Source organism: Melopsittacus undulatus, chromosome 4 (genome assembly GCF_012275295.1).
Source record: "Melopsittacus undulatus isolate bMelUnd1 chromosome 4, bMelUnd1.mat.Z, whole genome shotgun sequence".
NCBI lineage: Eukaryota > Metazoa > Chordata > Aves > Psittaciformes > Psittaculidae > Melopsittacus > Melopsittacus undulatus.
Window position 1 is genome coordinate 11,576,580 of NC_047530.1, and position 576,716 is coordinate 12,153,295.

The following is a 576,716-nucleotide window of genomic DNA, read 5'->3' on the forward strand; positions in this document are numbered from 1 at the left end:
TGGAGATGGAGTTGCTGGGATAAATTGCTATGAGCTTTCAGCTGATGGTACTGTGTCCTCAGCTTGGGGGTATTATGTGCATATGACTGACCCAAATCCAGATCTCTATTCACCAGCTGTCCTGGTTTCAGCTTGAATAGTTAATTTTCTTCTTAGTAGCTGGCACGGTGCTGTGTTTTGCCTTTAGTCTGAGAGCAGTACTGATAATACACCAATGTTTAGCTGCTTACCCTGAGCAAGGACTTTTCAGTCTCATGCGCTGACAGTGAGGAGGAACACAAGAGCAGAGACAGGACACCTGACCTAAACTAGCCAAAGGGATATTCCATACCACAGCATGTTGTGCTTGGCATAGAAACTGGGGGGAGTTACCTGGAAGGGACTGATCGCTACTCAGGTGAGGCTGGGTATTGATCAGTGGGTGGTGAGCAACTATTGTGCATCACTGCTCTTTGTGCTTTTTTACTTTTTCCCTTTTAGTTTTATATCTCTTCCGTTCATAGAATCATAGAATAGTTAGGGTCGGAAAGGACCTTAATATCATCTAGTTCCAATTCCCCTGCCATGGGCAGGGACACCACGCACTAAAGCATATCACCCAAGGCTTCATCCAACCTGGCCTTGAACACTGACAGGGATGGAGCATTCACAACCTTCCTGGGCAACCCATTCCAGTGCCTCACCACACTTACGGTAAAGAATTTCTTCCTTATATCCAATCTAAACCTCTGCTGTTTAAGTTTCAACCCATTAGCCCTTGTCCTGTCACTACAGTCCCTAATGAAGAGTACATCTCCAGCATCCCTGTAGGCCCCCTTCAGATACTGGAAGGCTGCTATGAGGTCTCCATGCAGCCTTCCTTCTCCAGGCTCAACAGACCCAACTTTCTCAGCCTGTCTTCATATGGGAGGTGCTGCAGTCCCCTGATCATCCTTGTGGCCCTCCTCTGGACTTGTTCAAACAGTTCCATGTCCTTTTTATGCTGAGGACACCAGAACTGCACACAGTACTCCAAGTGAGGTCTCCCGAGAGCAGAGTAGAGAGGCAGGATCACCTCCTTTGACTTGTTTTAATTATTATTATTAGTAGTATATTATACTTTATTTTAGTTACTAAACTGTTCTTATGTCAACCCACAGGTTTTGCATTCCTTTGATTCTCCTCTGCCTCCTACCCAGAGAGATTTAAAGTGGGAGGGTGAGTGAGCCACTATGTGGTGCAGAGTACCGGCTGGGTTTAAACCACACCACCAACCAAGCAGATTGTAGTTAAGTCACTATTCAGCCAATCTTATTTTTTCAATTCAAAATGTTTTGATTTTAACACAGTTTAGAATGGAGAAAAATATAGAATCATAGAATAGATAGGGTTGGAAAGGACCTTAAGATCACCTAGCTCCAACCCCCCTGCCATGGGCAGGGACACCTCACACTAAACCATATCACCCAAAGCTTCATCCAACCTGGCCTTGAACACTGCTAGGGATGGAGCATTCACAACCTCCCTGGGCAACCCATTCCAGTACCTCACCACCCTAACCCTATCCTTGCATTATTATGTTACTCCAGTTGGTAAATAAATGCTTGTCAAATAGTGTAAAAAGAGTGTACAATATAAATGTGTGTTGCTTACTTTTTATCCTGAAATAGAGAAATATTGGAATTGTAGGGGTTTCAAGTGGTTTTGGTTTTGTTTCATGGTTTTTCTATGGGGGGGGTGATGGTGTGGGTTTTTTGTTGTTGTTGTTGTTGATGTTCTTTTTGTGTTGTAGTGGGTTCGGGTTTGGGTTGTTTTTTTTTTTTTGGGTTGTTTGTTGTGGTTTTTTTTTGGTGGTTTTTTTTTTCCCAAAAATTATACAACTGAATTATCACTTTAATTAGCAGGAGAAGGAAAATTACTTCTGTGAATGAAAAGTAACTCAGACAACTTTGAATCAGAAGTGACTGAAACTGTAGAGTTAGAAGGGTTTTTAAAACTGTATTCTATTTGTAATCAGCTAAATCAGTCAACAAGGTGGATTTCTCATTGCATAAAGTATTTAAAACACAACGTGAGAGTACTCCAACCGTTTACTTTTCAGGCTGCATTATGTTAGCAATTCATGGAAATATAGACACTGCTTATATTCAGCTGAAACAAGGATTTCTTGGACTTATTTTTATGATTTTTGTAAATCTTTTCAGTATATTATTGCCATCGCCTTGATGGCTTTATGATTTTTTAAAAAGGCTATTGAGTATTTGTTTAAAGCACAACTTCCTAGGACAAGATGAAGTGATGTGGAAGTTGGGTGCAAGCTTGTAGAAAGAAGAGTTTAACTATATTGTTATATATTAGGTCAAACAGAGGAGGGTGTAGAGCAGATGTACACATCTAGCCACAGATTCCATCACTTAATGGGAGAGTTGCTTTCTGCAGAGGATGTTGTTGTGCTCATCAAGCATCTGAAATCAGATGATAAACGGGGCTCACTGTAGCCGAGGAGCAAGAGATGGAACATGCATTTGTGGCTTCTGGTGTTCCTGGACATCTTGATGGCGGCCAAGCAACTGGCTAGGAAACATGGTTAATTTTGAAGCAAACTTTGTTTCTCCATGTCCTAGCACATGCCTAGAGCCACTCTGGTATGTTGGAGATCATCAGCACCAGAGCCAAGAAGACATGTGATATGTTGCTCACAGCAGGGCAGAAATTCTGTGTCTCTTGCTCTCTTGATCAAACAAGATGAGTATATTTATATATAGGATTCTCCTTCTGTCCTCACAAACTACCTGCTGTTTGAACTGAGACACTTAGAAAGGACTTTTGTTCTGCTTTTTTGTATGTGATTTCTAACTTCTCTTACTCTTTTCTAATCATTTTTTTATTCTTTTGCCTTGGTCTTTTATTTTCATTTAATGAGCTTAGTACCCAGTGATGATCCCAGGCATGAAAATAAAATAATTTCTTGGGTACTTTTTTACTGAGGGAGTAATTTGAATACCACACAAAGCCATCAGGCAGAAATATTGCAAATTGTGTAACACTGAGAGACTACTTGGTCCTTTATTTATTGAACATTCTCATTATTGATGTGCTGGATGGAGAAATTTGTGTTGCTTCAGGCAGCAACATGAAATAGCAAGAATTATCCATCTATTTTCTGTTTATTATCTGTTTATTTGGTCAAAGTCTGATATGGGTAGGGTAGAGGATGAGGAAATGCTACAAGTTCAGAGTGTAATAAAATGAACAGAGAAGCCTAGCCTTAGGAAACCTAAAAAAGATTGAGTGAAGTCACATGTATATATAGAGGAAAAAATGTATTTCTTCTGGTTGGGCTTCTTGGTGCTCCTTTTAAGTATCCCTGCTGAAGTCAGCATGTGCCTGAATTATCTGGATTATTTCATCCTTCTGATGTAAAAATGAAATGAAATCAACTAAAAATATATATTTTAAAAATCACATTTACTCCTATTTTATTTATGAGCTATGCAATTACTGCTGATCCACGTGCATATATGTGTCTCTAGTCTCAGTCACAGGCTTTTCTGTATATATATAAGTAGTAGCTGGTCATTAAAACAGTTTCACTGAGTCTCAATGAAAGTTGTCTAAAAGTCGTGTTTTAGCTGTGTCATTAGGGAATTCGAAAGATGCTGAAATACCTCAAGCACACAATCATTAGCTTTCAGTAAGGCCTTTGAAAGTATTAACCTTTAGCTGACCTATTGAGTATTGCTCCATGGATTTACTAGACAGAAGATAAAAAGATCTGGACACTGCTTGTTTGTAAGTAGATTAATCCCTAATGCAAACCCCTGTGGCATCGCATCCCCTAGAATCTCCTCTTCAGCTCTCCTCAGCACTTTCAGATACACATCCCCTAGAATCTCCTCTTCAGCTCTCCTCAGCACTTGCAGATACACCTATTTCAGGAGGCGTTTGTCTAAGACCTCCTCTACAGTTTGAACTACTCTTAAATCCCACGCCTGTAAGCAAGTTTTCATGTATATGTAAATAAACTTTTCTTGCAAAAAAATATGTAAACCAAACCCAAACATAATGCATATGAATATTTTTTGCCTTGAAACAGTGATCATAAACATTTGTGCTAGCGGGGTTGCTGACTCCTACAGAGCTGGCTTGTTACCTTGCTGAAAATGGAGTAATAATTCATGACATTTCTGTAATTTCAGGGATGCGGTCTGCTCTCCTTCATGAAGACAAGACCCAAATTTGAATGAATTTTGGATATGCAGAGAGCAAAGGTAGCTGGCCGTAGTCTGTACACACCCTTTAATGAAATTAAGAGCTTTTGTGGTAGTCAGAGCACTGAGCTCTTCAGTACCTCAGCAGGGAATATTCCTTCATGGTCCCAAATCTGTCGCCTGGTAAAACTATGTATACCATGATAGGAGCAGTACTTGTACCTGCTAAGGAATGCCCAGCTCTTTACTAGCCTATAACTATCTTCTAAAGCCCTTCAGAGATCTGCTGAAAGCAGATAATCTGGCAGCTATCACTGAGGGCAAGCATCATTTTCCAGTACAGATTGGCAAATAGCTGAACATTGGCCTGACATTTGATCATGATCATTGCTGAAAGTAGGGTCGTTACAATAGCTTCCCAGTGCTACAAGACTGGGTGTTTCAGGGTTTTGTTTATTTTGAGGTTTCTGGGTTTTTTAATTGTGTTTTGGGTTTGTTTTTTTTTTGTTGTTGTTTCTCTTTGGGGGGTGGCTTGCAAATTGTTTGGGTTTTTTTTGTTGTTATGGTTTATTTTGGTGGGTTTTTTTTTGTTGTTGGTGGTGGGGCTTTTTTCCCCCCCCAGGAAAACAGACAACCCTCTTTTTTATCTATCTGAAGACTTTCCAAAGAAAGAAATGAACACAGCAAGTAATTCAGATTCCCAAGCTATGGCAATGATAGACCATTGCAGTCAACAAATTGTCCCTGTTCTAGTTTGCATGGACATTACATATTCTTTTAATATTAATAATGATATAAAATTAATTATTCTAATAACCAAGCTCTTGTAAACAGCACAATTTCTCATTCTTAATAGGTTATTAAATTTTAGCTACATAAGACTGTAAAGCAGCCTTTTACTACGTTAAGGTAGCCTGCAAGGAATCTGGAGAGGGCATGTAGTAATAGGACAAAGGAGAATGGCTTTCAGCCTTTTCTGTGACCTCAGAGGAAGACAGTCAGCAGGTCTCCTGGAAAAGACTATTAACTCTTCGGACAAGGCTTACTTTGTGAACCAGCAATTCTTCGTTTTATTTGAGGAAAAGGATTTGCTGCATGTCAGCGAATGGTTCTTCTGTTACTGACACTAGAGACAGCAGAGCAGGGAACACTCTCCTTTGCAAAATCGAGTCCTACTTTGATCATATGCTGGTTATCATTAACACACCCATAAGAAGACAGCAGAAGAATACAACCAAAGCTGCCTCCAATTAAGCTGTTTTGCCTAAATAGGTATTAATTCTTTCCTTTTAGACCTATGTTACTGGTCTCAGAAAAACAAAACAGAACAATTATTATTAACTGTGTTGGCTTCTCTATTTTCCTTTGGATCATCTCTTCATCTTTTTTTTAAGTATTAGGAAAATACTGGGTAACAGTTAACCATTAAGTATTAATCAAGCTTTGCTTCAAAGTAAAGCAGTGGTTCACAAACCTCAATATTTTCCTTTGGGATGCTTATACCCTTTCATCTGAGGTGTTTGATTTTAGCAGATACTATCTTGCATCTGTCTTGCTGACAAAGATAAAACTTTAATTCCACCCACAACAGCAAAAAGATGCCTGCTGGATATATCTGCATTTTCCATGTGATCTACCTCATGCACAGGCCTCATATTTCATTTTTAAGAAATGCCGTCACTGCCCTCTGAGCACTGCCTCATCCTTGCTCCATTTGGCTTCCCTTATCAGTAATTCCTACATTCTCTTTTAACTATGAGGGCAGTTTGCTCTACATTGCTTTTATTGCATCTGCGGGATTTTATTGTTTGTGAGCACATCTTTGAACATTTCCCATCTTTCATAAGTATCCCCTGCATTACACTGGCAGGGCTAATCATGCCAAAAATTGCTCTGAGCTTTGGAAGAGAAGTTTTGATTATCCATACTCTCCGGTGTCCATTTTGTCAAATACTCTCCAAGTATCCGAGCGAACACTCAAGCCCACAGGCAATAAAACGTTGTTGCGGTCTACAATGTCTCTCTCATTATGACAGTGCAAGAGTTAATGCACTTTTATAGACTTGGAGCTCCTTAAGTGTCTTGTGGTTCACACTTCTCTTTGCTTTTAGATACTTCATGAAGAGCTGTAGGGTTTCATAGCCTGTTGTCAGTCATGACAAATGTGCTAGCTGAGTGAAGCACTAAAACCATAAATGAGAAATGATTACTCCAGGAGCACCTTGATGAATTTGGGGAAAATCAGAGATCACTTTCTGTCCAGATAGTCAGTGAAGCAAATTAATGGAAAGGTTGCTGAAATGATAATAAGCTGTAAAAGCATATGTTATGAGTAGCTAATCATGTCTTTTCCTTGTTGGAAGTGATTATTTTTCATTTAACAGATCCACACAGCTAAATAACTTGCATCTTTGCTCACTTCATTCCTCAGTACCAAATTACACTACGAAGAATGAAGCTACCCTAAAGGTAAAAAGAAAATGGAACAATATATTAAACCTGAATTTTAAGTAAACATGTATTTTCTTTAAACAGTCCTTTTAAAATTACTTTTTCTCAAATCCTTGAGTTATGGTGCATACGCAAAATGTAAAAACAGTCACAATTTACATGCTCTGAACAAATACTTGCTATGTTATTGACAAACAATCTTTACAATAATGGGACAAAATAGAGCATTAGAAATATTTTAGAGTAAAATTTGTAAGTCTCAGCATAAACTAAGAATGGATTGTTAGTGTAGAAATAACCATCAGTTTGCATAGAATGTCATCACATATTAATTGCTTTTTATGGATTTGTAGCATCATGCTTCTTATTATATTAAAATTTTTATCACTTGTTTTCTTGTTTCCTGTTGAGGTAAGAACTGCCCTGGTCACCTTGTGATATAGTCAAAGCCTGGGAAATACTGAGATTTGTTGTCTAAGTATGATTATTATTGCAATGATGCACCCACTGCTTCTTGTCTGTTGCTGCTACTCTACATTAAATGAAATTCAACAATCCATTAAAATTACCATCACCATCTCTCTTTTAGGGATATTAGTGTCAGCTTCAACTTTGAGGATATGTTTGTGAGATATGGGAAGCTTAACCTTGAAAAGGGAAATTTTAGGTCTTGCAAATTGAGGCTTTTTATGTAGTTTCTTGTTTATCTTTTCCTAAAGATATCTCTGTTCAGGTACCTTTTCAGAAGATATTTGAACAGAAACATCTTATTATTGACGGGCACCACAAACAATTATTTCTAGTATGGGCAGTGAAAAACCTTCTCATCTTTGGCTTAAGGACATGAGATCTTTCACATCATAAATTTGGTCATTTTAATTTTGCCCTTCTTACCATCTTTTCCTGTTGATGTATCCGATTCCATGTGAGAATATTGATTCTCAGGGACAGTCACTGTTAGCTCATATTTTGTGTTTCCAGATAAAGCAGACAGGATGGGCTCTTCCTGATGTCCCTCAGCTTCAGAAGAGCAAATGCTTCTTTCTTTGGGGACCACCAGAAACATGTGTGTTGATCCTGTGAAAAAAAATTTAAAAAATAAAAAATTGAGAAAATGCAGCAGGAGATGATTGGAGGGGAGACACAGAAGACTGAGCAAGGTCAGAGCAACAGGACGTGCTTAATGGCAGATCAAAGGGAATGTGACCCAGGGACAACCCATGCCACTGCAGAAGAAAGGCATAAAAAGGAAGGAACAGCAAAAACAGAGTGAGAAAGAAGGACCGGCACAGAGAAAACACTACAGTTCTCTGTAATTTTCAAGGAAAGACTATTAGGAAACTTCCCACATCTATGCAGTTACATGTCTGGGTAGTTTCTAATAATAGCTAAAATACTTCCATGGTTCAGAGATAAGGCTTATATGTTACTTAAGCCATTTTCTTCTGAGACTGAATGCATAATCTGTATCTATATTAAGAGTGGTTCCCCTGTCATGACAGAAACATGACAGATTGACATCTCCATTTAGCAGCTAGGTTACTGCTACACCAACTTAATATTAAATTCACAGGATTAATCTGAAGTCCAAATATAATCACATACAGGAAGTAGAATTCATATACGCTTTCCTAAATCACCAGCTATCTTAAATGCATTTTGAGAAAAGTACAACAATTTCTCCTGCTACAGAGCAAGATGAATTTCACTTACCCATAACAAAGCCATATCTTAGGTTCTCACTCTCTGCTTGGGATGCTACATCATTTTCAGGATAGGCCAATCTTGCTTAAAGAAAGGAAAAAATTCCTATTCTTCTCCCTGCTGTAGCTTTCAGACCCATTGCACTGGCATTTTAATAGATAAATGCCTGCAGGGTATCAGGCATATTCATCCTTTAAATGTGAAAACATACAAAACAAGGTGCATTATACATAATAACTTCTCCACCATCTCCTGAGCATTAAAACGCAGAGAAAATTGATGTAAAAAAATGGCAATATTAATATTACTGAGATTAGTAAGCAACACTCAGATTCCTGGTTAAATTATATTTTAATATCATATAGTCTTGATGAAAAAGGCACGACAACTCTTTCCCAAGCTTAGGTCTTAGGAGACTTGGCTTTCAAACCCTGCTCAGGGGAAGAGTATTTCTTCAGTTAACTTATATAATGGATGCTTGGTAACTATGAGCCCTGCACATGAATTTCAAGTATGTTTGGCCGGAGAAACCTTTCACAGTCAAAAAAAATGCTTGTTGTGCAGTGCTGGTAGCCAGACTCATTCTAGAGAAAAGCATCTGCTGCTGGAATCCAATCTGGATGAGGCTGTAGGAAGCCAAATGAAGTTCTAAAGCCAAATTCAGTGACTTTGTGGGAATGGGACAATGATGTCCTATGGAAATATTTACCATCAGAGTAGTATAATGGAGTTATCCATTCTAATTAATTCATCAGGGAAAGAAAAGTGACAAAGGAGGAAAGAAAGATTCTGAGAACATTCTATGAATTCCTTTTATTGAGATAAATTTACACGATCTCTTACTAAGTAGAATTTCCCAAGGAAATAAGTGTCCAGAAAAAAGACAATTACTTCTTCCAAAAGCCTGTTTTAAAAGAGCTTGCTCCCATGTGGAGGGCTGGTCCTGACCCAGGGAAATCCTCTGTGACATGGTAGAGATGGAGGCCCATGCTGGCTGTGTAAAGCCTCTGCACACCAAGGGACAAACATATCCCTGGCCATGTTCCTAGATCTGACTTTCATGCTGCCATGGCATGTCTACAAAACACTCAGCTGTGCAAGCAGTCATTCATCATCTCTCACAGCACTGGGACAAGAATAAAGGAAGAACAAAAGCAAAGAGTCACAGAACAGGAAAGAATTAGAACGAAAAGAGTTACAGCTGGCAAGAACATAAGGCAAAGTAGCAGTAAGACAGTAGAAGTAATGAGAGACAGAAAAATTACACTTGTTTCATGGGCAAGAAGAAACAACAAACAAGAAGGCAGCTTGAATGCTTAAGGACCATTTTACTCAGTCTTCACAGAAGAAAATACATGAATACTAGATAGGTTCTCCCGAGAATTAGTATTAATGTAGCTAACAACACTGCAACACAGAAGCAGTGCAACATTATTTACCTCAGTTATAAATATTCAACTCATCAATACCTGGTGAAATCCATCTGAGCACTTAGGGAACTAAACATAACAATTTCAAAACCATTAGTGATTACCTTGGAAAACTAAAACAGGGCTAGTGAGGTCCCCCAGGTACAGGAAAGAGCAAATACAGGACCTTCTTTAAAAAAAGAGAAAAGGTAAGGAGACAGAACTATAGATTTAATCAGCATAACCTCTGTAAAGAAGGACACTGAAACACTGTTTAGCAAACTTTATAAGTGCTAGAAGAGTAAGATGATAAAACAGCCAATGTGTTTTTCTCAAAGGCAGTAGTGTCAAGCCAACAAATTTTCTGTTATTAAAAGAGTAACTGGAGAAAAAAAATAGTTACTATTTTTGCTTTAGCAGCTCTTTTTACATAGTTGTACCTGAAATTCCTATGAATGAAATATGATTAAGGTGAAAACATCAGATTATTGGTGGACCACTAGCTGAAGCACTCTAAGATTGGTTATCAGTGGTCTGTTTAAGGGCATGTGAAATGTGTCTTGCAAAGGGCCCTAGATTTAGTACCCTTAAATATATTCCTTAGCATGCAGATGATGAAATGGAGAATCTGGGACACACTAATGTGTGGCTGTGAAACTATTGTTAGTGTTGATATTAAAGAGTTTTTTTTGTTTGACAGAAATATCCTGCAGATTACTTAGAAGTTTTTGATCCTATTTTAGAGCAGGGAGATGGAAAAGATGACCCCCTGAGGTCCCTTTGAGATGTATTTTCCAATCACTATATCACTCTCAAACTTTAAGAATTTATTATAATTAGAAAAATCTGTCTTCTCATTACACTGATGGGGATTATCTGCCTTAGGGATGCATCTGACTTACACTAAACTCTTCCTGTTTCAAAGTGCTTCATCCCTCCTTTAGTATACAGCTGCACAAAAAGCTTTTTTCCCATTGTCTCTGGCTTTGGGAAGTATTTGTCATCACCATGCACTTTCTTCCACCTTTTCCACTGTGAACAAAGAGGGCAACCTACCTCCAGCTCTGAGTTTCTGGTTTCCTCTGTGTTTAGTAGTTTCATTCCACCCTTTATCTCTCCTCTTGCTCGTCCATTAAGATATGGTGCTAAGTCTCAGGACTTGGTTAAAAGCACTGGGGAGATTTATTTTTTTAAATATATACACCATTTGTATAAAACAATTTCTTTGTCTACTCGTTTCTAACTCACTCTTTTCCTTCCATGTGGTGTTCATTAGTTTATTAAAATTGTAGAATCGTTAAGTATGGAAAAGACTTTTAAGCTCATCAAGTCCAGTCATTAACCTAACACTGGGCTTGGAGCCCACAACTAAACCATGTCCCTAAGCACCACATCTATACAACTTTTAAACGCCTCCAGGGATAGTGACTCCACCACTTCCCTGGGCAGCCAGTTCATGCTAACAACTCTTTCAGTGAAGAAATTTTTCCTAATATCCATTCAAAACCTCCCATGATGCAACTTGAGGTCATTTCTTCTTGGCCTATTGCTTGTTACATGGGAGAAGAGACCCACCTGCACCTTGCTACAACCTTCTTTCTGGTATTTTTAGAGTGATAAGGTCTCCCCTGAGCCTCATTTTCTCCAGACTGAACAACCCCTGTTTCCTCAGTTGCTCCTTGTAAGACTTGTGTCTGAGACCCTTCACCAGCTTCGTGCCTATCATTGGACAATTCTTTATTCTTTAGCTTCAATATATTTAAGGTTTTCAAAATCAGATATGAAATAATGGTCTTAGATTTTAATACTAGACTGAATATTGGAAACATTGTTTAATTTCAGTTCTATTTAAAATGTCCTTACTCTGATCTTGGATGAATTTTACACCTGTGTAATGAGAATAGCAGCATTTCCTACAGCTCAGCCTTTGACTTCTTGGTGCATTGAAACTGTCAATGCTTCAGAACAGAGGTTGTGGTGCCAGGTGCAGCTCCATGCTCCACTCTGATGAGTTGGTTGTCTTGACTAAGGCATCTGTAGAATTGCAATAATAATTATCGATATTAATATGTAAAATATTGTTATTTACCATAAATGAAAATTAATTCTGAAGCATGGTTCTTGGACTCCACTGTAATTTTGGAACTCCTTGGGACTTGCTTTTCCATTTATTTTTCTTATTTTGTTTATCTTATACACAAAGAATTTTGTGTCAGTAGAGTCAGTTACAGTGGACTAGTAGATTTCTTGGCCTTTTATACATTAGCATTGTGGAATATTCATTACCGACGTCTTTCAGTCTCAACCAGCAATACTCATAATTTATGACATTTAATGACACTTCATGGCATAACACATTTATTTTAAAATCTCTGCTATGCAGAGCACTGCACAACAAAACACATCTTTTTTTTTATGGTACCTAAAAGATTTGAAAAATGTAAAGAACTGCACTCTATTTTCATTTTGGCAGTCACATTCATTAAAGCAATTAAATTGAAATTAACTTCAGAAGATCTTCCACATGCTTAAAAACACTGTATTTCCCTACAGTCTTTTGTTGTTACTATTCTTTTGACATTACTGCCTGATCAGTTAAGAAATTATGATTAATGACACTTAAGAAATGAGCTTGATTGCCCTGAAGGCTTGAACCATTTATGAAAATATTGAAACATTGAGCAGAGAGCGTTGATTCTCGTTCACGAGATGGTGGACCTCAGCCCCATTCACACTCACAGGGCTTGTCACTTCACTGCCGTAATAAATAATCCCTCTCAGTTTCCCTCATCACATTTCAAAGCACTTCACAAATATGACTGTATCTCTACAATTTATTGTAGCAGATTAAGGAAAAGGAGTGAAACTTCCTTAGACTGGGAGCGTTTGTGCTCCACTGTTATGCCTAACCTGACAACTTAGGTAAAATTTAGCAGTGAATATCTGAATAAAGGGAAAATCCCCACGTATACTGCATATCTTCCATTCTGTCTTCTGGGTCAAGATCACTTACCAAGAAAATGTGCTTCTGCTGACCAAATAGCTGAAAAGAAAACTTTTAAAAGTCTTCTGATTAGAATATGGAATTATGGGGTCATGGAAATCAGTGATGAAACACACCCCACTGATGTCTGTGACACAAAGCACAGATTTAAAGATTAACTTGAGCAATTATAAAAGTGAACATTAGTAGTGATAGAATTTTTACAGCTGCTTTGGATCTGAAGGATTCACAGTATCTGGCACAAATGTTAAATGTTATTTAAAGTGATGAAACTATGGACAATAACAGATGCCCAAATTTTAACAATTCTCTTGGTACACATATTAATTAAATGGAGGACAAGAATTTCTTTTTTATTGGCTACACACTGCAGATTACAATTGTAGTTATGTTTTTTGCTCTCTTAACTGCTGAACATTGCAGATTTTGATGGAGGAAATTTGTATATATTATCCCTATATACAGCCATAAACATGGCAGGGTGAAAAGTTTCCAGACACATTACTAGGTACCAGAGGCCAAAGGGTTGAATATATGCAGATGCAATATCTACCAAGCTGCTTATCAGCAATTCAGCAGCAATATAATGATGGCAAATATAAGTAAATAATTTGGCAGTAATAAATGTTGCGGTGTTTATGCATCGCTCATTGGTGGTGCACTTCAAATGTGTTGTGAGGGTATGTATCTCTAAAAACATTTTAACTCAGGGATGTGAAAGGTGATTGTGACTGTTGAAGATCCAGGAGTGGTCAGAGGCTTCTCTAGGTCTCCTTACAACTAGAATTACTGTTAATTACTGCACAACCTAGCCTTTAAGGGCAAAAACCCCACTTAAAACAACCAGGTTTGGAAGAGCAATGGGATGAGCTGCCTTTTACCTGCTGCCTAAACCATGGACCATACTTCCCTTCAGAAGTGTTTCCAAAGCAACAGTAAATAGTACCCCTGTTGAGACAACAGTCTATTGCGCTCCTGCTGAGAGGAATTTGCATTTCATTTGCAGGTTATTAGACCCAAGGCTTAGTTTAAACTGCTTTCAAATTTCCTTTGCTCCTATTGGGTATTTGTGTCTATGTCTACATAGAATTTAGAAACCTGAAATTATTTTCACATCAAGTACAAGACCATATGTTTCACCTCAAGGAGTTTGAAATAAGAAATGTCCATCATCTCACACAAAGAGCTGATGTAAAATGGACAGATGAATAAATCCAGGAGGAGCCACATTCTCTTCCATCTACACGTATATACTTTTTGGAGAGCATAGAATCATAGAATCATAAGAACTTAGGATTGGAAAGGACCTTAAGATCACCTAGCTCCAACCCCCCTGCCATGGGCAGGGACACCCTGCACTAAATGACATCACCGAAGACTCCATCCAACCTTGCCTTTGAACACTACCAGGAATGGAGCATTCACAACCTCCCTGGGCAACCCCTTCCTCACAACCCTCAAAGAACTTTTTCTTTATATCCAATCTAAACTTTCCCTCTTTTAAGTTTTAACCCATTACCCCTTGTCCTGTCACTACAGTCCCTAAAGAAGAGTCCCTCTCCAGCATCCCTATAGGCCCCCTTCAGATACTGGAAGGCTGCTATGAGGTCTCCATGCAGCCTTCTCTTCTCCAGGCTGAACAGCTCCAATTTCCTCAGCCTATCTTCATACAGGAGGTGCTGCAGTCCCCTGATCATCCTTGTGGCCCTCCTCTGGACTTGTTCCAACAGTTCCATGTCCTTTTTATGTTGAGGGCACCAGAACTGCACACAATACTCCAAGTGAGGTCTCCTGAGAGCAGAGTAGAGGGGCAGGATCACCTCCTTTGACCTGCTGGTCACACTCCTTTTGATGCAGCCCAGGATACGGTTGGGTTTCTGGCCTGCCAGCGCACACTGCTGGCTCATGTTAAGTTTCTCTTCAACCAACTCCCCAAGTCCTTCTCCGCAGGGCTGCTCTGAATCTCTTCTTTGCCCAACCTGTAGCTGTGGCTGGGATTGCTCCGACCCAGGTGTAGGACCTCACACTTGGCATCATTAAACTTCATGAGGTTGGCATCAGCCCACCTCACAAGCTTGTCAAGATCTCTCTTGATGTCATCTCTTCCTTCAAGCTTATCAACCTTCTAGTTTAAGCCATCCTGTTGGGTGAAAACTACTCAAAGTGAGGAGCTGATGAGGTGGGATTTGCTGTCAGAGTCCTGCTGCACGCCAGCAGCGCTATCTCCACTATCCGGAATTTCTCGCAGACTCTGCCATGCTGTATCTTTTGCTTGAGGTCTGTTGCTCCTGTCCCTGTCTCAAAAGTCAATGCCATAAAAAATAAATAAACTAAGCAGTAATACTGAGCAGATGGGTGCTTTTTAAGCGAAGTATCTTTGAGTTAAAATATTTTTGAGAAAAAAAAATAAATTGAGGATGATTAAATAAAATTTCTAAATGATGCATATAAAAAGAAGCATAACCAAAACCTTCAGATGACTTCTAATTCTGTGTTTGTTGCTCATAAACACAGTTAGACAAAATTTCCTATTGGCTGGCAAGGAACGAGAGTTCCCAGACACTCAGCCGCAACACTCAATTCTCAGTCAATGAAAAGATGGAGGTGAAATGTTTTTTTGATCATTAATAGGTTGCAAATTCTCCATATCCAAGCAGATAAATAATCACAATTTATTGTATAAAAGTGAGAACTTAGGAAGCAGACAGATATTAGGAATGATAATTCTCATATCATTACTATTTTTCTTGGTCAACTTGCCTTAGTAAATCAGTGCAGTGGTACAGCTGTTTTCCCAGTGATGTGCAAAACCAATCACTCTATCAGGTAAGTATTATCCGGGGTGATGTTTAAATAACATGTATTAAGGATAACACTATAAGCATATTAGTTATTGGTAAATTATCTTTCTATCTAAGATTTTAAGGGGAAAATGGTTCATTTCACATTCAGAACTGTACTTGGAAAATGCCCATTTTAATAAAGAAGTGTATTTCATTGATGGTTGATATTTAAGGATCACCTACTACAAGCTCAGGAGACTTGCATCCCAGCTGGAAGTGCAGCACGAGGGCCAGGAGACCCCCTTGGATGGACAAGGAGCTGTTGAGAAAAATTCAAAGGAAAAAAGAGGCTTATAAAAGGTGGAAGCAAGGGCAAGTGGCCTGGGATGAATACAGGGATCTCATCCAGGCAGCTAGGGACTGGGTTAGGAAAGCTAAGGCCCAGTTAGAGCTAAACTTGGCTAGGGATGTTAAAGATAACAGGAAGGGATTTTATAGGTATGTAGCAGCTAAAAAACAGACTAGGGACAATGTAGGCCCCTCTGGAAGCTATCGGGAGAACTGGCTACACAGGATTTGGAGAAGGCTGAGGTTCTGAGTGACTTCTTTGCCTTAGTCTTCACTGGCAAAGGCTCTGACCACACCACCCAAGACTTGGAAGGCTGACGCAGGGACTGTGAGAATGAAGACCCTAGGCCCACTGTAGGAGAGGATTTGGTTCAGGACCATCTTAAGAACCTGAATGTACACAAGTCCGTGGGCCCTGATGAAATCCATCCACGGGTCCTGAAGGAGCTGGCGAATGAAGTTGCTAAGTCACTGTCCATTGTATTTGAAAAATCATGGCAGTCAGGTGAAGTTCCCAACAACTGGAAAAAGGGAAATACAACCCCCATTTTCAAGAAGGGGAAAATAGATGACCCAGGGAATTACAGACCAGTCAATCTCATCTGTGTGCCTGGCAAACTCTTGGAGCAGATTCTCCTGGAAGGCATGATAAGGCACATGAAAAACAACAAGGTGCTTGGTGACAGCCAGCATGGCTTCACTAAGGGGAAATCCTGCCTGACCAATTTGGTGGCCTTCTATGATGGGGCTGCAGAACTGATGGACACAGGTAGAGCAGTTGATGTCATCTACTTGGACTTGTGCAAAATATTCGACACTGTCCCACACAACATCCTTGTGTCTAAATTGGAGAGACATCAATTTGATAGGTGGACCACTCGGTGGAAAAAGAACTGGCTGGATGGTCGCACGCAAAGAGTTGTGATCAATGGCTGGAGACCAGTGACGAGTGATGTCACTCAGGGATTGGTGTTGGGGGCGGTGCTGTTCAACATCTTTGTCCGTGACATGGACAATGGAATTGAGTGTGCCCTCAGCAAGTTTGCCAATGACACCAAGCTGTGTGGTTCAGTTGATATGCTGAGGAAGGAATACCATCCAGAGGGACCTTGACACACTTGTGAGGTGGGCTGTTGCCAACCTTATGAAGTTTAACTATGCCAAGTGCAAGGTCCTACACCTGGGTGGGAGCAATCCCAGGCACAGCTACAGGTTGGGCAGAGAAGAGATTCAAAGCAGCCCTGTGGAGAAGGACATGGGTGTATTGGTTATTTATGAACATGGAGGGAGACAGACATTAGTGGAGCAAAATTCCAGCAGTGAGTGAATTGGGGCACTGCTCATTTGTGCAGCACAGTGGTGCAGAATGTGCCCTCATCCAAGCTGGGCAGGAAGGCATGAAGTTTTGCATAAGGCAAGTGATGGGTCCTGATGCTGAACATCCCCTCAGGATCAGAGGGCAGTTGCTGAAATGCAAAGGTAAACTCCTGAGACCCATTCCAGTCCAAAATCTGTAGGATTTCAAACATAATGTAAGAGAAGTTGGGAAAGGACAGTAGAGAAGGGGACTGTCCAGCACCAGCCCTTGGAAGGCCACCAGGTAGCATTCCTGAAGGCTGAGAGAATAGCAAAGCTGCTGGCATCACCTTCTTCAATAACACAGAGCCTGACAGCACCAATGGTCCAATCCTACAGTCAGCCACAGAGATTTTACCCGTTTAAACTCCAGGGCAGGAAGAAGTATGAAACCATGCTGCCTCATAGGACACAGAAGGACAGCATAGATCAAGGTGCAGTAGTGGGTTCTTCTGAGGAACATGGCCATGGCTGTGGGCAGCTTTTTTTCAGGCAGATAGAACAAATGGACTAGTGGTATAACTTTCTGTTTTCCCTGAGGTATAAACTGTTTGGACAGTGACAACACTAGTGGCTGTTGTTTGCTTTTCAGCTTATAAAACTGCAACAGTTGTAAAGATTAAGCTACTGGCTTTTATCAAAGCAGCAATGGAGACCTTGCATATTGTTTTCTTAATAACCATGGTCATATTTGCTTCTTAAGATGCCTAGCACTTACAGCAATTTCAGCATCCATATTACTTTCGTGATATTTTTAATTACCCATTGGCCTTCAGTTCTGTTCATCTGATGTGGACATTGCTATCCCCTGCAACCACCTCACCTGGGAGCAAGGTACATTTGCAGAAGTGGAAAACATTTTCCTTTTCTCTAAAATAAAAGGCAGGAAATATATTTCACAGTAATTATTCCACTCTCTCTGGAGGGAAGAACTAGATCCTATTCTGTGAAACAAGACTCAGATCTATATTATCATTTTCCTGAGCCATGAGCTAATCTACAACTTTATGGACCTTAATTGAAAGGAAAAAAAAAAACATTCTGCTTAGTTGCAGAATAATGTGAAAGCTTATTAATACTTACACATTAGCTATTAACACCAGAATACCCTGAATCAGTTATGGAGGGAACCAGTCTCTTCTGTAAAATTTAGGTAGTGTTTGGGTAAAATATAGCATGGCCCTGAAAAGGAAGTACCCGTCCCACTTCCTCCAAGTGACAGCCAGCTAGCGGTCAAACAGGAATTTTTCTGTCCCAGTGACTTCTCATTTTTGTGATTTTCAAGCTGATACAGCTTCAATGAAAGGAACAAACACTGCTACTATTTTTTTTTTCACCAGAACAGCCTGAATCCTGCTTGTCGTGTTCCTTCTAGCATCCACCTGAGGTGGGCAGTAAAGGCAGATGTCTCCTGGTCTGTGTGAAGGCTCCAGTCAGACTTGCATGGGTGATTTTGTCTGGGAAGCAGTGGCTTGCTCTAAGCATGAATATCTGATGTGCAGTGAAAGAAGGAACCATGGCTTCCACCTTCCAACCCACGACCCTGAGCACAGAGCATCCCCATCCAAATCTTTTTCCCTGGTTTGGTTTAAAGCAAGTCTTCATCACCCCTATTAGTGGTACTGAAGAAAATGTTCAGTATGTATGTGCAGACTATAGCTCTCATCCCTAGTTCCCTACATTACTTCAGAGTTCTTGTTGCCCATCTCACTTGTCCATAGCCCATGGGATGCCAGCTGTGTCCTCTGCATTGAAGGACTGCGCAGATGGAACCTCTACTCCAATAGCTTTGAGATGATGTACTGCATGGTGGTACTGAAGAAAATGTTGGAAGTCCTGCAATAAATAGAGAATATAATAAGGAAAATACATTTTCTCATTCCTCTCTGCAAGCTGATGACTCATTTCCAAAGGAAGGTGCGTTTATGTCACTTCCCAAAATAATCATGTAGCATATAAACCCATTAAATCATTGAAAGACCATTGAACATCTTACAAATGAAGTATAGATCTAAATGAATTTGCAGGAGCATTATTCTAACGTCCTTCAAAAGTGTGCTAAATACTTATGTCTTACTGCCTGTTACATTATCTAGCCATTAAACATGTATTATCTTTTGAAGGAAAAGCAGAGATTAATGACCCAAACCAAAATGATGGATTCTCTGTGCAAGATGAGGCAGACTTCTGAAACAAGCCAGCAAACAGAGGCACGAAATATTAAAACTAGATAAATAATAGAACAAGAAGGTCAAAAAAGGAGAAATTAATAGGCTGTTATTTCAAATTATTTGAATTCCACTCCTGACACTTTAAAAAACATTAACCAGCTACATATATATTTCCTCTGTGCTGACTTCACAAGGAAATCTCTCCCTATTGCAGTGTTATGTTGCAGTGTAAAATACTGATATTGCAGTAAAAATCGAGGATGTGTTTTAGATGGGACCTGAGAATGGAGCCTGTCACCTGCTGAGGCTGTGATGCTTCTGACAAGTTTCCTGGGGCAGCAGGGCTGGAAGACCAAGGGATCCATCATATCAGGCTTGTCCTTCTGTCTACCGTGACTCCCAGTACTGCTACTGGAAGTGCATTGGAGTAGTTCCAAAAAAAACCACACTTTGCTCGTAATGTTCTATCACCTTCTTTGTATGCTGTACACAAATCATAGCCACTGAAACTGAAATTTGTTACATAAAGGATATTAATGTGGCTAATAAGACAAGAAATCGCCCACCAGTGGCCCTAGATATATACAATAAGTTTTTAATGACTTTTTTTACTGTTACGATCTACTACTATAAAGCCACTATGCCAATTTATGTCTGTTTCATCTTTAACAGGAGGATTTCTGATGTGAGTAGTTTTAAATATTAGCGCTTTTTTATAACATTTGTGTATGCAATTCTCCCAGGAAGCAGGGAGCATTTGCAGGGCCAGTTTGCTCCAGGATTCATTTAACTGTTCAGAGGAACCTATTTGCATTTATGGTAAGAAGTGTGCACTGAGCAGGCTGTAAAGCCATAAGGTACACAGTTGAAGCAATTAGTGCAGCTTCACGGCAAGCAGTGATACCCACAGGTGACACAGCAGTGTGCAAAGCCGCCATGGCCATCCCATTGCACAGAGAATGGCACCACTTGTTGTAATTGTGAGACCTTTTGCCTCTCCGAAACTGCAGGTGCCATTCTGTGTGGGGAGGACACATACTGCTTTGTGACAAAGCAAGGAAGGTTAAGATGCTGCTCCACTAGCGGTTCACGTGAATTCATAACACTTCACCAGTGGTTTTATTTCTTCAGCTCCAGTACATGTTTTGCAGTAGGGAAAGGAAAGCCATGAGTTTATTCCCTACAAGCAATCCTCACTGCGAAGGAAAAATCATCAGGAGAATGAAAACAAATGGGTACAAATAAGCCATTTGTCCATGCTGTGATAGAGACAGAATAGAGAAGAGACCTGGAATAGCAGGAGATAGGAGGGGTTACTGAAACACTCACTGCTGCAGAAGTCTGATACTATCCTCAGGATTTGAAAAGGTATCCCAGTTTCAAGCTGCCTTTGGGGCAGAACAGCAGGAATCCATGTGGAGAGGAAAGCTAACAGTGATCAGTGCACTCCTGAAAAGCAAAATGATTGTTAGGGAAGAGAGTCAGGGCTCAGCATGAATGCTGGTGGAGACTGAACCTGCTGTACAAAGAAACAAAGCAGAAAAATATCATTGTGAAAGTAAAGGAAAAGTACATTCTCTAGTTGAGGAGTGCTACACACATGAAAAATACTAGTTCAGGGAACTGCAGCAGCATGGCTGGTGCTGCCTTTGTGTATTTAAAATCTATATTGGTTTTGTAAACCTGTATTTGCAATTCAGCTAGGCTGTGATATTCCAGTCTTTCAGGCAGTGATTAGATATGCTGGTAAGGGCAAAATGCAATTATTTATTCCTTGGAAAGAATTAATTTTATGGTGTGCTGAGTGCCATCTAAAATCTTCACCCATTCACTCTCCTGTTAAGAACACCTTCAGGTTTCCCAATGATGGTACTAAGGCACGAGATGCTGGATTGTGCAACAGGAGTGTGGTTGTTTCCAGGGCATCCCACCCCCAGGCTGCAGCTGAGCCTCTCACTGCATCCAGGCCCTCCTGGCAGATTGCTTCCTGCCAGCAGGACTGAGTGTGTGATGCTGAGGAATGAAAGAGATCTGAACATCCAAAGCAGCAAAACAGAATAAAATACGAAGTGTAAGGTTGTAAAGATGGCATACATCAAGATTTTGCAATTCAGATCAAGAAAAAAGCATGACTACAATAGCAGTGCTCTTCCTTTGTAGCTGAAAAAGTACTTTACTGCTTACTGGGAATTGTGGCACTTGGTATTCAATGTGCACTGTGCTGTGTACAGATACTGCATAGTTTTATAGGAGTTACTGCAAAACAGCATTAAAATATTTAAAACTAGCACTCCCCAAGGCCTTGAGCTACTGACAAAAATGATTCAAGTTCAGGCAATAAAATTAATAAATAAATAATAAACTTTTTTTTTTTTTTAAAAAAAAGAGGTATATATTCATTGAATGACAGAATGGTTGGGGTTGGAAGAGACCTTAAAGAGTGTCCAGTTCCAACCTGCCATGGGCAGGGACACCTTCCACTAGACCAGGTTGCTTCAAGCCCTGTCCAACCAGGCCTTGAACACTGCCAGGGATGGGGCAGCCACAGCTTCTCTGGGCAACCTGTGCCAGTGCCTCACCACCCTCACAGAGAAGAACTTCTTCCTAGTATATCATCTAAATCTATTGCAGCAAAGTCTTCCAGAGCCCCTGTAAAAAACTCTCTGACCTCTGCTGGCCAGAGCTCTACAGGTAGAAAATGAATTAGTGGTCAAGTTTATAGCACAAGAAAAATGCCACCAGTATTAATTTCACAGATCTTCAATGGCAGATCACAAATTATGAGGGTCCATTAATAAATATGAAGAATGGTATCTGCTGGATAAGAAGAGAATACTATTGCAATTGAAAAGGAATTTTTTTGTGTGGTCTCTAACATGATATAAACTTGCTGTGCTGGGTTGCACAGTAGGAAACAAAAAAGCACATGCTGAAAGAGAAGGGAGTAATCACTTTTACAATAGAGATACTCAACATAAAAAGATTACTTGAGAGCTGAGGTCCAGGGTTACAAAATGCCACAGCTCATCACACAACCTCATGTAGTACTGTTAGCAGCAGCAGGAGAAAAGATGCACTTCGTAGCTTGTGAGACATTATCTAAGGGTCCAGACATAACCTGTGGTGATGAAGAGCAATGGTAAGAGAAAGGAGTCCCCTAACGAATATTCATATTTGTACATCAGATTTGAATTTGCACATCAGACTGAATATTTTGTTTCTTGTAGTAATAAAATTTTCATCAAGTATGAGTGCCCCTTTCCTCTAACTCAGATGCTGATGTTTCTCTTCTACTTTCCATCTTGGTCCCTTTGCCCTACATCAGTCTACCCTTCCACAGTCTTCCTCATATCCTCTTTAATTCCATTATTATTCTCTGTTGTCACCTGTCCTTGTCCTCCAGCTGTTTGTTTGCATGACAGAAGCATACATTAGACTTTTGCATCTTAAAAAAAGCCCTGTGGCTTTACTGTTCTCTTTCACACAAAGCCCAGAAAAAGGTTTATCCTTTGTAACTTCACAGCTGTCTTTGAAAACACAGCAATAGCCCTTTTGCTGTTGTGTCCTCACTTGTCTCTCCTCTCAGTGGCCCTCACTCACCTCCCCCAGTTCTCTGTGTAGGTACCATAGGACTGGGTACTGTAGGACTCTGTTTCCTTCCTTCCACCTTAACCACAGTGACTTCAATTTCAAGCATAAGTTTACCTATTTCCAACAACTCTTTAGCTCCCAGTTTGTGTGTCCCTTTCCCAAATACATCACTAAGTATCTCAGATTTTTCTTCTTGGCTGTTGAGCCATGAGCTTAAATTCAACACATATAACAAGATTTCTACTTGTCCAGGACATCTTTGTTCCTACTCAGGACAACAATGCAGGTACTAATATTGCTAGTAATCAAAGCAATTCTTCACTACCTACCTGAAGCGTAAAGGATTAAGGAATGAAATAGAAAAATTATATGAGTACTTTATGAGTTGTAATGTCTACCTGTCTACCCACAAGAGGAAAGAATTACACCAGAGGGAAGCTGAGAACCTGGCTGAGGACCAAAATCACATCAAAAGGGGAAAGAGTAGTTCAGAAATGCCTTGACCATTATAAAATAAATGTAACTATACTGAATGTGCATTATGTTAGAATTCTGACAGGTTATGAAGACCTGTTGAACTCTTGGAAGATTTGCCTTTTGTGGGAGACAAAACCTACACAACCATGATGATAAAACCTGGGAAATATAAGAAGCAAATCTAGAAATTTCATTGAGGAGGCAGCATGTCACAGAGAGAAATGAGAAGCATGTTATATATTTTTTCATCAGTAAGTCTGCCCTACAACCCTCTCATTACTCTTACCTTTCTTGACAAGAAGTCTGTGTTTGGGGAAAGCCTTCCCCTTTTCTAGTTTCTCTTCTCCAAATAAACTAAATTTTTTCTGCACATTGTTTTTTTCTTGTGGTGCTAAAATGAAAAGGAGAAACCCCCAAAACTTAGCTGCAGCTGATAAATCAAATCATCTGGAATGGGTTGCCCAGGGTGGCAGTGAATGCTCCATCCCTGGCAGTGTTCAAGGCCAGGCTGGATGAAGCCTTGAGTGTTATGGTTTAGTGTGAGGTGTCCCTGCCCAAGGCGGGGGGGTTGGAACTAGATAATCTTGAGGTCCTTTCCAATCCTAACTATTCTATGATTCTATGATAAACTCTTTGTTTAAATCTTGGCGTACTAACTTTGCTGAACATGACACATGGATGACTTCTACATCAACAGCTGCAAGGCAGTTCTGCCAATCATTTATATGATTTGTATGACTTTGCTGCTCATCATAGTAGAGACAGAAGAATGAGCACCTTAGGCTTTTGGCTGCCTTCCTTCAAAAAAAGGAGAACAGAGATTTGGTGAAGTGAGAACTCTGAAAGGAAACCTCTAAGAACCCTTTGCTCATTCTCCCTTCCCTTCTCCAATCCCTTCTTTGCACTACTAGATTGCAAATATGTCACACAAAACCTGTTGCTGACCCATTTTGAGCTTTAGCAACTGGCATTTGTGTGCTATCCTCTTGCAAGGCTCCCTGCCATCTTAGCATGGAGGTGTGTTCTGATCAGGGAATGGCAATGAACTCTGTTACAGCCAGCTGTAACCTACTGGTTTAGGTCACTGACCACTCATAAAGGGATGCACATACCACCTCAGCATTTGCATATTTGGCAGAAAACCTGTAGATTTCTAACTGCAATGCAGGGTTACAGAAGTGTGGAACTATGCTTGCAAGAGTGAGGCAAATGCTGTGAGCCCCAGAAAAAACACATCTTGCAATGAAGTGAATTCATCCCTTTACTGTAGTGTGTAAAGCTTACTCACGAGATGCCTATTAGCATGGGCATTGTGTGTTTTTAAAATCCTTCCCTGGGCAGGTTTTTGATAAACATAAGCTCCCAGCTCTCTCTTGTGCAATATGTATCTGGGTCAAGATCTTTCCAGCTGGAACTGAAATTTCTTCTTTATTAACTTTTCTCTTTGCCAATGGCTGAGGAGAGGGTGGATGTTTTCAGCACAGCAGATAGCGTCAAACAGCTTCACAAGAATTTATGAATGGGAGAAGCAGACACCTTAGAAATGGATAACGACTGAACCTAGCTCTCTAGAAGGAAAGAGGAAACATGAACAACTATGACTGAAATAACACTGAAACACTAATAATAGGACGAGAATCCACTGTTTCAGCTGCAGCACTGAGAAATTCTTTTTTTCTTCATGGTTATATTTTTGGCTCTGGTAAATCCAATCAGACAATGACTTACTACAAGGTTCTATTTGGTATCATTTCTTCTCCAATAATAATATTCAATGATTCATTTTCGAGTTGAAAAAGAAAGTCAATATTGCAAATGCCCTCAACTTTAACACAGCAGATCCTTTGGGACATCATACAATCTAACTGACTTTGTGCTTTCCCTAGTACTCAGGCTAAAACTTCCTTGCCTCAGGGATCCATTTTCTTTTTCAGTGTCTGCATCTCCCAGATAACAGGTCTGACTAAGTGAACTGAAAGAGGGTAGATTTAGACTGGCTATAAGAAAGATGAGGGTGGTGAGGCACTGGAGGTGTCCAGAGAAGCTGTGGCTACCCCATCCCTGGCAGTGTTCATGGCCAGGTTGGATGGGGCTTTGAGAAACCTGGTCTAGTGGAAGGTGTTCCTGCCCATGACAGGGAGTTGGAACTAGATGACTGTTAAGGTTCCTTCCAACCCAATCTATACTGTGATCCTATGATTCTATGATAAATGTCAAAATAGCATTTGACAGCAAATGAAGCATACCAGGTTTTTTATTAATTCTTCACAGCCATTTCAGGTCTGTCACCCCAGATCATGCATAATAGCATAAAGCTATTAGTTCATTTTTTGTCTGAATCATTACTACCAGCTGTGCTAACTAACACTAAAAAAGACTAATGCATTCCTTGAGGGAAATTTTATATGCAGAGTCAACCATTTTTTTTTAAAGGGGCAGGAAATTATCACTACTTTTATTTAATGATGCCTTCTTTGAATATTTGTCATATTTCTTGGAATAAAAGGCTATAAATTTTAGCATTCACTTGAAATGGAGTTATTGATTCATCCAGCATCAAATCTACTGTCTCACAATTGCAGACAATAAAAAGCTTCTTTCTCCTTCCTAACAGTATCAAGCTGTTAATGCCAATCAGAAATACTGAAGAGCATTATAAAAATTGAACAACGCAAGATGAATGTTGAGACTTACTGTTCAGTCCAATCCTGAGATGCTGAATGTCATCAGGGTGCCTGGCAAAATGTCAGTGTTATTTTCATGTAATTTGTAAAGGAAAATAGCGCAATTGTTTTGTTGTAAGTAAGATTAGTGTATATTTTGAGTGTTATTACAGCATGGACTATGTATCTTGAGCTAGTATTAGAGTTATGGCCAAGAAAATATTTATTGTAAAATCCTTTCAACAGAGAACAACCTATGGTGACAGGTGTTTTAAGTAAAAACTAATTACAATTTTCATTTCATTTAAAATGTCCTGGTTTGCATTGAAACACATATAACAGCTTGTTTAGTTTTAATTAAAAAATACAAATTTTCCTTTCTTGCTATGTAGATCTAGCAGAGGAGGAGAGGCCACACTTCCACTTTTTTCCTGAAGTATCACTGGTAGTATACAGCAGTCATTGTGAATGTTCACTTTTACTGACTTGTCACTAGCAGTATCCAATATGAACAACTGTGGCATTTCACAACACAGACTCAAGTTGATGCAGACGCCTAAATCTTCGTTTATTACAATCAAGCCCTTTTTATCCCCTTGTTTGTTACTTTCCCAACCTGCACATACATACAACGTTCAATCTCATTGGCCACTGTAAAACTCTCCAGGTAAATAGTCCAATCACAATGTTGCAGACCTTCTCACAACCCCCACATCCTCTGGTCTCCAGCTGAGATTCCTGCCACAACTACATCCTGGCCCATCCTCCCAAGGCTTGCTTGTTTACCTTTCCTGTCCTTCAGTGTTCCAACTCAGCCAGGGCTTGTCAAGCACCATGGCCTCAGAGCTCTTTTTCATGCAAATCTTATAACCTTCATTCCCCACAAACAATTATGACTCAAAACACCTATGTAAGCAATGCAAAACGTTCATAAGGTTTAGGTTTAGATTTGAAAGAACTGTGTTCATCTTGCAGTACTAGAAGGAAAGATATTAAAGCTAAGGGATTAAAAGCCATGTGGATTGCCACAAGAGGAAATGCCTAAAATGTTTTAGACATTTTAGACCTCTGTGCCCTCTCTGCCTTCTGGTGCATGTAAAGAGCTGGCATTTCCAAAAACAATCTGTAGAGTCTTAAGAGATTAAGCCTTACATTTTCCTTGCAGAATATTGATACAGAATGCAAAAAGACACAGGGTCTCGAAGAAAATAGCTTTGCTTGAGCAATGACTTATTGCAGACACCCAAACCTCTCACTCTGACTTTGTATTACTGAACTCCAGCTATGCCAGGTGTTACACTGTATGAGATGTTATCCAAGTGCTCTGCATCAAAGAGCCTCAGCTCAAGTTATCACAGTTCAAACAGACAAGTGTGTACCTCTGGCACTAGGGCACTGAGGTATGACTGCTTCAGTAGGCACAATGGCAAAGGATCTCCAGCTGAGCCTGGGGCAGAGCCTAGCTCTCCACAGCACATACAGGCTCAACAGTGAATCCAGCACCACTTTGCTCCCTGGCTACATAGAGTCCAAACATCAAGATACACATTCCTCAACAGGAAGGTTGTATCTGCAGAACAAGGCAATGGTGATGTGTGGGGAGGGAATAGCCCATTGTAAATGCTTCTGCGAATTGAATATGTTAAAGATTCAGGAACTTGTCATTCAAGAAAAAAGGAGAGATTCATTTGAACTGCAGTGAGCCTAGAATGAAGAGCTGGAGGATGTCATGACCTGTCTTCCTTCTGCTGAGACTATAAGTCTGGCTGTTACATCACTACACTACCATGGTGCAGCAGCTAGCACTGGATAGCCTTTAGAAGCTATACAGCCTTGTTAGGTTCCAATAAAAATTGTGCTACAACCTTCCCACTTCCAAGCAGTGTTTCCACCCCTTGGGTCAGTGTTGTGGGTGATGCCTGTGATGAGGACCCACAATCACTCTAAGGGAGGTCAGAATCCTTCCATTTTCTTGAAGGTTGCTGTTACCTTCTTTAATAGATCACTGGCCTGGTTTACTCCAGCTCTCCCCTTTGGGTCATGCAGTGAATTACAAATACTGTTTGAAGGCAGTCTTGTAAAACTGTCCTGCCACATCTTAACAACAGTAAAGCAGCCTAAACATGACACTTGGGTTTATAACAGCATTAGTGCTTTGCTAGCTTCCCTAAAAGTTTAAGCAGCTTGAACTTGTACACAGCCATTCATCTTTTATTTGAAATAACCGTCCTTCCACTGTCTTCCAGAGCTCTCTTTTTCAATTCAACAGCTGGTCTCAGTACCCAGCAGCTCAGTCTGTTTTCAGAGGTGGACATGAACATGTGGATGGGACACTCCAGCCCACTGCGCCCAGGGTATATATTTTGAGAAGCCCATTATGGAAAATGAAAAAATTGCAAGCAGGGGTGATCAACCTGTGTGGCAGGAATACTTCCTATCAGCTCAGCTGATCCAGGGGGAATGGGATTGCCTGATCAACACCATTAGTACAGAACAGGAAAAAGAATACTTCTGTGAACACCAGAAACAGTTGAAGTTAGGCTTAATGTAATGAATGAGTAAAGCCTCAAGTGTGGTTTCTGATGCCTAATATTGCACGAAGTAAAAAGTAACCTTTTCTCAGTTGTTGGAGCAATACTGAGGAGCAAGTGTTCTACAAATTTCTGTGAAAAGCATATAAACCTGCCTGATACTGGTACATCACAACCACATTTGTTCAAAGTTGACTAAAAATTTGAAAATATATTAAAGGGACGCAGAGGAGTTTGGGGGCTGCTGTCAGAGCTGGATTCCTTCTTTAGGAAGCAGATTAAAGTTGAATTAATGAAATTGGAGGAAATGAAACCACGCAACAGCCACTAGACTTCTGTTCCAAAATAAACTGTGCTTGCTCAAGAGTGGTGTCAGACTCACTGCCTTTTTAAGCACTAAATATGCACTCACAGAAACCTATTTCCCACAACCCAGAAATACACCTCCAGATACATAGTACTGTACCTGTACAAATTACAAATGATGGTTACCTGAATTTCACAGAAATCTGGGATAAGAGCAGGCAAACAGCTTGTGAAGAAGAGAGATTGCTCGTCAGTGGTAAAGTAGGTGATATACATCCGTACAATATGTTGCATGGGGACCTGGGGTTGAGGGCACACAGCAGTGAAAGACAGGAGGGAGAAGCGACCATGCCTGTGCCTTGGGCTCTGGGTGCCCACAGTGGTGGCACTGGGTGGTACTCTGAGAAAGAGGGGACATCCAGCCATTATTTGGCTCCCATAACCAAGTCAAAGCCAAGGGCTTCAGGGTTACATGCACCACAGTTCATTGCTCCCTTAAATGTAGATGATGGTATGGGCATCCTGGGCATGACATTTTGTCTCTTATTCCTCCTCTTTTAGACTGTGAATTCCTTGGATGAGGAATACTGTATCAGAACAGCATTCTGCACATGGCATTGCAGAGTGTCCACAGCTGCAGAAAAGCAAGTAGCAACAATAATAGTAATTAACATTAATAATAATAATAGCATTAATAATATAAATTATAATAAATCTGATATTGTCACCACTGGACTCATGCCAATGGGTGTTGTATTAGCCATTACAGAAAACTCTACCAGAACCAAGTCATCAAGGTAAGAAAGCAGAATTGTTGCTCATCCAGCATGTGCCAGATTATTAGCCAGGTCATGAAAGATTACAACAGTAATTAAATAAGGGTATAAAATAGATATGTCAAATTACTCTTGTATAAATATTTGCACTTTTTGAAGTGCTTGAGGTAATTACTAAGCACTGGAACAAATTCGCACACCATCCCCCTAACCCCCATCCTTTTTAGTTTGGAAGGAAAATGAGAGGAATAAATTATGCACTTACTGCAGGCCTCTATTGCTGCCTGTGTGTTTGCTAATAGTTTTTCTTTTCCTTCTGAGTATGTATTATTTATGTATGTTAAAGAACAGTGCATACCCACAAAAGAACTTGGCCCTCAGTCTGCTCTCTTAACACAGGAAAGAGCAAGGTCATGCTGCAGATTATCTGGTTTATAGTGAATGGCTTTATATGCTAATTCTGTCAGCTGGTAAAGCAGATTGAAATGTCTTCACATTCCTCACACATAGCAAGGTGGAGTGTGATTATTTTATGTTGCATTTTGTTTGAGATCCAATAAAGTCGGAAAAAATGTACTTCATTCCCTCTTTTTCCTCACTGGTTGCTACCAGAGACTCATGGAAACTTCAAGATCAGACCAATACTGGAAACATTTATTTGGATTTGCTTCTTCTGGTTTTATTTTGTTTTGTTTTTTTAATTGAAGCAGAATTTTTCTATTTCAAGCCTATTGCAACTGTGGCCCAACAATAAATAAAATCCAAATTACTCTGGTTCTATTCCACAGTATCTGTAATTTTGTTCACCAGGTGCAACTCACCTGAAAGCAGTACCTTGAGTAGCAAACCAAATACTAGATTGGTAGAGCTGCCAATACATTCACACTGTTGTGGCTGGCTTCATGGACCTCTGCCATGGTGGAGACACAAACTGTAACTCCTGATTCAAAGGAAGGAGGTGCCAGTGAGGATGGATGTCTCTACTGACCTGGTCTATCAGGGGAGAAACACATAGACATTTCCGAAGAAACACTCATCAGGGAACAACTTCAATCCCTTAGCTTTCTCTGGAGGCAGGAGTGCTTTGCAAAGCATGTTTCACTATTGCTAAATAGCCACCCTTGGCAAGTGAAATGGATAAAAACACCCAACACAAAGGGGATGTATGTAGAAAAAACACATGGGTCTGGGTAAATGCACTGTTCTGGAGCACATCAGACTCCAAAACTGACCAGGTTATGGACTTGGTGATGACAAAAATACTTTGAAAATTAATGAGGCAGAGAAAAGCAAACAAGCATGAACATTTGTAACAGTGGGAAGAGACCTTGGGCAGAAAGAAGTAAAAGCTGGTTTAACACTAGTAGAAGCAGCTCAGATACCACCACAACCTCTCCAGTGTTTCACAGAACAGCCTTCCTGTGAGGCACTGCATTCAGGAGGGGGTTGTACACACATCCTCTGTGTGTGTGTGCATGTGTAATTACAGCTTTCTGGGATTTAAGACAGATCTTCAGAAATTTGTAAGCATTTATCACCATTTTGTGAGTGTCCAGCATCATGGGTTACTTGTGGTAGCACCAGTATTGACCCTGAATGTGCAGTTCACCAATTGCAGTTAATTAAGTGCTGTTAATAAATCAATAAACCACTTTAGCCTTGTTTTTTTCAACTACCTGAGCAATGCAGTTTTTCCCTGCAGCAGACAGGTAGTGCTGGTAATTCCCCTGCAGGGATTCACTCATTTCTAGTGAATGCAAAAAGGGATGGGGGTTCCCTGGGCTGTACCCACAGTTATTTGTAGGAGCTGTTCTACAAAATACCTGAAAACTGTAGCTGTGATAGACAGGCAGAGCAGGGGACTCCCAATCTGCCCATTTTTCTTACTGCATAAGCAAAGTCAAGAAAAGAGATAAAGCTTCCTAGGATCAGCTCTTCAAGAAACGCAGACTGAAGTTTCATGGGCTGGTGGGGCATGCGAAAGCTGCTGCCTTTGAAGTAGTGGCGTTAATAGCTTTTTTGTTTGTTTGCTTGAATAGAGACAGGGCTGGGTTGGGGATAGGCATATAGTTGCAGGATCTGCCCCAGCTCCCTGCATTCCCATGGTGTGAGGTGCACAACAGGCAGCCACTGCAAAAAGCCAACATGGGTGGTAAACCTTGGAGAGCACATGGGAAACACTCTTTACAGTTTGTCTCCTGCAGCCTCTGCTCAGCAAAGATGTGACTGACCTGGGAAGGAGTGGGGAGCAGTCTGCAAATGGGCTAAAAGTTTCTTCTGGGAGGCAAGGGGAGGAGGAAAATAAATAAAATAAAATTCCCAAAACTGGTAGGAAGGAGAAGTTACCATAGCAACTAGCACCATTTTGCCAGAGCGAGGAAAAAATCAAAGATGAGAAAGAAATAATCAAACCAGCTTAAGGAATATAAAAAATAGAAATTGTTTATGAATTATATATAAGTCTGCTAAGAACTCTTATAAATCAATTCAAAGGAAAACAGATGTGTTGAATGAATTTAAAGAAAGGGAAAAAGATACTATTTGCATTCTAACACTTCACTATAAATTCTGGATCTTTTTGTTTTCCTTTACTGCTTTGTTTGAGAAATAATTCAGTGAAGCAAGTGAATTAATAAAAGTCCAAATATTTAAATATAATTCAGACTGTGATAAGAGCTGTCCAGATGCTTACAATGGCACAGGATGCTCAGCCACCATCTTGGGATAGTGGGCAGAGAGCCGCTTTGGGTTTTCACTGTAACTCTTGCAAGTACCCTACAAAGAGGTGGAGAGACCAAATTAGCTTGAAAAATATCTTGTTCTAAAAGGAAAGTATTTTCTGGCACAACACATAGTCATGCTAAGAAATTAATTGCCAGAAGAGACTCAGTAGAAAATAATTACTAAATATGGTTAGGAAGAATGAGAAGATTTTAAATTAAAATAGTGAAGATACAAAATCTGAGCAGAGCTTTCATTACAGCATTTTTCAAGGATTACAAAATCCTCATGTGTGATACATAAAGCCAATTGAAATCCATATTGATCAGCAGAAACAAAGGTTATTGTATACATAACGCATCCTGCCTTGCACTTTCACTGTCTGGTGGGTGCTGCCAGTGCTGGGGAAAGCACACAGGACAGCTCACCTCTGCAGTGCCTGTGTTTGCATGGGGCTGGGGTTTTGAAGTGACATGGAGAAGTTTTCTGTTTGCCTTCCCTTCAGGAGCAAGTTCTGGTGGAGAGCAGCCAGTGGGTCAAAACCATTACGTTTTTCCCCAATATTCAAAACAAGTCCCTGAGGTTCCACTTTCATCCATCTTGCATTCGTTTACCCAAGCAGCCAAAGACATGTCGTTGCTCTTTGCCAATGTGCTAATTAATGCCATTTATCATAAGTTTATGCAATCTTATTGGCATGCTGGTTGCATTACTTGGTGAGCAGTTGCATACTTGCTTTGTGACTCTCTGGTCTGAGGATGTCCTCGATGCAAGACCTCTGCATTCTGCCTCTCTGCTCTACCAAAGTATATTAAAATCTTTCTCTGGAATATTTGTCCCACTCAAATACAAAAATCTTGAGCTCCTAAAAGGAACTTCACAGAGAAGGTGGTTTATTTATTAATGTGCACATTTATATAAAGTGCCAGCCACGGCAGTGGCTTACTGTTCTAAATAAAAATGCCAAACAGGAGAAGGGGTCAAACTCTGGCGCATTAGCATGCATGCTGCAAAGTCCTCGACACCCACTTATGGAGATGTGCAGAACTCTGAAGAACAGCTCCTCATCACTTGGTGGATGTAAGCTCAGCAGCATCAAGAGATATCAACTCCTCACAAATTTACCTCAGCATGAAGGCTCCCCACTTCAGCAACCTGGGCTTGGGTGGCAGTGAGCACCCACAGCTGTGGGTTGGACACAGGCTTTTCCAGTGTATCCTCTCTAATCTCACTGAAAATGGTGATAAGAAGAAGGATTAAGTTCCTAACAGTCATATTTTCTAGGAAACACGCATGTGAAGATGTAGGCAGGCCTGTAGACATATGCACAAACTGGAAAGTTGCTTTATTAAGTGTACAGAAGGATCTGGGTCTCCCTGGGCACAAGGGCTTGATCCAGTTGGGTCACCAAGTCTCAGTAAACAGCAGTGAATGGAATTCTTTCTTGACCACTGCAGATTCCACCTGTGCAGCCTGAGACATGACCTACTTTTGAAACACTACTTTGGAAACCCAAAACAAACGTTGATGGATATGAGACGTCAGAGTGCTCTGTAAAACCTATTCCTGCATACCACAGTCTCTTTCATGAAAAAAGCACCTTCACAATAGAGACAACTTCATTGTTTTATGCTACATTGTATTGAAATATATTGCAGCTTCATCATAAACACATGCACTATATACTATGTTGGTATCAATTATTAATATTTTATATTGCATTGCACATAAAACCTACTAGAAAAAATATATTAGAACACAACAGTGGTCACATAGGGAAATGGAATAGAAATTTTGTAAATACCATGAGTATTCAGAGGTAGAATACAAAACGTGAACAGAAATGGAGCTTGGAACAGTCTGCATTTGGTGTTCCCTAAATATGAACAGTTGGCTATAGGCCTACATCTGGCATTTCCTAAAGCCTCAGACTATAGAAACTAAACAGGTTTGTGCCCATTGTGCCCCATCACTGTCACATGGCTCTTCTAGGAGCTGACCACATTGCATGGGTTTTTTTTGAATCAGTGAAGCACATTTCCTCCCAAAAATACTGCTCGAGATATTCCTAAAGGTTACCCATCCTTTTCTTTTAGCATCTTTAATGAAGGAGCATATCTAAAAAAACCCCACCAAACCCCCCAAAAGCCACAAAAACCCAAACACTGCCCTCCCCCGCCCAAAAAAAAGAAAAATACAACCAAAAAAACAAGAAAACTACTCAATGTCAGCTTTTGGTTTTTATATTTAATAAAACAAACACTTTTTCTCCTTGTCCTAGGTTCAGCAGTAGCAGTCATTTTTCTCTTTCATAGTAGCTGGTGCAGTGCTGTAGTTTTGACTTTAGCCTGAAAACAGTGCTGATGACACACTAGTGTTTTTAGGTTTTGCTCAGTAATGTTTACCCAGACCAAGGACTTCCTCAGTCTCATGCTCTGCCAGAGAAGAGGAGAAGCCAGCAGGAAGCAGAGACAGGACACCTGGCCCAAACTAGCCAAAGAGGTATTCCATACCACAGCATATCATGCCCAGTATATAAACTGGGGGCAGCTACCTGGAAGGCTCAAATTGCTGCTAGGGTTGGGCTGGATATTGGTCAACGGGTGGTGAGCAACCCTATTGTGCATCACTTGTTTTTATTGTCTTCTTTTCCTTTTACCCTTTTAGTTTTACATTCTCTCCCCTTTCTTTTATTATTGGTGGTAGTAGTAGTAGTTCTGTATTATACACCAGTTCCTGGACTGTTCTTATCTCAACCAATGGGAGTTACATTCTTTAGATTCTCATCCGCATCCTTCCAGGAGCTGTGGGGACTAAAGGAGGGAGTAAGCGAGCAGCCGTGTGGTTCTGAGTTATCAGCTGGACTTAAACCGCAACATTTGGTTTGGGGTTTTTTTTGGTTGGTTGTTTTTTTTTTTAAAAAAAAAAAAAAAAGAAGAATCAATGAAATAAGTATACTGTGTTCTATGAAACTGTGCTTAAACTGAACAATCTTTTAAAAAATATTTCTATCAAAAATCAGGTCAGTTGCAGGGTGGGTACTCTTTCAATAAACATCAGGACAACATCTCTTTTTTTACAGGTTTGGTTTGTTGCTTTTTAATTTTACCACATCGTGGAGAGTAGATAAGCAATGTGACTTCACTGAAGAGATAGAAAAATTCCAACTGCCCCTGTGAGTCTCCTAAATCCATTTTTTAACTCTAGGAGTTTTTAGAGAAAAAAAAAAAACACACAACCAAAAAAACCAAAACCAAAAAAAAACCAAAAAAAAACACCCCACCCCACAGAATTGTGTGAGTGCCAGCCTAGACACATCATCCCAGGGTGGGGGAAAAGAACAAAAAAAGCTAAAGGTGGCATTTTGCCATTTTGGCAACATTACCCAGATTGCCAAAGTCAGCACAATATCCAATAGAGCAGCTCCTAGATCCCTGATGAGAAAGGCTTTGAGAGGCCTAAATTCAGTCTCCAGGTGGTCACTGTGAAGACTTATTATGCCAATTTGAATGTCTACTTCCCAAACTGTTTACTTGATCCAAAGATAGGCACAGGAAGATGGGCTGCATAAAGTCACTTCTGGCTGGGGACAGGAATGTGCCACTCGGTGAAAATTTAACCTGTCACCTCTACCAGTCTTTGTGGGTTTTGTACAGATTGGCTGAATATTTGCGTGATAGCAAGTCTATGCCACTCATTGAGATGATTTTTAAAGAGCAAAAACACCAACCACTTCAAGGTCACCATCTTTACACATGCAGACTCCTTTAAACATCTTAATTTCAGGCCCATTTCTATCAGCCTTTCCAGTCTAAAGAGTGCAAAAATGCATAAAGTAAGTAACAAAGAGGAATTAAGGTATAAACAGCCATTCATATGAGGAATAGTTAAATAGCCTAAACTCAGCCTGAAAGGTAGCACATGACAGAAGTCTACGAAGTCAAGAATGGCCTCAAGAAACTGTGCAGGGAATATTTTTTCCTGTCACCTCCAACAAAAGAGCACAGAAGCATCAGATGGGAGACGGATTCGTAGCAGGCACGAGAGGTTCTCCTCCACACACGGCATAGATAATCAATGAAACCCCTTTCTGCAGGTTCTTGTGGATGCTAATATTAACATGGACTCAAAAAGCAATTGGATAAATGCATAAAATAAAAGCATTGAGAGCTATTAGTGTACAGACACCCGACCTGAAGTTTCTCAGCTACAGCTCTTGAGGGAGTACAGCTCCCTGTAGCACATGCATCATTACATTTCTTTGTTGTTTCCTATTGACACTTCTGAGGACAGCATGTTAGGCTGTTTCCTATTGACACTTCTAACAACAGCATGTTAGGCCTGATAAAGATTTATTATGGCTGTGGAAAGCAGCTGGTGTGTTTTTAGTTTGGGGATCTGCTGCTGAGGGAGTGTCTTTCTTTCCACAAAGTCTACTAGATGGTAGAAAAATTATCCTTTCATAACAGTTCTTTGTGTTCTGTAGTCAAAATGGAGCTGTTACTGCTGAAGGTCCCTGTCCCATTGCTGTTTCCACAGGACACATGCTGCTTTCCAAAAGAGAGAGACCAGAGACAATCACCTCCAGCATGTCAAACCATGACTGTTGCTTCTGAATAGCAATGTCTGGCCTATAGTGAAGTTATTTTGGGCCAAAACAAGACAGCTACACCAGAAGAAGCCACTACTGGCTTGAAGACTCTCTTCTGTCTGGGGAGAGGGCAAAATTACATTCCTTCATGTAATATCTTCTTGAAGGCATTTCAGCAACCGGATATCTACCTTTTGACTGGTTTTGGCAAACCTACTCCTTACTCTTCTCACCAAAACTGTGTGGTTAACTTGACCCTCATATTAACTCTGAAAGACATGGCCAACCCGATGAATAAAGCAACAGAAACAATGAAGAACTAAAAATTTGTTTAACTTGTATCTAACACATTTGGCTACATGCTTGAAGCATTTTTTTTTGTTCCAGGTCTTCAAAAAGCCTAAGGCAAAATGAGAAGTTTCTAAATTCCTTGCATTTTCTGTAATACTTGACCTTCATTATTTTAAGCTCAGTATCACTTACAAATTTTTAAGGTGAACATAGATATAGACACATCCCTCAAAGCATGCTGGTATTATCCATCTACTAACTTTCATGAATGAATTATTTTTACAAAGTGCAAGACATTAATTAATACTACAGTAACATAACCTTAGCTGTAGCCTGCATGATATTAGCAACACATGGAATTGTATTGAAGGATGAAATATTCCAGTGCCAAAAAAAATTCCATGTATAATTTGTTCGACAGGTTAGACAATTCTTTCTGCTGCTGAAAGCCATCAGTAAATATCAATAAAATTAGTCCCGATTATCATACAATTGAAGGCTGTAGTCTTTTGTCACAGTTAACTAGATCATCTACCCACCAGATGGGACTTAAACAGACTTCAACAACTGTGTGGGCAAGTTAATTTCCACAGGCTTCAGAATATTTTTAGGTTTTGAAGTCACTTCAACACATTCCTTTTTTCCCCTGCTCCTTAGCCGCAGACTATTAAAAATATTACAATGGACACCATTTATACTACAATATAAAGGAAAAAAAATAACATACAGCAGACGAGAAGATGCAGGTCTGATTCTGCTTTCGTACTGACCAGTGGCATGGAGATGTTTCTGACAGTTTGTCACTGATACAGCATCACTGCACATTTACAGTAGCACAATACAAGCAGAGCTTTGGAGAGCAGAGCCAGTTATTTCTGCATAAGAAAGCTCTATGTTGAGCAAAGGATGGATATGGAAGACAACATTCACCTTAAAGCACATCACCAGGGGATTTCACTTATTTATCACTGATTTCACATTAATTTTTAAAATTTCACTTACTAGAACTAATGCATTTAAAAAAAACCCAACATTTGGAGGCAGAGACCCACAGGGTGAGTAAAACACTTTATAATTTCTTCGCATGCCACATGAAAGCTTACTAGTGTTCTATTTGAGCCCCAAAGACCAAGGGTGTAACCTCGCATCCCCTTTAGAAAATGAAAACAGTGAAGGGCAAATTTGTCAGGTTTGAACTGACTCCGCCCAACCCTGATATGAGTAGGACTGAATCCACATTCACTATGTACACATGTACTGCTTGACAAAATAGAGGTAATTTGTTAGGTGGCTAGGAACTGAGCTGTTATTAACTAGTAAGCTGTCCTTAGAAAACTCTTCAGATTCATAGACTCATAGAATAGTTAGAGTTGGAAAGGACCTTAAGATCATCTAGTTCCAACCCCCCTGCCATGGGCAGGGACACCTCACACTAAAGCATGCCACCCAAAGCATCATCCAACCTGGCCTTGAACACTGCCTGGGATGGAGCATTCACAACCTCCCTGGGCAATCCATTCCAGTGCCTCACCACCCTAACAGTGAAGAATTTCTTCCTTATATCCAATCCAAACTTCCCCTGTTTAAGTTTTAACCCATTACCCCTTGTCCTGTCACTACAGTCCCTAATGAATAGTCCCTCACCAGCATCCCTGTAGGCCCCCTTCAGATACTGGAAGGCTGCTATGAGGTCTCCATGCAGCCTTCTCTTCTCCAGGCTGAACAGCCCCAACTTTCTTAGCCTGTCTTCATATGGGAGGTGCTGCAGTCCCCTGATCATCCTCGTGGCCCTCCTCTAGACTTGTTCTTAACAGTTCTATGTCCTTTTTATGCTGAGGGCACCAGAACTGCACACAATACTCCAAGTGAGGTCTCATGAGAGCAGAGTAGAGGGGCAGGATCACCTCCTTTGACCTGCTGGTCACGCTCCTTTTGATGCAGCCCAGGATACAGTTGGCTTTCTGGGCTGTGAGTGCACACTGAAGCTGGCTCATGTTCATTTTCTCATTGACCAACACCCCCAAGTCCTTCTCCGGAGGACTACCATGAATTTCCTTTGTGCCCAACCTGTAGCTGTGCCTGGGATTGCTCCCACCCAGTTGTAGGACCTTGCACCTTGCGCTTGGCATGGTTAAACTTCATGAGGTTGGCATCAGCCCACCTTGACCACAACTCTTTGTATGCGGCCACCCAGCCAGTTCTTTATCCACTGAGTGGTCCACCTATCAAATTGATGTCTCTCCAATTTAGAGACAAGGGTATCATGTTGGACAGTGTCAAATGCTTTGCACAAATCCATGTAGATGACATCAACTGCTCTACCCCTGTCCATCAGTTCTGCAGCCCCATCATAGAAGGCCACCAAATTGGTCAGGCAGGATTTCCCCTTAGTGAAGCCATGCTGGCTGTCACCAAGCACCTTGTTGTTTTTCATGTGCCCTAGCATGCCTTCCAGGACAATCTGCTCCAAGATTTTGCCAGGCACAGAGGTGAGACTGACTGGTCTGTAATTCCCTGGGTCATCCATATTTTCCTTCTTGAAAATGGGGGTTATATTTCCCTTTTTCCAGTTATTGGGAACTTCTCCTGACTGCCATGATTTTTCAAATACAATGGACAGTGTCTTAGTGACTTCATTTGCCAGCTCCTTCGGGACCCATGGATGGATTTCATCTGGTCCCATTCTGTAAATGCTCTAGTGCACGAACCTAGCTTGCTATGAAAACTGTCAGTGATTAAGTGATTTCAATCCAGAGCAATTTGGTATATTTATAAATGACATATCCATTTTCCTGATTCAACCTATACCAAAAAGTTGTTAGGAAAATAGTTCATATCAATATGTACTTGGAAACAAAGTTTTTCAGAGATTTCAAATACAGGAAGAATCTCTGTTTTTCCATAGTCATTTTGTTGACTAAAGTTTAGCAGCTCTGCTGCAAGAGACAGCGATGTCAGCTTGTTCTGACATAATTGCAGTGTAAAAGATATAAATCTTCCAAGTCATTAAGTAAATTATGAAAGTGTGCCAAAAAAGGTGGATAAAGGACTTCAAGAATGTATAGAGAAAATATACCCAAAACAAGATTATCACATCAACATTAAAGTCAATTAGTTTGATAAATCATAATCAAAGAGCCCTAATAAATAATTCCTTGACATAACTACAAGAACATGAAACCAGACTCACTTGTCCAGAAGGGACCCCATTTTCATGTGTGGAACAGAGTACAGACCTATTTAATGTTTCACAGCAGTAATTACAAACTCAACTAGGATAGGTAAATTATTTACATACTTGAATCAGTAAATCATTATCTATCAGGAATTAAGATTCATGCACTGAACAACAGATAGAGGTGGGATTTTTCTAGGACTTTTCAGCTTTCCCAGGGCCTGTTGCAGACTGTGGTTTGAGCTTGAACCAGTCCAGCTAAATCCTCAAGTTGTCTATGTCTCACTTCACTTTAGTCAAGTTTCTCTCTAGAGGTGACAGGGGCAACAGTCACCTCCGGGCAGTTTTCAAAACAGAAAATTCAGTGGCCTTTTTGGCAATGCCTCTCGTACTCCCCAGTAATATCATAAGCCCAGATATACAGATTATTTTTTTAGTGAACTTTATGTGGAAGTAACACTTTCCTTAGTTTACATAAACTATATCAACAGCAAAATATTATTGTTTTTCTGTCATAAACCATGTTTCACAGAGTGGTCAAGGTTGGAAGGGACTTTCGGAATTTGTCTGGACCTGGGATGTGTCCAGACAGTTTTTTAGTATCTCCAAGGACAGAGACTCTACAACCTCTCTGGGTAACCTGTACTAGTGCCCTGTTACCCTCACAGCAAGAAAAGTTTAAGTGGAATTTCCTTTGTTGCAGTTTGCAACCTTTGCCTTTCATCTTGTCTCTGCACACCATGAGAAGAGCATGGCTCCATCTTCTTTGCCCCTCACCTTTAGGTATTTATCCACATTGATAAAACCCATGAGCCTGAATAGTCCTAGTTGTCTTGCCCTTCTCCCCTCAGATGATAGATACTAGAGTCCACCATCTTCATGGCTCTTTGCTGGACTCTCTCCAATATGTCCCTGTCTTTCTTGTCCTGAGGAGCCCAGACCTGGACCCAGCACTCCAGGTATGGTCTCATCTGATGCAGTGAATCGGCGTTAAGCTCACAGTTAAGTCACTGCCACATCATCAGCGATGCCGACGATCTCACACCAGGAGAACTGCTGTCTATTTGTCTCATGGGAATAAAAGCGTACAGCTAAAATAAAGTTGTAACTCCAAAAACTTAAAAAGAAAGGAATAAACCAGTCTGCCCTTATCAGTCAACCAGAATACTGGGTAGGAGAGAAAAAAAGGAACCTAATTAATTCATTGCCTGACACCAGAAGTTAAATGGTTTTATATAAAACCATCAGATGTGTATAAAATCACACTGCAGAGGTGAGAGGAAAGAACAAGGTAAGAGCTGATGACTAGAGAGAAAGCTGAAGCAGACTTACCACAATCAAGACAATAAACTCTTTGGAAACTTGCTTAGGTTGGATGGGATTGCTGATCATATTGCTTCTATCACACTGCTGTCACATTGTCTACTGACTTCTTTTTAAAATCCAAAACTCCTTAGTGAAATAACTGCTCGTTTAAAGGGCAACCTATGTTTACACATTATGCTGCATATTTACATTTGCATTCAGTATCCAGAGCCAGTTGTATTAGATTCTGTATGTATAGGCAGGAAAACCATACATATTGTCAGTTAGGACTGACTATAATAAAATATAAAAATGAGAAATAAAGTAGAAAAGCTATGTGAAGAAAAGTCTATGGCATTCATATGTGAATTGGAATATGTCTGTTTACCCTTCTTATTAATAGAGAATGTGGGCAAGTCATGCAAAGAACTTCACTTCTGCAACTCATTTACAACTTCAGGCTTCTTTTGGGCAACAAGGACAGATAAGATGTGAGTAGTTTGAATGAAGATGGAGAGATTTTCTACCTCGTCCAATAGAAGGTCACTCCAACTGATTTTGTTCGTAAGGCAATCTCTGCTTTAATTACACACTTGGGTTTTCAAAGAAATACAGATTGCTTTAAAATGTGTTTCAAACACTAAAGCATGCTGGTGCTTGGAAGATTATCCCATTGGCCATTTTGATGGCTCAAAAAATATCTTTGCTAGGGTGTTAGTGCAATATAAAAACTAAATCCAGTTCACTAGAATCATATGTACAATATAAACAGAAGGAGACAAAATGTAAGTTATCACCCTTTAGAGTTTGGACAGTGCAAGTTTACTACTTTTAAGCTAAATTCTATTTTAGGCCACTTTGAAGAGAAAAATCAGAAATCTGGTGTTCTAAAGCAGTCAGCCACAGTAACTGTAGACTATGTAAGTTACTAAGAAGCGCCTACCTGTGTCATTAACAATTTGGCTATTAAGAATAAGTAGAAGAAATATTAGAATCATAGATCATCTAGTTCCAAATCCCCTGCCATGGGCAGGGACACCTCATACTAAACCATGTCACCCAATGCACTCTTAGAATAGTTAGGGCACATAACAAACAACTCACATACAGACTTACAAGCAATTACCATGAGTGATTGTCAGACCACAGGGGACAATCCAATGTACCTTTAGCACATTTAAGTCCCTTAATGGACTTTGCAAGGCAACAGGGATCCTTCTATCCTAGGGCATTTCAGAGAGCATTGATCCTGTCATTCAAACCTTTTGATAAAAGTCGCACTGTGAGTTACCCTGACAAGTTTGTTTGTTTGGGATGCAGACAGGTAAGCTCTCACGTGCTCTTTTTCCCTGCCCCAGTAACCTAGGGTAGGGGTTTTGCAAGCTGTCCCTCCTCTCCCTTAACCCCCATTACAATAAGCACCATTATGAAGCAGGAATACTCTGCTCCTGGTTGGCACTCAGTAAATGAATGTTTGCATTTCAGGTCTCTGACCTTCCACTACTCATGACAGACAGTAATGCTATTTTAGAAACCTCTCTAACATTCTTTGGTTCGCATTTAGTTGGTTAGTTGGGTTTTTGAGTGTATTTTTGCTTGCTTAGGGATTTGTCGTAGTTTAAACCAAGTCCACACGACTCGTTCACTCACTTCCCCCCTTGCTCTCCCAACTCCCGGAGAGCTAGGAAGGAGAAGCCAAAGAATGTAGCCCCCATGGGTTGAGATAAGCACAGTTTAATAGCTAAGGTATAACACAAATCACTCCTGCTACTACTACTACAAATAATAATGACAAAGCAAATAACAAGTGAAGAGAATACAACACTTCACCAGCCACCGACCCATAACTCACCCCACCCTGCCCGACCGAGCACTGACCGATACCTCCTCCATCCCCCCAGAGCTCCAGGCCTTCCGGGTCTCTCCCGGTTATATCCTGGGCATGACGTGCTATGGTATGGAATACCTCTTTGGCTAGCCTGGGTCACGTGTCCTGTCTCTCCTTCCTCCCAGCCTCCCCTCCTTCCTGGCAGAGCATGAGGCTCAGAAAAGGCCTTGGACAAACCAAACATTTGAGCAGTAACGCAAAACATACTTGCTATCAGCAACCGTTCTCAGCCCGAAAGTCAAAACACAGCACTGCACCAGCTACCAAGAAGGAGAAAAAATGACTGCTACTGCTCAAACCAGGACAGGATTTTTAATTTTCCCCTTCTCCCCCAGCTGGAGAATTTTAATGGCTCATTCAATACAGAAAAATATGTTTGAAAATTGGTACAAATGTCTGGAAATGTTCCTCATTAAACAAGATATTTAAATTTCACATTTGTTTGGGTTTTTTTTAACTGATTTAACCAAGTATACATACCTCAGTTTACCTGTAATGAACTTATTTTTATATCTTCTACATTTTCCAACAGGATATGAAACCAGGTAAGACACTAATCTGATTTCCAACATGCAGAAGCATACAGTTCTTACCTGGAAAGAAAGCTATATTTAAGAAGTAAAATAGATTATCAGTTTTAGATTTGGCTCACAAATATATTGTTTCTCATTTGGGGTGTAATGGCTTCATGGGGCTTTGATGAAGTTAGGGCTTTTTAATAATATAGGAAGCTGATAGTAACTGTCAATCAGTTAAATTCAGAATTTCATCTTCTGACTTATTCACAATATCCTTTCATAGAAAAGACAGCTTTGCTCTTCAACAATATTTTTGCTTCTTTTTAGCCAGTCCATACAAGAAAAGCAATTTACCTACAGGTAAATTAGAGAAGGCCTTGTGTGGCAGGTCAACTCTAATTTTCTTTATAAATCCACGTATGACCACAGTCTAGTGGAGAAAAATTTACCCCACTTAGTTTTAAGCAAACAAGTTTGTTCAAAAAAAGTTAAGGTGCAACAGCATATATCAGGGTGTCGTGGTTTAAACCAAGTCCCCCAACTCCCGGAGAGTTAGGAAGGAGAATCCAAAGAATGTAGCCCCCACGGATTGAGATAAGAACAGTTTAATAGCTAACACAGAATCACCACTGCCATTACCACTACAGATAATAATGATACAGCAAACAACAAGTGAAGAGAATACAACACCCCACAAGCCACCAACCCATAACTCACTCCACCCTGCCCGGCCGAGCACCGCGTGCTCCTTCCTCCATTTTCCTCTCGAGCTCTACCCCTCCAGCCCTCTCTTTCCCAGTATGCCTCCTGGGCATCACGTGCTATGGTATGGAATACCTCATTGCCTAGCCTGGGTCAGGTGCCCTGTCTCTCCTTCCTCCCGGACTCCCCTCCTCCACCTGGCTGGAAAAAACCTTGAACAAAAATACCCTCAAAACATGCTCAAACCATGACACAGGGCTACAGCTGAAATATGAGTCCCCTGATTAAAGGCAAACCATAGTTCCTACCCATAGGGTACAGATATATGACAAGGGGAAAGAATCCAGATATAACCGGTCAATGGTTTCTTAAATACAGAGCTGTAAATAATTGAGATTTTTCCCACTTATAATACAGACATTCAGAACTATACTGGCTTCATTTGCAACTAGATAGAGTAAATAAACTACCTGTCTGGCTGGAAGTTAACAGACATAGTTATAACCATACCCTTCTGGTATTCACCAGTATTTCATGGCTAGCAAATCATCTGTTAACTTAGAAGCTTTGGTCCTGCTCTCCCATGCATAGATTTTACGGCTGTGCGAACATACATTTCAGTGACAGAATAATTTCTCTGTATCAAATCTTCCTGAAAATGGCAAAGATTATTGTTTAGTTTGCCCAGGAATAATCTTGAAATGGAAGAGACCCAAGACTTACTAAGATTGAAGCATATGGTGAGAACATATAATAGAAATGACCTTTTTAACATAGCATATGTAAAACACAGCAAGATATTCCCACCTGAACCTGAGGAAATAAGAACTGAACTAAATCACAGCATTTTAACAGTATGAGTCATTAACTGTAAAGATTACCGGCATGGAAAATGTTTGACTTTAATCTCTGAAAAGCTTCAAGTCTAAATATCTGTCTGGAAGGCATGTCTTAATCACAATTTCTAAGGTAGAATTCAACAGCAACGTAGAAAGAGACCTTTGACATACAAGTTGCAAAATTAAAAGCATGGTATTTCTGTTTAAAACTTACCCCACTTGATTTAAAGCATTACACAGAGAATTTACTCTTCAGGAAGCTCAGCACAGTGTCACTGAAAGCACACACATATAGAAGGCTGTCTTTGTTTTCCATTTAAATTAAAGTGATTCCAGGAAAATATTTGGAACAGCTGGAAGTGGTCAGCTGAAGGAAATCCCAGGACTGACTGACTGACATAGTGTGAATAGTTTGAATGAGGGTTTCCTTTTTTGTTCTTCAATTTTCAGGAGAGAATAAAAAAAAAAAAAAAAAAGAAAAAAAGAAGACCAGATCTTCAATTTTTGTAAATAATTGTTGCTTGGATGGCAATATCTTTAGATCAGCAAAAAAATCCAGGGCATCTTTTTTGAGCCTGCTTGTCTAAGTGGCTGACTAACCTTGAAAATGCTTCCTGTAGTTCTTTCTTTGAGCAATGGAGAATTTTTCACACAAGAAAGAGCTACTTCAACTTATGCTAAAGAAAAATCCTGTTTCTATTCACAGGATGTATACCCTCTAGGATATGGCCATTGAACTTTTCATTAATATGTTTTTTTTTAGTTTGAAAATTTATTGCCAAACCTCCTAAGGAGCTCTAAGCACAACCATGGAGAAGGGCACAGGAAAATCCCCTTAACGGACCAGGCTGGGAAATCCAGATAGACTTCACTAAAAAGAATTAAAACTGATACAGCCTAAGGAATAATTCAGTGCTATTTGCTAGTATTTTCCATCAACTCTCTCCCTTGAGTTCCCATCTCATAGAAGACTCCGAAGTAGAACTTGTTACTGCAAAACACTTTTGGGGAATGTCCATGCATCTCACCATACTCAAAACAGCTAAAAGTCCCCCTGGGGTGGAGGGTACATAACTCAAGTTGGCTGGCAAATGCATTTGCAGAAGCTCTTGCATTGAGGACAAATCCCTCTGGACCATGGCAGGTCTAATTTTCTCCTAAGGAAACTTCTCCATAGAGGTGACATCCTGGTGATTTCACTGACACAGCTGGGAAAGGTTTCATGATATACAACCTCCCCTCCAGTGCCCATTACAGTTCTGCTGCCACACGCTTTCCTGTTGACACACTCAGAGAAGGGGCATGACTCCTTCCTTTTATAACAAGCTCTCAGGTGCTACAAGATTCACAGCCTTACTAATTGCTGTTCTCCAGCAATCCAGGACAACTGATCACCATTACACAGGAGGTCATCAGTTGACCCTGCTCATTGGGTGTGCCACATCAATATCTGATGACACCTCCATACCAAAAAAGCTTATTTCATCCCCTTCCATCATCTCTCCTCCAGTCAAGACAGAGCCAGTTCTTCCACCTTTCTGTGGAAGAAAGGCCAAGCTGTTCAACCACCTTATCATTCATGGCAGTGCCCTGCAGAATATCCACCTTCTCCGGCTATTTCCTGAGTTCTAATGCTCAAAGATGGACCCAGTTTTCCAGACCAGTGTTAATCAGTGCCAAGTGGAGCACAGCAGGTAGTTTCCTGCCCTTGTGCACCACACTTGTGTTGACACTGCATTTCCTAACAATCCAAGAGCATTTTAGGAGGTGAATTATGGTTTCTTTCTGCACTGAGTCAATGCATTTTTCACTGGGACACTCTGCTTTGCTGGGAAATCACATTTTATTGGTAAGTGGAATAAGCATCCATTCCCCTCCTGATTCCCACTGTACTTTCTTACACTGCCCATTCAGCAAGAGACACAGCCCTGAGGGAGAGCATACTGACTCCTATTTCAATTCTCCAGATTAAACCTAAGGTTGGTTTTGTTTGGTTGGTTGGGTTTTTGTTTGTTGGTTTGTTTCTCCCAAGGAAACCCCACCATTTCACTATTTCCATTTTTTCCTTGACTGCATCTCCCATGACAAACTGTGGCTCATCCTAGTTTTGAAGTTTGGAACCAGGTGTGATTTTCATCAGGAGCTAATATTAGTTTTTCTCACATGTGAAATGAAAAACTTCTATCTCTATTATAATCCATTTGAATTAATTTTCAAATAGAGCAATTGGAAAGAACTTTAGATAATTTCTGCCTAGATGAAAAGGAATATGCAATAACTTTTGGCTTAAGAGAAAGAGGGAAAAAAAAACCAACATGGATTTTAGCTGGCATCTGGTCTAAAAATAAAGGAAAGCCAGGCAAATGGTGGCTGTCCTCGAGTGCTGCTCATGATGTCTTTGGAAAGGATAGCAAAACCATGGATGCACTGGAGTTTCTTGGCAAGGATTCATCTCTCAGCTGAAGGCAGGGAGATCTTGAGAGCAAAACCAGCACTGGCAAGAAGGATTTGTTGTCTCAGGGGCACTAGAGAGAAAAAACTGCTGTTTCTCTCATCCAGACATAAACTTTAGTAAAGTTGCACTACACAATTTTTTAGACCTATGTTGGGTCAGGTCAGCAGTTTGGATCTCTCTGAAGTATGATGTCTGGTGGATATATCCTTAAGGTCCCAGAGATTTAGGCACGTGATTACATGAACATGATCACTTCCAGGCAGTTATTCACTTGAGCAAAACTGAACATACGCAAAAGTTTGTCAGGTTTAAGAACTTCAGTTGCATTTTCCAAGTTATTTCGAAGTGGAGTGTGGTGGGTGTTGGTGGGACTCTGAAGACTTGTCAAAAACAGGAATAATTGAAATTGACATGAGTGTTCCATTGAATTAAAGTTACCAAGATGAAAAGAAACCTAAGCAGTAAAGCCAGCACATCTGTATGTGCAGGTGAGCCTGCAAAACTGATTAGCATATGTAAGGACAAAGAAAAATATTTCCAGAGATTGTTACTTGTGAAGTCTTGTCTCCTTCAAGGTTAATCAAAAGAACCAATGAATTTAATACATTCAGACTAATGTCTGTAATTCAAAGCAAAATGTAGAGTTTAGTCTGGATGTCAATATGGTGATGTTCCTTAAGGGACTAAAATTAAAGTTTATTAGAAAAATAAGTATACCACTTAAAAAATTAAATGGAACATGTACTTTTAGTAATGAAATTAAATTTCACTACATCCAGCAAGAGAAGCAGGAAGATTAGTTGTTCACTTAATTTCTCATCTTAAATAAAAAAAAAAATCTCTATTATAGAGAAAATGCATTTAATATGCCAACTGGGTATATAATATATATGTCCCAGATGTGAGAAGATTTTCATTAGGAATGACAAAGCAAGAAAATAATGGTCTTCTGCATAACAGCAAAGGAAGAATTCAATTAAATTAATAAAATTGAAGGAAGTTATACTGAGTTACCAATTCTTCAGCTTTCTCTGCAGAGATTAGCGTTGTCCCAGGGAGTATGTCTATGAAATCGTGTAATCATCTTGAAAAATGAGCCAGATCCTGTGCTTTGTATAGAGTGTGTAAACATGCTCAGGAGGGGCTCTGCAAGAGGCACATAGCTTCAAAGTGCTTGTGCCCTCCGCCTTTATGCTGAAGCCCACACATTGATGTATTGGCTTCAGGAGGAGGACAGAACATGCAGCTCTCCCTGCTTCAGCTGAACCTGCTATGCACAAGGTGGCACAGCCGTGATGCCTTTCCTGAATACACACTTTAAGGCTGCGGTGTCTGTGATTTTTCTGAACAGGCCAAATGTAATCAGGGGAAAAGCCACCATCTGGACTCATCTTGCCTCTCCATTGCAGAGACCATGATGAGAAGCAATATGGTATGATAACAAAAGCATTCTTTAGAAGGAATTGGCCAGAGCTCCATTTGCAGGAAGCACAGTACTTCTGGCATGGCCTACAGCTGCACACCACAGGATCCCCTGAAAAGGATTGGGTTGGAGTTAAAAGCCTGTCTTAAACTTGCTGAAACTCTGACAGCTCTTGGAATGCTCAAAAATTGTATATGGTGTGCAAGGGCTGCAAGGGGTGGTGGTTGGAACATGTTGAGAGTGCACAGTAAGCTCCAGGACTAAGTGGTATCTGTCCAGAGATTATTTTTATTACAATTTTGGAATCTTGTCCCAAAACCTCTATCTGGTACAACCCTTGAGCATTCAACTGCACCACCCTCAATGGCCCAGGGCAGAAGCTGAATCCCTGGACCTTTCCCTGTAACATTCAGTCCTGCTGGGACAGATTTCACAATCTCCATCTGCTCCAAAAATATCTCAGTGCTTTGGCTTCCTTCTTCCTCAGGTTGCTTCAAGCCTCAATATCTCCCAGTGTTCAACGAGGTGAAAAGGCAGTGGTAGCAGTGTGAGAGATAGTGGATGAGTAGAGAAAAACTTCAAGGAGAGAGTGGAGGAAGGAGGAGGAACACAGTAATGGGGCTAGTCCAAATAAAGTTGACAGCCACTGTTGTATTTATTTAGAGAGTTCATGTGCTTAGCTTTGACCATGTCATTAGATGACAGCAGCTCATGGAAACAGATGAACTGCAATCATAAATTCTCCACACAAGGTGACTTAAAATTGTCATCTCAAAAGCCAAATTCTGACAACTGCCCTGCAAACACCAGTCTCATGTATCATTCTGTTCCCAGGGCAGAATGATAGATTTGTGATATTTAAGTCCTTGCATCAGATACAAAGAGATGTCCTACCTAGATAGGGCCTCATCCTATAGATCTAGAAAAGACTGAGTAATCATCAGGAAGGCACCACACATTGGCTGACAATATTTCTGCCTTTAACCACATACCAAATATAAAATCCTGCTTGATTACTCATTTGAAAAATATGCTGTGAGGCTGGTGTCTACACTAAGAAAAAATTCATGCAGTTTAAGTGCAGATGAAATTCTTAGATCATCTGGATCATAACCTGAAAGCCACAGATCATTAAACTTCATTGGAAAGACCTATATCCACTTTCATGGCAGGAAGTAAATGGAAATCTTTCATTCTTTGCAAAAGGATAAGCTATTCTAAGCCACAGGAGGCCAACATGTCATGGATGCATGGGCAGAGAATTGAATAAATGACCCATGCCAGACTGTCCTGTGGAGGAAGGCAGGAAAGAACAAAACAATCTCTATTAGTTCCACCTGGTCAAGAATTCCTTCATGGCCTGAAAATATGCCAGCTTGCCTTACAAATATGAACAAGAACCATCGGGACAGAGCAGCCATGAGTACAATCGGCACAGCCACCCTGTCCATCTTCTGCTGTGGCATATCTCTGCTGCTTCAACTTCACAGCAAGCAAATACAGCCAGAATGTGAGTGTAAGCAGCTGTATCCGGAGGTAGATTCTTTCCTGGCACCTGCAAGTAGTTGCCTGAAGCCATGAGACATGAGATTTGATTATAATCACAGTTCACAGGTTTAGAGCATGCTTTGGGTAAGATAGGCTTTTCTTTCTTCTCTTTCCTATGGAGGGTGTGTGGGAGATTGTGGAGAGTCACTGACCCCAAAATCAAAACGGACTACAAACACTGACTATAGCTGAACTTCTCTTCCCAAGTGTACTGGTTTTGGCTGGGATAGAGTTAATTATCTTCCTCATAGCTGGTAGAGTGCTGTGGTTTGGATTTAGGATGAGAATACTGCTGATAACACACCAATGTTTTAGTTTTTGCTGAGTGGCACTTATCCTGATCCAGGACTTTTCAGTCTCTGCCAGTGAGGTGGGGCACAAGATGTGAGGAGCGAGTAGAGACAGGACACCTGACCCAAACTAGCCAAAGGGATATTCCATACCACAGTACATCATGCTTGGTATAGAAACTGGGGGAGTTGGCTAGAAGGGATCTGTTGCTGCTCAGGGAAGAGCTGGGTATCAGTCAGCAGGTGGTGAGCACTGCATCACTTGTCTGTCTTGGGTTTTATTGCTCTCTTTTTCCTATTATTAATATCATTATATTTTACTTTCAGATATTAAACTCTTCTTATCTCAGCCCACAGGTTTTACCTTTTTCTGACTTACCTCCCCATCCCATTGGGAATGAGCAAGCACTTACATTGGTACTTCATTGCATGCTGGGATTAAGCCACAACACCAAAATAAAGCTTTTTACTATGCAGTCCTTCTTTTACCATGAAATTTAATCTCACCTGACACACCCAAATCAATGATAAACTCACAATTTCTCCTGGCAAGGTATTTCAGTATCAGCATCTACACACTACTAGCAAATACTACACGTTTCCAGGACTGATGTAACTACTGCAACTCCTGGACTTCAGAGGCAGTGCTGGTCTTGAAGGAGGACAGAAGGGATTGGATACCCTGTGCAGTGTATCGGTAAACTCAGATTTTCGGTAACCTGATACTCACTGCTTGGTTATGGCAGTCCCCTATTTTCTAGGTCAGACGAAACTTTGTTCTCATTCTCTAGTACCTCTCAATTTCCCAATAAAATACTAAGACTATAAGATTAATCATTCTTACCAACTTGTTAATTTTACTAGGAAAGGGCTACTGTAGCTAGTAAAAGATTTCTTCACATTCTTCACTTTTCTCCCTTGTCCTAATGTCCTGTGAGTCTAAGAGAATTGAATATGCAACTTTTTTTTTTTGTAGTCACTGAATCAAAGTATCCAAACCTGGCACATCTGCATTCTCTTCTTGAGGGTGAATTTGGTCTGGTATTAAAACTCTCACAGACATACCTGGAGTATGTTTAAACTGCATGGCATAACTGTCATTAGCACCCAGACTCTCTCAAGGTTGACAAGTGCAGGGACATGCGATTCTCTAGCATCCAAAGCACTTTTTGCTGAAAATGGAGTTCTCAGTCAGTTCCTGGTGTGAAAACTTTCCCACATAGCTTTGGACAACTGAGACGTGCAGCCACTCACCAGACCTCAATGTACCCAGGCCCACAGAGTCAATCTCAACTTTAGAGTTGTCTCTATCTACTAAGACTCAATGACAGGTAAACACTGCAGCATCCTATTTTCCTTTATTTTTTGAAAGATGATTAAGTCTTTGTTATCCAGAGTCAAACCTAATGCAGACAGCTGCTGCCTCTCTTCCTGACAGCTCCTATTTCCCACAGAGCATTGCTATCATTATTATAATGCTGCTGTTACTGGTAACAGCACTAATTTCAAATTTGCATCTAGTGGTCCTAACAGGCAGCCTCATTATACCCAATATTGAACAAATACCCAGGGATGCATGTTCCCCGCCATGCAAAGGGATGATGTCCCAGATGTTCCCTAGACTGAATCAAATAGAAAATGTCAGACAGCACTTTCAGGCAGTTATCCTGATAAATACGTCTCTTTAATTAAAAAGAGCACTTGATTTTATTATTTTTTTAAATCAAATCAAATACTTCCTTTTCTTTCAAGTGGTCAATCTCCTTTACATTAGCTTCACATTAGTATTTGTCTGTGTTCAAACCCAGCAGGGAATGGAACTTGCACTGAGAAGCCTCTTGCTGAGTGAGCAGCCAGACCCATAATGACAATTAAAAAGAGGTTTAGAGGCTATTTAAGCCCCAGTCTCCCCCAGTAGCTTTACACAGGATGCAATTACCACCTATTAACAATGAGGACAATTTATTGGTAAGTTTTTGAACATTTTGTCCTTTAAAGCAAAACGGGATTTGTCTTATTTCTCACTTTCGGTAAGGAAAAGTGAGTCTAAGGACATTATTAAACCCTTGAAAAGGTCTCTCCAAGACTAATGAAATGAAAGTACAAGAAAGCATCAGTGATGTTTCACAAGGGAATGGGAAGAATAACATTGGCAGAGATGATAATAACCAGAGGAAGAATGACGTGGACTTAGAGTGTAGGAAACCCTGTTGGTTACCAGATGTTCATCAGCCTGAGAAGAGCTCCTGAAGAGGTTTCTAACCTCTTCAGGTCTTGATGGGTGATTTCCTAAAGAAAATCCCCAACTTTACTTAAACAAATTTTCATTGTGATCTCAACTGCCCTTCAAACCCATTTGAAATGGGACAAAAATTTCAGAACTTATTAATGGAAAAGGACAGAGACATAAAAATTACTCACAGAAGGATTGTGTAAGCCTTGTCCCTGAGGAATTAGGCTGAAAATGTCAAGTACTACTGAATACTGCAGAAAAACAAATTTTTGCTGCACCCAATATAAATTGGGATTTACATGCCTCATCAGAATGTTATTCTTTATAGCTATGTTTTCATTAATTTTTACAGCATAATTAAGGAATATGAGAAAAGCATTCTGTTATGGTGGGATTACAGCAAATAATGGGGATTGTGAAAGGACTAGAGCCACTGTAGTAATACTTTAATCCTTGCTAATACACCCCTGTTCTCCTCTCTTTAAAAAAACCAAAAGTAACATGCCAAAAAACCTCCAAACAAGAATAAAAAGCATTCTCTAGGGAGACAGATATGACAGTCCTGGCAGCTCGACATGCTGTGCTACTCACATCCAGAGCACTAACACATCAACTTCACGAAAATAAGCAGCTGATTAGGAGTAAGCATTGACCTGTGCATGCAGTCTGTTTTACAGACTAGGCTTGCCACCCCATCCTGGCTAATTTTGCTCTGAAATGGTCCTGTTCTGACAGATTAAAAGTTTCCACAAACCAAAACTCAGGTAAAATCTATCCAAAACCTGTTTTTTTTTTTTTTTTTTTTTTTTTTTTGTAAACAATACCTATATAAAACATTTTTGTATAGATGTTTGTCTGTCTACTAACCTCCAAAAATCTTTATGGAATTGAGCGGAGTGCGGACAGTGAGGTTCAGCTCTTGGTCCCTGAAGCAGATGGGACACAGGATGGCAAATGAAGGCAATGATGCAGAACACCTCCATTTGAAAGTGGATAGCTTAATCAGCTTTTGTGTAAATACAATATATATGATACTTCTAAGAGTAATATTTATAATACTGTCCATGTTCATACTCACAAGTATGTGCCCTTGGATCTCTTCTTGGCCCAGAGTGCAGCTAAGACATAATTACCATGAGGGGAAAGGGAAGCAGATCAATGCATCTGAAAGGAATAAAGTGCCTCAGCCCATAGTTTGAATACTGAATATCCAAGGACAGGATGAGGGAATGTAGAATGGTTTCAAGCTGTGAGATCAAAAGGAAGAGTGAAAGTTTGTAAGCTGAAAAATAAGAGGCCAACATGATTCTTTTTTTAAGCTGTGAATTTCATTGTGCTGCTGTTTGTCACTGTCTGTGGTGGAGGCCACTGGAGAGAAAGACTTGTCTGGAAATGCTTAATTTTATCTAATTTGAACAAGCCGACAGCTGACAGTCACAAATTTAATCAAGAAAATGATGGAGGCATCAGTGTAACTGAAAAGGGCAAAGAAATGTCAGCATTTGCAAAATGCAGCAAGAAACAAAATATGCTTTCGTTTATGTAGATTGTAGTCTCATTTCACTTACAATAAAACCAGACTTTTAATTCTGAAAGGTTGTAAAGAGGTTTATCTCCACACAGACCAACAAAAGACAGCCAGAGCAGGAACCACAAATGAGGGCTCCCTCTTGAATGCTGGTTTGCTGTCTGTACATTCATTTTCCCAACAGTGTGACATGGACATGCAACATGCCAAATCAGGGCACAGCACTTTACTCTTCATTTGTACCAGACAAAAACTCCAGAGAATTTTAATGATCTTAGGCCTTTTCAAAATATATAGTAGTTAGCCCATGAAAACCTGAAGCCTTCGTGTTCTTAAATGAGCAAATACAATACTTCAGAAGAAATAACTTCTAATTCTTCATGTTATTGTACACTGGAAACCCCCTGATTAAAAGTGTGCCTGACTGCACTATAAGTGCATAGAGCTTGAGATAGCTCGTGGCACTAAACTGCAGGCTCAACAGAAGAGCTGGATGAGAAGGAATACCCATGCCATGTCTTCAGCAGAGAATGGGCATCAACCCCATGACTGATGAGGTCCAGGACAAACTCCATAATGGACCATGTAACCACTGACCTTGACAAATCCAGATTCTTCATGCAGTAAGGTCCAAATTGGATCTGGAGATGCTGTGCTAGTCCACACCATTAGATGAAGGCAGAGATATATTGGATAGCTCTGTACTCTTGAAGTAGCCTTGTCTGGAATGGTGCATACATCTTTATGCAGGTTTCTTCCCAGGGACTGTGCGGGCATTACGGAAAGTCAAAGAAATGAACTTCAGCCCTCAACTGTCTGTATGGCTGGGTAAAACCCTGTTACTCTGCTGGCATCATGCAAGGGAAGGAAAGGACCAGTAGATAAGATGGTGGCATGGCCTTTTTGTGGTCTAATCAAAACCTTTCAACACTTAGCAAGAGGTGGAGGGCTGGGATGGGGAGAGATAGTCCTCCTTTCTTACATCTCTCAGGAAGGCAGGGATGCAATGAGCGATAAATATTGCCCATCAAATCCAATCCCTCCCAACTCCACTCTTCCCTGCAGTGGATCTGGGGGGCAGAAGCAAGGGCAGCATGCAGGTGAAGAGGACAAGACAGAAAATACAGCTGGCAATTGAAAAGGTAACCAAAAATACTGAGTTTTTTTTTCTTTTTTTTTTTTTTTATAAAATGTACATAAAGAACATATACCCTTTGAGGTAAAAGTGAGACCAGTTCGTATTGTAACCAGATACATTAACAACAATGACAAAAAATAAATCTACAGTGGGTGTGCTAGTAAAATAACAGACCAAGTTTTGGCTATATACAATACTTCAGATCATTAAAATGTAATAATCATTATATATACATTAAATACATACAATTACAGTTATTTATATAGTATTTACACACACAAACACAGATTTTTTTCCCTTTGCCATTGGTTGTGTGCAAGCAGAAACACATCTGATCTTTCCTGAGAAGGTGCTGAGGCTGCTAATTCTTAGTTGCAGTAACGTGTTTCTTCAACCTCTTTTGTGGTCATATCCGTCAAAATGCATTCAAGAATTTACAGTCATGGTTGTTGCAGTGTTCCTCTCTCTTCCTTACTGGTGGGGAAGCGCATCCCTTCAGCCTGCAGAAGGCAAAGACTTGTTTCATGCAAAGGTCCTGGATCCCAAGGAATCAGCAGTGATATTTCTCCAGTTGTCAGCCATGACCTTAGCTGTGAGCAAAGCTATATTAATATTCATTTGTCCAAGCACTTGCCAACATTCATGTCTCTCACTGGAAAAAAAAAAATTTACACAGAATAGAAATGGAAGGAAACTGGTTGCAAATCACCTGTCATAGGTCTCTAGTGACATTCAACATGACCATGACAAAGAACCAGCTAGGAGAGACCATGTTAGGTGAGGCTACCAGGATGCATGCACACATCTACAGAGCGAACGCAAACATAATCATTTTTGTTTCTGTTTCTTGTCCAGATTTTGTAATCGAAGTATTAGGATTGAGCTCAGTAAGATACAAAATGCAGTGAATGACTGGGGGCTTATTGCTGAACTTGGATGTTTTGGGGTGTTTCAGAAGGAACATGCAGGGAGGAGGGAATTACCCCATGTACAGTGTCATTGCATTCTCTAATGACCTGATCCGTTTATTATCACTTGAGTAGTCTCATCATAACACAACTATTTCTCTGTGAGGTATGAGTAAGATGCTATTTTATAAAAGGGAAGTCTTAGTGTCAGCACTGCAATCTCTGAAAGACTTGCTCTCCAGAAGCACTCCAGTTAAGTGTTCACAGACTTCGGATGTGGTATTCTGGGGAGAAAATACAACAAACTTCCCATAATATAAAGCTTCTACTAAACTCCCTAATCTGGCAGATAAAAAGGAAAACTATATCATATTTTATCTGGGTTAACAATATCCCTTTTTTGTTGTTATATATCTTTTCTAGCCCAGAGATTGAAATATTGTAGCCTGACCAAAACAGAAAAAAGGGCAATCTGAAGCTGGTATGGGGGTACGGAGGGATCAAAGCTTAAAACCAGGAAAGGGGAAAATATGTTTTAACATTGCTGGCACAAGAACAAACAATGCTAAACTAGCCATGGACACATTTATGCTGGCAAGAAGAATAGGGATGGAAAACCTTCCTGCAGCAAGGTTTTGCAATAGCATTACGGGCAGTGTAGAGCACAAAAATCAAATGTATCCTCCCTCTTCCACCTTTTAATAGGTTTTAAGATTGATATATTTGTGAGCAGGGCATGGTTGGTGGTTGCTGGCTCAGGTGTGCCTAGTGCTTCCTTCTCCAGCCCAAGACCTGCAAAGCACCTTTTCCTGCCTACACCCTGCACCAGGCAAGTTCCCATGGGATCTTTGGGGCAACACAATGGTTATGAGTTTCGGGAAAGATGACATAAAAGCTCTGAACACTGAAGGTCCGATGACTGCAGGATTGCATGAGCTGTAGCTTCATAAGCTCCTTGCATGAAGGAAAATCAAATGGTCAGTACGTGCTGGTTTAATTCTTTCTGGGCTGCTGAAGCTTACACTGGCAGTGTGCTTTTATTGCAAGAAAAAAAAAAAAGAAAAAAGAAATATAATTTTTTATAGTTTTTTGTGGATTTTTTTAAATGGGAAAATACAAGAATTTTGCACCCAATCTCTTTATTAGCATATATAGGCAAAGAGTGCTTATAATGCCAAACTGTTTTTTTTTTTTTTTTTGGTTTTATTCAACTATTATAGACAGCCATTGTTCTGATGGATCACATTTTTTCTTTAGGAGGAAGAGAGTTTCAATTACCCTTTCATACATGAAAAAACATTACTAGAGAGTAAGCCCTTCAAAAATGGAAGAGGCAGACCTCTTCCACTAAGGGTGAAAAAAACCCTGATTATTCTGACTACACCACTCACTAGAAGGGGATTTCTCTGACCTTACAAGGCATTAAAAGAGAAATCAAACTTCACTGATAAGCTAATGTTTTAACTAATCAACTTTGTTTTAAAATTTGGAGACCTCAGCTGCCCCCAGAGCTGTTCAAATTAAATTCTGCCATTTGCACTGCTGCATGCAGCAGACTCAAGTCTGGGTGTCAAGAAAAACATCTGCTCCAGCATCAATGGAGGTTGGTACTTGTGTGTGCAGCTTGCAGCCATTCAGGGACTAGGAGCTGCAGCTCCACCTCATTGTGACCAGCAGTTCCTCTCCCAGATTCAGAGGAAATTTCACATTTCGAAGGATTTCTGTGGGCCTGACAGCAGCACACCTTAGATAATAGTCTCAAAATACTGGCTGATGTGAGATGGGCTCAAGTAAACACCCTATCCTCCACTAGTTAACGCCTCCACCACGTAAGCCATGTCCACTTTGATGGGCTCTCAAAGAGCTGCTCCTGCCTTCAAAATGCAATTTTGCATTTGTAGGGATATAGGGAGATCTGAAATGTGTTTGCCCCCTTTTAGTCTATGCTCTTTTATCACCACTTGTGTCCTACCCAGGATCCAAGCATGGCTGAAGCCAGCTGGAGAAGTGGTAGGTTGGTAGCAGAGTGAGATCAAAGCATTTCATCTGGGATTTCACATTCAAACTATGTGCTTTGTGAAAGAACTAAACATGCATGGCGTTGCTGAATGCAATGAAAGGGGAGTACTCCAATAATGCCCTTATTTCCCCACACCATTCTGTGAAAGAATTAAGAAGTCTTAGCTTGGGATCTAAACAAGCAAGCATGATCTCCACTTCTTTGTCTTCAAGGCTGTCTTCCTCACAGCTGCCCAAGCACCAAGTGCTTTCCAAATCCTCCCTTCCCATGGAGTCACTCCCATGGCATCACACCACTGCCATCAGTCCTGTGGCTCAAGCTCTGCACATTGTTTTGAAGATACTTCTCCTAGCATGTGCTGATCAATGGGTGTCCAAATTTCAGTTTACTTTGAGTCTATTTTTGGAAGGGATAAATCAGAGGGAAAATCAGGGAAATACTTTAAAGCAAATGGAATGCTTCATGTTTACTTCAAATTGATTGACAGATTGCCACTGTTTTCTATATTCTCTGTTTCGTCTGATCAGAGCAGTGAAATCGAGTGTCATAAAATACAGCAAAACAAGGTTTGCCTTCAGCTTAGCATGGTGAAGCACAAGCATGTGGGAACTTCACGCAGTGCCTGCCATGGCTCCAGCCCAGCTTCATTCAGGAGCAACACTGAAGCTGCTCAAACTAGAAAATGAGCAAAACCGAGATCGCACAATGGTCAGAAACAAAACAGGAAATGTAACAGGGGAGCCTGCTGCAAAACCCTCATGCATTCATTTCTGGCAGGGCTCCTAGCAGCCTTGGGCAAAGCCAGCCCCTCTGAAGACTCATGCCAAAAGCACACAGAGGGAAATCTCTCAGACAATCCCACAGTTCTGCGACTTTCACAAGAGATCAGCAGGAGAATACAGGTGAAGGTTTGGCTTCCACAAATCCTGAATTATGAGAAAAACCAAACTCCTACACAAAAATCAGCATCAGGGTCTTACCATACCTGACCTGCTTCTCCATCCCCAGTTAAAACCCAGTGCTTGCCGGTGGGAAATTTGGGTTTTTTAAAAGTGTCATCCCATAGTTCATCCAGAATCTGAGATCCCACCATCTTCAGAGCAGCCTTCCTGCTGTGGTGTGGGGAATTACACGTACCACAAACTGCCTACAAACCAGGGTGCTGACTGCATCCTCCAAAGCTCCAGCCCCCGAGCATCGCCAGAATCGACCATTATATCTTCATGCAACACCAGTTTATCACAGGAAAAACCAAGCCATGCCAGTTGCACCCATCTGGGGTGCACAAGGCACTCTGCTCAACAAACACACATACCACTTGGCATACCTTACCTGGAAAGAGGCTTTATTGAACATAGCTGTAAAATTATCTCTTTAGTTGAATTACTGGATTTGCACAAACATTTCTCTACAGAATAAAAAAAATCAAGCCTTGTCATTGTTTTACTGCATCTCGTTGTGCTTTTTATACTCATATTTGCAAATATTATACTCATCTGTTTTTTTTAATGTTTGTACTCCAATTATTTGCATATAGTTTTTTTATTCCTAGGGTATCAAGAGAACACAGAATAATAATAATTATAATACTCTTCTTTAGACAAAAGTCTTTTTTTTTTAAATGAAGTTAAAAGCTGAGATAATTTAAGGAAAAAGGTATTCAAATTGTCATAAACAACTGTAAGGGAACTTTACAATGCAGTGGAAAACCGGCTGGCTAACGGTATGTGTTCGGGTAGCTCAAAACCATTTGTACAGCCTTTTTTTTTTGTTGTTGTAAAAGTGGATTTTTTCTCTTGTTTTTTAAATTTCGCTACAATAACAAAATAATCTTTAATGATCTGCACAGAGTCTGGCTCCAGGGCAGAGGCACAGCACCCTTGGTGCTTCGCTGGTGCCAGGGTTGCAGTGAGCTCTGCAGTTTGCTGGGTGTCTCGGCATGCACAGCTGTCCCCACACATGCCTCCCCATCCCACTAATGCTGGGGCTGACTGCCTTGCGAATGGAGTTTACAGCACGAACATCTCTTCTGTGTTTTACCACCTTCTGCACTAAGTATATCTTAACCTTTTTCTCTGGTTGACCCACTTGATAACCTGGAAAAACAACATCAAACAAAAGTGCTGCTCCCATTTCCAGGACCAACGGAAGCTATTTTCTAATGGGTAGTAAGCTGAAAGGCCATGGCTGTCTGGAACGCTAAACAACAAATATCTCATCCAGAAGGGCTTATGCAGCAGCTTAGGTCCATCCATCTCCAGAAGTGACTTCGTCTCCTTGCCTGCAGTCTGCACACCCAGGCTCCGTAGTTTGTTTAGAAAATAGTTTGCAGAAACCACATTTTAGCAGTGCAAGCTCCTGTGTTGAAATTATTATTAATTTTATTTATTTATTTTTAAATCAGGCTTGTTTCATTGAAGGCACTTGGTTTCCATGGCAATTTATAAAAGACGGTGGTTTGGTTTCTTCACTTCATTAGAACAGATGACTTAGTTGGGGAGGGGAGAGGGGTGTTCGAGTGGCCGCAAGGAAACTCCAATAAGCCTGTGTAATATGTAAGCCCAGGTTGCACATCCTGGATAGTAATGCATGCAAAAGGAGACAGCATACAGTTATCAAGCATAGCCATGAGAAATGAAACATAAATGTCTTAAAACACTCTGATTTAGGGTTATTCTCTAGGCGATATGACAGCCAAAGTAGAAAAGGCCTACATTTATTAACTCTATACTAAAAACCTTCTTCAAGGGAAAATGAATGCCAGCTCTTCACATACCCTGTTTACAGTGAGGTGTTTCTCTCTCTGTTTTTGTTTTTATTTCCTCTCCTTCCTTTTTACCTTTTTTTTTTTTTGGCAGGCCATTAGGTTTCCATGGTAATAAGCAAACTATTCATTTGAAACAAAACCAGCCATGACTTTGTGCTTTGACAAGGGTTTCTATAGCTCTTTCCCAAGAGTTCAACCAGATGATGCTGTATTCATTATTGACCACAAAAGCACCTGAAGGTCTCTTCCTTACAAGGCCAGATCTTGTTCTCACGCATGGTTCATAGTGAGTTACACTCCTATGATGCCTTTTATGTCCCCAGTGCTTTTTAATTTTTTTATTATTTATTTATGTATTTATTTAACTTTTGAGTCAGTCAGTGGAGGAATCTTTGGTAGTTTGTTTTTAAATGTCCATTTTACAAAGACTCTTTCTTCATGCCAGTGCCTGGTGAATCTTTTGTAGCCTCTGCCAGGATAAGGTCACCTCTGATGACTTAAGAAAGACATGAGGATGATAACTGGGATAAGTCGTATATGCGCTAATGTCCCAACAGCACCTGATCGTAAATCTACAAAAAGGGGGAAAAAGGTAGAATTAAAGAGCTGCCCAGACACAGTCAGCATTGCTACAAGGCTTAGAAGACAAAAGACTAAGCCACTGAATGAGGCAGGAAACGTTGGGATAAAAAAACACCTGGCTGTGTAGTTAAGGTCTGTACTATAATGCAGACACCGGGTGTGGAGGGATGGAACAAGGTCCATAGGGAATCACAACACTGATATTCATTAATTTCATATTGTTTACACCCCCTGATATATTTTAATGCTGCTTTATCTGTCTGCTTATTTCGAATCACGGCCGCCCAGCCCAGCCCCACTGTGGAGTGCAGCCTGTGCCTAATGCCCACCAGCTTTTCACTTTCATCTCTGCTAAAATCAGCATTTTCCTATCTGAGCAAAGACATTTTGACACTAGAGCTTGCTTCCAAGGATGAAGTTTTACTTTAAGTCTCTCCAACTGAACTGAACTATATATTGCTCTTGAGAAAATCCATTTCAGAAGGTGTCTCAAATTTATAATGACAAAAAGCAATTTGCTCTCCCCCATGTGCAGAAAAGCCACTTACTGTTGGCTGGTTGGTCTGATTTCATACACTCTCCTTCCACAATTGATACATCATCAATAGCAATATCACCTTCGATGCCAGGGCCCCGGATCCCTTCAAATATGAGCTGCAAAAATATAAAGCAGCAGCATATCAGAGGGTGATGAATGGAAAACATTCAGCTGCATTTTGCACAGCATTAAACTACACTGATGGGCTTGCAGTAATTTACAAACCCTTCTATGGTGCAAAAAACTGCAACCAAGTAAGGTGAACACAGAAGATGTGTGAGTTGTGGAGGCTTTTAATCTTCTGAGCTGAATGAGCTGAAAAATATCAGAGCTGTCAGTCATCTGCCTATTTGTCTGCCTGGTGCCTCCAAGTCAGCTTTGCCACTATGTTAACTGTAAATGTGTGTATGCATGTAAGTACGATATTCCTGGAGAAAATAGCAGGATTAAATGAAAGAAAAGTTTTAAAGCTATTTGGGCTGTTTTCTCTTAGAAACTCCTGCCACCTGATGTGGATGACAGAGGCACAACTTGACGAACAGCGTCTGTGACATATTGAAGGGCTGATCATCACTTGATCACAGACTGCACGAAAACACACATGAGCTGGAAAAGCTCCACAGGAAGATGAAGTTTCAGGCTCTTGAAGGTAGCTCAACCAGTCCCACCTACTCCATCTCCCACACTGGGGTCCCTCATCTGCACCCTGGTGGCAACTTCCCTGCAGGCAGAATGAGGACAGGAATTGACCCTGAAACCTCTCTTGGACCATGAAAGATTGTGAGAAACCTCTCAGGAGCCAGATTGGTGTCCCTTCACCCCTACTGGAAAGCTGTACTTATCTCAAGGAGTAAGGAAGGGACTACCTTTGATTCAGATTCCCTGAGGTCTGACAGTCTGACAGTGACTTTTTGTGATCACCTCAGTTGATTACAACCTCCCAAATCTCCACCATGGCAGAAACTGATGGCAATGACAGCCCTGTTTCTCTCCTTCCCCTTTTAGTGGCTCATCATCACATCTAGAGGCTACAATCCCCTCTAAGAATGGTTTCATATTTATCAGATGATACTGTGATGTGTTTTAATCACAGAGAGGGTCAGGGTATACATCTATTCCTCTTTAAGGCTTTAACCTCTGCTGAACAGATGCCAGTGACTTCAAGGTCCTATTAATCATTTATTTCAAATATTCCTAGTCTGAAACCCCTACTGCTACAGCTGGGAAAAGAAATGGTGCCTGTATGGACATGGGTGGCTTGATGCAAGGTCAGTAATATTTGCTGTAATGTTTGTTACTAGATATGGATTACTATTGTACTAAAGTAACAAAGTTATCCTTTCTCCTTCCCCAAACCCAACATGGTGCTGTTTTGCCATACAGCTGCTTAATTAGCTTTGCAGAAGAGTGGACTCATTCTGTGTTGCAGAAATTTATTCACTGGAAAACTTCAAAGCCTTTCTAAAGAGATGAAGGAATTATGTAAGGAATAAATTTCCCAAGCAGCAACATTTGCACAGTTATCTCTCCTTTCCCTTTTCCCTTCCTTTTAGTCCTTAGAAATATTTTTGGTTAACTTAGATGACAAGTTTTTTAACTTTAATCTGCAACAATATATGCATGAAATTCAGTGAATTTATAAGTGCATGCTGTGACACTAATGGAGACATTAACTCTTGGGGGTAGAGACAATTTGAAAAAAACCCTAATTCCATCTGGAGCAAAATACTTACATTATATTTCATAATGATCCAACTGCATCAGGGACCTGTCTGAGGCACTCAGGTAGGCTCTCTCTGTTGTCATTGAATTCAACAGAACACAGATATAAGCCTTTTCTTTTGGCAGCTTCCAACATTTCTTTGCTCATTACTGCAGTTTAACCAGAGCTACTCAATTGAAATTAATACCTTTCATTATAAATGATGAGTAAACACTCAGGGCAGTGGAAAATGACCCTGTAAATCACAGGGGTCCATCAGTGAGTCCAGCTGGATGAGTGTCACACAAGGACTGTATCACAACAATGCATGATGCCACCAGACATTCCACTGCACACAAAATTCTCCACTGTGCCTTTCTGCAGAGGGCAGGTCCCTCAAGCTTGGCCAGATACATAGAATCATAGAATCATAGAATGCTTTGGTTTGGAAGGAACCTTAAAGATCATCAGTTCCAACCTCCTGCTGTCCTTTTGCTAAGCTGAGCATCCCTAGTGGATGCCTGACCCTCCAGTAGTATAAAGCATGTATTTACAGCCTGCCTTTTGTGTTGTAAGCCATGTGGCAAGGTCTGTGCTGGGAGCATTTAATAACATGAAAGCTGTGCATTTGGAGTCAGAGACTCCATTGGCATTTCACTGAAGTGTGACACTGTAGGTTAATTACTGTAACAATGTGAGTATTAATGTAATAGTGAAATGTGACTGAGAAAACGGTAAGTTTTTCTACGATTTGCCGTGTCTCAAAACAGTGTCTCAAGTAGTTATCCATCACAATTTTTCGACTCTGCCCCTGATGATGGTCAGTATTTAGCTTGAAAGTGTCTTCTCCCACAAAGTACAAGTTGCTCTCCTGCTCCTTGGCAGCAGGCATGTAACCAGTCAACAGAGTTTAAAGTCAAATCTTTCCTGATACTGAAAAACACTGTTTCTAGACAAAAGGACTCTATACAAATACAACAGCCAGCATTTAATTAAAATCTGCATTTGGCAGTGTGTTTTATGGGCTTCAAAGATGGGTTGCTATTAGCCAGCTTGGCTACATGCTCAGAACAAATCACTGCAGGAGAGAGCTGGCAAGGCATGGAGCAAAACCCAGCCTGCAGCTCACAGCTATTTGCAGGAGGTGCCAGATAATCAGAATCCCCTATCAGTATCCTGCAAAACCTATTATCTGCATGTCATGACTTTACAAAGCTGTTGTTAAAAATACTGCATTTAGCTGAAGAATAGTACAGCAAAGGCCACTTTGGTCTCTTTAACAGGGGAAATGGAAATAAACCCCTATAGTGCCTCCAGAGTTATCCTAAGTGTCTCTGGGGTATTTTAGCTTGTGCTTCTTCAGCAGGATTTCAGACAGGTTTTACCTTCTTAACCAGTTTCCTAATGATCACATAATCATCAATTTATAGAATGGTTTGTGTTGGAAAGGACCTTAAAGCTCCTCCAGTTTAAACCACCCTGCCACAGGCAGGGACACCTTCCACTAGACCAGGTTGCTCAAAGCCCCATCCAGCCTGGCCTTTAACAATGCCAGGGGCAGCCACAGCTTCTTTGAGTAATCTGTGCCAGTGCCTCACTACCCTCACTGGGAAGAATTTATTCCTAATATCTAACCTCAGTCTCCCCTCTGTCAGTTTAAAGCCATTCTCTCTTGTCCTGTCACTACACGTCCTTGTCAAAAGTTCCTGTCCATCTTTCCTGTCAGTCCCTTCGGGCACTGGAAGACTATTTATAAGGAATCCCCAGAGCCTCCTCTACTCCAGGCTGAAGTAGAAAGGAGCCTCCACGATTGTCCCCTTCTGGACAGCATAAGCCCCTTAGGCTTACTACTGGGGGATGAAAATCTGAGTGGTCCAGCAGGCTCATTTACTTAAGGACAGACGAGTCCCTCTTTTGCCAGAAAACATCTTTGACACAAGAAGGTGTCAAGGAGACTATAGCTAAAGGCAGTGCAGTGTTCCCGCTCAAATCTGAACTAAAATTGACCCCTTCTAGATGCGAACATGCCATATATCACTTCCACATGTTCTCCTTTTTGCGTGTTTATTCTTTAAAAATACTTAGAAAGTATCTTACTGAGAAAACTTGTATGCAATACTTTTTCTTATTCAAAGCACTGTAGTCCTCTCAGTTCATGACAGAAGCTTTGTTATATACCACAGGGACTGGGAAGGTATAAAATCTAGGCTGCAGTTTACCCATATAAATTAACCTATAAAATGTTTTCATTTCAGTGTCAGTGTACTGTTTTACCACAAAGACTCACTTCAATTCACTCTCCTTAAACTTAACTGGGAGGTTTCTATTCTTTCCTACTTAAGACTCCTAAATAGAAATAGTTTGCTTGATGCAAGAACTCCTACAAAAGTAATTTAAGGTTCCAGCCACTCTGACATTTATTTGTCATATTTGTACAGAGCTTCATGGCTTCACACTCATTTTATGCATAAGCCTTTAAACACAGCAATGTAAAAAGTGAAAAATAGCCACACAGAGAAGCTCCCATTTTGTGTACCAGCTAGTGGCACCAATGAACACGGTTTTAGAACAGCATGAGCAAGGTGCGCCAGGAGCAGCAGTGACTCCTGTAACTCTTCTGAAAGCAACAGGGCCCCGTGCAAGGACTGGTTCTCAGACTCCATGGTGGAAGCAGCAGCCTGGGTACCAGAATCTGTGAGCTGTGGACTCTGGCTGCTCTGCTATTGCCTCACCCCAGATGGCTGGGTAAGGGAGGCACCCCAGCTTTCTCTTCCATCCAAACCTATGACTTCCTCCTCTCTGTGCTGGAGAGGTGACAACAGGTTTGTACCCCATCACCTTCCTCTGCTCCTCTGCATTGCTGGTATCAAATCCTTTGCCCAGAGCTGATGTCCTCATCCTTCCCTTCTGCTTATACCTGTCCCAGATCTCAAGAATCCCTCTCTGACACAGCTACGATCACACTGGTTTCAGCTTCCCCATGTGTTTCTTCTCTCCCTTTACCAGAACATTTATTATGTTCACATGCTAAATCATTACTCTCTCCTTTACTGTCCAGACTTTTGGATTTATTCTGACTTCATTCACACACTCTCATCAGCTCCTTAGTACTTGGCCCCATGCTCTGTGTGTACTTGAACACTCTTATCTATCTTCTGTGCACTCTTCCTCTCCAGTTCTGCCACTTTGTTCCACTCGAACAGCATGTAATGCTATACTTCGCATATCTCTCCTTCAATTTTCCTCTTACTTCCCCCTGTGCAATGCTTCTGCGATCACATATGCCCAATCTTTTCTTTTGTCATTGCCTCTCGTGCATGGAAATCAAAAAGAAGGGTTAGGATCAGTAATTACCCATAAAATGAATCCCAGTCTGCATGTTTAAGATAGCAGTTTTGACTTGCATTCAATGATTCTTTTTCCCAAAAGCTGGTATCTCCCTTTGAGATCTGAAGGTTACAGAGAAGGGACAAAGCCTGGAGAACACTGCACTGCAGGGCACAGCCCATGACTCCCATCATCCATAATGACATTCCCAGCCTCAAACACATGAGGGCTTGCTTGTGGCAGCTGCCTTTTTGGGTCTGTTCCAGTTCCAAACAGCTCACTGTGTGAATGAGAACTGCCTGTAATAGTCTATCAGCCTTTCACTGTCAAACCAAAACTGGAATGTGTGAAAGCCTGTCATAACTTCCACACACCTAGGGAATGAGGTGTGCAGCTCTGCCATAGCAGTAGCTGTGTGCAGGCAGCGCTGCTGCTTTGGGACCTTTCAGCAGAGACTTCGAGATCATTCCTTTTTCTGCAGAAAATGCATGTATTTCAAGAGATCTCTAACACAATGTACCATGGGCCCTAGATTTTTTTTATACAAGAATAATTTTGTACTGCAGTTGCTAATCTGAAACAAAAGAAGTTTTATATCAGCTACCAGCATCTCCTGAAAACTTAAAGAAATTTTGTCTTCAAGCAAACAGCTGCTGTTCTGCTATTAAAGTGTACATTATTAAGCGCCATGGTGCTCACCTATTTAAAGCAAAAAAAGCAATTATCTGTCCATAAGGCAGCTTTTGGAGCTCAAATGAAGCTGTGAAATTGTATGTTAGAAGGAAAGGGTCAGCATACACCCCCCCCCCCCCCCCCCGAAAACCAAATACTCCCATTCACTGAGTGCAATGCACAAGACATTACCTGAAAAGAAGTTGGGGGGTTTATATTAACGCGGGCTTGGTTCCAGTGCTGTCCCTTATTTCCACTTGAAGACCACAACGGGTTCTCTATCGCTGTCTGGCCTTTCAACCTCAGGTAAACATTCAAGCTTCCTGCAAGAAAGGTGGAGAACTGGAATTGGTTAGGCTTTCTGGTGGAGCAGAGATAATGGTCTGGGTACAGCAGTGAGTACCCTGCTCACCCCCCCTTCCCATTTCACATGGGCCTTTGAGAGGTGTGAGTGCACCTAAGGAGTTTTGTAAATTCAGAAACTCTTAAATTTGGGAACACTGTGTTCTGGTGATGTAAATCCACAGCAGAGGGAAGCTGACGTCCACTCCCCTGCTGTGGGCCAGGCAGTTGCACCAGGATGACATGGGTAAAAAGGAGTTTGCTGTGCTTTAATACAAACAAAGCATTTATAACCTCTTTAACCAAGGATCAATGAGCAACTTGGTTGCTTTATGCTTAGCTCTGTTTTATGAAGATTGTCCAACTTCTTGTTTATTTTGTACATCATTTAACTAATAGAGTGCCATAAAGCTGGGTAAATCTATCTCAGAAACAGATGTGATGCTCTTACTCCTGCTAAGGAGTATTTTTGAAGGACAAACATAATCCTCTGAGTTAAAATAACCTCAGTAAAGTCCCTCACTGTGGAGAAACTTCACCCCCAAAAATCTGTGTCTTTCCCCACTGCTGACCATTATGTTACTGGTTTAAGTACAGACACTATTTGAAACAGGTAACAGATTGTCTGCATTCAGCAGCCCTTCTCTGTGGTTAACCTCGCTGTCTCAGACCATGAACCAGACTATCTAGGTGCACCAGGAGACAGCAAATGCATTGACTTCATTTATCAGGGTTCAGTAATTCACATAGTTTGTCAATTTTGTTCCTTCTTGCCCACCACTGTTATCTGCAGATGTGTGGGGCAGTGGTGTCTCTTTGTGCTATGTAAACTACTGCACTTCCCTTCATTCGAGAAAGTTCAGAGTCCAGTTCACACAAGATTACTGTTTTTTTAGGGTGTTAGGCATGCCAGCTGGGAAGCTCATACAAATTATATCTGCAATGAAACCTCTCAGATCTGAGACAGCTGCACAGTGACTCAGCTCCTGCTAATAAAAAGTTCTTATTTCTAGCAGTAGCAAAACTCACTGCCTTGAAAAACATAAGGCTAACTGTGTAATGGAGCAGCAAATATTCTCATCACGGCTATTTCACCAGGGTGCCCAGAATGCATCCATACATCTTCATTGATGGAGGTGAGGGGAGTGATACTCGCCAGAGTGACTGGGCAGCACCATGTCTCCCACCTGCTTCCTGCTGCAGCCTTTTAGTTTCCAAAATGTAAGGGAGGGTGCAGAAATAGCACAAAGGAAACTTGGCTTCTAAGAGGGACATTCCATCTCTGCCTACATGCGCTACTGGGTAAAACAAAAAGACCTGAAACAAGGTTTGCAAGCAGAGAAATGCGAGGGTTGCTGGCAGCAGGCCTGCAGCCCAGCCCAGTAATATGTCACAGGCCTATGCAGGGCTGCTCACACCAAGTGGCTGCTCAGCCTCAGACCTCTTCCAAACGGCAACAGCAGCTCTTGGGCAAGATTGGTATTAGTCAGCTACAACAATTTTCCCTCCCTTCCCATCTGCTGCTCTCCAAGACTTTTTTTACTGGGTCTGTAGTTTGAAAAAAAAGGCATACTATCAAACAAGGCTACCTAACATTATAAAATAGAATTATATATAATGTTATTTTTCTAAAAGACAAAAAGCAATGCCCATACCAAGAAACACATGAATTGCTGGCTAATTGTTCCACCTGTTTGTGCAGGCTGATATAGCCCAGGCTACAGGGCTGTTTGGAGTAACTGAGTAATGCAGGTATGAAAAGCATGCAATTCCATCACCGCTAAAGTTAGAGGCTTAAGACTGTTCACAGCATTCTCAGCCTCACATAATTTCTTCAAATTAATAGCAGAATGATAGCTGTCTTATTTAAAATACAGAATAGCCATCACTGTACTAGCTATGGTCAGTTGTTGCCCACCACAATAGTTAGTATGGATATAACTGCCTGACCCTCATTGCTAGATACGCACACATGCCAGCCTGAAACATCACTGAAAATTTAACTAATGGCACCTGCAATCCATGCTTACCCTTGAAATTTTGCCAGTAACATTCTGGAAGTTACATGGCCTTTGCAAAGCTGATGCTGTGTGGGAGGCCAGGTTGGCTATAGGGTTCACGCTGAGGCATGTCCAGCAAGAATTCATCTAAAGGTTTCATACTCCAGACTCCACACAAATGGGTAATGAATAGATTCTTGAGCAGGATTAAAAAACAGTGGGCAGGAGGAACAACTGTGAACTAAGGAATAAAGTTTACTTTCTGACAGCATTATGCCAAGAGGGTCTCGAGTACTCCAGAGACGTCACCAGCTGCAGCACTAGGGTGGTATTTCGAAGCTCATCACTGTGCAAGCACAAACAGCTTTCACAATGTGCTGACAGCATGCTCTGCATCCCCTTTTTGTTTTGTGATGGCTCTCTAATGACAAGAAAAGGTATTGCTCTTGAAGCATCAATTAGAAACACCCGGTGTAGACAGAAAAATTGGAATTACAGATTGCTTTAAAAGACAGTGACAGCTATAATGGAACTACAACCTCTTTCTGTATCAGTGTAGAGACACATTAAGGGCAGTGACTCTTCATTTTCTTATTCCACAACAATGGCTTTCTGTTTTCTGCAAATCAAGTAATGGGAACTTCTATTTCTCTTATGCTTCAGGAATAATCTACCTTCTCCTTTTGAAGGGTGTGAAACGAAGCACATACAGTTTCTCTGGCAGCCAGCACTCTCATGTTAGCTCTGTGTGATCTGTCAAGAATTACAATCTGACTTGTAAGAGACATCTATTTCAGGTAAGGAAATGCTTTATCTTCCTGAATCTAATTGCCATGACATGGGATGCAGGTCCTTGTTTATCTTGTCAGAGCTGTGCTGAGGTGTAAGTGCTAATCTCAGATCTGTGCTCTGCTCTCTGCATTGATTTCCAAGTTCCTCTCCTTATCACTACAGAAATTTTCAGCCTCTTCTCCAGAGACACGACCTGAACAGCAGTCACAGAAGCTGAGCTGGCTGAACTGGTAAGCTGACTTTTTCTTTTATATATATTGCAACAGGCATATTCTTGAAATGATGTCACCGAGGTAACTGATTTCTAAGAATGGAGGATGAAGTTTCTTTTCCCCTAAGCCTCCAAGAGCAGTCCACACCAGTAACAGAGCACCATTCCAGGACAATACCTCATTTCATTAATGATCCTTCAAATCCATGTCAGAAATGCAGAAACATTTTGATGAGCATCAGAACTGTTCTGAAAACAAAGTACTTTCCTTAAGATATGGGAATAATAACTGTAATACTACTTGGAAAACTTACGGATGCGGATAACTGGGGAGAATGAAGCAATCCAGTGGAAATGCACCAAAGCCTGCTGCACAGTGCTGCAGCACTTTGGATGAAAAATCAAAGGTTAAGGGCCATTCATCATCTCTGAATATGCTATCCCCAGATCCAAGGAAGGAAAAGGACAGAATTTATTAAAGCCAAATTGCCCTGAAAGGCAATTCCAGTTTGCAATAATGTCAGGTCAAGAATCAGCAGTTCACCATTGTTCAAAAGAGAGATCCTACAACACAGAGATCACAGATGAAGTCTCAGTTAGCAGCACCTATCCTGCTCTTGGGAAGAAGTCAATGAGCTGGCAGTACTAAGTACAGCCAATAGCTGCCCTAACTGGCAGTGCTCATTCCCAAATGGGTATAAGAAGCACCTTCTATATGTTGGCTGCAAATTCCAGAACAGCTGTGAAGGGTCGAGGCTTGTAGCAGCTTGTGAATAATCTGTTTTAATAATAAGATTTGGAATTATCCATGAGGGATTAATGTAATTAAAGAAAATGTAACAAACCAAAATGTTTTTCTGAAAAAAAAAAAAAAATCACAGAATAGTTTTGTTTGGAAGGGACCTTAAAGCTCATTCAGTTCCATGCCCTGTGCCACGGGCAGGGACACCTTCCACTAGAGCAGGTTGCTCAAAGACCTGTCCAACCTGGACTTGAACACTGCAAAGGATGGGGCAGCCACAGCTTGTCTGGGCAACCTGTGCCAGGGCCTCACCACCCTCACAGGGAAAAATTTCTTCTTAATATCTAATCTAAATCTACTATTCCACACAGAATTGTTGAGGTTGGGGGTACCTCTAGAGATCATCCCATCCAAACCCTGCTCAAAGCATGTCAGGTTAAAACAAGTTGCCCAGGATCGTGTGCAGTCAGATTTTGGCTATCTCTAAGGACACAGACTCCACAACTCCTCTGGGTAACCTGTTTGACAACCTTTAAAACGTGTTTGACAACCTTTTTTTTTAAGAAAAAAAAAGTAAATCTTATGTTTAATAGATTTGCCTCTATTTCAATTTGTGGCCCTTTGCCTCTTGTCCTGTCCCTGAGCATCTCTGATCTTCTTTACATTCTCCCTTCACATATTCATTTAACATTGATTACATCCCCCTGACTCTCTCCAGGAACCCCATGTCTCTCTTGTGCTAGGGGGCCAAGTACTGGCACAGCACACAGATGTAACTCTCTGGTGCTGAGCAGAGGAGCAAGATCATTTCCTTTGACCTGCCAGCCACACTCTGCCCAACACAGCCCAGGAGGATGGTGGCCATTCTTACCAGAAGGACGTATCACTTGAAACACATGATAAGGTTTCATTGTCTGGGCAAATCATTGTGTTATAATAACCCCTTTCCTAACCCAAAGCAATTTTTAAGACCACAGACCTTCAAAAACTCATTCAGGCAGTTACCTCATCAATACAACTATTCATACAATAATCATGTGCTTAAATCATTGAAGTCTTAGAATTTCATCACTCATTAGTTTTTTCTTTCTTCTTCATTATCCTCATGTGAACAATTTCAGTGACAGAGTTCACACCTGGGAAATCAAATGGCATATATTTGCTGATTTAATAATTTATTTCTTGTATGCATGTTGCATTCTCATGTGTTTCATAACATTTTGTTACTCTGAGGAATTATAATTTTGAATTTAGTAGACATGTATAAGCGTCCATTCAAACACATGGCTGATGCTATTAATTTACTATTTTTCTGACAGTTTGCTCTTCAAAGACAGAATAATATGTAATTTCATATAAAGCTATTCAAAAATAGACCATTTTGAACATTAGCTATAATGATGGTAACTATATTTTTTAACATTATGGAACAAAAGTGATACTGAGCAATTTTAGTTTTCGACAACTAGGTGTCCACATTACCGTGAACAAATCCAATGTAACCTATGCTCACTAATCATTGTCACCATCTTCACCTGTGTGTCAGCTCCGTCAGCCAACATATGTGTCAATTCACGGAATTACACATAAACAGGAAAGAGTGATCTCAGCACAAAAGCTAAGGACACAGATCCTTGCTGAAAAGGTAGCCCAGGAAAAAAACAACAGAATTTCAGTGAGAGGTCACTGTCTTGTGGACAGATGCCAGCCTCAGTGTCTGTTTTCCTTATACTTTATCCCAATCCTAAGGTATTCCAGAAAAATTTCTTTGACCCATTATATTTGTAACTTTACTCTTTACTGTCCTATACCAGAAATAGTGTGGTATATGACCTTATAGGGCAGTTTATATTTTTTGCACTGAGCGTGGCATGGCTGAATCACTTCCTTCCACTAAACAGCCAACCTCACTCTGGAACACAGAGCCAGGAGAATTTAGACCTGGAGCTGAATTCATGTGTGCACAGTGCAGACACAACTAACAAAAACCTAAGTGAACTTGTCTGTTCTCTTTAAAATCTGAACTCCTCCTGGGGGCAGACAAAGGTTTTCTGAAGCAACCACCAGGATGCACTCTGAGGATGTGCTTGCCCTTGAAATACATATAAAAATACATCAAGTCAGGCCAGCTTGGCACTGCAAAACCTCCCAACACACTGGTAAGAACTGAGCATCCCACGATGATTTACAGGATTTATAAAAATTGGCTGTCTATTATTTATACTTTCATATATTCCCACACCTTTTTTTTCACACAACACAAAGAAATTAAATGTTTGTGTTGAAAGAGCTATGACTAAAAAGAAATGTACAGATACATCTTGTAAGTATATACTCCTACAGCTTGTGAGCAAATTGTTCATGACTTTTACGAAGAAACTGTGTGCTGCTGCATTGCACACAGACTGTGCTGCCCCAGCTGCCAGCACATGAGTAGTGCTGCTACTAATTGCTCGATCCTGAATCTAGTGATTCAAAACAGTGTTAGTATCAGGCAAAGTCCTTGCAAATATCATCTTTTCCATTTTCACACTATAAAGTCCCCTGCTGTGGCAGTGTGCTCTCCCACAATCTGACCTTTATTTTGTGTAAAGTGATAACTACCAGTGGCAGTCATAATGGATGTGTCTGGTTATGATGGTTGCACCTGGTTGACCCAAACAAAGTGGATCTGGGGAAGACACAGAGCAACACAATAGCCAAGGGCTAATTTGAGCAACATGTGCCCTCCTAACCATAATGCTGGTCAAGGCCCAACTCAAGCCAAGTGTGGAAGAAACAGACATATCTAATTGATATACAAATATGACTGTGGGTCACTGATCTCACTCCATAACCCATGGGCACCCCAGAGCTCATGGTGCTCTCCTGTATGGCAGTGGCTGCACACCAGAATCCCCTCTGGCACAGGAATGCCTCTCAAGGTTACTCCTCGAGACTGAGAGATTCTTGGCCACAATAGATCCTTGATAAGTGATTGGCAGCATGCTGAACTTTGATCTTAGCTAAGTGATATAAAGGACTGATTGTGCAGCTATAATCCTTTAGACATAAACTGTTGACCACAAGTGGAACTAAGTCTAGATCCAGCCACACCTCAGCTCCTCTGAGAAGGATTTCAGGACACAAGGACATCCTTTCTGAACCTCATGACCCAACAGGAGGGTCTTTCCACCAGGTGTCTGATCCCGTCCTCTATGCAGTAAATACTCAAGTGCACCTTGCCATCGAATCCATTAAACCACTATCTCATTTACTAAGAAACTTTGCTAAATCACTATTTTATATCAATAAACATATTGCTATTTCTTTCTCATGACTGAAGTACATCGCTCCACCAGCAACATCTGTTCAAAACCTCATGCATGTGTGAAACACCCCCTAGATGCAAGAAGGGCTTCTGCCAGTGTGCTGATTAGTGGAAAACAATTTTACAGCAATTTGATGCTGACAAGCATCCATCTTGCTAGCTTTGGTAGCAACTGGCCCTTGCAGGTGTTGGCAGTCCTCTCATGCTTTTCTTTCACACAAGTGGACACTTCTGTTATTTCTCCCAAAGTGGAAAGACAAGATCATTGGCTTTCTCTCACCTATGTGCTGTCCATACATGTGATAGTAGAAGCTAAAACAATAGGCTGTGTTCGTAGCTCCGTAAGGATTTTTTGGAGCGACACTGAAAACAGGACTAACAAGTCTGGCCTTTTCTCCTTCCAGCCTGGGACGTGATGTCTCAATGTACATGTAGAAACCTAGGGGAGTCCAAATGGAAATCATTAGGTTGCAGTCTTCAAAACCCAACACATACACATGCAGGAAGACACAAGGACTACTAAGCATCTTGATTCATTTTTCACATGCATCTGACATCACCATGGTTTCTGGGACGTATTTCTTCTGCATTAAGTCCATGTGCTTTCCAAAACTACTTCAAAGACATGGTTTATACCAAGAGCATAATCAGAGCTAGCAGGTCAATACTTGTAAACAACTTAAAATCGATGTAACATTGTATATGCACAAGAAAAGAAGAAAATCTTTATGATGGGGTTCAGACTTCAGTCTCAAGGTTTCAGTTTGTTCCTATAAACACTGAGCGGGGATGACTTGTAAAATAAAAGGAAAATATCTTGATGGAATCCTTTCACAGAACATTTTCAACTGTCTATGCCAATCAGATGATCAAAAGCTCATTTTCACAAAAGAAGACATTTCATTTATTCTGATTCTAGACTGTGCCAACAACAGAGAGGATTTACTTGATTCAACCAAGCAAATACAATACAGTATGATTTTTTTTCCCCTTCGATAGTGCAAGCAGGAAACATACAATAAAATAGCATAAGTTACTGCAGTACTTGATAAATTCAGTACAATATGTCTGACTTTTCAAATGCAAATATACACTGCAGTCAAGATGGCACGCTTCTGTTAACTGGGGTAGCAGATTGAAAATTACACATTTCAGCAACATCCAAAGTAAAAATGGGGCAAAGAAAAAAAAAATCATCTCATTGTGACAGTCTGAGAGAGTCCAAGTTAGAATTTAAATGACATAAACCAGAAGAATATGTCAAGATGCACCAGAATATTTCCCCACTAGACTATAATGTGAAAGCAATCACTTTGAAAATGGCACAATAGAAACAATACAAGATGGTTAATTGCACCATTAGTGGGTCGTGCTTTGGGACAAGCCATATGACAATTTCTTTTAGAAGTCCTTGAAGTATGCTTATTCTTGGTATAATCAGGAAAGTTGATGCAGCTGGCTGTATGGGCTGTCCTGGACAGGTCCCTCACCCTGGTGCAGCAGACACACCAGTGCCAGGAACCCAGCACATGGCTGGAACTTACCTTCCTTGGAGCCAGTCCGATCTGCATTTGGCCCAGTGTTCGGAGTGTATTTTGTGTCTCTAGTGGCAGTGCTTTGTTTTGTCCAGTCAAAATTGTCTGTGTCATCTTGAGTGAAAAGGCAAATGTTACCATCCTCAAACCCGCAGTGGAACTCTCCTGCCAGTGCAGCAAATAAGCAGAAATTTAGTGGCTGAGGTTATTCTTCCTACACTTGTTTGTCAAAGTACTTGTCGATTATAATAAATAAATCTTACAATGATAGTTATTAGCAACACTGAAAAATAGACATACATTTATTTTACATCAGTTTCTAGTGTTTAGTGTTTTCCATTGCAGTAACTTCAATGAAAAAGAAATTATGGTCATTAATCTGTGTTGGTGTTACTTAAAATTATATTAAAATCTATTGTATAAATTTTCCTCACGTATTCAGATGTATACAATTGCTCTTAGAGACTCTGTCTCTTCTGACTCATCTAGCATTTCTAAAAAACCAAGAAGAAAAGGCAGCAACTCCTTAAAACATGAACTGTGGGAAATAAAAGTGAGAAGTGAGTGATTTTGGTTTAGGGATAAGAACATTAGGGAAAAGAAGATAGCAACTTTTCAAAATAAAAAACATCTCCAAATGACATGTCCTAAACTATTCTTGGTTTTCAACAGAGATGAGAAAGCAATTCATGGCTAAAATGAGAGCAAAGGAGCTTTAGGGTAGACATGAGAAAAACCTCTAAAAATCAGGGCAGTGAAGCATATTAATGGATTGCTCAGGAAGACCACTGAGCTCCAGTCACTGGATTATAATAACCAAATAACTGGGAGCAAGGTTTAGGTCTATCTGAACCTATCTGGGCAGGACAGGACAGGTGACTGTGTACGTCTTGAAGACATCTTCTAGACTTCCACCAAGATATCTGCTATGTAGTTGAGATCAAGTGGTAAAAGCTTGGGTCTAAAGAACAAAAATGCCAAGAACCCCAGAGAGAATTAATGAGATCCTCTCCTTTGTGAAACAGAGGTCTGTGAGACACACCAGTCCAGAGATCCTACCTTCTGGGTTATAATGGGATGAGAAAATCGTACTGCCAGAGATTTAGGAACAAAAATAAATCAAAACTTCAAGGTTCAGTTTTCATCAGACCAGAATAAGGCTTCATGTAGTAAAGTGTGCAAAAGCTTAATTTTATGCACACCATCAGTTCCTGCTGAATTTACTCTTCCAGCAAAGTCAATTGATTTATCTGAGAAAACAAGCAAATCTCTCTTCTCTAGGGAGAACGTAGCTCTCTGCATACTGTGTCAGCTACAGCCTTCTTTACAGGGGTGCAATTTATATTCATTGTTATGAGGAACATCAGGCATCATAGCTAAATTGAGAAGGTATATAAACGTTTGCAGTTTTGGGGGTTTGGTGAACAATAAATCCACTTAAGCCACTGGAGCTTCACTGTAAATCAGTGAAAACAGACGGACCTGGAGCTTAGCTTGGATATGTACTGCTTAGCAAGAGTGCTGGTCTGAAGCTTATTTAAAATCAAGTAATACTGCAGACTCAAAAAGCAGGCTTGAAAAATTTATTCCAAAACACAAGGTGCAGTAGGAGTGATTTCTAAGTCTTCCTCATTCTGCTTCTGCCTGTCCAAAGAACAACACAAACAACCCTCTCCACAGCAGTCAGCATAAAACACCATTCTATAATGCCCATTTAACACAAAACTGCAATCCAAAGAAACTTCCTTGGCTATTAGCACCTCAGGCAAATTGACCTGTTTTCTCAGTAAATCCATCAACTTTATTAGATCCTCCAGGAAAATTCATTTCCATAAGCACAGTTCCTTAACTGGCAAACATAACTGACAACCAATGGCAGGATGGGATGCCAGTTTCAGGACCCTGAACTTTGGTTTGGTTCTAAAAGCAAGGTCTTCTGAATCCTGGATTTTGAATGATGAAAAATTGGCAAGATAGACAATCATTCAGTGTGTAAGCACCATCACCTGCACTGCAGGTGATGAAAGGCAAGTAGAGGCCTGACTGTGGTTCTTCCTGAGAGACAAGTAAATCAAAAGACAAGGCCATAAGGAATAAACATGGGCAGATTACATCCAAAATGCTTTGAGAGAGAAGCAAGTGAATAGATGCAGAGTGACATCTCTGTCTCTATCCCAAAGACCAGGAAGGGAATGCAAAGACCCAAACAAAGCTCTTGAAAGATCCAAGGACTCAAATGAAGTACTCTGAACAAAATGCCAGCTGTGCCTCTCATCTCCAATACCTTTTACATGACTTGAGCTCCAAATTCACTTGGTTTACACTGTATTTTGTGTATCTGGCTGCCACCTCCACTTATGCAAGTCTATAAGTAAAAATGGGCAGCTTCTACACAGTGTGATCAAATTAACAGGCAAAGCAGTAACTCAAGAAGAAAAGTTCTGACTACCAGACACAGTCCTGCATCAAAGTGAACTAACACAAAGCATTTTCAGCCATTCAGCAGTTTCTAACACTGCCCCTCCAGTACCTTAAACACTGCATTTGCATGTCACACCATGCCCTCAGAGCTTAATTAAGAAATTACACATCAGCAGAACAAAAGTTTTCTTCAAGTAAAAAAAAAAAAAAGAATTCAGGCCAGATGAAAAAAAAACAAAGTAAAAAATTGTCATTTATTTAATAGGAAAACACTAGTATCGTATAGAACTTCTCTGTTTGTTATACGTTGGAAAAGGTTAGTGTTAAATATTTTTGGCACTGAACACTTCTTAAAAAATGGCAGGAGAATAAAAATCAGAAACAGTTCCCCAGGATTAGCTCAGTACATTTCTTATGCAAGAAGGAGGAGAATTTAAGTAGATCTGGATGGCCTTGACCTGTTCAGAAATGGAGCACATTGAGTGCAGGAACAGCCAGCCCTTGCTGGGTGCTCCAGCTTGTGACATCACTCAGACCACTACAGTTTGTTGAAAGCACTAAAAATGGTACTAATTAATATTAAAAGTCATGGTCAATTTTTGTTAAAACAGATGCCAGCTGTGGAAGTGGATCCAAGTTATTAATAATTTATTTGCCCCAATTAGGGAAAAATATGCAACTATTCTCAAGGTGAAACACTCTTCATTGTAGTATGACTTTTTGCCATCTATTTCAACAAAGTTCAAATTGAATATAACTAACATCTAATTTCTTGTATTATTCAGGTGTAACATATAGTTGCACTAACTTATATAAAATCGTTATGGTTTACATTAAATGGTTTATATGTTACAAAACAAAATGTAGATCTGAGGCTACATCTCAGTGTTTAAGTTATTTGATGCTACTTGCTTAAGTATTGTAGAAATGTCACAAAAAGGAAGGATTTATGCAATGTGATTATTCCAGAATAGAGATAGGAAGAATAAGATTTCAGTTTGCAAACAGGTACCTTGTCCCCAGTTGAAAACAGCTCTTCATTTGCAAAGGTGTAAATAAAATTGAAACTGAACCCAACAGGTTTACAAAAAAAAATACTAGAACTTTTGTAGAAAGCACGGGCAATGATAAGATTGAATTTGTGATAGGAGGCAGAATTTATCTTCTCCAATTTACAGGCTTGATTGAACCCATTTGCAGATCAAGGTTTCTTCCCTGTCAATGGATTTCACTCAAGGAATTGTTAGGGGAAAAAAGCAAACCAAAATTTTACCACCTCTTTGGTCATCTGAAAGAAGTTATACTGGGCACCCTATAGTTCTGGTGGGCAACCTTCCCAGCACCACCAGTGCGGAGAGAGGCAAACCTAGAAAAGCATATGAAGGAAAGAGTGGACAGGTTGGCAGAGATGCACACCCTTATTTGATCCCTAACACACTCACTATTGCAAGGGCCATTTGGATGCCACCTGCACTCTACCATGTGCCTAGTAGAGCTACAGAGACATTTTGAAAATGAGACAGTTTCAGACCTTAAAATCATAGAGGGCTACACTGTGAAGCACTAAGGATTGCAATGCATTTTATTCTTAATATCACAGAGTATATATTTAATATATTAATTAGCAAGGTTCTCATGTACTGCTCATTTAAATCAATGGGAGTGGTTCCTTCAGCTCCTGCAAGCTTTAAACTAACTTGTGATTAATTATTAATGCATTGTACAAGATCTTTCGCAAATAAATTTAAGATTTACTGAAAGGCTTAGCCATCATGTGTGACCGTTGGAGAAAGAGGCTGCTGGTACAGTGCAGCACTGTTTTTCTGCCTGATTATGGCTGTTTGACATCAACAACAATGGCAGACTGAATCCCATTCCCTGCACAGGAATATTTTTAGCATGCATTATTAAGAGCAAGAGGAATGTCAGAATATGTTGTGACAGGAAAACAAGCATTCGCTGTGGTGTAGAAGATAAAGATGAAGTAGATAGATGTGGGGACTGGCAAAGGTTCCCAGCCTCTTGTTTGTGAAATCTGTGGCAATTTGGTGCCCATGGAAAAGTGTTAGAACAAAATCGTTAAAAAACTCACTTCTGCCCTGCAATGTAGCGTCATAGACATATAGAATGATTTGGGTTGAAATGGACCTTAAAGACCATCTAGTTCCAACCCTCCCCTGCCATGAGCAGGGACACCTTCCACTAGACCAAGTTGCTCCAAGCCTCATCGAACCTGGCCTTGAACACTGCCAGGGATGGGGCAGCCACAGCTTCCCTGGGCATCCTGTGCCAGGGCCTCACCACCCTCATAGTGAAGAATTTCTTGCTAGTTTCTAATCTGAATCTACCCTCTTATATATCTAACCACATCCCTGTGCCTGAGCATCAGCACAATAGCGAAAATGGTCTGTTTGCAATTTCAATCATGCTGGTAGAGCTGCCTCCTGTGAATTTCTCTGAACACTTTCACACCCAAGTTGCACTTCTGGTCGCCAGATTTCTCTGTGCAAATAAGGTCCATGATTCCCACATGCACTGCATGAAAAAAGTCTTTTTGTTTTAAAGCTGCAGATGAGCTTTTGACTACCCTCTGAAGCAGCATGATAACTTAAGAACTGCAAATGTAATTCTTATGCAAAAATAAATGAAGTTAGAAAATTTCATAAAATGGCATTTCCTTCATGATTTCTACCATACTCATTGAGGTGCAGACACAGTTCCTACACAATAATTCTTTCAGGCATTTAGCTACTCCCATGACTAAACCATGGCATCACCTGTACATACTGAGCTGCAATGCCCACAAATGGAGGTTACTTTTACAACGTTAGTATTTTCCTTTATAGAATCACAGAATCACAGGATGGTTTAGGTTGGAAGGGACCTTAAAAGCTCATCTAGTTCCAACTCCCTACCATGAGCAGGGACACCTCTTCCACTAGACCAGGCTGCTCAAACCCCCATCCAGCCTGGCCTTGAGCACTGCCAGGGCAGCCACAACTTCTCTGGGAAACCTGTTCCAATGTCTCACTACCCTCAGATTTTTTTCCTAATATCTAAATCTTCCCTCTTTCAGCTTAAAACAATTCCCCTGTATCCTGTCACTACTGGTCCTTGTCAAAAGTTCTTCTCCAACTTTCTCGCTGGTATCTTTAGGTACTGGAAGGCTGCTCTAAGGTATCACCGGAGCCTTCTGTTCTCTAGGCTGAACTGTTTAGATGGACTGTTTGGGGCAGTGAGAAAGGATAATGAGCTGGAGCTATAATTTTTCCATCCTCCATGTATTCCTTCTTTATTCACCTTGGAAGAACAATATAAAAGACACCTTCAACCACCAGCTCAGCCCACACACAAAAACTAAAGTGGTTCCGGCAATTTAGGGATTGTGACGGAAAGTAAAATACTTATAATTTATTTGTGTGAGGAACAACAGATGCAAGGACAGTTCTTAATACACATAAAAACTAAAAAGATAAATACTTACGTAAATGTGGATTTACTGGAGCTGGAAGACAGAGCAAAAACAAAATTAGCACAAAGAAGAAATTCTAACTTATCAATATTTAGATTATCCTAAATTTCCCATTCTTCCCTTTACGACCTTGATCATAGCTCCTACAATGAGAGAGCCAGCAAAAATGGAAAGTTCCTTTCTGAGCAAATTTTCTGGCTCCATGTCAACTCAAAGAAAAAGTTTTAGTGAGAAACACTAGCCTCTCCTATCTATGATGTGTATACTCCATCACTAGTACCTGCAGCTTGGGGAACAAGATGCTGGAATGAAGCATCAAACCTAGATTATCGGTGCAGATGTTGTAAGGATGGGGATGACTGGGTAGCAAAACTCCAGGGTAATGCCTTTGTACAGGAATCCAACAAAGACTACAGAAGGGATGAATTCACCATAAGCAGAGGTCCTCACTGGACCTTGTTCAGCATTTAAAATTTCTTTTTAGTGCTGTTCTATAATACTTAACATAATGAATTACTCTTCTACTCAATAAATGGTACTGTTCTTCAGTTTAAGATGTCTGTGTACACACAAGTCTTAAGAAACAGACAGTATTTGAATTCTTAGAAATGCCAATTTTACTTTTAAATAGCAAAAAAAAAAAAGCACTGGAAGTCTGTGAGAAGAGGTTTGATATCATTAGACTGAGAGACACAAAAAATGAGTCTTCTGGAACTTAAATCCTTTTCTGTGGAGGAGATATGTTAAAGAAATTTAAGACTATGACAAAGGAAGGTGAAGTGTGCTGTCCTAAAAACTGCCAGTAGTTCCATCACAGCCCATGCTTGCCTGAGGACTCACTCTCAAACTCCTCGACATCCATAATTCCTTAATACTGAAGTTCATCTACTTAACATCTCAATAGGCTGAAACAGAATGAAAGTCAAACCTCCACAGTGCCTACAGATCCCTTAACCATGGGAATGACAACCCAAGTTTAGGTCGAGAGTAACCTGTAAAATGCTAAAAACTGAAAATTGGGTTTGAATAAGAAATCAGTCTCATAGTTCTGTGCTACCTGTTTGCAGAAGGGCAAATTTGAAGGATGGATGACTTAGGAAGTGGACCTTCTGCTATAAGTCCTTACATACGTGAGAAACAGAAAGATGTCAAGCTCACAGTTGGAATTGAATGTTATTAATAGAAAATCGGAAATAAAATTTATCTCCAAATAATGGATTCATCTGGCAACATCAGATATTAGGATGAATGGTGCTCCATGTTTTCTTGCTGCCCTTCTCATATCGTATTACTAGACATAAACTCTTGGTTTGTCACCCCAGTCACGGATTCTGCATAGCTTTAGATTTCATCTGAAGTTTTCAAAACAGCACTAAATTAGCAACTCTGCTACTTTATCTCCCTTTCTCTGAAACAAATGAGCAGTGATTTGCCCCAGTGCAATCTTCTTTAAAATCTTAGTCATTACGTTATATTAGATAACTTTTACCAACAAATTACCTTTCATTCTCTAAGAAACATTCATTTTGTGAAATCCTTGAGTGATTGAACTCCAATTAGCTGAAATTGCTGGGAACTACATTTACTGATGCTTAATTTGTAGCTAAACATACATGTTTATTATCAGTGTGTAACCTTGAGTCATACTGTTCAGATTGTTCACAGCAGAGCAAAAAAGGTTTCTTGACAGCCAAGCTTCAGTTCACACTGATTGACAACAGCAGAAAACCAAATTAAAGCAGCTTGGCTGAACTTATCTAACATTATAAATAAAGAAAAATACTCCACCACAACCAAATAAAAAACTAGAAAGCCCACTCCTCTGAGAAATACATCATGCTGCTATAAGACAATGTGAATGGCTTTAGCTCTCACTGCAGAAAGGCAAGGCTGCTGTGCACATGACACACAGGTAGCAAGTTATATTAGCCATAAAAGGAAATTAATGGATGATTGAGGGAGTAAATTCCCACAGCTGACTTTGAAATGTCTGGGAAACCTGTGCACCTCAGAGGGTTATTGCTGCTCTGCTCAGCTGGCCCTGGCTTGTGCTGGGAGGAAGGTTTTGCTGTTGGAGAATCTCAGGAGAACAAAATGTCATGAAATGTTTGAGCTTGGTTAGAGCCAAGAGGGATGATCCCTTAATCTTCCTGCTGTTCCTCCAGCAAGCAGAGAATAAAAACTGCTGGAATTTCAGTTTGTCGGATGATTTTACTTTTCAGTGGTCTGTATTTGTGCAGGTCACAACAGAAACATGTGGGCTGAGTGGCTTTTCTTAATGCTTGCCTTTCTGTTCAGTGCAATGGCATATATGCCAAGACAGATTTCCCAGAGGTCCTTCCCAATACAAATACTTGCTCAGCTTAAAAGTGAAGTGGTTTTCAGAGTCTGCAACATTATGTCCCTCCTTAAAAAAATTAGTTGCAAACCAAGGTTTCCTAGCTATGGAGAGCATAGAGACAGAGGTAAGTACAAGCATGCTAGATGTTCAACTGCTGTTTTATACCACTGAAAAAAACTGGTTACTTGTGGTAATTACAACCAGCATCTAAAAGATTTAACCAAGATCAAGAGTCCGTACCTCTAAACACTTGGTTTGCACAGGAAAAGCAATCTTCACTGTAAATATTGGTACTTTACGGGGACAAGGCTTTCTTCCTTCCTGCTCATGGCAGGGGTGTTGGAACTTGATGATCTTAAGGTTTTTTTCCAACCCTAACTATTCTATTCTATGATTCTATGATTCCTTCCATACTAGCAGTTACCCTAACTTACTGTTTGCAACATTGGATAATACTGGAAATGTGTGCTGGTGCAAACTTATAAATCCTATAATTTATGCCCTATTTGGTACTAATTTTATTTTTCTGGAAATTGTTCTAGAAATATAATAATAACAAGAACAATAGCAATAACTAATTACCACCATGCTATTTGCTTTCATACAGAATCTGTGGAGTGTCTAAGCCTCATATGAAAATATGCAAGCTGGACTACAGAGTGACTGGCTACCATCATGTATGTCCTGCTGTTGCAGTGCTGACTACATACAAACAGTAGTAACAGGTTATTGGCTTTTTCCATAGAAGGGGCTAAACTCACCTCTTTAATCACCAGTTTACTTTAAAAATATTTAAACATAAGTGTGTATCCAAACCAGTGAGTACTGAAGTTTTAATTGGAGCATTTTGGGGACTTCACAGCCAGTTTGTCTCAAATAGACACAGATTTATGTATAGTGATGCCACACTAACACAGATTTCTGTATAATGATGGGGATAATATTTAAAATGTTATTATGAGACATATCTGCTGTTACTATGAGACATCTCTGTTTGTAACAGCCTACAAAACATTCATTACTGCTACTTAAATTACCCTGTTTGTATTTACTCTGCAGACTGTGTTCACTTGCAGAGTAACACATGCATCAACCAAAGAATTTGTCAAGTGATGTTTGGCTGTAATTATCAATGTCGCTCCTACTGTGATGATTGCTCTTTTCTCCCGTACTTTCAGCATTCAGATGAGAAAATAATTCATGACAGGCGAGGGATTTCCCTGTGAAATGCTTCTGCCATAGGTAAGTTTTCGATTTATGGGATTGCATACTGTATTATTTTTATTTGTATTTACAGCTTTCACGTGTGATGGAAGGATATACTGTAATGAGCTCACCACTAAGGTTTTCCTGCTTTATTAGTCTCCTTATTTTGAACATTCAGATGGCTACCAGCAGGTTAGTACACTGGAAGCTGTTATTTTCATATATTAACACTTCCATGTTAATCTCCAGTTGTGGGGTTAATTTAAAAGGTGATGTCCTCTGCATCACGTACAAAGGAGTGTAATCCAATAAAAATGATATGACATGTCAAATTAATGTGACTTAACTTTAGCAATCTGGAAGTTAGACCTAGACACATCATCAAAGATTGTCACTGGAGTGTCTCTGAAGTCACAGAAGAGATATGGGCATGTCCAGACAGTGATTAATCTCCTGGGAGAAATCAGGAGAAACCTTCTCCTCTCTAATAATACACCAAAAGCAACCAATACACTAGAAATGTCCTGTTGATGCTTGCACATTATATAACTATAGTCTAGAGAAATCAGTTCTGTGAAGTCCCTACCCAAGATCATCCTGCTACAGAAGACATAGCCTATCTATTCTCTGTGAAAGCTAATGTATTCCCTAGAGATAAAAGAGACTGCTACCATTTTTAGCAACTATAAAATGTGTCCAATCTGCTTTTCACACTGGCTGCATTTCTTTAAAAGTTGGGGTGAAATCCTATTAGCCTGCTTAAAGTTTTAAAAAATAAGGCAAAAAATGTTTACAATGGAAATCCTCACCAGTATATACTGGTGCATTTCAAACCTAAGAAAAAATACGTTTTTACTCTAAGGGTGATGGAACACCAAACAGTTTGCCAAGAGAGATTGTGAAGTCTCCATCCTTTGAGATATTGAAGAAATGAAAGGACATGTTCCTGGGTCCTAGTGCTCCAAAAAGAGTATTCCTGAAGTGGTGGCATAAGAAGGGCTGACACTGCTAGAGGCCAGCATGCTTCTGGAGTACTGATAATAACTGAACACACAAAGCCACACACACACACAAAATCCTGCTGAAAATATGAAAAACACAGAACCACAGAATGGTTTTGTTTAGAAGGGACCTTAAAGATCATCAGGTTCCACCCCCTGTGCCATGGGCAGGGCCACCTCTCACTAGACCAGGTTGCTCAAAGCCCTGTCCAACCTGGACTTGACCACTGCCAGGGATGGGGCAGCCACAGCTCCTCTGGGCAATCTCTGCCAGGGCCTCACCACCCTAACAGGGAAAAATTTCTTTCTAGTGTCTCTTCTAAGTATACCCTATAATTCAAATTTCTAATCTATATGTACCCTAAAACTCAAATGTTTTCCCCCTTGCCTGAGGTAACACAATTAAAAAAAACCCCAACATGTAGTTGGAGAAAATATAAAAAAAAAGATATCTTAGTTCTTCTTGTAAGAAACATCTGCTTGATGTCTTTGTTTTTCAGGGTATTGTTTATAGTTATTTCTTACATTGACGCAGGCCTGCTGCTGTGGATCGTGCTAGCCCATTAACTGCTTTTCTAAGATTCCAGTATTTCAGGTTGTAAGAACTGGATTTGAATTATAATGTCCATAATATCATTATTTTAGAGTTGAAGCTGCAACATCCTTAAAATTACCCTGTTAATAGATGGCTGACATTAGAGTCATTGGACAAATCCTATGATAAAAATACCTATTTTAAGCACACAAAGCCTCAGTGGTTTTGGGTTCCTTCTTAAAGGGAAGTCACTTTAGGTTTATCTTAGTGATTAGCATCTGGGTCATGATTCCTGAAGCTGTGAATTTGTCAGCATCAGAGTAACAGCACTGCATATTGCTCCAAAAGCATCTCTCCATCTAGGGTACAGAAGCAACAGCTTCCTCTCTCCTGGGCAGCTGGATTTTACATTGGCACCTCATCAGCACATTTGAAATGGGATGTTTTTCACATCTGTGCTAATGGCAGATTCTGGCAGAAAAAATTTCCGTAGACAAAATATGCTTTTTATGCTGCATGGAATGTTCTTCCTGCCAGTCAGGGGCTAGAAATGTAAAACGCATAATGTTTCATTAAGACCTCAAACTCAGCACAGTTGGAAGCCACAGCCGAGACCTCAATCAGCCTTCTGAGACTTTCCAGATTAAAACCCCCACCAAGAAAGAACAGTAGTAACTGAGTGACCCCAATGGTGTTTCTTTTTTTTTTTTTTCTCTTATAGGAACACTGGTCATTATTTAAGTAATGGAAAAAATATCAAGGTCCACAGAAGAGGGCAGGGGCTACCTAGTACAAGCTAAGTAACCACTAGTGAGGATACCTACTGTCCCTAGGTATCTAGTGAGTCACTAGGTCACTAGCGAGGATACAAGTGTCCCTATCACAGCCACCAGAGAGAGACTGGGATTGGTGCAGAGAAATCCCAAATGTCTGAATGAAGCTTCTGCTCCTAATCACCTTTGGAAAAACTCTGGGTCTTTCCTATATGCATGTGGGGGGCCCCAAAGACACCTGACTAATATTGCTAGTGTTGGAAATAGGAACTTCTTAGGGTAAGGAGGTCCAACGAAGAGGCAAAGTCCAACGGGAATTGCACCAGTGTGGCCATTTTCTCCTCATTTGTAACTTCATGGATGTAATAAGCAAGTAGTTTCTTTAATTTAGATTTTGTTCTCATGGCATTTAGGAAACAAAGACTTTTCAAACACTTTCCTGTAGGAGGTGAAGATTCATCACCATCATTACCAGATCTGGCATTTAGTGAAATGTGCCACTCCGTTTTTTAGAATTGACATTAGAGATTACATAATGCAAATTTTTCCTGGATATTACAATGATAAAAATAATTTATTATGAGATTGAGTAGGGCTGAGCTAATCACTGATCATTAAGAAATGTACAGATGATACAAAAGACATTTAAATGCTTTTTCAGATAAATTATTTGATAATGATTTCTGAAAGTAATTCCTCATCTGTAGGTTGTTGCGGGGTGTTCTGCTGCATGTGATTTCCTGCTTTGGGCTCTCTTAGTTATCTGCATAGTACTAATTGTGGTTGGATCCATCTCCTGAAGCATTTTGACCTATGTGGCTAACTGTGACTTGATTTGCTAATCAAGGCTCCTCATGATAGAATCATAGGATCACAGGATAGTTTGTGTTGGAAAGGATCTTAAAGATCATCTAGTTCCAACCCCCTTGCTCCAAGCTCTGTCCAACCTGGCCTTGAACACTGTGAGGGATGGGGCAGCTACAGATTCTCTGGGCAACCTCTGCGAACTCACTATCCCCATAGCGAAGAATTTCTTCCTAATATCTAATCTAAATCTACCCTTTCTCAGTTTAAAGCCATTACCCCTTGTCCTATTGCTACAGGCCCTGATACAAAAATCTGTCCCCAAATGATGAAATACTTTCATGGTTCCATGCTTAAAGTTATCTCCCCCTGCCACACACATCCCTTCTTTGATTATGAATCTTTCTGCTAAGCACATCTGGTTTCCCACTACAAACTGCACAATGGTATCTTTAGCTAAGCTACCTTCTCTCTAAGGCTCCTCTTGACCATTCTTTGTAATTTTTACAGACAAAAACCAAAAAAGTGATTTAGTTATTCATTAAAAAATTACCCTAAGAAAGGTATTTGAAGGGATTTTTCAGAGCTCTAGGAATTAATTCCTGGTAATGCTGGGAAACTGAATGGAAAGATGTATGGATACCGTGTTTTTCTTGTTAGGTTAAAGTGGACAAATTTTCATCACAGCTCAGCCTTTTAGAAGCCCCTTTCCACTTGTTTAGGACTAGAAACAGTCACTTTATATATATAAGTATATATAAGATGGATATATATATTATATTCAAATAAGAATGTCTCAGAAAGTGTTCATTCTGGAAGAAAAATAAAGTATATTGATGACATCACAACACTGATTTGACACTTTCAGAATAATACTTCTTTTGTAGATTTTTCTTCAAAACTCATTGCCCTTCAGTGTTCAAAGTAAGACCAAACTCTTGAAATGAGCTTTTTATGAAGGTAATAATCAATTTGTTCAAATTTTCCATCTATTTCACAAAAAGTTTGATAGGATTTTGCATTTTGGCTGTTCAGATTTTTTTTTTTAATTATTATTTTAATTTTGTATTCAATATTGTGAATCTTTCCAAAGGTGGAGACAAAATTTTGTTTCTACCAAGAACCTTCCTTCCCAGAAGCCTACCCTCATCCCTTGCAGCATTATTTCCAGGACTGATATTCAGTTCACACAGCACAGCCATGCCCTGTACAAAAGCCCAAATTATGCAGAATTCACCACAATGCATTTGCTTGTACACAAAAATCTTCTTACCACTATATTTGATGACCCGAATAGTTGAATCCCCCTCCCCAAATCTGGTGATGGGCGTTAGACGGACTTCGTACGCCTCTGGCTTGATCAGCTCGGTTAGGTTGTAGGTAATTAATTCTCCCTTTTGAATATTTCCATTCACTGTAATTTCCTGTTCCCACCAACGCTGTTGTCCAGCCTAGAATCAAAAGAAGAATGCAAATATAAGACCTTTTGGGACAGATGTTGTCTTCACCTTCACACATGCAGACCTGTGCAACACAGTGCATCCTTAAACCTTCCAACAACACAGAAGGATTAGAGATCCAGCAAAACTACCAACCTCCCTGAGACAACCCACTCATGGGCATTTCTGTTACAAGCAGATGAGATCACAGATTGCAAACCCGCTTTATGAAGAGGCCACCCCTGCCTGTTCTCCTCTGCCCGTATGGGTCCTGCACCAAACCTTGGGCAGCCCATGGGCTACAGGCACCATGCAGCACCCAGATGCTTGCTGCATGCAGGAAAAGTATCATGTTCATTTAGATCAGATGTTCATTTAGATCAGAAGAACTGCTGACACTCACCAGACAGAGAGTACAGTGACGTACAATGCGCTCCATTTGGGATGGTGTGTAAGCATGCAAGCATCCAAGCAGATGCCACAGAGTTTTACAAAATCTCACTGAATTCTTCCATATTTAGGAATCGCCACCTTTGCAAACCTGCACCTATGTTTAAAACCTACTTATCAAATCATTGAATAACTTTTTTTTTCCCTTGAAAAAAATTGCTGCTCATTTTGGTTCATTTCATCAGCTAACCAAGGTTGAATTTACTATGCTATATAGAATCATAGAATAGGTAAGGTTGTAAAGGATCTTAAGATCATTTAGTTCCAACCCCCTTGCCATGGGCAGGGACACCTCACTCTAGATAGTGTCACCCAAGACTCAAACCTGACCAGGTAAATTGGCTTCTCATGCCTATTCCCTCCAAGATTTTAAAATATTATTGGCCAGCTACACAACAGATGTGTTATTGGCCACTGCACACACCAGGGTGGAGCAGCTGTGACTCTGTGAGCTGGGTACTGCCTCCTTGTTAAAAGGCAGTGAGGTTTCACAACTGTCATTCGTGGCATAATTTGAAGCTAATAAGAAAACACTGAAGAACTGAAGTGCAGTTTGATTTCCAAGTACTTACCACTTTTGTTGTGAGAAAGAAATAGGCTAGCTGGTAATGGTCTTAGTGCATAATTACCAGCAATCCTTGTGGTTTCAAAGATGGATGGATTTCAGGGAACAAAGGAAGTCAATATGAGCAAACAGGCTATTTTATTAAAAAAATTGGAAGATAGATTTTTGTGCTTTATAGACTGCACAATGTTTTCAACATCAACATCCACAGTTTCTTTTATTTATATGCCTTATCAAGAAATTAATCTAATTAACAAGGCATCACTAGAAGTGTCACATTGTCTCTAATGTTAACTTTCGTTTATCGATAAGCAGGAATCATACAGATTTTGGGCAGCAGAGTGACTGATATTGCAATACTACTTGCAGAAACCCCGCCTTATTGCACACACTATCTGCAGAAAACAAAGGAAAAAGCATGATATATTTACCACGCATTCCAAGACAACTGTGCAGGTGCAGTGATGCTAAAATGAGATGTTTCACTAAGCTTGCTATACCTGTCAGTGCAATGAAGGTCTTATCTATTAAAGATTCACCTATAACAAATTTACACAATACTTTTTATTCCAGAACTTTAATTTGCTAATGCAATAGAAATGTACATGGAAATATCTGAAATCTAGTACTAAACCTACCACAATTCATCCAAATAAACTACATTTGCAGTAATTTGCTGGTCTTCTAAGAAAATTTTCCTAATCTTACTTCCATTGTACTTTTTGTTGTTTGCACTTTGTAATGATTCTGATTTTTTTTTTTATTTTTTTTTTTAAATCAAACTATGAAGTTGACTACAAGGAAGATTAAAACTATTGACGATGTCCTAAAAGTGAGCAGTGTACTACCAAACATAATTTCATGATTGTGTCTGTCCCTTTAACAGAAATTAAGAATCAGAGAAACATAAATCTGGAGAAAATGACCCAATTTTTTTTTAATATATGTCATTAGTGTTTTTTTTAGGGCATATGTTTTATAGCACCATGCTGATTGCCAGTTACATTTGTGGGTACTGCATTAAGAAAACTGCGCTTCCAGTTGCATGAGCCAATAGTGACTTTCTGTCATTTGAAGTTAGCTAGCTGTTGCTTAGAGGTACTTCTGACTGCTTACAGTGGGCTACTGTAAAATATTCCCTGTTGCACCTCATTTCTGGGTAAGGAAATACTGAAACAGAAACTTTGCAGACAATTTCAATAATTAATGCTACATATTTATAGTTACCAAAAGTAGTCATGAATTTGTATCAAGTTCAGTTCTGGCTTTAGACTATTGCCCTTTTCTACACCACCCAAACAAAAGCAGTAAAGAAGCTCCATCATTTTATTAATTCTGAAAAAACCACAATTTGATTTTATTTCAGCTTTATGCATCCTAAGCCAATATTGGATATTGGCATTTCTCAATAGGAAGCAACACACATCTTTTTGCCTTGCAATCAACACCAGCTCTGTTCTAATTCTTATTTTTACCATGAAAACCAGAAAAACCCCAAACATCTCAAAATTGTTGCTAGATTTGACACAAAGCATCCCCTTGCCTGATTTTCCAGCTCCACTGTTGAACAAATTAGAAAAGAAAATCAGTATCCACACAGCTTTTGCCACTTTCAGCTCTCAATCTTATTTTCACTAGGAACATAAGCCCAGCTGTTAGAAGTGAGATGGATGCCTGGAGGCATCACTCCTGAAGCCTGACACAACCCTGCTGGACCCCTGCTAGCAGCCTGGGCATCAGTGCAGAGCTGATTCCCAGACCAGGTGTGAAACAGCAATGGACCCTTGGCTGACCAGTATTAAAAGTGTTGAATGCAGGTGTAGCAGCTGACCTCATTTACTTGCTGATACAGTAAAAAAATGAAGGTCAGACATGCAACCAGAAGGAAAACAAAGGGTTTTCTAGCACAACATTTTTAAAGGTCTGCATGATTTTGAGGCATCACAGTGAAATACCCAACTTACCCTAAAAATAGGCTTTAGATTCCTACAATGCCTTGGGGCATTCCAAACTCCTAGCATGAAACTGGGGAGGCTCTGCAAAGCTAGACTCCATACTGGAGACACCCAAAGCTCTTAGTCATGCACTGGCTGGCATTAAAGCACTAAGAACAACACAGCCCTCTGCCTTTGCTTCTGCAGCACTGTCTGTCTTCCTCCAGAGATCTGGGCATCTATTTCACCAGCTTTGGCTGGGAAGGAACCAAATCCATGTCACCCACTTCCTTGAAATCACTTGAACAGCTTCTACCCAACACTCAGGCTGTGCTAAAGTCAGGTTGATGTTTCAAAGAGAGAATGCACCAGCAAATTTGTCTTTAAAACATATGTCTGCATGTCAATTTGTGTTCAGAGCTTTAAAATTAGAAAGAAACACAACTTGCCCAAAAAAGAATTTTTATAGGGGAAAAATTCTTATAATCAAAGATCTTTTGACTTAAAAAAAAAAATGGTGATGCGTTTTGGTGATTTACTTTGCCTAAGCTGAAACACGAGTTTTCCAATTGTTTGTGAGTATTTTTAAAGCACTGAGGAAAAAACACATTTCTGATGCATTTATTAGCATTATCACATGTTAACCTGTAATTAATTTAGCAGAACATACCTACGTTCACTCAATCCACAGCATAGAAGACTTCACAGGGGCTCCTATTTATTGATTACCTTTGAATATTTAGAAATCTTTGTTTCCTAAAGCTAGCAGAAAAGCAAAATGTGTCTTCCTGATGTCGGAGAAAGGAGACTGTAAAAGTGTAGCAGTGTTTTATTGCAGCAGTCTGCAACCATCTCTATGTGGTCAATGAAAGGGTATTTATTCTGTGACTGTTGTTGGGAAACACTGTATTCTCTAGAAGACTAGAACATATAGATTTCTTGAGATATTTATCCTATGGGATGATTAAATATTGATTGCTTATATGCACAGTTATGTTTATAAAATATAAACACAACCTTAGTCCTTTGTACTTGGCCTATTGATTTCAACCATAAATTTCTTCATTGACTCAAAAAGTCAATCATCTCTTTAATTAATGACAACTAAATGCAAAGTAAATTAATCTACTGTATACTCTTATAAAAAAAAACTGTGGCAGTCTTTAAAGTAAGTTCTTTACAAATTATAACAACAATTGATTTTCCTTAACAATAAAAGAAAGAGTTTTCTTTCATAGTTATAGATATATAAAACTGCATGGTTCAGTTCATGGGCAAATACTTTTATCTGCACACCACAGTGGGAAAACTCCCATTTAATGTTTGCCTTATTTCTGCTGTGCAAATCCAATGCCTGCTGCTCTTCAACAATTTTGACCAGCAATATAATCAGAGCTATCTGGTTTTGAACATAAACTTTATTAAGAAGGTGGCTCCTGTGTCATCTTCATTTTGAAAGGATAGTGACATCCCTGGAATGACTCACACTGAAAAATATCTGTAATTCAGGCAAAACCAACTAGGCCAGCTGTAAAGCACGTTTTGCCATGCTTGTCATCAGTTTATTTTCCACTGTGCACCATGCTCTTGATGACATATTTTTTCACAAAATCAAAGAATCACAGATGGTTTGGTTTGGAAGGGACCTTAAAGCTCATCTAGTTCCAGTTCCCCTGCCACAGGCAAGGATACCTTCCACTAGAGCAGGCTATGCAAAGCCCTGTCCAGCCTGGCCTTGAACACTGTTAGGGATAGGGCAGCCACAGCTTCTCTAGGCACCCTGTGCCAGGGCCTCACCACCCTCACAGGGAAGAACTTCTTCCTACTATCTGGTTTAGACAGGCCCTCTGTGATTTTAAAGCCATCACCCTTGTCCTATCACTACTTGCCCTTGTAAAAAGTTCCTCTCCAGCTTTCTTTTCAGCCCCTTTAGATAATGGATACTGCTCTAAGGCCTTCTCTTCTCCAGATTTCTCTTTTTTAGTAGTTTAATATAGTATTTTTTTTTAAATGCTCATAATTTCAATAATTTTCAGTATTTAAAAAAATATTTTCACATGCAATAAGTAGAACTGCCAAAACCTCACATTTGTTTCTGTGCTGAGTTGTTTCTTGTTTTCTGCTCTCCTGTCAATGCTGATGCCAGCTGCTGTTGAGGCAACAGGGAGTGAGTGTGGAGCAAACACAATATTAGGTTTGATTATCAGAGCCAGGAACATACTCTGCGCCAAAGTGCCCCGAGTGAGGTTGGACATGGTTAAGGGGCTGGAGATGCTTGCTGGAGAAGAACACTGACACCCCTCATGGGGTAGGACTTGGTGCTCTGGCTGGTGCTGTCACCAGCAACTAGCACTCAGCCTCCATTCATCAGAAGACGAGGCACATGGAAACAGCAGCTGCATGATAAACCTCTTCTTCCCCTCTTTCTCAGCTGGAAAACTGTGTATCTAAAGCACATTCGACAGTGAGCACAATCTTTTTCAATCAGCGAACTTCTAATCTGTAAGAACAATCAAAGGCATATAATTTACTTTCTTCTTGCAAGATTACATTAACAATCATCCTGTATTTGCTCCTAATATTCATGTTACTTATTTTGTGTGTACCACACTGAGGAATTTGTTTTATGTGGTACACACAGAAACATAAAAAATATTTCTCTCTTTCCTTTTTAAGAAACTAAAATTCCCCCAGTCTTTAGTAATTAGAAGCTTGGAGCCCAAAGATACCGAATGTTCTAGGCAGTTTTTATGGACGACAAATTGATGGATAAGTGGTTCAGATATCAGAAACATCTCTCCAAAATCCAAATTCATGGCCTGATATATGAAGGAGATGGAAACATCTTAAAGAAAGCTGTTATGCAAAAGCTGGAAGCTAGATGATCCAACAGTTTTAAATACATATCATATGTCAGGTTTCAGAGGCAGGGTGGTAAATGGTAACCCAGGAAAAAAGGTCATTTTTATCAGAGTAAAATTCGAAATGCAGCACAAGTATCAGCTAAAAACTTGTTAATTGGGAGATAAAATACACTGTGTTCTGTTTTTTCCATACAAATGAAGGATAATAAAACTATCTTTTAAGATAAGAATTATAACAATTCATCTGCTGTATAAACTGTAATCTGAGATATTTTGTATCTGGAAGATTGTTGCTGTTTTTTTGCTTTTAACAACCCTACCCACAGGGACAGAGAATTAACTCCAATTTTATACTAGGTATGGCTTTATTGAATCAGAAAGGCAACAAAATTTATTCCTGTTAATTTTTTCCTTTGTGGCAAATTTGATGCACCCCTTTACATGCATGGGTTTGAGAACGGACAGAAAATTATATACCTGTTTTGCAGCCAGTGACAATGCAACCTTCACAGAAATCCCTTTCATGAGCGCATAATATATATTTGAATTATATATCTGAATACGTCTGACTGGGCACAGTGCTGCATGAAAACCTAAGTTAAAAATACAATCAAGCCAAACGGTGACCAGAAGGAAGTGTACAGAGAAGCGACCTGCTCTAGGGGGTTTGAAGAGACTTTCTCATTATCAGCTGACTGGAACCACAGACATCTGTAGACTGAAAATAAAGGAAATGTAGGAACTTTAATCTTTCACATAACAAGCTTGAACAAGTTACTCTCTGGTTTACTGGTACCGGTTGACTTTTTATTACTTCTTTAAAGCAGAGTTGTTCATTTTCTAGGTCACCGTGGCTGCATCGCTGCTGGCAGTGCAGGGAGTGTGGCTGTTCCCTCCTGGGGAACAAGAGCAGCCACCACAGAGATCAGAGATGCAGACCCTTTGTGTCTGCTACAGGAAAGTCTCACTTGTTTCATTTGCTTTCATCCTGCTGACAGTACGTAGCAGAGAGTTGGAAGCACTCGCTTATCACTGCTTGAATGCTTGTGCAACTTGGGGTTTACTAACTGTTATCATGTATAAAAAACGACCTGAATCTGTTTTTTGTGAAAGACAAACTATGGAGAAGAAACACCTCCATGTGATCCAGACAGCACCAGAACTGTTCTGAGCAGTTGTAGGCTGCTGGCCTGGAGCTTCACTGGCCGCTGCAGATGAAAGCACTTCTGCCACCTGCTTAGGAGCTGGTATGGAAAACCACAAAGATATTCACAGCTGCTCAAGCAAAACTGAACATAAGCTCATCAAAGCAAAGCTTGAAGGTGAGGTCCAAAAGTGGTTTTGTTCTATCTGGATTAACTTTCAGGACTATAGAAACACTCTGAATGACATTAGGAAGCACTTTTTGTATGCACTTTGAAAACATGCACAAGAAAATGTCAAGGCAATTCAACACAAAGGGTTTCATGGCCTTTAGCACAAAATCCTGAATTTGCCTGTGTTCCTAAGATGATGCATGCTATGGTATACGAGTTTCCTAAATTATTTAATAAGCTTCAGGCTCCCCCTGTGACTGAACTCCATTTTATTGTTGAGCTTTTAATGAAAGCAGCTACGTGAGTTTTGATTATCTCCAAAGGATGACCAGGAAACGTGTACAAGGATGCTTTGAAATACAAACAATTGGAAGAATGTGGGTCACTAATTCCAAAGCCAAATCCAAAGCTGAGATACATTAATGTCAGAATATTCTTCATAGAGCTATTATTGAGATAGGAAAATATTCCTTATGAGCTGAAGACATTTTGGCAGACCATAGCATCTTCAGAAGCAAGTGACCAAATCTATGCGCTTCACCATGATGAAAGACACATAAGGTTGTCTTCATCCCTCAAATCAAGTGCTATTAGGATAGTTACAAAGAGAGGCTGTGTGCAACAGCGACCCTGAGAAATGGAAACTTCCTGTACTCTACTCTGCTTTTTTTCCATAAATGCTACACACGGGAGGATTTATGGTCTCCTGAGCTACATGAAAACATGTGTTCTGATGGTGTCACACATGATAGTTTTCTTGCTTATTAGTTTGAATGCATCCTCACCCCATGATTTAAATAAAAAATGTCTGCTACCAGTGACAGTAGCACCCAGCAGCTAACTCTACCCATAGTGCCAAAAGGGTCTCACAGATAAGGAGTTACACCTCTCGCTGACCATATTCCTCATCAACATTCAAGGACTGGCAACTGCTTGCTCCCAGACCCTGCCCCAGCACCCCTAGTGTCACCTTCCTTTCTCTGTGGTCCTGTTCTGCTCCAGGATGAAAGCCCACCTAAGCAGTATGGAAAGATAGTGTTTTCTGATTATCATACTCATGCTTAATATAATCTGTCTGGGCTACTGCTTTCTGTTTTGGTTTGGGACTCTTCTTGAAACAGGTATCTACAGTTTAAATGAAAATGTGTTCAGTACTAAGATGACCAGTATATAAACATTTTTAAAAATAATTCACTCTCTTCTTGTGAAACTTGGTAATAAAAATGTATTCAAGGCTGTACTACGTGATCTCCCCACAGCACAATAAGAATCTTCATGGCTACCATCACCCACAGAGTCCTAAACCTGTTAGGTTCCACCATGCTATGTTTGGCTTGACGCACTGAAGGTGCAACCTCTCCATTTGCATTTTAAGGGAAACAGTGGAAACAGCCATAGATCGAAAGGAGGCAGTATAAATTTGCTCATGGTAAGGGTCACAAAACGCACTTGTCTAATGTATGGACTCAGATCAGTAACAACTTTGAATGTTATGACACTGCACTCAAATCAGTACCTTTTTTTTTCCCCCTTAGAGGGCAAAATATGCTATAAACAAAGAGAATCCCTTTTTCAGACTTTAAAATTGTCTGGCTCTCAAATTAATTCAATAAAGTCTGATGGATTAAACAGGATCTACACTGTTCCCAACCCCACTGAGGCAGATTCTTATGCTCTTTGCTGCTAGACACCTACCGAAAGAGTATTCAATTTTTAATCCCTGATTGGTGGGCAATCACAAAAGATAGGGTAATTATTAACCCATGTTAAGGATAGTTTTCAGAGAAAGTTTCTCATTTCTCATTAACTTCTCAGTGACATATCAAACTCAAAGTTCACGTATGGGGCTGGTGTAGACTCTCACACTTTCAAGTATGCGGCACAGCTGTGCTGTGGGCAAGATGGGCACTGCCAGCAATGCTACTGCCAACAGCACAGATGCGGGCTTGCATATTAAGCAGTAGAGTTACTTGCATTAGGCAGCCCATTATTTTTGTCTGGGCAACAAGAGACAGAATTATCAAAGTGGCATCAAGATTAAGTTCCTAAATTTAAAAACTTAATTCTTATACGAATAACCACATTTCCATGATCAAGAACCTGTCTATCCCAAGACACATTCATATTTCAGTGGTGATGGTTTAGTGAGTATCCCACAGTGCTACAGCCTTCTCAGGATGGATCTTGAACAACAGATAGTGCACTCCTGTCACTACTGAATAAACTCATTTTCTTGTGATTTCTAAAACCTATTTATAAATGACTATATTTTCTCATACAAAATAATTACACAGTGACAAACTAATGACTGTAGCTGCAATCAAGACAACAAACCCAACCCCATTAAAGTACAGCATGTTGGAGCTTTGCTGCTCAGTCAATACTATGAACAAGTGATGTTGTCTTGGTAAATGAACTGAAAAAAACAAGGCTGCATTTTAAGCAACCTACATAAGTCTCTGAATAAATAGATCAAGAAGTAATAATGCGGTAAGACAAGCGCATGGTGCCAAAGCACATTTCTAAGGCAAGTGAACATACTGATTTTGCTTAACTTTTTGAGTACGAATGATTTTTTGTCAATAAATAACAGCTCAACTGTCAGATATGAATGCTTCAACAAACCATTTCTTAAATATTTCAGACAATTGCTCCATGAGAGGAAAAGAAATAGCCACTAGATGTTTAATGAAGTTCTCAAAATGTAAATGTGATGTTTTAAATCACCTCAAAACACAGATGGATTTCAGAAGGTTTCTCCTTTGCTTATTGAAAGACAATATGATTTGTATTCCATTTAAACATATGTATGTTTTCAGAGAATAAATGTCTAGCAGAGTAAGGATGGATGAAGCAGCTGTCTATAGGAACAAGCAGCTGTCTATAGGAACAAATCACTCTCATCCCAACAATTTCTAATTTTTGTGACGTGCATTATCTGACAAAAGTGCATAGTTAGTATACATTAGCTAGCATGTTCTGATTTAGCTACAAACACCCCTCACTTAGGAACAAGCAAAACCTGTGATTAAGGAACTGCCAACCTAATTGCATTACTAAAAAAAAAGAAAGATAAATCTCATTTACCATCTCATCTCCAAACTCCAGCTAAAATTTGCATTAGCACAGGACTTTAAAAATGAAGAAATCCTTCCCAGCCTTAGTTGGATGAACAGAGACAGTACCTCACTGTGGAGCAGAAACAGGTTCTGATTCATTATGGCACTGTTTTTGGATTTTTTTTTGTATTTTTAAAAAGGATTTTTTCCCTAAAGTACATTCATCTGTTTCAGGAAGAACAGATTAATGGTGAGAGACAATGACAATATGACCAGTAAAAAAAAAACCCAAGTATCTAGCAGACATCTGTAATCCCTAATCTATTACAGACACAAAGGTAAGACTATACAAAGGTAGTAGCTGGTTTTGCAGAAAGCTAGAGACAGGAGCCAAGGGAGCATCCCAGCAAAAGGGAGCCCTAATGTGCAGAGTTCTCAACACTGTGGTCTGTCCTGAACCAGCATCCCTTAGGCAATCATTAGGGCTGCTCACAGGGAGTAATACTGGCAAAGTCTCAGCTTTGATCATTGGTAAGCAGTCAATTCATCTCATTTTTAGTTTTTACACCTAAAGATCTGCAGCACTCATTTTTAAAAGCACTCATTAACAGTGCTAGCCCACGCAGACCTCAACAGTTTCAGTTCGTGCACCACCTAGACATCCATTAAACCTGAGTGGCCTAAGAAACAGGTCAGGAAGCTTGGAAGACAAATATTGCTTTTACAGATTGCCAGAACTACTCATCTCAGAACAAAGTAGATAAATAAGGGACATGACAGCTTTCTTTGCCAACCAAGAGCACTTCCATTTGTAATCAAAAATTTGAGAGAATACTCAGTACTTGGCTGACAGAAAAAAACCCACTAACTGGGCTTTTTTCACCATGAAGTATTGTACAGTGAAACTCCATATTCTTGTTGGAGTTTGGTAGCCCTTGGAGCCTAAGTTCTTCTGCCATGCTCTTTTATTCTGCTGAGAGCTGTCTCTGCCTTCCCATCACCTGGCTACAGCACAGAGTTTGAAGATAACTTGCCCATGAAACAAGATGCAAAGTCCGTGGAAATGAAGAGATAGACGTCTGAGGACGGTGGTTAAACGGAAATACTGCACAGAAAAGTCCAGCATGGGGGTGGCAGTACCTGTTCTCAGTCACATAGGGTGACCAGGTGAAGCATCTCTGAGGGTGAATCTTGATGCTGCCTTTAGATATACAGAAGGAAAATCAATTTACTAAAGCAAGCTCTAATAGCAGTGAGTATTTCTGACCAGTCTCTATGTTTCACTTTCATGAAATTATCTCGGAGGAATGCTGAGAATATGAGTTCATTACAGCCCATGAAGTAAGACACAGAAGTATCCTACTAATATAGGAATAATGCAGCAAATCTATCTTTAGACCAGGTCTTGAACATGCAAGAATAAAGAAAACATAAGGGAACATATGGAACAGTCACAGGGAAAGAGGTGAAGGTAATTCAGTGAACAATATTTATTCAGTGGGTCAAACAGCTCTTTTCTGGCACTATTTAGTTCTGGAACACTTGATGGTGTCAGGAATAGTGTTCTTGAAGCTAATTCTGTCTGCGTGCATGGATGCCACATACGAAGGGAGGTGCTCACCGTCCACATGCAGTGGTAGGGGTGAACTCACCAACATGAGATGATCTGAGGATCAAAAGTGCAAATAGGCCAAATGAAACTCAACCAGTTCAGGGAAGAAACGTATGTTAGAGAATGAAAAATGTCATGGTTGAGGGTCAGCCTTTGCCCCAGACACCTTCCATCTCAATTCCCCTTTGGGTTGCACCTCTCCTTCAGTGCCCATGGCTTGTCTACAGCGCTCATAAACTCCTGGGATAATGGGCCTACACCTTGAGCAGGTGCAGCTATTGCTAAATTTTATCCTGATATCCTAACATATTTTATTAGGGTACCTGGAATATACTATGCAATTTATTTATGATTCTCAGGCATTGATGCTGCTCTAAAATTATCTTCACTAAAGAGGAAGCATCCTTCATCAGAATTAAATTTCTGTAATGCTCAAAGGCCTTTTGAAATATTTATTTATGCTATATTTTACTATGACAAAAAGCTAGCTGCATACCAGTCACACAACTGGTACGTGTCATGAATTTGCCTAAGGACATATGCAATAAATTTTAAGTAGATAATTTTCGAAGTTTCATTGCTCACTTTCTCTGTGAGTTTTCATTATTTCATTACCGCAAATCCTTTAATATTTCTACTATTTCTGAACAACTGTATGGCATCATACGGAATCAACATTAACAAGGAAACCACTGCTGTCATTTACAGAGGTTTTTAGCAGTCTTACATTACAGAAATTTATATAAAGAGAGCAGAGTAATGCAAAATATTTCTTGGCAATCATATTTTTCATTTTAAACCTGGACCTGATCAATGTCAAAACCCTGACTGCCTGCTGTTTGCATTCTACATTTGCAACTACACAGCAGCAGTGTGAAAAAGCAGCCATGAATATACACATCCCATCTTATCTGCTCTTCTGCTGTTTGTACTGTAACTGGAGCATGTTTTCATCAAGGGCCCAGCTTCTGCTGGAAGGGTGCCCACACAAGGCTCGACAGTTTAAAGAAAAGTATATCCTTGTTGGGATGGTGCAGATGATTCGTGCAGTTCAGCCACTCCACCTGAGGCTCTGTTTCAGCGCGTGCATAGAAAGGGACTCAACTCTACTACAAGGGTTTAAATGTAGTAAAAGGCAAATAACTCATGTACTAAAACAAATTCCTCCAGCATGAGCAATTTCTCTCTCTAAATTGCTCTTCAGCTCACTCCATTTTCTCCGGCATCTTTCGTAAAGTTTGACTGATACACTGCATTTGTCAGCAATAATCAATTCATACTGCAGATTTTTCTGCTGAGACAGAATATATGGAAGTTGAGTGTGATCACCATACTAAGGTTACAGTGTGGTTCTTGATTTTGGCATTTTTTTTCACTACAGGGAAATGTGCAACAAAAGCCTCACATTATGTCAATGTCCCTGCTTCAAGCAGAAGAGCTCCTACCCATGCAGGATTTGCCCTTTAGTTAATTACCACTTTGCCACGTCTCTGGCTCCTGCAGTGGATAAATACACACAGAGAAACGTATACATGTACCTGAGGCAACCTGAAGAGAAAGTTTAGATATTGCCCAAAAATGAGAAGTACCCCAGGAAGGCGTTCCACAGAGCTTGCTGTGAAGGAAGGGAATTTCCAGGTCCGTGTTTTGTGATTTTAAAAATTTGATTCATGTGATCCTGCCCTTCCATTTTTATCTGTAATTAAATCTTTCTCCTTGACCAGTCCACATGCTTTCATGACACTTGTGGGACCCTCTTTGCCTGCTGTACCTCTCTTGCCCATCAGATCTCGCCAAAATGAAGATAACCAGGGTTTAGAAATCACAGCCAGTAACTTCAGGCCATTCTTGCATATCTTGTTTCCTTAAGAAACCAGACTGAAAAATTAGTATGAATTAGATATTAAAATCAGTAATGAAGTAGCAGAAGTTCATGCTTATACAACAAAAATCAAACCAAGGCAGTCCCAACAGGCAGTAATTGCTTGGATCAAATGAATATGTTAGATTTTGCATGCAAATTTTTTTGCAAAGAAAGGGAGTTTAGTCCACGATTTGTGGTAATGTGAACAGACACAGCTCTGTGTGGGATGTTTTCTGTTAGCATATACAGAAAATAAAGCCCTTGGCCTCCAAAACAAGTCACTTCGGAGGTACACAGAACAACTCAGACCAGAGGAAAAGGGTACAGTCAGAAGCATATTCAGGATCAAAGTCAGAACATCAAGACCTGACAGAAAAAGATGTGTTTATGTGTATAACTCTCAATTTTGTCAGTAATCAGTAATGACAGTAATGTAATCAGTAGAATTTTTTTCAGCATTATATATAATCATTTGCCTAACCTATCTGAAGTTTGGGAGACATAACCATTTTTATATAGTACCAAAAGACTTTGGTACTACTAACTCAAGTTAGAACCCTCAGGTTGCTATTTTGAAAAATCTAGCTGGTCTTGTACAGAATAAACACAGGAGGTATCAGTATTGTAAACAGAAAATTGTCAAACAGAACTATTGCTTTTCTAAGTCAATTTACCAAACCCAAGAAACTCAGTGAGAAATGTGCCTGTGCATGTTGCACTCGTTTTTTACCAGTCTCTCTCTGTCTCACTTCACAAGTGCAGACATAACAAGAGAAAAGCAAAGCCTTATTCAGGCTTCCAAAACGAAATGCTTCTCTAGAGAAGAAGGCTTAAATTTTTCCATGAAAACAACATTAAAAATATTCCAGTATACATTTGAATTTTCAATTCTCTCACTCATTTCCTCCCCTGAAATTACTACAGATGTATTTTTTTAATGGTTCTGAATACAATTTTTGTATACATTTTGATGTATAGCTAATTTTATATGTTCTATAGCAAATCGAATGAAAATATCCAGCTTGAAGCCATTTTTCCCTTCACAGTAGATTGTGTGATGATAGCATCATGATCCTGATAGAAAGAACATCTGGAAAATTGCTACCCATCAGGTGGGGGCCATAAGTGTGCTAAAATAAACAAATTTTGATAAGTGACTTTCATTCTAAATACTTCAGTGAGTAATGATTTCCACTCATCTATTTCCATTTTCACTCTATAGGCAGTAAAATGACACTTCTCTATTCTTGTGGCTCCCTCTTCAGCTGACAGGACCTTCCCTCTCCCTTTTGACTTTCTTGGCTTCCCTGATACACCATTAAACCAAGCTCCACTTTTTTTCTCAAATAACTTTACTGTGACAGTGCTTCTCAACAGCTCTTCAACCAATGCTTAAAAAGCCAAGTTTCTCCTGTGTCCTTCTTTCCCACCATTAAATTATACTCTTGTGTCTGAGACATGCCCTTATTTTAACTCTTGTGACAAGAGAGGTGACAAGAAGCAGGATCTGACAGAAAGGTAACGCTGTTCTGGTCATTCATACAGGGTGGAGTATGGCAGCCAGATTCCATGAACATTAAGAAAATTAAAGCAAGCCTCAGAGAAAGAGCACTGGAGAGAAAGATGGTCTAACAAAGGCAATAGGCCATGCAATGGTCTGGGTTATTGAGTACCACCAAGAGAAGGATGGACTTTGAGCCCTAATTCACTGCAACACACATATCCATGTGGCCAAGAGCTGTATTCACAAAATGCAAACATGTCAAAGTCCTTGTATTTTTAATATAATACGATCCCTTTTGGTGACTGCAAGAGACAATGTACAGCCTTTAGGGATCCAGAAGGTAACTGAACTTTTTCTGTCAGGTAAAGGCTGTGTACTCACTGCATAGAATATTGTCCTGCAGAAGACTCTGTAAAACCTGTCCATGACAAGGTCCTTGTATTTTTAATATAATACCATCCTTCTTGGTGACTGCAAGAGACAATGTGAGGCCTTTAGGGGTCCAGAAGGTAATTAAACTTGCTCAGTTAGGTAAAGGCTGTGTACTCACTGCATGAAACATAATCCTGCAGAAGACGCTGTAGAACCTCTCCATGACAAGCCAGAAATTTCCATGAGAAGACCACATATGTAACAATTCCTTAGAGGGATGGGGCCGGATGCATAGTGCATAGCTGTGCCATCTCCTCAGGACATGCTTGAGGGCTCTGAGGGTTACTGAAGCACACGAACAGCAGCTCTCACTCACTCAACAAGTAAACTCTATGGCCACTTAGTTACCACCTCCTTTTTTTAAAGTTATTTGTCATTGTTCAGTAAAGGAAGAGCACGGCCATGCACACTGCTTGGTGGCTAGATGCTTCATCACAGCAGGCTTGGCACATATTGCAGCTTAGCATCCTCAAATCCAATTAAAACCCAGCACTGGAAACCACTATCCATGTGCTGCATGGATAGAAATGCAGACAAGAGACTGTGTTTGTTAAAAAATAACATTAAGCACAGCATGAATCCCCAAAAGGCAACAACAGGAGTGTCTAGGCTTAAGTAGAAAGCAAAGTGCTCTAAATAATTCCTTTTCCTTCCTGATTCTCCCAGGAGGGAGCATTCATCACACAATACCATGCCACCAGGACAAACTTGACTGAACAAACTGCTGCGAACCATCAGAGAGAAAGAAGTACATGCAGTTCATACCTTTAAATAAAGGGGTAGTGGTAGAGCTACAAAACAATCTTAATGAAAGATAGATAGATAGACAGATAGATATAAACATACATATAAATGCAGTGATTCTTGCAGATTTTCAACTCCTTAAATTTATTAGTTTTGTTCTTAAAACAGTTTTTTGATGTTACAAAGCAACCACAGAATCCTGAAGGTCCTGAGAGCAAAACAACTGCTCCTGGCACCCATGGTGAAATAGTTCGTACCTCAGTGTAAATAGAACCAAGTTATTCTCATGGCATACACTGCCTTCAGTGTGGCACAGCTCCTTTACTTCAGCACCTCTGTTACACCTGCTTTCTGTCTGCATTATACCTCTTCAGTAATTTCTATTGACAGCAAAACTTCGCAAAACTCTGCTTGGCTGAGCTCATCAAGGCAGAGATATCTCCAGATCTACAATCTCACTATAGCCAACCAGTGGAAATACTTTCCTGTTGTTATAACACTGTATAATCTAATTACGTCTAGCAGAACAATTTGTACTTAAGGAAAATCCCTAGTTGGCCACATTCCATTATACTTTGCCCTTTTAGAGTTTCAGTATTCATTTTAAAGTTTGATTTCATTATTAAGCACATCCTTTGCGTTGCTTTCTACAATCACCAGGCAAATACGGAAATGGAGCTAAACCACTCTACACCTCACAAGAAGCTCTTGTTTCTATAAAATGGTATGAGAAATATTGACAATATTTCAGACTTTAACAATTCAACAGAAAATTCAGCCAGCATAAACCTGCTATCAACTAAGTATTCCCCAAATACTGCCTGATTTCTTTCTCAAGTGAAGCTGAAATGTACAGGTAAAGAGGAAGAGATGCCTGCACTCTGATTTTATCATTCTTAATGCAAAAACCATTTACTGATCAGATAAAGGTAATGGTGTTAATCGAATCAGAAGCAGATACTAACGAATTGACTCACTACATAGCCCACTGGCAGTGTTTTGCAAAGCATTAGAAGATTGAAACAAAGATTAAGAGCAGTCACTTTTTACAATAGTACCATGCTGAGCTGCAGGCTGCTGCTCTGACCTGGAAATCCTGCTGTCCTGCTTCTGTAATGAATCTGGCACAGGCATGAGCGTGTTTTCTGCCACTCCTGACAGATGCTCATCCCAACTTTTATTGTTAAATAAAAACTCTAGTAAAGCCCAATTAAAAATACTAGCTAGTATTGGTAGGTGTCAAAAAAACCCCAAACCCTAAACGTTTAATTATCACCCTTGTTTCAGGGGGGATTACTGCAATAATGGATGAGTGTCCAGATGGCTCACTAGATTCTAAATCACCCACTTTAAATGTGGCTTCAGACAGACAAAAGGAAATATTTTGATTAGCCTGACAGAGACTGTTCTCAAGGAAATCAAAGGAAAGTAACTCTAGATAATTAGATAAATAGATAATTAAAAGTGAATTAAAATGAAACAGGAAAAAGCAGCTAAAAATCCTAATGCAATTATTTTCATTATATATTCTTTTACTTCAGCAAATTCTGTTTTTAATTGAGTAATTCTTCTCACTACTGGAAATAATGGAAGTGATTTGTGCCCAATGATGCAAACAGTTGCATAAACATGCATTAAAATTCACCCATTTTCATTTCAAATTAGTTAGATTCAGGCAGAGACAAACTAAGTGAAGGGGAGCCAGCACCATCCAGGTATCAAAGCCCTTTCCTTGACATGTCCCAGTCGACTCCACAACTACCACAAAAGTTATACAAGCAAAACCCCCATCTACTCAGAATAAATAACATGCTCAAATTGTATATTTATTTTACTGCTTACAAAGCTCATCCCAGGAGGAGATCCATGGGACAACAGGATACTTTCTGCACTCACATTTTCAAAAATACATGTCTCAAGGATCTGTCTTAATCCCCTATCTCTTTCTCCCTGCACAAACTATTATTTCAGGCACAGAATAACCAAAAATATACTTACTAGATCAGTCAGTTGTGACATTATTTAGATAAAAATAAGCTCAACATGAGTAGGCAGCAAAATGTCTTCAATTCAATTGCAGCAGGTCTAGGTTGGTAGCAGGAGATGGGAGTGTGTGCCTGTGAGCTGGGATGGTGGGAACACTGTGACCTTGGCATGGCACAGCACAGCATGGCATGGCACAGACTTCTCTGCCAGTGCATACCTCTGCCAGAGCAAGGCTGGCAGGCCAACTTGTAGACATGACTCCGAGGTGGATGTTGTGGCTAAGGTGACCTTGAGAAAGCTTAGCAATGCCAAAACCTGACTGTCAGTGTCAATCTCTGGCACACTTGTGGGCAGGCTCTAGACAGGATTGCAAAGAAGTGTTATGGATTTACATTCTTCTGCCTTCATATCATAAAATCGTGTGATTTTGTATGTCTTTGCTGTAGGAAAGTGCAACTGCAAACAAAGATCACTTTGTTCTGTGAAGGAGAGCAAGCAGAGGTGTTGCCATTTAATGAAAGTTTCAGCAATGCACAGATTGGTTCTTTCCTTTTAATTGACTATTAGAACTCAAGCTCTGTAGTAACAACCTTCCAAGAAGACAGATGATATTTTCCTTTGAAAATTGTTAAAGGGAAAATGAACAGAGATGGCTATGCTAATTTAACAATTCCTCTGCAGGTGGGCTGGTTCCCCACTTAGCAGTGCCAATTCCCATTGAAAAGTTCACAGTGAGTCTATGAAGACACAAGCATGATCAGCTTTAACGTGGTCAAGAAAGACACCTCATTTCTCAAGGATCACCACGAATTTCTGCAGGAAAGCTACAGCTGTCCCTATATTTATCTATTTACATGGAAGGGCTAATAAAAGATATATATATATACAGAGAGATAAAAAGTTTAATTTTGCTGCAGGTTTCTTTCATGTCATCTTTCCAGCATACCTTGAGCCACAGCCTCAGAAAACCCTTTGAGGCACAGCACTTTAATCTCTGTGTTTCACTATGCCAATGTGCAAATTAGTTTCCAGGATCTGCAAGCAGCAGAGGACTACTTCTGCAAGATGGCAGCCAACCTTTCAGAAGGAGGACAAACAACTCTGACTCACAGAGGACGAAAAGGGGAAGAGGAAAAAATAAAGTAAAAAAAACGTAAAAATAAAATAATAATAAAAATCCCCGTGGCAGTTCTCACAGAATTCAGCATACTCAAAAGGCACATCTTGCACAAATTAAGTTTCTTCTTTACCTGCCTAATTCCTAAGCGATAGGCAAGGATGCGGTCCACAGCGTTGGGGTTCATCTGTGTCCACTGCAGGCTGTAGGAATACACGCGGGGTCTGTTCTGCCACAGTGGGTTGTAGGTGTCATAGTAGAACTCAGGAGCGTAGGCTTTGCCTGTAGGAGACAAGAACAAAAATTGGGAAAACAAAGAAACCAGAGATAATTAGGCAGCCAGTTTTGGAGCCAAGTGTTGAAACACAGCCTGCAAACACCCTCTTACCCCTATGTCTTCAGTCATTTTGTTAAATATCTTCTTCTAAAAATTGCATGGAATTATTTGCCTCCATCGGCTTTTTTAAAGGATTCATGGTAACAGCTTTCCGTTATCGTTAACTCACTCCTCAGTGGCATCCATGGCTCAGGTGTGGGCATAAGAGGAAAAAACCTGTGCGAGTTCCTAGCAAAAGTGAGCCGGAGTGATGTAACATGCCTCTGGACTCATTTTTCATGGCTCAGCTGACTGAAATACAGATATTAAACCAATCTGCACTACATTGGTAGACTCAGTGACAGCTGCTGTACCTGACACAAATATTATGAAATTACATCCATGAGCTGGAAATACAAGATGGGTATTTCCAGCAGCTGCTGCCTTCATGACATCTTCTCCTCTCCCACTTCCCAAGTGAAAATTCACACAAGCCATCCTTCATAACGCCATGATGCACATGCTATTCCAATACATTATTTAGCTGAACATACTAATGTGCACAACATAGGAAAATGGCATCTCACAGGGCATGTTTGGTATATGAGTGTTTCATCAGAATTTTATTATAGCCTTCACCCCATATAAATAGGGAAAACCTAAGGATGATTTCCCAAACATGTCCCAGAACATTGCTTGATTTCACTAAACTTGAGTTCCCTTTGACTTAAACCCATGAATACTAGTGACACCTTTGCATGCAAATTGCCTTTGTGCCTCTAGAGTGACTTGTCTATAATATCAAAAATGACACAGAGTGACCAAGCTCTTCACCTAGCCATGTGTAAGTAGTGGTATCTGAGATGCAGGAGGGTAGCTGAGCCATGTAGACTGGGTGGGATATATGACACAAGAGTTATAAGAAACCCAGAACCTGCTAGAGCCATAGCTGGAGCTGTGTGTACCATCCTAGAGCATCTGTACCACTAGGCACCTCTGTACAAGAAAATAAATTGAGTCCATAAAGGCTACAAGCAGATGTGTTAGGTTCAAGGGTGTCAGCAAAAGCCTTTGAGGGAACTTGACTCCACTGAAATATGCAATTCCAATATATCTGAAAAAATGTCAGAGGATTTGTCCTAATAGAAAGTCAAACAATGTTAGAATACATACTACTATGTCTTAAAGAGGCGGACAGTTTTCTATTTTTACATCATTTTGCATTGATTATTTTTTTTTTAGCATATCATACCAACCACACAGCATTGCTGTGCCAAAATATTTGGATTGACTTGAAATGAGTTTTAACAACTGGATTTACGGGAAGCATTGTTAACCGCCAGGTTTTGCACTGACTGATACAAACAGGAACAGAATCCCAAGGCAAAGACAGACAAAAAAAAAAAATGTGTGCAGCCCTGAGGAAAAGAACTTGGTGGTACTGGTGGATGAAAAGCTGGACATGACCCATCAGGGTGCACTCACAGCCCAGAAAGCCAACCATATCCTGGGCTGCATCAAAAGACACGTGACCAGCAGGTGGAAGGGGGTTATCCTGCACCTCTACTCTGCTCTTGTGAGACCTCACTTGGAGTATTGTGTGCAGTTCTGGAGCCACCAACGTAGAAGAGATGTGAAGTCAGTCCAGAGGATACAACGAAGATGTTCTGAGGGCTGGAGCACCTCTCCTATGGAGACAGGCTGAGAGAACTGAACTCCTCAGCCTGGGGAAGAGAAGGCTCCAGGGAGACTTTAGCACAGCCTTCTAGTACCTAAAGGGGCTGACAAGAAAGCTTGAAAGGGACTTTTTACAAGGGCATGTAAGGAGAGGGCAAGGGGTAATGCATTTAAGCTAAAAGAGCAGGGAGTTAGACTGGATAAAAGAAAGAAATTCTTTGCTGTAATGGTGGTGACACACTGGGCCAGGCTGCCCAGAGAAGCTGTGGACGCCCCATTAAAGGAAACTTTCAAAGCCAGGTTGGATGAGGCTTTGAGCAACATGATCTACTTCAAGATGTCTCTGCCCATTGCAGGGGAGTTGGACTAGATGGCTTTTAAATGTTCCTTCCAAACCAAACTATTCTATGATCCTATGGTGGGACAGGTATATCCTTTCCCTGTCCATCTCTGTCTCCTTTTTTTGGAGTTTCTCTGCTTTGAGCTTAATACTATTAGAAACAGAATGGAGGCAAACACAGACCAGTTTTGCTGTGTTAAATGCTACATTTTGTCACTTGAACTGTGCAAAAAAGGGACCAAACATGGGAAACGAAAACATTTGCAGATGTTATCCTCCCATGAACATCTAAAAGAGACTAGTCATTAGAGAAAAATAAAAGTAGAATAAGGTCCTTCCACCTCCCCAAACTTATACCTCTGTCCTCCTCCTATTTCTGCAAGGATTTTGTCAGTGCGAGTAATTATGAAATGCAGTGAAAAGCACAGGAAAATCTCCCAGGAATACGTGGTCTGCCTGCTCATGTTGACCTAGGAGAGAGGTATACCTTCATTACTCACCTCCTTTAATTCAGATGTTAGGAGCTTGTGGCAAAATGCAAACTGTACTTAGGTATTTTCTCCTCAAAACTTCTCTCATCTACAAGTGCAAATCAACATGGATGGGGAGGCATTTTGACCTAGAAGCCTGAGAATTTCAATCAGAAGGGTAGTGAGAAGAGGGGAAAAGTGCATTTAAAAAAAATAAAAATGAAAGGGACAAAGCAAAAATCATGTGAATATATACCAGTCTTGTAGTTATTGATCAAGCTTTTATCTTTGGGTGTGTTATCCCCTTGAGCCATGCTTTTCTTTTCAAAGAATGAAAAGCCCTTTTAGCTAAGATACCTTTTGCCAATTGCTTAGGGGAAGGTGCACATTCAGCTAGGCCAGACTAAAGCAGATATGCTAATGCTGAAGTGGCAAACAACAATACTCTGAGGGAAAGAAGCAAAGCAAAACTGCTGTTTTAAAAAATGAAATGTAAGATAAATGAAAAGAGGTTCAGTGGTCGATAAGATTTGTTTTCTTTATTTACGTACAGTGGGAATAACGGAGAAAAGCTCATGCAGAACGCAAATTATAATCTTCCCCCTCCTACTGCAGGTGGACATAATGGCATCTCTGGGGGTCTACAGAAAGGATCCATAATTAGGTGCATGTCACAATATGGGCACTTGAACAACACAGTCCCTTTTTGAGAAATAATGAGGACCCATGAAGAGTTGCATTATTCTAAATCCCTCCTAACAGAAGAGCTTTCTGGCATGAATAGAGATACTGAAAATTTAACAACACAACATTCAGACATTAATGTGCAAACTGTAGAAGTACAACAAAGCTGGGCAGTGTTTGAGAACACACAAAAAGGAGACATTGCCTTCAGGGACATGGGAGCTATGAGACATGTCAGCAGTCTGCCTGGGCTTGTCAGGTATTACCCAACAATATGACCATTTGCTCTGACTCTGGAAAACACTGCAAGCCTGACACCACCCAACCGCGATGCTTCCATAGGCAATGCTGCCTCCAAAGATTATCCTCTACTACAGAAATGAAGAGATGATGAAGGACGTAACAGACCTAGCAACAGCACTTGGCTTAGCATGACTTGAGGGTGGGGAAGCAGCAGCTTTCTTGGAAACCACCTGCAAGTGCAAGTCAGCTCTGCAGCCAGCTTCAAGCCCTTGGCCATGTCTGAAAGAGGTTATCACATGTTCACTACCGGCAAAGATGTCTCAAGCATGCAGCATGTGGAGCTGCTCTCCCTCATATCCCAGCCAGGCATTTCATAGGGGTGCCAGTTCCACCTTGATCTCCCTTTCTTCCTACAGCTCTGTCAGGCTCACTTTTCAAAAGCAAAACCCCTTGTTTTTTTCCACATACATGATACATTTCCCTGGCTCACACCATTTGCCCTTTTTAAGCACAGGCAGCAAAAATGGCCTTCCTTTCCCTTCCTTCAGCTTTTGCAGCATTCAAGAATTTATTAAAACATTTCAAACTTTAAACTTACAGGAGGCAGATTTAAATCAGCTGTAAGGAAGAAGTTAGAAGTTCTTTCCTGTGAGGGTGCTGAGGCACTGACACAGGTTGCCCAAAGAAGCTGTGGCTGCCCCATCCCTGGCAGTGTTTAAGGCCAGGTTGGACAGGGCTTGGAGAAATCTGGTCTAGTGGAAGGTGTCCCTGCCCATGGCAGGGGGTTGGAACTGGATGGTCTTTAATCATCTAAATCTCTTCAGTGTTCTGCCTGCCCTGGGACCAAACCTTGTGAGACTTCAGCTAACTGGAGGTTGCAGCGACGAGCTGACTGCTCCTCTGTTGCCCATCGAAGGGGGTTTTGGTACACTGGCGGGAAGCCCAGCTCTATGCTGATTCAGGTATATGGGGGAAAATGGTGAAACTCTTCCCAGTCCTCAGGAGTGTGCTGGTGAGAGGAGCAGTGTGCTGTGGCCATCAGCTGAGGGACAAAGACAGGGTAGCTTCTGCAGGCAGCTTCCTCGAATCCAGGAGCACTGCATCTCTGAAAAGGGCAGCCTCTCACTGAGATGCTACTCCAGCAGGTCCCGAGGGAGAAGAGTTTAATGCTATGGTATTTTTGTGTTTGTTAAGGCAATCTGAACTCAGGTTTAGAGCTCCATTAACATGTACTAGTTTTAATTAATCCCTCCCTCTGTGCTCACACTGCTGGAATCCAAGTAATTGTGATGCCTGGGGCTTTGCCAGGGAGACAATACACTGCAGAGTTTGATGTGGAGTGCATTGTTTGTTTTCATTTCTATCATTAACAAAACAATTTTTTTTATCTACTCAATATGTGTCATGTGCAAAATAAAGAAGGTTGGGAATGCACACACAGGGAGAGTGGGAGCAGAGTAAGGAAGGGTAATACTGAACGCAGATTTGCTCATCTGGACTGCCCCTGCACGAGACAAAAATCCATAAACAGACCAAATGTTTGTGTTCAAAGTCTACACTGCTGAAACAAAATGTGAATTCCTCACCTGTATGCTTGTGGAGGCCACCCAGCACCACCAGCACAATTACACAACCTGCTGCATTTGTTGCTGTTTTTCCATCAACCTGTATTATATTATTATTATATTTAATACTCACCAGTATTAAAGAACATACTACAGACAGTGTTAAAACATCATTATTTTCTGATGGATAAGAGTCATCAAGTGACAAGCCTACTTCCAGTAGCAACATATTTCATAATGAATCTGAGACTGGATCAGAAAAAGGAACAAGCATTATCAGTCACCAGTCCGAGTGTTGCAGAACAAACGCAATGTTCTTTCCCACTACCAGCCCCTCTTGCTCATAAAGCCATGTTGCAGTCATTAGCATCTGTTGTGCAGCACTCGAATTCTTTCAGGCAGTACATCCAAAATATTTTCTACCAAGTCTCTACTAGTGTAAGGTCAAAAATGGCATGAAAGACAGTACAGAACTGATTCATAGAAAACAAGCACACAGAAAAGGCACTTTAACAGTTTACTGGTAAATGAATGCTACCTCCCATCACTGGGATCTCAGAAATGCTCAAGTATTGTCCTGAACAGAGATGGACAGATACGTTTACTCACATGGGTCCTGAACTGGTACCTATTTGAGTAAATCCCTGACTGGGTACAGGAAATCTTCCTGTGGTTCTTTTCAGATCACTCAGTCATTTATCCATTAGAAACTCAGGAATATAAAATAAATTTCTAAAAGAACTGTTTTGTTTCGGTTGCCAGTATATGGTTTCCAAAGTAACATAAGACATCAAGCACATTTAAATTGTAATGACACAAAATTGTGCAAACACAACCCACTGATTTCAAGCAATAGCAATAAACTGAACAACGACATTTTCTCCCTAATTATAGCAGCTGACTACATACCCCAGATGGAGTTTCAGAGTACCGGGTTAGTGTTTATGCTGGCTTGTCATGCAGAAACAAACAGTAGTAACTGTGCAGGCACAGCACCAGTAACAGTGACAGCTTTAGCAGACATGCAGGAAGAGCACAAGAGGAATCATTTCCTTGTGTTGCCTGTTTATGTTCCCCTTATCTTCATATCTATTGCTGCTAATTCACTTGGTGTTAGATGGTCTGCAAATGCAGCATCTTTATCATCTCTGTTCCATATCGGTAGCACATCTGCACTTTAGCTTATCATGACAAGAAGTTTAGTATAAGCGATGATCAGAGTATCTTGCACTTTATAACAGCAGCTATAAATGTTTAGGGAAAAATAAAATAAAATCAGAGATTTACAAATGCTTCCCCTTTTGGCAAATTCAGCTCCAGACCTTTCTATCTATAAAATGCATGAAGAGCATAAATCCTAAACAAAACAAAACAATATATTTAACAGTGAAAAATACTGGGAGACACAGCATTTATGAAAAATGCTGCCCATTACTGTGCTCTGTTTTATTACAGGATATATATTTTATGAAGGATTTGCAATGAGGAGAAGGTACTTTGTTCCTTATTTGCATATGTGAAAATATGCCTCTTCTCTTAGATCTGCTCCTCCTCCCAACACAGTCCCAATCCTGCAGCTGAATCATAGAATCACAGAATGGTTTGGGTTGGAAGGGACCTTAAGGACCATCTTGATCTAACACCCTACCACAGGCAGGGACACCTTCCACTACACCAGTTTGCTCCAAGCCCCACCTAACCTGGCCTTGAACACTGCACCAGGAATGGGACAGCCACAGCTTCTCTGGACAACCTATGTCAGCATCTTGTCAGTGTCTCACCACCATCACAGGAAAGAGCTGCTTCATGATATCTAATAAATCTCTGCTCTGCTAGTTTAAAGCCATTCCCTCTTATCAGTATTTATTCTCATAAATGCCCCTCTTCAGCTTTCTTGTAGACCCCGTTAGGTACTGGAAGGCTACATCCCTGTTACCTCCAGCTTCCCTATAGTCCCACACCTTCCTGCTCTCTGCATCCCTATTTTGGACTCTCCACCATCACTGACCCTACCGCCTGTGCTACATAAGCAGTTCAGGATGAACAGCATAAAGGAATGCATTTCAACATTTGCAAAAGTCTCTCCCTATGATTTTTTTTTTTGATTTTTTTGGGGGCAAAAACTACTCTTAGCAGATAACATCCATTTTCATGTAGCCTCTGTCCTTTTGGAAACTCCACCTGGTCATGTACTGAAACTACCTGTCCACCCTTGTTCTCCCAGTTTTCATAACAGCTTTAGCAAAACAAGCTTCCTCCTTGTTGAAAACTCATTGTGCTTCACAGATCAGTCTCCACTGTAGTTTTCCAAAGGTCCTCTTCTCTGCTATATCTCTGCATTTAGAAGCAATACCTACAGTCCTCTTCAATATTCTATATCTCCAGTGCTACCAGCTTCACATCAGAAGTTTACAGTGCTGTTTTCCCATAGCTTCCACATTTCCCTTCTCCAGCTATGCAGCTACAGAGGCCCTCCTCCCTGCCTGCAACCACCATCATCCTCAAATCACTTCCTTTTGGATGGTATTTTTATTTGGAACTTTCTGTACAGCCTGAACATTTTCTATTCCCACTATTACACTGTGGGTTTCATCTGCAGAGCATTGCTAAGAGATTACTTGGCTAAAACCTGAGGACTGACAGCAAATAGTGCAGACATGGCCTTGTCTTAGCCCTCCTAAGGCATGACGCAGGAACTGGTATTTGGAGTCAAATACAGAGCCTCAGAGTCACAGTTCTACAGTCGAGCTGCAGACCCACTTGTGAGACCCAGTAACATTCTGAAATAGTAATTTATCCTTGTATGTACTTTCATCTGGTCAAACAGGCTGCAGAGCAAAGCCCACACTAGAACCTAGAACACCAGAGCATAAGCTGGGGCTCCTGCTCTACCAAAGCCAGTTTGCCCACAGGAAGATCTTTGGGCTTTGTTTTACAGGAAAGTACAGTCTAAGCCATAACAGAACCGTTTGGCTGAGCAGCTGCGGAAGCATTTAAATGCAGAGTAGTACTAAAGCTAAGCAAGGGTAAGCATTAATAATAAACGATCCTCACAAAGTAGGTGGATGAGGCTGCTCTTCTAGGTAATTCTTTACTGTAGGAACAGATGACCATGCACTTGCTGCTCCCAACACTGTGAACCTGGGAGTGACACTTTCCTACACTTTCCAGCAAAAGCCTCTTCCCAAGGAATATATTGATTTGCTAAGGTATCACAACTTGCAGGGAAGGAATGATGTGGGAATCAAACTGAACTTTCAAATGACTAACTGGAGTATAATTTTAAAGATGTATTCACTCTGTCTACCTCTAATGATTTAAGAGATTCCCATTCCAAGTACAGAAAGGTCTGCTTTGAAGCAGCAAACAACATCTCAGTGAACACTTGAACAAATAAAAGTTTATGCCATGGAGCATGTTACACATTCCATCGGTGAGATCCCTTCCCATTCCCCGCTGGTTCTCTTGCACCGATCCGGAGCCTCCCACCGGCAGCTGCAGGACCAAACTTCTGTGATCAAACCTCTCACCAGTGATAACCAAACGTGACATCTACTGGCTGAGCTGTGGAAGAGCTCGCACTGCTTTTCTCTGCAGTTTGTCCTCCTTCCAACACAGGATTCACAGTAAAAAACATTGCTCCTTTTCACATCGAGATCAGATCTCACCAAGAACTAAACACCGCAGAGTTCCATTTCAATTAGTTTGGGCCTAACAAATCCATGTTTGTTTACAGAAAGCTTCAATACAATTTGAAATTAGGTTTATAACATCGTACAATGTATTTGGATTTCCTTTCAAATAGGTCATGATAAGATGTGACCTGTGCAGTGACATTTTGAGCAATAAATAAATCCAGTTTAGAAGAATCTCTGAAGCTGGCTGCTGCATACACAGGGCCCCCTTTTTTATTGGCAAGCTTTCTGCATGGTCACATGCACATTTGCCATAATTTCATGTAAGAAATCTTTACAGACACATAAACACACACTTATATATACCCCACGTATATGCATGCATGCATATTTGCACATATGTGTCTGTGCCTGACTAGAAAGTGGTTACTAAACTGAAGTGATATATGAAAACCAAAGTGAAGCCCCTGCTTGAGGTGAAGGTGGTAATTTACCTGTTGCCAAAAGAAACTCTACAGAAATCCCCTGGGAACTACAGGGGTGGAAGGAGGAAGCAGTGTCATTTGCTAGTAAGCACTAGAGACCTGATGAATGAAGCATAGGGAAATGAAAGGGGTGTCATACAAAGAGCAGGATGCTGTCATGAAATTGTAAATAGTAATGTGGCACCATATGCACATAAAGAAAACTGTGGCCTGTGACAAGGGGATGAGGTGGGGAAGCTCTGGCTGTGCCTAGCAAAATATCAGAGTGCAATACTGAGTCACAGGAGGAACATGCGCAGCTAGGAGCTGTTCATCAGGTTCTCCCAGGCAGCTGTAAGCTCTCCCCTCTCGTCATTTAAAGTCACGCAGCTGCCAAACCCCCATCCCTTTCCTAACATGGGCTTCCCGGTTCCTGGCAAATATAACAGGTTGTGACTGCTTCAATCCACACCAGAACTTGCAATACCCTCACATCACACGAGCAAGCAATCATTTTGAAGGAAGCAACTAAACAAAATGCCAGTCAGCAAGTGAACCCCCCCTGCTTCCCACCAGCAATACTGAAATGCAGATTTTCACTCCTCTCTGGGCACTCCTTGGAACAGTTCTGCAGTGGTGATGCTCCAGGGGTTCCTTCTAAACACTCTGTAGTGCAGATCCTTCAGGCTCCATGGGACTGGAACATGGCTGAAATTATTTGCAACAACCATAGCGGGCTGGTTCTTTCATGGGGACGGCTTGGTTCAGCTGCAATATTAATTGAGGCATATGCTTCATTCCCATGTACCAGGCTCCCCGAAAATACACCTTCAGGTCTGCCAGCAACAGAAGGATGGGAACAATGCCTTTTGCTCTTCTTTTTCTAGTTCTGTTCATCCAACATGAAATAACTATCACCAGCCCAGAGCATCACACACTCAGGCACTTGCACCATTTAAGGAGGCAGCTCCATGTTCTCTAGCTCTTAGGGTCACTGGTTTGGACACCAGACATAGACCAATACACAATAGCTCAGCTACCAAGAGATCTTTACTTCAAAAGCTGAACCATTCATCTTCATTTGTTGCACAAAGCATTCTGTGGTCAACAAGAAGGGATGAATTTACTCTTCATTATCAGTCTCCAGAGGCTACTTTGAAACAGTCTGGGACACAGTGATGAAGTTGAGATGTGGCAGCGATGCCATGCTTGGGGACATCCGGCTGCAGCTCACCTCCTTCACCTGGGACCACACTCTAGTATTCCAAAACACTGCAAACCATGGAGGCCAGAAGGACATCGGATGTCTAGACACATTCTTGGAGGCCAAATCCACCATTGCCAGAGAAACCGTTTTCCCATACCCTTAGGACAGCAGCTTGGTAAACACCCACTGTACCACTTGCCAGCACACTGGGAAGCAGGAGGTGGCAATGCCTCTGCTCTGGGCTCCAGGCTCACACTGAGCATGTGGGACTGGTCACTGCTGAGAATTTCTGCACAGGATCTGGCTTAGTAATATGACTTCCCTCATACTGGTGTCACTGAACTGCAAAGGGAGAACTAGGCTGAGCTCATCAGGTCCTTCCCCAGCTTTCAAGCAGCAACACACAGAAACACAATCAAATGCAAACAGTACCTGGAAGTAGTAGTTTCTCAAGTGGTGCAAGCCACTTCTGCATTCACAATCCTGTCCTTTTCTGGGTGAACTAACTTTATTTTTCTTCTTTCCCTAGGGTAGACTTGCATTGAAAATGAGTAACTCTGAAGCACAGTGGAAACCTCAGATAACCCTTCCTTCCACTCCTCAAATTAGATACTTCAGCCTCAGGATGGAATTAATTAACTTCATTTTTCTCTTCTTACAAGATGAGAGGAAAAGCACGGTTAAGAATCAGTAATAACACCTTGTCACCTCTGCTAAAAGGTCACATTTGGCACTGCTTGCTCCATCGATGACCTGCAAGAAGTAAATATCCCAGATTTCAAAACTCTGCTGAATTTGGAAATTAATTGTCAAGAAGGCAGTCTCTGGCTCAGAGTCCACTGCCTTTACCGGGCTTTGGCCCAGGAGATTGATGAAAAAACCCTGTTAACACAGTAAGAACTGTCTTTCATATTTGACCACCTACAGTTTAAACTGCCCTGGTCAAGTGTGTGGGGTAGGGCAGCAATCTGCTTCTGAGGAGGCTGGTAGCTCCTCTTAATTCAGATTTTCCACCAGCAGGACCGAATTCAGCAGGAAACAAAACAACGTCAATACTCTGCATGCTTTGGAAATGGTCTTTCCTGTAATACATTTTTAGGAGATGCTTTGGGCTCAGTAGCACTGTTATAATCTCCATGGCCTCTGAAGTCTTTAATTAAAACCAAATACCTGCTGTGCCTAGCAGATGAATGAAAAATAGTTTGTTAAATGGTTGTGATACTTCAGTAGAAATTTTAAAGACCACACAAGTGAGAACATAGATGACATACAGTTTCTGATGATTTTTCCCACTTCCTAGAGTTTCCACATATCCATGACTGCCTCTAAATTGCAAACTTGATAAATATTTTTAAAAGCAGGGAGATAAATTACTTATTCTGACAATTTGCATTTGTTTCTGAATTAAGGTAGGCATTGACTAGTTAACATTTAACTAAGGTGGAGACTAACTTTTTACTCCTAAGGTCTGAGAATACAGTAGTACTCTTGCTTCGACCAAGAAAGCTGAGGCTGAAACTATGGAGAGCTACTGCTCCCAAACCAGGAGAAGACATAGAGGTGGTGGACAGATGTGTCCTGCTCATGAGGAGCAAACAATGCTGCAAGAGCCAAAACCCAACCCAAAACTGAAAAGGACACATGCTGCTTTTCCTGGAGTAAGAGATGGTCCATTCTCATTTTCCATGGGAAGCAGTGCTGCTGCGAGGTGATACTTGCAAGCAAACTAAGTGCATATGAAAACACTTCAAGTTTCAGATCAAAGACACCAGGGAAGGGGAAACAAATAAATAACACACTGCCAGCTTGACTTGAGACATGAAATTGGGATATCAAACTATTGTAATCAGTGACACAGTAAGAAATATTCTCCTGTCCTTGGGAAAGATATAAATGTAACTGCAACCACCATTAAGCTTTACATGAGAGATTGTAATTTATATAGTCAGTTTATAGCCTGTAACATTCATTTAGACTTACTGGAAAGCTAATAACTTATAGCTAACAACTTATAGTCAGCTCATAATCAAATCTTCCTTAGAGAAACAGTGCTATGGACAGCAAGGATTTACAGTTAGTTTGTATGGGTGTCTTCATAAAGAAATAAATTAATTCTAACAGTAATGCAAATTACTCTACTTGCTCTCTCCATATTTAAATGTAGCAGTCCGTGCATGCTAGAGGTACCTCAGATCTGTACAGGCTCCTAAGGCCTTCCCTAAAATTCACTATTCTTCATCAAATTAAAGAGCTTTTCCTACCAGACTAGAAGGATCCAGCCCCTGAGGAAAGGGAAAACCCCACACTGAACTATCAGTGATTTTAAACACCTGGTCATTTCTTTCCTCAACTTCCCTGTGATAGCTTTTCACTACCACCAAACAAGGCATTGATATTTCCAATGATGTTGGACTTGCAAAGCATCCACGTCCCCCAGAGCAACTGGGACATCTCTTGTAGGCACAGCAAACTCCACAGGCACCATACAAGCCACACACACTATACATGTGCCCATGTTAACAAAACAACCAGTAAAAATAAACCAGAAGAAACAGGTCATATGGGGATCAGCTAACCCAGCTGTGCTCAGAAACTTGTCTACAGAAATCAAGGATTTTGCCTGCTTCTAACACTGTCCTTACTTGATGCTGCTCTGCGCACTTCTGCTTTATCCAGGTATCCAGTTCTCTAATGTGAGCAGTCCTGGTGAATTATAAGCCATTTGCATGCAGACAAAAAACCTGAGAACAGCAGTTATGAACTCACCTGCACACAGCAGCATAAAAAAAAAATGAAAATGCAAATAATCTAAATGGCTTGCATGTGTTACCTTCATCAGTCCTTGTAAGAAGGGAGGATGGGGAAGAAACAATCTAATTGGGGACATATGTCAGGATGTGACTGCACCAAGGTGTGGTGAGATGATGCGGTGGAGTTCTATGCTCTTAGGAGTTTCTCAGGGAGCAGCTAGTGCAGGGAACTGCCCAGGGCAGCCTGGGTGACTGCAGCAGGGTGCCACCCAGCTCCTGGAGACAGCACCAGCAAGCTAGCTCTGTGACAGAGAACAAAACCATACCAACACAATGCTGGGCTTCATCTCTAAACCCTACCTGAAGCACCAAGAAGTCCCCAGTGTGTCGGGGAGCAGAAAAGGCATGCAGATATCAGTCACCAGTGCTGGTGCCTCCATGAAGGGTTGTGAGACCATACAGTCTGTGCTGGCATTGGTTTCGGCATTTCTGCATCAGATCCTTTGTGACCTACTGCATAGCACTGCCCAGGGTCTGGCTCAGATGTGCTGTGTAATGCTCCTCCACCTTGGCAAGACACTGGCCAGGCAGGTGAGAAAGAACAGACAAATACCTCAGTGGTCAAAGACAAAAGGACAGTGTGGACTCAGAAAGTAAGAATACTTTGTAAAATTATTGATTTAAAGCCAAATGAAGTCCAAGAAACCTATATAAAGTTCTGCCCAGGAGTTACAAGAGATGCAACAGACAGACAGGAGATTAATAAAGCTGATTTCAGAAATGGGATTTCAAGCTGCCAACATGTTTTTAAAACACACCATTTCAACTGATTTTTTCCATTTTCCATCACACTATTGAAAAATGGTAGGACAAGTCAGCTAGAAAGTAAATTATAAGGTACAGTTTAACTAATGAAGAAACAGGCAATACCAGATGCACCTGAGTGAGAAGAAGACAAATGCAAAGGCAATGTTGGACTTGGGAAGTCACAGAACCAGTAGAAAATGAAAAATCTAAGTGTACCCTCTCAACTTTTCAGTCAATTCAGCAGACCTAGAATTTAACTGGATGGACATAACTATTATATTTGACATATTATACCATATAATTAATGCAGAAGCAAATGTAATTGTACTAGTGTTTCTTCATTTCATTTTGTATTGTCCTTCCACACAAAATTATACTCAGTTTTGTGGCAAAATGGAACATCATTAAATTTGTAAGATGACATAAAATGTTATTTTATACCAACCTTGTACATAGTGTGCATTCACAAGGCAGTGAAGTGAGGTCAAAGAAACGAGCCAAGAAAGTCAGAGAACAGGCAAAGGAGTCCTGCCATATTCTCAAAATGGCTTGAGAACCAAGGAAAGGCAGGGGAAGGGGAAGGGTAGCCATGTTCAGGACTCTCCTCTTCGGTAAAGCACATGGAAAAATATGCTCCTCTGTTACTGTGATGTTATTAAAACTGCACATACTTTCTGGAGAACAGATACTTAGAAATCCAGGTGATTAAATCAAAAGAAGCATCACCAGCACTGTAAGCAGCAGGTCATGGGAGGGGATTCCCCCCTCTACTCTGCTCTTGTGAGATCCCTCCTAGAGTATTGCATCCAGCTCTGGGGACCCCAACATAAGATGGATGTAGACCTGTTGGAGCAAGTCCAGAAGAGACCACAGAGATGCTCAGAGGGCTGGAGCACTTCCTCTATGAGGACAGGCTGAAAGGGTTGGGCTTCTTAAGCTTGGAGAAGAGAAGGCTCAGGGGAGACTTTAGAGCAGCCTTCCAGTACCTAAAGAGGCTACAAGAAAGATGGAGAGGGCCTTTTGAAGAGCATATAGGGATAGGACAAGCGGTAATGGCTTTAAACTGGCAGGAGATTTAGATCAGATATTAGGAAGTTCTTTCCTGTGAGGGTGGTGAGGCCTTGGCACAGGTTGCCCAGAGAAGCTGTGGCTGCCCCATCCCTGGCAGTGTTCAAGGCCAGGTTGGACGGGGCTTTGAGCAACCTGGTCTTGTGGAAGGTGTCCCTGACTGTGGCAGGGGGTTATAACTGAATGGTCTTTAAGGCCCATTCCAAGCCAAACATTCTAAGATTCTGTGACAATTGGACATGATTGTTTCAGTGGAATCCTCACCTGAACACAAGACATGGGCAGTGACACAATCCCTACAATGGATCCCTATAGGTCAGGCACCTCACAAGAGACACAAAATGCTGTGTGAGTAGCTGCAAACCAGTGTCAGGCCAATTTCTTCCAGGGAGTACTGATCGGGAAGAAGAGCTGAACTGTTGCTATCTGGCACTGTTGAACAGCTTCGCTTCCTAGTGCTGCTGGGCACTTGCACATCCCGCTGAAGTCAAAAAGCTTTGCACTTGCTGACAACCACAAACATAAAACAGCTGGTCTTGCTAGTTGTGAGAAAAGTGAAAAAAAAAAAAAAAGCACATAAGGGATTAGAAAAAAAAAAAGAGGCACTGTTCTCCACTTTTGCATGGCCTTAAAGCAATTTTCCAAACCAGTCATCACTGCGATAGCATCTTAGCATCTTTGTTCAGGCTGCAAATAAGCAGTAAGGAGATGAAAATTCAGTGTGAGTAGTGTTACCGAGAGCCTCAGTAACACTACCCAAGAGAAAACAATAAAAAGCAAAGGAAATCGGACCTCAGTCTCAGCCTTGCACTCCAGCAGATTTCAAAAGGATAACCATCAGAAAATTGGCCATTAAAGCAAAGCATCTGATTGCCTGCTGACAGACAGGAGCGCACCGCTGAATGACCCTGGGCCTAACTACTAGAAGTATCTCAGCAGCTCAGGAAAATGTCATAGCTAATCTTGAGGCAGATGTAGTATCTAAAAGCAATAAGTAGGTTGGTGCTCCGTGGTCTGGAGCCAGCAGCCAGTCACAAATGATCCACACAAATTCAGGCAGAGTCCGAGCAACACCTTCATTTTAGAAATGAAACATATTTCAGAAATGAAACTTGGACAACATATATATGCTCCAAGACAGTTTGGACATGAAAGAGTAATACTGAACCGGGATTTTTTAAAGTAATCTTTATGACAGGATAATGAATTGGAAAAATAAATTATCTGTGTAATGCTCGAAGAAGGCAAAGTAGAAGATCTGGGGTCAGAGAGAAGACAGAGCACAGACCTGCAATGGGATACACAAGGATGGGAGAATGCAAGTACCTGACAGTGCAGGTCAGCTATTTTAAGAGATATTTTCTGTACCTTGTTGGTATATTTGTGGGTACATTCTTTGACCTTATGAGACTTTTTTTTTCCATGCTCTGAAAACAGTGTGAACCATGTGGGGAGAACAGAGTGGAGAATGGAGAGGATGAGGTGGGCTAGAGCAGGGAGGCAAGAGGATGACTGCTTTCAGTCCCCCTCTCCTTTTCATCCGTCTGTCTCTCTCACTTGCTCAAGTATGAAACCTGATCTTCTTCTCTGAGAAGATGGATCCTTGTCATATTCACTTAGTGGATGAAGGAAAGGCTGTGCATGTTGTCTACCTGGATTTTAGCAAATTGTCACCATTTCCCACAGCATTCTCCTGGAGAAACTGATACTCTATTCTCTATGCTATTCTATTCACTATTCTATGCTATTCACTATGCTATGCTAAGCCAAGCTAAACTATACTCCTCATAATGTGGCAGAACCTTGGTGAATACCCACTCTGTCACTATGTCCCAGCTGCGAAAACATGCCTTTTTCTGCATGAAGATGATAAAATATCAAAAACACAAATTCAGTATTAAAAAACAGCTGAAATAAACAGGAATGATAACACTGAAGAAAAGATCTTTAGATTAAAAATTAATTGCAGCTAGCTAATGGGCATTAGCACATTGCTGCAGGGCTTCCACATACCCATGTGGGTTTTCTCAAACAGAGAGGATGCAAAGGATGCATGCAAGAAGGCACTGGGGAGATGCCACAGTATTAGAGAAGCAGACAGCATAAACAGCGATGATTTTGATTAAAAAAAATGCCAACAAACCAGCAACCCTCAAGCCCTCTGGTGCTGACTCTACACAACAAATTTTGAATTCACCAAAGTGGATCTGTTTTCTTTAGACTTACGTCAAACCAGGGTTTTACCCTGCCAAAAATATTGACAGTAAACAGTTTGGAGGAAAAATGTAAAATATTAAAAGAAAAGATAAATATTTATAAAGAACAAAGCAAATATAATTCCTTAATACTCACTGAGGGAAATGTGCGTAAGAGAAACAGAAGTGTGTCTACTAAGAAGAATATTTGATTTATTCTATGAAAGGAAAATGTCTGTATTTTCAGCACAGCGCCTGATTTTCCAATATAACCTTCCTAAAAGATCAACAGCTGTCCCTAATGTGCCCCAGTAACATGCCTGTGACTGTTCATTACCATTCTGCTCAAATTTTTAAAATTAAAGGGACACTTCAAGTTGAACCACACACATTTTTCTCCCAATCAAATGGGATTTAGTCTTGCTACTATAGTAGTATTTCTCAGTGTATAATGAAAAGAGAAAAAAATGGAAAATATTTTTCCATATTTCATTTTTCATTGGCACCTTGTATTAAATGAGCCAGGACACCCAGCTATGCAGTCAATGTCCCTGTATATTTATTGAGTACATCAGCAGGAGAGAGAAAAACACAGCTTTAAGCCTGAAAAACACAACTGGAAATGTTCGTATTAATGAGAGAGGATGAGGTACAGGCTTTAATATATGAAATTATTGTAATTATTTATGAAATTATATGAAATTATTATATATTAAATTATTGAGCCTGATTAGATTTTGAGTTGATGCTTTCCTTGAAGTAGAAGCCTTCCTTTAAGTAACAACCAGGCATCAGTCGATGGTTTCAGAGGTTTGGTATTTTCACCATGGGCAGGTGCATCTATCCTGGAGGATGCAGGGAACAGAGCAGGAATTCTGCCACCTTCCAGCTTGGAAAGCTACAAAGCCCATTTGACAACACTGAACCTTTTTATATAGATAAACTGACATAATTTCCCCCAAAATCTCCAAGGAAAGAGCCAAGGAGCTTCCCTGCACTAGCTAGTGCACTCCTAGTGGAGCCTGGACTACAGGAACACAGCCACTGTCCTCAAAGAGAGTATGGAAGGTTTTGACCACCAGCTGGTGGCTGTCAGCCAGCAAGGTTCATATCCTACCTAAAGTAACAGCACGAATACTGGAATGCTCTGCAGACAAAGAACTGGAGCATAAAATCATATTATTACTCCCCTCTTGCACGTGCTTGAGGCTCACAGGTTTGTTTGGAAGAGTTGTCCTTTCAGTGGGGGAAGGATAGCAGCATTACAGCACTATCTGATAGGGCGGTGATGCTAGGAGGAATACTGAGGTTCTGTTTGCTTCAGATTTGGGTTATAGTTTCTAGAAATTAGCATTAAAATAATCGGTACACATCTCAGGTCAAAATCTTACTTTTTTGATATTTCTGTCAGGAACCTGTTTTTTTCCCTAAGTTATAATTACTGAGTTTTCTGTACAGGCCCTCTAAACTTAAGAGTGCATGAAGAGCTGGTGCTACAGGAAGGAGTCTCTTATAGCTTTCAAACTTATCAAAGTAATGAAAGTATTAATTTAAATTGTGCTAGTATATATGTCATTAAGAAAAAAAAGAATTATTGTTTTCAACTCACTAGTTAATCTTTCAGTAGTTTCACAAGACTATTCTTGTGACATATTTTAGAAAGGTAGATTATCCTTGATCCCTATGTTCCTACTTCCACATTTGCCAATGAGCTTTCATAATGTGTCCACATCATTGTACACATCCAAGAGCCATCACCAAAAAATGGAACCAGTCAACTAAAATTCACACCAACAACCCAAAGCACAAAACAACTGCTAGCAGTTATCAGCTAGACCAAAGAGGAGAAAAAAATAGTTTAGGGAAAAAAACAAGTAACTATTTTGAGCAAGGGCTCACTAATGCTCAACATCCTTTTGCCACTGATAGAGACTATCCAGCTGCAATGACTCCAGTGTCACAGGTTCCTGGAAAATGGAGAGGAAAACTGCTGAATTCAAAGGATTTATAAAGAAATACAACACATGGCTCCTGCTTGTCCCTCTAGTAGTCTGGACACTGCTCAATCACTCCATGATGGACAACCTTGCAGTGAGGAACAGAACTGACATTAGAGTCATTGCCACTTCTTCCAGCCAACGCACATCCAATTCACCTTAGGAGAACTGCACTGATTTACTTGCTTGGGAAATTGCCTTTGTGCTGACAGAAAAAATCCTGCAACATTGTAGAGTGAAAACATTGGCAACATTTTTTTTTGTGACTGTGCAGGCAAAAAGAGTACAACCAATCTGCTCTTAAACAAGTTCTCTAAAATATGGCTTTTGCTTGTTGCTTTACATTAATCCCACAGAGGTCCTAAGGGGGAAAAAAAATAAAATGGGAAGCCCGAAACAATACACACTTCATTCCCTCAGTCCAGTGCAAAAAGCCTTCCCTAATAAAAAATGGATTAACGAAGCTATAAAACATTAAATGGCAGAACACTGATTAATGCAGCTGACAGGGACATGGAGAAGAACCCAATACCCTGCAATTTCAGGTGTCTGTAATTTATTTTAAAATGAAGTCCTTGTGACAAAAGCATCCCAACTTTCCTGACAGGCTGGATTGTAATTCTGATACAATTTCAGCTCGATGCTGCACAGAGCACAGCACTACCGTATATGGTGCCAAGGGCAAAGAAGAAATATTGAGGAACACAAATTTCAGAATAAGTTTCCAGTGAGGAAGTTCCTGCAAGGCTACACGAGGAATCACACAGCTTCCACTGAAGATGGATGCTGTGATCATTCAGAAAGGAATGCTGGGCTACATCAAAAGGAGCATGACCAGCAGGTCAAAGGAGATGATCCTGCCCATCTATTCTGCTCTCGGGAGACCTCACTTGGAGTATTGTTTTGCAGTTCTGGTGTCCTCAACATAAAAAGGACATGGAACTGTTGGAACAAGTGCAGAGGAGGGCCACGAGGATGATCAGGGGACTGGAGCACCTCCTGTATGAAGACAGGCTGAGGGAATTGGGGCTGTTGAGCCTGGAGAAGAGAAGGCTGCATGGAGACCTCATAGCAGCCTTCCAGTATCTGAAGGGAGCTATAAGGATGCTGGTGAGGGACTCTTCCTTAGGGACTGTAGTGACAGGACAAGGGGTAACAGGTTAAAACTTAAACAGCAGAGGTTTAGATTTGATCTAAGGAAGAAATTCTTTACTGTAATGGGGGTGAGGCACTAGAATGGATTGCCCAAGGAAGTTGTGAATGCTCCACCCCTGGCTGTGTTCAAGGCTGGGCTGGACAGAGCTTTGGGTAATAATAGTTTAATGTGAGGTGTTCCTGCCTGTGGCAGGGGGGTTGGACTTACATGATCTTAAGGTCCTTTCCAATCCTAGCTCTTCTATGATTCTATGTTTCAATACTTCAGTGTCAAGCTCCTCAGATTCCCACTCCCTTAGGCATGGGGGAGAGAAAGGCAGAAGATGGGGGAGATCCTTGGGCAGCCTAAGCAGACACCCCCAGCTACACTGCATATACAGGCAGATATGTGCATGCCTGCCAGTTTGCTTCACTCTGTCTTCAATTCAGTAGCACCAGTGAAATTCTGAAGAAAGGAAAAGCTGTGGGTATGATTATAGCTAATAATTATGAGTTGATTGGCTTGATGTTGCTCTTAGCCAGAAGGACTGAAAGCGTGACAGAAGACTGGATAAATAAATAATTAAAGATTGTCTTGTTAATTAATGCAATATTTTATGCAACCCCCCCAAAACAAAACGACTCAAAATCGATATTTAAAACCATCTTTGCTCAATGGTGGGATCGAAGTTAGATGGTAGAAGTAACTACATCAACATAATGCCATTAGTAGCTTTCTTTATTCCTAACTAGTGTTATGATTACTAATTTAAATAGTATCTCACAAATTACATAGCATTGTAAAACTAGCACCATAAACCACAACAGATTTCACAATGTAACTTAAGCCACGAATCATGCAAGAATGGCTGGGAGGTTGGAACTACCTGATCTTTAAGGTCCCTTCCAACCCAAGCCATTCTATATTCTATGATGTGTATCTGGCCCTTTTATATATCCTGATTAAAAAAACTGCACAAATTTATTGTGGATGAAACAAAATAATGTTTTCCTTATTAAAAAATCTCCTTGGACAGCAGCTTCTATGAGAAATTCAGCCTGAGGCAGTCACCAGCATAGAAATTTCAGCGGAAGTGGTTAAAGCTTGCCAAAGTTAGAAGCTGCTGAAGGTAAGGTATTATGCCAAGACTTGTCAGATAACCTTGATTATGGGTAATCTTAATCCTAAGTAGTACCCCAGGTGCACAGAATATTTCTACACAACCCCTGCTGCAGCACCAGCCCTTCTGACACCAAGGCAAGGGCTTGCTTAATCTCTTGCACACTGGGAACCTAGAAAATCCAGAGTCCAACCTTCCCTCCCTTGAGAAAGGCCAAGTTGGTATAAAAAAGGTGTCCTCAGGGTGGTCTGGGCTGCAAGGCGCCAGGACAAGATTCAGGGAGGGCTCAGGTCTGTCCCTCAAGGGGCCCACAGCAACAGCCCTTGGGGAGAGGGGACCATCCCTGCACTAACCCAGCCTCTTTCTCCATCACCCACATTCTTCCTTCTCCTGCATGTAGGCTTCTTAATAGTCAGTGCCATTCATGATGTTTGCATCTATTTTTTATTTATTTGCTTTCAACCATGGCACAGTTTCAACACCACACTGCCTGACACGTAGTTTTTGTTACTCTTTGGATATGATATGCACTATCACACACTGAATAAAATCTAGATAACAAAGCTGTGAGTAGCATGACCTCAGCTTTCTTTCCCACAAATAGAATTTTGCTTGTGTGTTTTTACTCATTTTTAAGATGGCAGCAGGTTAAATCTGCCTCAGATCGGCCCACCTGATACAAATTATATAAACCCTGTTTTCAACATGTGATGTATTTTGCTTTCATCTTCTCAAATCTGGCTCAAAATACAAATGTAGTAAAAACAAGTTTTGCAAAACCTAGGGCTGGTATAAATCTTTCCATTCAGGTTGCTTTTAATACTGTACTGAAAACCTTTCTCTTAGCATACCAATGCTTCTCTACAGCCCCTGCAATGTGAGCACTGCAGTACACTGCTACTACATGAAAGTCTGGAGATAAAACTGACTAAAAATGGGCTGCAACAACTCCCATTATTCCACCCAAAAGAAATGCACTCCACTATCGCCAGATTCCTGTCACTGGGTTATTTATTTGGCTTTTTTCCTCCATGCGTGTATCTAAGAAGTGACCCATTTCTTTCCTGTATTCACATTCCCGGTGAAATGTAAGCCTCCTTTTTAACCACTTTGTCATTTTTCTTTTACACGATTTCAGTTCCCCAGTGCTTTAACTTCATCTATCCTGATGAGACCTGGGACCACAATACAGCTCCTGCTCTTTCCTGAGAGCAGTTTCAACTCCATGTGTCAAAGAATGTGTTTACTAAACACACTGGTTTTAACCTTAAAAGACTGAGGAAAGCATGAAAACCAAAGTGTTACTTCCAGCATTCTGGACCCAACCATACAGCATAAATTCACATAATGCTATAAATTAAAAATGAGCAAGGCACACAAAGGGATGTGAGACAGTGTATCATAAAACCATTTTACTACTAATTTTCAGTTATGTGGCTTGCTTTGGCATGGTAATAAATCACAGAAAGCCACTCAGATTGCCCCAGTCTTGGCAAAATAATTGCCTGAGAATAGGTTTCTACAGTCTCAAGTCCAAAGCGTGATGAACAGTAAATTGAACTGCATTTACTCATTTGAGGAAAAAGACTGTTTCCCTGGTTTCCTTCAGAGCCACCTTTTGAAATAAAATCCAAAGATTTGGAGAAGTCGGTGGCTGTGAAAATACCTCCATGCAGGCTCTGAATGATAAGTCATGCAAAGGCTTGATTACTTTTTGAAAGAAGCAGAGCCATTGGTCACTGAGGTGCTCGCTGTGCTTCCACCACATCTGGGCCATACGCTGCTGGCCCAATGGAATCCCTGCCAGTGAGATGCCATTCTACTATGTCTAAAAGAGAAAAAAAACCCAAACAAACCAAAACAAAAAAACACCATCCACATGAAAGGAGGCTCATGTTTTTTCCTATCAAACAAAATTTTATTTGAAAACACTGGGGAGCTTTATCAAAATGCTTCCTTCATTCAAAGGACAGATGTGTATGAAGGGTCTCCCCTGATATCTAGGACTCATGCATGCTGAACAGGGTTCCTGAGAGGCTCTCTTCAGCTTCTCCATTAAATCCATGCACTTTTTGCTAGTAGCAGCAAAGCTGATAATAATGTTCATTTTCCTAATCAATGGCAGGATTCAGGTAGCTGCCAGGCTGCCAGCAACTTCAAAAGCAACACCTCTGATTGTCGCTGGAGCCAAGTCACTGTACAAGAATAAAATCCCAACCACAATGTGGGATCTTTCCTTTTCAGACAACTCTCCTCTACATATTCTGAATGTATTGTTTGCTGGTTTCTTTTCTCACAATTCCTTTTCAAGTAGCTGATGGGAGGGGTTTTGAGCTAAAATAGGGCTATTATTTTGACATGCTTCCAGGAGACTGGGGCTGTTTGTGCTGACACCCCTTATAGCTGGTGCAGAGGAACGGGTGGTTCCTGACCCACCACAGATCTTGGGAAAGATGGTTCACTTAACAGAGATGCTTATTTTCCCTCCAGTGATTCTATAAAGTGCCTGGACAACCAGCCTAGAGGGATGGGGAACCTACGTCTGATGTGACTCCAGCAAACAAAAGACCTCAGCTTGGACACAACCTCTGATGCAGGCACAGGGTGTTTGTTGCAGGATCAAGCAGCTGAGTCTTCCAGCCCAGGTAACTGATTTCCAACAGCTGAAGAATCAAATTATGTGACTAACCAATTTAACATTCAGAGCCAAGATACTAAAGATAACAGACATATAAAGTTTGTCTCAATCCAGTGCATTCATTGCACAACATAGGTATATCATGGCAGGAGCTGCACATCCTCCCTGAGTCTGTGATCTTGTGTATGAACTTCACAAAGCTCTTTGCACCTTGAGAAAAGGAAGAAATTTCAACACCACTTGGGTTGCTTGAAGTTGCCTGAGACTATGCTCTGCCCACCCCAGTCTCTCGGCTCACTGAGTGTACCAAAAGAGAAGCAGAAATTCAAGCCTGATTGCAAACTTCAAATAGAAGAGATTTTCTGCCTGACGACTCTTTCAGTCCTTTCTCAAATGCACACTGACAGATGCCTGCAGAGAAGGGACTTTCTACATTTTGCATGTAAAAATATCCTCATACCAGTGAAATAAGCTAGATCTCCTGTTTTGTTACCAACCTTCCTAGAATCAAACCCAGATGCCTTAAATCATGATTCTACCTCATAGGATATATGTCTTTGGTAATTTCTTATTGAAGCAGAAGCAGCATTACCCAACAGCACGTGTGCCTGCAGCATGCTCGGCCCATCATCTTGATGCACTGAGGCACACCAAGCCTACCTGTCACAAGGAAGCTGCATCGGCCAGCACCTGCTTCATTGATGATGTTGCAGTTGTAGATGCCATAGCTGTCACGGGAGAGGCTGCTGACAGTGTACTCGGTGGAGTCCTGCATGTCGAACTGGCCAGTGCGCAGCAGCTTGCTGCCCAGGCGCCACTCATAGGTGAGGACCCGGGTGGGATATGCCCTCAGAACCCGGCAGCTCATGGTGATGCTCCGACCTTGGCCTTGCCGAATCTCCAGGAAGGTGGGCTCCACGGCAGGGGGGTCTGTGGGAAACAGTAAGGGAGGGAAGGAGATTTGTAAGGGAATTAGCATAGGTGGCAGAGTTAACCCACCACTGTTGAAAGTCTAGAGCACCAAGGGTGCATCCGTGAGAGAACTCAATGATGTTAAGTACACAACCTCGACACATACTAATCAGCTAACAACAGAAACACATCCAAAGCACTGAATTCAGCTTATTGAACTTTTCTGCCAAGTACTTAAAGACATGGTGCTGCTTCACCACAGTTATCACTCAATAAAAAGTGAGAGGTTACACACTTGTGCAGCCCAGGAGGCTCAGTCCCTCCAGGTCTCACAGGAGAACCATGCACTCTGACACATGGGGCTTTCAGGAGGAGGAAGGGAGAGAAAAAGAGGCTTTACTCTGTTTAGATAAAGAGCACAATGCAACAATGACCCTGGCACAGAGCTGAGGCAGCGATTCTGTGTTAGTTGGGCATCTAACTTTGCAATGAATTGATGAAACAACATACACCCCTACTTACCCCATCCTGGCAGCTGCCTTCAGGTTTCAACAAATATATAATCATATGTTAATCTTTTATATCCACTCAGGTGGTAGTTTTCATATACCAGTAAGCACAGAATGGACCATTTTCTCATAACTTAAATTAAACTGCATTTTAAATAATTTAGGTTTGAAACTACAAATTCTGACTTTTGATTCATTATTTTTTATTCCATTATTTTGTATTTTGAGTAAAATACAAAATAAATATAACCAACACACAGTGTATGCAAAAACATAACTTTATCCTCCCATTTGCCTTTTGATAACTTCATCATTGCAGAACAGCATGGGCACCTTGGACAGAATAAAGTTGGTACTCAGCTCTTGTTAACGCAGCTATTTAAAACAGGTAATGTGCATTAAAAACATGCATATGTTTGCAATTGGATGCAAAACAGTGAGTGACAAGACATTCTGGCTGTTTAAAAAACACAGCTAATTTTTTAGCCCATGAGAAACAAATTCTGAAAGCCTCCTGTGCCAGTAAAATACAAGAAATCTTTGCATCTGTATTAAAAGAGCTGTCTTGCAGACATAGAACATGAAAATATAAAATCCCTGACAAGCTCTGCAACAGAACAATCTTCACAGAGTCCACACCATGCTCCTTTCAGAAGGAAGTCTCTTTTACCATTATCTCCCCAAGAGCATGCTGTCCTCAGGTTCTTCATTGGTTGGTATCTCCATCACAGATACCAACAACCATCAGACTTTTTGGTATTTAATTCCCTGCATAACAGAAGTTGTAATCAGATTCCCTCAGCTCCTGAAAACTGGGAACCGTACTTGCACATGCACAGCTCCTCAGCATCTCTGGTTTAGACAAGAATCCAGCTTAACACAGCATACTTGAAATTAAGGTAAATTTTATAGACTGTCATATTAAGACAACATTGCTTAGAACTCAGGACGTCCAGCTATCGTATTTTAGCTCATTGCAGCAGCCATTTATCTTCTGTCATGAGCTAAGTTTGGAATTACTGGAAGAAGACTACCACGATTTGGCAGCAAGGTGAGAAAAGAGGCAGAAGTAGTGAATTGCATCAGAGATGGGATACGGAACTGGAGGGTACAGGATGGTGAAATGACAGGTATTAACTCTGAGGACATTTGTCCCTTTCTGAGATTCCCCCCAAAAATGACTGATGATGAAAAGATGACATAGAAACTAGTGATGCAAAACCCCATTGATCCCAGCCTGACCTTTCCTCTTTGTAGATTAAATATCATATGACTTGGCATAATTGTGAAGCCAGCTTGTTAAGTGGTACATGCATTGCAGCACATCCACACATAACTGCAAATAAGAGACTAGAAATCCCAAATCCTCAAAACTGCAAACCTTCTTTCCATTGATAATATCCCCCAATTTTGTGTCTTCAGAAAGTTTCATCACAGGGGCACTATTTCTTTGTGCCCAGGTACAGAATAAAAAAATATGAAAAGAAGATATATTTCTAAGAAATTCCACTAGTCTCTCTCTCCAGCCTGATGTTTACCCTTTCAACGCAACCCAGCAGTGTCTTCATCTGCCCTCACTGTACAGTTTCTTGACCTTATTCTGCTTCACTAATAGTTTCCCAAGGCAGTAGCTTTGCAGGGAATTGCTGGCTTAAAGACAAGAGTTATTCTTGCGAAAGAAAATGTGCCAGATTGCAGCTTTCTTCTAAGGGAGGGCCATTCAGCTAGTGAAGCCTGATCTGCCTTTCACAGATTTTTGTCTTTTCCTCTAACCACCTTGTCTTACAATTGTATATACTTTCCAAATAGCTTCTACATCATGATATATAATGGATGTCAAAAAAAAAATTAATCAAATTTACTAACATTTACTCTCATCCAGTCATTTCTCTGTTCTAAGTTCTATAGGTTTTCTTCCCATTTCAGCCATGATAATTCCATAACTATACACTCTTCAGCCTTATAGCCTTTACCCTCACAGTCAGCACCATAATATACATTTAAATCCAGGTAAAATTATCCCCAACCATTAGCTGGACACAGATTAGCCAATGAAATAATACAACATAAGGATGTTCAAACAGCATCTGACTGAAAATCCTTCTGGCCCAGGATCCTCTACTTATCGATCCTGAGTGCATGGGGGAGAGGAGAGGACAAGAGCACAGAGGGCACTGGAGAACTTTGAGACAGAAAACTTCTGAAAGCTGTGTGTGGTGTGTTGAATACCCTTTAATCATGCTGCTTTCATTTCCTTCTGTTACTTTTAAGCCCATTCAATATTTGAATGCCCATACCTTGCCTCCTATTTGTCAAAATGCCCTGTTGTTTTGTTTGTGTTGCCGTTTCCATTTGAGGCACCAGATTCAGTGAACAATATTTCTCTGTCCACCTCTCCATGGCAACTCTGCTTTAATGACTTTTAGCATATATTGGTATTCAGCTCCCTCTTTCATCTTTCCCTGGTTTATTTACTTGTAAGATACTTTAGCCTTACAAATAGCTTTTAAATAAAAGCTTGCCCTGCCTTTAAGGTCAAAATAGTCTTTAAAATACAGAATTTCCATCTATCCATGAACACACGATACCCAGTGACAGAAACAGAAAATTAACTTTGGTTGCTCATTGCAGAGTTACACTTTTGCAAGCAATAACTTTGCTGGAAAAGGAAAGGGTTGATAAAAACTACAATATATGTAGAGCTAACAGTTCCTTTTTTGTTTGTTTGGGTTTGTTTTTTTTTTTTTACAAGATAGTGACTTCACAGCTAGAAAAGGTGCTACTGTCTCAGGCATCAGTAATAATGCTCAGAATGAAACTTACTCTGTAGCTGTTTGGAACTTACATGTCTTTAACTCATTTGCATTAGCTCTTCCCCAAGGCTTTAGCAATATGATTTAATTTACTTTGCTGTACTTATTCCTATCTTTCATAATTCTAGTATTAGTTTTTGAAAAACACATGGAAAAGCCACAAAGGGAGCACAGTTCATTCTCTTAAACAATTATCTTTGGGCAGCAAACAGTCTGAAGTTAAAACAGGCTTTATATTAATGTTTAATGATTTTTTTTAGCCTAAGTACATTCATATCTTGAGGATTATAAAATGGAAAATGAAGGCTCCTCGCTATCAAGAGAAAAGACAGCAAGGATGCTTGTTTGTTTTAAAACAGACATGGTGCAGATCATATCATGATCTTTATTGTAAGATATGTTAAGGAGATAAAACATACCATTCAGTGAATTTTTTTTGGCTGTGTGGCCTTGAGCAGAGACTTTACCTGCTGATTTGGTTTCTCCAGTTTGCATTGTAGCCTAAGCAAATTACTAGCTTCTTCTAGCTCTATCAACAGGAATAAATATGAAAAGCTGACACCACTTCTTCAACTTCTATAGTGTTTGTGGCCACTTTTTATTTGAATCACCCAATAGGAATGTTATTCTAACAACTATCTATGTCAGCTACAGAGAAGGAGTAAATACTCTTAGAGTAGGATTTGCAACACAGAAAGCCACACCAGTAAATGGTAAATCAGGCCAGGTGAAACCATTGTATCAGGGGACAGAGGGTCTAGGTGGGCAGGGGCTCTTACAGCTGCCTTGCAGATGAGCCTGTGATGGATCAGGTGATGCTGGAGGTAGGACTCACACCCTCCCAGCCAGGAAATGATGCTAAGCCACTGTGCATGTAAGATGCCAGTGAAGCTGAGTTAAGTAAGTGCTGTTTCCAGTATCTGATTGAAACATACTGTAAACTATTTTATGGCCTGAGGACTCTGCAGTGGAAAGACAGTCATTCTGGCTTAAAAGGTAGCCTTTTTTCTTTGTAGTTTTTTCTTTTTAAAGTTATTGAGGGCATATTTGCCTGTGAGAGAAAGTTACTTGCTAGGATTTGTATATTGCTGGTAATGAAGGCTTAGTCTAGGAAGTCAATTTTATTGTTTTAATTTTGTGTTTATGCCTGTGCCTCTGATATATCATGCCCACGATCTGAAGAATCCTCTCAGGAAAATTGTGTTGTATTTCTTCAGCTTCCAGCTGAGGCAGCACTTCATCTCCCAGGCCATATCAGTGAGTATTTTATGGATTACAAAGTAGATACTATATGTTCTGTTGTTGGCAATGGGATTTGTGTGCTTTTATAACAAAAAATCATTCACTAATACGTATGTTTAAGTATACCAGAACTAGACGCATGGAATTCTGCTGTCTGATATATGCTTGTATAGATCAACAGAGTCAATATAAAATATAGAATGTCTATTCAAGTATTGAAATGGGTTTTACTTTCTTCCAATACCATTTGTTCTGAACCTAAAAATAAAGGAAGTCTGAGCACTTTTGTTTGATTTACAGCTCTGCAGAATTCCTCGGTGAAGCTGCTCAGAGAAGTCACAATCCTGGATTGCTTGTACAGGTAAGTCAGTAGACTTGCCAGTAAAGCCCTGGTTTTCCTCTTAAAAAAAATAATAAAAAAATAATAATGTACCTTAGCAAAAGCTCTTAAAAAAAACAAACCCCAACCTCAGGCTCCCATGGATTAGGTTGCACTGGTGTAGATGGAGGGGAACAAGGGATGAGGAACTCTTCCTGTGTACTAGTAAAGGATTTGAAGACAGGAGACACAGGAAAAGAAGTACTGCTGTGTTAACAGTACCTGGGATGTCATTAGGGTTTATGTGGACTCCTAAAGACTTGCAAAGACACAAGCTGCTCACTTTCATGGGCAGTATGGCAGACTGTAATGCTGGGGGCATCACCAGGGGTTAAAATTTGAAGCTGGCTAAAAGCAGCTGCAGAAGAATACTCCAATATTGAGTAAATTAGTAATGAGACCTATGCAAGTACTGAATTCATCAATTGCAAAGGAAAACTCAGTTCCCAATGAAGTCCAATCTAATGCAGCCTAATCAAGTGGTGCCTTTCAGGAAGGAGATCTTGGAGCTTCTTTGGATATTTCTCTGAAAATAGCTCTGTGCTCATTAATGCTGCAAACAGCTGGTGATGTCCAGAGCTAACCTGAAAGGAAGAGACCCAGTGAAACTACCATTCAGCGAGTTTAAGGGAAATATCACAAACTATTCCTTTAGGCAAAGTACTTCAGCCATTTGGACAAATTGCCATTTTTTGTTCTGGAGGTAAAAGTCAGAACAGTGTCAGACCTGGCTGGGCACAATATGCCCATGAGTGGTTGTTAAAGCCAGCAGTGGCAATACAGTCTCCAGCAGATCACTGGATGCTGAAAGAAGCTGTGGAAAGATCGGTCTATTCATCTGCACTGCACGACTAATTACGATGCTGGCAAAGCCTTATACAATTTCCACCCCTCCATAGTCGTTATTCCCATGTCTCTCCATCCTCCAGCTGTTCTTTCCAGGCACCTCCAACTATTCTGAAGATTATTTTCATATGCAATTGAAAACTAAAATGAAATAGCACTTTAAGCTTTCCAGCTCCTGACTTGGTTTCATTTAATGCAGTAGAAAACAAAACAATACCAAAAAGTAAATTCAGCTTCCTGGCTACCATGGAGAAGCAGCCAGGCTAATGGCAAGGGCTGAACAGCATACCTACTCCAACAGTGCTCCTTTCCAAGGGATTTGTATAAATACTCAGCTGGGACCATTAAACTGCTCTCAACCTAGGTCTCACTAAAACTACCCACTAAATACCCTCTGATGGCAAAGGATGTGTCAGGCAGCGTAGCTGGGAACAGGCAGCAGCTCTGCCTGCAGCTTCCACCCTGCCAACCCTCTTCCACTGTGCTTCTCTGATGATGAATTCACCAAAGCCCCCTGAACTCCAGACCTTTTGCTTGTGGAAGCACCTTGACTATCCCATCTGCTCTGTTAGGAGTTGCTGGAGATCTGCCTTTGTTTAGGGCATTGAGAAGACTGCACAAGTCAGCCCTCTCTTCATGCCACATAAAAACGTTTTCAGAGATGAGAATGGTGGAAGACCTATGCAAGTCAAGACAAGTAAATTATTTAGTCTTCACAACTCTTAAGTGATTTCCAGCTGCTGATATCACTTTATAAAGGCAGAACATCATCTCTATTAAAATGCCTCCTGTTGGAGAGAAGTAGCTTTGAGAAGTAGGTGGAGAAACTTCCCTCTGTTGGAGAGAAGTAGCTTTGAGTAGGTAGATAATGGACACCTAGTCTGTCTGTATTTTTTTACAGCTTTAGGAAACTCAGATACATAATGATTGTGATCCCCATGAAAATGACAACAGTAATTTTGCAGCCAAAGCTCTGATACAGATATTACAACCTTGGGTAATGGATTTATTCCAGTGAAATGAAAACATTATGTCCGGAAATAGAAAAAAGCATCTGCATATCTATCCATAAATTAAAATAGAATTGCAAAACCAACCTCAAATTATGTATTCACAAAACAGTGCTGTGCACAGAAAATGACCCGTGGCATGCAAAGGGAATCTCTATTTGCATGGAAATTTCCTTCCCAGTTGTGACATATTGAAGTTTTCTGAACTTTCTGGACCAAAGGACAACCATCAAGACATGGTGTTTCTCCTTGGCATGGTCAAACAGGAGCAATGTCAGAGAAGGGAGTGGACATCATGCTGGGTACCTCTGGGGCTCCTCTGTACATGGAACTATTACTGCCGTGCAGAACAGGTAAATGAGCTCTCTTTCTGAAGCACACCTTTGATAATTAAAATAGGATAGGCAGCACCTAGACCAACAGATGGCGGAGGGAACATCCACCATATTTACAGTGCTTAGCAATCACTGTGCTTACCATATACCACTGGAACTCCCTTAATAGGCAATTTTTAAAAATCCACACCTACTACAAATTACTATATTCCCATCAGCCCTTAAGAAAACATTCCTTATGTAGGAAACATATCGGTACTCAGTGTGGCTGCCTGGCCAGCACTAACAGACGGGTGCTCTGGGCTTCATAGCAGATACAGCTATGAATGCCAGCTGAACATCCATCCCAAGCTCCTCTTCAATTTCTGCTTCCTTTCCCAAAAATCCTTACGAAGCAGTTTTCAAGGATGCTTTTCTTCTTGTGAGACTTCTGACTATGCTGCATGTAGTAGAACTATTTCAGGTATATTTTCACTACAATAAAATCAATAAAACAAAAAGTATAGTCTAAATAAATAAATCACCAACACTTAAACTTTTAAAATTCTAAACAAACCTAGAAAACTGAATAAACAACTTAGAAAACTCAATAAATAACTTAAATCCTGCAAACTTGGCAGTGTGTATGTTGAGCTGTGCATTGGCTGTGCCAGCGCTTCTGGTTTGCTGTGCAGGCATCCCCCATCCATCTGTATTTCTCTCCCTTGGTTGCATTCCCATTGCAAAGTCTCTGAGGCAGGACCCTTTCTACAGAGGAACATGGCTGTCATCAACACAGCATGACACCTCCACGATACTTATTACAACTACCTGATAACATCCTAATAAATGAAATATGACAGCACTAACAAGTACAAAAGTATTTTCCTCTGAGCCTAGCAATACTCTTATGTTGCCAAATTCAGTGTACAAGCAGTAATTACTTTGGAAAAAAGAGAACAAGAGAGATGTATCGCCTCAGCACGCACAGATCTCTGCAAGCCAGGATAAGGATACTGAGGATTATATTGCAGACATTCAACATATTTATTTGAGGTTACAGAGGTAAATTTATCAGTCCTACCCATTACAAAGAGTTAGACAAATAAAAATCTAGTTTTAGTCTCTAGATTTATTTTTTTATTAAGTAAATATAGTTTTTTCTCCTAATGAAGCTGATCTTCTGCAGAGGATACTTTAATTGACAAATAAATTAAGCCTTTGAGCAAATGCCCTTCCAGCAATTCTGGAGTCAGACAAGACTGTTTAATTCTCACCCTAAAGTGTAGGGAGCACATTCACACGTTTCCTCACTGTGAGTGAGGTCAGTGATGGGCAGTGCGCTGCCCAAGATGCAATTTTGGTGATGCAGCGATGTCCTGGGTTCAGCATAAACCATGACAAGCAATTATCTCCTAGGCTTCTATATCATGCCATTTATAGAGAATCACATGGGGTAAATAATATATGAAAATGGGGAAGCTCCTGAATCTAAGTCCTTCCAGAGAAACATGATGGTGTGCATAATATCTGCCTTCTCTCCATTGTGAAATGAATGCTAAATAGCAGTTTTCATCAGTAGTAGTCAACAAGAATGCTCTTAAAACCATCTGAATAGAGAATGAACTTTCTGTAAATAATTTTCTTTTCCATCGAACTGTTATTTTCTTCTTAGAAAGCCATGATCAGTTGAAGCTCATCTGCTTCTAATTAGTTTTCAGATGATTATTGTTAAAACCAGTAGTAGTTTTCTTTGTCACTGAGTCCTGGAACACTTTTGTGGGAAAAACTTGCTGTGGAAAAAAAACTTGCTATGGAAAAAACTTGCCCAGGATTCCTAACAGTATTAACCATGCAAAGCATGTGTGGATGGCATTTGGAGAGAGGTGGAAACATGAAAAAGAAGGCCTGAGCTCACCACAGTGAAGGGTCTCATGAGGCACAAATTGCCAGTGGGTGCATTTTTAGGTACCTTTCATATACTTAATGTCTTATTTATAATACGTATTTAATATGTAAAGTTTGATGTCCTAAAACTGAAATAACAGCAGCCTGGTAGGAAAGCTGCAGTGATATAATGTTTTCATGTGAAACCTGTCTGACATCCTAGAGGATGTAACAGGGTGAAAACAGTGAGGAAATGGACATCTCTTAAATTTATCATGCTTGTTCTGGAGCACCTCTCAAGAATTATCTCACAGGGGACATCTGGCAGAGCTGAGTTTCAGAAAAGAGGTAGATGTGACCCTCTTCCAAAGCACCAGGGAATGCTCCCAACAAAGCTGCAAGCCAAAACCATAAATTACTACCCAGGTCATTATTATAGAGACATGCCAGCAGGTGATTTTGATTAGCTCCATTTACTGCAGGGAGATCTCCTGGAGGGAGAAAACACCCACATGTAGAAGTCAGAAGACTTGACATAACTTGGGTTATTTTTTCAGGCACAGGACTGAGATTGACTCTCACACTTCATCCAGACAGGGGACAGCATGCACCAGACTGAGCTTTGAATGGAGCCTAAAGTTTTCCAGCTAATCTAAATTTCAGACCGTATAAGTGCTAAAATTTAATTTAGATGGATTTTGAATTAGGTAGATTTCAGTGTCTTTTTTCTTTTTTTCGCATTGGTTGCAACAGCAGATGCTAGTGAATTGTTTGCAGGATTTACAGTTGCAGAATAGTCATTACTCTCAAGAAACTGATAACTTTGATTCTACAGCTCAAGTTCATGCGCTGGCTGCAGACATTTGCTGGGGTTTTCCTGGCTGATGCCTTTGTCCTGGTTTGGCTTCCTGACAGGACATAAAACTTTCAGAGAATACTGAACAAGTAGCAAGCACCTCTGAGTTATAAGATTCAATATTTGTGCTAAAACGTGAAACTTTTGCAAGTGAAAAATATTCAAATGAGTAAACAAACAATAACTTCTGAGTAAAGCTGCAACATTAATATTCCCACATATTAGTATCCCACAAATCATTATTTGCTTTACTTGACTAGCTGTAGCAAGAATGTAATTGTTGAATAACGATGAGCTTCTTTAAAAAGCCATGAAATGGGCTTAATCCTCCATCTTTCAATACCATCTACACTACTGACAATCTTTTACGGGCTGTGCTGCTATTCCTTATATTTTGTGAAATTAAAATTGTAATATCTGAAAATATAAATCCTGAACAATACTGTGGTAACACTTTCTATCTCACAAGACATCATGAAGGCTGTCTTAACCCTTATCAGTTATCCCTCCCTCTGCATAGGCAAGTCATGGCACCCAAATTTGTCTCTCCCCTCCCCAGCACTGATGAACATCTCTGGAGAAGCACAGACCCACTGGTGACACCCTTGCAACCTGCAAGTTTTGCAGCGAGCTAGCGGGGAAGAACTCTGAACTTATTTTAAAGCATCTTTCAAACAAAGGGATATTGCATATAAATGTCATCTGCCAACTTTGCAGGTATGTCTGAGCTGTATTTAGCTCTCTCAGCCATGCACATGGTTTCAAAGTGGTTTATAGACCCATAAAAGAGACTGCAATCCCACAACAACGCTGTGATGCAGACCAAAAGCTGTATGTTCCTATTTCACATAGCTGTTGCCCTGAGTGCGGTTGCAAGCCCTGGGAGTTGCCTCTGCTCCCCACCAGCAGCTGACAGTCATAAATCAGGGTATTTGTTTTGGAGGTGGATAAACATGTTGCAAAAAAACCTCCACTGAAGATCTGTCAAGTCTCAGGAAGCTTGTTTTAAATTCAGATATGGGGAGATCTCCATATCTGTCTCATGCTCCATGAAGCAGACTTCCCACAGTTACCAAAGGGCTGACCTAAGTGGAGATAAACTCAAAACAACATCTAAGAGGGGTCCTACCAGAACGAACTTGCTATTACATTTCAGTGTGGTTTTGTCAGTCCCATCCCACCAGACCAGCCCTACCCAAACCACTATTAGTCAAATCATGCCCTTCCCTGATGCTAAAAACACATTGTTTCCCCATTCAAAGCTCTTCACAGGTCTCCTGGATGTTTAATCAGTGAATACAAGCTTCTCGGTTGGGAAGAACCTCAAGATTCAATGCAATTTTAAAGAAACTGGTAACATAACTAACTGATTAGATATGGGAACTGTTATTATTATTTTAATACCAAACTTGCTGTCTCTCTCCATTTCCTATGGTCTATTTACTTATATTACCTGCTCTACAAAATGTTCCCTTTAGTTATTAAGAACTCTGTCCTCAGATCCCAAATAAAACTCCAAACCCCACTGCCTTCCAAAGACCAAAAAGGTCTCCTTACTGGGCCAATTCATCATAATATTTCAGAGGTATATTTTCAGAAATCCTTGCATGAAAAGACCTAGCAAATGTTGCAAAAGTGTGACTTTTTAAATTTTTTATATTTTTTTTTTTACTTTTGAAGATAGTTATTTCTTTTCCAGATTCATTTTTTTAGGTAGGTTGAAATAAAAACTGAAAAACCAACCAACCAAACTCACATAAACCTAAAGCAACTAATGGAAATAGCAGGTACTGTTTATTTAAACTATTGGTTTAAGTCCTATTAATTCCTATATGCTTTTCTAAGAAAGACATATAAATAAACATTCAGGTAATCTAGGTAAGAACATTAATAGAATTAAGAGACCCCTAATTCACACATATTACTTGTCTCTTTAGAAGTCATATGGAAAATAAGTAAAAGATTTAACTATTTCACTGTTAAATATTATACTGCTTCAATCCAAAATCCCTAGTGTTTGGTGGCCTTTTATGATGGGGCTATGGAACTGATCGACAAGGCAGAGCAGTTGATGTCATCTACCTGGACTTGTGCAGTGTTTGACACTGTCCTGCATGACATCCTTGTCTCTAAATTGGAGAGACATCAATTTGATAGGTGGACCACTCAGTGGATAAAGAACTGGCTGGATGGCAGCACGCCAAGACTTGGGGTCAATGGCAACCCATTACAATGCCTCATCATCCTTACAGTAAAAAACGTCCTCCTTATATCCAACCTAAATTTCCCTTGTTTAAATTTTAACCCATTACCCCTTGTCCTGTCACTACAGTCCCTAAGGAAGAGTCCCTCACCAGCATCCCTGTAGACCCCCTTCAGATACTGGAAGGCTGCTATGAGGTCTCCACGCAGCCTTCTCTTCTCCAGGCTGAACAGCCCCAACTTTCTCAGCCTGTCTTCACACAGGAGGTGATCCAGTCCTTGATCATCCTTGTGGCCTCCTCTGGACTTGTTCCAACAGTTCCATGTCCTTTTTATGTTGAGGACACCAGAACTGCAAAACAATACTTCAAGTGAGGTCTCACGTGAGTGGAATAGACGGGCAGGATCACCTCCTTTGACCTTCTGGTCTTTCTGGGCTCCAAGCGCACACTGAAGGAGGCTCATGTTCATTTTCTCATTGACCAACACCCCCAAGTCCTTCTCCACTCTGAATCTCTTCTCTGCCCAATCTGTAGCTGTGCCTGGGATTTCTGCACCCTCATTCTTTCCTGAAGTGATTCACACCAGTTCCCTTGAAATATTTAGTAGCAAAATGAAAATGTTTAGGCCACTCGCACCTACAAGAAGCATTTCTTCATTTGCAGGATCAGCCCATATTATAATGAACACACAAAGAGCACAGGGAAGGATTCCCTGCCCAAACCACCCCTCTGCAACGCAAGAACTAGGAAATGGCACAAATTATGGAAGTATCAGAGATATGCACAGTGCAAAGAAGAAATGTGCCAGTGGGAAAATGTTTTGCTATGCCAGTGCTGTACAGCCAATAAATCTTTGGTGCTGCCCACACCTGCATCCTCAGTACAGCACCGTCAAAAATCCATTTACGTCAAAGGCAGGCTTTGGAACCACCCTCACCAATAGTCAACACTGAATCAATTTTTATTTTTACTGAACTATTTTGCTAGTCACCATCTGGTACTTCCATAAAAGTAAGCTCCATCAATATATATGATTACCTTCATTTTGGTCAGAGAAGCACAGTGCATTTTGGTTATGAAAGGGTTTTTTTAGTTAAAGTTCTTCAGCAATATTAGATGCTTCAGCAGAAATCTCAGACTCTGAAACAGTAAGGAGGAAGTTGCCCTCTTCTAAAACATTGCAGAAAGGCCTGATCATTATGTCTTCCATGAAAGAATTAAGATAATCTAGTTCTAGTAACAAAAATGATCCATCAGATCCCATAGTCTTTGGAAACACTTTTCTTTCACAGCATTACTGTGGATAACAATAACATTTCATAGCATGGTCAGTGGGCAATGTTCAGAGAAGTAATGTCAGATCTATTACATTTATACCTTTGGCCACCTGAGCAGAGAGATGATTGTGGCTCTCTTTCTCTCTTAGGTTCCCACTTATCCACCATGGGCCAAAAAAGAAACAGCAAGGTAACAGGCTATTGAGTAGGAAAAATAATTCCTGCATTTTGGCTAAGTCCCAAAAGTATAAAGTTGCTTGTGAGAGGTACCTGAGTTATTCTGCACTCAGACACTAGAAGGATGGTTGTTGCTCATTGAAGTTAGGATGATGGCCAAAGCCTACAAATTTTAGTGCAACTCACTAGCCACAGAATGATTTGATGGTGCATAGTGGAATAGAATTTAAAACCAGGTTTGTCAAGAGAACTTTTATGCAGATGATGATGAAGTTTTCTCCAGCTTTAACAATCCATGAATATAAAGCCTTCCCATTGGCACTATCCTCATGTTTCAGAACTGTAATTCTCACAGGAGCTACATTTAAGGCTCAGCTAAAGCCAGTAGCATTACAGTGCTTTACACCAGCCCAGGAAAAGCTCTATGAAGCTAATGATGCTTTGCATTTACTAAAAATACTATGTGGCATTAATACAAGGTCCTAACTTATTTCAACAAGTGCCTTTTGTGCTTGGCTTTTGGATAAAAGTAAATGAAAAGATTTGAAAAGCCAAATAAGACAAGTAAATAGCATCAATCCTAGATTTGTGTGACTATAAACAAAAGTTATGTTCTGCCATTGTCCTTCAAGCGCGGGCACACTGAGGTTCAGGACTAAAGCGGCAAATCAGTCACAACAGCATCTACTTTATAATGAAATCTTACAGAGCAATTTGCTAGCAATTTATGTCATGTAGGAGCCAGAATCAACCACTTATGTTTAATTTCCAACAAATTAGAATTGTCCAGGGTAGTAATTCTACCTGTGAAGTGATTCCTTTTAATGTAGTACATGTATGTAGGCACAAATACACAGTCATTGGAACCTGATTCCTACAGAAAGCCCTGTGGCAGCAATAGCATTTTATTTGTGCTTTGGCTGATAGATCTTCTTCAGTGAATGAAGATATGCAAATTTTTATCATTGTGAAGATACATTACAAGAATTAAAATGCAATGCCTGCATGAAAATTAAATGGTGTATAAAAATAGCTGCGACAGTTCTTTCTAATGACTTCTATGACAGATGTGGGCATGATTAATGACGATGCAATAATGCCTTCGCTGAACTTAATCACTAACACATCAGTTAATATTGACAAAGAGGAAATGAATGCTACACAGACATCAACACCCCAAATCACTAGAACAGAGTTTATAATAACTATTCTGGGAGGCTTACCATAGGCAGGGGTGATATGTCATTCACAGCGTTGGATCCAATTCACCTGCATGACTGCTGAATGCAAGTTGTGCTGAATTCACATCACCCACCACAGTCCTGGTAATTTCTTAGTCACCTGGAGGCTAATAACCCCTCCAGGAATCAAGGAATCAATCCTTCACCTGTCACAATTTTTATTTTTTTTTGTGCATAGCAGAAATATTTAGATTAATGAAATATGCTGGGACCCTTGAGTCTACAAACTATATGGGCATGTTCTCATATCCAAGGGGTCCAACAATAGAAAGGACAACTGAAAGCAGCTGCTGTAGCACCATACCTCCAGAATTTAACACCGGTCAGGTGTTAAGGGTGTTTCAGGTCAGACCTAAAAACCAACTCCAGGTTGGAAGATACAGACTTTTGCGTAAGACATTCCAGCTCAGCGTAAAGATATCTGATAATGAACATGACTCCACAATCATATTTCAGTTGTCAAAGTCATTAAAAAAATCATTTCATTTCTGGATCTTCCTCTACTTACTTTTGGAAATTGTATACTCAAAAAGTTGTATATAGAGCACAACTTATCCATGTGTTTTATTTCCCTTAATAAATTGAATACAAGTAGCCTTTCCAGTCTCCCACAGCAAGGAAGTTCTTCCAGCTCTGGAAGAGAAATCCAGATCACTTGCGAGATCATAGGATCATTGAATGGTTTGGGTTGGAAGGGACCTTATAACTCATCCAGTTACAACTCCCTGCCATTTACAGGGACACTTTCCACTAGAGTAGGTTGCTCAAAGCCCTGTCCAACCTGGCCTTAAACACTGTCAGAGATGAGGCAGCTACAGCTTCTCAGGGTAACCTGTGCCAGTGTCTCACCTACCTAGTTTCAGTTTAAAGTAATTATCCCTTGTCCTGTCACTGAATTATTAAATAAATATTAAATAACACAGTATTTACAAAGATAATACAGTCATACCTAGAGCTAGGTTAACTGGCGAGCTTGGCTTGTTGAGCCTAATTGCAAGTTTCAGTAGCTTTTCAGCTACTGAAAAAATAGCTACATTTCAGTAGCTATTCAGCTGCTGAGTAGCAACGAAGCACAGTGCCAGCAGCCTGGCCTCAGCACTACTACCAGGCTGTCCTGGGCAGGGAAAGGCACTGGAAAGGACCTTTTCAGCACGAGAGCAGTGCACCCATGGAGCTTGTGCCACCCCCATCCTTGGAGGTTTTGAAACTTGGCTGGAGATGTCATGGCTGATCTGGGCTAGCATCAGTGAGAGATGCTCCAGTGCCTCTGAAAGTGCCAGGCATACCTACAGAATGGAAACTGCAACAGCAATGGATACTTTGCCAAGGACAAGCAGTTTGCCATGAGCTGCTGGTGCAGCAACAAGCTGCTGGGAAAACTGATGGAGTAATAAAGGGAGCAAACCTCTGTGGGCAATGCCAGCAACACCAGCTAGCAAACATTCCTACTGTCAACATCTACATGTTTGTTAGGAGAGAGTCTAAGAAACAGCCAGAAAACTAATCTGATGGAGACACAAATGGCTTACCAGAAGCAGAAAAACAAAGAGTTTGACCTGTTTAACTTCTAAAGCAGGGATAAAGACGTGACTGAGTGGCACACATCCACACTGTGAAAATGCTGCATCCTACAACAGCACCCAAAATACACAGAAAGGGAAGGCAAAACAGGAAAGAATAGGTGAGATATGCATAGTGCCAAAGTCAAGGTAGACATAAGACACAGATTTTAACACTTAAGACTGTTAAAACCACAAAAGAAGCAATGGGTTCACTGTTACTTTTTATTGTCAGGCTGAGCTATTGACAAGTCAGTGATACAGTCAGTCAATGACATCCAGGTCAGCAGTATACAGGAATCCTGACTAAATCATTTAATTGTGCATTTTAAACACTGTGCCTCATTCCTGCAACTGCTACTGGAGTTCTTTGCAGGAAAACTACAGCCCCAGCAGAGCAGCTTCCTTGGCCATTCCATAACTACAGGCATATCCCTGTCACATCCAATGCTAGTACACTCAGCCAGTGCAATGCAACCTCCCCCCAACCCTGGAGACTGTGGGAGCACAGTCTTCCCTGGTAGTAATGAAGAAGGATGCTACCTTCAGGTACAAAATGCAACAGGGGTAAAGATGAATAAAACCAACAAGGAGAGGAGGCAGAGAAGAGACATGCTGAGTGAGGAGCAGAGTACATCTAGAAACACCTGGGGGAGATTTCTGCACAATGTTTTGCAATAAAAAGCATTTTTTACCTAGACAGGGGAGGCAAATAAATGTTCTGAAGAGAGCAGAAAATATAGAAATGTGAACAAAAAACAAGTGTATAGACTTTGAACAACCCAGAAAAAGATTTTACTGGTGCTCTAGACAGTGTTCACAGCAACCTTTATTTGGCTTGAAACAGGTATCAGTTTCTCCATCTATGTACTTCCTTTTTCTTGTGGAAAAAAAGCCACTTTTAACCAAACAGGGTTTTCTTTTGTTGATCTGCAGCAAAGAATTACCAGTAAGAAAAGAAATTTATGTCTTTCTCTGTCAAGGCTCACTCTGTCCTTGGGAGACTTTGGGCCATTTTATGTGCAAAAGTCATAGCATTAAGCTACATTACATTTGCACCTTTGGGCCAGGTTAGGCTTTTATCTCCTTTAGAGGCTTGGACATATAACAAACATCACAGACTAAAGCCACACTGAAGCCAACTGTACTGGCCCAATTTTTTAAGCAACAAGGTCAATACATTTAAACTCAGAGGTCAAGGATTTAAACCCTGGAGATGGGTCAGCCTGGGATTCTGCTATAGCCATGGAAAATGAGAGGCTCTGAGCTGAAGGGCAAATTGTTTTGCAGGTTACAAAGCAACTTTTGGCATGTTTAAAAGAAAATGAGGGAAAATAATCAGTGCACAGCTTAGAGACACACCGCCAGGGCAGGGGCAAAATGGGTATTTGTTAAACCAAGCTTATTTTCAGCCCTTATTGTCCTCCCCTCCATCCCTCAGAGCTTCCTTGAGCAGCAAAAGGAGAATGAGGTGTCCTCAATCGAGACAGAATCGCTAGTTTTAGGTGTGTTTACCCTGACTGAATTAGTTGCCCTATGTTTAGCAAATTTTAAATGGTGGCACGCAAGTGAGAAGAGGTGGAAAAACGATGTGCTTGGTGCCCATGGGATAGATGATTTAATCTGCTCTCTGCAATCCAACTGCACAACTTACACTGCTGAGCACTGAAGGTATTGAACAGAAGCAGCTCATCTTATGGACAAGGGAAATCACAGAATCAACTAGGTTGGAAAAGACCTTTGAGATCATCAGGTCCAACCATTACCCCAGAGCTGCCAAGACCACCACTAAACCATGTCAGAAACAAATAACTTTCCCACTTCAGTTGACAAAATTCCTTGAGAACTGGCCATGAGACATCCTGGAAACCCTAAGTCAAGCACTTCAGAAGAAGAGATAGAAAATCTTTTAATTCCTACTAAAACATACCAGACCCCATCTACTTAGGCTATTGTACAATAGGTGGAAATCCTTGGGCAGAAGCTGAAAGGGCACTGGAAATGAAGGCTTGGTTTTATAGGATGAAAGGGAAAATCACTTCCTCCTACAGGCATGAGAATTTAGTCTAATTTTCTCTCCCCTCCTCCTTCCCCCAAATCATGGGCCAACTGTTTGGTACCTTCCCTGGAAATTTAGGATTCATTTCTACATCCAGCCTCATGGGAGTACCAACACTTACATCTTTTTTTCCAGATGTAGGTAAAACTGCCTACCCCACTCAAACCTTCTACTCAGTAATATCTGGCTAATTGCTGCCTAGGCTGCTCCAGCATCACCAGCTGAATTTTCCAGACGACTGAAAATAAACAGGTCTGAGAAAGCAAAAGGCAGTGCTGAGTCTGTGACAGGGATTTGCAGGGCATGAACTGAAGATCAGGGTCTTACAGTGGGTCCTGGACTGACTTCAGAACAAAGCAGGTCCTGTGAAGGGTGGAGACTGCAGAGAATGGCAATACATGAGGGCACGATGGAGATCACTGGGCAGGAGCAACCAGGAGCACCTCCTACAGCAAGTGCAAGCATGGCCCAGCAGATATTTTTAATTGCAGTCTCATGCGTTGGTGCAAGACCCTATCCTCTACACTCTAGGGTCCCTATTTAATCCAGCAAAACCACCTGTTCATGTGCTTGTCCCCCCTCCCACTTTCCAACAGCCCTGGCAGCTGGATGTTAAGGTCCCTTCTAACCTAAACTATTCTAGGATGCTATGATTAATATCATTTGCAGAGCTTGCTGTAAGAGCTGAACAAGCCTAAAAGTTGATTTAAAAGAAGTTAGTTCTTCCATGCTGCCTGATGCGAGAGCAGTTCTCTTCAGCTAGGAATCTCTACACCCTAGCAGGCTGCTTCAGACATTGAGCAACACTGAGCTCTTCTGTATCTTCCAGATCAAGTGAAAGGGGGGAAAAGTTTAGCTATATAAACAATAAAGTTAATTATATATAAAAAACATATAAAAGTGGCCCAGCGTCTATCAATCTGATCCTCCATTTACAATGACAAATAATAAAATGATAAATTATATTAATTTCGCAGAGCCTTTAGAAGAGGAAAAAACTGGCAGAAAGGTGCAAAATATGGTGTGTTGGGGGAGAACAGCATCCATTCCCGTTTCATGCCAGGTAACTACTTCAGCCCATCTTGTTCCTGATGCTTATTCTTTTCTCAGCACATTGATATTCTGGGCTGTTAGTAAGTCACTGGTGAGGTGCATCAACATAGAATACTAGAATGGTCAGGGTTGGAAAGGACTTTAAAGATCATCTGTCTCCAACCTTCTGCCATGGGCAGGAACACCTTTCAATAGACCAGGTTGCTCCAAGCCCTGTCCAGCCTTGCCTTGAACACTGCCAGTGACAAGGCAGCCACAGCTTCTGTGGGGAACCTGTGCCAGTGCCTCACCATCCTCACAGGGAAGAACTTCTTCCTAATATCTAATCTAAATCTCCCATTGTGGATAAGTGCTTTGGTAAACCAGATCACTGCTGAGGACAGGCTGCAATCAAAACCTGCATCAAATAGGCAATGGAGATTGTAAGGGCCTGTGAGAGCAACATGGTTAGTTGCCAGCCCTCAATTCACTGACTGCTATCAAGGAAGCAGGGCAGAAAGGAAGCTGCCTCAAAGATATCAAATTCATACACTTTTAATTAAAAAAAAGTCGCTAGAGAAACACTCAGGATCCTATTGATGTCCTCACTGATGGGAAGACTGATGCATGAGCTGTGGGAGGACACAGATGGCATAGCGGTGGACTTAACAACATACTGTAAGCGCAGTTGTAGCTGGAAAGCATCTTTATCAAATAAAATGTAAGCTGAAGATGAGCCCAAAGGAAGCTGTGCTGCTTGTTTCCCTCCTCAGGAGCTGTCTTATAATTTTAATTTGACTACATATCCCTCACACCCCAGCTTCTACTTTTGTATCCTGAACCTCCATTTCCTAATGACAGCTCCTTAGTCCCACGTCAGCTACAGTGACACAAAACCAGAGTGAACCCTGTCTCCATCCTAACCCTGTTCCTTCACTTCCAGTGTTGGATTTTTATGTATGGAATAACTAGACACTAGAGAAAGAAAGAATAAAACAACCCCCCCCCAAAAAAAAAAAAACAAAACAAAAACACAAAACCAAACCAAACTCCTTTGGGAGGATTCATATGACATCAAACTATCTCAGAGGAAGAAACACTGACAGAGAGCCCAGCAATGGATGCTGCAAATGACACTGGAGACAGCAATGAGATAAAACAGCTGCTGCAGAGGAAAGACAGACATCCTGAACAGGGGATACAGCTCACAGACTCTCTGAATGGACCCAATATGACCATCTTCAGCCTCTCACACACAAACCTGGGTCTATCAGGTCTCAGAGAATGAGGTGCAGAAACAGAGAAACTGAGCTGAATAAATCTTGATTTCTGTATGTCACTGCCTGCTGAGCCCTCAGTTCAAAGACTGAGATTGAAAAATGGACTTGGAACAATTCTGCATTTATTTTTAAAAAAACTTTGCCTTAGTCTGCTCCTTGAAGGAGGCAGAGCTGTTAGCAGCAATCAGTCTCACAACAGCTTACCTTTCCTTCCTGTGGGAGGTGAGAGCATCCTTTGTCTCTGTCACCTACTGCTCCCATTTCCTTCCACCCTGCTTCTGCTCACGTACAAACACTGTGAAGAATTTGCTATGAGAATTTTTTGTTCTGTTTTGGTGATGATGGGATGAGCTTGTCGAGTCTGTTTGTTCAGTTGTTCCCTTTGATGAAAAATGCCCTTGCACAAAATTAAGACCACAGTGTTTGCTGGATGCTGCCTCATTCAGACATGCCCTTCTTTGAGCTGCCTCCAGCCTGGACAGCAAACAGGCATCACAACATGGGGAGAAAGGAGATTCCTGCCTCCCTCAGGGATATTGAGCTATGACAATCCAGTAGAAACAACAATGCCATTTAAATACAAATATTCCAATAGCCAGCCTGGAGGTATGAGTTATCCCCCCAATACAGTTTCTTCTCACAACATGGTGTTTAACACTCTTCTGAGGAGACCCCCAAAGGGATACATACGGTTGTTGGAACACTACTGAAGCAGAGCAGTACCACCCCAAACCCAAGCACACAAGGCAGGAAGCAGCAGAACCTGCCAGTAACCCCAGAACTAGCCCTGCATGAGCAACAAGACCTAAACCTGAGCCACTGGGAAAGAAAGAGTTACAAGCTCCTAAAAAGAAATAAGCACACAATCTTCTATGTCTTAAATGTGGCTGAGGCCAAATGCCTCATTAAACCAGAGACTTGCTCTGAAATGAAACCACTGTGAGAGTAGATCTGCCATAATATAACAGCAGAGAACCTATTTTTGAGTTCATTTGTATTTTTCTAGCACTGATCACCGTGAATAATTTAATCCCCATTTGGAAGACTGCTAATAAGACGCTGCCTTTCAAATGAAACAGGCTGTGCTTGGAAATTTGGGCCTGGATTTGTATTCACATACAATTTCAAATAAATAAATAAATGTGTAAATAGATAGATAGCTAAATGAATAAATAAATAATGCAACTTCTGTTTCTGGGGCTTTTTTTTTCAGGCAGCCAGATTTGTCTTCTGTGTCCAGCAGTTTCTTGCAGAAGGGAATAAAATCCAGCATTTAATTGTTTTCCTCCTCCCACAGGATTCCATAAAATTTTATGTTATTTCTTCTAAGTTGTTTCTCCCCCAATGTTTTACACATAATTGCCTTTTGTTTTCAGTAAACCTGTATATTGTTATTCTCTTTCTTCCAGCTGTTTCCTCTACTGTTCTAGTTCATCTACCCTCTCAACCAATTTTATCAAGCTCTATTTTATCTCCAAAATTGAATTTTCAAGGTTATTGAAGAAATATGTTTTTCTCTGGTTTTATTTCCTTTTGAACTCTGCCAGGGCTTGCACTGGATGTATTTTGGAGCTCTGCATAGTTAGTGTTATTGCTGGGTATCTTCTACCACACTGATATGAAAAATATAGTGATGCATCCTTCCTGAATGCCCTGTATTTTCTTTGCTTTTCCCACCATTCTACTCCACACATCTTACCCCTCTTTTCCGCTAGAGATGCATCAGCCAAACAAGTCCATTACAGAGATACCAACTATCTTCCATGATTTGTAACTTGAAAGGGAAAACATTTCAATCCATACCATTACACCCAGCTAATATGCATTATCTCATTTTGAAAGATTATATACTGCATAATTTCAGTGAATTCTCTCTCATCACCTGAATCATAACATGTGCCTTAGGATACTTTTCTCAAAACCTCTGGGAAGTGTAACCTTTCCCCATGATAAGATATCAAACATCTTTATCTTACTTAGATGTTACAAAAAAACTTACTAATAAACTTATTAGTTAGTCCACAATGTTTAGTTCTTCACAACTAGAACAAGAACAGGTATCCAGGAAGGGACCAGCATTTCATATGCATTTTGTACCTTGCAGACATGTTGCACAGTCAGGGTAGAACCATGTCTTTTGTGTTTCTGATAATTTCTTTAGAAAAAAAACAGTTTCTTGCAGCATTTCTGAATGTACCATCTTGTCTTGTTTACAAGTGTTTCACAAGCGTCTCCTCTTAAAATATGCCCTGCCCACAGGATCACAGGGATGCAAGACTGGAAGAATAACCCGTGTGACCGAGCTCATGCCCAGCTATTATAGTCAAGTAGGCTATGAAACGCCTAATGAATCTCACTGCTACCGTGATTAAAAATCTGCACGTATTTACAGCCAATGCATATCCATGCATTCTGCATCAATGTTGACTTTTAGAGCTTTAAACAGTTATTTATACTTTGACAGCCCCACAGTATACATTCAGAATGCAGTTTGATCTCCAAGTCTTTCTTTGAGAAGAAGAAACATGGCAAATTATGTTTCCTCCTGTAACATCAATCCTGCTTTGCACGTGTTCTGTTTTGTGTCCGGTCTTCACAAACATGTACTCAAATGCACAGAGGAAATTGCAATGCTGCCTTACAGAGATGCTCAGAAGGATACTGCTGACACAACCCAGGATCAGGTTTTCATGCCAGCAATACCTCAGTGATCCCCAGACCTAGATTCTGCAGCCAGGCAGACACTTCTTCACATCCATTCCAAACACGAACAAACAACCCCCATAAGCAATACATTCACCTTGGTGTCCAAGAACAGCAGCTTTCCTTTTAACATCTGCATTTCTCAAATCACCATGGTCCTGTCTATATGATAAATTTATTTTCCTCTGCATGAGCAATACTTCCCAGGCAGATTTCTGTTAAAGCAGAATCATGTAGGTTCAGCGTTTGTCTGCTGCTGGGCTTTGACTAATTTTACTTTTGAGAATCAGAAGTAAAAGCCTGAACAAAGCGCAAGAATAGCATAGATAAATTGCTTCTGGCCATCCCAGGACAACTTTGGTGAGTAACTACAACTACTCTGTGGGATGTGGCATTTACTGCACGGTATCAACAACTTCCATAGAAACATGCCCATCTTTTGTGCCTCTGAGACATTATCATAATCACCAAGACATTAAATATTACTATCCCCAGGACTACTTATTCAGGAACACCTCCCTTCAGAATAATATTTCTCTTTCAAAAGCTATCAGTTGCTGCTTGTCTCTGACCCAGATCTTTTAGTCACTTCTTAGACATACATGAACTCACTGTTTCTACCAAGATCTACAAGCCAGAATTCTATAGAGTTAATACAAATGCATATTCCACATTTCCCTTGCCTCAAAATTCATTTATCAATCTAAAATGACCAATTTTCATTGGTCTTTGTCAAACCATAGTTACAGTTTATACACAACTTTAACTTCTTCAGTCACCTTACAATTTCTTTTCAAAGTTTCACAGAAACTTGGTCAGGCTTCTTCTTGCTTGGATTAGATCTATTTTACTTCCTCTCTAATACAGGGACTACATTTGCCATTCTCTGTATCTTATTCAAACACCAGTTAGGAGATGCTGCTGCAGGATCAGCATGAATCAGCTCTTAAAGAATCTGAACAACCTGCATGCCTCATTCAAGCAAAATTCAACTCTGAAAGTAAAGCTTTATGAGTCTTACCTTGGTAATTCCTCCTTTCACATTCTTGCTGACATTATTAATCTATTTTTCTTTCCTGAGACATTGCCATTCAATATTGAAGGCATTTCCAAGTATTGACTTACCTTTGGACATGTTTAGATGATTTTGAGCTCTACCTTCCCATTGTTATCTGGATGCTTCCTTCACTGGTCTGATATGTGCAAAAATGAAGACCCTTCGAGTTCCATGCAAGGCCCAACTCCAAAATGGACCCCAGACTATCTCTCCTCATACAGGCACTTCTGAACCTCTGGCAAATAAACTTCCCTATAAAACATCTGCATATAAGCCAAAGACATCTTAAACAAGCCATAGACTCTTGTGGTGCAAATCCCTTCCAACTATATTTTAAGTCCCATTACTGGATTGGCTGCCAGCCCACCCAATAATCCTTGCAATTAAAATTCAGAGGAATTTCAATTCAGACACGATTATCTGAGACTACATGACGGAAACAGGGAGGCACATTTGCATTACAGTAGAAGGGTTAAGCTCCTCCAGACCACATGAGAATTCAACATCAGCCTAAAAATAATGCCCCAACAAAGCAAAGAATTGGATGAAGAGCAGAAGTAATGAACCATGTTTCTGTTGCACTTTCTTCTTTTACTGTATGGATTCTCAGGTGCCCAGTGAAGCTTCTGCAAGGGTTATGGGGAAACAGATAAAAGTATTTGTATTCTCTACCACGAACTGTTTTAATATGTGCATGGTTGAGCTTTTTAATTCTCCATGATTACGAATAAGTCTCTAGAAATTGAATACCAGACTTAAAAAGGTCAATCAGGCCACAAACTTACTCCCTCTAACAAAGATAACAACATCGACAAGATGTGGAAAAATCCTAATGTAGCTGTGACTAATGGGGAAATACTGTCTTTGGCCCCCTGAAGTTCAGAACACTTCCACAGATTAATCAGAAGATGAATGAAGATATCCTGTATTCACACAATTTAAGCAAAGTAGATGCTGGCTTCAGAAGATCACTTGTCTCCTCACAGCAACTGCAGCACAGCACAGTGAGTGCACTCTCCTCCCCACAGAACAAACCCTCTTCCAGCAAGATCAAGCTGTACCTTCAAACCTATAGCCTCAATCTTTCCATACATGTTCAGCACCTCAACCATGCTCATCCTGGACTGTGATGCACAGTGCAGCACCTGTCAGAGCGCATGCAACGATGGACTCAGGTATGCCAAACGATAAAGATGATATTAAAATACATACATACGTGTGATAACAAGAGGTAGTTGGGAAGTGGGTGCATTTTTTAGCTAGAAGCAATCAGTGAGCATAGATTGTTGAATTTCAGTCTGACGGGCACTGATTATATATCAGACATGGAAATTTTTTTTCTCAGAAGCCCTGCTTGATTTGAAAAGAAAATCAAGGCTGCCCTTAAGAGCAGCTATAAACTGCTAATTTCCTTCTTTCACAAAAGGAAAAAAGAAATGCAACTATCAAAATTTCTTCTCAAGGAGGCTTTTTGAAGGACTTGTCCCAGATTAAGCAATATTCCAAGGGGCTCCAAGTTTTGAGATGGGTCATAGCAATCATCCTGCATAATATATCTAAGAGGAATAAGCTGGTAATTATCAATTTTCAACAACAAAGATGTATGAGCTACTGTGAAGGAGTATGATTAGTTGATTAGTGAGATATGGCTGGATATGTACAGATCTCTCTGTGCAAGTGTCCAACATGGCACAAATGGCACAACCCATGCAAGATGTTTCTCATTCATTTCTACAGATCGTTTAACATTAACATTCGTGTTCTAGTTTGCTTTTTCATCATCATTATGTCTAGATGCTGCCTTCACACTGCAGCATACTGATGTTTTGATTCAGGATCAAACTCTCACGGGTTAGATCAAGTACCTCAAAGAGATGCTATGATGAACATTAGTATTGAAGGGTCGTAGGCTCCATATGGTTGAGTAATTACTAGGTGTATGCATAAGAATCACTGCAAAGGTTAATAATGATAGAATCATAGATCATAGAATGGTTTGGGTTGGAAAGGACCTTTAAAGAATGTCCAGTTTCAATCCCCCTGCCATGGGCAAGGACACCTTCCATTAGACCAGGTTGCTCAAAAACCCATCCAGCCTGGCCTTGAACACTGCCAGGGATGATGCTGCTATAGATTCTCATGGCAACCTGTTCCAGGACCTGACCACCCTCACAGGGAAGAATTTCTTCTTAATATCTAATCTAAATCTAATCCAGATCTTTCTAAAAATTTTAATCTCATAACTGACATGACTTGGTGAGAGGGAGCACAGCTAAAGGAAGATCAGGATGCTTTTGTTACTTGTTCTAAGTGAGTCTGATCAAATATAGATCTGACAGCAAATGGGTTGCCACATCCAAGTTTGTAAGATCAGAAATTAGTGAGCCAGGTAATAATTTAGAGAGATTCACAGATCTCATTACACCTGGACTAATTAACACCCAAGTTTGAAGTCCATCAAGGATTCAAATTAATGTTCTCCAGGGCAAATATTAATTCTACTGTTGACCTGTGGGACCAAATCCCCTTCTGGCTTGTACAAACAAAACACCAAAATGACAGGAGTCATCTCCATGTTCACCACTAGGAAATAAGGCTTTTATATTTTAAAAATATATACCAGTGAATCGGAAAATGGCTTCAAATAAACTCACTCGAGGTTGATGATATTATATTAAATAGGATGTTTTTCCTAGACAGAACTTATTTTGTTTTGCTCTTTTGGGACATGAAACTTCCTTTACAAAGAAAATGTGAGTACAATTGTGGAGGCACAAAACAATGGCCATGCTAAAGTAATTCAGGCACAAAATCAGTATTAGATATGTCCAAAATATAGGAGGTCTCTGTGGATATTGGAGCTTATTATGAAGTCCTTTTGTCTTCCTTTTCCACGAATTCATTGCAGATGGGATACATGTTGCTCTCTTAATGAAGCTGTAAACAATAAACATAAAATAAATAAAATTCACGCCAGTGTGGACTCTTTCATATCGAGCTTCTGTACTCAAAATACAGCAAGAGCATACAAGATATTTGTGATAAAATCAGTGTCTTTCTTCAAAAAGGCTTGTAATGTGAGTAAATAGGAAATCAGTTGGCTAACTGGGGTGTGGGCTTTAAGCTCTAGCACAACACTTTGCTTGAGAATTTCCAGCTCAGGCAGTCAGATGCTAAGGACTAAAGTGGCAAAAATCACAATTAACTGGGTACATGTGCAGGTTGCATTCACACTTGGACAATACAACCCTGCAAGGAGCCTAATGAAAAGGAGACAGAAGTAAGGAGGAAGGTGGTGGCAACTTCCATGATTAGCACTTCCAAGAACTGAAAGGCCAAGTCCTGATGACTCAGCTGGTTGTCAGTGCCTAGACACAAATTTGAGGTCTTCCAGGTTCAGTGGAAGTCTGGAATGAATTTTAAACTCAACATGATTAAAGATAAAAGGCTATGATCACTTCAATAGTTTATCCAATCCTAAAGACCATGTTGGGGAGAAGCAGCATGAAACATTGCAGAAAGTTGCTGGTCTTACTTGATATAAAGAGCGAATATATGCAAATATATGATCTTCCTGACTTTCAGAAGTTTACATTTACACTGGAGGCTTCCTGCCCGGCTTGGCAGCATTTAAGATCAGGGCATTCAATGTGCTCTGGAGGGACACAATCTTCTTGCATCAGCATGAATCAAACCCAAATTCCACCTCCTTTCAACCTACTGTCTTGTGAACTGAAGGTTTTTAATGGAACACAGATGCTGTTTGCTTCATGCTAACCTTGTCTCTCTTGAGCTTCAAGGGGATAGCCTAACTTCATGGAGCTACCTTGAAACTGCTGGAAGTACTGATATATGCCAGTGTCAGCAAAAAGCTACCATAGTTAAGAGAGAGCAAGTTTCTGTGAACAAACCTCAAAGAAACAGTGATGGATTTAAAAGTGCCTTTCTCACAGGAGTATCAATTTGACTACTCAGACCCTGTATGCTTTCTCCAGAAGCAGAGCATTCAAAGATACCCTATTCTGATTCTTCTCTTAAAAAACTAGCTATGCAACATTCACATGCAATTATATGCCTCCTCTCATTCTCACTTCTTAAAAAAATCAAGAAACATTTTGTCTAGAAGACTGTCTTTGGTCTTGCCCTCAGACGGTGCTGTGAAATGCTCTGTGGTGTAAGACTATCTTCTCCATGACCAATTGTTTAAAAGAAACCTCTGTGAATAATCCAATTTTTCCCAGTAACATCCATGTTTATGCTTCAGGTTCTGGGTACTTGCTGCCTGCTGTCTTTTGGAATTTCTAGCAAGAAAAAGATATAACTCGGGAAATTTTCTCAGTGACTACAGTTTTAATATTAAATAAGAAAAAAATTCAAATTATCTCATTGTCATTTACAACTTTCCACGTTGCCAGTGTTCACATATTCTTTACCTCTCCAGGTCACTAGACACACATTGCCTTTGACCCTGCTAAATGCCAAAAAGCTCCTAGTATTTTGCTTTGCTCACCAAGCTATCTATTATTTCCATCCATTTCCTCCCTTGCTGTATTCAGATAAATTACATAGAAAGCCATGACTGTTTATGCACTATGCTGAAATCATTCTCTATCAGCTTTCACTGAGGATTTTACAGAAGAGATTTGACCATAGTTTTATATAAAAGCACTAAGAGAGTTTTCTGGGAAAAAAAAAATCTGGAAACTTTCTAGACTAAGAATCAAGGAGCTGGGAAATCCACCCATAGGTTAAACACAAAGACAGTTGTCACAGTATCTGGACTGCCTAAATATATATCACCATAGGGCAAACAAAACGTTTAGGTTCAGGTAGGCAGCTTGGATCTCTGCCATATGAAACCAACCCTGGGAAAATCTGTAACCCAGGGATGAGGAATTCCTCCAGCACAACACACCAGGATGGTGAAAGTAACTTCAGAAGGCAAACAAAATGATAAAGGTAAATGGCAGCAGCATCTATTTTGAAGTTTTAAAGTTGTTAGGGTCATTTATTTATTCCCATACTCCAAAAAGACATGAAAATTGGCCCAGAAACGCGAAAGTAGCAAGGGCCAGTTCTAGCCCTGTTTTAGCTTGCCCTCTCTCCTAACAAAAACAGCCAAAATCAAAACCAAATCATATCTACAGAGAAGGAAGTTTTTTAGAAAGCAATAAGCCTAAACAGCTGGGGAATGTATTGTGTTATATAACACTTGTTCTGAATACTAATCAACTTCTGCCACTCAAATCTTTAATCGTAACGTAAGGGAAGAAAAGAAAAAAAGTATAACTGAGGTAAATAATATGAATATAAAATGTAAATATTGCTTTCCATTATATTTTCAACCTGCCTAAAAATAGATTTTAGTGATTATTTAAAAATTAAGACATTTTCCCCATCCAGTTACTCTTCCGTTATTTTCTGATTATAATATTTTAATAAGTTTTCATAGTGAAAATTGTGTAAGATTTAAAAATCTAGGTTTCACCCTCTGAGAGTTTTACTTGCCCTCCTGATGACCAGTCATGAAACAATATCATTAACTCACCTGGCTGTGCCCAGCAATAGCAATGAAGAACTTGGAGTGCAAAAATCTTCTCAGGTAATGAGCTGTTGTCATGGCCCCAGGTACCACACAGCATGTTTCTCTGGAGCTGGACCTCACTGTGAACGTCTCCAAAGTAAAGTAGTGATCCTGGTCCATGACTCCCTTCCTGCCCATCTCTACACCCTGAAGGGCTTTGTCCATGCAGACAGAAAGCCCCCCATCCATGGACTCAGAGTCTGTAATTGTCCTGGCAAATTACTGCAGGGATTAGCTACCTTACCTGTTAAGAAGTTTCTCACAATTACTTTCATAAATCTCCATGAGCTTTAAGCTCATTAATTCTAGCTCTATTTTGGATGGAGAACACTTCATTCCTTTCTTTTGCAAAAACCTTTTATTTCATTATTTATATAATATTTATAAATTAATATTTAATCAGACACATATTTAGACAGAACAGATATGGCATTTTTTTCTGAGCTGCCAAATTACCTAAGGCATGAGAGGTTATTTTTTCCCATCTTCAACTGAAAATAACATCTAGAATCAAATCAAAGCGGACCCAGTTCGCAACTCTCCTGCCAATGGAAAACCTGTACAACTAATTTATGCCCCACCGATACACCCCAGATTTGCAATGATGCACCTGAGATCATAATTCAGCCTTATATCTCCTACTAATTAACTTTGTTACTTTTCAAATATAATCCCCAAAGAATATCCTCTTTCAGCATGATTTCATTAATTGTTTAGAATTCATTACTGAGTAGAAATGTCATACAAACTAAAACTCAAATTGAAATAGAAGTTCAGAGCCTCACAATACAGCCAACTGCTATACCAACCAGGTTACCATGAAATAATTTTGATGTTTTAAGAGGCTTTACAAGTACTTGGAAACCAATGCATTTGGAAAGTAGTTTATATTATAAACAATATTTTATGTAGCACCAAAGTAAAACTGGAGTATATAAAATGCAAGCACAACATGCAGCAATGTCCATGGTGAAAAATGATTCTGTCCTTTCTGCTACTATCACTTGATAATGTACACGATGTAAACATTTGATTATATTGTACCTGATGGCATTTTTATTTCCTGAGCATTCTCTTCTAGCAATAAAAGTGGTGCATTTAAATTATTACTGGATTGCACCTGTTTGCCAACAGCAGGCATTCATTCATTTTTTTAAACTTTTATATACCCAAATTTGCACACCAGAAAATGGTCAGCGAACAGATGCAGCACTCAGAGTGCTGTCACCACATGCAATTCCCACTTCCCACTTGTCTGTCTTGGCGCCCTTCTCAAACTAAGCTAGGACAAATCACTTTCAGGAGCCCTTTCTTTTCAGATGCTACCCTCTCAACTCAGAGCAAAGATACCACATCCTAGAGACCTTCCTGGGCTTGTGGCAGGAAGGTTCATGGCTGATGGGGCTTCTCATGGGTCCTCTAAGGTGCAGGCAACAAGCTTTAGGAGGAGCTGGGACTTTGTCTGAACTAGCACCTTTCATCTTTGATCACCTGCTTTGGGGGAAATGAACAGCGTGTCTTGCAGCACCAAGAAACGTCAACGGTGCTGTTTCATGAACACTTTAAATCACCAGGAGCCATCACACATCTCTCAACAGTCACATATGTGCCTCCTCTGCCCCACGCAGCTTCCCTTTCCCACTCGCAGGCATGCAGCAAACAATGCTTGAGAGATAAATCAATTAAACACTGGCACTGCTGCTCTGCCAGGCTGTTTTTGCATGTTTAGCCCAGTCATCCCAGTAAACTGCTTATGCCATTTCAGCCTGCTGAAGGGATCCTCCTGGACTCAGTGAATACCCTTCCACCATTGCCCCTGGAGAGCAAAAAGCTCTCAAAGATGTGGAAGGAAGATACAGAAAGATAAATGCCATTCTCTGAAGGGCTCTTACATTGACCATACTATAGATAGGAGCAGAGATGAAAACCATGTAGTAACTCCCTGCAAAGGTGCAGAGGAGCTGGCTGCACATGTAGAAACTCCCTGCAAAGGTGCAGAGGAGCTAGCTGCACATTAAACCAGGATATTTGGTGTTGCCAACTCCTCTCCAGGGCAGAGACACCAAGATAATATCCATGGATCCTGAGAAAATCTCTGCTTTCTAAGTGCTGTCCTTGTTTGCACAGCGACTGCCAGAAGGACTTCACAGACCAGGCTCTGCTGATGGCTTATCTATGATGACACACAACCTTCAGCTCTGTCCCTAGCATCATGACTAGCTTCATCTTGCTTTTATTCTGTGGGGAAAGGAGCAAGAAATTAATCACCTTACAAAGTGGACTTTTATTCTTCCCAGTCTCCTAGGGGAGGTGGACAATACAATAACACCACCAACCAAATCCCAGTGAAGGTGTTTAGCTCTTCTCTCCAAGAAAAGCTAGCAGCATTCATAAAATCTGCCAAACAATGAATTTCAAGGTCAGTAAAGCCCATAGCTTGTGACGAATGCCAATACACCTAAGAAAACACCACAGGATAATAATGGCAATAAGCAAAGGATACTAGGCTTATTGATCAAATCAGATACTACAAATCTTTCATTACTACAGCATCCTCAGAATCTCATCTCCAAAACCTCTAGGGTAGAAACTGTTAGCTCTATTTTAGAGATAGGGAACTGGAACAAAGAAAAGCCATCCCAGACAATTTCTGTAAGACAGGCTCTGCTGCTTTCTGTGGATGCTTTGCTCTCCATAGACACCCAGGGAGCACAGGTACCTAACATTCAGATAGGTAAAATTTTAAGTTAAATTTTTCTCTAAGGCCTACTGACATAGACTTCAAAACAGTACCTCCTTTACTGTATTTTACTGTTGAGCAATCACTTCAGGACATGACAAGTATGACATGACTCAAAGTGTATCAAAAAGCACATCAGCTAATTCTTGTCCAAGGCACCTGGGCTAGGGGAGATGAGTCTTCCTTTACTCTTGGTTTCTCCATCATGCATTTTTATTTTCCTATTAGAATTTGATGGTAAACATGAAATATCAACATTCTTACACCACAATTTGAGGACAAACTGTATCAAAGCACATAAATCAAAGCATGGTTTCCCAACGAGCTCACAGTCTAGGATCCTGACACCACTGAGCACAGGGTTAAAGGCGTTGCAGAGGAAAAGAGGTGAGGCACAGAAAGACTGCTAAAACTTGTCACATGAACAAAGAGAGGGCCAAATTTAGGGGAAAAAAAAAAGCCTTTCTCTTTAAATTTATATTTGATTTTTCTTTAGTTTGAGCCAATAGATATGACCTAGAGCAGCAGTTCCACTGAAAGATTTTCCCTGTGACACCACTTTGGTGAGACAGAAAGTCCTACTCTCAAAAGTAAAAACCCTTAAGATGTGCTGGAAAATGGGAATGTATCCAGCTATCAACGTCCATAAATGGATCTGCTTACGTTCCCAGACACCATGCACAAAATGAAATCAGTAAGTTGTTATATAAATGTCTAATTAAATATCTTTTTCCCTGTTTATAACTCACAGAAGTATCTAAAGTAAATATTACAAAATTACTGAAAAGAACTGATTTTTATGACAATTGTATAAATGCCATGCTAGTTATGGGAATGATGCTGAAGTCAATGTGAACACATGTACTTTCCTCCCACAAGAAAAACAGTCAAGGCATTACATAATATCTGTTTTGTCCATTTGTCTCCAAGTTGTCACTTGCTAAGATCTGAATGAGTAGAAATCTAAACAAGAGCAGATTAATGAAAAATCTGTAAATACCTGTTATACTGCTACTTGTTATAACCATTTTCAAGTTGTTTCTCTCATCCCTTTCAGAATATGTAAATGGCTGCATCTAATGCAATACAAAAAAATACATAAAAATGAAGCTTTTTTCCTACCAGTAAAATAATGTAAAGGAATAGCAATGCAAGCAGTGCATCCACCAGCCTTTGGAAGTCAGCAGGAGTCACCCACTGGGACCATCAGGACTGACTTAGGTCCTGAAGAAGTGAAGCTGGTGGGAAGTCCTTGTCCACATCCTGGGAAATGTTCCCCAAGAAAACAGACTCAGCTGTCTCTTCCTGTAACACAAATGCATTATTGCCTCCCTTATGAGAAAAATAGCAGTGTCTGCTCAAAAGCTTTGAAATGGAGACCAGTATAAATGATACAGACCTCGCTGGATAATCAAAAGAGTTTCTATGACTGTGAAAGACTCGAAGTCTTGCAGGGCAAAATGTGGGACACATTACAGCTGTTAATACAGAGCCATGTCAAGAGTGCTTCTGAATACTTGTTCTTCCAGTATCCCAAAGTGAACTGAGGTTCCAAGGATTTAAAATAACAAAAAAAACCCCAAAAAACCCAACCAATCAACCAACCAACCAACCAACCCCCCCCTCCCCAAAAACATCCAAAAACCTAAGCGGAAAATTGCTTTTATTATCTGAAAGCATGAAACAGGGCTCCTCTGGGCTCATGAAGCTCTCTGAGAACTTTAGAAAGAAAAAAAGAAGATCTTTAAAAACTTTAGACAAGAAATTCTTGGCAGCAGGGATGGGACTGCTAGCTTGCCCCAGATATTACTTTGGAGTTTTGCTGTTTTTAACTGCTGGGCTGGATTTACCTCCAGGACTTTCCTAGTGAAGCTCTTGCTTCACCAGGAACACCCTCCACATACTAAATTACTTGAAGAAGCCTGCATTACCCGAATGTCATAGAATCATAGAATCATAGAATAGTTAGGGTTGAAAAGGACCTTAAGATCATCTAGTTCCAATCCCCCTGCCATGGGCAGGGACACCTCACACTAAACCATATCACCCAAGGCTTCATCCAATCTGGTCTTTAACATCGCCAGGGATGGAGCATTCACAACCTCCCTGGGCAACCCATTCCAGTACCTCACCACCCTTACCGTAAAGAATTTCTTCCTTATATCCAGTCTAAACCTCTGCTGTTTAAGTTTCAACCCGTTACCCCTTGTCCTATCACTGCAGTCCCTAATGAATAGTCCCTCCCCAGCATCCCTGTAGGTCCCCTTCAGATACTGGAAGGCTGCGCCATCATCCATGTGGCCATCCTCCACACATCATCACAATCAACCCAAATCAGAATGCTGTAATAATCATGCTGGACTCTGTAGACATATAGAAAAGGTGATATACACTGACAACAAAAGAACATGAACAAAATGGCTAAGATGGAGGACTGATGTGTCTAGAAACAAAATCTCTAGTTCTCACAGCAAATCAGTGACAGGCAAGGAGAAAGATGCTGCTTTCCCTCCTGCTTATTCATGACAACCATTCCTCCACTGTACAATGGTTCTTATTCAGAGATTCACAGGGACTCTGGAAATCAGCTTTTACTGAGTTTATTATTTATGTTTCCTCTCTGCATTCAAGATCATGAAGGACTGCAGCCATCACACATGCCAATCTTCAGTCCAAGCTATTAAAAAATCTTGCACATTATCACTTTTCTCAGCCACCACTGTTCAGATGTGATGGTTGAGATCACCACTGATCTATGAGGAAGTAGTTTTAGCCAATCATTTTTATGAGCCACGCTGCTACTGTCTTCCAAGCTGTCCAACCCCAGGTCTCAAGAGCCACAGGCTGGGAGTATCACTACAAGTATTCACAAGGATTTTCTTTAAATTACAACTGTACAGATTAATCTTTTCTTGTGTTTTTCACATTTGCAAGAGATGACAAAGATGTGTCCCAGCAAAGCTGCAATAGCCAGAGCATACCACATCCGGCTTCCATGAATACAACAGATAAACTGAAGCAATCGAAAACCCCTGCAATTGTGCTTCTGCTCTCTATATTTTCTCTGGCATTGACCCTCCTCTTGCACCATTCATGCTGGGGGCAGGGGGTGGGAGGTTGGGGGGTTCAGGACACAGTTCCACAAGCTGTACCAGCTCTGACAATGACCTGTGCCCTAGTGGCATGCCCATTTACAGGATAGACTTGGGGCCCTCTCCACGTATCCTGTAGTCTGCCCTTCCATGTCTTTTGTCTTCTATCTTTTAATGGTGTTCACCTTCTGTAAACCACCTTTTCTGTGCAGCTAAAATTAAACATTTACAATGATGATAGCTTGTTGTAGGAGATCTGAAAGCAAAAATGTGTGTTCTCAGAGGTAGTCCTAGCAATAACCATAAAAACCATCATCAGAATTAACACTAGTAATGATAGTAGTAACGACCTGAGTAAAAATTCCTTTGCGAGTAAGTTCTCCCTAGTGCTACCACAGCTCTGAATAATGTCTGGTCCAGCCTGTTCGCACAGGAGATTGTCTTCCCTACAACAATCCATCTGCTTTAAAAGTGCCTTCTGTAGGAAACTAATACCCCAGTACTCCTTTTATGCTCTAGGGAAAGACCTCTCTGCAGGATGAGCTAAGATCCAAGCAATTTTCTGCAACCCCTAGAGAGGGAGCTGGACACCTCTGCTCCAGGTTTAGATACATCAGTGGAGGTAGGATGATGCCAGTCCTAATGCAGATGAATCCACAACAAGGAGAAGCCCAAGAAAGAAGGCTCTAGTTTGCATGATTGGTGCTTGGGACAGCAGCACACTTTGATGAAAAGCTATGCCTGAACACCAGTAAATAGCTCTGATGAAAGCACTGCAAATATCACAACATGTAATCAAGTGCATAAATAATTTGTTATACAACAGACCTTGTTAAAAAACAAATCAGTTGATTATTAGTAATAACTATGTATATTGCAGCATCTTATCCCTGGAGGCCCCAAAAGAGGTCAGTTTTGCTGAGCACAGAACACTGGTAAAAAGCAAATCTGCCACAATATTTGGGTATCTGAAACTAGAATAAACGAGGGCTATACAAGTCACTTTATAAAAAAAGTAAGAATAAGTACCAACAATACAACAGACATGAAACTCGCTTAATGAACAACTTTATGAGATACACAGCAACAAAGAATGCCTCATTATTCCCCATAAAACATATCAAACAAGACTTTTCATTTTCCAATAATAAACACTGAACATTTGCAAAATAATTGATTTCCTCTGATATTTTTATTCCCATTCCTGATGCTGCTGGTTTGCAAAGACCGAGCAGACAATGCAGATCTGCATGCAGATCAGCTAAGACAGAACATCTCTTTCACTCATTTTTTTCTTCTTCTTTTACATAATATCAACAAATGAGATCAGTATCAGATCTGTATTTACAGAAATACATTGCCCTATCTCATGTTCTTGTTCTTGTGTCAAGAAACCTGAAGCTAGGCGTTGGAAAAATAATGAATGCCTTACACTTTTTTTTTAATATAAATGGGGCTCCTATGTAATTTTTACTTCTACATTTACACTATAATCATGGATTCAGGGAACTAGAGAGCCAAACAACACAGCATCAAAAAATGTAACAACCATAAGACTTCCTTCTGTGTATTTAGGGGAGAAATAAATCAACTTCTTTTGCTCAGCAAAACTACATGGGAAAAAAAATAAGGGTCTACTTACACTGTACAATGAGCTGTACCAAAGCTTCTCTGGGCTTCACATTAAACCCATTATACTGGCTTGTCTGGCACCTGTAGGTTCCTGTCATTTCCCTGGACACGTTCACTATCCTCAGGATCCCATCGTAGCTCTCCGTCTGCATTGCTCCGTCCGGCATCACAACCTCCTTGTCTGCTCTGGACCAGAGAATGATGGGCTTGGGCTTCCCTGTCACCTGGCACTGCAGTTCGATTGTGTCCCCTTCCCGGGTGACCAGGGGTGACTTTTCTTGAGGAACAGTCAAATTGGGTGGGACTTTAAAGGAAAAAAAAGAGACGGTTCAACAATTAGCATTGCAGAGACATCAGGTGGCTTTCTTGCTTGTTACAGTCATAGCTGCATATCAAGAAGTTGTTTATACACAGACAGCATATGTTGACTACATAGAATCACAGAATGTTTTGTGTTGGAAGGGACTTTAAAGATCATCTAGTTCCAATTCCCTGCCATGGGCAGGGACGCCTTCTAGTAGACCAGGCTTCTCAAAGCCCTGTCCAACCTGACATACATTGGAAGACTGTGCAATGCTACTATATTTATGAGAGAAGGTTTTCAGCTGCTTGAAGTTGTTCAAGTAAGATTCATGAATCCCAGCTATGAAACATACTTAACTCCGTGTGTGTTTCAGGTATGTCATTATATATACCAATATGCCATACATCAGCACACTTGGACCACTGGTCACAGCTAGCCCTTTGTCACTGCAAGCTATGGCTTTCCTTTTCATGAGCATTTGGCACTAAAAACCTTTTTCAATAACAGACAGCTTGCTGATTTTATCCAGCCTGTAATGGCCACACAATGGGAAAGAATCATACCAATTCAGAAATCAGTTCAGAATTCAAAACCTGAAACCAAAATGCAGTTGGCAACAGGAGGTTTATCAAAGTGGTGATTTTTTTTCACAGAGATTTGCATTAAGAAATCCAGCTGGACATGTGAACAACTGCTTTCAGAAAAAGTTAAGCACTCCCTTGGAGCAGGAATACCTGGCACTGCTGCACAGTGAGCTGGTGATGCCCAAGGACCCATCCTTTCTCATCTCCACAGACTTGCAAGAGCAAGACTTTTAATTGCCCCACTGCCTCTTGAACTATCAGCCACAGCTCTGAACTGCCAGTCCTCGGCACTGAGTAAAGCTTACTCCCCAGGGAAGAGCCACTCCTGTGCAAAGGCAGAAATGTCAGGGGACCATGGCAAAAGCCTGACGTGTATCACAGTGAGCTTCCACCATTGGTCTCATCAGTGGTGGCCTCTCTGCCTCAGCCATTCAGGTGACAGCTTTTGAGAATTAGAGAGCATTGCAAGCTCCACTGGCCTGACGAGAATGGTTTTACCATATCTAATTATCATTCCCATCTCATCATACCTATATTAGATTTACAGCCAATTTCTTACTCCTCTCTTAGTGCAACACAAACCAAAATGCTGTCTCTGAAGCTGCTTGTCTCTAGATCACACATGGTGCCTTTGGCACCATCGACCCTTACTTAAGGGGGTAAAAGCTGTTGTGTCGTGGGTAAAAATGTGGGAAAAGATGATTTAAACACTGCCCACCATATCTTGCCTTTTGTGCCTTCTAAAAACTCAGCTGTCATGGGTCTTTGTTCTGAATCACAGGGAAAGATGCTTTCTGCTTTAAAGTATTCCTTCACAGGAGCATTACCTCTCAACACTGTCCTGCCCTCAACTACTTTCCTTGAATAAGAGGACTGACAAAATACAGCCTGCACTGTAACTCCTGTCTACAGGCAAAAATAATCAGAAACTATTTTCAGGCCCCCAGACACAGAAACCACAGACTCATACCAGTGAGAAATAGTTCCAGCTTTCCCCTGAGATCTACCTTGTGTCTACAGATCTCACAAGTCTGCTAGGAATCAAAGCTTAAATCAGGGACTTTCATAGGTACCAAAATGCTGTTCTCAGCTGTTTTGAAGGCTTTAATAGCTCCTTCTGAATCTTGTGGGACATGTAAAAGCTGAAATAACTTTTTCCACAGGAGAGTAAATGAAAAATTATTTTATAATTCAGATAAAAAAAGAAGAAAAAAGAGGAAAACTGCTTAATAAAACATTCCCTAAATTAATAAAACATTATTATTTTTCACTTATGCCTGTATGTGTCACAGCAGTTCCTGAGCACAGGCCAGGGCCGTGGGAACATGAATAACTTGGAGAGAACCCAGATGAGAACCACCTCACGGAGATGCCCAAAAGCCTCTGTTGAGGGATGGGCCAGAGGGATCAGATGAAGGCTGCTCTGTGGCTTTCTGAGCTATTCTGACTGCACTTCTCCACAAGCGCGTGCACTCTCCTCTCCCTCATTTCTAAATCCCATCCTTTTGCTGAGAAGTACATAGTGCTCCTCCTGGACCTGCACCAGCCAAGTGCTTGTGATGGGACTTCTGAAAGTGAGCACATCAAGTAAATACCAAAGGGCCACTTTCTAAAGCAATGTTCTATGAGAACACAGGCTAAACTGGGAAAGGTATTGTTCCAAGAAGGAAAATACAATTTAGAGAGAAAGGTTTGAAAAGACACCGTGCAGTGCCTGTCTGCAGGAAAGAGCCTCCTTCTGAGCATTTTTTTTTCCAGCTCATCTGGCTTGTGGGTTTTCAGCTTAGTTCAAATACTATAAAGCCTTGTCTGGAGCAGTAAAATGCCCATTTACTTTGTCCCTCCATTCCTGGACAGTGTACCTGCTCCCTGCTGTGAATGTACTTTGATTAAAGCATGTCCCAGTTGGTACAGATGCTGCAGGCTCCCTTGTACCTCTCCTCTCACCCCCTGCCCCTTGGCACCTCCAGCTCCCCGGGAAGCACATCCTTCTCCTGCCTCAGGGATTCACTGACTATGAGGACATGAGGCCATGACATGGGGTCATAGTCTTCAAACAAAATACCTGTTATCAAGAGGGAAAAGGTGTGCTATCTGCTCTGTGCCAACCTACACTGCTACCTACAGGTCTGCTTGCAAACCCATGGTCCAGATGGGTCCAAGACATGAGTATTCCTTTCACATGAGTGTTTGTGTAGACCTGTTTCTGGACATGTTGTGCTGGCAGCCTGTTCCAGACTCCATCTTTTCCAGACAGATAACAGAGCAGCAGGTCTGGATTATAAAATCACACCCTGTCTTAGCCTCAGAAATCACCCACTTTCTGGGTGAGAAGGGCTGTAACTTCTCATTCCAAGCACTAAGCCAGGAACAAGGTTTGCCTTCAACACAGCAAGTGGTCCCACACAACTGCTGCCTGTGATGGAAGTAAGACAAAAGATGAGTGAGGAAGAAGCAAAGCTAGCTTCATGTGTGGAGGCTGATCCAAACCTGCTCTTGAAACAGGAATGGAAAAGGGAGGTGATTCTCCCCTTCTGCTCTGCTCTTGTGAGACTCCACCTGCAGCACTGCGTCCATCTCCGGAGCCCCCAACATAAGAAGGATGTGGAGCTGTTGGAGTGAGTACAATGAAGGCCAATAAGATGCTCAGAGGGCTGGAGCACCTCTGCTGTGGAGACAGGCGGAGAGATCTGTGATTGTTCAGCCTGGAGATGTCTCTAGGGTCACCTTAGAGCAGCTTCCAGTGCCTAAAGAGGCTGACAAGAAATCTGGAGAGGGGCTTTTGACAAGTGCATGTAGGGACAGGACAAGGGGGGATGGCTTTAAACTGAGAGAGGGGAGATTTAGATATTAGGAAGTTCTTTCCTGTGAAACACAGTGAGGCACTTGCACCCATAGTCATGTGAGGAATAAACAGACAGATTTAGTGTGTCCATGAGGTGCACCTAGAGAGGAAGGCGGATAGAGATGTATGATTGCAACTGAAGGCTCATGAAGACTTGTGTCCCATGGAGCTGCACTGTGGGGATGCAAGAAGGCACCAGCTCCAAGCTCCAGCTGCAGAAGCCTGTCAGCTGCAGGAAACATCTCAGATCAAAGGGCAGGAGAAATTCAGAGATTTGTGCACTCAAACTATGAATCATATAAGGAAGAAATCTAGAAAGAATACACACTGCTTCTCATGGTCGCATTCAGCTTTTGGAGGCATTGGAAAGAAAGGAGAGTGAATGGCACAGGACATGCATCGGGAGGCGGGGGGGGGGGGGGGGGGGGGGGGGGATAAAAATAAAGTAAAAGAAAAAAAGATGCATACCAAAAAGGTCCTGTGCAACTGTGAGCTAGTAATTTACCCCCCATTTAACTCAATTTTCTTTCTGAATAATAGAGATAACAGTACTGCAAAACTGTACACTGCCAAGATAAGGACCAGAGACTCTGAGGTCTGTAGGCAGGCTGATAAGATAGGCTGTATCATACCCCAGATGGAAAGATACCTTAAAATAACCTGATTCATCTTCTCCTCTAGCATTGTGCAACACAACCAGCGTCTGCCACATTTTAAGCCAGCCGATGTATTATTATGGTTTACTGTATTTATTAATGTGCTTGTTACTGGAAACAGGGAAGGAGAGAGGAGGGACGAGGCCATCTATTAAAATAAATCATTTTGTGGGCAAGGCCATAAATAAGAAACCTAGCTGCAGCTTTCATGTATCACATTTGCCTGACAGTGCTGGAGACAGTGAGCTCTCACAATTTATTTCTCTGTTCCCAACACAGTGGGTATGGCCTTGGGTCTCCCCTTAACTCAGATACTGATTCTCTACTGTCTAATTAGGAAGAAGGACAACACTGAATTTTGCTCAGGGAGGGTTTTATTGCAGGGTTTCCCTTTTTTATACCGATCTATTTATTTTCACAAACATGCAGGCACTTAATTAACTCCAAGATGTCTATTCTGCTGTCAAATTTGGCTTAAATTAGCTACAGGGTCAAAAAATATCAGCGGGTTTGGGGACTTGCAACACACTAACTGACAGGCACTGGCAGCCTGATTGTGTATGACTTGTTTTCATAAGCAATAAAGCTGAAAATAGCCACAAAAGAAACTCAGATCAATGCAATGGCCACAGAGAAATCAGGAAGACAAGGAAGGGGGAAATTAGAGAACTGAGGGAATGTTAATAATTTGATGTTTTTCTTCCTTTACTATGACCGAATATGTAGGGAGGCCCCAGGACCAGGTGGATGAGCTTGCTGTGGAGGAAAGCAAGTCTGTGTGAGCAAAGGTGTAGAAAGAGAATCACAAAATTGTTTAGGTTGGAAAAGACATCCAACCATTAACTCAGCATTTCCAAGCCCACCACTAAACCATGTTTCTAAGAGCCAATCTTTTAAACACCTCCAAGGATGGTAACTCAACCACTTCCCCAGACTGCATGTTCCAATGCCTGACAATCCTTTTGGTGAAGACATTTTTCCTCATATCCACTCTAAACCTCCCCCGGCACAACTTGAGGCTGTTTCTTCTTGTCCTATCACTTACCACAAGGGTGCACAAGCAAAGATGAATGAGCAAAGGTGGGTGAACAAGGGCACATAAGCTGAAGCGCATGAGCAAAGGTGCAAGAGCAAATGTACAAGGGTATGTGAGCAAACGTGCACAAACAAGGGTATGTTAGTAAAGGTGCTGCAAGTGGGGCAAGCAGAGGCAGGTGGCAGCCAAGCAAGAAGTGCTAAGCAGGTACTGGGGGAGTTTAACTCAGCAGTTAAATCTGTTTCCTAAAGCAGACAGTTATCACTTGAAAAATAAAAGTGTTAGTATCTCTTTCAAAACCTCATACTATTATTTTTTGAAACTGGCAGTGGCACAGGCAGAAGATACATGTTTGTTGATATATGTCCACTCCTGGCTCTTAAATAAAACAGTCTGAGACAACCTTTGCTTCTGTAAGTTGCTGACTCACTGGATCAGATGGCAGAAGGTATCACTGTATTCTTGTCCTATTTTTGCTGAACTGCTCCCTAGGTAAATGTCTGTTACTGGAGATAGCAAACTGGACTAGACACTTCCATCTGATCTCATGTGGTAGCTCTACTGTAATTCCATAGGATCCTTGACCCAGCACAGGCAATGTGTCTATAGGAGAATGGGGACTGCACCAAAGTAGCTATTTCAAAGAAAAAGCCAAAGTGCATGCGTCTAATACATTTATTCACTGTGTATTCTGGGTAGACAAAATGTAGTTCTAGTTCTAGTCTACTCTAGATCTTTGAAGTCCTGATGGGTTAAGTTCCTATTTTGAACTTTCAGATAGCTTAATTAAATGAGAAAGAGGCAATGGCAGAGGCAAGAATCTGTTTAGAGAAATCATTCAAAGGGGCCTAAGGGGCTCTGCACAACCTGATCTACATGATGCCCCTGCAAGATGTTGTACTACATGGACTTTAAAGGTCCCTTTCAGCCCAAGGTAACCAGAGTGAGGACAAGCAGCCCCAAGAAGTGGTGACACCACAGTAGGCTTGGGGAAGACAGTATGACTCCTGAGCTCTTTACTGTGGATTACAGATAGCATAGGTGAAGTAAGGGCTACTGTCACCTTCTGTGTTTTCTTGGGAGGCTTAAAGAGCCAGAAAGGAAAGCTGTGGCCCTGAAGCAAAGACTGTCAGTTCAAGCAGTGATGAGGAGGTTCTGGGCCAGTGTGATCAGGCTGCTTAAAATGGACTAATGGTAATAACTAGTAATTATAGGATAAAGAGGAGCAAAGGAGTGTTTGAGCTGCATATCAAGAAATAATCTATACTGGAGATTACTCAGAGATAATCTCCCAAAAGAAGTGTTGGAAGTCACAGTGTTCAAGTAATTTAAACAGAATATTAAAGCATCTATGCTGTAGTGGTTAGGAGATAGAGATTAAGTTATTTGTGTATTCTTCTCCTCTAGTATGTATGACTCTGAAGGTCTCAATCTCCAGTATTAATCATCCTCTGACCAAGACATGCATTTCAGTCCCTGTTCATGATTCATACTCCTTATATGATGGATGGGTTTGCTAAAACAGGACAGACTGAGCTGTGATGTAGGAAGCCAAGCTGGCATATAGAACATATTTTATCACGATTATATAGCCTGTGAAGGGTAGCAAGTTATAATTATTCAGGTTCTCTATACACCTCTGTAAAGAGAGACAAAACCGCTCAGCTTACTTAATGTGTATTACTTTTAGAAGTGTTGGAGAATACCAGGGAGCATATGCTGACAGAGTCTCCAGTGGCAAGAAAACAAGAGCACTGGGGGAGACTTGCAGATCCAGCCAGACAACTGAAAAATCAGCTAAGGTGAAGAGAATTTAAGCTTTCCATGGTCTTTCACCACCATGAAAGAGGATTTATCTAGTTATTCATGTTGAAGGTAGATCAAGAGACCTGTAAGGAAATCATGTCTTGATTTCAAGGTTGCTTTCTTTTCTCATTGTTCCAGTTGCCTGCGAGTTGTCCTAGCCATATGCAAAGCACCACAGCCCATGTTTTCTTGTGCACAAGACTCTTTTAACAGCAAGTGAAGACATGACCAACTACAGATTTCATGTCAGAGGCTTGGACAAGATAGCTGCTTAAACAGTAGAATAATTCCAGAATCAGTTGGAGCACCCATAACTTAAGTTGGGCCATCCACAACTTCTTGAAATAGGTTTCCCAGAGAAGCTGTGGCTGCCACATCCCTGGAAGTGTTCAAGGCTAGGCAGGATGGGGCTTTGAGCAACCTGGTCTAGTAAAAGATGTCCTTGCCCATGGCATGTGGTTGGAACTAGACGGTCTTTAAGGTTCCTTCCAACCCAAACCATTCCATGATTCTGATTCTATGAATCAGTACTTCCAGATCAACACACTTTTAATAACTTAAAATACCACCTTACTTTGCAGACTCTAAAAAGGAATATTTTAAACCCAGAACATACACAGCCAGCAGCAATTTAGCCAAATTAGTTTTCAGTGATCTCACAGGAGTCGTGCTGAGGAGTTCCATCAACCATATGCAATGTGAGAAGATAAGTGAACTCCACAGCCTTCCAGGGAAGAATAAAGAGACTCTGAAAAACATGGCCAATAAAAAGGGTGTCTGCTCCCAGAAACTGAGCTGAAGTCAATCCACAGTGGATGTATGCATCCTGGAGAAATCAGATTTTCTGGGAGGAAAACCCACGTGGTGGGGAGGGAAGGATCTGCAGAGCAGGATGTTGCCAGTCCTCAACACCTCCATACAGCCAGTTATGGCCCGGGCTGTATGACTGGAAGGGATGGCAGCTCCCAAAGATAGAATGAAAAAGAAAAATCTCTGCACATTAAGTACTAAAATAGCACTATAAAAGAAAAGCCTTTTAACAAAATCCAGCATTTATCTGTCCCTTCTGTTCACCTATTCTTTTCAAAGACAAGCTCCAAAGACAGTGACCAACAAAAATTACCAGTTTACTGTAATAATGAAACATCTGTCTATTTTCTGGTATGTCTCAGTGTTGCCTGTGAATGATCACTCTGGACAGTGTTACAGGTTTACAAATATTTTAATTGGACCACTAATTATCTCATAAAAACCATTTTTTTTATTATGCAAAGAGGCAGCACTGTGATTTTAATGAACATTTAGAACTAAAATTAGGGTCTCTTATGTTTCATCAAAGGAGGAACAAGATGACCACAGGACGCATATTTCAGATACAGATCAAGGCCACATGTCCCAACACATCAGCCTGGACATTTACTTAGAATCATAGAATCATAGAATAGTTAGGGTTGGAAAGGACCTTAAGATCATCTAGTTCCAACCCCTCTGCCATGGGCAGGTACACGTCCCACTAAACCATGTCACCCAAGGCTCTGTCCAGCCTGGCCTTGAACACTGCCAGGGATGGAGCATTCACAACTTCCTTGAGCAATCAATTCCAGTGCCTCACCACCCTCATAGTAAAGAACTTCTTCCTTATATCCAATATAAACTTCACCTCTTTGAGATTGAGCCCATGAGATCACGAGGCCACCAGCCTGCTCTGTGCCTATGCCCAAAGTCATGATTCCCCTCTGTGATGTGCCTACCCCAGCGTACCCAGGGTAGTACACACTCAACACATCTTTAGATTCACCCAGAGATGAAGAAATCTTTTCACATATTTGCCACACAGATCATCTAGTTGTGCCCACGCTGGGTAAGAGTGAAATAGTAGAAACGACTCTCTTAGGAAAAAAGGGGTCACCACCACTTTCAGCCAAGACTATTGGGCATCTCTCCAATCCATTGCTCCTGGTAGCAATTCAGAGCAGTGCAGTCAGAGAATAAAGTAAAATAACCCCCCTGAAATAACAACTCGCTTCACTGCACAATACTACCTCCAGGTGGAAGACAAAAAGAGAATAAGCCAGCAGTGACAGATGTTGCAGCTTTTACTGTACTGATACTGATTTTAGGGAGATAAAGATAGCATAAGAAGCCATACTGAACAGAGCAAACCATACATCACCTGAAGCCGTATTCTTCCTGCTTTGAATACTGTATTTAAGGCAGAGAAAAAGATCGTTTACAAAGACTAACACACTTTCCTGATCCCCCTCTCTTTTTTGATTACCATGAGCCTATTATACTGTAGGTTTTTTGTTGCTGTTTTAACATCTTCTGCCTTCAGACTACCCGTGACACGCACACACACAGAAGAGCCATTCTGCCTTTAAGTAACATTTGCCAAGGGTTGGTTTTATGGATGACAGGGTTTTTATAGGGCAAAAATTCAACATTTGAGTTCTAATTTCCACTATTCAGTGACCTACTTTATGGAGATGGGGCAAAGGGAGGGCTGCTAGGGGATTACTTCAGGTCCATTTATATAAGATACTCAGGACACAAATCTATGCCCTTACTGCTGAAAGCACAAAATGACAAAGAAAAAACATTCCTGATAAACAAGTGCAATGCCGAGTATGTCAAGAGGCTGGCATGAACCCTGCATTGCTACATAGCCCTTTCTAATCTGCTGAAGGGACAGAGGAGACCTAACCATCTCAACCCCTCCTTATGAGGTGACAGTCCTTCCTGCCTCACCTGGGGACAACAAGAGGAACCCCATGCATGTCAGAAAGAAAGAATTCTCCCCAGACCCAGCATATAGACACATAGTGTGATATTAATATATCTGTGCAAGTCCTGGCATTTGGAAAACATGTTAGTGCCTAGGCCTTATGTTCATAATTACCACAGCAGTACTGAATCTTGATGAGTCAGTAATGACCTTCAATAACACAGAGAAACTATTTCAGCTTCCACTTAATCAGGTAACAAACTCACACAATAGGCACAATTTCTTTTAAGGTGCTAAAGAAGGCTGATCCTAAATGCTGTTTATTCTTCCCCTGTTCTGATTTTCCTGAGCATCACAGGACAGTAAATTTGAGAGCCGACATAATTCATCACTGCCTGCAGAAATTGTGACAAGATTATAGGTACAGCCATCTAATGGATGTTTTCAATAAATTCCATCAATTTCCCAAATGAATCCCCAGCAAGTACAGACAATGTAGCGGTTACTGTCTGCCAGATGGACAACGCATGACTGCACAAATGTCACTGTCCACTTCACCCTGACAAGCAGGTAACAAAGTCTGCATGCCACTGCAATCCATCATGCCAAACTCAGCTCTTATCCTCTCAGTTCTTCACCTGTAAGATGTGTGTTAATACACATGAAGAACATATTTCTTTTGGTCGAAAGACAGGCTGTTCCCTTGTCCATGGATTCATGGATTAGTGTTTCCACTCCTAGAGTCTTCATGGGATAAATGAAGCAAGAAGGAGCTAGTCCAAGCCCCATGTCAAAGCATGGACAGATATGAGGTCAGACCAGGCTGCTCAGGGCTTTAGGAGGTCTTCAAAACCTCCCAGGATTGGGATCCCACAATGTCTCTATTCTCCCACTTGCATGTCCTCATGGGGAAACACTTGCTTCTTATATTCAGCCTGAACTTCTCATTTCAATTCATGCCTGTTGCCTCTCACCTCCCCAGTACACATTGCTGCAAAGAGCCCAGTTCCATTCTCTTGATACTTTCTTTGTAGGCAGGGGACAGCTGCTGTTAGGTACCCTAGGGCTGCCTCTTCTCTAGGCTGGATAAGCCAACACCCCCAAGCCACTCATGATCAACTTCATGGTGTTGCAAGGACTAGGCCCAGTTTGCTGAAGCCTCTTCTGCATCAGGAGTCCAAAACTGGACATGATATTCATCAGTCCCCATTGCTGCTGCTCATGTCCACTCACTGCCTACCGGAATGCCACAGAGCTGCTCCCTAGCTAGGCAGCTCCTGCCTGTACCACTGCAAGGGAACAGCCTTCCACAACACCCCAAACTTACTGCATTACTCCAACATAGTCATTCTGAAGTTCACTGAAAGTCCATAAAAATACATAAAATAATTTCAGCGAAGTATGAATTATTCTGGTTTATACTTACAAAATTTACCAAAAATAAGTAAAATATTCAAGGATCCCTGAACAATAACACAAATAGAAAATAAGTAGCAAATAATAAAATAGGAACTAACTAAACTAAATGAATTTAGTGTTTTCCTCCTGTCTCTCAAGGTCTGTATATGTATATTTTATGTTTCAGGGTGGGACACAGCAAAAGTGAGCTGTGTAAATGTTGACTGCTTGTTCACTTATATACACAATTTTTAACTCCTTATCAGTGAATTCAACTCTTTGCACCTCATTTTCCATACACACTTCATGCCCAGTCCACCTCTCCAAATGATACTTCACCAGTTTGGTTATAAAAATGCTATAAAAGACTGTTCTGAAGATTTCACAGAAGTCAAGGCAAGCAGCTTTCCTTTCCCTCCCTGTGCCCATAGAGACAGTCTTTTTATCTCAGCAGGCAAACAGGGTGGGTCAGGCACAGTTCACTTTTGATAATCCATGCTGGCTGTTTCCAGTCACTTCCTGGTCCTTCACATCAGTTGACATGCTTTCTAGGGCAACATTCTCCATGACCTTCCCAGGCACTAAAGTGGGGATGACTGGCCTGTACTCCCATTCTTCTCCTTCTTCCTTTCTTGGAAGATAAAATTTCATTTTTTCCAGTCTTTGTTGGATCTCCTTAGGTCAGTATGATTTTTAAAATAATAAAGTAGCCTTAAAGTGACACTGGTTACTTCCCTCAGATACCTCCTATCCAGTTCCATGGGCTTATATAAGTCCATTTTACTTAAGTGGCCCCTAATTCAATCACATGACTATACTTCCCAGGCTTCTATCCAAACCAGAGGTCAGTCCTGCTTCATCTCCCTGTTGTATATAACATTTTCATTAAACCCTTTAAGTGGGTAGACCCTCCAGATTCATGTCAGAAGTGATGTGGTGCTCAAGTGGGATATTGTGCTCAAGATGGAGCACAGGATCTTCTTTAAAATGTAAATGATAATTTACCATGAAAGTTGTAAGAGAGCTGTTTAGATGTGACATGTACTTGCAAAGTACTAGTGATCTAAAATTTGAAGAACAGAACTCTGGATATACTCTTTGAGGCAAAAGTATTCATTTAATCTTTTTGAAAAAGTAGAAAGCATATACTTGAAGGTGTGTGGTAAAAAGGGGTTAGAAGATGTCTATTAAACATTTTCCTTCTATGCTATAAAAATGCTTTCCAATGTGTTCTTTGTTGTTTTCTAAACGACATGCACAGCGTGCCTCATCCCAGTGAATAACAAGCACAAGCTGAGGAAAAGCACAGCAATGCTTCATATAAAAGACAATTTGGATACTAGATATAATACTGACACTATTCTGAAAAAAGAAATATATATTTTTTTTAATCCTTCTCTATAGAAATCAGCCAGCAACAACTCATTTCTTCTTGGTTATAACTAATTCTTGGCAGAAAAGAAATTCTGCATTCAGAATGTTTTCTTGTTAATTTTATTAACATGGACTACCTCAGTTATTAAAGTCAGCTACTGGGGGAAAATGTCAATGAAATCTATTGGTTACAAACCAATAGATTAGTAACAAGGTAAAGAGAAGCAGGCAATTACTACTGCATTACATATTCCTCATAGTACAAAATATTCATTATCAGTCAAAGCAATAGCTAAGGCTCTAGCTCATCAAAGAGAGAGATGTTTCAATCACTGATCTGAAAATTTATGTAATAAATACCTTAAACTTTCTGCCTACTGGGAATAGCACGATTCACCAACAAGCAATACATAATCTTTAAGAGAAAAGAGCTCCTTCCTCCATGCTTGGTACTTGCTGTAGCTGGAGGGATTCCACTTGGTTAACACAGCACCCTCCTGTTTCTCCTTGTAATCTCCTGCTATCTGTTTCTCATTACTCTGGATGACTTGAAGACTTAAATAAAGGCCAAAGTCCTTTTTGAAGTCTTAAATGAAAGCCAAAGTCCTTTCATAGAAGTAATAACTTTTCTGACAGTAAAAGAGAACATGTCTGGGTAAATCAGACACTACTGTGTTCTTGGGAGAGTGTGTGAAATGCCACTTTCAGGTTTGTGTCCTTTAATCAAAGCAGCTCAGCCCCTTGATCTAGGATCTGCTTGGATATCCTTGTGGTGAGAAGTGGTCTGTGTATACACCCTTTTTCCCTGAGAAAGACACAGGCTGCCTATATCCAAGTTAAACTAGTATGAAAGAAAGCGTCTTTACCTGTACTGCTGGAGATGTTGACATCAATGCTGATATCTGATATGCCACCTCCTTTCAGAGATGCAACACACGTGTATGTCCCAAAGTCAGTGAATTTCAAGTCAATAATGTCCAGGTTTGTGGTGCCCGGTGAAACATCGGGGTCAGTCTGTGTAATGACCATCCTTTCAGAACTTCGCAAGGGACGTCCATTCTTAAACCAGCTGAATGTAAGTTCTTCAGATGGGATGGCTTCCACCTGGCAAGAGATTTTCACCTCTCGGCCAATCTGGATGTTGTCATCTTTGTGATATGGGTCAGGGGTAATCCAAAAACGTCCTTTTTTTAAGGCTAAGAAATAATAATAAAAAAAGTTTACTATAATAAACTGTGATTTATGCATATTCAAACTTTGCAAAGACTTATGTTTCACTTTATGCCTACATATGATTTTAATAGGGTCTGTAGCAATAAGACAAGGGGTAATGCTTTTTAACTAAAAGCAGGGAGATTCACCTTAGATATAAGGAGGAAATTTTCTGCAATAAGGGTGGTGAGGAACTGGCACAAGTTTTGCAGAGAAGCTGTGGATTTCCAATCCCTGGCAGTGTTGAAGGCCAGGTTGGATGGGGTTTTAAGCAATCTGGTCTAGTGGAAGGTGTCCCTGACTATAGCAGTGGGGTTGGAACTGTATGAGCTTTAAGGTCCCTTCCAACCCCATTACATTCAATGATGCTTGGGAAGTCATTGAAGCTTCTAAAGCACACATTTAGCACATGGTTTATTTTTTGTGGGATCAAATCTAACCAAATACCATCACAGAGTATACATTGCTAAAGTACCTGTCATTTCCAAAATGAAAAATAGGAAGTCAAAGCACCTAAATGAGGCTGAGCTCCTGACAACTGAAAAGCAACCAAAATAATTCATGAACCTTCAGTGTCTGTTACCTCTCTTTAGATATATTTATAAGCCCTTCTTCACACCTGTGCTATAAAAGCCCTGAGAAAGGAGAAAATATAGATATCAACCTAACATCACTAATACAAACAGTAGTGTCATCTCCAACCTGTCTGGCAACAAACACAGCTGGGCAAAATAGCTCTGTGCCATCGGGTTAAATGAGAATAGGCAAGCACATGCCTGAGGTTACAGCCTGCCTTGGTTTATATAACTTGCTCCTTCCCTGTTGCAGCTGGGAGGACTCCCTTCATCCCACAGCTGCTCAGAGGCTGGCTGCCCTACCCCACCAAATGGCAGACCAGTGGTGGCCAACTGCATTGCCTTATTTAGGCAGGGAAACTGCTGCCAGTTCTAAAAGGTAAGGGGACTGAAAGTGCATTTTTGGGCAGTGATTAATGGCAAAAGGCAATAAGATGCTCTTGTGAGATGTAAGCACAGAGTCCATCATGAGCATCTTGCTTGCACTTCCCTGGCTGGGTCTTGCCAGACGAGGAAAGCCCACCCCATGCTCACAGGAGAAACCTGAGGCCGAAGGTTGCACACACAGCTGAGAGAAAAATGTAATTTAGAGAAGAACAGTATATCAGAATGACCTCTATCTCCATCCAAAACTATTCAAGCCTACTATACAAACTTAATTAATTCCCTAAATTCTCTAACCCACAGCCAAGCAGAGTTAAGATAGTCTCAATGTTTCATATGGGAACCCCAAGGCAACTGCATTTTTTGAGGCAATCTCAAACACAGCTCCAGCATTCAGGAGTACCCTATACCTATGCAGGGACAGAACAACTCTGGAAGATGTTACTTCCCACCATCTTCACAGCAAGACCAACATCTTTTATTAGCATTCCTTCAGCAATCTACTGCACAGGAGCAAAACAATACTGCAACTCATCTGATTTTTCTTGTCACTCTTTACATGAGCATAAAACTATCCAGAAACTATCACCATTTACATCAATAAAGTGACTGCTCTAAAGCAGTGTTGCTATGATACTTATTTTTGGAAGAGTGCTTCCGAATCTGCCATTAAATCTTTCAAATACACACATATTTTGATATACTGTTACAAAATTCTACTTATACAATCACAAGATCTCCCTCCCCCTATATAAATGTGTGTAAATATGTATGCATGTGAAACATACGCTATCTCCAACTAGAAAGTTCCATAATGAAAATACCAGTCAGAAACATTACAAGCAAATACCCAGGCTGAATGCAAGCACTGAAGACAAATTTAAACCCATCATTTCTTGTTGTCATGCTGACTTCTGTTGAAGAGTTTCCCTCATTGTCCTTTTTTCCCCCACCCACTCTCTGCCCCCATCCATGCACAGTGCCCCACATGTGCAGCACTCCTTTCTGTCCTCAGATACCTATATGCTTACAGCAAGTGAAGTCTGACACTGTTACAAATGTCAAAGTCTATGAGCTGAAAATTCCCCTGGATCCCATACTTTGAGTAATATGCGCTTTTCACTTGCTGTGTACAGAAAGTGTAACAACATCAAATGGAAATAGATGTATGAGGCACCAAGCAAGAAAGCACAATGCAACAGCTCCTTGCTCTGTGAGTGCTAAAAATGCTTATTCAGATATAGTTTTGTTAGTATGTAGCTTGTTGAACAAAACAACTCTTTGGAGCTCACAAATGCCAAGCTGAATTAGCACTTTCACAAGTTTGAAAAGAATTAACATTTAATTAATAATTAGTGTTTGTTTTTTTTTCAATGTGGGAAAAGCGGTATAAAATTGGGCTACTTGTAGACAACCCTTTACACATGGTGTGAGGAACTTCTTCCACCGAGGATGCCAGCTCTTTTAATCAGAGAATGAAAAAATGTTTTATTTGCTGTACTGATTAGGTATGGCATGAAAGACACTTGTTTGGGTGTTGCTATTCAGTTGTAACCATATATTCAAGAACCAAGTTGTTGATATGTTCTTAAAAAACTATTTAATTTATTTAAGAAAGTTTCTTGACTTTTATTAAGTTTAAATTTTTGCACCAGAATGCAGTAGTCATCACCAAGCACATCTCTCCCTTTTAAAAGCTGCATCTGGATCCCCAGGAAGCAGAACAAACATTCACAAAGATGAATCACACATTATATGACAGCTGGAAACAGCCACAGCAAGTAAAACTTGAAACTTGAGCTGAACATTTTTGTTTGAAAATGGAAGAATAAACAATGCTTACATACACAAATACCAATAAATATATTATGCAAATAGCTTTCAGACAGGGAAATAAACCCCACAACTTGATAGGCATGATGAGCGGCACATTTAAACCAGAATTAGTTGCTAATAACCTCAATAAACTATTTTTATTTCTGATTATTTCTTCTTTGTTTTGAATGCTCACACAGACATTTCACCAGTTTCTCATTCCTATAAAGAAACAAAAAGGCCTAATGGAAAAGTCACATCAACTTTCATCTGTCCTTTGTTACAATTAGTGCTACAATACTGTCTGCAAGCCAAGATAAAGGGTGTATGTTCACATGGCTTTGGAGTCACTAAGAGGTTTCGTTTGGGGGAATGGAGGAAGAAAAGGAATAGAACAAAGTGACTTCTTCCTTCCTTTCAGAAGTTCTGGAAACTTCCTGAACTTTTTCCATGTAGTCTCAGTTCTCCTCTGAACTCCTTTTATTTGGATGTATGGAAAAATACTTAGCTCAGGTGTATGCTCTGCACAATTCTTTGGTGGTCAGATTACGCTGTAGCAGGTCAGGACAGTGGATGATGCAGAGACAGGACATGCTGGGGTGACCCTGCTCAGATCTTTCAACAAATGGTTATCACGGCAATGAAGGGCCCAATTGAGCTAGTCTCAGATCCAGAACCAGCAGGGTTGCTCTTGACAAAATGACCCGGGGTCAGTAGACCTCTCCAGAGTGACTGCTTTCAGCAGGCTTGGGAATACAAAGCAGTTTCTTGCAGGCTAGCTGTAGTTTTACAAACACATACGCTAGATGTGGTCTCCAAAAAGACTTCAGACCTGACTGATTTACATTGTGTATGACCTCTTGGGAACCCCTGAGTTGAACCTGGTAATGGAAAAGTGATTTCTGTATGTATCCTGCACACAGGTTTGCATTCACACTCAATCTCCATTAAACAGTGGTTTGAATTATCCCCATCTGTAAGTACCTGGACCATAATTTCCAACCATACTCCTACATACTATCAAGTATATTGAAATCTGCAGTGGATTCTGACTCTTGCTTTTCACTGTATTATCAGTTACATTTGAGACATCATTTGAAGTTTTCCATGGGATTAGATATAGTGACTAAAAGAGACACGAGGTTAACCAACAAAATGTGTGAGATGGTGCTGTAGATGCTAACCACAGCTTCTTCCCAACAGAGATTTCAGAACATAACACACAGGAGCAAGAAAATGGCAGCAAACATGCGAATAAGTCTGTAACTGTACTCTGAGACTCAGGAAAGTGCCAGTCCTTCTCCAAAGAGGCCCCAAAGAACTATGATTTGATCAAATAAACAAAGATGAAACAATTCTTGTCCTCAAATTCCTCGCAAAACTGTCTTTGCCCTCCCCCATTAATTACATTTCAAAGTAATAAAATGCATTTAATTATCTCAACTAATGTTTATTTGTATTCATCGGGTTAAGCTGTATCATCCCATCCCCACTCCCATTCAACTCCAAATGCGCCTTATTAGAATGTTCATATTTTGTCAATGGACATTTCATGACATATGAATGGCATCAAACACCATAACTGAATACAGTAGTTATTTGCATGTTTGGTCATAGTAACACTATTGGCCACTGGCTGATTCTTAAGCTGACATAGAACACTGGGGAATGCTTGGCTTTGTGTTTGCTGATGCTTGTATCTGTGTGTAGCCACAGCAACACTAAGTAGCAGATCTGTGCAAATTACTGATTTTAACCTTGACTGAGCAGTTGGATACCAAGTGAGATCCAGCCTCTGTGCACTCACCAGAAAAGGCTTTGCCTAATTTTGATTGCTTCCTTTCACATTTTGCTAAGAATCATGAGTGATTTTGTTTTAAGCAGTTCCCACTGAACAAGGTAAGGATGTCACCTGAATCTGCCATGCAGACATAAAGACCTGCCTGTGCCTTGGAGCACCACAAGTCTGTTGTGGAGGATGCTAAACTCAGCATCCAGCATGTCACTTGTTTCTAGGCACCCAGCACTGACATTTTATCAAGCAAGTGTAAATACCTTCACCTCCAGATCCAGCTCTCTTTCAGGATCCTTCAAAACCATTGAGGGTTCTGGGTTTCAAATGCATCCTGTGTCAGGCAAGGCCAGGTTTCAGAGTCATTTGTCTGAATGATTAAGTGAATTAATGTATGAAACAAAGGAATCTGCGCAGGTACCACACCTTTGAAATTGCAGTGCAGTCCATATTGTCCAGTTTATTTATTTTTACGTAAAAGCCTAGCAATAAATAGATCTCTGTACTAAATAAAAAGTCATTCTCACTGAAGAAAGACTCAGGGAAACCTTCTCTGATATTTCTTTCTTCATTAACATGCACACCACTATCACATCCATTGAAGAAAAAAAAAAAAAGTTCCTATCATAAGCTCCAAAGTCTTTATTTTGGCCGTGGGCAACAAAGCTGCGTTGTCTTCAGTGTTCTACAGGATATTGCCTTTAACTGTATTATGAAGGATCTAAGCTGGGTAGAGGCAATTTAACAACTGTCCAAAATATCTTTGTCATTGGTGAATATCACAGTGCAGTCTCTTAAACTTAATTGTTACATTAAAATAAGTTGTGACACCATTTTATGTATAAGGAACACTGAAAACTCAAATTTGCTTTTGTCACCCAACAAAGCATTTGAAAGGAAAATAACAAAGAGATCATTCAGCATTACAGTCTTCTAGTCTAATTCTAAAACAGAACAGCAAAACCACACTCCATGTAACAAAGTTTGCATATATCAGCTCTCCATGTCAGTAACATCTGTGCTCTAGGAAAGGACTACTGTGGCATCTGTAGTCTGCACACCAATACTGTACACAGACAAGCCTGCTCTGAAGTGTCCTATAGATAATGACTCCTGTTCCTTTCTGATAAATTACTATCATCCATCATATTCAGCACTGTTATGAACACACAAACAAGTATGGAAAATTTCAATAACAGAAAACTACATTTACAAACAGAATGCTTTTTAACAGCACTCTGTTTCCACTGAGAACACTGTGGCCACATTGAAACACAATACAAAGGAATGTCTCAGCTTAAACTCAAGTCCAAGTGAACCTGAGATCCAACCTGGACATGTACCTCATGCCACACTTCAATGAAGCAACCTGTAGCCAGGTCAGGGGTAGAAAACTTTGCTCTAGTGAATCTGGACCTCATGATGTGTTGGTGGTTTTGAGTATGGAGCATGGTGTGACTCTTGGACAATAAATAATAGGAAGCTTTACTAATGGGATGCAGATGTTGAAATGGTAAGTTTGTTGAATAAAACCTTTGTCTCCGGCTGATGCATTAAAAAGTCAATTTTCCAAACAGTAAGGGAAATAAGACTAAAGGATTTGGGAGACTAATATAAACAGGGAAAAAATATGTCAAAATTCAGTGTTACTTAAAGAAGATGCATTTAAGAAAGGGTAAAATATGTGGTTAAAGGCTCATACATCTCCTGGTGACTAATTAAAATAATGGATAGAGAAAAGAAAAGCTGCAGTTTACATTTCCATCTGCAGTTCCTCATCATTGCTGTGCACTGAGAACTTCTAATTAGACAGAATACTGGCCACAAATTGAGCTGCATAAACAGCAGCCTTGGGTGCTGGAGCTTTTCCCTCTGGTTTTGCCAAGGCTTCTGCAAGTTCTTCTGTGTCTTATTTCCACTGCTCACCTTTGGGGTTTTTTGTGCTATTCTAACACTCAGCTACTATAATCACATTGTTTTGTAGTTTGTATTTTTGAAAAAATCAAAGATCGACTATGAAGCAACAGATGCATCCTTCCATCCAGTTTTTGCTTTTCATCTCTGAATGATCTTGAAAACCACGCTGCACCACACATCAGAAAGACCCATCCTCTCCCTGAGGGGGTTAAACTGGGTCTCAAATAATAAGCCATGATAGATGTGGTCTGGCAGGGTCTGGAAGATCCACCATAGAGATCAAATCAAGGCACAATTCCACATTTTTCAGTAAAAGTAGCCACCCTTCCCAGTCATTCTTGGAACCTGAAAAAGCAATAAACCCCCTGAAAACCAAAACTGTGGAAATACACCAACTTGTGCTTCGATCTCCAGCCAGTTTGTAGGACCTAGAAACTTACAGAGTGACCAACTTGTGTCTAGCCATGGGCTTCACCTTTTCCTCTTACAGAAATACCAAAATGGAAGCAAATAGTTGGGATAGATCCCTACAATCCCTCCACATCTTCTGCATAGCACGAGCCCACATTGTTTTGAATTAAATACTCAAAGTCTCACCAGTTTGCCCACACTGCTGCTGCATTTACTTTGTACTCTGTTATGCAGGTTCATTCTTGGCTGACAGGTAACCACCAGGTTTGCCAAAGTCATCATACTGTTTTATTTCTCCCCTAGGAGGGAAACCTCTCTTACATTGTGGCTCATCTCCATAACCCTGTAACTGCTTGGTCCACTGCTGAGATACGGAAAATTTCTTAGTCTGAACACTTTGCTCGGAATTAAAAAGTCAGTCTAACATCAAATATAATTACCCAAAAGCTCTGCATAGCGCTAGCTTCACCTGCAATAGCAGCAAATAATGCTATTTGATGTTTTCAGATAAGAGAACTCTCTCCAGCAGAATATATGCCTGCTCAGAGAGCAGGCAGGGTGCACCCTGATTGGGTCATAAGGAGAACATAAAAACTAGCATAACTACAGAAATAGTCACAGAGCTTTTAGGGAGAATGCACTGATGCTGACCGCTCTCAAAATATAGATTTCTTAAGTAGGGTATTTAGGACTCTGAAAGGTATTTTTGACAAAATTATGCTGCCTGAATGTTGCCTACAGTCACCTTTCTATCCAAAGACAGACTTGTAAAATCTTGCTAAAAATCAGACACATACACTCAGCATTTTACCAACAGTTACTTTTTTCTTCTGTCGATATGTTTTTTTTTAAAAAAGCTTTTTAAAACCTTAGCTTTTAGTAGCTATCAGAACAATTAAACTGTCAAGCATCTTCTACTAGAGCATCTCCAAACTTTTTAATATCAAGTAGTTATTTGGCACTTACAAGACCACATGCATTCACATTTTCAGTTTAAATGCAAATACTGTGGAGAGATTTCAGGTTTTGTCTCTATTTTTATAAATGCTTCTAATTTTTCAAAGAAAGAGGATTTATTATTCTGGAGTTACCATGTGTCAGGTGTCTGTTTTTACATGTGCTCTAGTTAATTAGCTCCTATTTCTTTCACTGCTTTTCTTCTGAACGAAGGGGAGGTGTATACTTCTTTGTAATGAAGATTTCAGTTTACAATTTACTCAGTATATGATCCTTTAAACAGATGAAGCCAAGATCAAAGAAGGTAAAACACAGCATGGTTTCTCTTTTAACTGTTTTTAGAAGTAAATATTGAAGAGAAAGGCACCAGCAGAAGAGCGGACACCTATAGGTTCACAGAAATACACCAATGGGGAAGGTGCTCAGGAGGTCTCCAGGCCAATCATCTCCTGCTAAAATAAGGGCCAGATCTGAGCTAAAACGGGGTTGTTCAGGGCTTGAAAATCTCCAGGCATAGAGATTGCACGACCTTCTGCCTGTGGTTCCCCAGCGGTGAAAACCAGGAGTCACCCCAGTGGTGTCACACCATCAAAAGATGATTTTGGGAGACAAAATTTGATTTTTTGCAGTGTCCTACAAGGGTCCAGCACCATCTGCCTGGTGGAAGGTGGCTTTGATCAAGGATTTTAAGCACATACAGGTAATGATTCAAACACATGTAGGTGGGTACATGAGGGTGAAATAGCAAAAAGTGGTCAATAAGCAGAGGTGACAAACTGGCAGCTGGCATTCAGTACTTTCTGTAACCCCAAGCAGAACAAAGGAAAAAAAACAAAACACAAACAAAACAACCAACAAACTCACATATTTCCTATGCTACAAAATCTCACAGTTATAGCTTGCCAAGAAGAGACAGGGAGCACCATTCTGACCAGACCAGTGGGCTAAGGGCTGCCCCATCCCATAGACTGCCTAATTCATAGACAAATAAGAACTACACAAGTCTCATCACAAGTCAGATAAGAACTGGGATATAAATTAAACAATTCAGAGAAGCTGACACAATCCCCAGTGGGATGTGCACTTGCCAAACAAATTATAAATCCTCTGAACAGTACAGCTGGGTATTTTCCCAGGCTAATGCCTTTATAACGTTTCATTCTTGTGCCAATACTGTAAAAAAAAAAAAAGAAAAAAAAAAGCCTTGCTAAGTTTTCCTGGATGCCCAAAGTAATACATTGCTAATCTTCACTCTTTGCCCACACACTGCAAATGAAAATTGGCACACAGTATTTGTCTTTCCTCCAAAACCTAGAGCAAACCCCCAGTTTCCAAGGCTTCCATAGTGGACTACTCCCACGTCCTGCTTCTTGTGTGGCTCAAGAGCTTTATTCAACTGCAGGATTTCATTAGAGCCTGGATTTGTACCAACATGGGATGCATTCTCCTTCAACAGTTTGTTTTTATTTCACAGTTCAGTGCCTCAAAAATTAATAGGGACCTATGAAACTTTCCAAAATGATTTGTCAGACTGGGCAAAGACCTACCAATCTCATTCACAGCTGCCTGATGCAGCAGAAGTACCTTAAAACACATTCCAAGGTCATCAAAGTATCTTGGTAACATCAGAACAAAACATTGTGCACTGTTCTCTCTTCTCTTTCCCTTGAAGATAAATCAAAACTTTGAAAAAATAAAGTTTTTCTGCCAAAATAATGCTTTTAAGACTACACAGACCTCATTACATATTAATCAGACAAGATCTAGTACAATAACAAACTATGACACCACACCTCTGCAAAACAAATTTATCATGCATTAGTAGTTAACAATTGTTAGCTAACCAAAAGTAAGGATAAATTTAATTTCCCTGCCCCAATGAAGAATGAACATGGTGACATGAAGCAGCCACAAGGCAAGGACCAGATTAAGAGAGATCAAATTAATACGACTTCTTGAAGCCTCCTCTGATAATACCTTTATATATATGTATTGCTCAGCAGGGAACTTGCGACAACTTGCAGAGCAACAAACCTATGTAAAATAAAATTTCTGTACACAAAAATTCTGGGAAGTCCTAATGAAAGAGAAAAAGAATCAATAAACCATCTACATTTTTATATGAAACCGTTTTATGAACTTACCCATGATACACTCCAGCCTGGGAGAGAGTGTACATACCTGAGAGTGCTATTGCAGACAATAAAAATAAATGGACTTATTCAACTCTGAAGCTCAACTTTTTTACACATTCATTCTCAGAGCTGTAAACTTTTAGGATAGTGTGCTGGTAACTTATGACTGTAGCAACACAACGGATGTGCCGTAAGATCAGGTTTTCTAGACTAAAATCTTACATCACTGAAATCCCATTCACAGGTTACACCTCCCAGTGGAAGAATCAGAGTTGGCTGGCTTTTTCTTTTTTTTTTTTTTTTTGGACTAAACTGTATTCATGCTTAAAAATCTGAGAGAGGCCCCAGTGAGATGCCTGCAGAGGCACTGGCTCCCACAGGGAGCTGGGAGGGCTGTGTGGGGTGGGAGACCAAGCTGGTGCCCAGTCTACAATATACAGAACTATTCTTCATCTTCAGCTAGTGCAGGGGTCTATCCCAAAGCCCATCTGCAAACAGTTTTAAAAGGTCCATTTAAACCCTACACCAGAGGAAGGTAGTTTGTCTTATCCAATGAGACACAAGAGAAACTAAGCAAGGTGGTGAGTGCTGTTAAAACCAAGAGTTAACTAAACTGCTCATGATTATGATTAAAAAAATACACACTGGCATAATGCAAGAGGGAGGACAGGGAGGGCACCTGGCCAGGTGAAGGTGGCCAGCTGCCACAGTGGTTCAGCAAAAGCAAAGCCAGCCTTCCATGCCGGCACGGCATCAACATATCTTGCCTGATGCCACTCCACAGCAAAGCCCCATCCCTGGAAATGTCCAAGGGCAGGTTGGACTGGGCTTTGAGCAACCTGGTCTATGGGAAGTTCTCCCTGCCCATTGCACGGGTGTCATGGTTTGAGCATGTTTTGAGGGTGTTTTTGTTCAAGGTTTTTTCCAGCCAGGTGGAGGAGGGGAGGCCGGGAGGAAGGAGAGACAGGACACCTGACCCAGGCTAGGCAATGAGGTATTCCATACCATAGCACGTGATGCCCAGGATGGATACTGGGAAAGAGAAAGCTGGAAGGGTAGAGCTCTGGAGAAAAATGGAGGAGGGAGCACGCGGTGCTCGGCCGGGCAGGGTGGAGTGAGTTATGGGTCGGTGGCTGGTGGGCTGTTGTATTCTTCTCACTTGCTGTTTGCTGTATCATTATTATTTGTAGTAGTAAATGGCAGTAGGGGTTTTGTGTTATGCCTTAGCTATTAAACCGTTCTTATCTCAATCCGTGGGGGCTACATTCTTTGGATTTTCCTTCCTAACTCTCCGGGAGTTGGGGGACTTGGTTTAAACCACGACAACGGGTTTGAACTAGATAATCTTTAAGTTCACTTCCAACCTAGACAATTCTACGATTTAAGATTCTATGAAAGCTACTTTCAAGTGATGGCAAACCTATCCCAGGCATTGGTTGTAATGGCACTGAGATTGGATCTCAGTGTCAGAGCAGTTAGATATGGGAAGATACTCCTGGGAAGAGGTAGGAGGGTTCTGAAAGAAACTTATGGAAATTGCAAGTAGAGTTAGTCATTTTGAAAAAAAAAAGGGGGGGGGGGAAAGAAGAAGATTGCACAAGAGATGAGATTAAATGGGTGCCTGTGATAAAGACAGATGTCCTTATCTAGAATATGAATTTCAAAACCTTGGTACATTCACGAATTCACACTTGATCTCTAGTCTGTCCCAAGAAAGCATCACCATTAACGGGTACTGAAAGATAGCATAGGAGCTGCTGAATTTTCATCCTACTGAAACATCCTGAGGAGCTCATCTCTGCCAGCAGCACCCACAGCTCTGCAGCACCACACACAAAGAAGCTCCATGTGCCTGCATGGCCCCTCATTAGGAAGTCAACGGTGGCTATCTCTGTGGTGTAGTAATGCCCATTTTATGTGTATGGATACTTGCCAAGCCTTTTGGCTTTCTGCAGCTACGAAATAAGCACTAGTATAATCACTCTGCTGTGAGACCTTCCCAGAATACAGAGAGGTGGAAAAGGAGGAAAAATAAAACAAAGGTCCTTCTGCATGTTGTACAGAAAACCCAACAGTTTAGACTTGGCATGCTGGAGCCAGCATCTCCAAACAGTGTTCACAGCATCATAGATGATGTCATCTAACAATCATGAGTGTCAAATGGATACATGACTCGGCCAGCATCCACCACAACTGCTAGGGTGATGACTGTCATGGGTGCTGCCAAAACCCAATTTCTACCTCTTGAATAAAACTTGTGAGCATTGCCTCTGTTCTGGTTCTCAGTATCAGCCCACAGGAGCCCTCCTCATATTTCAATTAACAGCGTTTGAGGATCTGAGGGGTGACAGCAGAGGTGCTGATGTATAACCAGACAGTCTTATTTTTATCCTTCATACAAGTGCTAAACCAGCCAACCAGGGAAATTCCTAATAAGAAATTTTCAGATAAACAGAGCTATTGCAGGAAAGCAGAAGAGTAAGCAGGTGTGTGAGAACAGACATCAGTAATACCTGTGAGGACATATTTTTTTTCAAATCTATTACAAAACCAACAAAATTTTCACTTATTTCCCAATGCTCATCTTTTTTCTTTTTTTTCTTCCTCCCTTTCCCCCTCCCTCTTCACCTTCTTATTAGCAGTCTAGTACTAGTACGCAGTTCACATACCATTTTTAAAGATATAATAGAATAGGTACTTCCAGCAATTTCAGCCTTTAAATGCATTTCCCCAGAGTGCTTTTTGTTCAGAAAAAGCTTCTGTGCTAATGTTGAGGACAGGTCATTATAGTTAAACTGACGGGGAATCCCACCCCTTTGAAAAATTAACTCTAAATACTGTGTTTCTGCTTCACAGAAGGAAAAAGTCACATACCCAGAGTCAACTGGCACTAAAAAAAAGTTGCAATTACAATGGAAGAGAGAAAGTGATCTTTTTCAAGAATGTAATGGGAGAAGTTGCTGATGAGTCAACAAAGTTGGTACATGCTGACACCCTTCCAAACCATTTCAGTGCTCAATACTGAAAACCTGTAAGAATATAAACGTTTTTAGACCTGTAAAACTTTTCTCTGACTCTACCTGTTTCCCAGTCTTATGTGCAGGTGTTCTTTAAAGGTGACACCTATTTTTGCTCTCTTACTGGATGGAGAAGCCACCTTACATCCTTCATCATCAAAAGCCTTTAATTCTTCATTGACATACTGGTAGTCACAGAGAGATTTTATTTTCATTTTCCCTTTCACACTGTCTTTAGAATATTTATTATTCCATGCTCTCATAATTTTGAGTACCCAGTCTGAGTCATGTTGTAAATGTATAATTTTTCAGAAGCTGTAGACATATGATTATCTTTATTCCTGCCTCTTTTGACATTTCCAATAGTCACCCAAAATCTCTATGGTGTTGTAATGATCATGCTTTTATGTAGCATCTTATGGATTACAAGGCTAATATTACCATTTCTCTAATGTTTTTTGCTTTCTTCCCCAAATACGCATTGAAGAGAGAATTCTGAAGGAGTAAAATAACCTCCAACAGTGAAGTTTAAAAGCTCCTCAGGCTAGAAGTTTTCTGGGACATGGGATAAGTTGGATGTCCAACTTTCCTTGCTACATCAAGGCAAAGAACTGAGCCTGGGGCCATACCAGAGGTGAAGTCTCTCACTACCACATTCCTGGAAATAATGTGAAGTCCTCTCTGCGTAGCTGTGTGTGCATGGGACCTGAAGAAGCATCCATATCACCACATGTGTTGGCCAAAGGGCTGAAAGCAAGCAAGGTTTTTAATTTTAACACAAATTTATGTTCATGTGTGTTTCCTTCTTATTTAATTAACAAAAGATCCCTACAAAGTCTGACTATCATTCACCTGTTGAGACTAACAGAGGTATGTAGTGACAAATTCATGATGAAAGAAAACGAACAGAAATATCTCGGGTGAGGAAGAACTCTGAAAGAAGAGCAACAGATTTCCCCCATCCTGGTCTTTATGAAAAATAATCTTCATTGCACCAGAACAACATTTTTTTTTACCCTCTACCGATATCAGAAAAACAAAACACCCTCCAAGTAAGCATAATTACAAATGCACACTTGTTGTGAACTTTGTCTGGAGGGGCTGTGTTGGATTTGACACCTGAGAGAGCTTTTTAAGAGAAAGATAAAGCCATCAAGTATTACTAGAACAAGAGGAGTCAAGATTCCCTTAGAGTGTCCTCTGCTTTCTGATGGTTTTGTCTAGAAATATGCTATGGGAAGCTATTCTAATCATCAGACTGAGAGCAGGATGTGAAGATGCCACTAATGAGAACACCCACCAATAATCATATGCTAGCAGACTTGCAATCATTTAAAGAACTCATTAATATAAAGAAAATACTTAGAAAGGAACTTTCATAATTAGAATTGGTAAGCAGCCAGCTTTGCTAAAACGAGAGCATTTCTTCTTTCTCTGGTTTGACTCAAGATGGATGACAATGTCTTTGATGGAATGAGATATTTTGCAATAACTTTGGGTAGAGTTAAGCTGACAACGACATTCTTTAAAATGTCTGTATTTCACAGAGCTTCTCACTAAGATTTCGACAGGTAAACAGTACGTGGTTGCTGATTTGCCTCTGGTGAGCTCCTGTTGAAAACAAATGGAGGAGATGAAGGATATTGCATTATGTTTGTGCCTCTTCAGAAAGGTGTTGTGGTTCTCAAAACAATTTCTCTTTATCATCTCAGCAAAACTTTCACTAACATTAACTGATGTCTGTAAGGGAAAGGCCCTAACACAACAAACAGAGCAGAATTTGCAGCTTACAACTTGCTTGAGGAAGGGGTATCTTTAAAGGATGTTGCTTTATCTGCAAGTGTTAATTTAACTGCTTAAGGAGGCAGGGTATGAGAAAGTCTTTTCCCTCAGCAGCTGTGTGCAGCACCTGTTGTTTTGCAAGGGATCCACATTCATCCAAACTGGTGAGTAAGCACTCTTTGTTTTTATAGAAAGATTTATAACTCCTTTTAAGCTATACAGGCCAAAAGAGAACTAACAAATAAATAAATAGTAGCCCAAAAGACAATTATGACCAAATGGGCTCCTTGCTGCAATGGCAGCTTCAGTGTGGTTTTTATGTTACGAATAGGTATCTCCTTCTGTGCCAGTGCCTACTGGAAGTGGGGGAAACAATGTAGCAGTGGAAAAACAAAGAACATATTAAATGCTTATGTATATTAGGAGGCTTGCAGAGAACTCCTGGAAGCTAACTGATGGAAACAATGCACTGAGACCATTAGCAGCACCCATTATCCCACCAGTCTTTCAGCAGCACGTGGCAATTGCAGAAACTACTTACATACACCCTGAAGTAGTAGCAAACACTCATTATACAGCACTTCCATGCGGGCACATTTTGCACCATCTCTCAGGTGATATATAATTTGCCTATGCTGTCGTAGCTCGTCATCCTTCACTTTCACTGTATTTTTCCACACTTTAAGAGTCTCTGAAATAACTGACGGAGGAGCACAGACCTGAATACACCTTGGCACCACACTGCCTGAATCTGCTTGTGAATTCACAGCCTCAACTGCTGCCTCAGTTGCTTACTGATCCACATAATTTCTGACCTTCAAAAAAGATAAATTACTTTTATTATTACTTTTTTATTACCTATTTTTATTATTACTTTATTATTACTTTTTATTACCTATTTACTTTTTGTTATTTCATTTTGGATTTTTCTGGGTTTAGAGGTTTTTAATATTTTTAAAGGTGTGGTGGTCATACAGTGCCATTCCCGATGGGTTCACAGTCAGATATGGTGGATAGTTACAGACATAGGCAGTAAGCCACAAAGACAAGAAAGTGTATGCATATTTAGATAAATGCACAGTGAAATTTAATGAATTTTAAAGGGAAAAAATATTCTGAGCCCTGATGATGTTTTGAGAAAAACTACATTTCTTTTGAGGTAAGATTATTTTTTAATTATGAGACTGGAAATCCACCTGACAGAAGATATGAACTCAATTTTCCAAGTGCTTCTGCTGCAAAGCTTAGCTGCTATTTCAAGTAAATATTCTTTTCTCTTCAGCTGTTATGTGAAAATTCTGATACACAACAACAAAATAAGGGATGAAATCAAGAGAAACAGTGAGCTACATGCAAAAAGCTAAGAAATATATACACAAAGTAGAATCAAATGGTGTCATAGGTTGAGCAGTAGCAGTCATTTTTCTCATTCTTGTAGCTGGTGCAGTGCTGTGTTTTGACTTCTGGGCTGGGAACAGTTGCTTGATAGCGAGCATGTTTTGAGGTACTGCTCGAGTGTTTTGTTCAGGGCCTTTTCTGAGCACGTGCTCTGCCGGGGAGGAGGTGAGGTCGGGAGGAAGGAGAGACAGGACACCTGACCCAGGCTAGCCAATGAGGTATTCCATACCATAGCACGTCATGCCCAGGATGCAACTGGGAGAGAGAGACCCGGAAGGGCTGGAGCTCTGGGGGATGGGGAAGGTACCACGCTGTGCTCGGCCGGGCAGGGTGGGGTGAGTTATGGGTCGGTGGCTGGTGAGGTGTTGTATACTCTTCATTTGTTATTGGCTTTATCATTATTTGTAGTAGTAGTAGCAGTAGTGATTTGTGTTATACCTTAGCTATTAAACCGTTCTTATCTCAACCTGTGGGGGCTACATTCTTTGGATTCTCCTTCCTAACTCTCCAGGAGTCGGGGGAGCGAGGTGGGGAGTGAGTGAGCGAACTGCGAGGATTTGGTTTAAACCAAGACAAATGGACTTGATGATCTTAAAGGTCTTTTCCAACCTAGCTGATTCTAAGATTCAAAACTCTGATACAAATTTCTGTCGTATTTTATTCCAAAACTCAGCATCACTTTTAGTAAAGATAAAACTGGAATAAAGGTTGCTTTGTTTTTTTTTTCCCTGACAGACAGCTCTTCCCCTTTAACAAAAATAATAAGGCAAAAATCATAGCAGGAAGTAATGTATTTGGGCTAGAATGGAACTGTGCTTCCTGTATTTAATGGGTAGTCCCTCATTGCAATCCCTTCTCAGAATCAACAGGGCCATACCGCAAAGGGGAAGAAAGGAAAAAGCCATCTCAAATGTTTTAATGATAGTTTGTTCAACATCTTGCAGCTCCTAGGCATCTCATAAGCATGGTCTTTTATAACTAAAATTGTGATAGCATATTTTTATTATGCTATGATTAATGAAATTTGTATCTGCAGGGAGCTGGGGACTTTAGCTTTTCCTCTGGGCTTTCCAGTGCTGTCTGCTGGGTCAATTAAAATATCAAGATTTCTTTTCACACAAAACCTTTTTTCTCCCTTTGCTTATTCCACATGTTTCACTCATATCTCCCCTGCACAACCTGATCACTATTGTAAATGACAGCAAATTAATGTTGATACTAGGTTCCTGAAACAAGACTGCTATTGCTTCTTGACAACAAAACCTCTAAGACAAATGTCAAAAATTCAAATGGAAATACAGTATTAAAAATAAATCTGTTGACATCTCCTGATAAAATCCTGCAGATCTAGGCTGATGCAATGCTCCCTAGCTGACCCTGGGAATAGAAATAGCTTCTAATTCCTCATCCTGCTGAAGACTGTATGTTGGGCAATAAAGAAGTGAACAGAGGTTATGGCTTTCATAAAATATTCACACCAGCGGCTCTTCATACAGAAGTTTCTCCTGATTATGATTAATCACATGCTATTATTTGAAGTTCCTATATCGTGGGAGTTCATGTTTCACTACCATTCACAGACTGGATTATAGAAAATTAGTTTCAGATAAACTGTTTGGTTCAGGTAGATTAGTCCACTCCGATTACACCTATTAGCCAATTGAACTCTTTGTTCAAACAAAATGGCCATGTCCCTGGGGTTATCCAGAAAGTGATAAACAACTGGGGAGAATTTCTCTCCACCTGGCAGTAATTGTTCTGCAAGTACTCTTCCCTTACTTGTATCTAAGACAGACATTTATCCTGCTATTTAGTATAATTAAAGCATAGATACTAATGTAAAGCTCCTACCCAGGGAGCAGCTGTCTGATAGCAGCAGATTCACAGCATGCACAACAGCTTTAATTTCAATAACATGCTCAGCTGATGAGGAGGAAGAAAAAGGTGAAGTAGGTAACAACACCTCCAGGAGCTCAGGATGCATTCACCACCAAGAGAGTCTATGCAAGGGACCAGCACAGGCAATGCCCAAAAGGTGTGTTGTCCTTTGGCAATTATGTCTCTAACAGTTTGGATGCGAGAGCTCCTGCATCTCCATAATACAAACAGGGATGATGCTACCCTTGTTCCAAACAAGGGATTTGAGCCCATCACAAGAGCCACTAGCTATTTGAAGCCAACAGTAATTAATCTCATACATGATTAGAAATTACCAGAAATACATATGGAAACAGGACACCACTATATGAACACTGCTATCCTGTCCAATTAGGATTCCATTAATCTTCCAAGATAAAGGTTCATAGTTTGCCAGCTCAACTTACCTCTTACAATGATATTGGTGGACTTTTTTGCAGGATTTCCAACATTGTTATTGGCGATGCAACTGTACGTGCCAGCATCTTCTGACATGATGGCAGGTATTGTTAAAGTGCCACCGTTCAGCACCGTCTTTTCGGGCAGGATGCCAGAAGACCTCACCCACGTCAGGCTGGGGGCTGGCTCCCCTCCTGTTGTCACACAGACTAAGGTGATTGCTTCTCCAGGGTTCACCACTATCGGGTCATCCACAAGAAGCTTAATAGATGGTGATGCTGTAAGATATAAATGGAAGAGAAAGGTGTAGCAGAGTTGCACCTGTGGTATTGCCTAGTCCTGACAAGCACATTCAAGCTAACATAGACCAGCAAAGGCACATCAGCTACAGTCCTCTTTGCCCCACTAAGGGTCCTCTGAGCAGGGTGCATCCACATCCCAATGTTTCCCCCAACACCACATTTCTCACCCTGATCTGTACCCTGCTCAGTCATCATCCTTCACTTTGTTGTCAAACCACAGGTGAAGATTTACGTATGGACAACCCTGCGGCTCTGTGTGGGAAGCAATGTATAATGTATGGGACCAGTGCCAGCACACTGGATTTTAAGCCCCGGAAGAAAGGAATTAGTAACAATCTTGTTATTTGGCAGAGAAAGCATGTTGTGCTCTTCAAGTCAGATTCTACCCATTGAAAACCAGCCCTCTTAATCCACCCACCTCCCCAGTGAACTCCTTGGGGCTTGTCTGCCAACTGAGATGAATTTGTAGAGTTTGCGTTGGGTCTGTTGACTCAGGAAGAGTCACCTCCCCTGGTACCTCATCTCCTTGCACACCGAGAAACTGAAGGATTCAGCACAAATGCTTTTTTCGCCTGTATGGAATATGAAACCTGCAGCTAGCAGCACCAGCAGAAAGTGTGTTAAAGAGCTCCATCTCCTTGCAGACAGACAAGAAAGGTGCAGGCTTGGGTCCCTACTAGCTTCCATCCAATATCTTATGATGAACTGTGGGGGGTTTATTTGTGGAGGACTACAAAACAGACAACCTACTCTGCAACACAGGCTAATGGAAAGATGCTGCTGCTCTCAGAAAAGAGAAACAAGTGACTAAATTTATTTATAATTTCTTCCCTCTTCTTTCTCATGAACTCTTTGCATACAATAGATATAACAAGCACAGAAATGCCTAGTGTGAAGGGACAACACAGGGAAATTAATTTTAGATACTGGATTTTAAAATCAAAATCCCTGTCATTTGTGCTGAGGGTCCCACCTTTGCTGGATTCATGCTTTGCTTGAAGGCACGTAAGTGCTAAGCCACATAAGTGACGAGCCAAAATATAAATACATATTGCTAGCACAGAAAATGCAGCAATACTAAATAAACACAAGCATAAAGGTGAAGGATTGAAATTCTGAGCAAAGAATACCAGAAAAAAGTGACAATAAAAAAAGAAAAGAAATAAAAATGTTACTATCAAAAATTGTATCACAATCCTCATTACTACAGAGATATATTCCTATATGTTCTGCTTTATATGTGAAATATTGAGGAATACACACTAATCACTAAAGGTAAATAAAAGAGCCAACTACAAAACAAGAGTTTTCTTTATTTGGAGTTCACCCAAAAGGGATTACCTTTCTCTGCACACAAATGGGAAACATTTCATTTATACCTACACTAGCAAGAGTGAACAGGCAACCTCCACACAGAAAGGCACTTGAAGAGAGCAGGAGAGCAAAGAGTTACAGGCAAAGTCCCCTATTCCAGCTCCTCCCAGTTTGGAACCCTGCAGATTATTCCCAGATTCATGTAACTGACTTGAAGGTGAAGAAACTGAGTGAATGTCTAAAAATACAGACAGAAAACAAGTCAGCACTGCCAACTGTCAATGTCTCTTTGCTTACATCCTCTGATCTCACATTCTTTCATCAGTTCATGCATCCATCAGCTGAGGGACCCCACATGTCTTGTGATTAGAGGTACAAAACTGGGCAGTATGTCGTGTTCCATGATTAAAGATATTTTGCTTAGGCAAAGGTGACAGGACAGAAGCAGGGACTCAGGTATTCACTGTGCAACTAGAACTGAGGACAAAACCTGTAGGGTCATCACCAACCAGGGAACAGCACTCAGCTGATCCTTCTTTCTCTGCCCTTCCCTTCCTCCTGAGTTTAATAATTTTTCCTGAGCACCTCTGGCAAGCAGCTGCTCTCTACTCACTAGACATCAAGTCATGAGGCAGGGAACAAGAGAACCACAAATAATGCTTCAAAATTAAGAACAAAGGATGAAAGATCCAACAATGTCAACCCAACCTTACCATAATGGCCTCATAATCTTCCAGATGAAAGGGGGCCCTTTGCCATCCTTCAGGTAAAGAGACAAAGATAGCAGCTGATGTGATGAAAATGCAGTGATACATCCCTTTCATCACAGCACTCAAATCAGTAAGTACATGAAAATTGCGGTTTGCATACAGCAATTTCTCTTTACTTACACCGCACATTACACTTAACTACAACCTATCTCACTAGACAAACACAAACAAAAACTCAGCAATACACTCAACTATTAAAAGCCAGATCTAAATCAAAGAATATTAAGAAATTCAGAAGAGATATAAAGGTATCCTGTAAATGAAATTCAGTGTAGCATATAAAGGGTCAAATGCCTATTATGAATGGAATATAGATCCACAGCAACAATGAGATACTATTTTGGTTATTTCTTTGCTTGAAATCCTATACATGTTCTGCACTGTATTGCAATGCATCAGTAACACAGAACCTCTTATTTTCAGCTTTAGGATGCAACTGAGGACAGAACTGGGTCCACTGCACAGCTTGCCTCATTTATTGTCATGTGGACATTGCCAAATTCTGGCCTAGGAATGGAGAGATTGGAGGTTTCCGGCTGGTAACTTGGACTTTGTCCTTTCACTGTTGAAGCACACTCAGCCCCATCACCAGCCCCACACTTGCCCATCTCTGACACCTTAACCTCCACTCCTAATGTCACCAACATCAACCTCTCCTCCTTCCAGCCAGGGATGAGGAGAGGTGGAACTTAACACCCATCTGCCCACATGCCAAACATGAGTCTGGGACCTGTGATTTCTTATCACAGCTCTGACTGCCTGTCAGAAAGGAAAGGGGAAAGACAAAAAGAGAAAACTAGGGAATTAGGGAATGAAGGAGACAAATGGCAAAAATCTCAAACCGCTCAGTAACTCCAGTGATGTGATCAGACATAGTGGGGTGGCAGAAAAAATGGCTTTAGCTCCAAGTTAGAGTGCTTGTGATCACTTATCTACATCTGCCTGGACCTACATGTTAAAATGAATGGGGCTAAATCAGAAGTCACCTGCTAGAATACCTGTATTAATTGACTTGGATTAATTAACAGCATGTAAGCCTTCTGCAGGTCTGCTTTACTGGACAGCTGCTCTGTTTCACTCCAAATTCCAAACTAGAGAAACCTCTAGCTGCTCCCCAGAGGATGCTGCACACAGCACCCAATTCCCACAGACTGAGAATACAAAGCTGTAGCAGAGGAAGGAATAACGAAGGCACAGCAACAAAACTCCATGTAACAGCAGGGACAGTAAGCCTTGGACTGGGCTGCTCAGGGTTGCTGAAGAATCTTCTCTTCCAGATTTTCTGAGCAAATACCTGCTAGGCAAGGCTTAGGACTAGTTCCTGTTTGACCTAGGGAAATGGAGCTCACTATCATATGAGATCTCTCCCTCTTCTAGTTTCAATGGAAGCAAGAGCTACTGACAAAAGGCAATTCCTCTTATTTACCTTGAGCAATCTTCTTGCAAGAATCTTTCCCTGTGGTCCCCATTGCTCTGATGACTGCAGACAGAGTCCAAAGGTTAGTTTAATTTAAAGGTTGTGATTTAGATGGCAGAAGATGGGTGACATCAATCCTGCCTTTAGGATGAAGATTTACAAATGCAGCAGGAGCCTATAGATGGGAATGTGCAGGAAGTGCCAATAATCTATAATAACAATATCATGTGCCAGCCAGTGTTTTGCAAATCTATTTGATCCTTGCACTTTCAGAAAATGTTTTTTTTTTCCTAATCCTCTCTCTAAAATGGATTTATTCTCTATTTGTAAGCTTTTTCTCTAAAACAAAATTCTCTTCTCATTTATTTGTAAACTTTTGAGGCTAAACACCACATATAACATAAATCTGAAATGTGTAATTCAGTGTCACACTTTTTTTTTTCTGGTCCAGCATGATTAAAAAATGGAGTAGGCATTTATAAAGATGACAAGATGATCCAGAGCAATTATAATAGTTGATGATTATACCAAAATACTTTTGAAGGCTATTAAAACCTATGCTTCAGGGCATAAAATGTATCTTGTTTCCTGGAACAGGAGGGCAAACTATCACGTATCTGTCTACTGCACACTTTTTATGCACTCTTCTGAAATGCCTACTGCTGCTGGCTCGTGTTAAAGACAGACAAGAGATCTGATCCAAAAGGATGGTGCATGTGTTTATACATCCTTTGCATTTGTAAAGCATCTGGTATGACTGAACACTAACTAGGAGACCCATGATACAGTCACAGCAGTTCAAACTGTGATATTGTTTAGATAGCAGGAGATCATGGAATTGAGTCAGAAGGAAGAGGAGATAAAGACACCTCTCTTTCCCCCCCAAAAAAAATATAACATAAAACTGACTTATTAAAATGACACTACTGTAAAAGCCAGTACATGCACTTACGTATTCCTGGTACATGCCTGAAATACACTGGTTTTGCCTTTACTGCATATATTGCTTTGGGGAATCAGGCTTCAGCCACCAAGATACAAGTGGTTTCTCCCAGTAGCATTCACAACTAGGGGAGCAGACACACAACTGTGAGCAAAGTTTCCTTCCACTTTTTTTTGCAGAACAAGGCTAAAACCAATACTGACATTCTGCTTGCTCAATTTTTGAACAGCACAGGTAACCTAAGCTTCTTGAGGCTTGTGAAAACCATTGCATCCTTACAAACAAGCTTTCACATGGTCCCAACCAAGATAATTCAAAAGGATGCATACTGCAGTGACAATAAGCCAACAATTTATGCGTTAAATCTTGATTACTTATGTTTTACAGAATTTAGTTTTACCAAGCAAGGTGCTTTGTCGGTTGCCACCTTTACGCAGGGCTCTTTTTACATGAAAGGCACTTCAAAATCAAAGTGCTTCAAAACCCCCAGAACTCAGCAGGTAGATGTGCTGTCCCAAAAAAAAGAAGATGCAAAACTGTACTAGCCCAGAATTTATCTCTGTGAAACAGCTGCCCTCTGGCATAAGAATTAGGTCCTTAGTTTCTGCTTACATCATGCACAAATCCCATAAAATTCCAGGGAAAGGCTTAATTGAGAGATATAATTCATTCTTTTCTACTGCTGTATTCTTTTGGATTTAGTTTAATATTGCATTATGTCAATTATTTCTTTCTGCTGTCTCCCTTCTTATTAATTTCCTATCCTAGCTAACTAGTCTCTCTTTTTTTTTTTTAAACCAAATAGTCTTCTTTTTTTTTTTTGAATTTTTAGCCCCAGAGCTCCATCTGTTCATACCATAAAACCCTGGGACATGGTTTGGGTCATGGAGACACACTGACACACACAGATACAGGACTGGTACCCTCAATTTCATGTAACTTCATGTAGAGCTGAACAGTAATGGATTTTATAGTTTTAAGCAATGTTCAGTACTGGTTTGGAAAGTTGTGCATCAGAGCCAACACAACTGCACAGTACCAAAACTGATGAAGACACAAGAAGTGATCATAACCCTACCAAAAAATATCCCTACCAAAAGCAGTCAGTACTAAATGGAGTACAATATCATCCCCAAAGCCAATTTCAAAGCTTCAGACTGGCTGAGGACTCTCTTAGATGACTATCAGCCACCAGGATTAATGAATACTGGGCCATCCAGGTTTGGCAAGCAAAGTATCTCCCAGCCAGAACCTTGGCCCCAGCAGCAGCAGAGACTCAGCCAGACAACCTGCCCAGCAGAAACTTTCTTTCAAATCTCTGATATGAATAACAAAATTCATTATCAAACAATAGCAGGCTTTGGTAAATATTTCCATGGGTGAGTGCATGGAACAAGCTTTCTAAACATCGTATTTGGAAATCGTAATGAGAATTGCTCAGTGCTCAAAAGAGTTTTGCATCTTTACTGCCCTTTACAAGCAGGGGTTTCTGAGCAGCAGTCCCACATTTCCAAGTCATGGTTGGTTTGCCAGGGGACAAAGACAGCCGCAGTGGCACTGCGAGCTCTTTCCCGCAAAGAACAAGGCACTACTCATGGTGAGGGAAACTGTTCAGGTCCCCATTCATATTGCAGCTGCATCCTTTTTAAAGGGACTTCAATTCAAAAGCTTTCATGTGCAAGTATTACTTCTGTATCCAATGTATTTCATAGGTCTGTAAAGCCTGGCTGTGAACTCCACAGCACGTATGACAAAGTGCCATTGGAAGTACACTGGGTCACAATACATGGCCCTGCAGGTCAAGCCCCTAAGGACTAAGGGCCATGAATCAGAACTGCATCATTTTTTGTACCTAGTATTAGTATGTGCACACAAAACAAATTAGGCACTGATGACATACAGATAGAGATTAATTATAAACAGTGGCTACAACACATACCAATCCTCAGAGAGTAATAAAACAGCATGCAACACAAGCTGGTTTGATTAATGACCAGGAAAAAGTTTCTCAGATCCAGCACAAAGCTAGCAATCATTAAGTCATCATTAACACTCTAACACAAACACTCAACAACACCAGTTTATCAAGAACCTTCAACATAACAACTTAGCTCTACAACAAAATGCTTCCAGTTTAAAGAGAGCTACCATAGGATCATTGGCAGGGAGAATGGAAACATCTTCTAATCAATGAGCCAATACACGTTTACTGAACTTCAAAGCAGGGTCTCTACTGCTGCCTGGGATGGTTAACTGAGACAGATATGCTGGGTGGAAAGAGATATATCCATAACTGATGTAGCATGCAGAAAAAATCTGACACCAACATGTGTTGGAATTACAGTTAGACAAATATACGTATTTAGACTGCGTATATGGGATTGAGAAAATGTCACAATTGGCTTTAGGGATTACTGGAAATGCAAAAGAAAACTAATACTTTAATAGCAATATCAAAGTAGAGGCAGAAAGTCATGTCCTTGACAAGTCACTCATCTATGATGAATAAAAATGAAAGAACATTATTTCCTCCAGTTTTCTGAATTATTTCATATGTAGAACTGAAGTAGTAGAACATAATTTAATTATACTTTTATATATATATGTGTGTGTATGCATCCGTTTAATTTACAGCCATGATTTCCAGCAGGAATACAATGCATATACTCTAACTACAAACAATATGAATAGATCCTTTCAAGACAGAGCAAAAAGAGAGAACATTTGAGGTCCTTGCTAGGATGGGAACATCGTTTCTGTATTTATGTACTCAGTGAAGTTCCAAAGAGAATAAACTATAATTCCTAGCTGAAGTCCAGATTTTGAATTAGAGGCTAAAATAACTTTTTATTGACCACACTGCCACAGCATGCTGCAATATTTCTTTTCATCAATAGTTCTTAAAACAGCCCCAACCCAATACACCACCAAAAAACCCCAACTAACTCAGTAAAAACTAAACCAGAACAACCCCGAAAATGAACACCAATGAAAATCACTTTTATACACCCATCTTCTCTGCTCTATTCTCCCTGCTGCTACCAAGAGCACCATAATCTCCTGACTGCTATCTGTCAGTCCTTGTTGGTCTCACAAGAAGCAACTCCTCTAGGCAGAGAGTGCCAGCATGCATTGAACTAGCCAGGATAAGATATTCCAATGGACCAAACTCCAACGTAAACATGCACCTATGTGTGCCAGCACTTCGTCTGCTCTATCAGTACATGCAAACTTATCTGTGTACTTTGCTGGTATGGGGCAAGGCTTCCCAGAACAGATTCACCTTTATTCTTGCCAATGAATTCTCCAACAAAGCCAACGGAGAAAAAATAATGCAAAGACATGTAAAGCATGAGCTCTTTGCAGACTTAAAAGCAAAGTTCATCAAGGAATCACAGGATGGTTGAGGTTGAAGGCATGTCTTGTGGTCCTCTGGTCCAATTCCCTGACCAAGCAGGGTCCCCCCCCACAAATGCTGCCCATATGTTTTTCACTATCTCTGAAGATGGAGACTCCATAACCTCTCTGGGCAACCTTTCCAGTGCCCAATCACCCTCACTGGAAAAACATAGTTTTAAAAGTCACTGTCAAGTAATGACCAGCCACATAGAGCTTTTAACTTCAGTGGTGTCTCATTCAGGTGCTGCATGCAATCCAGGTGCAGAACAGCATCAAAATACTCCAGCTGTAACAACTCCCAGTTCTAAAAAGTTTCATGTCTAGACACATAAAACACTCCACCTCAACCTTTATCACTATCTTTACAATTCCAGCACTTCCAGGGACAAAGGAAATAAAGGTGCAGTTCCCAGATCCAAAGTTTTTCAGGCTTGTATCCTTTTTCTTTTTTTGTTAACTTGATACATTAAGTTACTGATCCAACATATTCACAGACCAGCTTTCAGTATTGCCGCATAGTTTAAGATTTACCCTGATGCATTGGGTGAATTCTCATCTTTGCAAAAGCACCTGGATTTGTTATAGTACAAATGGGTGGCTCCCCTCATGATTGCCAGAGCCACCTGTTACTCTGCATGCCTCACCCTCAGACTGAGGTGCATGTGCTCCCATATATTGGCAATCACTGCTCAATTTGTGTATGCTGCCTAGTCAGAGATTAAAAAAAAAAACTCAGAACATATTTTTCAGTTTCCCCTGGACCTGCCACCAAAACCAAGAAGTCTTAAAAGTTGAGTAATGTGCAAGAATATTTTGTCTGGGCATACTGTCAAGAATGGAAAATTATGAGGTCTCAGTGGAAGCAAATAGAAGAGTTACAAGAAAGAAATAAAGCAATGAATGAGATTATATTTAGTAAGGCTCATTTTCAGCTAGACTTAGTCTTCACAAGTTCACATATATGTGAACTAGCCTGCCTGGAGCGCCAGCCCAGGTAACTGTAGTCCACCCCTTGCACTCTCCTCATATTCTCAATAGTTTTTTTCTGAAATTCACAAACTTTTTTTCTGAAATCCTCCATTTTCTAACCAATGGGGATGAAGCTTTGATGACTCATCTCTTTATTCCTGATTTGCCCAGCTGCTTTTCATCCAGCAGCAGCAGTGCTTTGATGACTCGCGCTTTGCTCGTGCTGCCGTTCACGCACAGATGTGGCATTGATAGCTCCAACAGGGAGGAAGGGAGGCGGATACGTTTGCTATTCAGAGCACTTCCTCGGTGGTTATGCTCTGTAGATGACTACAATAGCTCACAGCTCTCACACTGTACAAACTATTCATTCTGTGGACATTTTATCATGAGCGTTTGAAGGGAAGGCAGGACACTCCTGTAAGCACCAGAGCAGTGTTAAATCAGCTTAACCCAACCATGGAGCTGCCCCCTTCATCACTATATTTAGATGCACTATTGTACATGTAGGCTTTAATTCATCTCGGATAATTTTAACCACCCAAAAGTCAGGCATACAAACCAAGGTCATGTATATCTTGATGAGACTTAAGCACCCCTAAAGTACAATTCTTGCCCTCCAAAAACAGATGGGTTGAATTCTTTTCGGAGCCATCTCTCTCCCCATCTCCAGTGCTCCCTGAACAACCAGTGTACTGTACTACAGGCACCTAAGCTTTCAGATTGCAAGTCAGGCAAGACAAATCTTGACTTGCACCAGCAGCAATCACCCACACAACTAATGGATTAGGAATGGCTAATGAGGAGCTTCAGAGAAAGGACTCTTGAGTTATGGTGGGTGGCAACTGGGACATGAAGCAAACACTAGCAATATATATTCTTGGTAAAAGGGAGTTACATGCATACAAGGATGCACAAACAAGAACTTTCTTGGGAAATGTATGGATCAAACTCTGCATCGAATCCCATGCTTATGAGGATGGGTGCTGTGGGGTACTCTATATGGCCTGAACATTGAACTTCACCAAGGAAATGGACAGAGGAGATACACAGGAATGGCATGAGGCAAAACCAATGTGACTCACAGGAAAAAAAAAAAGGTGTTAGGTTCATTATGCAACAGAAGTGATAGAATAAGATAACCATCTTCAAATATACAAAATGTTGCTGCAAATGTAAAGAGGATAATTCCTTCTCCGTGCTGTTCTAGACAGGACCAGAACAATGGGCCAGCCTGTCTGCCAGCAACATGGCACCTCTGCTGCTGGCAGCCAGGTTAGACAGACATCAGTAGAACAAGGTTTAGATCTAACGCATTCTGCCATGAAGAATGGGGCTAGACAACCTCTAAAGGTCCTTCCCAGCTTTGTTTTCTATTATTCTGTTTTGCTAAAGCAGTAAAACCATTCACCTTCAGCATTCAGCTCTAAGTATGAAGCTGGCTGTATTTCTTATCTGAGGATTTCAAGCCTCTTTAGTGCAGGATCACACCTCACTGTCACACTCTGAGAATGCCAGAGGATGCTAAGAGAAATGTGGGGTTTTTTTTTTCAAATGAGATAATTCTCTTAACACTGTATTGTCTGAATAAAGGGAAATAAAGGAAGTTTATTGTGACAGACTACTTCTTAATGGAGGGATTAACAGTGAATTAGACCTTTTTCAATTTGTTTCCCATCACATGCCCCAAACACAGCATCATCTTCAGCTGTGATCTGAATGAACTATGTCATGCAGCTGAAAAATCATGTATTGAAATACCCATCTTTCATGGCAAAAGTTACTGTTGTGAATTATTTCTGCATTGGAGGCTGCCAAAAATCTGCCTCAGTATTATGTATTAATGGTCACCTGCACTAAGCAGCCTGAACTGACTTCCAATATACAAACTAACACACATTTTCATTTTCAAATTACTCTGTGCCACCAAAGGTCCTGTAGGTCAAGATAAAAGTTTTATTTGCTTTACTCAAGTGTATTAGAATATTATAGGAAGCCCAGAATTCCAGAGGTTTTATGGGTAAATATCATGCCAATTCTCTGACACTTTGAAACAATGAATACTCTTAAAAGGATCCATTTATATTGTTACTAGATGTGGGCATTGAGATGTGAGATTCAGAGTTAGCTGTAGCTAACATTACCTTTCCCAGCTCTAAAAGTGAGATACATTTTTGTATCATATGTCAATAATTCATGGCTTACACAGAGCAGAATTATGCTTGGAAAAAACATAAACCCTATATTTCTAAAGGAGACTGCACTTGTTCCTACTAAGCATCTTCAAAAAGAAACACCTCCTGACCAATGTATGGTCCAGACTAAAGCAAGGCAATTGGTTTTCAGGATGTTCAGCATCCTGTGTTTACATAGACAACAATACAGCAGGCTGAGAGCGCTAGGATTGTTCAGACTGAAGAAGAGAAGGCTCCAAGATGACCTTAGAGCAGCTTCCAGTGCCTAAAGGGGATGACAAGAAAGTTGTAGAGGGACCTTTTGAAAAGGGTGTGTAGGAATAGGACATGGGGGAATGGATTTAAATTAGATATTAGAATGAAGTTCTTTACTGTGAGGGTGGTGATCTCCAGAAGAAGAGATCTCTGGAGGCCTCTGCTCAGAGCCCTTCTTGAAACAGTGCCAATTAGATCAGGTTGCTCTGGCCTCATGCAATCAAAGTTTGAACATCTTCCCTACAGTTAACACATACAGCTCTTTCAGCTCTTCCCACGTGTCACCTGCTCCAGCTCCAAACCATCTTTGTGGCCTCCATTGGTCTTGCCCCAGTCCATCCATGTCTTGCTTGCTTTAGGTAGCCTGAAACTGGACAGAGTAGTTTAATGCAGTCTCACAAGCACTAAGCAAGAAGGAAGGAAGGTTCAGTGGCCTGAACCTGCTGGCTAGTCCTTGCTGGTACAGCCCAGCTTGCTGTCAGCCTTTTTGGCATTGTCACATTGCTGGCTCATCTTCAACTTAGCTGCAGGGCAACACAGTTCCCTTTCTGTAAAGGTGCTTTCTAGCCAGTTGGCCCCAACATGTAGTGGTACATTGGGAGGTTGTTCCTCTCCAAGGGCAGGACATGGCATTTTCCTCAGTCAATTTCATTATGTTCCCATCTGCCCTTGTCTCCAGCCTCCACCTGGATATCACGCCACCCTTCAAGCCCAAAGGTGCAGCCAAATTTCCACAAATCATTTGCATCTCACAAATTCGGCTATAAGGAAACCAGAAGAGGTCATATCAAAGGCCTTACTAAAGACAAGGCAAGAGGTTGAGAAGATAGAACAGAGGAATCCAGGTGGTGACACCAAAGCACTCGAAGGGGGAACAGGAGATGAGAAAGGTGTTGGAGAGCTGTTCCTCTGAGAAAATACAACCAGCAGCACTGTGTTCTTCCCACCCCAGAAGCCTTTGCTGCCAGCTCTGTCTTTTGTGCTCTCTTTCCAGTTTCAAACTGTGAGGGGTGTTTGGAGGAAATATTTCACAGATTTTAGGAACAGAAATATATCGAGAGCTCTAAGATGGGGAAAAGACATATGTGAATGTCAATGCAAGAACCCTCCAAGGCCTTGGGAAAGAGACAGGACAGTAGCAAACCAAGAAAAATCCAAATGTAGAGTAGGATCTGGAATCAGATTTCTTCTTGGGCACAGCACGGACACAGGGAGAAAACAAAAACAGGCAACATAGACAGAAAGTGCGGTGGTCACAGCTTAGTGTGACACCCACACTAGCAGCTGCTCCTCTTCCGACAGCATGGATTCAAGCATATACACTAGAAAATTGCCAGGGCTCCTCCTCCTTGTCAGAATAACCCCTTGATTTTGTTGCAAAGCAGCTGCATTTAGTTTTACAACTCCTTTTTGCATTAACTTACCCAAATTAACTTCTAAGTGCCGATTTTAAAGGGACTCTGCCTACTAAAAGCAAATGAGAATAGCAAAATTAGTCCCTTTGCTATTCTTTCTCACATTTTGACTTCTATTTCTGTTCCTGCCACTCACCAGCAATCTGCCAGCAGGTGAATCACTTCAGTGTTTCTGCTTCCCTTCAAACTTCTCATCTATTTAGATAATAATTTTGCAGAGTAATAGCTGTCTTTAGATGCAAAGTGGGTCTGTGCTCAACAAGTGCCTCTGCGTGCTGCTGTACAATATTACTGCTAATTGTCATTTTGTGCTTCAGCATATGCATGGTCACATGCCTCTGAGATTATCTCAGCTTCACTCATTACAACATCCACTTTGTTTTTTGTATTTTAAACTAGTCTGGCTGGGAACAAAGACATCCATGTGTCTGAAAAATAATGCCAATAGACTCTAACTGCTGCAGTACCTGCAGACATACGATGGCGTGTCTAAAGACTTCAGACACACAAAGAACTGATGTAATTATTACCGTTGTTGAATGAAGGGGATGTGGCTGTACCTAATCATACCTATGCGGAATGCTTTAAATCCACATTATGCCCAAAGTACAGTGATGAATACATGCTCATCTGATGGCATCAGCTTAATTACCTTTCTAATTAATCAAGAAGTACACAGAAAGTTTCCACTGGACTGGTTCTATCACAGTAATTGAACATTACACTGGTGATACCATGACACACAGTTGAATAATCAGCAAGACTGAGTGAGTACAGAAAACAAAAAGGTCACAGGGACAAGCTGGCAGGTGGCCCTGAGCAGACACCTGAGCTACTTGCCCAAAGACATGCCTGGTGTTACTCGAATTAGCCTCTCAGCTCAGGTGTGTACACAGGAATATGGATGTATGAAAGACCCTGTGGTGTAAGTGCTTTGTGCAATGCTTTCCTTGAAACTAGTGTCTATATTCATGCCTCAGTCACCTATAGTTTTTGGCGAGGGAAGGAAGAGAGACTTGAGTGTTTCATAGAAAAAAAGAGGAAAAAAAAATGTTCATATGCCACTGTCACCACAATCCCTAATAATATGGGAAGATTATCAAGCAGAAAGGTCAACAGGTGAGTTGGTTTACCACAAGGGTGATGAGACACTGGCACAGGTTGCCCAGAGAAGCTGTGGCTGCCCCATCCTTGGTAGTGTTCAAAGCCAGGTTGGACAGGGCTTGGAGCAACCTGGTCTAGTGAAAGGTGTCCCTGCTTGTGGCAGGGGAATGGAACTGGATGAGCTTTAAGGTCCCTTCCAACCCAAACCATTCTGTGATTCTATGATTTTATAATCTATGAGAACCTTGATGGTGTGGATGCCACAAGCAGGCAGAGTAGTATCAGGATACTGTAAGAACAGTAAATATTTCCTGGCATACAGTAATAGTTATGCTGGGTTATTTTCACATCTGCTGAGTGCACTTCCTCCAGCACAATCTGCCAACGATTATGACCTGTCAGAAATGCTGTTTACGGTGTGAAATCCTGCTGTGCATCAGCATGCGGCAGCAATCAACCAGGGCCAGAGGGGAGCCGAGGTAAGCGCACCATGTCTATGTATCAAGGTGAGTGGCAGGCCACTGCACACAGAGAGGCCACAAACACTAACAATCCCCATCTCTCTGCTAGGACAGCTGATGGCTCTGAGCACCCCAAGCTGGAATGCACATTCATGACAGGGAAAAGCCTTCCTGACTTTACCAGCAAGCCAGTCAGCCAAAGGGAACCTGACAAATCTTGCAACTGTCCCTGTGTCCTGCAATAAAAGCTTGAACCCAGTGAGCCAAGTCACTTCTAGAAGGAGATGGAAACCCACCACTGCTGTATGCCTCAGCTACTCCCCTTAGTCACCTCTCATTGGCAACAGCCAAATTCAAGAAAAACTTCTCACACCGCTTATGCTTACAGAACTGACAAATGCAGAATAGCCAAACTGCCAGCAATTTTACATTATGATCACATACTTTGCAGCTGAACTGAAACTCACTTGTAGTCACCTTAATTACAATAAATACCATGCATGTTCGCCAGCTTACAGAAGCTCATTTGTTTCTCTTTTGTCTCCATTAGATAGGCATCTCTGTTACAAGCCTCCAACTTTAAATTAAAACCAGTCAGATAGGCTAGGGCTGTGCTGTACAGAAACAGAGCATCAAAGTCAGGCTCTGATTTTCATTACTTTGGATTTATCTCGGATTACTCTGCATTTACAATTTACATAACTTCTATGAAGTTACAATAGGTGAAGTTCTATCAAAGAACTTCTGCATCAGATGAAGTCACACCAAATGAGAAATGTTTTCTCTGTCATCAACACATCGGTCATTAACAAGTTGTTGCAGTAATTAGTATACATATTTAATCATAGAACAGTTTGAGTTGGAAGGGACCTTAAAGCTCATCTAGTCCCACAACCCCTGCCAAGGGCAGGGACACCTTCCACTAGAACAGGTTGCTCAAAGCTCCAATCAACCTGGCCTTGAACACTGCCAGGGATGGGGCAGCCACAGCTTCTCTGGGCAACCTGTGCCAGTGCCTCAGCACCCTCACAGGGAAGAATTTCCTAATATCTAACGTAAATCTCCTTCTGTCAGTTTAAAACCATTAATCATACCCTTGATGATGGTTGCTACCAAGTTCGTCAGGAGAAAGTGGGAATCCTTGCAGTTTTTCAGACTTGTTTACTTCAGGAATTATTCCAGAAGAGCAATTCCTGTTAATTGCAGTAAGCAAGACACCATTCTCCAAAATAAATGACTTTTGTAAGGAGGAAATAATTAATTCTTTTTGCAAAATTAGATCAGGATCACCTGTCCTCAATTTGGAATAGCTATGCTATTTGATGTTCCTCCATTTCTGTAACATAAACAAACTTCTGTTGCAGATGAGGTCCAGCATGGACAAAGACTGTGCTGGCTCCAATAGCAAAATTATCGCTCTGACAAATGGGACTGGTAACAACTCTCATACTGTGTTTTTGTGGAGGAAAGTGTACAAGTTATTACCAGTGACACGAAGAAAGTTGCTCCCACCTACCGCTGCTGTCAGCTAAACCTCTCAACAGCAGACAAGCTTTCATGCCTCTTCTGGTAAGAAATCAGAGTAACTAATAAGGGACAATCTTCACATTATGATTTTTTGTTTTTTTCCTGGCAGAATTAATGAGAGGAAATTGAAGGCTTCCAAATCATGTTGCCAGATACGTCTGGAGCTGACTGTTTTTCCCCTACTGCAAGTGGCAGCCTTAAAGCTGAGCTGTGAATTTGCAATTTGCTTTGCAGTGGGTTAGGTACGGTAATGGTATATACCACAGTTCTGAAGTCCCTGCTGTCAAATCAAGAAATTCAGAAAAAGCTGAAGGCAACTCCTTGGAATAAAGCTGTGAGGACAGAAATAATGCAAAATGTGCAAGTGGAAATAAAATTCATAGTTCATCTCAGACACACTCAGCATGTTAATGCCTCAACTGTTCTGTTCATTTGCTACCTGTTTTCAGGGCCCCGAGGCATACACTATCAAGATGTAACCCAATGCAATTTAACTAGAAGTCTTCAAATGTTACATTTGCTGCAGAACTGTTCTCAAGAAAACACTTCTCTGAAATTTCTAATTATTTAGAAATCTAAGCTGTGAACTTTGCTCTTTGGCATCAGGTTTATAAACCATTTCAGACACATCCTTTGTGAATCCTGAGCACAGAAACTTTAGAGGAGTTAAAAATCTGTAATTTCCACCTCCTAGAAACTAGCCATTCCCAATTGCAGTTCTGGTGATCAGCCACTGACATGAGGCTCTCAGGATACACAGCAATTATACAGGCATGAAAAGGGGGAGATGATCAACTGACTGTTTGCATGGTCATGAACAAGTCCAAAGAAAAGAGTGGATGCACAAGAAATCCCACAACATGGAGACAGCATGGGCAGAGACTAAGTGCCTAATTATCCTCCTACAATGCATTTCAGCACAACTGCTTGAGTATTTTCATTTGAGCCAATTAAATCTGAAAGAAAACATTTTTGCTTAAATCAGTATAAGAAATCAATGTTAGTATCAATGTAACAATATATAAAATCATATAAAATCAAATGTTGAAATCAATGTAAGAATATTAAAAGGTGGTTTCCCTATAATATTTTATTGACCAAAAGTAATTAGCTTTCAAAAAAGCACTAAGAGAAATATTTGAGTATTTTCTTTTAATCTATGTCCAGACTTAACTGAGATGCCTCTTCCTCTTATCTTGCTGCAGTATATTCTTTGAACAGTAGATTTAGATTAGCTATTAGGAAGAATAATATCACTATGAGGGTGGTGAGTACCTGGCACAGGTTGCCCAAAGAATGGAGGCATAGGCTGCCCCATCCCTGGCAGTGTTCAAGGCCAGTTTGGATGGGGCTTTGAGCAACCTGGTCTAGTGGAAGGTGTTCCTGCTTGTGGCAGGGGCATTGAAACTAGATGTTAGAATTATCGTTCTAATTCAAACCATGATACCACGAAGCCTGTCCATAGCAATGAACATCCTGACATTGGATGAAAACGTAAATCCCAATATAAAATCCACAGAGTGATAAATAGAGAGAAATAAATCAAAACTGTTCTTCAAAGCCTAACTTTGATGACAAAACAGAAAGCCCCTGAAAACGGCTTCTCTAACTTGCTCCTGCATAGCTCCCACTGCTGTGAGGCTACAGACTGTCATGTATGTTTTAAGCAAGAGAACTCTACCAAAACAGAAAAGACCATGGGGACATCAAACAGCTAGGGAGGCTTGTTGCTGGAAGCCTACCTGTTTTATTAGAGAGTCGGAAGGACACCATCTTGTCAGGGATGCTGCAGACATTCCTTACTGAGGCAATGCAGCTGTAATTCGCGTAGTCCTGAGGTCGTAGGTTCTTCAGCTTCAGGATCTTTGTTTCTCCCTGGGTGTGCAAGAGTGAGCATTAGGAAGGGACCAAGGCAGAGGAGCAAGCAGGGATACAGGAAACACCAAGACTAGCTTTCAAAAGGCAAGAGGAAGATTCAGAGGTGGTTAATTAGAAGCAGATGTTGAAGTGGTCCAGAAAACATATTTTATTCAGTTACCTGAAAGAATGGTATCTGGCATAACCTAAAACTGTAGCTCCATTTATATATTAAAGGCAAAAGAAGAGCAGTGAAGGGGAAATTGGTTTGACAGAGTCTTTCATGTCACAGCATTATTCGGGATAACATTTCTTAAGGTACAATCTGCATGATGAAAAATATCACAAGGTACAGAAATCCTGCTGTTTGCCTTTGAAAATAAGTTGCTGATGGATTTTATTTTTAGCCAGCAGTGCAAATGATGAAGCAGGGACCTGAACGGGATATGTAATGAAGGAGTTCCTTCAGACACAATCAGAAGAGAACTGGAAAATATGACATTTTCCAGTATTACATGAAATGGGCACCTCAGAACCAGAAAGTCAAGTAAAAAAGTAAGCTGCTGAAAAATGCATGCAAATTCTTACAGCACTATTTGCAACAGGAGGAGTGTTAGATACAGAACCCTGAGCACACAGAGATGTCATGGGGCAGAACAGGGAGAAAGAATGTGCAGGAAGCACAGCAAAGCACAACAGGATGTCAGGTGTGGGGATGCAACAGCATGGAGGGCTGCAAAAACATCTAATAAATCAACATGTACCAATACTTGTACATTGGTAATTCTAGCATTAAAATAACAAAATTCCTTAGGCTTTCAATCTCATTCTCCACTACCCCCTTTTAAGTCTATGCCTGTGTTTATACTGATAAGCTAAAAATGTGTTATGGTGAGACAAGGTTAAGGCACAACCTGTCCCAGGAAGACACTCTGAATGGGCTCACAAAGCATCAAAAGGGCAACCTTTGGAAAATTATCATTGTCATTTGTTCTGTTAAAACCGAGCAACTTTTCATACTACCACATCTTGAGCAACATATTGATTTTTTTTCACAATTGAAATTTTGAACAGTTTGAATTTTTGCACAGTATTATAGGCAATGACTGCCCAGGCCTACATAAATAAAAATCTAGTAGCTAGTGAAAATGCATGTATGGCACTAGCAAAAAAAACCCCATACAATAGAAGAGAAAATATTAGCCAGACAAGAAAAGAAAGAGTAGTTGAAATCAAGTTTGCTAGACGTTTGGAGCATGCGAACTGAAGTGATTTGTATATGTAAATCAGTCCCACAGAAATAATGAGACTAAAATTAAGCACATGCTGATTTAGTGTTTGCCTTTGAAAGGCTGCTCCTAAAGATAGAGATCCTGCTTTAAAGAGTTTTATCTGGGCTAGAAAAGGGCTCAATCCAGGTTAGCAGAAACATAGCTACCAAGTTGTTGAGTTCTGGAAAGACTAGGCAGCTACACCCCCTCAATTCAATCCTCAACTCTACATTCCAAGTTGAACATGTGGGTTGAGCTCACAATGGTATTCTGGATCATGTCCTCAGATTGCAGAGATATATAAAAATGTATATATTTTCCTCACTGGCTTGGATAATTAGTCTAATTGTGTCTAATTGCATAATTATTGTAAATACAGCAAATTTAATCTTGTAGTCAGGCTGTGCAATTACAATGTGCAATGAGGATGATGCAGACTCTTAGGAAAAAATTCAGCACCAAGATTTTGAGTTTGAAAAATTCAGTATTTAAACACTCCTGCAGATGTGAATGTTTGTGTTTGTTCAGTTTCTTTCCCCAGAGCAGCTAAAATAAGCACCTGATGTTACCTGAGTCATTGAAAATATCTGCCCAGAGTTCAAGAATTTACTTGTATATGCCCAGTTTCCCAGGTGCCTTCTATGGGCAAGAAAAACTAGACTTTTTTGGGTAAGTTCCTGAAAAAGAAAAAACTGCACTATGATCTGTTTCCCTTTACATTTCATATGATTTTCACATTAATAATCCGCCTTCATAGCACTCAACCACAAAAAAAAACACCTAAATACATATCTCATGATGCTCCAATGTCAAATCCCCTCTATCCCTCTTCACAGCAGCTCTATTTGTTACCTTATCATAAGCTGCACCAATTACGTAGAAATATGCAGTAGACATTTATGACTCTTGAAATTTCAATAACATCTTCTCCTTTTATAAACATATATCAAATCTCCTAGGCACACAGACAAGATACACTAATTCAAACTGACCCCCAAAAGATGTAAAAAAGTTATGGATAAGCTTTAAATTATAAACATGACAATATGATTTACTTATTAATTCAGCCCAGACAGAGGTTCTAGGAAAAATGTTCCGGGTAACCTAGAAATGTATTTTTTAAATTTAATCTAATTTCATGTGACATATTTTATCAGTTATGTTCTTATTACATGATAGGGAAGCATTCCGATATTGAAATAGAAAACAAAAAGTTCCACATTAAGAGTCTCTCACTTTGTAATTAAAACATTAAAAAAACCCATTCCCGTTTATACACTTGAGTCTAAGGAAACAAGCCGCAGATTTGTTAAACCAGGTCCATACTTGTTACATTAAAAATAATCTCATCACATTTAGTAGACCAATAACATGACTATGTAACCTAATTCACATCCCTGCAAGGTTCCAGGCTACACGTTTCGCAGCAAAATACCAAGCCATTGTAGCAATATAAAGCTGTCAAGTACAATAAAAAGAAAAAATGAAGGTGCTCTCAAATCATTAGCTGAAGATTATTTATGAATGTTGCAGGTTGCTTTCTCCTATCAGAACCAAATTACCAGGCAGTTTTCACCTCTGTTTTACTCCTTATTGCTTGAGATTTTCCAAAACATGGGGTTTTTTTGCCTTCTTCCTTTCTTATTTTTTGAGGTTTCTTTTTCTTTTCGAACACCATCACACACTTTTATCCACAGACAACAGGATATGCCACCTTTTCATTCCAAGACTGTGCAAATGTGTTAACAATAGATTAATCTGATCTAATCTGACACACTCTTTTGATGGCCTGGTCTGCCTTCACGGTTGCGACCGAAAGCAGAAAGACTTTTTTGTCACCTGATCTTTTAAGTCTATAATTCTGCAACAAAAACTTATATTCAAAGAAGGGAAAGGCAGAATAAAAACAAACAAACAAAAACCCCAGAAACAACCCCCCAGACAAAAAACCAAAACCAAAGCCACAGGAAGTTGCCATAGAGTTTAGCCTTCTTGAAAAGCTTTTTAGGCTGCAACTTCCATGCAGAATCAATTTGCATTGTACTGGAAAAGCTTAGGAAACAGCAGTCAAATCAGATGTTTGGGCTCGTAGCACCCAACCAAAATGACTTCAAAAGAGTTTCTGCAGCCAGCACTCATCGTGCATCTTCCCATAATTTCCTATTTCATAATTTGACAAAAAAAGTAAAAGATATATTTTATATTAGGATGTTTTACAATAACATATGTGCATCTGTGCTGGGATGTAGTTATCTGGAGGGCACGCCCATTTATCCACAGCACAGCCCAGCAGGAACGTACAGGCAAATCCACCAATGAATCTGGTGCAAGTAACCTAAGGAAAGAAAAAACCCTGTACTTTCATTCTTACCTGGGTAAAGAAGGGCTCATAGATCTCTACTCCTTTATCAGACCCTTGCAGAAGTACCTCTTGGCCACGTCGCCAGCTGTACCGAACGGGTGGATTGGAGTTGGCAACACACCTGAGAAACACTGTTCTCTCATAGTAAAACTGTTCTTTTGCTTCCCCAATGCTCTGGTGGACTGTTACTATTGGATCATCCAAATCTGGAAAGACAGAAAGAACAACCAAGACAAAGTCAGGCTTTGGTGGACTCTACAATGTTTCTTCAAGGGGAAGTGCATGCATCTCATTGTATACAAGACAACACCAAAATGAAGCTCTCAACAGCTCTCTAAAAGCCACAAACATAGATTTTTGGACTTCTGAAGCAAAACTCAGTTTTAGAGATTTTTATTTTTTTTCATCTGCGCAGCACCTACTACAACTTGGTCTTCATTATTGACTCAGGCTTTTGTATATATTGTATATTCATGATATCATATATGATAATGTAAATCATGTTTCTGTTGTGTTTTCACTAGTACTTAGGTTTCATCTGGTTTTCATCTTTACTACTTGTTTCTTATGTATGATTTCAATTTAAATGTCTCTTAGACAAAATAGTTTATAAAGCTTTGGAAATAAACAGACTAATTTGCATACTAATGTAGGATCCAGTAGAACATAGACCATGAGCATGCAGCTGTTTTCCTTTAAAGCAGCAATTCAATACAGCAATTTAATGCATTCTCCCTTCTTTTAGTTACATGCATTTAATGCCAAGCAGGTAAATTCATCACAGGCTTTAGAACACACTTCTCTTGATTAAAATACAGGTATCATATAATTACTCCCACTGCATAAGCTCAAAGAAAATTAGATCCCCACAACAGAATTAATTCATCTTGTATAGGTAAGAAATAACGATAGCCCCTTGGAATATGAGTACACCTAATTAATTAATTTGGGCTTTATTCCACCAGGTACACCCTGTTCACAGAGTGTTACTATTATTTATTATGAGCTTTCTCTGAAGCTACAAAGACACAGAAGAAAGAAAACACAGATAACAAAGAAATGGCTGTTTTACCTAAGTACTAGTTATAAACATTCAACCTCCAAACAACACGGTAAGCAAGTCACTCCAAGCTTTAGGGAGAAGTTACACTGCCAGGAGGGCTGGCAGCCAAGGGAAAGTTATTTCTTGAAGTCTAGCCCCTGTGTTTCAATTTTACATCCAGCAGTTACAACACAGGCACTAGTGCTGTTGCCCACAGAGAGTAGGGACAATTTGCCTAATTACACCTCCACTGATCTGGGCTGCAAGCACACAGCAACACATCCCCACAGGCAGCTTAGCCTTCACTGAATTTCAGAACCTTATCATCAGTGCTTCTTAAAACAAAATATAAATAATGCTTTAAGTAGTGCTTAATTAATTGCTCATCCACAAATCTAACCCTATTTTTGCAGAGTCTTGTGTGACTAACTACTCAAATTCATTGGGGTTTTTTTGAGGCCACGATTCAGCGAAATGCAGAACAAGGTGCTCAAAGTTTAGCATGGTCAGCAGTGTCAAAGGGAATGTGGCCATGCACAAAGGCACCTGCACACTTGAGTCCCTTTTCAAAGGTGTTGAAAACAAGGACAGTTGTTTTGGGAGATGGATCACATGTGTTTTGATCCTATGTCCTTTCCCCAAGTACCACTCAAACTCCAGTGTATTGTGTGAGATGGACCATTACTGTAGCAGTTCTTTAAAAATTCAGGGGTTTGGCAGTTTGAAAAACTAGAGGTGAGGCAGAGGCACATGGAAACCCAATGTTAACAAACTGAATAGATTAGCATGTTTCAAACGTCCACACTGTAAAGCAGCTTGCATTTAAAATTATTCTTTAGATGCTTATTTTCATTTGCATAACAAAAGCAAAGCTTGAGAGTCTCTTGATTAATTAGAAACAAAACATGTTCCAAAATGTGGAATAATTCAAGCAATAATACCTTGTAATGGTGCATGGATTTTAAGTAAATGTTACCTTCATTCTACTCTACAAAACATTTAATTTAATATCACAGAAACAAATTATGGAACTGTTGCTCCAAATTAGGATGGCATTTTCTAATGAGATTTCATTTTTGTTTTAAAGGTTATTTTAAATCACTGTAGCATATGAAAAGGGATGAGATTGCTGAAACGTTATGTCTTCTACTCATGCACTAGAAAAAAAAAAAAGAAAAAGGAAGGAAAACAGCTTGCTTCAGTTTCTAGGGCAAAACACCTGTTTCTTGTATTTTGATGAACAACAGAACATTTCACATATGAACGCTCTCCAGGGTCTGCTTATTGAAGCACATCCTTGGACCACAAACAAGGATGACTGGCAGCCAAGAGCCTCCAACACCAAATTCATTGGACCGCTCCTCAAATTTTTCACCCTTAGGTAAAAGTGAGTCCTCTTAGGTGAAACACACAAAGAGTCCAAGTCTTGACTTAGCTTCATTTTGATGAAGTTACTTAAGACTACACACACTAAATCACTTAAAGCATAATATCAGGAGTTAAGACAACTTTGAGGCCTGACAGAGTAAGGTGGCAATCAACACCCTAACACAAGGCAGTCTTGAGGCTGACTGGACAGAAAACAGCTTTGCAGAAGAGGCTGTGGAGGTCTTGGTGTGGAAGCTGAACAGGTAGGGGCTGACCACGTTCCAGGCTGCAAGAGGAGAGTGCAGTCAGGAGGGCCGGGGAAATGATCCTTCCCCTCTATCCCATATCTGTGAGACAACTGAGCACCCTGTCCAGGTCAAGACATGTATGTACTGGAGCAAATGCAGGAAGCCACCAAGAGGTCCAGAGAGCTGGAACAGGTGCTGCAGAAGCAGAGTCTGGGGGAGCTGTGTTTGGCTAGCCTGGAGAAGGTAAGATGAAGAGGACATATAATTTCTATCTTTGAGTGACTACCGGGAAGTTACAGAGAAGGTGAAGGAAAACTCTTCTTAGAACTGTAGAGAAAAAGACCATGAGGTGTAAGTTGCACCAAGATAAACTCTTCCCTGTTATAAATACAAACAAATTCGCCATGCAATTTTTACAAGGAGTCCCATGGAAAAGACAAGGGGTGATGGGTGCAAGTTACTTGTGGGGAGATGCTTACTGTACAAGATGAAAATTTTTCACAATTAGAACAATCAGCCATTGGAATAATCTCCCCAGGGAAGTGGTGGATTCCCTAACACTGGACACTTAAGATTCAGCTAGACAGAGTGCTGGGACATCTAGTCTGGGTCATGTTTGGTGTAGAAAGGGTGGACCATATGGCCCTTGAGGTCCTTTCCAGCCTGGGTTTCTATGGTTTTAGGATCAGACAAGTGCCCAGAGAGTTTATGGGGTACCTTCTTCAGAGACATTCAAAGCTTGACTGGACACAGACCCAAGCAAACTGATCTAAAGGTGAAACTGGCCCTGGTTTGAGCAAGGGTTTGGACAAGAGATCCTTTCCATACCATGTTCCACAATACCATGAGCCATGATAATACCACTTGCTTGTATGATCTGTTCTCTTGCAACAGATGCATGCTGGATGTGTGCAAAACCCCTCTGACACTTGGACTCCTTAACAACAGAGAGGAGCAGGCACCCTCTTTCTGCATGGCACTGTACTACGACAGGGAATGGATTATGATTAGAGCAGAAGGAAACTGGGTAGAGGATAGTGCTCTAGCCATGCCACTCAAGACATGGAAGGCAGATGCAGGGACTATGAGAATGAAGACCTTAAGCCCACTGTAGGAGAGGATCAGGTTCGAGACCATCGAGAATCTGAATGTGCACAAGTACATGGGACCTCATGAAATCCATTCGTGGGTCCTGAAGGAGCTGGCAAATGAAGTTGCTAAGCAACTGTCCATCATATTTGAAAAATCATGGCAGTCAAGTGAAGTTCCTGACGACTGGAAAAAGGGAAATATAACCCCCATTTTCAAGAAGGGGAAATGGAAGACCCAGGGAACTAGAGATCAGTCAGCCTCACCTCTGTGCCTAGAAAGATCATAGAGCAGATTCTCCTGGAAACCATACTAGAGCACACGTAACACAACTAGGTGGTTGGTGAAAGCCAGCATGGCTTCATCAAGGGCAAATCATGCCTGACCAATTTGTCAGCCTTCTATGATAGGGCTATAGAACTGATGGACAGGGCCAAAGCAGCCGCAGGTGTTGGTCGATCAGAAAATGAAAATGAGCCAGCAGTGTGCAACTGCAGCCCAGAAAGCCAATCGCATCCTGGGCTGCATCAAAAGGATTGTGACCAGCAGGTCGAAGGAGATGATCCTGCCCCTCTACTCTGCTCTTGTTGAGACCCCACTTGGAGTATTGCATGCAGTTCTGGTGTCCTCAACATAAGACAGACATGGAGCTACTGGAACAAGTCCAGAGGAGGGCCATGAGGATAACTGGGCTGGAGCACCTCCCATACAAAGACAGGCTGAGGAAGTCAGGGATGTTCAGCCTGGAGAAGAGAAGGCTGCGTGGAGACCTAATAGCAGCCTTCCAATATCCGAAGAAGAGAGCCTACAAGGATGCCGGAAAGAGATTCTTCATCAGGGACTGTAGTGACAGGACAGGGGGTGAATGGTTTAAACAGGGGAAGTTTCAGTTAGATATAAGGAAGAAATTCTTTCTTGTAAGGGTAGTGAGGCACTAGAACAGGTTGCCTAGAGAAGTGATAAATGCTACCTCACTGGCAGTGTTCAACACCAGTCTGGACAGAGCCTTGGGCAACATGGTTTAGTGTAAGGAGTCCCTGTCCATGGCAGGGGGGCTGGAACTTCATGATCTTAAGGTCCATTCTACCTCAAACTATTCTATGATTCCATAGATTTAGATTAGATACAAGAAAAAAGCTCTTCACTATGAGGATGGTGAAACACTGGCACAGGTTGCCCAGAGAAGCTGTGGCTGCCTCATCCCTGGCAGTGTTCAAGGCCAGGCTGGACGTGGCTTTGAGCAACCTGTTCTAGTGGAAGGTGCCCCTGCCCTGCATGGCAGGGGTTTGGATCTGGATGATCTTTAAGGTCCCTTCCAATCCAAAGCATTCCATGATTCTAGGACACATGAAAGAAATTTAAGTTGGGAATAAGAATGTGGTAAACTGTCTGAGAAAACACTTCATAATGGTCAATTAACAGAAAATTTGCACTGCAGAACTGATTTTTCTGTCAGCTAGAAAGATTCTCACAGCTGCATCAAAGCAAAAGCAGCAGCACTAATAGCAGACAAAATAATGCTTGCAATTGTTGTGAGATTTCACCACATCCTCAACTGCCTGCCCCCCTGTTGGGCAAGGTTAGACAAATGTTTTACTAGATTGTTGTGTGAGACTATATTTTGCTCAGGCAGCACAAGAGCTGCAAACATAACAAAAAATATGCTTTTTTTATAATACTGCCACGGTATTCTGCAGAGTTATTACAATGCAGGCACACAATTCCAAATTCAATCCCTTTAGACAGGCTATTTTCAACTCACCTGATCTTGGTGGCATTAATACTGACTTGTGAAAGCTTCAGTTTCAATGTCTAATTGAATTGTTGCTAATCGGTATTCAAATTTCAAAATAGACTTAGGAAAATAAACTATTTAAAGCTCTGTGCATATGTGTAAGTATCTGTGGGTGCTTCTTCCTGCCTAGCAGCACTGCGACATTCAGGGAGTCAGCTATGGATTTCAGATATTGCACAGAAATCAACCTGGAAGGAGGAAACAGAGGAAGTCACTTGAAGAGACAGGGAAAAAGATGTCATGGAAAAAGATTAAGCATTGGGAAGCTCCACAAGATGAATTTTTGAAGTGCTTTACAAGAGGGAAAAAAACACCAAACCTAAAAATTTCATTTTCATTTTAGGTTGATCAAATTATAAACAGTTAACAGACTAATCATTCCTTAAATTAAACAGAAGTCATGGGTGTTGCTACATAGTTAGTCTATTAATCAATGAAAATTATTACAGAAGTATGTTTTCCATAGAGGTTTATGCCACTATTAGGTTCAATTTTTCAGTCTTTAATCATTGAATTATACCAAACAGTTTCAAAACCCAGATGGCACAGACATGCTAAACATGCTAAACTTCGAAGAATTCCCTTCACATATCCTTAAGCTCCCAAACAAACAGAAATCTCATGATAAGCTGTTCTGGATCTAATCATAAAATCGCCATAGAATCATAAAATGGTTTGAGTCGGAGACAACCTTATTGATCATCCAGTTCCAACCCCCCTGCCATGGGCAGGGACACCTTTCACTACAGCAGGTTGCTCCAAGCCCCATCCAGCCTGGCCTTGAACACTGTCAAGGACAGGTCAGCCACAACTTCTGTGGGCAACCTGTGCCAGGGCCTCACCACCCTCCCAGTGAAGAATTTCTTCCTAATATCTAATCTAAAGTGCACTGTAAATTGCATCAAGACAGTCAGAGATGTTGGTGCAGAAGATGTACAGAATTGTGGCAGGTGCTATCCATGTCTTCTCTATGCTGAATCATAATACACTGGAGGCATCACACTGGCTCTGAGTAGGAAACATGGACCATCTCCTGCAACCCTCACCTGAAATGCAGGATAATTTCACATACACAAACAGGAGGAGGATCACAGACTGTATTTCCTATATCATCCCTTTTCAGCTGCTGGGACTACACAGCTTGCTGATTTCATTTGTTATTTAGCTGCCTTTGTCTTCAGATGTTCCAAGCAAGCAATGCTTGGAAGTCAGGATAATAATAAAACATGCATCTGGTAAACCAACTGAAACTGCTTGAGCAAGACACCCAGAGAGGAGATAGCAGTGACGCATATATTTAGCCTGACTAATTCATAAGCTATTCTTAAGTACAAAAGTAGAATGTTTTTCATGCTATTTTCCTTATTATGGGCTCCTTGACCTCACACAATCTATCAATAGTTACTCAGACTTTAAGTGCTTTATGGCAATGTATTACATGAAGCAGTCGCACATGATTCAGAAAATCCACAAAAATTCAACAAAGACCTATTTCCTGCATACCTATGGAAAGGATAATGAGCTGTCTTGCGTGCCATCCATTAGTACATGCCCTGTGGAGTCACAAGAGCTTCAAACAAGCTGGAAACAGGGGAGCAAGATACCTGGAGCTCCACATAAGATATTTTTCCCTCTACAGCCCTTTAAAAGAGATTTATTATGCATCTGTAGTGCAGTATGGCATATGCACTACAGATACAACAGTAGAAAGCAAGAATCATTTACAAGTCCAGATGCTATAAGAAAGCAAGGCTGTCTTCTTTGCTCCCACAAGACTGAGAGTGTGGCCCTGGGAGACCTCTGATGAGTTTATATTGATTTCCAATAGCATTTTGGGAAGATCAAATACATGCTAGAAGGTTGTTAACATGCTCAAACACAAAAGGACAAACAGAATGACCTTAGTAGTTAACAATACCCCATGCAGCTCAAGACAATTTCTGCCTGCCATGCATTACCAACAGCTAGATTCTATCAACAAAGAATTCAAGAGGAGAAATGCAACAAACGCTTGGCAACGTAGTTTTATAGACACGGTTACTTTATTCTTTTAATGAGGTTATAAGTACACCTACTTGCAAGCTGCATGAACTGCTCATACGAGCACGTCCTAACTGCATCAAGAGGATGGCACAGGGCATACAGCCCTGCATAAGGGCAACAATGATTCTGTTTATCCAAGGGCACTAAACTGAACCAACACTCATTATTTATGAAACTGAATTAGCATTGGAACCTCTAGACAGCAGAAATGCTGGTGTTGAGGGCTTTGCATTCATAGTACCCACAGCAGAAAACAGCAACACCAACAACAATACCGAATTTCTATATGCAGATGTATATGCATACACTAATAAAGTTCAATGGATTTCTGAAATAATTAAGAGTTGGATGCTCAAGCAGAATGATACACACCCATGAACTTGTAACAGAGGTTAACAGTGCAAGACCATACCCTGCACTGTCTGAAACAGATACTGGCAAAGACCTCAGCACAATCCTAAAAGAGATGTGACTGCTGGGATCACTGAGTACTGTGAGAGTATGAATATAAATTTCTTTCATATGTATCAAAATGATGACCTGAGCACAGGATCCTAATCTGGTGTCAGCCTTTGCTAAGTAACATTAAGAAATTAAAGGGCAAAGAAAAGACCAACAGAAAATTACTTATGTAGTACAAAAAGGGCTTATGACTCCAGCTTGCAGTAAAGATGTAAAGAGCAAGGCACATTTAAATTTCTCAGAAAAGAAGACTCAGCGGTAACTTTATTATAGGATGTAAGCACCTCATGGTGGGAAACCAGCAGGTACAAAAGAGCATTTTTGGTTACCAGTAATATATACAACAAGCAACAATAGCTGGAAATTGAAGGAAGCCCAGATCAGATGGGAAAGATTCAGCTATATTTTTGAAGATAAAGCAGCTGAACAGAGGAACAGACTATGTGGGCATATAGAGGATTCAGTACATTACATTCAGTATAAGAGCTTCAAAAACCCCCAACAAAACAGGGCTGCAAGACAAAGGAGATCAAACTAGACTGATGTCATGGTCAATTCTAACATTAAATTTTATTAAATTTTATTAAAAATATTAGAGTTGATTAAAGAATTTCAGATTATTATCATTAAATCAAGTACACTTGAATCAAGAAACTGAATTTTTAAACTATCTTTTCATTCCACTTGCATTAGACTATATGGTAGTGTCAGCACACTTTGAATCCCCACTCTGCTGGACATGGCTGTGAAAAATCGCTGATCAACCGTGACTACCCACAAGTAAAGCATGTAAGAAAAAAGAGTTAAAGCCACTTTTATGCTGCAAGGATTGAAAGGACAGTTAGATAACAGCCAGCAGTTATAAAAGCACGCATAACGTATGGCTCTGCTACAGAATTTTCACTTTCCACTGATTTATCTTCCTTTTATGAACTAAGATTCAGATATAAGCACACAGAAGCTGAACAGTCTTCAAGCAGCACAACTTCTTATCGCAATATATACAATTGCTTGAGGAGGAATCCTGCAATAACTGCCTTGTTATTATCCTTGTTTTTTAAACAGGTAACCTTGAGGGTTGTTTTTTTGTTTGTTTTTTTTTAATTTTCTCTGTACCTGTAAAGAAACAGAATGGAAGATTCTGTTATAAAAGAAAAAAGGATTTTACCAACCAAATCAGGAAAAAATAGGCATCTATGCTAAAGGCCACCAGATATGCATGACACGTTACCAGTAATAATCATTACAAATAGGACTTTTTAACATGATAAGTAAGTAATTATTGGTTGAACAATCCCAAATCTAATTAATGTTTGCTCCTTTATATTTTAAAGGAAAGAAACTCAATCTTAAGTAATGAACATCAAAGTGGATTAAGAAAGTCTACTTCTAGACCACATCCATCTCCAGTTAATGGATTCAGTACAATTCTTCCATAGACTACTCAAAAAGTTTAAAACCCTGTTAAAAACTACATTCTGAACATATCAGTGCAAATAGTGCTCCCTTGAAGAGCGGGAGCACTTGATAACACCCCACTGCTCTCTTACTGCCTACTTCTGGATTTTGTATGTTCTGAAATGAGCACAGAAACATTTTACTACAGAAAAAAAAAAACCCAAAAAATTTGACAGTCAATTCCTGTAAAACTGAAAGTGCCAGATTTCCTCTCCCCTGCTCCATACATGTTCTGCTCTTCCAAGACCTACATTTATTTTCCAGCCTGAAACTCTTTACCGTTAAAAATGTCAGTATAGAAATCTCAACAGTGTTATGCATACATTCTCACATTCTCTACTCCTAAAGAAGACCATATTTTTTCCCAGTTTTACTTGAACAGAATACAAAATATGCATTTTAGGAAAAAAGAAATAAAAACGAAAGCCAAGACTAGAGAAAATAAATAATGGTGAGTGGATGATGGAAAAAGAAGGGCACACAAGAATCTCCTTGAAGGCAAACAAAGATGGCAAATCAAATGAAATTACACCAAAGAGGAAGAGGAAAATGAACCTGTCCAGAATAGTATTGCCCATGCCTGAACCCAGACAAGTGAAGTTATTCTGCTGACTTGAAAGAAAATCCCCAACCAGCCCAGGTTAGGAGCAAAGGCTAAAACTCCATCCACCCTGGAAGGGACCTTTAGGAGGTCATCTCCGTACTCACAATGCCCATCAATTTTACATCATCAGCAAAAACTCATACCAAAACATTATTATATCATGTAAATGCAGCTGAATCCCAAAGAGCCATTAAGATTTGCTTCCTGAGATAACTATATTTGACTGCCCATCTGCCAAACCTCCCTTCCCCAAAACCTTCCGAGATATTTAGCTTTTTTGCAAACTTTCAAATGAGGAGTGAGATCCCAAGGATAATTAACCTCCTGCACATTATATAAAATTGGTGTACGCCTGTGGGGAGAAGCAGACACTGGAGCAACGCTCAGATTAGCTCAGGAAACACTGCACCGTGAGCTCATCATAGGCAGCAGGCATGCAGTGAGCATGCTGGCCCCAGATACCCATAGGTGCCCTCTGCAGCCCATCATCACAGAGGTATGGGGGAGACTACAGGGAGCAGCAAGCCTTAGGGAGACAGAAGGGAGCTGGAGGTGCTGGGAGGAAGAATGCAAACCTGTAAGAATCTAAGTTTTCTTAATTATATAAATTATGTATAGTTATGCAGGGGTAGGACTTTGAGATGTTTGGTCCAGTTCTTCTGCAGTGATTCTGATAGCGCTGCATGTGCAGATTCCCAGGGCTGAGCCTCTCCCTGCACCTTTTGCTCCTCAGATAAGAAGCATCAACTGAAGGAGTGCATTTCTGGTTACAGTGAGACAACCCCACACTAAATCTCTCCAGAACAGCAGCAAAACCTCACCTTCTTGAGAAGTTGCCTCCAAAACAAACATATACTAGGGAAGTTTCCAGACACTTAGAGTTGGCAGCAAGAGCAAATTTGAAAGACATCGTAAGGCATAAACAGTGGTTTATATAATCTAGGCCTATTTCTATTACGGCTCAAATCAGATTCCTACAAACAGACTGAATTTTCTAGTCATTAATATGGTCTATCTTTCCACTTAAGGAATATTTACAGCATCAATTATCTTGAATCTCATCTGACATGTACTCATCTCAGACTGATCTAACTACAGCTATTATCATGTGTTAGAGACACTTTTAATTTAGAAAAGGAATAGCATAAAAGGCATTCAAATAACCTTATAGTTCTGCTACTAGTTTTTTGGGGTTTTTTTTCAAGGAGAAAAATAAAATCTGCATACACTATGGAATTAATACTGTGTAATTAATTGTAAGCTTTTTTCTTTAGTTAGAAAATATTGATGTCATGAGTATTATACTGAACAAATTCTGGAAGGTACTTCCTCAGCAACTATTCAGGGATAATTAAACATCACTGAAATGAGCTTGACATGAAAATAAAAATCTTCCTTGGCTGATCTTAATAGAAATTTTGCATTTCTATTACTGCAAGCATGCATATTTCATCTTCACTTCTTGATTTTCATAAGCAAGGTTGTCAGTAAGGATTAATCAGTTATTTTAGCATGTTTACTGTGTAAGATCTATGACTTTGGACACCCAGAAACAGCAAGGAAGCGGTGCTGTGGCCAGTCTCACTCCTGCTGACCAGCACCATTCCCTGATTACCTTGCTTGCTGTCCACTTCAATCAATTATTTCTTTTTTTATGCAAAATCTGTCAGTATTCTGTGCTAATACAACCCCTAGAATTGTAGTTGCAGTACCATAAGTGTAGTATTCTCATGACAATATTCACCCATAATTGACATAATCATACACACATATTTTAACCTGATAGGAAATAAACCTACCTGCCCCTTTCAGAGCATCCCTAATCCAGCAAAACCTTTATCAGAACTGCAGACAAAAAAGCTTAACTCAGTGCCAGCAGCGAATGGACTGCTGCCACAGCAAACCCCTGTGCCCATCACCCACCCTCCAAGAACCCATCCTAGGATGGACTATACAGGGCAACCCCTCAGGTCAGGGGCTCTCCCAGGTGCTCAGTCTCTGAGTCACACTGCAAATAACAGAACATCAAACAAAATGCAAGACAGAGCAATAACACTCTCTCTTCTCCTAAACAAGAAATCAGACTATGCAAGAATGGTGCATTTGAGCCCAGATGTCTACAGGAGACATTAGAGGGGAAACATCTCTGCAACCCAATTGGAATGGATTATCAGACACGCACTTGACAGGGGGTTGGAACTAGCTGATCTTTAAGATCCCTTCAACCCAAACCATTCTGTGAGCCTATGATTTGTGCCTTTGCAAATCTCTCCGAATCTCATCCCCAGCATGTTGAAGGTGTGCTCCTACTGCGGCTCCCAGCACTTCGGGTTCCTCCTCCAAAGCAAAGCACAGGTCTTCCCACCTCCCCTGCCGCCAAAGCATCAGCAAGCTTCAAATTCTGCACTCAGATGACTGCTTGGGGCTCCTAGGGAATTCAGTGTGTTGCCTGGCTCTCAAGCTCATGCTTCTATCTCCTGTGAAATATAGGATCCAGTCATTCCCAGAAACCTTGAGAGCTCTGACCCTGGCATTCTCACCTACGATAAGCTTCAGCTGCAAAATCAAACAGGCATCTTGATTTATAGCCACCTAAAGCATTTCTTTTCTTTCGCACTACACAACTCGCTGTATCAGTTGGATCCTCATGATACACAAGCTAAAGAGAGAACCACCAATGCATAACAACATTGCATCTGCTATCATCTTTTGATAACATTTTAAGAAGACTTTTTGACTGGGAAAGGATCATAGTGTGTTACTTTTTCTCCAAGGAGGAGCTTGACAGGCTGCAAATGCACAACAGCACTTGCATCTCTGCTAAATCCCACAACCACCTCGTGTTACTGAAAAGGACAGCTTGATACATCGCTCTTGGCCCACCCTCACTCTATGCTACCATGCTCAGAGTAGCTTCTTCTGCAAGCTGCCCAGGGAACAGAAAACTTTTCCCTACCACTGAATCACATCATAACTTTTTTTTTGGTGAGGCTTCTTTGAATTTCAATAAACAGGCACCAGTACTACACTTAAATACACATACAAATAAATAGCCCATGATAACACACACACCCTGAAATTAAGGAGTGTCAGAGTGTCAGAAGCACACTGTGATGCAAAAAGACCAATGAAAATCAGTAATATGAGAGTCTGAGACCCCTTTGTGAAGCCAGAGGCTCAACCTTGCAGTTGCTTTACTCTTGGCTTGATTTTATTGAAATTGATGTAATTTTAATGACATTTTCTGATGGTTTTGAATGTCTCTTCTTACTGTTGGCTTCAGTCTTCCTGATATCCATCAATTTGTAAGAAACAAGTACACATAAATGAAACCTTTTCTAATCATGGATAATGAGCACCACTGAGTTTTGGTGATATCTGGGGAGAGCAAACTGCAGGTCCAAAAAGTGCAGCATATTTATTGCCAAGATGAATGGTCAAGTCAAATCAGAGACTTCTTGTGAGTGAAGAGATTGCAAATGAAAGCAAACTAGTTCAAGCCTTGGATGACAGACAAGTTATGTGGTGTAAGCAATCAACAGACAAACTGCACTTGACAGATGCAAGTGGCATCACTTAGTGCAGTCCCATAAAGCACCAAAATACCTCCACAGCTGGACAGGATGGAAAGACTCTCCTCCCTTTCAGGAGATATGTGCACAAGTATCCTGAAGTGATGCTATGACAGCAGTTCTGCAGTTATTCCATGGTTGTTTAAGATAATGAAGAAAATCATAACTTTAAAGCTGCATCCTAGGGTGATGGCAGTTTTATAAAGAGCTATAGACAAGGCAAAGGATAAGAGCATTTGAATCACAGAGTACCAGCCTGGAATGGACCTCAAGAATCATCTGATCCAGCCTTTCTAGGCAAAGCATGACCTAGGCTAAATGTTCCAGCACCCTGTACAACTGAATTTCTTAAGAGATTCAAGTGACGGGGAATCTATCACTTCCCTAGGAGATTATTCCAATGACTGATTGTTCTCCAGGTGAGAAAGTTTCCTCTTGTGCCCAGTCAGAATCTCCACAGGATTTACTTGTGCCCATCATCCCTTAGCTTTCTCATGTGACTCCCTCTAAAATTGGGGTATTCATCTCCTTGGTAGCTACCTTTTAAATACTGGAACATGGTGATCAGGTCTCCCCTGAGCCTTTTCTCTGTGCTGAACAGACTCAACTATCTCAGCCCTTCCTCACTCAGCTTCCCAGTCCTTGTAACATCTTTATGGCCTTCTCTGCACGCTCTTGAGCCTGTTCACATCTTATTTGTATAGCAGGGACCAAAACTAAACACAGGATTCCAGATGTGACCTAAAAAGTGCTGAATATAGTGGGACAATGCCATAGCTTTGGTTTTCAGCTGTCCTTGTCCTGTCACTAACCAAGAGTTCATCAGATTGTAAAAGGTGCAGTGAAGGTCTTACAGAATTTACATTATGGACTAATACTCGCCTGAAGAGTGAAAAATATTCTGTAGCATGAGGGTAAATCTTACTTCAAAAATCAGCACACTTGCTACACTATACAATGCTCTAATTATGATTTTCAAGGAAAAAATAAAAAAACAACAACCTAAATGATCCCTCCCTTGCAGTCAGATTCATTCACCTGGACATATTAGAATATAACTCTAAAGGTGAAGGAGAAAAGGGAAACAAGCAGGAAGGTTTCTGCTGTGCAATGCAAATCCATGGCAGCAGCTGAGGCTCAATCAAGCACAGCGCTATCAATTCCCTATGAATTTTTTGAAGGGATTTTTGGAGATGCTCTACCAAACTAATACTGATCAAAGAGAAATTATCTTTAAAGCTCTTTGGTTGCTCTCTACAGACCTTCTGGCATTTTCTCCTGATTGTTCTAGAATTACAAAAGCCAAAACAAATTAGTTGGTTTCTTGTTATTAAACTGCCACAAAACACTTGAAGTCCCATGGGAATGGATGCACATAGAGAAAATTAAACCAAAGGATGAAGAATTAAAGAAAAACTTATATTCCACTCAGTATAAATCCAGGACCTTATTCTGAGATATTTGACTGCTTTACTGGAAGTAGGTTCGTAAATCTGAGGTTTTGCCATTCTTTCTCAGTTTCTAACAACTAACAATGTTTGCTAAATAGCTTCCCAAGAATAACAAAAAGTTTAAAGTGCATTTATAGATCCTCAGGTCAAAGAGAGAGGAAAAAAATTTGCGAATCCAAACTCAGGCATTAGTAGCACTGTCTACACCATCTATATGTGTTAATGCATAGTTACCAAATCAATTTTAATTAGACAATGACAATTCAGCAAATGAAAATAAGCTTTTCCTTTTAAGAGTTTTGAAACTTTGAAACCAAAGTGAATGATACTGAACTTGACAAATATCTCCACTGAAGTTTAAGAAGAGAAAGGTTTTTATTCATGCACTCTTGCTTATTAACACCACCATTGGATTTCAGTTTATATACACAGAACTGAATGACTTATTTTCTCACAAGTACCCTGCAGTCTCTTAATTAACAATTACTAAAGGTAAAGACTCCTCTTATTCCTGTCAACTGTCCCAAGACCTAAGAAGTTGTCCACTTTGTTCTCGTTTCAGTTTAGCAACCATTACTCTAATAGCTCCCTACATCACTGTGACAGTTAGAGATGCACCTCTGGAAATGCATGAAATATTAGCAAAACAGCTACAGCAGCCCCTCCAACAGCAGGCTCAGAGAGCTTGGGTTGTTCAGCCTGGGGAAGAGAAGGACTCAGGGAGATCTTAGAGCAGCTCCAGTGACTAAGGGCATGACAAGAAAGCTGAGGAGGGACTTTTGACAAGGGCATGTAGGGATAAAACAAGGGGAAATGGCTTTAAACTGAAAGAAAGGAGATTTGGATTAGATATTATGCAAAAGTTCTTCCCTGTGAGGGTGCTGAGGCACTGGCACAGTGAAGCCCAGAGAAGCTGTGGCTGCCCCATCCCTGGCAGTGTTCAAGGCCAGGTTGGACTGGGCTCAGAGCAACCTGGTCTAGAGGAAGGGGTCCCTGCCCATGGCAGGGGGCTGGAACTCAATGATCTTTAAGGTCCCTTCCAACCCAAACCATTCTATGATAGCAGCTGGAAGCCTCTAGAGACCTACATGGGTATCTCTCCACTATATAAGTCCTGCACAAAACTTCTGCAAAGTCAAAAAAGGAGGCTGCTAAGTAGTATAGTGTCAAAGCTTTGGACTCTCAGCCTTCCTGTTGGCTCCAGGAGTCTCTCCCAACATCACTGGAGGCTCACAGATGAATTCTTACTTGTGCAGCAATGGTTCAAGCAGCAGGGTCAAACTGCGCACAGCCCAGAAGCAATGTGCACCCAGAGAACCCAAAAGAGGTTAACACAACCAAAGGGTCCAACTGGTGAGTAGGATGCGCAGGATTTGCCTTATGCCTCTAAGCACAGAAACCAACAATTATCACGTTATGAGCTCCTGTTAGCCTTGAGACCTGCAGAATTAGCCTGGTTACCTTGAAAAACACGTGCTCTCCAAATTTACAGTCCTCTGTGTCACCATCCTGGCAGTGATGCTTAGTCTTACAGTGACAGCGATAGCAGTGACTAACTCCCAGCTCACGGGCCATGTTGACCCAGAATGTAGCTTCCTGCTCTTCTCTACTTTATCAGGGTAAAAAAGATAGGAACTTATTAGATTTGGGCTTTATTTTTGGTTTGCTCTTTGTTTTTTTTTTTCATGTGACTTTGGCGAGGCTTACACAACCTCTGGCAGCATGCATGCCTCATAGAAAGATTTGGTAAATGGAAAAGGTTTATTATTATATAAAGTTTGTCAACTTCCATTCATTTACTTCCCAATCAAAGTCAACAAAAATTTTCATCAGGACACTCAATATTTGTCTGCTCAGAATAAGTGGGACATGTATATTTTAAAGTTATTTTTCCACCCATTCCACTTACACAAACTAAGCACCAACACTGACAATGGATGGTTGCATGTCTGGGAAGATGGAAAATAATGATGTCAATTCCTCTTATTCCTACAGCTGACTCCAAGAGAAGGTGTCTCACACAGAGCAGTACATGTCATGCATGCACAAGCCTTTCAGATGGCAAGATTGATTCTTTTTGACGCTCTGCAAAAAATCATAGAGTCTAATCCATCAGCTACTTAATATATGATCAGCTGATGCTACTAGATGCAAAGCATGTAAGAGAGGAGGTTACATACAAACCTCTTCAGTCTACTGTGAATAGCAATTTTTTTGAGAACTCATAGGATGTGAGCTGAGTTTTGATTTTCCTGTTCTTCTAATCTGCCCTGTATCACAGCCATTTCACTTTCGACCCATTAAAGAAAATTGGAGAGATTAGACATGAGAAAGAAGTTCTTTCCTGAAAGGGTGTTCAAACATTGGAACAGGCTTCCTAGAGAAGTGGTCAATACCCCAAGCATGTCAGTACTTAAGAGGCATTTGACAATGCCCTTAATAACATGCTTTAACTTTTCACCAGCCCTGAAGTGGTCAGGCAGTTGGACAAGATGATTGTTGTAGGTCCCTTCCAATTGAAATAGCCTATTCTATGCAAACAGCAAATTAATCATGCAATAGGTTATTTTTCCTTATTTATTTAAAATAATGATAAAATAGGCTTAAATAATGCTTAATAAATTTCCTGAGAATAATGGATAGTCTTTAAAATGTCCAATAAATTCTAATGGGCTGCACTTGAAACTTCATAAAGTTATAGGAATATTGTAATGGAACTTCAATTTTTTTTCAGGATTTTCTAAGTAAAAGGAGAAATTGAAAGCAACAGCATGAGCAAGTGTAGCCACTAAGAAAACTTCGTAAATGGGAGGTGATGGATTAGTTTGCAGAAAGGCTGAAGAAGCAGTACTAAGAGCCCTATGCCCCCTTGCTGCATAAATAATAGATTAATTCTAATGTACAGAAAGCTGAATTGCTTCAATGTTTCCTTTCAAGATACTGATTCATTGAGTTATAGGGATTAAAAAAGCAACCCTGTGAAAACAGAGTTTTTGTTTAATATTGACTTTATACAATGTGACTTTACTTTCTATGGGTTTCACATAATTAAGTTATGACATGAATAAAATCATAATCCAAGCATGTGGCTAATATTTCCCATATATGACATTTAACAGAATTAGAAATGTTGATAAAATACTATGTTTCTTTTTGTTGGCTTGATTTTTGGGGGGATTTTGGGGTTTTGTTGGATTTTTGTTTTAGCAAATTCAAATAGTCATACAAAGACAACACTTCCTTTAAAATATTCAGTCTAATTTCCTTAATATTTTAGCCCAGTCTTCCAAAGAACTAAATGTTGTTTTGTTGTTTGGTTTGTTTGGTTTTTTTTTAAGATGGCATATGTGTTTTCCTGCATTCCTCATCCTTAAAACACATAAAAAAAGCAATAATAGAAGGTCACAGGTTGGTTCTAGAAGATCCTAGTTAACTGATTAAACTCTTAATCACTTTCAGCTTCTGTTACAACCTACACTGCCCATACCTAACGTGTAACAGCTCATTTAAAAAGATAAATCCAGTGCTGGTCTAGTCCAGAAAATAATGACCATACTTGTAAGAATTAGGCCATCACCAAATCACCTATATCACAAACCAATGATAATTAGGTATGGCTGAATGCTTCTGATTGGACTCCAAGCCCCCTCCTGATCTCCACACTGAGGACAAACTCAAGGGGGTTCTTAAAGCTCAACATTTGCCATCCCACGATGACTGAAATACTGGAGCATTTCCTCTAGATGATGCTGTGAATAACTGCATACACTGCAGGAGAATGATAGGGAAAACATAGGCTGAATTTCAAACGGTACCCACTAAAGCATCTTTAGAATGCAGTTTGTGATTTTGTTATTTAAAGGGGCATTGTTTGCAAAAGCCCAGAGGCAGTGGTTTGTTGTTTTGTTTTGATTTTCCTTTAAAAAAGAAAAAAAAAAAAAAGACAAACACCCCCTCCCCCCCCCATCCTTTTTGTAGTCATTGATTTCCTTGGGATTTTCTGGGTGGTCATTTGTCCTACTTAGTGTTTCCCAAAGCATATTTGCATTGCCGGCATAAATTTCAGTAAGACTCCAGGGCTGTAAGATTCTCCTCTCTGATTTAAATTTGTCATGTTTTGGTGAGCTGCTTGCCAAAAAGCTAACCACAATTTTCTAGAATTAGAATACAAACCCTTCAACAAAGCATACATCCCTATGTTTTATTCATGCAGCAGAGATCCTGGCCAGGAACAATGGCATGGGCCAGTGCCATGCCCTCAGAGAAGGAGCAACTCTATTTTCATAACAGACTAAGTTACACAAGCATGGAGATGGTCTTCACGTGCTGTTATTAAACTGCACCTTTCCTTAATGCTCAGTAACCTCCCTAGGAACAATCCTGCACCATCATCTCTCCAGTGTCTCAGCAGTGTTAAAGTGACGCGATAATTGCTTGACTCAAACTTCTGGAGTGTGTGAGCTATGCAAAGTAGCAAAGGAGTATGCAAAGGTTGTGCAGACTGCTTGTAAGCAGTTGTTTTGCATCTGAATACTCCAGAAAAATACAAGCACCATGAATTACTCCTCCTCTTACACTCAAGTATCTAATTGTTTAGTTTAAGAGTTACTGTAGAATTATTAAAAAAGCAGGAAGATGACACCCACAATATGCTAAACTGACACTGCAAGAGTTTTTCCTAGGCAATGCTTGCAGAGTACAGGCTAGGGCACAACAGCAAGAAAAGATGACTGAGAGAATCTCATCTAAACATGATACCTGCCTGCTTCAGGGTTCACTAGTCACATTCTTGAAATACCCATCCCTTTCTACCTAGTGCTAAAAATCTCCAAGGAATTTAAATAGCTGGTTCAGGCAAGGACATTTACATGTGGGCACATATATCCCACCACACACAAATGGATCAGATGTGACAGCACTCCCAAAAAAAATGTTTATCATCATGATCCTATTGATATAAGAGAAACACAGCGGCAATGACCAGCATTCCCCAAACTCTCTTTAAGATTTCTTTTACAAATACCCACATTTATTGTGGGTAAATTCCAAAAGTTCTTCTGTGACCTGAGAAGTCAAATGCTACTGTGCCTTCAAAGAGCATCTTACTTCATTTAACTAAGAAAGCCTAAATATCTGATCAAACCCAGACTCAAACACTCTGTACTGAATGTCCAAAGCACACATCTAGACATTTAGTCAACAATTCAACAGAGGGCAACTTAACAGAGGGCTCAGCAGGAGCAGTAATGGCTTGGGAAGCCCTTCCAGGCTGCATCTCTTAATATCAGTGCCCATTTCTGGAAACTCCTATAGGAGACAATAACAAAAGCAATAAATCTGTTATCTAACACCAATTGTTTAAAATAATTACTCAAAAAGTGGGATAGTGACCCATGACTCTCCCACTTCTACCTTCCATTCCCAGAAGCCTGCCCTACCTAGCCTGCAAAGCAGCACTCTCCAAAAATTATTTAATCTTCTGGAAAATAAAACAATACCAATAGAAAGAGATGCCACAGGGAGACCTTAGGTAAGAGTGTGATTCTAGCGAACCCTTTTAGAAAGGGGAGATCATAGAATCATAGAATAGTTAGGATTGGAAAGGACCTCAAGATCATCTAGTTCCAACCCCCCTGCCATGGGCAGGGACACCTCACACCATTTACATTAACAAATTGCTGGATAAAATGCTGAAATGAGGGAGTCTCCATTCTGTAAGGGAGAAGATGCCTACAGGAGGGAAGGGCAAGGATGAGCTAGAAACTGGGTCCCCCCCCAGACACGACTGACTGCGGTAGACATGAACCTGCAGATAAGGGGTACCAACATGAACAGCACAAGGCTCAGCTCAGTTCAGAGGACTGAAGGTTTGCAAGTTATTTATTTTTCCCCTCATCACAGCATCTGAATATACCTTAGGGAAAAAAAAGAAAAAAAAAAGTGGGGTGGAGGGTACGACAGAAAATTTCCTGAAGACTTCCTGGAAATTGTATTTCTATTTTTTTGTGGGTAAACTATTGTTCAGGGAACCTATACAAAATTCAGCATCAATGACCTTCTCCAGGTATAAGGCCAGTGCTGCCAGCATTCGGTTTTCAGGGGGATGGTGGATATTGGACTACTCCTGATCAGTCAAACCACCCTCCTCCTTGCACAGGAAAGGACTACATTTCCCGTTAACACTTCAGCACAGTTACCAGACCCCAACCCACCTTTCTCAGTCTTACTGGGTTGTGGCTAAAAGAAAGCAAGGGCACAAACCTGAAAAAGGTAACACCCAGTACGAGCTCCTAACACAACTGCTCAGTCTACTCTTTCTTCTCACAGCAGCCTGAAAAGCACAGCAGCAGTGATGGAGAAACGCTGTGGTGTAAAGCACTGCCAGTGATCCTCCAGCCCTGCAGAACTATTTTGTCTACATCAAGAGACGGGTGCACTCAGGAGGAGCATCCCATACCACTCCAAAAGCACTACTGTTCAATGCACAAGTATGTTTTGTTCATGGATGTAAATGATGGGCTAAGCTTACTTTAAAATTGCCTGTCCTTCAATTTTTTATAATTATTTTTAAGATTAAGTGGGGGAGAATGAATGCATATGGCTAGTTTAAACTGACACTTCAGTCAAGGGTACAGACCGAACGTGTTAATAGAAGGATGGTAAACAAGCCTCCTTTTTTGAAACCCAACCTGCTTTGCTACTGTCATTATTGTTGATTCAAAGGTTTCTACTTCAATGTGCCTTAATTAAAATGTTAGCGGTCAATATTTCCTTGAAAGCATCTCCAGAAGATGCTATTCATATGTAATTGCATTGCAGATAATGCCAGAGGAAAACAATCAAACAGCTGGCAAATAAGCTCTTTGTTGGGATATTTTAACACATTCCATGTTCATCTGTTTAATTTAAAATGAGCCCACACCATTCACAGTCTTGCAGACCGTACTGGTGTTGGGCTGTGCCACTGCATAAACACAGTGGGCCCAACTTTGTTTCATTTCATTTCAGTAGATCTCCTCGATCCAGAAGGAATGTAATCAGCAAATAAGCAATGTAAGTACATGGGAATTCAAGTCCAAAGCCTAAACAACATGTACAGATTCCTCCCAGTATTGATGAATTTATGCAAAGTAAATAATGGCCTCTGAGCCAGTTTGCATTTTCTGCTTTCAAAAGAGACTATTATTTCACACACACACTGAAAAAATAAAGCCAGCAGTCTACCTGCAACTCTCTTGAGCTGTATTTTTAGAAAGCATAATACTTAATAAAATATTATATATGCTTACGTTTGGGGTGGGATATGAGTTCGTATTTTTCCCCAGTTCAGTTATTCAATTACCTGTTCTCTGTATGTCCCAATGGATCTTCTGCATTTTTAACTTCTTGCAGAAATGCCAACTCAGCCGATGCCTGTGACAGTCTTGGGAGGAAACCACATCACAACCCTGGTCAGGACTGAGCCGGGAACAGAATCATGGAAAAAGGTCCAGAAAAGCCACTGTGAGCTCTGGCTCATCCTCTCCTGTGCCCAGAGGCATGACCAGCTCTGCTGCTGCCAGCACTGGGATGCTCCTCCAGCCTGTCCCCAGACAGCTCTCTGCAATAGATGTTCCCTGTCCTCTGGAGCTCCTGCTTCAGTATCTGCTCACCTCTACCATCAAATAGCTTCTCACACTGTCTAACCTAGATCTCTCACTGCAATTTAAGCCAATTACTGCTTGTCTCATCCTTTGTGATCTTCAGAAAAAAAATTCTTTCTTTTCTTTTGCACATCTGAAGGCTCCTATTAACAGCACCCTTCCTTGGCTTTCTCCTCTTCACCATGAATAATCCTCATGAATCATTTTACTCCTGCAACAGAAACCTTTCCTGCTCATCGGTCACTCTTCTGACCTTTTCCATCAATTCACATCTTATGATGCAGCACTGCCCATACCAGGAAGTGCTATAGCAGAAGGGTTATTTCAATTCCTTATAGAGATATCCCCTCACCTCCTACCAAATGCAGTATTTCTGCTTTCCAGAACTGCACGGCATGGTTTTGGCACATCCAAACCCACTGACACCCACAGGTGCTCCCTGACGGCTATTTCCCTTTGCAAAAGTGAAGGACATAAATCCAGCTGCCTTCTTACCAAAACATACTGTACAGATCACTTTCTGAATCAGTCCAACCTGTTTTCAAGGTCGAATCTGCCTCCTTGCAGTCCTCATCAGTTTGCTATCACCTGGAGCCCATTAACAAGCTGCAAAAAGCCATTTGAGACATCAGCTTTTTCAATTCCTGGTTACACAATGTTTTAGTTTCTCCCTACTCGCTGGCTGTTTAATTTATGAGCAGTGTGCCTCTGGCACACGGGAGCAAGATAAAACAGGAAACATTAAATTCTGACACTACAAGTGCCCTTATATCCCATTAGAAGTTATGGTCTGCTCCAAATTCCGAGCTCACAGCATTAGGAAGTCACAGGAAGGTACGCTACAACTTACTTTAACTGTAGTTTTACTTAGTGTAGGCAATGCAGATACTTCTGCATTGGAAGGAAATGTAAAACACAGTAGGATTTCTTTTCCTGAAAATATGCATGCATTAGAAGTTCTGTAAGTTCTATCCCTTCCTGACCTACTAGATATTTGTGTAAACTGAAAAATATCTGGGGAGAGAAAAAATCTTCCCAAAATCCTGTCAGCAAGTAGCAAAGTAGGTAATACATGGGGGTATTTGCATACCCACAGCTACTCTCTGGTCTAATTCTCCTTTATTTCAAGGACAGGATTATATATATTTAGATTTTTTTTTAAAGTGTACTTTGAAAGGGGTCAGTGTCAGTGCAGGCTCTCCACAGGGAAAGAGGGTATGCATCAACTTGCAGTTTCAGCTTTCTGTAAGGAACTGCATGGTCTGAGGTTTTCAGATGTCATGCCCCATCATCCCTCCTCCTCCTACCTCGCCTTGACACAGGGATGCTGCCTGTGATGCATCAATTAAGCACCGCAGGTCATGCTACCTCCCTTGTGCGTGGAGCTTGATGGTGTGATGAAGGCAAAAAACAACGGAGAGTGAAAAGAAGGGAAGGAGCATGAATAGATTTCCTGAAAACTGCAGATCAGTAGGTAACCAGGGTCCTATTTTACTGGCAAATGCAGATTACAGGAAAGCCTGCTTTAATGCTGGAAGGCTATTTAAAAATCCATCAGAACTCTAAAATATGCTATTAGGGACTCTGCAGTCCCAATACCTACTGCATAAAACTCCCAAGCTATTAGGCAAACCAACATCATTTCAGATCAGGCCATCAGCAGGTTGCCAAGTCTTAAAATAGCAGCTGCATTTAAAAGTATATTTAAACAAGAGAAGTGGGCAATTCAGCTCTGATGAAACCCAGAACTTGGTCTGTGCAAGGTGAGCTGGGACAAAGCTGCCAGGCATGTTGGCACTGGAGAGATGTCTAAAAACCTCGCAGTAGTCCCTGACTGATTGGGTTGCATTTGGCACTGAAGTACAACTGGTTGTAATGACACAAGGAAATCATGAGGCTATGCTCTAAGAGCCTCCGGAAACAGTGCTCTACAGATTTCCTTCCTGAAGTCTCACTTGTCTGCCAAATCCTAGCCACTCACCTTGCCTTCTACTGGATTGCTCGCAGCATCTGCTGGGGTTCCACATTCTTCTGGCTCCTGTATTTGGTAAGCAAGCAGGTGATGGTAAATGGAAACCTCACCCCAAGCATGGCTAGCAATAGAAGTACTGGAAACATAAAATAAACCCACAGTAGTAAGCTAAATCCACAGTAATCCCACTGTCTTCCAATCATGTCTGGAAGAGCAGTCTTTCAGGGGGGTGAAGAAGCTTCATCACACAGCTGAAGTCAAATGCAGCAGACGTGAGAATTGTTCTTCCTTGCTCTATGTTAGCAACAACCAGGAAATTCTGTTTTTCATGATTAAAATGGCATACAGGTCCCTATTACCACATTACTGGTGCTTCTGACTTTCAGCTCTTGCTCCTTAAATCAACTCCCCACCATGTATAAAATTAGCAAAGACATACGGCATGAGACCAATGATAAACTGCTGCAAACAGAATCATCCTAGAAATTTTATGAGTCCAGCAAATCACATATGCAGACTCAGTGGCTTAAGTTAAGCAGGGATTGTACCACCTCTATTCCTGGGCTATATTACTCATCCTTTCTTCCATCACAGCAATTTTAAGGAGGATGCTTCTCTTCATAACCATTTTCTCTCTATCCCTGCTAACAAGCTCTGTCTTCCCTGCAGAGCAGTGCACATACACTGTACTCTGCTCCCGATGGGATCAGAAATAGCTCAACAGGGCAATGAGACATCAAATGCAAACAGCCCTGCACAAAATGCACAGGCATTTATGCAACCTCACTGTGCCATCTCCCCAGAGATGGCATTAGGTGTTCATAATAAATTTCAATCCAGGATTCAGATTAGCACCCTCCTGGAAATCTCTACACCAGCTTACATCATTTGAAGTTGGTATTTTAAACAGCGTGTTTCTACCAGGAAGCAGAAGGTATGCAAATGATTTATGCTATAAAAATGACCTGGTGCACCCTCTAAATGATGCCCTCATTTTGGACAACATCCTACATCAGTACACTTAACAAAGCTTTCCATCAAGTACCCTAGAGTGAAACACTTCTAGACAGCAAGCACAATCTGGCACAAACCCAGGTGAAGGTGAGGGCAGCCACATGGGCCAAAAGAGTATCTTCATCTTCTTGCCTCTGGGATTGAACTCTAACCCACCCTAAAGGCAGAGAGTGCAGTGCCCGGGAGCAGAAAGCTCTGCAGCCACAGCTCAGGGATGCTTCCCAGCATTTCCAGTTTGAGATCCAACGGCTTTTAAAGATAATGTAAGTTACAACAGACCGTTGCACTGAACTACCTGTTAAAGCATAAAAGTAGAAACAAGAGGCTAAAATGTGGTTTAGGAGAAGAACACACAGATTTTCAGACTCTTCTGTATGCTGGTCAGTTCAGGGGTTTCCACACAGAGCTGAAAATCAGATGTGCAGTTATGGAAGTTAAAAAAGGGGGGGAAGAGGTCGTAAAGATAAAAAACTGAATCTACTCCCCAGTTCCCCTTCCTTGCAGCCTACCACAGATGTTCTGTGCTATGCCAAGGAGGCACCCAGGGTTCAGACTGGAATGACCTTGTCTCCCACAGGTAATTAAAAAAAGAATCTTTTCTATGAACAATTTGAAAGTGTACCACAAATGAGGAATTCTGCAGCTCATGAAGCCCACAGACATTTTTATCATTCTGGCTCAGTTCTGAACACACAAGTATTTTGTTAGCATTTTACAGGCATTAAATACAACCTTTAGTCGTCGTGAACAACGTCAGGCTTTTTTTTTTTTTCTCTTCATTGTAAAAAGGTTTTCATTGTAGAAAACTAAAAAGCAGATAAGCTAGTAAGGAACTGGTAACATTTAACAGTCACTGCAAAGCTATTTAATTCAGTCTGAATCGTGTGTCTGCTGGGGGTGTAAAAAGGCATTGAAATTACTGTAAGCACTCCACATTCGCATTAATACTTTCTGCTAGAACTACCTCAACTGTCCCACAGTATGCAGCTACATACTTCCTTGCTTATTTTCATACTGTTGCCATAGGCCACTGTGGTAAATAATGTCCATGAGGACTGTGCTAGGCTTTGCTTAACCCTCGTAAACATGCTCACTCTCAGCTTCTCATCACTTGTGTCAGGAAAACATCTTCCACTGCTAGGACAAGCAGGAGAAGTGCAAGCGTGATTTCTACCAATGCTACTTAACCCAGCCCTTGAGCCATGAAGACAAGTACCACCACTAAGGACAGCCTCAGAGATGCCACTAGCACTCAAGCATAAGACCTTCAGGGAAGGTACAAATGCAGTCATTAATGCCTCTGCAAACCCTGTCTTAGCAGCTCTGCTGTTGCCTGCAAGACAAAGACATTGTACAAAATTGTCCCAATACAAAATCCACTATCAGCCACATACTATAAACTTTCTCATGTAATCAGTCAAATCATTAGATCAAGACTCCCAGGCATGTGACATTCTATTTTCCAAATTAGACATATAAGGTAATAAGAATGCAAATAAAAACCCAAATCTAGATCTAAACAGTATAGCTCAGATGTCAGAGGCTCTCATAAAACACATTTACACCATTTATATTTCTCCTTCTGTTAAGGAGGATGATTTGGTACTACTCTGGCAGCTTTCATAGAATTACAGACTTGGGTTGGAAGGGACCATAGTTCCAACCCTGCTCGCCATAGGCAGCGACACCTTCCGCTATACCAGATTGCTCGAAGGCTTGTCTAACCTGGCCTCAAACACAGAAGCCCACTCTGTTCTCCCACATCATCAATCAAGACTTTAACAGAAGCCAACACCAACACTACCAAAAACATGACACCTCCCTGTCCAGGGGAAGCAAACACTTCTAAACTTCAACATGCAACAGTCTTGTTCAGTGAAAAGCAGTCTTCAATCTTCAGACAAACTCTCCATCAAAGAAAAAATGTAAACACACACTGAAATTAAAACCAAAACCAAACAAAACTAAAACAACAAAACCGAAACAAAACAAACACAGGCACAAAAAAAACCCCACACCACCAGAAAAAAAAAACAACAAAATACAGCCAATAAAAAACAAAACAAAACCAGCCCAAAATCAAACAAAAACCCAAAGACAAATTTTTACAAGAGGCATTTCTGCTCTTTCACTTCTCAACTGAGGAAAACCTCATTTTGGATAATAAAGGGTAGCTCACTGATATTTCGTTGCCCTTCCCTCTGAAATTCTGCAACACTTCCACCCTTGTCTGGGCATCTTTCCCCACTTTCTTGGGTGATGTGCACATGTGTAACAGGAAACTAATTCCAGCCAAATACTGCTTAGCTGCATAATAGCTGATCTATTTATGAGATACCATCATCTGCCCTTCAGCTTCCCAAATACATCCTCCACTGCAATCTTATACCTCCTCAGGCAATAATTGCCTCCATGATCCAACTGTCCAGCCAAAGGATTCATCAGAAAGATAGAACAGGATGAGCAGATTCTCCCAAGGTAATGAAAAACACAGGCACAAGTAATGGCCAAAGTTCCCAGACAGGGTGTGGAAATCTACCCACTTACATTTCTTTTAAGGAAAGACAACTTCCTTGAGATGTTTACATGTTTTACTGCTCTGTTGCTTCAGCTATTGCAAAAATTCTTAGACAGGTGGAGTCCCCAGCCACCACATGGCACTGCACCAACAGGATGGTTTTTAAACCTCCCTCACCAGCACTGAGGTCAGTTTTTCTCCTACTCCATCACATTATCACTATGCTGACAGTAAAGCTGTGCTTGCATGGTGGCCAACCTGCACAGGATATCTATAGTACAGGAGAGCATCTCTGGCTGCTGTTTTTTCAGTGACCTCAGACACTATGTGCAATTATGCCTCTGAGCAGAAGAGAGTTTCAAAGTGGTGCTGGGAAACAGAAACAGGTGGAAGTGATGGAGAATAGATTTCAATTAGATATTAGGAACAAGTTCTTTCTTATGAGGGTGGTGAGGCACTGGCACAGGTTGCTCAGAGAAGCTGTGGCTGCCTCATCCCTGGCAGTGTTCAAGGCCAGGCTGAATGGGGCTTGGCGCAACCTGGTCTAGAGGAGGGTATCCGTACCCACAGCAGAGGGTTGGAACAAGATGATCTTTTAGGGTCCCTTCCAACCCAAACCATTCTGTGATTCTATGATCCCTATTATTAAGGGCATCAAGACTGGGCTTGGAACTGAGACCAAAGCTAGTTCTTACTGGGATCTCTCAATGATACGACCCATCAGAGAGCCAGAAACCCTACAAGTAACACTAAAAAAGACAGTGAGGCTATCTGCTCACTGATGAAGGGCAGAAGTGATGCTACTCCAGGTGAGTCATAGGGACATAATCACATCAGATGTACCGATGTCCAGCAGCTCAAGTAGCCACAATACCATGGCTTAGTACCAACTGGTCCACACTAATATCCAGGTTTCTCCTTTCTCTAGGGTCTCTTACGTTTCCACGGAAATACTTTGTGTATACAACTGTGGTATCTCTAAAGCAGCTGCCTGGGTTACTTTCCTCTTCCCATGGGAAAAGTCGCTCTCACTTTCCATGCACATTTGCAGCTTAGTCTGGACTGAACGCAAGTCTTTGTGGTTTTACAAGTTAGGAAATGAACTGGGGCCTGATGAAGACACATCATCAGACACCCCAGCTGTGATGACCCTGTGTAGACCCAGGCCATAGCACTTCGCAGAGCTGGCCACCTCAACCAACCTAACCTCTTCCACTTCTTCTATTCCATAAACACCAATTCCAAGCATAGTCATTTTCAAAGGCTTTAATGTTGTAATGAACAAATCTGACCTCAGAGAGGGAATAATCAGAAATCCACAAATTAAGTTTGTGTTTCCCTCATGTTAAAAGATTACAATTATCAATATTGGAAAGCTTCTAAGTGTTTTCCATCTGCATAACACCTCATTTCAAAGTGTCTTCTTTTATTGTATCATGCAAAAATAGTGAGAAAAGATGAATATATTTATTTTCCTTATGTGCCAATGCTTATGCTACTGCTGCATATTAATTTTCCTTTTAAAAAAATAAACTTGCATTCATTATTTCTGGTTTTTCATCCAACCATGTGAATGAGGATTTAAGCATGTCATTGGGCTTTTAATGAATTAAAGGCCAATAAAGAACAAATAACATATCATTGAATACTGGTAGACACCAGAGATGGAAATTAAAAATGTCATTGCAGTAAGAACTATGGTTCACTGTGGCCAGTACCAGGCAAACACAAGTCAAAGAGGCAGCACAGAAAATAATGAAGCAGCTGAACTATATTTTCAAATCCCTGAATTATGTGATAATTGCTGTAGCCTGGAGACTGACACAAACATCTCCAGAGAAGTGTGCAGAAAAGATGCACCTCAAACATGTAGGATTAAGATTCCACACAAGCCCAAGGAGGAAATATCCCCAAGTCAAAGCCCAACAGGTCCTGAAAATGTGGTACACACATCTCGAACCAGCCCCTTGCACGAACCCTGTTCCCACCACAGAAAGCGAAGTTCCCTGTAGTTCAGCACCAAAGCAGCATTCTGAGCATGTGCAGGGGCCAAAGCATCAGCATCACATCAGATCCTCCCCGTGTGAACCCCAGAGCAAAAAAGGATTAAGCTGCTGCTTGGGTGTTACAGTCATACTAACACTGATAGTCCAACATCTACATTTGTGCTACTGAGAAAAAAAAAAAGAAGAAACATTACAGTGGTCAGGTCTGAGGTTCAGCCCAAGCACATGCATCACTTACCCTCTTCAAAACCATTCTAGCAGCAATAATACCATCTGAATCTACAGAAGTGCATGCTGCCAGTGCCTAGATTTTAAAATCCAAAGGTTATTCAGGATGGGGAAAGCTGAGTGAATGAAAAAGATTTCTTTAATACCCTTTGTGCAATGGAAACTGAAAAACGTGGCATGCTGAAAGACTGAAACACTGTAATTATCTAAGGAGGTACTTCAAGACTCACCATAAAGCACTATCTTCAGTAGTCATTTTTACCACCAGTGTATGCATAAAACAAATAGTCCATTGCTATAAATCCTCCCTGTAAACTTATACATTGCTTCAGTAGAATTTAAGAGCTCATTTTTAAATATTTTTCCATATGAAATTCCCCATACTCATTCCTTCCTAGTATCAGACTAGGATGTAGCAAGAGGGAATCAGAGGGCAGGTTTTTTATCATTCATGAAGAGCACACAATTATCTCATTCGGACAAAAATAGCACTCTGGGAGAAAGCATCACCTCCTCCTCATCCCAGCAAGTTTAAATCCAGCTTCCCTGGCTTCTTAGGACTGCGATGAACTGGGGAAGGCTGAGAATCATAGTATCATAGAACCAAGTAGGTTGGAAAAGACCTTTAAGATTCAAGTCCTACATTTACCCCAGCACTGCCAAGACCACCACTGAAACATGTTACTGAGAACCTCATCTACATGTTTTGTGAATGCTTCCAGGGACGGTGATTCCACGACTGCCCTGGGCAGCCTATTCCAATGCCTGATTACACCCTCTGTGAAGAAATGTTTCCTAATATCCAATCTAAGCCTCCCTTGGCGCAGCTTGAGGCCATTACCTCTTGTCCTATCACTTGTTACTTGGGAGAAGAGACCAAGCCCCACCTCACTCCATTCCATCCTCCTTTCAGGTAGCTGTAAAGAGTGATGAGGTCCCCCCCGAGCCTACTGTTCTCCAGAGAAGGAATATGACGAGCAGCCAGCAGTTTCAGCTAATTCCTCTCCCCATTCCCAGTATTGTATCTTCAATAGCACATCTATTTTGCCCTACATAAGTATCATACTGATTGTGTGCACACATCTGTACATGTCTTTTATTAAGAGATAAAGCAAAGCTGTGGCTTCCCAACAAGCACGTTCAAGCCCTATAGAATAGCATCACAGCAGAGGTTGGCACATGATGGTACATCTGCAGTGGCCTATCAGAGCAATTATTGGGACTTAAATAATTCTTGACATTGCATTTGATTCTGCATCCTAACAATAGGATTTAGCAGTGGACAGAAAATTTGGGGTGAATCTGGACTCCTGAATGTGAGGAAAAAGCAGTATGTCTGCTGCTAACACAAAAGACAGAGATGGAAGCAGTGCAACTAAACCCCTCTGCACAACACTCAGCATTTCCCTGCACTATCCTTTACCAGACTGATAAAGGAAATTAGCATCACGACCTCCAAATTACCGACCCTATGCTCCTTCTGAATAACACTTCTCTTGCAAACTCGTGATTGCACACACTACTAGGAGACACGCTCAAATACTGAAGATTAGCAGTTTGCTATTTTTGTCATTTGACACGTATTATCAGCAGCATTCTGTGTCATTGCAAGCCAGCAAAGCTGTGATGCTCCTTGTTTGCTAAAGTAATCTGTCAACACCAAACATGTTTTAGTCAGTCCCATACCACAAATAGTGAAAGTCCCATTCTTCCTGACTCTAAGGCTGAGTTGCATCAAAGAGCATAGGAGACAGGTACAGCCATATGAGGTGTTTTGCCTAACCAAGTCTCTACTCTGAGGCAGGATCTGATGAGGTCTTTAATGCATGACACATACCTATACATACCTATAAAAAGGGTAATCTTCTTCGGGGGAATGGCTTTAACTTAACAGAGGGCAGATTTAGATTAGATATTAGGAAGAAGTTCTTTCTTGTGAGGGTGGTGACGTGCTAGCACAGGTCGCTTACAGAAGCTGCGGCTACCCCATCCCTGGCAGTGTTCAAGGCCAGGTTGGACAGGGCCTGGAGCAACCTGCTCTAGTGGAAGGTGTCCCTGCCCATGGCAGTGGATTGGAACAAGATGATCTTTAAGGTGCTGTCCAACCCCAACCATTCTGTGATTCTATGATCCCTATTATTAAGGGCATCAAGACTGGGCGTGGAAGTGAGACCAAAGCTAGCTCTTACTTTGATCTCTCGGTGACACAACCCATCAGAGAATCAGAAACCCTACAAGTAACACTAAAAAAAAAAAAAGATAAATTGAAATGAGAGATTTGAACCTAGAAGTGAAAGTGCTGGGGAAACCCCACACGTGGTAAGCAGAGACCCTAGACAACTATGACCTCGACAAATATTACACATATTAATGTGTAATATTTTGAGCAACCTCGTCTAGTGGACAGTGTCCCTCCTCATGGCAAGGTGTTAGAATGAGATGGTCTTTAAAGGGTCCTTCCAACCCAAGCCATTCCATGATAATATTCATGCACATCAACAGGTATTTGGGAAGAATAGCTAGGGACCATCAGAAGCCTTCCCCCTCCTATAACTGTATCTTTCAGAGGACTGGAATTGGTGCAGGGCATATTCCAACCATAGGATAACCTGAGTGCTGCGAATAAACTGCATCAGGTTTCCCTGACCTCCCCCCTGCCGTAACTCCATTGCAATAGAAAAGCAGCCAAAATCCAGCACACACACAGAAGCAGCTGATGGTTGACAGACTTGTTTCATGTGAAGAAAATAACTTATGGTGGATCTAATTCATCTTGTATAAATGGACAGTTTCTGGAAATACAGCTTCAGTCAAAGATTTAAGTGGATCTCTGAGCAAAAGAAATGGTTGTTTCCCCTAAACCCCCAGATTAACCTCTTAATCCTGGAATTACAGATTTTCTCATGATACAAGCAGTATTTTCTGCATAATGTATGTCTCCTACTATGTAACAAAATCATATCTGTTTTGATAAAAATTTTTCATTCTGACTTCCAAATTAATTACAGAAATCTTTTAACATAAACCTGACTGTTTACTCAATCTTCTTTTATAGTCCATAAGTATGCATGAAGAACACAAAAATACATTTTCAATGAAGCAATTAGTTGGTTTTTTTTTGTTAAAAATTAGGGATAAGAAGAAAAGCTGTCTTGTAGGAGTTCTGCTTCTTTAAATAAAAAAAAAAAGACCAAACTCCAAAAAGCTTAATTTATACTGTAAGTTTCCTTCCTTAAAAAAGGAGAAAGTGTCCTCCATAAGTCAAGCAAAAATCTTCCTAGGAGTCAAGTACAAAAGCTTTTTCTTCAAAGAGAAAAGATGAGATGTACTTTAAAGAGATAATTCCAGAGAAGGAAGAAAAAGAGTTCAAGTCTAGGGTGAATACAGTTTGGATATATGAGGCAGTTTCTTCTCCTGGTGGCTCAAGAAGAATGGAAACCTTCCTCCTGAGAATTCACTGCCAAGGGAAATGAGTGCACTTGATTTCACCTGATGTGAGAAACAAGGATCTTCAGCCTCAGCTGGGAGAGCAAAAAACTATTTTTTAAGACACATAAAGTAAGGAGAGGAAGTTGTCTCCTGAAGAAGAGATTGTTACTATTCTATTTACCACAGTCTTATCCCTCCACAAATGAAAAACCTTTCTAATAGAAACTAGCAAAGAAAACTGAGTTACAGGCATGTTCTCCTCTCTCTTTTGATGAGTAGCTGTAGGTGGAATGAGAACTTTGGCAACACTGAATTGCTTTTTTTTTTCTTTCCCTTCACCTTTTTTACATTTAAGTGTTTTGACACCAGACCAAAAGGCACTGCTAGCTTTCGAAGGTTTGACTTAGACCTGTGTGTGTAAAAGGAACAGAAGACACTGTGGCCTGGTTTAGCATAAGCTGTGACGGCTTATGACCAGTGCTATCACCTGTGAAGTGCAAAATTCCCTCTCCTTGTTGCATCACTATACACATATACGGCTAAATACAGCTTTATGGGAATGCAGCTAAAGGGCTTTCCTTGAGCTCTCAGAGATTCAGCCATCTAGCAGGCATGTCTATGTCCAACAGGTAAAACCAGCCCACTGGGATGCTACTTATTCTTCCTAAAGCTGCTCTTACCCTTCTGCCCAGCAGAGGATTTATACCCCTGTCTATCTTCAAAATGACTCATTCACCACTTCTTTCTGTATAATTATTGCAGTAGCAGCAAATGGGGCTCCAAGTACTGTTGAATGCCAAAGCTAACTGGAAAATGAAACCCAAGAAATTGCTGGAGTGTGAGATTTCCCATCCAAATGCTGATATTAAAATTTCCCAACCAGCCAACAAGTCAATAATGGAAATGAATGAGGAAACAAAGACTTTCTGTGGATTTTTTTTCAACAGTTAATTTTCAAGCTACACAGATATAGTTCCTTTTCAAATTTTAAATTAGAGGCTGAAGACCTAAATTAGCCATTAGGGACTGCTTTTTATCCAAAACTAATATGGAATATTACTTTAATATTGTTTTCTCTCTTTATATTTACAAGCCAACATGCTTCCAAAGTGATTTTTACCCATACAGTTTTTAAGAAATATAAACATTTTGTTTGCTTAAAAATATATTTGAAGGTTTCATCAAAATATTAAAAGCATTCTTCTTTGCTCTAATAATATTTTTACTTTCAAAAGGGAATATTATCTGGTTTCCACATGTTTGTATTTGACAGTTATCTAAAAGTGTCAGAAAACTGTCTTTCTCCATATAACTTTTATAAATACGTGTTTATTATTGCAATAAAAACAAAACAAAATCTATGTTGATAGAAAATGTTGGCTAAGTACTTGTGATCCTTATGGTTCATTTTGTGGTCTCTGAGTCAGAAAACACACCAATCCCAAATATTCCTGCTCAGTACGACTCAGTTTTTGAATCAGCAAACACATGATCAATTAAGTCAATTTTCAAGAAGCAATAAATAAATTTTTAAAAATCAATTTAAAAAAGGACAAAATTATCTTAAACTACTTGTAGCATTCCAATTTCCAAAACTTTGATTTCTTATGAGCTTTTCTGTGGGGTACAGGGTTTTTTCTCCTATCTTTTTCACAGCTAGATCCAATCTTCACTGGCACATTAAGCTTACTGCAGTAGCACTGTCTGCCTGTAAATATTTGATCATCAGCAGATGAAAATACCCAGTGAAATATCAGCCTGCATATGAAGGGGAACCCACCTAGGATTTAATCACATCTGAAACCTGAAGACTGTCATGTTCCAGAAAGACATTATTTGAAGTATATTAAGAATCAGTGCATGATGTAAAAAACAAACTTCAATCCATAATAAGTCCTAGACAGAAAATCTGAGAACACATTAATAGCTAAACAAAATATGATACAAGGAAAAAGACCTATTCCAGAAGGAAGACTCAATGAAATTCCAGAAAAATATCAAAATTTCGAAACAATCTTTCCCAAACCTTCCTCTTCAGACCATATAGCATCTTAGTCTTGAGGCTCTTTTTCCTGCCTTTCTGCAAACATCAGTTTCAGTGCCATGCCTAAGATTAAGAATTAACAAGAATCTAATACATGGATGCTGGGTAACAGAGAAATGCTTTAATGCATCCAAAAGAAGAGACCCAAATGTTTGCTCTTGGGGTTTTTATTGAACAGTGACACAGGGCTGACCTACAAAATTACTTCCTAATTCAGTCACTGTTCATAAGGATTTACAAATTTGGCATTGGTATGTTACAGCTCATTAAGCACATCACAAAGCTAAGTGCACACACACCAGGCAAGGAAATCCCCTTAAAGGCAGTTACCCCCTCCACCAATCCCATAGCTAATAAACAGAAATTGTCACCACTTGGGTCTCTAGATTAACATACATCCTGATATTTATCTGACAGAGAGGGGGTTCCTTTTGGGAAGAAAAGACGACCACTTGTATAGTCACAGGACAGTCAGGTTTCTCTTTGAAGGACACAGGAGACTAAATGGCTAACTTCATGCTCTAGCTATTTATTTAATTACATATGTGACATGTAAACATATTTGTTTACATGACACTACACTTGCATTAGGAAAGTTTCTAAATGTATATTGCAAAGACTTTCTATCTTTGGAGCACTTAAAACAGATTTTGAACAGTTTTCCTCCATCTGAAGTGTACATAAAACCACAGTTGTTTGAGGCATTTGGGTCTTCTCACTTTCAACAGCTGAGTCTAGTCACATCATTTACACTCAGATGCAAAGTTTACCTTTAAACCTACAGCAATGAACTACCTGATCACAAACAGGAGCTGTGCTGCATCTGACTAGCCCACTCATTGACACTGGAGTTGTACAAGTCAGACTGGAGTTTGGTGGGGTTTGTTTTTTTTTATTCCATTTTGTGCATTTATTGCAGTGTGGCATTTACAATTCTTTCCTCTTTTTCTGCAGGCCCTGGTGACCAACCACACTGCAATCCCAATACTTCATATTTTTGACTGCCCAACATTTCACCTGCAGCTTCTAAAACTTCATATCATAGGAACATAAAGAGATGACAAAAACAAAACAAAAAGTACCACAAAAGCAAGCAACATCTTTCAGCAGCAATTAAAGTAAAATAGCAAAACACATCTGTACCTGCTCCCATATCAGTTTCAAGGGCAAACTCAGCCAAAAGTAAAAGAGATTAAGGGCTGTGCCACGTATTAGATCTTCACCCTTTGCAAGATGCAGACAAATCTTCCTCTGATATCTAAGCAGGCTCAGCTGTACCTGAGCTTCATCTTTCTTACTGAAGTACTGCAATTTTGTTTAAAGGTATTCCCATACACCAGCAGCCCCACCTGTCTTCATCAGCAACAGCCACAAGTCTTCTAACCATAATATTTCCGTGCTTCCAAAAACTGCAGAATCTGCATTTCAAAGATCTGGTTGCTTCTTTGCAATGCCAGGTATTATAAAAAAATAATAAAAAACACAGTAAGAACTTCCCAAGCAGTTTACTTACAGTACACGTCCACTCTTATGGACTTTATGGCTGGTGAACCCAAGCCGTTCTCAGCCTTGCAGTAATAGCGTCCTCCTTGGTGTCGCTGGATATTGGATATCCTCAGAGTTTCATTGAAGACGCTCGAATCTTGAAATCTGTCAGAGGCACTTCCTGCTGTTTTGGTCCACCTGATCTGAGCAAGCACCAAAAAATATTGTTACTTTAACTCTGTAAAAGTGAGCAGAACATATTTTTCTTCACAAAACTGAGAATCCTGTATGCAGCAGGCAGGTTTTTATTGAAGGACTTTGCAAACTCTTCCAGAAAACTGCATAGCTCATGCTTAAAATGAAAAACGCCACCTAAGTGTACCTGAAAGGTAATCTTGCATTAATCACTCTCTCAGAAACAGTTGATTGCTTTTGATGAAAACATCCCATTAAAAATGAATGACACTAGCAGAGATATGGAGAAGAACTCGAGCCACCATCAGTGATACACAGCAGGAATGGCTGCAGAGAAATTCCTTATAATTGTCACTGAAATAGTATTTGTGAAAGATGAGGGCACATCAGAAAGCACCTTCAAAACAAATGATGGATTATCTTTTATCAACAATAAAATCCAATTTTAAGGAGTCAAATGATCAGTTGCTTGAAACTGCAACTACTACCATCTATTTCTTTAAATAGGTAGTTTGTTTTGGGTTTTTTTATGTCGTTTACAGCAATTACAGATTGCTTTATCTGGTAATTCTTTTTCCAAAAGCAAAGAGCTTTTAAAGGGAATATTTTAATTCCAGAACCATAAAAATGCCAGTAACAGTTCAGTGTAACCAACAGCTGCAAAGAGGTGGATATGCATACTGCTAATACCCATGCTTGATGAGCCAAGTCCTTGCCTGCATGATTTGGTACTCTAGAGACACCCCTAGATACCTCCTTCTCTTTCAGTTCACACTAGTTCAGTGACCAGGACAAACAACACCAAAACTGATTTTTATACGAGAAGGTTTTTGTGCCTACAGAGGCCGTAAGTGGGACACTTGCATTAAAAAGAGTTTCTGTCTCTTCCTGACCTTCTCAAAGCTGTCTCTTCTCAATCCCATGCACTAATTCTATGCCAGGGTAAAGACCTGCAGTCATTGATATAAATGAGATTGATGTAAGACAAAATAATAAATATTTGTCTATTTGTTCCCAGACAACAGTCCCCAAACACTGTCCAAAAGTAGTGCAGCTGTGATTTAAAGAAAAGCATTTGGACACTGATCCATCGGGATCTGCTAGGCAGGCTGTCACAAGCAATCTTAAGCCAGTATTGGCTTGGTTTGGACAAGGCAGCGCAAGCCTGCCATCACTAGCAAGTTCCTGTCTCCATGACCAATTAAGACTGAGCTGGACATGCTGTGCTTCCAGCCCTCTCTCATGTGAGGGAAAGTCTCAAGGATGAGCTGGAAGGCCTTTGGTGGGTATCAAGGTGGCCTTGGCTGGAGGAAGATCATTTCCCCAGGGTGCATACTCAAGTTCCACCATAGCCAGTCCTCACCCAGAACTGGGGTCTGGATAACAGTAACCTGCACAAAAGCACAACGTGGGCAGGGTTCAGCCTTCCTCTCATTGAGATCTTCTCCTGGGCAGGAAGGATCTTCCATAAAAGTCTCTGAAGTGAAAAATTCATGACCAGCTATAGCCCACATAAATTCTCCTCCCCTTGAAAGAAGCGCGGTCACAGGCTTTGGAGGCTGAATTTGCAGCAAACAATACTCCAAAACCATTTTCATCTTTCTGTCTTGTTATATTCAGAAGCCTAAATGGCTTTGCCCTCTTGCCAGGTGACCTGCATAACTCTCATCAGGTTTTGCTGCTCTGGGATAAAGCAAATATGCCAAACTCCACATCTACAACATTCAGTCTGCATGTGAGAGAGACGCTATTAGCACTGCTATATTTACCAGTCTCAATCTGTCGGTACTTCTATTCTAAACCCTTGGCTCCAGGGCTTTTTAAATCATCCATATAAATTTGCTGCAGGATAATTTTGGAACACATGCTCAGCTTCTGCATGCTGCAGAATACAATTTCATCATATACATTTCAAATGCTTGAGTATTTTAAAAAAGTGTTTAGGATGTTCACTGAATCTCTCGCCTGTTTTATTTCCCTTTATGCAATTAGAATTGCAGAAAAAGTGTTGTTTGATTTTGAATTGGAAAATGATTATAAGCAGGACTTCTCTCTTCCTCCCATTCCTCTCTGACAAAACATTTCCCAGAAAAGACAGTCTGTGCTGTCAAAAGAACATTTATATGTTCTTCAATAATGTATTATAAGTATTATCAGTATATATGTAACTGGCAATGTTACATAACTTACACAAGAAATATAGCGAAGTTCATTTAGATGCTGTCAGTTTTATCTTTTTTTATAAATGCAAACACATCCCCCCTCCACTACATCCTAATGCTGATGTATTATCTTTATTATTATGAATTTTAACAAGATTATGTTTGGCTGTCAAGAAAAGCAGACATTTCAGCTTTAACAAAATGTATATGCATGTACGTTTTAGAGGAAAGAGGAGTAATGTTAACAAATTAACTAATTTCGTAGTGTATATAGAGGTCCCTAAGGAATAAAAGAAATACTGTCAACTAGATACTCTCTTAAAATATATCCTCCAGGAATGTCACTGGTCTGATTTAACTTCAGTTCATTATTTACCTTAGCTTTAATTTAACATACACACAGAACTATCCTGATCAATATTGCATTGTAATTTATCGAACACACTGTGAAGAAAGATGACTCTCAAACACTATGCTAATGCAGGAATCAAAAAATTTGGCACAGGAAAAAACAGATATCTGAGGCTGAAAACCTCGGAGAGGTCCCTAGTGGTTTCTCTCACGGCAAGCTCCAGTCCACGCTTTGGGGTGACCTTTAATAACTTTTAAGAGACTGAGACCTTCAAGTCCACCCTTACAGATGGAGCATCTCATGGTTCAGCTCTAGTGTTGAAGCCTTCAGCACTGCTTACTGCAGTGATGTTTGGAGACACAGTCCTGACATCATCCCAGTTTCAAAGTGGGGCCTGGCAGCAAAGAAGGACTACGGGCTCATGAGACATTGTGACAACTATGAGTCTCAAATCATAGAATCTACAGAATCCCAAAGCAGCATCCATGCTGTTCTACACTGGAGGATTTCAAAATTCTCTGCATTACTAGATTTAAACAGCAACAACAAAAAGCATTAGACGGTATATTCACATAGTTCAGATACTCAAGTGTTTTCAAATACCTCAGCACAAAATGTTGCCACAAAGCAGGTTGCTCACCCAGGTGCATTTTATCAATATTTGCTATTCATTATCTGCTCCCTTGTTTGAAAACTCCACTGCCTACTGGAAAGCAGCACTGCATACTGTGTGTCTATTCAGAGAGTGTGCATACCACAGGAAGTAAAAAAATTCTGTTCCACCTGAAAGTCAAAGCTAGTCTTGCTTGTAATGTGTTTCAACTAAAAATCTAAATCCACACATCATAGCATACATAAACTGGACTAATAAATGTTAATCCATTACATAGATACACACTCGCTAGCTTCTAAGGATGCAATTTTCCCAAGTATTCACTGTTACTCTGATGCACATTTGGAAATCCCACCCATGAACTGTCATTGTTCTGCCATACGATTATCTGTCCAGGTCACTTCAGATGGTATCCCTACCCTCCAGCATGTCAACTGCATCACACAGCTTGGTGTCATTGGCAAACTTGCTGAGCTCAATCCCACTGTCTGTCTCACCAACAAAGATAGAATCATAGAATCATAGAATAGTTAGGATTGGAAAGGACCTCAAGATCATCTAGTTCCAACCCCCCTGCCATGGTGCTGAATAGTGCACGTACATGTACCAACGCCAAGCCCTGAGAAATTCCACTTGGCACTGACTTGGACATCAAGACATTACTTATACCCTGAGCCACTGAACACGCAGAAGTACAAAATTATTTATGAACAATACAATTAAAAATTATTAAAATTTAAAAAATTAATAAGTTATGACCCCTGTAGAAATATCATGACCTATGTACTTGTCCCATTTGTATATGCCCATAAATTCTCTTACCATCAGTATCTCTGATAGTATTTATTGCCTTAAGGAGATGCCCCAAGACACACAGTCATATTTCACCCTACAGTTTCACTTTTCTTAATGAGCTTTCCTTCAATTCAGTAGGAGTCACAGACTTTACACTTTTAGACTAAAAATGCAGAAACTCACTGAAATCTGCCTAATGCAGCAACTGTAAGTAAATATGTTACTTAAAATACGCCCAGTGCACAGGGGGTTGGCACTGCATCCCACTGCCACTAACTACAGTCACTACACTCTGACATCATGAAGAAAACAAGGATGAGGAAAACATCCTGATGATAACCTCCTGGTATAATGCCCAAATCTATGCCTCGTATTAAATGCCTCCTTTGTAGGCAAACAGTCATAAAAGAGGTATTTGAAGAACTCCACTTGGATGTGCTGGAACATATCTCTATGCCTAAAAACATGAGAGCCTTTGGAAAAAGCTTTCTTTCCATTTTTCCATGAGATTATTTTTGTTCTCAGGAAAGCAATGGCTGGTGCAGCAGCCACTGAAGACAGGAAGCACTCAACATCTTCACAATAAACACAGAGGACATAATGTACAAAAGACCCCTTTGAGGCCAGGAAAGAGAAAGACTTCTGCTCTTCTTGTTAAGGAAACTATCTGAAGCCATTTTGAATGTATGTATCTCCCCTGACCTCTTCCTCTGTTACAGAGGAGTTATAACCACACTGTAGATCTCACTGCCCTGTGAGGTACACCCAAGCTCATCTGAAATGGGTCAGCCTAGGATCCTGCCACAGCCCTGTGGAGACTCCCATATACTACCCTGTTAGGCAATGAACCAAAAAAAACCCAAAACATAAATAAAAAGAATACTCTTACAAAACACACTAAAAAAAAAAAAAAAAAAAAAGAGAAAGAGTGAAATAAACAAAAAGTCCAGGAGAGCACACTGGATCCAAGTTTTCATTGCCTGATACTTGCAGTAAGTGGGAAATGTGTTGGCCCAAAATAGACCATTTTTCAATGAACTCCCGCTTCCCTTCCTGTAAGCAAGGTGCACAGCCAAATGACTGCAAGGTGGATGTAAATCATCACTGCAGAACTGGCAGGCATGGATTTTGCACCAGACTTTCACGAATGCAGGTTCACAACAGAGAGCAAGTTGTTCAATTCCAAGATTTCTGCACAGAACTGCTCAACAAGTCAGGCATGAAAACCATAGCTAGGCAAATCCAACAGCTCCTTGTCCAAATGGGTGTCCTCTCACTTGTGTCCATGAAAACACTTCTGCAGGGCCTTTTGATGATTCAAGGGATAATCAAATCAAATGCACACCTCCAAGGGTTTCTGAATATCCTTCTCTTGGTCATCTAAAACAAATGTCAGCTATTCCTGCACCATGCCCCTGAAATAGGAAGATACAACACTAATCTAAAATACCACTGCTCTGCAGGACACCACCTTGCTCTTACTTTTGCAAGGATATGTTTACTGTAGGAAATCTTGTGCATGTTCATCAGGTCATCCTCACTATACATGAAAGGAAAGCTTTCACATGTCTAAATTACAGGATTAGCTACCCCTGTAGCTAACTAAAATGGGAGGGCAATGCTGCATTTTGATTTTTAGCGAACCCAGAAGTAGTATGATGCAGCACGCATGAGACTGAGGGTACAAACCACCTATCATCATTAGAATAGACACTGCTACTGGCTATGAATACACAACAGTGGTATGAAATTGTCTTCCTATTTATTTCATACTATCATATCTGAAATATTTGTCTTGAAAAAGGCTTCAGATACAAGTTCTGTTCATTGTTTGAAACTTTTTACATGGAACATCAGAGTGGCAAAGCAGCCAACTCAATGAAAGCCCTGCTTACAGTGAAAAAATCATGATCCTCTGTCTTGGACATGGCTAGAAAACTGTTATCTGTGAAACCAAATGAAGAACTGGAGTGTCTTCTGTTTCCAAATGTATTTCTTCAAGTTTGCAGTAGCTGAGATGCAATCACCTTGGAATATTGCGTTTCATTGCTGTATGGACTGCTCAAACTTCACGGAAACAAGAGAGAGAAGACTGGGTGCTGTTCCCAGGCTACTGCCTTTCTGGGACGGCTCGTGTGCTTACGTTTACTCACATCCTAATGCTTCAGTAGGCTGGCATGCAAAATCACAATATTTTACTCATCTAACTAAAAGCAGCCTATGACAGTAACCGTTCCACATGAGGACACAATCAGTTCTGACTCGGTGCCAGAGATCACAGAGAAATTGTTATTTTCCAGCTTGATTGCTATAACACATAGGAAAAAAATACTTCCTTTTATTCTCCAGCAGAGGAAAAATGGTTATTAATTACAGAGAAAATAATCATTAAAACCATAAAGTTAAAAGCAATCAGGTTCACAGATGAACTTTAGTGCTTTGTTCACAGTTCACTTTAGCTCAAAACACATCAGTCATAGAAATGCTTTGGCTGGAGTCTACAGATGAAGATGGTAGTCTGTGACTACATCACTGGATGAAGACTGTGACTCCAAAATGGTAAGCTGCAATAAATTAAAGGATCGGTAAGAATAATTGAAGATCTTCACAGATGATAATTTGAGAAAAACTATATATAAGCTGACTATTCCTTCATTTCTGAACTTCCTGTACTTTTGCAAGATGGATAATAAATATAACCCAAGTTACTCAAGAGTTACTTAAGCCCCACTGGTGTAACTCGGCAGGAGTTTTATATGAACTGACACCCTGTGCACAAAAATGATACATCTCACAAGTATACCAGCAAAATCCAGCTTGTTCAAGCAACACAGCAACTCCAGCTCATCACTGCATCAGTAAACTTTTACAGCAATCACATGAAATATGATCGTATACCCCAATCACCTCAGGTGAAGCAACTTGTATATCATACAACAGGGTAACAGTTGATCATCTATTGCCAATAAAGAAAACAGCAGGCTTGAATTCTACTTCTAAGTCTGAAGACGGAAAATAGGCTAACATGAAATAATAGTATATATATAAAGTTCTTAAGCAGTCCAGATTTGTTTATATTCGTATTAGCACTGACAGGAATTTCCCAGATGTGAGGGAACAGAATAGCCACCCAAAAAAGATCAGAGCTGGCACGAAATCCATGTTCTACACTTGTCACAAATTTCCCCCCTGAGCTGGCACTGATTTATGTACTATAAATGCTGCAAAGGCAGTTGTGAAGCTTTACCACAGCACAGCTCAGCACTCACTAGCTGATGAAGTGGAGTCTTTCTCAGATGGACTCCAGTAAGCAGACAAGGGGATGGGGTAGTCCAGACCCACACCAAGTCACAGAATTCACCAGCATGGTGGAGCAAAGTTCAGAAAACAGTTTACTTACAGTGCTACAATTTCAAGGCAGTAGAAGTTAAATCACTATTTTTAAATTTAAAAGGGTCATGTCCCAGTTGTTCCAGCAGACTTGTACATGTTGTCATCAAAACTCCTGAAAATAAGGCATCTCACAGGTCTAAGACATCTGAACACCAAGAACTAAGAATTTGGCTTTGAAAATGCAGAGGAAGGATCTTTTACACTCCAACGCTGCAAACTTATCGATTAACCAATGAAAAAAAATTAAGTGATCACTGAACAATTTAAGAGGAAATTAATAGGTGGATCCTGAAGATCATTAGGTAAATTGGTAAAATAACCTTCAGATCCTTCTTATAGCAACTTGCTTAGTTGAGTAAGTCTGTTTCTTTATGAAAAGGTAGCATCAGGGGAAACATCTACGTACTTTCTTAAAAACTCTTTGAGGAAAGGGCTAAATGACTAATGACAGCAATTCATCCTGGTTTGACTATAATGCTTTTTCTTATGACTTTATGATGTTTCACTGCCTCAAAGAATTAGCATTTTATACTGAATAATCAATATACATTATACTATAAATACCTCTTGAAGGATGGTGGGTTTTCAACCTGTGTGGCAGGAAAATACGTTCTCTTGCATTAACTGGGAAGGATTGAGTCCAATGAATTTCACAGAGCCTTGTTTCTACTGAGGTTAGTATCATTTTAAAATTGTCAACAGTTGCAGGACTTCCAAGGGCCTTGTGTGGTTATGTCTTCCTGATGGGTAATTATTTACTATCTGCCAACTAAATTATTCAAGGATTTTTATGAAATGACTGAAACATCTGTGAATGTAGTATTTTTATTCTTCTCTATTTTTATTCAGCAGCATTAAATTGCTTCAAAATAAAATGAAACTTCTCATCTTCAAAATAAAGAACGTAATCAAAGGGTAGAATGAGGCAGACATAGCACCATTTGAATTCCTAGTTATTAATTTTTACAGTGGCTTTCCAATACTGGTATACCATGCTAAACTGCCAGAATCATAAACATCCTTATAACTTAAATGCATAGAAATTCATACATGGTAGTTTTAAATTACTTAAAGGCTAATAAATACAAGATATTTTGTAACTTGTAGCTACTACCACAGAACTTGGTGATGAGACCATCAGAGAACTCTGCAAAATGCATACCTAGACTCTCATGCCCCCTGTGGACCAATCTAAATCATAGTACTATATTTTTCCACCAGTGACCGGGTAAGTTGATATTGTTTCCATACAGCTACAGTAAACAATTCAAAATCCTTACAATTTTCAGAAAGAAAGGCTGGTATAGTCAAACTTACATGAGAGACAAGGGCAATGTGACTGTAAGAGAGCTGATAACCTGGAGGCCAGTTACTGAAAGAGCTGCAAAGAGAAGCTGGTCCAAGGACAAGGTATTTCCAATGATGCTCTGCAAAGGTTACCTCCTAGGAAGGCACATTCTGTGCACTTCTCAGAAGCCGCAATTGCTAAAAAGGACAGGGAACAGGGAGGTGGTACCACAGCAATCCATCTGCTCCACGCCAGTCCCACCACCTTTTTGAACTATCATTGAATGAAAAAGCTGAGAGATTTTTTAGTTGTATAAAGCAGAAAATAATCAGACAGATTAGGAGTTTTACATTGCCTCTAACTGAAGTATCTACAATTGGCCTTGGAATAAAGTCTAAGGTGACAGCCCCACTCTGAGGGTTATAATCCCAGGAACATATTGAAGAACTGGCAAGAATGTAGAGAAAAGCCAGAGCACTCATTAAAATAACAGAAACATGCTCCAGAGTGCATATGATAAGCTCATCAAATCTGCACTATCATGTGAAAATCAGGGAAAAGAAATCAGTATTTTTAAAACATACATGAGGGACTTAAATTCAACAGCAGATCAATTTTCAACATAAAAGGCAATGTCAAGGCAGTAATAAAATGGTTTAGAAATCACTTCCCATTTGCTGAGCCTAAGATGTTTATGCAAAATATCTTCTATCCAAAATGTTTCCCTAAATCCAAATCACCAGTGCCCAAGGACTTTCCTGTGAGTAATGGAGGTCTCAGCACAGATCCAGGGATGTGGAATCTCCTTTTTGTGCACATCACCATGAGACAGTTCTATAGCCCTGACCACTGAATGATACTGGATTTCCACCACCCAGCACTTCTGCACAACTGCAACCACCATGTGTCTTCAGTGTCTAAAGATGTGAAAACCCACCCTAAATAACTCTTACTAGCCCAGTTTTGCATGTTAAATACTGTACATGGCAGCTGATCTTCGTTGCATGACCTTTTAGAGTCCAGCTTTACCCAAATTTGGTGCATGCACACAGCCATTTCCGGAGCAGTGCCTGCTGCATCCAATCTGGGGATGGGGATTTGGGAGGGTATTAGAGGAGGACAGAGATCTGAGGAGCTGCTGTTCAACCACAGTAGAAGCAGCAGCAGGAAGCCAAAAGCCACCAGTTACCCTGTTCCCAGAACTATCTGTCTCCCTCAAGAGCAAAAAAGCATAAAAATGTGTTTTTGTCATTAAATTCAGAAGACTGGCGTCTAAACAGAGTGAGGGAAAAGTTGCTGCTAGACAGGATTTTTCTACTTTAGATTCGCTCTTTATAATAGAGTCGTGTTTCAAAGTGACAAAGCCATCTTGAAATCCAGGCAGTTTAAAATTGATGCTTTTTTTTCCTTTTCTAAAAATCCTGCCAGGTATTACTTCTGCTTCTCATTCTCTCCATTTCTACCCATTTCACTCCCTTGCAAGTCCCCTGGGAGAAACCGAATATTCAAGAGAAACAGCTCTACAGAGCGCACCCAGAATGCTGACAGAGACAAGGAAACTGATAACAACAGAAGAGAATGTTTCTCCTCTGGTCTTTCAGTAATATGAATCTTGACTACTTCCTGCAACAGTCATTAGGGGAGGTATTTTGGGGCAGACATGCAGCCTTTAAACTGACTGGCAAGTGTCACATGTAAGAGTATCTGTAAATGAGAAAACAAAAGCAGCAATCGCTGATGCCAGCACGGCTGTACACGGGGCGAATATAGCATTCCAAAAGAAAGCTATTTCTGTGCAGATTGTGAACACTACAAAGCAGAGACCTACATACTATACTCTCAGTACAGATGAACCAGCAACAGAAAGAAAAATGCACTTGTTTTCCTTCTGCGTGAAAACTAAAAAGAACCAGCTTTGTTTCCAGAACATGCTCATACCTCCAAGGGCTCCAGTGCAAAGTTTTGTGGATCCTTAATTCTTTGCTCCTGCAGGAGCATGCAAGGCACTGCCTCTCCTCCTTCATCAAAGCTCCCCTGCAGACCCACACCACACTGTGTGCCCTGACAGTAACCCAGACACATCTTAAGCCCACCTCCGCTTGAACAAATTAAATCCACTTAACTGAACATCATAAAACACTGGGTTTGAATGGCTCTTTTTCCACTACATTGTCTTCTGCAAATAGCACTGAGGTTATTGATTTCCTGCAATGCAATATCAGCCTGTTTACTTAAACTAGTTCCCATTTTAAAAACTTCATAAAACGTAATCCAGAAAAATCATGCTGTACTTCAAACACCACTGACTGCAGACTTGATGCACGAAGAGTCCAAGAAAAATCCCTTCTAAATATTGAAAGCTGATAACCACCAGGCTCTGCCTTTACATTCATGCTGCACCTTATCAGAATTTCCTACAGCACACACTGTATTGCATCTCTCTGAGACTGAAGATGCACAGCTTATTTCCAGTCATCTTTCTGAATTATATGCTGAATCTTAGTGATCCAGTAACATTAGCTATGCTTTTATCTTCCTTCACAAGGAACCCTCACTCATACATGCCGAATTATGCTTTACAATCCCATTCAGCTAAAAATGAGAGTGAGATCCTGAGATTTAACTTGCTTTAGCTATGATGACAAAGAAAGGAGGTGACATTTTACTTTTCTTGAAAGGTGGAAGAACTGGCAAGGGAGGCCACAGCAGGAACAAAAGAAAAAAAAGATGAAAACTTGACAAGAGAAAGTTGTCAGCTTGGTATGAAATGCTATCAACAGAACTTAAAGCCAGAAAAGATCAGCAGCTGCTGAGCACAAGACACAGATACTGCACCAAGCCCATGGTTTCTTGTTAACATAAGAAATCAGAGTTATCAAATAGTAGGGTTTGTTTGTATTTTTTGATTTAAAGACACTTTTTCTTAAAAATTACAACATATAATTGTGTTGTATAACTAACAGTCACATCCAACAGGATGACACGAAGTCCAGGGCTCTAAACCTACTCCAAAGGAGAAAATAATCATGGTAATTAAATCTACCCATACCTAGTTCCCACAGTCATCAGATACAACCTTTTGATCAGGCAGTTCCAAAATATCAGACATCCAGAGGCTGCACAATTAAGCACATCCTACCTACACACTGCAGATGCTAGACCACAGACAGGAGAATGGACATCTGGGATCAGCCATGATGGAAGTTCACAGTTTTCTGCTTGAAACTGCCAGTGAGACACAAAAAAACCCACCTCTGATGCCATTTTTTTGCTTCTGCTTACACCTTCCCCTCCCCCTTAGTTTCAGAGGATGAAGAACTGGAAAAGTCTTCTTCAGACAGTGAAAAAGTCTAAATCAATATTAAACAAGACTGGAAAAAGACTGAGTCTCTTCCTCCCTGTACCTGGCACAGCTGAGAAGGGTTCTGTCAAGACCTTTGAAAAGAAATTGAACATGAGTTTGAATCCTAGTGACTTTGAAATTTTAGCTTATTTCCAACTCACCATGCAACAAGAAGAAAATTCATGAAAAATCCAGTAATCACAAATAGCATCATTCATGCCTCACTGAGCTTTCCTGGCATACGTTTAGATGACTCTCACGACTGCCAAGGAAAGGGACCTGCGAACAGTTCCCACATATCAAGAGAATTACAAATAGAGATTAAGAAAAATAATAATTAAAAAAAAAAACAAACTGGATTAAGGACCTGTAGAACAAAGGCTAAAGAAACCATTGCAGTACTTAGCAACAATGAACTAAGATGATTTCCAAGGGTAAATGAAGACAGCTGCAAATCAGGGAATATTTAAAACTGGAAAAGTTAAAAGCACAGGAAAGAGAAGCTGTAGCCACTAATACAGGACTGCCTAATACACAACAGTGATGCATCCCCAAAGGCAATGATGCACTGGGAAGTTTCCTGAGGCTCTGGACATCTCACCACATTTCTGCTGTATTAACAGATTCTTGCAGTTGGAAAGGGTTCAGCAGGGGAAAGCGCCTTGCAGGGGCTGGTGATGAGTCTTTGAGCCTTCATCCTATGGTCTCAGAAAAACAGCCCTGCCACTATGAGCCTGTTCTTGGTATATGAAAGTTGCACTGTTGCATTAAAATTAAAGAACAAAAACAAAACCAAAACACACATCCACAAAACCAAAACCTAACTTTGAGCTTTCCCTTCATTCTGTATTAAGAATCCACAATTATGAAGACAAAATAATTCCCTCTCCACCCCATAAAAGCCCACACAACAGCGAACCACCAAAATCCAGACTACAGAGATCAGCAGGTCATTGCCAGAGCACAAGACAAACTCCACTGCACTACAGCTTTTAGCTTCTATATTCACCTTCCTTTTACACGGAGACTACAAACTAGAAAAGGCAGCTAAATTAAGCTTCAGCCCACCAGAAGTTAAACAGACAAGTCTTCAACTATACATGGCTGGCTGGAGTTCTCAGACTGAAAGGGTTATTTATTTATTTTTAATTGTGATTTTACTTTCTTGGCTGTTGTGCAAATTTCCTTGATTTTACAAGAGATTTTTAGTTAATTATGTATTTACCTAGTTAGCATAATTGTCTTCAATTATGTAATTAGTGTTCATATGTGTAATCATTTGAACATGTAATTATATCTAATTACACCATTAAAACGTGCAAGGCAAATATCTTTATTATTTTGATTGATAGACATACAGGGAGGAAAGAAAAGTATCTTACTTGTTATTTTTATCTTCTGGATCATGAAAACTGCAAGAGTAAAAGACTTCAGCCTATAGAGTTGCTATAATTATTTATAAGGACTTATCTAGCCTGTACCAAGGTTATACCTCTCAAGTAGAGGTAGAAGAAGTCAAACCACTCAAAACTAAGGAGCAAAGAGTCACCCAATGCAGAAAAAAAGTACTGCTAAGAATAACCTCAACATACTTGTTGGCTAGTGTTAAGTTATGCACTTACTGTTGTGAAGAATAACAGCCCACATGAAAACAAAATTACAGGGAATGGGAAAAAAAAGGGAAAAAAAAAACAACAAAACAAAAGACCCACAAGTTGTTCCTGCTTGTTTTGGTGGAAGATGATGTTGCACCTTAGAGAGGGATTTTAAAGCTCATAGAACTTTTCAGTTACCTCTAAGACAACCAGCATAGACATACTTAGAACAGTAACATTTCTTAGTTCTGTTTAGTTTTACTTCACCAGCTGTGCTCTGAACCCTGTAGTACAGTACCAGAACAAATACCTGGTGCACACCAAATGAATTAGGACAGCGATACTTCAGTCTTTTTAATTGCTTTTGGCTGGGAAAGCAAACATTTACACACAGATTAAATAGTTAAGCTTATTTAAAGTTCAGCTTCTCTTCAGGTTCAGATTTTTTGCCTCTACTAACATACAGAGCATTCAAAAAAAAAACAAACCACAAAACAAAAACAAACAAAACCACCCATATATGCCTAAGCTGACTCCAAGAGCTGGGGGGTGGAGGGGGAAGCCTCACACAACTAACATAATAAGAGCTCTTCAGCACCACTTGGGAATAAGCCTCAATTACAGAGCATCCTTCAGCAAAAGGCATATAGTGTTTCCAGCATGATAAGCTCACTCACACTCTGCAGAGCATCCAGATACAAGTGCTCAGGTGGATGGCAGCACAAATAAACCCCGTGCTTCCGAAAACAGCCACTCCCAGCTGCCAGAGGCTGAAGTAGAGCTCAGTCTATGATATAATTTGATCTACAAGAACAGCAGCAGAGAGAATAAAACCACACAGAAGGATCACAAGAGGGGCTGCTTAACGGTCATACCAGAAACACCATTTGTTCAAACTCTATCCACATCAGACACCTTGGATGCAGGTTTTGTGAGCAGCATTTCTCCTTAAAATTGAAAAGCAAGAACATCATGAGCCTGCCTTAGCAGATCATAGAATCACAGAACCATAGAATGGCTTGGGTTGAAAGGGACCATAAGGACCATCCAGCTCTAACCCCTGTGCCACAGGCAGGGACACCTTTCGCTTGAGCAGGTTGCTCCAAGCCCCTGCATCCAACCTGGCTTTGAACACTGCCAGGGATGGGGCAGCCACAGCTCCTCTGGGCAACCTGTGCCAGCGCCTCACCACCCTCACAGGGAAGAACTTCTTCCTCATATTGAATCCAAATCTGCGTTCTTACATCTTACAGCCATGTCGCCCTGTCCTATCCCCACACTTCCTTGTCAAAAGTCTCCAGCTTTCTCGTAGGCACCTTCAGTTACTGGAAGGCTGCTCTACATTTTCCCCACAGCCTTCTCTTCTCCAGGTTGAATAACCCCAGCTCTCTCAGCCTGTCTCCATAGCAGAGGTGCTCCAGGCCACAGAGCATCTTCATGGCCTTCTCTGAACTCGCTCCAACAGGTCTGTGTCCTTCTTATGCTGGGGGCCCCAGAGCTGAACACAGTACAGCAGGTGGTACTGTCACATGACCAGAGTAGAGGTGGGGAATCGCCTCCCTTGATCTGCTGGTCACGCTCCTTTTGATGCAGCCCAGCACACAATTGGCTTCTGGGCTGCAAGTGCACACTGAAGCTGGGTCATGTTGAGCTTCTTGTCAAAAAACACCCCTAGGTCCTTCTCAGGGCTGTTGTAAACCCAGTCTCCACCCAGCCTGTATTTGTGCTTAGGACTGCCTTGAGCCAAATGTAGGACCTTGCACGTGGCCTTGATGAACTTCATGAGGTTGGCACAGGCCCAGCTTTCCAGCCTGTTCACGCCTCTCTGGGTGGCATTCCTTCCCTCCATCACTGCACAGCTTCAAGTCACTGGCAAACCTGCTAAGGGTGCACTCAATCCCTCCATCCATGTCACCAGCAGTTGAGGGAATCATAGAATCATAGAATAATTAGGGTTTGAAAGGACCAGTTCCACCAGTTCCAACCCCCCTGCTATGGGCAGGGACACCTCACACTAAAACATGTCACCCAAGGGCTCATCCAACCTGGCCTTGAACACTGCCAGGGATGGAGCATTCACAACTTCCCTGGGCAACCCATTCCAGTGCCTCACCACCGTAACAGTAAAGAATTTCTTCCTTAGATCCAATCTAAACTTCCCCTGTTTAAGTTTTAAACCCATTACCCCTTGTCCTGTCACTACAGTCCCTAACGAAGAGTCCCTCCCCAGCATCCTTATATGCCCCCTTCAGATACTGGAAGGCTGCTATGAGGTCTCCACGCAGCCTTCTCTTCCCCAGGCTGAGCAGCCCCAACTTTCTCAGCCTGTCTTCATACAGGAGGTGCTCCAGTCCCCTGATCATCCTCATGACCCTCCTCTGGATGTGCCATCAAGTCACTGCTATGAAATCACAGCTTTCACGGCCACATGCAGATATGTGGAATAGAGGAGAGTAAGTTCACTGCACGCAGAACCATGGTGTGTTACAGAAACATCTTCACTCTGCTCCCTGAAGTTAGTGGAAATAAGAAAAGGCTATGAAGAACAATCAAACCTTTAATGTTCAACAACTAAACTGCAGTCATGGAAGTGCATACTGGTGCCCCTTAAAGGGCATCAGCTCTAGAGACAAACTCTGGAGTCAAGTATAGAATACACCAGAGTCAAGTTTGTAGTCATACCATTCCTTCTCAGAGGCTCTATCATGTTTGGACTTTTGGACAACAAATACATAATTTTTGGAGAACTCAAATGGGCTGCAAAACAAAATGTGCTTTCCAGCCTGAACAGGTCTTGCTGCTATGAGAAAATAAATGAGGAGCCTGCTGCTCTGAGGTTTCACTCACAGATGTAGAACATGTCTTTCATTATGTCCATGGCAATGGGAACAATTCCCTATTCTGCTCCATAAAAAGCATCTTCAAGTGTTCCTTTAGGAGACAACTTTTCACAGACCAGCTATCAGAATATTACCAGAATGTACTTCTGCTTCAGGCACAGCAGGTCTGCATATGCTGCTAGTTTCCCTGGGTTACTAAATTATCTCTTTACTCATCAGATATATTCTCTTTCAGTGAGCAAGACTTGACAGCAACAGACCTCATTCCAAAACCACCCACCTCATTTTTGCTTATGAGACTAGTATGTTCAACAGTGATGGGAAAACAGCTACTTCTGCAGCATCACAGGGGCAGTCCTCCATTCTTTCAGCCAGCATCCTAGCTCTTAGGGTCCATCAAGAAACAGGAAAACAAAAGCTGATAATATACAGAGAGAAACCAAAGACTGCAGAGCACAGTTTGTGGGTAAAAACCAGGGGAAGGGGAGAAGATAGACGCAATGCATTCAGGGAACAAGTATCCATATTTCAATAAAATGGAAAACATCACTGTTTTGCTTCTCATGATAGGAGAGTCATGCTTTGTGTTCATTGGAAACTTTCTGTAGGGGATCTCTGGGAGTTCTTAAGCTTCCACAAGGGTCAATCATATGTGAAAAGCCTGGTATACTAAAAATCACCAACCTGGATGTTATTTCCAGCTCAACGTGCTTCTCTGATAGACTCATCTCAGTGACTGCTGATGCTTTAGCAAGCCTAGGCTCAATATTTTCAACTGAGCGTGACTGAAATACACACTTCACTTGCCCTGATATTGTATTTATCTTGATCTAAGCTGACCTCTTTCTCCCACCACTTACAAGCCCTTTTTAGAAACTTGCAAACATATTTCTTGTCAAGAGACAGCAGCCACCTGGAGCCAGGAGAATCAGCAAGATACAACTGGTCAAAGTATTCAGAATACAAGAACTGAAGAGTTTAATTTCTCTATTGGCTTGCAAAACACGTGTCATTCAATCCAGCTTCCCACAGAGGATGGAGTTAATGGATTTGAATTTTTCAGTAGCATATTCACAAAATATCCAGTATGGATCCGTAAGGATGCTGTACCTTCCTCATTACTGCTGCCCAAAATGTTCTGCACTCCATGAGAGTTTGAAAAATAAGCTACACAATTGTCACGTAACAAAGACAACTCCACTAAGCCCTTACATTAATTACAACTTAACTGTGAGATTTTAGCATTAGATTGCCACTAGGCAAAGACTGCAGGTCAAAAATAGATTTTGATGGAAATGTTTTCTTTAGGAGCTTGTGTTTTCTTCTCTGTTGCATTTTGGGAAGTCTAAATTCTCGTAACTTTCAACACCAATGCCATAATCAATAGAAATGGCTGGGTCCCAGCACCTCTGGACCTATCTTCTTCCTCATTTATTTCACCACCTCTGCCTGCTGCTACTTCAAGGCTCCCACAGTCATCCTCAGGAAAGCCTTTCCTCCCACAGATGAGGCTATATAAGATTTAGCATTGCAGCAATATACATTCACATGGAAAAGGTGAGGGGTAACGAGTACAAGTTACTCCCAGGGAAATTCTGGTTGGACACTAGAGAAAAAATTTCACCATGAGAACAACCAGCCGTTGGAATAATCTTCCCAGGGAACTGATGGAATCCCCTGTGCTGGGACACTTAAGATTCAGGTGGACAGAGCGCTGGGCCATGTAGTCTATGTCATGCTTTGCCTATAAAGGTTGGACCAGATGGTACTTGAGGTCCCTTCCAATCTGTGATTCTATGATCCTATGCATCACTGAGACAATATCAATAAATGAGGTTTATAAGCAAGCAAAGGCAGCTTTTCAAACCGCCGCAGTACACCAGGATATCACAGAGCACAGCAGAACTGCAGTCCACAAGTGTCTGGAGTTGCAAAGCAGCTGATGCGCACCATGCGGTGCTTCACTCACCTTTTCTGCCAGCTCCAACAAGCAAACTCCTTCTCAAGCAGTGAGGTATCTCCACCAAGAAAAAACATGTAACTGTGGTATGTTATAGAAAACCTTAATTATTTAAAATGCATACCATCTTAATTACTCAATCTGATTAGTGTAGCCGCCTCTAATGTTTCAGAATATAGTCCTACCTTCACCTTATTAGTGTGTGCAAAGAAAAAAATAACATTTTCTGGTACTCCATCTATTAAAATATAAAAAGCAGCATTTCAAAAAAACAAAACAAAAAAACCTATCTGATGCTCTCTTTGATCAGCTGCAAGTGAAACATAAAAGGCTCCTTTGAGGTAAACTGGATGCTACATTTTCTATTTTAATGGATAGCAATTCTTATCAACTGCTGATGTGACCAAAGAAAGCAGTTTGTGGGGAGGAGAGGGGGTTACTTACACTGGAACAGCTGTTTCCCTATTGCATTCTGCATATCCTTATTACAGTAATTGTGCTCTTGTTAGGAAAACTGATGATGATTTCATATGACACTCCTCAGTTCATGGGAAGACTTTACAAATGCTCAGTGAACACCTGACAAAATCCAGCCTGACTCATGACTAAATTAGCCTGCATTTTATGCTGGAAAAAAACCCTTCATAAATGTTTGACTCAATAAAGCTCACATTTATCTGTGAATAGCACATGCTTCCATCGTTCCTAAGCATTAAAAGAAATATGTGATTAAACTTTAGCTGCCATTTTTGCTGTTGAGGCTATGAACAGTTTATTTGATGTTTTCTTCCTAGAGTACAGCACCTGCATCCACACCTCTGCAGTGCACTGCAGATACATTCAGTGTTCACTACAACCTTCTCCTGCTCCAAGAAGAGAATTAAGTGTTAAATGCAAAAAAATCTGGGGCAGAAATCACAGCATCCACAGTGAGGGACACCACTGAAAGACAAGCAAGCAACAGACTCCTGGAGTTCCTTGGGACTGAGAGACTTGTGCATCTGAGCTCATCAGCAGGCTCTGACTCAGGACAACAGTGCTAGTTTATGCCAGGAAGTCCAGTTAACCCCTAACCAGACAAACTGGGACCCACCAAAACTATAGTTTATTCAAGAAGTTCAGTTTATGCCAGCCAATCACTTGAGACAGGGAAAAAAAAAAAAAACTAAAAACATCTGTGCTACCCAGGGCACCCCCTTTCTCCACCCCAATTCCCAATAGGCAGCAGGGTCCATGTCCCAGCATGCAGGTCCCCAGAGGAGCAGCAGCCCTGGTTGTGCTCAGGGTGCAAAATCACCAAGCTCAGGAAGCAGAAGGTACCTCCTAGCTGCACGAGGAGAGTAGCTACTTGTTGACAGGCTGGCCATCAGCACAGCACTCCGCTCCTGCAAGTGGAAAGAAAACACAGCAAAACAGAGGCAGGGAGAAAATGAGGGGTCCTCCAAAAGCAGATCCTCCCATGCATCGCTTTCCATGAGAGCCACGTTTCCTGACACCCTCTTCACACACAGCCAGCAACAAGTGCATGTCTAAGCCCCTTGATTTCAATGGGATAAAATCAGAATCACAGAATGATTTGTGTTGGAAGGGACCATAAAGGTCATCCAGTTCCAACCCCCTGGAACACCTTCCACTAGATCAGGTTGCTCCAAGCCCCATCCAACCTGGCCTCGAGCACTGCCACAGCTCCTCTGGACAACCTGTGCCAGTGCCTCAACACCATTACAGGGAAAAACTTCCTGATTATCTGATCTATATTTACCCTTTTTAGTTTAAAGCCGTTAATAACATAACCAAATTACATAATCCAATAATGCTGCATAGAAGAGTGTCAGAAGGATGGATGTGAGGAGGTGGAATCCACTACAGTTCTGCATAAGAAAGCCTCAATGCTTATTAGGTCATTCTGCATCCCAAATAATCAAAATAACGTAGCTCAATGGGAGCAGAGAGCACACAACTCTCAAAATGGTTGGATTATGTGTGGCAGCAGCAGCTGTTGCCTCCCCAGTTCTGGAGGTTGGTTAGGGCAGGGGGACAAATGTGAGGACCCCATCACTTGATAGAGAGCAATTGAGCGTTGCTCTCCCTCCGTTCAGCATGTTTTCCATCTCAGAACACACTGCTCATGACAGGATAATGTAATCTGAGGTGTGACAACACACAGAGGTGAAAGACATGGAAAAAAAACCCAAACAAAACAATGTAGCTGAGGTTATGCTGACAAACAAGGTCCTTATTGTTCAGCCTTTAGCGGACAGGCAAGATACAAAATCCCAGCCAGTCCCTGCTCTTTCAGAAGATGCTGCTTCCTCTGACCCCTGTGGTCCAAATGTCACTCCTAACCTTGGGACAGTCACAGTCGCCCACTAGTTAGATGCCCCAGCACAGGCTAGATCAGACAAGGAAGGGAGGGATAAGCTACATCCCTCCATGGGCTGTGCAAGAGAGCCTTACTAGTGTAAATAAAATGGCACTTACTAGCTACATAAAAGAGCAAATAACTTGTGTCATAGGGATAAGTGTCCTTACGCATCTCTTGTGGAGCTGACAAGCAGGTACAGCACAACATTCAGTTCCTGGGCTAACATCTGTTAAAGTGACAGGTCTGAATGGTGGCACAACAGCCCCTTACCCTGAGGGACATGCAGCTGGCCCCAGCAGGTCTGACACAGACCATGGGCTCAGCCCTCCTACCAGGGATAGGGAAGGACTCAACGAGGGACAGGGAAGGACTCAACACGTCACCTTCATTCTCAGACAGGAATGAGTTTTGCAGGATTCTGTTAATAAATCCAAACCAACCTCTGGGCAGAATTCTGAATGCACTAATTTATGAGAAGAGGGTTGCATTTGCCCACCCACCGTTAGCCTCACCTGAGCGTGGATGTGGCATTTCAAAAACTTAATCAAGGAAAATTAGTTTCCATGGCAACTAATGGCACATTTAATAGATCGAGTGATGAGTGCTGTATATAAGAATGCTGCAAATTATGAATAGCAGTGATATAACAAATGCTGCACAATCAATCCACAAATAACAAGCAGACAATCACGTGTTGGGGTGCTTAGAGCTTTCTGTATAATTAGGAATGAGGCTAAGTTTTGGGGAGCAGCAGTGTGCAAGGCTTTGTAATCTTCCCTTTGTAATAACTACTGTAGTCTTCCATAACTCTCTCAAAAGGTTTCACTGATACTGATTAGAATGCAACGCTTTTTAAGCAAAGTTGCAAAATAGTTTCCAGTTTGAAAGTCCAACCACCACCCTGAATAGAGGATTTTCCCCATCTCTACCTGCCTGCAAATAATACTAGGTGGAATTTTGTGGCATGTTGTCAGAAGCCAGTAAATCTGAAGACACATTTTCAAAGAGAGGCCCCTACAGAGCAGCATCACTTCAACATGACTGGGAGCAGATCAGAAAGAGGCACATGCGAGTCATCAGCCTGTTACAGAGCTACATCAATGGATCAAAAAGTTAAAAGCAATGCCTGGAAAGACAAAAAGACATAAACGTGCACTTTGGGAAAGCACACAGGAGCACTGACATGAAAGAGAGAAAACAAACACTCGTTCCTCCTCCCAGACTTCCACCTGGAGCAGACACTCACCACAGGCAGCCTCAAATCACACAGGGTGTCATTAAGAAGCTTAAAGAGGCAGCAGAGTGGCCTGGCACCATGTCATGCACATTCACACCAGTCCTGCCAACTTTTATAGAATCACTTAAATGTTTTGGGTTGGAAAGGACTTTAAAGCTTATCCAGTTCCAATCCCCTGCTACAGGCAGGGACACTTTCTACTAGACCAGGTTGCTCTTCTTTGAAGCCATGAGCATCCCTTTAAGAGAGGAACCCCATGAGCAACTCTTGCCTCTTCCAATCCATGAAGGAAGGAGGTGAAAATGTGGGTTCTACCTAGTTTGGTCTGATTCTCTATTGCTACCATCCTCCTGCTACAATCCCTCATGTCCATGGGGAGGGAAGGTAAAGTAACACTGACCCACAACATACACAGGGCAGAAGCAGAAAGGGCTTTCCCATAGGAAGCTGAAAGCATGCTCATGCAGATAGGCACACTTGTTCTGGGGGTATCAAACCTGCTCTCTGCCCCTGGGGGAGTTCTCAGAGCTAAAAGCATTCCCTTGCAGGCATTACAGTGTGCACACAAAGGCACTCATTTGTAATTGTGTCCTAGGTAAAAAAAAATTGGATATTCAGAAGCCACCTTGCAAAACTAAGGAAAAGGACATATCTTCAGGCTTCTGAGAGAGACTGTTTTGCCTCTCTTTATAGGGAACTTTCAATGTGGCAGAAAGGAAAATCAGATAGATACTGTGCTGGTAACAGCAGTCCCAGAGCACAGGAGGCTGCAATGGAGCATCAGCAACATCTCTTCTCCTTGAGGATGTTCCATAGCATGGTGAGGGTTGAGAAGAAAGGCGCATGGGGCAGGAGACCCCATAGAGGAGTCTTTGGAGACTCCCTAAGGACCATATCTACTCACAGCAATTTACAGCAGTGGTCCAAGTCTCACCCGTAGGCATCTAACCCACAGAGTCATGGAGCAACTTTTAGGCCAACAGGAAGGCAATGACTGGAGAAACATCAGACAAGAAAACCTTATGTCCTTTATAGCCACACAGCGGGCTCAGCATGGTCCTTCTCAGGGCTTTGCTTCTTAAGCTGACTCACTCTAGAGTGCTGGCTTATTCTCCAGCCCATCTGGCACAAGCCTGCTGCCATCCACCAAAGACCTAATAGGACCCACAGGAGGAAAGTTCACAGGAGATTTTCTTCTACCATTAGATACTTGGCTTTCAAACTGCCTCTCAATAGTTGTGGAGACCTACTGTGAGCTCAGAATCAGGAAAACAGGTGAATGCAGCTAATTAGCCCCCAAAACTGTGGACTGGCTGCAAAGCGGTGGACATGTTGTGCCCAATCCCGATGTTTTAGCATTAGAAAATGGTGTTTATGATGAGTGCAGGCCACAATCCCAAGTCAGCAAGTTCCTGCATGGAGCTCGACACAAACCAAGGATGAAGAAAGCCATGGGTAAAGAAGCAAAAGTAACGGTGCAAGCAGGATGAGAAGAAACTGGGATGTGCAAAGACACAATAGTGAACTGTCAGCAAGCCTCAGAGACCAGGCTCCCATATGCTTAATGTAACCAATTGTATACTAGTTGCTGTGTGCTACACGGTATATGTATCCACTAATACAGCAAGCTATTGATTATGTATCCAATCTTAATACAGCCAGTTATTGTGTATGTATCCAAGTATAATACACCGAGCTATTGTAAGCAGATGCAGACAACTGTATAAAAAGGATAGATGCTTTGTAATAAATGGCATTCGTTGGATCACATTGATCGTTTCAGCATTGTCCGTAACTCCCGCATCGTGACACAAAACAAGAAACAAATAATTCTTTGTTAAGTAAAGTGCATGATTTTAAAGAGAGCTTAATTTCCTAGGTGTAATTAACTGTAGCTCCAAACCCTCAGCTATCAAGGCACCCAATTACAAAACTCCGTTTGCAAATCAGGAGAACTTTCCGCTTTAGCATTTGCACCCAATCTTACATGCTGTTCCCAGAATGGAAGGCTTGCTGATGGCACTTCCACAGTTTTGCTTTAAGGGCATTAAATAAAGCTTATTACTCACATCAGCCTTACATCCTGAATGATCTTTTTACTTGAGCTCTGCTCCCATAGCTGCCTCCCATAACTCACTGAGCAGGAACAGCAGACATTCTGTTAATGAACCAGCACAATGTTTGTGAAGACTGAAGCCAAAAATTCACTTCTTATCTTCATGCAGTGTCTATGGGTGGAACCTGTCAGCCTCCATTTAGCTGTAATGCCATCACCTATGATGGCCAGACCAACAGCAATTGGCAGAGAAACAAGGCAAGAGAAGAGCATGTGGAGAAATCAGTTTGCTCTTGGCATCTCTGCAGTGGTGCACCACATCCCTGCTAACATCCTCACTCCCCTCCACGAGCCACTGCCACACCAGTGTGGCATTTCTGCTCCACAATACATCTAGCAGCCTTTATTTCAAAAAAGAATTCCTAATGATCCCTTATGTGATTGCTGCTGAAGTTTAAGGAGTGGTATAGGGCAGTGCTTGGCTGTCCTGGTTTTGTCTGGGATAGAATTAATTTTCTTCCTAGTAGCTGGTCCAGTGCTGTGCTTTGGCTTTAGTCTGAGAACAATGCTGATAACACACTGATGTTTTAGTTGTTGCTCAGCAGCACTTGGCCTGATCAAGGACTTTTCAGTCTCTCATGCTATGCCAGTGAGGAAGGGCACAAGAAGCCAGGAGGGAGCAGAGACAGGACAGCTGGCCCAAATTAGCCAGAGGGATATTCCATACAACAGCAGGAAAAATGAAATTAGTAATTTAAGAAAAGGAAGGAAATAAAATTAAAAAAAGACTAAAGAAGGCTATGGCAATTCAGTGATTCAAGTAACCTGGTCTCTTCTGAGACCTCACTTGGAATATTGTGTGCAGTTCTGGTGTCCTCAACATAAAAAGGACATGGAACTGTTGGAACAAGTGCAGAGGAGGGCCACAAGAATGATCAGGGGACTGAAGCACCTCCCATATGAAGACAGGCTGAGAAAGCTGGGGCTGTTGAGCCTGGAGAAGAGAAGGCTGCTTGGAGACCTCATAGCAGCCTTCCAGTATTTGAAGGGGACCTATAAGGATGCTGGAGAGGGATTCTTCATTAGAGACTGTAGTGACAGGACAAGGGGTAATGAGTTAAAACTTAAACAGGGGAAGTTTAGATTGGATACAAGGAAGAAGTTCTTTACTGTAAGGGTGGTGAGGCACTGGAATGGGTACCTGGCAGTATTCAAAGCCAGGTTGCACAGAGCCTTGGATGACATGGTTTAGTGTGAGATGTCCCTGCCCATAGCATAGGGGTTGGAACTAGATGATCTTAAGGTCCTTTCCAACCCTAACTATTCCATGATTCTATGATTCTAAAACTCTGCAAGGACTTCCAGCCAGCAGTAACACCAGTATGGTACACCATGTATATTTGTGGACAGCATCACCTGGCAGTCATTATGACAACACAACTTGAGTACTCACTGCTGCTGCTGTGGTGGGAGAATTGAACATGATACAGTCTCCAAGAACTGAACACACAATCCCACAAACAACGCTGGAGACCAAAAAGGTTTTGCAAGGCAGAGGTCCAAGATACACCAGCATCTGCAAAGACCAGTTCTTGCAAGGAGAGATTCAGGACACATGGTCTCATTGGCTAACTCACAGCACACCTTCCTTTTCTCCTTAATTGATACGTGTTTTCTGCTTGGGGGAAGGAAATACAATGAACACCAACAGGGGATTTTACAAATGCCTAGTACTGGGCTGCTTATTTCTTACAGCATTTAAAACAAAAGAAGTTTCTATGTATGCCAATAATAACTGAAAAAAAGTTTGAGAAAAACATGCAAGTTGAACAGCCTTCTTAGAATAGATCCCTAATTATATATTATATGAACTCACTTCCTAAGGTCTAATAAAATATCATTTTGAAAATAATTTCCATAGAACTTGCAAATCTAATATGATAACCCTCTGTGCAAAAATCAGTAAAAAATGGAAATACTGAAAATACAGGCAATTACCACAAAATGTATATGGAAGTCTCTTACACAACAAAATAAAAATGCATTTTCACCACTTCCATATATAAGAATAAGAGACATCCTGCTGGATACTTCTCCTCAAAATCATCTCATAGTCAAGGCTGTCAGAGCATGAGAATCCAACAAGATATTGTCAAGTTTCACACATAAATTCCAGATATATGAAAAAAAAAGTTTGAAAATAAATGCCATATCCCCTCTTCAAGCCAGCAACTACCTCTTGTCCGTAACAGAAATGCACTGCAGACCTCCTGCTGAAGAGCCAGAATGTATTCAACAAGCAAAATCTTTAACTATCTGTATTTTAAATACCAAGAGTAAATACTGGCATGCAAGAGTAGTTCTCCGGCAGCTGGGAATGGTGAGCACCATCTTGCTGACTTTACATCCTCCCTGATCTCCTGCCTGACCTCCATCAGTGCTTTTTCCCAAAAGCCCCATTGACAAAACTCACAAATATTAGTGAGATACCTGGCAGTCTTGTTTACTAGAAGCCAAATTTTATGGTCAACTGGTCCAAGGGGCTGCAGCCTTCCAGACTTCCATGCCTAAGTTTAAATATGGCAATGCAAAAACCTATGATGTCTTAGGCCCTATTATTTTTTTTTCCATACTTTCTGGAGCACTAAAATTGAATGGATATTTAATAGGAAGGTCATAAAAAGACTAACGTTCAAATGCAGCCCTGCCAAGCCTCCCGTATTTTGCTGCAGAATCATCCATTTGAGACTACCAAAACTACTCCCTTGTTCCCAGGCAGTTTATCTGAAAAAAATATTGCGAGTGTGAGAGAGCTGTAACATGGGAGCAAGCATGAGAGAGCAGACTGAGGTGCTAGCTGACAAAGAAAATCTATAAACAACTAAAACAGAAATAAATCAATTTTTCATCCTGAATCCCAGATGAGAAAATAGAGACTTTTATGAAAAAGAGCAGCCATGTGGTTGCTTTCTCGATAAGACATTTTGGTTGAACAGCTTTTTTTTTGATTCAGCCGCATCATAAGCTTTGTTATTGCTTGAGATCGGACTTTTCATAGCTGGCCCAAAGCACTTCCTGGCAGCTGGCTTCGAAGCTGCCTTGGGCTGGGGGTTTGAGAGGGATCTTTGATTTGAGCTGCACCAAACCTTGCAGGCTGCTAGGCAGCTTTGCTGGAGCAGATGGATTGAGAAAGAAACGTTCTCCAAGAAAGCTCACTGGAAGTGTCAATCTACCTTTATCCTGCTCCTTTTTACCTGCACGTGAACATGATATTTACTTCCACCCAAACACATGGCATGCCATAAACTGCTGCATCCAAAGCCATCTGCTTTGGACATTAAAAAGTTGTTAAATAAGCCTAGAAAATAAACATTTGAGAAAGCAGAATAAATCCAACATTACCAATAGGGATTGAGAGGCACGGACTTGTTTCAGGGATGTGGCAGGAGACAGCAGCCAGCCTGGAGCAGATCCCATCTGCCCCATGTTCAACAGCACCAAACGCCTTAACAAATGACCTAAAAAGCAGCCAGGTGTCCTCAGGCAGTAAGTGCTCCCTTCCCGCATCAGTCAGTGCTATATTAAAACGTTATGATCAAATTCTGTGAATGAGGTCTGTGTCAGCCCAGGTTTTATCACTTGGCTCTTTTGATGAACAGCCACCAGCATCTTCCCCAACAACGTTCAGTGTGGCACCAGTCTTCTGTGGTGTGAGCATCATCGTAGAGAAAAGGACAATCCGTAATTGCAGAGGACATGACGGCATGGTAATAAATACTTTTCATAACTTATGAGGAAGTGAATATTTAACTTCATAATAACAGAACTGATTTTACATCATTGTTCTTATTTAGGGTGTTACCAAAACATCATAGAATTATACCATCCCCTCTTCTAGGTTTTAAAGCCATTCCCCCTTGTCCTAATCCTACATGCCCTTCTAAAAAGCCCCTCTCCAGCTTTCTTGTCAGCCCCTTTATGCACTGGAAGCTGTTCTAAGGTCTTCCTGCAGCCTTCTCTTGTCCACATTAAACAACCTTGTATCTCTCAGCCTGTCTCTACTGCAGATGTGCTCCAGCCCACAGAGCATCTTCATGCCTTCTTTGGACTTGCTCCAACAGGTCCATGTCCTTCATATGTTGGAGGCCCCAGAGCTGAACACAGTAATCCAGGGGGTGGTTTCACATGAGCAGAGTAGAGGGGAAGAATCACCTCCCTTGACCTGCTGGTCACATTCCTTTTAATGCAGTCCAGCACATGGATGGTTTCTGGGCTGCAAGCACACACTGACAGCTCATGTTGAGCTTCTTGTCAACCAACACCCCAGAGTCCTCCTCAGGGCTGTTCTCAATCCAGTCTCAGCCCAGCCTGTATTGTGCTTGGGACAGCCCTGAACCTTGCACTTGGCCTTGTTGAACTTCATGAGGCTAGCACAGACCCAGCTCTCCAGCCTGTCCACATCATTCTGGATGACATCCCTTCCCCCCAGTGTGTCAACCAACCACACAACTGGATGCTTAGCCCAGTCTTTTGGGTTTTTTTAGGCCATTGCTTTCTTTCTCCTTCATCTGGCAAAGGCTAGACAGAGATTACTTTATTCAAAAGAAAAACGGCTTGGTTTATAGCATGGCTTTAATGTGTGACTACAGCTCAGTATTCAACTGTATGTAGTTTTCTAAGACACAGCCAGACCTATGGCTTCTCTGAAATACCACAGGATAAACTTCAACTTCTCCATTCTTAAATCTTATTAAATTGGAAACAGCTATGGAAGAATCAGCATGTCTCACTCTCTTGGAGGAACATCAAGTCTGCAGACTTGAGGTCTCTCAGTCCCTTTCCTCAGCAGCACTTTACAGCTCCTACCTGTTCTATGCAATTTCAAGAGAGAGGTGTTTAATTCCCCACCTTGCAAAGAAATTCATTCCGAGGTATTCTGGTGTTCATACTCTCATACAAGTATGAGAGCTGTGAAACGTGGTCACATCAGCTAATTACAGGCATGCTCTCAACTCTCGGCATGCAGCTTGTTTGCCAACAGAGAAAGATGAAGGGATGAAGCAGAAGACAAAGCGCCCACAGTCACTTTGAGGGAACAGACAGTGGGTTTGGTTTGAAGAGGAAAAGAAAATATAGAAGTGGAAAAGCAGAGCAGGGTAAATAATAAAGCATTTACACCTGCACAAGCCTTGAAAGGTCCTGACCTAAAATAACCTATTAACAGGGTGCCCTAGATACAATGGGGTGGTGACGAGGACACATACACCAGGGCAGCACAAGTTGTTGAGACTCCTTAGCAGAAGATGAAATCAACTTGTGCAGGCTCAGGGACAGAGCAGAAGAAACGAGACGTATCACTGGGCACGGCGGGGGCTCACCTGTGGCCGAGGATGGCCAGTGACCAGGCAGGTCAGCTCCAGCGTCTCACCCTCACGGATGGTGTAGACTCTCTCCGAATAGCGCTCCTCCTCGATGTTGCATGCCAGACCTGAGTGCACGATCCGCACGGTGGGGGGAGCTGAAAAACCCAGAGAGAAAAACTAGGTGAGCATCACTGCTTGGGGCTCACACAGATCCATGCACTGCAGCAGCCTGAGGCCCCTGCAGACCCCTAGCTGGGAGCACTGGGGATGAGTACTGTCACCATGCAAAATACTCTTCTGCTTACTCATCACATGCATATGATGGTGGATGCCTCATCTCCAAAAACCTTCAAGGCCAGGTTGAACAGGACTCTGAGCAATCTGATCTACTTGAAGGTGTCCCAGTTCATTGCATGGGGGTTGGAACTAGGTGAGTTTTAAGGTCCCTTCCAACCCAAACCATTCTGGCATTCATTGCCAGAAGATATTGCCACAGTATTTATTAACACCCAGCAATGCCCTGAGCCAAACCTTCACAAATTCATTTGCATTCCAGTGATTTTTGTTTCAATTTCCAAATGAACTCTGCATTATTGTTCTTTTTATTATATATCTTTCTAAATGTATTATCACACTCATTATGCAAATGAGAAGCCTTAATTAAACCATTAAAATTAAGCAGGAGAAACAGTGGGACTAACACTGCTTCCTTTCAAAGTCGACACCAAAATCCTGTTGCTGTCAGAGGGCCCAGGATTTGGACCAGAGGTTAAGTTCAAGCAGAACCCTTACTTTAATTTTCTTGTATATGTAACCTGAACTACAGGAAGTTATTCTGTTTTACATGTTGTGCATATAGGAAAACTTCCATGTTGTTGTTAATACACACATACAAATTACAGCTCTGCTTCAGCGAGTTTCCAAAGCATGTTCCTGGTTCTATGATTTCCTTTATTCCTGAATGGTGAAATTCACAACTATTAAATTTTTCAGAGATAAGGAAATTGAGTTACAATCCTACTGCCAAATAAAGTAACATAAACAATGGAAGAGATAAAACATAACTGTGGTGAGTTCTGAAGACCTAGCATTTCACCCTCTCTACTCATCAGCACACTGCTCCTTTTCAGTAAAAGTGGATGCTCCTTAAAGTCCTAAGTGAAGTCTTAAATTACAAACAGCAAGCAGAACAATTAGAGCTGAGCCCAAAGGGACTCCTGTCCCCATTCCCCATGGACAGGAGGCTCATGCTGCTGGGATAACATCCATGCATACTCCCCAACAGTAGTAACCTCTTACCACAGTTGCTGCTCCATTTCCAGGGCTCTACACTGTACATCGCTTCCCTCTCACACTACTCCACTGGCTCTTTGCTCTATCTGCAATTGCTTAATTAACACCCACTTCAGACACAAGTGGGATCCTTGGGATGTATGACTGGCACACCTGCAGAATCCCATCACCATGCCATTGCTGGTCCAACTTGCACACAACTCCCAGTTGACACAATCCATTGCAGTATCAACTGCTGCACAAAGCCCAGAATTGATACAAGGCTGCTAATAATTCAAATTTCTGACCCTCCTTCTCCAGAGGCTGAAAAGAATTCAAAGGCTCAAGCAAAGGGTCCTGAACAAGACAGTGTCAGGTCAACTATATGTACAGGAAGAGAATAATTATTTCAGATTGTGATGACTAGGCCTGACTTTCTCAGCTACCTTGCATCTCCCTGTCTATCTCAGTTCTACATTTAGATCATTTTGCATTTGCTTGGCCTAGATTAACCTCTTCAGCAAGTGTTTAACAAATAAAGAAACAAATCTCTCCTTGGCAGAGCCTCTCTGCAGAGCACCAGGCCAAGCAGAAGAGTTCATGCAGGGAATGGACATTTCCTCAATTACTGATGTGCTCCTAAGTCATATAATGGTTTGGGTTGGAAGGGACTTTAAAGCTCGTCCAGTTCCAACCCCCTGCCATGGGCAGGGACACATTCCACTAGACCAGGTTGCTCTAAGCCCCATCCAACCTGGCCTTCAACAGTGACAGGGATGGGGCAGCCACAGCTTCTCTGGGAAACCTGTGCCAGTGCCTCAGCACCCTCACAGGAAAGAACTTCTAAACTAATATCCAATCCAAATTTCCTCTCCGTCAGTTTAAGACCATTCCCTCTCATCCTACTCCTCCATGTCCTTGTAAAAAGTCCCTCTCCTGGAACTTCAGTCAAATAGTACAAGGTGACACAGCCCTGAACAGTCACCAGGTCAACAGATATAATGGCTTGGTGGGGCCACTCAAGACTAACCAAATGGGGAAAAGAGCACAAAAGTTCCCCCACACCATGCTCATACCCTCCCATCAGGCAGAGGGGAGGGATAGTGGGGGGTGGAAAGGGGTGAGGGGGGCAGCAGCTCAACAACAGCAGTGAGCTCCAGCACAGCCTCCAGCAAGCTCTGAGCCTCAAGCAGCTATGAAACAAGTTTCAAGGACCTATCAGCTCACCCTCTCCACTTTTCTGTTGGCAGCCCCATTTACCAAAGATGAATACAGGCTAAAGCATTCTTGCTCTTGGCAGTTCTGTGAGGCCAGGAAAACCTGCTCCCTAGCATCAATGACTTCCAAGTTCAACACAATGACTGCATATACACTCTATGCTCAGCCTATGGTCACGTTTAGTCAGGCAAGTATATCCACCTGCCTCCCTGCCCGGGAGCTGCCTCAGATGTTCTTTACTGCTTAGAAAAAAAAAAATTGAACCCAGCCATCCCTCTGTACCACAGACCCAGGCTTCTCTTTCTGACAGAGCTCACCATCCCTCCTCAAGGCCAGAGATGACTTGGTCTAGGAGCCAGTCTCATGTGTCACAGTCTGACCTCAAAATAATCTATTAACTCTTTTTTTTTTAATTTTTTTTCCTAAGTAGGACAACAGCACTAACGCTCAGTGTTCTGCAGCTTTCCCTGTGCTAGAAGAGCTGATCCCCCTCCACACACCTCAATAGTTCAATGTCTTGGGATATGGAGCATCCTCTTTGTTCTGCATGCACAGTTGCTATACAGCAGGGCTCTGGGCCACAGCTGGAGCTTTTATGATCTTCCACAATACAGACATTAAAATACTAAAATCTTAAAACAGAGCCATGGAGCGGAAAGGTAAAACAAGGTTCAGCATAGATCACAAGACTTCTGATAAAATTAGAAGAGTCAGCAACATTATGCCAACATCCTCTTGCCTTTTAAATCCATATTACATTAATATTACATTTTCATTCATATTAAATTCATATAACTTCAAATTACATTTGAAGTATCCTTCATTTTAGTGTCTATGCCACTGCTCCATAGCTATTAGGTTCGGGAAGGCAATACAGAAATGAAAAAATACCCCCCAATGTGTTATTATGGCAAAAGATTACACTGCTTTAAGAGGAGATCAAACAAATAAAGGAAAATAAAAAAATATTCTTACTACTTTAAGTTTTAAAATCTTATGGTTGGGGAGACATTGCATAATTATGAAATGTCATCTCCCTCTCTACTGCAGCAATATTCACTACAGCTACTTTTGAAATAGGCCTCCAAGGATTTGATACCAGACAAGACATTAAAGTAATATATACTTGGCATTTATTTTGTTTGCGGCATTTTGGAAGAATTTGTCTTGTGATCATACACAGTAAATATTGCACAAAACAACCCATCCTGGTGCTGTTCCTTGCAGCTTGCACACACAAGTCAAGGAAAGTTGCTTATGACACTAGGTAAGAAGGAAAAGGCTCAACAACAAAACTAAGTACAACTCCACCTCACTTCTGCTGCAAAGAAGTTGTATGGCGCCGTGAGATTGCTTTTTTTCAGATGAAAAATGGTGCCAGCCTGACCTTTCCCCATATCTTGTTATATAATGATGTTACCTAGGTCCCTTTTATTGGCTGATCTTTTCCAGCAATTTCAATTCATTTCGCTTCTCTGCCTCTAGCACACACATACACTCCCATACAAGAGATTTGGTTCAACTTGCAACAAGTTCCTCAGACATTCCAGAGGGGAAAAAAAAAAAAGAATGCAATAAAAATATGTGAAGGCAAAATTAGAAATACCCCAAATTGAATATGTATGTGGGTATCTAGACATGCTTAATAAAAAAGACAAAGGACAAACCAGATGCTGTGATGAATGCTAGCTAACTTCCAAGGGAAATATGCAGAATACATTTATTTTCAAAGGCAGTGCAAGAATAAGTAGAAAAGAGTCTCCAAACCAAGCTGATCACCCAGAAAAAGCAAATGAACAAGTGGCTTTAAACTCACAGAAGGGAAATTTAGATTAGATATTAGGAAGAAGTTCTTCCCTGTGAGGGTGCTGAGGCGTTGGCACAGGTTGCCCAGAGAAGTTGTGGCTGCCGCATCCCTGGCAGTGTTGAAGGCCTGGTTGGATGGGGCTTGGACCAACCTGGTCTAGCGGAAGGTGCCCCTGCCTGTGGCAGAGGGGTTGGAACTGGATGATCCTTAAGGTCTCCTCCAACCCAAACCATTCTGTGATTATATGATTTTAAGTGAGAGTTGGGATAATACAAAGGAAATGCTTCACAGCATACAGCAGGTTTGTGGAACTGCGGTGCAAGTAAGACACCTTGGACAGCCAGAGTGCTCCACTCTGTCTTTCAACTTGAAGTGCTGGTAACTCTCCTGACCTTAATCACAACATTCACTATAACCAGCATTTTTCTAAAAAAGCTCAACTGCTATAACCATGGAAATAAATTATAATTTCAGTTCTCATTGGAAAAAAAAAAAAAAGAAAGTTTTTAGTCTATGAGATTTCAATTGCACTGTTTCCTAACCACTCAAAAGAGACAACATGCTGAATTAAGAAAGTATTTATTCATAATTTCAAAGTTAATCTCAAAAGTTTCTAGGGCATGAGATATTTGTTTATATGTGACTTTATCACAGCACCAAATTAAAAACTGACCAAAGAATAAATGGATGTGCTTGGTTTTTTTTTATAAGAGCACTGAAGAACCACAAAAGGTATCCTCAGCTTCTCAGTCTTCCAGAGACAGCTGGAAGGTGAAGCCTCTCTTCCTCCTCCTTCTCCACTTGTCCCCAGCCACCTCTATCTTTTAGTACATAGTAATTCATCCTGGATCTACACACTTGGACTAAGACCAACAAATTAATCACATAAAACCTTTGCAAAGGTTTTCTTTTATGCTTTACTAACACAAAACAGGGTCCTTGCCAGTTTCAGACACCTCCAGCAGCTCACTGCCAGGAGAAGGAGAGCAGAGCATGCCTGCCTATGAGATGCAACAGCAATCACTTTGTTATTCCAAATCTTAAATAAGAAAGAATTCTTTAAAAGAGACAAGGATCGCAGATGATATTCCTGTCTGAAGAGTTATCATGGCTTTTTCCCCATCCCTCTCCAAACTGGAGTATGCTTACCATTCCAGAAACAGATGCCCACGGAGATCATATGCCATAGATCATAAGTCTTTAATACTTGCCCAGCAGCACAAACAATAAACAGCAGTGTAATGAGTTGTAAGGCAAAGAGACGGAGAAATAAATCTATCTATTCCTAGAAAAAGTATTATGGTTCCCCTAACTCAATAGATACTCTGCTGATAAGCTTTGTAGTGTCAAAATTAGGTCAGCCTGTGACAGTAGTGTTGGGAAGCAGCAGTGTGATTTAATTAGCTCTGTGCCTTCTTATGTTAGTACTATCAATCAAGGAGGCTTCCTGAGCTGCAAAAATGAGGTTTAAGTCACAGAGATACGGGTGAATATCAAGCAACGTGGCAAAACCAGTCCAATCATAGAGGAAAAACTGTTGGCTTCAATCTTTGTCTTGCTAGTCTGACGGGTAAGGTCAGCTCAGGGCTAGCCCAGAAGAGAACACAGGATAGATGCTACTATGCACATGAAGGGAAAGCAGGCAGGAAATATTTTGTACTGATGCATAGAAACCTTTTAAACTATGGACCTCTTCCTGCTATCACTTACCTACTATGGCTACTGAAAGTAACATATAGCCATAATCCTATTTAAAAAATAAAACAAATAAAAAAGAAATACTAAAGAGAAAATATTTCAAAGTTTTAACCAAATGTAATAATACCAAAATTTCCACAAGACCACCTGTGCTTGCTCAGTAGCACTTTGCATGATCTGGATTGACTGAACCAGGAATTTCATAACTGATTTTAAATGGCCTTTATTAGGGCGAGACCCTTGCACAGGTCAACATCAAACCACCTCTAGCCGCAGGCTTCCCATATGAGGCACCTGTCATTTCTCTCAGATAGGGCCCAAGATGAAAAATATAATCAATAGCCTTAATATTTATAAAATAACACCAACTTGCATAACATTTCTCATTCCCCACTATCCCCCAAAGAATACTACACTGAAGAGAGAAAAAAAAAAAAGTCCAATAATAAATTTATTAGTGGATGGAACCTAACCTCCTGTTGGAAAATGATGTCACAAATCCCACATTACCTGCAGCAAAATACTCTAAACTCTGCATTGACAAGAGCTATTGCCATAGGGCAGTTCATTCATCACAGCAATACCACTGAGACTCCTGGTCACTTCATTTGCAATTAGCAGAATTAAGAGCTGGCAAGATACAAGAAAACTTAATTCTGAGAGTTGCAAACACATCTGCAATTACTTTAAATCATCTTTGTCTAAAAAAAAAGATTATTTCCTCCTTACTATGCTGCGGAACTGCATGAAATTCACTGGGGGCTCCACTTGTGTTAATTGTTTTTACATGGGAAGGCTCCTGATGCAAAGCAGCAGAGTGAAACCACAGATATGATAAGTGAATGCTGCCCACATGCAGCCAAAGCTGATGCCGAGCAGTGGATAGGTGAGCGCCTAAGCACGTAGATGTGCCTGTTCCAGTACCAACGCAGCCCCCCACAACAGAGTAGGAAAGCCCAGGGCTACAGAGCACCCAGAAGATGAGAAGCATTCTACATTTTTAAGAGGAGTCATTATGGTTCTCCTATTTCACATACACATCTAATTTTAATTACATTTTAAATAATCTTACAAATTCCACAAACCATGAAGATCTTATCATTGTGAAGATTAAAGGAAATAATTACAGAACCCGAGCTCTGATATTTTTCAGAGTTTAATTCTCTCACCATTGTCCTCCAACAAGGTCTTGACCAAGTCTCCATGTAAGTGGAACTTTTGACCAGCAAATAACTGGTCAAAGATCACAGAATACTATCACAGACTCACAGAATGGTTTGTATTGGAAAGGACCATAAAAAACATCCAGTTCCAACCCACCTGCCATAGGCAGGGACACCTTCCCTCTAGATCAGGTCGTTCCAAGCGCCGTCCAACCTAGCTTTGAACACTGCTAGGGATGATGCAGCCACAGCTCCTCTGGGTAATCTGTGCCAGCGCCTCACCACTCTCACAGGGAAGAACTTCCTCCTAACATCTAACGTAAATCTCCCTCTGTCAGTTTAAAGCCATTTACCTTGTTCTACCACTACATGCCCTTGTCAAAAGGCCCTGTCCAGCTAATTACATTTGGAAGGAACTGTAATACTGAGGCTCTCAGTGCCTGGCAAGCAGCCCCAAAGCATATGGCTTCCACTCTAACTGGTGCCGTCTTAGTCTTCAGTTAATTATGGGTGCACAAATCTAGAGCATCCCTTTCAAGATATTAGTTTAATGTGAGTTTTCTATAAAACTCAGAGAAGGGAATAGCTCCTAAAAAACATAGGAACTTGGTTTCTTGTTCTAGCCATTCAATAACTTGATACTTATTTTTCATCAGCACTTGTTTGTCCTTAAACATTTACCCTTTTTTTGTTTAGCAGCACATAGCAAAGTTGGTAAGCAAAGCTGCACTCTTCACAGATAAACCGAAAAGACCCATATAAGCCAGGGAATACCCAAAGCATCCCTGCTGACATTTGATTCTATGATTCTATGATTCTCTGCTCAGCATGCCAGGACAGCCCCTGTGGCCACACAGGTAGGAGAGCCCAGATGCTAAAGCCTTTTTTACAACCCTAAGCACCCTACATATTTCTGTATGTACGGGTGTAAGACAGGATCCCTCTTCTCTACATGTAATTAACTGATGCCAGTGCATTTTAACTTTTTAAGATTTTTTTTTGTGGATTGTCCTGGAATATCAGACAGCACCCCATGTCAGAGATAAACCCTTCTAATGCATACACACTTTTTGTACTGACACACTCTATCTCAGCTTAGCCAGAGAGAGCTGACTACAATACCACCTCTGCTGCCATTTCCAAGGAGCAAAGGGCTACCAGTACAACTGCCATTGCTGGGTCACGATCATGTGTCCCTGCCAAGGCAAAGGATTAAGAATAATTTCCTCTATGCTCTTGCAGAAAGTTATCTCCTGACTTACCTCTTGCTCCTTCTTTAATTCATTAAATGGACAGCTAATTCAATTCAAGGAGATGGACTGCTCTTCTCCATACTGCAGGATTTCTAGCATGTACACCTTCAGATATGATTTACAGATTTGGCTACCAAGTTACTTTCCCAAAAGAAACATGAGGACAACATGGGTACCTCCACTTCAAAAAGCACTGCATGTGGGACATAGGACAACAGTCTCTCTTGACCTTGGAAACAGAAACTGAATAGCCTGGAGTATCAACACTGAGAAAGCATCCCTCCGGTACAGGACTTCCAGACAGGATTCTGAGGAGGTATTTCTTTGGGGTTCGTTTTGCTTTTCCTGGCTTCTAGTAAAAGTAAAGTCATTGAGACACACTGCCTTGCAATTCTTGCTTCTGCTTGACAACCTTAACAGGCAATTAAAGATTAGCGCAATAGCCATGTTTTCCTATGCCACAGAAAGCATAGAATACACTAGGAGAATGGCCCAAAATACAGTACACTATTTAGGGTACTAAAATAGCGGCCTCTGCAATTCATACTTCTAAATTCCTCAGCCTCTTATTCCAGCATACTCAGAGAATGACACTCATGATTTCTTGGTTACTTCACAATATGCCAGGTTGAGGTATCCTTTCTACTCAACAAATACAGCATCTTTCCAGGATCACACTGATTTGGAGGGGACTGGGAATACAAGTATAGAGAGAAACCTTCCTACACTACCCCTTCCTCCCTTAACTGTTCGTTGAGCAGTTTGCAGCCTACAGATTGCAGGCAGTGGGTTCAATAAATCTTCTAAAATAAGAAATTATCTATAAGTGACAGCAACACTACATTGTTCCTGGCATCACGAAACAGGTAATATTGCCAGGCCTGTTTCAACAGTATTATAGTCTAGCAGTAAACATGTCTTACTTGTTTGGGTGTTCTGAGCGTAGAGTACTATGTTCTTCCCCCCACCTAAAAAGGCAGAGACACATAAAAATGAAACACATTAAAAATCACCTCTTCAAAAGGTGAATCCTGAATTCTTAACCATTACTCCTATTTGTACATTTTAACAAAACATCTTTCAGAATCTTCTTCCCATGGTCCATGTAGCTTTCCCTGTCCCACTGTAAGGAACAAAGCCTCATTTGCTTCTAGTACAAACCAGCAGAGAATTAGCTGGCCTCCACCTCCCACCTCCTCTGCAGCCAAGCACAGAGACAAAAGAGGCAAGTTCCATTGAGATTCACTCTGAGGTACAGAGGCACATGAACGTATTAATTTGGTAATGCCACTATTGCACTACACCTTCAAAGCCATGCTGATGTGCATGCACATCATAGCACATCCATCAGAGGGCCCTTGCTGATGAACCAACAGAGCGCAACCAAGCAGAGTGAGATAGGGGGTTGGCATCCAACATGAACATTAACGTGCATTCCTGCAGGCCTGTGCTGTAGCACAACACTAGGATGTAGTGAACCAACAATCACTGTCTCCTCTTCAGACCTGTATATACCTCCAGGGCTCACAATGGGCTCCAGATTCCCTGGAGCTATATAAGCCATTGGAGCCCAGCCCAGCCTGCCATCATGGAGTACAGCTTGGCAGTGTCAACACGTGGAAGACTGACAGACAGCTATGCATGCCCAGCCAGAACATCTCACCTGGAGGACCATAGCAGTGCTCTATCACCTGCAGATGGACCATGGGCATATCACTAGGGTAGGGATGGAAATACTTCGGCGGTGCAGAGCACTGCTTAAACTGGGCACTGCCGGGTGCCTAAACAACCTGCTGTGGGAGAAACAACAGCCCAGAAGGAATGGCTAGAATGAACCATAGAATTATTTAGGATTCATCAGCCTAGACAAAAGCCACAAAAATACAGTTTACGAGGGTGTCCTGAAGCAGGAGAAAGTGCTGTAGGTGCTAAAAAACCCACACGACTGTAAGCAACAGAAATAACATCTTGAAAGCTCCTGAATGAAAGCTTCACTAAATGCTGTACAGTCCTCAGAATGGTTTCATTTTAGTTTGCTGACTGAGAAAAAAGACAGTTTAATATTAAAGAGGAATTTTAGAATACATAACCGTACATGAATGCAAATGAAAAAAATGCTGATTTATAGTGTTAAGCAAGAATAAACAGCTTTTTAAACAACAATTTGCATTACTTGTGAGATAGCACAAATATGTCGCAGTGAGCAGGGACTATCAAGAAGACAAGCTTCCTTTCAGGAAGAAAAATGAGTTCTTGAATGAGAATTGTGTTTCATCTACTTCAATGTCTCACACCTAGTTTTCACATCTTTGTTTTGAAACACTGGGTGTAGGAGTAGCAGCAGAAAGACTAGAATATGTTCCATTATATAAAGTTAGAAGCCTATTACACCAGATTTTATATATTCCAGGCACTATCAAAACTTGTATAATTCCCCTTAGCTTCAGTAGGAAGAGAGTAACAGTTATAAAACAAACAAACAAAAAACCCAACTCACAGCAGAAGCACCAAGGAAATGACTCATTTTTCTATTAGCTCCTGTACTCCAGGATTTTAATGACTTTGCAGGCTCAGCCCTAAGCACTCTGGGGTGGGAGGGAGCCTAAGGACCCAGAGCTGCAGTGGTGCCTGACAGCTATAGCTAAGAATCAACCTGCCCAGGGCTGCACAGGCTCAGCAGGATTAACCAAGTATGTTCTTGTACAGCTTGTGACCTCTGCTAGTTCAGCTGGAGAAATGCATATTTAACCTATGGAGGCTGTACAGTCACCACCAGTCTGGGGAGACCAAGTCAACTGGCCAGATGCATCTACTTGATCAAGGGATAGTTGGGGTGGGGGGGTCTGCCAGCCCTAAGCCTTTTCCCTCCTGTGAAGGAAATCTACAGCACTTGGGAGCCTTTCCAGGCAGCCCAAGGAAAACCCTGCCAGCTCAGAGGGCAAACCAACACATTTCCAAATTTTGGCTGAAACATGCCATGAGGCTAGATATGCAGAAGAGAGAGTGCCTGTTTCCATCCCCTATAGCAAATCAAAGGCTGTGCTGGTACACAACAGAGCTATAGAGGAGCACTTAGCATGGAGGCAACAGAGGTCCTCAAATTGTTTGATGCTTGCATGACACAACTGACAGCATTATAGGACTGTTGGACCTACCAGCAAGGCTGCTTGAAGAGCCACAAAAATTTAAGGAGATGTTTAAAATAGTCCAGTTTCCAGCAGCTTATCCTCCAGAGAGATGATCTGTACGGGCCAAGCTCTCACTGAAGCTCTCCTGACATTGGGGAATTTATATTATCAGTCAATTCCTGCCCTCTCACCTTTGCTATTTGATGATGTCTACTGGCAGATGAGCTTACATTGCAATTTTTTTCCTGGAATAAATACTGTTAGGACACTCCTTTGCATCCAACCACTGCAAATGGAAATACTTCCAGCAGACCTATCAGCTGAGCAGCCTTTGAGCTTCCTCCAGCAAGTGTGCTTCAAACTGGCCTAATCCTTTCAATATTAATTGGGGCTGTGATTGACACACAGACCAGCATAAACAGAAATTGCCTCCCTATAGATCTCATTAACTTGGGAAACCAAACTAATAGCATGGTATTGATGTGCTGTTGTACGTGCAACTTGCCTTCAGAGTTAAGTTAGCTATCAGCATTTCTGTGATTTGAGTAGGCATCAATGAGCGATCAACAAATCGATAAAAATTAATGATGAAAATTATCAAACTCCCACCTTGCTACTCAGGCAACATTACATAGTGTATTATTGTTTCTATGATTTACCAGTCCCTTTTCAGCAGCTGATGACACTGCCAATTTTATTAAAAGAGTGCAATTAGCCATTAAGTTTCATTACAGAGTCGCTCCTTTCGTACAAAATTTGTGTAAGCCTGTTACAGCATTTAGAGTGGCAAATGCATCTCATTTTGCCCCACCAAAATTAATCACCAGTGCTATGCTTTTCAGTAGGCTGTACAACCTTCAAGTTCAGCAGCAGCGTATGCTCAAACAGCACTGCATCTGGTCCCTGTTACAGCCAGACAACAGTGATTTCCTGGGGGCTGGGACCCACAGATAGGAGCCCCCAGCCACTGACATGCAGTTTGGGCATTTGTAGATGAATGCAAGCAAAATCTTATCAAGCAGAAGAGCTCTGCTCTGCTTTAGTCACCACATGCCTGGCACAATGATAAAGCACAGCACCAGAGCTCAAGGCTTTAAGAATAAAACCAGGGAGGTAAGGGAAGTCTTCTCTACTGTCAATAAAATCCTCTGGCAGGCTGGATATGTGGCTTTCCTGTATGTAACACTTAAACACAACCTGTGTCTCAATTTCTTCAACCTTGTATTCTACTGTGAAACTGTACTGGAGACCTCAGCAATACAAAGGCAAAAAGCCCGGAGGGAACACCAGTCAGACATGCTGACCTGCTAATCTAACCCACCTCACAAGGCTATGGCTGTGACTCCAGAACATGTTGTACTCTGCACACAAAAGCTACCGACACAGTGCTGGTACAGGAGTCAGTGTCACCGAAGACATTGGCCCAAGAATGATTTAGATTCCTTGCAAAAGGCATTTGGGAGAGAAAAAAAAATATGTAAAATTTTTGTAGTTCTATTTTAACTGTTTTATTTAAGAAAACACCACCACAGAGTCAAACATTTCCACCATTGTAAACTTTTGAGATTTGGCTTCACCCAGTTCCCACACTCCAAGAGCAAAGCCAAAACATTTAAAAGCTAATCTTACAGCTGAGTTCTGCTAAGCAGCACAAGGTAAACCCATATTATTTATGAATAGAAGGGAGCCAGTATCAGCCACCACTGCAGAATTAATAAGCAAATCCTGTGAGCAGTCTGCTCCCTATTATCACTTCAATTCCTATGCAATAAGATGACATATTCTTAGTCCCCACCATGAGGTTATGTACTCAGAGTACTGGATGTCCAACAGCTGCAGCCCAAGCAGAGTGACAGACCCTAGAAAAGGCAGGCAGAGTAATCTACTCAAACTTTCCAAGTGTGGGATTCTTAGGAAAAAAAAATATATACCTTCTATGCATGTTCAACCAGTCAGTGGGCAGTATTGCTTATTCTGTGGTTGGCTTTTGTTTGTTTGGGGTGCTTTGTTTTGTTCTGGTTTTTTCCCTTCAAGAATGCCATAAAAATGTTTTTCATTTTTTAATTTGAACATGAAACATTTGCACCAGATGAGCACACCTAAGTAGTGTCTGCCTGCTTGGATTTGTGTGGGGACGTTGAGGCACAGAGATACAATGACAGAGCAAGTGCCCTCTGAGGATGCCAGCACTGCAATAGCCACAAATAAGATTGTGGGGAAATAAGATTCACAGGACCTTTTCAGATCTCAATCCCAATCACTGTTATTTCCATCAAAACACTGAAGATAGCCTTTTACATTTTCATACCAACACATGCATTAACACCATAAAATAATTTGTCGAGTCATTACCATCTGAAGCAAATTTTGGTGACAGTCAAGGTATTTGCAACCACATCTCTCTTCTTACATCTATTGCAAAGTGTATTTTCATGTGAGCAAGGCCTTGGCTTGAAGAAACAGTTCTTTTTGCATATTTCCCCAGGAAAAGCATTAAACTTCTTGCTGCAGAACTGACTTCAATTGCACAAGCAACTGAGAACTTTACATAAGAAATACAAAGGCACAGCAGATGAAATCTTGAGGGCTGAGTTTTGGGGACCATATCCTCAGCTGGCGTAATTCAGCAGCATCTAAGTAACTTCACTATCAGTACTCTGATTTCCATGTGCTGATGATCTTGCCCTTCTGCTGCTGCTGTGATCTCAGAAAACAAGATGTTCAAGAAAAAACAGATGCAATGGAAAAAAGCATAAGCAGATTTCTTAAAAACTATTACTGACTGCTTAAATGCACTTCTAATTAGTGTAGCATAAGCTGTCCGTAACATATTTCTCAGCACAGCAAACTCTGACAGATTATACGGACTCTCGGAATTTGAAACTAATTGGAAGAACTAAAGATAGCACATAAATAATGAAAATATCCATATGTGCTTTAAAATGTTTTTAATAAAAAGGATTGCATAATTATTCTTCCCACCTCAAAGAATAAGAATGTGGCTACCTAATATCCTTATTATCTGGGTCCTCATTAAGTCGTAAAAGTGTTGGATAGTTTCAAATTATATCTGATTTCATAAGTATCTATTTAATATTAAAAACAACATCCAAAAGGCTTAACATCTCACAACATGCACACATGAGCACCCAACCTACACAGAGGGGAATATAGGTACAAAAAAAGGTTCAAACTATTGCTCAATAGATGTCAAAGGCTTTGATCAAATGATATTAAACTACCATGAAAAACACTACATCAAAGGCAGCCTTAATTCTGCTCTGCATGAGTTGAGGTGGAGGCACAGTGGGGACATCCCAGGACCTTCTGCTTGAGCCGTAGCAGCAGGGCTGCCACATATAGTCAGGCCACAGTGGCCGCCTGCACATGGACTCCCCCACTGCAGGCTTGCAGCATCTCTGGGCTGGGTTCCTCCTTGCATGGAAAAAAGACATGCAGAGAAGAAGTAGCACCATTAAAGGGTTTTATCTGTGTTTTGTTTCTCCCTGGAGCAAAGCCAAGCATGCCTCCAAGGATGAAAGGGCTATGATAGCTTGTGGGTACAGAGTATGGGAATGGTCTTCAATGAAAATGAGAACTTCCATACCCCAACTCTTCTTTGGGAGCCAAGACGTTCATGCACTACTAGTATGGGTGCCCCAGGTCAACACCCAAGAAAACCTTGGAAAACAAGATATTTCCCTAGAGTCTTCTTCAATAACTTGGCAAAACCAGACCTCTGTACTGACTGTGCAGCTCTAAATCTTACATATTCAGCAGATGGCAATTCATTAACTGAACCCAAAATGGAAATGAACCAGCAAGAAAAGAAAAAGTAGCAGGTTGCCCTATCTGCATAATTAAATTGCACTGGACTCACGTGCTGTGTGTCCATCCCAACAGATATAACACCATCAAGTGTCACCCACTGATGAAGAATCAACAGTGGTGTTATGGGATAAGGGGAGCACACCAATACAAGCAATCTTTGCTCCTTGCCAACATAAAGCCAAATCGGAATTGCTGATTTAAGTAGAGAAGATTAATGTGTTATTCTGATGAAGAGGCCAAGACAAAATAAATAAATAAACACATACGCCTTTTGGCTTTATTTAAATTAAATTTGCACTAAAAATACTCAGCTATACCAATACAGCAAATTTTCCACCAACGTTAACACTAAAAATCAAGCCACCTGCAATTTCTTGTTCTTAAGGAAAAAGTTTCCCTGACCATTTTATTTGCACACAGGCAGCGGATGAAGGAATAGTTTAGAATTACTGTAAGGGTCAGATGATATAACATAAGCCATCTTAAATTGCCTAGTAATAAAGGACTTGCTCTTTGATGATTTACAATAGGAGTAAATGCCAATGGAGTAAAACTGGAATAAACAGGAAGAAAATACAGCCTCATGCATGTAGTACAACCATCATGGTAAATTCTCCCTTTCACTGCACAACTGCATTTTCATCAGTTTTCAGTAAGGACTCAAAGCAATAGGATTAGGATACTCAGATTTATCCACCTCCTGCAACCCCTCTTTGAGCCCTCACAGGTTGACTTAGATCATAACTTGCACAGCAAACTAAATATGTTTTGCTGGTATTCAGCTGAGACTCAATAGACTAGATCTTTATTCCTGTCTTTCCCTAAAGCATGTTCCAGGCTCCCGACTGTGTCATGCCACCCGAGAGATGCACAAAGATCCTGGTATCTCCCTCCTGAGCTCATCTCTCTCCATGTACTCCTGCAGAAATCCCTTCCTCCCCCAATCCCACTGGGTATTTGGAGGATGAAGGGTACCCCCATTGCCACTCACACCACCCCAAGCTGTCCAGCGGTCCTTGCAAGAGGTGGCTGCAAAGCTCTCCAATGACTAGAAGACAACAGCAACTTGGAAAAGAAGTCACCAAGGGTCAGGCAGGAGGACAGGCGATGCTGCAGCACGGTCTTGCTCTGCATCACAGCCTAGGGTCAGCCAAGAACTGCTCACTTGCCATGGTTTGAGAGAGGGGGAGGCAAGGGAGGGTTCAAACATATCTAAAAAGCTGCCCAAACCAAAACAGATAAGTGTCTTACTTTCAGTCTGTGAGTTCTGTACTACAGCTTTTATCAAACTTCTACTAAAGCTTGGAAAAATGTTCCATATTCAAACAAGACAATTAAGTGGGTGGAAAGTAGAAGGTGAGTGGACTTGAGCTACATCAAGCATCTGTGCAGTTACAACCATGCTTAAATAGTTTATCTGAAACCAATTCTGAATCAACTAAGCTAAAGCAAATACAGTTCTTAAACAGGAAAAAAATAAAAAAATTGTCCAGCCTGACATCTGCTGTTTAAGAGAGCAATACAAATTAAAAAAGACGTACTTCTGACACAGACACCTTCAAGGGGAGGAGCTCTTTCCAAGCTCAAACAAGCAATGCTTAGAAAGCTCAGATGATGAAACTATCCAAAATCAAGGGGCTGATGGAGCTCACTCTGCAGACTTCACAGGATCCAGAAGCCCAGCCTGGGGCTGCTGTTGGGCCAGATCCAGGTCTGCTCCATGCTGGATGGCAGAACGCACATGACACAATGCCTCTGAACTGGCCAGAGAAGCTGGAAATGCAGCCATTGAGCTGCAGCTCTTTTGACATCAGCTTCTGCTTGCCAGATAAAGTACTGAAGACAACCAGTGCTCATTTCACCTGGCTGCTGTCTCTGAAGGAACACTCTTCCTATGGACTTTCAACTGGGGTATCTTGTCCAGTTGACAAGGGGCTTTCTGTATTAAAAGGCAGCATTGATTTTCTCGGCAATGTTGAACATGTTAATATGATGAATAAATGTGATCCCAACATGTGTTTGCCTGTGTTTCTTCCCAGAAGGAAAACCTGCCTGACATTTACAATAAACATGTCATTCAAAAAGCTCTCAGAAGAGAGATCATCATCCATTGAACTATTAACGTCAATCCTCAAGCATCGTGAGCTGGGTAGGGGAGGAATGGATGGTGGCCCAGCACAGTATAGATGAGACCTGCTAAGAACAGGCCAGCCTTTCTACTGAGCACAGGCAGCCACCCACTGGGAAACCACATACGCACAACACGTACAGCATCTCATCCTATACCCAGCAGCAGCTACCCAAAGCCTTCTGGTCCCTGGGCTGGCTGCTGCAGAGCCCACCAGCCACGGTGGTGTGTGCTCACCCACCACTCAACAGGTGGTTCACCTGTGGCCATGTGCCACATGTCACAGGAGCTACACAAAGCTGGATGAGGACATGGTGGCTCCAGCCTCACTGTGACATGATTGATGAGCAAGTTTGGGCTTGTTGACTGCTCCAAGTGACAGGTTCCTCCCATGGTGCATACTGTCAACCTGCTCCTGATGTGGAAGGGGAAGACAGGGTTCCAGGCTGCAGCACGGATGATGCACCTAAACCTCACTACATCCAACTGCATAAATCCAAGACAAGGCTTATCCTAAGGAACACCTCAGCAGCAAGTGGGCAGACAGACCTCCCCAAAGGGTACTCTACACTATGTTTATCTACATGCCTGCTCACAAACACAGAAGGTGGAGAAAATAATTCATCAGAGAGATAAGAGAGTCCTTCCATCCTTACAGTGGCCACAGGATCAAAGTTTTGCATTAGAGAGAAGTCACATCTATTTGGGTTTATCTAGATTTTGTGGATTATTTTTCCCTAAGCATCCAGCATTCAGGGCTGGATCCTGCTCTCATGGGAAGTGCCTCATGACTTCAGGCAGCTGAAGACACAGATTTTCACAGCACAATTTGATTCCCATGCTGCAGAAACATGCAAACATGGTGTCAACCTACAGTATGTTCCTATGCTGTGATGTTCTCCCACTCCTACCCCTCCTCTTTCTGTTTCTCTGGGTATAGAGGCCAAAGAAGAATTTATAATACGTGACATAAGATACAAACATGGAGCCCTTCTGGACTGGAATCATAAACATTAGGTGTTAACACAGAAGACCCTTGAGATGCTCAAATCCAGCGCTTCTGTTTATACTTATTGATGGCAGAAATCTGTACTTTTACTTTTTGTTAAAAAAACCAAGCATATATTCATTTGAGCCCATTTTCTTTCCTACAGCACTTCACCAATGTTTTACGTCCTCTCATACCTTGCCCTGCAATGCCACTGTGTGGAGCTTGCTCTCTGGCTGACCCTGTTTTCCAACGCCTTGGCTTCTCACCTTACACAATCCATCCAGGCATACGCTTTTGTTCTTCCCAGCAGTATTTCAGCCCCCATAACTGCTACTGAATGTCAGGTGTTAAAGGTTTCTCTCCTAAGAACCTTAATAAGAGCTATTTATGAACTGATCCTGCAAATCTGGAGCCTGCTTGTACCCCATCTTCCCTGCAGCAGAATTAGGTCTTTAGAAAGAGGCCTAAATGTTTACAATCACTGCTGAAATCTCCCGAATCCTAAAAAACAGAGCTCGAGAATCTGAACCGTAAACGTGCCAAAAAATAGATATTTTATAAGATGATGCATTAAGATATACATCGTTACATAGGCAAGATGAGTCTAAATGATTTCTGCCCAGATACTTCAATATGGGCTGAAATCAAATGACACAAAATCCCTTTGAGCTGTGTAACTTCAGACTATTACTGACTTTGAAGATGACTTAAGCAAACTTTCAGAAGAGCAGCTTTCTGTATCCACAGCAGAATGGCCATCAGGCTGTCACATACAATCTCCACCAGCTTTGACTACACCCAAAGTCAGTGGCAGAAATTCTCTTTCCATATCACTAGCCCTTGAAGCTCTGCAAGCCAAAACCCTAACACAGCAGCATGCCACACTCTGCTCTGCATTATGGGATCTTGACTCAGTAGCTTGTAGTTCGCTTCCTCCTTTCAACATGGCATCAATATGCAAGTCATTTCAGTAAAATCAGAAGCCCAATGTCGCTTATTCTACATCACTCTGAACATAAAAAAGGAAAGCTAAAAACATGGTTTGATATCAGAATAATCACAGAACCACCAAATGCTTTGGATTGGAAGGGGCCTTAGAGCTCATCCAGTTCAAAAACCCTGCCATGGGCAGGGACACCTTTCACTAGATCAGATTTCTCAAAGTCTGGTCCAACCTGGCCTTGAACACTGCCAGGGATGGGGCAGACACAACATTTCTGGGCAGCCTGTGCCAGTTCCTCACCACCCTCATGCATTGCTAAAATAATTCTGACATGCATATCTATAAATATTTAAATTCCTTAGAAAGTTAAAAGAAAAGCCTCAAACTAGATAGTCTTCTCCACACTCATGTTAGATGAACTGGGAACATCACAGTCTACACTACAATGCTCATTGCATAAAGTTGCAAAGAAAATAATTATTACTCATTGGTAATGTTACAGTTCATTAGGAATATAAACCAAACAATCACTCTGTGTGCTCATTATTTAAGCATACATAATGAAACCATTATCAAGATACACACTGAGCAGGACTGAGCTTCAACCAGACTCTGCACAGCAGGTCAGAAGTTCCTGTGAACTTGACCATGAATGCATGAAAAAGCAAGTTCTGAATAACTGAAAGAGGATGCTCACAACTGTTCAGTCAGGATACAGGAAAGGAGCTCAGGCTGCAAATGCGAATGACTGAAATCATCTACTTCAAATGCTGAACACCATGCATGTTCAATGAGAAATGAACTGCCAAAATTAATCAGCAGATAATTTCAAATAAACAAACTTGTGATGACCAAAAGCTGTTTACACAAAATTAGCAATCAGAAAAAAGAAGAGCAAGCAGAACAGCTCTCAATAACTTCAATAGGCTCTAGATCCAACCCTATGAAGGACTCAGCTACTGCAAAGTTAAATGTAGGAGTTATTCACCCAACTGCATCTATGATTTTAGACAGGATACTATTAACCCTCCCTCAGCAGTCATTAGAAAGTGGGAGCTACAACAGGATCTCACAGAACCTCCAAATGCTTTATCAGTCCCTCTTCGTGCAGCACCACAAAGCAGATTGCTGCTCACTGCAGTACATTGTCTCAATCCCTCCATCCATAAGATAGCACTCAAACCACACTTAATCATACCTAATCTCTCCAGAGAGGCTCCCCCAGGCACGGCTTCAGGTACTCCTGTCACACCAAGACTTATATTATATATGCTGTGACTTTCATCCAGAGAATCAGAGTCTCCACAACTTTGTATTAAAGGGTGTAAGAATAATGAATGAAGCCTTTAATTTTTTCTGTTAAAGCTGTCACACAAATAAAAGCATGGTCCATACTCAACTCACCTGCCATGGAGACAAAATGTGACATCTCTGAATGAGAGCTTGGTTGGAGCTTATTAGCCAGCATCAGCTAAAATGGGGCTGGGGTAAATAAATCCAACTGAGCTTAATTTACTTTGTCAGAAGTCAATCAAAATGAGAAAATGGAGACACACACCTTTCAACTAGCCTCACCTGAAGGCACCAGTAAGAGTCCCTTCGTTCACCTGCTGGTGAGGACCTGTGTGCCGAAATCATATTTTTCTACCCCAGGATATGTCACCCTTCCTTCAACACAGTTTTGAGGAAAGCACACCAACAAAACAGCAGACAATTCTTTTTTTCCAGAGAAAAACATCACCCCCAGCATGAAGATAAATGTTGTGGATTCTTCCAAAACAAAAAGTTGACATGTAATCAAAGGTTATAAATTATAATGTTTCTTTTTAAGCCAATAGAACCATAGAATGGTGAGGATTGGAAAGGACCTTAAGATCACCTAGTTTCAACCCCCCTGCCATGGGCAGGGACACCTCACACTGAACCATGTCACCCAAGGCTCTGTCCAACCTGGCCTGGAGCACTGCCAGGGATGGAGAAATCACAGCTCCTTTGACCAACCTGTTCCAGGGCCTCACCACCCTAACAGTAAAGAATTTCTTCCTTATATCCAATCTAAACTTCCCCTGTTTAAGTTTGAACCCATTACCCCTTGTCCTGTCACTACAGTCCCTCATGAAGAGTCCCTCCCCAGCATCCCTGTAGGCCCCCTTCAGATCCTGGAAGGCTGCTATGAGGTCTCCACGCAGCCTTCTCTTCTCCAGGATGAACACCCCCAACTTTCTCAATCTGTCTTCTTCATATGGGAAGTGCTCCAGCCCCCTCGTCATCCCTGTGGCCCTCCTTTGGACTTACTGCAACAGCTCCACATGCTTCCTCTGTTGACAACACCAGAACTGCACCCAGTACTCCAAGTGGGTTCTCACAAGAGCAGAATAGAGGGGAACACCTTGACTCAAAATGCGTGTTTTTCCTCAAATCCGTAACTTTTTCTTTACTAACAGAATTGGTTTGCAAAGGGCAAGACATTTTACCAAAATTTCAAAATCAAATAATTCCCATACAACTCTTTCTTGGTGCATGTGCTGCCATGAGGTGGGAAAGATGCTATTAAACCATGCAGAATTACCAGCAGATCTCAGTATTTTGTTTGTGGCATTTTAGTTGCTTGAAGGTGGCACAAGATGCTGCATACTCTGAAGCATTATCCTATACACCATTATTTGATTGCCTTCCTCCCAGAGAACATAGATTTACTCACTCAATATTCAGGCCACCACCCCTGATCAGTAATACTCTATGCTACTTGTTTCTGTAACACATTTTCTGAAACATGTTCCACTTCAGCCCAATTTGTTTTAGGTCTAGTTGCCTGGCTAAATAAGCCTAAAACTAACACAACTGTCATGAGATACTGACTGAAACAAGGATTTCAATCCAATTCCTGCAATTTTTTTGGCCCCTTTAACAATGTTCCAACCCACTTAGGAGTCTCTACTGTTTGCAGAAAATACAATCATAGAAAAAACTCAGTCTCTATGAGACATCAACAAGGACATCTGCTTGCCCTTCAGTATAAACACCTTGGAATACAGAATAACCAGATAAAGGCTATAAAACAGGTCCTAAGTACACATTTGGTAATTAAAAACCTTGAGACGATATCAGTGTGACTAGCAGACTTTCCTGCTACTGACAAACATCTGTCACCTTGGTCCAAATACAATGCCTTCAGTTCATTACTCAAGAAAAGGGACAGCCAACTACTTCAGCTTATTGAGCTATCACAGGAACAGCCAAGCAGGGATGTGATTTCTTCCTACAGATCTATGCAAGAGATGTATACTGAAAGGAATTTCCTCTTTTGTAGAAGGATAGACTATGATTGGTTGGCAATTACTTCACAATGTAAATGGCAAGGTTTCTACTCATCATAGAAGCTCACAGAATATCATGGCAATAACAGGAGTGGGCACCGGAAAGAAACATAACTTTCAGGTTGAAGTTTGATCAGTTCATGAAATTAATTATATGGGACAGCTGCCTGCAATACCAAATCACAGAATCTAGCAATTCAGAAGAATCATTGTGGTCCCATGTTTCTCCCCAAATTATCTATTATTCACAACAGTGTCCTGCAAAATAACTTTCCAGGCTGCTCATTCCTCCCAGTGCATATGCAAAGACCTTCCAGAGACTGACAGTCTTCCCAAAGGATTCATTCTCCCTGGCACTGATGCCGGCAGCTTGGCTCTTGCCTCTTTGGAGTCTCTCCCAACATGCCTCCAGGTTACCCTAAATCAAATTTTCTGTTGTTGCTCTAATGGTCTTATTATCCCTTATGGCAAGACCAAATGTATTTTGTCACCCTTCCAAAGGTAATTCTTACTCAACAGCAAAATTTACATCTCTTTGAAGAAGTAAAGGAATAAAAGGGAAAAACATCTAAGATGGCTGATTGCATTCAGCTGGCAGGATAGCAGAGAAACACTGTCTTGACTTTCACAAACTGTCATTCCTGATTTCTTTTCCTCCCATTATACATAAAACTTTCATTTTCAAAGTGCAACTTTCACTCCAGTACCAAACTTGTACCCCGCTGTGCAATTACTTAACAGAGTTTAAACCTTCTTCTCAACATAATCCAAACAAAACATATTTACGTAAACCTAGAAACCATGTATATCATTTATCTTGGTGATCCTTCATGAAAAAAAAAAAGAAAAGATGACAATGTTCCAAACACATTACTGAAGCATAAATACAAATTAATCACTAAGGCGTTTGTTTGTATGCTTAAGCATATCATATACAATTAATTTATCTTTTAAAATTACTGAGACAGAGTCTTTCAGCATAAATCAGGCATAATTTCATTGCCTTTCAGTCTACTCTCTACATAGTGCAAGACTGCTTTGTACTTAACATTTGCTTAAGACAATCTTTCTTTTACAACAGAGGTACCTAATCAAGATTTGAAGTTGCAGCATCAATTTTTAATGTATAACTTTACTATTGGCAGGTTAGTAACTTGTAATATTTAGTCATTCTAACACTAGTATTTCTTGTTGTGGTTTTGTGATTTATTAGATAAATATTTTCTTTTTCTGCATGTCTTCTCATGCAGCATCAAATTAATGGAAGAAAATCCGATTGAAAGCATCCTATTAAAGACAAAAATGCTACCCTGACTTGGAGAGGCTCATCAGTGAAAGTTTTTAGGAGCTGGCAGATGACAACCCTGCTTTGTGCATTCCCACTGCATCCATTGCCTCCTTATCTGTGTCTCTAAAAGCGACAGTCCCTGGTCACATCAGCAGCTGGCAAGTAAAATTGTTATCCCGTGGCCCACAAAGACTCTAGATGAACCATCTCACAAAGGAAGCCACGCCAGACCACAGGAGGAGACCCCACCATGCTCTGATAATGGCAGGGTCTACAGGGGGCTGTTGGTTATTTGCTGCATTGATTGCCCACCACCACACCAAATTCTGGAATCACATCACCAAGGGAAATTTAAGACAAGCATCTGGAATTAGATTTGTTTGTAGCATCTGGAGGAGGAGTTCAGTGTAACAATTATTACAGGCTATGATTAAATATATATACGTACAAAAATGCAACCCAAAGATCAGACTTCTGCTTGAGACAAGCTTCAGCACTAGCCAGCAAGACTCCCATGTGCCAACTTCTGCCCAGTGGCACAAAGAAATGCTCTGACAGTAGCACATCCAGACACCACTGAGCTCCCAGCCCAATGGGTTCCAACCTCCATTTACTCTTCAGCCTGCTAGGGACAACTGGGCAGCATATATTTAGACAAAGCTGCAAATTCCTTCTCCAAGGACTTGCTGCATTGCTCTGCCACCACCTCCAGCCTCAGAAGGGGGCACTGCTCCCGTTTAAATAGCACTGCACTGAAAGGGTACCACTTCTAATGGCATTATACATTCCAGCCCATTTCAAGTAACAAGAAGTAATTATAAAATACTGTTAACAACTGAGCAACTTCCAGATCATCAATTTAGCCTAAGCCATCTCTCACACTGAACAGTTTAAATAAAACACGACTGAAAAGCTGAGTATTTTGCTTATTTTTAAACAGATCCCCTGACATCTGCCCAGGTGTTTAAATATCTGAGGTTTATCAGATAGCCTGGTTTTTCTTCTTTCACATAAGATTATCTGGATGAAGCACATGCATGTTAAACATTTGGGATTTGAAGTCAATGGAAGATTGTTTGATCTAATTCAGGCACGGAATTGATTTTTTGTTTCATTTTGGGTTTGGTTTTGGTGGGTTTTTTTTCTGTTTTAAAGCATTACCAGCTTCTAGAACTCTTTCTGCAGGATGCAGCATGCAAACAGCTCTTCCATGCTGTTCCAGACCTGTGGGTGACAGATCCAAGCAGTATTTGCTATTACTCACCACCCTTTCCTCGGCAGCCATTGAAAACACTTTTTGCTCTTCAGTATCATATAATACTTGTTTCTTCATTTATAAAGCTGGAAATTTGAAGTGTCAGAGGAATTGCATCAGTCTGCTGGGCAGGAGAGCACATAGAAAGCAGGATGCAGGTCTTTCGCTGCTCCCCACAGTCATTCAGGCCATGAGCTCCTGCCAAAGTCATCACTGTTGCTCCCTCCCATTGCCAAAATCGTCCTGCACAATCCTGGGTGACCTGGCAGCTATACTGGCATCCCTATGCTGCCCACTGGGACACAGCCCTGCTGGATGGCACATTTTCTAGCCCCAAAACCGTCAGATAATAATAATGCATCAGAAGAGCTTAGTGTTACTGTGTGTACAGATGGTAACTCCAGACAAACAGATTTTCCCCAGCTCCCATGAACTAAAGCAGCCATTAGTATTATTTTTATGGTGATGTTTGCTTGATGCCCCACTTCTGGTGCTCACGTTGGAGTGCCTCCTGCCCACCTCTGCCCACCTGCTTTGTCCTTTGGCTGCAACAACAAAACGCCCAATATTTTCACTACTACTGATTTAAATGCTAATGGTCACCCAGTTATTTTAGAGACACCATGGCAGTCAGCAAATGGGAAACAAGGATATACAGGGATTAAAAGGACTATTTCAAGATATGCCCTGAGTTCTTGTATTGGCTGAAGAATGTGAGGATCGTGATACATCACCTATAAAACTACATGAAATTAGCACAGTCTGCATCAAAGAAAGTGTGAACTAAACTTCAGGATATTTTTTTCATATATATAAAACAAAACCATAAATGTTTATATAATTAAAACCAAATGAAAATGTTAACACTCTCATGACTAACCACTGGGCAAGGAAAACCTGTGATAAAAATACTCCATGCTTTTTTGCCCCAAGTCAAAAATCCATATGCATATTATCTTATTTTATGGGTCCAGTTAAAACATGTAACTTGTTCCTTCAGTGATTTTAATGTCTGTAGAGCCAAAGCTGTCACCCAGTTTCTGCAGAGAGCAGGAGGACAAAAAGCTGGCACACACTGCTGGTCTGATCCCTCCTTCCAAGCACAGTGATGCTGCCTTATCCTTTCATAGCAAAGTCAGGGCTGTGCTTGCTCATGTTCATGCTACAGATTTACCCACAGCAACAAGGGCAGGTGGCAAACAGTGAAGAAGCCCCACCACAGTGGTGTAACGCTCCCTCACCCACTCCTGCCACTACTCACGTGCCGAGCCACCCGCGGGCTCACCAAGAGCTGGATGGGGCAGGGCAGCGATGGAGAGAGGAAGGAAGGAATGGCTTTGCTTTGTGCAGCCACAATAAACAAATTATCCATGCAACCTCCTCAGGAAAGCCATTGATGTTTGCTGGATAGGCAGCTGCTCACCCATCTTTGTAACGCAGGAAAGGTCTTGGGTTGGAGCCATGAAAACATGTGACAGTGGGAAAATCTGAGCAAAGGAAATAAAGACAAGACTGTTTCCAATGACCCACCAGAAACAGCTTAATAAGGAGATCCCTGTTCCTCTGAGACGTCTGACCATCACTTCAGGAAGCTGCAACAAGAGATTGACAATAGCAGGGTGAAGGGGGGGCCAGGAGACACTTCTGTTCCTCAGGGGTAACCCTAGTTACATCCACAGACCCCACAGCCAGTGAAGGATAGGGCAGCCTGAGGAAGAAGTACCTTCAGTGGTGGCTTCTTCCATTTCTTCAGCTCAGTTCGAAGAAAATCCCCTCATACAGAGCTGGACTTGTTTACTGAACATTAAACAAATACTAGTTACTCTTTTGCTAATGTGTTTGTCTTCTGACACAAGAATACAGAAAGCCTTTTAAATATGTTGCTCTAAGAAGCTCTGAAGGAACAACAGCTCTATAGTTAATGGGGTACCTATTTGTGAAGTCCCATATTCAGGTCAAAATGCTAGCATATAATAAGCCTCTATTTGAACACACGGATACCAGTATTACTTGAAGGCAAGGGATAATGGGTACAGCTGAAAATATAAATACTAGAGGAAAATGGACTGCTGCTCATTTATTTTTCTTGAGATCTTAGGAAAAACATCCAATTTAAACTCCAAAGCTGCGTTTCTGACACGTGATAATTTAAAACAAAGCCGATTCAGCATGTCCATTTCCAGATCTGTGAATCTAAAGATTTTTAATTGCTTCCCAGAAAGTTTTTTGTCTGCCTACCACTTCTGGTTTTGCATTGCAGTTTACCAGCCAGTTTTAACCACTGAGCATGGGCAGAACAACAACAGGACCTACTAATAACAACTGAAGAGTTTGTTCTCTCCCCATGAGCCTCCACAGTTGTCATGACTTGGTCCTCTTCTCTCTAACCCAGCATGGCCATTCTAAGGAGACAAATCCTAGAACAGCAAGTTGGAAAGGACCTCAAGCATCATCTGATCCAACCTTTCTAAGCAAAACATGACCTAGACTAGATGTACCAAATCAAGTGTTTTCAGTCTCTAAAAACCCACATATATGTTTGCCAACCTATTTTAGCAATCTGTTGTGTCAAAAAGCATTTTTTAAATGTTAACAACCAAAGCCATGTGGAAATGACCAGATCAGTGATATCCTCGCCACCAAAGCACAGGAATGTGCCACCACTACCCCAACCCTCCTTGTACTGCTGCAGCATAACCTTGGCAGTTCTCCTTCAGTTAGTCCCTTGCTATGAAATTCACATCTTTGCAAGAGGCTTCCTTCTCCCAGGACTATGACATGACCTCAGGACTCACTTGCCCTTCACATGGCCTGCACTCGCCATCTCTATGTGGTACTTTTACTAAATATATTCTCCCAAACTCCTCTGGGAAAATATGCTAAGCAATACACAAGTTGCCTGCCTTCATTGCTGTGTACTCAAATTTTTTTCCAGATCATTTTATGAATATGGTAAATGATGGTGAATTCAGTCACCTGAAGTCTTTGTCACCCCATTAGCACCAATTCCCACCAGTGATCATTTCCCATGAACTACTCCTGCTCATGGGAGCTGCCAGTCCTTAGCCTTTTCATATGCCAGGTTTTGGTAGGCTAAAAGGATCATTTTTTTATTAGAGTGATATTTAGTTCCCAGTCAAATGGCTTCCAATAATCTAAGTTTATCATCTTTGTGAATTTAACTTTGCCATTTAAACTTGCAACCTCATAGAAGAAGGAAATTAGGTCTGTGCAGAAGACCACTTTTCCACAGCCAGTTAAATGCCATGGATAATGCTCCTATGACCTCTTCATCTTCACTGACTGAATGCCATGCTAGACCTACACATGCGAACAAACTTTGTCTTCAAAAATCATGATTTTCAAAAACCCACAAGATTCTATCAAGAAGTTATTACCTATGTTCAGTAATAATACCTGCAGACTGAAAGCAAAGCAAAAAGCAGGTCCAACAAACAGAGAAACTATAGTGTTGTTCCAAACAATGGGTTTATGGAAATATTTTCTTATGTGCTAGATGTCATTCTAAATTATGGAAAGATGCTCACTTTCCATACTTATGGCTATGCAGAGGAATAGTTTTTATTTTAAAAGTTTCAGTATTAGAAAATTCATCTAAATGCATTTTTCTGACTTAGTGTCTTCATTGCTGAAGCCCCACTTCTAACCCAAGCTGTCAGCAGTGGTCAGAGCAGAGATGTTTGCTGCTGTAGCAGAGGACTAGCTCATCTCTAAGTGGTGCTCATTGCCTGTTAATTCTTCTGATGAACGTGACACAGAGAGAGGCTGTGACACACTATGCAGTAAGCCAGAGGGTAAGTTGAGATGGTGAATGTTTCTGTAGATTCAAACAGATCTACAGAGAAGCCAGAGCACAGCTTTGGAAAAACAAGAGCATGGGTGAGATTAATGCTAAATACACAAGTGGCAAAGCATCACCAACTGTTCAATGCTAAAACAGCTCATGTGCTGAAAGATAAAGCAATATATTCCACATCACAGACAAATAAAGGAATATAAGCTTTAAAAAATACAGCACTGCTAAAAAGCTAAGCAAGGAGAACAGTAGTGAACAAATCTGGGCAACCTCTTAGTCATTGCACGTGTTCTTCGAGCCACGGCCCCATCAGATTCAGCCTGCCAGGCAGGTACACATGAGAGAGCAGGTCTCTCCCTGAAGAAGAAGGCAAAAGCTTATCTGTATTTTCCGCCAGCATTTTGAGCAGTAGGTATTGCTTTTCATAGCTTGGAGTCATTCCATACAGGCTCAAAAACTCTTAAAAATCTTATCTGCCCACTTCGAAAAACCAAAAAAGACCCAGCAGTTCTCTAAAGAGCGGTTCAAAACCAAAACTATTTTTGTTATTGGAGCACAGGTGTGAGCTCATGCTCTATTTTATGTGTGAATAAGATTTATGTATTTATAGATATGCTCACAGCCAAACTTGACCACTTCAATGGTTATGCACCACCAGAAAACACTATTTCAAAACCATGTCATATCCAAGAAAATCTGAGAACCAGTTTAGACCTACTGATGTTCAGGACAAACACTAGAGTACTAACCACTCTTAGTCTCTCCAGAGGGAATTACTTGGATTGCTACTTTAAATATCAGGCATAAAAACCCCACACTGCAATAAGTTATCACATGGGATAAAACACACACCCCCCTTCATGCCATTATTCAAATAGATGTAATATCAAATATCTTCCTAATACTCCTGAAGTCAAACTCTATAGCCAAAACCACCAGCAAAAATAAAAAAGGGAAAAGGCTTTTAGCAGGATTTATAGGATTATAACTTCAGTATGCTGTTCTTAACAGCAGTGTTGCACGTTACTACTGACAGTTACTAAATGGCTGAGGACATAAAATGGTAGCTCACAGGCACTTTCTGAAGATAAAATCTAACTGGAATAGGACATTTGGGCTCCAAAAATTGCAATTTCACAGGGAGCAAAATTTCATAAAATTAATCTAAATTTATTTTCTTTTAGCTGATCCATTTCATATTCTTTATGAAACACTTCATGCTACAGCAAAAATATCATACACAGAAATACTGCTTACTTATCCTCATTGCTGCTGCTTAAAAACCAAGTCAGACTGTTTCTTTCAATGCTCCATTTAGATCCATTAACCATCCCCTATGCATTTTCCTTAACACACATACCATTTACAGACTACATATCATAGATTCAGAGAATAGTTTGGGTTGAAAGGGCCCCTAAAGATCATCTAGTTCCACCCTCCCTGCAACTGCAATCCAACCTTCCACTAGACCAGGTTACTCCAAGCCCCATTCAACCTGGCCTTGAACACTGCCAGGGATGGGGCAGCCACAGCTCCTCTGGACAATCTGTGCCAGTGCCTCACCACCCTCACAGGGAAGAACTTCTTCCTAAAGTCTAATTTAAATCTCCCCTCTATTAGTTCAAAGCCATTCCCCCTTGTTGCACCCCTACAGGGCCTTGTCAAAAGCCCTAGTCCAGATTTCTTTTCAGCCCCTTTAGGCACTGGAAGCTGCTCTAAGGTCTCCCCAGAGACATCTCTTCTCCAGACTGAACAACCCCAGCTTTCTCAGCCTATCTCCATAGCAGAGGTGCTCCAGCCCTCTCAGTATCTTTGTGGCCTCTTCTGGACTCCCTCCAAGAGGTCAACATCCTTCTTATGCTGTGGGCCCCAGAAATGAACACATTGCTGCAAGTGGGGTCTCATGAGAATGAAGTAGAGGGGCAGAATCACCTCCCTCAACCTGCTGGTCATGCTGCTGGTGATGCAGCCCAGAACACAGTTGATTTCTGGGCTGCAAGTACACACTGCTGGGTCATGTGGGGTATCTCGTCAGTCAACACGCCCAAGTCCTTTTCCTCAGGGCTGCTCTCAGTCTACTCTCCACCCAGCCTGTATTTGTGCCTGGGATTGCCCCGACCCAGGTGCACAGCTTGCACTTAGCCTTGTTGAGCTTCATAAGGTTCACACCTCGAGTCTGTTCAGGTCCCTCTGGATGCCATCCCTTCCCTCCAACATGTCAACTGCATAACACAGCTTGGTGTCATTGGCAATTTTGCTGAGCATGCGCACAACCCCACTGTCCATATTGCCAACAAAAATGTTAAACAGTGCTGGGGCCAACATTGACCTCTGAGGAGTTCCGCTTGTCACTGACTTCTGCATGGACATTGGGCCATCTACTTATACACTGAGCCACTGAACATGCAGAAGTATAGAATTATTTATGCACTGTTCAATTAAAAAGTATTCAAATTTAAAAAAAATAGGGTATGTTCAATCACACCCTGTAAAGAGCATGCTGTCCATGAAAGTCTAGTAGTCTGCCTTGTCCGAAAACTTCACTATGCCTGAGGCCAGATGAAGGTGCGCACATCGCTTTAAACATCAGCCCCATGGCCTGATATCATTATCACACATGCCAAGTGTTGCATGAGAACATGAGACAGCTGCAAAATAATAAATATGGAGTGTTAATGAAAGAAGATACCTTCCCTCCTCATTGCTCTAAATGACAGAAGGCAAAACTCCTCAGCAGGTAAAAAAAGAAATGCATACATTTTTAGCTTTCCCATCCAATGTGTCTGTCACATAATTACACATAATCCTCCTAGGATTTGAAGCACAGTACAATAGAGGAAGGACTTTATATTATAAATACCTGAGGTGAAATAATGACACTGTGAGAAGTGGGTCAAATTTAATCTGTGGATTAAATTATCAGCATGGAAAATTATTTTCTCCAAAACATCCATAAAACCCATCTTTTCTAATATGCATTCATGAGAAATGGAAGAGCAAACAAAGCATTTAGAGATTTCAACTATTAACACTCTTAGTAGATCATTAATCATAGAAAATTTCCAGCCTGCTATTTTAGATGATTTTAGAGACTTGGCTTGAAGCTTGCTTTCACCTTTTAAAGCATCAAGGTTAGCCTCCTACACAGGGGAGAGGCAGACTGTACAGAAGAGAGAAAAACACAGTTGTGCTGGATTTCATAACCTTTTCTAGTCAAATCTGGGATCTCCATTCCTTAAATCCTATGAGCCCACAATGGAGCTACGGAGCAGACCATCCCAGATATGCATGATTAACTGCACGCTGATACAATAAATTGCTGGATTCTGTGCTGATTAAACAATCTACATGCCTCAACAGTTAATTGCCAGGGGGAGCTTGTAATGAATCACCGCTCACATGAGTCACCCCTAGAGCATCCCTTACCAGGGGCAGTCAACCCAGGCCACTCTGTGGGGGCTCAGTGGCTACTCTCAGCCCTTTGCCTTTATCAGCATGCTCTGCTCTACAACCCCATCACACCTTGGCTTGCCCCATCATTTCCTGAGCATCATCTCCCTGACCGACTTCACTGGGCACTGTATGATGCTCCAAGGGCAGCTCCTGACCCAGACTCAGCAGCCCTGCCCCTCCCTGTAAATTAAGATTTTTCTTCATACTCAGAACCCTTGAACAGCATCAGTAAATGTCATTTGAAAATTCACTGGCTAAATAAATCCCTCCCCACTTCTGTGAAAATGATGAACTCCTTCCTCCCCTAGTAAATGCAGAGGCACTCCCAGAGCAACACTCCCCTCCACCAGCACAGCATAAATCTACTCCTCAAAAGAGGGGAACTGGAGAAACAAAACAAAGGATCTTGCTGCCCACATTATTGTATTGGTTACAGTGGGGATTCAGCAAGTGGAAAATTGAGGAGGAATACAGATTGAATACACAGGTCAGTGCTGAGAAACCTCTTGGTTGGTACAACTATTGAAAAGCTATTTAAATATGAAAATTATATTGACAAAAACATCAGAAAAGAAGATGTCATACATAACCTTATCTCTTAGATATCATTCACTGAGCCAATAGCTACAAGAAGCCTTTGGCATACATTCATTAACAAGATGGCTTGCTTCCACTGGGAGTCCAGGAAGCAGCTCAAGACCACCATTACCATCCTCTATGATAAGCACTCCTCAAACATCTGTGGATAATTCTGCTCAAAAAAAAAGCTTATCTTTTCTAGAGAGGTGGGAACTTTCAAGTAAATAGATGCAGAGGGAGAGAATGCACCACAAAAGCAAACTGTGAGATCACAATGGTCAGCATATTGCCCTGATTCCCAGCTTGCTATCAGATATCGAATCACAGCCAAACCTGATTATAATCTGACTTTGAAAGTGTTTTTCTTTTTAGTAGCATCACAGTAATAAGGACAGCTTAAGAAACCAGGGAAATCCTTGGGAATTCAAAGTTTTAGTGGACACCTGCACAAGATACTTTCAGGAAGGGGACTGGAAGAGGACAGGGAGGCAACTGCATTTGCAGGAAGGTATTTTGGGAGGCAGAGGCAGGGTGTGGAAATCCCACGGAGGTGCAGAGATGAACCCCAGGGAGAAGGGCCACCCCAGCTCCTGGCTGCTCAGTAGCTAGATGAGGCACTTGTGGACCTCCCTCTTGGAGATACAGATCTAGAAGACATCCCAATAGCATTCCCACTTCTAAGCAATGTTTGGCTGTTACCCCTGGTGTCTACGTCTAGCATCTCCCTGCCTTGCCTATCAATCAGAAAGAAAACCAAGCTACCACATTAGGTTGAAACATCTGCTCGTGATTTGTTCCTGCCGCTCCTCCTAACCCTGAATGACACATCAAATATCTTCCTTTTCTTACTGCCTCAGCAATGTTCCTGAATTTCTTTCCATGCCCCCTCATTCTCCTTTGCTACGTAATTTCTCCAAATGTGAAAAGTTCCCCTTAGATAAATATTTTTTGTGGCTTTTCAGTTTTCAGTAAACAAAACTAAAGCAGCTCAGACCTGTGTGAATAACAGCGAGGAGAAGTCAATGCCTGTTTTCCACCCCAGTCTCATTGAAAAAGTAATGAAAAGCAGCACACAACTTTCCCTATTTTTAGCTCTGCTATGCAGGTAGAGTTTTCAGGAAGACTTATGCACCGTGACACCCCAAAGGGCCTGCAGGGCACTTATCTCAGAACTTATTATTTCACTTCAAATGCTTGGATGAGAAGTACATATGAAAAGCAAGTCCTTTTCTCCCCCTCTGAGGCAGCATTTAAGCAGCCAGACAGCACAGTTGAGGTCAAGAATAGAAAGCACAGAGATGTTACTGTTCAAGTCATCCTTTCAGATTCAGGCAACTAAAATATAGGCCTCCTTAAAGACACTAATTAACTTAAAACATAATGAAACATTATCTCCTTACAGCATCTCAGAAATTTCACTCACAGGTAGGGAAGGATTAAAGGTATTGTAACTCTTGCACTATTTCATGGCATCCTATTTATAGTGCACATAACCTGGAAATAGTTTGCAAATCCAGCTTAGTTTTGAAAAGATATTTTTACAGCAGCTGTCTGCACCAGTAGTTTGATACCAGATCTGTAACTGGGTCAAGTCTGGCTTTGTTTCCCTGAAATAAAAAGTAAAATACATATTTGACTTGAGAAGCAGAAAGCCCATGAGTATCTGCTGGGACAAGTTAGTCTCTTGACTAACAAATTTAGGGTTCAACTTTCTAAACAAATACAAGCACAAATATTCATGAATTGTGAGATTATTTACCTTCTCCCCCAGGATGCTGACTATCTCAAAACCCCAAGAGTAACAGCATAAGAGTGCCATAAAAATTAAATCCTTCAGCAAGAAGCTGAGAACAAGCACTCAAGAAGATGGATGATTTACACTGTAGGGTCCTCAGAGGACAGCTCTAGCTAAAGTAGATCTCAAAACGCTTTACCAACATCCTTTCAAAACTGATCTATAAAACTGCTTCCAGGACCAGTCATGTTTACATCTTTAGATGTTTAATTAGGGTGTCTCACTCTGTGGCCTGATACCAGGCAGCCCAGACTACATAGCCTCAAAGTAAGGCCTGCTTTCACAAGCAGTAGTGAAAACTTAAAAACAAATTGCTATTTTCCTGTTAAAAATACAAGGCTGTGAATTGATAGGAAGGAATGCAGTGAGAAAATAATTAAGGAATAAAATGGACACTAGACAACAGCTGTTTGGAGAACCACAATACCGCGTGGAGCTCTCCTGCATTTCAGGAATGATTTTTAATTACTTCACTTAAGCCATATTTAATTGTGTATTTCACAAATGTGCCTTTAAATATTAAGCCATTATTACATTTTTATGAAGTTCATCCCTGACTTAAATTCACATGGACATATTAAAAACCCAGCAGCACCACAGATGCAATAAAACAGATGCTGAGTAAAGCCAAAAGGTAAGCGAAAAAGATAACATCATTAAAGGCTTACATAACACTATTTATGGACCATATTTTCAAAATACTGTTAATTTTACTGCTCACAAAATGACAAAAAGTCATTGCTGCTGTGGCACAGTGGTGTTTGCCCTGACACTGGGTTTCACACAGTGAAAAGTATTCCAGCCCTCCTTGCAGTGATATTTTCCACACAGATTTTGCTGAAAGTCAACTTATACTCTGTGTATCTTGACAATGCCACAACTATTCACAGCTATTTAAATTACATGGCTTTTGCAAGAATGGATTGGCTTATCTGTCCATTCCCCAGGCTGGCTGGCAGCTGTACGCCAGTCTCAGACTGATACTAAGGGTGACGCCTGAGCTACATCATCTCCTGCTGAGGGGTGACATGTCCCACTGCAGCTGAGACCATGGGCAGGGGACCCAGCATTCGGTAGCAGAGCACCGTGAGAAAGCTCCCCAAAGTGTATTTGGGAGAACCAATAATCACTCCTATTTTTCATTAAAAAGTAACATGGGGCTTGACAACTCTTTGAGTTTTTAATAGACAAACAAGTAGTCCTGCAGATATCAAAACTCATTTGCTTCTGGAAGCTCACAGACTTCTATCTGATAGTGAGGTTTTGGTTTGGGGGTTTTTAGGTTGATTTTACTTTCTTGCTGGTTTCTTCAACAGGGGTTTTATAATATGAAAAGCTGGAATTTCAGAAATAAGCTCCCAAAATTTGCAGCACATCTTCAGGGAGAAGAGATGACACTATTTGGCATTACAGGACAGGAATCTGGATACAGAGAACAAATTCACCTGAGCGCTGGACTACAGGATTATCCTGTGGTAAGTCAAACTATATTGATCTTAAACTAAAACTGTGAACAAATAAACCTTGAAATCAGTACAACCCTTCCCCAGCAGTGCCGAAAGATAAGGGATGGGAGCAATCTCCTCATGCTGAAGCCTATGCTTCACTGCCCCTCCTGCTATCACTCAGATCTCCAAACACAACTGCCACAGAGGGGCTTAGTCCACATCTGTGTCTCAATCTTCCTTCTCTGCCCCGTGCTTAGAGCTGCAGAAAGCTCAGCATTTTAGCTGCGACTATTGCTAACACCAATCCCTCACTGCTCCTTGCTACGAAGACTGCCTTTCTTTGGAACATTTACAAGGGCAAGCTGGAGAAGAAATAGGTCATTGAAACCTCTGATGAGACTCCTTGAGTGACAAGTTAAGCCTGCACAGTAGGTTTTGCGCAAACTTTGGGCAAAGATCTGCACTTCTCTTGGGCTCAGAGTTGCTAAAGTTTCTCAAAGAGTATATGCCAAGACATGGGAAACATAAGGAATAGGGACCGAGCATGGCTCTCTATGGAGATCCTAGGTAGCGAGAAAAGTCTTGAGAAAATAAATTGAAAGCTTGAAAACATTGATACTAGAGCAGTAACAGATTAAAATGAGAAGAAATGGAAACAGATGAAGTGAAAGCAGCAGATCACACTGGTTTAATATTATATATAAAATATAAATTATTTATTCATGCATGCTTTATTTATTCTGTGTCATGATATGCTATTGATACAAAAGCCATGCATACTTAAAAGAATATATGAGTAAGGCAATCACTCTTGCCTCTTGCCACTGTGCCTCTGGGGTTGAGTGAAGGTACCTTTGATGGATACAAAACATTTTGCTGCTTCCCCATGTTCAGCATTAAGGTAATCTTCTGATCTCCAGAGGGCAAAGTATCCAACGTATTCTTACTTCCATGCCAGAACTCAGGAAGCAGCTTAGTCCCCCAGCTAATCCTACCAGGAGCAGTGCCCAAGCGTGAGGGAGATGCCAAAGTGCTAAACATGAGATTGCTCCATTCCACATCAAAATCTGCGGTGCCCAAACTGACATCCTGTTTATTCAAGGTTGTATTTTTAAGTGGCCTAAAATATGGCACTCTATCACCACTCACAAGACTGAACACAAATTTTAAACCATATATTTTCTACAGTAACTTTTCATTTAGACATTTCTTTAAATTCCTTTTCCAGAAATTTAAGGATGATCCTGGATTTTGAAATATTTTTGTATTAATTGGGTCCTTAACACAACATGAAAATGAAGTATTTCAAGACAGTACAATGCTGATGTGTTTCTTTGTATTACATTCCTCCTTTCTCCTTAGAGATTGGCTTTATCCACAATGCCAGGTAATTTCCTTCTCAGTGGGTACACTGTTGGCATCACTTGCAAATTTATACGTCTCTAGTATAGTTAGCTTTCCCAAACAAAACCAGTAATTTTGAGATCATAACCTGCCTCAAACCAGAAGCTGCCATTCAGCAGAGCTCCCTGCAAACTGGGATATATTTTGGCTGTGTTTTGAGGAACAAGGGGAGTGCTGAAAGGAGATCAAACTAAGGCAAAATTGAGGACAACATTTTCACTTTCTCTGCCTAGATCTTAGGACTGCTCTGTCTGGCACAGACTACCTTCTGCCTTTAATTGATTTATACTGCAAGGTAAAGCAGACTGATATTACACCTGCAATTACTTGAAAGATCTATTATGAACCATGGACAGATTGTAAAATATTGGGGACAGATTGTAAAATATTGGGGACTTCAGACCATGTTTGAAATCTGTGCTTAGAAGGAGCTGCAGCAATGAGAGTTTTAACACCACTGTGCCCTAAACCAAAGGAGGACATTGTTTTTCTCCTCTAGGGAAAATACTTGATCCTACTGCAGACCTCCACCTGCCCTAGGAACATATGGGAGCACCACTGTGTCATCCCAGCATTGAAAGTGCCTTTTAAATGGTGGTGAAAATATGAAAGCTGCAGCTTAACTGCTATTAATTCTATTTTCTTACAAAGCAAATCAAATTATCAGCTACCCAAAAATTAAGTTGCATACTTTCCAAGAGGCTCGAACTCAAACATTTTTTGACGTATTAGTTTACTTGCTGGCATGCAGTATACATGTTTCCATCTACTTTTAATTACTTATTTCCATCTCCTAATTTAATTCATACCACTATCCAAGATCTTTTTTTTTAAAAAAAACCTCTCTTTTTTGTATGTTCATGCAACTTTGGCAACCCATTTGGCACGGATTTATGCTTTCTTTCTTCATGCTGGTACCTTCTTTGTGGCAGTTATTCCAATAGAGTCTCTGAGTAGGAAACATTCCAAAATATAATGAAAGCGCTTCCCAGCCTGGGTGGCGGTATATATATCAGGATGGAAGAAGGCCAAGAAGGTAGATGGAAACAAAGGGGACTAACATAATTCCAGTTGTTTTCTTTCTATTGAAATGTGGATAAGCCATTGAATCACAGAATGGCTGAGGAGGGAGGCACCTTTACAGCTGGCATCCTGCCCAACACCACTGCTCCAAGCAAGCCACCTAGAGCAGGCTGCTCCAAGGAACAGCCAGACTTTGACTATGCCCAAGGATGAAGACTCCTTACCACCTCTCTGGGCAATCTGTTTGACAGGAACATGGAAGGTTTCTGGTATCCCAGCTAGTAATGATCTTCCCACCCCAGTGTCCATATATTCTCAATCTACAGGCTCATAGCTCACAAACACAAGTTGAACTACCTACACAATTTACCTTCTGGAGCCACATTTTACCACCACACAGCAACTTCTGTTTTCATGCCATTAAAAGGTCCGTGAAGCCTTGGAGAAAACCAAGCTGATGTTTTCCCAAGTGGAAATGTTTCCTCATGAGGTTTTTTTTTTCAGTGAAAGAATAACACAATCATCTCTGTTTTCCTGGTGAGCACCTTTCTGCTTTAGCCTGTCATACAAATCGCTTTCACTCAGCTCACTTCTGTCATGAAAATGCATTCTGCCTCATGCAGCCCAGCTCAGATTCAATTTACACTTCTGCTGAAATGCCAGCCATGTGTGGCTGAGGCATTTGGTCTGTATTTTACTCTATTTCCCACCTTAAAAGCCCTCACACAACTAGTAAACTAGTCCCAAAGCCAGAGAATTACAATGTTCCTGTAATCTGAGGATGGTTGGTGCTTTATGATGCCCTCAAACATAAATCAGCCATAAGAAAGGCACAGGTAGAAGGGACAGTGAATCTCTCCTGGTATAAGAGGATTCTTGGAAGAAGATGAGGAACTCATCACTAGGATCATCATTCAGAGGTTGCTGCCTCTATACATTTTCTGTCAGTTTAAATATGAAAACTTGATGGCCACATTCTTGATCAGCATTTCCAGCTCAGCTCTGTACCATCCTGGTGATGTCCCTCATAAGATGCAGCAGGAATACAGTGAGGTATAAGCTCTTGGGGTGCTGTAGATCAATGTTCCCCAGGGAATGGTGCACGTCAGCATGAAAACAGACTGCAGCAAAAGCATAGGACCCCACAGCCTGTCTGACACACTTGCCAGCTGTAGAGAACACATCGGTGGTCTGTCTACACTAATCATTTGCACAAATTGCTGTTGGCTACAGGTTTAAGCCTATTTATCGGCCTCCAGAGGAAACGATAGCACTCAGTCCAGACAGTTTGTTGCAATCCTACAATCAACCCTAAGTTCATCAAGGAATCTATAAATCTGCAAAAGCATAAGACAGTGGAAAGATAAGAGTCAGAGGGCACAGAGTACATGGAAGTCAGTCCCACCAATGTCAAGCAGGGCTTCTCTGAAAATTGGTTTCTTCATTTTCACCCTCCTCAGGAGGAAGAGATGACCATAGCAGGGAAGGTGCAAGGACTGCACATATTCTGCATAGAAGAGAGTCATACTATGCAAAGAAACCACAGTCAACTATACAGGGGAACGCAGGATATGTCATCTGCTCTGGAGACATCCTAGCTGCTGCAATTACCATTCTGCTCTCACTCACCATGCCCCTCAGCTTCTCCAAACATCCTGAGCAAAGCAGCTACAAGCTCCAGCACATCTTACTTGGAATACAAGACATATAAACAAAAGCCTCAGAACCTCTAAGTGCTCTGCACCAATAACTAAGACACAATCCAGCATGAGGAACTTCATTCTGTCTTTCCTTTGCTGAGTTGACAGTGTGTGTGTGTGTATAACATTTTCTCTATTCTGTTCCTAGTTCAGCCCTCTCAGCACTTTCTCAAAGCAATAAACTACAGACCACAGCCTTTCCTCTGTGAGAAAAATCTCTACAGGCAAAAGTGGGAACACGAAGGCTGATGTTGACCTTTCAATTCATTTTTATCTCCATGGGCACACCAGATATCTTGTATTCTTTTAAACAGACCTCCAATAAGCAAAGTACTATGTAAAAATGAGACCACCTCCCACAAGGCTCTATTAGCATGCCCCCAAAACCTCCAGGTGACTTACACTGAAATGACCTCTACTGCAAATAAAGGAAGAGTCCTGAGAGCATTCAGAGCAGTGTTGCCAAAGAGAAGCAGCAGCCTGGAAATAGCCGCAAGCAAAAGGAACAGCACGGGAGGGAGCAATAAGTGTTTTAGGGAAAATAACTGTGACACTCTCTGCTTAGCTAATCACACCTTGAGCTAGTGTCACTGGGCTGCCAGCCCACGCTAACCCGAAGCATGCTCATGATTCTGTTGGGAATGAGCTGGTGGATGGCTAGTGAGCCACAAGGATACCAGTCTGGCATCCAGCACCACCACCCATTATCTCAACACAGGTAGCTTCTTTGCAGGTGCTAGTTCACAAAGCAGCAGGGCGTGGAAGAACATTCTGGTGTGGAAGCAAGGAAATGATTTCAAGCCTGTTGCTATGGCCAGCTAATAACCCAGGAGGCAAAATACCCATCTCAGCCCATCTCCTCCTAACTTTAATATCCTATTCCCAGAGACAGGAGAATGAGACTAATTTAGGGGCTAATTCAAGCAGAGATGGAGTAGGCTGTGTAAAAGGTATAAACAGAAGTAAATCTACCCTACAGCAGAGATTAAAGCTAATACCAGATGATGCTATTTTGAACCTAATGGACTCTGAGATGTGTATTAGCAGTGGGTAACCGGGAGGTATAGATGTACCACTTCGAAGTCACATTTTCATGAACTGACTTGCATGGGAGGCTCTGGAAATGCAATCTTATTTTCTCTAGTAAAGTAAACACTTTCCTCCCAGGAGTAAGCCAGGTTTCATTTTTTTTATATATGTGTATATATATGCGCACACACACATATACAAGTCCCCTTTCACTGCTGCATTTGCTTCATTTCATGACAGTAGAACATTATAGTTTTCCAGAGAAAGATTCCAAATATAAAAACTACAGTCACACACTGATTAATGAGAGCCCTTTCTTTGCTTTCCAGCTAAACAGAACCTAGGGTATATAACAGAGAGAGAATTATTATTTACATTCAAACTCACAAACAGTGACAGAGCATCCCTTTCCTGGGAAAAAAGAAATGCTGACACTCTACCTCTCAAGCTATGGCTTCATAGGGGACAATTTAGGGCCTTCTACATAGAAACCTTGTAGCTGGAGAGATGACTACATTCCTGTTGGGCCACATCCTTTATACAGGACACATTCAAGTGTTAGTATCCAAATATAAAGGAAACAGGAATAAAAAATGCTGAATACTCACTATCCTGGGCTCCATCTCTAACCACCACAGGTATGCCCAACACATAGCCCCTTCTATGAACTATCCACCTTGAAAGTCCAAAGCTGTTTTTCCCAACACTGCTATTACTGAAAAATTGTTCTAGAGCATCACTATCCCCATGATTATAAATCTTCTTAATTGGAGTCTCAAATGTCTCTTTGCTTTGTTTTATATTGATTTGTTCTTGCACAATTACTGTTCTCTGTCTTAAAAATCTAAACAACCACTCTTGCCTTTTCTGCTAAAAGCACTGGATCTTCTCTCAGCTTACAATTTGCTAAGCTAAAGAAGCCAAACCCACAGGACAGAAGGGCTTTCCAGCTCTTGGCTCTCCCTAGTCATCCTGCTCTCTCAACACAAGATCAACTCTTGGTTTGGCACTGAGAAATGGCAGATATTAGCCGAAACATGTGGGTGGAAGACTGGACCTATTTAGTGGAAGACAAGATACATCTTACGATAAGTGGCTCTACCATTAGCTCAATGCATTCAGAAACTTCACAGTACAAGTAGACTTAGTGGAATGAGGTGGACAACCCATGAGGAATATTGTAGGTAAGAAAAAGTACATAATTAGAAAAAGATCTGCAGGGCCTAGGACTTCATTCAATTACTTAAGATGCAGAAACAGGATCACGGAATCATTTGGCCTGGAAGGGACATCAAAGTTCACCCAGTTCCAGCCTCCCTGCCAGGGACAGGGACAACTTCCACTAGGCCAGGTTGTTCCAAGGCCCATCCAGCCTGGCCTTGAACACTGCCAGGGATGGGACAGCCACAGCTTCTCTGAGCAACCTGTGCCAGTGCCTCAGTACCCTCACAGGGAAGAACTTCCTCCTAGTATATAATATAAACCTCAACTCTTTCAGTTTAAAGCTATTATCCCTTGTCCTATGCCTACAGGGCCTTGTCAAATGTCCCCCTCTACCTTTATGCACTGGAAGGCTGCCCTAAGGTGTCCCCAGAGCCTTCTCTTCTCCAGGCTGAACAATCCCAGCTCCTCAGCCTGTCTTCTGTAAGAGAGGTGCTCCAGCCCTATATGACAAGCCAGTATTAGTGCAGGGAAGTATGGCTGGGAAGTCAGTTATATTCTAGTGTTGTGATGCATGAGCATAGAGATATATAAAAAGGAAGGCTGTGTACATGCAGAGAGATCTATGGCCTTCTACAAGAAATCATGTGGCTATACCCTCACTGTGAGATAAGCTGACCTACAGAGACACAGTAGGGCACATCCAGCTCAAACTGTGCCACACATCTACACCAGTTGGTACCTGTGTGGGGATCAGGCAGCAAAGGGACTACCACCTCCTCAGGCAGAAAATCAGAGACCAGGCTAGAAAAGGAGGAGGGGTTACAACATGGATCTAGAGGTACAAGTGTGGTTTCACATTCACACAGGAGACTATCCTTAGTCAAATCAGATATGCAGGTCAGATGTGTGCAGATGGGAAAACACAGGTAGTGTTGGTATTGTTCTCACGTGCATGTGCTACTGACTGCTGTGGGGTCAACCCTAACAGCTACGTGGGTTTGGCTGACACCATGATGATGTTAGACTAGCCACACTTTTTTATAATTAAAAAAAAAACAAAACAAAGTGTCACAACCCATACACTTTGAGAGGTGGAGAGGGAAGACTGGGCCAAATTTTCCACCAGCCTACAAGTTGTCATGTAGCACTGAGCAGCCATAAGGAGTCTCAGTCATCCAGGCTCTATGCCCACCACAGCATGAGCTGCCTCATCACATAGCGAAGCAGCTCCGAGCCAGCTATCTATATTTTACCCATCCCAACAAATGGCTCCAATCACAATCTCACTTTGGGAAGATTGCCAGCAGGTATATGGTAACGAGAGGTATCTGTGATGATCACTCTGTTTCTCACATCGGCAAACTTTCATAGTGACTGATAAGCTTTCCATTGAGTGTGTCCCTTTTCATGCTGTTAGGAGCTTCAGCAAATTTCTATATTAGCGCACACATTAGTTTGCTCTGCATAAAGACAAGAGATTTAAGCACAGAAAGCTCCGACCCTGCTATGAATAACAAATAGTTTCATTTCTTCCCCCAGTATGTTTGCAATGCAAGACTACAGCTTTCTTCACTTCCAGAGGACAAGGATGCAAATGACAGTGTCACCTCCAATCCTCCACAGACCTCAGTCTTGAATGCTAAATCTTTCTACAGCTTTAACCTCCCAGGTGTCACAACAGCCACATCTAGGTTGCAGTCCTTCATCTTCATGTCAACAAACAGCTATTATTCAGAAGACAAAAGCATATTTTATGGAGAAACAACACTCCAGGACTGATATTTCTGTTTCTAATAAAGAAACACCCTTCCATGCCTGTAGGGAAGCAGTGCAGAAAGGGATTCACACTGAGCATTGCTGATCTGCTACGATACTTTGTTGTCTTGTTTTAAGTAGCACCTAATTTAGAGAAGCACAAGGAAAGGACACCAGATTTTCCTAAGGAAAAAAAAAAAGCAAATTCAGAGATTTTTCAGGCATCTGGGTTATTGTGTTGCAATTGGGGCTGCAGAACAGAAGCTTTCATTGAAGAACTGATTGCAGAGACAGCATCACTACATAAATCAAGGCCTTTCCATCAACAGCATCACAGCCAAATGCTGACAAACATGAGGAGGGACTCTCCACCTCAAACAGCACCAAGCTCCAAGGGTCAATCACAACTCAAGTTACTGCTCAAAGTATGATGACTGCTACTCCTGTGTGTGCTCCACACACAAACCTTGTGTTACCAGGTGAGATCTATGAGTCTCTTCCCTGAACCCCTTCTAGCATTGCATTTTTGTGGGATCCCACCTTCACCAGGCTTATCAATACCTCCAGATCCATTACCTTTGCCAGCACAAGTATGTCTGTCCTAGTTTTGACTGGTTTTCCATGTCCAGTAGTGCTTACCCTGATCAAAGACTTTTCAGTGTCTCATGCTCTGCGAGTGAGAAGAGGTACAAGAAGCTGGAAGGAAGCAGAGACAGGACATTTGACTCAAATTAGCCAATGGGGTATTCCATACCACAGCACATCGTGGCCAGTGTCTAAACTGAAGGGATTTGGCCAGAAGGGACCTATCACTGCTCAGGTCAGGCTGGGTATCAATCAGCAGGTGGTGAGCAATTGTACTGTGCATCACTTGTGTTTATGGGTCTGTTGGGGCTTTTTCTTTCCCCTTTTAGCTTTATATCTCTCTCATTATTGTCCTTAGTAGTAGCACTGTACTGTACTTTAGTTATTAAACTGTTCTTATCTCAACCCATGGGTTTTAGATTCTTTCAATTCTTCTTCCCATGTTGCTTCAGCAGTGGAAAAGGGAAGGGGTGAGTGAATAGCTGTGTGGTGTTATCAGCTGGGATTAAACGACAACACACCTCCATAACCAAGCACATAGCCAGACACACTCTGCTACAGCCATACAGCCAAACAGAGTAATCTGCTGCTGACCTCAGCCAGATTCCCCTGAAGACTCTGGGGAGACTTAAAAGCAGGCTTCCAGTAGCTAAAGGGGCTGACAGGAAAGCTTGGAGAGGCACTTCTCACAAGGGACTACAGGCATAGGACAAGGGGGAATGGTTTTAAACTGACAGAGGGGAGATCTAAATTACATATTAGAAAGAAGTTCTTCCCTGTAAGGGTGCTGAGGCACTGGCACAGGTTGTCAAGAGAAGCTGTGGCTGCCCCATCCCTGGCAGTGTTCCAGGTCAGGTTGCATGGGGCTTGGAGCAATCTGGTCTAGTGGAAGGTGTCCCAGCCCGTGGTAGGGGTTTGGAACCAGATGATCTTTAAGGTTTCTTACAACCCAAACCATTCTATGAAAAGGCTTGCTGGCCATTTCATTATAAGTTGATTTTCAGTTTAAGGAAACTGTATTTTCTGCAAATAGATACATGTAATACCTGTTTTACTGTAGACAGAATTGCTGCTGGTAATAGCTCTGTTCATTCTTATCCAGTGTCATTAAACCAGTCCTTCCAATCACACTCCAGTTAGCAGTGTGAACGTGGCAGCTACCGTGAACTAGCGGTGTTAAGCAAATGATACTAACTTCTGGTGAGTGGATTACCTAATATTCTCACAGATGAGGAAATATCCCTTAATTTCTTTGAGTATTGATACATTTAAGTAGCTTATGGTTGCCATGTTGTTGTAAGTGCTAAGGAGGACAGTGGAAATCATTTGGGTATATAATAATTTCCTGGCCTGTATTTCAGGAAAAAAAAAAAAAGAGAAGAAGAAGAAGAAATGGGATAACTTGCAATTAATCTGGCAGGAAAACTCCCAAATTGTAGTGGCACATCTGTTTTTTTTATTTTTATATTTATTCCTGGGGAATTACAGATCAGTCAGTCTCACCTCTGTGCCTGGCAAAATCTGGGAGCAGATTCTCCTGGAAGGCATGCTAGGGCACATGAAAAACAAGGTGCTTAGTGACAGCCAGCATGGCTTCACTAAGGGGAAATCCTGCCTGACCAATGTGGGGGCCTTCTATGACGGGGCTACAGAACTGATGGACAGAGGTAGAGCAGTTGACATCATCCACCTGGACTTGTGCAAAACATTCAACACTGTCCCACATGACACCCTTGCCTCTAAATTGGAGAGACATCAATTTGATAGGTGGGCAACTCGGTGGATAAAGAACTGGCTGGATGGCCGCATGCAAAGAGTTGTGGTCAATGGTTCAATGTCTGGCTGGAGACCAGTAACGAGTGGTGTCCCTCACGGATCGGTGTTGGGACCGCTCTTGTTTAACATCTTTGTCGGTGACATGGACAATGGGATTCAGTGAGCCCTCAGCAAGTTTGCCGATGACACCAAGCTGTGTGGGTCGGTCAATATGCTGGAGGGAAGTTTGACCATGACAAGTGCAAGGTCCTACAACTGGGTTGGAGCAATCCCAGGCACAAATACAGGTTGGGCAGAGAAGAGATTCAGAGCAGCCCCACAGAGAAGTGCTTGGGGGTTTTGGTTGATGAGAAAATGAACACGAGTCAGCTTCAGTGTGAGCTTGCAGCCCAGAAAGCCAACCATATCCCAGGCTGCATCAAAAGGAGCGTGACCAGCAGGTCAAAGGAGGTGATCCTGCCCCTCTACTCTGCTCTCAGGAGACCTCACTTGGAGTATTGTGTGCAGTTCTGGTGCCCTCAACATAAAAAGGACATGGAACTGTTGGAACAAGTCCAGAGGAGGCCACGAGGATGATCAGCAGACTGGAGCACCTCCTGTATGAAGACAGGCTGAGAAAATTGGGGCTGCTCAGCCTGGGGAAGAGAAGGCTGCGTGGAGACCTCATAGCAGCCTTCCAGTATCTGAAGGGGGCCTATAAGGATGATAGGGAGGGACTCTTCATGAGGGACTGTAGTGACAGGACAAGGGGTAATGGGTTCAAACTTAAACAGAGGAGGTTTAGATTGGATATAAGGAAGAAATTCTTTATTGTTAAGGTGGTGGGGAACTGGAATGTGTTGCCCAGGGAGGTTGTGAATGCTCCATCCCTGGCAGTGTTCAAGGCCAGGTTGGACGAAGCCTTGTGTGGCATGGTTTAGTGTGAGATGTCCCTGCCCATGGCAGGTGGTTTGGAACTAGATGATCTTAAGGTCCTTTCCAACCCTAACTATTCTATTATCCTATGAGTACAAAAATGCTTTTTGGAGAAAAAAAGCAGGAGAAATCTAGCATACTGAAAGGAAAAAAGTAAATATGAAACAGCCACTAAAGTAGGTCAGTTCTAAATCCTAGCAACTTGTCAGTGCCTTTTAAAAACAGGAACCATCAGGTATCCAGGTCCTCTGTCTGCCTCCAAGATTTTTGTCTTGAGTTCTTGCACATTAAAGACCTAGGTAATACAATTATTGAATTGACATTAAGGAGCTGTTTGTGTGGTTTTAGCTTAAAGTCACCGTGCTTAGGATCCAGATGATTACTTTTGCTGAGCAGTCCTGAGTGTGTCCCAAGCCAGGAGGACTTTGTGGTGAGCCCAAAGGTCCAGACCTTTGCTTATGTGAGCCAACCTGGCAGCAGCCTCTACCCTTGTCATACAATCACAGAATGGTTTGGGTTGGAAGAAACCGTAAAGCTCATCCAGTTCCAACCCTCCTGCCACAGACAGGGACACCTTCCACTAGACCAGGTTGCTCCAAGTCCCATCCAACCTGGTCTTAAACACTGCCAGGGAAGGGGCAGCCACAGCTTCTCTGGGCAACCTGTGCCAGTGCCTCACCACCCTCACGGGGAACAACTTCTTCCTAATATCTGACCTAAATCTCTCTTTCAGTTTAAAATCATTACCCTTTGCCCTAACCCTACACACCCTTGCAAAAAGTCTATATTGTAAATACAAATGCAATACCCAGGCTTGGAAGAGCAAGTAGATGTTCTATGGCTGTGCAGGGAAGGTGGCTGAAGGCCTCTCTGGAATTCAGGAAGAGAAAAATCACAGTTTGACCAGACACTCAGATAATACAGTGACAGGCACCACTAGAAAACCACAGCAGCACACAGACACAGCAAAAGCACACAAATTTTACAGAAGGGTTTGGGTTTTGCTCAGATTTGTTTTCTCTTTATCAGCTATAGGTAATGGTCAGCTTAAGACAACAAGGTACAGAAGCCCACTTTGTGTCTGCAGGAAAGAACAGCTGGCTCTAGGCTCAAAGGCAGCACTACACACCATCCTGCTCTAAATGTTATCAAAACGTTGCTCAGATCACCAATTACAATTTCATTTCAAGAGAAAACAACACTAATGAAAAATGAGGAACTCAAGGGCAACAAGAAAGAGAAGAGAGACAAAGAAAAACAGATTTGTAATGGTCTTCCAGAAATGTTAATTAAAGAATGAATGATCTTGCAGGTGAGAAGCAGATATATTGTAGCTTTCATAGTGTTTCAAGTGCAGGAGTGTTAAGTGAGCTGCTATGTAATTATTCTTTAGGTCCAGGTATTAAGTCTTGGTAGAAACAATAATTAAAAGCAAAGTAGAAAAGTATCTGGAATGAATAATTAGACAAATTTGAGATATGTACAGACACCTCCACTTCACCAGCTTCTAGTGTGTGTTACCACACACAGAAAGCCCAACCCCTCCACCACAGTGCTTTGCTTAGTTGCTGGTATGTCTCCTAGGGGTTCCAAGACACAGACCATCATCTTCAGCATTTCTCCACCAGCCCTAATCCACAATTAGAAAAACAACCAGGATAAAAAAACTATAATAGAAAGTACTGCAGCTGGCAAAAACAAGGTCTGTGAAGAGGCAATGAGTAGACTGGTAATCCCCAAAGCATCAAAGAAACAGCCCACTGTGCCAGGTGCCTAGCCTGTCCCTTTTGGCATTCAGCTGATTATTTCCATCCTATCAGGGGATCAGCAAGCTCCAAGCAGAGCTGGACCAGCTCACTGAATCCCAGATGTTTCCTGAATTACCAGTGTGCTCCCACAGTTACCAGTGTGCATGCTCATAGCATGGTTTGGGTTGGAAGGGACCTCAAAGATCATTGCATTCCACCTCCCTGCCATGGGCAGGGACACCTACAACTAGACCAGGTTGCTCCAAGCACCACGCAACTTGGCCTTGAACACTGCCAGCAATGGGGCAGCCACAGCTTCTCTGGGCAACCTGTGCCAGTGCCTCAGCACCCTCACAGGGAACAAATTCTTCCTGATATCTAATCTAAATCTACCCTCTGTCAGTTTAAAGCTCAGCAGTATCTCAAGATGCAATGTAACCAGCTATCATTCATAAAGACCTGCCATATGTGAGCAGATCCATCACAGTAAACCTCCTCTTCTGGGCTTGGCAGGACTTGTTAAATCACAGTAACATGGCCACAAAGTTTATTTTACAATTCTACCTGCCAGCTCACAGACTGAATTCATATCTGAGCTTTGGTCATTCTTTTCTCAGATTCATCCCGCAGAAGTGAACAAAAATAATACTATCTATTCATTTTAAGAAATAACTTCTTATTCCAGAACAAGTACATTATGAGCATTGCATGCTGAGCATTATTCAAGAGCTAGATTTTCCTGGTTGCTGGGGATAACTATCACAATAATCTTCAATTACTTGTCCATATGTTGCTCTTCCAAAGCACTAACTCTCATTCAGGAAATGAGAACATAGGGTTTCTCCATACTCCCTTTGTGCATCTGTGCTAGAGTTGGTATTTTCACTCTATGACCACGTTTTCCACTGCACAGAGATATTCATATCCTTGTGGGTTTCTTCTCTCTAAGATCATCTCCTGTAGTTGATCAAAGATGAAATTTTAAAGGTGCATTACTTACCTAGTTGTGTCCAAGTCACTATTTATACATTAAAATCAATAAAGATTGGAGAATTAAGCACTTTTGAGATGCCTATGTGCATCTCCTTTGGGTCCAAATCCAGAAATTCATGTTTTGCAGTACAATGCTTTGTGTCTTAACAGTTAGTCCCCATCTTCTAATTCACCTCCTGGCTTCCTCCCAGTCCTCCCACACTACTTTTCCCTCTTCAATGCACTGATATGACTTCTATGAGACCTGTTCTCTCTGCTTTTGAATTAGATAAAGTTGCCATAAATCTCTACTGGTCACACATTTAGATTTTCTGGCACTTGTAACTTGGTCAAATATGAGCATCTTTTACAAGAAAAGCATACACCTCTGCTAACTATCAAGGCACTGCACTATAGTATGAAGGTGCCAGAGCTGCCTCAGGGAAATAAGCACTCTGAGCATATCTTTTAAGATGAGCAAAATGACATCATTTTCCTTGCTCTCATTTTGTCAAATGGCTGAAACATATTAGCTGAAGTATTCCTCAAAACCTGAGTCCTAGTAGGACTCCTTAAAGGGAAAATTGAAGCCTGAAGAGTTGAAAATGTCACTCAGTTATACGCTATCAAAACTCAGGGGTTATAATGCGATGTATCAGGCAAACTACCGCCTAGGCCATTATAAGTCAGTCAAATAGCTGGCCTGGAGAGGATTCCACTGGACCATTGCAGTGCTGTTTCAGTGGAACTGCTCTGGTTTATCCTGGTGAGCAGCATGTGAGCCAAAAATTGGATTTTCTGCTGGATCCCTAAGAACATTTCATGTTTTTACATTTGTAAGAACATTTCATGATAGATACCATCATTAAATCTGCATGTTTTCTGTATCCATCTGCCACACAGGCAGTCACAATATCCTAAAAAATGGCAGCCATGGGCATTTTTCCCCCAGAAGAGCCCTTGAACTCAGATAATGCCTTTCTGAAAGCTCTTATCTGGGCCTTAAACAGTACATTCCAGCATATTGACTATATATCAGACTTCCAGCAGCCCTGCTAAGTCAAGATGATGCACTTCATCCTCTTCCTGAAGCTCCCAAGCACTCATGCAAACCTCAGTACAGCCTTGTACATTACACTGGCACAAGCTTTTGGGATTTAGTGTTCAGCTGTCTCCAGCTGATACATGGCATCCATTCACAGGGCAGATATAAAAATTGTAGTACAAAAATTTGTATGAACTGCCTTGTGGAGGCACATGGGAATAAGAGACCATCTCACAGAGAAGTTCCCGACAGGGCAAGACAGAGCTCACATTTTTCTGTTCTTGGGTGTTTCATTCCTTTTGCAAGTTCATGGGGGAGACACACACCAAGCATCACCTGGTTTAACTGCCTGCACAGGAAGCCTAGGCTCTCTACATCACTGCTAGCAGGTACATAACTCTTTACGGACCCAGAGCACTCAATGAATGCCTAATTAAAGGACTTAAATACTTTTTTTTTTCTCCATCAACTATACAGAAAGCATAAACTCCAGGCTTGGACACTTAACAAATTAAAAAATAAAATAAATGCCACAAAAATGCTGTCTAGAGCACACTTTCCATAGTTTTTTAAAACAGCAATGATAGAGAAGCCTCCCAGAACCCAGGCTAAGAAGGGACACTGCAGGGAGAGCTTCAGCAACAGGGACTGCCTGGGCACTGCAAACGCCTCATTCTTCCCTTGGGCCAGAGAAGAATGTATTTGTACTATTGTATCAGTAGACACTTTACACCTTCATTGCTTCAACTATACGGGCAGAGAAATGAACTGATTTGCAAATAAATTCACATCTGAGAAGTGTGAGGCTTCTGTTCTCAAAGTCCTCACAGTACGTATGCCCCTTTTTCAGGCACTCTACAAATGCCAACAAAATCTTTCCACATGACTAATTTTCAAGTCGAACTGTCCTGATAAATAGACTGACTCACTGCAGAATTTAACTATGCATTAGGTCCTATTAGTGAATTAGGCCCTTTTGTTTTGCTCCAGAGCACCGTCAAGAGCTGTAACAGCTTTCCTGATTAATGAAGAAGGGAGAAAAGTTATTTCAAAGACAAGGGCAGATCAGCCTGTAGCTTTAGAAAGATGGAGTAAGAGCAGCAGAAGATGCCACAGGCTTTGGCCTTGCAGATGCAGGACACATGGAAGGGGGGGCATCTTTGATATCTGCTCTCCATCCCCTCCAGTCCTTGAGCTTTGATTCATCTTGTGTGAGTTCTTGCACAGGATCCCTGGTAGTTTCTGACAAAGGACTTATGCTTTGCCCTTGCCCCTAAGCCTGCCTATACACCCCACAGTATCATGGTGAAACTAGCCATTTTGTGAAGTGACTGAAAATGGTTTACAGGTGTTATAGGAATGACCCAGGTCTAGTTATCATGGAGTTATTAGTTCCCATGGACACACTTGAACATCTCTTAACACATTTCTCCTTTGCAATATCCATTGGTATTCATATTTGTTTGCAAACCCACACCGTAACATTGATCACCTTACAGCATGCACTTTCACAGTGGAGACTGTTGCAAAGTAGGAAGATATTTTAGAGTTTGCACAAAACTGCTAGTTTCACAATATCATGGTAGCATTGATCTTCAGAGCTCTCTATATTGAAGGAACTCCATTACCTACATCAATAGCTTCTTTGTCTTGCTTTATTTTTAGTTTCCTCCATTGATCCAGTACTGATTGGATGAGGGTTATGTGTATGGGATTTTTCTTTGAGAATGGGAGGGATTTTGAACCTCAGTCTTAAAACAGACCTCAGAACACAACAGTAGTTTGCAGTATTTATTTCCCCAGGGATCCACATCTCCCTCTGTGATGCTGGAGAAGACTGGGATGAACCTCAAAACCATGATGTGTGCCCAAAGCTAAACTGTTTTTCCTGGGGAGCTCCTGCATGAGTCCAACCGCATACTCAAAAGGGACTAAAGGTCCACAATTAAAAACCCACTTGTTAGATGTTGTCAGGGACACTGCTCCTCACAAGAGGTTCCATTTCTGAAGCAGAGTGGATCAGCCCACTGCATGTAACACCAGCTGCGTGATGAAGTATTAGAGACCTTCACCCACATCACATGCAGGTTTCCACACAACATCTGAGCAGTAACTTTGGCTTTCTGGTCTTAGGAAACCCACCATACTTCTTTGCAGGGCTCATGGTTGAGATAGTTGGGCATCACTTCCAAAGGTCTCAGCATAACCTTACTATACCTAGTTTTGCCCTTCTGTATGTTTTTCAGGTCTAGTCTGTTGCCTAAATTGCTCTTTTTCCTGTCACATATTCCCACAGACATGAATTTACAGGCATCAGATAGATCTTCCACACCTAAGAATCACAGGCTCTAATTCAGAAATCTCTCATCTCCCACTTTGCAGATGGTAGTCTAAAGGTCCAGACAGAATTAAAATCTTCATAATGATCTGCTGCTGAGTTTTCTTTAATAGAAAAAAAACAAAACAAACAAAACAAGTTACTAAAAGTCCAAAGATGTGTCCACATTTTCCTTCTCCCACTTCAGGAAAAACAGGATTTTTTTTGCTTCTGTACAGACAGCTGCCTATCCACATTCTGCAGGCTATTGTGTGTTAACTCTAACCTACATATTTTCATTCATGTTTAAAGTGCCAAGCACAGCTCTGGTGCTACATAAATAATAAATAACAACACCATGACATCAAGTAAGGCGATTTAAGAAATGCAGCTGACAGGTTTTTCTCCCCTGACATTTTTACTACGAACATCTTTGCCTCTGTCATTTGACTCAATGGCACTGCAAACTACATAACTGTAATTACTCTTTAGTTTTCATAACTGTAATTTCTTTTTAATATGATGTAAACCTGATGCTTCACAAGGACAATAACTGAGAGAGGGGGAGGAAAAGCAGGAAAGTGAGAGGAAAGGCTTTCAGAGACAGAGTGGTTTCTTGTAGGTGGCTATAACAGTGACAAACAAATAGGAACAGCAAAGAAATGAGTCAGTAAAAGGAATTCAATTTTAGTCCTACAATACAAAGGCACATGATAAATAGAAACGAAAAGAGAAGACAAACAGATACCATTATGCCTGAGGATGTGATTATAGACAGGCAACCTGGCACCTTTCAGTCCTAAAACCTTACAGTACTTAATGAAGTGACTGAATTTCTGGGTACAGCTTCACCACAGCTCCCCAGTGATAATGCCTAGCTTCTGTAAACTTGTTCCGACCTAGAACAAGAATTACTAAACACATTTAGATACTTCACCCCAAACACTTGTAAAAACCTCCCTCTCACCAACTATCATAGTAATTCATTATAAATCCCAGACTGCCCAGAAATCCTCTGACCAGACAGAATTATTGCCAACAGCACATCTGAGCTGTCTGGAAGCATGCCACAGGAAGCAGTAGGGATGATAGGACAGCCCTGTGCATTTATGCACATAGCATTCATTTATTATGCTATATCTGAAACAAAGGTGAATTCTCATTTGGTTTAACACAATGAAGATCCACTACACTGGAGCTCTGCCACTACAGAAAAAGAAAGGTCTGGTCACGAGAAACAGTCCTGTCGTTCTCAGCTTTGAGAGATGAATGAAAATATAGTCCATAACCTACATAGCACCAGTAAGGTCAGCCAGTAGAACTAAATAAACTGAACCCAAAGCCATGCTCAGCTGAAGATGAAGGAAACACACTCCCACTTAGGCTGCAGTGCCTCAGGAGACCACATATTTTTGGTTCATATGATCTGGAATTCTTCCTGTGTACGTATCAGCCCACTGATTTCAGTTAAGTTATTCCTGATTTACTTCAAGAATGGAAAGCTATCTTTCTGCCTCCAGGATTTGACCTGAAACTCCATATTTTTTGACCTACTTCATTTTTACAACTATTTTTCAGAATCCCATTTGCCATCTTCTTCAAGTGCACAAAGATCATTTTCACTTATACCACTGCTCTGACCAAGAGAAGGATTTAAAGGGGATAATAGTATTCCACCAGCACCACAAAAGTATCAAGAAAGTCCTCCTTTGCACTCAACTACTACTGTCAGTACAGTAACTCACATACCGAGATGTTCCAACTTAAAACCAAACATGGATGTTGTGATTTCTGACAAATTCCCCCTCACTCAGACCTTGGTTCCTTGACTAAATTATAGTCTTTATTCCCCCCACAATCAGGAACATCTGTGGGAAATATTCTGAAACCACAAATGGAATTCAGACCTTGCCTGATGGTCAAGTAGAATCCACCACAGTATCTTACTGATTATAATTGTGGACTATTTCCAGAAAATAATACATATTTTGTAAAACTATGGCATTTTCATACATACTTGTTGCACTTCACCCTTGTTTCAGATGTTTATTCAACACTTATTTCTAGATCAACAAGCAAATTAACAGGTAAAAATAAGTCAAAATGACCAGGAAGACAACAACCCATTAGCTTATGAAACAGCTGGTCAGAGCTGCCTATGCCATTCTATCCAAGCTGTTTAGCAGGAAGCATCACTTCACATCCTCCAGTTTCAATATCTGGTCTTATTCTCCAGGGGTTTTCTGCAGATGCTTTCTCCACTGCATCAGGCTACATTTGCTGCTTGTTGCAATTCTGGTTTTTGGCGTCTTAAACTTTTGCCACAGGGTATTAATTGCAGTAAGCGCCTTAGCGTAAGATGCCATGCACCCCGTCCCCAGCATGGATTACCTCTGTCCCCCTGGGAAGCAGGATGTGCAGCCAGGCTACATATGAGATGCTTAAGTGAAACGCATAGATGTTATTTCTAAGAGGTTTTCAGTCACTTTCGGACTCTGATGGCAGCTGGTGGGAAAGCCCAGTTTGCAGCAGAAATTACCAAAGACGGCAAGGGATGCTAAAAGGAGTTTCTGTTTTTCCTAATTCCCCACCTAATTTTAGCCATTCAAAATGTGGGGTCTAACCCAACCAGCTGCCTACTCCTATAAACCAGCATAGGAAGAGGATCAATGCCAGGGGATAATTTAACCCACCTTTCTTAAATAGGATCTCTCCCCTGTTAAGGTCAGACTTCAGAGGGAGATGTGATGGCAACACATGCCAGAAGAGCAATAGGCAGAATTAATCCAACCTGGCAGCTCTCTCCAGCAGATCTGAATGTCAGCCATGAACATATATTAGGTCACTACACATTGAAACATAAGTGTTAGCATCAACACTAGCTTTTCATCGTCTTTAAGGATATGAACCCCCTTTTTCTCCAGCACAGAAGCACTCAAGTATTCACCTAAAAAAAAAAGAAGAAATAATTTGTCTATACCTATGTTTTTTCAATTACTGCTTTTTTTTAGCCATTTTTATGTCCTCATGGGTTACTCACCCATTTCCTTTGATGCAAAGATAGATCAGATAATATTAAGTGTTCTGAGTTAAAGTTCAGGGTGCCTGCACAGTAATGTTTCACATCCATTTATCTCCATCTATACTCACATACGGTTTTCAGGGACAGAAAAAGAACCCATGGGTGAAGTTCAGTAATAAGTCTTTACACTGCTGGGTTTCCTTGGACCCATTAAAATTTGTTGCCCTGAAGTACAAATAGCTCATTCTTTAAAGATGTTAATATCGCTTACTAAAATCTGTTATCTGTTTACCTAGTATTACCTGCAACAAAGCTTTTAATAAATGGTTTCTTCAACCACCTTTTTTTTTCTCCTAGCACATATTGGATGCTTTATTATATTCTTATTTATTTTTAAGCTGGATGTACTTTTTATACTCCCATATTTTCAGGAAAACTTGACTTCCGAGTCCAAGAGCTGCACATTACATTGGGATTCACAGATTATCTCTTGCCAAAACTATTTTCATTTAGATTTCAATGCAATCTCATTTATCTTCCACTGAAGATTCCCTTTCTCCTGGCTTATAAGCTTGAGCATCTGATGATAAAACACCAACAATGATCCAAGATAACTGCAGCCCTCCCGGATATCCAGTTATTAAAGCTGGAGCCAGCGCCTTAACTGTTATGCTGGGAATGACCTTCTGGTTGGACAGGACCAGTCTCAGCATCCTTGAAGGCTACAAAACTGTCTGCTTTGATCAAGGTTCTCAAATTCATTAGATACCTGAGCAGACCACGAGATAGATTTTGATCTGTTTCTATGGGAAAACATTCTTCTCATGTGCTGCCATATCCACGTGGAAACACCTGGGATGTTAAGCAAGAAGCTCCCAAGGGCACAAGACCTTCAGACCCTGGTATGGCTTTGAGATGTGCAGCTTCTAGGAGTGCTGCGAGGCCAACAATGACCTGACCCAGTTCCTGCTGTGGTGCCAGACCTTGTGGGGCTGGGATGGCATACTGACATCTCAGCATGGTTGCAAACAAGTCCACTCTCTGATTTTAACAACCCTGTTTCTACTTCAGTAGCACACCCTGCCTCCAAGAGCACCTCCACCAGTAGGAGCTTCCCCCTGCACACCACCACAAGCTCTTCTAACCTCCTCTGCACTGCTGCTTGCCCCACTTCTCCAGACTGCAGCTTTTCTTCCCATCAACAGCTTCCACCCATGTACCATCTGCCCCTAGAGAGCTGTTACACCGTGCTCATTGCAAACATATTGGACCAGCAAAAAAAGGGGAAGGATGGGTATTTAGGAATGAAGTAGCTAGAGCAGGAATAATGAGTCAACCAGGGAAAAACATGACCCTTTGGCCAAAAACATCTTCCTGCAAGGAGATAAGAAAATCAATCAATTCTAGTGATCATAAGCACATTGATCCATCAACCATCCACTCAAGTGAACAGAAGCAGGTCTGAGATCTTAGTGGAACATGAACTCCCATCTGATTCACTGATCTATGGACATTCCTCATCACTTCACCTGCAGTTACCGGCGAACTCAGGCAGCCACACTGCCAAGTAGACTGTGCCATCACAGGCCAGAAGATCCCCAAACAACCTAGTTCTCAGGAACCATGATTAGGACCATGGGCATTGAGGAAGGATGGGATGTATGATGCTCTAAAATATTCCTTGAAGTACACTGGCAAAAGGACCCATCCTCTCCCAAACACCCCTGATCCTTGTCCGAGCAGCCTTCTCTGTTCTTGCCTGTCTCGTATCTCGCTAAGCAAAGAGTTAACTTCTGTGCTCAGACACACTGTCCTTTGTGCTCACCAGTAACATTATCACTGTGCAGCATGTAGTCATACCAGACAACCAACAAAGGTCTTCATCTGGGGACTGCACACAAAATGAAGGAGCATGCTCTTTGAATAGTGCTTTGAGACACAAACAAATGGAAGACAAGGCAAAGTGAACATGCAGCCCTGGTTTCTGCAACACTGCTGGGTTAGGATGGCATTTCTCCCAGTGATTTCCACCTCCTAGCAGGCATGCTCACACAACAGATGCCACAGCTCACACAGCCACAGCACCTACTGCCAGTTCCCATGGGGAGTCGTCAAATCTGATACTGATGGGATTAACTGCAATCTAGGAGTTTCTGAGCACAGCAAATAATGGTCCCTTTCCTTGCTTTTTAGAAGTGCACTTAATGTTAAAGTACTGTTAAATCTCTCTCAATGAGACTTCTTGGTTGTGAGGACTAATTAACGTCCTGAAGATACTATCCTCTGTACTGCACCATCAGCAAAATTCAGAGAGCTTTACATAGATTTTGCAAGATTTCACTGCACAGTTGGATAATTTTGCTTTAAGGAACCACCAAAGCTTTCAATCAAAAGAAACTTCAACATTTGGTCAGCCTTCCTGCACTCCTATCCCCACACCAGGGTAAATACAACCATGGGACAGCTGCAGAAAGACTTGTGCCTTTAACAAAAGGGCTTGCACCACCGTGGCTTTAGGAAAGCCACAGTCCAGATCTGGTTTACATTTTCCTTACCTAGAAGCAGCACTATTAATCACAGAAAAAGTGTTGTTGCTGCCTGCAAGTGCCATGCTATTGATTTTACTGATGTCCATGGGATTTACTGTGATAATGCAATACCAGGAATTTTTCTCTCTGTGCAGAAAAGAATTTACTCTGCCATTCAGAAGTATTTATGAGGTTTCTGTAACATTATTTAGGATATCTGTATTTAATGTTTCTCCTTCACATCAGCATTTAGTCTTTTATATTTTTAATCTTGCGAGTGAGCTCCCTTGTCCTATTGTAGTCTATCCTCAGTTTAATTTGAAATATTTCATTTTGTTCTGTTTTCCATTCTTAGCATTAGGCACAAAGATTTCTATTCTGCCCATAAAACCACATCATACAGACATAAAAGTAAAATGCCTGGCACAACCAGAATGCTCTCTATGTAGTAAATTATAGGAAAGCCATGGGGATACTGTTAGAATAACTGATATTAGGAAGCAAATATGGGTTTACATTTCTTGTAGCTGATTATTTCAAGATTTAAGAATATTCTGTAAGGGACAGAAAGAACATTGAGGATAGGAGAAAGCCTTGTTTATGTGTTACTCTGCAACACTGCATGTGCAAAAAAGAAAACACGAGTGTTTTAACGGTGACAAGACAGCATGGTAACCCATGATAAAGACTGTGCTCCCTCTTGACTTTTCCTCAGCCCCAGCTCTCCCTACAGTGGATGGGCTCCTCCACTCTATAGGATGCACTGCTATGCCAGGGCCACTGTCAATGAATGTGCCAAATGTGCTAGGCACGAAAGGCAGCAGGAGCCGCTGTGGTCCGGGGTCACAAAAGCAGCACAGAGCACAAGAAAGCAGCGTTTTGTTCCACAGGAGAGATAGAGAGCTGGGATTGGGATTACTCACAGACATCTGAATGCTCATTACACTCATTTGAATATTGTAAGGTGGGAGGGAAGATTCCGATTCCACGTTTTGCAGGGATGTAACAGCTAAAGGGAGATGTAGGCGCGCACTTTTGGAGCAAACATGCTTGCTCCTGCCACAAAGGGACAGGGGCAGCACAGGAAGCCACTGCTCAGCCCAATCAAGGGGGAGGAAAGCTCTTAGTCTGCTCAGATAGCGGAAAGCATCTTTAACAACTGCCTCTTGAACAGCAAAGGGGAAGAGCAGAGAAACAGATAAATCAGTGCAGACAGTCAGTCTGGCTGCCAGGTCAATGCTGAAAGACAAACAAACAAGCTTACAAATTCCTTTAAAATGGTGAACTGGAACCAGGAAACAACACACAAAAGCTTAAATAAGCCTTGTAATCAGCATGAGGAAGAGCTGCCCAATTTTAATTGCCAGTGGTATATCCTGTTTGAGGTAAGGGGTTTATAGCTGCTCTTGCTCCTTCCCTAGCAGGCTCTCAAGAATATCTGCAAGGTCCCAAGAATATCTGCAAAGCCTACCAATGCAGATTTCACCACAGGAAATCGTTAAGAACAGGGTGACAGCAGAATCATCCGAAATAAAGATCCTGCCACAGTTCAGTAGCAGCAGCAGCACACCCCTTGTGTGGCCTAAACAGCATCATCACCAGCAATTTCATCAGATCATATTTTCCCAGCGATCGCTATGGTGATAGAGAATACAGCTCCCACCAATAAAAAATCTCTTAATTGACAATAGTTAAAGCTGTAAAATCCAGCTCTGTTCAAGAAATCTACAAACAGCAGCACCTTGGGCACTGCCACCCTGAAAACTGGGCTTTGCGATGTAACCCAACTAACTCCAGCAACAGCCATCCATATTTAGAGCAACCCAGAGGAAGAAGGACCCAAGAGATTAATCAGAAAATGTTCTTTTGCACTATGTTCCCTCCAGGTGGAGTTTCAGCCATGAGAGGTTTTAAAAATGGTCCTGTACAGACTTGCACAGCACCAGGAAAAAAAAAAATTACTTTTCTATCGGAAGGAGAAATTGTTTGGAATTTTTTGCACTTTTTTTCCCCAAAATATACAAAAACTGCCCTGATGATACAGGAATATACTACATGGGAAAACAGAACTAAATGAAAGCCATTAAAGGTAGTGTTATGGGATCCCACAAAAACTTAAATTTGCACACATGTACATCTACCTGAACTCCAAAACGCAGTGGTGAAAACAAAATTCCCAACCACGTGCTGGAGGACAATGGCTCCTTCACACCCTTCTTGCTGCTCCGCAGTGCTCCCAGGCAGATACAGGGCACAGTCACTGCAGGATTCTGCCAAAATACTGCATTTGGTTTGAATCACAGAATGGTTTGGGTTGGAAAGGACCTTGAAGCTCATCCAGTTTCAACCCCCTGCCACAGGCAGGGACACCTTACACTAGAGCAGGTTGCTCCAAACCCCATCTAACCTGGCCTTGAACACTGCCAGGGATGGAGCAGCCACAGCTTCTCTGGGCAACCTGTGCCAGTGCATCACCACCTTCACAGGGAAGAGGTCTAGGAAAGCACCAGCCCACATACCAGGTAAAAACTAAACAAATGGTGATGAAAGGCAAATAAGATCTGGGCTCAAGAATATAATGACAAGCAGCAGAATATTTGTTTGCTAACATAGTATCATCTCAGCTTCAGAGTGTCTGTAAAGTAAACTTAGCTATGTATGACCGTCTATATTACATTCTCCTATACAGAAGTACCATGGCTTAAATTGCTGCAGTTGCTAAGGTAACTCATTTTTTACAAATACATCCTGGGCTGCTATAATAAATTCAGGGGTGTAAGATACTAATTGCTCCAGGAAAGAAGCAATTTTCCAATGGAAATACCACATTCCAGGCTTTACGGTGAAAATTACTGTACATATAATATACTGCTTTTATAATCAATCATTTTCAGAAGTAGATTATGAAGGTCAAACAGCAGTATCTCTGTGTATAATTAATATTAGTGTTGATATAGCTACAACTGGTTGTTTGGTCATTAAAGTTAGTCATTAACTATTAACCTTGGCATACAGCCTCTTTAACACATAACTAGCAGCTTCTTTCATTTAATAATTGTTTTAAAATAGAAACTGTGTCAACCACAGATTAATTTTAAAAGCCTCCATGGGCTAAAAATAATGAACTAATCTACATTTACTAAAAGAACTGATTTCAGATGATTATTAATCCCTTTTCAGGATGCAGGGAGGGAAGAAACTTGATCCTCAATTTCTAACTTTGAATGTGATGAATCTACACTTAACCCAAGACCTGCAGTCAGTCAGACTAAAGCATCCAAACTTAATCTATCAGAACTGTGCCCAAGAGCTGAAGTTTCTGCAGATCCCATCCAAACAGTGAGGTGATAACACAGTTAAGCCTGAAGCTCTCTTAAATCCAAGCTGGGAGCTACTAATGTAGTTTTTGAAAGGCTGAAGCAGTAAATAGGGTACAACTGCTGCAAGCTGCGGAACAATCAAGTAATTTACACCTTGAGGCCAGCAAGGTAATCACAATTATCTTACAATCAGTCTTGCCACAAATACACTAGCTAAAAGCAAGCAGGCAAGTTGATGGTGGGACATGCAGGGTTCTCTGCACTTGCCTGGAGCCTTGTATTTCCAAGATTCTTTTCACTGCATTTACAAGCTCAGAGGACCTAGTTGAGGAAGGTCATGCAGAAGCCTCACACAGCAGTTTGTGGCACACAAGAACATGGCATCAATTCAAGCTATCTCACCTGCCTCCCATCACCACCACCAGGAACACGGCTTGTGAAAAGACTCAGTACAGCATAGCTAGTCTGATAGAAGACCAATAACTTACATTGTTGAGCTGGTAAAAGGTTCCTTTCTAGTAATAAAAGTAGAAATCAGCAACACCCAGATGAGCAATTACCCATTTAGGTACCAAAATGGTGATATAGCTATAAAACCTATTTTTTTACAGACAGAAAAAGAGTGGAAGACAGAAAGCTCAACATCTGTTTCTCACCCAAAGGAAGTCCTAAGCTGCTCCGTACATGAGGGATCCCCTTCCTGGGACAGGCTGCTTCTTCAGCCTGAGCTGCTGCCCACTGACAATGCTGCCAACAGCTTTGTTGCTTCCCAAAAGAACACTTATAGGAGAGGCTGAGGTGGAGTACAGACTATGGAGATTTAACCATTTCTCTCCCAGCACACAAGCCTGGCCAAGGCACAAGGTAGGCTGTAAGAGCACCTCTGCCATGCACCTACAGACATCACATCTGCTATCATGCTTTAAAGCACAAAACTGCTCATCAGCCCTCACTTGAACCTTCCTCTGCAGTTCTTAATGGCACATCACATACAGTAACTGCTGTAGCTATTTCTCATGAAACAGGGAAAGCACCTGCATTCTGGGACTACAGGGGTGCTGAAGGCTGAAGCCTGGCATTGAACTCACGTCTTTAGCTTCTGTGCTATGACTAGCTCCCATTTAAGTGGTCCCCTTAACTGTAATGCTCCTAAGGAGAGAAAACCATTTAAGTAGCCTCTCCAGCAGAGGGGGCAGTTATGCTGAGATCCCTTAAGGTATTGCCCCTGCTCTCTTGGACCTGCAGGACTTCTGCACCAAGCTTAAACACACAGGACACAGACTTTTGGGGTAATAAGCATTAATAGCAGTTGCACAAAAGCATATGTATGGAGACAGCATTTTTTGTGTTTAGCTTCTGTTTCAGTTCCTAACTTCAAGAGTGAATACTGGATATGACCTGATTCCCAGCTGTGATCTAGGATAAGCTCTTCAACAGAGCCCTCAGTGACTCCTGGAGAGCTGGGACACCCTGTGCTCCTCCCGAAGCCTAGCCAGGAATAGTGACACACATCTGCATGCTCTGGTACAGCCCCCAAAATTTGTGAGCCACTTGTGAAGGAGGAAATGTCCTAAAAGTTTTCTGCTATAGCCTCCAAGACAAGACCAATAGCACAGCCACAAATGAGCAGCAAACAAGGCAGCCTGGGGACACCTTCAAGGAAAGAAGTGCTGGCATCCTGTGGCTTTCCTGACTGAATTTCAATAGGGAAACGGTGGGGTGCCGCTCTTCAACTAGGCAGCACTGAAAAGCCTCACATGAAAGGGCACTCAGACAATCATCTCACCTCAAACACTTGCCCTGTTTCAGAGTTGAGAGAAATTACTTATTTGCTGATGCTTGACAAATTTAAACCCCAAACATTTTTTTCCAGGCACCTAGGCTGAGGTGTCAGGTATAAAGATTTCCCACTCCAGCAATCCTCTCCCTTGCTCACCACCTCTAGAACTGCTCTTCACACTCACACTTTCTCCTGCACACAGTGCAAAGCAAATGTCTACTGCTTATCTTAGGATGCACTTAATTAAACTCTTGTTATCATATTTATAACTGAGAAGTATTCCTGATGTGGTGCTTTTTATTCCATTGCTGTATCAGGACAGATAGGTAGTAAGGACAACGGTATTCTGAAGACTGCTCTGCTGCTAAAGCTGCGAGCTCATTTTCCAGGTCCTGTCTGATACACCATAAAGAGAGCCATGCAATGCAGAAAATCCAAGAAAAATTAACATTAAAATGTTACAAAAGAAAATACTCCTATTTGCTGCCAGTAGGCCAAACCACTCAGGCTGGAAGTGGCAAGTCACCCCATAATCACGCTGGCATGCTCTATCAAAGTTTGAAATCAAAGGTTGCCTCAAGTCCACTCTAGAGTGATAACACAGAATCACAGAATGGTTTGGGTTGAAAGAGACCTTAAGGCTCATCCAGTTTCAACCCCCTGCCACAGGCAAGGAACACCTTCTGCTAGACCAAGCTGCTCCAAGCCCCATGCAGCCTGGCCTTGAACACTTGAAACAGGGATAGGGCAGCCACAGCTTCTCTGGGCAACTTGTGTCGGTGACTGGCCACCCTCACAGGCAAGAACTGCCTAATATGCAATCTAAATCTATCCTCTGTCAGTTTAAAGCCATTACCCCTTGTCTTACACCTACATGCCCTTGTAAAAAGTCTCTATGTATCTTAGACATATATATATAATGCAGAGAATAATTTTATAAGCCTTAGAAAAGACTACTCTAAGCTCTGTGTGCACTTGCACAATTGCATACAGAGCCTTGCTTCCAAGAAGTATTTGGTGAGATAGTCTGCAAGACAGACGGGCTCTGCTGAATCTAGTAGTTAAAAATAAAAGCCATGAGCTCCAGTGCCTGTCCAGCATCCAAACCTGCAGGACGTAGTGCTGCAGCTTCAGCCAACTGACATCATGTCTCACCTCTCCTTTGGCTTTCACCAGCCCTTTTCACATTCCCAGGAAAATCTGGCCAATATTTACTAGCCCTTCTTTCACAAAATGCTGTGGAAGGAGAGGCAGGGTGGACATATTTTGCAGGGTCTGCTTCTGCATTGCCCACTGCAACAGCAGTTAGGGAACTTCCCCAGGACACCAACATATTTCTTTTGGGAACATCTCCAAGCTGCTGAAATGATGGTGCAGAGCAAAGATATCAAGAGGAAAGGATGTAGATGGTCTTCTCCTGAATCACTGGTGGTTGAGATCGCAAATTTTCTAATTGCTATTGAAACAGGCATAAGACTGCCTACAAAGCAAAAATCATGACTTGCAGGGGTTTTAAAATGAAAAGGAAACTATTCTAAAACCTTTAGTTCTTCACTAAGAAGCAAGTTAAACCATCTCAAGGCCTCTCTGATAGTTTCCTATCACACCCAGAGGAGCACTTGACAGCAGTCCCCTACAACAGCGTATCTGTGCCACCAGCAAAACCCCTCTCTGCCTACTGTCACTCAGGCTAGCCCTGGTCACATCATCACAGCAAAAACCAGGAGCCCTGCACAGACAGGTCCTTTAGGGCCAAAACCAGCTGGACAATGAATGAGAGGTAGAAACTGTCCATTAAACAGCAGTCATGCTGTGCAGGTAGAGCCTTGAAGCCTCAGACCAAGCAGCAGCCACGGTGCAATTCTTAACTGGCACGAGTGCCAGAGAAAAAAGGAAAATAAAGACCCACAACTATACTTATAGAATATAAAATTTCAATAGCATCTTATATTTTTGAGAATTGCCTCATGGCTTGCTCATTGGAATGTTAGTCATTTCTGCAACTGCCATTGCTTTCCATTCAGACCAGGCATGTGATGGAGAGGAAGGCTGTGGGCATCTGCACTGCTTGCCCCTTGATACCATGGTCTGATCCCAGCACACAATACCCACGCCTAATCACCCACCCATCCACCAGTGCAAAACCCCTCTCCCTCTTCCTACATCCCCTGGCTCCTACCCAGCACAACGGACACCCTGCAAGAACCTTTGCAATAGGCAGGGCACTCACTTGCAAAGGATTAACCGCTGATTTCATTCCAGGCCACAGAAATACACTGCAATGTGCAAGTGGTGTCACCTCCGAAATGCAAAATTTCTGTGCAAAGTATGACACACTACTCGGTTGGAAACAACAGGCAGGTGGCACGATTCATTGCTTTACCTACCATCATGCAGATCTTTTCAATGCAACTCTTCCTGTGGTCTAGATGTCATTTTGCCTTGTCTGGTAAAAAAATTAGAATATTTTGCATACAATTCCATTTACGTCTTCATTGGGCTTGTTTGAGGTATGAGCTTTTCCCCACCTTTAATAATGCCATTATCACATCTGACTAAATCCTATGAAGACTGAACAACAGTTCTTTGCTCTTTTAATATATTTTATAGCATTTTTATATTGGGGTTTGGGGATTTTTCTCTTACAGTGATTCAGCAAACTGCTCTGGCTCTGTTGCAGGAAAGCACACAAGCAGTTTTAGCCAGACCGGGCACCCGCTCAACACCCGGACTTCCTAAACTGGGACATGAAGTTGATCATTGCTGAAGCAGAATATTGGAAAACCTTTCAAAATGATTCCCTTTAACCATCTGTCTCCATTTTATCACAGCCATCACTGGTAATTTGGGATTCTTTAACCAAATTAATCACTCTTTTGGAAGTAGGAGGAGGAAAAGCCCCCAGCCACGTGAGCCCCTGCTTTCCCTCACTGAAGTAATAGCCAACAATTGATACTCCATGCTGGGAAACCTGCTCAGTTTTCTATGCCTTCTTAACCAGACCAGGTTTGCTTGTTCAGACCAGTCGATCTGACCTCTGTGACTGGCAAAATCTGGGAGCAGATTCTCCTGGAAGGCATGCTAGGGCACATGAAAAACAACAAGGTGCTTGGTGACAGGCAGCATGGCTTCACTAAGGGGAAATCCTGCCTGACCAATTTGGGGGCCTTCTATGATGGGGCTACAGAACTGATGGACAGAGGTAGAGCAGTTGACATCATCCACCTGGACTTGTGCAAAGCATTCAACACTGTCCCACATGACACCCTTGCCTCTAAATTGGAGAGACATCAATTTGATAGATGGACCACTCGATGGATAAAGAACTGGCTGGGTGGCCACACACAAAGAGTTGTAGTCAATGGCTCAATGTCCGGCTGGAGACCAGTAACGAGTGGTGTCCCTCAGGGATCAGTGTTGGGACGAGTCTTGTTCAACATCTTTGTCGCTGACATGGACAGTGGGATTGAGTGCACCCTCACAAAGTTTGCTGATGACACCAAGCTGTGTGGTTCGGTTGATACACTGGAGGGAAGGAATGCCATCCAGAGGGACCTTGACATGCTTGTGAGGTGGGCTGATGCCAACCTCATGAAGTTTAACCATGCCAAGTGCAAGGTCCTATACTTGGGTCAGAGCAATCCCAGGCACAGCTACAGGTTGGGCAGAGAAGAGATTCAGAGCAGCCCTGCGGAGAAGTACTCGGGGGTGTTGGTTGATGAGAAAATGAATACGAGCCAGCAGTGTGTGCCTGCAGCCTAGAAAGCCAACTGTATCCTGCACTGGATGAAAAGAAGTGTGACCAGCAGGTTGAAGGAGGTGATCCTGCCCTTCTGCTCTACTCTCAGGAGACCTCACTTGGATTATTGTGTGCAGTTCTGGTGCCTTCAACATAAAAAGGACAAGGAACTCTTGGAACAAGTCCAGAGGAGGGCCACGAGGATGTGTTTCTAGTGTTTCTGGAGTTGAAATCCCCTAATCTCACACAACTTACACTAATGTAAGGCCTATTTGGAGACACGTTGTAAAAGAGATTCAACAGAAACAGTATTTAAGATATACTGTACGCTGCTGATGGACAAAGAGGTTTAGACTTGATATAAGGAAGAAATTCTTTACTGTTAGGGTGGTGAGGCACTGGAATGGGTTGCCCAGGGAGGTTGTGAATGCTCCATCCATGGCAGTGTTCAAGGCCAGGCTGGATGAAGCCTTGGGTGATATGGTTTAGTGTGAGGTGTCCCTGCCCATGGCAGGGGGATTGGAACTAGATGATCTTGAGGTCCTTTCCAATCCTAACTATTCTATGATTCTCTGAGTCCCTAAAAATATTACACGATGACTAGCCATTTTACTAAGGTATCCATAAGCAGCCCAGGGGAAGAATCTGAGTGTTTCAGAGACTCACAAGCGGTTTACTAGAAAATTGATCCAACTGTACAGAGATGAGACACTTGCTAGTAGTCAATAGAATTTGATCCTGCAGATGCAGAAATAGCCATATGGGACAACTTTTTTGTACCCAGCTAAGAGAGCTGTGAGATGTTTCATGCATATGGATCACAGGTGCTGAAAGAAGATCAGGGTGGGTAGAAGAACTGAGCAGAACAACGTTCTGGGGAGGCTCATACACTCCAGCTGCCATCACCCCCTCTACCCCAACAGTCTCCAGTAAATAACTACATTCTTCATTGTGTTTTTTTGCCCCAGTGTTCCTGTACCAGGAACAGCTTGCTTGTTTTAAGACACAGAGGACATCAAAAGGGATCACAATCTGTCCCATACAATGTCAGTCAAAATGCTCAGGTTAACAGGCATTACCCTGAAGATCATTCTGCCCTCTCCTGCAAGACAAACAATTGCCTCCAAGACACTGCAGCACAATGCCAGGACCAGCACCGTCCTGTAGAAGCACATGCCCAGCTTTTTACTTCTTACTATAGCACTAAAATTTATCCCTCTTCCTTTTGTCCCCCCACAAAATAAAGAAATAAAATTATCTGCTGGAGCACACAGTCTGACAGGGACCTGTTACACCTCTCTAAGCCACAAGGTGAATTAATACAAAAGACAATTTGGCCAGAAAGCTGAAATGCTACCAAAGCCTTGTCCCCTAGACATCCTTCTACCAGTTTCCCCATCTTGTTGTCCTCAAGCCTACAGCTGCCCTAACATACGCACACCACCTGGGTGCTTCCAAAATACTCACAAGGCTTTTCCCAGAGACAGTGATGTCACTTTTTTCCCTTATTCAGCAACACATTGTCCCAGAAGTCTTCATTATCCCTGGGATGATGACTTCTTGTGGCTAAAACTGGGTTCAAAAGAGTTTTGTTCAAGCAGGTTGGCAAGGAGACAGATGGACAGAGAGCTGGCCAACTGCCCTGCAGCCTCCAAGCCAACCAACAGAGATGCAGTGGCTTAATATAGGCTCCATCTGCCAGGCCACAGCTCTGGAAAGGACAACAGGTAGGAAAGCACATAAGCAAGCACTTCACTAGATGCACATGGTCATATTCCCTGCACAGATTTAGGGCTTAGACAGGCAACATGCTCTTTATGCATATCAAAGGTCAGATTCTCTCCACTTTGCTGATGGCGCAGTGCACCCCTGTATGGCCACTGGAGCAAAGCAGATGCTCTTAAGATGTCCTTGGGGTGCACCACCTCTCCCCAGTGCCACGCTGCCAACATGAAGCCCCCCAAGCCACTCTGCCACAGCAGCAGATTCTGCTGCTTCCTATGCACAGCAGCCCTGGAGCTGCCTGTTCCCTCTTCTCCACTCCAGAAGGGGCAGGGACACCTCTGCAGACTTTGGTGTCCACTTCTTACAAGCTTAAGTTAGGATCAACAGGTTCCCTCATGGGTGTCAGGAGAAGTTCCCAAAAGTTGCAAGAGCTCCATCACCTCCTTGATGAAGCTCTTCCTGCAGTACCCAAAATCTATAGAGCCTTTTGGAATGACCAAATTTTGCATCACTGTTGAAAATGATGCTTTAACACATATGGGAGGCTCTCTCAGAGACCCTTTCCATGGGAACATCACACATTTCAGAAATATTGATTAAACTCTGTGTAAAACTCATCTTCTGTGTTTGTTTTTGTAACATTGATTTGGGTGGAATTAAGGGCTGGGCTGGCGAAAGCCTCATAAAAGACTCATGACTAACATAGATAATCATGCTGGTGTCACCTACTTGTCATCACTTGAAGGTAATTTAGCAAGCCGGTGGCTTTGTGTGAAGAATTAATGACATTTTAATCTGTAAAAAATCAGGCAGAGGAAAATAAGCTTTTGGCATCATTCTAAGGAATAAAATTAATAACCAATATCTGTATGCTGAGCTGATATACAGTCTTTTTTGGATGCACAGTTTTAATCATTCAAGTATTACTAATATACTTTCAAATTTGAGGTGAACAGGCATTTACAATTCTTTTTGCTTAATAAAGGATTTCTTTCTGCTGCACTCTTGAGACTTTCTGGGGACAACCCAAGGGTAGATGCATACACATTGCAGGAGTCACAGATTCAACCCTGATACAAGCTCCTGTGGGACCATACGACAATTCCCTCTTATGACCCTGGCCATGCTTTTGTCTCATACTTTTGGTGAGCTGCCTTGTAAGTCACCAAGGAGGAGAGAATGCAACATAAATACACAAATAAATTCCAAACAGCTTGTACAGAGCTAACTCCAAAATCTGAGTTTGCAGGGACAAGCTTTCTTTTTTTCTTTCAGAAAACAAACAAGCAAAAAGATACCATCCCCAAGGAGCTTGCTTAAGAATTCAAACTCTTGCAAAGACTCAGAATAGCAGGTTGGAAGAATCCTCAAGGATCATTTGGTCCAATCTTTCTATGCAAAGCATGACCTAGACTAGATGATCATGTACCCTGTCCAGCTGAATACTAAAAGTGTCCAGCGTTGGGAATCCACCCCTTCCCTAGGAAGATTATTTCAATGGTTCATTGTTCTCATTGTGAAAAATTTTCCTCTTCTGCCCAGTCAGAATTTCCCCAGCAGTAACTTGTGCTCATCACCCCGTATCTTTTCCATGGGTCTCCTTGTAAAAAAGGAATCTCCATCTTCTCTGTAGCCACTCTTTAAATATTGGACAAGGCTTGGCAGAAAGGACATTAACTGTTTAGTTCTCCCCGTTCTTACAATTCAGTAATTTGTTTGTGAAATTAATACTGTTGTATTCAAAATAAACCACTAACTTTAGATAAAGGAAGAATTCCTGTCTGTTGTTTTTGCGTATCTTGCTCAGTGTCACATCCCAGGTTACCTTGTGTTCCTACAGCTACTGCAAAGGGGCCTGCTGGCTGCCAGTACTGTCAGGCTATGACACACCACACTTTATCTACATTGGCTTATTTGCAAGTCTTTTCCTTTTCATTTTTAAACAGCTTGCTCACAGCAAAAACCTAGAGAATACGTATAAAAGACATTATACAAATATGTTGTGACTGTTCAGTTTAATTCTTATTTTGTTCTTCCTCACTCATCTCTGCTGCATTGCTCTGAGGTACTAATGGACTTGTCCTCACAGTTCAGATCCACTCCCTGCCTGGCAGATGCTACCATTCCCATCCCCAAGCACAGAGCTGGTGTCGTTTATTGCAATCACCCATGTCTTACTACACACCTACGACACAGGAAGGTACTGCAGGTGAAATGTCCTGGTTCAAAGTGCTTGTTCTAACTTTGGAGAATTTTATTATATGGTTATGTACCTACAAGTTTATATATTTAAACAGCAAGAATTAACACACTACACTGTTTCTAGAGATCTTAAAGCAAGGTCTTTCAGGATTTGTCTGTATTTTTTATTAAACCAAGGCATAAAACCACACTTGTTACATACAAGACAAAGCAAGTTCTGGCAGGCCATACTGCAAGAAACATCTTCAGCACACAAACCAAAAATAAAAGGTATCACTAAACAAAGGTGCCTTTAAAGTTTAATGGATCGTTCCTAGGATGTGACTAGCAATGCACAATCCAATGTAATAAAGCAAAATTTAACCTGGAACTAAAAGAAAACATGCTGTCATTTATGATAAGTAACTCAGAACACACATAGAACTGTTCGGTCTGGTGCTAGCTGACCTAGTGGCAGGCTGGCACAGCACCAGGTTACTAATCACTGGAATAAAATAGTTGAGCATTTTTGCACCTCCTCGAGTATTTTGGAGCCAGCCTCATTCTTGGATGCCCTTCTTGGCTGAATTTCAAACTGGCCACAGCCTGGCATGGAAAACTGCCTCTGCAATGACTTTGCAAACAGAAAACCCACCAAATAGCAATTAAAAACAAACAAAAAACCCAAAACAATCCAAACCAAAACCAAACAAAAAAAAAATGTCCTGTCCCACTTCCCAGGAGATTCTGGCTTCACTGCCAATCTCCTAAATATATAAAAACACCTTTTTGTTTGAAAAACGTACTGTGTGATCCCCCAGCCCTGGTGCAAATACATAGAGGTTAAACACGGCGAGGGAAAGTGCAAGCCCTCTTCTAACTCAATGGAGGAGGAGTCCTCAATTGTGTAAAAAAAAGAAGGAAAATGCAAAAGAAAAAAAAAATAGGGTGTGAAAGCAAAGGAGAAAACAACTGGAAGACCCTGTAGCAGCCAAAGAGCTGACCTTTGCTTGCAAGCTCTCTCATCTGTCACCATAAAGAGCTATCAGAATAGCTAGGGCTTACTTCAATTTACTGTCACATACAAGAACTGGAGAAGCAATCAAAAGCTGGTTTGGTTTTCTCAGTAAAATAGAAAAATTGCAGTAAAAACAGTTTCAGGCAAAATGAAGTGTTCTCAGCAGCCCCAGACTGAATCTGTTTTGTTTTCATTCCTGAGACTGCTTTAAAAAAATAAAAGCTCTTTTTGACATGAAAAATTAATGTGTTCCCTTTTGAGACAGAAACCGAATTTCACTTTTAATTGCAACATTATTAACTTTCTCTTGCTCTTTGCGGAAAGTAATCTGAATTTGTAATTCATTTTGCTACTCATGCTGAAAGCTCCTTGTAGGCAGTAGCTCATTTTTAAAAATTGGTCAGCTATCAGGCAACACCAATGATTTGTATCAGAAAGGTGCAAAGCAGAATTTGCTTGTGCCTTGAAGAATTCTATTAAAATTAGTGTTGTGAATCTGAGGTTAAATCACTGTGATTTAAATGTTGAATCATTCTGCCATAATGGGAGAAAGGAAAGACAAGTCGGAGTTCAACCAAGACTCAACAAAAAGGAACAACATGGAATAACATAATGCAAATTACTTCCAGTTGCATTTGCTGTGTATTTTGGAGTAATTCGTTCCTATTCATGTTTGCTAGATCTGTACTTGGTAGAACTGTACTTGGTAAAACACTGAGAAGGTCTTAATAGCCAAAACAGAAGTAAATTTTCCCAGGATTCACTCAGAAGAAGCACCTATAACCTTCTACCTTACTTACATTATAGAAGAGGACAGGAAAAGAAAGAACCAAAGTACAGAAACATACAGTTACTAATACTGGGCAATCATGAGAAAAGGGAGAAAAAAAAATCAGAGGGAAAACAAACATTTAATGGGCCCTTATTATGTAAAGATTGCACTTTAAATTGCCCATCTCCCTGATTAGGCCTATTTGCAACCCTAAAGACTTGCTTGACATTAATCAAATCACACTAAATGGAAAGATGAGTTACTCAGCTCATAAACAAACTGCCCCTTCAGTGCACAAGAAGCTTCTCACTACCACTTCAGCTTTCCACACCAGACTTTCCCTCCTCTTCTCCTGATACCAGGTTTGCATATGCAGTATCAGAAGGCGCAAGCTTTGCACAACTCAGCTCCTGCTTCCTTAGACATGGAAGACCCAGGCAGCTGAATGACTTTGTCAAGAAACCATAGTTTATAATCTCTGCATTATTCACCAGCTGCTTCAATTGCTCCCAAACAGCATCTCCGCACCCCACACACCCACCTTCAGTTTCCACCACTGCCCCTACGCTGACCAAGAGCCAAGTGGCTCCGCTCAGTACTTCTCCATGCTTTGCATGGATATAGCAACTCTACATGGTTTAAAACACACCTATGGCTATCTCCTGCAGTGCTCAGCATACACCCAGGTAATCTTTGGTGAGTTGCGGCTTCTTTGTATCCAGTCAGGCCACAGCATGGCTTCTGTCACACAGACTGATAGTTGACCCTGCAAGGAAAGGCAGGTAAATACAGAAAAACTTTACATTCTTGTTAAGGATTTAACTGCATTGACAAAAGCAAGATAGCTCAGGTTCAAGGTTACTTTATGTCCCTAAATTCCCTGCTCAGCAGCATACTGAATCCAACATCCACATGCATCTCCTGCCACGCCTGGAGGAAAGGGCTGAGCAGAGCACAGCACAGCACAGTTACCTCTGGATGGATTCCTTTGCTTTGCCCAGTTCAGCTAGTCCTTCAACGTTGTTGAATTCATAGTTCACTGTTGTATTCATACTTCCTTGCTCACCTTCTGCTCCTAAGTGTCACAGACTGTTTCCTTCCCCTTTTTGATCCGAAAGCTGCCACAATAACACTGCTACAACTTCACAGAGGTCTGTCTGCCTGCATGTGGATGCAGCTAGCAAGAGCAACTGAGCTGAAGCCAGGCTCCTGCACCCCCAAGAAGAAAGACTCTTCCCCCAAGGCTCACCCAAAAGTATCCAGATTCCCCATTTTTTCTAATAAGGCTACACTATGGCATAGCTTGGAAGTCCATGCCACTAACACCTATAGCAGCACTCCTTCCAAAAGATCCTAACACTATTATGTGTGAAGTGGCCTTGCTCAGCCAGTTCACACACTCACCTTCCTATCAACCTTCTTTTTTGACTTATGTCTTCAGGAGGCTTATTTCTCTTGCCCCCATGACAAAAAGCATGACTAAAAAAAAATAAAATAAAGGATTTTTCTTTTGGCAGCTGTCAGAAAAGCTGAGAGAAAAGAGCGGGGCATATAAAGCATTTTCTCTTCTCCATAGCATTCAAGAGCACTTTCTGTCAACACGATAACCAAGACCCCAATTGCAGTTGTCACTGCTCCCCCATCAAACTGGGACTCAGCATACAGAGGAGGAGAGGAGTCCTTCCCACTCATACCAACAGACAACAAATCCAAGACACACAAGTTTTTGGACTTGCAGAGACACTATATGAAACATATTATCCCAAAAATAACAAAAAAACCTGGCTGTGTAGAGCAATGCAGCCAGCAAGCAGGAGCAGGGACCAGTGCTGGAAGATGGATCATGAGTCAGGACCTGTGTTTTTGGATTGCCAGTTGAGCAAACATTCTCTCACAATGAAAAATGAAAAAGCTTCTGAATTACCAGAGGGAGAAGATGAAAATTCTTTAAACTGTAAAAAAAAGCTTTATTTGCAAATTTGTTGGGTTTTCTTCATTTTTAGATACTAAACAGAGGCAGGCTTAGAAGTAAAACCTCATTTCAGAGTGGCAAAGTCAAAATATTTCCATTAGGAAATGTCAGAATGGAATAATCCATAAAATAGGTTTCCTTTTTCAGGGTTATTTTTTGAAACCAGCTGAGTTCAGGATGAACTCTTAAATAATTCAAAGCACATTGATTGAAATATTCCACCTCACTCTCATCCTGACGTGCTTAAAGCTACACGTATAAACAGTGAGCTGCAGACAGACTCTTACCCAGTGTCATGAAAATATCATCCAAAAAGGAGAAGGAGGACCTTGAGCCCAAGCTGGGGAAGGGCAGGCTGGGTAGGAGGGGAGCTGCTTCTGCTGGGGCCTCCTTCACAGCATGGGGTGCATCAAAACAGCACCTTAATAGTGATGATCCTGAGGATGAGGACCACAAAAAAAAATCTTCCTGTTTTGAGAAATAAGAAATAGAAACAAAGCAATGTTCACAGGCACACACAAAATATTTCCAGTTAAAGCTTGCAGGTTGGGCAAAAAGGAAATTCAGTGCAGCCCTGTGGAGAACGACTTGGGGGTGTTGGTTGATGAGAAAATCAACATGAGCCAGCTTCAGTGTGAGCTTGCAGCCCAGAAAGCCAACTGTATCCTTCACTGCATTAAAAGGAGTGTGAGCAGCAGGTTGAAGGAGGTGATCCTGCCCTTCCACTCTGCTCTCAGGAGACCTCACTTGGATTATTGTGTGCAGTTCTGGTGCCCTCAACATAAAAAGGACATGGAACTGTTGGAACAAGTGCAGAGGAGGGCCACGAGGATGATCAGGGGACTGGAGCACCTCCTGTATGAAGACAGGATGAGAAAGTTTGGGCTGTTGAGCCTGGAGAAGAGAAGGCTGCGTGGAGACCTCATAGCAGCCTTCCAGTATCTGAAGGGGGGCTACAGGGATGCTGGTGAGGGACTCTTCATTAGGGACTGTAGTGACAGGACAAGGGGTAATGGGTTCAAACTTAAACAGGGGAAGTTTAGATTGGATATAAGGAAGAAAGGGTGGTGGGGAACTGGAATGGGTTACCCAGGGAGGTTGTGAATGCTCCATCCTTGGCAGTGTTCAAGACCAGGCTGGATGAAGCCTTGGGTGATATGGTCTAGTGTGAGGTGTCCTTGCCCATGTCAGGGGGGTTGGAACTAGATGATCTTAAGGTCCTTTCCAACCCTAACTATTCTATGATTTATGATTCTATGGTTATACTATGATGGGGGTACATGAGAAGGGCTATGCACCTGCATGACAGACAGAGAGACAACCAAGTACAGACAGCAAAGGACATTCACCATCCTCATCTGGAAACTAACACCCTCCTCTCTGCTGCTGTCACACTGCAGCCTGAAGGAGACATCATTCACACTCAGCTATGAAGAGTAAAATGTTGCTGAGGAAAACGACTTGTTGCAGTGTGCATGCTGCACCCATGACCTACTGACTGCTTGTCTTCAAAGAAAAGGCCCAGTACCTTTTCCTACAAGTCAAGGAGGTGTTTTCAACAACTAATCTGGATACCTGCTCACCTGCTGGGGAAACTGGGAGTTCCTGCTAGCAGGAAGAGTCATGAAGGGCACAGTGCGCTTTAGGGGCTGGACCACAGTACATACCTTGTTAAGTGTTATTATAGACAAAATGCCTCCCACGTAGCCATGTACCATGTAATACTGAGATAAAAAAGGAACTATAAGATGAATTAAACCGACCATTTTACTTACTGAAATCATCTCTACCTTTCAATAGCCAACAATATGAGCAAATTATGAAGAATTGCCATGCTCTGTAGACACAGTAAAAACATCTCCATCCATACAGTGGCCTATGCTTGTCAATATTTCAACTGAAGTTGCTAACTCAAATCAATAGTTCAGCAGTTCCCTCAAGAGATAAAAAAGTAATACAGAAATTACTGATATCTGTCTCTGGTACAGGAGATTCCCCACTGGCTGCATAACACACCATGTAATGTGGCACCCATCTACAAGAAGGGCTGGAAGGAAACTCTAGGGAGCTACAGCCCTGTCAGCCTGACCTCTGTGCCAGGAAAAACGTCCAGTTGCCAGCCAGTCACAGGTGGCTTTTCCTAGGGCTCAGTGTTGGTGACAATGCGGAGTAAGTGTCACAGAATCACAGAATCCCAAGGGTTGGAAGGGACCTCAAAAGATCATCTAGTCCAACTCCCCTGCAAGAGCAGGGTAACCTAGAATACATCACACAGGGACTTGTCCAGGCGAGCCTTGAATATCTTCAACGTAGGAGACTCCACAATCCCCTGGGCAACCTGTTCCAGTGCTCTGTCACTCTTCTCAGTTTCTTCTTGCAAATAACAAGCAATAGGACAAAAGGAAGTGGCCCCAGGTTGCACCAGGAGAGGCTTAGATTGGATCTTAGGAAAAATTTCTTCACTGAAAGAACTGTCAAGAACTGGTACAGGCTGCCCAGAGCACTGGTGTAGTCACCATCCCTGGAGGTATTTAAAAGACATGTAGATGTGACGCTTAGGGACATGGTTTAGCATTGGGCTTGGCAGTGCTGGGTTAATGGTTGGACTCCGTGATCTTAAAGGTCCTTTACAACCTAAATGATTCTACAACTCTATCTTGCCACACATGAAAGAATTGGCCATCTCTGAGCTAGTCAATGAAATAAAGAAGTAGAATATATTTCAGCAAACTTTATTTTTTTTAACATTCCAATTTTCCCCCCAAGCTGCGCACATACACAGATTTCTAAGTCAAGACTTGAAAGGGCAATCACTTTTATAGCAATGCCAATGAAAGATCTAGCAGTAACTTACATTTCCGATGACTAAAGCAGAGCTATTTCAAGGGTAACTGAGGAACATAATCAGGAATGAATGAGTGCCAGGCTGTCTTAAGTACAAGGCATTTAGTAAAGAAAAAAGCCCTAACTAAAGCTGCAATAAAGTATGCTTTCCTTCATTTAAATCCGAAGTCTTCCTTGCTCATCAGTGGACACATTCATATGCAGCACTACCCAGCTCAGAGCAGAATAGCTGCTAACAGAAAGATGTCATTAAGACAAAGCTCTGGCTGGGGGAAGTGATGGCCACAAACTTGAGACCTCCCACCATCTTGCACTCTTAGAATGAAGGGGAATAACAGCCTATTCAATTCTGGTCACATAAGGTTTGCGTAAGAAAAATTACTTTGCTGCACCTAAACCAAACATGTTAACTACATAAGAGTCGAGTCCAAAATCCAAACTCAGTTCAGAGTCTATGACTGTACATGACATCTGAGATTAAAGGATGCTCACAGTTTTCTTTACTTCCTTCTTACCCAAACATGCATTTTACTTCAGAAGAGTCAAGAGCCACTGAGGTTTGTGCTGTGCAGCTTTTCCTTCTGTCTGCAGTTTGAGGAGATATCTTGCTCCCTCTAAGGACTTCAAGGAAAGCAAATTATTCATTTTGCAATAACTGCATCTCTATAGTACCTTCAATAACAGCTTATGGTTATATCCCTCCCAAGTATATCTGTACTTGTACAGAGAAGACACAGACTCCCTTAGGAATTGCACCTGCAGAAAATATTTCAAGACCAGAGGAAATCACTCCTTTCCCCTTCCCTGCATCCTCCAGAACACTCAGGCCACCTTTAATCTCACCTGTAGCTCTAAGTAGGCAGAATAAGGCATCAGCAACCTGATTTAAACCCTGTGATTATGCACATCTCCTGCTTTTCCCAGTACTATGCTTTCTGCTATACTGGAGTGCTGAAGGAAGAACTTAGAGATCAACTGCCCATATACCATTCCTCCCAGAAGCACTACTGAAAAATATCATTAACTGCTGTCATGAGGAGATTACATTATGGAACACTGGACTGTGACATCTGGAGGTTACCAGCTGAAGTCTAAGGCCTTTGACATTTATGTAATACTACTTAACATCCAGTACACTTCTAGGACATGCAGAACTCCATGAGACAAATCTCTATCTTCCAACCTCTCTTGCCATCCTGCTAACATTTCAGCTGAAATAAAATACAAAGTGCTCCAAAAGGTTTCTCACATTCCACTAAGCAAACAATACACCCTCATTCACACTCTCCTCAAAGAAAAGATCCTGATGTCACCTACCATAAGGGAAAAATCAACACAAGAACCAAGAGCAGATTCACAACCTGGGTGCTCAGAGTCCATCAGCACAGCTCAGATATCAGCAAGTAATCGTCAAACATCAACGAATGTTTTCCTAGTGTGAGTCTGCTGACTACTTGTCAGACTGAGAAAACATCAAAAATCAACTGCAATTCATTTGGAACAGGACTTAAGAGTGCATACTGAAAAAGTCTAGAAAGGGTGTATATGCATATGCATGCACATGCCTGCATATATATAATATCGATGTATATAAAAAGTATGTCTAATGAAAACATGCCCGCAGCTGCATTTTACAGATAATCTGACTGAAATGTGGGAGTCAGCCATTAAAATCAAGAGAAGCCAAGGAAAGAAACATACCCAGTGTATGTATAAGGAAATTACAATATGGAAACACATCCCTCAGAGGATGATGAGGGGAGAAATTGTTGCAAGTAAAATTGCAGACACCCATTGCATGCTTTTTTAGCCATATATATAATTTCCAAACATAAGAGAAGAAAATGCTATCTAAGTCAACAAAGACAAGGTAACTGAGGATCTCGGGGGAGAACTGGAGTTACAGGCTGCTGCTTTACGACGTTTTTTTCAATCAACTCACAAACTAGACATACGTTATCACTGCAATTAAACCACTTTCCTGTATTTCATTCAAACTGTTTTTTCCCCACAAAGCCTATGCTCTTTGGGGTTGTCTGAATACACACAAAAAAACCCCAGCAACCACACACACACAATCACCATCAGCAGTTATCAGAGTATCACTTTCTTCTGAGCCCTATTAGCAATGTGCTAGCTGCTGCCTACACAATATGAACAGGCCTGAAGTTCTGAAGTGGAGGGGTCTAAAACCTATTGATGAGTTTAGTGGGAATTAGGTACTTATATACCCTGGTGGGCAACACTGAGAGGGTGTCAAGTCCCGGGAACTGCAAGAGTCATGAATGGTGTTCACAAGAGTTGCTCTCTTGCTTTCATCAACAGTTTCTTGGAAAACTCTGTTCATTTTCCTTGACCAATTGTGTCAGAAATAAAACCTTTTAACTAAAAATAGCTGGGCCGGAATACTTGCTAATTTTAGAGGGTGCATTTGTGGAGACGTAATAAAAAGACCAGCAAGCAGCACAAATGTGTTTCACTCATGCTAATAACCGAGTAGAACATTACACAGAATGACAACCATAAAATCATCCAACTACCTTTCTGTACCTAGCAAAGAACCTGCTCTCCATATAACAAATATATTCATTTACAGCTCAAGATAGACTGAGAAAGTTGGGGCTATTCAGCCTGGAGAAGAGAAGGCTGCATGGAGACCTCATAGCAGCCTTCTGAAGGGAGCCTAAAAGGATGCTGGAGAGGGACTCTTCATGAGGGACTCTTCATTAGGGACTGTAGTGATAGTACAAGGGGTAACGGGTTCAAACTTAAACAAGGGAAGTTTTGATTGGATATAAGGAAGAAATTCTTTACTGTTAGGGTGGTGAGGTGCTGGAATGGGTTGCCCAGGGAGGTTGTGAATGCTCCATCCCTGGCGATGCCCAAGGCCAGGTTGGCCAAAGCCTTGAGTGGCATGGTTTAGTGTGAGGTGTCCCTGCCCATGGCAGGGGGGTTGGAACTAGATGATCTTAAGGTGCTTTCCGACCCTAACTTTTCTATGATTCTATGATTCTAAGATATCCATTGTTCTGCATGGCCTCTGCATGAAAAATGAGTCTTAATTTTTTGACATTACAGGATTTTTTTTATGACTTGATTCAAACTATTTCTAGCAAATGTTCCCTGGCAGTACATCTAGGGCCACTTGCAGAGGTTGCTAGGCTGTGACACTATAGAAACCACCAAGTGAAATGATGTCTGCCCCTTCCATTCCATTGGCAGAGGTTGGTCCTCCCATCTTCTGCACATGCTCTCAGCCATCCCCCTAGCTTTCTGTTGACCAAAAGACTGCAGCAAAAATCCAGCTCTGGTGAGTTTGTCCCTTGGAAGGTTTTGTTCTTGAATTCAACTGAGCTACAGCTTCACAAGGAACGCTGTAAATCTGTCTTCAGGGGCTGGACACTAGTCTGAATTTTGTGATCTTCAAGTGCCAAATGCTTTATCTAAAACACCAGGAGAGAGGATTTCTTGTGGGATCTGTGAAGCACTCCAGGGACATGTCGCAGACCCATGGTTCACCAGGGCAAGCTGGACACTAAATAAGAGTCTCATAGGCACAGTCGGTGCCTCTTCAGCAAGGACCTACACTCACACCACTACCCCAGTTAAATTCCATCTAGGTCAGAGGTGGTTCCCACCCAGCCCTGCTTGAGCAGGGAAGTCTGAGGTCATCAGTAAAAAAGGCAACAGACAATAGGACGTGTTCAAGATCAGGTTAGATGGGGCTTTGAGCAACCTGGTCTAGTGGAAGGTGTTCCTGTCTATGGCAAGGGGGCTGGAAACAGACAAGCTTTTTTCCTTCCCAACATAAACCATTCTCTGATTCTATGATTTGTTGGGAAGCAGACCTGGACATCTTCCTTGTTCATCAGCTGAGGACACCCGTGCTCTTGAGGTTGCAACCCATACTGCAATTTAAGAGAATAGCCTGTTTTATTTCCTTCTAATGGATATTATTTAAGAAAGAATGAGCAAGCAATCAAATATACACTAAGCAAGTATGTTTACAAGCTAATTCAAGATAGAACAGAATGATTATCAAGTTGTGGTCATAACTGAGACTGAAGCTACTAAGTTTAAATAGCTCTAAATCATCAAACCACCAAATGAACACCACACATAATCAAACTGAGTTATGAAGTCGAAAATGAAATTATTCAGCACCGGTCTCACTGTGGCAGAATGCAAGAGAGGAAGCAAATATTTTAAACCTGAGACCAAGTCAAAAGACCCCTTGGATAAGGAGGCTCCAGCGTCCCTTCAGCACTCAGCACATTTGAGAGCACCATCAAAAGTTACTTGCCATTCAAATGTCTGACTTACTCAAACACTCTAAAAATTATTTTACTCATGGCAATTATTCTAGCCAATACAGTATTTCACTAAATATCCTTTTTTAATAGTTTTGTTGTTGTTGTTGTTTTAATTTAAAAAACAAACAAACAAAAAAAAAAACCTAGTACACAACCATCGTTTGACCTCAAACTCCTAGGTGTTAGACAAGCATAAGTCCTTGTCATGATTAAGTGATTAAAGTTCTCTCAGGCACAGATGAAGTTTGCCATGTTTCATGTGCTGGAAAACACCCACTCAGCCCCCTTGATGAGGCTAAGAAAAACTCTCAAAATGTAAACAGAAAAAGATATTAAGGAAAAAAAAAAAGGTAAAACTAAAATCTAAAAAATAAATCATCCTCTCAATGGGCTGTGTAACTCCTAATTTGGTAAGCTGCCTATGTCAGGCTGAGATCTAACCAATTTTTATGTCCTTTAGCAACAGCCTCATCTGGGAGCAAAGCAACCTCAGTACCAGACTGAGCCTCAGCTTTGACGTGTTGTCACAGCCCCAGACACATGACTCTACTCTAGATTCCTCCTCTGTGAAACAAGAATTTCTTCCATAAAACATTTTAACATACGCAGACAAATCACTACAGTACTGCTACAATAGCACTGTATTTATCACTGCACTGGATGGACACTGTTCTTGAAATACTTCACAATTTTTTAGTATAAGATGGCATTTACTGTGAGGGTGGTGAAGCACTGGCACAGGTTGCCCAGAGAAGCTGTGGCTGCCCCATCCCTGGCAGTGTTCAAGGCCAGGGTGGACAGGGCTTGGAGCAACCTGCTCTAGTGGAAGGTGTCCCTGTCTGTGGCAGAGGGTTGGAACTGGATGATCTTTAAGGTCTCTTCCAACCCAAACCATCTTATGATTCTATGATTCCAGATGTCAGACAGACCTGACCCTGTTCCAACAGCTATAAATACCAACTGCTTTCTAGAACAAGCACATTCAGCCTTGCCCACATCAAATACTAAACCTTAGCAAAAAGGCAACCTCCACACCACATCCTGCTCTCCATTTCTGCTGTCTCCAGCATTTTAAGCCCAAGGCTCAAGCCCACCACAAGCAAAAGCCCAGGAATAGCTACTTGCAATATCATTAACTCTATTCAAAAAATACCTGCAGAAAATTTAATGGTCATGACAAATCAGCACTAGGGAACAAAAGAATAAAGAAGAAAACAAACCCATCTTCCCTGAATGCTGTGCATAAAAGAGTCTACTACAGGTATACATAAAACCATGTGTTTTTAAACTGTACTTGTATTTATATGAGTAAGTAAAAGCAATAGTTCACAAGAAGCCTCCCAGCAGTGTAACAACAGGACAGGTTTCCCTTCACCCTCCCCAGGCAGGCAACAGCTGAGCAGCCAGCCCGCGGCAAGGCAGAGTACAGGCGACAGTTGACATTTTATTAACAGCGTCATTAAAATAAACAGGAGTGCATCCAAGCAAACAATCCCCAATCAATAGCAGAGTTTAAATTAAGATCTCAGCTATGTTGGAGAGGTGGGGCAGGGCTGAAAAGCAGCCAAAGCAGCATGGCATGGAGGTGATATCCTTGCCCTGGAGACAATGCCTGACTCGCATCCCCACTCCGAGTAAATGACAAGTTAAAGATAAAAAGAGCCCAGAAACACAACACAATGTGCTGCAGATGAACAATCACCGTGTCACAGTAGGACAAAGCAGGGGGATGGATGCAGACATTTGTACAAGCTCTTAGGCATGATCCAGGACGATAGATTTAGATTAGATACTAGGAAGAAGCTCTTCCCTGTGAGGGTGGTGAGGCACTGGCACAGGTTGCCCAGAGAAGCTGTGGCTGTCCCATCTGGGGAAGTGTTCAAGGCCAGGCTGGACAGAGCCTTGGGCAACACGGTCTAGTGGAAGGTATCTCTGCCCATGGCAGGGAGCTGGAACTACATGATATTTTGTTATCCCTTCCAACCCAAACCATTCTGTGATTCTACGATCACGGCTCTGCTGGAGGTGCTGACAGCATTCCCACCCACTGCCCTGAGATCAGAGCTTCATCCCCTGTAAAGGACTGCACTGTAAAGGACTGGAACTCTGCAGAGTGGTGGTCAGCTTTGGGAGCAACGCTTTATCTCCTTGCCCTCTACACAGCATGTGCATCCCCTTCACATTGCCTTCGGCTCCCCTCTCCATTTCCAAACTATTTGCAGCAGTCGAAAAAGTGTCAGGGAAGTTTCCTGTGCAGCACTAAGAGCCCCAAACTGTCATCCTTTTGCCCAGATTTCTCCTCCAGTAACACTTCTCCATAGCACTTGCAGACCCATATCCAGGAGGCACAGTGCAGGAAAGGGCTGCCCTTTCTCTCACCCAGGACAGTTTACAAAACACCCTCCATCTGTGAACTGCATGAATTATTTCAGCAGCAAAACGTTTGCTCTTCAGAAGTATGTTTCTGACGCAAGTAATCAGTTACAAATCATCTCTTGCAGAGATAGCTCAGCAACACAGACAAGTGAATTCCTCCCACAGGCAGGGAAATCACACTGAACCTGTTTGTGGCTGAAACTTCCCCAAATTGGACTCTCCTTCCTCTCCTACTGCCCCATGCCACTGTGAAATGAATAAACTCAACCTCATAGCAGCATCCTGAGGACAAAACCCACAGGTAGCCATGCAAAGGACCAGTGTTCCAAGGACAATGGATGAAGTTGAGTGGCATCATTTGGGATAACCGGTTTTCCTCCTGTGTACAGCAATTGCTCCCACCCTACCCTCCACCTCATGTGTAGCTCAAAACAGGTATTCATCACACATTAAAAGTTAATTCCAGTCCTATATAGAGTCTCAGGTAGCAAACTGGCTAGTAGAAACTGCAATTCCAAGCACACTGTGTCCCTTACCAGCTGTCAGGAGATACAAAGGCATTTGCTCTTGCCTCAGAAGAGCACTACCAGATTGAATCAAATGGACATTAACCATCACCTAAAAAGGATAGTGGGGATGCAACTAAAAATACTCTTTAGATTACAAAATTTATTACATCTTGCAGTAATATCAAGGTGCTGTAGCACGCTGTGTACCCACTCTGATCCAAAGCTGACTTCATCAACATGACCGGGATATTTTGCTACAGCAGATCAGGACTAGGGCATTTCAAAGGGCACATGCCCTGGTGAATTACAATTGATTAGCACTCCACCAAATTAAAAGCACAACAAAATAAAAACCCAAAACATTAGCTAATTTGCTGTTAGAGTAAATCAAGCTGTGCTACGTTATATCACTGCTTTATCAAAGGACAGAGTTTTCTAAAGAAAAAGCCCCACGCACCAACACAGAGCATGCACACTAATTCCACTAGCCCACTGGCATTCATTTTATCCTTTTTCTAAACAGCAGCGAGTCTCAGCTTGCATCTCCAATATTCATTTATCATCTTTTACTGACTTTGTTCAACCGAACATGAAGTGATTAAAACTTCAGAACTGCTCTTTTAAAAACTGAGGCATCTTTTTCATCTGCCAAGGTTGAACAGTTTGGCTGCCAACTAAGTTAAACAAAACATCAGGAAGATTTTAGGTAGGCAGAATATAACAGTCCACACTGGATTTTGGCCAAGTTACTAAAAGTGACCCCACCACATTTCTAAATTGCCATCTGGTCCCACAGGCAAGAACAGCACACTCATCTGCTAGGCCAGAGTAAAATGGATGGCATACAGCCTGCACTTAACTTGCAATTAAATTTTCAGTGGCTAATTAAGCAATATTGCAAACATAAGCACCCATGTTCCTTGTCTTGGCAAAGAAAGGGAGATGTGACTCTTAAGAGGATCTACAGGGGGAAAACCCATTAGAGTGGTGGCTTTTACAGTCATCCCTTCACTGACTTAGGGATTGCAACTTTGTCAGATGAGGGTGAAGATGCTGGTTGGTCAGTTGGGGCTGGACCTGCTGGCCATGACAGAGGTCAGCTGCAGCAGGGATCCCAAACTGGCTGGCTCTGGTGCAGGCATTTCAAGTTAGATGGGACAGATTAAGCTTAAATACTCAAGCACATGGAAATCCTGGATGATTCCTGAAGTAAACTCTGGATGAATGTCATGAAAGTTTGCTGCATAGTGTACCCTCATATTTGTAATAAATACACTCTAATTCTCACAGCAAAGGTATAATAGCCTACACACACTGCTGTGTTTCCTCTTTTCTGCAACCCCCGTAGACCTTGCGCATCCAGGAGCAGAGCTTTCTGCCCATCCTCAGAAGGAGAATCAGACCCAGAAGCAGCACAGCACCAACACAAGCTTCGCAAATAGAGCAAAATCTGCCAGGAAAGCCACCACCAGCTTCATCAAGCAGCAGAGTGATACAGAGAAAACCTGGTTCTGTCAGCAAGGCCAGCAGGTCTGAATTGAGCACAGAAGATGCTGATCCAGATGAAGAAAACATTTTTTTTTTTCTAAGATCAGCATGCTAAATATTCCTTTTTTTTTGGTCAGCAATGTCAATGAAGGTGCAGGCTAACTGAGGCAGAAGGTGAGAAAGGCCCTCTGGGTCTGTATCCCCCACTAGAGGTGTCAACATGCAGGTTTGGGGTAGTCACACAGATTGCTTTTGCTTGTACTGACATCATGGCCACACAGCCCATCACATCAAGATCTTAGTACCCAGTCAGAACAGATAGACATCCCCAGCCTCAAAGCACAGCCTGTCACATTAGAAATGGTCTTGTGCTTTGGAAATGAAACAAAAGTGTCCCCATTTCTTGCTTCAGTGGCTTACAAACTGAGAGGTGTATTGAATGGGAACATAATGCCACCACCAAAACACTTATTTCCCTGAAAACAGTCTTCAGACCATGGAACTGATGTTTTTCAGTAATACTCAGTAATAATGAAAACATCTCTGTATGATTAACACTGCTTCCAGCATAAATCCAAAACACAGCCCCATACCAGCTACCGTGAAAAAAAAAATTAACTCTATCCCAGCCAAAGCCAGTACATTATCCAACCCCTTATTCCATACCACTTACGTGATGCACAGGTCCTCCAAATACTATCCAATATAAACTCATTAACCACAATCCCTTCTTCCATCCTTTGGCATAATACAAACCCTGCACCAATATGGCCTTACCCACAGCCACAGTCCCTCCAGGGGTGTACCTGCTCCAACATGGCTTACCCATGGCCACATGCTTTGAGGTGCTTCAGCATAACCTCATGCATAGCCATTGAAGTTTCAGAGTGCACCTGCTGCAGCATGGACTTATTCACAGCCACAAATACTTTAAGGTGTACCTTCTCCAGCATGGACTTAAACTATAGTTTCCTCAGAGATATACCTGCTGTGGCACAAACAATCACAGCCCTTTCAAGATGTATCTGCTTTATCCTAGATTTATACACAGCCACAGACTCTTTGGGGTGTCCTGCTCCCACATGCTTACACTGGAGTTCCAGCCTGACCAGTACATCAGGACAGAAACATCAGTGATGTCCCAGCCATATGCCAGCCCAGGCACATCACCAATCATTTTATCAGAACATTCCCAGACACAGCAGAGTAAGATGATAAGCAGTGCAGCACCACAGCAAGCAGCAAAAGCAAAAAGCAGCTGCTAACAAGCACTAGACTCTAATTCACAGTACAGCAAGCAATCCCCCTGGCAATTAATAGCTAAAGAGCAATAACAGCCATAAATTCTATCTAGAATGTTCCAATCAGAACTGTCGTTATCTCAAACCCTTCCAGCCCCATGCTGGGCACCATAAAAAGCCTGTCATGGTTTAACCTCAGCCAGCCACTAAGCCCCATCCAGCCACTCACTCACACTCCCTCCTTCCCACCACCAGGGGGATGGGGGAGAAAATTTGACGGGTAGAAGTGAGAAAACTCATGGGTTAAGATAAAGTCAGTTTAATAGGTAAAACTGACTATTATAAATAGCAAAAGCCATGCACACAAGCGAAGCAAAACAAGAATTGCATGACATCATATGATGCCCTTGACTCTGTTTCCAGCACTGCTCAGCAAGAAGAAAAACATCCTCTGTGATCAACTCTGTTTCCAGCACAAATCCAAAATGTAGCCCCATACTAGCAACTATGAAGAAAATTAGCTGTATCCCAGCCAAAACCAGCACAAGTCAAGGACAGGTTAAAAAAAGATGCAGCAGTCTAATTTCTTTTTTCCTCCCCCTCCAGTAGATAATAAAAATTTCAAATATAAAATATCTACTTCACTAACTTTGTTATACAAAGCATATTTGAAAAGAACATGTTATTATCATTTCAAAGCAGAGTAAATGCAAAGATTTAAGCCTGGGTTATTAGAAGATGCGATCGAAGGTTTGCAAATGCTGCAACATACAGAAAGCATTTTTATAGCAAAAATAAACATACAGCATATGTCAAGAGGAATGGCAAGAGTATATCCTGAATATACATGGGAACTAAACAGTAAGAATGAATCCTTGGGACTCTGTGCTTAAGCCATGCTACTGCTGAAGCACATGGGCTGTTTGGTACTGCCAATCAAGATGATGAATCAACAATAGCTGCTTCCAGCCAAAATTCGGCATCTGGAGATGAGTAAAGGTATCTGCATCCATATCAGCAGTGTCCAGCATGTTTGCAAAGCATGAGGAGACTAACCACTGGATTTAGGTACTAGAGGGGCTCAGGTTAGGTTTGCCAACAGCACATATGCCATTGACCAAGAAGGCACTGAAGTGTTCTCTCCAAAGCAAGTATTTTCCCACCTGCTGCATGAAAGACACCACTGCATCCTTCCTTCCCCTCTTTGAGGAAGATCAACCAGGAGATCCTGGGGCAGTCATGCTCCTGTCAAACCTCTGCACTCACGCATTCAAGAGCTTGCACCAGCTCTCTGGCCAAGCCCACAACACACAGCATGATTACTAGCTACAGCAACATCTGCACTAAAAGATTTTCTGGCAGCCATCTCTTTCCTTCTTGAAAACACCAGGCCCTAACAGCCCACCCACCTTTTCCTCTACTGTTTCCCAAGTACTTTGATGACAAATTGGCTATGGGCACTATCTCAGGAGACCTAAGTGGAAGATTGTGCAGGTCTCCTATGGAAAGGATTTGGATCCAATATTGATATGCAGCATCATCTCCAAGTTTGTCACAGAACAGCACGAGCTTCACCTCAAATGTATGTGCCTGCTACCTCCCCAGTGTTGTTCACATGGCTGGACAGGAACTACACCCTCAGAATGATTCATCCATCAAAGTCCTAAAATATTTGAACCAAAGATATCCCACCCATCATTCTCTGACAGACCAGCACCTGGCATGGGACACCACAGTCACGCCTTGCAAACTGCATGTTCCCCACACACAATCCACAAATGAGCAAATAGTAATAGGACAAGGGAGCATAGCTTTAAACTGAAAGAAAAGAGAATTAGATCAGGTATTAGAAGGAAGTTCTTCCCTGTGAGGGTGGTGAGGCACTGGCACAAGGTGCCCAGAAAAGCTGTGGCTGCCCCATCCCTGGTTCAAGTGTTCAAGGCCAGTTTGGATGGGGCTTTGAGCAACCTGGTCTATGGGAAGGCATCCCTCCCTGTGGCAGAAGGACTGGGGACTAGATGGTCTTTAAAACCACTTCCAATCCAAACCATTCTGTAATTCTATAATTTCTAGGTTTGGAATTGAATGATCAAAATGGTTCTTTTTCTGTTAATTGCATTACACTTTTATCAAATGATGGAGGGATGGAGGAAGACTCCTAACAGCTTTGTGTCTCAGTTGCAAGGCTGAGGATGCACAACTAGAGGCAGACCTGCTGCTGTAGCTCAAGACAGCATGAGGCTTTTCTAGTCTGCTTCCTACCACAAAAGTGTGGAAACGCTCTTTTCAGGAAACTTCCTCCTCCTGCACATCTCCAGGCTTTCTCACTCAAGCTGTGCAGACGAGCCAAGGACAATGGAGCTTTAAACAATCTCAACAAGAAGGATCCTCTCTCCCATCCATCCCCATCGGCACTAATTAATCCAAAGCCATCTGCGCAGAGGGCTGCAGCGCTGCCACATGAGAAGATCCAAAGCCAGCCTGGGAGCCGTGAACATGTGCTCAGGGAAGAAGGAAGACGTAGTTAGGTTCAGTGCTGCAGCCTTCCTGCTGCCAGCAGTGGAGGAGGCAGCTTGGCACCAGCAGCTGAGACACAGGCAGCCACCCACAGGCACCACGCACCCCACTGAGGAGCTCAGCATCCCCAAGGAAGCAAGCCTTCTGCCCTGGCAGCAGCACATGTTCCTATGCACACTGCAGAGCCAGCTCTTGTGCTCCAGGATCATCCCTGGGTCCAGCCCACCATGAAGAAGCTGGTATCCCCAGCTGCCCTCACCCAGCAGACTGTGAGCTTTTTGGGGCAGACAGTGCTTACAGCACTGTCACCAGAACAAATTAAAGTATGGTCACTATTAAAGAAATTAATACAATATGAAGAAAACTTGATTTGGAGGGAGATATTATCCTCATGGAAATCTCAGATCCAGGCAGAGCTCAGCCACTGTACAGCACAAGTGCATAAATTCATCACAGGCAGACTGCTGATTTGACTAAACCAGCTTTAGTTTACACTGGAGCTGATCCATCTGTCCCATGCCAGAGAGTTATGGCTCATGTCGAATTCAACTTTGCCACTCCATAAATTTCAGGAGAAGGAGTCTCAGGTGGGTAACCTTCACTTTTCAATGTATTCCCTGTGCATAAGCAATGGAAGGCAGCTGTGCAGAGGACAGCATGCAGAGGCAGGCAGAGGGCATGAAGGCAAAACAGCTCAACACAACAGGGAAGAAACATGGCAAAGCTGATGCCTTTGACATGTACCTCTCACACTGTTACAGTACTCAAGTTTTGCTTCTGTATCTACCATTTGCAATTTAAAACATGGCACTCAGCTATGCAAATCTGTATTTGAAAGAGACAAGAGATAAACAAGTGTTATGGAGGCTCTCAAAGAGCATCTTGAAACTTTGATAGTAAATTTTTAAGCATATGCAAATATGGGAACAAATGATGTGGTGAGCTTGCATATAGAGGTATGTATGATGCAGGTCCTGTATGCACTACCATCTTACTGTTTCACTGACTGTGTGCTCCATAAAGATTGTGTAAAGGGAAGGGTCTACTGATATATGCAAAATAGAGTTTACAATGAATAAAGTAGATCTTTTTTGTTATAATTTACAATTATCACTTACAAATATCCATAATTTTAATGGCATGCATCTACATGAGTCATTTTTAGTCAGTCTCTCTCCTAATCTCAGTTTAATTTCATTTTTCCAGGAATCTGAATAAAAACATCCACTCTTTTCAAGAATGACAGCAGTGAGGGGGAAAGCTTTCATAAAAAGAAACCTAGTGATTTTTCCCATGTTTTTTGATCAACTCTGCTTATATATGGTTGGACTTGATGATCTTAAAGGTAGTTTCCAACCTAGTTAATTCTATGATTTACAGTTCTATAACCACCACATTCCTGATGGACCACAGAGATGTGCAGGCCCCACCCTTCAGGCATACACACAGAAACTACCTGGAAAGACACATCTGTATAGTGAATTAAAGTGCTCACACACTGCGGAGCTCCTGCAGCATCTCAAACCCTGTGTCAATGCTTCCTGAACTAAACACAGCTGCTTGGGAGTATTTGTCAGCACTTCAGTGTCCTCCCCTGCATTTATGGACCTCTGTTCTTCAGAGACACCCATCGTCTCCTCCCACTTTCAGCCCTCTTTAAAGTTCTCTTTGTCACAGACATTAGTAGTAGCCAACATAAGCTTCAGGTAAAAGCCAAGTTTGGAGGAAAATTACTGTGTTAAATTAGGGGAAAGAAGATTGCACTAGCAGGTTATTTTGGGGGATTTCACTGATCTTTTAATAGTCTGGAGTTAAGTAAAAAGTCATTCTGGAGTCAGCTCAGGGAAGATCATGAAGTATCTCCCACTTGCATCAGAGTTACATCTACAGTTACAATTTCTAAAGAACATTTTCTTTTTTCATGGCCACAGCTTCCTGGGACAGCCATGCTCTGCATCCCCCAAACAGTGGCTTCCAAATCACATCGGGCCTCAGAAGAAGCAGGAAGTGGTGGCAACGTGATGAACAGTCAAGATTACCCTGAACCTCCTCTTGTGGACCAGCAGACCGGTCTGCTCATCTAACCACCTGAAGACATCACACATGACAAAAGATGTTATACCCACATTTAGAGTTATAAACCTGACTCATTAACCCCACAATACATTCTAGTGAAGATACAAGTGTTTCAATTATCCTAATTAGGCTGAGAGACATTTTGCAAGATGTGCACATCAGTTTTCACATACCTTTAGACTGGGCTTCATGCTTTTCAAGTGTAAATTCTTCAGCTCTTGGAAGTTTGCTGTGTCCAGCTCCCCCATGCCTGGGGAGATGCTCTAGGAGAGCACCAAACCCACTCGCAGAGCTGTCAGCACTAGCAAAATCTGTGGCCAGAAAGGCCATCACATTACTGACAAAGGCAAATGAGATGGCATCTGTTTTCCACCACATAAAAAGAACACCCAAAATCCGACTTTGGAAAAAGCAAGATGAACTCCCTTCACAAGGATGATCAGGGGACTGGAGCACCTCCCATATGAAGATAGGATGAGAAAGTTGGGGCTGTTCAGCCTGGAGAAGAGAAGGCTGTGTGGAGACCTCATAGCAGCCTTCCAGTATCTGAAGGGGGCTTTCATAAGGATGCTGGGGAGGGACTCTTCATGAGGGACTGTAGTGACAGGGCAAGGGGTAAAGGGTTCAAACTTAAACAGGGGAAGTTTAGATTGGATATAAGGAAGAAATTCTTTACTGTTAGGGTGGTGAGGTGCTGGAATGGGTTGCCCAGGGAAATTGTGAATGCTCCATCCCTGGCAGTGTTCAAGGCCAGGTTGGACGAAGCCTTGTGTGGCATGGTTTTGTGTGAGGTGTCCCTGCCCATGGCAGGGGGGTTGGAAGTGGATGATCTCAAGGTCCTTTCCAACCTTAACTATTCTATGATTCTATGTTAAGGAATCATCAGTGTCACACTGCCACACCACATGCTGGGCACATGTTAGGTACTGAAGCCATCTCTGGCTGCAATTAACACCCAAACCCTACCTAGAAGTGGGAGAGAGTCTATGGAAGACCTGATTTCAGAGATTTGAAATTTTTTAGGCAGGAACATGATGGATGGAGCCAGTTTTAGGTACAACCCATAAAGAGGGTAAAAAAAATTGTGTCCAGAGGAAACAAAAAAACCCATGCTTGCTGGACAGGGCAATCACTTCAATTTATACCATTCTCTATGCCCAGAGATTAAATGGGATTACAGGGAGTGGCTGCAGATGTGCAGAGAGATAACATAAGAGGGCCTGGGAGCATTTACTCATTCAAATATTAAATTGGTACCACTTGCTTAGACTGTAGCCATCAAACCATGTGTTTGTGCATGGGCTGCTGTTAGCTTATATATGAGGTCTGCGACCTCCAAAAGTGTAAAAATGTCTTTTGCTGCATGTGTATTTGTGGCTTGCTGTGTATACTGAGAATTTGTTTCTCACAGACATGTAAATTGTAGGAATAATATTTAGCAACTGTTATCACAGTGAAAAATGAAATAAAGTCTTAAAATCCCAGCATATTTAAATACGAGGACTCTGACCTCTAATTGGGCACTGAATACTAATCAAGCATTCCCATCGCTGGAGCCTGCCAAATCAACACTAGCAGCAAACAGCCACAGTAGCCTAAAACAACTTCTTGGTAGGGTTCAGAACCACCTGCAGAAGGTCCAACCCAACACACACAGGTCAATAGGGCCTGGCTGAGCCCCTCATGTTCACAGCACACAGGGACACTCAGAAACATACATCAGCATCATGTCACCATGCTCTGGTCCTGGTGATAATAAAGTAGGGGTCCTCCACTATCTGGACCTGCTAATAGGTGTGCAACCTCCCCACTGTCTCCCCAGGGGGACCTTGCAGCCCTTCTGCCACCATTAATATAAGCATTATGAAAAATTAGATTATAGTAGCTGCTTCTGTAGCTCTGATGAATGTTCACATACCCTGAATTAGCAGTTACTTGACTAGTATTTGTTTTTATTTATTTGTTGTTCTGGGAATAACATTACCACCCTGCAGCACTGTCTGCTGACAGGTGATTTTATGGCTGTCACTAGCAGCAGTGACAAACTAATGCCTCCAAAACCCAGGAAGAGAGACACAAGGTGTTACACGTGGAGGTTAAGCAGAACCAGAACTGCAGATGCATCTCTTAGGAGGTTGCTGGGTTTTTTTCCTCCTCCACAAGTCATTAATGAGCAGCTGGATCCTACAGTGATAAGATGCAGAAATTAGCAGTTGTATATTCTGAGCAGCATCGTGGTCCTGTGGTGTGTCTGGATAGCAAGGGGCACCTGTGGCTACATGGCTGGCTGGGTTCCTGCCCAACAACCACTCCAGTGCCACCACTGCTAATGATGAAATGAAGCCCAAACAACCTGGATCAAGCATCTTTTTCATTTTCAGTTCACATTTAAAATAATAGGAGAGAAAATACCACAGAATTAAGAAAAAAGAATGTATCAAACAATATTTCTGCTCTGTGTGGATGAATGGAGATCTGGAGAATGCAATTTGTACTTAACTGAATACTACAGTAGTATGAAGTTGGAGGGTTTGAACCAAGGCTGCTTGAACAACCTTCCTTTCCCCAACTTCTAATTCTTCAGCTTTACAGCTGGCTGAGACTGTAGGAGTTGTCAGAGATTGGAAGTGGGTACGTTCTCATGTGCACACACACATACTATCTCACCTTGCAGAGATGCAATTGGGAAAAACACAGGTCTCAGGAAGTCATCAACTCCAAAGGTGAAGGGCATATGCATAAGCAGACAAGGAAAAAGTTTAAACACACACACTTTTAAACCCCATGATGCCAGAGTGCTGTCCTGACTGTAATTACTGCAGAAGAGGCTGAAGCCACATTGATGATTTCGAGTACAACCACATACTTGTGGACACTCCTCTATCAAACAGAAATTGCCAAGCCCAGCAACACCAATGATGAAACAGAAAATCTGTTCTCTCAGCATGCATGTAAGGGCATGTTTCCAAGCAAGGGTAAGGCTCCACCAGACCCAACTGAAGGGCTAAAGCTGGATTACTTGTAGTCCAGTCAGCACCTGTGATTGTTCAAAAGTTAATGGGCTCATACCAAAGATAACTGGGTTTAGTTCTGATGTGCAACGGCCAAGCGGTGCTGACCAATGTCTCATCTGTCATTGACAGAGGACTGGAATGTAACATGCTAAGTGGGCATGTATATATTTACATTATCCATCCACAGAGCTGAATGGCAAGTTGGGTTTTTTCGTTGCCACTGTCACAAGTCAGCCATAGCCACACAATGCAAAACACAAAATACCCAAGAAAATATAGGATTATTAAAAAAAAACCAAAAACCACACACACAAAAACAGCCTTTCTATAAATTCTTAACAAGGAAGAGCTCCTAATAAAGCCTTCCTATGTTTTTCAGATAGCCCCATTTGTTTTGCTTATCTTAAAGAAACTTAAAGCTTTGGGCAAATCCATGGTTATGCCAAACCTGAAGCGTGGACAAACCTTCACCCTGTTCTTTCCCTGTATATGAAAATGTAGTTGTTAATTTTCACTTCCTGCTCCATACAAAGCACAGCCCTATGCATAAAGCAGCACCTCCCAGCTCAAAGCAGTCTTCTGCTTTGAATGGCGATGAGTTGTGTAATAGCTCTGTGCCTCAGTGCTGTTTTCCCAACAAAACCAAATACAGGGTTGCACATTTTCAGGCTGCAAAAACCTTTATTTAGAGTGAGAAATATTCAGACAATTAGTCTTAAAGTTATTCACAGAGACAGCCTTATAGTTGAAGTGTTACGTTTTGAACAAACGAGATTATGGAGATAAACTGTGAGGATGCATAGTGGTGTTACTTCAGGCATAGGTGCTAAGTACTGACAGCTCTGGGACAAGCCTGCTTGTTCTGACCCACAGCCACACACACCAGGTTCATAGAATGGTTTGGGTTGGAAGGGACCTTAAAAATTATCTAGTTCCAAGTCCCCTGCCACCAGCAGGGGCACCCTCCACTAGACCAGGTTGCTCAAACCCATGTTCAAACTGGATTTGAAAACTGGATGGGGGGAGCCACAGCTTCTCTGGGCAACCTGTGCCAGCACCTCACCACCCTCATAGGGAAGAACTTCTTATTTTTTAATTATCTGTAAAGGGAAAAATAAATACAAATCTTCCCTTCCACTACTGCAGCCCTCAATTCTAGGTACATAAAATATAACAACAGTTATTCAGGGAGAGAAGGGTTGGCTCAGCGTGAACATTCAGCTCCTAGTATTGCTAGTGACTGTATGTCAGAGAAATAATTTAATCTCTTTATGACCCAGTTCTAGAGCTGGGCAAATATTGATTTTCTTGGTTCACTTGACAAACTGGGGGGAGGGAGGGAATGATTTAGGATAAGCTGAACTGAAATAGTATTTGTTATTACCACTGGCTTTTTGATTTTGTTGAAACATCACCATTTTAGATCCTCTTACCCAAACCCTAAATATGTATGTTGTTGTGCTCTGCTTTAATCCCTTCATTAAATATATATAAAAAAGTAATATTGAGATACAACAAAAACATTTAATAAGATACCAACTGAAGGGAACTTTCAGTTCTCCAAGTTATTTCCCCAATTCTCTTCTATCCAGGAGCTATTTTCACGTGAAACAAAATGAGAGCTGAACTCTGCCCTTATGGCCAGCTCTAAATGAAGGCAGCAAAATTTTCTGAACCTTCTCCTATCTATTTCAGTTTAATGCCTTTTGTATATGAATGATGTATTTGTAGTACATAAGCTACACAATACATATACATATATATATGTGTGTATGTGTATATATAAAACAAATAAGAACTGCCTTTAGGTTGGTATACAAGCATTGTTAAAACTTCTGGGACCACAATCTCAAGCAGTACCTTTAAGGACGGGTATCCTAGAACAACACCTTTTCAGTGCTGGAGTGATTGCCAGCACCTCCATAAGTACACTGAGCATTTGTTTCACATACCAGTAGTGTGAGACTGTCATGATCAAACCCCTCACAGACAAACCACTGGGAACCTTTTGATAAATATTCATTATTGTGGCACTCATCTAAGAGTGAAAACTGCAGAATAATTAGCGATCCTTGCATGCAAGCTCAGGATGTCAGGCAAGATGTGCAATTATAGTTTTGTCATGGCACTCAAGGGGTATTTAATGAGTTTATCTGGTTGAACATTTGTTATTTTCCGAAGCAGATGTCAACACTTCTATTTCAAGAAAATAATTCTCCCCTTCATGATTATCAAAATGTCTCCAGTTACTCCATATGCCAGGAGGCAAGTGAATGCCCTGATGAAAGTTATAGAAAACCACAACAATGATTCAAAAAGTGAAGATAGGATGCTGAAAAATGGCATCAGAGCTCCCACCACAGTGTGATATTCAGGAGAAAAGCAGCTATGGAAAACTATAGAAGCTTGTAGGTGGGAAAACAAATTCTGTCACTGGTCGTCTAATGTCATAATTACTTTTCACATTGACTGCTCTTCAGTTCCAGAGAGGAATCACCCAAAGCTGCCAGTGTTCTTAGCTCTCATTACACAATTCTTTCCACACACACACAAAAAAAAACTAAAGAAAAAGCATGCAATACCCTAAAACTGCCTTCTCCTGCATTTCCTCCAAGTACAGCATGGTGCTGAGATGCAGACCTTCTGGTCCACCCACTACCAAGGGCTTTTTACACCCTGCTTGTGTTTGGGACATGTATTTCATTCACCATGGCCATCTGCTCCTTGCCTCACTTGGCTTTGCTGTTGTTGGTATTTCGGAAACTTCACCTCATTTCCTCACCTGCACTGTCCTTTCAGAAATCCAATTACCCCCAGGGAGGATTCCAGCAATCACACTCAGCCAGAGCAGGGTCTCTGCTGAGCCTGCTTCTACACTCTTCTCTGGATTTTATTCCTTGCTCCTCCAGACATTTTGATTGCCAGCTTTTTCCCAGCTATTTCTTTTGACCTCAGGCTCTCACCAACTCTGTTAAATCTGAGTGGAAGTGTTCTGGGGCATGTGATATACTGCACTTCCTGAACAATAGTGAACCCATTGGAAAAGTCAGCACATCAAGAGTTCTTAGAAGTAAATTCAAAGTTATTGCTTTTCAAACCTGTAAGAGTCACATTGCCAAGCTCTTCTGTACTACCATGAGAACCATAAATTTGCTTTAAGAGCAGCCAAAAGCTCAGATGCTATCTGTGCCCCCATCCTGAGCTTTCCAATTGGGGCTGACAGGGTCCTAAGGAGAAGAGGAAAAATACTGTTAGCCTTTCAATAAATTCGTTGAAGTTATCACCAGCAATAGCTACTCATTTATTTTTCCTGCCCAGGCTCCAAGGCACTTTGCAAAGACTATCAAGTACTTCAGAACTTGTGTTTAGGAGCTGGGACATACACAGACACAAAGCCTGGGAGCTGTTAGGAGTCTTCCTCTGTCTCTTCATCATTTGTTAAAAGTGTAATGTAACTTGGATCACTTGGATCATTCAAATCTAAACCTAGAAATAGAAGTACAGAATTATTTGAGTTGGAAGTGATTTTAAAGACCAGCTATTTCCCAACCATCATGGCACAGGCAGGGACACCTTCCACTAGACCGGGCTGCTCAAAGCCCTGTCCAACCTGGCCTTGAACACTTGAACCAGGGATGGGGCAGCCACAGCTTCTCTGGGCAACCTGTGCAAGTGCCTGACCACCCTCACAGGGAAGAACTTCTTCCTTATATCTAATCTAAATCTACTGTCAGTTTAAAGCCATTTACAAATATAGAAAGAACTACAAAGAAATGTACTCCAAGACACCACTCTGCTTCATAGTTGCTTTCTGTCTCCGACTGTAGCATCACCCCTTAGAACCAGGATCTAGATCTCAGAATCTTAGAACCAGGTTCTAAGGATCACTCCTTAGAACCAGGTATGAATCTTTAAACACCTCCATGTTGCTTTGGAAATAATAGTAGATTTCACAAGTTGCTTCAACCTTAAGGTCAAGGAATGTGGTTTTTGTTGGAGTTTTTTGTTTGGTTTTGTTTGTTTGGGGTTGGTTTAGTTTTTTTTTTTGTGGTTTTGTGTTTGTTTTTTGTTGGTTTTTTTTTACACCAGAACATGGATATCTGCTGAAGAAAGGAGTCTTACTCAAATGCCCACAGTTCATTTTAGACTCTTAAAACATATAGGCACATGTGCAATTTCCATTTCAGGGAATCCTTTAGGAGGTGGCAGAAGTCAGGAGGCCACACTGCCAGAAGCACCATTTCCAGAACAGACATTACACTCTGCAGTCATCTGCCACAAGCTTCTGTGAGAAGATCCTGGACATTGGCCTCTTTAGGTCAGACCTTCTCACGCTCATGTCCTTGTTTAGAGTTAAGTCACAACTTCTGCTCTACAAGTTTCACATTAGCATAGAAGAGACACCCTTGTACAGGTGTGATGTTTCCTGTAATACATATGAGCAATAACCATAAGAAGCAATCTAAAGCTGTTCAACGTTAGCACATTTCTGCACAGCCCTGGAAGAGATTATGCTAACTCATCACTTTTTACAAGGGCATGTAGGGATAAGACAAAGCAGAATAGATTTAAACGGAACGAGCATAAATTTAGATTAGCTATCAGGAAGAAGTTCTTCCCTGTGAGGGTGCTGAGGCGCTGGCACAGGGTGCCCAGAGAAGCTGTGGTTGCCCCATCCCTGGCAGTGTTCAAGGGCAGGCTGCACGGGGCTTGGAGCAACCTGGTCTAGCGGAAGGTGTCCCTGGCCATGGAAGGGGGGTGGGAACTGGGTAATTTTTAAGGTCCCTTCCAACCCAAATAATTTTATGATTCTATAATGATCTGCCACACTAGGTGTTCAACTGTCCTCCAGCCCACTCTGGCTACAGGGTAGGAGGACAAAGCAGAATTAGCAGGTGTAGATGTTGCCTTTGGGTGAGCTCAACTGGGGTCTGCAACAGATCCAGGTCTGAGAGCCTGGACTTCAGGATGACCTTGAAGGGTTGAGAGTGTTGACTCCTATCTTTAAGGTTTTCCATGGATTCATATCTCCCGCAGACAAAGAAACATGCTGCCAATAGGGACATGGCTAAGGGAATTAAAGCTTTCCTGTCCTGGGTAAGTAAACCTGTGCATCCTGCACAATAATCCCATTCATAACTGCTTTAAGTCAAAAAGCAAGTTATTGACTAGAAAGTACTAGAAGACCTCCTGAAAGAGCCTGGCAGGAGGAAGAGGTGGGTTTTCTGTAAGGATCATGGGTGCCCTAGAAGAAGCAGAGCACACATACATGTGTTTAGACAGCCAAGTGTCTGTGAAAATTCAAAGTAACTCTTGCACTCCGATTGATGATCTGAACTATTTTCCTGTGAAGTCTTGATTATATTCTTTATTTAGCGCTTATGTAAAAGGATGGTAATTTTAACGTTCAGTCTCCCGAGCTTCACAGCTCTGCACTGCACTCCATAGCAAGAAACAATGTGCCTTAAAATAATCTTCAATTTTACTTCTTTTTTTCCTTGCTCTCTCTCTCCCAGAAGATTTTAAAAAGGACTTTTCAGAACTGATTTACCTGAAATATGTACGGTTAAGAACTCTTTAACTCACAGCTGCTCTAGTGAGCAATTTCATTCATGTGCTATAAAAAGCCATCGCGCTGAACTAGTTCAACTTTTGCTGTTGCCATTTGCTTAAGCAGCATGATGTCATTTTGCACATTTTTATTCAATTCACACAAACTGAAAGCTATTTCCCTGTGATAAAGAAACATGTCTCAAACATTATTCCATAAGACCTACCTACCAAAGCCAGCAATACAGGGGAAAACAACACATTCATGTAGTTACAACATTTATACCTTGTTGCATCATGAGGAAGCAACTAATGACGCACAGTAATGAGATTCTCTCTCATAGCACCCATTTGACACATGCAAAAGCACAAAGCTGCAAAGCTCCTGCAACACCCTAGACCCTAAACAAGTCAGAGACATCGCATAATGACATTTACAACACCATATTCCTCATGAGCCTTGCACACACTGCACAGAACATAGAAAACGAGCCCTCCTTCCCCAAGCTATGTATGCAGGACCCAGTGCCATCTGGGAAACCTCAGAAGGTGCCCATCTTAGAGCATACACCTATATAATTTATACAACAGAAAGCTCCGGTACGTTTGTGACAAGTCCTTGCGCATGAGCACCACTTGCTCCTCCTCCCTTCCCCATCACACACATATAGGAGATGCAGCCTGGCACATCACTGCACAGCCTTTGTAGTGAAGGGAATGCTATAAAAAGATGTAAAAATATCCAGTCGGCAGGTTCAGCTGCACTCTTCCCCTGGGATACTGCCTCCCCACAGGCTTTCGCTGTAGGGGAAGGGGAAATCCCATTGCAAAATATATATATATTTACTCCCTTTGGGCTTATTTTGAGGAAGTAAAGCTGCTCACAAGAAAGCTCTGCACAGCCAAAGCCATTAGGGCTATATTTAGCAACAGCAGGGCAAAAGGCAAGACCAGACCATAACCTCACCAAAGATTGCAAAAGGCAACACCAGAGCAAGTATCTCACCAAGCTGTGGGACACCTCAGTTTGTAGCTGCCACAAGCAAGGGAATAAACTCAGCAGAAGCTGGATCCTGACATTCTGAAGCTACCTTGGCACCACAAGGACTGCCCAAACACTCCTTTACTTCCACAGTAGATTCATCAAAGCAGAAGAGCATGATGGGTCTCTCTCCAGACAGACCCAAAATCCTCAGGGCAGACCACAGCATAGGAGAGAGGAGGAGAACAGCATGGCCATGAAGTGCATGAGGATGGGTTCAAAGGAACAAAGGGAAATCTGGGTCCCAAGGGGACTGGCAGAAGTTTTGTTCAGACAAAGGTCTCCATGCAAAGCATGGAGTTAGGAGCACAGGGAAGGCATGCCTCCAGATGTGCAGGGAATTTCAGGTTAGATAAAAGGAAGAAGTTCTTTACTGTGAGGGTGATGAGGCAATTGCACAGGTTGCCCAAAGAATTGGCAAATGCTCCATCCCTGACTGTTTGAGGCCAGGCTGGATGAAGCCTTGGGTTATGATCTAGTATGAGATGTCCCTGACCATCGCAGGGAGGTTGGAACTAGATAATGTTAAGGTACTTTCCAACCCAAACTATCCTGTGTGTAGAGCTGAAAGCAAACATAACATCCCTGTTAAAACTACACTGATATCCTCTTTGCTCAGGAAAGGAGCAGGTTCCTCCATGAGGCAATAAGTCAGCTCTGAATCAGCCAGTGAAGGAACCACATCTTGGTGCATACATGGGAAGCCTCAACGAACCTGCTTTCCCAGACTCAGCCTAAGTGAGCTTCCTCTGGTGCCCAAGAGGGGACATGATTGACTTCCTGATGCATCTTTTCCAAACCAACACTCAGTACTACAATCCTATAAATACAAGACAGTTTTAGATATAGATAAGCATAGCTACAGGTTGGGCAGAGAAGAGATTCAGAGCAGCCCTGAGGAGAAGGACTTGGGGGTGTTGGTCGATGAGAAAATGAACACGAGCCAGCTTCAGTGTGCACTCACAGCCCAGAAAGCCAACTGTATCCTGGGCTGCATCAAAAGCAGTGTGACCAGCAGGTCAAAGGAGGTGATCCTGCCCCTCTACTCTGCTCTCAGGAGACCTCACATGGAGTATTGTGTGCAGTTCTGGTGTTCTCAACATAAAAAGGACATGGAACTGTTGGAACAAGTCCAGAGTAGGGCCACGAGGATGATCAGGGGACTGGAGCACCTCCCATATGAAGACAGGCTGAGAAAGTTGTGGCTGTTCAGCCTGGAGAAGAGAAGGCTGTGTGGAGACCTCATAGCAGCCTTCCAGTATTTGAAGGGGGTCTGAAGATGCTGGGGAGGAACTCTTCATTAGGGACTGTAGTGAAAGGACAAGGGGTAACGGGTTCAAACTTAAACAGGGGAAGTTTAGATTGGATCTAAGGAAGAAATTCTTTACTGTGAGGGAGGTGAGGCACTGGAATGGGTTGCCCATGGAAGTTGAGTGCTCCAGTCCCTGGCAGTGTTCAAGGCCAGGCTGGACAGTGCCTTGGGTGGCATGGTTTAGTGTGAGGTGTCCCTGTCCATGTCAGGGGGGTTGGAACTACATGTTCTTAAAGTCCTTTCCAACCCAAACCATTCATGTTTCTATATAGTGGTTGTGTCATATACTTACACACATGTTTTAATCTTATCCCACATCTCTCTCCTATTACTGATGACTTTTAACTCAATATCCAAACATCAATGGACTTCAGGGCACTAACCTGTTCATCTGCCAGCATTTTTTAAAGAATTAATTTTCCTAGGTACATACCTAGCTAAGCAAACTGTAAAGAAAAGCCACTACCCTCCCTAACAATATTGGTATTCTTTAGGAGATATATGCCTTCTCTCCTGTACCTCAGCCCTTGAAGTAAGGACCGCAGTGGTCCATCTAACCTCAAGTTTCAAGGCAGGACATCCTCCACAACACCGTTAGTGCATGTCATTGTGCCTGTATCATTCCATCTTCTCTTCTCTTTACTCATTCTCATGCTTTGCCAAAAGCATCTGCAAGCGAGCCAAAAACGTTTTCCACTGCCACTGGATTAAGTGAAGCCTTTCAAGGAGAACCTGGTCCCTGCCACAGGGCTACACACAATTTTTACAATACTCTGCATTGACAGTACAGACAACATGGTATGCAAAGCCTTCACCTGCTTGCCACTTCATTTAATGAAATGCTTTTTCAGGGCATAAAAAACTGCTTTACCTTAAGGCAAGTGTTCAGGTTAGTTAGATAGAAGTTTAAATCCCATTAGTAAGTAAGAGGATCTGCATACAAAAGGGCCCCATGCAGCAGTATGTTGTGTAGCTCTCCCTGCTCTAGATCTTCAAGCATACACTACAAAAAAGGACTACAGCATCTCATGCCAAGACATTCATAACATTGCAATCAGTTGTACCTACTGGGATACACTTGCAAAAAAAAAAAAAGCAATCATCTGAATGACATATGGGAGCAGGATTTCCCTTAACACTGAACAGGGACTGCTGCTAATGGAAACAAAGGTCCACAGCTGCAGGGGTCTGCAGGATCCAGAGCCCATTCCTCATCTTCCCAAGCTCATTCAAACTGCCTCAAATGCAGCAGATGGAGAGCCAGAGGCAGCAAGCCTTGGACCACAGCTCAGAGAGGCAGAGAGAACTCATTCAGCACCTTTGCCAGTAGCATCTATATGTTTAACATGATTTCCCAGATCACCCCCAGGTGTCACATCCTCTACCCCCACAGCACAGCACAGGGCTCTGCTCTGCACATCCAGCACCACTCCCTTTGAGTCAGTATGTGAGGGTTCAATACTGCTGCAAACTTCACACAAGTAAAATAAATACTTTTTTTTTCTATAGCTTTCTTTTCTGCATATAAAGAAGCAAACAGGGGACAGAATAGGAAAAGGAGCTACAAAGATGCCTTCATTCTGCATAAAGACCATCCCTCACACTGATATGCTTCAGCAACCCCTGGTGTTCTGCATAGGCAGGAAAGCATGTATATGAGCAATGGCAAGACACTGAACCATGGGACATTTAAAGCCACCTGCTGCCATGGGCCAGCAATGGAAAATCAGGCTCAGGCACAGCGCCACAACAATGCAGAGACAAGGATTTTTATTGTTGCAGTGACTGCCTCTCTGTACAGATTTCTAGCTGTCTCTACTGTATATAGGAACATGAACTGATAACTGTGCATCTAGAACTGCACTGGGCTCAGCAAGCCCATGCAAAATGAAGACCAGGGTGATGAGACACTGGCACAGGTTGCATGGAGAAGCTGTGGCTGCCCCATCCCTGGAAGTGTTCAAGGCCAGGTTGGATGGGGCTTGGAACAACCTGACCTAGTGGAAGGTGTCCCTGCCCTTGGCAGGGGATTGGAACTGGATGAGCTTTACGGTCCTTTCCGACCTAAACCACACTGTGATTCTGTGATCTCTCCAACAGAACAGGAACACAAGTTGCACAACAGACACTATGAACACTTGTAACCAGTGGCCTCTACACTGGTTGTAACTTTGGCCGCCTGACTTTGCATCTGTAATGTTGCTTTTAAGATAAACATAGCCAGCACCAACTCTTCTCTCCAAGGAAGATGTCAAGTGCTTGGAAATCTTAGGTTTCCCTTGGGCAGTACAGACATTTTCTAAGCACTGCCCTGAAACTGTAAAGCATGGACAGTTGTCTCAGGGCAACACCAGGCTTAATTGCCAGGTGAGCCCTGACTGAAGCAGTGCAGTAGACCTCCACTGGATTTGTCAATGTGAATTTAGAGGTTACCCAGATAAATAACCTGAGCAGGACACAAGCATGAGGCATGCTGAGCCATAGGGAACATTGGTTCTCACACCACATACTTGATTCTGAGAGAACTGCTTTGCCAGCTCCCTGCAGGACATGGTTCTGGACTGATCTTAGCACCTGTACCATGTGCCACATCTAAATGCCATGCATACACCTGGGGCAAATCCCTGGCATAGCTTCCTCCATAGCCTGAAACTCTTCACTGCAACAGCCCTAATTAATAATAATCCTCAGAGATGCAGAGATCCCAGTACTTGTACATTTGTAAATCTTGAAGTGCTTTCCAAAAGAAGTTAACACCCTTCTGTTTTCACAAGGGTACTTAGCCTCATCCTTTAAATAAGGCCTACACTTAAACCTCTTTTCAAACAGGCCATAAACTATTTTCTCCCCTTTCACCAGAAGAGACTACCAACTGTGCCTACACAACAAAATTAACAGTCCCAGCCTCCCCAGCACCATTTGCTGTGTTATTACATTGCACTGGGTCTTTGCACAAGTTAGCGCCGATCCTCATTCCCAGGGGCTGTGGCAGGCTCTGCGATAGAAGAGGATATTGCCAAAAGCCAGCATCACACATTAATCACAATCCCCCTGAACCTCACATGTATATCAGGGCAGCAAGAGATGACCATGCCATGTATAAACATACCATGCAAGATACTAAATCCAGGAATATCAGAAACTTCCCCACATTAGCATGAGGCTAGGCACAGGGAGCAAATCGTGCCTGTGATACTCAGTGCAGTCCTAAATTGCATATTTACCCACCTCAGAGTGGTATGAGAAAGTCCAGTACTGCACAGACATACTTCCCTACTATCAGGAAAATAACATATTAACTCAGGGCACAGCCACACAATTTTGCAGTTATGGTGATGCTAACTCATCACTTTTGACTAGGGCATATAGGAATAAGACAGAGAGGAATGGCTTTATGCTGAAAGAGCATAAATGTAGATTAGATATTAGGAAGTTCTTCCCTGTGAGGGTACTGAGGCATAGGAACAGGTTGCCAAGAGAGGCTGTGGCTGCCCCGATCCCTGGCAGTGTTCAAGGCCAGGTTGGATGGGGCTTGGAGCAACCTGGTCTAGCAGAAGGTATCCCTGCCTGTGGCTGGGGGTTGGAACTGGATGAGCTTTAAGGTCCCTTCCAACCCAAACCAGTCTGGGATTCTATCATTCTGCATCATGTCCCTGACTTCTGCTTGGGTTGATGCACACCCCTGAGGATGCCTTGTCTCCTCTTTTGAGATACTGTTCTCCAGGGCTGCTCTGCTTCTGGGGACACAGAAGTGACCACCTCTGACCCAAGATGCAGAGCCACCACCTCACCAGGACTCAAGCCCACACAGACACACTCAGACACAGATATGCCACTCAACCTCCTCCATGTTGCATTGCTAAGCCAGCAAGTTTGCCTTGACCAAACACCAGCAAGTTTGCTTTGCCCAAACACCCTTTCCAAAAGTAAGATCTACTAGATGTCTTCAGGCCAACAACCTGAATCTCATGGTCACAGGAACAAATTGAGAAAGAAATTCTGTTTATGGCATGACAACAGCATATCTGTTTTGAGTCTGGATACATCACTGAGGACTGTATTTTCCGTTCTCTGCATCGTCAGTTTAAAGTAGCTCCATGCACATCTAGCAAGCCGTGTGCACTTCAACTAACTCAAGATGTCCTTTGGACATTTTATATTTCCCTTTAAAATAAAACTTTTCCAGGCTGTTAGTGTTCTCTCACCCATGTGTGATAAAAGAGATCCTGTAGACTCTTAGAGGAAATCCTTTGTTATATCCCTTTTTTTTTCCAGGGATGTCAGGGCAAAACTTTCTTTTTGTGTCCAAGATGCTCTGAAAGTGAGCAGCTTCAAAACATAGCCCATTTTCCAGACCTGTTTTCCAAATTCAGCTGCCCTGTATTACTTATCCCCTCTCAAGTCCCCATTCCTATCACATGCCGTTGCTTTTCCTGAGGCAGAGCAACTTCCAGCAGGGGTGAGAGGTCTATGGCATGATTTAGTCATGCACAGCACAGAAATTTGAGTCTCTGCTAGACCACAGAGTAAAATGAATCAATGCAGGGCAGTATTCCCAAAATTCTTAGTGGATAGCTGGTACTCAACCAAACCATGGGTAGAGACTGAGGAAGAGAGAGGAATTTCAAGATTCATCTTACAATGAAAACACAAAAGCAAACCACAAGATGGTTATTTTCTGAACAGATCTCCTAGACCTACTTTAGCTCCCAGTATTGCAGGGATCAGAAAAGAGATATCATGTACTTACCACCAAAGAAAACACACCATAATACCTCCAAGTGTGCAATAAAACAGCTTTACTGTCAGGATTATTTGTGTTTCATCATTTCGTAACACTTCAAATGCCCAAAAGCTTAAGCACTGATGTTCTGGGGCTGCCTTCCTTATCCTACACAATGCCCTGACTAGACTCTACCGATTTATGGCATTATTGTATCACTAAGGTGTGAGACTGTTCTACTCACATACCTAATATTACAACAGAGGTGCCCAGATGATGGAAACCTGAAAATGGGTTTTTTTTTTTACATAGACAAAGGAAAATGGATTCTGTTGAATTACAGTATCAGTACATGTCAATAGCAGGTTTTTCCCTAGAGGAGCATGAGAAAGTCTTTCAGTAAGTTAATTAGAGCATGTATATAGCACTAACCACCCATGACTCAAATCAGATGCCCAGACTGCTTCTTCATTTCCCACCTCTCACTCTGGTCAGGACTCGGAGGATTTGCTCTGTATTTCTCTGATGCACCTAGAATACTTCAAAACAATTTAGTAAGCCATCGCCATCCTTGCTTTGATTCCCATTTCATTTCTCTATAAACCTCATTTTCACTTTCCTATTTAAAAGGCAACAAGCTGACAAGCCTTGCAGAGCCTACTGCACTTTTTGATTTCCAATTTCTTAAGGTTTTTCCGAAATATATAAAAATGAAACATGTTCCACAGGACTTGTTAGAAATTACCCTGAAGTTGGGCAACAGCTGACAGTTCACTCAAACCTGCTCCATCCCTGTCCTCAGCAGCTGCAGGGATGGGCTGGTGTGGAATCACCAGTGGGTTTCACACTAAAATGGACTCCTGGTGTCAGAACTTCTGCATTCGTCATGCCTTCGTGAAAGGCAAATGATCCTTTACTACTTTTTACAGTAATTAATAATTGTGCTCCTTTTGCTCCCCCCCCCCCCCCAATTAAACAGTGCCATGACTGCTTCTTAAGGACATGCTAATTATTATTATTATTTACATTACAGTAATTCCTTGAAAATTCTGCCAGGAGCTGTGATCCCACTGTGACACATGATGCACAAACACAGCACAGTCCCACTCTAAAGCTCTGCAGGCCAAGTAAATTTGTCTCAAAAAAGGAAAACCAGCTCTAGTTTTCTGCCCTATACTACAGCTCTTTGTCTCTTTGACACACTTTCATTTCATTTCCAACTCTCTCCTCAACTTCCCACCCCACACAATCCCCAGTGAACTTTGCATCACACCCTTCAAATGGCTTTTAGATTGGGAATCACATAATCACAGAATCCCAAGGGTTGGAAGGGACCTCGAAAGATCATCTAGTCCAACCCCCCTGCAAGAGCAGGGTAACCTAGAGTACATCACACAGGAACTTGTCCAGGTGGGCCTTGAATATCTCCAACACAGGAGACTCCACAACCTCCCTGGGCAACCTGTTCCAGTGCTCTGTCACTCTCACGGTAAAGAAGTTCTTCCTGATGTTCACATGGAACCTCCTATGCTCCAGTTTACACCCATTGCCCCTTGTCCTGTCACTGGATATCACTGAAAAAAACCTAGCTCCATCATCCTGACACCCACCCTTGACATATCTGTAAACACTGATGAGGTCACCCCTCACTCTCCTCCAAGCTAAAGAGACCCAGCTCTCTCAGCCTCTCTTCATAAGGGAGGTGTTCCACTCCCTTCATCATCTTTGTGGCTCTGCGCTGGACTCTTTCAAGCAATTCCCTGTCCTTCTTGAACTGAGGGGCCCAGAACTGGACGCAATATTCCAGATGTGGCTTCACCAAGGCAGAGTAGAGGGGGAGGAGAACCTCTCTTGCCCTACTAACCACACCCCTTCTAATGCACCCTAGGATGCCATTTGCCTTCTTGGCCACACGGGCACATTGCCTATCCACCAGGACCCCCAGGTCCCTTTCCCCTTCACTACTTTCCAGCAGGTCAACCCCCAACCTGTACTGAACATTGAGACCTTTAATACTCCAGGAAACTTGGGTTTCTCTCACACAGGAATACCTGAGAGCATCCACAAGAACTCGCAACCTAAGGTCCATACAAAGACAAAACAATTTAATCTAGATTTATACATCTTAAAACATCAGATTTATACAGCTTGCCAGAGTCTTGCTTTAAACCTCCATGCTTTAGGTAAGTTTTATTAATGTTTTAATGTGTAATAACAGTCCTACAATTATGCAGTTAATGATACAACCATACTCTGAAGTGGCAAAATGCATTTCCTGATAAAAGAGAACAGCTGTAAACTTGAGATTTTAATTGAGAAAAATCAACTCTAAGGGGATCTTAATCCTGCATCTGATTTTGTTCTTACTTCACATCTCAAGCTAGTTAAAACTAGAAACTTCTCTGGCACGACAGACACCCAGCAGCATTTCTCAGCAATGCAAAAGATTTGATCCTTTGGGGATATTTCACATATCCTGCATAGTTTGGGAGTTTGTCAAAGGCAGAATTTGAAGGTGAGAAATCAAAGGCAAGAAGAGACTGACACACGAATAAAGTCTTGCTAAAATCACACTGGGAACCACTACTACAGGTGTCTCCAGGCTCACCTTATCCCCATCACATCAGCACTGAGCTCTGCCTGGGCTCAGCATGAAGCCCAGGAGCTGAGGACCACTGCTGCATAGCCGGACTGCAGCTGGTAAACACCACGCCCCCTCCACAAGACACAGCCACCTCCTCAATAGAAATCACGATTAGCTACACACAGAGATAAGGTAACCTTATATTCCAGTGTAAAACACAGTAAGAGGAACAGCTTTTCTAGTCAACATCTTATATTTAACAATCTTATGGAGCCAGCATTCAAGCTATAATAAAATGCCTCTAAATACCCCACAAGATCATGCTCATCATCCATCTACTACATATCTGATTTGCTTCACCAGCGAAGTTACACACTTTTAGTGTATGAACCAGGAACATTCTCATGCACACCTGATTTTCGTGACCAAATATTACTGCTGCGTATGTAGCTAGAAAATATGGGCACAGAAAGGGTACATCCAAAACCAGAGATGCAATTCTAGAAGCAGTGACTCAAAAGTGTTATTACACTGAGTACAGTGTTATGCTTGGGAACAGCCCTCACCACCATATACATGGTGCAGTCAGTCACACAGAGAGAGCTACTCGATTTGGGAGCATATCACAACCCTACAGGTGACAAGTCGAATTCTGTTTTATAGATGCCAGGTCTATGGAAAAGAGCAGGTAAGTAAGTGATTCTTACTTGCATGAGCACTTCAAAGAACAACACAGTAACAACTGCCACCCTCGAAAAGACTAGTGCTATCAGCTAACATCACTCAGCACTCAGAAAGAGACAGTGCTTTATTCTTCCATATGGTGCTTTATAAGCTAATAACTACAGAACAAGCAGCCAAGTGCTGTACATTCGCTATCTGAAGGATGTGAGGAAGGAAGGAGCACATACTTACTCCTTGCAAGAGCGAAACCACTGATGAGTCATTACAGGCTTATGAAAAAGAGACCATGCCAGCTAAGAAACCACATGTGCAAGCAAAACACCTGGTAGGTTTTGCCCACATTATGATTTCACTGTGCAACTGATTTGTGGAGCAAGTTTTCAACACCACTCCTAAATACTGTTGCAATTTGATTTATTCCTGTATTAGCTACGGCTGTGCAACTCTCAATGGCAGAGCACTACTGACCCACAGATTAATCTTTGGCTGTCCTCATTACCACATACTCCCATCTGCTTTATTTCTGTCTTTAAACACATCCCATGCATCAGAAACCAAGAAACCAGGCAAGGAAGGTCAGCACTTCTCCAAGCTGGTACCCTGCAGGCCAGCATGGTCCAACTAACTGGATGGCCATTGGGTTTGATGCACTTGGACCATTCAAAGATTACAGACAACCACGACATCACAATACAGATGCATTTAGCAGAAGCACGGCAAGACTGCTTAAGCTGGCTGGGCAGTATTAGTAGCAGGATACATCAGTAGCAGAGATTATATAAATCAGTGCAAAGGCTGAATCACAGCCCCGCAGTTAAGGTATTTCCTACTCCCATTTGCAACCATTGCATTTTCAGCACAACAGCTCCCCAAGACCTTTGCCAGAACAGTCATCCACCAGCAGAGTTGTGCTTCAACCCAGAGAGGAAAAGGAAACCTGGGCTCCTGCCTCAGAGGAGAGATGTCACTAAAAATACCACCTGCCAGTGCTGACAGCTCTATGCTGGATTCACAGCACAAGCTGAGCTTCTCCACAACCACTTTCATCTCCAGTAAAGCGAGTGCTTCCACTCCAATGAAAGTGTAAAGGTGAGAAACCCTGCTCAGCCATTGCATTGGCACTGGAGAGACTCTGGGATCAGAGCAGCATTTCCTCCCATGCATTGCACATACTGCATTTTCAACCAGCAGTTGGGGAAAGATGAACTGAAACCAGCCAAGTCTGGAGCTCTGAATTTCCATCAGCCATGGAAGATGCCAGGAGTGCTTTTCACAGCACTCAGCAAGGAAGCTCTGTACTGTCCATGCGTGCTCAGTCTAGCTATTTCTACCCATGGTCATTAATAAACAGAATGATACCAGAGCAAGATCATGGTTTTGTTTATAGGAAATCTGGAGTTACTGAGACAAAAGTATTATTCACCTGATGCACAACAGCAGCACACAGAGATCTCAGCCCTCTTCCACCCTCCTCTTTGCTGACTGCACTGACTTGGGTGGCTTCAAGTTTTCCTCTCTGCAGCCTATAGCACTGAAACAAAACTAAGGTCTTCCATGGGATGCAAGCCACCAGAGCTTACTGCCACAGGAATAACTTACAGAAAAGACTCAGCACAAATTCAGCGATTTCATGACAATATATTTCCATAAAAGCTCTCCCAGCCTGACCAGCTGAACACCATGCAGATGATGTGGCACTGCATCAGGGTTTTGGTCCCATCTAGAAGAGCATCACAGGCAGCAGCAAGAAATTGAATTCTTGGAAGAGAAGGCCATTATGCGTCTTCCTTACTCTCAGCTACAATGAGTTTCACTGTAGATAAGGGACTGGATGTTTCTGCACCAAGACAACCACACAAAACCTCAGAGATCAGAGCTGAAAGTACCTTTAACAGAGATCCTGTTTGAAACATGAACACTGGGTTTGCTCTACCTTTGCAACATCTGAGTTGGTCAACAAGTTTATACTTACACTCATAGATCACTCTGCCACATTCATCTCCAGTGCAACATGTATCTGGCTACCAGTCCATGATGAAGGAGTCATTGGACTGAAGGAACCTGCCAACTAAACTTTACATACTTCTTATCAGCATCAATCAACCAAGAGGAAGGTCTTCAGAAGCAGCCATAACCACATCAAAATATCACCCTGTTGTATTCCCACACTTGGCATCCACCAGCTCTGTTCCAGCGTGCATCAGAGAGCTTATCTTGTACTGCCAAGAAAACACTGTCTGTAGGTACACAGTTTTCTGGCTTTCCCATCCATATTCACTATTACCTGGACAGCTCAGTCTGTTTCTCCAGAACATGAGCTGCATGGGAAATATCAAGAACTACCTAAGAATGAAGGAGTTCAGACCTTGGCTATTAAACAGAGAGAGAAAGGACTCACACTTATTTCTTAGTTAAACACACTGACTTCTAATGCTTGCCTGAAGTCTGTGCCTCAATCCTACAACTTAACACTATCCTTACAATACATAAATAAATAAATAAGAATATAGGAAGTCTTGAGATTGAATCATTCCATTCCCTTCACTCCAACTCATCATGCCACACTGGGGAGATGGCTCTCAGGGGACTCCTACATGAAGGCTAGGAGGATGGGAAAGCACATTAGTGAAATCCCATTAGACTTCTCTGGCTGGGAGTTTAGTTGCAGGGTATTGGTATTACACTTCTAAAAGCCCCTGAAGTTTGAGGACTCTACTGTTTGAGTATGGAGTAGCTGTGGGCAAGAAAATGTTCTCTTTATAATATTTAACTGCAATAGTAAAACTCCCTTTTTTTTAGGTGCCTAAGGTAAAGTTAAGCTTTCCTGTAAGACACAACATATACATTAATTAAACTAACTAGAAAATGTGAGGATTTTTGCCTCAGATGAGCACTCTCATGGCTTATTAGTGGAAAACTCTTCAACCTGGTTGACTGCAGATTACAGATGTCTTCTGTTTGTATGGAAATACATATTTGGCTAAAAGCAGGCACTGCTGAACATCCACAAAAGCCCAGGAAGGCATCAATACCATGGCAAATTATCTCACCCCCCATGAATACGGGAAAGGCTCATGCATACCCTTTATCATTTCTGTCCTGTTTTCTGCTCAGGCAGGCATCCCATCTTCTGCACAGGAAGAGACACCTCAGACAATTGTTCATCCATATCTCCATCAGCATTTACAGTCATGTACAATAGATTATCTGACGATCAATTAATTGGTGTCACAATATAACAGGATGCCATAGGCTAGACAAAACCCAGCTGGCATGAAGAGCTGGATCTGACCTCTAGGCACAAAGTAAGCCAAGTGGTGACAACAGCCTTGCTCATTTAAAATAGATCACTTCAAATGTCAGCACAAAGGAAGCTGATGGCACATATTATGAAAGGAGAAGTTACTGGAAGAGGATGTGTTGTCTTGTATGTGATTGGAGGTCAGGTCATTTCTCACTGACCTAAGGCCTGGGACACAACACACCAGACACAGTTTAAAACTGTGCAAGTTCACATGGGCCATTTCTTCCCTCTCTTCCCACAAAACTTTGCTGAAGCAAGAAAAACTGTAAATCCCAAAGTCTGACATAGTTCACAAGTTCCCAACAGCATTTTTTAATAATTGGAAAGCATTTAAATGTTTTGACAGTTTTTAAGTGAAGCATTTCAATCTTTTATTTTGAAATGCCTGTTTGAAAACTCCCTACTATTTTGTACTAAAAGACTCATGCAAATTAACAAAAAAACCCACAAAACAAACCAAAGCCCACAAAACAACAGAATAACCCCCAACAGCACATTTCCACTTTGTCAAAACACTCTCGTTACCTGGGATAACTCCTTGGCAGTTACCACTTCACAAAAAAAAAACCACGTACTTCCCTTTTCCATAGCTCTAAACCCAGTGAACTTGGACCAGTCACATCCCAGAGACCCAGCTCACCTTAAAACGTAATTTTTCTCCCTTCCTCACTGGGATTCAGTCAAACACTGCACAAGATAATCTGGAGAAGCACATGGCAGATCAGCACAGATGCAGTGCTCCAGGCATCTCTACAGACTTCCTACAAAGCTACTGTGTGACCTTTACTTAAGAGCCTACAGAAAAAGTGAGCACCACAACAAAGAACACTCCTCCCTGGCTACATTTTAACTTATTCATACAGTTCATGTAAGAAAGGACTGGCTCCCCATATACACTTGCCCCCTTACACCACCACCCCTGCAACCCCCACAGTCAACTGGATCATTTTCATGAAAGAAGAGGGAAAAAACCCTTCACATTTGGAAAAGAAAAATTGAGAGCACCACATAGTCACCAACTCACTCCAAGGCTGCTTACAGCCCCTATGGGAAGAAAAGCAGACTGCCAGCCCAGCCTGTCTTTAAGTAATGATCAGAATTAATTCCAGAAGTGGGGCTGCAGACATGCCCCTCATAGACAGCTCTAACACTAACTTTGTATTAGTAGCTTTGCTTATCTGCAGAGGAAAAAGTGAGGCTATGCTTAATTTTTTGGGAAGTTGCAGGCAAGTGGCTGATTTATGAAGTTTTCTGGCACTATTTGGTAGGATGCTGGGGGAAAGGGCTGGGGGAAGAAGTGGAGAACAGCCCTGGCTGGCAACTGAAATAATGATCTAAATGGCAGCTGGGTGTATGGGATGCTGTCAGTTGCATGAAATCATGATGTTTCTCTTATATTTACATATCACCCTTCTGCCAGAGGAGGTATGGCACGATGCTTGCAATGGAAGGAAGACTTCGTTCCATCGTGTGAGGAGACAATGCAAAAGTAAAACTTGTGCTAAAACAGCTACTGTGGCAACAGCCCTCCCTCTTCCTTTGACCCTTTTCGTAGTGTAATGCTGCCAAGACTGCTTTATTGCTTTATATTTCATCAAAGTAATGCTAAGCAAATAGAAAAAAAAGAAAGAAATATAACACCCAGAAGAGCAGAGTAAGTCCACCTTCAGGAAAAAAAGCTATTAATCAGGTGGGCAGCCTAATGCAGCACCCAACTCCTTCAGCTTCTTCCACTGAGAAGTATTCATTTATTTGCTAATTCCTAATCCTGGCCCCTGATTCCTAAACTGGCCTTCAAGGTTTCAGCTCAGGGCGAAGCTGGAAGCAACTGGTGGCATGCCTCAGATAGGCAGTGTCCACGGATGGTTTGACACAGGATGCAATGTGGCGCAGGAGGGAACCACCAGCATCCTCCCTCCTCTTGCCTTTCTCCTGCACCTTGCTCACACATTTCCCCCCTTTGCAGCACAGAGCCACAAAGTGTGGGCAGACTGCATAACTAGGATATTAAGGGTCTGGGGGTCTTTTGACTCTTGACGAAATCGTGGAATTTCTCAGGTATCTAGCTACTTTTTGTTTCATCAAATACTATTTTTAACAGTGCAAATATTTTTTTTTACAAAAAGAGGTCACGTGTACAAGATAAAGGTCTATTAAGGCAGGTGAGGCTGGATCAAGTGTTTGTTTGAGTTGTTTTTATAAACATTATTTTAATGACTTTTTATTTAATCAGTTCATCAGATTGGCTTATCCTTCTTCTAACAGTCTAATGACAGAATGCAAATCACCCCAGTTCTCTCCACCACGTTACTCCCACCAAGCACATTTCAACAGCCAGCACTTGTTCCAGCACCCATCATGAGCATATTCACAAGGATTTTCAGTTTAACAAGCGGTACACTAAGATGCCAGATATTTAAAGGAAAAACCTGTAACCAGAATACCGCTGCACACCCCTCATTGACACAGACATGAACATATATCCCTGCAGGACTGCTCTGAGATGTGCCGTCCTTCATCAGATTCATGAGCAGTTATCATCTCACCTCAACAAGTCTCAGCATGGCAAGCTGGGAACACAAAACAGACTTTTCTTTCCAAGCATGGGGTAAGAGTCAAAGCATCAGTCTGTCTTATTTGCCCATGTTCCTCCATGCTCAGAGGAGGTTCTCTTCTTTCTATAGAAGATGTTCAGAGCACTGTGCCAGTCTAAAGAAGGGGACAACACAGAGAATAGACAGAGAAAGGCAAAGGGCAGGGCAGGCTGGACAAATGGGAATGATCTGACAAAACAGTCATGAATTTTGGTACAGAAATATACAGAATCCTACAGCTGGGAGGTAGCAACCCCATGTGACAGGACAGGCTGTTAAAGTGTCCCTACAGAAAAGGTTTTGGTGCACTCATGGCAGGGATGAAAGCCAGCCCCATCCTAGGTTGTATTAGCAAAAGCACAGGCAGAAAGGAAAAGTCCACAGGAACCATTTAACATATAATTACAGCCCTGACCATCAGCTTGCTAAATGCTGCTCTCTCCTCTGGTCCTTCTGGTTGTCACAGTGGCTGTAATTCCCACCTGGTGGATATAAACCACAGGAGCCATTTTCCTCAATTGTAGGGAAAACAAATTATTTAAAAAAAAACAAACAACATAAGAAATAAAGAAAATAGATAATTTCAATATTTTTTCATGGAAACTGTGCTTTTCCACAGAACTAGAGGCTCATTAATCATAGAATCATAGAATCATGGAATGGTTCAGGTTGTAAGGTACCTTAAAGACCAGATGGACATGTCCAATCCCCCTGCCACAGGCAGGGTCACCTTCCCCTAGACCAGGTTGCTCAAAGCTACATCCAACCTGGCCTTAATCTAACTACATTGCCCAAGTTATTTCCACGCAGTGCAGACATGACAATGCAAGGCATCAACAAGCAGCAGCCACATGTGAACCAACACCAACCTGTAGTCAGGAACTCACCAACACCTCATGAAAGCACTGGCACAATTTCTATCATGCCACTTTCAGTGAGAGGGCAGTGGTGACACCATACTTTGCACAACCATCCATCAATGGCTGGGGTACAGCCACTCAGGGCTCTCACATTTGCCATGCAGCTCCTGTTCCTGGCACCCTCCTCCACCCACCTCTTCATGCTCCAAAGCCATGTTGCAGCACCTCATGGTTGCTTCTGCCCCAGCAGTCTCTCAGCCCCTTGGCTTCAAGACACCAATGCTTGTCTGCTCTGCAGAGGCCGCATCTTCCAGGGCAGTCTTACAGCATATGAGGGATAAACAGCTATTTCATCTATTCACAAAAACACATCTCCAAGTTACAGAACAATGCTCAGGGGGTTTCTCCTTTTGCTGGTGCCAGGAAGCCCAATAGTGTGGCTCCGGCAGAACAGGCAGCCCTTGGTAAGACTCTGCCCAGCCATTATGTTTCCAAGTGTGGCAGCTGTCAGCTCCAAGACCTCCAGAGGACCCTGGAACCCCATTCCTGGGGTACCTGGGCAACCCTCTCATTTTGAAGCCAACAGAACTTGGGCACATTGCACTCAGATGCCACCAGCGAAAAAGCTGGCTATGATCTCCCAAGTAATGCCTACCACAGCTGGAATGATGTGTGTGGTTTACACACCAGAAAGGTCACAGTAAGTTGTCCAGTGGGTGTTGCACACACAGAAGAATGGAAGGGACCTTCCAGTCCATTGATTCCATCTCCTCTTCACTTCCCACACTGAAAGTTACCAACTGACACATTTCATACAGTGCACTCCAAAGGGTACATAGTGTTTTAATCATGTAATGGTATTAATAACATAATTAAAGTCCAGGCTATTTGTTAAGTAACATATATTACTCCAATCACTGTTTTAATATATTTAAAACAAATTAACTGCTTCCTAGAGTTTGAGGCCAGGAGAGACAGTGGGACTCTTCTGGGTTGATTTCCCACATATTCATGAGCCAGACAATTCTCTCATCAATCCCTACCTGTACTGAGCTTTCCAATTTAAGGAGCAACATCTGATTGTATATCAAAGACATCTGACATCAGGGAGTCCAGCACATTTCTTGGTGTGCTGCTCCCACAGCTAATTACCCCAGCTGGTAAAAAAATGTTGTCTTTATTTCTACTGTGAGCTTTGATAACTTCAAATGATTGCTGATGGCTCCTCTAACACCTTAGGCAGCTGCTTGGAGCTAGCTCTTCACCACTGCCTGCATCTTCCTTCACAAGATAATTATAACATACACTTATCTCCTTCTTTAACTATTTCAGTCAGTCTGAACCACCTTAATTTATTAAACTCCTCTAGTCCGTCCTCATAAGACCCATTTTCCAAATCACAAACCTCCCTGGTACTCAAATATCCTGACAACAAGGAACCAGGGAAAACAGACATCAAAATCAAGCTAAATCCTGCTGAGAACAATATGAGCCTGTAAGATCTTAAAGGCAACTGCCTGGTCCTTCAACCTTTTATGCATGCAAGAATCATTCATGGAAGAAACCATCTCCCAGACTGGACCACCAGTATGCTCCTGGGTAGCCACCAGCTCTTAAAAGAAACTCCTCCTTCCAGAACAGCCAGGCTTCAAAATCTGTCTGAGAACAGCAAACCAACTTCCCTCCATTTTCAGTTATATTTAGCAAGGCCATTATTTATGGAGATGGCAGGAAATAATTCAGTTGGATCTAGACACAAGTCAAAATTGGAAAGAGGATCTATAAAAAGAAAACCAAAGGACTGAACAAGGAGCCAGTCATGGGGACTCAGAGTACGAGTATGAGGGAGGGCTCTCCAGTAGCAATGGAGCAGCAGCACTGCAGACCCCAAACACATACACTGGGTCAGACCTAGATCACAGGGACCGATGGAGCTGGCTTCCCTCAGACAGCCAATCTCAAAAACCCCATTCTCCAAAAGAACAGTATTTTCCAGGTTTAAGGAACAATCAATGGCCGAGTCCACCCTAGTCAGGGAAGTGACGGTGTCAGGGAGAGGCAGGGAGCATCCTCCCCATTGTATCTGCTTCCTGCGTGACCTGTGGCTGGATTCCTCCCATCCAGAAGGGTTTTTTCTGATGAAGGAATAGGATAGACTGCAGAAGATCCAGTGCCCTACAAGAGTGTATCTATATATGCACATACAGGCTGGCTCTGCAATGCCTGCAGGGAGCAGATCATTCCCTTCATCGAAAGAGGTCCCAGAAAATATCTGAGGAGGGTGGGAGACAGATCAGAGCTTTAATCATTCATCTGTTTCCTTCCACCCCAGCACTTCATCTAACTGATGCTAGTTAAATTGGATTTTGCTCTTCTGAGCCAGGAGAGCTTTTATTTTATTTAAAGACTGTTCCCTTCCCACCAGATTTCCTCCAAATCTCCCTCACACAGAGTCAAGGGCAACATTTTGACCAGAGATGCAAAAAGCATCAGCTGCTCCTGGGAGGATGAGATGTGCTGTGATGCCATCCAGCACAGCAGAAGCAACTTGCTGTATGCCAGGATTGCATTAACCTGTCACACACATCCCAGGACACATGAAACCTGATGGAAGTTTCTGCACTCATTCAGCGGAGCTGGATTCAGGTTTAAACCCCATTGCTGATCTTCTCCACACATTTACTATTGAGCATCATTACAACTTAACTCTATATATTTGCACCATTAAACCCCTAATTATTCACCCCCAGAGCAAAACCAGCCCCCCACATGCACAGAGTAGAACACCCGGACATCAGATTCCCTTGCTCCCGCAATGCTGGCTGCTGCATGGCCCCTTACCTATGGCACAACCAAGAACCACAAACAGAGTCAATCCCAATCGCGTGGCTGTCTGTAAGAGTCACAATGGCTCCTTCCCTGATTCTGCACGTTCCCAGGTTCAGCTGCTGAAGCTGAAGTTCATCTCAGACCACTGCTGAAAACCCAGTGTAAACATCTGCAGCATGAGAGAGAGGATGAGATCCCTCTCTGGGGCTCAGTTAAGAGTTAAAGCTCTCAGTGATCAGTTGGCTCCTGCAAAAGCTCCTGGAGCGGGTGGCAGAGAAGCACACAGCTGCTCAAAACCAGCCCCTGTGGTACCGCATAATTCCTCCCCTGTTCCCAGGGCCGCCTCATTTCCCTCACACAATGTCCTGAATTGTGTAGGGTTAAACTGGCCCACACAACGCCTGCATTCACACCCAGCCACACCACGGAAATACACTGGGTCCCCATGCCACCACTGTGACATCTGGAACCGGTGATCCAGAGGCTGCCTTCACCAGCAGAAATGGGCAACCGGCCATTGGAACAGGGAAAATGCTCTTGCTTGGAGTGTTTTTTCATTTTCCTCCCTCCCTTCTCTCATCCTTCCAATCTATGCATTTGACCAGGGCAAATGTTAGGGAAAGACCAGGTCAGCAGCAGCACATAGACACTCCCAGCTCTGAAGTCAGTAGTCATTAATTCCCCCCAGAGGGCTGAGCATTCTGCAAAAGAATCATTGTCATTATAAAGAGGCAGATGAAGGTGAGAGAATATCTTTCCCAAAGCTGTATGACCCTGCTCCACCTCTCCCAGGGTACAAAACACTTCAAAAGATCCTAACCAAGATGCCCTCTGGGGTGGAAGGTGCAGCTCTTCTTTCTGGGTTTCCCATTTCCAAATCTGTTTCTTCGTAAAACATACCATGCAATAACAATTAAGATTATTGGGTAACATTTTATGCTTGGCACAAGGAACAAGGACAATCTCACTGATATTTAATAAAGTAAATACCTATGATTCCACATTATTTTGCACCAGCAGTGGAAAGCCTGGTTGCTCCCTTTGTCTCTTCTCCCAACACTTTGCATGCTGAGTCCCACATCCCAATTTGGTGCAGAGCCCTGGGGAGATGCTGACATGTCTGAGCAGGGTGGATACTCATTTGTGATCACTTGCTTTCAGGAGGCATTTATGTCCCCACATTTTCCACATCTGCAAGTAAGACGTTCAGCGCCTTCCGTTACAGGAGCTGGTATAAAACACGTTGTGGGGGTGCACAGCACGATGACTACTGCACGCACACACTCTTCCCTAAGACATACCCAGTGTGTACATTCATAAAAGCCGCCCTGCTTATTTCCAGCTGAAGCCATGGCAAAATAAGTAAAAGCTCTGTGAAGATCACGTAAAACATGCCCCCGTGGCCATGGGGAAACCATACTGCAGAGGGGGCTGCTCTGGGTGCTGCAGAGCTTCCCTTCCCACCGTGTGTGGCACCCCTGTGGGTGCAGCAGCCCCTTGCCCAACGGGAACCACGGCTGCTCCCAGCTCCTGTGGCAACTTGCATGCTTGGAAAACGGCTTCCCAGAGTCAGAAAGTGTCAGCTCCAACACTGGAGCAATTCCTCCCCATCATCCTCCCACCACCAGCCATCACTTGGCACTGCTGGCAGGGTCCGTCCTGCTCCCCAGGCACCCCTCCAGCCCACAGCTCGGAGGTGCTGGCATCACTCACGCTCTCTGGGCTCATTTCCAGACACTCGCTACATTGCTCCTACACTGTTCCTCACACAGCAGGGCACAAGGTGGGACCCAAGGGACACTCTGCATTTCAGCGCCTGAACCCCAAGATCCCAGCGAGCCCCCCCACTGGGGCAGTTCAGCACCAGGGAAAGAGACACAGGAATCTACTAACGAAAATCCCACGTTTTGATGAGCTGCTGCTTATGTGCTTAAAAACGCTCCATGCCCGTGTCAGCCTTCTCATTTAGCTATTTCTTCCCTTGTAATTTGAAGTTGGGTGAAAGGATGACCATCATGTTCTAAATACCTACATTTTCTGCTTTATTAACAGTGCAAGTCATGCATAATTCTAAGGGGAAGAAAAGTGCATAGAGTACTTGAGTTTTTCTAGATTATTTCACCAAGAAAACAAGCTGGGCAAACCAGAGCTGAGGAATTGCATGTCTCGCTGGGCATTTTAGGAGCTCTGCTCTCCTCCATCCCCTGAAGAAGCAGTGTGAGACACAGAGCAGGGGACCGCAGGCACTTGGCAGACCTGTGCCTGCCCAGCTCCATCCATGCCCTGCTCTTCAACCCTGGGAAACTGTTCCCAGTGTCAGTGCCTCAGTTGCCTCTGAAGTTCAGCTGTACGATCAACCGACGCTTTAATCACAGGTCTAACTATTCAGGAGCAACAGAGGAAAGTTAACAGTGAGATGTACAGCCAGACATCATGGGTCATTAATTTGCTTTTTTTTTTTTATGAACTAGGGATTAGCAAATCTGGACCATTTATTTTTCATTTAAAGGCACCAAACCAGCTCTCAAGTGCTGTTCCAGGCTGGTGGGCATGCTGCCATGCCAGGGGCTGTGCCGGCACAGGGCAGAACTCATCAGTCCTGTCTACACCTCCTGCAGTGTCAGAGACGAGCATCCAAGGCAAGCAGCAGGCAGGCAATAGGCACACAGTGCCAGAGAGCAGCCAGGTGGAGCTTTGGCAGTGCCCATCCCGGGTGAGACCCCATTCCAGTGACTCCTGAGGATGAGACACAATCTCAAACGGAAGAAGTGGGGAGAAGTTGAAGTGTCAGACTGCACCTCAGTGATAAGGCTGAGAGAGCTGAGATACTGGAAGCTCTCAGGGCAGGACTGGAGAGGGCGGCAGGGCTCAAGCAGGGCAGCCACACACCGCAGCATGCTCCTTCTTCACACAGTAGAGCAGCACACAGGGGAGGCTGCTGGGGCTCTGCCTAATCGCAGAAGGAGCACCTGCATTTCAGGGCACTGGCACAAAGGCAGGGAACAAGTGGGTTAACTCAGCAAGACATCTTCCTAACTGCACCATGCTTGGAAGCAGAGCAGTAAGGATCCTGAAATCCTCAAACAGGGACAAAAAAAAAGTTGTTCAAACCCCATAAACCTATTTTTCTAAAGCAACAAGAACCAAGCAGGCTCCATCTCCCAGGCTTGGGCTCACTTTTCAAATATAACTCAGGGCACTGCCTTCAAAACTGCCTTTCTCAAGATGGCCCTCAAGCATAGAGCAGGCTCTTCAAGGCACTCCGGGCTGCCAGGAGGCAGACCCTGGGCTCGTCTCTTTTTTGGCAGAGCACACTCGGCATTCTCAAACCAACCTTCGGGAGTCAATGAACAAACACAAATTCACGTGAAACAGGTTTCAAATATAGTGCAGCCACATATGACTGACTTCACACAGCTTCCCCCACACATCAGCCCTTCACCCACTGTCCTTCACCTAAATCAGGCATTACATTTTACAGGATGAAAACGCATCGTTGCCAAACAGAAGTCTTACTACAAATCTGCATGTGACATCTCTTGTGCATCGACAGTGGTGCTCAGTCTAGGGCAAGATCTCCCTTTACTGTAGGCCCCCACAGAACGCTCTGCCTAAACAAGCTCTCTCCTATTCATGACCGCAGTTGCTATTCCAACACATCCAACAAAATGTGCCTGTGTATCGGGGAAGGCAGGGAGCCCCGGTGCCGCCGGTGCTGCGATCTGCACAGCAGTGATCTAGCCGCTGCGAGCAGAACGGCTCAGATTATTTTCAGTTACATTGAAATTTTGCAAAATTAAAAAGAAATAAAATAAAAAGCAAAAGCAGGGAGTGCTGGGGCTCACTTTCTGGTGGGAAACAAATATTTTAGTTCCGAAACAGACGCATGAGCTGGAAAGAGCAGATGTCAAACAAAGCATTTACTGGCAAATTCTTTAAGTCTCAACATCGAGTGCCAAAGCCAACGCTCCCAGCGACACCGCACCGCCACTTACATAACCCCCCACCGCCGGGACCGGGGCCGGGACCCGGGCATCACCAGTGTATTACTGGGACCGGGGCAGAGCCGGGACTGGGGCATCACCGGGACCGGGGCATCACCGGGACCTGGGCATCGCCGGGGCCAAGGCATAGCCGGGGTATCACCGGGACCGGGGCACCGCCGGGGCAAGCGCACCGGGCGGTGTCCTCCCCGCGCAGCACCGGCGGAGAGCCCCGCTATCCCAGCTGCTCGGCTCTGGGAGCAACAATTCCCGCAGCCGCAGAGCCGGACCCCGCGTAGCCGCCCAGGCCCTGGGTGCTGAAAGCGAGGCTCGGAGTACCGCGGAGCACCCCGCGCCCTGCTCCGCGGCGGCGATTTGCAAGTCACTGCCTAGGGGAGGCCGGGGGAGAGGGTCGCATCCCTGCGCGCCCGCCCGCGGAGACGCCCGCTCCGGCGGAGCCCCAGGAAGTTTGAGGATCGCCCCCAACCCCCGCTCCGCGGTCGCGGGCGGGCGGCAGCGCCGCTGCTAACAAGTGCGGCGGCCCCAACGCGCTCCGCGACCGCGGAGGAGCCCCACCGCAGCAGCGCCCATCGGCTCCGCAGCGGAGGGCGGCCCGTGCCGCACGGGCCACCCGAAGCCCCCCGAGTGTTCTCCCCGAGGCACCGACACCCCCAGGTTTTCTCCGTGAAACGCCAGTGTCTCATGGCAACGGTGCTGCCTCCGCTCTGCCTCTGCCGGCTCCCGCGGCGCTCAGCGGGGCCCCGCCACCCCCGCGGCCGCGGGAGGTACACCCCCCTATATCCCACCGCTCCCGCCCCGGCGACAGTCGCGACAAGGTCACGCCGCGCCCCGGACTCACCATACACCCCTTGCCCGGAGCTGCCCTCCAGCAGAACCGTCAGCAGCCCCAGCAGCCCGATCGCTACATCCATCTTCACGTGAGCATCCACATATCCAGCCCGGCGGGGGGGTTGGAAGGGGGGATGCGGGGAGGGGGCAGCGCAGCGCCCGCCGGAGCCCCGCGCTCCGCTGCGGCCGAGCCGCGCACGCCCGCGCAGGCAGGGCGGCGGGGGCAGGCGGCGGGCACCGCTCCGGTCCTTCCTCCTCCGCCTCCGCCTCCTCCTGCGCAGGGAGCGGCGCGGGGCGAGCCCCCCGCTCACAGCGGCAGCCCCCTCAGGGCGCCGGCCGCCGCCGCCGCCGCCTCCCGGGGCCGCCGAGCGCCGCGCGGGGCCGCCGCAGCCGCTTGCGCCCCGCGGCCATCAGATGCCATCGCAGCGCCGCGGCCCCCGCATGGCGCGTGGGGCCCCCCGCAAGGCGCGGAGGTGGTGTCGGGGTGGGGGTAAAAGGAGGTGCAGAAAGAGCGCGGCCGCGGGGGCGAGTCCTGCTCGTAAGCGCCGGGAGCCGCGCTCAGCGCGCGTGCGGAGCGGCGGCCGGGCCCATGGCGAGGGGCGGTTGGGCGGGAGGGCTTCCCTCCGCCGGGCGGCGGGGCAAAAGGACCGCGGAGGGAGGGTGGCGGTGTGCCGTCACGTTGTGCTCTGCGTGCCGGCAGCTTGAGCCGGGGAGCCGCAGCCCGGCGACGTCAAAGCTGCGTGGCTCGCTGCTACGCGCCTTCCTCCGCCTCCTCCTCCGCCGCCGCCTCCCGTGTCCCTCCGGCTCCACCACCGCCGGCGGGCGCGCAGGGCTGCGGGCGGTGCCAAGGCGGGGCTCCGTGCCGCGCTTCGGGGTGCGCGGCGCGATATGGTGACCCCCCCCTCCGCCTCGGGATGCGCGCTGCGCCCGGTGCCCCAGCGCGGAGCGGACGGTGAGGGGCGCCGATCGCCCGCGCTGGCTGCGCGCTCCGTTCCCGGCTGCGGTGGGGTCCGTGCCGTCCGCGGCTGCCCGCGCACCTCCCGCCGGCCCTGGGCTGCGCTCCTGTGTGGGGCTTTGTACCCCAGCTCCTCGTCTGCCTGATGCTGGAGCTCAGACCTCCTCCCGCTGGTGGCACACACTCGTGGGATGCCGGAGCAGGGGGCAGCAGCGCTGCCTTCCGCAGCCTCCGTGACTGAACACCCCGTGCTTTCTCCTGGTTGCGCACCCAGGGATTCCCATGCCCTGTCAGAAGGAGAGGTGACGCAAAAGGGGACAAGCTGCTCTGTGGCTCTGGCAGGCAGCGATGCAGTGCAGCACGCCCTAACTTGCAACCCACTGCTGCGTTTTCACCTGGTTACCCCCCACTTCTTTGGTGTTTGTCCTCTATCAAGTATCTGAAATTCCTCCCTGGCTTCCAGTACATACCCAGCTCTGATGTCTGTACATTTTGGGGTCTCCTGAGACTTGTGCTAGACCAAAGCAAACCAATGACTTGTTGAAAGTGACTGCCCCCATCCTCTTCCCTTCTTGCTTGGCTCCTGCAAGAATTGCACCAAAACCATATGTCAGTCTCTTGGAGGAAACAGGGAGTTTTGGGGTCCATCCATTGCAGAGCATGTCTGTGCACAGCCTAAGCTCTGCTGAACCCAGTGGGTGTTTCATCCACAGGCAGGGCATAATCCGTGCTCCCAATAAAAGTTTACTTTCTGCCATCCACCCTGTAGGATGTTTGCAAGCATCAGGTGGCTTTTTTATTGAAAGGAAAAATGCAAATATAGCAGGGACTGGGATATGTTTTTAACTACTTGCTTAGCTTAATTTTAGCCAGCCCTCACACTTCAAGGAGCTGTGTGGTAGTTATCACTGATTTGGTCTGTCAGTACATCAGTGTTGATTATAGCACATTGGATTCCAAGGAAGTTACCTGCAGCACTTTCCTGTGGGAAGCAAGGGCAACATTAGTCCCTTACCTCAAGACACAGGTCTGCAGCTGAGGATGCTGTTCTATCCTGGGCATTAACTGGCCCAAGCGAGCAATGCTGCTGCCGTGCTAGCAACACTGCTGTACTGCCTGATGCAAAATATTCCCAATGTACGTAAAGCTGACTGTACTCTTCTGCCCTCAGAAACAAGGAACCATCAAAGCACATTGCAGTGGACTGGTTTCCATTTCTCAGCACCAAAAAGATTTAATAGTGGGATGTAGCACCAAGGGCATGTTATAGTCCCCTCTGTTGTATGAGGGAATGAGGTAAATAAAATAAAATCAATCAAAGTGAATTAGGCTGCTTGAATAACAAAAGTTCCAATGCTTCCCACACTCCATCAGCCATTTATTTCAGAAGCTCTTTTCTTAGCTGCTTTTTCGTTTCATCCCACACCACACAGAAGCAAATTATTTTCTCTCTCATTGTTGGGAGCAAGTCTACAAATAATTGAGGTTTAACTAAAGGGGACTATTAAGCAGCATTAAGACTGAGTAATTTGGTGGTGTCAGTGAGTGGTTCATGTTACTCTTGTCCCTCCTCATCAGCCACACTGGCTTGAGATGGCCAACATCCAACAAAACTAAGGCAAAGCTAAATAATTTAACTTGGTCTCATAATTCTGCTGAATTTGGGGACTGCATGTATCATGTGAAGCATGTTTAGAGTGTGAACAGATTATACATAATTAGAAAATCATCCTAGAATAAATATCTTAAAAAAGGGAAGGAAAGTATTTGTCAGGTGCCCTGTTAAAGCCTGGATCATTTATTATTTGAGTTCCCTTAAAGACATAGCAGGAATCCTCGTGATGTCCAAACAGGAATTGCAGGACTCCATCAAAGCTAGATACAGCACTTACCAGCCTTTCTATTTGCACAGCAGTTCTCTGTTGGGCTGGGGAGGAGTTTGCTTCCCAGAGGGACAACCTTTGCACATGGAGGTACGATGGGCAAATACACAGGAATACCCAACAAGAGGTGTTTGCCAGGTGAATGGGAGCATTACCCTTACCGCTTTCCAATCTAGTGCCTGTGTGTGTCAGGTGGGACAGGCTGAGCCAGCAGCAGCCGTGTGGGAGAGTTGCACATTTACCAGCCATGACCAGCTGTGCTCTGACAGAAGTGCGGGTGGAATGCCAGGCTTAAGCGTTATCAGTGGCACAAAAATTGGGGCATTTCTTGCTGTGAAATTTTTTCTCTTCTCCATAGCCAGGTAGGAGCTGACTGTCAGCTCTGCTTGTGCATTTGCAATCTACAGTATTGATGTTAAAGCTCCAGTTTCTTCATTTGCAGCATGATGGGTGTCGTGGTTTAAACCAAGTCCCTCAACTCCCTGAGAGTTAGGAAGGAGAATCCAAAGAATGTAGCCCCCACGGATTGAGATAAGAACAGTTTAATTGCTAAGGCATAACACAAAACCCCTACTGCCATTTACTACTACAAATAATAATGATACAGCAAACAGCAAGTGAAAAGAATACAACACCCCACCAGCCACCGACCCATAACTCACTCCACCCTGCCCGGCCGAGCACCATGTGCTCCCTCCTCCATTTTTCTCCAGAGCTCTCCCCTCCAGCTTTCTCTTTCCCAGTATGCATCCTGGGCATCACGTGCTATGGTATGGAATACCTCATTGACTAGCCTGGGTCAGGTGTCCTGTCTCTCCTTCCTCCCGGACTCCCCTCCCACCTGGCTGGAAAAAAAAACCTTGAACAAAAAACACCCTCAAAACATGCTCAAACCATGACATTATCCACCCCTTATTCCATACCATTCACGTCATGCCCAGATCCCACATTTTCAATACACCATCACTCTTAAGTCCACCCCTCGATCATGAGACATCTCTAAGTTGCATCTCTGGACTGATAGCCTGAAGTATCTGGGCCCACCAAAATCATTCACCGTCCCCTTCAGCAGTTCTACAGCTTGCTGCTGGGGACTCCATACAGCTGCCTTCCACCTCCAATGCTTCCAAAGCACTGGAGGGGCCCAGTGGATCAGATACCCGGCTATACTGTCCCACATGCCCTGCCACTCATGACTGTCCAGCCTTGGGAACAGTCTACTGGTGCTCCTATGTACTTGTCTAAACTTAGACAAGACCCAGACCTGACTCTGCTTAACTTTTGGGATCAGACAAAATGGTTGTGGATGGAACACACTCTGTGTGTGTGCCACCATGCCGAAAACCATCACAATCAGCAGGCAGGTCCCAAGGGCACCCAAAAGCCATTCATAACCGTCAGAACTCTCAAATGATGCTGCTGCACTTGTCACTGGGGCTGATGTAGCTGCCCTGCTTGCCAGCTCTCCCACTATCAGCTTCTCTTCTCCCGAGTCCGGATCTTCCTCCTCTGCCTTGCTGGGAAGTGCTGCCTGGTCTCCTGTATCCTGCTGGGGCTCGGCGGGTGACTTCCGGGGAATATTCTCGGATGCTGCGGGGTTCGGAACGGCGGCAGGACTCGGTTCCTCCTCTGCCTTGCTGGGAAGTGCTGCGTAGTCTCCTGCATCCTGCTGGGGGTCGGCGGGCGACTTCCGGGGGACACTCTCGGCCGTCGGAGGGTCGGGAACGGCCGCAGGACTCACCCTCCCCACAGCCTGATCCCCCTGCTCAGCTACCGCCCTGCTCCGCTCCTCCTCCGCCTGCTCCCGCTGCTCTGCCACAGCCGTTTGGCTCCCCGTGCTGCTCTCCCTGGCAGCCTCAGCTGCCGGCAGCTCCCGGGGCCGCTCCTTCCTGGCTTCACGCAGCTCCACACAGACGACGACGAGGATAAGGACAAGGACGGCGAAGAGCAGCGGGACGGCCTGGTACAAGTTCAAGTCCACGGCCACGTCCATCCCCCCCTGCTGCCGGAGCCCCACCGTATTACAAGCCTCCGACACAAAGTACAGTGAAACAAAAGCTTTAGCCCAAGCCTCAAACACATCCAATCCATACACCAAGTACCCGGTAAAATCCCGAAACAGCGAGATCCAGAGAAAAACCTCTAAGAGCCAATAAATCAGCATTGTGACAAGAGACCATAAATCCGCTCAGATCTGTTCTTATCTCAATCCCTCGGGCCCCACGTTGGGCGCCAAAAATGTCGTGGTTTAAACCAAGTCCCCCAACTCCCTGAGAGTTAGGAAGGAGAATCCAAAGAATGTAGCCCCCACGGATTGAGATAAGAACAGTTTAATTGCTAAGGCATAACACAAAACCCCTACTGCCATTTACTACTACAAATAATAATGATACAGCAAACAGCAAGTGAAAAGAATACAACACCCCACCAGCCACCGACCCATAACTCACTCCACCCTGCCCGGCCGAGCACCATGTGCTCCCTCCTCCATTTTTCTCCAGAGCTCTCCCCTCCAGCTTTCTCTTTCCCAGTATGCATCCTGGGCATCACGTGCTATGGTATGGAATACCTCATTGACTAGCCTGGGTCAGGTGTCCTGTCTCTCCTTCCTCCCGGACTCCCCTCCCACCTGGCTGGAAAAAAAAACCTTGAACAAAAAACACCCTCAAAACATGCTCAAACCATGACAATGGGAATTCATCTATTTTTACGTAATTCTTACTTTTCCCTCACGCACACATGCACACTAAGCCTATACCCTTCATAACAGCTGATGAACAAGTTAAGAGCACAAACACTAAATGCTCTCCTTTTGGACAGCGCAAGCTCTTCACAACTTTCTTAGCCTGTGGGTTTCAGCTGCCATATCAGTGAGGCTTCCCTTCTTCAAGTTGGATGCTGGAAATGAAGATTGCCACCAAAGGTCCATTTGAAGAGGTGGCTCCAGATCCTCCAAAGATTTCAGCAGCATCTGCCCTGTGCCTTTTCACATTTTCTTTATAAGATGTAGTTTGTTCTGAAAATTGAAACAGACTCATTTAACAATGTTTAGGGCCAAACCTCCAAAGGATGGGGGTTTTAGATGAATAACTAAGTGTGACAGACCCTTTAGACACACCTGTTATCTTCATTGGTGCAATTTTAAGTCTCAGAACTATTATAAATTACATCAAGCTACCTATTTTCAGGATAAGTTTGCTCGCTAGGACTGGTGTGAATTGGGAAGAATCCTGGCATCCAAGAATTTACACAGATAAAACAATTTGGACAGCTGGTGGGAGATACAGCAGTCTGAGGCCAAGTTAAATGTTATTATGTCCTTGGGCTTACTCTCTCTGGTGGGTTTCTTGTTTGTTCAGATCAAATGCAGTCATTTTTGGTATCCATGCACCCCAAGATAATGTCAGTTGATGATCTGCATGATGCTTCATGGCTGAATTCTCTTGTCTGGTATATTGCTTTGGATCCAGAGGAATGGATGAAAAAAGTAACTCTGTGGTAAGTGCCATGGCCATGACTGCAGCCCTCTTATCCTTCAGCCTTACCAAGATGGACTCTAACCATGGGGCACTGCCCAGTAAAATATAGATAAAGGTCTATCTTCTCCAGGACTGTATCCCAAGCAACCAGGCAAAATATAGTTTTCCACTGATTTTTAGTAAAAGGCTTCATCACATAAAGAAGTGGGTAGAAGCAATCTGATCTTCCAGTCTGAAGTCAAGCAGGAAGCAGGGACTTCTCTTCCTGGTACCCTGTTGGAGGTGACAACAAGTCATGGCACTCTTAGGGAGTGAGGTGGGGTGTTTTTTTTCCCCAAAGAAGCTGTCATTTCATGGTGAGTACACTTACAGTTTGGACTAGAGGGAAAAAATCCAGATGTCCATGGTGTAGGTCAGGAAGAAAAAAGCAGTGATCTGTAGGTATACATTTGTCTCTCTTGTTGACTGGAGAGATCTCTGTATACATGTGTGCAGCTTGTCTTACACCACCCGGGGGGGGGGGGCATGTCTTGTCAGAGCAGCTTCAGGTTTAACCCCCTGGGACAAAGAGTTCAAATCCATGTAATGCCCCTCTGGTCTTTCATTCTTTCTGTAATGCATTGTTTGCTCTGTTTCAGTTTCGGAAATAAAGCCACAGAGACTGCAAATGAAACCATTAATTCATGCTATGAGAACAGGGTTTTCTTATGTCCTCCAACTTTGATGTGCAGTTGAAACTTCCACATGCCTCAGGCTGTAAGGATATACAGACACAAAAATAACATCTAAACCATGCATGAGCCTTCCTGGACTCAGTGAGACAGAAGATAGTGGAAAACACCTGCAGCAGTAATTCTATATAATTAAAATATGGTGCTTTTTGTGCATTTGTTTCCTGAATAATTCCCTTTGCTGTATGCCCATAAGCTCTTCGTCGTCTTAGTGAAGAGAGGCAGGTCTCTGTCCAGGGCTTCAAGGCCAGCAGCCACTTCTTCCAGAGAGAACTGCATGTTGGTGATGTGGGTACTCTAATGAGATCCATGTTTGTATCTCTGGAGGTAGAGACAGCTTGAATGAATGAGTGTCTACATACGTGTGTGATAACAGGGTGGTAGCCAGGGCTTACAGCCCTTTTGCCCCCTTCTTTGAAAAGATGTACTTGTGAAAGCTTGCTAGGCTTGCTCAGCTTTGTAGGAAGCTCCCATGTTCACATCTATTGGCGTTTCTGCTCAGCGAAGGGAAGCCTTCTAAGCAGTCCCTGCCTTCATTTGCTGGTCTCACCTATATTTTACCCCCACACTAACCATTGCATCATGAGCCCTTAGCAAAATGCTTTGCAGGCAGGTTCCATCTCTCCATAGTGTTTCTATGAGGAGCTTCATCTTGTGATCATGGGTACACATCTCACTGCCACAGTGCAACTGCTCAAAGGCAGCTTTCCTTGCTCATGCATAGTTAACGTGTAAATCACCTTCAGGTCCCCATCTTCTTGGCCCAGAGGTCTCCTTGGACCAGGAGGAAAGGAAAAGGTCCTCTTAGATGATAATATACTCAGCGGTCCCATCCACCACACCTACACATCATGTCTGGAGCAATGGGCCAGCTGAATTAACTTAAACCCACTGTCTTCAGACACATCCACTGTCTGGGTTTGGCTTCCTACAATGGTAATGTTGTGGCACCAGCAAGATGTGCATGTTCTTGTTTCTGTGTACACATAAACAAGAGTTTTGGCTGCAGAATGCAGCACTGGTGTGTCAAATAATCAAAATAATATTCTGCCCTGCTGCGCTAACACTGCTTGGCATGTGAACAGAGATTCCCCAGAGTGGGAAGGAAGGGCAGCATGAAAGAAATGGGTCATATTTAATTAACCAGTGACAAATGGGGCTGCTCAGTGTATTTGCTACATCATGTCCACAAGCCTCAAATTACGGGCAACAAAAGTTGGACACCCTGGCAGTAATAAACAAAACATTAGAAACACAGTCCTTACCATACATACACTGGCTATTTTAAAAACAAGTAATGCACAAAGATAACTCCAATAAGGCTGACATTCAAAAAATAATGAGTGCCTTGTGCATTATCAGCAGAAAAAAAAAAAAAGTGAATTCTTGTTAAGGTGAAGGAAAATACTAGTACACAACACTCCTGCTCGTGAAGTTGCCCCTGTTGCACTATGGAAATGAATCCTGGGAATTATTTAAAATAACACAATCAGACCGAGTTTATTTCCCTGAATAAAATGAAATCTCATTGGAGCACCTCTATTCTTCATAATGCAGAGGGAAACAATTATGTTTCAGTAGCTCCTCACTAAAGCCACTACATATTAAACACAGGATGGATTTTATTAGCGGGAGAGGTTCACATGAGCAAAAAATGTCTTTTGAGTGCACTCTGCTGGCCACGGGCCAACGTACGAATTACCACCAGATCCCACTTTGCTTTTTCACCCCAAATCCTTGCAGGAAAGCTGTTCCCCTTCCAGAGAAAGCCATTGCATTTTTAACCCACTGTGGTAAAGGATGGAAAAGAATACACTTAATTTAATTGGAGGGGAGCTGATGGGACATTGGGCATTGCCTTCAGTGTGCAGGCAGGTTTCCACCATACTCATCCTGGACCACATGGGATGAAACCTCCCAGGAAGGCACTAAGGGATCAGTTCAGCAAGTCTCATACTTCCAGGAACCTGGAGATGAGCAGATTAATTTTTTGCTGGGCTATTACACTGTGAGTGTCACTGATGATTCATGGCCATGGACAGGTTACTTAGAGGTGTCTGGAGACAGTGTTAATAAAACTTCAGCAGGGTGAACACAGCATAACTGCATTAGAGTCGAAGGTTTTTGACTGAGGGGACCAGCTTGCCAACTGGTGCACATCAGTGTGATATCATTTACACCTATAAAGCAGCTGCCCCAGCAGTGTTGTGTTACTGGCAAAAGTGAGGTAAGATGTGCCTCCAGGAGGCTGGCATAGCTGTGGTTGTGGCTGGGCAAGGCTGGGCTTCTTCATGCCTTTCCTCTGGAGGGTGTTTAGTTGCTCATGTTAGAGCGGTGCATGGCAGAGGTTACAACTGCTTTGTGTTTTCTACCAACTCTGTATTGGAGATACCCAGAGGACTTGTACTGTGCACAGCATTCATTTCTGAAAGTAAATCATGTAATCACAGAATGGTTTGAATTGGAAGGGACCTTACAGAGAATCCAGTTCCAACACCCCTGCCATGGGCAGGGACACCTTCCGCTAGACCAGGTTACTTCAAGCCCCATCCTACCTGGTCTTGAACACTGCCAGGGATGGGGCAGCCACAGCTTATCTGGGCGACCTATGCCAGGGCCTCACAACCCGCACAGGGAAGAACTTCTTCCTAATATCTAATCTAAATCCTACCCTCTTTTAGCTTAAAGAATTTAAAAAAAAATAAAGCCATATGTTGCTCCCAACCAGCCTCTAGGATCATGCTTTTAGCCATGTTATTGGGCAAAAGCCAGAGCTCCTTGGGATCGTCCCATGGTAGGAGTGTGTCTGGCTGGTCCTGGAGCCAGTGCTGTGCTCCTCAAAGCTGACAGCCTTGGTGTCACTTGCAGCCACACTGGTCTGACTTCTCCTACATAAAAACAGCCTTAAAAGCACCCTTAGGCAATGTTCCTTTTTTTCCAAAGTGGTAATAATAACCCTTTCCATTAGAAGCCCATTCAGCTGGATCAAGAGTACTGAGATGAGCCAGGCTTCCCTGGAGACATGTGACAAAGGACACTGGTTGATTTTTAGGACCTTTAAAACACTTCCTGTAAATGGTAGGGGAGCATGCAGTGCCTGCAGCAGTGGGTCTTGTGCAAAGATTGATCATAAATGGTGTATGCCAGCCTGGAGCAATTGGGAGTGACTTATCCATCTGCCCCAAATAAGCCCTTAAGGTAGAGCTGCTTGGAATGTCTCCTTGGTTTATGATACACCTCCTAAAGTGCAATAAATGCAGCTGCTGCACTTTGGTGGCCAATAGGCTCTTGAAATCATAATGTACCTGCACCTATACACGTTCTCCTCTATGCACAGGAAATACTGCAGTAGGTCTGATATATAGCTCCTGGGCAGGACCATGTTCAGCAGGAACTCATGTCAGACATTGCTAAACTTTTCTGCATTGTGAATCTAAGTATTTTTTTCCTCATTCAGGTCAATTAAAGGAATTTGAGACTAGAGTGGAATTTGGGACTGGATGCTTTTAGAGGTGGAGGCTAGGTGAAATCAATGGAAATGTCTCCTGGCTTTAAAAAGTATTGTAATTGTCTAATATGCATGTTTTTTCTGAAACATCTCTCTTTTAATGTATATTCCATTTATTGGGTACTTCACACGCCTGTCTAATAATTTTAACAGTAAAAAGCTGTTCACTTCAGTAATAGCTCATGGCAATTAATTTTGTAGGTGAATTCAAGACAAAAATTACTTCTTTGTCATCTATTTTCAGAAAAGATGCTTTTTATTCTTGTGTCAGGTGAGTCAGACTTTTATTCCACTTCTGTTGTTTTGTAATGTCTCTTTTTCACCTTTGTAAACTGCTTAGTGAGGTGGCCTGAGAAGTGAAAGTGATCTGAGCTGAACCACAAACGTCTTTTCAGTTCAGCTTGGTTGGAAGAGGCACAGAGTTGCTCCATTTGGAGCTTCCTTCCTTCTCTCTGCCTTATTTTACCACTTCTCCACTGGGAAGAGCAGAAAGGCAGTGATAGCAACAGGGATGCATCCCCTGCAGAAATCCTGGGAGTTGTTTATTTTCTGCTTGAGCCAAATTTGGTTTTCATTTTATTGAAAAGTCAGAATGTCATGGCTGAGAAAAAATGTGCACTATTCTCAATATGCTTGAAACATTAATTAAATAAAGTTTTAGGCAGCTCAAGAGCATTAGTGTATTTAATTTCTTCCCACATGCATGTTTCCCCTGTGTCTTTAATCATTGCTGTGGGGTTTCCAGGACTTGTTCTGTTTTTTGGCTACTCCTTGGGTATGCAGGAGCTGAAACAAAGAGGGGACCTGAGGTGAACATGAGCCTTTTGTTCATACAGCAGCATTGTGGTACTGTTTCTGTCACTCTCCCTCAGAGCAAGAGCCCTGTGAACTTCAACTAAGCAAGGAGGTGGGACCAGGCATCATCCCACAGTGCTAAGGTCTGACCCATGTCTGATGGGTGAAAGATTTCAGCTGTGCAAAAGCTTGTCTTTTCATGGATGAGCCTAAAGCTGTTATCACATGATTTGAGGCTGTGCTGGACCCACATTCTAGCTCCTGACTGGAGATATTTGCCTGCTGCTCTGCAAAAGCTCATCTGTTCTCAGGTAACTGCTGTGAGGAGATGTCTTTGCACCCCAGAAAGAAGAAACATCAAGTCCTGGGGCAAGTTAGAGCATCTTAAAGACTGCTTAGATCTATCCTGAGGTCACAGCTGGCAGTCTTGGTGTTATCATAAACACAGTTTTTGACTGCTCTTGTGTGCTGGTTTTGGCTGGAAGTTGAATTTCTTCATAGTAACTTGTATGGAGCTACTATGGAGATTTGGATTTGTGCAGAAACATGGGGGTGTTTTCCTTATTGCAGAGTCCAGGGCTTTTCTACTCCTCACCCCACCAGTCAGGAGGCTGAGGGTACACAAGGAATTGGGGGAAGACACAGGAGGACAGCTGACCCTGACTGACCAAACAGATATTCCATACCATAGATGTCATATAAAGCTGGGGGAAGAAGGAGGAAGGAGGGATGTTTGTAGTGATGGTGTTTGTCTTCCTAAATCACCATTATGTGTGATGAAACCCTGCTTTCCTGGATATGGCTGAACACCTGCCTGCCAATGGGATGTGTTGAATTAATTCCTTGGTTTGCTTTGTTTATGTGCACAGCTGTTGCTTTTCTTATCTGTTTTCTTATCTAAACTGTTCTTATCTCAACCCACTTTTACTTTTATCCTCACTTTTACCCTTTCAATTCTCCCACATCCCCCTGGGTGGGAACGAGCAAGAGGCTGCCTGGGGCTGAGTTGCAGAATGAGGCTAAACCACAACATCTTGCAACAAATCTTTCTTGAAGAGGCAGCTCCATAGAAGTGGAAGGAACGTAGCATGAATTGGTGGCAGGTGGGGTGGAGAACCAGGGGTATAAAGTCTAACTCAGGACTTCAGCTGTTCTTGTAAAAAATTGCCCAATAAATTAAAATATCAAATATTCATCCAGCGATCTGTTTGACATTCCACTCAAACTCATGCATTTTGAGGGGAATACATATTTGGCCATTTTATTAATAACATATCTATTATTTATGTATTTCTGTATTATTCATAAAACAGAAAAATAAAGAATGTTTTTCCATTGAACCGCATATGTGGGAGTAGAAATAAAAAAAAGTCTACCATACAATAATTATATGAGTATTACTGGCACTTCTAAGATATGCACTGTAGATCAGATCTTAGATGGGTCAACTCTCCATTTCTCAAGAGGTGGTTTTGACTATTTTCTGTTTGAACTAGAAGTTTCAAACCAGTTGCTGAGTTGAAAGGATTTAATTTAGGATTTCAGCCAGCTTTCAGAGGAAGAGGGCTCATAGCTTGCTATCCTTATTTTATTTTATTATTCAGCCTTTACTGCTGTTTCAGAATATCCTGAATTCCTTCTTAGACTTTACATACAGTAGTGAGGTCAAGTCTGCACAGAGAGGCAGCGCTTTTAATTGGTTTGTTTGGTGCAGGCAGAAAGCATAGCGAAGTCTTCAGTAAGACTACGTTTTCAAACCTGAAGTATTACCTCTTCCAACAAATGCCTTTCTTCTTTTCTTAAAATAACAGAAACCTCAACAATCCATATTTTGAAATGCAAATCAACAGCAAAGCATGAGATTCATTCAGGTACTGTTTAATACCACACCATGTGGGAAGGCTCACAACAGAGGCACTTTAAAGGGTTGCAATTTGACTCTTACAGAAATGAATATGAATCTCTCAATTTCTGTCTTCCAGGTGCAGTGCAAGTCTCCAATGGGTGATAATGGCAGCTCTGTATCACAGCATCTTTCACTGACACTAAGATATCAAATGACTACATCACATAGAGACATCAGGAAGAAATCATGTAAAGTATAAAATTTGTCTTGTGTCACTGCTTGTGGGGTCTTTCTTGATGAAGAAAAAAAGCAACGAGGATGGTTTGCCCCATGCAATAAAGCTCAAAATTGGACCCTGTAGACCATATCTAATTTGACAGCACCATCTTACCATCACCAGGATAGAAAAACAGGTCCCAAAGTTCCAGCTGTGAGCAGAACAAAGGCTGACTGCCCTCATTCACACCTAAGTCAAAATGTTTGGAAGCAAACTCAAAAATAACCCCAACCACTAATGCTCAGAAAACTGGGAAAAATATGTTAGTGAAAATACATATAAGGATAAAACAGTAGGAGAAGTATTGAAGGACAGGATGACTTAGCCATAGGAGAGTTTTGCCTTGTCTGTTTTTGATTGAAAGGGTAATAAAGGATTTTCATAAAAGCTAATCTCAGGCTAGGACTGATAAATAATTGTATTTGACTGCATCCTGCACTCCTGAATTCCCTGTTGTGACTGAGGGTGGAGGCTGTTATTTTCTTTTTCCTTTAATTATACAAATACGATAAGAGGCGTTTGTTCTCTTTCCCAACAGGGACAAGGAGGAAGCTCAGAACATTGAACAGTTTACCAAAAGCTGCACCTTTGATTGGCCTCAGGCAGCTACATGACTACATCCAAGATTCAAATACAGTAAGCATTAGAGAGCAGAGTATATATTTAATAAACCTAACCCAGAATTCATTTTCTGGTCACAGTTTTAAAGCAGTCGTAAGCATTTAACCATGTATGTGGTGTGGAACCAAAGTCCTTGTGAGGTTGGCTCAAACAGTGGGTACAAAAATGGAGTTGCCTGCTACAGGCATAGAGAGACAACAGAGTTGTCAAAGGCATGAAGCAGGCAGGCAGGGGACATGCCATAGTGCAAAGCTGGAGATGGGCAAGTAGAAGCCAACATCATATACTTAGTTATCTTTACTGTCCTCCAGAAAAGTCCCACAGGGAGGTGGCCAGGTCTCAACAAAGCCATATCTTAGGCACGAGGTTATCTTCTTTGCCTTGTTCAGAGCTGAGATACCTGTGTACCTGCTCAGGGGAGACATTTAGGACTACCAGGGATGAAGGAGCTTATAGATTCCAGGCAAGCAGAGGTTCAGGATCATACTTTTAGACTTATTAATTTCTTTGATTTAAAAAGCCTTTAACTAGGCAAAGTGAAACTCATTGTGGCAAACTTTCAGGAGTATAATGGCATCATCTTAGGAGGTCATATTGAATATCATTTCAAATTACAGAAACAACTAGCTTTCCTAATTACCATGGATAGTATGCTCATAAATTGGGATTATATTTATCTTGAAATATGAAATATGAGCCTTCAAAAGACCAGATGAGACACCTGATCCTGAAACAGTAGTTGGGCGCTTGCTTTCCTCTCCATCTCAGACCCATGTTTTAGTCCTAATCTAAGCTTAATCATTTTACTTAGGTTTTTTCATACCCATGTATGAGACAGGTTAGTTTTACCCTACTGATTAGTTTTTACCCTACTGGTTAGTTTTACCCTATCGATAATGTGTTGTAATAATAATCCTGCTCAGTAGGAGAGGAGCCAGAGGTTCAGACCCCTGGTGCGTGCACTTGGCTGAGGAGCCACTGGCGCAAGGCTACCATCTGCAGACTTATGACTGAACACCTCTAAGTCAGAATCCCACCTAGACATAACAATACTGCAGTGCCGCCAGCACCTCAGTGGGCTTATGATAGCGGTCACTGGAGACTGACCCAGGAAATGAGAAGTGTTGCTCAGAACACAGGAGAAGGAAAACTCCTATCTTCAAACCCGGGCAGATGGAGCTCGTCCAGCCTTGTATTGTCTTCCATAAAAGAGAACACTCTTATAAAACCTACAACCTGTGCACTTTGCTGTCACCATCCTAGTTCACTAGTCCTGGCAGTTAAACCTCAGTTGTAAAGGGTGGGGCCAGTTCTGCACATGCTGCCCTCACCTAAAACATCCACTGCACAGGCTGGAAGGGCTTGCTCTCACTTGTCGGTATAGATGGGTGAGGGTCAAATCGGTAGGTGACAAGGTGCATGGGTAGCAATAGATCCAACTTTGCATGCGGGCGGACCAGTGCATGGGTAGCTTGAGATTACTCAGGAGATGACAGTCCTGGTCGGACACTCCCTGATTGCCTAAAGCACCCTTTCATCCAGATTTGCATATCCCACTTGCCCTTGGTCATCGTGCTTCAAGTAAGCGTGGTTAAAGCCCTTCCCTAAATCTTCACTCGTGAAGCAAAGCCATCAATCAATCAATATGGTCAGCCCCTTCAGTGGGGATAGTGGGAGTTTTAATCTGGTGCCCAAAATGTCCTGTATCCACTAAATGTCCCTGGAATGAGCTCATCCAGAATTTTTGAAAGAGGGAGGCTTGTTGTAGGTTGGTTTTTGGTGCTAGTTCTGGCTAGCCCATGATCATTCATTAATATTGATTTATAGACTTGATACACCATTTATGGATTTATGTGTCTATATAGCTATGTCTACCAAGCACAGGTAAATAAATCTGTGTATGTATATTGACATGTATATACACTGAATACATAAATATGTAGAGAAATTAACAAGCATGTGATTTAATTGTACTTTTCTGCCATAATGTTTATATCAGCTTCCATTCATTTCTTGAATCCTGTTAATTTTTTCAGTCGCTATAATATTTATCAACCTTTAATTAGTATAATTCTAATGTGCTAAGCTCTTGTATCAACATAGGCTCCCCTACCTTTTCATTTCCATGAGATGACCCATTAATTTGCAATAGGTTTATTATGCTCCTTGCTATTTGTCTCCAGTGTAAGGAAATCCAATTTAATTGTGAACAGAGGAGGTTTACATTCTTTCTTTGTAAATTTTTTTTCTGCATTAATTCCTCCTTCACATATAAAATAAACAATATATAGACAAGTCACATATCTTGCAAGTTTTGTCTGCATTATTTTCTATGTGCAGTCTAGTGTTTTACTTGCTCTTTCTCTCATGTTAAGCAGAGGACTCTGTTACACTCTGTGTTAACCCTGTTATCACTTCCACAACTGACACATTTAATAGGAAAACTAGGAGGGCATGAAGAGACCTCAGTCATATGAATGTGGAGGAGGCAAGAGGTACTGCAAGCTTGATATTCCCATCAGGAAATAAAGCAGACACACCACTACTAGCTGGGTAAAGCCACAGACTTTCCTCGTCATACAGGAACTTCAAGGAAGATAATGAGAATGAGCAGAGACTTCTCAGCAAACAGAACAGAAGATGTCTGGAAAGGTAAGTTTTGCCTCAGAAAAGAGGTGAGTTTGGCTTCAGAAAGTGTAAAAGGAAAATGAGAATGGCCAGTATCCTGTTAGAACCAGTTATGTGACTGTACACATCAAAAGGGATAAATAGAATGAAGATTAGAGGTAATTGAGAAAAAGACAAATATTAAATGAAATTTTTCTGCAAGGAGAAGGGTGTACAGGAGTCCGAACCCTCTACCTGATTTATGGAAATGAAAGTGATGGAGCAGAAATTGCAAAATACAAAAGTCAAGAAAACCTTCAACTGCTGCATGTGAACAAGTCACTGGCCTATCCTCTAACTTCAGTAGTGAAAAAAAAACCATACCCATAGAATGTCAGTATGAAAGCAATGCTAGCCAGAGAACTGAGATCTTGAGAGTTGGATCTTTGCGATTTTAGCATACATTATATGAAATAAACCTATGTTAAGGGGCCTGGGGAGCTCCAGCCTTGGTGTTTTGAACTCAATACTCTGCTCAGTCTCCAAATGCTTTCTGAAGGAAAGACTAATTAAGGATGTGAAAGCAAGGGGTAGACAGGATAAATTACATCATGTCTAATTTAACTAAAGCATTTGACTTTGTTCCCCACAGGAAATTATTACTAACTGTAGAGATGCTGGGGATTAATACCTATATCGCTGCCTTGTTAGGGAGCTAGGCAAAGGGAAGGCGGGGGGAGTTTTGCAGGCTTGGTCTTTGGATAGAGAGAGGTGACTGCTAGAGATCACTAAAGGTGTGTCTTTGACAGGTCCTATTTAATATGGACATTAATGACATCAGATAAAAAATACAGATCAGTAACAGTTGCAGAAATTTGGGATATCAAACTTAGGTGCTTGTGCTAAGGAGTTTGGTGGAGCCTCAGGGAGAGAAGCATCTGTAGGAATAAGCAGAGTGCCCTGGAGAGAGGCCAACCTGCTGCAGAACTGCTGACTGGGAAAAGACCAGGATAACTGGCACAGATACCTCCCAGATACCTCCCTTCCACAGGGAAGTTTCCTTGCTGAGAAGTATTGCTAGTACTGAAGAGAACCAGTTGATTGTAAAGGTGTTAGATGATACCTTTGCTTTTGCCAAGAAAGGTTGGACCAGATGACCCTTGAGGTCCCTTCCAGTCTGTGATTCTATGACTTGAAAGGAACAATGTTGAACAGAGATCAGTGTGGCAATCTGAGAGGACATCTTTGACCAACCCAAGGTGAGACAGAGTCTTTGCAAGGATCATAATTATTTTGCATTTATTAGCATTGAACTGAACAGAAATCTTGTTGCCCATCTCCCCTGGCTTATCCAGCTCAGTATAAGTACTCCTCATGCTGCTAGATGAGTCTTGGAAATAATGAATGACTTCCGTATTAGATTAACTTAATATTTCTCAAAACCCAAGTGAAGTAGCTTTATTATGACTTTACAGTCAGTGCTATTTGACTAGATACTAAATTAATGGAATCAGAGGGTAATTTAGGTTGGAAGAGACTTCTGCAGGTCACCTGGCCCAATGTCCTTCTCAAAGCAGGCTAGATGCAAAGTTAAATGAGGTAGCTGAGAGCCTGGGCCAGTTTACTTCTGGTCATCTCCAAGGACAGAGATCCCTTCTTACAGTCTCAGCAAATTCACATATTTCTGCTTCTAGGAACTTTTGCTTGATTTGTCTGTTTGCAGTTTTCCCAAGGAACCAGGACATTATTCACACCCAATAAGCTCTCTTAATCTTTAAACAAAATGCCTCAAAACCACTGGGAACATGAAGACAGAGCTGGCTTCAACAGGGTGTGAAGGTGGTGACTGTTTCTGTACTGAGAATTTTGGAAGATAAAAAGTCCAATCAAAACAGTTATTGTTCAGCCGTGATAATTGTTTCCTTTGGCAAGAGTCAGAACTCATTCTCTCAGAGATTTATCTAGGAAATGAAGTTTCACACCCAGAAAACTGGCTGAAAAATCCCATGCCCACAGGTGAAGGTGATGTGACATACTGCAAAAACTGGTGGCTTGCCAAAGCAGGGTTAGACATGCCATGCCTCAGTACTGCTTTTAATGCCTGGTTAGTCAGAGATTTCTGCACAAGTGCAACTCACAATAGTTAGGAGCCAGTTGTAAGGCTGCAGACATAACGTGATGTAGGAAGTTGACCCTGGTGCCCACCCAGCTGCTCTATCACCCCCTCCTCAGCAGGATGGGGGGTGAGAAAATATAATGAAAGGCTTCTGAGTCAGGCCTAAAGACAGGAGGAGATCACTCACCAGTTACTAGCATGGGCAAAACAGTCAGCTTGTAGAAACTAATTTATTGGGAGTCAAATCAGAAAAGGGTGATGAGAAATAAAACCAAACCTCAAAAACACCCTTTCCCCCTTCCCCTTTCTTCCCAGACTCAACTTCACTCCCAATTTTCTCTGCCTCCTCCACCTCAGTGGTGCAACAGAAGGGGGGAATGAGGGTTGTGGTCAGTTCATCACATGTTGTTTCTGCTGCTCCTTCCTCCTCAGGGGAAAACTCTTCACACTCTTCCCCTGCTCCAGCGTGGGATCCCTCCCACAGGAGACAGTCCTCCATGGACTTCTCCAATGCAAACCCTTCCTATGGGCTGCAGTACTTCACACCCTTCCAGGGCGTGCAGTCCTCCAGGAACAGACTACACCAGTGTGGATGGCCCGTGAGGTCACCCATCCTACAGCAAACCTGCTCCAGCTCAGGCTCCTCTCTCCACAGGACCACAGCTCCTGCCAGGACCCTGCTCCAGTATGGGCTTCCCATGGGGCCACAGCCTCCTTTGGGCATCCCCCTGCTCCAGCATGGGATCCTCCATGGGCTGCAGGTGGAGATATGCTCCACCACAGACCCCTATGGGCTGCAAGGGCACAGCCTGCCTCACCATGGTCTGCACCACGGGCTACAGGGGAATCTCTGCTCCAGTGCCTGGAGCACATCTTAGCCTCATTCCTCATTGACCTTGGGGTCTGCAGGGGTGTTGCTCTCACATGTTCTCAATCTTATCTCCTGGTCACTCTCGTGCACCAGTTTTTTCCCCCTTCTTAACTATATTTTACCCCAGAAGCACTACTGCCATTGCTGATGGACTTGGCCTTCGCCAGCAGTGGGTTCATCTTGTAGTCAGCTGGCATTGCTTCCATCAGATATGGGGGAAGCTTCAGCAGCTTCTCACAGAAGCCACCCATATAACCCCTCCCTGCTACCAAAGCCAATACACATGAAAATATAATATTCTTTCTACATTAAAAATCCAATTATGACAGTTGGTTCATGAGTTGTAATGCACATGTAGGTTATTGGTGCAATAGTCATCCCAGGGCAAGGAATGACTGTCAGTTATATGTTTTACTTATGTTGATCATCAGTCCTCAGAAGTAGAAATGAAACATATTTGTGCAGTTATATCCCTGCAATGGGGCTCGCAGGAACTTGATTTGCTTCTGGCTCCTGAAAGAGAGTTTCATGTGACAAGAATGTCCTTCTGCCTCAGTTCTCTCAACAAACAAGGCACACTACTTCCCCTCCCAGAATAGAATCACACAAAGCACATTAACATTAACGAATTCATTAATGATAGCACTCAGGTAACTATGGTGATGAAGACCATGTAAGTACCTAAATAAATTAGAGGGGCTGTGCCAGAACATGGCCCTTCCACTACCATTTATAACAGCATTCAGGCATATTACACTCCTTCAGGACTGATGAATTGTGCTTTGCAACATTAAATCTACTGCAGAACACAAGGAGGTTAAGTAGTAGAAGTGATGTTCATTATACTGAAATTAAATAGGCATCAAAGGCACCAAATTCTTGAGCTATTACCAGTTGAAACCAACCATGATTCTGCCAAAAAGCCTTGCTCCCGAGGCTTGCAAAATCAAGCTTACTTAGGTGAAAGCTTCCTAGGTTGCCACAAGCTGGGGTCAGGGGAGCACTCTGGCCCCCACTTCAGCTTTGTTCCCCTCCTTGGTGAAGCAGGAAGGAACAACAGTGCAACCGTGAATAATAAGCTGTGACAAACCATGATGTTAAACAATATCAACTTGAATAAATAGGTGGAATTATGAAAGGGGGTTATATAGAGCATTTGCAGTGACCTAATGCTGCCACTGATTTCAGGTCTCTCTGTTTTCCTTTAATTTTTGTGTCACTGATGCTGCTGCCAAAATGTGATGATTTAGGAACCTGGTTGAAATATTGGCTCACATTTCTTCCTCAGTTGCCTTGAATGCTTTCAGCATGCTATTCTTCAGTGAGTTATGTCAGAAGGAGGTCTTTCACTGTATTATATCTCTCTGGAACTGAATGCAGCAGCAGATTGTTTTTGCCATTCAGAAACCTTCCCTCTCTGTGGTTATGGATGAGAAAATGCAGAGACACCTTCCAGAAATGAAGCTCCTTGAAATCTGAAATAATTTTCTGGTCTACTGGTAACCTTCAGTATAGAGAAAGAGTAAAGTGGTGAGTGGGACTGTCTTTGTTAAATTATCCCCTTAAAGGGAAAAGCTAACGAGCTTTAATACTTGTCACCCCAGACCTACTGTAATGCAGTTATTTTATAGTTTTAAATCTGCATCACTTGAAAGCAACAGCCGTGTTCAGCACAGAATGGCTCAGTCAGATAAAGCAATCATTTAAATGAAACTGTGCAGCACAGCATGGGGAACTTCTTACTCTCCAGGACCAACAATGCCCTTGGCCAGCTCGGCAGCAGCCCCTGACATCTCTATTCCCTCTGCTCTGTGGCCAGTACCTGGGTTTGTTCAAGGGCATCCATCAACATGTTAATCCAGCTTTGGCTTGGCCTTGGTGCTTCATCATAAGCCAGATAATGAATCAGCTGGGATGATAAAGTTCGTGAAGTTCAACAAGGCCAAGTGCAAGATTCTGCACCTGGGTTGGTGCAGTCCCAAGCACAAATACATGCTGGATGGAGAATGGATTGAAAGCAGCCCTGAGGAGAATGACTTGGGGGTGTTGGTTGATGAGAAAATGAACATGAGCCAGCAGTGTGTTCTCACAGCCCAGAAACCAACCGTGTGCTGGGCTGCATCAAAAGGAGCGTAACCAGCATGTCAAAGGAGATGATTCTCCCCCTCTGCTTCACTCTGATGAGACCCCACCTGCAGCAATGCATCCAGCTCTGGGGACAACAACATAAGAAAGATGTAGACCTGTTGGGGCAAGTCTAGAGGAAGCCATGAAGATTATCTAAGGTCTGGAGCATGGCAGGGAGGTTGGAACTAGATGATCTTTAAGTTCCCTTCCAACCCAAACAATTCTATGATTCCATGAATCTATGATTCTATGATCGATTCTATGATGCTGTGAAGATGGGTTGCAAGCCCTGCACATGGAAGTGTCTTTAGGCTGTGGCAGTAACCCTCCAGGACCACAGCCCATGTGCAAAGCCACTGAGTTCAGTGAGCAGGATGTGAGCAAGCGCCAGAGCTTTAGATGGAGCATGAAGTGGAGTCAGCATGGGGCTGATGGAGAAGGGAGCTGGGCTGAGGTGTGGACCTTCCAGTATCTGCACCCTAGAAAGGCTCTGAGCAGAGTGGAGGTGGCCCATGTTTGCTCCAGGCAGCCGTGTTAATGGGGTCCACTCAACAAGGGAAGCTGCGAGGTGGTAGCATGTGGCACTTTGCACAAACAGCTCCAGGATTTCAGCAGTCCTGGAAGTGCTGTGCTTCCAACAGAGAGGTGAGAGCTGGAGCCTCAGCAGAGCTGGTGGGAGGAGATGCCACACAGACGTAAGAGGCTCTGGAATGGATTTTACTTGAGATGACAGTTTCAGGTCTTGTGCTAGCTGTGAACAGCAGTGAGCTCTTGCAAACGGGGCAATGTCCTCCTCCATCAGCATGCAACTGACAGGTGGGTACAGATGTTCAGAGCACAGCTGGAGAGCGGGCTGCAGCATGCTTCTTAGCGGCTGATCTTCCCATCATGTAAAAATGCAAATTATCCCTGTTGTTTGGGGCACTATGGAAGCTGTGTGCCTGACAAAGAAGAGCATAGGAAATTGCTCATGGTGAAGAAGAATGTCACAAGGAAGCTGCCTTTTGATGGTCTATTATAGTGTCTATCACAGAGCTGTTCTGATCTGTAGACTCACATAAGGAGATCTGTAACAGCTGCCATAAATGGGCCCAGGATCTCTCTCCACACCCCTAGTCCCCTCTTATAGCTACTTCCATTGAGACTGAGACATCCTGGCCCAGATTCAGCCCTCTCAGGTAGTACCTTGCGCCAACACAGGCAAAGCTATTCATGAAGTTAACAGGAGATGTCTCCAAGTACAAAGCAAGCTGTGTGCTACCTTGCTTGGCTCAGGGAAATGAAAATAGCATAGCAAAATGCCATGCTGGCTTAATTACGAATGATGTACTTGGCTAATGAAGGGAAACACTAGGTAGGCACTGGGTGAGTTAATATCCAAATGACATTGTTGCTGAAGCAAGGCAAGCTTCACAGTGAGCAGTGAGCAACGGAAATGCAAAGCAGCAGCTCATGAAAGCATCTCAAAATAAATTTGATTCATTTGAACCTGATACTCACTACAGGGGAAAACAGGCACAGTCTACGGAAAACACCATGCACTGGGAGAAGCCAGAGCAATGTGATGCTCACGGATCTAGTGGGTGGAAACAGTTCCTCACTGCTTGGGGCTTCTTGGGGGAATTTCCGTGAAATGAACATAATTTAAATGCAAACTGGAAATTACCTTTCTGGAGATGCTCTGGTAGGAGGCTTTGTTAGCTTCATTCAGTTTGGGTTTGTGGGTATTAAAGGAAAACTCATGGTTTGGAGCAGCAATTTGATCTCTGGGTCACCAAAGCCACCAGGCTGTGTTCCTGCAAGAGGGACACCTGAAGCAGCTTCCCTAACAGCTCCTGTTTCTGCTGGGTTTTGTCACCTTTGCCCTGTCTAAGCATCTCCTTCAGAGAGTGCAGAGGTGCTGGTGCTACCCCAGGGTCAAGCCAGCTCCAGAGACTGGGACCTTGTCCAGAAGCAGAGGAAGGCAGGTCCCCCAGACCACCCCCTTGCATGGGTCTGCCACCCCACTGCAGGCTCCCAGAACAGTATGCAAGAGAAGCACGGGGGTTTCCAACTCTTAAACCCTCTGCAGTAGCAAGCAACAAGCGACTGACTGCCTGGGAGGTTTGCAAACATCATCAACAAACTCAGTCCATTCCTGCAAGACCATCTGTTCTTAACTGGTATTACAGTGTGTCTTAAAAAATATTCCCATGCTGAGTTTTCCTGCAAATCATAGCAGCATTTCAGTTCAGCCTGAAGGGAAGGTGACAGGGTGGAGAAACGCTTGATTGGTGCCTATCTGTTGGCACCAAACTAGACATTGCCTACACAGACTGAGATGGTGGCTTTGGAAGTGTGTGCATGAGTGTAATTGCCAGGAAGGGACTTAATCAGTTCTTGAAGGACTGAGCCCAAACCCGACAGTTGGCTATGGGCGCCTGAGAACAAATGCAGAGGAACTGATTCATTTCCCACTTATGCCAGTGCGACTGAGGAACGCCTCCTATATTTCAGAGGGGAAGCAGACATGTAATGTGGTGGTATGTCAGCAGGCAAGGCTGAAGCCATTTGCTCTGTCATTTTTAAGAATTCAGCGAAACTTGTTCTGACCTGAAATTTGATAAACAAGGACATTGGTGCAGCATTTGCAAAGGGTGGTGGTTAAAAATACTTAGTGTTGAAAAGGAGTTTAACCCAACTGAAGAGAGCCATAGATGTGATTAGAAAGAATGAATGTCTTGGTTGAATGTGTGCTAAGTGATGCATTAACCATGTAACCAGGGATGGCATTTCCGTGCTGCCATTTCCGTGCTGCCATCCACTCCGCCATGGGTCTCAATACTCTGAGAGGTATTAAGCTCTGAAATGGGTCTGTTCCTTGGCACTCCTGTTCCCAAGCAGATGGCATGACCTGGGAGAAGATGTTGAGAGGTCCCACCCTGCTCAAGGTTGCAAGGTGTAGGGTGGAGATGGCACCTTCTTTTTCAGATATAAATTACACCAGCAACTGGATGGTCCATTGTAGGGTGCAATTCTTCTTGAACTTCCCACTAAGTCCAGTCCCTCTTTCATGTCCTGCTTCTTTTTTCTCCTCTTTTCCCAGACTCCCTGCTTATTAATCATCGAAGAAATTACTTTCTTTGGTTGTGACTACAGAAATTTTCAATTAGCCAGTGTGATTGGCTGCATGTAAGAGAATTAATGTAACATATGCTAAGTGTATGCATGACCTATTTAAAGTGATGGATAATCTTTCCTGGTAAAACTCTTTTAATGGTATGTGCCTGCTACACATCAGTGAGTGTAAAATTTTGATTCTAAGTCACATTACAGCTTCTGCAATTGCATAGAGAATCCTGATTCTGCATAGAGAAGCAAGGCAGAATCAGGAGCCAGGTGTTAAACTGATGCAAATCAATGCTAGTTATTTTTAACAACGTATTTGTGAAGATAACCCAAAGGTTGAAGATCAAAAGATTACAAACCTTGTGTGCAGCCAGCTGGCCAAGATCTTTAGGAAATTTGCCAATATAGTGACATTTAACCAGAAGCTGAACTTTTTAGCAAAAATATTGCTCTGATCTTGGGTATTGCTGAAGAGCTAAAACCCCAGAAAAATACTCAATTTTTAGGTGTTTTTTTTTCCCTTCAAAATTCAAGCTTCTTAGATGTTGTTTTTATTGCTGTTATTTTATTGTCATTTTTTCTAATATTTATTGTATTGTGTAAACTTCCTCTTGCTTAAAGTTGCTAAAAATTTTCTATCTAGGGGATCACAGTGGTCACTACTAGAAAACTTTCAGCTTAAACTGAGCTAGCTTACAATGTGGGTTGTGTGCCTTTCCTGCCAGAGCCCCTTGCCCAAAATGCCTGCATCAAGCCTGCAGCTTCTGCTAACACCAGAGCTCCCACAATCATATTCAAACTTTATTTAAGGCCTTCAAATAATGGCAGAGCCACTAAATCAATTATTTGAGTGGCTAGCTCCAGTACTTGTTGAAAATTTCACTTACTTTGAAGTCTGAATTTTTCCAGGCCCAGGTGCTAAATATTATTGTTAATTATTCCTTTACCTTCTGGATGAAAGAGCCCTCTCTCATCAGCACATGTCACACATAGATACTTGTAAATGATGAGCAAGTCACCTCTACACCTTCTCTAAACAAACCCATCTCAAGTCTCATTAGGAGGTTTTCCACGTCTCATATGCTCCTGATGCCCATGAGGTTTTCAGTGTAGACTTCAAAATTGTATATGTTCTGTGGCAATGAGGTCACAAATGCTGGGTGCAGATGTGACACCACAACCCTATTAGTATTGATCTCCTCCTTGGCTGCCTCGTGGCTATGGTCTTCTCCAGGCTACCTGGCACTGTGGCTGGTGCTCAGTGGCATCTTTTCAGGTTTGTGCTTTGCAGAACATGGTCTCTCATTTCATAAATGTTGCTTACAGCAGTGATTTGTAGCTGTAGAGGTTCTAGATGCTGGTTCTTGAAGGTATTTCTGCAAAGCTAAATACAAACCCTGATCAGTGTTGGGATCTGAAAAGCAGTACTGCAGCACATCATCACTTTCTTCTCACAGCATTTGGGAGTGAGCCAAGTGGACAGGAGGTGGGAACAGAGGGTCTAGACGTTCACAGACTCCTCTAAACACACAAATATGGCACAGAAATGACCCAAGGACAAGTCCATAGTGAGAGGATACCTTGCCCTGAGTGCTCACTTTCAGGGCACGAAAGCAAGGAAGAGAAATCAAATCACAGAAGTGAAGTAAGTTGCCCTCAATCACAGCCAGCATCAGCGCCCAAGTCCTTGTCCATCACTTTCCTATCAGGCCTGCCAACCTCTTAAGACCATTATCTTTTTGAGGCAGCAGGTGCAATTTGTTCAGGCATTGCTTCATGCAGTCCTAAACAGCAGGAAGGATTTGTTGTAAGGATGACTACCATGAGATCATGTGAATATAAAAGGCACCTGTGGGTGAGAACCAGTCAGACTGTCTCCCACTTGTTTTTTTTTTTCCATAATGATGATTTTCTTCATATGATAAAATTTCTTTATTTTTATCTTAAATGTGCTTATTTGAAGCACAGAATCCGACCAACTTCCTTTGTCTCACACTGGAGGCCTACCAAAGAGAGACAGATTTTGTGAAAAAGCCAACAAGAAAAATGGGTTTCTGTTTGAAACTCCAGAAGTAAACTACACGGATTTAGGGAGATACTGGACTAATTGATGGAGCAGAAATTCATTGAAAGTCACTAGAATCATATCATAGAATCATAGAATGGTTTGGATTGGAAGGGGCCTTAAAGCTCATCCAGTTCCAACCTCCCTGCCACAGGCAGGGTCACCTACAACTAGACCAGGTTGCTCCAAGCCCTGTCCAACCTGGCCTTGAACACTACCAGGCATGGGGCAGCCACAGCTTCTCTGGGCAGCCTGTACTGGTGCCTCACCACCCTCACAGTAAAGAACTTCTTCCTAATACCTAGTCTGAATATACTTTCTTCTAGTTTAAAGCCATTGCTCCTTGTCCTATCACTACTTTCTTTTATAAGAAGTCCCTCTCCAGCATTCTTCTAGCTACAGACACTACCTCTTTTCAGTTCCTGAGCTGCAAATGTATGGAGAACGGAGTACCCAGTCAAGGGCAACATGTATTTATCCTGTGCTTACACTCTTCCCTGAACATCCACCTTTCGCCATCATGAGGGCCAGGACACTGGAGTAGCTGGACCTTTAGTCTGCAAACACAGCTGCTTTTCCCAGGGGGATGTGTGTCCAAGTCTCTTACCAGGAGGTACATGGGGTATCCAGGGTACTGAGTCAGGACAGCTCTGTTCTGCTACAACTCAGGGCTCCTCATCCTGCAAGTAGGAGTATCATTGTCTCAGTGCCTGGTTCTTTGTACACTGGATAACAGCATTGCACTTGGGACAGTTTTCGCATGGGATTTTTTTGTTAGTTTTTTTTGCTTTATTTAAGTATAGTGCGTGAGATTACATGGGTAACACTCTTTAGGACAGCCTCAATGCTGGCTGCTGGAGAAGCAAAGACCGCTGTCTGTCTGCTTAAGAAGGAAAGATTTATGTCTCTGATACTGGACAAATCTACAGTTTCTTCACAGTTTCTTTCCTAAAGGACAAAGTTAACTTTAAAACAAGCGACTAAATAGCTCTAGTGGGATATTAAATTTCTACCAATATGAGAGAAATAAAACAACTGTAACTGTAGCAATTTATTTTTGTGTTATTGTTATTTCCCTTTACTATGTTAAAGCTTGTGCTCTGGGAACTGATTGCACCAATTTCCAATGCTGTTATCTCTTGATGTGATAAGTATCGTGCTACAAGCAGATTGTGAAGGGCTTGTCTTTACTATGAATATAATAGTTGTGATCTTGATTTTACTCCAGTTAAGGTTCTAGGGAAGACAAGGCAATTTTTAAACCTCTTTCCTGAGGTGTTTTTGCACATCCCAAAAGAGACAAGCCTATAAGCCACCAAGGAGCAATAATTAGCTAGTCTTACTTGTATTATGAAATACAGGTAAGACACAACTCTGTATTTGTTACTGCTATGCAGCTGGTCAACGCTATAGCTAGGGGTATAGCATCTATGTGAAAACACAGTACATCACACTAATGGAAGTGAGTCACTTCATGAAGATATTACAAAAAATGGACTGAGACTATGGACTTTGATTGAACACAACTGTGTTTGGTGGTATAAGAAGGTATAGGCCCTGGAGGAATGTTACACCAATGCATTTTATCTCTCATTTAGGGAAGGCTATGTTGTCGAAACTCGTGGTGTTGGGTGTGCCCCTTCCCGCTGAGTTAAGACATCATTTTGTAAAGGCAAAATTGTTTAAAACTTGTGCACTGGTTTAGCGCAGGTGTAATCTGCTCCCTGAGTTGGTGGCTTCCTCTGAAAACTAGGCACAGCTTTGTTTTCACTAAGATTTTATTTTGGAGTAATTAAGTCAGTCTAATAACATATGTTAAACCAGATGAAATTAAAGATGCGCACATGGAAACTCCAGAGTCAGTGTGTGATACCAAACTCCTAAAAAGACTAGAAAGCAGAAAATTTTCTGTGAAGGATACAAATAAACGGCAAACAGATGTGGAATAGATTTCTGTGCTCCTTCCCTTCCTCTCCCCTCCCTTCCCTTTCCCTCTGGCCTTTCCCTTCCCTCCTCTTCCCTCACCTCCTTTGCCCTTCCCTCTGGCCTTTCCATCTGGCAACCCCCTTCCCATCCTTTTCCTTTCCTTTCTCTTCCTTTTCCTTTCCCTTAATTTTCCCTTTCTCTTATTTTCCTTTCCTTTTGTCTTCCTTTCCCTTCCATTCTTTCCAGCCCTAGAGTTCCTGGCTTTGGGTTAGAATGTGTTTAACACAGCAGAAAAGGGAAAACAATGATTAGGGGTGGGAGGTTAAAGCCAAGTGACAGTGTAAAATGAGACCTGTCCCAAGGGAAGTCCTGTGGAGGAGCTCAGCAGCAATGCAGGCAATACTGACATTCTTTTTTCTCATGTCTGGGCTCCTGCAAGGGGCTGTGGACAAGCCCCAGCTGTTGGTCACAGCGTGAGGGCAACACAGAGTGATTCATGTGTCATGCAGAAGAAGCAAGACAGTGATTAAACATCATCTTTATTGGCCATTTCCTCGTGGGAAGTAAATCAGTGTGGCTTTGCTGACTTCAAAGATTTATGTTAGTTCAAGGAAATCGATCCGATGTATTTATGTTACTTTCTGCTGGTGGTTGTAAGTTCTCCACAGCAGGGATATCTTGCAATGCAGCTGCATGGTCTGTCCTCAAGGGTCTGCCACCTTCCCCAGCCTCGCTGTCAATGGCTGGTGGTGGCAGCAGGGGACTGCTTTCATGGTTACATTTCTGTTTCATGTAAGCAATGTATTGATTTCAGATTAAGTAATAGTAATGGAAAATGTTTCTTTGAAATTGTTTGTCTTCTGCATAAAACCTTGTACTAAGATATTTTGTAAGAAGAACTCTGGAATTGCAAACTCTCAGAACTATTAGTCTTTCTCATGTCTTCTCATTTATCTAGTGATACGTCTGCTTTAGCCCAAGTCCTGCATCTTTCAAAACTCTGCGGCAAAACCTAGACTTTCTCCACAGACGGTGGATCCATCCATTCCTTATTAGGAGCAGTGGGCGGAGGGATGGTCCCTCTGCTCATTCAATGGTTTTAGCCTCATCCCAATATGGGAAAACCATACTTGGATCACAATCTGTTCTACAGACAGGTATGTTGGAAAATGGGGCCTACAAGAAAACTGAAGAGGGACTTTTTACAGGGGCCTGTAAGGAATAGGACAAGGAATAATGGCCTTAAACTAGAAGGTATATTCAGACTAGGTATTAGGAAGAATTTCTTTACTGTGAGGGTGGTGAGGCACTGGCACAGGTTGCCCAGAGAAGCTGTGGCTGCCCCATGCCTGACAGTGTTCAAGGCCAGCTGGACAGGGCTTGGAGCAACCTGGTCTAGTGGAAGGTGTCCTTGTCCATGTCAAGGGGTTGGAACTGGATGAGCTTTAAGGTCCCTTCCAATCAAAACTATTCTATGATTCTATGATATGCTTCTATGCAGTGTGTCCTGCGGCTGAGAGTCTGAAGACAATTAAAGACATTGATGGGTTTTGATGTGCTTCAGGTAGGATTGAAGCCTGTGGCCTTCTGGCAGCAACCTAAAGCTTTCCAGCTCTAGTGCTTTTCATGCTAGAGAGAAGACTCTCCATGAGCTGTTTAAACTTGATCTCAGAGCTACTTGTGTTGGTTTCAGGGAGCAGCAACATTTTCAACCAGTATCTGGCTGCAGTTTGTTCCTCAGTGCTCATTAACAGCAGTCAAGCAATCATGTCATTCCTGTGGTGAACACCTCCTCCATTAATGTTATTTTCCTTAAACAGACGGTGCTTTAAAAGCTGGCAGTATGCCTAATCACTCGCTGCAGAAATTAGGGCTGAGCTGGAAAGGTGTCGCTTTGCCTCATGCCCATTCCTTAATGCCAAATGAGACACTTATTTACAGAAACCCTCAAAATAATCAGGTCCTAATGCTTCATTGCAGCTGGCCTTGCAGAGGAAGTCCAGAGTGGCCAAGTCTGTTCAGCTTAACAAAGGAAAGGTTAAGAGTTGACTTGAACACAGTCCAGAGATCTGTATGCAGAAAGATATCGTGAACGTTGCCTTAAATTCTGCAAAAATGGGTAGGGGGGAAAACCACCAATGGCTGGATGCTGAAGCATGACAAAAATTTCAGACTAGAAACCTGACACAGATGTTGCTCTGCTTTAGAGAGGGCATCAGCCATTGGAGCAGTTTCCTAGGACCATGATAAATCATAAGTTCTTAGCATTTTCAGTTGGCTCTTAGGTGTTGCCACTTAGAAACATTATATTGGTGAGCCACAGATTAGGATTTAAGTACTGCAAATGCATGCTTAAAGATACATTTGATGTAGGTAATAGGCAAGACTATCTGATCAGAGCAATTTCTGCTGAACTTAAAAATAAGTAAGTCATTTGGATACCAGGTCATTCTGCATCAGGTTTTCTGTGAAGTTGTTTCTCTTGGGGCACACATCTTTCTCACCCTGCACACCACTTGTGCCAGCCTGGGAAGGTGTAAGGCACTCCCTCAACATGATGGTGTGCTGCATCAGTCTAGGAGCCAAGAGAGATATGGTTGGGAGGCTGCTGTGCAAGGGCCTACTCTGGTTTGTAAAGATACATGGTGAGGGGGGAGGTTCAAACAGCTTATGTTTTGTTTTTTTTTTAATTGCTTACTGACTATAACAAATCAGTGTCTGGTCTAGGAGAAAATACCATGGTTGCGGATTGGAACTTAGCACCACCCATTGATCGTGCACTGGGTGTAGGTGTTAACTGAGACCTCTTTATGAATAACGTTTCCGTGGTCCTATTACAAAACCATCTCTGCTTCCATTATATAGCAGAGAAAGCTGTTTTTTAGCAAAGGCAAAACACTTACATTCCCTTGAGGAACATGCATTCTTCTTCTGTTGAGTGCCGGGAGAAATCTCAACCTTTGAAGACCCATGGACATTAAAGATGGAAAGAGAGCTACAAGATGACATGGTGGATCAGCCTTTCAGGACAGGCTAAACACCTCAGTCTGAGCTCTTCTTTCAGATTCAGATGGACAGAGCACCTGTTTCTTCTGAGTAATGGTGCTTGGCTGCCCCACAGCTCCCCAGGTCCCACAACCATATATACACAAGGATGATGCTTGACTTTGTAATAAACTGTTTCCCTCTAAGTAATGGCTGTGAAAATAATGAATAATTAGGATTATAACCTGCTTCTGTATTGTCTCACTTTCATGAAATGAACATCAAATGTAAATTTATCTTGTGAAAGATACAGCTTTGGTTTAGGGCTCCTGAGTACTTGGAGTGCCTTCTGTGATGGGCATGGAGTAAAAGGCTAAATCAGTGCAACCTCATTAAGAAACTGAGGCTGGGGGAAGAGAGAAGAGGGGCATAGGACCACTAATGAACACCAATGAATTACTCAGACACACACAGTGAGACAATGTTAGGGGCCATGTGATTCCCTCTGCTTCGTGCTGATAACCCCTGCTGATGTGGTGATATAGCTGCAGTTAAGACATTATGTGAGTGGGTTTTCCAATGTGTGGCCTTTTTTTTCCTACCAGAAATCTTGTCCAGGTGCCATGGGGTGTTTGCCCTCATTTTCCAATTACGTAGGTGAGCTCTCAGCTGGAGCTGCAGTGGTGTTTGTTAACAAAAGACCAGATTGGTGCATTCCAGTGTCAAAGAGCCACCAATACACAGACAGAGGACATAGATTAAATGCAGGGAAGTGTACCAAACCCTGGCAACTGAGGGCAGTGAATGGCTGGGCAGTCAGGAGTGCTGCAACCCACCTGGCCAGGGGAAAGTGGTAGGGTGCTACAGCTTTGGCGAGCTCTGCGCAGCACAGGAGGGGCTGGTTCAGCCTCAGTTTTTCTGGGAGGATGTTTTGTGCAGCCAGAGGTGTCTTTATGAGGGGCAGCCATGTAGCACTATAGTGTTTGAAATCACCACCACTGAAGATCGCACAAGGACGTGATGCTACACCCTGCCTCCTGCCTGCCACCAGTTCTGTGTGCAGGCAGCAGCTGGGACACTGCTTGCCAGGCAGGCTGGGGCATGTGGGGCAGCATGGGGAGGGACATGACCTCTGTAGCGTGGTGACTGCATGAAGCTACAACAAAATGCTCAAGTAAAACAATGTAGAAAGTTGAGGGATTTGTTCCAAAATGCACTGTGATAAGGACAGTGTATACTTATAACCGACAGACCTATACATTACCAGTGTGAGTGATACTTCTCATGGTAACGTTCACAACTGCTTTACACACTTGTGATTCTATACATAGCTGTGGGTAGAGATACCTTCTTTGTCTTTGATCTGTGCTGCATACTTACTGCTTTCAACTTACTGAAGCATCACAGACAGGAAGGGACCCAGAAAAACTATGTCTAGTAGGGCTAAGCTCTGCCTGTCCCCCCTGGAGTCTTCATTTCAGCTTTTACCCATTCCATCTGCCTCAGACCACAACACTGTCAGCTATGGCCCCACCACATGATGCACAGTTAAAAACCCCACTTAGGTTCAGATGTCTCTTTTCAAATTTTCTAATTCTTCAAAAGAGGTTGAATTTGTGAGCTGGGCTCCAATATTATTTGTTCTATAGCACTTTTTCGCTTGCCAGGACACCTGAAAAAGATCTTGAGCCCAACGCTATGTTCACAATGCCAATTTATATGTCTTTTCCAGGTGAAGTATTTTGGACTGATTGTGATGTGTTTAATTCACTGTACCTCTTTCTGATACAACACTACAGCAGCTGAGCAAACTTTTGTCCTGGAAATCAGCTGAAACAGTCTCATTTTCTGACATGCTTCCACTTACCCTCTATGAGAATTAGTCTAATTAGAGGCAAAGAAGAAAGTCAGAAAGATTTTCAGGTTGCTCTGTCAGCATCATTCAGTCCCTCCCAGAGCCTGGCGGTACTTGGATTCAGCAATGTGTTCTAATCAGGCTGGGCAGAGAGCATCACCCCCTCCCTAATCTCTCTCCATCTTTTTAGAGTATGCCCTATCTATCACCGTGGAATGGGTCTGCCTTATCAAACTGCCTTTATCTCAACTCACGATTTTTTCCACCTTATGATCTCCTGCCTCCTCATTCTGCTGAGGAGGTGAGCGATAGAATAGCTTGGTGGGCATTGGGTATCCAGCCAGCATCAACCCACCACACTCCATCCTAATTTCCTGGATCATGCCAACAGTACTAAGATCTATTTTTCCACAGCCACTTATGCATATGGGAGTACTATTAACCCCTTTTGGTTTACAAATGGATGGTTTAGATGCTTAAATATTTTGCACAGAAAATGTTTATAAGCTCAGAACACCATGACTCAGAGCATCCCAAATAACCTGATCTCCACTGCCTTTCTTCTGAAAGGTGGTCTATTTGACAGGCTTGGAAAATCCTTTCCACACATTAAACCTAAACCTTGTCCTTCCATTTTTCACCTCCTAGCCCCTAAGTTAAGAACCTTTCCAGCCTGCTTTAGCTTTGGTGAAATGAACCCCCCCCACTTACGGCACTCCCCTCTGTCATGATGGATATTTCATGTACACAGAGTCAGGAGAACACTGGAGCTCTGCAAAACCCACTTCTTGGTATCTATCTGCAATGGCTTGGTCCTGCACAGAGCAGTACTTGTTTGGCCCATAGACACAGCTGTACCAAGCATAAGTGTTGCTTTGAATAATGTACAGGGAAAGGGCATTGCTGTCTCAACAGAGCCAGGGGTCCTGGTCTGAGACCACATTGGGTTTGATTGGCATTTATTATTGACTTTACATTGATGTCCTGAGATTATTCTGGGCTTGATAGTCTAAAAGCAGATAATATTACACAGGAGCTATCTGTAGAGTTTCCCAGTCTATTTAACATGCAACAAGCAATTGGGACAATAAGGAAGGGAGACACTTTGGGTGCTGGCAGTCACCAGTGTCATTGCTCTGCAATAGGTAATGTAAATTTCTCTTCATAGCCTGAATAGCATGGGTATAAAAAAGTTGCTAATACTTTCCACGCTCATAAACATGTAAGTTGTAATGAAGCCATGAAAATTGTAGCCACGCAAGGCATGCTTTCTGGGAAGGATGAACTCAGATAAAATAGCAATTCAATTAACTCTCCAGATGAGGAATGAGTCTAGTGAGAAAAATCAACATATCACTGGGCTGGTGCATTTCAAAAGGCAAGACAGGCGTAAACAGTCTAAAGCAATGTTTTATTTATATTCCCACAAGTCTCTGAAAGAAGCAATATGTTGCACTGAAATTAGTAAGTAAGGGGAAAAGAAGGTGAGAGCTTTGATTAAATTAATTAGTTCACTGGAATGAGTGGTGGGTCCCAAGTGCTGCTCTGAAAACCTGTATCCATCCTTCTGGTGTAAACCATGGGACAGGAGGACCTGAAAACTAGGACTCTTCTGAAAGGCAACTTCTGTGATGGAACCTATTTCTGAGCTGTCCATTAGCATATGGTGATTAAGAGAATACCCCAAGAGGACACTGAGTGACTTTTAAAAGCTAGGCTGATGTCAGGAATAGTTTAAGTTTGCATTCACTCATTTTTACCAGTGTAACTGCATTTCCAATTTCACACTCAAGGACTTTATCCTTTTGCATCACAAAAACTAACATGCATGCCTTTTCTTTGAATAGCTGTTCATGTGAAGCTGATAGGGAAAGAAGGAAGATACATTTTCTGATCCTATGTATTCAAACCTCATTACAGATCTGCTGCAACCCCAAGGTGTGGTCCATGAATTTGTGTTGATATTGAGTTCCAAGGTAAGAAAAGAAATCTTCCTTGCCATCCTTTCAGTGCCTGTTTGGGTAGGGATATTGGTGTAAAGCTTATTTACAGCTGCAGGACTAAAGCCCTGGAAAAAGTGAAACAGGAGGAAATTGAATGAAATGAGAAAAGCTTTTCAGCAATAAGGACTTCAGCAGCTGACCAGTGAGCACTGTTCAGTAACTTTGATGTGACACAAAACAAGTCGACCTGATCCAAGACAGTACTGTCTATACTAACAAAGGCAGCATTTTTTTAAAGTGATTTTTCTCCTATAAATATGTTCTTTGTACTTGCTTTTTTTTTTTTTTAAATATTTGCAGGGTGTGAGGAGCATGTATATGTGTGAATTCCCCTCTGCCTCCTGAAATTAAATCTTTTGGTGGGCAGGTCAGGGTTGTTGAAGAAAATAAGTCCTTCTGTGTGCTCCCAGTGAGCTTCCTTCTCTCTCCCTGTCTTGCTGTCCTCCTCCTCTCCCAGTGCCTGCTACTGCTGCTGAAGATCAGCAGGCTCCTTTACTACTTGAGATTTCCGTGCTCTTCTGGAGAGAGGCATCAGCTTGAATAGAACGTTAATAAGTGCTTATTATATTGATTATCACAGTGGGATAAAACTAATCCTCTGAGGGATCAATTCACTATTGTTAAGTTCCTAGTTCTTGACAAATTGACAAAGTCTGATCTCAGGTAAAGTGATAATACAATCTGGGAGGTCTAGATATTTCCCCTGAAAGATTCTCACTTCTCTCCTTCACTGGATGACAGCAGTGTTCCCCTCCATGGACTGGGGCCATTCAAAGGAATGAAGTGAAACAAGAAAATGCAAATGTTAAACACAATCTAAAACCAGTCACAGAGTGTAAGGAAATAAACCCCTCTGCTGAGGCTTTTGAAGAAGTGCTTTAATTCAGTACTGGTAAAACAAGCTGTGTTTAAACAAATGTGCTAACTCCAGCAAGTTTCTGCAAGGAGGCTGTGTTTTCTTCTTCCTCCATTGTGTAAATATAGATCCTTTGGAATATTTATGTGCAATAACGTCTGCCCTTTAGATGCTGCCTCAATATGTGAAACCTCTGAGATGCAGCTTGCTCCAGTACAAGGAAGCGTCACAAGATAAATGTGAGTGCCAGGACCCAGGCAACAATTTGTGCATTAGCTGAAAGCGAGCTGATGAGTCCTGTGGAAAACTGTTTAAGATGTGTCTCTCTTAAAGGTAACAAACCTCCCATGATAGGTGCAAAGCCACAGCCAGATGCTCAGAGTTTTTCCTGACACTTTTTCCCATCTGCCCATTCCATCCCTGAGGACCTTCATTCCTGTTTTTGCTGCAGTTTTGTGAGTCATTCACTCTGGATCCAGATGCCATGAAAAGCACATCCCCTACCTGACACAGCTCTGGCAGGCATGGGGAAGTGCAATGGGAAGCACTGACTGGGCTGCAACCTCCTGCTGAAGGAGGATGTGCACTGTCCCATGCAAGATCAGACTCCCTTCAGGTAAGAATGCTGGCAGATGTTGGAGATGCCAACCTGTTTCAGTAATCTCACCTCAGAGATGGCATCATCACAGGCTGTCACTGCTATGCTTCCAGCAGTGACGTGGTACTGTGAAATATACAGGAATGATTCGTGTCACGAATTTAGGCGTCCTTGTCGCCATTGCACTAGGTGTGAAACCAGCCCTCCTTTGTGACCGTATTACCATAAGTGCTCCTGTCAATAAGGAGAAACAAAGGGGATAATCTCTCCTAATCAATCGCTTTGTTTTTCAAAGGGTGCTTCCGTTTAACTGTTTGACTGGCCTAAGGAGGTTAGATAACCAAGAGATACATTTTGTTACAGGATGTTGCAAACTTGGGTACTAGGCAGATAACCATATAAGGTATAGAACAAAATGTTAAGACTACGGTTAAACTTGTAAGCGTTTTTCTGTTAATATATTACGAAGAAAATTCAGCAACGTCTTCACCGGAGAAATACCCCAGCAAACAAGAAAAGAACAAAGGAAAGGGGCCACGTCGACATTCGGGGAAAGAAGACAACAGGATTGGCTAAAACCCAAGACTGAGAAGTATAAGAGACTGTATTCCAAAGATCCCGGTGTGCGTCCTTGGTGGAGCGGAGACCCCCAGGCACACCCAGCGCTGCTTGCTTATTGCCTCTTGATATTAATCAATTGTAAATAAAATTAATTTGATTAGATCATGGCCAAGACAAACTTTTTATAACAGTACCACATATTTTTGCAGGTTAGAGGAACTCCTCATGGTCTTTCTGTGCTCCTCTCTGTTCTTTTCTGTCCTTTCTTCTGCCTCATGGACCTGATGGCTCTCTCTCACAGGCTTCTCATAATTTCTCGCTGCTACTGAATCTCTCCTGACACAAATTAAGTCTCATTCACCATCAGGGTGGTCCAAGGGTTCATGAGCCCCCGGGACATGAACACAGAGACCGAAACCCTTTACAATAGCAGAGCTGTCCCTTTTTACAGAAAAAAAAAAAAAAATCTACAGGCAAGAGGGGACACCAAGTACCTGCCAAGGAAATTTCCTATATTTCCAGTCCTTCCACTGGTGCTTAGGATGAGGAAGACATAAATCCGAGGAAGACATAAATCCTAGATGAAAATTCATTAGGCTGTTCTAGCAAATATGAACTAATGGGATTAATTGATCTTATTGTTCTATAAAGTAAGTTATTTAAAGTGATGATGAGAAGTGCAATGACAAAATTACTTGGTATAGATGCCATTACAAAAACCTCAGCAATACCAAGTGATTAAACAGCTCTTTTTACAACCTTCATAATTCTGTCTTCATTGTGTCTTCTGTTTGGGTTAATACATTTTATTTCCCTCGAATTCTTTGCACTATTCAAAGTTTGATTAGAGAATTGATATAAGCTATTGTGCAATGTCTTAGTGTACAGTAACCAACTCATCCGGTTCAAAGGAGCTCAAAGGGTAATGAGCCAGGGGCCAGCCTACCCTAACAATAGCACTGTGACCTGCTCTGTTCATGACAATGACAAAGCTAATGAGCAGGTTGAGATTGTTTAAGTCATTCTTAAAGGTCTAATTGGCTTTGCCCTCAATGTAGTTGCCAAAGAGACTAAGATTTCCCCAAGCCTTTTATTGCCTTTCTGTGATGAGTAAAGACAGCTCAGTCGCAGCTAAGACTGTTGCTCAGTCTGACAGTGATGTTCCCTGTAACGTCTACCAAGCGCATCAGGGGTGGTTTTAAATTTGCTGCAGAGAAAAGCCATCTGCACCTTTCTCCTAACAGAGTCAGATTGAACAGGCTATAAGCCAAGTTTCCCTTCAAAATTCCCCTTTATCTGGGGAGCAGAGTTGGTGGGGCTGGTCTCAAGTGCTAGGGGCACCAAGTGTTTTTTCTTGAACCCTGCTGATTGTGGTCTTCTGAAAACAAGCTCTTTGTGGGCCTCAGAGTTTTGGTAAGAGCAAAAAAAAACTTCCTGGAAAGGAAGGGACATCTGAATTTTTGTGTTGCAAGGTGGTGGACAAAAGTGAGTGAAGATTGGACAGAGAGCTGGAGAGGGGATAAAGTGACCTTGCTGGTCCTGGGCAGGTTAGAGAGGTAGGGAAAGTAATTGTGGAGAGGAGCCTGCTCTCAAATCATGAACACTGAAGAGATGGGTGAGTCAGTAAGCTCTGCACTTGCTTTGCCTAGTGCTGTGAGAAGAATTATCTGCAGCCTCTGGATAAATAGATGCCACCCAGCCATCATGGAATTGATTTGGGAAGGTGGATTTTACTGGGATGTCAGTTCTCTGTGAGCAAAGATAGTGATCCATGTAGGAGCATTATGGCCACTGGAGACCTTGCTCAGCAGTGTGAATGACAGAAACAGAAGCAGGTAGATGCGAACTAAGTTGAAAGTTTATCAAACTTGGCTGAACTAGAACATCCCACATCTTTGCTTAGAAAGCTCATGAAATTCAAGCAACCAATTAGTCTCACAGCTATGCAGAGGGAGCTGACGAGCCATTCAATAAACAAGCATCCTTGCAGTACATGAAGTCAAAGGCAAAAACCACTTCACATGCAAGAAAAGCTAGGGCTTGAGGCAGTCCCACAGCAAGAGAAGAACTCTCAAGTTCTGCATTAATTGGCTTTTTAATGGGTTTCAAAACTGACTTGATCTGTGAAGCACTCAATAATTACGGAAGATTAAGGTGACTCTTTGAAAAATGGGTGGAACACTAACATGAATGAAACAAACCTTTCTTTGGCCTAATTACAGATAAACAACAGATAATGTGGACTTGATTATCTTCCAGAATGAATAAACACCAGAAACAGACACTACAGATGATTTTTCCTTCTGGTAAGTGAGCTTTTAATATTGGTAGTTGCTAGCATAAGTGCAATTCAATGGCAATGCCCAGAGATTGCCCTGCACAGCCCACAGCTGAGTGAATAGATCCACCATCATTCATTTTAGCTACACTGTTTCCAGGAAGAGATTGTCCTTCCTTCCACAGAGGCAGGCTTTTGCATAGCAAAAATGTAGCACTCCACATTCTTGTGAAGGAATATATATATATGTATCTGCAATAGCTGCTGTCTGTACAGCAATGTCATGTAGGACACCAAGGACACTTGCACTAGCAAAACTAGTAAAGCCTATGAAAACTTTTATGTAAAATATTTACACCAGTACCACAGTTAAATGTGTAAACTATCAGATTGTACCCACACACATGCCTAATTATCCATTACGCATTCAATTACATGATTTTAATGTGCTCTCATCATAATTACAGCAGAAAATTAGAGGGCATAATTGCACATGCAAATGTGCATGCCTGGCTTTTTTCTTTCTTCTTTAAGATGTTAGGATCACAAAAAAAATAAAGGTAGGTCATGGTTAAACTTCATCACTTGTTCTTCAAGGAGCATTTGAAATGTCAATAGGAAACTTAAATATTGAGAAGAGTGGCTTCAGCTTTTAGTCTGGAACCAAGCACACAGAAGAGAAAATGTCTGAAGATGGTGCAAGTTTCCACTGCTGAGGATGGTTATCCCAAAACAGCTATCCCAGCTGACAGTTTGTTTTGTGCACCTGCTTTCCTGTTTGGTTTTTTTTTTAATAACCTTTGCTTCTGTTTTTGTTTCACCTGGTGCTCAGAATGTGATTATAAAAGGCCAGTACATACCAATGGGAATGGCAGCTGCATCACAATCTGCTGTCCTGCTACTGAGAGATGACCTTCTAAAGTCCTCTTGTCTAAAGGTTCCTCTGTTTTGCCTTAATTCTGTTTCAGATCCTGGAATAATAATCTTCCAGATTAAACCAGGGTTACTGGTGAATCATTTCGTTTATTTGTTTAAAATGCATTTGCTTCATTTTGCTTTCTAAATCTAGGGATGAAAAGTGAGCGTGAGCAGATTATAACACAGGATATTTTTATTCCTAAAAGGAGATTATAATACACGTTTCTGTTGTGCTGTGGCTAAGAGAGATTGGGATGCTGGACACTGCAAGCCACAATTGAAAACAGGCACCAGCTCTTCAGGGATGGAATTGTTTTTGCTTTGCTGAGTGTGACAGCACCTCTCCCTCGTTTCACATGATAAGATGAGCTCTGGCTGCTGGGGAGTTTTAGAAGTACATATCCAAATCTCATTCTGAGTATTTTTTTCAGGTGTGGGAGCTGGAACAATAATAAAAAATAGATATTTTTGGGGGAAAAAGAAAGGTAACGTGAAAACATAAATAGTGCCTGCCTCCATCTGAGCTTGGCTGATCAAATACAAGGTTGTGCTGGTGATGGGGAAAAGAATAAGCAAAACCATCCCTCTGTTTTTCTCAGTTTGAGGGTTGGTGGGACATGTCCCGTGCTTGTTCACACCCTCCCAGCAAGGCAGCTGTGAAGTTGGAGCTTTTCAGCATAAAAGAAGTACAGAAGAGACTTTCTGCATCGTAAAGGCTCCTGGTGCACCCTGATACAATTCATAATGAAAGGAAATATATGTATTTCTAAAACCCTGAGACAGCCCCTTTTTCTTTCCTCAGGCAGCTGATAGAGTCCAGCTGTTATAGCAGCAATGATACTTTCGCACTTCGTCTCCCCAGTGTGGTGTGAAAGCAGCAAATCATTGTGCTGTAGAAATCGGTTGGTAGCTGAGGGTTTTGGAGCCAAGCTACAAGAAAAAAAGGGAACATTTGGTAAAACTTTTCCTCCCCTGGTTACACCTTGGGACTGGCCAAAAATGTTGTCTGACACTTCAAAAAGAACAAAGAGATTTAAAGCTGCCAGTGTCCCCCTGGAGAAATCAATGAGCAATGCTTCCTTTCAGTCATACCCTGATTAACCAAAACCACATTTCACTTGAGTCATAGGTTACATCAACAGGGTTTCAATAGCATCAACTTGAGCCATGTACTGTGTGCTAGAAGATACATGGGCTCCAGTGCTCTACAACCGATGTCCTTTGTAGAGGAAACTGTCCACAGAGGGTTTTCACCAGTGGTTTCACATTGTAGTTGCATGTGCAGCCTTGGAGGTCCCTTCAACGTGGTTTCCAAACTAGGATGTGATGCAGGGAACCCTAAAACTGGTGGAGAACATGAAGGATGTATGTGTACTTGGTGTAAGCACCTGACAGCTCATTCTTCCACATGCACTGGCTAAGCCCAAGGGGAAGGAAGACACTGATGTCTCAGAAAACACAAGGCCCCGTGAACTTGTTGTCCAGGGAGTATTTGTGATATGAAACTTAAAAAGCATGGTGAGTCTGGAAAAGAAAAAAAAAGAAAGATAAGCATGCTATAAATGATGTCAGGATTGAAGGCAAAACCACTGCTTTAAACACAAAAAGGTAATTTACCATCATGTCAGTACATTTTTTCCCCTTTTCCTGCATAGAAATATAACTCTAGAGTGGCAGCAGCAGTACAGCCTCCCTGCTGTCTTACAAGGTCTGGGAGAAAGGAAAACCCCATGTGAAGATTAAATAGTAAATGTTGCTATTGTACACAAAGACCCCAGTACTCAATTTGCACTGAAAAAGTGAGGGAAGGGGCTGGAAGTGCAAAGCCCAGACAGTGGTGGGTCTGTGCCAGAGTCTAGAGCATGAGGCTGCATTCTTGACCTGGTGTGGTGCTGTGGAGGGGACCACATTCATCCAAGGCCACTGGCGGCACAGGGACAACCTGAGGTACCACCTGTGTTTCAAAAAGTTTTGGAAGGGAAAATCCTACCCTTGCAGCAAAACAGAGCAGAGCTGTTCTGGGGAGGCCTTCAAACCTGGAATGCCTTTTCAGGGCTCCTGTTTAATTGCAGCTATATGAAACAGCCTGGCATCTGCTAAAATCATAATGGTGGTTATCCTCTCTCTGGACTGCCACAGCTCTTGTCTCTGAAATTGATGTGTTTCTACACATTTTGATTCTCAGTTTCAGACTCCTTTTTTTCCTTTTTTTTTTAATAAAACCTTCTCTACAGTAGCTGCAGTGCTACATGTACAACTTTGCATCTGCTCCTGTGCTTCTGATATCCTTTGTGACAGTGAACAATATCATAGTTACATTTTTTTATCTCTATAAGCATCTCTTTATGCAGAAAAGAGATGTTTCCATATATTGTTGTGTGTAACACAGCACCTGGGGGCTCCCCATCCTGCCAGAGCTCTCATTTTCTCTGGGCTGCTTCTGATTGAACACTGGGGTGTGAAATGTGAAATCTTCTTGAGCCAAAGCTCATCACCAGGACTATTTTGGGTACTCATGGTAAGAAGGATAATGCAAACTCTTTTGTGCGTTTCAAAGAAACGTGATGCTGCTTTCTACTGGGTTTTCATATTTCATTTGACTGAAGATTTTATTCCTGAGTTGTGCAATAGAGACTTGACAAGACTGCTGGCATTTCTTGCATACAAAACAAGTTGTTAGTGGCATCTGTAAGTAAATATTGCTGCACAGGTGTATACAGACAGTTTTTCTTACACAACTGTATCCCCACTAGACAGAGCTCAGGCAAGCACAAGGATCAGAGCACTTGATGAGTGACACTTGAAGTCCCAGATGGAGCAGAATTTACTGCAAAGCTCATTTCCATGCTACTAGAGCTGGAACAAGCAAACAGTGTGCCCAGAGTCGAGAGCCCATCTGCTGTCCTGGCCACGGGCAGGAGGATTTTGGTAGACAAATCCTGCCTGTCAGGTGCTCTTGAAAATATTTTATTATTAGATTTATTATCACAATTTCCCGTGCAACATCATGCGTTTTTGTGGCTGATGGCAGTCTCAGCCCTCATTCTCTGCTTGACTTTAGTTTTGTGATCAGCAGACTTTTCTGATCCACAGGCATGTCCCCAGCTGGAAACACCTCAGACTGTTTGTTGATAAGGTTTGGAAAAGGCTGAGACTTTTTTTTCCCTGATTCCTGGCAGGAGCAGGCAACCCCACCTGTCATGCTAAAATAAGTAAGTAAATAAGCTGAGACATGCATGCGCTGTTCTGGAAATCTTACTTAAATCCATTTATTCAATACACTTAAGTGTAAGTAAGAGCAAAGAAGAATGAAAAAATGGCAACATAAGTACAGTGTTTGTGTCATGTTTTCTGTGCATCAGATGTTTGTTTTACTGCGGAACTTCATGGGAAGCTTGCCGCAAGCTGTCAGGGAATTGCCAGCAATTATTTATCTGGTATTTGCTTAAACAGCCCTGAGGCTTAACATTGTTTGATGCCTTCTGAAATGCCCTGGGAAGACAGAACTCAGATCTGTGACTCTGCCCAGAGATAAATTTATTTTCCAGAAGATGGGGAAATAATGTCACATCACTCACTCTTGCCAGCAGCAGGAGAGCACAGTCACAGGAGACCTTCTGCAGCAGCCACAGCATTCACGTCAGGAACACTTTGCAGGTGGGGCTGCATGATGTGTGTATGAGACAGCCTAAAAGGAATGAAGAGAACTGGAAAAAAATACACATGGAAAAAACACCTCTGGGGCAATTTTTTTTGTTGGTATTCTTCGTTTGTTCTCCAGAGGCATCTGGACAATTGGTCTGATAAAATATTGCCACCTGGAGAGATCTGACCTTGCTTAGGGACCTCTAGAAACTTTATTGTTTGCAGACTGTAGAGGTGCTGGGTCAATGCTACAGTTCTGAAATTGTGTGTGCATTCACACATGCACACAAATACAGTGTTTTGGGGAACTTCTCAATTTGGCCTCTGCAGATGGAAATGACTTTGAATGAACTGATGGAACTGCTGCTGGAAAAGAAATCAAAAAGCCTGAAATTGCAGTACCATGCTTGTAACACATGTACAGTTGTAAATAACTTTCTGAGCTTTCCTTACTCTTCTAATCAAACTTTATAAAATATACATAATGATTCATTTTACTGCCACTGCTTTTGCTTAACAGTGGAGGGCAGGAGGGTGGGAAACATAGAATCGTAGAATCATAGAATAGTTAGGGTTGGAAAGGACCTTAAGATCACCTAGTTTCAACCCCCCTGCCATGGGCAGGGACACCTCACACTAACCCAAGGCTACATCCAAACTGGCCTTGAACACTGCCAGGGGTGGAGCATTCACAGCCTCCCTGGGCAACCCATTCCAGTACCTCACGACCCTCACAGTAAAGAATTTCTTCCTTATATCTGCTGTTTAAGTTTCAACCCGTTACCCCTTGTCCTATCACTACAGTCCCTAATGAAGAGTCCCTCACCAGCAACCCTGTAGGCCCCCTTCAAATACTGGAAGGCTGCTATGAGGTCTCCATGCAGCCTTCCTTCTCCAGGCTGAACACCCCCACCTTTCTCAGCCTGTCTTCATACAGGAAGTGCTCCAGTCCCCCGATCATCATGGCACGTATGTGCTGAAAAGGACCTCTTGCTTTTTCCATAATTAGTTTTGGGGTTCTTTTTTAGTCTTTTTGGAATAAATAGAATAGGTATAAATAGTTATTTTTAGATTATTTTAATCTGATTGTTTAATCTAGAATTACAGTATCCAAGCATTTAGATCATTTAAGATACAATGCCAATATAAGTTTGAGGAAGTGAGCTGGATTGCATTGTTCTGAGTTAGCCATTTGTGGAGGAAACAGCTATGGGCACCGACAGCATAACAGTCCAAATACACACAGCTGGACTTTGAATTATATTTATATAGTAATAACTAAATTGTATTTTACTGTACATTTTTAAAATATATTTTTACTTGTAATTGAACAGAAGTCATTTCTGTCCCCACAGCCATAGACTGCCCACATTAATATTTGGAGTATTAACATAAAAACCACCAACAACTGCACACAGAGTTGAGATTTTGTTGGTGACCTGGGGTTTATATTTGCTGCAATAAATTAGAGCTAATCCAGAAAGCATGTATTTATTACTGTCCTAAGAACTGTTAGAGTGCTTCAGTCAATGAAAGATTATAACTCTAAGCCCAGGAAGTGTTTTAAGATCACAACAGATGATTTCCTATGTTAGGAATGAGGAAAACAATGTCTGGGAGGGAAAAAACTCAGTGGGATGCTCTCACTGATGTCTGTTCTACGTGGGGTAACAAGTGTACTGGGACATTTAGCCTTTATAATTCAAAATGGATTATTGTCATTTTGACATGAACCTCATAATGAATCAATGAGCTCTGTAAATGGATGCTGTTCAACACACTTCCAAAAAACAATCACACATGAAATTGGTGGTGCTAACACAACATGCATGAAAGCACGGCCAAACGTTTAGTGAGATATAGACCTGTGTGGCAGAATTTGCAGTTAACTTTCACAGTTTGCAGGGTTTTTAGCTTTGGTTGGAGATCTCAAGTTGATCAGCATTTCTCATTGGTCTTCCTATGAAAGTGCCTCAATCAGTGTTTGTTTTCATAGATTCAGGAGCAAACCTGGCAGGGTACATGTGGCACATCAGCACAGTCCCTCTCCATTACAAATTCTGTGCAGTATCATTTTGCTTCCTCAGCTGCTACTGCATTTGAAATAACTTTCTCTAAACCCAGATACAGTTCTCAGCTTTGCAACACAATGGAGAAGGAAAAAAAAAAGAAAGAAAGAGAAAGATCAACATGTGAAATAGTGAAATAAAAACCTGAATAGAAAGACAACTGCAAAAGAGATGCAAGTTGCATGGTGAGGTCAGCTACCTTGCACATCCTAAAGTAACTCATCAAAACAAACATCTTTGATTCATGGAGGTGTGAGCCAAGATTCTTACCTGCACAGCATATCATGCCTTAAATGTCCCAAATGCTGGGGGAGTCAAGGCACAGTGGTCACAAGCAAAGATGGAAGCTCTCTGCTGTCTGCCTTTCCTGCTGCCCACATTTTGGCAGGAAAAAGCATCCAGAATATATACATAGGTAGAGATATAACATATCAGCCAACTTGTATGTTGTTTACTAACCTATGAGACATTGCACTGGGCAGACAGGAATGTGCAGTCCCTGTGCTCAGCGTTCATTGCTACCCCCCAAAAAAAATAAAGGGCAAAGACACCATATTTCTGCCCTGTCACTGCGTTTGCTATCCCTATGCAAAGCTTTACTTTCATTGTACAGCATGAGTCCCTGTGACGCCAGCTTATTTTCAAGTTTGTGGGCACATTTCCGAACCAGCTGAGATTTAACCATGTGAGTTTTGATCCTGTTAACTTTTCTGTGAAACTTGAAATGTCATCTGGCTCTGTCTGGGGAGATGCAAATTGCAGAGGCCAAGATTTTCACACGTCTTGCATGTCCTCGCCTGTGAAACAGTCCCTGCCTCACCTCTTTTGCACTGCATGAAATGCTGCACTACACTCAGCCTTCCTCTTCTACTCTTTTTAATCCTCTGTTCTCCACCAGAACAGTGTAAAGGAATCAAGTTTTCTCTTTTTTAAAGATTATTTTTTAAAAAAACACTAAGTATCTATATATTGAAATCTTAATGAATCAATCACTTAACTCCCTTAGGTTTCTATAATACATATCAGCACAAATGGCTATGGTTTAACTTAATTGGGCATCTCATTAAATACCTGAATATTAAAGCCACTGAACAGCTCCAGCTCACTCTGAAGTTGGTGGGGAATGTCACTGATGGTACACTGGGATAGCAGTTGGACTCTATGACCTTAAAAATATTTTCCAACCTAGTTGATTCTATGTTAAAAGCAGGTTATTATCCAGATGACCAAAGTTTAAAAAGTGGCTGGGGATTTGCAGAGTGTGGTGTTGGCTTTCTTCATGTTATTTTCAACAACCTCAGATGCAGCCTTCCAGTATTTGAAGGGGGCCTACAGGGCTTCTGGTGAGGGACTCTTCATTAGGGACTGTAGTGATAGGACAAGGGGTAACGGGTTGAAACTTAAACAGCAGAGGTTTAGATTGGATATAAGGAAGAAATTCTTTACTGTGTGGGTGGTGAGGTACTGGAATGGGTTGCCCAGGGAGGTTGTGAATGCTCCACCCCTGGCAGTGTTCAAGGCCAGGTTGGATGAAGCCTTGGGTGATATGGTTTAGTGTGAGGTGTCCCTGCCCATGGCAGGGGGGTTGGAACTAGATGATCTTAAGGTCCTTTCCAACTCTAACTTTTCTATGATTCTATGTTGCGAGATTTAGCATGAAAGTTTTGCATCCATGACTTTTGGAAAGCTTGTAAAGAGTCACTAGTGGCTGTTCTTATTCTGATGGATGCAATTTACTTATTATTGCACTGCCTGGCCCAGCTCAGCCAGGTGTGGTCCCATGTCTCTCCCTGAACACTGATCAGCATCAGTCCCCAAAGCTACCTCCTTTTTATTTTGCACCTCTGCAAGGCAGGGTTTTGTATTACTCAGTATCCCAGGTACAAATTGCATGTCACAGCTTTGGAAGAGAAGCAGCTCTTGAAGAATTTGTGTTAGTTTTGTTTGTTAGTGGGTTTTTTTATTATTTTAATTTTTTAACTTGACTTCTCTCAGAGCTTTCACTTATTGGCCTTACTGTGAAATTCTAGGCAGAAATCAAGGGCTCCAGCAAACCCACATGCATATGATAACTTTAGCTTAAAAGCTCTTGCACGTCTGGTTCTTGTGCGTAGGAAGAGAAGCAGATGAACACTTGAACATCTATCCAGCCTGGAGAAACATAGATCTCTGGGCACCAGCCCGAGCAGTATTTATGGGGATGCCAGCTCACCATGTCAAAAGTGCCTGAGATCACTAATGGTGTGATCTTGCCACTTCCTGGTATCCATCACGCTGTCTCCTTGCCCTGCCAGCTCGCTCAGCTGCCCCCTGAGTGGTTTATAATGCAGAAAGCTGCTCACCATGGGCTGTAAGCCAGGAGCAGTTCTACCATTCCTTTGGGGGGACAAATCCTTGGGTCAGGGCTGCTGGTGATCACAGTTAAGAGGAGCTGGTTGCTGGGTATCTGTGGGAAGGTGACAGGCCTCCCTGCCAGCTGCCTGCTGAGCAGCACAGTTTTGTTGGCTGAAAAAATAAAACCAAACTGCCATTGAGAAGCAGCAGAGAAAACAAAGACAGACAACAAGGAAAGAGACAGGGAGAAGTTGATAGATACAGGAATGGGTTTAGGCAAAGTCCATATCAGATTTTCTGGAGTACACGCACCACCAAAGTACCACTAAATCCAGCGATATGCAGGTGTTTCACAGTCTACCACTGAAAAGAAGGATTTAGGTTCCTAAATCACTTAAAAATGTTTCAACATAACTTTTGGGAAACATAGAGAGCCCAGGAAAGCTGATGGAATTACTTGTATTGACTTCAGGAGTGATGGGATCAGCCTGACATTCCCTTTACCCATTTTTTTCTGCTTTATTTCTTAATGTTAGGAAGAACAAGCTCAGTTCAAACAAAATATGGCATCAGGTCTAGTAAAGAGACCTTTGGCATATTTACTGTGGACTGCAAACTGGTCTGAACCCATCTAGAAGAGCGTAGTGTATCAGTAGTGCAGGAATAAAGCCACAGAGAGCATGGTTCTTTTGCTCACAAAGTAGATTGGACATGATGACTTCTGGCAGGACTCTTCAGGGCAGAGCCAAGAGAAGGACAGTCCTGCTGTGTCAGTGAGGAAAGACCTGCCACCCTAGACAATGCAAAGAGAACTCGGCTATGAATTGTGGCAATTTGAGTAATAAGGCTAATCAAAAGACCATGGCACAAACAATATGACACAATTCCAGGTGGAATGGTATTTAGCTTCTTAACTCATTACCTTTCCCAAGCTATCTCCCACTGCTTTCAGGGGAAGTATGCATTGATCTATAGCCACCATCAAACTACAAATTCAATTCCTTGATGAAAAGATGCAGATTGAAATATTCACCACAATGAGCAACTGCTTAAGAAACAAAAGTAAAAAGTGGAAACAGTTCCTCTCTTATTGGACACACCTAATGTCAGGACACTACTTCATTGCAGTGGAGCAGTCAGGGTCTTCCAGACTCCTTTACACTCCTCCAGCCATGTATCCATATGTCATATAACATGGGGCAGGACACCACCCGTCAGCTTCCCCTGGAAATCCAGGTTGTTCTACCCACTTTCAGAGGGAGGCAGGGGCTAGTGTAAGGGTTGTACCAGGGCACTGAGATTAGTTGTCCCTTTTAAAGTAGGATGGCAGAACCCAGCCAAACTGGTGCTCTGGGCTCATTTGTAACTGAGGAATGTGTATTGCATCATATAAATGGGTTTGACTGAGCTGGGAGACTACATGGCAAACTTGCCTGTGCTTCTCCAGCTGAGACATGAACAAAAAGTAGATGCTTCTCCCAGCAGCTCCCCTGCCCTGCTGTGATGCTGCCACTATTGCACAAACTACTGGGACTGCTGCAGAAAGTATTTCAGGAACTACTGCAGAAGCTACTGAGAAACACTTGTGCTCCTTGGTGAAGACAAAAACCTTCAATACAGCACGTACATTAGTCCTTTATCTTCCTGATGCACTTTAGCCTTTTTCTTTCCTCATGGGAGCCTTCCCAGGCTTTGTTGGTGCCATCACAGGGTGATGATCGTGGCAATGGACAGGAGAAGGGGCTTCTGTCTCTTGACCTATGGGGTGACAAATGATGTAGAGGGCTCATCTTTGGACCACATACCCTTCTATCACAGTGGGTGCACAGTGCCTATGAGGAGGACCTTTGCAGGGACTGTGATCATGGCTGGATCCAGGCTCTCTCTGTGTCTCACTCCTGCTGGCTCCAACACTGTGGTGGCTCAGCATTCCCACAACAGGGAGAACGCACAGCCGCCAGCTTGAAAAGTCTTGCCTGCCCCCTTGAACAGTTCCGTAACAGCTTTCAGGGGTGTCAGATAGCAGTGATAGGTTTGCAGAGCAAGTCGGTGTGTGGTTAAGCAATTCCCATCATTACAGGGGAACTGTTGAAAGGCTGTGAAGAAAATATAATTATCTTAACTCTTACTCCCTTCAAAGAATCTCACAGCAATCTTCTCTGTTTCTGTTTCAGGCAGATAGTGTTTTTTGCAAGACATCCAGGGCCCCCAAATTCTCCCTCAGCCTTTGAAATCTGGTTACAACTGCAAACGAACCCACTGGGGTTTTTCCTCTCTGAATTTTGCTGATTGAGAAGAATTACCTATATTTGATTTAGCAGTGACAGATGGGGCAATGGCTCAGCCTGTCTGCATCAGAAATGAGGTGTCAGGATCAGTCTCAAATGTGGCTGTGCCTGTCCTGATTTCCCCTGCAGACTCTGAGCAAGGCTTCGTGCACCTTGCTGCTGCCTGCAGCACCAGCAAATGCAATTCCCTCCTGCTTCCCCACTGGTCACACTGCTCAAGTCTCCCCACACGTCCATCCCCAACCCCAAAGGCCCTGGCCTGGGTGCCTTTGACAAGGTCAGGTGCATTTTCAATGATGTTGCACCAAGCCATAAGAGCTGCTTTGTCTAGGCTGGAGTGCTTTGCTTCTGGCCACAAACACATATGCTCATTTTAATTACTAATGAAGCCAGAGAGTGGAGCCCCTTTGCTGTCTCAGAGCTGTGTGGTGCCAGAGGATCTCAGCCTGTCTGTGCTCTGGAACTCTCATCAGCATGTACAAGGTGTAGCTGAGCCAAAGGAGATGATCTTTGTGGGTGACTGAATGACCTACATCATTACAGTACTTTCTGTTCAAAATCAACTCTGTGCTAGCAACCATATATTAGCAAATGCAGTGAACCATGTATGAGGGAAAAAAAAAATTCTTTGATTTCCTAAGAGCTGGCTGAAGAAGTCTTTGAAGGAGGAAAGGAGGAAAAAAGGAGAAGAAATTAATAGGAAATTATCCAAATAAACATTGAGCTTCCCATTTTGTTTGCAGTACTGTACAAATCTAAGTTTACTGCTGGGATTGTCAAGGGGTTGATGATTCATTTATCGAACAAGCCAAATATATGTGATAATCCAGGTTTATCCGGGGATCAACTTTATTGTCATACTATTGACTATGGTCATGAAAAAAGCCTGTGCAAAACACAATATAATTTTGTCTGTTTTTATAAGACCTTTCTTTACAGAGTAAAACGGCTTGCTTCAGTCCCTTGCTCTCCCCTCACTGTGCCTCACCAGGTCCACACACACCATATTTTGCGAGACTACAGTGACTGCGAGTAGAAAGTTACAAGAAACAGTTGTCAGGAGAACAGTGTGCCATAGTAGTTGTAGTACTTGGGGTAAAATCATTAATGGAGTAAGCAGTGGAACAAACATACCACCAGAAGTAGCTGGAGCTGAATGGCGTATGTCAGAGATGCTATAAAAAAGATTGTGCTTGCTGGGCTGATGAAGGATGCTCAGTTTGCACCAAGTATGTCTTTGGAGAAAGAGCAGAGCAAGACCTGTTGTGCAGAAGTGCTGACTTGCAGAAATCATGTTGACTTGCAGAGGATGCTGCACATTTCTTGTCCTTAATATTTCCTGGTTTAGTTTCACATTCATCTGAGCTTCCAGAGGAACCTGGAGATCTTAAAATAATAGATTTCTGAGACATTTCGTAGGTCCTACCTTCTTTAAAGAAGGTTTAATTTTGGTCTTACAACAACTGGTCAGAACCATTCATAGAATAATGCTAGTTGATGGACTAGCATGGGTCCAAGTGTCTGGAGTCTGCATGCTTACTGCCCAAGGTGCTCAATAACTTGGATCTCTGTAGCACTCAGTGGACTCCTGGGAATCAGGGACAACAGGGTGTAGGGCAGAGTAAACCAGCAGAGTTTCTAAGAGGACTTAGAGGCAGAGTTCTTAGAGAACTCAGGCAGAGTTCACCAATAGATTACATTTGCCCCTTTTTAACCATTTGCAAACCATTTCCAAACTGGCTCACGTGTCTGGTAAAGTGGCTTCTGCTTTTTGCCTCTGTCTGGTGTTGGTCCTTCATATGTGAAGGTCTACGTACTAAGGAAACTGCATTTTGATCCACAGCTGCAGTAGGAGATAGATGCTGTCTCCATCTTCTTACCCATCTGCTGCCTGTAGGGGTAAGGCAGGATAGTGGTGGTACCTTGTGAAACTCAAGCACAGTGCATGGACATCACCCAAATCAGCAGTACACTGTCAGGCTCAGATGTAGCCAAGGTCAAGTCAGTCACACGTGCCTGACAGGACTGTGGGGTTACAGCTGACACACCACTTAACTGGCTTTTCATGGGAAACAGCTGTTATGAGCAGGAACTCTTATGAATCTGTGAATAATAGGAGAGAAAACACCTTTTCTTGGCACAGCCTGACCTGTAACTGTTGGAGGTGCCTCTCCACTGCCGGCTCCTGGCATGCTAGGAGCACCCACCCCTCCATGTGTCTCTACACACAGCCTTTGTGAACAGCCTGCAGAGCTGTTCAGGGAGAAGTGGGAGCCTTCCCACAGACCTGTGTCATGGCTGGGGGCTGTCCTGGGGTCCACAAAGACAAGTTAACCCTAACTATGAAAAAATGCATGCAATAACCCAACAGTCTTATCTACCCCTTTGAAATGCCACACTCATAATTTCTTTGAAGTGATGGATTCAACAAGCCACATTTAAAAGCATATCCATCTCTCACCAGCCTCACTGCATCATCCACTTTCTCTTGTCTGGTACCTTTAATCTTTCCAAGAAACTTGCCTAGTTCTGCTCCTCAGCCCTGGGGAGCTGGCAAACATTTACTTTGACAGTAGAGACAAACTTACTTCCCAGCTAGAGAAAGCTTTTAGGAAAGACATAGAGCAGCTTCTTGCACATTTGATAAATATGAAATGTCATTTACAGTCCCAAAGGGACAGCAGCTGCACTGCCCTCAGGATTTAAAAAGGTACCCACACAGGACAACACAAGGTGAGACAGGATAAAATCCCACCAGCCTCACTGTTCTGAGCAAACAGAGCCCTTCTTCTGTTATGTGTCTGGTTACAAATTCTCCTTGACTTTCTCCAGTGGATTGTGAAGAGCTGTGTGGTTAATCAAATGAACCCTACTGGATTTCTTGCTTGGTTAGGGGAAACAAATATTTACGAAGACACGAAAATCATAGCTGGCTTGAAGAAAAAAGAAATTGCAGGTTGTCTTCTCTGCTGGCTGATGACAGTTTGTTTTCAAATAGCAAAACCTGCCTTAGGCTTGACCAGAAAAAGCAATAAAAACTTCACTTTTGAGGGCAGAAAAAGAGAAATAGTAGTTTTTTAAAGCTTTTCACAGTGTTACTGTTTTTTGGGTTTTGTTAGTTGTTTTTTTTTCTGAATAATCTTTCATTTAAACAACAGAAAACGTTCTGTTTTCTCTTTCACTCGTTCAGAGCATTATCTGTAAGTGCCTTGTAAACCCATCAGATCTCCCATGCTACGAGTAAGTTGGTTATAGGCAGTTAAGTTTGTTGTTAATGCGGATGAATTAACTGCAAAAATACATAAATGATTCATCTGCTTAAGAAATAAGAACCTGTAAATCAGGGTTCACCACTTCTCTGCATCTCTTACTATTTCAAATCTGCATCTAAGAGGAAGAAAACTGCTGTTTCTGGACCTCCTTCCTAGCCATGCAGTGATCATATCAGACACTGACGGTACCACGAACCTGGGGCAGGGATCTAAGGAGCAACACTGAAAAAGCAACACTATCGTTTCTCACCCTTTATACCTGAATTCATGCATGCAGTGCCCAGAGATGCCCCACTCCCACAGTCTTACCATCAGATGTGCACAGGGATGAAGTTTTTCCTCCTCATCCCTTTTTGTAGCTGGTGAACGGAAGTCAGACAGGGGTGAGAAGGACTTTTTTTATTAATTTTTTTTTCAGAGAGAAGAGTCCATCTGTGTGGGCAGGACACTGAGCAGCAAATTAAATTCATTCTGAAATTTCTTTCTGACTCATTTTATTCTGAAATAATGATAAAAAAAAGGTATTCCTGGGTTTTGCAAATCAGATGTGTGGGGGAAACCTGGTATTCCCTCAGTAGGTGTCATCTCAGCATTCAGCATTCATAAAAAGCAAAAGCTCAGACAAAACTAAATGTACATCAGGCTGAATGTGTGCCTACGCAGAGGCTGGTGGATTTCACTTTGAGTGGTTCAGAAAGGTCTCAGCTCCATTTAAAAATGGCAAAATAAAGCTGAGTCCGAGCTATATTTGCAAAACTGTACTGGTGGTGTTTCATCAGCACTTCAGAAAAACAGTTTATAAAAAGACTATCCCCCATCTTTAAAGAAGAGTACAGTTTTATCAGTTACAATAAGGCATTTACCTGTGCAGAATTGGGATTAGTGCATGACAAGGGGTACAATTAGGTGATTGCAGAGGAAGAGTCAAAATCAAGTACTAGTCTTGCTGAAACACAGCAAATTTCATTCTTGGTTTCACATAGGAAAAGGGCTCATCCAACCTGTTGCAGGACCTTCAGAAGGCTTGATTATGTACCGGCCATTCCTGCCTCCAACATTTGGCACTATGAAATATTTAGAGCTTTACAAGCAGGTCAGCAAAATGATCTAAAGGAAGTTTCAGGATCTGAGTCTATGCCTGAATGGTTCATTCACCAGTCATCTGTTTTTGTTTCTTTCTACCCTATGTTTAAGCAGGGATGGAAAAATCAATTTATAATGAAGTTTGTGCTGTCCAATATTCTCAGTAATTTGGTTTGCCAGGTGGAAGCATCCAAGTCATTAATCATCTGTTTTGTACTTGGTACTCTTTTAATATTTAACAACAGAAGAATGTATTTGTTTGCTTACCAGTGTCAGGGACAAACTATCTAGATAAGAAAGATGAAAACATCTTCTAAAACAGTACTTTAAAAGAGTCTGTTTCTGTAAACAGAGAAGAGCAACAAGGTAGCAGGCATAAATCAAGTCAGACTTAAGCTTCGGAAATGAGAAGATCAAGTAACAGCACTTTTCACTTTGCATTGGTAAAGCCTACAACAGCTTTCTCTAAGCCTGAAAGTGCTGCATGACTTTATAATTGCATTGAGATATGATTGCCTGCTTGGGTTGGATTCCTTGCAAGAGCTTTGCAACAGCCCTGGCAGCATAGATAGTGGATATGGGGAGAGGGCTCACAGTTGCACCAGTACCAGTGGTCACATCCCTCTTTTGGGGTCCCAGGAGGTGAAGCACCCAGCAGCAATGCTCTCTTCGACCCAGAGAGGAGGGCAGAAAGCAAGGGATCCCCATGCTAAGTAATTCAAATTAATTCCCCCAAGGAATGCAAAGATGTGCATGGCTCCACACTCACCACCTGTCCTCCAGCAAGCTTCTAACCCCCTTGAAGACTGCACAGAGCCTGCATCCTTGGAGGAGAGAAAGAGGGTACTCTTATCTCCTTGACTAGCAAGAGAAATCATGGTCTTCACATGCAAGCTGCAGCCAGGATGCAGGAAGACTTTGAGGACCAATTTTATTCTTGCTGCCTGTTATTCAAGGCAGAAACTAAAAATCCCAGCAAATGGTTTTCAACTGACAGAGGGGAGATTTAGATCAGATATTAGGAAGAAGTTTTCCCTTGTGAGGGTGGCAAGGTGCTGGCACAGGTTGCTCAGAGAAGCTGTGGCTGCCCCATCCCGGGCAGTGTTCAAGGCCAGGTTGTATGGGGCTTGGAACAATCTGATCTAGCGGAAGGTGCCCCTGCCCGTGGCAGGTGGGTTGGAACTGGATGGTCTTTAAGGTTCCTTCCAACCGAAACCAGTCTGTGATTCTATTAAATCATGTAGGATCAGACCAAATAATGTTGGCTTATCAAAAACACTGTTGCGTAAGTAGCCAATGCTTGCAATGATCAGTTTCTGCCCTGCAAAGCTACAGCCTCTTTGAGTATGTTGTGCACACCGAGTTTGGTCCTTCAGGTATTGTTTGAGTGCTGTGTTGAATCTGGTCCTCCACTGTGGTTCAGCTGAGGACAACTTGTGCACAGTTTTGAAAAGAAACCACAGTTCATGTTTAATTAGCTCAGCTCCAGACTTCATTATGGATTAGAAATTCAAGCCAAGCCCATCAAGAAGTGTTTGAAAGAACACAAGCTGATGTATGGGCTAGCAGTAAAATTAGTAACACCTTCCAAATCTGATGGTAAACCTGGGGAGGCATGAAGGACATTGCTGAAACTTACTGCCCACTAGTGACTTTATGGAAATAGCTCCATTGTCTCACAGTCCTTCAGATGCTGTCTGGGTGCTAGAAGGATGTGTGCCAGCATGCAAGGAACTGGTCCCGCAGGTGCCAAAATGCTGTCACATCAGTGACACACTGGGCTGATAACAGGGATGAGATGAAATCAGGCATCTGCAATGCCCAATCCAGCAGCTTCTGGAAATCCTGCTGCCTGGAGAGAATGGGTGCATGTGCTAGGCTAGTCTGCTCTTGCTTTAATTATGGACAATAAATCAAGTTATAACATATATGACTCTATACACACATAGATAGGCAGCACTGGCTGCTGACATTTTAGGTTGAAGAAAACGGTTTTCATTGGTTATTGTTTTCCCTTTGTGTCTTCTTAGAGGAGGGTGCCCTGGGGGAGCCCAGCAGCTGAGTGAGGGCTGTTTTTTTTTAGCTCTGCCTTGGAGAACACGTCTCAGAGGAAAGCATCTGATCTCTCCAAAGGGGATATTTTTTGTCCTGGGGTAGGAATGTAATAAAAATGTGAGAATACAATTAACATGATAGGCTGTACTGCAGGGAACATGTCCAGAAAACAAGTGAGCAGAGTACCCCTGGTAGCGTTAAATGAGGCAAGAAACAGGGGCATTTAATGTTCTTTGCTTCAAATTAAAATCCCCAGGAAGAGCCATGATAATTCCTTAATTCACCATTAAACGATCCTAAATATTCCCAGTCCTTCTCTTTTGTACTTTATCTCGCAGATTTTTTGTCATATTAGCAGCTGCATGAGTTATCATATACTATTTGAAAGCCTTGATTTAAAAATGTCTATGTAATTAGTCCCTGAAAGTTCTGTTTTTTCACAATCATTTGTAAGGATGGACTAAATGATTCATCTTAGCTCTTTGTGTAAAAATATTCACTGTGGGTGCTCTCCCCCACATCAGAAACCTTACTCAGTATAAAGGCAATAAAAAGCAGGAGGAGTAGAGAAAACATTTAAAAATTTTAAAATAAAACTCAGTCTGAGAAAAAAAACAGACGAAATTGCCCTTAGTTTTACCCTCAATTCCTTTATTTTGGACAGTTGATAAAGACATAGATAAATGAATTGAACTTGTCAAGCTACTGCGTAAATCTCTCAGATTTATGTAGAAAGATAGATTTGCCCATTCTCCCTATTAGGAGAAAAGCTCCTTCTAATGAAATAGCCCACCTGCTGCTACAATGCTAATCCTCTCCATGGGTTTTGACCCATAAGCATGGGGCAATTGCATAAAAAACTGCCATTTAAAATGGCATTTGTACCTTTCCCTGCTCACCCATACTGCTGGCTTTCCTCATGATGCTGTGGATGAAAAAAAAATTTGACCAAAACTTTATTTCTATCTTGCAAAATTAAAATGTCTGTTTCCTTATATCCCTGAATGTGCTGGATGCACCATCGTGTTGGGAGCAGTAGGGATGAAGGAGTAGGTCTGAGTGCCTCTGCTGGTTCCTTGAGCTTGGGTGACCTGAAGAACAGACTGAAGATATGATGAGACATCCTTGGGCAAGATGTTGCTTTCCATCCAGCACAGGGGACTCAGAGTCCCCTCTACTCCATGGTGTCTAGGGTAGGAGGGTAGGAAGGGGCTCCTCACAGCCTCTGGCTGATGGGCATGGCTGCGTGAGAGGTCCCAACCAATGGACCCCTGGGAACGTAAACATTTTAATCTTTTAGAGCTGGAAGAGATTTATTGTACTCCAAGAGCTCCAAAGCCCTGGGAACTATGGCTGAACTCAGTCCATTTGGTTTGAAACTTACTCAAGGAGAGAATAATATGGGAAAAGTTCAGAAATTTCCAAAACTCTGGAAATTGCAAATGCTGACCCATGGTCAGAAACAGCCAGATAACAGAGGCAAGTGCCATCCTCACCGCCTTCTCCTTCGTTTCAATTATATCTCCCATAGCTGGAGGTTACACTTCCCATATAACGCACACACCTTCTTCATTTCAGTGAGAAACCAAAGACCAGTTATCCTGCCACTATCTGCACATCCCATTATGGTAACGATCAGAAGTCATCAAATTATAATACTCTTAATCACACTAAATAATGCCTTGCTCTACAAGTTGCCCCATTAAAATCAATGGCCTATTTGTAGAGCGGAGAAGAGCTCAGTGTGAGTAATGACATTAAAATCCCTCCCTGGCTGGGAATAAAATTTAAAACTCCCCGGTGTCTCTTAATCTACCTAACAAACAACAGGGGAAAGGTATTGACTGTTAATGTATCCATGTATATGATGCGTGTTTGTAAAATAGAGCTGTGACTCAAATTCAGCAGATGAGGAACACTTAATAAGGAGGGACGCTCGCCTATGTCAGCCTTATTGATTGGGGGCACAATGGTGTCTCCTGCTGACAGAGTAAATTACTTACTCGGCCATGGCAGCTGGAAGAAAGCTCATGCAGCCTGTTTGATTGCAACTGGTTATTTTCCTTGCGGCAGAGGGAAAGCACAACACGACTGGGCGGTGTCAGGGAGAAAGAAACAGATCCCAGTGATGAGCCACTTGCCTTTCCTACAAATTAAAAAAGAAATAACCAAGAGCTCAGCTTGAAACCCAGTGTTTTGGCAAAGCATTCCTGGAATACCCACGTAGGTTGGGAAGCTCTGCCTGCTGTCAAACCAAGAGCAGGTATTATCCACATTCAAGAGAGAAAGATCAGGTTATTTTATCATTAAAATTTCCTAGAGAAGCCTGCCCACAAACATATACACATGCACATATATTCCCACCCTGCTTAAGCAAAAGTGACAGAAGAGAGTAGCTCACAAGGACCAAAGAACTGTGAATGCCAAATCCTAGGGAAAATTGGGATGGGGAGAATCTTCTAAACCTCAGTGTTGGGGGCTTTGTTTTATCTTAACTGAGTTTAACTGTAAGCCACAAAAGGTCACAAAGCTCAGGGGAATAACAGCTTGAAGTGCACAGTGGTTGTGGAAGGGTTTGCTGCTGCTTCTCATGCAAGCAGTAGCTACCACTGTGCAGGTTCCTGGGATCTCTAGCATGGTGGGGGATGTTCAGCAGCATCACAGGCCACCAGGGCTAGGGGACTGCAAGGTGGTAGGAAAGAAATGGTGCCAGATGACAGTAATGCCTTTTCATTATTCTAAAAGCTTAGGAAACTAATTCAGAAAACCAAAGAGGGTTAAATAGGATTACAAGCATTCTTTTCCTAATGCAGCTAAGAATAATCAAATTGTTATTCAAAAAAGGGAGTGGATAGTGTTTACTATATCAAGCATGCTGTTCACAAGGGGTTTTATCTCCCCCCCCAACTAATCTCTTGTCCATTTCTGTTTTGGAATACCCAAGGTAGAATGTGGGAGGGGGCCTGCCAGCAGCATATGAATGCAACATGCATGAGGCCCCATTCAAATTGCCTCAGTGTGCAAGCAATAAGGATTTTCACTGCATTTCTGTTGACCTGAGTACAAGTCTGTTAGTTAGTATCTGTGTGCAAGATGCACCTCGCAGCCCTATCTGCTCTGTAGCACTTTGGGAAAGCTTTGAGAAGAGGAAGTAACCATTTCCAAACCTGCCCTGTCTTTCAAAAATTCAGTTGTCAAATCAGCACATTAAGCAAGCAACAAATCTGATTCTCATCTGCCATGCTCAGGATACCTCATGCCTGTGACTGCCTTAATTTTAAAGTAATACCCATGGTTTTGAAAATCCACTAAAAAAATATGGAGGCAGATGCATTTGTACTGCATCAGGCCCCACAGAAAGGTCTCACAGTTAAAGAGGGACTGGATAAAATTCCATCTGAAAACAAAATTGGTGTTTCTTCCTCCTTCTTTCCTGTCTGCATTTTTCACTAAAGGATTCACTGCTGTGGCCTGAAGCATCTACAAGGTGCTTGGACAAATAAACATTTTGCAAGTTATATGTCTTCATGAAGATAAATGCTTAAGCATGGCAGAAATCCCTACAGAGTACCTGCAGGGTTGTTCAGCATCATTTACTGTTCAGGCTTTCTGTCTTTGACCACAAGAGAAAGGGAATTCCACAGCTCTTGGTCAATACAAGAATGAGTCAAGTCTTTCTAAGCTGTACATTATAAATTTTAGTTACATGGGAGATGTAACTTATAATTTCTCTGGACTCTATGGTCACTGAACCTATCTGCTTCTTAGTTCCCCAGCAGTAACAGGCTTCCATAATTCTTGTGAAATTAGTTTGAAAAGAGGAACGATGCTACTATCACATGAGGCATTAGAGTTCTCCTGAAGAGAGGCAGACAGTGCTGCTGGTTGTGACTGGGACCTTGTTTTGCAAAATATTTTTGGTCCTGCCCAAATATGCTCTTTGAAATGCCTACATTTCCTTTACGGCTATAAAAGAAAATGAATCTCTCCAGATCTGGGTCATATACCCAAAGGAGGCATGGGAAAAATAGTCAAACATCTGCTCCCCAGATTCCTTCATTGCTCTGTTCATGCAGTCCATCAACTTCCCAGGGCCATGAACTCCAAGGACCTCCATGAAATGAGCTTTTCTGCACAACACTCTCCATGAAATGCATTAAAGGTTTAGACCTGGACCTTCAAGATTGCCCAGCAACTCACGGGTCAGGTCAGTCTTTCCAAGAACACCACTCCCATCTGATGTCTCACATAAACATCTAGCTCTGACCATGCTGTCCCAGCAGTTGCAAGTCATCTTTCATTTCAAAATAGGGGATGGGTTTATTGTAGGAAAGGGATTGGGTACTGCTATAGAAACAAGCAGAAGAAGGTAATTGTTGGACTTCATTGGACTTCTTTTTTATGGAAGTGTGAGTTTGGCCTGGCAGTATTGGTTTCTTTCCTATTGAAACACAATCTCAGTATTCCCTTTCACAGCCCTGCAGAAATACATGGCCACAGAAAACTTGCTATTTCTAAACCTACTGATTTTCCCTTATAGATTGCTTATATCTGGCCATAAAACTACACACTGATCTCTGCAGGGCATTCTTCTGGGAAAAAAAATAAAGGAATCAAGTCAGCCAGTGAGGTAACAGGCACTGTTATTATGAATGTCATCTTCCTTGGCCCAGGCACTGGTTAACTTGAAGTCACTGCAAAACCTCTCCAGAAATTCATCTGTACAAGCATGTAGATGATGTTTCTTGTTAAAAAAATTATAGTGAAAAAAAAATTTGTGTTTGGGTTTGATTATTTACATTGTGGAGCCCCTGAGTTTTTGATTTAAGTGTCAAACCTCTTAGTAAAATCAACATCTCCCTCTAACAAGAGTTTCGCTGGTAAAATAATGAACTCAAATTAAAATATTCCAACCTGAGGGACATGCAGAGCTATTATCTCCTCCCTTCTCCTCCATCATGCTCATTTCTCCTCCAGAGCACCATTTTGGTGCAGTTCTGATCAGTCACTCACATGTCTTGCTGCTCTCCACCGCATTGCTCAGCTCCTTGGCTCAGCTCCTTGGCTCAGACCCTTGAATGTGGGGCAGACCTATGTCTCCCCAGGTCTTGCACTTTGCATCTCCAAAGACAGCCCATTTTCTAGACACACAATGCCAGTAATGATACACTGGTCATACCCTGTCCTTGCTGTTCCAAAGGGGCAAAATGTAACTTACAATTCCTGACACAGGTCTTGTCTCCTGGGGTGCTGGGAGCTAACTCACTCCGCAACACATGCCGCAATACATGCTGCAAAAGCCAGGCAACTGCTGAGCCTTTTGGCATGTCCTTGTGCTTTTTGTTGGAAACAGCAAATAATGAGACATATTTTAGTCAATGGACATGCATTAATTGACATCAATTGTATTGTAATTGGTAAAGGAGAAAGCACATGGTTATTAACATTCAAAGAAAAAAGAGGCCTAGATTTTTCTGGCCTTTCCTAAATGATAAAGCTCTCTTCCTCTTTGAACCTGACAAAAATGAACTACGGAACTGAAGAAGCACTTTGTAAGAGATAAAAAAATTACAGCCGAAATGCTAACCTGGTGATTTTTCGTTTGAATTTGTGCATTATCACTGGAGCTCAACCCTTGCACAGCCAGGTCTGGATTATAAATAGGGCTCAACAGGAGTTTTCAAAAGCATCTTTTTCAGTGGATAGTATCTGCCAAAGCCAGAGCCTTTTCCAGGAACATATGAGTTTTGACAAGTTCCAGGTGTGAAGCGAGGACAGGCTTTAGTCTGGCAGCTGGCACACTCACCAATATAAGGCAAATGCATTTTCAAGTTTCTGCTCAACCTGATTTGTACTGAAAGCTTGGACTTGACTTGCTCTTGTCACAGAGAGACCAAACTGCTGCCTGCTTGGTGTGAGTCCACACCCTGTAAGAAGGCTTTAACATCTCTGCTGGCAGGAAAGGTTTTGTTACATTGAACACCTCACAGCCTAAACCCCTGTTTTCTCCCCACTCCTTCCCCCCACCTCTAAACACTGATGATGACAATTGCCCTGCACCTCTTGCCAACAACATTACCTTTGACTTCAGGATAGAAATGGAAAATTTTAATACAAAGCATCTAGGATAGTTTCAGTTTCAACTTAATTTCAAATATATCAAGTTGAACATATCAGTATGTTCTTCTTCCCTAAACCATCCTAGGCTACAAAGATAATCTTATGAATTCAGGGTCAGACAGAGGCTGGAAAACAGCTGGCCAAAAAATAGTCATAAAATATTCATAACTTCCACTCCGGTTCTGCAGAAGTTTTTAAAGAGCTGCATATGCCTGATAATGCTGATGTGTCGGTTAGGATAGCCTAAGTGACGCAAAAGAGAGGGCTTGGGGTTTCTTAGTGTTGTTCTATTTTTTGTCCTCAGGGTATGCAGTTGTTTCTTGCTCACAGAGGATGGATGTTCTTAATGTCTGGAAGCACCATTTTAATTCATACCCTTACAGAGGAGGCAAATTGGTGAATGAATTCTTTTCTTTCCTTGTTTTACAGGAAACAGCTTCAAAAGAAAGCACATCCTGCACTTTTACATGAAATTCAGGTCAGGCATGCAACGAGATTCACCAGCTGATAGGTTTCTCTGTCTGACATCAGAGAAATTACACAGGATTTTTGACTGGATCATGATAGATGTTTTCTATTTTTGGAAACAAAGGAGAACCCTTATTATTTTCTGGTACATATATCTTCCCCTGTCCCCGTTGTTACCACTCATATAAAATGGAAATTGCATCTTGCTGCCACCAGATGCCCTAGAAGTCAGCAAAAGGAGTAGGAATGGGAATAAGACAGACTGCTTTTCAAGACCCCACTCGCCGTTTGTTCATCTTTTATACTTGTGTTGCTGTGGTACAAGAGCTCAGTGGATGCTGCTGACATCCAGGGGAAGAGGGTTCATCTCAAGCTGTGGTAGCAGTGAAGAAAAGCAGTGAAGGATGTGCTGCATCCTGTTTTGGTTTTTGAGAGGGTTTTCATGCATCTCTTAGCATTACTTTTTAAGGAGAAACATGCCCCCAAAAGTCTCCGAGATGTGCACAGCTGATCTCACCTTGGGGTTTGCTCTCTGAAACAGCTTAACAGTTCCCCCTTGAGGAGGAAATTCACTTTGCTCCTCAAAATGGTGCTCACCTGTTGAAGAGTTTCCTTTGAGGGGAAAACTGTGAGCTTCTGCAATGAAAAGAGCAGTGCTTGTGGCACCTCAGGACTGTCTGCAGTGTTAACTGTGCACCCAGAGCCTTGCAAACACCTGTACAACTCTGTGAACAGTCCTAACACTTCTGTGACATGAATACAAATGTGGGGCCCTGCACAGGGACCCTGCACTGTTCTCATGGCCCCTCAACCTGCTCAGCCGGGTGCTCCTTTGGAAAAAAATCACATCACTGCGAGTCCTTCCATTACTGCAAAAAAACATCAAGGTGAAAATAAAACCTAGCTTTAAATCATTTTCCAGATCTGAAACAGCCATCAGGACGGTCATCCCTCTCTGGGAAGCAAGTATGAGAAGACAACTATGGTATTAACACAAGCAACCCACTGCTTTCACTTTGCTGTACAGTTTTGGAGGCAAAAGGAGACGGGGTACACCTGGACAGTGTGCTGCAGCATGTACATACAGGACATCCATTCAACATCCTTTTGCTTCCAGATCCTTAATTCTTGCAGTGGGTTTGGCAGAAAACTTCCAGGAGATCAGTTTGGAAGGGGAAAACCCAGGAGTCTGCATTTCAGGGAAAGTCGAACGAACTGTTTTCCCCTCAGAGCTTTTGTAGCTGAACTGTATTGTTCGATAAAGATCAAAATATTTCGTGGGAACATGTCAGTTCTGACGTAATTTTCTAAAGAAAGAAGTTTAAATGAATCGTTTCAGCTCCCTCATTTTGATAAAGCTAAAATGTGTCAATAATAGTGAAATGTTTTGATAATCTCCAAAACACTCCTTTAGATAAAGCTAAAAATGTTTTGACTCCCCTAGCAAGGATAAATGAGGATATGCAGGTATTATTCTTGCTGCATTTTGCCTATTTGTTTTTACCATCCTCCACTGTGCTCTTCTCTTTCTTATCCTTGCACCAGTGAATTCCACAGATCACTCAAGAAATACAAATGTATATCAAAAATCCCTAACCCCTTCTGTGTTTTGCAGTAGTTTGCTGTATTGTTCCTTTTGCTGGCTGCGAATCCTCCAGTGTTCCAGAGTTCATACCATGTAGAAAGCAAGAGACAAGGGTGCAGAGCAGTCAAGAAATTCATACTTTTGGAGACCAAAGCTCAGTATGGTCAGTACAGAACTGGTGTACATGGGCTAGCGGTCCTAATTCATGATGTCTGCAAGAAAATGAAACAGTGAGGTCCCTTTATTTAGTTGGCAAAGAATGCCTGTAACCTGGGTTGAGATCTTAATGAGTCTTTTTGCTCCAGATGTCCTTGTAGGGGGCTCTCAAAATGGAGCAATGCATGGAGGAGCTGCTCATCTAGAACTGTTGTGGCTACAGAAAAAGGCTCCAATATGAACAAAAACTCTGCAATCCTTTGCCACTTACCAGGAGCAACAGTGCCTACTTCAACCTTATCCACAGGGTAGTCCAGACCCAATTTATGCTTCCCCCTTCTTTTCTCTTTCTCATTCCCTGCACAGCAAACATTGTCCAACACATATGCATGGGATCAGTCTTTTCTTTTTCTTCAAAGTTTTATCTGAAAAAAAAAAACTTAGAAGATAGTTAAAATCGTTGCTATCTTGCTTTCTTTACCTCCTGGCTGTAACAAGGGCCCTGCCTGTGTATCTATACAGGCTTGGCAAAGAGAGTAGGATTTTTTTCAAATTTAAGCTGCTGCTGTTCTAAAAATATATATTTAATAAAATTGTATTGATTTTCCCCCTCTATTCAGATTTTAGAAGTAATTTTTGTTCACTGTTTTGTAGCAAATGTCCTGCTGTTTGCCATCTATCTGAGAAATTGGTCAGATTTTGAGATTCAGTGATCCCTCAGTACTACCTGCCTTTTTACTTCTCTTTGGAGAGGGAGCTGAAGGGTTACCAGTGGTAACAAGGGCAAAGAAAGATGGTAGTCTTTAGGTTTAATTTAGAGAATAATTTTAAAGAAATTCCTTTAATTTAAGTTTAGGATTGAGTTAGTAAAGCTGTTAGTTTCAATACATCCATAGCTTGAGGTTGGGTACTACCAAAATATATACATGTGCATGCAAATTCACAGAAAGGCTTATTAATAAAAAGAAAATATGCTGTGAAGCACTTAAATGTAAGTCTGGTTAAAAAAAAAACCAACCTGCTATATAAAGTATATTATATGCTTATGTGTAATAATGAATTCATGTCTTACGACTGGGCACTTGGCTGAATGGCATCTTTAATCATCTGTAAAATCAAAATATTCACCCACGTAGTCTTGGGCACAATGATCCCTTTGAACCTGCTGGTTCGAAGCTGCCTTTGCAGCTACCACAGTGGCAGTTTCTGAGTGCGTAAGGCCCAAAAATTTGGTGTATGTATCAAGCTGCTAAATGCTGTAGAAAAAACATGTGTAAAGAAGTTTCAGGATCAGGTTGTTTCTGTTGGTATTTTCTGGCTGAGGTGCAGTGGATGCAAGGTGGCATTTTCATCACAGTTTTCTCCCAGTGAATGGAGATTAGCTATTATTTCAAGTGCTTCTCCTTTTTTTTCTGCTAGAAAAGTCAGGCATACTTTATGCAACTACCGTTGATAAGTGCCATAGGAAAAAGACAGTACGCCAGCTAATTTATCTTGGCATTTCTTTCATGATCATGCCACTATTTTTCAGATGTTTTACAAAAGAACTTCTGCTCAGATAAACAAGTGCTTTGTTAGTGCCTAGATTTTGTTCCCCTTAGGCTCATTGGTAAAGAGGGATTGTTTGCATGAATGTGGCTTTAATTAATATTTTGTAACATGCTGAGATGCAATTGCATATCACTAGTTTTAAAGATTAGTTCCTAAAGAAAGAATGGAAAAGCCATCACTGTAGGACTTTTTTTAAACAACTTATCTAATTAAGAAACCTGCTGAGCAAAGTGTACAAACACATGATTAGGTCCATCTGTATTCAGCCAGGCACATTACACATGCATAAAGTTTGGCATGTGCTTTACTCAAGAGGAACTGTCTGATGAATTGGGACCTGAAAGAAAGCAGGAGAGATACACTATGTTCTTCTTTAAATGACGCAGTATTTTATATTCCAGTAACTCATTATTTCACAATATGGATTTCCCCCCCCTTTCTTTTTCCCTTGAAAAAACCTTGACATAATATTTCTTGGCACTTTTTTGTCAAATTTAGTTTTGAATATTGAATGACTTGGTGGAGAAAAGGATCTTCACATTTTAAACTGCCCTGAGCTCTGAATACCCAAAGTTTAGCCCTCCACTCCTGACAAGGATGACAGAGAGTCTGCCATGAGCATCTCATATGTTACCATTTAATATGAGATTTCACATTCAGCATCAAAGTGGGAATTTTGCAAGGAAAAGCATCCCATGACAACATGTCCTTCACAGGCTAAGTCAATTTTAACTTTTAAAGTCATTATTATTATTAGGCAGCAAAATGTGTGCAGCATAAATCTCATCCATTACTGGTGGCTTTTGTTTCATGAATAATCAAGTCAATGCAATTCAGGAGCAGGCAAAACAAGACAAGGATGTGAATGTCCTTTGTGAACAGTGGCATACTCTGCAGGTACAAACCTGCTAATCTGAGCTGACTGAGCCAGAACTACATTGACTGTCACCATTGGAGGTGACAATCTTTTGCCCCTGCAGTTCAAAAAACACTTGGTAGTCCAGGGGTGCAGCCAAGCAACCCTGGGTGTCCACATGGAGGTGAGATGGCTTTTCTTTGAAGTCCTATTTTTGAGGTATGTGGTTCAGCAGCACATCATGATGGAAATGCAATACCGATCACCAGTGCTGTGCTTAGGCTCAACAGGGCTAATACCCCTGTGCTGCAGCAGAGAAGATCTCAGGCCTACGCCAAACCTTCTGGCACCATAACCTGCTTATGACCACCTGAGATTTGCATTTTATGTTCCCCATTTCTTTTTGGACAACCCAATTTCCATAAGCCTGAGTGATTATTTTGCTTTTGAGAAATTAAACCATCGCCTTCCCAATTCTAATTCTTATAATTTATTTTTATGAGGCAATGCTGAAAAGGGCAAAGATAATGAATATTTTGAAAGATGTGGAAGCCAGACCTTTGAGCTTTCCTTCAAAGCTGTGCAGGAGGTGCCTGTAAGAGATGCAGGAATAATAACTATTTCAAAAAAGAAACATGACCATTCCAATGTGTTTCTAGTCGCACTGCGAGTACTAAAGACCATATTTTAAAATTAAAGCTTCTAGATAACTAACAGTGGCTTTCCCCCTTCATATGGAGAAGATCAGGTTGGACAGAGGAAAAAGTCCCATTTCAGAGAACTACAACAGCGTTCTCAACATGAGACAGTGATGAGAAAAGACCACTAAAAGAAAGTGATCTGGATTTCCTGGAAAAGCTGTCCATTATTAAACAATGTTTTAAAGCAGTGAAAAGCAGAGACCAGACAGCTAAAGGGAAAGTCTACAGCTGTATGAGATAGCCCCTCCTTCTTGCTCCAAGCACTGTCTTCGATGGCTGTAGGAAACATTGCTTGTATAAAACCAAATATGCTGTGCAAGAAGGGGAGAAAGAAGAAGGAGCAGTATGGTTGGCCTTCATGTGCATGACTTGGGGAATAGGAATGCATGAAACAATATTCACTTTGTCTATAGCATTACTGAGACTGTTACTGTAATAGTGGGTCCAGTTTTGGCATCTGTGCTCTGAAAGGAGATTGATAAATTGAAATGTCTGCACAGAGCTGCTATCAGAGGGTTCTTTAGAAGGAGACACTAAATGCATTCAGTTGCTTAAAAAAAAGAAAGTTAAGAGTTAGCTTGAGAACAGTGTATAAAGGATCCATGTAAGGGCAAAAACATTCCTCTTCCTGAGCAGCTCTTTAATTCAGGATTCTGAAGTCAATGACTATAAATAAAAGCCAGCAGAGCTGCACTGATAGAAAAGGTGCTAGTTATTCTATTGTTAATTTCATTAATTCTTCTTTTTTTTTTAATGAGGATTTTGGAATAGCTCAGGAAGGGATGTAACTAGATCTTCATAGCCTCCATACTAGCCCAGAAAACTCTCCAAAGCCACACTCAGCCCCAGATTCACAGCAGAGCAGTCCATAGAGGTCACTGCATCAATTTCTCTACTGGATGCTGATCAGTGCCACCCATGCCAGTGGTTCCTCCTGAGCCCAACATTTGTGAACCCAGGAACATTCCTGGCAGTCATAGGCTGGGATGTAAAAATGCCAACATTTTTATCACATCCCAGCCTATCCCACAGAGCTGATTTTCTGACTCATCATTTAAGCTATGAATATTTTATAAACTGGCTTGTTGGCTGGGAAGCGAGAGACATAAAGAAGTGAAACGGCACACTTCATTCACAGCAAGCTTCTTTAGACAAACACCCAATTCAAAAGCATCAACATCAGATGTAAAAGTTAGACTGAAGGACTCAAATCCCAAAATCACAATGAAGACATAAAACTGGCAGTGGGGAGAAGAAAAGTGCCCAAACAGAATCACAAGGCACTGTGATAACTGTCAGTCCGCTGCCACTGTTTTCTTGCTTTGGACCAGGCAGGGCTCAACTGCTGACCATGTTGCTGCTTGACATTCGGAGCATGCGCTGGAGATTGTTTCTGATGATCCTTTGGGAATTGGGATCAAATCCCTTGCCCTGAAACAGCTCAAAAGAAAGAAGGGAATGGCTTAAGCATGAATTCCCAAGGGCTACTTTGGTTTGGGGAAATAATCTCTGCAGTTGCAGGTCTTTTTTAAGCATGGTCTATCTGGGAAACAGTTTCCTGCTTCTCCCTGGTGTAATTCTGTCAAGTCACATTTTTGAGTGTTGATTGGTGCCAGTTTTTGCTTTATTTTTGGAAAATGCTCTTCACACCTGGATCTTGAAAGACCTGCAGACCCAGAGCAGTGTGAGCTGAGCTGCCTCACACAAAGTGAGAATTGAAATGGCTTGATTAATGTTGTGAACACTGTTAGGAGGAGAAGGTCAACAGGTTACTGGTGGAAGCTTTCAAGATGTCTTTTAAAGTTGTTTTGTAAAAAGAACCCCCAAATCCATGAGATTAACAACACAGAGGGCTTTATTTGTGCTTACTCTAACGTCATTAATTCCTCTGGGTCCTGTTATGTCCCTGAGCTTTAAAACCTTTTGTACTTTAAAAGTGATGTAGTGGGACTTTGGATGTACTCTCCAAAATTGATATATCTTTTTCTTGAGTCTTATTTCTAGTTGAAAATTAGCAGTCTTCATCTACAGGGGAATGTTGCAGCTAATGAAAAGGAAAATAAAACATAGAAAATGGATTATGATTTAAAAAAAAAATAGTGTTTTTACAATACAAAAAAGACATAGACCTGTTAGAGCTGGTCCAGAGCAGGTCTGTGAAAATGCTCGAAGGGCTGGAGTACCTCTCTTATGAAGACAGGCTGAGAGAGTTGGGGTTATGCCTGAAGAAGGGAAGGCTCTGGGGAGACCTTATTGAAGTCTTTCAATATATAAAGGGAGACTTTTTACCAAGGCCTGTAGTGTCAGGAGAGGGGCAACAGTTTTAAACTGAAGGAAGGTCTATTTAGACAGGATATAAGGAAAAAATTATTTGCAATGAGGGTGCTGAGGCACTGGCACAGGTTGTCCAAAGAAGCTGTGGCTGCCTCATCTCTGGCAATGTTCAAGGCCAGGTTGGACAGGGCTTGGAGCAACCTGGTGCAGTGGATGGTGTCCCTGCCCATGGCGGGGAGGTTGCAACTGGATGATCTTTAAGGCCCCTTACAACCCAAACCATTCTGTGATTTTGTGATCCACACCAAGAAAAGAAGAAACCACTTGTGCTCAGGAAAGCTGTTGTGGTTTCTTTATTCAAGAGAAGAGTCCTTACACTTAAGCATTAGCTCTCTGCAATACAAACATCTACATTTGATGCAGCTGCAGAAACAGCCCTCTCTCAGGGTAGGAAAGCAGGAATTTCTGGAGTGTGACTCTTCTGGAGTGTTTTAGTCCTCTATATTATCAGACAGTGGATGATAAAAGGAATCTGAAGATGTTCTACAGGACAGTCGCTGACACTCCAGTGCTTCCCAGTCCACATCTCTTGTCACCAAATTTCTATGAGATGCATTAGTCCAGAGACAGATTGATAGTGTAATGGCAGTTTTCCTTTCCTAGAATCAGCATGAGCATCAGGTGTGTGTGGTTTTTCAGGAGTTTCATTTCATCAGTGAAATAAATTACAGAGATATATTAGTTCATCTGCCTGAGTCTGTCTCCATATCTTGATTGTTCCCTGGCCAAACCGTCCAGCTTCTGCAGACTCCGAGCTCCAGGGAGGACTCTGTTGCCTGAATTGCCCTAGTCTTTGAGCTCAAGTTTCTAGTGCCCTAGTCTTTGAACTCTGGTTTCTAGCTCATAACACTCATATGTCTTCCATTTCCTGATTTACATGCTTAAGTGCGCTTGATTTGCTCAGGAAGGCAAAAGTTGGAAGAAAAAAACAGTATCTTCCTGAATCTTAGCTCAAGAAAGGAAATAAACCTCAATGGAAAGAGCCAAATATTAACAATATGATTGAGAAAAGCCCCCATAGCTCTAGAGGAGTAGTTCTTGTGCAGAGAACAAGAGAAAAAAAACTCCCCCAAAATAACTTATTAAAATCTAAAAACCAAATTAAAATGTCACTGAGAAACAAGGAAGAGTATTAGGGCGACAGATTTGTGCTCACTTGCAGGGAGAATATGCCCAATGCTTGACACAGCTTGCTATGTAACAAGGCTAGCAGCGAAGAAATGTCCCTCTCAATCACAGCAGGGAATGAAGGTGCCTGGCAAAGTCTGTGCCAAAACATTTGGGGTTGTCAGACAGGGCAGGGCTTTTTACTTTACATTTGAGCCTTTGACATTACAGAAGGAGAATACAAAAAAATTGTAACACTGTCTTGGCATTCCTTGATTATTATGAGATCAGGGTTTATCTACATATGGAAATAAATTAACATGGACCCTTGAAAAGTTACTTCTTCAGCTTGCCTGTTCTCTGAATATAGGGGATGTACTTTATCTTGTACCAGTTTCATACCAATTTAACTCACCTGTTTTCAGGGGATTTGTCTCTGACTTACACTGTAGTAAAGAAGACACATCAAGTCCAAAATTTCTTTGTGAGACAGGGACAAAGGCTCATACTCTGTGCAAAAATTTGTTCATGTGTTTACTCTATGAAAGTGTGTGGGTGCATTGAAATCAGAGGGAAAATTTTGTCAAATAAAAATTAAGATTAGAAAAGCGTGCTCCTAGGAGGCAAGAAAATTTTGTCAGAAGAGAAGTACAGATGTGTTTAAAGCATCTAAGTCCTACAGTTTGGTCAAGCACATTTTATTTCTAATATGATTATTTAACAGAAGTGAATAATTTCTCTAAAGTGATAGTCCAAAGAGAACTCAAACACAACATGTGAATTTATTATAGGAGATGTTGTATTAAATTACAAAGATCAGAAGTCCAGCCTCACTGATGATAAAATTTTGTTTAACAAAAACTGCATAGATTTTTTTAGCTCTTAGCAGTGTTAATGAATGTTTCCTGGAAAAAAATTATCCTACTTTTTCAATTGAAATTTTCAGAAAGTTGTTGGTTATTTTATCAACTCTGCTTTTAATTTTAGAGCCACACACCAGTTCTCTTTTCCATAATAACTCTTTACATTTAAGCTAGGAACTTCTTTTCCATCATGACACATCCTGGTATCATATTCTCTCTCATTCTGGCAACAAGCCAGTACATGATCTTCTGTGTCCTTTCCATCTCATTTCCTTAAGTTTCTGTCAATCTTTTTGTTCCCAACACTGGGAACAAAAGCCTCAGTCATCTTCCATCACTATTCAACTCAAAACCACAATAGAAATAAGCTAGTAGGCACTGCATCGTGTCCATACACTGGCATTAAACTAGTTCTGAAGATAATGTGCTTAATATCATGTAATCTTCCCAAAATATCTAGCTGTTTCTAAATTTCATTGGGGGAGTTCTTCCATTATCACGAGGTCATTCGTTAGGTTGTAATGAAAATACTTGTATAATAAAAGTGGACAAAAAATGTAAGTGCTGAAAGTTGCAATATCCATAAATGCTTTTGCAAAAAAAATTCGTAGAATGAGGGCTTTTTTAAAAAAGCCAAGAGAAGTTGTTCAGGTGAAAGGAATGCTACTAAAATAGACTGTGGGAAATGTAGACTGATTAACTTACCGAGGAACAAAATACTTAAGTCAATACAGAGACCCCTTGTCCTGGGTTCAGCAGTAGCAGTCATTTTTTCTCCTCTTTAGTAGCTGGTGCAGTGCTGTGTTTTTGACTTTTGGCCTGGGAACAGCACTGATAACACTGATGGTTTTAGTTACTGCTCAAATGTTTACTCTGACCATGGACTTTCAGAGTCTCATGGTCTGGCAGGGAGGAAGGGAAGCCAGGAGTAAGCAGAGACAGGACACCTGACCCAAACTAGCCAAAGAGGTATTCCATACCACAGCACATCATACCCAGGATGTAAACTGAGAGTTACCTGGAAGGGCTAGATCACTGCTTGGTTGGGCTGGACAGGTAGTGTTGTATTCTTTTCACTTGTTATTTCCCTTATCATTATTATGATTGGTGGTAGCAGTAGTGGTTTGTGTTATACCTCAGTTACTGAGCTGTTCTTATCTCAACCCATGGGAATTCTTTCGATTCTCCTCCCTGTCTCTCAGGGAGCCAAGGTGGGGGGGGAGGGCAGGAAGTGGGGGACTGAGCGAGCGGGCTCTGTGGGTCTGAGTTACTGACTGCACTTAAATCACGACACCCCTCAAAAAAGAGGGCCACAAATGAAATTCTAGGCATGATGGAGTATCAAATGAGAAATTTCAAAAACAGTGTCTATGATAAAGTAACTGATAAAACACATTATCTGTTTTCTAATATGATCATATTTCTGTTAGTCAGTTTATTCCTAGTAAAGGGATGGACCTCAGGGTAAACCTGCAGTAGTTCCATCAATCTCACTACAGTAACATCATTGTAAAATTGGTCTGAAATCTGAATCAGATATCTGCTGGGTAAGCATTAATCAATTCTTGCCACTAATTTCTTGTGCAAAGCAACACCTCATCTGCCATTTCTGTGACTGTTACACTGCATTATGTGTCGCTTAAAGCTGGAAAAATATAGAGCAAATAATTTTCCTACATTAACTTATTCTTACGCATTTTTTCAGCTCGTATTACATTTTATACCATGAAACTCAGAACACCACATGATCTTCACAGTGAGATAAATGGATTACTTGTATTATATGGGATTGTCCTTCTTTTCAAGCTGGTATCTCTACACCTGAAATATGGGATATTTTCTGTTTCATATTGTAAATATTTGTTGATTTAGCTGACACCTTTTAGACTCCCTGGGAGGAAGACAAAGGACTCCTGATGCTGATGGCATGATTTATCTAATTCATTCCTATCTCTTCTGCTGTTAAGGTGATCCTCAGCTGGTCCAGGCTTGAGTCATATATGGACTAGAAATGTTTATCAGGATGGTGGTGGTAGTTCATAAATACTTTACTAATGATGAAAAGGACAATGTATCTCTCATGTATATTAATGGCAGATATGAGTATCAAACTCATTAAATGTATTACAGAGTAGTATTTTGGTGCTCTGAGCTGAAAACAGTGATGGATCTGAGTTCTTTTATTTCAGAAATATCTACCACTGCTGATTCACAAAGCAATCTTGAACACAGATTTTTAGAAAAACACAAGGTAAAACTCTATAAGTGGGCTTAATACACAACCTGGCCAATTAGGTTTCAGGATACTGATTTAATCCAGAGCCTCATGGACTTCTTTCTTCTTTAATGTCCAGGGACTTCCCCTATTGGAAGGAATGGGAGTGTGGTTTTGCTTTCCCCAAACAGAGAAAGCAGGGACATTACAGCTGGGCAGGGATCTTCTGCGGTGGTGACATCGGTTTGACAACATGGTACAACAGGAAACTTCTCAGCAGGCTCTGAAGGTGCAGCTTTTGTATAGTCATGCAGCAGCCAGGTTAAAACCAACTTACAGCTCTAAGTATGTCATATTTTCAATGGGAAGCAAAACATTTCTAGTGGTGCTGAATCCATTTCAAATTTTCATACATTAACAAAGTTTAAAAAAACACAGGAAATCAATCAAGAAGTTCCTCTGAATTCCTTAAGTTCTCATCCCACTTTCTAAATCTAATTCTGATGCCATTGGAGCAAAAACTTGAGTGTGGGGGCTGCAGCACAATTTCCCTTTTCCTTCCTTCCTTCCTTCCTTCCTCCCTTCCATCCATCCGTCCATCCATCCATCCATCCATCTACTTCCTTTTTCCATACGTCTCCCTGTGTTGAACAGACTAGATCACATGCATTTTTTTTTTCATCAGATTGAACCATGCAAGAGATAAGATGCAGAAGTACAGGTGCCTTTCATAAATAACTCACAAATGATGAGTAAACTGTTAGGGAAATTAATTTGGGTGATATGTAACGAAGAATTTATAATTATGGATTCATCAGAAAAAAAGTTACGAAGTCTAATGTTTAGATGGTGTAAATAGTTACATCTGAATCAGCTTACTCAACTTTTTTATTTCATCCATTGGGTCATTCCAAGGGATCTGATAATCTGTAAATGTCAGCATATGAACACCTTTTTAGGTATTTCCTTGATTCTTGATGAGATAAGCTCAGTCATACTTAAATCTTTTCTCCTGTCTCAAACCATTTTACATAGTTTCTGTTGAAAGTCCTCCCTTATACAAAAAACCTTTAGGTCATTTTGCTAATAAGACTCTTCAAAGCAGTGTTGTTGTGCAGTGCTGGGGCTGTAAGAACATTTTGCAGAGGTGGACACGGCTCAAGTGTTCCCAGAGTCATCATCATGCCACATGTAATGTCCTTTGGACCTCCTTGCCTGGAGGAACACAGGAAAGACTTTCAGGGTCTTTTCACCATGCAGTTTTCTTGCTGAGAAAGCAGACCTGCTCTGCAAGCATGAAGATGTCCAAGATCTAAATAAACAAACAAAAAAACCCCAAACCCAACCCAATACCTAGTACTGAAAAAAAAAAGTGTTATGAACTGATAAAATGGGTACATCTGCTAGGTTCTAAAAAGTTATAGCCTTAGGAAGCCTCGGGTTTCAAAGGTCATAAAGATCATTTATTGCTTCTTGCCTTTAACTTAAATCTGTTTTCTGGTGTCTTCCTCTTTCCACCTACTATTTCATAGTGGGAATTGGGCAACAGCTGATATTTACAGGTATTAACTAGATCATGAAAGCAATGGTTCTTGATCCTTCCCTTTGAAATATGATGGGATTCACAGTAACTTAATTAGAAACATGGAGAAATAAGAGCAGAAGAGTCAGTTGACCTCTAAAAATATTGTGATAAAACAACCTATTCTATCAAACAGTGTAAAAGAAAAAGATTTTCTGAAAAGGAATACTGAGATTTAGGAGATGCATTTATGTACCTGGCTGTGCCATAGATTCCTGTGACTTGGGTCAAGACATAAAGTCTGTGTTCCTTGTGTTGTAAGACAGGTAATGATCCACTCACTCCTCCACAGTGCCTCTCCTCACCCAGGAGGTTACACACGCATCAAGACATCTGCTTACCTTCCTTGGTACAGAGCATATAATTCAGCAGGGCCCTGATATCACATATTTGCCATGAGGCTCCTACTGCTGAGTTTATGGAAATAATACACTGATAGTTTTAGTAGCTGAAGGATGTGGTGGAGGCCTAAAGGCATTAGCGAGTAGAAAAGGCATTGGCAGGAGTGTGGAAGCTGCCTTTACAAGCATCAGTCAAGACAGAGGCACCGGCACAGCCAGCCACTAACCTGCTGGGTCCAGATAGCTGGAAAGCTCATGGCTGTCCTGACCAAAAAATTCATTACTGGCCAGGTCAAAAACAGGATATTGGGGTAGATCTGGGTCTGGTCCAACCTCAGATGACCTTAGATTCCCTCTTGTCCTACCATGGGACTGCTGGCAGTACATGCATATCTATTGCTTATTTAGTGGGGGTTGTCTCAAAGATGCATGCAAAGGCAGGACAGCATACGGACAGCCCCTGGTCAAAGGTCACCAAAGGGTCTGCAGATCCCTGATAACCCAGGAGAGGCTGTGGTGGCACCAGTGATTGGGGGAACAATGTTGTGTTCCTCTTAGGTGCTGTTTTGGGCTGCTAATTTTTTACTGACCAACCCAACCTCCAAGCACAAAGAATTGTCAGCAGAATAAGGGCAATTAAAACTGTCTGCTCTAAACTGGCAGGACAAAATTAGTTCTGAATTATCATTGCCATGACTTCAGAGGAGCATGAAGCATAACTTACAACCTATGCCTCTTATAGGAACTTTTTAAAAAGGGGACCTCCATGTAAGAAGTGAAACTCTGAAAGTTACAATGTTCTTGGGAAAACAAATTCTTAAAGGAAAAAAAAAATCATTTTAGTTGAATATTTATAATGGCTCCAGCTGCAGAATGACATTTCTGTCCTTAATTAAATCCAAGGACAAGTAGGAAGTCTGACTTAAGAGGTAGCATTAGTGCGAAACTGTCAGTAATATGCAATTGTTCAAGAGCAACAATGGGTTAAGAGATATTCACATCAGAGACAGGCTCATTACTTTAGTCTTGTGTTGCAGGATTTCAGGTGCTCCCAAAGATCTATCTGTTCTGGCAAAGTGCTGCCTACTCCCTGCTGTACATAGGGTTTAGAGAACTGTATTGAAACGTGTTTCTTACTTCAGGCTGTTTTAATGAACTCTTGAAGAAATGAACCCAAATATCAATTGCACCTTTCATCCTTGCATGCACAACTGTATCATGGTGCTTTGGTCGTACCAGGATCTGGATTTTAAAGGTTAAAGAATTGCTCATGGACTATTATTTTTTATTAACAACTTGATTTTTATTTGGTAGTTTTGAGTGAAAATATGCAATGAATTTTTCAAAGAAAGCCATAGGACTGCTACAGCCTGATGTTCCTTTTTACATCACTCTTATTCATAGAAATTATAGCACTTTGGTAAAAGTTAATTGGGAGGTGGACTCCTTAGGTTCATACCAGTTGAGTGAATTATTGTAGCAAGCTGCCATTTGTTTCCAGAGTTTATTTCTCATAATAAATGTAAATTACTCTTTAAATTAATGACACCATCCTGGCACTTTGTTCTTCAATGTCAACCTTAGGGCAGCCCTGGGAATATTACTGGTGGTTATGGGTACATTTCCCAGCATTCAGATGTTTTGAGAAAGACACTAATCAGAACTGCAGCTTTCTTCCATCAGATGCTTTCATTTTTCAAGAGGTCTGAATAAACCTTGCAGGATGACAGCTTTTACCCTAATTATACTATTTATTAAAAATCTTTGTCTTTCCATTTTGTGAGCACTTTTTTTTTGACAATGTTCATAAAATGAAATGTGAGTCTGCAGTGAGACTTCAGACTGTTTTTAAATTGTCAGCTCGTGTGTCAGGACTTGTGATACGGGGGCAATACTTTGGTCTGTACCTAAACAGTAGAAGCCACATATACTTCTGGTTCCCGTGTCTGGAAGTAATACCTGGTCCCATCCTGACTCCATGAGGGAGAAGGCTTGTCTGTCTACCCTACCTTTCCTGTTTGTACAGGGAAGCAAACATGTTCAGCACACAATTTCTGAGTGAAAGCAAGGACAGGACTTCCACCAGCCCTGGACTGATCATCTAGCTTCTTAAAAACAGCGCTGTGAAACACAAACTACAGACTCTGTAGCAGCTACAGTAGAAACCTATTGGTCAAATTCATTTACATTTAGGTTGCTGACCTGACAGATTTGGATTAAACAAAAGTCAGTGGGCACTCTTGTGTGCAGGCGACTGCAGGTGTGCCTTACCCTTTAATTTATAAGAGGGAAAGCATACTGCCCCCTCATGCTGGAAAAGTGTTGCAAATTTATTAACATATATGCAAATCTAAGACATCAGTGGGAGATGTTATACAAAAACCTCAAAAAGGAAAGAAAAACCTGTGAAACTACACAGGGTTTAAGAGAGGGCAAATGACAGTACGAAGCTCATGATGACAATGCTAGGAAATACTGCAACACATTCTCCAAAGGCTGAGTGGTGCCAGAGGGAAAACAAAGGCACATGAGATCCCAACACAACAACACAAGGGCTGGATCTAGACTGTGCTTGAAACCTTAATTATGACATTTTCTGGTATTTGGCTTGGCAGCATTTAAGCGCCTTTTTGGGGACAGAGTCAGACTTCACACCACTGCTCGTGCCAGCTGAGCTGTGCTGCAGTCAGCAACAGCCCTTGGGGAGAGGGAGTAACTCTCACTGTGCACAAGCACAGCTGAATCTGGGCCACAGTTACTTCATATCAAAATACATTGCATTAATCAGCTGGTATTTAGTTAATAGAAAAGATCTGTCTGATTAAATTTCAATTAAGCCCTTGTTTGAAGCAATGACATTTCCGATGTTGTTGGACAACCTTGCTGACCACACAGATGGCAGGCAATGAAAACATTAGCCAAATATTTTTACCATGACTGGTTGAACAAAATAAAGTACATCCATTATAATGAGCCGTGTTACAGCACAACTCTCTGTGGTACAGCAAGCAGTGAAATTACTACTATAACAGATTGGTGCTTACTGTAACATATGCTGACTCTCTAACTTATTTTGTATTTCTGTGCACAAAAAAGGATATATAGATGAATTAAATTCTTTGATCTGTAATGAGTGCTATGAATCCAAAGGTTCGCAAAGCAGAGTACGGAGAATCCAGTAGTTACTATATTATTCAAATAAGATTATGTTTTCCCCTCTCTGTCTTTCTGGATTCTTATTAAAATACCTTTCCAAAAGAAAGTTATTAAAGAGCCTATTTGGCTAATACATCAATAACAAAACAGCAGCCAAAAAAAGTCACCCTCAGTACCTAGGCACATAGACATTCATTGCAGTGACAAAGCTTGAACATAATCACTTAGCTGTGTGCTGTGATGACTTTATTATATGAATCTGCATTAATCTGACTTTGAAATGACAAATTTCACAGCAGTTTATTAGGATATGACTGCTAAATGACTGATATGACAATGACATGTGTAGTAATCATAACCTCCTAATACAGTTGTACTTTTTTATCCCGTAAGGTGTAGCCCTCACGACACTTCAGCTGATTCCAGGGGCCTAAAAACTTTTACTGTATTGTACTGATTATTAACTTGGTAGAAGTTTTTTTTTTTTGACACAGAAGATTCCCACTACACTGTACCATGAAGCTACACTTGAGGATATTGGTGTTCAAATTATTGCCATGGGGCTTTACAGTATAATTAAGCAATAACATTAATAGAATAATATCCTGCAACAGTAACAGCCTTTACCACTGGTAGGTAAATACAGGGCAAAGCCATTTACTTTTGAAATGAGCTGAGAGGACTGCTAGAGTATATTGTTATATGGCCTGAAGGCCTCAGCAAACCTGAGATGTCCCGATTGCTCTCTCCAAAATATCTGTGTGTGCTGAGAACTGTTATAAAGCCAGAAAAATGCATGAAGGTGGGACAGGATTAAGAACAGCCACAGTGCTCGGCCTCTTTGGATGGCACAGAGCTGCCACCCTCTTGGTCCCCTTGTTCTGAATGGCCCCTATTCAAGGATGAAGTTATCTGAAATGCTCCTGTGGTCATCAGTAGGTGGACATCAGCAGGTGATGGCTTCAGAGATGGTGGTTCTTCGGAGTACAGAGACGTCTACCCTACCTTGGGCTGTGCCCTATGCTTCACCCCAGGGAGAAGAAAAAAAAGAGAAAGTAGTGTGGCACACCTATGAAAAGATCTAGGTCAGTCCGTATGAAAAGGTCTAGGTTAGACCAGTTCTCTCCAAGGCAACTTTCTTTCCAGTCTTCTGGTGTTAAAAGTATCTTCTGCAAACTGCAAAGAACAACCTTATGGGTCCAAAACAGCCTGTGTACCACTCACTGCAAGGCCTTTCACCTCCTATCCTGCCTGCATTCATGGCTGTCACTGCCTTCTCTTCCACTCCAGACATTTCAAACACCGTATTTTGGAAGTTACATCACGTTGGGCTTCACCCTGTATGGAGTAGGGCAATGCTGAAGCAGCCCACTGGGCTTCACCAGGGCTTTGCAAATAAAGTCAGAGAAAGCTTCTGTATGAAGCAGACACAAAACCTCTTATTATACCAGGTCTACTTCAGGGGAATTATTTCTATACTTAGTTGAAATTTCCATTGCTGCTGTACCTATAAAAGAGCGTTAGTATCCTCATTATTCAATTAGACAGATACATTGGCAATAAAATATTCATCTTTTTTGCAGCAGAAGCTGAATGATATTCCCTTGAATACCTGCAGACATATTCCTTAATTGTTGCCTCATATATATTAACTGTATTTTTTTTATTTGCTAGTGTAAATAAGTGTACTGCTTGAGATGATCATATTTCACACCAATTTATTTGAATGGCATTAATGAGCTCTCTCTACCAATGAGACCATTCTTTGAGAGCTAGGCTATATTTTGCTACCCATCATTTAATACAAGATGGCTTCTCACCATCATATATTAAAATTTAAAAAAAAAAATAAATAAAAATCAGCCATAGGAATACCTGAAAGGATTTAATTTTGTTAGCTATTTGCATTTGTCAGTTATGAGTCTGTGACAACATTAACAAAAAAAAAAAATTTTATTAAAATACTGGAGACTTGGAAGTGATCTTGATATATTTGAAAATTAAAATTGTTAACAGGACCCATTTTGCTGTTGGAAGTATTCCACTATTACAGGAAATTTAATATGGTAATCCTGGAAGGCACAAACAGTGACATTTGTCTAGTTTCAGAAAATGACATACATAGAAAGGAGGAAGAGATGTGTGTATGTTTTGCTTATTACACTTGGTATTTCTAAAACATTATATAATTGCTGCCTGAAGATCCAAGTCACATCCACATTCACTGTAGCTTCTTCCCAGAAATGTCTCAGCAGAGTTCCCATTGCATTTGCTTCCCAGTTTATACCATTCCCTTAAAAATACAGCTGGAGTTCACCAGCTTTTAAGCCCTTCCACAGTGGTTTTCATATTCCTCCATGCCATGAAAAGTGTTTCTAGGGCCTCAGGTCCAATGTGTCTCTCTCTTGTATTCCTTCTGCTGATGCTTTTGGTATCACTTTGATTTTGGGGTAGGGTCATGGTGTCAAATAAACCAAAGGCTGTGCAAATAAAGGTACCAACTTTATGAGTACAGAAACTGAAAATCTTAACTTAGCAAGGGTTTCCTGTGACAGCTCCAGGTATGAGTGATGCAGGAGCTGGTTGGGCTATTAATGAGAGATACAGGGCTTGGGGTTCAATTCCTGTGCTGCTTTCGGTGGAATTTTGTGCCATTATCTCAGACTCATGTATTTTTAGGTGAATAAGTAGGCAGCCATGTTTTATAGTAATAAGTGTCTGTAAACTGCCACTGACAGGCAGATTGGTTCTAAGGGGTGGGTTACAGAATCATAGGATGGTTTGGGTTGAAAGGGACCTTAAAGCTGATCCCATTCCATGCCCTCCTGCCATGGGCAGGAACACCTTTTGCTAGACCAGGTTGCTCCAAGCCCCATCCAACCTGGCCTTGAACACTGCCAGGGATGGGGCAGCCACAGATTCTCTGGGCAACCTGTGCCAGTGCCTCACCACCCTCACAGTGAAGGACTTCTCCCTTGCATCCATGTCCTCTCTGTCAGTTTAAAGCCATTTCCTCTTGCCTTATGCCTACTCACATTTATAACATATCAAAGACAGGAATTTTCCCATTCTTACTTCTAGAAAATGACCATTGCTGTGCAAATGCTGCTTCTTTTGGAACCATCCTCATGAACATGTACTGGTGGCAGCAATGACTCAGTAACCTCCACCCCGTGCTCTGCTGCATTTGGTCCTTCATCCACGTCATAATTCGGTCTGGGACTTTCCTCCAAAGTGCAAGAAGAGTTTTAAATAAATGAGAATGAGATGACTGCACAGACCACATGGGTTAATTTGTACCTAAACCTGAGAGATCATGCTTGACTTGAGTGGACATCACTGCCCAGCTTCTGTGCAGGCCACTGAGATCTCTCAGTATACATTGTAAAAGCTTCCCCCAGACTAGTCCTTGCTTTATGGACCTGCAAGGTTGCTCTTTTTAACGTTGTTTATCAGTACAGCATTTCCGCAGGGTGTCTGCATCAACATTCCTGTGCTACCAGCCTGCCCGCTGAAGCATAGTATATTCTCCACTTTATATTCAAGGCAGCTGAGTGATTCTCCTTACTTTGAGTGGCACACTGCCACCCATACATTACAGAGAGAGCAAAACTCTGAGGAATCATTGAAGCTAACCTTACATTACATGCATGATGGGCTTACCAGATGTCATTTCTTACATTGTTATGGTTTCATAAACTACACTGACATTGTCATTATGCTCAAAAATTTGATCCGACTCTGCTATTCTTAAAATGAATGATTCTGAAGGTTGTTGCATTAACAAATAAGAGTTTGCAGGAAGGCGGATTTGCAATAGGAGTTTGTGAATGGCTGGGTTATAACATTTGCTGGAAAATGGCATGACAACTGATTCATTGCTGGAGACAGTAACAAAAATGGCAATGCTAATTCAAAGGTTAGAGGATTCATAAAGCTTTAAAAACAGATTTATTACAGTAGGTGGACTTACTTTGCTCAGAAACTGGAATTGCACCTGTCTTCCCTGTATTTATGAGACATTTAATTAATCAGCCATAATAAGTACCTTAAAAACTAATTCGCTCTTATTAAGATCTACATTAATCTTGGTGCTTTCTCCATTATGACTTGTTTGTGATTAATAGACAAATTCATTTCAGATACACAAAGAAGGGCAAGTCTTCTCTAGCAGAGCTTGCAGTCAGTATTACCCAGAACTTGTGAAAAGTGGAAAAAGAAACAAGAGAGTGATTGTCCTTACCATAAAGGGAAAAACTGGGGAGTCTTGAATGTGTCTGGATGGGAAGTAGGTACATGGACAGATGAAGCCACGAGCAGCAGCCACATAGAGCTGTTCTTCACAAGAAATGGTGAATCTGAAGTAGGAATGTGCAGACACTCTCTGCTAAGTCATTTAAACGGGCACCACAGACAACTACAGCTGGAAACTCAGTCTTGCTCCATTTTCTGCTTATAATTACAGAGATGTCTGTCAACTCCCTGACCTCTGTGGAAACTGCAGGTACTCCACATCTCTAAAATAAGACCAGGATGTCTGTAGGCAACAGGCAAACTCAGAATTAGGTCCAGTTTCTCAAGAGGCTTGTCTTTAAAAAAAAGAGCTAATTTCTGTAGGCCTTTCTTCATTTACATAATTGGGGAATGTGGCCTTGTGCATTTCCAGAAGGACAAATACCAGGTATTTTGGGTTATTTTATTTTTAACTTACTTTCTTGACTGGTTTTCTCCTCCCCTGTCTTGTAATGAACACACAGAGGATTGTGACAAGAAAAGCAGAGACAATGGAGGACCCCAACAGCATACATTATTAACCGTGTCTGCATTCTTTAGTGTCCTTGGTGCTAAAATTAACACAGCCTACGTGGCACCCTGCCAAACCAAGCAAAGTGCATGTCATAAACAATACAGGTGGGTGCGACTGGGGACCAATTGTCCGTTCCTGTAAATGTTCCGTCATGTCCTTCTTGGCTTAATAACACCCTAGCTAACTAAACTGACTGATAGTTTTCACAGGCTAATAGCAACTCATTTGTCACAAAATCTGACTTTCAGCTGCAATAGCATCATAAATTTTCTACACTACATGGCATGCCTGAAAAGAAAATGTTTTTTTTTCCCTTCTCTTGTAGCTATAGTATCAGGTAGGCTAATGAAGAATTGAGTCTATTAGGGAAGCTGGAACAGAAGAAGGTACCAAAGAAAAAAAAAGGGGGGCTTACATGCCATTTTTTCATTCCTTTCCACCATACTTTGTTCCTGATGTTTCACTGGGGAAAAGCAGCCTGTGCTTATTTTCTGTTGACTCATGTCCTTCATCTCTGAGCTTGATCACCCCTATAATAAACCAGGTGATAGTTTGTTCCTCCCATTGAGCTCTGTTTGCCCTAGAGAGGCCACTAGTTATTTCTCTTCCAGGACTTTTTACAGGACAAACTTTCTCTGCCTTCCCGATTTCCAGGTGCAGTCATAGAATACCAGGTTGGAAGGGACCTCAGGGATCATCTAGTCCAACCTTTCTAGGCAAAGTATGACCTAGACTAGATGTCCCAGCACCCCCTCCAGCTGAATCTTAAAAGTATCCAACTACCACTTCCCAGAGGAGATTATTCCAATGACTGTTTGTTTCCAGTGTGAACATTTTTGTGTCCAGTCAGAATCTCCCCAGGACTAACCTGTGCCTGTCATCCTTTATCTTCCCTATGTGACTACCTGTAAAAAGGGAGTCTCCATCTTCTTTATAGACACTTTCAGTCCTAGGGGACACCTCTCTCCTCATGGGACCTGTCCCCAGTTAGAAATACTGAAGGACTCAGGAGTGGTTTTGGGAGTGGCTCAAGTGCAAGTACTCCCACTGTGTCCTGCCTCCACAGTGGAGCAATAGCATGTCCCAGCATCCTCCTTTCCCAAATGGCTCGGTTTAAACATAAAAGAAAATTGGGTCCCTAGGCCAGCTGGGAGCCAGGTCTTCTCTGAACAGCTCCTATTCTGGGGGATGCACAGTGCATGATGTCTAACATGGCTTAAGTATGTTATGTTTTGGAAGCCTGGCCAGGAAGGAGGAGCAGGAAGGGAAAGTTCATGAAGCCCATAAGCAAATCCTATTAGATTCCATGCACGTATGTGCTCCAAAGGTGGTGAAGGGGGTCTATAAGTCACATCATGGAAAACTGCAGGAGGTACATGATCACTTCTGCATAAACCAGAAAATATTTTCAGAAAATAACTTATAAGAGCAAGTTCTTCTTTTGCTTCCCAGATGGCTATCCCATGTTCAAATGTTCTCCCCAGATTTCACAGGTGCTGATGTATCTGCATGAAAGGAAAAAAATACTAAACATAATTTTCTAGCCTGGTCTGACAGATAATTCGCAGCCATTGAGCTCTGCTTGTTCTCATCACTGGGGATGAAAAGTAGAGAGGGATGTTGAAGATCAGACCTGGACAAGGGAGGAGTTGTTCCCTGGAGCATCTTCAGAAGAGTTAGGGAGCCATTTCCATCCCTGTGCAATACTGCTTGCTCCTGAAGTTCTCAGGGCTTGAATTACTGAGCTCATTTCAGGCTCAGCAAACCATGCTTAATTGACCTACACCCTCCAGCTCTGGGAGAGTTTAGGGCTCCCTGGACACGCAAAGGACATCTGAGGTAAGAGAGAGATGCTGATTGATGAAGTTAAAGAATTCTTTCCAGGCTTCAGGGGCAGAGAAACAGTCCTTAGTCATTGCTATGGGACAGGGAATTGTCAAATGAAAGATTTGAGTTGCCAGGGAGTAAGTATCAAAATTCACATTAAATTAGTGGGATGAATGTTGATTTCAGTCAATCAAAACCAGGATTTTTAAGTTTTACCATACCATTGTATATCCTGCAGCATATGTGTAATACAAGGAATAGCAAATCACATGCAACCACATCACATTTAGGTACATGATCTCTGGATTATCTTAAGAAAACAGAATATTCCACAAGTGTATTCAGGCATTTAATTTTATTATAGCAGAGCATTAGGGAATTTAAAGAAGGTGAAAATTATGCGTGATGGCACTCCTTTAAATGGCAATACACATTAAGTGTTCCCAAAATAAGCCTCATGATAGCAGAGGACTTAGCAGGTTTTCAAGCCACAGAAGCTGAGCAGGTGCAAATGGGTAAAGTTTCCCTGAAGTCTGAGATGTCCCTGAGTTCATTCCAGCAAAGGATCTAAACTGTATTTTATCAAAGACTGAAAAATACTCATTAGTTTTAATTGTGCTCTATACCCCCCCCCAAAAAAAAAACCAACCCCCCCAAAAACCCCAAAACAACAACAAAAACAAACAAACGAACAAAAACAACAAAAAACCCAGCCAAACAAAACCCATGTAATTCTTAAACCCAGACCAGGGTCACTCAAGTCCATCTGGAGAGCAACTCTCCCTGGGAGAATATCTGAAGATGGAGAAGAGGTTCAGTCTGCCTCTTTGCACTGCAGTTTGCATGCGAATGCACAAGGGACAAACCCATTTGATCTGTTGTATTGTGCATCTGTCAGTCCTCAGGTGAGCAGGAACCACCACCACCAACAAAAATCAAACCAAAACAAAACTCAATTTATTGCAGGAAAAAAAGGAGAAAGGGAAAGGCAGGATCTAAAACCTTGATCTGCCTACGAACAGGCAAAGCAGGTTATTCAATTGTTTGGGCTTGTTTAAACTCTCAGTAAGGATAACAACTTGATGCCTGCATTTCCAAAGCTTGTAGCAAAGGAGCTATGCTAGGCATAGGAAGAAGTTGTAAACTTTTTCTATAATCCCATAGGCATCACAATGTTTCCTAGTGTCACAATGTTGTGCCAAGATACTATACAAATTGCCAGTAAAACTCAATGTGATTAATTATTGACCAAGGTGAAATGGCTGTTGCAGCTGGTAAAGCTCCATACTTCATTTCCACATCATGGTCACCTTGCGAAGGATTTCAGCCCTTGTATAACTTTTAACTCAAAGGACTACATCAGTCTCTGGAATTTCTCAGGTGATTTCAGTAAAATTACACTGTATTTGACACTGGCCCATCATATCTTCTATATATTCTTCTTTGAAAGATTAGCAAGACTGGCTTTATGTTTTTGTCATGAGAAACCTCCAGTCCTGTCTTATCCAGTAATTGCTAGAAATAATTTTCTGTCAGTTGCCCTCCTTGCTTTTGATCTTTTTGTCTGATCATCCCATTAGTCATTTTCTTCTGTAACACAAATGTCCATTTCAATTTCATTCCTATGCAGCTGGTACCTAACTTTACTGTTATTCTGTACCATATCGCCCTTCAGAGCTCTGGATGAACTTGCATGGCCCTCTACCATTAGTAATTGAGTATCTGTACATTTTTAAAAATTCTTCTCTTTTGTGCTGTAGAAGTGAGATGACCCTCACTTTGATCTGGACTGCTTTCCACACATGATTTGCACTTGTTCTGGGCAAGGGGCTTTGTCTCTTGTAGCAAAAGCTACCTATATGCAATCTGTGATGAGTTAATCACTGTGAAAGAAGGATTTGTCAGGTCATCTGGTGCAGCCTTTGCAATATTGCCCTGATTGGAAATTACCTGAGTTGGATTTCCATGACAGTTTTTAATTTAATTCAATTCAGATTATTACTTGGTGACAAAGGGTCTCCGGAAATCTGGTATTTACCAGCATTGGATGATTTGTTGACTTGGAAACTTGGTAAACTACAAGCAGGAATACAGAAAAGGGAATATTTTAATTTTTGATATAAAACATTATTCCACAATGTGGTGGAAAAACTACCTGCCTTGTAAGCTTTGAAAGAAATTAATCCTGCAAATACCCTTATTGAAATCTGAGAGGAAAGAGAAAAGAAAATAGCTATCGCCTCACATTAACTCATTTGGATGGGAAAATCCACTGACAGCCAACAAATGTGGAAGAGATTTCGCATACTCATACTCTTCACATCACCTACATAGAGTCAAATACTGGTGTGTGTCTTATGAGTTTTGTCTAGTCTTAGGTTTCTGTTGATAGTTGTGTTTTAATTTTCTGCCCTGGAAATAGCCCTTTCTTATATATAGCAGTTACTTGTCCACCCTATTCAGAATACTGATCATTATAAGAAAAACCTTGTGATCAACTTTGTCTTCTAGCAAAAAACCTCATCCAATTGTTTTTTTTCATGGAGTCATCTCTGCCAACTTGTGAATTAGCATTCAGTTTATTCATCTAAGGCACAGGTTGGAGAAAGAATATGCAGCAGCTCTCATATTTTATAGGCACAAGAATATATAATATGCTAATTTTGTTTTACTCTGTGACATGAAAGATAACATGTATACGAGTGTGTCTGAAGGATGTTTGTGCCATAAGCACTAAAAAAAATCTGCATTTATTCTAAGATTTTGAAGGTTCTTGGAGAAACATTTATTCTATTCCCTCATAATATACATACAGCTTTTCTTAGGAACACTTGAACCTTTCACAGAGTGGTAGGCTAATCTCTCACTGCTTGTCATGTATTTTTAATAAAGCCTGGACAAAGCCACAGCTGAATTTTGTTATTGAAGAAGGGCTGGGCAGAATGATTTAACACAAGATAGTTAGTAAATTGAGCCTTGGGAAACAGTGGAAAGGACTCAAGAGCTGAGCAAAGGTTGATTTCTACGTCAGAGTGCAAAGCAATGAACAATGATAAGGCAGAGTTTAATTTAGTAATGACCAGAGTTATCAATAACCTACTGGTTTTACACCAGCAATAACAATATAATTAGATTTAAAATCAAAAGATGGAGATGAAAAAACTCAATTAGTAAGATAAAAATGTAAATTGTGGAAAGTGCAGTTTGCTGGATTAAAGGAAGTATGAAAGGTTAATTGGGAGCAAGAACTGAAGGAAAACTATTAACAAGAATCTGGAAATGTTCAAAACAGTGCTGGAAAAATTGCACAATAAAGCTGGGAACAGCACACCTAGGAAAGATAAGGAAATTACATACAGCCATCCCTCTCTGCATAGGGAGGAAAGATATCTATATAGTAAAAATTCTGTTTATGGTGAGGATAAGGTGGCAAAACATCCAGGCAGTGAGGAGCTTCACTAGAGCTTGGGTACTGAAAGCTCCTAATCTTCTTTCTACTGCAAACCCCACTGTGTTGATGCCCCTCACTCCCAATGGGGCCCCTGCACTGCAAAACAGTTTTGCTGGGGTGGGGTCATGTCCCACATCTGCTCCTGGCTGCTCCTTCATACTGGGAGCTTGAACCATCTGCACAGAAATTAGAAGGGAAGGATGGCCAGCTGTGCTGCACTCAAAAAACTGCAATAGTGACAGCTGCTGGCTGGGGGAAGCAGCTCAGATATGTCAAGTAGTTTAACTCGCCTCCTCTTACTTTGTTTCCTTACCCTTTTTGTTAAGTTCTAAATGGCTGAAGGAGAATGGCAAGTGCAACGAATGGAAGATTTGAAGCTTTGAATCCATCTTTTAAAAAAAAAAAAAAACAAAACAGCAAACAAAACAACAAAAGATGTCGCCTTTCCCAAAGCTGTCCAAACAAATAGTCCTTTCTGAATTGAAATATTTCACAGCAATACTTAAAATTATTATTTTTCAGCCTATGGAAAATTCATTTCATGTAATGTGGGAAAAATCAAGACATGGCAGAACTGAGCTTTCTGAGTATCAGCTGATGAGAAAGCAAAGTATTAAATCAGTCATGTTAGGCTTGTGTGGGAGATAAATCAGTCTTACTGTGGTTGCCATTTGGCTTAGAAATGAGCCTTCCTGTATGACTGGAAATGTACATAATGCAGACAGAGATTACAATAAAATAAACTTCCAACCTGGCCATGAAACTCTAAATGTAGTTATGTTTGAATTTGTGGACTATAACTTTAGCATAAGTACAAAATTGCAAACTTCTCGTTTCATAAGGCTTGGCTAAGAAAACATAAGGTGCAGATCCACTTCAGTCATGAAAAGAAATAAAAAGTAAATGTTCCCTGTAACTCACACATTCTGAGAGTTACTTTGCAAGGTATTTTGCATGCTAAGGTGCACTTTTTAAGTTTAAAAACCTCAAACTTATGGAACTAGTCTCAATGTTTGCATAAAGAAGTACTGTTTCTGATGACAAGAATTTAAGATGGATGCCTCAAAGGAAGATTAGAGCCCGAAACAGACAGATGAGGAAAAACTAATCCACAAATTAAGTTTTACCTTTATAGCCAAGGATTGCTTTGAGTAGTAAAATATGGATTTTCACCTCTTCTGCAGCATTTTTGTTATGACTAATTGAAGTCACTCTAGATATTCCTAATAGTAATACTAGCAACTAATTCTAGGTCTTGACATGTTCTTAATTTCATTGACTCATTGAAGAGGTAAGCTCCACTGGGAGATCAGTATTTTGCATATAAAAATATTTGTCTTTTTAATTTATTTTAATGTCCTTATGCCCTAGTGTTGATATGGGGGAAGCAGAATTTCCCATGCTGCATTCTCCAGGCCATTTGTTACCTGCTAAACATTGATGTTCTCATGCCATTTGCCTCTTTTTCTAGGTAATTCATCCTCACCCTTTCAGCCTCTACTCACCAAATCTATTTTTTTCAAAACAGCATCTTTTTTCTACCCCCTTTCCTTGAATTCCTGCTAATTTTACGTATTCCCTCTACCATAAGGTATGCCAGGCACATTCCAGGTGAGTCTTACCGATGCTAAGCTCAAAGTTTTTGATACTTTGTCTGGTTCACCCTTCTGACCATTACATATTTCAGCCTAAACCTGCTTTATGAACCAGAGAGAAGTATTGAGCAGATTTTGCTCTTATATCTCTGTGCAGGTTACATTATATAAAAAGAGAAAAAAAGAGAAAAAAGAAAATTGATTGAGTTTAATTATTGATTTAAATATTAATTTACATATATATGCTAATTTTAAGTGCTCTCCAAATGTATGAAATATGATTTCCTGGATTCTTCTGTAATTTGTGCCAAAAGAAGGAATTGTAGTCATTTTCCAAATGAATTGCCTATTTTGTTACAGCATATTTTACAGGTGCTCAGTGTGTCTTTTCAGCATACAGAAGTTAGTGACTGTGGAGAGGTGGATACTAGAATTTGGGCATAAATTAAACTCATTCAAACATAACAGCTACATTAAATTTTCTCTTTTCCTTTCACATTATGAAGCACTTTGAAAATTCCTTTTGACATCTTACTAAAAGACTCTGAGAAGCAACTTTCTTCTGGCTTTTCCTTTGCATTAGTAAACTTTTTATTTTGCAGTTTTGTCTAAAGATATTTCAGGCAAGGCTGTGCCATATTTTCTAGTAACTTTAAATATTCTGTTCATAACATTAATTCTGTCTTTTTTTGCACTGCTGTACAGGTTTTCCTATCTTGTACTTAGGAAGCCAAGATGAAACTGGAAATTGAAGAGACCTCCATCTCTAGAACTGCAGCAGCTCTCAGAGCTTCTTGCATGGAGCAGGAAAGACCCAACTCAGTGCTAGAAGAAGGGTAAAGCACATAGTAAAATCAGAACAGACTGTTTTGAAGGCAAAAGGGGAGGGCAGAAATAGCACATTTTGGAGATAACAGCATGATATTTACTTGCATGGATGAAAAAAATTTAAAAGTGTTACTGTTCATCTATCTAAATGCTTCACAAACAAGAGACACACACAAAGGACCAAACCTATCAAGCAGTCTGGTTTGCTTTTTGATCCACTGGTCACCACCCCCACTCTGCAAGCACAACTTCACACATCCTTTGGTAAGAAGAATCTAGCCCACATGGCAGTAGCTTTGGTACATCAGATGTATCAGGGATAGGTGACCATTCCTTTTCAGGTTGACACCTTTCAGGGTTGCTAAAGCTAAAGTGGCTGCTACTTTGGGTTACACTCAGGCAAATGAAAGTTTGGACTTAGTAAAACTATTGTGTTTCTTCTGCAGGCATTGCAAATATATTTATAGAAGAGAAGATATAAATGATGTCGTTATACATGGTTACATTAAGCTTAAATAGATGCAAACCCCACTGTGTGATGCAAGAGGCAATTCTTTCATTATTTAGTTGGAACTGTTGGCTATTTACATTTAATTTGTCTTTTTCCTGGTAGACAGTAATTAACCCAAGCAGCCTCGCCAACCAAGTAGTGAGGACTTTGTACTGGAGCAGAGCAAATTAAACTTTGATGCGATGATGATGACTGCCAGCTACTTAAAGGTGAATCATAAAGGCTTTAAAAACCCTGCTTGCAAGATTCTCAAATGTGAAGAGAAGCCTTTAGATTTAAATGGTAATTAGCGCTGTAGTTAAACAGAATTTGAAATTAAAATGAGGACCCACACATTTTCCTGGAAGTTGATCTTAATTTCTCTGGCCAAGATGACTATTTCATAATAAACCTGCTGGAGTTTGAATAACTGTTTATTCCCAAGCCAGTATTTTCCATGCCTGGGGAGTAAATCCTTCAGTTGCATTAGTCTTTGTTCTTTTAGGACCAGCTGCCCACTTCATCTGAGCAGCAGCCTGTGCTCTGATTGTGTGGCATCACAGTCAGTGATGCCTTACTTTGTGCTAATGAGTTCTGCAGAACTGGATCCAGCCTGGTGGATTTTCAAGAGCAATCTAAGAGCCATCTTCCTTTCCCACCTTTGCACAGCCAAACACCCTACAGGCCCCTGCTCAAACCGAAAACATTTAGCCATCAAAAACACATAACAGAAATAGCATTTTGGCTGAATGGTTCCTGGCCTCCTGTCTGTGCTTCAATCCCTTTACATGCCCTCAAAGGCAGGATTACTAATGTGTATGTACCAAGGCTCCAGATACAGCAAGCAAGGCCATCAGTATTCACAGAGTTGCCACAAATAAGAGGTTTACATGTGGATATTGAACCCATTTCAACTCTGAGAGCAGCACTGCAGTAAGGCCAGATGCTGCTTCCAGACATGCTATTGCTCTATCCCCATGTGGGACTCACAGGGCTTGCAGATTTCTGGATGTAAACCTCATCTCCTGCTCCTACAGCCTGACTTGGGTTAGCCAAGCAAGTAATCTAAATAGACATCATTACTAAAAAGGTTATGTAGCAAGTGACAGTTTGCACACTCTGCGAGTCTATGAGTGCTGCTGCCTTTGCCATGCAGCAAATGTATATTCCAGAGTTTAATGAATGATAGCTGAGTATGGCAGAGTAGACAGAACAGTCAAGCAGGGAGATTGCTTTATCACTTGTGTGTGTTGTAATTTCCTTTGGACCTTCTAGTCTTTAATATTTTCTGAGATGATCATATTCCTTTGCTACTCCAGTGGTGTTAGGACCATGTTGCTTTGTCTTGTTCACTGCTTCCCATCCAAAACTATGCTGAAGGCAATTAGGAACTAATATCGTGCTTATATCTTGAGACTTTAAGATTGTGCCAGGATCTGTGCAAGTAGTTTCAATGCCTTTATCACCTGAAGATCCAGTTCTACAAGTATTTCTGTATGAAAAAGCCTGTATTTTGGGGTTTGGAGGCCATGTGCCAGAACTCCTCTCCTAAGCACAGAAGCAATGAAGACCCATTGTGGAGTTTAAGACCCGAAAGGAACTCATTGACCAAAGTGGCTGCCAACTGGAACTGGGTCCTTGATTAAAAAGGCATTAGTCTGCAAAACTTTAAGGGACAATTGAAGACAAAGCTGGCCGCAACATATTTCTGTGCTGCAGCTTTCCAGAGCAATAGGCAGGTGAGACCAGAATGGACTACAGGCCTTTGAACTTGAATTTACAAGGACACCTTCAATGAAGTGCCCCTTGATCTTCTGAAATTACAGTTTTAGAGCTGGGGCCAAAAAGTATAGCAATAAGGTAAAGAAAAGGTAGGTGAGCCTGTTTGAAAACTAGCCTTTTGACAGTGCCAGACAAGCAGAGCCAGTCACTGCAAAGAGCTTACAAATTCCCAAATCCTGAAGAAAAGTCCAGGAAGTCCTCTTTGGCATCCTATCTGCTAGTCTGACCCAGACCCTCTAGTGTCAAGCAGTGACTCCAAGACACAGATAAGTTGACAGGGCCTTCACTATGTTCCAAGGATGCTTGTGCATCTATATGAAGCGTTTTACATGAACCCATTTGCATTTTTTTTCCAGTGTACACTGTAAGAGCAAGTTTCTACAAGAAGGTAATTCTCAGACTGCTTCCCAAAAACAGACTTTAAATCTGACAAATGAAATATACTGGGAGTTTTATATACTGTAAATTTCAGTGATTTACAACATGTTTCAGATGATACATTGGAGGGAAGGAATGCTACCCAGAGAGATCTGATGCCAACCTCATGAAGTTTAACCATGACAAGTGCAAGGTCCTACACCTGGGTCAGAGCAATCCCAGACACAGCTACAGGTTGGGCAGAGAAGAGATTCAGAGCAGCCCAAGGAGAAGGACTTGGGGGTGTTGGTCGATGAGAAAATGAACATGAGCCAGCTTCAGTGTGCACTCACAGCCCAGAAAGCCAACCATATCCTGGGCTGCATCAAAAGGAGTGTGACCAGCAGGTCAAAGGAAGTGATCCTGTGCCTCTACTCTGCTCTCGTGAGACCTCACTTGGAGTATTGTGTGCAGTTCTGGTGTTCTCAACATAAAAAGGACATGGAACTGTTGGAACAAGTGCAGAGGAGGGCCACGAGGATGATCAGGGACTGGAGCACCTCCTGTATGAAGATAGGCTGAGAAAGTTGGGGCTGTTCAGCCTGGAGAAGAGAAGGCTGCATGGAGACCTCATAGCAGCCTTCCAGTATCTGAAGGGGGCCTTCGAGGATGATGGTGAGAGGCTCATCATTAGGGACTGGAGTGATAGGACAACGGGTAATGGGTTGAAACTCAAACAGGGGAAGTTTAGATTAGACATAAGGAGGAAATTCTTTATTGTGAGGGAGGTGAGACACTGGAATGGGTTGCCCAGGGAGGTTGTGAATACTCCATCCCTGGTGGTGTTCAAGGCGGGGTTGGACAGAGCCTTGGGTGGCATGGTTTAGTGTGAGGTGTCCCTGCCCCTGTCAGGGGGGTTGAACCAAATGATCTAAAGGTGTTTTCCAACCTAACTATTGTATGATTCTATGATTCTATGATGTGTTCCAGACTGGCTGGGTTCCCAGAACATATGAAGATAAAGGAATGCAAAAGCATCAACAGCATTATAGGACATAACATCTTACTCCTGTGTTGAGGCTGAGGTTTGACATATGTCACTTGTGTTAGATTATTTTATCCCCTCTTCTTTGCAGTCAGCAGAGTTCCTGCATTATTTAAATCACCAGAAACAACACTAGTTGGAGATACCAGTGACCCTAACTTCAACATTTAAGGTTTTTTTGCTGCTTATTTCACTCAGGACTTATCTTTTGATGAAGGACCTCTCCCCCACGACCCATTGTTCTGTGCAGCTCTGCATGACGTTTGCTGAACATCACTGTAAAAGCTGCCTGCATTGCTTCCCTGGGTGCTGCAGCACCTAGGTGTAGTCACAGACTCAGAATTGCCTTTTCATGGTTCATTTCCTTATGAGCTTTTGGAAACTGCCTGGAGCCATTTTTGCAGCTCTAGTGCTATGGAACAAAAATTTTCCTTATCACTCTCTGAAGTCATAGTGCACATACACACCAGAGACTTACTGAGGAGAGAAGCAAACATTTGTTCCCAGATAATGACTTCTGCTCTTTAGCCAAAATAACAAAGCTTATTAGAAGGTAGGATGAAGTCTGAGCCCTCCAGCCTGCTCCAAGCAGGTGTGATCTTTTCTAGGCTGGAGTATTTTGTGGAAGTTCTCCTAAAGGACATCATTTTGGGGATTTGCAAGACTGATCCTTTTGCTTGAAAAAACAGAATGTTTGCTAATCATGAAGAAAGCATCACTGTACCATACTGTCTTCACATATTCTTTAGTCATTATAGTATTCAATATATTTTGTGATCAAAAAACAATCATAGAATGGTTTGGGTTGAAAGAGACTTTAAAGCTCATCCAGTTCCAACCCGCCTGCCATGGGCAGCAGCATCTTCCACTGGACCAGGTTGTTCAAAGCCCTGTCCAGCCTGGTGTGGAACACTGCCAGGGATGGGGAAACCACAGCTTCTCTGGGCACCCTGTGCCGATGCCTCACCACCCCCACAGGGAAGAACTTCTTCCTAATATCTAACCTAAATCTACCCTCTTTCAGTTTAAAGCCATTCCCCTTGCCCTATTAATACCACTGCCAAGGTGAAAAATTGTATCACCTTTTCATCAAGAAAGCTCCTACACTGTGTGCTTGCAGCAGTGGGCTTCCTTGCACCCATGCTTGGGAGGGAACAGGGGTCTCAACTGGGTTTCATCTGTGTCTGATGATGTGTGACAACAGCCTCATACCAAGAAGCCACAATGCCAATTAACTGACGTTTTCCAGCTACAGTCAAGGCAAAACCTTATTCAGTAGAATCTACTTTGCAACCACAAGTAGGCTTCACAGGATTAATTCAACACTCATGAGTACTTCAGTCTACTGCTTAGACCATGTGCACTGCAGTTAGAGATGCAGACATTACAAAATAAAACTCTCTCCATTATCAACTCCCTCATCTAACATCTTTTTTCACGCTGTTTTGCCTTATGATGTCTGCTCTAAGGTCAGTATTTAGTGTTCATCATTGTAGTCTAGCCATATCTCCGCTTATCCTCTACTTATACACTAATGATCTTCGCAACTGGCTCTTAGGAGATGAAATACCAATTTAAATACATTCTTTTTGTCTGTGGTTTTCAGAAAGAAGAGCTTCTTTGCAGTTTCAGAGACTTGTCTACACACACACATTAGAATCAACTTATGGATTTATTTTTTTTGCCTCAGGAGTTCATGACAACTGCAGTCCTTGTTTTTAAATAAAGAATTACTTACAGGTAAAGATAATTTAAAATGTCTGTCTGAGGTCTGTGTGGTAAAATTAGTTGCAAACAAACAATAAGCGAGAATTGAATTTATCTCAGGTTATGTGAAAACTGTGATTATCTACCATGCACATGGTTTTTGTACCATCTCCACTGTTGCTTTTGCTTAGAAGAGAAGTGTTGCACTTTTAATTACCATTTTTTCCCCTTTTGTCCTCATCTCTTACTGGAGATTCTTTTTATATGTATATACATATATATGTGTATATGTACATATATACACACATGAAAGTATATATGTGTGTATATATGTATATATAGATAAACATATGCACACACACATATCAAAACTCTTGCCCCTGCTTTTGTTAATTAAAGCATCCTACCAAAATTAATTTGGATATCATTTCACAATTTTGATCTTGTTTTCACTTGGACAATTTCATTTTCATCAATATAATAACCACCTTATCATAGCTTCTTTCATTAGGGATTGAACAGTATTTTCCTATTTTGGAAGTAGGTATTAATTTGCCTAATTATTTTTCATTACTTTATTTGAAAATTTGGCACAAGCATAAAAGAAGAAATAAAAATGTTTTATTAACTATCCATTTTAATAGGACCAGCATTTACTATTCATAGCAATATTCATAAAAATCACTTGCCCCAATTCTTGAATCATCCCCTATGCAAATGCTTGCAAAAAGAATTAGCTAATTGGAGTAGATGGTAGTTGAACAAGGACATTGGGGTTCACTTTGAACAAGTGAGAACATGCAGCTCATTAAAGCTCTGCATCTTAAGCATGACTGGGGGAAATTACTGCTCCCTTAAGGTATCTTCAGTACCTATTCCTAAGATATCTTCACCATGCAGATAACATGGGCATCAGGAGCACATATCAGGAGTACCTGCAGTAACTAAATAACCTGAAGCATCTCCTGGGCTGCCTACTTTAAAAGATGTTTGATCCCAAATACAATTACAGATCATTTTACAACTAGTTTCACACTTCAAATTAAGATAACACTAACAGCACTGGAAGAAACTCAAGCAATGATTGAAAGAGAAGGAGATTTAAAACACAGGAGGATAGCAGCCTCTTGAGGTTTGTTCTATAAATTTATGGAGGTAAACAGAGCCAAGGGAGAAGAAGCATGACAGATGTTGGTTCAGCGTAAATGCTCGTCAGCTTTTGTTGTACTTCCTAAGAACAAATATGGGTGGAGGAGGGTGACAAGTCAGCCATCCCCATGCCCAGAAGCACCACCAGCTTGATCCCCTCTGCCAGCCTGACATCTGGTCTGGCACAGGCTGAAAGCATATCTAGGGACTCCTCCAAAAGACCCACAGAGAAATGGAAACCCAGCCTGTTTCTACCATCAGAATTTGCAGATGACATTTCACCAGCAGCCTTTACATTTTCAAACTGAATTTAGAGACAATTAAAATAAACTTCCAGAATGAGCATAATATTTCTTAGGGCAGCACTATATTTCAGCTGTTCTGCTTAGCAGCAATAGCTGCTCCTTGTGGAGAAGCAGCACCCATCTCCACAAGTATGCAAAACAAGCTTCCGCAAAGCCATGTAACAGGCTTTGTAGCTTCTTCAGCCCCACCGCCTGTGGGTTTGAGCCAACAGCTGATGAGGGGATGGTTTTAACACAAGTTGCTAACTAACTCTTTGTGAATGTAGGTTTTTTATTTTCTTTTGTGGCTGAAGATACTACCAATAAATATTAAAATCCAATATAAGATTGTCTTCAAAGAGTCATCTTGTCAGTCTCAATTCTCTCTTTAGCCAGAGGGGAGAAAACAAAATCATAGAATGGCTTGGGGTGGAAGGAACCTCAAAGAACATCTAGTTTCAATGCCCTGCTAAAGGGGTCCACTAGACCAGGTTGCTCAAAGCCCTGTCCAACCTGATCTTGAACACAGGGATGAAGCATCCACCCCTGTCATGCTTTAAAGTGTTCTTCTACTTCTACTGTCTGTGTTGGGATGAGAAGCATTTGTGATGGGATTACTTATTGTATTGATTATAATAGAAATCTACATTACAAGGTATGATAGATATATATTTGATATAATTTAAACATATATATAAGCTTCTGCTTTTGATCAGACAAGTTCCATGTCTCATGCTTGATACTGGTATTTTGATCACATAAATCTTCTGAAATTGCTTTTTATAGGAACACACTTTAATGTAGGATAATTAAAGGTGACAACCTCTCTGAAAACTGAACATACACAAACTTGTAAGTTACCATAATCCAGAGTAAGTCTTCATCAGAATTCACCTGTCTGTATGTAACACTAAAACAAACTAATAACAGTTCATGTTTATTACCAGCCTTCAGATCACAAAAATGAAAAGGCAATAAATATTGTAAACTGGCAAAATAGACATTAGAGCAACCCTAAGATATAAAACTGTGAAGACAACTCAAAGAAAACAATGTTCACCTTCATTTAGCCGCTGCCTGGTCATTGCATCTGAGAGGTCATAAAACTGCCCGTGGAGAGGACTTCCAGCATCTTTCTGAAAGATCACTTATCTCCTGAAAAGGGATGCTGACATAGCAAAGAGGAAGGAATGGGCTGAATGCTAAAGTATTCAATATGCCGTAGATAATTGAATAGTTAATATGCTCATTGATTCAAGTTCTGCATGCCTCAAAATGGCATTCTCAAGTGTTTTCGTTTTTTCTTCATCAGATTCATGTAGGGTCCTTCTTGGTGTCAAATACCTGCTAAAGTGAGGGTATTTAGTGGAATGAGTGTATTGCTAAATCTATGACTGCACAGCCCTGCCTGCATGGAGCTTGTTGCAGCTTTCTCCAACCTGCTGCTCTTCAGCAAAGGTCCATATGGTTTGGTGCCCTGCTCAGAGAGTTAAAGGGATCTATTGCATGTAGCTTTTCACAATGAAATTCTGCCAGTGATGTTAATAGATTTCTCAAATTTTATTTCACTTTTGTCTGTACATATGAAATCCCCACTTGCACATGAAGTAACTGTGCCTTGATGTAGCATAAAGGCATAGGATCATACAGGCTGGAAAGGACCTTTCAGATTGTCAAGTCCAACCTTTGCCCCATGACTGCCAAGACCACCACTAAATCATGTCACTGAGGGCCTCATCTACAGTTTTTGCCTGTTTCATGTGCAGATGCTGCTTACACATGCACATGGAAGTGCAGCTCCTCACCAGCAAGCATATTACCTTAATCACACATATCTATTAATGGCTATGGAAAGCACAAATGGAATATTTAACACTTTGTCATAGAGAATTATTATCTTAAGGTATCTGAGGCAGTGTCCTTTTGTTTTACTTAAATCTTTCTGATGAACTGAATGGCAAAATCTTCCACTTTGTGGAGCAGCCTAGGAAAGTGCCTTCCCAGCAGTAGTGCCAGGAACATGAACACACATCATGATCCAGTTTAATTCCTGACTGCCCCCTGAGGGTTTAACCCATTGGAAAAATGAAAATCTGCTCTAAAACTGACCCCCCTGTACCTTTCCAGAGTGGAGATACAGCTGAGGCCACAGCTGCAGCCCTTTTTCTCATCTCTGGGCTGGCACTCGGCAGAGATACTGGCAGCCCTTGGGGTCCACACTATCCAGGGATGATGATGAATACTCTCAGCTATCAAGTGTCTGGTTTTGAACATATGTGGTATTTTTTGAATTAATAGTTTCATTTGCAAACTTTTCTCTGACCAAATGCAGTGGCTCAGGCAATATTGTGACTCCAAAACATCCGTCGACTTTCCAGAATACTTCCAGTAACTTGAGGACACAGGTAAGGCAGAAGGACTTAGTGCTAGTGCACTATTAACAGGAACATTAGTAACATCTGGGGATGTACCAGGCTGAGAACTGTCAGATTTATCTGGCACAAATTCAAATTGGATTTAAGGGCTTATACAAGATAAAGCTGGTGAATGATCCCAGCTGGGTCCTTCACACAGGGAAGAATTTCAACTCTAAAGCTAAATACCTCCAAAGTTTCAGTCAACTACAAATCTAAGTAGTATTAATGTCTTCAGATGCTCTGGTGCAAAGAGAAAGAAACATTCTCTGCCATGCTTCCGTAAAAGATTTCCTTCTACCCTGATGGCTTAAAGATACGTAGAGGATCATAAAGGAAGATGGATGTGCTTCAGCAGAAGGCAAGCCCAGCAGAAGATTATTGGCAAACCCTGCTCTCCATGCCTCTCCATCTTTCTTTTTCATTGATTGCTGAGGATCGCTGACTACAGCTTAATGCCTTGGTTAAGAGGTAAAGAGCATTGACTCAGCTGGTTGTAGTGCTTTCCTGGGTTTTTGAATTCCTGGAATAGTTGAGGGCAAAAGAATTTTGCTGTGTAGAAATGTTTACCTGTCTATTCTCCTGCTTGGCAGGTGAAAATTAAACGAGCAGCTTGGGTGTATACCACAGGTCTTCAGGGTCTTCTACTGTTCATACAAGTCTTGTCTATGAAACAAGTGGCTTATGTAAAGCCATTTTACCCAACCTGGAAGAAGAATAGGTTAAGCAGAGAACAAATCTTCAAGAAGTATGCCCAGCCCTTCTGCTCACCCCACAGACACCAGCACCATGAATCAACTACAAGCCATTTCTGCCAGGCAAAGCACCAGGAATGCCCACAGCATAATACCTGCTCCCAAACCCAGAGCCACCTCCAGGCACTGAGGAAAGCTCCCCCTGGGCACAGACTTAATGAAGGAAAAGTATTTCCAGCCTCTGGCACAGCTCAGTAGCATCTCACATGGGAGAAACCTTCAAGGAGATCAGATTTCATCTTCAGCACTCAAATACGTGAACACATGCAACAATTTCCCTTGCTTCAGCTTCCCTGCCATTTTTCCGCATACATGTGTGTTTGTGTGATATCAAATGCAGCAGGAAAAGGCTGTACAACTTTTTCAGGGTCAGAGCAGGTCCACCCTACCCCAGGGGCACCCACAGCCTGTATTCACAGCAAGACTTCTGAAGACAAATTTTTCATCTCCTGGGAAGGGGCCTTAACCCCTGCCCAGCTGCACTCTGGTGGTCCCCTTCCCACATCCCCAGTGGAGTGGTGCTCAGCATACACTCAGCTGGTGAAGCCCTTCAAATGCTCCCTTACAGGCAAATGGGAACAGTTTGAAGAGAGAAATTCAGATTTCTCAGAGGTAGATTTTTTCTTTCTCAATGCTAGCTACTGAAGGATGAAAGAGGAAGAAGTATTTTACGGTGTAATGAGTTATGCCAAAATGCTCAAAAACTGTACAAATAGTCAAAACAGTTAAACCTAGAAATGACAAACTGAGATGCATTCTCATGTCCAGGTTTCATGTTCATGTTTTGCATGGCTGAAGTGATTTGCTGAATTCAGCTTGAATTGGCAAATAGCCTTGGCCGCTTCCGTGACTGCATTCTTCTTAGAGATGAAAAGATAAATGGGGAAATAAAGAACGTCTGTCAGCACTAAAAAGGTGAGGTTTGTGCTCCAGACCTGAGCATAGAGCTGCTCTGTGACTGTGTGCGCACCGCTGCTAGCAAGCAGGTTTCTGGTGGCTGATGGATATCAGGAGTGCACGTTTCATCCTCTTATTTTTATTAAAATGGCTTTTCATGCATTGTAATTTCTGTTATTCAGTCCTTGCAGGGAGCAGAGACCAGCGCAACTGTTAATGGGAGCAGCTTCCTGAAGCCTTTTGCTTGAATCATGGAAAAAATGCCTTAAACAATATCAAACTATGATCCTGCTGTGGTTTTCAGTACTTATTTAAAAAAGATTACCAAACACCCCCCCAGAGGAAAACTGCACCTTCTTTGCCCCCCTAAAAAAGGTGCACAGGAATACTTGGGGCACAGGGCCCCAAAGGGAAACATTTGCTTCACTCTACACCAGTGAGATACCAAGGAAGAGTGATGTCTGGAACTTTGCACAGGACATGCTCTTAAATACGGATTAAAAGCAATGCTGAAAGCAGGACTTCAGTCTTTGGACTATTGATGCTGCTACTTAATATGCTTTTTCTCCTACACATCCACCCTGATTCAGCAGTTCTGCCTGGACAACTGACCCGTATAGCTCCAAGTATTGTGCATAGGACAGGACAACAACAGGGCTTGGGTATCTCTGGTAAAATCCTTATTTTCTTCCATGCATAACTGGAAAAACCCATGCCAACCCTCACAGTTGTCAACCTGGTTCACCTCTAATGGGGGACATATTTTTCCTCCTAAAACAGTTGGCAGTGAAAAATATGTCCCCAAGGGCAAGATTTTCAGAGGTGCTTCTGGCAGTATGGTATGCAAATCCCTCTGAATTGCACATAACCCCATCAGGCTTGATTGAAAAGCACAGTCTCACATCGCCAACATCGTGATTTACACAGCAGCACACCACATGGTGTTTTTGAATTCATTGGTAAAAAGAAAACACTTTTTACAAGAAGTAAACACAAGGATCATCTCAAGGATGATCTCTATATGTATATTTGTATAAAATTCAGGCATTATGTAGAAAGACCTATCTCAGTAACAATGCTGGGGAAACAGAGACAATATTGCTACATATTGTTAGAAATTGTATGGTTTCTTCCTTGGAATTTTACCTGAGAACAACCAGCTGGTGAAGGAGACACATAGGAACTGTCTGATCATCATCAGGCTGTTTTTTTCTGCTGCTGTCACACGGAATACAAGATCTTGGGTATATATATGATTGGGATAGTTGTACAGGAAATCAACCGTTACAAATCCTCCTGCTTATGTGTGATAATGACCATGATGTCTGTTGTTATTAGTGATGAGAGTCTTGTTTTACTATTATTCATCTAACAGCAGTAGGAAATACCCTACTGCTACTGAGAGTGAGAGGATACCAAAAAGTGGTGGGAAAAGAAAAAGAAAGGTCATTAATAATATTAATAAATTGGGAATAGAGGTAAGTGCTCTCCAGAGCTTGTGCTGGTGTACTACAATGATTGCTTTTGACTTCAGTAGTATTTTCTTCAGGGCTCTTTATCCCTGGGTGGATTCAGGGACACTTGAAAGTATTCTGAATAATAGCTAAGTATACCCAGATTGAAAAGCTATGTAAAAAGGGGAAAACAATTCATCGTGTTCACTCTTCTTCAGGTATTATTAGAATACGCCACTGATAATGCAAGAAAAGGTCTTCAGCTACAGAAGAGATGAAACAAATCTGGATGTGGAAAGGATATGCATAATACCAAACGCTTATGGCATGCTGTAGCCTCATACAACATCATAGTAACACCTGGAAGTTGACTCTGCTATATGACCACAGAAAACAGCAGCAGTGCCACCTCCAGCACTCTGAATGAGGCCTGGACTCACTCATGCTTTAGCTTTGCTACGACCTGCATTAGCATTTTATTTCCAAGATACTGAAGGGAAATAATAGCCATGGCAGGACCCTGAGCTTAGAAATAGGCATTTTGAGCCTTAACCATCCATCTCCATGACGAACTGTTACAGTTGGCTGTAGCTGTGCTGATTCTCATTTAGCAAATGGGAAGGGGACTATTGAGCAGTGATGTTCTTGGTGATCCCCAGCAGACACGATGTCACAGTGTCAAGCAAGCAACCACAGGACAAGCACACCATAATGTACCCAGTTTCAAGGAAAAGGTGGTTATTATGCCTTCCATGAGACTGACAACAGGGACTATGCAAAACAGAGATTTACAGCCTGAAAGTGTTCACATCTCATTCCAAAACACAGAAAAGCCTGACATTTCCTCAAACCCCATGATTTTATACAGATCCCAGGAACTTGTCCTTCAGATAGCTGTGATACAAGCTGATGAATCAATCTGTTGTATTGGATGTCTTTGGAGAAGGACAGAAATAATGCTCTCACTGTCCCATGAAGATTGCTGGAGAGGAAATGTCAGCCAACGGCATATGCAGGGTATTGAGTGTGCAGGCACTGCAGCCGTGAGGGGACCAGACGGGCCCGGGCATCTGCTTGCAAAGATGAGGCCAGGCAGAAATGAATCCTGGCAGATGGCTGAATGGGGCACTCCATCCTCTCCTTGTGTGATGGCCTTGCCAGCCACACTGAAGCACGGAGCAGAGTGTGTTTCTGGAAGACTAAGAAATGAAGCCACACAGCACTAGGAATGCATTGCTCCTGCCATGGGCAAAATGGGTCAATTATTTAGCATTCACGTCTAAGGCTGAGCACAGATGTGTGTGCTACAGTGTTGCTTACAGGAAATTGTGTTCTTGAGTGACACATTGAAGGTCATGGTTTATCAGTCATGCACAAAGTAGAGATGATACAGTCGGTTGTAGCACCTTCCTCCTGTAAAACACATTCCAAGGGAATCGTTGGTTTTGCCATCTTCTGTGTGAAAAGTGACAGACTAAGATCACTCTGCTCTTTTGAATTGTGCTTGTAGCTCCTCACTGTCTTTCCAAGTTTATGTCACACTTTCTGTGTCTGGATCCCCTGTACACAAAGCAACACGCTGTAAATATTTTAAAATATTTATCCATGTTTTTTTCTGCACTTATTTTCAAAATCTTCCTCTTAGTGTCTTGCCTTGCAATGGTGGTCTAAGTGGTTATGCAAACCTCTCACAACTACAATACTACAACAAGGCAACAGCTTTAGAGCAGTAAGTAACTGAGCAGTGAAAATACGAAGCTTAACAAGAAACGTCTCCTTTAATAATGAATTCTAACATGGAACAAAAAGAAATCAGAGATCCATGTTCAAGAAGGGACCAATGTGAGAAGTCTGCCTGGTGATGCAAAACTGATGTGGTTACAGAAATGACAAGGAAATATAAAGTTCTGTTTTTACTCACATTGTCAATAGCCAAGAGGGGTTTTTCTGGACCTTTGCTCTGAAGAGTTTTTACTTGCTTTCCATATAGTCTTTTGTGCAGAGAGAAGAATTAACAATGTCAAGAAGATGAAGAATATATTCCAAAGTACTACCTGCATCCTGTCAGGTTCCTATTACTTGCAGTTGGTACTTAAGGAAAAAAAATCTTTACCTCATGGCTATCACAATTTTCTTTTCCAAACCTGATCATAGTTTGAATAGGGTCAGCAAGGGTTGTTTATATTCACCTGAGATCTGATATTAAATTCTGCTCTTGCATTCACCAGGATTTTCAAGGAGTACAAGTCATGTCATATTATCTCCAAACCTATCTAGGCATTTAAATGGCTTCCTCTGTGTGAGAACTTTACCATTGTGGGTGGATTATCTTACAGTACTAGCCCAAAATGCATCCCTTTGGTATTGACACAAGTCTATATCTTAAAAAAAGAAAAACCAAACCCAATCAATCCATAAACTAGAAAATGTTCTGTCTGACCTCCTGAATAAAATAGCCATTAGGTCTTCTTTATTTCCTATTTTAATACAGTGCATAATTCTGTAAAGGCTGCAGTCTCTTTTTAGAAATTTGCAGTGATAGGGAATCCAACAACACTCTTGTGAAATTGTTCCAGGATTAATTACATCACTGTTTAAAAGCTGTGCCATATTTCTAAATCTGTCTTTTTAATTTTCTAGATATTGGAATAAACAAAATAACTCTTCCACAGAAATTCAACAAATATCCAACATGAAGGGGTGGCATACATTCTTTGTTCCTTGGTGTCTGAGAATTTATTAGTCTGTATTAAGTCATTCAGTGTTTGTTTTTACTTTTTTTAACCATCATTGCAATAGCTACTCATTAGCACCCTGTTCTCTTTGTAATTTGCTACTCTCCTAATTGATGTCATCTGCAATCTTAATTAGTGAGATTTTTTGGTTATTGTTTCAAATATTAACATAGTTAAGATCCAGTATTAGAGATATCAGCTAGATAATAACTTCCTGACAACTAGACAGGCATTAATTCACATAGTAGCTGCCATGCCAACTGTGCATCATCCTAGTCATTGATCTGGAGGTCAGTCGGTACCAAATGCTTTACAGAAATCTAAAGATACATCAATAAAAGCAATTTTATGGACATAGCTAGCTCAAATATTTCCAGCAAGATAGCCACAGAAGCTATAAAGCTTATCAAAAAAGCTGGCTCAACATTCAGATCACTATTATTTTTAATAGACTAGCTACTGCTAAAATATAGTTGGAAGGGAAAATATTTAATCATTATATGATATAGTATAAAATTAGCTAATTAATCAGTTGGGTGGGTTTTTTTCACATTAATGAAAAATCACCTACCACTGCTGCTGTCTGATAACTAGGAGGGGACAGGACTGAGCAAAGCATGCAAGGCGACAATGGCAGATCATTCATATGCTGACAATTAAAACCTGACATCCCAAGCTATGATCCTACCCACCTATTTTTCCAGCTAACGTCCCTGTCAAGTCAGCCACTGACTCACTGAAAATAAAAACAATCTGAATTTTTTAAACATTTATCATTCTCAATACAATGGAAGTTGGGATATTTGTTACACTCAGACCTCACATTTCAGAAACATTCCCACATATTAAATTCACATCTGTCAGATAATTCTGGTGATTTTGGATGCAAACAAGAACTCAGCGTGTGCTTATTGTCTCTATGTGGGATACTCTTATTTTTCAGCCTTGTGCCACCACAGGTCAAAGATTTGAGTTACCTCTGTAAAACTTTCCAAATTTAATAAGAAAACAGATGTCAAAATAATTGATGTCAAAGCACAAGCCAAAAACCCCTAACCATGACTGGCCCAAAGCTCAGATAATACCAGTCAAATGGAAAATTTTAGACACTGGTGGTGCAACCCTCTCCCAGGAGATGTTTTGGCAATATTATGTCCTCTGTGATAAATGAAGGCAAGCATGATGCTCATGCACTCCAGAGTTCTTTTTCTGAGACACTAAGTGGCCATTGTGTGACTTTGATGCAAGGAATAGTAATGGACTAAGGAAATAGTTAAGAGTTTTCTTCAAACTATACATTGTCTTAACTTAGAATAGGGAAGAGGTAAGTTCTTGTTCTTGTCAGTTAAACTATAACCCAGAATAGAATAGGTAGCTGAAACATACTGTTTAAAATCAGAGGCCATTTTCCTTCAAGAAAATGAATGTCTGACAGGAATTTGTTTCAACTAGTTTCTGTAAGACTTGAGATTGCTAGCTGGGGAAATTGTGCCAAGGGTGAAAAGTGCACCGTGAGGAAGACTGCTTACTTCATCTTGAAGACCCCTGCCCACGACCATCGGAGGGCAGTGTGCAAGCGCCAAAAGGGAGGAGATTTATGCTAATGAGCACCTAAACTAATTGTAATATCCCCTCCCGAACTTTGTGGAACCTAATGAATATGTATGTTTGTGTATAATAAATATCCAGCTTGTTGAGCTCTCGGTATCCGACTTAGGAGGAGCGATCCCCCTCGCACCTGGCACCACAATAAACATACCTGCTTTATAACTCTCTGAGTTGTGAAGTTCTATTCTGTAAATCAACAGCAGCCTAGTTTAATCCTTATTAAAATTCTCTCCAAAAAGTTGAAGGTATTAATTTCATTTCCTGTCTGCAGATATGATTTTTACCCCTTGGCAAGTCTGAAAACCTGAGGCAGTTCTAATGAGGGGTACATTTTAGTTTCATGCAACGAGAGAGACATTATGTTATGGTCCGTGGCAAGACAGACTTGTTTCCAAGCTTTCTAAAGCAGAATTAATCAATAACTATAGTCATCATCAGCATGTGAGTCCCTGGAGCTTTATTTGTACTCCAGTCACATTGCTCTGTGACCTAAAGCAATATACAGTAGTTTTGCTTGTTGGAAAATATATTATATTACATTTTTTTGCATACACATATAGCTAAGGCACATCTTCTTTAGTCATGAAGGAACATAAATTTCTTCTGGAATTGCCTCTTTCATCTACATTTAGTAATCTTAATATTTGGGGCACAAAATTATTTCCAAGCCATGTTTGCCAGTTGGGGTTAATCCTGGGAGTTTTTAATTTTGAAAACTATATGTCTGTGTTAATTTGCAGGAGTGAGATTAAAATAAAAACATCTTTGAGCTTGTACTCAAAGTTCAGAGATTTCCATGCCTGAATATCTGAATGAATAAATACATACTCACTTGAATTTCTGATCAAAAATATTTCCACAATGGAAGAAATTCTCCTTTCTGATTAACTTTCTTAAATAAATTCAAGCACATATTCAGGATAGAGGGTGAAAAGTCTTAAAGCTGCATCTCCAAACATTGGGGGTGGGGAGCTAGGAAAAAGAAAGGAAAGCAGTTGTTACTGCCATAGGAAACATCATGCTGAAAGAGAACTGGAAGAGTTGCAAGAAGTGACAAAGTCAAAAGTGAGTGCCAGGTTTAAATGTTGTATGTATTTCAAACATAGAGAGAATTAATATGTAATGAAGGTCATTAGTAGTGGATGTCTATCATTTCTTTTGTTGCCAGAGACGAAGCTCAGCGCTACCTGCACTGAAACACAATGTAGGAGACTTAGTGGGCCCCTCATGGTCATTGTCAAGGATAAGATTATCTGAAATGATAAATGAATGATAATAACAGAGAAAGTGCAAGACAGTATTGCATTTAGGCTCCAGTCCTTGGAAATTATTATGTATGTAAGCCTACTATAGGGACTAGCCCTACTCCACCATGGGCAGAAGCATTTCTAAGATAAGGATCCAAAACTGCTGTTGTAAGGATTAATGGTGTCTTTCTCTGACACATGTGCTTGATGACTCATGGAGAGCAGAGAACTGGTTATGTTTGCTCTTTTGTAACACCAATATCACAGTGGAGCTGAAAGAGAAGAGGGAAACTGTCAGGGAGCTGTTTCCTGACTATTGGAGATATCAGAAATGAAATAGTAATGTTTGAAGATAGCTACTCCAGGTGGCTTCTTGATAGCTAAATATCTGTTGTAGTTTTCAGCATCACCAGAAAGAGTATGCCCCAGCCAGATGAAAATGAAGTGCTTGGACAAAAAAGTGTTCCACTCTCACATCACCAGCTAACACCATTGAAATGATGCCCTTCTCCCTGCTATAGCCAACAGAGAGGTGAGCAGCCTTGCTTGCCTCCCCCTGTGCTCTTGCTAGAGGGAAGCCCACAGCTTTAAAGATGGGCAATACAGCATTGGGGGTTTCTTTGATGGATGAAAATGTAATATAAGGGGGCTACTTAGACAAGCCTGATTGGTCAAAGCTGCTGAAGTCATGCCAGAGCAAAGAAAACCCTCCAGGAAAAATGTTTCACCCAATAAAAATGTTCACTCCCCTCACACTGGTAACCCTTTGCTAGTGCAGCTTACACTTCCTTGGTCAAACTAGCACTGAATTTAATCACGGCCCTCTTCTAGAGAGAGAAAGAAAGATTTCCTAGAGTACATACACTGGGGCAGAATATGTCTTTCCCTTTAATTTATTCTGTGCTGATTTGATTTCCCTGGGTTAGTTGCCAAACAGACAGGCAGCATTAAGGAGAAAAAAAAATTAAATCAACCAGTCATAATAAAATTAGGAAAGAAGATATATTTTGTTAGGCGATATTATAAGAAGCTCATCTGTACACCCACAAAGGAGGAGAGGAAGACAGTGGTGAAGGGGACACTGTTTAACACCCTGCCCACCTAATTGGACCCAGGTCCATGCTAGGAACCATCAGCCCATCAGTCCCACCTCTAGGAGCCAAGAGGACCACTGGAGCACAAAGGCAAGCGATTGGAACCCAAATGAAGGATAAACCACAGCATCCAGATCCTCTCTGGTCTGACTCAGAGGTCCCTAAGTCCCAAGGGACAAAGGTGACACCCATGAAGGAATCATCAGTGCTGGGTCATCTTTGGGATGGAGCGATCACTGCCCAGGAGTTTGGCACATGTTAGGGGATGCAAAGGAAGTGCATTTTGGGATTGCACATGTCTGATTATGGGATATTCATGGAAGGAACCAAAGGTAGGGTAAGGGATGAATTTAGGTGATATGAGGAGAAACAAGCACGAGAAAATAAGCGAACAGAAAAGGCCAGTTGCATGTTGGCTTATCAGTATGCTGGTATTATCATGTTCTGTGTTTGGCCAGTGCAGCTTGTCCTGCTTTCTTATCACAATCCATGAAATTCCTAATTCTTGTTCTGGGTGAGGGACCTTCTATTTTGTGAGCATAGGAGTGCATGGGGGACTAAGTGCAGCAGCCAGACACGGTCCTTGTGTCCCTGGTGCTGCACTTACTTGAACAGAATAATTTGAAGCAGATTTGTTAGCATCAGGGATGTGTGGCTCATATGCTACATCTAATGTAAAGCCCTGCTGCAGTGTGCTCATCCCTGTGCGCAGTTGAAGGCTCCAATGCAGTAGCACCATGCATTAATGTAGTCACAGGCTCCACAAGGACAACATGTAAAACCACCACCTTTTAAAATGCAGATTTTCATCGTTGTTATTATTATTAGTATTTGTAATTTGCATCTGTTCCCCCCAAACAGCCCCTAAAAATGGAAGAAGCAAGGCAAATGCAAAATGGCAAGTTTGAAACTCAGACATTTCAACCAAGGTAAGTATTTCCCTGCACTGAAAAATATGTTGCTTTGTAACAAATCTCCTTGAAAACAACATATGATGCTATAGTATTTGAATAACATATGAGAAATAAAGTGTGCTTATCAATTGGCTTTAAACCAATTGCTATGCACGTGGGTTGCTAATACACCCTAGTCTAAAGCGAGGGAAATTTGATAGGAATCCTACAGACCCTCCTGTTTACAGGTCCTAAGTCACTGTGTTGCTATTTGAAGATTTGGAGTTCTCCAACTGCTCTTTTCAGGTGATCTTTTGGTCCATTACAAACCTGCTCCAAAGTAATTTTAAACTTTTCTATGGAAGTGGAGTTTATAGGCTTGGGGATCATTATTTTCCCTTGTTTTTAAGAAGGGACCTTTGAGGAGGGCAAGTAAATTTTCACATTTGACAATATGAATAACTGTATTTGCTATAATTCTCACCTAATCTAGGGTATGCACAATCATTAATACTATCACCAAATGCCTTGATTTAATATAACTTATGAAAAGAACCTTAGTTATCGATGCATTTTTTTCCCAGTAGATTAAAGCCTTCTGTGCTTCAGGAATCTTGCTACATAAAGGTTAATGTGGAATAGATGATTCGATATCCTACAGCAAGTGTAGCAGCAAACAATGCTTAAATACTTAAAAAGAAGCAAGATAAGAATACCAAAGCACACTAATATGGCATGCACATATCCCACATTTCTGATCCGTCTTCTTTAAGCCTGTAAAGCTATGAATTCTTTTCTTTACCAATTTGAGATATTCATAAAGCCCTATTTAACCACTAAATGCTGAATGAAAAATCTTTGTAGGGGTTATATTTAGAAACTCATATTACGTTCAAGAAAGACCAATATTCTTTTCCATGCTTTTCAAGAGAATTAAAAGATGTCTGTGCTGTACATTTCTAGTGCCTGGAGAGTAATTGAGGGTAACTGATACAGGGTATTTCCTGCAGAGCCTGTGCCTCCCCTGGTAGCACTAGAGGAAATCTGTGCCTGATACCTCTGTTGCTACCTTATTTCTCTCTCATCCAAGTCACTGTAACTTGTTAAGGGGGTCACATGGCGTATGAGTAAAAGGGACATTTATTATGCTATACTGATCTTGCCCTTACACTGGTGTCCTGGTTTGAGCAGTAGCAGTCATTTTTCTCCTTCTTGGTAGCTGGTGCAGTGCTGTGTTTTGACTTTCGGGCTGAGAACGGTTGCTGATAGCAAGTATGTTTTGAGTTACTGCTCAAATGTTTGGTTTGTCCAAGGCCTTTTCTGAGCTCATGCTCTGCCAGGGAAGGAGGGAGGCCGGGAGGAAGGGGAGACAGGACACCTGACCCAGGCTAGCCAAAGAGGTATTCCATACCATAGCACGTCATACCCAGGATGTAACCGGGGGAAACCTGGAAGGGCTGGAGCTCTGGGGGGATGGAGGAGGTATCGGTTGGTGCTCAGTCGGGCAGGGTGGGGTGAGTTATGGGTCAGTGGCTGGTGAGGTGTTGTATTCTCTTCATTTGTTATTTGCTTTATCATTATTATTTGTAGTAATAGTGGCAGTAATGATTTGTGTTATACCTTAGCTATTAAACCGTTCTTATCTCAACCCGTGTGGGCTACATTCTTTGGATTCTCCTTCCTAGCTCTCCGGGAGTTGGGAGAGCAATGGGGGGAGTGAGTGAACGAGCTGTGCGGACTTGGTTTAAACCACGACAACTGGCTAAAAAGGAAAACCCAAGTTTTTACTCAAAGAACAAGCTTGTGCTATGGCGCTGAACTGAAGAACAAAGAGACAAGCAAGTGCAATAGGTTTTCCACCTGCATGATCTCTGGGAAGTCACTTGTTTTCTCTCTGCTTTCACCACCTTAGCAAATGAAGGTGACATTAATTCCTATATCCCTCCTGTTGGTCTGATTTGTCTATTAACATGACACTGCTGTGTAATTCATGCAACATGTAGCTCTTGGGAATGCCTCTGCATTAACCCCTGCCACTGAACTAAAAAAAACCAACCCACTCAGTAACAGGAATGTGCTTGGACCATATGGCAAGTCTGTTGATCAAATAAGACCACAGCTAAGACAAGACCCAGGAGGCAAAAGTTCTGCCAACATCTGCAGCTGCAGTTTTTCTAGCTATTGTTGGGTTGGATGGGAGCACATGGACTGCACAGCAGATTGTGCACTGCCAGGGAGTGATGGGGCACAGGCAACCACACATCTGGCACTGTATTCTCCCAGTGGAGAATTCAACATGGGAAAGGAGGTCTCAGGATTGCTTGGCTGACTCTCAGTAACATGCAAGACCCTTTGAATCAAAGCATTTTGTTAAATACCTGTTTACTTGCACAGCCAGGAAAGGCAGGAGTGCTGTTGTAGCTATAACAAATCAACGAGCTGTTACAAATTAAAGTCTGCTTATCTTTGTGAAAGAAAAATTATGGATCAATAGTCTGGGTGTTTGCCTCCACTTTATTACTCAAAGGTGGGTAGTTTCTTCTATAGAAGCTTGCTGGGACAGGAGGCAGTGGTTGGTATAACACACTTTGGGCAGGACAGGACCAGAAGCTCACAGTAGAATTTCCCCTGGAGTAGGACACTCAGCCCGAGGAAGACCCTGTGCTGTCCTACAGCATTGTGGGAAGCCCAGGAGGGCACTCTTAGAAGGATCAAATTTTTGGTCACCTCAATAACATTGGCAGTCAGGTGCAAGTCATAGAACCATAGAATCATAGAATGGTTTGGGTTGGAAGGCACTTTAAAGATCATCCAGTTCCAACCCCCTGCCACAGACAGACCTTCCACTACACCAGGTTGCTCCACACCCCATCCAACCTGGCCTTGAGCAATACCATGGATGAGGCAGCCACAGCTCCTCTGGGAAACCTGTGCCAGTGCCTCACCACCCTCACAGTAAAGAGCTTCTTCCTAATATTTGATCTACATCTACTGTCTTCTAGTTTAAAGCCATCCCCTCCTTGTCCTATCCCTACATGTCCTTGTCAGAAATACCTATCGAGCTTTCTTGCAGGTGCCAGAAAGAAGGCTGCTCTTACGTCTCCCTTCTCTTCTCAAGGCTGGACAACCCTAGCTCTCAGTCTGTCTCCATATGAGACGTGCTCCAGTGCTCAGAGCATCTGTGGCCTCCTCTGGACTCGCTCCAACAGTTGCACATACTTCTTATGTTGGATGCCCCTGAGCTGGATGCGGTATATTGCAGGTGGTGTCTCACAAGAGGAGAGTAGAGGGGAAGAATCAACTCCCTTGACCTGCTGGCCACACTGCTGGTGATGCAGCCAAGCATACAGTTGGTTTTCTGGGCTGCAAACGCACAGTGCTGGTAATGCTGTGCTTCAGACACATTGCTGCTGAACTTTATCCCAGGAAAATCAGCTCTGTTTTAAGCATGTGCTGCTTATAAGAATACATTTAATCTTAAACAATGTGAAAGTTGCATATTTCATGTAGTATATTGGCAAAAGCTTGCAAAAGAAAAAAAATTTAAATGAGGCTTCTGAAAAGTACAATTATTACATTTTCCTTCCTGCACACTTGCTTAGTGACCAGAATTCCTTTGGAAACTCATGAATGTTTACAGTTCCCATCCTCCACACTGGATCCTTGAATATTTGAAAGACAGCAAGTTCCACTTTGGAAAATGAGCCCAAATCTCTTACTTAAAAACCAGATGCTTGTAAAGCATAGTAATCACTTTTACTTCTCTGAGCTGTAAGTGGATCATGAGTTTTGGCAACTGAACCATACACAACACATATCATCTCAAAAATTTTCACAGATACGTGAAAGGGTAATTTATGAGAAAATACTGCTGCTATTAACATAGGCAATTTGAATAATAATGAAAAAATTAAAAGGAAACAATCTCAATCTACTTGCTCTTGGTGGGTGGGTTTGGTTGTTTTTTAAGTGCAGTGGGATTTTTTTTCACTTCTTTTTTGTTATGAATTATTTTCTTCTAAAAAATGTCCTTCTTTAGTCAAAGATAATTTAGACATTGCTACCTCCCATTTCCTGAATTGAAAAAAATGGAGCATAAAGTTGTGTCTTGGTAAGTGAAATGCCACCAGAGGTGGTGAGGGACTTGCATGGGAGCAGGCAGATCTCATAATTGCCAAATTTTCCTCTCTGCAAGTTCTTGCAGTGTCTTGATATTCTGATGAAAGTCAATTTACTGATGTGCCAGGCAATCATCTCTCTGCAGAGGAGGGCACAGTGGTGACCAGTCATATGTATGTATAACTCGGAATGCACACAGTTACCAGAGTTCCTTGGGCTGGGAGCTCAGGCTGATTAGATATTGATATGTCTTCATTATAGTCAGCTGAGTGCCTGCTCCTATATCTTCTGGTTAAAATATTCAAGTCTCTGGTTTTGTGGTACTGTAATTAGGAAATCTGATTTACCAATACTTCATTCAGTTCAGAAATGCAGAGTTCCGCACTAGCTCAGTTGATGTTGAACACAGTTTTATTAAGGGGTAATCAGCAACAAAGCAAAACCTGTGAGGTTATTTCCTAAGGAGCTTTAAGTGCTGAGTCATTTAAAAAAGACTTGGTATCGTTAAAGATATCTATGAAATGCTTCTATCTCTTTATTGTTGCTATTTTTAGTTCATAGGTATTCTGGTTAAGCTCCAGAAGCCTATATTACTTAGTAATATTTCACAAGAATCAATAAAGTCTGGAGTAGCAAACTTTATTTCCAGCAATCTTTCTGGTGCTAAGGAAGGTTTCAGCTTTCATCTATGATTCCTCAAAGCCATGTAGTGATGACTCACCACATGGATGCATGACAGTGAGCCCTTCAAACAACTATTAAGAAACTCACCCCTAGTAGTTTGCAAAAGCAGATGAGTGGTGGCTGTGGTTGCTGAGTTCAGAGGAAATTTTCAAATAACTTCAGAAAAGAAAATGTCAAGAAGGAAGGAATAACCATTTCTCTGATCCCAAGAAGGCTCTTAAAAGTGTAAGTAGTTTTCAGTTCTTGAAAGGAAGATTTGGGAAAAGCATTGGGAAAAAACTCTCTAGTGTGAAGGATAATAGAGTGATGGGAGAGGCAGGTGAAGGTCATCACAACTCTGTGCTGGAGGTCTTGGAGCACAAGTTAGATGCATATCTGTCAGAAAAGGGTTATCTATGATTCTTTCATGAACTCTGGCAGCAAATCATATGACTTGTGTTTCGTTTTGTGGTACAGGACAAAATCACAAGATCATGGGACTCTGGGTTCTCCTTTGCTAATTCATCATTAGGACATTTTCTTTAAATCTTGAGCCTTTCGGTGTGATTTGGGATTTCTTTTACTTCTGAAAGCACAAAGTCTATCTGAGCTGAAAACAAAATAGCCTCACTTCAATCAAAACAGAGAAAAAATTTATTATACTTATTTCTTACACCAAAACTGCAACCATATATTGTTTCCAGAATTAGGAAAAGCTGGGAAACTTTAAAGGCACATTTTCAAAACACCTCACAGTGTACGTAACTATTCCACAGAAACCCTTGCATGCACTAATACCAACCATGTGGTTTGAGCCACTGGGGCATGTATTGCAATTGCTTTTTGCTTTGACAATTAGCTGATAAGACTCAGTGATTGCTGCTTACAAGTCCTCTCCTATTAACAAACGTTGTCACTGGGCTGCCATCACTGTGCTCAGCAGTGGAAATACAGAACCGTATTTCAGATCCCAGTGATTTCATGGGTTGTGTGCTTGTGTTCGAACAATGCTATCACTCTGCTCGTCTGTTTTGTGTGCCACTAGAGACCATAACTCATCTTTATAGAGCGCTCATCCTTGTATTTATTTTTTCCTTTTCTGAAAACATTGCCTTTTGTTTGGCTCAAAGGCTACATTGCCTTACAGTTTTTGATGCCAGCTGGAGCAGTTATTTATTCCCAAACATCTGACAACTGAGCTGTACTGTCAGAATATATTACTCAGGAGCTGAAACAGGCCAGTTACAATGTGGATTGAAGCAGAAGGATCCTGGGCAGATGAAGCAGTACTCTTATCCCACCACTGCAAGTCTCCATAGAAGTCACACTCAGCTCTCTTTTTGCTCAGATGATTGAAGGAGGTGCCCTAAGAACAATCTATCACACTTTTGGATGAAGTGACTCCACCAAAAATGCATGTTTCTCTCTGTAGATTATGAAGGAAGCCTTGATAATTAGCTCAGGTTGCCAGCATCTGCGTTTCTTACAAGTAAATCCCATCCTAAGCATCTCTATTACTAATATGAGCAGTTGTTAAATGATACTAAGTGGTACCATGCCAGGCATATAAAGTAGCTGGGGATGGGTGGTGGAGGAAGGGAATGAAGTCAGTGAGTTGCTTTTAATCCTAGTGATGGGTTTTCTTTAGTGGATGTGCCCAAGGAATTTTGGGCACCTTTAGTCTTAGTGCAAACCAATGTCACTTCTCTGCAATAGTGGACCTATTCTGATTTATGCTGATGAAGGAACTGGTCTTATATGTGTAAAGAAACAAGACAGGAAACTTCATCCATTAAATCTTCTATAATGTTTCAATTATTTGTTCTTCTGGACTAACCAATAATACCAACTATCCCTGCTGCTGACCATTGCTGCTCAGTCACAGCAATGTGCAGGGTCCAGCGATACCTTCTGCAGGGTGTCAGGAACGTTTTACAGTAATTTTAGGTTTTGAATCCCACCCTTGGACCAGCTTAGATGTTGTCCCAGAGAATGCCTCTCATGCAAGATCACTCACTTTTTAAATGATCATTTTGCCATGGAGCTTTCCAGGTAGATAGATAGGCTTCTCCAGTGTGCTTTGTGTCTGGTTTAATGTATAGAGAGGCAGCTCACTTGTAAGGGCTGTAAAGTATACACGAGCTAAGGCTAAAGTACCCAGAGAGGTCAGCGATGTCAAGCTGGTTCCGCAAGGGCCACAAGGACCATGATGAGTCTCAGATCACAGCTAAAACCAGGCAATTCAAAGGCTTAGCTCTAAGCATCTGTTACAGTATCTCATTAAATTTTGGCCTTGATAATAATATGCATGTACAGTATATGAGTATGTGTTATACAGTACATGATTGTGTGTATATGCACCCACGATGCACATTTGCATACCTGTGCATTTTATTTATTAATCACATTATGAGAAATACATTATAGGGATCTAGAAATAGTCAAGTCATGCAGGTGGCAATATTCATTGAATGTAAATGCTTTATTTGATTTTTCATGCAGTAAAGAATTAATAATATTATAATCGCTTGTATTTGAAAAGCAATACAGATAAGGTGTTACCTGTATGTTATTGTTTAAAGTTTTAACTAGGCTTGTCATTAGACTCCAGCTACACACAAAGACTATTTCAATTAGAGAAATCTCTTGTGATCTAATATTCTTAGCTTTAAAGTCATACTGCATAAATATTTTATTCCATATTTAATAACACTTTTTCAGAATCAAACACAAATGCACACATCTAAAATATGTACATGTAAAGAACAGCTGACAAGACATGAGAAACTTTGAAGAATATTCTAATTTGGAATTAATTTAGCTTGGGGCAAATTTCAGAAATAAGGTTTAAATGAGGGGAGCTGAATAAATTACACATTCCCACACAGATCTGAAACAAAAGCCCAGGTTTGCGCCACCACTTATTTTAAGTGCGTGTATTTTTGTGCAGTCAATTCACATTCACACTGTTACAAAGCACTCCTGAGTATCTTACTGAATCAACAACTAAAGTGAAATTTAAAAGAAAAGACCAGGTCCAGACAGTATAATGGAAGATAAATGTTAATTGTTAGGGGATTTTTATTTAAGTCCCACATAAAGAGCCTTTTGGGAGAACCAGCCAGGCAGTCATCATGTAATTTAGCACTATGAGAAGTATTGTGTTTGAAATCAGCCAGCTAGGAGACAGCAGCTGTAAAATTTAGAGGTGTCAGTTTGTCACACATCTTTTGAAGATTTGTTGCTGTTGTTACTCCTATTGCTGTCATTATCATTGCAGTTAAAAGTATTATTTTCATTATTATTAAAATCCTGTAATGGAATGTATAGTAGTAATGGTAAAGGTAATAGTGATGGTAGCAGTAGCAGTAACCACAATAGGAACAGCAATAGCAGTAGTAATAGTAATGATTCTATGATTCTATTATAGTAATACTATAATAGTAATAGTAACAGTAATAGTAATAATAATTATAACAATCTGTGTGTGGTTTTATTTATTACACTAGTAGTAGTTGGAAAAAAAGTTGCAGAGTCCAGGGTGGGACCAAATGGACTGAAAACCTACAGGACTGGATGAGTAAAAAGCAGCAGTCCAGTTCACATTCAAACACCAAAGTCTTCCAAATGACAATGGTAGTGAACCTGGCAATGTGGAAATAAACATGGTGGCCTGAAGAGGCATTTGTTGTCAAGAATGTTCACCGTGGCTCAGTTTAATGACGCTCACACAGACTTCAGCTGGACTGTGCTGGGGCACACGAAGCTGGTGCAGCTTTGCTAAACTATGGCAGCTCTTGAGACTGGCCAAGACTGAGGGGAAAAACAAGGACTATGATGATGACCACCTCAATCAGCCCCACATCCCTGAACATGTACATCCCTGGAAATATATAGAGGTTTTTACAATGAGGAGGCTTCATTCCTGTTCTATACGGCTGCTTTTTCCTTCTAGGTGGCGATTTCCAGATTTTTACCACTTTGTGCAATTTTTTTACTCCAGACTGAACGAGTGAGCATTGAGCAAGCAATATAGTTTCATTTTGATTATCATTGGAAGTGTCAGATTTTTATCTCATTTGCAGTGTTTTAAGAGCACAGATGTCTAATATTAAAGCAGGTTTATTAGAAAGTGAAAATAGAATTTTTTTTCCTTTGGAAGCTGACACTAGTCATATTTGAATGAAATATAATGGACACATTTTGAGGTATGTGAATAGCTACTTTTTAGAACAAATGTGGTGGGTTGTGGTGGTCAGTAGGTTTAAATTATGAAACAATTTCTGATATAAAAATATTCTTGGTTGACCTCAGAATTGTTAAGGTTCATGGGGAAACTGCCAGAGGGATTCTGGTCATTTCTCTTGTAGGAAATGGGCCTGCATGACAAGTACAGCTGCCCAGTTGTAAACCTATGAAATTAGAAAAAATAAATTCTATAAAATTATATTAAACTTCTAAATTAATAACATAATATCAAATATCAAGAGCAATACATCTCAGTGTAATGCAAGTTGTTTGTCTTTCATTTAAACAAGCCATTAAAAAAAACTTGAAGAGAAATAGCAGCTAGTTAATTAGGATAAGAGTCTCATATTGTACACAGATTAAGTAAACTACCTGGCTTGCTGGCATGGGCAATCAGACCTGGCTGCTGACCCTCATGACTCAGGTGCAGTCTTTCCTTCCAGTGGAATGATATTAATAATCCCCCTGCAGTCCTGATCTATAAAGTCCTCCAGTCAAATGCATCATTAATTTAAGAATAGTTTAAATGAGTGTGTTGTTGTAATTAATTATTCATAATGTGGGCTAAAGTGAATGGCAATGCATGAGTCCATATCAATGAACTGTTCAACTGGGTTAAGTAGTGAGCCAAAAACACTTAGGTTGTCAGGAGTCTTTCCTCAGATGCTCTCAAGCTGCCTGTACTTACTAATTTTAGTAGCAAGGTAATCACAGCATCCTTTGGGAAGGACAAAGCAGTTATTGCTCTACCTAGATTTTTCCACTCAGCACATCAATATTGCAGCTACTCATGAATCTGGGGAGAGGAATGGGGTCACCTTTTAAACAAAACATTTTAAAGTAAGTATTTCCATCCATCCCAAGATGTGCAGAACAACACACTTAAGATGTTTGTCTCAAAAGTTGTAATTTCTATAGATATCAGTGGTTGTACAAAGTGTATGTGGCTGGAGATATGAATGCAAACTTAATTATAAATGATTTTGCCTTTTTCCTAGAAAGTTCACTTCCTCTTACAGCAGTGAAGTTATACATCAAAAGGAAGTTATACACAATACACCAATCAATGTGTTTCTATATACTGGATATTCCAGTAGGGTTGGTTTATCTCTAGGGGAAAAAAGGCATGTGAGACTGAACAGCTTGTACAGTAAAATTCCTTATATACCATGAATGGAAAAAGCAAGTTTAACTAGACAATCATAAAATGAAAGTTGTGAGACAGTATTTTCAGAAACAGCCATTTTTAGTGCTGTTTTAGTCTGGAGCTTCCTGAAACATCTTGTTGCTGCCTTTTCTCTTTATCAGGATTGAAGCATTGCAAGAAATGCCATGCTGGGAAATTCATTAAGCAGTAGTTTCAAAGTAGATTTCACTTGGATCTGTCTGTGTCTGTTGCCTTTCCATTTTTTGACTAAATTATGTTTTTCAGTTTTTCACATCTTAAAATACATTTTTTTAACTAATTGTATTTCTGCCAACAGACTCAAGAGATCAGATCAGATCAGAATAAGAGAGGGATAATAGAAGTAGAGAAAAATGCTTCTTATAACCCTAATCAGAAAAACTTTTATTTTGGGACTCTTTGAAGAGCCCGTGACAGCCCAAGTCACAGCTCCTTCTAGAAACACACAGTGTCTGTTAGGAACTGAGTGCCAGACACTCAGCTCCATCAAAATTATGGTAAGAGAATGTTTTTTTTTAATTTTGAAAATTATAGTTCTTGAAGTCTTTATGGCCTTCCTTCCAAATCTTTGTATCTCCTTAATTGCACAATACAGACATTCAAGGATTTGGCTGTTCTAACACTCCACAGAGCAGCCCGGAAGGGGATCTTCCTTGTAACTGAAATCAGTGGCATTTTAACTATTCATTGATGTCAACATTAAAGATAAATGAACATGGTGAAATTGACCCCTAAAGAGAAGAGTAAGATGGGTTTGCTCAGAGGTCTTACTGCTGGTGAGTGCCTTCCTCCTAGTCATTCAGAAGCAGAGACAGAAACCCATGAGCTGGAGAAACTGCTCCCCAGGCTGGTGTACCTGCTGCTCTTTTTACAGTAGACACTGACTTATCAGGCACCTGAAGACCTGGAAATTTTGGCTGCTTTCCCTCATAAGCCCATGTCCTGCTGCTATGGCTGCAAGCACAGTTACCCTAAGGAGTACAGGGACTGCTGAACTCATCCATCTTCCTGACATTTTCCTGCAAAGTTTTCTGCTAAATCAATGTCTTTAACAATGGGAGTCAGAAGACACTATAAATATAAGGACTAGATGGCATCCAATACTCATGGTCCTCAAATAAGCAGTGTATGAGCTCTCTCATGAATTTGTACTTAAAAATATGGTCCGTTCGCATTGCAGTAACCACTACACATGTATTGATGCATCAGTCTGTGGTCTCAAGAAACGTCTGGACTGGGCACGGCCAGTAATAATTTCAGTTTGCATTAGTTGTGGCAGCAATTGTCAAACTGTCACAGAATTATTGCCAAAATGCGTTTTAGGTTTAGTTTAAGTTCGTGTAATTATGCAGTATAATGCACTCTGTTAATTAATAACTAGCAACATGCAATTCTTGTCACCACCCTTTTTTATCTTCCCACAAAATCCAGCCTAGTGACTAGGACAGGGTCAGCTGAAGTCAGTAGGAAGTCCCAGATTCTCAGTGTTCAGCTCCTGAAGCACCCCCAGCTGCAGCTGCCTTAAAACACAAGGATAACAAAATCCCACTAACTTTTCTTTAAGTTTTCAGCTGTTATTTTATAATGCAGGAAATTGACTTTCAGCCTCGGGAGAGTAGGTTATTATGTGAATCTTCAAACCAGAGAGTCCTAAAAAGTTATTGAGAGAATAATTTGGTTTTTAGCATTAAAAAAAAAATGAGAAAGTTCAGAGGCATCAAGAAAGGAATTAAAACAACTTAGCTAACACCCACTCACATACACACAAAACCTTCTAAAAATAAGAATCCCTAAATCAGGGTACACCAGAGCTGATATATTGACAGGGAATGATTCCACAGCCCTAATCCAGCATCTATTATCTCTACAAACATGTTGCAATAAATTCCCTCTGCTCTGGAGGAAACTGCAATTTGAAAAATACTACTATGAATTGATTCCACAAATTAATGCTAATCCAAGAGTCCTGATTATGATTAGTCTGCTAATCAATTTATTTGATAGAAAGTTTTTTAAATTTTCCAAATTACAGTTCAGCTCTTCTCTCTCTCTTTTTCACTTGTTTCATCTAATTAACTGTTTTTCCTTGCAGTGAAAAGCAAGATTTTCCTTTCTTAATTGCCTCTTGACCCTTTCCCACTCTCCAAAGTGGTTGCCTTCAGAGGATCTTCATCATGAGAAAATTAAAATGCTATCAATGAATTTAAAGCATTGTTTGGCCCAGAGAAAACTTCCCAGCATGTCTGTAAATCCTTAGGAGTTATATTTACACAGCTTTGCTGGGGAAAGTCTGACTCCCCAGTATACTGAATTTCCCTTCAGTTAATACATGCAGATGAACAACCTCCCTGGTGACTCTGCAAAAACTGGTTCTGTGATTGCTGACTGCAACACCAGCAATGAGAAGTCTGTAGCGCATGAGCGAGCAGATGTCCCTAGTAGCCAGGGAGTCACTGGGAAGACGTCTCAGTGGGTTGCAGGCCTGATCTCAGGCATGGGCTGTGTGTGCTGGATAGCTGTAGCAACAAGGAGGAGTGCTTCAGGAAAGCATGCAGAAAGATAAATAAAAAATAAAGCACAGTGCATAGTTGTCACATCCATGTCTGATGGCTGATGGTTGCTCTCAGCTTCAGCATTCACCAGCTTTCCAGGGAGCACTAAGGCTTTCCCTGCTGTTCCTCAAGGTGAGATTTCTGAAGCAACACATTCTGAAAAATTAGGAAACAACTATCCTCTTACAGAGACTGTCCTTATTATAACATCCTCTCCACTTGTGGTTTAAACCTAGCTGGCAGCTAAGTACCACACAGCCACACACTCACTCTACCCCTTACCTTTCCCAGGTGGGATGGGGAGGATAATCAGAAGAACATAAAACCTGTGGGTTGAGATAAGAGTTGTTAATAATAATAGGGAACAACAAAAAAGAGGAAATGAAAATTCGGAAAACACAAGTGATATAAGATACAATTGATCAGCACCTGCTGAACAATACTCAGTTCAACCTAAGCAGTGATCAGTCTGCATGACTGTTCCCAGTTTATGGACTGGGCATGACATGCTGTGGTATGGAATATCTCTTTGGCTAGTTTAGGTCAAGTGTCCTGTCTCTGCTTCCTCCCAACTTCTGGTGCCCCTACTCACTGTTAAAGACTGGAAAGTCCTTGATCAGGGTAAGCGCTATTGAGCAACAACTAAAACATTGGTGTGTTATCAGCGTTACTCTTAGCCAAAACGCAGCACTGTGCCAGCTACTAAGAATATTAATTCTATTCCAGCTGAAACCAGGACACTGGTCTATAGTTAAGGGTTCGCCGTGAATCATAATGTCAAAGAAATAAAAGAAAAAGAAAAGCAAACCTCTTCCTGGGCTCCTAATGCTTGGAATGAAAGGTCAGGGCTGGATAACTCTCTTCCCTTTGTGTATATAAAACCTGGGTTTATACCCATGAAGAGCAGCATGAACTCTTACTCTTTTGCCATCAGGCCCCAGACAGTACGTACAAGTATGACCTTTTCTGCCATCACGTCTGGCTCAGGAGTGAGACTATGGCCACACTTGCTTTAGCATTTCCTCCTACTCACACCATCTACAGCCCACAGGCCCAGTCTCTTAGTGCTGTGTCCTTACCTATCACTATACCTTGAATTTGCACCACCTGCTTAAAAAGAACTAAGCTAATTGAATAGTCTTTTCAGATGTCTCTTCCCATTGCTTATTAAATCACTTCAATTCTGAGCAGAACCCAGAAGGCTATTGCTCAGGTGTTTGGAGCTCACCCTCACCAAGGGACACTTTGTCTGTGAGTATAGAATAATAGAATTATTTAGGTTGGAAACAACCCTTAAGACCATCAGGTCCAACTGTTTAACTAAGACTTCCAAGTCCACCACTAAAACATGTCCCTGAGTGTGATGTCTACACATCTTTTAAATCTCTCCAGGGATGGTGACTCAACCCTGGTAGCTTGTTATTATCACTTTTACTGAAATATACCTAGACCTCCTGTCCTGGGTTAAGCAGTAGCAGTCATTTTACTCCTTGTTAGTAGCTGGTGCAGCGCTCTGTTTTTGACTTTCATCCTGGGAACAACATTGATAACACTAATGTTTTTAATTGTTGCTCAGTAATGTTTACTCTGACCAAGGCCTTTGTGAGTCTCATGCTCTGCCAGGGAGGAGCGGAAGCTGGGAGGAAGCAGAGACAGGACACTGGACCCAAACTAGCCAAAGAGGTATTCCATAACACAGCACATCATGCCCAGTATATAAACTGGGAGCAGTTACTCGGAATGGCTAGATCACTGCTCGAGCTAGGCTGGGTATCAGTCGGCAGGTGGTGAGTGGCTGTATTCTCTTCCCTTGCTATTTCCCTTATCATTATTATTATTGGTGGTAGCAGTAGTGGTTTGTGTTATACCTTAGTTACTGGACTGTTCTTATCTCAACCCATGGGAGTTACATTCTTTGGATTTTCCTCTCCATCCTTCTGGGAGTGGGGGGAGGAAAGTGAGGGAGTGAAAGAGCAGCTGTGTGGTTCTGGGTTGCTGGCTTGGCTTAAACCATGACACCTCCATACAGTTTAACTGTGTGACTAGGTTATTCCTCCTCCTCCCCTTCATACTCTTTCTCTACAGACCTGAAGTCTTCCATTCAGGCTCCCCTGAACACCAACTTCTTTGGCAACCTTCCCAGCTCTGCCCAGCCTTCCTCTGCTCTGTGCATCAACAAAGGACACTTAGTCAGAAATCCCTCCTTGATGTCTGCATCTTGTGCTTTCACTCTTGCAGACAGACCTGCTTTGTCTGGGTCTCAGCTGATCTGAAGAGGGACTACTCAAGCATGAAGCATCGCTGTGCAATTACTCCAAGGAGTGATGTTGCAGCTGGAATATAAGGTCTTTGCCTCAAGAAGAGCTGTTCTTATGCACAGCAGCTATCCAACAGGGCTGCGTTCTTTGGTGTCAGTTTGATGTAAGTAAGCAGTGACAATCATCGTGATTAAAAGGATTATGGATTTTTTCCAACAGTACTAAGTACTCTCCGTTTTCTTTACAGTGGATTTTTAGTAGGTGGGCAATTGAAAACCCATTTTTTATGTATAAATACACTTTTTAAATAGCAGGTTTTTAACAGCTGAGTGATGCCAAGTTTATACCTGTGGATTTCAGAATATTAAAATATTCCCTTCATGCAAAGACAAGAAAGCCATGAAGTTTTTCCCAGGAACAGAAAATACACAACTCACAGCTGATGATGGGCACAGTGTTCAAGTACTCCAAGAGCAATTACAGCTGAATAGAAGTTGAGTCATTTACAGCTATAAAACTCATGCACTGCAGCAATGTGCCAAAGGATTTTTTTCCTGTAACACACAAGCTAGTGAACCATGATGTACAGGTGAGCAAACTGTGGGCCACACTGCATTTATGCTTGCCAACCTGAGTCACATGTTCCATATGTGACTTTCTCCTTGGAGTTTCTCTGTCCAGGATTTTGCTTGTTTCTTTTTAAAGAAAAATGACAAAAGGAAGATTAAGGTTCACCTTGTTTTCTTTTCTTCACCTTCTGCTTTTCAAATGTTTCTCATTCTTTTGTATGCTTTCCCTTAGCCTCTCCTTCCCCATAGAATCATTGAACAGTTAGGGTTGGAAAGCACCTTAAGATCATCTAGATCCAACCCCTCTGGCATGGGCAGGGACACCTCACACTAAACCATATAACCCAAGGATCTATCCAACCTGGCCTTGAACACCACCAGAGGTGGAACATTCACAGCCTCCCTGGGCAACCCATTCCAGTGCCTCACTACCCTCACAGTAAAGAATTTCTTCCTTATATCTGATCTAAACTTCCCCTGTTTGTGTTTCAACCCATTACCCCTTTTTCTGTCACTACAGTCCCTAATGAATAGTCCATCCCCAGCATCCTTATAGCCCCCCTTCAGATACTGGAAGGCTGCTATGAGATCTCCAAGCAGCCTTCTCTTCCCCAGGCTGTCTTCATATGGGAGGTGCTCCAGTCCCCTGATCATGCTTGTGACCCTCTTCTGGACTTGTTCAAACAGTTCCATGTCCTTCTTATGTTGAGGACACCAGAACTGTACACAGTACTACAAGTGAGGTCTCCCTAGAGCAGAGTAGGGGGGCAGGATCACCCTGATATTAAAAAATATCTAGAAAGAGAAGGTATTGGTCTAATACATTAACTAGTTTAGAGCACAAAGAACAAATGTGTCATTTAAAATTAGTCTACATATACAAATACATTTTGAAATTCTAGATGAGAACCACAGATTTACATTCCTATCAGGCAACCTTCCACTCATCTAATCATTTTCACCACCCCTCAGTTTCAACTTACAGCCAAATACTAGAGCTGCTGCATAAGGTACTCACCTTATGTAATGTTCAGGCAATGTACTGGGTTTTCCATTAATGTTAGGATTGTAAAGCACTCATTGATTTAGCTTCATCACAAACATAATGACTAGATATTTTTCATTCAGAGATTTCTAATGAAAAATTACTTCCCTATTCATTAAATTGTCAAATTCTAATGGACCTGTATTTACAGGAACTCACATAAAAAGAGCCCAGTCTCTGTCTGGCGTGCTTGCAGGTAAACAGTGCAGAGTATGCCACAACAGTACACTCAGTTCTCCATGAGCTTGCTTGGATCCTGGACCAACAGCACATTATAAGTGAAGTCTGCCAAGGCAAATATATCCTGTCTTACCCTTCTCAAATAGCATGCTCTGGACCCTGCAACCAATGGGATTAGATCATAAATCATCTGCTGTAATTGTGCTTCTTGTACTCTAAATTAAGTTATCTGAAAAAACAAAATTGGTCTTTCCAATTATATTAATTTTTACATATATAGGTCTTTCCTGTTGTATTCAGGCTCTGAGTAATTTGCAGAAATCTCAGGAGCCTGTCTATCATGATGTTACATCAGTATATGATGGTAAAGACATATTTCAAACACAAGCTTTAAATAAAAGTGGCTGAAACATTAGTAACCTATCATGTTAGCAAATTATTTACCAAACACCAAGGGCTGTGAGATCCAAACATTCCCATGTTTGGACACCATCCCTCTCAATAAAGGACCGCAGGGTGAGAGACTGTCCTAACAGGATGATTGCTATTGGTGTCATCAATTGAAGGTGCCGTATTTCACCACTTAGCCTAAAAAAGAATGGGGGGTTGGAATTAGACTCGATTACTATTCATCATTACTCTGCAAAACTATATTACATTAAAAATTAAAACCTCCACAAAACAAATATAAATTGAACAAAAATGAAACCAAAAACAACCCTAACAAAAATCCAAGCTCACTTTCTTCTGTTGCTGTCTCTTAGACAAAGTACTGTTCACCCAATGTTAATAACAGCCTGGGATGAGATTTGATCTTGGTTCAGGCATGATCACTTGGAAGAAGTGCACAGAGTAATGATTTTAATCTTTCAGGCATTTTGAAACTGTAAACCCAGTATCAGCTGCTGCGCTACCTAGAGCAGAAAGCAATTTGATTCTCAATTTCTAGCCTTTGTAGCATGTTGACCAAAGGACTCTTTCCTGGGAGGAAACCTGTGCATATACATACAAGCCCAGGCTTTTGTGAAGATCAGTATTTCTGATGAAGTCATTGAAGCCAGGCAGGGGGACTGGAGCACCAGCAGTGCCGGTGTTAATGAGAGGTAAATCAAGCAAAGCCTAAGGAAATAATTTAAATCCTTCACATTTTCAAAGGATGTTAATTGTCTGAGAGACTTTAAAAGCATTATGATATGGAGAATATTATAATTCTTTTTCCTTCTCTTACTTTTTCTGCAGGTCTATCTGTCCTTTAAGAGAAGAGGCAGACTCCCCTCTGTCCTGGACATCCCTTTAGTGTCTCTACCCAGCTCCATTACAACAGCAAATACCCTCCTGAAGTATGAATTGCTCAGGATCTGCTATAATTTTCCTGACAATTTTGGAAATATTGCATTTTTTTAAAAAAATAGCAAAACATTTCAGGGAAGCGTGATTTCTTAAATAAAAAACATTAATTTTGAAAGAAGTCTCTTTCGCTTGCTTTGACTTTGACCTTCCTGCAGCTCCTCTCAAGCAAAATTTCCATACATGTGAATGGTTGTTGGTACCCAACTGTTTATGACTGTTTTGGACACATCCTTTGCATGGAATTAAATCACTTGTTACTCTGATTTCTTTCTTCCTCACCTTTCCAGGCTTCTGTATTGCCCAGCAGCTATTTTTCCCTCCTCAATTAACCTTATGTTGTTTCCTTCCTTGGGCAAAAATACTTTATACTGCAAAACAAATGTCCCTTCTGATACTGTTTGCTCTTCTAATAATTACTTCATTAAACTTTTGGTTTTTTAATTTTCATTTTTGTGGAATAGCTAAACCATTCAAAGCAATATAGCTTTATTAATTAAATGTGGCCTTAAAGAAAACCTATAAAACTCTAATAATATTTTTATGTGAAGAATTTAATTCTTATTGATTTTCAAGTAGGTTATGTCAGTAAGTAAAAGTTGCATGGGTTTTAAAAAGGATTTTAGTTTCTTGCCATGATGGTAGGCCAAGAATAGAAAAGATTCTACAGGAGAGGCTTTGCTGACATCTGGGGAAAAAGAAAAAAGTGCAAAAAAATCAAAATAACAACAGACTTATAAGTAGGACAAAGTGAGAGAAAGAAATTAAATCAATAATGATGCTGACCAGAAGTATATGTGGGAGCCTAAATCATTTTCACACATAGGTGTGCTTGAATTAAAATAAACTATTGGTTTTTTATTTAACTTTAATATAACTTCTAAATGTAGCAATAGAAATAATCAAATTAATCAAAACGTAGCCTGCTGTGAAATTAAACAAAGCATTTTAAAATTTAGGGACTGATGCCATAGTACACTTTTAAGACCCTAACACTTTATATTTCAGGCATATGGCCTTTTATGTGCTGCAATATTTTTACTTCCATCAACACTAATATATCTACACAAGGAGAAAAGCAGCAGAGTGAGATATATTTAATGATATGTATTAAGAGAAGTACACTAACTGTTATTAGCTGAGGATTTAGAGCTTGAATCACTATTCTACATGCTATTTATAAATATGTATACATGGGGACAGAGGTGATGTACATGAATTTATGAAAAGATGTGGCTGTTAACTTCACAGAGGCATAACAATTCACACCAGCTGTGAATCAGCTTGTAGTAATATAGGACAGTAATAAACATGTGAAATATGCTAACACTTTTCCCTAGAGTAAGCATTTAGGGGACAGCAGCATCAGACAGTGTAAATCCATGAAGCTGTACTGACAGCAGGGTACCTAGCTAAACTGATATTTGTAGCATTTTATTCAAGCTTTTAAAACAAGTTTCCGGGTCTGGGGAGGTGGGGGGACATGTCTGGGCTCTCCAAGCTGGGAATCTCGCTTTGAAAAACTGTAACCTTTCTTAATGCATACTAGCATGGTTGCTAAGCCAATCACAGGATCACAGAATCACAGAATCCCAGGGGTTGGAAGGGACCTCGAAAGATCATCTAGTCCAACCGCCTGCAAGAGCAGGGTAACCTAGAGTACATCACACAGGAACTTGTCCAGGCGGGCCTTGAATATCTCCTACATAGGAGACTCCACAACCTGTTCCAGTGCTCTGTCACTCTTACAGTAAAGAAGTTCTTCCTGATGTTAACATGGAACCTCCTATGCAATCATAGTGTTACTTAACTACCCACTGATTTATATGCATGTATACACACATATATATACACACACATATATATGCACACACATATACATACATCTATTTATTTACATATATATTCATATATATTTTTCAACACCTGCTGATGAGTGTCTTAGCTTGTTGAAAAGCTTCCATTTAGCTTCATCTGTTGAGAGCTTCCCACATGGCTTGTAGGAACTGGGCTAGTGCTTTTGCAGCTGGGGAAACATTATAGACTTCTTTGTGGCTATAGGTGAATGCTAAGAGAACCGCATTTCACTTTTAATTCATACATGCTGTCATAAAGCACACACTGGGAAAGCATTTACTATGCAAGCTGATGAGTGATTAGTTATACATTAATGTTTTTATACTTCTGAAGAAATGTTAGAGTGGCTGCAACTGCATTTTGATTCGATAATTGGGTTTGAAGGACTCTTAAATCTATGAAAATGCTTTTCAGTCTTTAAAAAGGTGGTTTAAAGCCCCTTTATGTTTGATTTTGACAGCTGCTAAAATCGTTGCAGTAAGAGATCAGATAATCAGCTGGGAAAGTTCTTGGGAAGTTTGATACTGTTGTTTACCAAGAAAACGCTGCCCAGCAAGTGTCTCTCTTATATTTTTTCTGTATTACTGATTTATTATAATATAAATGAGGTTATTTTTTATTATAGAATCGCAGATTGATGAAATGCTTTGTCTTGGGACATATATTTAAAGACCATCTAGTTCCAAACCTGCTGCTATGAATAGGCACACCTTCCACTATACCAGGTTCTGCAGAGCCCTGTCCAACCTAGCCTTGAACACTTCATAGGGCGGGGTATCTACCACCTCTCTGGGCAACCACTCTCAGTATTTCACCACCCTTAGCGTAAAAAAATTCATAAATGGATCCAAATGCAAAGACCACATTGAAAAGCTTATCTCAAAGCTTATCTCTGCCCTGCAGAGTAGCCATGTGCTATGAATGTGCCTCAGAGAGAAGGCACAGGAAAGAGCAGCTCCCAGGAGCACCAGGACAAGGCTCAAACTTGGGGTCTAGGGCTCTGGCTTTTCTCTGGATAACTGCCTTGGCTATGCTGTGCTTTTGGGGTTAGCATCTGGCAATGGCATTGCACTTTGTTTTCTTCGTATGTCCAGGTACGTGTGCAAAGAGAACAGAGCTAAAAAAGCCCTGTTTATCACAGAAATGTTGACTGGAAGAGACCTCTGGAAATCTCCAGTCCAATCTCCTGCTGCGTGTGAGACTACAGCATTCATCCATGGGATAATCCTTAATTAATCAGTGTTACTCATCGTTAATGATATGTACCTAGATAGTTTATTTATAGTGGACTTTGACTAATCAAGACTCCCAGGTGTTTCAGGTGTTCTGAAGTCCTGGTGCCACACCTCACCCCTCAGGTTTGTGAGAAGTCTTTAGAGAGCTTGTTATTCTCCTATACTGCTTCTACTGGAAACCATCCCTTTATTTTCCTTACAATAAACAAAGCTGAGAATGCCAATTTCTGTGAGAAGTCACAGACACTAAGATGGGAGTCACAGACACCAAGTCCATGTGGATGGCAATGAAGATTTACCAGTGCACCCTTGTGTAGTCATGATTATACAGCACAGCTCCAAGGGATGGGTCGGCTAGACAGTATCTCCCAGAGTATGTTCTAGATAGAAAAGTATCGAGTCTTTGAAGCTATAAATTCTCCTGGTGGAGTTTTACATTTGCTTTGGACACTGCAAACTCACACTGGTAGTTCCTACAAGTTTTCAGCTAGAACTACAGCACTTCCATTACACTTTCTCATTGGAAAAAATTGAATTATTTTTCCAAAAACAACAGAAAATCTCTAGCCTGTGGGAGAATTAGAATAGTAAGTCACATTGCATAGTTGAAACCATTCAATTTAATCACATTCAGACCTGTTACATTGGGCTGACAGAAGTCAGGGAAGGACAGTTATGAGAAAAGCCACCGGTGTGCTGTGAACCCAAGAACATGGACAGAAATGTAACCTGGTTCCAAATCTGACAGGATTAGTGCCAGGTCCTCAGTTGATTAAACTAGCAAAACTTCATCAGCATCCCTGACAAAACATGTGCCTGATAAACTTGAAATGAAGATCTTTGTGAACTATTTTATGAGGGCTCCCATAGGGTCTAGAGGCTTCACTCTGGAGAATGAGAGAAATACCCTGAAGGTCAATTCATTGGCATGATCCTTAGGGCAGACTGGAGCCGGACAGACTGGTGCCCCTTGTCCAGGGATTTCACATGAGGACCAGTCACCCATCATTGACATCCAGGAAAGAGCTGAGTAGAGGTTAAAGGCAATACTTGGGCTAACATTGCTGCTCTGGGTAGGTTAGCTGGATGGCTCATTTAGTGCTGTATTTCATGTGAGAACAGTTGTTAATTCTTAAAATTGAACATTAGGAAGGAAATCCCATCAAGGGTAATACACTGCTTAAATCCTCAAAGGAAGGGATATCATTTATCACTTCTTTAGCTAGACAAACTTAGTGTATCCCTAAGCACTGGAAAAGCAGTCTAGTGGTAGGATGGAAATTATTCTTATCAAATTACCTAGAGAGGGGGTAAAACTTCCCCCATTAATTACCAGGAAAAATATCCCACATGTACCTGTCAGGAAAGATTCCGCTGGAGATGAGAGTACAGAAAGTGATGCACTAGATATTCTTCTGAGGTATGTTTGGCATGCATTTCCTGATGTTTTGTGTTGGGATTCCTACCCACAACTGCAAACCAAATAACTAAGAACAAAACAGGATTAAGCTGATGTTCTCTGTGCTATTCCTTTCTCAGCTGATACTTTTAGAAGCTGTTTTATGTGTAAAAAAAGGCAGTGTTTTATACAACAAGCAAGCAGAACATCTTTCTTTGCACTGTTCATACTGTTCCCAGCAATAAATTAGCTGAGGCATGCATTATTTTATATTAACCATAGTATAGATGGATGTTTGGTCTACCATCTTTCACTGGAAAGATCAAAACCAGTAAATTGCCTTGCAGAAATTAAAACAATACTGGTGCAGTCCTGATTCAGAACTTGTATCAACAAATGCATTTAGTGATATTTTTTGTTTGTTTGTTTGTTTGTTTAAATTTTCTTCCTCCTCAGAGTTAAACACAAAACCAAAATAATTAGTTTCTTGGCTATTGGGCAGTGTTCTTTCTTTTCATCTGACAGCAGAACAAAGGTTTCCCTGGCCCTGTCTGTGCACTGCTGTTCACTATAAAACTTTTTTCCTGCTTAATAAAAATAGTGTAACTAAGGAGCTGAGAAGATGACTGGTGAGAATGAGATGCTGAGGTGAGTAGCTCAAGAGAGGATGCCTTCAACACCGGAGTAGGGGGAAGCTCAGAGTCCAGGCAAGAGCCACTGAAGGAGCCTCCAGTCCTCAACAGGACTTGCCCAGGAGCCAGCAGCTCAGCTGACGTGAGCAGGGACTCACAGGGAGCAGAGCCAGGAGGAGCAGCACCAGCCCTGACTGGTTAAAAACCTGCCCCAGGGTCGAGGCCATTTGCACGGGTAGGTGAACGGGATTGTGAGCACTCGCCTTATGATCAGGGTCCGGGCTGGGAGCTCTGCTCTGGCTACCCCGGCGGTGACCAGGGGAGGCACCCAGGCAGAGCTGATGAGAGCGGAGGCTGCAGTGCAGAGGTCAGAGTGTAGAGAGTGCCTGGACTGGTCTGGTGAGGGGAGGGTGCCCAATGGGTAGGGCTGCACTCGGTGCTCCCTGGTGGAGGTCCTCCTGCAGCAGGGGCTGAGCTGTGGGATGCTATTAATAGGCTGCAAGATGTCAGGTGTGATAAACACATAAATGTATTGGCTTTTGCAAATCATAGGTGTTGCTATATGGGTATAACTGTATGAGTTCACAAAGCTCTCTAAAGACACAAGATTAGACAACAAGTTGAAAATGTCCAGAACTCTTGAGCAAAATGGAGTCACACAGCAAAAGATTTTGGGGGGGGGGGGGGGGGGGGGGAGCTTGATATAAGAAAAGCTAGTGCCTAGAAAACATAGGGTTAAAGTACTTTCAACCTAACTTAGGTCGAAGAGACAGAACAATGTTTGTGTTGTAAGTCTGTGGAATTTAGTGGCTCCACTAAACATGAATGAATGATTTCACACCAACCTTCTACTTATCAGTTAGTTTAGAGACAGTGTCTCCCAAACATCTGCTAGTTTTGGATACTCCATGTCTGCCCATCCTGCAATAAATTTTTTGCGAAGGTCACACTGTTCTAAATCTTTGTCAGCTCTCAGAAACTTGCAGATACGGCTGGTTTCAGCTAGTTTTGTGATTATTGGGGCATCCAAGTGTGTTAAAGGTGAAAAGTACACTGTGAGGAAGACTGCTTACTTCATCTTGAAGACCCCTACTCACATGAGGAAGACTGCTTACTTCATCCTCAACACCACTGCCCGGAATCACTGCAGCAGTGTGCAGACGCCAAGAGGAGGAGACTTTTGATAATAAGTTCCTGGAGCTGGTTATAAAATTCCCTACATATATGCAGGAATTATGAATATGTATATGGCTAATGCAATAGTGAAAGCATATAAACCTGTAACAAATACTAATCAGTGCACCTCTGGCTATGGTCATGCACACAGCACTTTTGCTTTTGCTTTATTGACTTTGTCCCTCAATAAAACCCTGTTATCTCTATTAGAGGAGTGAGTTCGTATTTCACACAGGGAAGCTGAGAGGAAGCCAGAATGCTTGCTCCAGGCCCAAACTGTGCAGGGGTCTCAAGTGTCCCCTGTAGTTCATGGAGGAAAGAAGGAGGCCGTTAACCCTGGAATCTGGGAAACAGTAGCAAAAAGAACAACAAAAAAAAAAGAGGAAGAGGACAATTAAAAGCAAGGGACTTCCTCCTAACCCTGTTGTCCCCACCCAGAACAGTTTCGCTGTTCTGCAGGGGGCTGATGAGGAAACTCACTTGCACCAGAAACAACTGGCTGATGCACTGTTAAAGAAAATCTCTACTGGTGCTGACAGGAAAAAGCGGTGGGTCGTAGTAATAGGGGACTCTGAAAGGGACAGAAGCACTCATCTGTGGGCCTGACTCAGTCACAAGGGAGATGTGTTGCCTACCTGGGCCACAAAGAGAGGCTGCCTGCTCTAGTAAGTCTCCAAGGACTATTACCTACTTCTAGTGGTCCATGTGGGTGCTAGTGATATAGATAGTAGTAGCCTAGAGAACATAAAGAAGGACTACAGAGCCCTGGGAGAGGTGGTTAGGGGCTCTGGAGCTCAGATTGTCTTTTCATCAATTCTCCAGGATACAGGGGAGGACTTTAAAAAAGCTAGGAGGATTGAACAGGTTAATAAATGGTTAGAAGGGTAGTGTCATAGTCAGGGGTTAAGGTGTCTTAAACACAGGACCCAAGTTTGTGGACCAGGTCTACTGGGGGCTGGTGGAGCTGCTCTGATAAAGAAGGGAAAGAGCAGTTTTGGTAGAAGGCTTTCCAGACTGGTCAAGGATGCTATAAACTAGATGTGTTGGGAAGGGGGGCATCATCCCATCCCACTACACCAAGAGAGTTGCCAAAACCTATAATAAATGCACAGAGCAATGTGGAGATATTCCAGCTGCTGAATTCATTTGGAACTCGGCTCAGATGCCTCTGTATAAATGCCCGTAGCATGGGGAACAAACAAGAAGAATTAGGGATGTGGGCACATCTACAGGGGTATGATATAATAGTCATCACAGAAACATGGTGGGATGGCTCCTATGACTGGAGTGTTGGAATGGAATGATACAGGCTCTTTAGAAACTACAGGCCCGGCAGGAAGAGAGGGGGAGTTGCTATTTATGTTAGGGATACGCTTGAGAGTATGAAACTCTCTCTGGGGACAGGTGAGGAGTCCACAGAGAGATTGTGGGTCAGGGTTAAAGGGAGAACAGCGATGGAGACATTATTGTGGGGATCTGTTACAGACTGCCTAATCAAGAGGACTCTGTGGATGAAGCACTCTACAGGCAGATAGGAAAAGCCTCATGCTCGCAGGCCCTTGTTCTCATGGGGGACTTCAACCACCCTGATATCTGTTGGAGTAACGGTACGGTCTGACACAAACAATCCAGGAAGTTCCTTGATTGTGTGGAAGACAACTTCCTTCTGCAAGTAATAGACAAACCGACAAGGAGAGGTGCCATGCTTGATCTCACCAACAGGGAAGGGCTCATTGGAAATGTGACGCTCCAAGACAGTCTTGGTTGCAGTGATCATGAGATGGTCGAATTCGAGATCTTTAGGACAGTGAGAAGAGCGTGCAGCAAGCTCACTGCCCTGGACTTCAAGAGAGCAGACTTTGGGCTCTTCAGGAACCTGCTTAGCAAGGTTCCATAGGATATAGCCCTAGAGGGCAGAGGGGCCCAAGACTGTTGGTTGAAATTCAAGGATCACCTACTGCAAGCTCAGGAGTGTTGCATCCCAACTAGAAGGAAGTGCAGCAGGAGGGCCAGGAGACCCCCTTGGATCGATAAGGAGCTGCGGAGGAAAAATCAAAGGAAAAAAAGAGGTTTATAAAAGGTGGAAGCAAGGACAGGTGGCCTGGGATGAATACAGGGATGTTGTTCAGGAAGCTAGGGACCAGGTTAGGAAAGCTAAGGCCCAGTTAGAATTGAACTTGGCTAGGTATTGGAAAGATAACAGTAAGGGATTCTGTAGGTACATAGCAAATAAAAGACAGACTAGGGACAATGTAGGCACTCTCCAGAAGCTATTGGGAAAGCTGACTACCCTGGATTTGGAGAAGGCTGAGGTTCTGAATGACTTCTTTGCCTTGGTCTTCACTGGCAAAGGCTCTGACCACACCACTCAAGTCTTGCAAGGCAGACACAGGGACTATGAGAATGGTGACCCTAGGCCCACTGTAGGAGAAGACTTGGTTCGAGACCATCTTAAGAACCTGAACCTGCACAAGTCCATGGGACTTGATGAAATCCATTTGCGGGTCCTGAAGGAGCTGGCGAATGAAGTTGCTAAGACACTGGCCATCATATTTGAAAAATCATGGAAGTCAGGTGAAGATACCAACAACTGGAAAAAGGGAAATATAACCCCCATTTTCAAGAAGGGGAAAATGGATGACCAAGGGAATTACAGACCAGTCAGTCTCACCTCTGTGCCTGCCAAAATCTTGGAGCAGATTATCCTGGAAGGCATGCTAGGGCACATGAAAAACAACAAGGTGCTTGGTGACAGCCAACATGGCTTTACTAGGGGGAAATCCTGCCTGACGTGATGGACAGGGGTGGAGCAGTTGATGTCATCTACCTGGACTTGTGCAAAGCTTTCGACACTGTCCACATGACATTCTTGTCTCTAAATTGGAGAGAAATCGATTTGATAGGCAGACGACTTGGTGGAAAAAGAACTGACTGGATGGCCACATGCAAAGAATTGTGGTCAACGGTTCAGTGTCCGGCTGGAGACCAGACCTCAGGGATTGGTGCTGGGGGCGGTGCTGTTCAACATCTTTGTTGGTGACATGGACAGTGGGATTGAGTGCGCCCTCAGCAAGCTTGCCGATGACACCAAGCTAAATTGTGCTAAATTCAGCATCAACTGGTTGTGCTAAGGCTGTGCTGCTCATTTCAATCAGTTTTTATTTCAAAACTGTTTGCTACAGCAGTCAGTCATAGACAAGAAAATCTGTAAAACAATATTGGTACTGAGGAAGATGGACTTCAGCTGGTCTGTTTTCTGTCTAAGTGAAAACTAGACAGTTTGCTACTGAGACAGAAGATGTTGAACTAATTACATTCAGGAACAAGATACACTTTTCGTTAGTGATGAGGAAGAAGCTTCTCACACTCTGTTATTTCCCTAACACATGTATCATGAAGTTTTGTAAGCTGTTCTAATGTCTTTTGCTTCTTGGCACTGAGCTATCAGTCAAGCAGTCAATGATGGGCATGTACATTTTGCATTCAGTCTTCTGCTATCCTTGAAGAGCAGCTTTACCAGCAATTCCTTGAAAAGTCATTAGGCAAACACTCTGTAGTTTCACACTTCTCTTGCTGAGTCTGTAATCAGTCTCTTCAGTCTGCAGGCTTTGCCTTGAATTCAATTACACTGAACTGGTCTCTCAAGCCTTTTGCATATGATTTGAAAGACGATGATGGTGTTAATGGGAGTATACAGGTCCACATTGTGTTTGAATGGTCCTGATATTTCATTGGAATAGATCAGTATTTTATTCCAAAGAATACTTGAAAATGCTGATTCCAATATCTTATCTTTTTGGGGTTTAGCTACAATTTAATGCAAGCTGCATGAGAATGTGTTTTTTTTCTGAAGTTAATAATTGTCAAAAAAAATCAAGGCTGCTTTAATCATTTCATAACTCAGCATGAGCTAGCCATCAGCTGTTAGAAACAGCTTCAAAAATACATGACATGCAAAGAAAGGAAGTGAGCATATTTTGGCATAAGAAGGCTAAAGAAAAGCTTTATTTTTTTCACAGTCAAAATATTGCACCCTGTGGAGCATATGCTCCCAAGAGAATATTCTATTCAAAGCCACTCAGTATGTGCTGTGCCTTCAGACTTGTCAAGTGTCCTAACACATTTGATGAGAGGGAATCCAATTGATCTTGACAACCTGATATAGATTTTCCTTTTACAAGAATTTTACTAACCTTTCAAAATGCACCCAACTCAAAAGCCATGACTGATGATGAAAAAAATAAAATCCCTGAAAAAAATATGCAACTTTCCATTGGTATTTTAATTAATTACGTACTGCAAAATTAAATTTAGGTGGTAAAGATGATGTGTATCTTGTATGGAGCCTATACAACAGAAGCAATACTCAAATGACTACTCAAAATAAATGCTGATAAACTATACTCAAATGACTAATAAATAACTCATAAACACTACTCAAATGAGTACTACTTCTTGGTTAAACAAAATATTCCCTCCTTTTTGGATAACAAATTCTCTTGTGATGAGAATTACCCATGTCTCTGTACACATTCTTCTATTGTTTCAAGCAACAGGTTATCTGAGAAGTAACTCCAGATTTCTCATACAAAATGCTTTGTGATTCCCAAATGGATTGTCTCATTAAGTAAGTCCTTTCCTCCTGTCTGACCAGATTGGTGACCCCCTATGATGGGGCTACAGAACTGATGGACAGGAGCAAAGCAGTTGATGTCATCTACTTGGACTTGTAAAAAGTGTTTGACCATTTTCCACATGACATCCTTGTCTCTAAATTGGAGAGACGTCAATTTGATAGACGGACCACTCAGTGGATAAAGAACTGGCTGGATGGCCACATGCAAAGAGTTGTGGTCAACGGCTCAATGTCGGGCTGAAGACCAGTAACGAGTGGTGTCCCTCAGGGATCAGTGTTGAGACGAGTCTTGTTCAACATCTTTGTTGGTGACATGGACAAGTGGCATTGAGTGTGCCCTCAGCAAGTTTGCCGATGACACCAAACTGTGTGGTTCGGTTGATACGTTGGAGGGAAGGAATGCCATTCAGAGGGACTTTGACACGCTTGTGAGGTGGGCTGATGCCAACCTCATGAAGTTTAACCATGACAAGTGCAAGGTCCTTACACCTGAGTTGGAGCAATCCCAGGCACAGCTACAAGCTGAGCAAAGAATAGATTCAGAGCAGCCCTGTGGAGAAGGACTTGGGGGTGTTGGTCGATGAGAAAATGAACATGAGCCAGCTTCAGTGCATGCTCACAGCCCAGAAAGCCAACCATATCCTGGGCTGCATCAAAAGGAGCTTGACCAACAGGTCGAAGGAGGTGATCCTGCCCCTCTACTCTGCTCTCAGGAGACCTCACCTGGAGTATTGTGTGCAGTTCTGGTGTCCTCAACATGAAAAGGACATGGAACTGTTGGAACAAGTGCAGAGGAGGGCCACGAGTATGATCAGGGGACTGGAGCACCTCCTGGATGAAGACAGACTGAGAAAGTTGTGGCTGTTCAACCTGGAAAATAGAAGGCTGCGTGGAGACCTCACAGCAGCCTTCCAGTATCTGAAGGGGGGCTATAAGGGTGCTGGTGAGGGACTCATCGTTAGGGACTGTAGTGACAGAAAAGGGGTAATGGGTTGAAACTCAAACAGGGGAAGTTTAGGTTAGATATTAAGGAAGTCTTTACTGTGAGTTTGGTGAGGCACTGGAATGGGCTGCTTGAGAAAGCTGTGAATGCTCCATCCCTGATGGTGTTCAAGGCTAGGTTGGATGAAGCCTTGGGTGTCATGGTTTAGTGTGAGGTGTCCCTGCTCATTTCAGGGGGGTTGGAACTAGATGACCTTAAGGTCCTTTCCAACCCTAACTATTCTATGATTCTATGGAATATCTCTGAAGCAGAAAAAAAAATCAATCCATTGTTAATCCTTTCAAACAGTTAAAAATATTTCAGTTCATAACTGAACCATTTACTTTTCTTTTTAAATTACCTGCTTTGTTTTGCCCATCTCTGCGTCTAAACACATTATCCTGAAATGTGGGATATTTTGTAGTTTACAAGCAAGATTAAATTTATCCTTCATTACACTAGACCTATATATTGGCAATAAGGAACCTTTATACATTCAATGCAATAAAATGCATTCACAATTCACACTTGTGGTGTACACTACATTTTCACTTTTCAAAAGAGCTTTCCTTAAGAACTGATGTTCTTTTTCTAAATTCTGAAAAAAAGCATAGCTGAAGTAGCATTCTTCATTCCAGCATTTCCTCCTTCAAATTCATTAAATGATGCACTTGATTAAGCCAATTCTAATATGAAAACTCAATTTGATTTCAACAGATTTTTTATCTTTTCCATTTTTTCATCTATTTTCTTTTTCCCTTTTTTGTGTCTACCTATGTATACACTTGTCAACAAAGGAGATATCATGATACACAAATGCTGATAAAAAAGCAGCAAAATGAGAATAATATTCAGACATATATATGTATTATTGTCAATTAATAGATAATTCCTAGCTATAGGAGGACCCTTAGTATTATGATTTCCACAACTGGGTGCTAGAAATCACACAACCATTAATAGAGGATGAGCACATAGGGGAGTAAATTTAGTTATTTGGGTAATATTTGAATGACTCTTTTGGAATGACTGGGTTCAGGGTTTGATCTTTTTGCCCTGCTGTACATGCTGGGATATTTTCATTATGCATTTATCAACTAACTTTTTTTAGCTGTTTAGTTGGTTTTTTTTTGTTTTGGGTTCTTCTGCTTTTCTTTTTTTTTTCAGAATTCACATTATTTTGGTCTATGAATGTAAATATGGCTCAAGTACACCAAAACTGTATGTTGGTTTTTCATGGCTGTCAAGTAATTCCATCAATTTATGGATTTACTCACAACATGTAAACCTAAATAAATGGCCAAATCCTGATTAACTGGTATCTAATTTGGAAATAAGATGGAAGAATTTCCTCTGTAATTAATGTAATGTTAGTGAAATATAATGCTAGTTCTGGCTCTTTACGGAGGTGCTAAGTAAGTATGGCTGTGAATATTGCTTCAACATCAGAATTTTATGGTTAGCTGCTAAAAAAAGCAGGAACAAAAGAGAGCTGGAACAACTCTCCTATCTTTAAAAAATATTTTCTATCTGCTCTAGAATAGAATGAAACAAGCAAAAACTTCAGAAATATAGCTGCAGTTTCAAATTTCAAAATATCTGTGAAACTTCAAACCACTTTACAATTTTTTCTTCAGATTTTGATAGCTTCTGGTTTCAGATTACCTATTCCTTTCTCTGCCCTCTGTTCAGAAGTTTAATTATCTGCATACTTGCTTCATAATTTTTTTTTCCATAGCAAATGATGATAGATTTACATGATTTCTCAAGCAGTTCAAATCACTGAGCTTCTATGTTCATCTGCTTGCTTGCTTACTTCAGCTGCCAACTAAAGGACAATTTTTCATTTGATATGGAGGTTTTCATATGTTGCCAACATAGCTGTCTTTGAGGTTACTGGATTAAACAGTTCATGACCTCTCACTCCTCACTTCTCATTTTGCATGGTTTCTTTCTAGTTTGAGTACTCCAGAAATACTAGTGCTGAAAGTCATTCTTCCTTTCTTTTCCTCCATGCATCTTTCTCTATAAGATACACCTGAAAAATGGGAGGAAGAATGGAGAGGGTAAATCATGTGCAAATAATGTCTTCTACTTAAATGTAAACGAGTTTTATCCTAGCTGGTTTTGGAGTAGAAAATCACTCCAAACTACCAAGTCACAGCTAAATTGAGGCAAAGACCCTGAAAGGATTCAAATAAAACTTGAAAATTTGCCTAGTGCCAGACTCAAAGCTTATAACTCCTGTTGAATTGATATTGCACCAGGAGGACATAGCTATTGCTTTCAAGGGTGTCACTGATAACATGAAGTAAAAACACTTGTAACAGAAAATAGACTTTCACAGGAGCAACTGTCTATAAAGCTATTGCAAATACACCAGTCAACTGGCAACAGAAACATAACACCTTCCTAACCACCATGGGTCAAAACAACCCAAAGTGCCGATGATTGCTGCAGATAATCCCTTCAGTGGCCTGGAGATTTGTTAATCTGTGGCTACTTCATAGGTATGAACCCCAAAACTCTTGCTATGATCCCAGGAACGTTGATCCAAAAGGATTTGTGTGAGATATAGTGTTTAAATATCTGAGCTCCATGTAAGAAATAGTAACCTAATGTTGTGTTAACTTTCAAACATGGGTATGTGTGTGTGAGAATATGTGTGTATGTGTATATATATATATATATATATGTAAAAATATGTATGTGTGTGTTTCTATTTATACACACACAACACAGAGCTATTTCAGTTTTATTTTGCATTCCCCCAGCGTAGTCCTTGACGAACATTTGGGGCAACCTGTTTGCAGTTATTTGCACACTAGGGATGCCAAACTAACAATACTCCACCACATATTCAGAAATATTATGGGTTTCCAAGGAGTTTTAATTTATTTTTTTCCTGACACGGATATAGAGATATAGATAAGAATTTTGCTTTTCTCATGCCAACTGGATTTGTTTTTCAGTGAGTCTGAATGTGGGTTTTTTTCATTCTCCTCTTGAGTTGGTTGAATAAGAAAGAAGATTAATGCAAAAAGAAAATGAGATTGCTGCTGTTTCACATTTTGTGCCTTATTTATATTAATAATTGAATACATCTAAGATTACTTTTATTGAGGAAACAATAAATGTTTAATAAGTGAATGAGCAGTCCATCATAAAAGTAAGTGCTAGTTATCAGGCTTTTGAGGGGGGAAAATTGTTTTTGTTTCAAATCATCTTAGGGGCACTTTATTACCATTGCTGTGTCATTAACATCACACATTATTCCACAGTGGGATGAGGTAACTACAAAGATATAATGAGATTTTAGTAGAGACAATATGCAGTATCATAAAACGTATGAGCTTTGGCACTCACATAGAGCTTGAAGGCCGATATACAGTAATAAAGGTTTTTCCAGCCTGCAGAAGCTTCAGCTTTCATGGTACTGCCAATCTCAACTTGAGCTGCTCTTCAGGGTAGAATTAAGTAGACATCACTTGTCAGAGCATCACACGAAAGGTGTGAGACCTTGATTCAGTGCAACAGCAACATTGTTAATAATTGAAGAAGCAAGGAGAATGTCAATACCTCATTGAGACCAAGGAAGGTTTTGGGATTTTGAACTGGCGTTATTGTCAGAGAACAAAAGGATGAACCGCAGCCAAACAAAGCAAGGAAAACAAATTAAAAATATATTAGCAATGTAAAGGAATCAGAAACACACAGGTAAGGGGAAAGCAAACATATTGGTGTTAAGTCCCTTGTTAATGCCATTGAATATGCTAGAAGGATTTGTCTTGTAGGTTTATGCAACTACATAAAGAAAATACATTCAGAAAGAGGATGAGATAGGTGCCACTGCCTCACCCCTCTAATTAATGAAGCACCCAGTCAAGGATGAGTGAAGGACCTGCTCAAGGGGATTGATTGATTCTGTTAATCAATTTTCAGCATTTCACGTGTTCCTCATATGAACAAATTAGTCCACAAATCTATCTGTGGTGCTGTAGAAAAATGGCTCTGACCAGGGCCTAAAAATGGCTCTGCCTCAGGGTGCAGTTTGGGACGAGCAAATTTTGACCTGCTCCAGGATGGAATACTTTCTGCTTTTATGCTGTTGATTCCTTCAAGATCAACAGTGGTGTGAGAATTAGGTCCATCAAACTTCCAAAAGCCTATATAGCAGGGGCGCTGGTGTCCTGTGGCCAAAGGTGAAGGTAAATGGTGGTCATGAGCAGTGTTTAGCCTGGTGTCTGAAGACTGAAGACCTTAAAATTACTTGGCAAGTACTTTAAATGCCTATTCTGACTTGAGCCCGGGAAAACAAGTAAAAAGTTTGCTACCAGAGCTAATTGCTCACGAAATTGATGCCTAGGGTTAGATAGTTTAAAAAGCCATCAACTTCCCAGCTAGAGAGAGAGGATAAGAGCAGAGATTAAAATAAAACAGAAACTTCTCCTTGCTGCATCTCCTCAGCAAAATGCTGAAAGGAATTAGGTCAGAGGGCCATTTGAGTTTTGCTGTTGGGGAGAACAGGAGCCCATCAGGAGAGTAGGTGCTGTGAGCCTCTGTAGGAGGCATCACAAGATCTCCTTACTTGGTGCTTCCACTAAAGCAAGGAGTTCTCTGGTGAAAAGGCATCCCTGCACCATTCCCAGTTAAGACCTTGGGCCTGAAGATTTTGAAAGACTGATTCAGCCTTCAGCTTGCCAAGGTTTTCCAAATGCATTGCTCCAAGTATCATCTCTAAGAAACAATGAACAGGAAGGTACAATTCCTTTGGTGCGGGCCTCTGACTCCCAAGAAGCAGCAAATAAGGTAGCAAACCTTTATCTTAGCATTATCAGTTTCCTGATTAGCTAAAGTATTGCTAAAACAGAAGCTTTAGAAGGGAAAAATGTGGTTTTGTCATATTTTTTTCTGTAGCCCACTGAAGAACAATACTTAAAAAAATTTCTTTTTGATTCTATTCAATGAAACCCATCTTCTACAGAAAGTCTTCTTGGTCAAACAAATGGCTAGGTGGTGGTGTGGGTCTGCAGCAGGTGAAATGTGCAATTGTTAGGGCCATCTCTGTCACCCTTCCATGGCACTTTTTTCTCCTGCAACTCTCTTTTGCAGACAGTTGACTATGTCCATGCTGCTTTGGGAGCACAGTCCTTAGCTTGTACTCAGACCTCAGACATGCTGAGTCTTCACTGCCTGGAAACAAACCCACCCTCAAAAAATTCATGGTGTAAGGTTGATTAGTGCACATTCATTGTCCTCCAACATGGGGCATCAAAAATACCCCGTATTTGCAAAGTGGGTGCAACTTAGACTAATGCTGGGAAGTGCTTTTGCTGTGAAATCTCCGTTAGAAGGACAACTCAGCTGCCACAGTGGACAGTAGGATCTGCAGAAGCCTGTAAGTGCTTTGCACACCCTGCAGAGTCAACACATGAGGAGCAAGTGTTCTCCCATGGCACTGTGGATCTTTGGGCCATGATCAGAGGGTACATCATTCCCAAACCCCACCTGAGAGTCTGCTTTGTCTGTGAGACAACCTCTCTTGTCTGCTGTCAGTCAGTCTAGTTATTTCCTTCCAGCTTGGAAGGACTGTTCTCCTCTGTAGAACCTTCTCTACTTAATATATAAGTCAAAACCTTCTGATGCAGTGGGAATACGAATACTTATTTAAAAGGCCATATTCACACAATCTTTCCTGGCTGTGCCTTGCTTCCTCAACTCTAATGCCAGATTAGATCTGCTTGGGAGGGCTGAAATTTGTGACAGATGCTGCCTGATGCAATGAACGTGAGCCCACATATGCTGCTCCACAGGGACTTCTCCAATATACTCTCCTCACTTATGCCAGGTTCCAGATTTAACTACCAATACAGAGTTTTTAATGGATCTCATAAATATGATTTCACAGCCATCAAATGTTGCTATTGGTTTCTGTAGCTTTGGGAAGTAGTATAAGAATGTTATGAAGATGATAAATCTGCAAATCTGCTGAACCATCTAAAAATGCTGGAAAAATAAGTAGATGTGATATATGCCTCCGCTTGCACAAGAATTTGCTGCCCAGAATAAATGCAAGTGCTGATCATGGTTCCTCTTACCACTGCAGATTATGGGGATCATATGGGAAAAGTCCTAAAACTGGCAGACAGAGCTGGTGTCTTCCAGCTTTTCCAGTTAGTAGAGCTGAGCTGCCCCACTCTAAGTACTCTTCTGTTTTGCTTTCCAGTGTTTGGAAAAGAAAGTTTACTAAAAAAGCTCTTTCCAACCCACTCCCCATCTCCAAGGCACTTGACGATAATCATTCACATGATCTGCACTGCAGAGAAGTGCCACTATCCCCTTTTTAACATATTGTTATAAATTAACAATTTTCCAAATTAACCAACAACAGTGAAGGTTATTTGTCGTTACTGATATGAAAGGATTATACCACTTTATCCTCTATGATGCTTTATCTTTTATGCAGCAATTGCTGTCATTCAATATTTTACAGAAGGGACAGGGCAGGGGGAGTATGTAAATATCAGGAATGGTGTAACAGTAATTGTGAGGAATCACCACTTAACTGATGCATCTTTTCTAAAATAAAGTTAAATTAAAAAATAAATTCCTACATCTTGCTAAACCACCCGGACTGGGAAAACAAACTCTCAAGCACAAGCTGTCTTCCACCGCTGCCCCTCCAGAAAGGCCATTGAAGTACAAAAAGCTGTTGTGTTTGGGAAGTGTACACACAGTTCTCCACGTTGGTCACAGCTTCATGCTTTGACAGAAGGTAGTTTCTGGCTGTTGGGTATGACACAGGAGTGTCACCACCAGCGTGTGACTTTGCCCTGCTGATTTTCACACTTGTATCTTCCTCTTCAGTCACTGGTGCTGGCTGCCATTATAGAAATGGCATTAAACTGCAGCCCTTATTCAGTCAAATTCCCCCAGGCCCAAGAGACATTTCTTTTGCAATGAACGAAGACTACACTTTTGTCCAAAATTTATTTCTGTTTCAAAAGTTACTTTCTATCATTCAGGATTAACAGGTTCATACATGAAAGTTGAATCCTGCCATTTGCCTCCTGCAAACAATTATTGGATGCAGTTACTTCCAATATTCGTAATCTTTACATCAATACAGGTGCTAAGCAATTGGCCACCTCAATTACTTGATAATATTTCTTTGCTTGCTTAAACAACTTCTTAACCCAAAGGAGCTTTTGTAATCACAGGTGTGGATATACTGGGTGTATGAACACAGGTCACTATAGATGCATGATAAAGTCCTATGCTTTTCAGAATGTCTCCTTCAGCCACAAGAGATCTTCCATCTCCACTGTGGGGAAATATTCTTATTTTCTGACAATACCCAAATTATTCAGAACTTCAGAGTAATCCAGAGGGTACCTGGTATGAATGTTTATGGACTCAAACCCTGCAAATAATCACAAACGCTTTGATATTTGCATTTGGCTTTAGTTGCTAAGTACAAGCAGCAAAGACATTACAGAAAGGTACATCATGATGGATGTCAGCTACCTCTGGGGAGGAATGAGGACTTAACAATGGATGCAACCTGGAAATGAAAGTAGGAAGTCAGTTTTAAAGACAATAAATTAAGATTAAAGTAATGCTCAGATGGAAGCAGAGTTTGTGGTAGCAGGAGACAGTGAATGCATGTAATTAAGGGCAGGAAGAGCTGCTCTTGCCCCTTCTAACTCTGTTTTCTAAGAGTGAATGCGAAGATGTAAGAGGCTGAAGTTTCTGCCATTCCTATTTCTAGTGTAAGCATGTTGTTGTAACTATGACCGTACAGAGTCAAACTGATGGGGTTCTAACATGATGCTTTGACCTGCAGTATCTTTTTCTACAAGCCATAGTAGGAAAATCTTTTGCATTGTGGAGAGTCCACATAAAAGCATAAAGGGAAAAATTAGTTACTATAGAGGAAACGAATTTAGTGGACCACATCCAGAAAGTTGTGTGGTACTGTATTACATATAATTTCAGCCCTTCACACTTAATAAGGATTTATGGCACAATGTATCTCATTTCAACTTACTGGGTTTTGACTCTGGAAAATGGCAATAAATCATTCATTGCTGTTTTCATGTTTTGTGCTATGAACATATATCTTTAGGAGATAGTAATGCAGCCTTGGAAATTAGCGTTTGAAGCCATGGAAAATTGTTTAGAGAATTTGCAGGCATGGGTAGCTGGTTTTGGTTTGAAAGGCTGCCAAAAAAAATCTGTTCAAGACTTGTCTCTTCCCAACCGCATATATTTTTCACAAGCTTTGCCTTCACTGCAGAAGTAAACAAAAAAGCTTCAATAAATTCAGTAACTTGAAAGATTACTTGAATCAGGATAAAGTGGTATAACCCTTTCATATCAGTATCCAGTGCTATTAAAAGTTCAATCAAGCATTCATGTGAAATTTCCTGTCTGCCCATTTACCTGGATTTTACCTCTAGGTAGTTAAAGCAAAAAAATATAACTCTGTCAAACATACAGGAAAAAAGAATTGCTAAGAATTCACTCTGGTACATGAAGGATTTTGCCTGTCTTCTACAGATGAGACACATTTGAAGATCCTGACGGAATTGGTGGTTTAAGTTGCTAAGCCACTATCCATCATATTTGAGAAGCTGTGTCAGTCTGACCTTAAGCATCCACTCCACTACCATGAGAGCTCACCTGCAGTACTGTGTCCAGCCCTGGGGCCTCCTACAGGGAGGCCCATGAAGATACTTAGAAGGCTAGAGCACCTCTCCTATGGAGACAGACTGAGAGACCTGGGGTTGTTCAGCCTGGAGAAGAGAAGGCTCCAAGGAGACCTTGAAGCAGCTTCCAGTACCTAAAGGGGCCAAAAAGAAAACTGGAGAGAGGCTTATTACAAGGACCCATAGGAATAGAACAAGGGCGAATGGCTTTAAACTGACAGAGGGGAGATTTAGATTAGATATAAAAAAATTCTTCCCTGTGAGGGTGGTGAGGCCTTGGCACAGGTTGCCCAGAGATTCTGTGGCTGCCCCATCCCTGGAAGTGTTCAAGGCCAGGTTGAATGGGGCTTTGATCTCTTCCAACACAAACCATTCTTTGATTCTATGATTCTATTCCTGGAGCACTTAAAGATGAAACTTTTGGGATGTTTCTTAATTTCAAGAGAATTTCCTAAAGTAGCAGGGAAGAATAATGGGTTTTTACACTTATTTTTCTAGTCTTCCATTCTGATGCTTTTGAAAAATGTTTTTGAAAGGTACCAATAGGCTACATATACCATCAAAGACATCTAACTGAATAGATACATCCAGAAATGAAGTGAAAGCTTAGACAATTATCTAATATTCATATAACAAATCAACCTTTCCTCACAAAAGTTCTGCTTTTTCCTTGCCCTGTTTAGTAGACTTGATGGCATTCCAGCAGTGGCTGTTTTTCAATGGCATTGCTAGCTGTAGCCAAAATGGCTGACAATAACTTACAATGAATTGTTACCGAGGAGCGGTGAATAAATTCACTGAGGAGTGCTGAGGTGTTTAAGCAGACACATCCCATGAGTTTGCTGACATAATTCAATCTCCTTTCACAAATATAAGACATAGAGTAATAGTAGACAATGGTTTCTATGTGCTGGCCATGATTATTTTTCTCAAAAAGGTGTTGTCTGCAGCCCTTAGCTTTTTTTCCTGAGCTATTAAGCACACTTGATAAAACCAAGGTAGGATAAGTCAATGATGTGTACTCTCAGCTTCATTTAGTACATATTCCTGGAAGATTTTCTGTTAAAGAAGTACTGATCATTTGGAGGAGAGTGTTATAGTAATCATATGACACAGGTTAGCTCCAAAACCATGCTGTGATGGCAGCTACTCCAGCACAAACCCATTCATTAAGTACAATGAGCACCAAATGTGGCCTCATGGCAGCATCTTTAATATATCTTGGGAACATCCAATTGACTTGGAAGGAGTATTTGCTTCTCGTGAATATCCTGTATGATTCAATTTTTGAGTTATGAAAAGAGATCATGTAAGTTTTCCATTGCTGATTTACATCACAAAGGTGCAGCTTTGCTTTGTATATTGCTGAGATACGACATTCCAGTGGTTACAAGTGAGAGGAGAGAGAAGTCTATCTTGTCAGTATATTTGGCAAATAAGGTTGTAGCTACTTGTACACGGCAAACAATCAATTGTTGTATAATTAGTTACATTTTGCGACACTGGCATTAAAGTTCACCAGGTCTGAACTTCCTCTCTGTCCTTCCCTGTTCATTAGAGCTTCATTCACATTCCTGACATAACAGCTTAGTTTGCTTTTCTCTTTTAATTAAAAAGGCAAACTTTTAGTATCTGCATGCTCTGAAAATGCAAACAGTTTTTAATTAAAGTGCAATATAGTGCCAAAAATAAGCATAATTAGTTGGGCAGTGCAGCAGTTAACAATGTGCTTCATTCTGTGTATACAAAATCACAAGAAATTGCAAAAGCAGGAGCAGATTTAGTAAAAGGAATAAAATAACCATAATAAATCAGTGCTGCATGGTTTTTAAACCCTTTATTTCCCTCATTACAACTATTCATGTGAGAATCATATTCATTCTGTCACAGTACTGCATTAAAATCTTGATAGTGTGTCTTCATATTTGGTTTTATTAATAATCACGCAACTACGTACTTATCATTGCTGATTTGCTCACATCTAATAGAAAACCTGGATGCTGACTGCACTGGGGTGCTATATTACATTGCATTACAGCAATGTCTGTAATTTCTGCTGTACAAGATTGATCCAAGTTGCAAAACTGAGATCTGGAAACTGAATTTCCCAAACCCCTGACAGATGTATCCAGGGCCTCATTTGGACTTATCAGTGTAATTTGAATAACTCCTTTCTGTGTGTCCTGGTTCCAGCTGGGATACAGTTCATTTTTTTCCAAGAAAGAAGGACAGGCTGGGCATCAGTCAATGGGTGGTGAGTGACTGTTTATCAATGGCATCACTTGTTTTTCTTGGGTTTTCTTTTTTTTCCTTTTGTATGATAATTATTATAATTCTCATAATTGTTATTACTATGTTTTTACCATTATCATTATTATTATTATTTTATTACTATTAGCATTATTATTTTATTTCAATTATTAAGCTGTTCTTACCTCAACCCATGATTTTTCTCACTTTTACCCGATTCTCTCCCGCTTCCCACCAGGCAGGAGTGAGTGACTGGGTGGCATTTGGTTGCTGGCTGGGGCTAAACCACGACAATATATTAAAGATTGATTTGAACTTGGTCTAGGGATAATTGTTCATCTCAAATAGAAAAGTCCTACCAGAAACTTCATTATCTATAAACCTCCAAATATAAAATTTCATTTCTAGGCTCATTCAACTCTGAATTCAAACAGTAAAAATACCAAATTTCTTCAAATGCTGATATTCCAAGAAATTACAGGTCCTTTTCGTGTCCTCATTCCTCCATATTATGTCTTTCTAGGAGTATCTGGTGGTTAAAGGAGTTTTTTATATCTTTCGAACAAATTCAGTACAAGTGAACAAGAAATGAAACCCACTGATTGTTGGTTGGGCACACCCACATATGAGATTATGTCTCTCTCTACCGAATGTTTATGGAGTAAAAAAACGACAAATACATCCTAAATCCAGGCTAGTCCCATTCCAGGGCAGAGGTTCGGTTTGTGTATAGGAACACACATAACTCAGCAAACCTAAACAGATTTAAGCCAAACAAGGAAAAGATTTTGTTTCCAGACTGCTTTTAGAAAGGCTTCCCAATTGCCTTAAAGGTAAAAAACCCAAACATCAAACAAGAAAATATACACTGCAAAACTTAAAGCTTTAAAGCTCCTTTGG

At 41.6% G+C, this 576,716-nt stretch overlaps 1 protein-coding gene across 1 annotated transcript; it reads right to left on the minus strand.

Annotated features, from left to right (window-relative positions):
* Window positions 1–60,679: 60,679 nt before the first annotated feature.
* MDGA2 (MAM domain containing glycosylphosphatidylinositol anchor 2) lies at window positions 60,680–422,023 on the minus strand. The gene is made up of 18 exons (XM_034062525.1): window positions 421,914–422,023; window positions 421,613–421,875; window positions 295,052–295,191; window positions 265,508–265,682; window positions 228,018–228,214; window positions 224,261–224,393; window positions 206,456–206,725; window positions 187,603–187,932; window positions 174,019–174,312; window positions 136,264–136,533; window positions 111,426–111,574; window positions 91,680–91,857; window positions 83,759–83,779; window positions 77,863–78,018; window positions 76,599–76,757; window positions 69,114–69,244; window positions 63,231–63,336; window positions 60,680–62,672 (listed from the first exon to the last, which is right to left on the minus strand). Exons 1-18 carry the CDS (start codon window positions 422,021–422,023, stop codon window positions 62,584–62,586), a joined length of 3,171 nt encoding a protein of 1,056 aa, XP_033918416.1. The 3' UTR covers window positions 60,680–62,583.
* Window positions 422,024–576,716: the final 154,693 nt, after the last annotated feature.

Coding starts and splice junctions, on each gene's coding strand:
- MDGA2 (XM_034062525.1), bottom strand. CDS start 422,023: ATGGCATCTGATGGCCGCGGGGCGCAAGCGGCTGCGGCGGCCCCGCGC. Junction 174,313..187,602: donor CAACATCTCCAGCAGTACAG/GTAAAGACGCTT, acceptor TTTCCTTTAAAG/TCCCACCCAATTTGACTGTT. Junction 69,245..76,598: donor CATGTATGGACAGCACATAG/GTGAGAGAAAGC, acceptor CCTTTCTTGCAG/GAAGCTTGAATGTTTACCTG.